This window comes from Pinus tabuliformis, chromosome 5_1, assembly GCF_031772625.1.
Source record: "Pinus tabuliformis cultivar Carrire ecotype Pingquan chromosome 5_1, CPIR1, whole genome shotgun sequence".
Taxonomy (NCBI): domain Eukaryota; kingdom Viridiplantae; phylum Streptophyta; class Pinopsida; order Pinales; family Pinaceae; genus Pinus; species Pinus tabuliformis.
In genome coordinates, this window is record NC_142305.1 from 622,614,699 (window position 1) to 623,191,414 (window position 576,716).

General features: G+C 39.1%; 3 protein-coding genes, 1 long non-coding RNA gene and 2 pseudogenes across 7 annotated transcripts; 2 read left to right on the forward strand and 4 right to left on the reverse strand.

Annotated features, from left to right (window-relative positions):
- Positions 1-56,734: 56,734 nt before the first annotated feature.
- LOC149166477 (uncharacterized) lies at positions 56,735-334,079 on the reverse strand. Of its 2 annotated transcripts, none has more exons than XM_089432627.1 (9): positions 333,456-334,075; positions 332,199-332,950; positions 274,595-274,728; positions 169,999-170,080; positions 123,374-123,461; positions 122,070-122,233; positions 78,536-78,679; positions 78,136-78,264; positions 56,735-57,264 (listed from the first exon to the last, which is right to left on the reverse strand). In XM_089432627.1, exons 1-9 carry the CDS (start codon positions 333,700-333,702, stop codon positions 57,082-57,084), a joined length of 1,923 nt encoding a protein of 640 aa, XP_089288753.1. In that variant the 5' UTR covers positions 333,703-334,075; the 3' UTR covers positions 56,735-57,081. The 2 variants fall into 2 exon arrangements, with proteins under 2 accessions (XP_089288753.1, XP_089288754.1); XM_089432628.1 differs by lacking the exon at positions 56,735-57,264 and adding an exon at positions 78,924-78,969 and having other exon boundaries at positions 78,169-78,264; positions 333,456-334,079.
- On the reverse strand, positions 154,243-154,860 carry LOC149166478 (putative pyridoxal 5'-phosphate synthase subunit PDX1 pseudogene; annotated as a pseudogene).
- Positions 213,018-260,607, reverse strand: LOC149166479 (zinc finger CCCH domain-containing protein 13-like; annotated as a pseudogene).
- Positions 334,080-364,851: 30,772 nt separating the features above from the next.
- Positions 364,852-368,445, forward strand: LOC149166480 (pentatricopeptide repeat-containing protein At4g33170-like). 2 transcript variants are annotated; one of them, XM_089432629.1, is made up of 2 exons: positions 364,852-366,308; positions 366,408-368,445. In XM_089432629.1, exons 1-2 carry the CDS (start codon positions 365,474-365,476, stop codon positions 367,673-367,675), a joined length of 2,103 nt encoding a protein of 700 aa, XP_089288755.1. In that variant the 5' UTR covers positions 364,852-365,473; the 3' UTR covers positions 367,676-368,445. The 2 variants fall into 2 exon arrangements, with proteins under 2 accessions (XP_089288755.1, XP_089288756.1); XM_089432630.1 differs by having other exon boundaries at positions 364,854-365,546; positions 365,672-368,445.
- Positions 368,446-500,145: 131,700 nt separating this feature from the next.
- On the forward strand, positions 500,146-508,251 carry LOC149166481 (uncharacterized). Of its 2 annotated transcripts, XR_016260871.1 has the most exons (4): positions 500,146-500,261; positions 500,383-500,500; positions 500,650-500,812; positions 507,658-508,251. It is a non-coding gene; the product is annotated as an uncharacterized LOC149166481 (long non-coding RNA). The 2 variants fall into 2 exon arrangements; XR_016260870.1 differs by lacking the exon at positions 500,650-500,812.
- A 43,974-nt stretch (positions 508,252-552,225) lies between these two features.
- On the reverse strand, positions 552,226-555,765 carry LOC149166482 (inositol-3-phosphate synthase). Its single transcript, XM_089432631.1, has 10 exons — positions 555,014-555,765; positions 554,839-554,907; positions 554,588-554,723; positions 554,182-554,429; positions 553,852-554,078; positions 553,492-553,607; positions 553,202-553,378; positions 552,906-553,094; positions 552,733-552,795; positions 552,226-552,633 (listed from the first exon to the last, which is right to left on the reverse strand). The coding sequence occupies exons 1-10, from the start codon at positions 555,199-555,201 to the stop codon at positions 552,514-552,516; spliced, it is 1,533 nt and encodes a 510-aa protein (XP_089288757.1). The 5' UTR covers positions 555,202-555,765; the 3' UTR covers positions 552,226-552,513.
- Between the last annotated feature and the right edge of the window lie 20,951 nt (positions 555,766-576,716).

Here is a 576,716-nt window from a genome sequence, read left to right on the forward strand (position 1 = left end):
GACTCTATTCCACATATTGGTGCTTTTTTGACCCTCACCACTTGCTTTGATTAATCAAGGCACCCATCCATTTCTTACTGGGGTTTAGGCAGTGGAGTGCAAATGACTCCATTCCACATATTTGTCACCCTCACTTGCTTTGAACAATGAAGCAACAATTTTATTATTGAGGTTCAAGCAACAGGTTGCGATTGACTCCATTCCTATAAATCAAATGTTATATTGCTATATCATGGCTATGCTTAATGTCTTGAATGATAATGTGGAATAAGGGCTTTGTCATTGTAGATTCCGTTGTTAAGTGAAATGTTTTCTTCAAAGAAAGATGTGCAAATTCCTAGAAGTTCCATGGTATTTCTAACTCTGAGCATTGAAGTAATTGAGCTTGTATCAAAGATTTGTATAAGTGCTAATCATTATGATCCAAAATGGATTTTGGATAGACTCCCAAGTCTAAGTGTTCCTCACAGAGGAAAATGAAATTCCAAGGAAGTTCCTGGAAATAGGCCCATTGCAAAGATCTTTTCCTTCTGAATCTACTACAACTTGAATGGGCTAAAATGGACTTAGAATGTAGAATTTATCGCATGCAGAAGATGCCCTGTTTCTTTGGAAAAAGAGGCAAAAACCCCTAAAGATGGCAAAAAACCCTTATAAAGGGAAATCGCATCGGAAAAAGGCAAAGGCGGATTTAAGTGGAGGCAGAGGAAACCTCGATCGGCCGATTTGATCAATTGGGTTGGAGACAGGCCCGTATGTGATATCGGGACCCTGGATTTGGCGATTGCGATCATGCGATACGCCGATCGCCGATGATCAGATCGGTGAATCGGCATTAGCGAGGTACAGAACCCCTGGGCCGTATGCGACGCGATATGCGATATTGATCACAACAAACAATCTCAGCCATCGGATCGTGAGAGGAATGGATAGCCAGGATTAAATCAGCGATCGGCGATTGTCGGACCCGACGGATTTCATAAGCGAAATTCATAAATTTTGAAATCCGGAAATTCAGATTTTCTGTGTATTAATGTTTTTCGGTGTAAAACCCAAAATACAAAGGAACGACGCCCGAAGCGATAAAACGGACCCGAAGGGGAGTTATAAGCTCGATTAAATAGAATTTGAGTTCCGTAAAGGCGGATTTCGGGCAGGCCTCAAGTAGTAAATGGTTTTGGGCTGGCTCTGCCTGATCCCATAGACTGGTCGACACGTGGCTGGTGGAGGAGAGAGGAAAACCACCTTTTCGGGCAGGTAACCTCCGTACTCCTAAGCCACCCGAAATTGCATGATGACCGTTGGATCGGAGATCACCCAGATCGATGGTGGAGATTGTGATAGCAGCTAAAGGCGGACCTGATATGATTATAGGGTGGATGTGATAAGTTTTCAAATCCGATAAAAGGATTTTGTCGGGTTTTTCAATGATTTCCCGTGTATTTGGGATTTTACCCAAAACACTTCTGCGATGCGATATACCACCAAATGGGGGACCCAATAGGGATGTTAGGGGCGATTGAAGGGAGTTTCATGTCTGAAATAAACGTTTGATAGTGTATTTTCCAGAAAATGCCTATGTAATGAAATTTTCTCAATTTTTGGCTTATCGCCTATGAAACAACCCTGATTCCTTATGTAACCGCTCCTGATCATCATGCCACACTGCAGCAAGTGTTTTTACAGGAAATGATTCATTCTAAAGTGACAGAGCCATAGAGGGACAATGAATCACAGAGAAACGGCTAGGGAAGCCAAAAAGCCAGTAAGATTCCTCAAAAGAGCCAGAGAGCACGATTGAGAGCATAGGAAGAAGAAGTCGAAAGGCAGAGTAGAAGGCAAAAGAAAGAGTCGAAAAAACTACTGCGCAGAGCAGCTGAGGGAGACTTTGGGGTCACTTTAAGTTCAAGTGAAAAGCCAGAGAGCTAAAGGTTGCAAAAAGCCAAAGAAGCCACAGTCGAAGAGCTAGAGCTAAGAGCCAGAGCCAGAGGCGAGAGCCAGAGCGAGAACTAAGAGCCAAAAAGTCGAGAGCTTCAAGAGCAAGGGATAAAATGGTGTCTAAACCCATTATTTATGTGTAAAACAGTGGATTTGAGCTAAGATCTTGTAAAAAGGACTTTTCCATAATCCCAGAGAGCCTAGTTGAGTTGGATAGAGCTCACAGAGATGTAGCCCAAGAGTTTTGGGTGAACTCCTAATTAATATTGTTGTTATGCATGATTGCTTGTTGCTGCATTGTATCTGCTGCTTTATTTACTATTATATGTATTTATATATCTGTTTGAGCACATTAAATTACAACACATAAACAATTTTAATAACAAAAACCAGCATACACCTTATGTTCAAGCACATGTTTAATTCCACATTGGTTAATCATAAAGACTTGGGAATCTTTAATCTTTGGAAGTGGGAGAGGTTCTCGTAAGTTAGACCAGAAGCCTAAGTGCCCCATTTTCAGATCAGGTGGTATCAGAGCTTGAGATTGACTAACCACACCTTCAAAGAAAGTTATATGAGAATGCTTGATTGACAGAGCAAAGATTGCTTGACTAAAAGGTGTTTAGACAACCAGAGGTTGATTATATGCTTGTTTTGAAAACTGACTATTGTTTAAGTTTGCAGAGGTGAAGGGAAAGTTGTTGATAGCTCAGTCCAGGAAGGGCAAGAAGGAAGAAGGGCTGAAGGTATTCTTCTATCCCAAAGGACCTCAAGGTAATCTTGGAAGCACAAGAGGTTTGTTGCAAAAGGTTGTTGAATAAGCTCTTTAGTAGTCTTGTTTGAAGTTCTTTTGTTCATTGGTATAATGACAACTTCTACAAGTGAGTCCTCAACTTCTTCTTTCTTCATCACAAGGCTCTTTGATGAAGACATGAAGCGAGATTTGTCCACCATGATGGACATGGTGAGAGCAATTTATGAGGATGGAAGGAAGAGCAACATACTTAGAGAGTAGTTGAATTCCATGAAGGAAGAGAAGCAATTGCTTTCTGACAAATTGCAGGAAATGGAGAGGCAACTTCATATTGAAATATGAACCTGAGAAGGATGCATGAGTTGGAGACATAGCTCTTTGTTACCCAAGAAGCCTTAATCAAGTATCAGCTTGAAGAAGAGGTAAACCATTCCAATTTTTCTTCAAATTATTCTAAGAATGCTTATATTGGTTCTTTTGAAAAACATACCAAAGGCATAGGTTCCAAGCTAATGTCCAAGATGGGCTATGAAGGAAAGGGCTTGGGAAAGCATGCACAAGGTATTATTGAACCAATAATGGTTGAGGAAAGGCCTAAGTATTTGGGTCTTGGCTATAAACAGTCTTATGGAAAGAGTTCCAAAGCTGCCATGAAGGCCATTGAAACAGCTCCAAGAAGGAGTTGCATTGTAGAGTGTGAAGATCATATTCAAGAGGAATGCAATAGCTTGAAACATCATTTGCAGGATGTAGGTTTTCATAGGCACACATTTGAACCAGAGGGTTGGGGAGACTCTGACAGCCTTGAAGAGATTGATGGTGTTCGAAAAGGAGCGACTTCTTCATTTGATTCACCTCCTCATGAAGGCAATAAAGGTGAAAGAGGCAGGTATAAATCTGGTTCTAATCATTTTCCTTTTGATTGTACAAAGCATGATAAATTTCCACATAGATATGGGAAAAGTATTGCTTGTTCCTTTTGTGGTTTGGATAACCATAATGTTTCTAGATGTTGGAAGAGAATGATCACATACAAGAAACTTTTGAAGGAAAGGAAGCAAGAAGCCAAAGGTCCATTGGACAAGGCAAATCATGTTGTCAAGAGGATGCACATGCAGTGCACTTACTACCATAAGCAAGGACATCTTGCTTCAAAATGTTGGACTTTGAATCTAGCAATGCTTCCACAAAAGTTGAAGAAAGTGGAAAGAGAAGATGGCGGAAATGGAATGGAAGATTCCATGGATGATGTGTCTCAGGATGATTCACATGATGATGTTGATGTGCAGAAAAAGGCAGTACCTTTGAAAGGGATTGGTAAGAAACAGTTAGAGTTCTTATCCGATTAACATTGCATGTCTATTGATGCATCTGTTTGCATTTCTTGCTGCAACGTTATATTTCATTTCAGCTTCGAAAGTACAGTGTGCTTAAGTGAAAGTTGAAGGATGAAATGCATGCATGAGCATGAGATGCATGAACACAGGGATGTTGATGATTTCCTTGTTTATAAACATGTATGTGTAATTAACTTGCAGGGTTGATTGCTTTGACATGCATGTGATGCCACGTTGACTTGGGAGAAGCTAACTTGGTCTCCAAATGGAGATAATGATGAAGTGTTTCATGTTTTTGAAAAAGAGTCCTAATGGTCTTTTTCTACATGCTTGACTTGAAGGGTCATTTATTTAAAGGCATGTTTTGTGGGCTTGGTATCTAGTCCATCATTTGTATGCAGATGTAAGACATGGAGGTGTTCACAAGATGTGAAATTTGTTTTTTTTGTTGAAGCAGGAGTTTAGGCCATCTAGTTGTTGTCTGTGTTTCTATTGTTGTTAACAATTGTTGTTGACAGCTTTTCAAACAAGTACAAATAGATTTTTTTATGGAGCATAGGTACTTCACATTGGTTTGAGCCACCTTGGATCAATGATCAAGGCAAAGAAGTTCAAACTATCTTCTATGACCATTTCAGCAGAAGTTCTGCATGAAGGAAAGAAGGAAGACAGTTCTTCCCAGGAGAACCAACACATCCAGAAAGGAAAGTGGTCGGAGACTTTGGTTCAGAGGCACTATGCAAGGCAAGTGTGTGGAGGCTGAAAGAAGAGGGTGTTGTTACTCTCAGTCACTATTCAGATCAGTATATCAGCCTTTTGGAGACCAAAAGTTCTTTTAGTGGGAAGACATTATCCAAAATGGATTTTAGATAGACTCCTAAGTCTAAGTGTTCCTCACAGAGGAAAATGAAAGTCCAAGGAATTTCTTGGAAATAGCCCCATTGTAGAGATATTTTCCTTCTGAATCTACTACAACTTGAATGGGCTTAAATCGACTTAGGATGCAAAAGTTATCGCATGCAGAAGATGCCCTGTTTCTCTGGAAAAAGAGGCAAAACACCCTAAGAATGGCAAAAAACCCTTATATTAAAGGGAAATCAAATTAGAAAAAGGAAAAGGCTAGATTTAAGCCGAGGGGGAGGAAACCCTGATCGGTCGATCCGATCAATCGGGTCGGAGACAGACCCGTATGCGATATCGGGACCCTGGATTCGGTGATTGCGATCATGCGATATGCCAATCGCTGATGATTGGATCGACGAAGCAACATCAGCGAGATATAGAACCCCAGGGCTGTATGCGACGCGATATGTGATAGCGATCGCGACGGGCAATCTCATTCGTTGGATCGCGAGAGGAACGGACGGCCAGGATTAAATCAGCAATCGGCAATTGTTGGACCCGATGGATTTCATAAGCGAAATTCATAAATTTTAAAATCCAGAAATTCGGATTTTCTGTGTATTAATGTTTTTCGATGTTAAACCCAAAATAAAAAGGAACGATGCCCGAAGCAATAAAACGGACCCGAAGGGGAGTTATAAGCCTGATTAAATAGAATTTGAGTTCCGTAAAGGTGGATTTCAGGCAGGCCTCAAGCGGTAAATGGTTTTGGGCTGGCTCCATCCGATCCCACAGACTGGTCAACACGTGGATGGTAGAGGAGAGAGGAAAACCGCCTTTTTAGGCGGGTAACCTCTGTACTCCTAAGCCGCTCAAAATTGCATGATGACCATTGGATCGGAGATCACCCAGATCGACGGTGGAGATTGTGACAATGGCCAAAGGCGGACCCGATATGATTATAAGGTGAATGCGATAAGTTTTCAAATCTGATAAAAGGATTTTGTCGGGTTTTTCAATGATTTCCCGTGTATTTGGGATTTTACCCAAAACACTTCTGCGATGCGATATACCACCAAATGACGGACCCAATAGGGATGTTAGGGGCGATTGAAGGGAGTTTCACGTCTGAAATACACGTCCGATAGTGTATTTTCTGGAAAATGCCTGTGTAATGAAATTTTCTCAATTTTCGGCTTATCACCTATGAAATGGCCCCGATTCCTTCTGTAACTCATGATCATCATGCCATGTTGCAGCAGGCGTTTTTACAGGCAATGATGCATTTTGAAGTGACAGAGCCATAGAGGGACAATGAATCGTAGAGAAATGGCCAGGGAAGCCAAAAATCCAGGAAGATGCCTCAAAAGAGCCAGAGAGCACGATTGAGAGCACATGAAGAAGAAGTCGAAAGGCAGAGCAGAAGGCAGAAGCAAGAGTCGAAAAAAATACTACGTAAAGCAGCTAAGGGAGCCTTTAGGGTCACTTGAAGTTCAAGTGAAAAGCCAGAGAGCTGAAGGTTGCAGAAAGCCAAAGAAGCCAGAGCCGAAGAGCCAGAGCCAAGAGCCAGAGCTAGAGCTAAGAGCCAGAGCCAGAGCCAGAGCCGAGAGTCAGAAAGCTGATATCTTCAAGAGCCAAGGATAAAATGGTGTCTAAACCCATTGTTTCTGTGTAAAACAGTGGAGTTGAGCCAAGAGCTTGTAAAAAGGACTTTGCCATAATCCCAGAGAGCCTAGTTGAGTTGACTAGAGCTCACGGAGACGTAGCCCAAGAGTTTTCGGTGAACTCCTAATTAATATTGTTGTTATGTGTGATTGCTTGCTATTGCATTGTATCTGCTACTTTATTTACTGTTGTATGTATTTATATATCAGTTTGAGCACATTAAATTACTGCACATAAACAATTTTAATAACAAACACCAACATACACCGTATGTTCTGTTATAAAATTATATATTACGGAGCAATGGAACACATAAAATATTGCAGAGATATAAACACAGAAAATGCATAAAACAAGAGAGACACAGATATACGTGGCTCACCCAGTTTGGGCTACATCCACCCCGAATAGCCAGTCCTTCCTTACTATTATCTAGCAAAATGAAGAGACACAATCTACAGCAAATCCATTGTAATATCCTCTATTTTCTCTCACAGTCTCACATCTCTGCTTCTTGCTCGGAGAACACACATATATTACACAGACTCAATACAATTCCCTCATACAAAGAGATGGGTTGCCTTCTAGGGCAAAAAACCCTAAGATAAACATAAGTTCTATCGTCAGATCATCTGCCTAATGAACGGCCCAGATTGACTAGAAATTGCTATACTTTTACAAGGAAATTTTACATCTGTTTTTAGCTTCGGGGCGCTGCCCCCAAAACCCCCCACCAGGGGGGGGCTCCCCAAAGGTCACGACCACCCCCCCTGGACCCCCCTTGCAGCGATTATTTTACAGGCGTCGTTGCCGCCCCATTTCAAACTGGGGTCCAATGTGGAAATACCTTTGAATACAGAAGATAATCAGGCTCCACATTTTCAAGCACATATTTAATTCCGCATTGGTTAATCATAAAGACTTGGGAATCTTTAAGCTTTGGAAGTGGGAGAGGTTCTTGTAAGTTAGACCAGAAGCCTAAGTGCCCCATTTTCAGATTACACTATGGTTATTATTAATGAGAGGTTTTTGGTTTAATTAATATGAGGGATTAATGGTTAATAATGTGTTATGCCTAGTCACCAGATGATACCCCTTTTGAATTGATGTGGTACATAAAGGGTGATGCCAAGGGTTAGCATCAAACAATGATAAAGTTAATGTCGTGCCATCTATTAACATTGAGATCGATTGAACTATGTTGGATTTGCGCGCGGTTAATAGAGAGAACAACAAAAGTCCCCTCTATTTAAGAATAGGAAAGCATGAAAGGGCACAAAGTGCACAACCCAGTGGGTCCTGAAACAGGTTGAGGTCACAAAGGTTATGAGGGCTAGGTAACCCACATGGACACCATATAAGAGGAATGGTGTGGTAAATTTGATGACATGGCACACTGTTGGCATGACAAGTGGCAGGAAGAAACAACCCTTTTGGAGGGCCAAGTGGTTGGTTTTTGGGTGACATGTGGTACCGATATAAGATGCCACATGATAGGGTGATGTCATCTTGGTGATAGAGTGACATCAGCAAGACGTTGTGAAGGTAGGGTGACATGGAGAAGATGGCGTGGATTATGTGTGAACACATGGCTGTCGAAGAGGTGCCATATGATGTGCCACGTTATCCCATACTTCACCATCTGAAGATTCATGAGGTTTTCTCTTGTCTCTTAGTGCGGGTAACTGAAGGTTGGGTGTAAATATTGGTGTTCGCAAAGGGGGAATTTTTTTCATTCGTGCCTTCCATCTAATGCCGAGTATGGTTGAATTTCCCCTGGTTCGGATGTGGTTAACAGAGCTATGATGGAGGGGTTGATCGTTCATTAACATGGAATGAGCCAGCATGATCTACAAGCTATCATGGAGGCAAAGGGTCCTACTATTAACTCGAACTAAAGGTTTAGATTGCGAGGTGGTAATCCATTGGTTGCGTGGTTTCCATGTAGCACCATTTAGTTGATTCAACTTTAAATAGGCATAAATTTCAATCCAAGAATCAAATTAAGGCAAGGTTTATATCACCAAAAATATTTTGACGAGCTAGATCCAATGGTGTTATCCAAAGTTAATTATGCTAAATTTGGAGAGGAAAGAAATTTTGTAACCCCATTTCCATAATGAGACCTTGGATGTTGGGTTAATTAAAAGTAAAACTTCCCATTAGCATGGGAAATATGAGGGGGTGAGAGAGATTGTTACAGGGTGGTATAAGAGCATCTAGGTTTATCTCTTAGAAAAATGGGACTAGAAGGATAAGTTGAAGTTCAATTACAAGGTGTAACATTAGAGCAAGAGTTCAATACTCGGCCCTTGGAAAATAAGATTGTTTTTTATTACAATGTGGAATACCACACTTTGTGCTATTTAAAGGTTGATATTTTATTGTATTCAAATGTGTGTTGATTGTAGATTATGTGATATATGCACATGTATGTTGATATTAGGATTGTGGAACAATAGAAATGGAAAATCCTAATTTGTTAGATATTTTCTAACTGACATACTAACTTGAGACTTGATGCTTTAGATAGCCTTAGATCAACATTCTTATTACATATATGCCAAAGTGATGGATAAATATTTTATTGGTGTTTTTTGTTGGCTAATAGTTATGTGTGTGTAACAACACATAAGGAGACGCCAAATAATTTCGAGAAGAAAAATGGATGAATAACATGATGGTAAGATAAAACATCGATAGATCCCAACATGTTCATGAGGAAGAGTCAGTTGGAAAGAGAAGAGAGGAAGAGTCCCTTGACTAGATGGATAATCTTAGAAGTTTGAGGGTAGAACTGAGAAGTTGTAAGGCCGACAATGAGAAGATTGTCAAAGCCCAGGAGAAACAGACAAAAGTGAATGCACTTATACTGCTAAGCCTATCAGATTCACAAAGATAAAAGTAGCATAAGCTAGGTGCTAGTTACCTTAGAAGGCATAAGTACAAATAGTCCATCAGGACTTGGAAGCATGAATTTAGGATTGATGGAGAAGAAGGAAACAAATATAATAAAATACATAGATAGACAAGTGAAGATACAATGAGAGGTGAAAATCTAGCTAAAACTCTAGAGAGGGGGAGGGAAATTAGGAGTGACAATCTAGTGCTACAACTAAGAGAAATTTCCAGCAGAAAAGGAAAGAAAAGGATTTAATGCTAGAAGAATTTAAGAAGGAAAACCCTCTTGTATTTAATAGAGATGTGAAGAAGGTTGAGGAAGCAGAAGCATGGTTACTAGGAATGAAGAAGTAATTCAGAGTGTATGATTACTCAGAGATATGAACACCAAAGTAGCCATTTTCAGTTTGAAAGGTAAAGTTGATATTTTGTGGGAAGACCTGAGAAATGTAAAGAACATCAAAGAGAATGAGCTACCTAGAATATTTGAGAGGAATTTTTGGGAGAAGCACATATCTGAAAGGTACCATGAGAAAAAGGTGAAATAATTGAATGATCAAGAATTAGGGAATTTGATAGTTGATGAGTACACCAACAAACTTTTGGAGTTGTTGAGGTATGTGCCTTACACCAAGGATGAGAAGGTGAAAATTCAGAGGTATCTCAGTGGATTTCCACAGGACTTCAGGGACAAAATAGAGTTTAATGAGCCCAAAACCCTAGAGGATACCACTTGCAAATGTGGTATTGCTATGAAAATTCCAAGCATAAGACTGAGTTCCAAACTATTTGGAAAGAAAAGGAAAAGACTAGATTTAAGGGAAAGAGGCAAAGAGTTGCACGAACTCAATCAGAAGGAAGGAATGTGAATTTTACCACTTATTTCAAGGGATAGCCTCAACAAAAGCCACTATTGCCGAGAAAGAACCTATAAAGTGTTAGAGTTGTGGAGAAAACCACAGGCAGAGAGACTATTCATAGAGACAACAAAGTAGCCCAAGGCTATATAATATGCAATAAGAAGAGGTAGAGAATGATGTGGCTTATGATGTATTACGATTATATTCCATGCTAGACAATAGGCAAGCTGATAAAAAAGCATCAGTGATTGAGATGGAAGGTATGGTCAATAACCAACATGTTTCAATTATGATTGATCGCAATTTCTAATTTCATTTATGTAAGTCCATGAGTTGTAGAAAAGTGTGCCTTACCAAAGATATCACATGAAAGGTCATGGTTAGTTTAGCTGACCATAGTTACTAAGAGGAAAGTTGAAGGGGTGACGAAGTCATGCCCATGACTTGAACATATTTCCATTGGGTTCATATGACGTGTTAGTCGACATGGATTGGCTCGCTAGCCAGAAAATGAAAATAAATTGTTACAACAAATCAATGGAATGTTTCAGTGATGAATGGGAAAGACTGGCACTGCAAGGAATAAAGAAACATGTGAATTTCAATAAAATATTATCGTTGCACATGAAGTGGTGAAACCAAAATGGATGTGAATTATATATTGTCTAGGTCACCAGTAGATCAAAGGATCACAAAGACAAAATGGAAGAGTACCCTATATTAAAACAATTTAGTGATGTGTTTCATAAGGAAATTCCAAAATCACCACAAAGAAGAGAGATTCATTTTTCAATTGAATTGTTGCCAAGACTAACACCAGTGTCAAAAGTTATGTATCGCATGAGCACACCAGGGTTGGTGGAATTGAAATTGAAATTAAAAGAAATGTTAGAGAGGGGATACATCATACCCAGTGTGTCGCCCTGGGGAGCTCCAGTATTATTTGTGAAGAAAAAATATGACACACTAAGATTGTGCATTGACTATAGTCAATTAAACAAGGCCATAGTAAAAAACAAGTATCATTTGTCAAGGATTGATTACTTGTTTGATCAGTTGAGGGGAGTTGTTGTATTTTCAAGGATAGAGTTGGTGTCTGTGTACCGTAGGATGAGGATATCCACAAGGAAACCTTCAGAACAAGATATGGGCATTATGAGTTTGTGGTGGTGTCATTCAGACTCACCAATCCTCTAAGAACTTTCATGTGTTTAATGAACAACATTCTCATTCCATATTTGGAAAAGTTTGTACTAGTATTTGTAGATGACATTTTGGTTTATTCTTATACCAAGGAAGAACATGAAGAAAACTTGGAAACAATGTTTCAACCACTGAGAGAACAAAAACTCTATGCCAAACTTAGCAATTGTGATTTCTTCCAATCACAAGTTTAGTACTTGGGACATATAATTTCCAAAGGAGTTGCATTAGATTTTGAGAAGATAAAATCCATCATGGAATGGCCTAATCCTCCAAATGTGACATAAATAAGATCATTCGTGGGATTTCCAAGGTATTAACAAAGGTTCATTTCAAATTTTCAAGGATTGGACATCTAATCACAACATTACATAAGAAAGTAGTCAAATTCCAATCGAAAATAGAATGTGTAGCTAGTTTTGCGCAATTAAAACATTTTATCATGCATGAAATGATGTTAAGAATAACATACCCAGAAGAAGAAAAAAATAAAAAATAAAAAATTGTGGCTTCCATATATGCCTACAAGGAAGGGCTCGATGGAGTTATGATGCAAGAAGGACAACTAGTTTGTTACGAGTCAAGAAAGTTGAATGAACATGAGCGAAATTATGTCACTCATGATTTGGAGCCAGCAACAATATTGCATGCATTGAAAATGTGGAGGCATTACTGGATAGGAAGGAAGTTTTTCTTGATTTCATATCATGGAGGGTTGAGGTCTTTATTAGACCAACCCAAGTGGAATGCAAGACAGGAAAGGTGGTTAGCGTTGATAAATGAATTTGACTTTGAAATAAAATATATCAAAGGCAAAGAAAACAAGGTAGCAGATGCACTTAGTAGAACACTACAAGCGGCTCATGTGGTAGCCATCAATACTTGTGAGGTTGATATTAAGGAAAGGATCAGAGAGGAAATGCATCAGGATGAGCATTACTAGCAAGTGAAGGAATGCATGCAGCATAAACTAGGAGTAGTATTGGGTAAGGATTACTCAATCACAAATGATGGGTTACTAAACTTTAAAGGTAGGTGGTATATACCTTGTATGGGTGACTTGAAGAAGCTCATTTATGATGAGTTTCATAAAAGACCTTATTCAAGTCATCTAGGTTATCAAAAAATCATAACATCTATGAAAAAATGTATTACTGCCCTAACATGAAAAAGGATGTTGCCGAGTATATTTCCAAGTGCTTAGAGTGTCAAAAAGTGAAAGTGGAGTATAGAAATTCAACGGGATTGTTGCATCCAACCCCCATGCTTGAGTGGAAGTGAGAATCCATCTCTATGGAAATCATCATGATTACTACATACATCTAGGAAACATGATGCCATTAATGGTAGTGGTGGACCTCAGTAAGGTAGCTCATTTTATGGTTGTTAATTCTACTCACAAGTTAATCAATATTTCCCAAATCTTTATGAAATAAATATTCACATGGCATGGTGTACCCAAGAAGATCATCTCGAATAGGGATGAAAATTTGACTTCAGCATTTGCGAAAGCGTTGATTGTTGGTTGTGGAATAGAGTTGGCATTTAGTATAGCATATCATCATCAAACAGGTGGACATACAAAAAGAGTAATCAAGGTGCTGGATAACATGATAAGAATGTATGTCACGCATCAACCTAATAGGTGAGAAGAGTTTCTACCTTTGGTATAATTTTCCTATAACAATGGGTACTGGGAATCATTTAAGATGAGTCCATTTAAGCCTCTCTATGGAAAAAAATGCAATACACCATTAAGCAGGAATGATCCAATGAACAGGGTGCTTCTTCGACCTCATAGGTTGAAGAAAATGGAACAAGTAGTTGTTATCAGGAAAAAATGAAGATAGCTTAGGATAGGAAAAAGAGTCATGCAAATCAACAGAGAATGCAAAAAAATTCCAAGTGGGGAAAAATATTTACCTTTGCATCATACCAAGGAAAAGTTCACTGAAAATTGTGTCTTGTGCTAAGATAGCACTAAGATTTTGTGGACCATTCAGATCATAGAAAGAGTGGGGCCAATGGCTTACAGATTAGCCTTAACACCTATAATGAAAGCACATGATCTTATCCATATTTCTTTTCTTAAGAAGTATGTGCATGATGCTAATCATGTTGTTAATTGGTTTGTGATATAGGTGGAATATGGGGGAGAATTATAACCAGAACCATAATGCATTTTGGATCGGAGGCAGATTACGCTTTGGAATCAAGTAATCAAGCAGGTCAAGGTGCCATGGAAACACTTTCGACTAGATGAATCCACTTAAATGGTTGATTATATGAGGGTATCATACCCATTGTTGTTTGTTGTGTAAGAAAATGTAACTGTAAATATAAAAAAAGGACTTGTGTATATAAAGCTCGCTATTAGAAATTGTGTTTGGGTGTAGAACACTAAGGACAATGTTCCTCTAAGGGGGTGGGGTTTGTGACAACACTTCTTACTACCCCTCTCGTAAATGTCACTATGAATTGTAATTCATGTAAACATTGTGGAAATGCAACATAAGGACTAGGTTAGAGGAGTGGACACAGATTCAGAGGTCTGAGGAGGAAGAGTTGCTTCTAAACCTAAACCATTTCATTCATTTTATCACCTATATCCATGAATAAATGATGGCCTTACTGGCGCAAGCATTAAAGATGTATGCATTGATTGTGTTGGAAAATGCAAAGTGGCAAATTATTAATCTAATTGTCCTTAACCTTAATATTTGCTTGTGAACTCAGTTAATCCTCCTTTTTTCTTTAGTTATATATTTTCATAAAAAAAAATATCAAGAACGAAACAGTAACAATAGAGGACACAAAAATTAGGCTCTCAGCTAGGGAAAAATCCATCTAAGAGAAAAACATGGTAAACTCTTCTATTCTTATAGAATCTGCTTCAAAATGAGACACAAAGACCCAAACCCTAAACCAAGTCCTTCTCCAAGTACCAAGTCACGCCTCGTACAAGTCTTTCTTTGATTTTGCACCAACCAGCTTCAAACTGCAACTTCAACCTGGTAACTTCAATACTACAAATCACCTGCAACTTCGACCTTATGATTTCGGTCTTGTAACTGCTACAAAACCCTAATCCAACTTCCTCCTGAGACCTTCCTACAGCAAGACAACTCCTCCTAAGGTAAACGAGGTTAAGATAGGGTATTCTTCCTTTCAACCATAAGATATTGCACTTTGTTCTCCTATAACTTCATCTTCTTTCTGTAGCACCAGAAACCCTAGAACTTCGCACTTGTGAGAGAGATAAAGCCCAAAAAAAAAATCGTCCTTATTCCTTCTCCTAGACCTTCACTATTCTTCTTCTTACTTCTCATCTATAGATAAAATTATTTTATTGAGAGATTGAATTTATTGAGTGAGTGAGTTGTAAATGAGGTCAAACTGCTCCCTTATATAGCCTTCTCAAGGGGTCGAATTCCCTCCTTTAGGCTGACTCATAACTATTAGGGCTGGTTTGTACTTTTGGAGTTTCCAGGACTTTCTAGACTAAAAAATAGTTCTTTTTACAATTACATTTTGCTTGAAAGGGTCTTATAAACATGATGTTGACTCCTTTGACTCATGGCAATAAATCCTAAGACCTAACAAACCCTGGAAGCATGAAGAACATTTTTTTACCTAGAAGACCATCAATAAAGAGCATGAAACTCGTGCTTTAATAATAATAATAACTTTTTCTTTTATTCTCTTGCTTGTTACATAGGATACATATTGAGTACAACAACAATTATGAAGACCGAAACTAGTTACATTTTCAACATTCCCTCCTAACTAGGGAGGTATTCATAATTATACAAAGGCATTCTCAAATTGAAGAATTATCATAAGAAAAGTCAAATTGATTAGCCATACTGTAAGCATCATCATTATTACCAACATTGTATTTGAGGCATAACTAGACAATCTCTACTTTATTTAAGAGCATTATGCTGGGAGGCTTTGCATGTGATACCGCACTACCTCTATAAGTCACATACCCCATATGGATGTCCACAAGGTATGTCCTTTTAGGACTATTCTTATCTTGGATCTCCATACTTGAGTCCTCAAAGAATATTGATCGTCTTCGACCACCCTTCTCTTGGAATCTTGTCCCATCCTCAAAGAGTGTCAGTACCTTTCCTTTCTTGGATTCTATATCCTCAAGGAAACCACATATGCTTATCCAATCCTCCACCATTCTCTCTTCATGACCTTCACTTAAACTTACGGTTGTTAGTCTTGGTCAAGTGCATGAAACATGAAGATAAGAATTCACATGTGATGTCCAACATCACTCCCTCTCAACTAGAGATGATATCCCTAATTACTTTTGATTGGGAAATAGATTGTTTCTCCTATTCAAGGAGATTCCTTCGATCCCTCTCAAAACTAGAGGATATTACTTCGCTCCCTCTCAAAACCAGAGGATATTCTTGACTTCTTTAGTCAACAACACAAGCCTTATAGTTTGTCTTCATGAGAGTATCAGCTACTGGTTCTTCATAGCCACATGGTTCCCTCTTTCCTTCGCATCTCTCGTATCGAGGTTGATTTTATTTTCGAGGTATCATGGAGCCATCTTCTCTTCTTTAATCTTGTGGCGGGATCCAAGTCTTTCTCTTTCTCACCACTTTCATCTTCGACAACACAAATGTTGAGCCTTTCTGATCTTTAGATTGATAATGGTTTCCTCATGAAAGTGATCTTCTTAGTTGACCATTAGGTTATGTTCTCGCGATGCTACCTTCCAAGATGAACACATCTTGATTTCATAGTTTCCAGGTACCAGATATTGAGCTTCCCTTAATACTCTTTTATCCATACAGTTGAACTTGCCTCAACTATCATCATGTATTCCTACAACTTCCTTTTTCTAGGTAGCAAAATAATATATTAACCATGTTGGGTTGTGTTATATTCTTTCCACGACTAGCCCACGTAGTTAACCGGGGGTTAGAGGGGGGGAGGTCACAGGGGGTTTGAGGTGTACCTGTAACCCCACTTTATGGGGTCCTGGGCAGCGCCCCGGAAAATTTTGGTTTTGGAACCTATGTTAGGTTGGGCAGACCCACCTATGGTTTTGTGCATGATTTTCGCACATGTTTTTTTTTGACATGATGGTTTTCGATCCATGGTATTGGACGCGATGGTTTTTGGTCCATGGTATTGGATGCTTCGGCATGTATAAATATGTATTGTAACATTGAAAGGAATATAATGAAAAATCAAGCTGGTAGTCCCGGTTTTGGGATCCAGGGGAAAATCTCTATGTATATGTGTTTTATGTGTTATGCTCTCGCATTGTTTATTTTCTGTGTTTTAGAATTCGTATGCCAGTAATTTCTGTACAGGGTTAAAACCTACATTTGGTATTAAAGTCGTTTTGGCTTCAAGGGGACTCCTTTGTTGCTGAGGGGTTTCACTCAGGCCTGTGGTAGACCCTGTTCAGTGGGAGATCTGCGAGATCGATTCTGGTGGTGAAAGAAGATGGCGAGCAGTGGAAAGATAGAGATCGAGAAATTTAATGGTCAGAGTTTTAAGTTGTGGAAACTCAAGATGGAGGATCTATTGGTGCATAAAGACTAGTGGATCGTTGTGGATATGGGTACTAAACCAACAGGAGTGTCCGATGAAGAATGGAAGAAGTTGGATCGGAAGGCAAAAAGCACAATACGATTGTGTGTCTCAGATTCAGTATTGTTGAATGTATCAGGGGAAGCTACGACGAAGGCTTTGTGGGACAAGTTAGGGACTTTGTACCAATCTAAGTCTCTGGTGAATAAATTGTTCTTGCAGAAAAAGTTGTATAACCTGAGGATGAAAGATGGAGACTCGGTGACAGAGCATCTGAACGCATTTAATACTGTGGTAAGTTAGTTAGCATCTGTTGATATTAAAATTTTAAATGAAGATAAGTGCATTAGTTTGTTTTGTTCTCTACCAAATTCGTGGGATAGTCTGGTTATTGCAATAGGTAGCAATGCAACTGCCTTGCAGTTTGATTAAATAGTCTCAGCCTTGCTGACGGAGGAGATGAGATGGAAAAATATGGAGAGCCAGAATGGTGATGCCTTGTCTGTACGAGGATGGTCCCGGAACAAAAACAAAAATAAGTCATTGAATGGGAGATCTAAATCTAGAGGGAGATCTAATTGGAATGCCACTACAAAAGGGATTGTAAATTTAAAGCTCCTGAAAAAGGAAAGGGATCTGATGAGGCTCCTTCTGCAGAGGCAAAAACCACCTCAGATGAAGGTGGGGATGTGTACTTGGCTTCTTCAAGTACACATGTAGATCATGAGGCATGGTTGATTAACTCAGGTGCATCCTTTCACTTCACTCCCCATAGAGAGTGATTCTGCGAGTATGAGAAATATGATGGAGGTGATGTCTTCTTGGGGGATGACAGGAAGGCTACGATCGTTGGTTGCGGAAAAGTAAAATTGAAGTTGCAAGGTGGAAGGGTTAGAACACTTCCGGGTGTTCTGCATATTCCTGCATTGGCCAGAAATTTGATTTCTGTAAGCAAGTTGGATGATGCAGGAATAAAAACAGTGTTCGAGAAGGATACCTGCAAGATGGTTCGGGGAGCACTGGTATTGATGCGGGGAGTTCGAATTGGAACTCTGTACAAGCTGCAAGGTAGCACTGTTGTTGATGGGTGCAACAATTCCGTGGTTCCGGTAAGTGGAGCAGAAAATCTAGTGGTCTCTGGAGAGAAGACCATGTTGTGGCATCAAGGCTTGGACATATTAGAGAGAAGGGCCTTCGAATACTTCATGGTAAAGGTATGGTAGAAGGTATGAGTAATAGCTCTCTGGATTTTGATTTCTATGAAAATTGTGTATACGGGAAGCAGAATCGAGTGAGTTTCCCCTTTGGTAGTAAGAGGGTGAAACAAATATTAGAGCTTGTGCACAATGATGTGTTTGGACCTGTGAAGGTTCCATCACTAGGTAAGTCTGTGTACTATGTATCATTTATAGATGACTTCTCAAGGAATACATGGATATATTTCCTTAAGAAGAAATCTGAAGTCTTTAACAGGTTTAAAGAATTTAAGGCTCTGGTGGAAAACCAGAAAGAGAAGAAGATAAAGGTGTTGAGGACATATAATGGTGGAGAATTTTGCAGCAAGGAATTTGAAGAATTCTGTAAGAAGTGTGGTATAGCACGGCAGAAGACTACTCCATATACACCTCAGCAAAATGGAGTTGCAGAAAGAATGAACAAGACGTTGATGGAAAGGGCAAGAAGCATGCTCAGTGGTGCCGGGTTAGGACAAGAATTCTAGGTAGAGGCGGTGGATACTGCATGTTACTTGGTCAACAGGTCACCTTCATCAGCATTGGAGGATAAGACTCCACAAGTATGGACTAGTAAGAAACCCTCTCTTTCACATGTAAGAGTATTTGGATGTGATGCATATGTACATGTTCCAAAGGAGAAACAAACCAAGTTGGATAATAAATCTGAAAAGTGCATCTTTATTGGGTATAAGGATGGTTTAAAGGGTTATAAGCTTTGGAACCCAGTAACAAGGAAGGTTGTGTACAGCCGAGATGTGGTGTTCAGAGAGGTGAAAGATGTTATTAAATATGAAGTCCAACCAAAGGAACCTGAGAAGATAGAGTTTGAGCTAAAGGAGGAAGAATCAGACTCTATAGCAGAGGAGGAATCAGAAGATGAAGAGCCACAAACTCCAGCTGTGAGAAGATCAGTTCGAGAAAGAAAGAAACCAGAAAGGTATAGTCCATCTGCTTTCTGTTGCTTTATCTATTACGGATGATGATCCCAGAACTGTGAAGGAAGTAGTAGATTCAGAGGATGGAAAACTCTAGAAAGAGGCCATGGCTGATGAAATGGCATCTTTGCACAAAAATGAGGCTTAGGATCTGGTGGAGTTTCCGGCTGGAAGGAAATCCATTGGTAGCAAATGGGTGTTCAAAAAGAAGACAAATGCAGAAGGAAAAGTGGAGAAATACAAAGCTCGGTTGGTAGCAAAAGGTTATTCCCAGGTGTCGGGAATTGATTTTGGTGATATTTTTTCTCCTGTTGCCAAGGTAACTTCTATTAGATTACTTTTATCTGTTGCTGCTGCTTTTGATTTTGAGGTAGAACAGATGGATGTGAAGACAACATTTCTTCACGGGGATTTGGAAGAGGAAATCTACATGAAGCAACTTGAAGGCTTTATAGTGAAGGGTAAGAAAGAACTGGTATGCAAGTTAAAGAAGTCTCTGTATGGGTTGAAACAGTCACCAAGGATGTGGTATCAGAAATTTGATACATTTATACGGGGACTTGGCTTCACCAGAAGCAAAGCAGATCACTGTGTGTATTCTAAATTAATTGGTGACCGTGTTATTTATCTAGTCTTGTATGTGGATGATATGTTGCTATTTGGAAATGACAAAGAAATTATCCAGGATTTGAAGACCCAATTGTCATCCAAATTCGACATGAAAGATCTTGGTGCTGCAAACTATATTTTGGGCATGGAAATTAAAAGAGATCGGGCAAAGAGGAAGCTATGGTTAAACCAGAGGAAGTATGTCGAGACAATATTGCAGCGGTTTAATATGTAGGATAGTAAACTAGTGAAGGTTCCTATTCCTATAGTTGTGAGGTTATCTGTTGAACAATGTCTGTACTAGACGAGACATTGCACATGCAGTGGGAGTATTGAGCAGGTTTATGTCAAAACTAGGGAAGGAGCACTGGACAGCAGTGAAGCGGGTTTTCAAGTATTTGCGTGGCACTAGTGATTATGGTTTGTGCTACCAAGGAAGACCAGGATTGGATAGAGTGTTGGATATTCGTGGCTTTGTTGATGTAGACTAGGCTGGAGATCTGGATCAGAGAAGATCTACAAGTGGGTATGTGTTTAACCTATTTGGAGGTGCAGTCAGTTGGATGAGTAAGAAACAATCTATAGTGGCACTATCAACTACAGAGGCAAAATACATGGCATCCACTCGTGCAAGCAAGGAAGCAGTTTGGTTGCAGAGATTGTGTTCAAGTATGGGGTTAGTACAGGGAGCTATAAGGATAGACTGTGACAGCCAAAGTGCAATTTTCTTGGCAAAGAACCTCACATATCATTCAAAGACAAAGCACATTGACGTTCAGTATCACTTTGTGAGGGATATGATAGAAGACAAAAAGGTGTTGCTGGTAAAGGTGGACACTTTGAAGAATACTGCAGATGCATTGACAAAACTTGTGAGCTCTGAGAAGTTCTCTTAGTGTAGAGAAACAATGGGTGTTGCAGGGCTGGATAAATGACTAAGCTCTCTTGTGGCCCCCTATGGAAAGAAAACAACAAGTGGGAGAATGTTGGGTTGTGTTATATTCTTTCCACGACTAGCCCATGTAGTTAACCGGGGGTTAGAGGGGGGGAGGTCATAGGGGGTTTGAGGTGTACCTGTAACACCACGGAAAAGTTTGGTTTTGGAACCTATGTTAGGTTGGGCGGACCCACCTATGGTTTTGTGCATGATTTTCGCACATGTTTTTTTTTTGGACGGGATGATTTTCGGTCCATGGTATTGGATGCTTCGGCATGTATAAATATGTATTGTAACATTGAAAGGAATATAATGAAAAATCAAGCTGGTAGTCCCGGTTTTGGGATCCAGGGGAAAATCTCTGTGTATATGTGTTTTATGTGTTATGCTTTCGCATTGTTTATTTTCTGTGTTTTAGAATTCATATGCCGGTAATTTCTATACAAGGTTAAAACCTACAAACCAAATAACAAAAAATTAAAAAATCAGACTTACCTCATCATGATGCATTCTCGTACCATCAACATTCCCATTGATCATCTCCACTTGAAATTTCCTTCTTGCATCAAAGTGCCTGACGATCGAACTTGATTACCAAGTTACAACTTTTTCTTTCGGAGATTATACTGGATGTTAATCATTATTTACATATTCTATAAAAATTACTAATATTGTATTCATCTTAAAGTAATTCAAATCATATTATTTTCAAATAGCTTATATACATGTACTTAGCATATTTTTCTTTCCACAAGGTTCTATACATATGAATCTTATCCAAAGTTTTACATCCAACATGCATTCCTATGCTTTCAACCAATCATCTAGCTATCTGTCTTAAAGTGAGCCTTCAACTTGACCCATAACATTCTTTTATCCCTTTTACAGTATTGATTCCACATTACATGGAATGTCCACTAACATTGCCATGATGATTTTCCCAAGGACCTTCCAAAATGATGTTCCTTCGTGAATCATGATGATCCAACTAAGAAAGATGACAACTTCTAAAATAATGTTAGATAATACTTGGATGAACATTATGCAAAAATGGTCTATCTATCCATCTATCTAGATGATCTCTACAAAGAAAATTAATCATGTAAATTCTATACGTGCTACTATCATATTCTTCTCTCTATGATGTTATGCAAAAACATACTATCGTAAAGGAACGACTAGTCCTTATAAAGAACTTGATAGTTAGTCAGCCTTATTCAGTAGTAAATATGCTGCAGTTCTTCCTTCACTTCTTCCTTCTTCAGCTTCTTCTCAGGCCCTCCCACTGCCTCAACTACATGAGCTTCGGTTATTTCCTTTCTTTTGTTGTTTTTTTGGCTTGGACAATCCCTCTTAAAGTGTCCAAACTCATTTAACTTAAAGCATTGAAACTTGGACATGTATTTATTCTTCGACTTTCCAAACTTTCCCTTCTTCGGCTTCTTGACTCAGACTAGAAAGGCTTGAGATTGTTGATCTGATCCAATTCCATCTTTTACCTTGATCCTTGATTCTTGTAGGATGCATTGAGCCCACAACTCATCAAAAGGAGCTTAATATTTATTGGAGTAGATGCTTGTTGCAAAGATGATCCATTCTAGTGGCAATGCATTCAGTACATAGATGGTCACTTCCGAATCATAAATTGATTCCCCAAGTCCTTGCAAATGGTCTCTTAGCTGAGACTTGACTTTCATGAGAAAGGATGTCATATCCTCATCATTTTATTTCTTCATTCTATATAACTTATTCCACAAAGACATATTTTGCTTTGTGTACTTACAGAGTACAAGTTCACTAGCTTTTCATACATAGCCTTGGAAGTTTGCAATTTTGCAATAAATGGAACAAGAGAATCTTTAATGGATTCAAGTATGATCCTTTGAGCCCTTACTTCCCATTTCTTGCATTTTGCTAGTTCTTGTGTCTTGTCTTTACTAGGTTCAATAATTTCCCTAGTAACATACTCCATTACTTCTTTTTATGTGAGTATCAGGTCAATCCTTTTCTTCCATGCTAGATAATTTGATGCTCCAATGAGTTTATTGATCTCCTTACAGAAAGAGCCCATATGGCCAGTATATTCAGACCTAATGTAATAATATGGTACTTACTTGATAACCAAGATTCTTCTTGATGGTTTCTCCAACCTTCTTGATGTATTCAAGATATTTGATGAGACTTCCTTGAAATATGTTCCCTAGGATTCCTCCAACAACAACTTCCAAGAGTAATGAATGATACCAATATCCTTTGATGCTACCTTCAAATAGGTTTACCAATGAGTCTTCAGCTAGATCCTCTTTCTCAAGAGACAACCTTCCTATGTTCTTCCTTTTCAAGCTTTCTTCTATTGAGCCCTTTCTTCTAGATCATTAGGTTTCCATTTTCCCCTTTGCCAACCTTCCTTGTGTCCATACGATAATCCTTCCAGTTGCCTTCTTGTTCACCTTAGCTCTGATACCATGTTATAAAATACAAAGTGGCAGCTTATTAATTTAATTTTCCTTAACCTTTATTTTCTTGTGAACTTAGTTAATCTTGTTTTGTTCTTTAGTTAGATATTTTCATCAAACAACTATCAAGAATGAAACAGTAAGAATAGAGGAATGAAATTAGGATCTTAGCCAGGGAAAAACCCCTCCAAGGGGAAAACTCAGTAATTTCTTCTCTTCTTATAGAATCTTCTTCAAAATGAGACATAAAGACCCAAACCCTAGACCAATTCAGCCCTCCTACAATTATTTCCCTGATTCAGCACCAACCAAATTCAAATTACAACTTCAACCTGACAGCCTCAATGCTCTAACTCATCCTACAACTTCGACCTTGTGATTTTGGCATTGTAACTACTACAAAAGCCCTAATCCAACTTCCTCCTGAGACCTTCCTGGAGAAAGACATCTCCTCCCAAGGTCAACAAGGTCAAGGTAGGGTATTTTCCTTCTAACAACAAGATGTTGCATTTCATTCTCTTGCAACTCGGACCTGCAACTTCAGCCTCTTTCTGTAGCATCGAAAACCCTATAACTTCGCATGTGTGAGAGAGATAGAGCCAATGAAAAAAATAATATTCTTTGTCCTTCTTCCTTCTCCTAAATCCTTGCTCTTCTTCTTCTTGCTTCTCAACTACAGGTCAAATGCTTTTCTTGAGAGATCGAACTTCTTGAGTGAGTGAGTTGTAAATGAGGTTGAACTACTCCTTTATATAGCCTTCTCAAGGGGCCGAATTCCATCCTTTAGGCATACATGAAATTGTTAGGGTTGACTTGTACTTTTGGAGTTTCTAGGACTTTCTAGACTCAAAAATAATTATTTTTACAATTACATTTTTCCCAGAAGGGTGTTTATATAAACATGATGTTGACTCCTTTGAATCGTGCCAATAAATTCTAAGACCTAACAAACCCTAGAAGCATGAAGAACATGATTTTACCTAGAAGACCATCAATAAAGAGTATGAAACCCATGCTTCAATAATAATAACTTTTTCTTTTCTTCCCCTGTTTTTTACATAGGATACATGTTGAAATGAGTATAACAACAATTACAAAGACTGAATTTAGTTCCATTTTCAACAGCCTAAGAAAAGGACAACCCATACAATCCCTAATCTTGGGGAATGTGTTGGGTGGTCAACACATGAGGAAAGATTAGAGAGAAAGGGCCATGACATGAGACATTGGGGAGAATGTTGGGAGATACATGGCTATCCAAAAGCATACTGGAGAGTAAACACTCTTAGATGTAAAAGAAGAATTGCAAGAGGATTGTTGAAGAAAAGGTTGAAACCTCAATGAATGTGCAGGATTCGTGGCAGTACATCGAGGAGCATGATGTGAAGACAAAATTATGGTGTTAAAGAAGGTGGAGTCACGGTGGGCTCTGGATTCCTTCCTAGCAAGTGGAGCCATTGTGTTCTCTAGTACTTCTTGTTGTCTTTTACATGTGGAGATCTTGAGGGTAGACTCTGGATACCCGTGAAACCTATTAGGTGGAAGCATGATGTGTTTTAGACTCCTACCAGATTGTAGGTGGAGGCACTATGATATTTGGATTAATGTATAGTGAATCAAGTGGAGACACCAATGGGATTTGTATTCCTATAGTGATTGTTGGGTGGAACATTGTGTGATCTAGATTCCCTAAAGTGTTTGACTAGGTGGAGACATTGTATGCTCTGGACTCCTAAGTGTTAGGTGGAGGCATAATGTGTGATGGACTCCTGATTATCGGTTGGAGGTTGGTTGTCTAGTATTATTGTAAATTCTCTTGAGAACTTGACTCATCAGTCTCTAAATCCATATTGAAGGTGAACAGCTGCAAGAAAGATTGAAGTGTAGTTTTCCTATGTTGGGTGGAGAGTCAAAGTCCCTCCCTTCGTTTCTAGTCATCTAAGTTAATCAGATAAGTATGCCCACTTGTGTATATATGTTGCATTGTTTATAATGAAGGATATTGCCATGTATTATGGCAATGCATGTAACACTACTATTTATGGAGGAATGTGATATTCTTGGTTGGCTCTAATGAGATGTTATGTATATGTTCTCATGGTCATGAAGGGTTGGGAGGCCTCTATGCTTGCTTCTATGTTACTTAGTATGAATGTTGAATGTTTTAATGTTGTAACTTATGCTTTATTATTAGATCTAATGGAGTCTATTTGAGATCCATTATGTGGTTAATATGATGCATGTGTTGGGAGTCATAGAGGAGTGCAACCATGGTTGTGTCATGGCTATACTCCACAATGTTTGTACATCAAATTATTTATTGTTGTGTCATGACTATGCTTAGTGTCTCAAATGTTAGTTGGAATAAGGCCTTTTTCCATGTAGATTCTATTGTTCGATGAAACGTGTGCTTCAGAGAAAGTTGGGAAAGTTCTTGGAAGTTCTGTGGAATTACTAAGTTTGAGCGTTGAAGCAATTTAACTTGCATTAGAGTTTTATATTAGTTATAATCACAACGATTATTATTAATGATGAGTTTTTAGTTTAATTAATCTGAGGGATTAAGGCTTAATACCATGTCGCATTTAGTTGCCAGGTGATAACTCTTTGGAATGGGCACAATAGATAGAAAGCATGCCACCAAGGGTTGGCGTCAAATGATTGGAAAGTTTGTGTTGTGCCATTTGTTAGCACCAAGATCATTTGAATTGTGTTGGATTCCAACATGGTTGACAGAGAGCATGACAGAAGTCCCCTATGTTTATGAATGGGAAACCATGAAAGGGAACAAAGGGAATGTCCCAGTGGGTCCCACAACAGGCTGAGGTGGAAAATTCCATGAGGGCCAAGTAACCCACGTGGACACCATGCAAGCAGAATGATGTGGCATGTTGTTGGTGTGACACATGGGAAGCATAAACGACCCTTTTGGAGGGCCAAGTGGTTGGTTTTTAGGTGACACGTGGCGTTAGTATAATATGCCATGAGGAAACGTGACATTAACTTGATGTCAGTGTGACGTCAACAAGATGTTGCAAAGGTAGGGTGACATTGAGCAAATGACATGGATTCGACGTGAACACGTGGATGCTCAAGTGGGTGCCACATGGTGTGCCACATTATTCCAGACCGCACCATCTGAAGATTCATGAGGTTTACTCTTGTCTCTTAACATAGTTAACAGAAGGTGGGGTATAAATATTGGCATTCACATATGAGAAATTTTTCCATCTGCGCCTACCGTATGGTGCTAAGTACGATTGAATTACCCCTAGTTAGGGTGCACTTCACAGATGCTACGACTAAGGGATCAACTATTAATTAACGTGGAAAGTGCCAAAAATAATCTGCTAACTGTCGGGGAAGTAGAGGGTCCTACTATTAACTCAAACTAAAGGTTTAGACCATGAGGTTCTAACCCATTGGTTGCGTGGTTTCCATGTGGCACAATTTAGTTGGACAAACTGTAAACGAACATAACTTTCAATAGATGAGTCAGACTGAGGCAAGTTTTATATCATCGGAAATCTTTTGACGAGCTAGGTGTGACGGTGTTATCCAAAGTTTATTTTGTTAAATTTGGGGAGGAAGGAAAATGTCTAACCCCATTTCCATAATGAGACCTTGGAGGTTGGGTTAATTAAAAGTAATACATCCCATCAGCTTGGGAAGTCTAAGGGGGTGGGAGGGATTGTTACAATAACATCATAGAATCCCACTTCTAGTGGATAGCCAAGATATATTCAACATCAACTATTGTGTGAAAAATAGTCCACCCTCTTGGCATAATGTTGAGAGACTAGGAGTAACCTACTCATGAATCTTACTTCGCTTTCTTCCACTCCCAAACAATTTTCATGCCCATCTTCTTTCCACATAATTGTCGCTTTGAAGAGTGAGATGCCAAGCTTACCACAAGCATTTTCACATCCTCATTAAGCACCAACTTCATCAACACAACCTTTCTCTAAACATACTTATTCCTCTTTTTCTTAGCAAAACACCACCCACTTTACATTTGGAAACACCATAACCTCCACCTCTTTGCAAGATATTTTAGCCCTTCTTAGTTGCCTCTGCACTTGGCTAAGTCTCACTCCAATCCAAGTCTTTTCTGAATTGTTCCCATTTTTCCTCCCAATTTTGATAGGTTATTTTCTGTAGGATCCATAAACAAAACACTATTAACAAGATCCTTCTCAAATTTAAACTTTGAATCTTTCCAAGCCATCTAGCTCTCTACCCTTGCTTGACTTTAATGGTGGAAACAATCTTGGCTCTTTAAATTATAATTAGAGGGACACCAAAGAAACAATTGTACTCAAGATTTCTGAATAAATTATTGGAGCCAATATACACAAATCTTGGTCCCTTCACATCTCTAGAAGTATTCGACACTTCACCTTGACCACTTACGAAATCTAATGGAGAAAAAGTTGACCTTGCACATAAATCCTTGCACATGGGAGCAAGACTAGAAGCAAAAGAAAATCCTTTTGACACTTGATCATTTGTCCTATCAATGGATGTGGATGACACATTCAAATTTTACAATAAGGTGAGGGGTTAAAAGCATTGTCTAGCCTTGCAATCCATGATAGGCCCTAATTAAAACACACATTTTCTCATATTCCTAAAGCCTTTAAAACCCAATAGTTGTACCTCAAACACAAATACTTTTCCCTCTAGAAACTCAACCTTGTCATTAACCATAAGGTTAGGTGAGGCCCAAATCCATTGCCACCAATAGAGATCATATGAAATGTATACTAGGTCTAGATCCATACCCATTACCTTCTACTTTAAATTATTTATCAATTCACTCGTTATTCTCCATCCTTGTATAGAACTATTTAATGTTTTGTTCGAGTGTATATGGTATATAATTAATCACATTTCATCTCTCTTATGTGGTGGGTGTTAGTTCAAATTTTCATAAATTTAGTTTATTGTGGATTAATCTCATGTTTTCAATTATCATAACCATATCAATCAAATAGAAATACACTCGTGATCGCAACTTTTTGTTTTTGTTTTTAGGAAATCAACAAATCTTGAATCAATATTATTGAAGAATATTTTATAAATATAATTGTACACTTTTGCTCCTCTTCATAGAAGAAGAAATGGATTTGTCTCATATATCAGAGAGCAAACGATTATGCACTGAAGGATTCATTAGTTTTTGCAACTCTATCATGTATAATGGATCTTTTAAATACTTTATGAGTTCAGAGTCTTTAAATTGACAAAGGTGAAAGAAATCACTTTCAAATATTCAAGAATAGAATACCCAATAACGAAAAAAGGGATAAGTGCCCATATTCATACCCCCAAACATTTAGTAATCTCAGATGTGCCCATATAAATGGAATTGATGACTTCTCAATGATATATATATATATATATATATATATATTATATAATATATTTAGTATTATTTTTTGTGTAATAATAAGATATTTTTGTTCTTATCACTAAAATTCAGCAATATCATTTCCAACGAAATTGTAATTTTTTGTTGTTTAAATTATATTTTTGAATGCATAAATGGATTTAGTGCCTTGACAAACCCTTGAAGCACATGGATTGTGCAAATTACACTACTCAAAACCTTCAATTTCAATAAATCCCCAACAAATTTTGGGAAAATTAATAGGAAAATTAAAAAAAAAAAATGTTGAACAAATAGAATTCATTTTAATTTTTTTAATCTCAATTTACTAATTTACAATTTCACTCATTATTTTTGGAAAACTAAATACTCATAAATTTAATTTTGTATATAAATAATAAAAGAAATATGTAACAACCTTCATTAATTATATGCATTACTTGTTCAATTTGTATTCTCAATATATGAAAACATTTTTATTCACTTAAACAAAAAAAATATTATGTTAAAAATAAAATTACATTTTTAAATTCTTAATGTTCAAGTAAACATGGTATTCTATACAGGACTAACACATTAAAAAACCACTCTCATAATCAAATCAAAGATCACAACATTGATTATTTTACATGGTTATAACTCTCTAAGAGGGCATCAATCCATAACCCCATCCAAAACGACTACTTGAGGCAACTTTATTAATGCAATTTTTAATTATTTTTTTACATGAGCTCCCATAATCAATCATCAACCATGACCCTCCATGATATTTAAATAAATATAATGGACCAATCAGATGTCAAGCCACATATCAGTAATTGCTAGTATCCAGGAAAATATGAATTGTCAAATCACTTTATGTCTAGAACATATCGTGACCATCGGATTACGAAGCATATTAAAGAAACACACTTTATCTAATAGATACATTAGACCAAGTTGAACTTAACTAACTACTAAGTGTCTAAATATCCTAACATCCCGCATTAAGAACAACTTGGGATAGGATTGAAGGATTTGCAAAGCTGACATAATAGGAGAAGGAAGGAGGCATTAGAGCCAATCCCCCCTTAATGACAACTTTATGAAGTCTAACATAGATCTCTTTTTAAAGAGATCTACTTCAAGAGCAAGGAGGGTCATGGTTGATGATTGATTCTCAAAAATTTCTTATGTAGATTTTTTTTCATTTTGCATTAATAAAATTACCTCAAGTGTCCATGTTGACTGGGGCCTTGGACTGTTTCCCTCTTATATAATTTTAACCATTTTAAAATATTGAAATCGTGATCTTTGCTTTGATACCATGTTTGGGTAGACAACATATTCCATACAAAACTAACACCTTCAATAACCACTTACACAACCAGATCAAAGATCACAAGACCAATATTTTTACATGGTTAGAATCCTCTAAGATGGAAACAATCCACAACCTTAGTTAATGTGGCCACTTAGGTAATTTTATTAATGCATTTTTTTTACATAAGAGAGTCTTCACAATAGATCATCAACCATGACCCTCCATTCTATTTAAAATAGATATCATGGACTAATCGAGTGTTAAGCCACTAATCAATAGTCATTATTATCGATGAGAATATGTGTAACACACCCCCTCCTAATCCCCTCCAAAACATCGGTTAAAAGGAGGTGGTTACTATACTTGACCCAATATCCAAAGTGTCTTTATGGAAATGGGGTCTAAAAAATTCAATCTTCTTAACTAGCTTAAAGCCTCAACAAACATCATTGTTGTGTTCCTCTCGTCAAGACGATTCCAACAATATGGACTTTTACCTCAATCTGACCTTCGAATCAAGAGATATGACCATTTGAATTTTTGGTGAATTAGAGAGTGCCACATCATCAACCTTGCCATGCGACATGCATGTGGTTACCATAGCCAACCAGTCGGCACCACCTTGCAATAGTATATTGGTTGTAGACCCGTTTATGGCATTAGTCTTCACGATCACTGCTTAAATTTGTTATTCATATAAACTCCACCTATGCACTCCAGCCACATACTATACATACACACATACATATATATAATATAGATTGACGGGTCATCCACAGTCGGCAAACCTTCTGTTACCCTAGCTTGTCAATGTGGTCATTGACACTCTATGCTTTCGCTAGTTGCTCCGAGGTGGACCTTCCAGGCTAACTTGTCTGTGGGTCCATCCTCGCGCCACCGAACAATCTGTCGGGCTCATGTGTTGGCATCACATATTGAGCTTATGTCATCCCATGCCCCTTTTTAAACTCACTTTATTGTTGAACTATTGAGGTTTGACCTCTGGGCTTACGTGTCCCGACAGGTCATTAGATAAATTTTGAGGTAAAAAATGGGCCTCAAAACAAAATGTAAAACCAAAATCAACGCTCCAAGAACCAATAGGATTCAAGATGATGATGTCAACCACGAGGGAGTAAAAAGGTAAAAAGATTTAAATTTGAGTAAAACCATAGGGAGATAAGTTGAAAATACGAGTTGAAAAAATAGTTTTCTCTTTTTTTCCTTCTAAAATTTGATGATGTAATCTAATCTTATTTTATTATTTCCACTATTATTTTATAATATTCCTTAGGAGACCCATTTTAAACCTCAAAATTTCTCTAATGCCACACCTTTGCACCTAAAATGCTCCCTTTTTCCCACTCTAGTGGCTTTGTATCAGCCACAACAACTAGGTGTCGAGTCACCTCGGCTCACCCTTCAACACTGTGTGAGGCCACCTCCAAGAGACAAACTCCGAGAAATGAATGTTCCTGTCGGTTGCTACTAAAATTCTTGTCTATGCAGGTCCAACTTACCACTACCCAATGTTGTGATACACCACCTTTATGTGGGAATAAACTCTCATGCCGGCCAATGCACGATGTCCACATCATCCCGACCTACCCCACGCTAGCATCCCTGCCACACTAGCTCGATCCTCATCAGCCCGACCTCTCCACTGTGTGAATTCTTGTGAGCTTCTAGGGCATAACGTCCGAGCTTACGTCACCCTAGACTCTTGCCTAGTCATTGATCATTTTCGCTAAATATCGACCATTCATTATGTTGGATTTGTGCTTAGTTATGCGTTGTGGTCGTATGGAATAGCGACCTGGCCCTCAAACCAACCTTCACGCGTCCTAATAAATACTATTGTGCTCACGAATAAGGTTAATAGGCTAAGGTATGTGATAAACCTTGCTTTCTAGTTTGCATTAAGAGCCATTTGTGATAGGTTTCAACCATGGCTTGGCTTGGGTGGTTCTGCAAATGTTTGGACTTACACCAGAATTCAGCCCTCATTATTGAATCTTTATGAAGTCGCACACTGTTGCTATCCCTCTTGAGCTTACAATAGAATTACCCTTCTTGGGTTCTCGATAATTGAAATTCATAACGTAGGCCAGGGACTTATCCATTTAGGCCCTCAGAGGTCTGTAGTCCCCTTGAATCTTAATAACTTGCAAGAAACAGGTGGACACCGTTCCAAAGATCCATAAGTCTATGTTGAGGAATAGTTAAGCATGTCAAAACTTATAAGGGAAACCAAAAAACATACATTTCCCAAAGAAGGTTACTAGAAGATCAACATTCCACATATAAACATGAGATCCCCCTTTCACTTAATATGATAAGTATATTGCCCGCAAAGGTTTGGTTTGGTGGCTAGTGGACGATCTGCTAAGTCGTCTGTGCCGCTGTGCAGGTCACAAGTTCGAGTCTCGTCTTAACTGAGGGTCGTTCTTACAGGCTAGGCAGTTCGTCCTAGAGGTTATAGTGGTAGCCGGTGGGATCCGACCCCATGTAACGTGAGTATGATACCACCATCGTTGTCGATTCCGCTAGTCAAAGAAAATAAAAATAAAAAAAAATATATGATAGGTATATTCAAACATTCAAGCACATGGTAACATTATGATAGGGCTACAATCATCTCATTTATGCCAAACCAAATTTTCAAGCATAAGCCACACAATGAACATAAAAATAACATTAACACAGGCTTGAGGCCACATGATAAGCATCCAATGTTCATACCACATACAATGATGTTACTCAGTGCACACAACACTCATAAAGATAGTTGTATTTGTGTATTTCCTGCATAAAGAGTGTTAGCGCAACACTACAACATCAGAGCACATATTCATCATAATTTCCCATTCCAGTCACAATGAACCATGAATCATTCACACAATATATACAATACCAATGTAACAGCTAAGCATGAACTCAATGAGAAGGAAGACATTTACAAATACTTATTTGGAGTTTGATGTTGGAGTTGGCAACTGAGATAGGGACTGCAACTCTCCACCCAACCATAAACAACAACAACCAAGCCTTACTTTCAATTGTCACCCCCGATTTGAATTCCAAAGCTTGAGGTGGTGTGATTTTGAGGATTTGAACCAATAAAATAGCTGAAACATGATGCCACTAGGCTTCACTGCCTTCATCCACCAACTACATTCATTATAAATCATAGTGTTCAGGGATATTCCCTATCATGTCAGTGTTTCAACATACAAAGAACTCTAGCTAACTTTTAGGAGAAGAGAGTCCACTGTAAGGAAGGTTCATCAGTGGTTAAACTACAGATAGTAAAGAAATCACTCTCCGGGTAGTTCATCGGTGAGTCAAGCACCAAAGTTTTAGCCCAAGGAAACTCCTAGTGGTTCTTTCATTCCTCACAAGCACCAGGGTGAATCCTTTCAATCTAGTAGTTTTGTCAAGCCACCAACTTCCAGTGGTTTCTTCATCCTTACAAGAAAGCTACGCTTTCCAAACCATTTACACAGAAAGATTCGCTCAAAAGGTTCCTTAGTTGTGCTCCTTTTTGCAGGATTTCATTCAATGCTAGAGACCACTTGATATATTCTCTTAGCTTTGTGTTCTTCCACACACAATAGCTTTGAACATCATATTTTGCTGCCAATACTTTGTATCTTGTGTGCACATGAGAGCAAGAGGGAGAAAGTATTCCTCATAATCAATATGTGTTTCCCCACTTCCTCTCCAACGGATTAATTTCCTTCCTTCTTCCACAAGTCACACAAAAGTTCTCCCCTGACAATGCAACCCATGCTGCTCATAGATTTTTTCCTTTTCCTTGCTTGTTATTTGAGCTGAAGGACACCTGGACCAGTCCTTCCTCTTTCAATTACATTCAATGCATAATCAACACATTAAATCACTTTCAGCCAACTAGGTTTGATATTTAAAGGACAACCATTTCCTCAAGCAATGGAATCCATGTTCCTTTCTCAGTCATTTTAAATTAGTTACAACTATTTACAAAAAGGGAAAAATGTTAACCAGGGGATGTCATAGTCCCCTCCCCCTTGAGGGAGAACATCATCCTCATTGTTCAATAGCCTTAATACAAACAAACAGAACTTATATGGATCTTTATACACATAGCTATGTACAACATATACAATGTTTTACAATTTGCTTCACTCAACAAATAGGAAAGGATATGTTGCCCTCATCTGGTCAACCATTTCCCACGTAGCTTCCTGGGGCCAAAAGTGTCTCCACTACACTTTGATTTTCTTATTATTTAGTTTTGAAACATTAGTTGTCTCTAATCTAAGATGCATAGAGGTTTTGGATGGAACTCTCCCTCTGGTTCCACCTGTAATACAAACCAATCAATTACATGATTATCATTATGCACATATATTTGAAGAAATGAAGCATGGAAAACATCATGAACTTTCATTGATGGTGGTAAGGCCAATCTATAGGTTACAGGCCCTGTCCTTTCAAGTATTTCGAAAGGCCCACAAAACTGTGGTGCCAACTTGTCACACAACCCAATATTCAAGGAACCTTTATTGGCTTTGATTCTCAAGTAAACAAGTTCCCCAACTCGGAATTCCTTATGCACCTTATGTTGATCCACATAAATCTTCTTCCTGTATTGAGCAACCTTTAAATTCCGTTTGATGACCTACATTTGTTTCTTTGTTTCTTTTAACATATCATGCCTAATAAAGACATTGTTCGTTGGATCGCTCCAGCTGATAGGAGTATTGCAACTCTTTCCATAAAGTGCCTCAAATGGTTTCATCTTTAGAGATTCTTGGTGGCCATCGTTGTATGCAAATTCTACAAGTGGAAGATACTCTTCCCACTTCTTTGGATTGTGCATCACATACATCATCAACATGTCTTTGAGGATTCTATTTTTCCTCTTTGTTTGTCCATCCATTTGTGGATGATAAGTTGTATTGAATTCGAATTTAGTCCCAAAACCTATAAACAACTCCTTCCAAAACTTTGAAGTGAACTTGGCATTTCTATCTGAGATAATCATCTTGGGAACTTTGCGCAGTCTTATGATTTCCTTTATGAAGACTTATTCCACTTCACTAGCTAAATTGGTGGATTTCGCTACTACAAAATGAGCCACTTTTCTCAGCTTGTCAATGACCACCATAATGGCATCATGTTGCTTGGAGGTTCTTGGAAAATCAGTAATGAAATCCATGGAGATCACTTCCCACTTCCATTTTGGAATGGGAATGCGCTGCAACAACCCTGTTGGATGCTTACATTCGACCTTCACCTACTGGTATTCTATGCACTTGGTAATAAAATCAACCACTTCTCTTTTCAAATTAGGCCAATAATAAAACTTTTTTATGGCAGTGAGAGTCTTTTGGTATCCCGGGTGGCTGGAATATGGCTTAACATGGAACTCTCTCATTATCAGTGTCTTCAAGTCATTATAGTTTGATAAATAGATTATATTCTTGAATCTAACTAGACCATCATCTGAGAGATGATATTCTTCATTCTTTCCACTTTCACTATCTTGTTGTAGTTGTTTCTTTATCTTCTAATACTTCTCATCATGTTGTCTAGCTTCCTTAATATTTCCTTCAAGATCAATCCCATAATAACTCATGGTTGCTAAATGATCTAATTACACCCTCTTGTTCAGTGCATCTGCTACTTTCTTCTCCTTTCCCTTTATATACCTGATTTCAAAATCAAATTCGTTGAGCATGGCTAGCCATCGAACTTGACTTGCATTTAACTTGGGCTACTCAGATAAATACTCTAGCCCTTCATGATTTGTCATTAGGGTGAACTTTCTGTTGGGTTGTGTTATATTCTTTTCACAACTAGCCCACGTAGTTAACCGTGGGGTTAGGAGGGGGGCAGAGCTCCCTCTTCGTTGCATCGATTGCGTAGCAGGGGGAGTCACAGGGGGGTTTGAGGGGTGCAGGTAACCCCACTCTATGGGGTTCGAGGCAGCACCCCAGAAAATTTTGGTTTTGGACCCTATGTTAGGTTGGGCAGACCTACCTATGGTTTTGTGCATGATTTTCGCACATGGTTTTGGACGCGATGGTTTTCGGTCCATGGTATTGGATGCTTCGGCATGTATAAATATGTATTGTAACATTGAAAGGAACATAATGAAAAATCAAGCTGGTAGTCCTGGTTTTGGGATCTAGGGGAAAATATCTGTGTATATGTGTTTTATGTGTTATGCTCTCGCATTGTTTATTTTCTGTGTTTTAGAATTCGTATGCAGGTAATTTCTATACAGGGTTAAAACCTACATTTGGAATCAAATTTGTTTTAGCTTCAAGGGGACGCCTTTGTTGCTGAGGGGTTTCGCTCGGGCCTGTGGTAGACCCTATTCAGTGGGAGATCTATGAGATCGATTCTGGTGGTGAAAGAAGATGGTGAGCAGTGGAAAGATAGAGATCGAGAAATTTAATGGTCAGAGTTTTGAGTTGTGGAAACTCAATATGGAGGATCTGTTGGTGGATAAAAATCAGTGGATTGCAGTAGATCCGGGTACTAAACCAACGGGAGTGCCTGATGAAGAATGGAAGAAGTTATATCGGAAGGCAAAGAACACAATATGATTGTGTGTCTCAGATTTAGTATTGTTGAATGTATCAGGGGAAGCTACGGCTAAGGCTTTATGGGACAAGTTAGGGACTTTGTACCAATCTAAGTCTCTGGTGAATAAACTATTCCTATGGAAAAAGCTGTATAACCTGAGGATGAAAGATGGAGACTCGGTGACAGAGCATCTGAATGCATTTAGTACTGTGGTAACTCATTTGTCGTCTATTGATATCAAAATTTCAAATGAAGATAAGTGCATTAGTTTGTTGTGTTCTCCACTAGATTCGTGGGATACTCTCGTTATTGCAATAGGTAGCAATGCAACTGCCTTGCAGTTTGATGAAATAGTCTCATCCTTGTTGACGGAGGAGATAAAACGAAAAAATATGGAGAGCCAAAATGGTCATGCCTTGTCTGTATGAGGACGGTCCCAGAACAGAAACAAAAATAAGTCATCAAGAGACCTAAATCTCCAGGAAAACCTGTAAAGGTGGTGTGCTGGAAATGCGGGAAGTAAGGGCACTATAAAAGGGATTGTAAATCTAAAGCTCTTGGCAAAGGAAAAGGATCTGATGATGCTCCTTCTATAGAGGCGAAAACCACCTCAGATGAAGGTGGGGATGTGTACTTGGCTTCTTCAAGTACAAATGTAGATCATGAGGCATGGTTAATTGACTCAAGTGCATCCTTTCACTTCACTACCCATAGAGAGTGGTTCTACGAGTATGAGAAATACGATGGTGGTGATGTTGTCTTAGGGGATGATAAGAAGGCTAGAATCGTTGGTCGCGGAAAAGTAAAGTTGAAGTTGCAAGGTGGAAGGGTTAGAACACTTTCGGGTGTTCTACATATTCTTGCAGTGATCAGAAATCTGATTTTTGTAAGCAAGCTCGATGATGCAGGTGTAAAAACAGTGTTTGAGAAGGATACCTGCAAGATGGTTCGAGGAGCACTGATATTAATGCAGGGAGTTCGGATTGGAACTTTGTACAAGATGCAAGGTAACACTGTTGTTGATGGGTCCAACAGTTTTGTGGTTCCTGAGTGGAGCAGAAAATCTAGTGGTCTCTGGAGAGAAAACTATGTTGTGGCATCAAAGGCTTGGACATATTGGAGAGAAGGGCCTTCGAATACTTCATGTTAAAGGTATGGTAGAAGGTATGAGTAATAGCTCTCTGGATTTTGATTTCTGTGAAAATTGTGTATATGGAAAGTATAATCGGGTGAGTTTTCCCTCTAGTAGTAAGAGAGCGAAACAGATATTAGAGTTTTTGCACAGTGATGTGTTTGGACCTGTGAAGGTTCCATCACTAGGTAAGTCTATGTACTATATATCACTTATAGATGAATTCTAAAGGAATACATGGATATATTTTCTTAAGAAGAAATCTGAAATCTTTGACCTGTTTAAAGAATTTAAGGCTCTGGTGGAAAACCAGATAGAGAAGAAGATAAAGGTGCTAAGGACAGATAACGGTGGAGAGTTTTGCAGTAAGGAATTTAAAGAATTCTGTAAGAAGTGTGGTATAGCACGACAGAAGACTACTCCATATACACCTCAGCAAAATGGAGTTGCAGAAAGAATGAACAAGACGTTGATGGAAATGGCAAGAAGCATGTTCAGTGGTGCCGGGTTAGAAGAGGAATTCTGGGCAGAGGCGGTGGAGACAACATGTTACCTAGTCAATAGATCATCTTCATCAATGTTGGGAGGTAAGACTCCACAAGAGGTATGGACTGGTAAGAAACCCTCTCTTTCACATCTGAGGGTATTTGGATGTAATGCATATGTACATGTTCCAAAGGAGAAATGAACCAAGTTGGATAGTAAATCTGAAAAGTGCATCTTTATTGGGTATAAGGATGGTTAAAAGGGTTATAAGCTTTGGAACCCAGTAACAAGGAAGGTTGTGTACAGCCGAGATGTGGTTTTCAGAGAGGTGAAAATGTTATTAAACATGAAGTCCAACCAAATGAACCTGAGAAGATAGAGTTTGAGCTACAGCAAGAAGAATCAGACTCTATAGCAGAGGAGGAATCAGAAGATGAAGAGCCACAAACTCTGGGTGTGAGAAGACTAGTTCAAGAAAGAAGGTAGCCAGAAAGGTATACTCCATCTACTTTTTGTTCAAATTTTGCTTTATCTATTATTGATGATGATCCTAGAACTATGAAGGAAGTAGTAGATTCAAAGGATGGAAAACTCTAGAAAGAGGCCATGGTTGATGAAATGGCATATTTGCACAAAAATGAGGCTTGGGATCTGGTGGAGTTGTTGGCTGGAAGGAAACCCATTGGCAACAAATAGGTGTTCAAGAAAAATACAAATGCAGAAGGAAAGGTGGAGAAATACAAAGCTTGGTTGGTAGCAAAAGGTTATTCCCAGGTGTCGGGAATTGATTTTGGTGATATTTTTTCTACTGTTGCCAAGGTAGCTTCTATTAGATTGACAAATGCAAGGTGGAAAAAAATACAAAGCTCGGTTGGTAGAAAAAGGTTATTCCCAGGTGCCGGGAATTGATTTTGGTGATATTTTTTCTCTTGTTGCCAAGGTAGCTTCTATTAGATTAATTTTATCTGTTGTTGTTGCTTTTGATTTTGAGGTAGAACATATGGATGTCAAGACAACATTTCTTCATGGGGATCTGGAAGAGGAGATCTACATGAAGCAACCTGAAGGCTTTGCGGTGAAGGGTAAGAAAGAATTGGTATGCAAGTTAAAGAAGTCTCTATATGGGTTAAAACAGTCACCAAGGATGTGGTATCAGAAATTTGATACATTTATACGGGGACTTGGCTTCACCAGAAACAAAACAAGATCACTGTGTGTATTTTAAATTAATTGGTGACCGTGTTATTTATTTGGTCTTGTATATGGATGATATGTTGTTGGTTGGAAATGACAAAGAAATTATCCAAGATTTGAAGACCCAATTGTCCTCCAAATTCGACATGAAAGATCTTGATGCTGCAAACTATATTTTGGGCATGGAAATTAAAAGTGATCGGGCCAAGAGGAAGCTCTAGTTAAACCAGAGGAAGTATGTCGAGACAATATTGCAGAGGTTTAGTATGCAGGATAGTAAACCGGTGAAGATTCCTATTCTTGTAGGCGTAAAGTTATCTGTTGAACAGTGTCCCAAGACACAAGAAGAGGAAGAGGATATGTCCCATGTTCCATATGCAAGTGCAGTCGGTAGCTTGATGTATGTGATGGTCTATACTAGACCAGATATTGCACATGCAGTGGGAGTATTGAGCAAGTTTATGTCAAAACCAGGGAAGAAGCATTGGACAACAATGAAGCAGGTTTTCAGGTATTTGCGTGGCACTAGTGATTATGGTTTGTGCTACCAAGGAAGACCGAGATTGGACAGAGTTTTGGATATCCGTGGCTTTGTTGATGCGGATTGGGCTGGAGATCTGGATCAAAGAAGATCTACAAGTGGATATGTGTTTAACCTATTTGGAGGTGTAGTCAGTTGGATGAGTAAGAAACAATCTGTAGTGGCACTACCAACTACAGAGGCAGAATACATGGCAGCCACTCATGCAAGCAAGGAAGCAGTTTGGTTGCAGAGATTGTCTTCAAGTATGGGGTTAGTACAGGGAGCTATAAGGATAGACTGTGACAGCCAAAGTGCAATTTTCTTGGCAAAGAACCTTGCTTACCATTCAAAGACAAAGCACATTGATGTTCAGTATCACATTGTGAGGGATATGATAGAAGACAAAAAGGTGTTGTTGGTAAAGGTGGACACTTTGAAGAATATTGCAGATGCATTGACAAAATTTGTGAGCTCTGAGAAGTTCTTTTGGTGTAGAGAAACAATGGGCATTTCAGGGCTGGATAAATGACTAAGCTCTCTTGTGGCCCCCTGTGGAAAGAAAACAAGTGGGAGAATGTTAGGTTGTGTTATATTTTTTCCACAACTAGCCCACGTATTTAACGGGTGGGGTAGGAAGGGGGCGGAGTCCCCCCTTCATTGCGCCGATTGCGTAGCGGAGGGAGTCACAGGGGGTTTGAGGGGTGCAGGTAACCCCACTCTACGGGGTCCAGGGTAGCGCCCCGAAAAATTTTGGTTTTGGACCCTATGTTAGGTTGGGCGGACCTACCTATGGTTTTGGGCATGATTTTCGCACATGGTTTTGGACGCAATAGTTTTCGGTCCATTGTTTTGGATGCAATGGTTTTCAGTCCATGGTATTGGATGCTTCGGCATGTATAAATATGTATTGTAACATTGAAAGGAACATAATGAAAAATCAAGCTGGTAATCTCGGTTTTGGGATCTAGGGGAAATCTTTGTGTATATGTGTTTTATGTGTTATGCTCTTGCATTGTTTATTTTTCGTGTTTTAGAATTCATATGCAGGTAATTTCTGTACGAGGTTAAAACCTACACTTTCAACCAGGAAGGTAGGGTCTCCACATCTTCAACGCATGAATAATGGCACCTAATTCCAAATCACGAGTTACATAATTATACTCATGTTCATTTATCTTGCAGGTCACATAACACACCACTTGACCTTCTTGCATCAACACTCCACTGAGTCCCTCCTTGCAAGCATTCGTGCACAAAATAAAATCCTTTTCAGGATCTACTATCCTTAATATTATTGCATTGTTTAATAGTTGATTCAATTGATCAAAGCTTGTTGCACAATAAATTGTCTATTCAAATTTTTTCCCTTTCATCTGCAAGAGAGTGATTGGATAGCCTATCTTGGAGATTTTTTTGGTGAGTCTTCTGTAGTAGCTTTTTATCCCCATGAATGATCTAACTTCAACCACATTCTTTGGCGTTGGCCATTCCATGATATCCTTAATCTTCTCTAGGTCAATTGCTACTCCCTCCCTTGAAATTTGTGATTGGAAAAAATTGCATTTACTAAGATTTGCATAAAGCTTATGCTCTCTTAGCAATTGCAATACTGCTACCAAATTCTCTTTGTGCTCCTCCTTGGTCCTTGAATAAACCAAAATGTCATCCATGAAGACTATGACAAACTTATCCAAATAAGGACACAATATATTGTTCATAAGGCACATAAAGGTTGCAGGTGTATTGGTAAGTCCAAAGGGCACTACCACAAATTCATAATTCCCATACCTCGTTCTAAAGGTTGTTTGTGGATGTCCTCATCTTTTATACACACTTGATGATAACCCGACCTTAAGTCAATATTGGAGAAGACTTGCTCCTTTCCACTAGTCAAATAAATCATTAATCCATGGCAATGGATATCTATTATTGATGGTCACTTTAATTAACTGTTTGTAATCTATGAATAATCTAATTGTACCATCCTTATTCACGAACAAGACCGGTGCTCCCCATTGAGACACACTTGGCCTTATATATCCTTTATGCAACATTTCTTTAAGTTGTAATTTCAGCTCAACCAACTCTGGTGTACTCATCCTATATGGTGCCTTGGATGTTGGAGTTGCTCCTAGCATCAATTTGATAGAGAAGCCTACCTCTCTATGAGGAGGTAATCCAAGAAATTCCATTGGAAATACATCTGCATATTACTGCAACACAAGATATTGCTTCAGGAGTTCACTCTCCTCTTCTTCGATGTCGTTAGTGGCTTTTTCACTGTTGTAAATGTGTACAATAAATAAATGGAAGGCTTTCCTACTGCTTCTCTTAGCTTACATAGTTGTGATCAACCTTACTACAATAGGCTTTCCTACTGCTTCTCTTAGCTTGCATAGTTGTGATCAACCTTACTATAGTAGGGTTTCGCTTGCCCTGCAATATCCTTCTTTCTCCAAGCTCATTCAAGCACTCCATTGCTTTTTCAAAATAGTCAAATTTGGTGTTGTGTGCATACAACTAATCAATGCCCAACAACATGTTGTACACATCTAATGGTAACAGGTTGAGATTTGCTACTATTGGCATCCCATTTAGTTCAATTGGGCAAGCCTTCACCCAATACTCTACTCTCTTCTTTATTCTTGTGGCTATTTGAACTAGCAAGGATTCCTCATGCGATTCTTGGTTCAATTTGTATCGTTCCATAAGCATTAGGCTAACATAGCTATAATTAGAACCAAGGTCAACCAAAATCGAAACAATTTGATCGCAAACCTTGCCTTCCATCTCGATTATGGAAGCCAGATGATCTACTTGCCAATTGTCCAATGCCACGCAAATCTTGGGCATACCACGTGCCACATCTCCCGCGGTCTACGCTTCCTTTGCGTTGTATAGTTTCAAGCCAATGTGCTTGTGTTGTGGGCAATTCCGTCTCAAATGATTTTCACAACGTGTACAACCCTTATAAGGACCCTTACCATCACTCTTGTCTCCTTCTTGAGCTAAATGATCTCTGCCTTTAGTGCTAAGCCTTCGTTGACTCTCTTCGGACGCAGAGACAATATGTGATTCCCTAATCATTTTTTGCCCTTTTTCCTTGAATTTGGCATTAATTTTTTACTTCTAATCATATTTAAATTATGGCTTGCACTTGGATTGAGTATAGCAATTTTTAATCTTTTTAATGGTATCATTCAATGTTTGAGGCTCATGGATCTCAATTTGATCTCTGAATGATAGAGGTAACGCATTGATAACCTATTAATTTTTTCCTTCTCATCTTTAAGATAAGGAATGTATCTCAACAATTCTAGAAACTTGGTGCATTCGTTGTCCAAAATTTGTCCCATTTTGAGCTCATAGAATTCTTTTACTTTGTTGTCGTAGTAGTTGTATGATAGATAATTTTCTCTGAAGACCCTTACAAATTCATCCCAACTCAACCCCTCTTCAGTTATTCCTCTGAAATTCTTCCGATCTTCCCACCATATCTCTGTTTTTCCCTTCAGACTATAGGTGGCTACCTTTGCTTTCATGTTCTTAGAATAGTTATGGATTCTAAAGAACTTCTTCATTCCAAGCAGCCAAACTTTCGCATCATAAAAAACAATGTAAACTTTGGAACGGGAACTAATACGATTACCCGTGTCATAGAGGTAGAAAAAAAGTGACCCGATTTTGAAAAGTGGCGATGCAAAATACATTTTTTTTAGCATATTTTTGACACTTTAAATTTTCTTATGTATCAAATATAAATATATTTTTTTAAATGTTAGTGTTTTTCATGCTGATTTTAAAACATGTTGATGCAACATCAACTTTTTTTTTAGAGGGCTTATTTTTAACACTTCAAATTTTTTAATGATTGTGTGGATTTTTTTTTTGAATGTCACGTTTTTTACACTTTTAATTTTTTTATATCAATTTTTTTTTACATAAAAAAACAAATATATATATAAAGGACAAAAAAAAACTATCTCGCAAACCATAAAAAATTGGAAATATAAATTAAAAAAAATAAAACTATAAAATTAGGTAACTAAAAATAGAAAAATTTTAAAAAGCATTAACAAAAAACTAAAAAAAAATAATCAAAAAAAGCGAGATTTAAAAAATAAAAAAATAATATTAAATTTTACAAGAGATTTTTCGGCGAAAATCACATGAAATACCATTTGTTGACGCGTTTCGAACCAACCAGTGTGGTTCATTGTCAGGACAAGTTGAAGAAACAAATCCACCTTTGCATGTTAAATACTCTGAGCAAAGCCTTCAACGGCTAACTTGACCAACGGCTAAATTTGACTTTGGGATCAGGGTCATAAAAATTTTATAATTTAATGGAAGTTAGTTATATTAGGTGACCATTTCCTTAATATATATATATATATACTTTTAATTGGTGTTAATAGTTAGTTAAAAAGGTATTATTTAATAATTAAAAGTTAAAAGTTATTTAGTAATTCAAATGGAAGTTAGCTATATAAAGGACCTTTCTTTTAATATATATATATGTATATATATATATATTTTATGTATATGTGTATATATAAATATATAAAGTAATATTAATAGGATGTTAAGATAATAGTCAGTTAGAATTAATAAATACATATTAGAACGAGAAAATAATATTAAGTTAAATTAAATATCTAATGTTAAAATAACCTTCAAAAATAAATAACTAACTTATCCAAAAATAAATAAATAAATAACTTATCAAAAATATATATATATAATTAAGAACGAAGTTGGTTATAAAAGGTACTAATATTATTAAAATATCAAAAAAATAATTGTATATGTTAAATTAAAAAATAAATAAATAAATTAGAGGAGCCACCAAAAAAAAAAACGAGGGGGGGTGGAAAAAACGACTAGGAAGAGAGCGTTGGGACCCAACACCTACTGATTTTCCAGCCATCCTCTCTATTGAGATTGCTTGGCCTCTTTTCAATGTCAAGAGCTTCCCTAAATTTCCGATGATGGAACTGCAAAACTCTAGCAATAACACTAATCTCCTCAATACAAACATGATGATTGGTTTTTTTTGCATGTTCAGCTAAAGCGAAAGACTTTGCTCTCCTATGCTTAAGGTCAATTACGTGCTCACTAATCCTTTGATTAATGGAGCGACTAGTCTCACCAATATAGGGGGTCCCACATGAATAAGGGATAATATATACCCCTTTCATATCTTTAGGGTCGATAGGATCCTTCACTAATCTAAGGGACATACGAATGGTGTTAAGGGCCCTAAAGGTTACAGGGACACTATGCAACTTGAGAATCCTTGCAATCTTATCAGTGGACCCTGAACAAACAGAAGATGGACACCTGGAATCCGTTCCTTCGATTCCTTTTTAGCCAGAGAATTCTTGGCAACTTTAAGGAAAGCCTTCTAACCCATGTATCTACTATAACCATTCTCAACGAAGACATCAAGGAGATGGGATTTGTCTTTCTCAAAACTCTTTTTATCTGAGATCCTTAGGGCCCGAGTAGCAAGGGTATTGAGAACACCCATCTTTTGAGCCGAGAAATGGTGGGAATTGGCATGAAGATACTGCTCCATATGTGTTTTCTTTCGAAAAACTTGGTGGGAGAGGGAACTATCACTATTCTTAAAAATAATAATATCAAGGAATGGGAGGCAACCATCAACTTCCTGCTCCTTAGTGAACTTAATGGCTGAGGATTGATTGTTGAGATGATCGAAGAAGAGATCTAATTTTTCTTAGTCGTAAGACCAGATGACATTGGTGTCATCCACATACCTTTTCCAAAGCTTTGGTAGGAGCCGGGAAGAGTTTAGAGCCTTGGACTCAAAATCTTCCATAAAAAGATTAACAACGATAGGGGATAGGGGTGAGCCCATAGCAACCCCACAGGTTTGCTCGAAAAACTCTCCCTCAAAACTGAAAAAGGTGGAAGTGAGACAGATCTCAACTAACCTAGCGGTGTTAGGATTTGTTAGGCGGTTGATCACCTTCATGGCCTCATTAATAGGGATGCAAGTGAACAGAGAAACTACATCAAAACTAACAAGAATGTCCCCAGGGTCAAGCTTAATGTCCTTGAGTATATATATATATATATATATATATATATATATATTAAGGGAATGGTCACCTAATATAACTAACTTCCATTAAATTATAAACATTTTATGACCCTGATCCCAAAGTCCAATTTAGCCATCGGTCAAGTTAGCCGTTGGAGGCTCTGCTCAGAGTATTTAACATGCAACGCTGGATCTGTTTCTTCAACTTGTCCTGACAATGAACCACACTGGTTGGTTTGAAACACGTCGAAAAATGATATTTTATGTGATTTTCACCGAAAAATCTCTCGTAAACTTGATATGGATTCCAAAAGCCTCAATTCTACAATTTTAAATTTTTATATATATATATATATATATATATATATATATATATATATATATATATATATATATATATTGCATTAACAAAAAAAACCAAACCATTTTAAAAATAAAAATAAAAACATATATTTTCGATTTTTACAAAATAAAAAACATTTAAAATTAAAAATATACTTTTGATTAAAAAAAAAAAAACCAAACAAACAAACAAAAAAAACATTTAAAATACATATAAAATTAAAAATATATATATTTAAATTTTTTTTAAATACAATTAACTGTTTTAAAAGATTTTTTTTAAATAAAAATTATTTTTTTTAAATAAATTTTTTTTTTTAAACAGTTAATTGCATTTAAAAAAAGAAAAAGAAAAAGAAATTTTAAATATTTTTATTTATTTATTAGACTAACCTAAGTACCCATGGGGATTTGAACGGTGACCTATCGTAAGGAGTGCCTTCACACCCATTCACCGTCAATCCAAAGCCTCGTGGGCTAAATATTTTTATTTTATTTTATATATATATTTAAAATATATTTGTTTAAAATATTTTAAATGTTTTTTTTTTTCAAAATCAAAAATACATTTAGTTTTTTTTTTAAATGTTTTTTTGGTTTTAAATCCAAATTTTAAATCACTGCTAAATAGAAATTTTAAATTTATGTATTATTATTATTATTATTATTAAATATCTATATTTTTTAAAATTTAAATTGTTCTTCTTTCTTTCTTTCTTTCTTTTTTTCTTTTCTTTTTCTTTCTTTCTTTCTTTTCTTTTTCTTTCTTTTCTTTCTTTCTTTTCTTTTCTTTTTTTCTTCTTTTTTTTTTTTAAATTTCAGTGTTTTTTTTTAATGTTTTTAATCTTAATTTTAGTAGTTTTTTTATTTTTATTTTTATTTTTTTTGTCAATTTTCTTTTTTTTTTAAATCTAATTTGTTTTTAATTTTTTGTATGTTTAAAAAAATAAAAATAAAAATATATATATATGTGTGTGTGTATGTTTACTTAATTTTATAGTTTTTTTTTTTTCAAATTTCTTTTATGGTTTATGAGATTTTTTTTTTAAATGTGTTTTTTTATATATATATATATATATATATATGTTAAATTTGTTTTGTTTTTTTAACATTTTTATGATTGATTTTTTTTGGTTAATTTTATATTTTGTTTTTAATATATATTTTTATTTACGTTTCGCTATTTTTTTTAACCTTTTTTTTTATAGAAATTTTAATGTTTTTTAGAGTTATGATAAAATCTTTTACACCATTATTTCAAAATGTTAAAAATTTACCCTTGAAAAAAATGTTATTCCAACCTCAACACTTTTCGTTTAGAGTGTTTTTTTGTATAAATTTACTCTAAAAAAAATGTTATTCCAGCATCAACACAAGTGTTTTTGCACAAAAAATTGGTTTTCACTGTCATTTTTAAAACATGTTGAAAAAAAAAAAAAAAAAAAAAGAAGAAAAAGAAGTTATTTTTGTTTTGAGGCTGTTTTTTGCACAAAAAAAATTGTTTCTATTGCCATTTTTAAAACATGTTGAAAATTTACCCTAGAAAAAATGTTATTCCAGCATAACACTTTTCGTTTTGAGGGTATTTTTTGCACAATTTTTGCACAAAAGAAAATTGTTTTCACTACCATTTTTAAAACATGTTGAAAATTTACCTTCGAAAAAAAAGTGTTCTTCTAGCATCAATACTTTTTGTTTTTAGCACTGTTTTTCATGTTTTTTGGGGTTTTTTTTGGGTTTTTTTGCTAGAGTTCTTGTTTTGAGTTTATAGTCCCTGTTTCAAAGTTTACATTGTTCAAATTTCTTCATCTCTCCATCAAAAATGGGTGGCTTGGCCCTCTTAAATTCTTCTAGCATATAGTCCCTTTCTCTCTTTCTTTGATAATGATAATGAAGACAATGCTTCATGGTAGAAGAACTAGAATGCCTAGCAGAGTGGTCCCCACGAGTGCTAAACCTTCTCTTTGGGGTGCTCAATGGTGCATTCCCTCTCATTGTGGCTTCACTTTCCCATTTATGTCTTTCCCTGGACCTGCTACCATCTACTCCATTTGCTTTCTCTTCTAATGCAAATGGGTTCTACCTGTCTCTATGGATAACCCCCAACTCACAATACCTCCACCTTTGCAATTCTGAGAGGCTTTGCAGTATGACTACATTGACCTCAACTTGCTTTTCCTAAGCCATTACTAGCCTTTCATTATCTACCTTACATCTCCTAATCCTGATCCTTAGGCTCCTTAAGTTATCCATTAAGCTAGGAGAGTCTGCCCCTCCCCCTTGGCCAATTGATCTTTCTTCTTCATTTGTCCTTGTTTATGTGTGTCTACATTGCAACTAATCATAGCTATATTCTACCATCTTGTTGTTCATGTCACAACCTTTAGTGTTTATGTGACACAATCCTTTTTTGTTTTGGGTGATCTTCATCTTATGTTGTGTGTTATTACACACACATAACTGTTAGATTTAGACAAAATTCAAACATATAACAATTTCTATCACCTTGGCTCATTGCAGAAACTCTCTTGGTGCAAGGGTAGCTAAACAAAACATTGCAAGTTAGCACATCAATAATAATGAATTTGTATCAATCGATAGTACCATGCTACTTACTCAAATCACAAGGTAAGCACAACACTCATACATGCATGCAGTCCACCACAAACAAAATTTTAACACCTAAACATTTGTTTAGTTATTTTTCTAAAAATCAATTTGAAACTCCTTGTAGGAACTCTGCCTTTACTTACCCATGATAGATACCATCAATTCAAAGTGTTGAACCTGGATGCTCTAATACCACTCTGTAACACACACCCTCCTAATTCCCTCTGAAACACCAGTTAAAAGGAGGCGATTACTATGCTTGACCTAGTATCCAAGGTGCCTTTATGGAAATGGGGTCTAAAAATTTCTATCTTCTTAACTAGCTTAAAGCCTCAACAAACATCACCATTGCGTCTATCTTGTTTAGACGATTCTGACAATATGGAATTTTACCTCATTCTGACCTTTGGATCAAGAGATATGGCCATTTGAATTTATGGTGTATTAGAGCGTCGCATCATCAACCTTGCCACGTGGCACCCGCGTGTTACCATAGCCAACATGTTCACGCCACCTGGCAATAGTATATTGGGTGTTGACCCGTTCATGAAATTGGTCTTCGTGATCCCCGCTTATATTTGTTATTCATATAAACACTACATATGCACTCCAGCCACACATAGACAGACCATCAACTGTTAGCAAAACTTTCCATTACCCGAGCCCATCACTTCGGTCCTTAACACTTTTTGCTTTCACTAGTTACTCCGGGGTGGACCTTTTGGGCAAACTTGCCTATGGGTCTGCCCTCATGCCAATGAACAATCTGTCAGGCTCACTTGTTCGCCACCACATCCTGGGCTTACATCATACCATGACCCTTTTTAAACTTGCTCTGTCGCTGAACTACCAGGGTTCGACCTCTCGGCTTATGTGTCCTAGCGGGTCCACATCTTCACACCTACAATGCTCCTATTTTCCCACTCCGACAAATTTGCTTCGGTCACCAATGTCAAGTCATCCTTACTCACCCTTTAGCACTCTGCGAGGCCACCTCCGGGAGACAAACTCTGGGACATGAATACTCATGTCAGTTGCCGCTAAAATTCTCGTCTAAGTGAGTCCCACTTACCACCACTACCCAACGTTGTGATACACCTTCTTTACGTGGGAATCAACTATCTCGTTGGTCAATGCATGGCCTCCACATCATCCTGGCCCTAGCACATGTTAGCTTGGTCCTCATCAGCCCGACCTCCCCCTGTGCGACTTCTTATGAGCTTCCAGGGCATAACCTCCATGCTTATGTCACTTCAGGGTCTTGCCCAGTGGTTGATCGCTCTCACTAAATCTCGGTCATTCATTATGCTAGCTTCGCGCTCGGTTATGCGTTATGGTCTTGTGGACTAGCGAATTGGTCCTCAAGTCAACCTTCACGCGGCCCAATACATTCCTTCATGATCACAAATAAGCTTAAGAGGCTAAGGTATGAGATAAGGCTTATCGCTTGGTTTACATTAAGAGCCATTTGTGATAGGCTTCAACCATGGCTCGACCATGATGGTTCTGCAAATGTTTGGACTTACGCTAAAACTCAACCCCCGATATTGAAGCTTTATGAAGCACACGTTGGTGCTATCCCTTTTGAGCCTATGACAAAATTACCCTTTTTGGGTTCTCGATGACTTAAATGCATCGCGTAGACCATGGACTTATCCATTGAGGCCCTCAGGGCTTTGCAGTCCCCTTGAATCTTAATGACTTCCGGGAAACATGTCAACATCATTCCAGAGATCCATAAGTCTCTATTGAGGAATAATTAAGCATGGAAAAGCTTATAAGGGCAACCAGAAAGCATACATTGCCCAAAGAAGGTTACTAGAAGATCAACATTCCACAAATAAATAGGAAATCCCCCTTTCAGTTCATATGACACGCATATTCATACATTCTGGCACATGGTAACATTATGACAAGCCTACAATCATCGCACTCATGCCAAATTACATTTTCAAGCATAAGCCACACAATGAACATAAAAAGAACATTAACAAAGGCCTGAGGCCACACGATGAGCATCCAATGCTCATGTCACATAAATGATATTACTCAGTATACACATCACTCATAAAAATAATTGTATTTCTTGCATAAAGGGTGTTAGCGGAACACTACAACATCAGAGAACATATTCATTAGGATATCCCATTTCAATCACAGTGAACCATGAATCATTCACCATTAGAGAAATTTTGAGGTCTAAAATGGGCCTCAACGCAAAAATGTACAACCGAAATCAACTTTATAAGAACCAATAGGATTCAAGATGATGATGTCAACCATGGGGGGATGATTCACCATTTTTCGAGAAAAAATAAAAAATTAAAATTAAAAAAAAAAAAAAAAAAAAAAAAAAAAAAAAAAAAAAACAAAAAAACTACTTTTTCAATTTGTATTTTCAACTTAACTTCCTACAATTTTACTCAAATTTCGAGCGAGAACACTCATTGGATGCATAATTTAATTCCTCATCCAAGAAGTACCAATGTAGCATATTTTCGATGGACCATGTTACACAAAAAATGAGAAATACATGAAAATACGTGATTGCAATCATGTATTTTCATGTATTTCTCATTTTTCGTGTAACAGGATCCATCAAAAGTATGCTACATTGGTACTTCTTGGATGAGGAATTAAATCAAGCATCCAACGAGTGCTTATGTTTGAAATTTGAGTAGAAGCGTAGGGAGATAAATTGAAAATATGAATTGAAAAAAAAGTTTTTTCCCCTCTAAAATTTGATGATATAATCTAATCTTATTTTATTATTTCCACTATTATTTTATATTATTCTTTAGGAGGCCCATTTTAGACCTCAAAATTTCTCTAATGCACGATGCATACAATACCAATGTAACACCTCATCATGAACTCAGTGAGCAGAAAGACATTTACAAACAATTATTTGGAGTTTGACACTAGAATTGGCAACTAAGATAGGGACTACAACTCTCCATGCAACCATAGATAGTTGCAGTCAAGCCTTGCAATTTTCACCCCTGAGCCAAATTCCAAAGCTTGAGGTGGGGTGCTTTTAAGGATTTGAACCAATAAATCGCTAAAATAGGATGCCACCAGACCACACCACCTTCATCCACCAACTACACTCATTATAAATCATAGTGTTCAAGCATATTCCTAGTCATGTTAGCATTTCAACATATATAGAACTCTAACTTGACTTTCAAAAGAAGAGTCCACTATAAGGAAGGTTCATCATTGGTTAAATTGCAGATGGTAAAGAAATCACTCTCCAAGTGGTTCATTAGTCGGTCAAGCACCAGAGTTTTAGCCCAAGGCAACTCCTGGTGGTTCTTTCAATCCTCACAAGCACCGGGGTGAATCCTTCCAATCTAGCAAGTTACTTAAGCCACTAGCTTCTAGTGGTTTTTTCAGCCTCACAGATAAGCCACACTCTCTAAACCATTTACACAAGAAGCTTCACTTAGGTTCCTCAACTATACTCCCTTTTCCAAGATTTCATTCAATGTTAAAGACCATTTGATCTCTCTCTTAGCTACGTGTTCTCCCACACACAGTTGCTTTGAACATCATGTTTCACTGCCAATACTTCCCGGCTTGTGTGCACGTGAGAGCAAGAGGGAGCATGCATTCCTCATAATGAATGTGTGTGAGTCCCCTTCCTTATCCAATGGATTAACTTCCTTCCTTATTCCACAAGTCGCACAACAATCCTCCTCTTACAGTGCAACCCATGCTGCTCATAAATTTTGTCATTTTCATTGCTTGTTGTTTGAGCTGAACACACTTGGATTAGTGCTTCATCTTTTAGTTACATTCAATGCACAACCAACACATTAAATCCCTTTCAGCAAACCAAGACTGGTATTTGAAAGACAACCATTTCCTCAAGCAATGAAATATGTGTCCCTTTCTCAGTCATTTTAAAGTAGTTACAAAAGGGGAAATTGTTAACCGAGAGATATCACAATATGAGATTCTATGTCTAGAACATATCATGACCCTTAGAACTAAGACATGCTAAAGAAACACATTTTTACTTAATAAACACATTAAGCCAAATTAAATTTAAGTAAATATCTAATTTCTTTAATATAGAAAAATGTTACTCTTTTCTTGACATAGAAAAATGTTTTATTGAAATTTTCATTAAAAATAATAAATTATTTTTTAATTTAGATTCGTACTGCTTGGTGCTATTTAAACTTATTATGTATGAATATTTATTTATTTATTTTTGATTTTTAAGTTTAAAATGGTTAAACTATTACATATTTATTAACTAAACGTTCAAATAAAATATAATGTTTACCAATGGATTAAATTTGAATAGGATTTAATGTAATTATTCATTATTATAAAATACTTTGATATAAAAAACAACTGTCTTATTATTTTTAGGCATAAAAGTTTTATTTGAATGGAAAAGAAGCAAATGTATTCCATATTAAAATTAAAAATTATATATTTGATTACCTTTTAATAAAAAATATTTAAATCAAAAAACCATAATACATTTTATAAAGTAGGTGGAAGACATGCACAGAATAAAATGCATATATATATATATATATATATATATGCATTTTATTTGAATAAAATGCAACAATAATCCTTCAGCCCATGCATTGTTTAAAGCCAAAATTAAACTGAAAAAACATAGTTTCTAAGCCAGTGGAAGTTCCCAGTGGAACTATCATTTAATCAGAGTTTGCATGCTGAGAGAGATTTATATAAACGCAACAAAAAAAACATTGACAACTTAAACAGGTCTCCACCTCAATAGGCACCAGCATGTCTTTGTTGTTGGGCTCAATAGCTTGATCTGAAGCAAAACTGGCTTGTATGCAGGAAATCCTGCTATCAATGTCATTTAGTTGCAATTGTATATCATCCAACATCAACAAAATCCCATCCATCGCATTGTTGCGCTCAAGTAGGACGTCTCCCAGGAGAGGCTTAGTTTGCCGATACAGATTGACAGTGTGGAAGTATTGATTTTGTCGTCCTCGTATATGTCTGGTATAAGGTACCCAGGCCGATAGCTCCTCTACCACCTCCGAATCAAAGTGACATGCCCTCTCTTGTTGCAACTCATCCTCAACCTATTTGAGTTCCTGTTACACCTTTGGAGGAGTTTGGTTGTGAAATAAATGCGCTAAAGACTTGGGCTCTGAACTGAGCTCGAGAACCACCCGATGAGCCTCGTCCACCTCCACCTCTAGCGCAATGTGCTCACTATCGGTCATTGCTGAGGCCAGTAAAAGTATATGGAAGAGTTGAGAAGGCCAGGAGTAGGGGAACGAAGGTGGTGAAATGAAAGACGGCCCTAAAGCCACAAAACCAGAGCAAGGAACCTACAAAGTCATAACATAAAAGGGAGGGAAAAAGTAGAGGTTTGCAGTTGAGATGAGAGGCCAACTGCAGAGGTAATCTAGAGACGAGGATGGAAAAAGCCAAATTCAAGGCAACGCTATCATGAAACCAAACATTTGGAGATCGGGTACTTGCCTAAAGGAAAAGACCATCTCACACCGGGAAGGAATGTATGGCGCTTAGACCCATTAAACTACTGCGTTCTGAACTCATACCACGCAGTACTTGGTGCATGTATGCTTTAGTCATTGCACGGCATTATGGCGGCCTCGCCCCCTGCCACCCGTCACATCCCTCGACACCCCATCCGGGGAAAAAATTCCATCACAACTACAAATTTTTTAAGCAATAAAATTTTATATACATAAAATTTGAAATTAAGATGATTCTATAATTACTAAGGTATGCTCAACACAAAATGTGATTTAGAAACAAAAAGAGATCATTGCTTTTTAACATATTGACTTCAATCTAAACTTTTGCATTATCTTTGTCAATTTGCTAATTGTAATAAAGATCATTTGCCATCAATTATGAGTTATCAACCATTAATGGCAAGTATAATATTCCAAAGTTCAAACCATCCCCCGATCTCACTCCCAACCGCGCTCCAGGTGGGAGTAGGTCAGGAGCGCGCTCCCGAAATTGCTCCTCCCTAAAAAAAAAATCGTTCCTAGCCTTTTCGGGAGCGTTTTGCCTTTTTTGCAATTTTTTTTTTGTAGTGATGTTTGAAATGCAATTTTTTTAAAGAAACAAATAATTTTTGAGTGGGGCAGCGTAATGATAAAATCTAGGCCCTAATATTGATACACTATTCATGGTAATGTTAAATTCTTAAAGTAAAAAGATGAAAATGAAGACCTTTTACTTAAATTTTTAATATTACCATAAAATGACTCAAGATGTTTGAGAGTGGTTCCAGCCTTATTGGATTTCATATGGAGAAAATAGAATTTTAGATTTCATTCAAAATCCAGCAGACTTATCAGTTTTCAGGATTTCAGGATTGGGGGATTGCAATGTTTCCATTGAATTTTGTCATGTATTAGGGTATAGAACTTGTATTTAATCAAGAGCACCAATCCCTCTATGTACCTTGGTGTTAATGACATTGGTTGTCTAACTCCTCTATCATGACCCTCTAAAAATGTACGCATCACTCAAACAAAATCTTGACTTAACATGCTATGCATTTTCTATCTTATGTTAATGCTTAGAGGGTGATATTAATGACAAAGATCCCTATACAGATACAAAGGTAATGGCAATGATACATCTTGATATTAATGCTTAGAGGGTGATATTAATGACAAAGAACCTGATTTTCCAACAAGACTAAAAAATTAGACATTTCTCGTGGTGGCAAGAGGCCCAAGCATAAGAAATAAATAATATATTTACTTCTCTTTTCTAGTTTCTAGTAGCTTTTATAACTATTGACTCTTTCATATTTATTATGATATTTTTTTAAACAATATATGACAATTTAAGTTTGAAGTTGGCAATTTTAACTCATTAGTGATGAATTATGAATATGATGCTTCATCAAAGTTGAAAGTTGTTTCATTCCATTTCATTTTATAACATTTCATTTCATGTTAGATATTATTTGTTGTAATGGTTACATTTAGGTTACAAGTACAACTTTGGTGGTCAATGATGATAAATGATATATATTGAATTTTAAAAGCTTGAAACTTTAAGATTGATGAATCATGAGACTCAATATGTCGTATGTTACTATGTTACTAACTTGTGGACATGGTTGATGAAGATTATAACTTCTAAATGATTGTTGTTATATGGTTCAATCTATGATTTTTTATGTTTTTTATATCTAATTCATCATTCTACATGTTTTTGTTGACATATATGTATCAAAATATAAAAAATATATATGTTATATAAAAAACGCTCCAGGATTCACTCCCAAACCGGGAGCTTCTGAAAATGTCACTCCCGCTCCCGCTCCCAAGTAACACTGGTTCAAACCAAAATAATAAAAATAACTATGCAAATGTAACAACATCCTGTACACAGCAAAGCAGGAAGGGTAATTCTAAAATAAGCCAGTATGGTCCCCACAGATAATTCTAATGAGAAAAACATGAAATGTGATTACCACCATATTGAAATCAATGGATCTAATGTAAGGAAAATATAATGGGATTCGTTAATGACCTTAACGACCTGGAATATGTGCAGATGTCAGCCAATACAGACAATCTCCTCGAATATTGAGCTTGACTTCATAAATCATAGACGAGTTTGAGCGTTTCGAAAGTTTATCGACCATTAATACAATAATGTGAGCAACTCTGGAATTTTCTGGAAGTTAAATGATTTATCTGCATTTATTTATCACAGAAAAGCTTCAAGCATAGTAAGCGAGACAATGTGTTCCCATGTTGAATCCCCGCTTTTGGTCTGCATTGACGAACGGTCACCATAGATGAATGCTCCTACTTAAAAGTACACAAAGGATGGGAAGATTTATGGAACAGAGTTCAAACCCATCAGTATAAAATACCCAATGATGGGTGAAGAAAGGAAATTTACATCAACCTTTTATCAAGAATGTCCACCAATTCCTGCTATTTGTGTATTAATTGAATTCAAATGATCAGTGTCCCTACAACAACTATACATTTCACACGGTACAATATCTTTCTCGTTTACCAAGATTACACCATTGACATTTCTATGTTACAGTCTCGTGTTATCTTTCAAACAAATATACTTTTCATGTACATACAAGCACATGCCCCAAAAATGAGAGATTCGGAAGATAACCCGATATTCTGAATCGGTTGTCAGCAACCTGTATAAACTCTAAAGTTTAAATCTCCTCCTGCTCTTTGGCATTGCCTTTCACTAATGATACAATGACCGTGACATCATCCAGCTTCCCACCAATGTATGTATTATAGCCAGCTGCTCGAGCTGCCTCAGAAAAGGGGCTGGTCCCTGATGTCGACTTGCCTCTCTCCTGTGCCTTTTCTGCCAGTAAAGTCGCCATTTCCTGAAATAAAAGGCAGGCAAGAAGCAAGGATGATGAATAGACTTAAATTAGTCTTAACAGAGGTTTTGGACTAATTGAACAACTAAGCTTTAATGGTTTTAGTTCTGGGAGTTGACAGTAAACGGGATATGAAAGGAGGTAGCTGACAATAGTCGATGGCGTAAGGAAAATCTTCTTGTTGATGAAAGTTTGAAATCAAAATAAAATCTAGAAATGCTTTTACATGATTAAAAGAATTTAGGAGTTCCTTGTCAAATGCTTTTAGCTGATTAAAGACGGTATACTATATGGATATTATGATTTATCATATTACTGAGCAGAAAATTTATTGTGAATATAAATAAACATCTAAAGAAAGTTGATAATGGAAATTGTTAGAAAAAATGAACATAAACAGCAATAGCAAAAATGGTCAATAAATTCGGAATCTCTGTAGTTAAGTAGCCATACAATAAAATTACAAATGAGAAAATCATATTTACATGGGCAAAAGAAAGTTGAAACACGACACCTTCAACAAATTATTTAATACAATAAAAAGAAAAAAGAAAAACCCTTTCAATACTTCAGTCTGTGGAAGCCATCCAATTGGGTGGTTATGTAGCCTGGAGAACCCTATACTCTTTGGGACCCACCGAATTGACATGTAGCCTGGAGGGCCACCAATTGAACAGAGACATACTATTTCAGACAATATGGATGGCTTACATGAGCTCCTAAAAGTGAATATGTTTTGTATCCAGGTAATAGATTTCCTGAATAGTTGTCCACATATGTTCTTTATTGATAAAGTTTGATAAGGTTTATGGTGTGAAAATCCAGCCTCCTGTGTACATTGAAAATGCAGATGATGAATCATTGTTTGGTATCATTCATTATGATGTTCCACCAAGTTTCCAGGACATGCTGAACACTGAAACATGCTGGGGGATGTGTGGAGATCTCCCTAAATTCATGAGATGGGGGGATGTCAGGATCCCTGGCACAGGTCTCTCCAAAATTATAAAAATAAATAAAATTTCAAAGATATGAAAAACATAAATCAAAATGATACAATAAATGACAAATTTGAGTTCATCAATCACAATTGTAGTTTCAAACTTGTAATTGATACAAACACAATTCATCAATCACCATTGTATTTTTCATTCCATCAAGTTAGTATAAATCTATGTTGCAGGAAGTGGCTGCAACCCAACATACCATACCAGAAACAACCTGAAACGCCCAAGTGTGGCAGGCTTTAGCATATGGTGTTTCATAATTTGGAAAGGCCATATGGTACAACTGGTGGTGTTTCAGCCCAAATCTTCCCTGTTTGGGCACAAATCCAAGGTTGGTTTCGTTGATAATTGTAACTAGGCTTGGTCTTCATAATGACGTGTAATTGTGATTTTATATAGTTGATGAAAAGAAGAAAAATAAAATTATTATTGTAATGCTTGTCTCATGGGTTTCATGAGCAAGGAATTTTATTTTTAGTGATGGCTCCCATTGAAAGCCTTTAGGATTTGTCATCTAGTCATAAAAGTCAATTTGAGTCTATGTCATGTATGGACACTCCTTGGACATATTACATTTTGTATGAGTCATAAAAAGTATAAAAAGGCCCTCCAAGACCAAGACAAAGTCACCTTCTTCAAGTCGGCTTCAAAAGAATAAACAGAATCTCTCAAATAGACACATCAGCTCATCTCCAAGTCATGTCGGCTTATTACAGGATCCAACAACTATAAATAGGGCAGTTCGGATTTCAGTTAGAGAGAGAATTTCAAAGCAGGATTTCGGTGGTCATCAAGTCTGCAATTTGGTCAAGGTTTAAGGCAGGAAAAAGAGTGCGAAGATCTCATAAGAAGTCTCTCTATCTAAGTGAAGGAGGAAAACAAAAGGAAGATCTGTTTGGGACTGTCTTAAGGACTGATCTCCACTCACGCGTGCAAGGAAAAGGGTTACTGCTGCAGAAAAAGGGCTGAAGATCTTGCTGTGCTGAAAGCCTAATCAGGAAGCATTCAAGAAGCCGAGTTGAAGAAGAAAGCCTTCCAGTCCAAGCGAAGGAGACAAAGAGGTTAGATCACCATATGTGTTGCAACTAGGGCCGAAATAAAGCGCAGGTCTGAAGCAGGGGGAAGCCAAAGTTGATAAATAGGAAGAAGCAAGAGGGTTGACTATCATTGACTCAAGAAAGAAGGACTTCATCAAAGAAGGTTTGTGTCTTGGCTTGGAGCAGAAAATAGGTCAAGGGTCTTGGTCTTGGTATTCGTCAATTCGAATCTCTATAAGAAGAAGAATTTGTTCGGGTTTTCCTCTTAAGTGGGAGAGGTTTTGGCGCTGGCTGATAACCTGCATTCTATGTCTCTTGTCTCTTCATGATTTATGCATTGGTAACTGTTTGATGAAGAAAAACACTAATAATCTAAGTAAAAGAAAGATCCTAATCTAAGAAGTAAAAAGCACTCACAAGCAGTTACTAATAGAAGAGAAATCACTTAATACCGATGCCCTAGATTTCTCAACAGGTTTTGCTTTTGCGGGCACTCAAGCACCTAAGAAGGGCATGGGGCCCTCCTATGGCCCAAAAAAGCTTAATCTAACATTAATTTTGATTCTAATCATTCCACAAACTAATTAACTCAATTTTACATTCATTTCAAAAATAATAAAAATTAGAATTCTCTAGAAACCCTAACAGCCTCTTTTTTATAAAAAAACAATTCATTCACTAAATTCTCACATGTTCTTTAGCAAGAGAAGCTTCCTACAGCAGCAGCAAGTATTTTACTTGTGTTTTGGAGCATTGGGAGGAAGCTTTGGTGCATTTCCTAAGGGACAGTTGTTGGCAGCAGATTTGTTTGGTGAGTGGATTTATTTACTGTTTTTGTGACATCCATGGCTTCTCAAAGCAGTTTTTCTAGTGCCCCTATAGCTCCTCAAGCAAACAAGCAGCAATAATACTATCCCCTTTGGCAGTATGTTACAAACACATACAAATGGGTGGTGGAGGTTCATGGGAATGGAGGTGCAATTTATGTAAAAGTGAAAGGACCTTTAGGGGCTCTTACACAAGAGTCAAGTTTCACATTTTGCATGAAGACATAAAGGGTGTTGGAGTTTGTGCACATACTAGAAATTTGGAGGTAAGGGCTACATTTAAGAAACATCAAGATGATGCTCAAAAGTTGAAGGATTGACGAAGCAGAATTGGTATGGGTAGTGTTACCCACCGAAAAGTGGGTAAACCCCATAGGAGAATTTTTTTTCTCCTTTGGACAGCTAACCAGCCAACAACCCTACATTGCTCAGTACATGATGATATGCCATATTCCTTCACCATTTTAGGCACATCTCATATCCACTGAGCAGCCCTAAATTTCTCAATGCTCAGTACATGATGATATGCTATATTCCTTCACCATTTTAGGCGCCTCTCACCATCCAGCTTTGGTTGATTCCGAATTGCAACAAAGGGGTTTCTAGAAGAGTGATGTAGATCCGAACCTATATGACATCGTGTTTGGCGAGGATCCACTCATTCTGGTATTGTATGTCGATGATTTATTTATTATAGGAAAGGAGATACACATTGAGCACAACAAGAGAGATCTTGCTTCAGAGTTTGAGATGACTTATATCGGATTGATGCATTATTTTCTGGAGTTGAAGGTTTGGCAAGAGGATGGGCATATCTTCTTGGGCTAGGGTAGGTATGCAAGGGACATACTAAGGAGATTTTGTATGGAGGACCGTAGGCCTATGGCCACTCCAATGATTACCATCTGGAAGAAGTTGCATACTCTTGATTCTGAGTTGGTAGACCCCACTCTATATTGTCAGTTTATCAGGTCATTGATGTATCTGGTCAACATTAGACCAGATATTTGTTTCACAGTCAACACATTGAGTCAGTTTATGATGGAGCCCAAGAGGGTGCATAGGGTGGCTACGAAACATGTGTTACAGTACCTATGGGAGACAGTGGATTATGGACTAGACTATATTCGAGGGGATGGATTCCGTTTGACATGTTGTACAGACTCAAAATGGGCAGGCAGTGCTAGTGACAGGAAGAGTACGTCTAGATGTTATTTCATGTTGGGTTTGCTAGTGTTTTCATGGTTCAGCAGGAAACAAAGATCAGTGGCACTAAGTTCCACAGAGGCTAAGTACATTGCAGCTAATCCGGCCAATTGTGAGGCAATTTGGCTTTGCAACATGTTGTGTGGCTTATTTGGTCACGAGCTGAGACCACCTATGGTTTACAATGATAATCATTATTGCACAAAACTCACAAAGAATCTATTATTTCATCACAGGTCAAAGCATATTGAGATCAAGTACCACTTCATCCGAGACTATGTTTAGAGAGGCACAGCGAAACTAGAGTACATATCCACTAATGAGCAGGTTGCAGATGTTCTTACCAGGTCCTTGCTAAGGAGCAAGTATGTCTACTTCACGGATAAGATGGGGGTGGTGAGAAACACCTTCCTTGGAGGGAGTGTTGAAAAAGGTACCAAGGAGGCATTTCCTAGTGCTTTTGTCCCAAGCCTAGGAAAACAAGTCAACCCACCTTTTCAGTGTGACTTTATGTGATTATTAAATTCATGTGACTTTTTAGTCACTTTATGAGTTCTACTTTATAATATTAAAGTGACTATGAGAAAAAGATACATGGTAAAAAAACTTACTACAATGACTAGAGGGGCTCATTAATGAAGGGGAAGACATGAGAGGCGGTCAATGTGAGATTAGAGCTCCACCCTTGATCAAGAGAAGCTGAGATCTAATCTCAGCCCTTGATCTTAGGGATAGGGCTTCTCAACATTATGGACACTAAAAAGGGGTAAAAAGGCAAAGGAGACATTCATTCTTCTTGTGTAGAGTTGGAGAAGAGAAGAGGAAAGGAAGAGAAGAAGGAGAAGTTGAGATAGCAGGCATTTGTTGAAGGAGAAAGTAATTTCCAGCAAGGAGGAGGCACGAATTCCTAAGATGGGACAGTGGCACAAATACCAAGAACTTAGAAGGCAAAGGTTCTAGCACTAATTTCAAGACAGCCCCAAAGTATTTTTTAGAGGTTTAACAGGCCCTAAATCCAAGGAGCTTCACTGCAGATTTCGAGGCAAGTACAAGCCCAAAATTTGAGAGAAGACAACATTGATTCCAAGGAGATTCGGTGTATTAATTGCAGGACTGACAATGTGGATTTGGAGGCAGAGTTTTGTCAAACTGTGGCACGATTTTCTAGGTAGGAAATTTTGACAGGCACAAAAATCAAGGGCATTTATTGCTAAGAAGAGGCACTAAATTCAAGGAAAAAATTATGGGCAATGGTACAAAATTTGAGGGGTTAACAGTCGAATAGTGACACAAATTTCCAAGTGCAGTGGCCTAGACTATGGCACAAATTTGACACAACACAAACTTCAAGAAAGATGGCCCAAATTCCGAGGAAGATAAGTACTCCTTGTGCCTTTAATGTTATAAAAAATTCTCTGAAATAAGCAAATAAAATCCTCTTCCAACTGGTTTTCCCTTCAAGGGTTTCTCAGGGTGTAGTTGACCAAATATCAGTGTCCAAATTTATTGTGTGTATGCATGTGAAATTTATCAACTAAAACTGAAAAGTAGTGGTAGCCCTGAGTGTTTTAATTGTGATTTTATATTCATGTTTAAATTAACAATGAACTGTGAAAATTCTATCACTACGACAACTGATTTATTTTTCCTACTTATTCCACAATTAGTTATTTATGAAGTTACTTCAATAAACATTAAAATAAATATTATTGCAGCTATCACACCATAATACAGAACAAACATATGCACAAGCATTAACACATTGACACAAATATTTTGGACCACTGTCCCCGGAAAAACCCAATGTAGGAAAACCGGTGCAGCAAGGGAGGATTTTATTATTCAACAATTTTTCTGTACAATAGGGTGCCAAACTGGCTTACCCACAAAGAGAAATAATTCTCCAACACTTCTCCCAATCCCAGCATCAGCCCGGCTGACCTCTGCGTGGCTCTCAAACCCTCTGCGTCAGCCCTGGGCCTCTCTGCGTCACTCACGCAGGCCCAGCAAGTGACTGCGCAGTCTTCTATTGCCTTTGTGTCTGCCTAAAAAGCCCTACGTTTGCCTCTCCTGCCTCAGCGCTGATCTCCAGTGGTTGATCCCGCCTCTCTGCTCCGTACTTGCTGCCTCCTGACTGCTCACCAGACCACTGGTTCAATTTCTCAGCTAACCCCACTCCAAAAATTGAACTGACTGGTCTCCCTCAGTGTGTTCTCTAAGTGACCCTCAAGCCTCCTCTTATACTTTTCTCATTGACAAATCAACGGCTGAGAATAAGTCCCTAATCAACAGCGAAGATTAGATTTGGCTTGATCCATGACTTTTGGCCCATTCTAACACAGTTTTATATTAATACACATTAATATTTTATTTTCTCTAAGTTTAAACTTAGGGACTCCATTAAAAATATTAACTATTTTAATATCTCCCAAACTGTTTAGAATCTGCCCAAACCCTTTCTGGGTATTGGAGATCTCATGTGCCTTAGCCTCTCCACCAATTTTCATGGCTAGAGCACATCCGATGCTACCCCAAATCAACATGAACATGGGATTTGGGTATTAAACATGATGAAAAAAATATATTAAAACCAAGTGGGGCTACAGGACAAAAAATTTCTACAAAGAAGGTATCATCACCACTAGATAAAAGAAATTACAGTGACAGGCAATTAAATAATACCTTATTAGCCCCTAGGGGAGCTCACTCAAAAAGCCTGTGAAAATGTAAAGTAATGTGAGTACAAGGTTCTATATTCAAATCTCCTGGAATGTATGACCCAATGTTGTAGGAACTTTCCCTTCCCCCTATTGAAGAATGTAACTAGGTTCAGTCTTCATAATTGTATAATGTAATTTATTTGTCAAAATAAATTCTATTATGACTTATTAAAGCATGGGTTTCATGCTTAGGTCAATTATTTTTAGGTCAAAGCCTCCATTGCAGGCTTTTAGGGTTTATGTCAAGTGTCCTTGTCCATGTCATAATGCAAAGAACCCTTCTTAGGATTTATTTGTCACAGAAGAAATTTATTTTAATGTATTTTCTTCTATGCCTTCTCCACCTAGTCAGCCTCAAGGAAGGACAAGTTGGCCTCAAACAGTGTAATTCGACCTCACAAGAAGCCTATATATTGAACCAACTCAACCTCATTTGAGGTGGACGTAAAGCAAGTTTGATTTGCAGAATATTGTAGCTAAAAAATTGTGAAATTCCAAGGAAGAAGAAGACAAGTCTAAGGGCAAAAGAAGGTCTCTTTCAAGGTCAAGAATTCAATTTCTCTCTCTCTCATCTCACATGTGCAAAGTTCTGGAGTTTTTCTAGAAGGCCGAAATTATGGAGTAGTTGGGTTGAAAACTACGATGCTAGATCGAAGTTCTGGATTGAAGTTGCACTTTGAAGGGCTAACATTTGGAAGACTAAGAAAAGGGTATTTACAAGGAGGAAGGGCTGACTTGGTAAAGGAGGAAGGTTTGTGGGTCTAGACTCTAGAATCAGGGTCTATCTCATCTTGTTTTTGAATCTACTGAAGGAAGAGTTCGTTGACTGGGATTTCCCCTAAATAGATGTTTTAGCCCTGGCTGTCCACCTACATTTAGTGTCTCTGATCTTCATGTTTTGTTTTTTATAATTGCTTGATGAAACAAAGATAAAAGAAGAACACAAGAAAGTTAATAAGAACATAAGAATATCACAAGCAATAATTAACATAAGAAAATCTTTTTGCCTTTCCGATTTTCTAACATGGTATCAAAGCTAAGGTGAAAGAAGGAAGAAAAAGGCAAGTTGAAGATCTATTGAAGAAAAGGTTCAAGGAAAGGTCCTTAAAGAGGATCATATAAGGGATAAGTCTACCATCTACAGGAACAATGAAAAACTCAATGAAGGCAAAGAACAAACTAGAAGGAGCATCCAACTACAGGGCCTGGAAAAAGAGAATAGATCTCATTCTCAAAAAGAATAAAGTTCTAGATCTTGTTCAAGGAAAAATCAAGAAGCCTACTGATGAATCAAGTAATGTAGATAAAGTGAAGTTTAGAGAACTTGAAATCGTGGCTATGAATCTAATAGTGGATGGAGTTAAGGATAACTTAATTCCATACATATCAAACATAAATTCTGCTCAAGAAATGTATGAGGCTCTCTCCAAGTTATTCACAATCAAGAACATTGGTCAAATAGCAAGCCCCAAGAATGAACTAAGAACTGTTAAGATGCCAAACGATGATATTGTTTCATCATACTTTATAAGGATATCTAGAATCAGTGATGAACTCCAAGCAATAGTTGAAGTTGTCCCAGAAAATGAGCTCGTAATTACTGCCCTTCTAGGACTGCCTAAATCTTGGAGTGCCTTTGCATGACTCAACAGTTGGAAGGATATGCCAACATTTGAACAAATGTGGAATGCATGTAGCCAAGAAGAAGCTAGAATATCGATGGTAAACAACAAAAAGGAGAATGAAGAAGAAAATACCTTGAATGCTTACTTTGCTCATCACAAAAGGAAGGGAACCTTCAAGAAGTTCAAAGGACCAAAGAAGAAAATGGACCTATCCAAGGTTGAATGTTACAATTGCCACAAGATGGGACATTAGCAGAGCCATTGTCCTGAGAATCCAAGAAATAAGAAAATAAATAGGGAACAAGCAAATGTCGCTAATGAAGCTCCATCTAAGAGGAACAAGACTGGAGAAGAATTGGAAGTCAAGGACTTATACTACTAAGTCCTCCCTTACACTTATCGTCCCTTAGTCTTCTATTCTAAGTTTTGAATTGTTTTCCTTTATGTTTTGATCTCTAGAATTTCTAGATCTAGTAGGTCTTGTTAGAACACTTTTTTATTTTGATAAAGTTGTAGGTATCCCTCAAGATTGGATTAAGAGGGAGACCTCACCATTTTACCAAAGATAATTATCTTACTCCTTGTCTTATCTTTTATGTTTGGTTTCCCTCTCTTATCAAAATGTCTTTGTATTATATTCTAATAAACTCTCTTTATATTTTTTCATTGGCTAGGAAAGCATGCTAATTGCTCAAGGTTCATGGAGAAGACTTCAAAGATAGACTTGAAATATGAAAGAAGTTCTATCGATACCCTTCAAGCATTAATGTCCTACAAGGTTTATTAAGAAAAAACCCAAGGTATGTCTTACCCTATAAGCTTTGTTACAAAGATCTCTTTATATAAAGGTATGGTCATTCTTTCTTAAATTTTGCTCTACATTACTAAGACTGTTATGTCCAGGGTTTTGAATTGTAAGAGATTCTTGTTTGGGCGATTAATCATTAGATTGAATCTACCCTCATTATATTTTAATCATTCGTATCAAATCCTAAAAGGTTATCTATAAAACCCTAACCTAAGGATATGTCTATAGTTATGAAACCCTAGTCTACTTAGTGTTAATGATAAAGTATAAAAACCCTATTCCTTTAGGGTTTGATGTTAATGTTTAAAATGAAGCCCTAGACCTTTACGGTTTGGTATATTAGGGTTTATGACCAAAACCCTTATAATATCTATAATAAGATCCTAGGAATGGAGCCCTAGGTGTATATTCGTCTGTCTAATCAAAACCCTAGTCTTGTCAAAATTGTTGTATGTCTAAGTTTAATGTATTGATATTTGTGTTATAATATCTATGGTAAGATCCTAGGAATGGAGCCCTAGGTGTATATTCGTCTGTCTAATCAAAACCCTAGTCTTGTCAAAATTGTTGTATGTCTAAGTTTAATGTATTGATATTTGTGTCTTGGGTTTGCCTAATAGATATTGTTGTGATATGCTTGTGCATGATTATGAAATCCTAGATATATATGCTAACCTAATTGTTGATGCTCATAGTTTGTAAATTCTAGGGTTTGTAACTAAGCCCTAGTAGAAGTTTGATATTCTAGGATATGATGATATTGTTTCCGATATGATGATTAAATCTAGGGTTTGCAACAAACCCTAGTAGAGTCTAAATTGTATAGTAGAATTGTTATTTGATTGAATTGTTGATATCTAAGGCTTTGTCTCTCTAAGATGGAATCTAGGGTTTGTGATGGATCATAGTAGAATTTGTCATATATCTCTGAAAATAATATTGAGGCCCTAGATAGAATAAGACTAATCTAAGTTACTTTATGTTGTAGTCTAGGGTTTGTAACAAAACCCTAGCAAGTTTAGAAGTATATATCTCTTACTGATTATGAACCTAACCAAGTTGAGGTATTTGATGTCTGAAGTATTTGATTGTTTTGATAATTCCATTATATTGACAAAACTTTGATATTGTTAACTTCATGCGTGTATATATATATATATATATATATATATATATATATAGAGAGAGAGAGAGAGAGAGAGAGAGAGAGATATATATATATATATATATATATAGATATATATATAGATATATATATAGATATATGGTTGTGCTTGCTATTAAAGTTTTGCAAGTACACATGATGTTCGTATGAGAATGATCAAGATGACCTTGATGAAGTTATGAAAGGTTGAAGCTTCTCTGATGTTATAGAAGAAGAAAGTAGTTGATCCCCCTTAGTTAAGGAGCCTGGATAAAAGAAAGGGTACATCTCCCCAGTTGAGAGGGAGGGCACATTATGATAGTAAACACCTTGACAAAGAAATTGGGGAATGAATTGGTGCTACTAAATAAATAAAAGAAGAAAGATTCCGACAAATTGAATATGGATAAATTGATGATGATATTAGCAGCATCTGAAGGACCCCGAATGTTTGTGCTTACTTGTATATTTAAAAGTTTATTATTGATTGGGGTCTGTGTTTGTACAGGTAAAATCTCTCCACAAAGAAGATTGAACACTCTGGAAGCATGCTTGAACAAATGGATATATCTAGTTTGATAGGGAGAGTTGAAGCATCTAATGGTGGATGCTTGGGAGGACATACAGTCGCCCTATGTGTTGATGTCTAGATCCCAAAGAGGGAGGGTGCCATTGGTCATGGAGCTTCGACCTTGGATAGACACCTAGATCCCTTGGTTGATGGTTAGCAAGTAAGCCTGACGATTAGCAAGTAACCCTGATGGTACCTAGAGTGGTTGAAAGCATGAGTCCATCTTAGTCCCACCCAAATCGATAACCCTGGTCAGGTATCTAGTTTGTGGCATTGAGTGTGCCTGAACTCTTCATAGTTCATGTGTTTTTGAGGTATATATATATATATATATATATATATATATATCTCCCTAGTTAAGAGGGAGTGTTGAAGAATGTAACTAGGTTCGGTCTTCATAATTGTATAATGTAATTTATTTGTCAAAAGAAATTTTACTAACTTATTAAAGCATGGGTTTCATGCTTGGGTCAATTATTTTTAGGTCAAAGTCTCCATTGCAAGCTTCTAGGGTTTATGTCAAGTGTCCTTGTCCATGTCATAATTTAAAAACCCCTTCTTGGGATTTATTTGTCAAAGAAGAACTTTATTTTATTGTATTTTAGGTCTTCTAGGCCTCTTGCACCTAGTCAGCCTCAAACAGGGTAATTCGACCTCACAAGAAGCCTATATATTGAAGCAACTTGACCTCATTTGAGGTGGAAATAAAGCAAGTTCAATTTGCAGAAGATTGTAGCTGGAAAAGTGCGAAATTCCAAGCAAGAAGAAGACAAGTCTAAGGGAAAAATAAGGTCTCTTTCAAGGTCAAGAATTCAATTTCTCTCTCTCATCTCACACGTGTGAAGTTCTAGATTTTTTCTAGAAGGTCAAAATCCTGGAGTCGCTAGGTCGAAAATTCTGCTGCTAAATCGAAGTTATGGATTGAAGCTGCACTTTGAAGGGCTGACATTTAGAAGACTAAGAAAAGGATATTTACAAGGAGGAAGGTCTGTGGATCTAAAGTCTTGGTCTATCTCATCTTGTTTTTTAATCTACTGAAGGAAGAGTTCATTGACTGGTTTTCCCCTATATAGGGGTTTTAGCCATGGTTGTCCGCCTACATCTGGTGTCCCTGATCTTCATGTTTTGTTTTTGATAATTGCTTGATGAAACAAAGATAAAAGAAGAACACAAGAAAGTTAATAACATAAGAATATCACAAGAAATTATTAACATACGAAAATATTTTTGCCTTTCCGATTTTCTAACACCCCCCACCTCGTTCAGGAGGTGGGTTCACATCCTGGACAGATCCATCGGTGATCCTTGGGAAGAACTGCGGTTCTGCCTAGGCTTGCGAAACCGTGACGGTTTCGAACCACGATTTTTCCACTATTTTGAAATTCGATCACACGGTTCCATGGGGATTTTTTTTTTCAAACTATTATGTAAAGAACTATGCTTCATGAACACTCACAAGGTGCCCCCTTGCTGCTTCTTTATCTTTCATTTTCATCCTTTTACTTAAATTTTTAACATTACCATGAAATGACTCGAAATGCTTGAGAGTGGTTCCAACCTCACCAGACTTCAAATGGAGAAAATAAAATTTCATATCCCTTTCAAAATTCAACAGGCTTAACAATTTTCAGAATTTCAGGATCGACAGGATTGTGGCATTTCATTAAATTATATCAGGTATAAGCGTATGTGACTGCCACTTAATTAAGAGCACCAAGCCCTATATGTACCCCAATGTTGGTGATGTTGATTGTTGAACTCCTTTGTCATGACCGTAGCAAAAATGTACCCTTCACTCAAGTCAAAATCATTGATCAAGGATGTTAACCTTTTTCTAACATATTATAAAGCTTGGATTAGGTCGTTTGATCAAAATTGGGCAAAGTTGACTAATATCCCTAGAGAATCAAAGTAGAGTCAAAGGGTAGACAAGATGAGAGGAATCTAGATTCTTGATAGTTGATGCTTGAATAATTAATCATTGATGTATAATGGGTTCCATATCTATCTTGATTTATGCACAAATATGCATGTTTTCATATTTTCTACAACTAATTTGTGACGCTTCCAAAAAATGTCCCCGCTTCATGTTGAAAATTGGCGGCTAAGGGATGAATTTCCCTTAATAAAATTTCATTTCTAACTATTCTAGAGTGACTTTCTAAAAATAGAAATTCATGTTTTCATTGCAACAATGACTTTCCAAAATTAGTAAGTCACCTTGTTTCAATTGGTAATCATATATATATGATGAAAAATCACTTATCCTTAATCAATCTCAATTGTTTAATTTTTAATTCAATCATCAATATATTTAATATTATTATTATTATCTTTATGATACTATAATATTATTATTATTAAAATGAAATTACATGCAACCTCTCTCAGTTGGCACTCAATCATGCCACCTCCTCTTTCTCTCTCTCCTTGATGGCACTCGTACCTCTCTCTCTCACTCAATGATGTGTTATTCTCTCTTTATGGATTCGTTGTAACTCCTCTTACACCCTCTTACACACATTAAAGTCTCATCATAAAAAGATTCTCTTACACACTCTTCAATGCACATGTAACTCCTCCCCTTAATAGCATGAGTTACTAAGGCATGTGTACTCCTCCTTATGGCATGAGTTACATATGCAAGATTCCTCTCTAAATGGAAAATGTGAGTTACTCCTCAAGGCATGTGATCTAACTCCTCAAATTGTTCCTCCTCAAGTCATGTGTACCTCCTTCCTCCTCCTATATATGTGTGTGCCTCTCATTCTCTTTTTACACTCACTTGTGCATTGTGAAAGGGGAGTATGAACTTGAGAAAAAGAGAGTTAGAGAGACTAGAGAAGAATTGTGTGAGAGAGAGAGTTTTTAAGAGTAAGAGCAGATCTTGGTGAGCCAAAGTGATTCAGTGTATGCATTAGCTACTACTATCAAAGATCTTTTTAAGATTTGGGTGAACTTCTTCTCTCCCATTGTATTTTGTATCTTTGTTGAACAATTAATTTCTAATAGAAAAATAATCTAGTTGGGTACCTAAATTCTCTGTGTCTCCTTGTGTTCTTGATTGTCTTCTATTTTGCATATGGGGTGTATGTTCTATCTACAATTGCTTAACTAATAGTGCAAATGAAAGAAGTTTTGGAATAAGTAAATGTCGCAACATAGAACTTCAGAATTTCAACACGGTATCAGAGTTTTAGTGAAGACAAGCTCAAGAAGACAAGGGCCATTTGTAGCTCACTTTCTGTTGAAATATCTCTTGCTGTCCACTTCATTTGCAGCTCACTTTCTACTGAAATATATCTTGTTGTCCACTTTATTTACAACTCTCTTTTCGCTGAAATATATCTTGTTGTCCACTCTATTTACAACTCTGTTTCTGCTGAAATATCTCTTGTTGTTCCTTCTACTTGCTGCTCATTTTTTGTTGAAATATTTCTTCTCTTTTGCTGCTGAAATATCTCTCGTTGTCCTTTTCTATTTGCTGTTGAATTTTTTTTTTTAGCAGATCAAAATGTCTTTCTCTTACTTTAAGAATGAAGAGAAGCTAGTTGATGCTTCAAAATTCTTCTCTTGGAAGGCCAGAATGGATATTACTCTTGAGGATTATGATTTTCTGGAGTATGTTGAAGGAGAAGTAGCAAAACCAGCTAAAAATTCCAATGTTGCTATCAAGGCTAGATACAAGAAAGGAGAAGTCAAGGCTAAAAAGATTATCCTTGACTCTCTTGGAGACCACCTCATCACTTATGTCTCCAATTTGAAGAAAGCCAAAGAAATGTATGACAAGTTGATTGATGTACCAAGTGAACAACTTGAGTCAAATTCTTTCTCTAAAGAATTAGCTCAAGGATATTAAGATGAATAGAGGAGAGACCATTCAAGCATACTTCATGAGGATATCAAAAATAAAAGATCAATGGTCGACTTCTGATGAAGTTTTTTCTGATAAAGAGCTAGTGTTGATTACGCTTGGCGGACTTCTTCTTGGGAAACGTTTATCACTACCATCAATAATAATAAAAAGTTTCCTACATTTGATGAGCATCTAGGAAAGTGCAGTCAAAAAAAGGCCAAAATGATTTCCAGAGGAAGAATTCCCAAGTATAAGGAGGAAGAACCGACTGCCTTTACTGTCCAAGGCAAGAAGAAGAAAGGAAGAAGAGGCCATCGCTATTCAAAGAAACCTGCTCCCAACAGTGCCTTTAAATGGATCAGAGACTTATCAAAATTCCAATTCTACAACTGCCATAAGTATGGCCACTATGACTGTGATTGTCCAGAAATAGAAGAGCACCAAGATCCAACTTCAACAATTGCTCCACCAAATTTGATTATAGAAGAAGAAGGGAAGCTCCTTCTCATAAAGAGAGCTTTCGCTTTTCAAGGAATCCAAGATATGATAACAATGCAATTGAAACACAATCATAAAAATTTCTTGTTTTTGCACTTTCTAGTTCTCCTGTAGATTCTTGTGACAACTAGTTAGTTGATAGTGGTACCTCAAGGCAATTTACTCAATACTGGCTATAAAGAAGTGTTCTCTAATCTGGTTGAGAGGGAGAACGATTTGAAAGTCATTCTTGGAGACAACGCTACATATCTTATAAAGGGATTTGGTTTTGTTTCCTTCCATTTGGATCATGGTAAAACCTTATCACTTCAAGATGTTTTATATGTACCTAGTCTAAAAAAGAATCTTGTTTCTATATTTGCTTTAGAAGATAAAGGAATGAAGGTTGCTTTTAAAAATAGTAAAGTTCTCACTTGGCTGATGAGATCCAGCATGAGAGATGCCTTCACTCTAGGATCAAGATGTGAAGGCCTATATAAAGTCAGTGGAAGACCTATTCATGCATTGATCCATGACAACAATCATCAAAGTGAACTTTGGCACCGAAGGTTCGCTCATTTGCACTATAAAGCATTAACACATGTGAGAAAGATGGCTTTCGAAATGATGAAGGCTAAATCTGATCATAATCGAGTTTGTCAATGGTGCACTAGTGGAAAGCAAGTGAAGGGACCATTCCCTTCAAGCAAAAGTAGAACCATTCAGGTATTGCATCTTGTACATTTTGATTTATGTGGAACAATGCCTATAACTTCTCTGAGTGGTTACTTGTATTATATAATCTTTGTCGATGATTTTTTCTCGCAAGACATAGATTTATTTTCTTAAAAATAAAAGTCAAGCATTTAACATGTTCAAAGATTACAAAGCTCAAGTAGAAAAACAAGCAGATTAAAATCTTCAGATCTGACCCTCAAGCCTCCTTATATACTTTTTGCGCTGACAATTCAATGACCGAGATTAAGTCCCTAATCAACGGCTAAGATTAATTCTGGCCTGATCCATGACTTTTGGACCATTCTAACACAATTTTATATTAATAAACATTAATATTTTATTTTCCCTAAGTTTAGACTGAGGGACTCCATTAAATATATTAATTATTTTAATATCTCCCAAACTGTTTAGAATCTGCCCAAACCATTTCTGGGTATTGGAAATCTCATGTGCCTTAGCCTCTCGACCAAGTTTCAAGGCTAGAGCACATCCGATGATACCCCAAATCAACACTCCCTCTTAGTGAGGACTGTGCTCTAGTAATACTCCTAACTGAGCATCACCCTGATCATCCAGCATCGATCCTTGTGCTAATGCTAGGCCTGCTGCCCAACATCCTTTGAAGCTGTTGCATCATGTACTGCTACCCATGGCCCTGCCACTGCCACTATTGCATCTGTACAGCAACTCCCTCTGCATTTGTGTTGCTACCCATGGCTCTGCCACTACCACTGTTGCATCTGCACTGCAATCCCTCTCATCATGCTGCATCGTGGTGCCCATAGCACTACCACTGCTAATTGCAACTAAGTTACTGAGAAGTAAGTAATTGATCACCCAACTCTAGTCAGGCTAAAGACACCCTCGATGTTGAAACTCCCTCTGTTGCTGACAAGTGCTCCCTCTCTGACCTCTGTGTTGCTACAACAACTCTATGAATCTCGAGCTGCTGCCTCACGTTGTCCTGGGAATCCTGCAATGTAGCTCCCTCTGTCGCTCCATCCACATCCATCTCTACTGACATCGTCGATGCTGCTACTCCTCTTCGGGGCTCCCGTAGCCAGATATAACCCAAGAGGTTGGATACCTCAAGGATCCTGCCCCTCATCACTTGTACTTCGTCTGAGTATAGCTCGATGTCTTCCCACTTCCACTGAAGTTGCGCGTGAGCACTCATGGCACAGTCATCAGTGGTCTCCACTTCCTTCTTCGCCCTTACTGGCACAGCCTTGGTCTCGGAAGCCTCTCCTTTGCTCTTCTTCCTCGAACACTGGCTCGGATACTGACCCAGTTCCCCATAGTTGAAGCATTTGATCTTGGAGAGGTCCTTCTTCTTCCGTTTCTCCTACTTTCCCTCAGATGCCAGGGTAGCATCCTCCTCTTCCTCCTTCTTGATTCTGATCCCCTTGTCGTTGCTTCTTGCCTTGCTTAGCGTTCTAATCTCTTCTTGGCGAAGAGCCGCCCACATTTCCTCCCGATCTGGAAGGGTCGCCCTGCCCAATATGCCATGGACAAACACTTCCTAGTCTTCAGAGACTGCGTTAAGGGTTGTTCTCACCATCAATTCTTGATCCAGCGTGGCCCCTATGGAAGTCGGCTGATCCCAGATCTCCTTCAATCGATCGAGGAAGGTGTTGATCTGTTCTCCCTTCTGCATCTAGTGTGACCGCAGATGATTTTCTAGTAGCATCCTTCTTTGCACAGAAGTATGCTGGTACAATTTCTTTAGGGCCTCCCACATCTCATTTTTCTATGTCCTTTTCAGCAATATGTGGTACTACATGGTCCTTAACCCCATCAAGGATGATGCTCTTGGCCCTCGCCATTGCCTCCTCGTACTTGTCGTTCTCAACTGGGTCAATTGGGATTGCTATCGTCTTCAAGGCGAAGTGCCTAACACGATTCTTGTCTAGAATGGACAGGATTCTGCCCTTCCAAACTATGAAGTTTGAGGCTCCATCTAGTCTGTCCTGGTCTCTTACCCTGTTCATTGCCATCTCGCTGCTCCTCTATTTCCCTTATGGAAGTTCTCAACGTGACTCCCTTTGAGCCTCGAATTACCTCCTGGAAACCCCTCTGCCAATGTCGAGATGCCCCCACTCCGATCCTTAGTGCAGCTGCACCACTGATCCGGATTTCTTTGGCTAGAAATCCTCGGCAGCAACTCCCTCCTCCTTGGTCTTGCCCTGTTAGGTACTATTCTAATTACAGTACCCTACCAACTTCACTCTGCAACTTACCCACAGCCTCCTAAGCCCCAGTAAACTGAAGGTTAGAGCTTCTAGGCTCTGCGCAATCCCGACACCAGCCAAATCCGCACCTCCTAGCCACGGGCGTCAATCCTTCCTAACTGAGAAAGATGACCGAACACTTCATAGGTCAAGTCTGCTCCTCTCTGCCATTGCACTGATCCTTTTCCCGACTCAAACTTGATGACACAAGCCCTGTGTCACCCCTTCCTTGTTGCTTCTCTGCTAGGAACAACTTTTGTCACTCAAGATAGTTGTTTTCTGTTGTTGTTGCTCTGCTTGACTAATGTCCTCAGTTCTTCTGTGATCTGCAACCATGCTCTGATACCATGTTGGAATTTCTAAGTCTAACTGTTAGAAACCCTTCATGTACTTTTCTGATTTATTTCTGCCTACTTGTTCTGATTAATTAACAAGTTATTTACCATGTAAATACTGAAAATAAATACAAGTATATGCTCAACACATTACAGATCATCAACTGAAGGAAACAAAACAAGCACACAAGTGACACCATTGTTTTAGGACCAATGTCCCTGGAAAAACCCAATGCGAGAAAACCGATGTAGCTATCTGAGGGTTTGTATTATTAAGTAGTTTCAGAATATAATCTGGGTGCCAAAACCGGCTCACCCAACAGAGAATAATCTCGGCACTAGTACCTCTCAGTGGGAGACAGAAGTTCCAGCTGAAACCCCGGATAAACACTCCGACAACTCCCACCTCCAATCTGCCCCACGAAAACCCTAGCTCGCCCTGCGTCAGCCTTTGGAGGCACTTCGTCAACCTCTGGAGGCACTACGTCAGCCCTTAGAGCCTCTGCGTCACCCACGCTGGCTCTCGGAGGCACTATGCAGCTCCTTGCTGCCTCTGCGTGAGCCCTGGCTAGCTTTGCATGAAACCATGGCTAGCTCTGCATCCCTCCCTCCTGGCTTCTGCGCTGATCCTCCCGGTACTATCTCTGCCCCTCTGCTTTTGTATTCACTGCCCCTCAGTTGCAACTCTAATCACTCTTTCGATTTCCTCAGCAAACCCTGCCCCAGAAAATCGAAATCTTGATCAACTCGATGTATTCTCCAAGTGACCCTCAAGCCTCCTTACATACTTTTCTCATAACAATTCAACAGCCGAGATTAAGTCCCTAATAAACAACTAAGATTAATTCTGCCTTGATCCATGACTTTTGGACCATTCTAACACAATTTTATATTAATACACATTAATATTTTATTTTCCCTAAGTTTAGTCTTAGGGACTCCATTAAAAATATTAATTATTTTAATATCTCTGAAACTATTTAGAATCTGCCCAAACCATTTCTGGGTATTGGAGATCTCATGTGCCTTAGCCTCTCCACCAAGTTTCCAGGCTAGAGCACATTCGATGCTACCCCAAATCAACACTTCTTCTTCTTCTTATAGTTATTATTCCTTGTTCATCAAACAACTATCGAAAACATAAAAACAAGGAGACACCAAATGTAGGCACTCAGCCAAGGCAAAAAAACCCCCATGGAAGGAAAAACCCAGTCAAGAACTTGAAGATTTGATATCAAATCTCTTATACATTGTCCAGGGTTTCCTTCATTGGTCAAACACTTCAGCTCCTCCATTTGATTATATTCCTGCATTGTCGTTGCTTAGATTTAAGACTTTCTTGGAGATGTGCCAAGCACTTGTTATTTTTCTTTATATGTAGATTGTATTCTTCAGTCCCAATGACCTTTCTTCAGTCTTAACTAGACATTACTATTGTTTCATCTCATTTCTCTAATTAACACTCGCTAAGAATGGCACGCCAATCTCTCAATACTCTGCTCTGTCAAAAATCTGTTCAAAAATTATAATGGTATAATATCAAGCAATGAAATTATGAAAGTGAAGTGAACTCAAAAGATATGTGCCATCATTTGTTCAACAAAACTGAATCCCCTCCAAGAAAGAAGACCTTGAACTTACTACATAAGCTGAGGAATTCTGATGCAAAACCAACTTGATAATCCACAATCAAATCTGATGACAAATTAATTCAAAGATTCTCAGTGTATTTGAATTTGAGATTGGAGAAATCAAAAGCTTAACATCATTTTATTTGGATTCAAGGAACTCCACAAACTCATACATCACATAATCTCATTTTCTGCATACATTTCAAATAACTACCAAGGCATTACCAAAAGCACAAAATATGTAGATAGAACCAACAACTAACCAAATAACCTAGTAAAATCAATTGGGGAGATGCAAACATATTCAATGAATGACTCTTGACAAGATAGATCCAAATATCTTTCCAAAGAAACACTGGTAGTGGATAACTATTCATTTTGATAAGTTCTTGTTCCCCATAACTAAAATATACATTATGAATAACAACTAAAACTAATGCTAGGGCAAACTAGAACAGGTTGTTTTCTAGTACTTTCTCCACTCCAAAGACTGCAACAAGGGAAAGATAAAATACTGAGGATAGATCAACTAATTAGCTTGCTCTGCAAACCATGAAAAAGTATTGCCTCATCCTTGAATCTTTTGAAATTACGCATATGATATTTATTTGACAATAAACTGAAATTGGTGAACTTCCAGAATCAATAATAAGCAGCATACCTTAGGTCCCAAACCTGATTGCAAAGAATTATGTATAACAGAAGCTATCTCGTGGTCATATAAGTTATCAAAAAGGCCATCTGTAGCTGTAACAATTACATCTCCATCATTCAGGGCAATGTCGTAGCTCTGCAACCAACATGATTTCAGTGGTGATTTTATTTTCAGCGACTGACAAAGTCAATCTTATCAAGGTAAATCTTCAGAAAATTTTCCCTCATAAGCAATCAAAAGCAGGAAATTTAGGAGAGCCTACTTGAATACCAGAAAAGAAATGAAGAATAAGTTCAGAAAGAGACAAGTTTATCAAACCCTGAATTAGTAAACATTGTTCTGGATTTTATGCCTAAAAAGTACAAATCACCAGAGAGATGGGTAATTTCAACGACTTGAGTCCTACCTCCAATAGCAATGATGGATCATCTCCTCTCTCAATCTGATAAGGAAAATTAAATCCATGCGTCATTGGAGATGACTTTGCAATAACAGATCCTTCTCGAATGACAATAAATCCAGAATCTCCAAGGTTTACAACGTGAAGAGTCTGTGGATGCCCTGATTATTAGAATACAAAATTGAAAATACCAAAGCTGCTTCAAACAAATGGTATTTATCAAATTTCTGGAATTAACTATCAACCTAAAGAATATATACCAGAACTAGGTCAGTTCCAAAGATGCATGCAAACTCAAAAATATTCCTTAACTAGCTCAGTTTCAACAGATATTGCAGTTTATGTGTTGATGTAGGCACAATCAAAAATATATTCCTTGATTAGTTCATCTTACAATGATCTCGCAGTTTGTGAATCAATGCATGCCATGTGCCTGTGGCCTGCATATCCAATCAAATGAGTGTAAAGAGAGCTGGTGAGTTGTAACAAAGGATTTGAAAAACAAGATGGGTTGGGATTGAAAGTGCTTCTGAGTGTAGAACTAAATTCACCACACTACAATCATTTTGTGAGTCTGTATTCTTGACGACTAAATGAAATCTCCATATTTAAGGTATTTAAAATTAAATTAGTCACTAGTATAGTATAAATACTAAGTTGCAGGAAACGTGGGCAGGGGGTCCGTTTCCCCAGCGGAAACGAAACGAAACTCGTTTCCCCGTACCGTACGGCCTGGAAACGCGTTTCCGGCCGTACGGCCACGTTTCCCGAAACGGAAACTTGGCCGTACGGCCGGAAACGCGTTTCCAGGCCGTACGTGCCACGTTTCCCCAAAAAAACACTTGTTTTTTATTTTTATTTTTTTTTAATTTGTTTTTAATTTTTTTTAGGGTTTCCAGGTAGGGTTTCCAGGTAGTAAATGTGATGTAAATTTAATCTTAATGTTTAAATGTTTATGTAAGTAAATGTATCATTCATGCTTTATGATTGCACATATATATAATAATAATTTTTAAATATTTTTAATATTTATATATATATATATATTATTATATATATTCGCGTTTCCCCGTTTCCAAAATTTGGGGAGGTCGCGTTTCGTTTCGCTTCCCGTTTCGTTTCGCTTCCGCGTTTCCCCGTTTCGTGCAACTTAGTATAAATATTAAGGACTAATTTGTAGCCTAAACAATCATTTTTCATATTTCCATAAGCTAACTTGAAGAAAAGTACAAACAATAATGTCTCGTGTTTCACAAATTGAATTTTATGTCGATACTTGAACCAAATCTTAAAACCTCGAAAGGTGCTAAGGGAATGTCAAACACTTTGAAGTTTGGATAACATAGATAACACCAATAGCACCAATAAAGGAACCTACTATATAACGCCAATCAACCTACTAATAACAATCTAACCAGTTTACTGTTGAAGAAAATGTAGCTAGCTTCGGTCTTCATAAATATAATTTTGATCTTTGTAGTTGTAAAGAAAAAGAAATATTATTTTTGTTATTTATAACAATGAGTTTCTTGCTCATTGATTAGGTCAATCACATATTTAAGTGCTTCTAGGAAGTCAAAGAGTCAATATATTTATTAAAGACCCTTATGGGCTTGTTACACTATGTAATAATATGTATTAGATTCATAAGAAGACCTCCAAGCAAAGTCATAAGCCTACTCCAAGCATTGGCACCATCAAAAGAAGCAATCTGAATTATATAGAGCAAAAGAAGCAATCTGAATTATATGGAGCAAGTCGGCTTCAAGTCTTCTTGTCGGCCTCAAGTCGGCCTAAAAGAAGGAGACAGACTCTGATATAAGGAGCCATTGGACCTCCTCAAAGTATGATCATATCATCTCTGAAATCAGTGAGAAAGAGGACGAGTAAAGTGTACGAAGAAGTCAAGACGTCTCCAAGTGCAGCAAAGAAGGAAGGAAGTAAAGTGATTTTTTGGGAACTGTTGTAGGGCTAATTGCAGTCACACGTGCGAAGGCAAGAAGGCTGTTCTGCTTTCATATCAAGCTCTCCTATTGCAGTCATAAAGGAGAAGTGTTTGGGCTAGAAAAGACTGCCTATAAGGCCTCTCATTCAAGCGAGAAAGAAGGCTACACAAGCGAAGGAAGAAGAAGGAATTTAACATAGTTTTTGTGAAGGTATCCCCTCTCACGTGCGAAGGATTAGGATTGTATTACTGCTGCTCTATGTCTGCAATCTTTGTGAAGCAAAGAAGGCCCGGTTGGGAGGTGACAAGTTCATCTTCTTAAGGTAGAAAGGCTCCATCTCAAGGGAAGGAAGAAAAAGGACAAGGATCACTCTAGGGCATACCATCTAGGGTTTCTACAGTCGCTGGAAGAAGAAGAACAAAGTGTCAAAAGGAGGAAGACAAAGTGGCGGAAGAGGGAGGACGAAGTGTTTCAAGAGGAAGTGATCTTGAAAGGGCCTGACTTGAGCTTGGAGGATCTTCTTGTCAAGGGTCTAGGGTTTGGCATTGATCAGTAAGAGAAATTTATGAAAGGGTTTTCCTCTTTAAGAGAGACAGGTTTTGCCCTTGTAGAGAGCCAATATCTTGTGTTCTTGTTTCTTATGTTTTGGTAGCAATTTGATGAAGTAAACACACATACACTAATAATAAGAGAAGAAGATCAAGCTAACAAGAAAATTGAAAAAGTGCTTCACAAATTGTTATCAAGTCTAGAAGAGTCCTATTATATCTAATTGCCCTAGATTCTTCAACATGGTATCAAAGCTAAGGTGACACATCAAGGAAAGGGTATCTCAAGAACACTCATAAGGTGACTCATCTAAGGACATCTCAAGAACATCTACAAGGTTGAAGCATCAAGCCAAGAAGTCTCAATCACATCAAGGACAAGAAGGTCTACTATCTACTATTCATCAAGGAAGACTACAAAACAAGAAGAAAAGCCTTATATAAAGGCACCTACAAGAAGAGCAAATCAAAGAGGGACCTACATCAAGCTACAAGTCATCAAGCAAATCTCATCATCAAGCAAGTCCATTTGGAGAAAACAACTTGAAGAACATCAAGATTGAAGGAAGGCAAGCCATCAAGTCTTCAAGAAGAAAGCAAGTCCACTACATCTCAAACTCTATCAAGTAAGTATATGTCCCCTTCTGAATATACATCAATGTCTTTTTGCAAGGAAAGCAACAAATTGGTTGGGGCCAATAACTTCCTTGCATGAAAAAAAAAAAAAACGATTTACTTCTCAAAGAGAATGAACTTCTAAATCACATCAAAGTGAATATCACTATCCCCGCTAAGGAACAAACTCAAGCATTAGCCAAGTACAATAAGGATGAGACAAGAGCTCAAGGGATTCTAATAGAATTTATCAAGGACTCTCTCATTCCTTATGTCTCCAAATTTGAAACATCAAAAGAAATCAGTGACAAGCTAATAGAGTTATTCTCGGTAAGCACAGCTGAAGAAGTGATATCTCTACGAAATTATTTGTACAAGATGAAGATATCAAAGGAAGGAATAGCTCCCTAGTTCATGAAGATCTCTAAGATGAGGGATCAACTTCAAGAGTAAGGAGAAGTCATGTCTGACAAAAAAATGACAACTGTAGTACTCAATGCTCTACCTGAGGGTTGGGGCAACTTCGCATCAAGCATATATGCCAAGAAGGAAGCTACCCCACTAAGTGAACTATGGTCTCCATGCAAGATAGAGGAAACTAGACTCAAAGAAAAAGATGATGCAGGATCAAAGGAGCAAGCATTTGCTACCATGGACAAGAGAAAGGGAAAATTGGGAAAATTTGGTCCACGAAAAACAAACAATAGAGACATGTCCAAAGTCCAATGCTTTGGATGCCAAGAATATGGACACTACAAATGGGATTGTCCTAAACTTAAGAAGGACAACAACAACAAGAGAAAAAGGGAAGAAGCTCGTGTAACTCAAGAAGTCAAAGAAGAAGACAAAAAGTAGAAAAAGGAAGATCCTCCAGATCTCTACTATGACTAAGTCAACCTCTTTACTAAAAGTCTTCTTTCAAAGTTTTGAGTACTATAGGAGCATATAGAAATAGAATAGATTGTGTGGTTAAAGATATCTTCTAGAATATAGGAGCATGGTGTAGATATAGCTCAAGATATTCATATAGAAGGAGCATACCTATTATAGGACCTCATCCACAATGAAAGAATAATTGATCATGATTAAAATTCTTTGAAGGCCTCCATCATCAAAGGAAGAAACATTTGAGGTTAAGGGTCTTCAAGATCCTCTAATAGAATCTTCAAAAGAAGGTTGATAAATAAGAGCAGAGGTCTCATTGGGAGTCCCATTCATGGGATTCAAGAAAGGATGATATGCATGCAAGAAAAGATGAAGCAAGAAAGGCTACACCATTCAAAAAGAACTATCAAATGAAGCCAAGATGATCAAAGAAGAATCAAGATGAGGTATGTATGCATCAAAGTTAAGTCATGTCATCATATATATATTATTGAGTCATGGGAATAGTTCTATGGCATGATAAAGTATAAAGGATCTCTTTCACCAATGACATGCTCAAAGGCATCTACTACAATGCAATGAAGGTCAACATAAAGAAGTGCTCCCATAAGGAGTATCGGTTGGTTGATTAATCATCCAAGAAGAAGCAAATGAGGAAAGAGAACAAGAATGTGAAGAACACCATAGTCACAAAGAATCACTATCTGACAAGATCCATTAAAGACATGTCCCGAAAGAAGGCATGACAACTCTGACAAAGGAAGAAAAAGATCAAAGGACCCTTGACACCTATGAAGGCCTTGGAGATAGTAAGGTGCAAATAATTGATTCAACTCTACAAATATCTCATGATGAAGAAGCCATCTAGCAAAAGCACCATTTGATGTTGAAGCAATGTCAAGATGAAGTCATGAAGGGCTACTAAATCGAAGAATGGGAACAAGAAAGTACAACTAAGCATCTATGTGATAAGTATTTTGAAGCATACACAGATGACAAAGGACCAGATGATGAAAGAACCAAACATACATCAAGAAGGCCACTTTCCACGAAGGAGCAGTGACATGACAAGCCAGGAAGGAAAGTGATCAATGGCCTGTGACCTACCAAGAAGAAGTTCAAATAAAGACTTCATGACATCAAAGGAAAGAAGGAGATCAAGCAACGAAAGGACCCACAAAGAAGAAGTTGTTGATAAATGGACAAGTCCCTAGCTAAGAGGGAGTTATAACAAGTTCCCAATTACAAAGGAGCTTGGACAAGTTCCTTGTCAAAGGAAACTTGGGCATGTCTTCCTCAATTAAGAGGAAGAGATAGACACAACATTATTGTCTTCACTTGGGAAAAAAGAATGGGAGGATTGGGTAATCATCTGGCATCTGATACTCTTTGAGGATGTGTAGGGCATCTAAGACAAGAGTAGGCAAGAGGACCGATATTCTTTGAGGGTTGGGAACCCAAGACAAGAATATTCCTAGAAGGTCATACTCATTGAACACCCGGGTGGGTATGTACCTTGAGAGACAATGACTAAAGTGTCTATAAGCAGTGTTCCACGGGGACTCGCCCCCCCCCAGGGGTCTAGTTTCCTAGCTCCCCCGCGCTCCGGGAACTTGGGGACGAGAAGGGGTCGTTTCCTTGTCCTGAGGGGTCGTTTCCGAAAAGGGGGTCGTGAGGGGTCGTGTCCATGTGCCCTTGATGATTTGGATAACTTGTTTAATATAGTGCACAACCACTGATAGAGTATGGGTCATGTGTCAGTTGAATTCTCTATGAGTGGATTCTGTTGGTTGTAAACTCTAGGGGGTGTGATAGGCCAAAACCTGAAGTTTGATATACATTTAGGTGGAGTTAATTGAGAATATGTATGAACCATTTACTTGAAGGAGATCTTAGTGGGGCACTAGTTGCAATAGTTAGGTACCCATGTATTTTGTTGGATTGTCACTCCTTTATGTGGATGATGACAATTTGGTAATGTCTACATGATTGAGGAATGAGACACAAATGCAAATTCAGATCATATATATACTTTATTTATCAAGAGTGTCTTTAATGCATTGAACCAATGGAAGATTATGGTGAACACTTACCTAACAAACATAAAGACACGTCCAACTCAATAAGGATGAAAGGATTATTAAATCCTACCTATCATATGGAATATTATGTGATACTTATGATCATACATGAAAAGGTTGTGGCTGTATTAATGTATGGATAATGATGTAGAATTGGTCTCAACATGTGTATTCTTCTTATGTGTTTTTAGGAGGTTATTAGATCATGGATTGATGAAAGATTTTTTAAGTTAGTACACAATTGAAATTCCTTTAACCATTTTCCCAATGCAATTTCCTTTGTTTTTTCCTTTTTGTCGGTTTTCGAGTCGCTCACGTTGATAAATTCACTTATGTTTACTACTTCACTCCATATAAAGGATTATATTTCTAGATGGGCCAAGGGTTTTGGAACATTCCGCTACCCTTCTTCGAACACAGAGGTATTTGTCATAACTTCCCCGCTAGAATATGTTATTCGACACCGAATGAGTTGTTAACAAAGCTTTCATGTAGGGATTTTTTTAAAGGCAAACACAGAGATTACATTTTTTTGACATTACATTTATTGTTAACAATTTTCCCTAAAGTTTTACCTTACTTTACGTTCCTCTTTGCGAAGCACAATCAAAAGGGAATGCCAACGATTCAACTCCTCCACAAGTAAGATGCTTCTTTACCCTATCATTTTCTTTCTTTTTCTAATTGTATACAATAGTATTTATAAATTCCTGCAACTGATTTCATCCAATTGCTACACAACAATACCAAGAGCATAACTAGACTGTTGTTCTCTGAACATTTTTTTTCCACTCTAGGTTATTTAGAGTGCTATGGTTACAAAGACTTTCACAGATACTATAGTGGCTACAATTCCTCTTCGATTTACCTGACATTGTTTAGGGGGTCGTGGGGGGTCGAGGGGCCTGATTTTTTTAAATAAAATTTTGTATATAATTAAAATTTAACATTAGTTTTAATACTTTAGGGTTTCAATTCGTTTTTCTATAAATTTAATTCATTATTCGCCTTGGCCCCTCACTCCATTTGCAAGACGTCAAACCCGCTGAGCAACACTCCTCCCCTGTCGCCATTCAACGTACTGGTCTGTCGTCATTCAGCTTGCTGGTCCGCTTGCTCACTTATCTTTTGATATGTTGATGTTCTTATGTTATTCCAACTCTATAAAATTTTGACTCTTGATGTATCAGACTTGACTTTAGTCTTTTATAATTCTATAAAATTTTGACTCTTAATGTATGATGTATTAGACTTGACTTTTATAATTTTATGTCAATATTCACTGTTCAGTATTCAATGTTCATGGTAGGAAGTGGAACATCAATATGTTTAAACTTTAATCATAATGTATGATGTATGATTATAAATTAGAATTTTAAATTTATATGATATTAGATAATAATATTCATATCAATGATCATGCTTTGCAGCTTTTCAATTCAAACCCAATTGTCATAGTGGACTCAATGTATAAATTATATTTTATATTTATAAGTTTTTAAGACCCTGACATCCCCCCACATTTCCTAAAAATTGGTGGGGAGCTTTTGCATAGGCCACTCCCGCGTATCCTCACAGCCTTGCCCCCTCGTCCCGGAACCTTGGTGGAACATTGTCTATAAGTCATTGGTCTCGCCAACATTGTGCTCTGATCTTATGAGAGATAGAGATGTTAGTCAAGGCCTTGCTATGAACAATGTTGGTTACTATGATGCTACAACAAATGGATTGCCAATCTGGTTTCTCTTATGTGAATTCTTCAAGATTGAAATATTACCAAACACCTTGTAATGATTTACGAATACCTCCCTAGTTAAGAGGGAGTGTTGAAGAAGTGTAACTAGGTTCAATATTCATTTATATAATTTTGACCTTTGTAATTGTAAAGAAAAAGAAATATTATTTTTGTTATTTATAACAATGAGTTTCTTATTCATTGATTAGGTCAAGCACATATTTAAGTGCTTCTAGGAAGTCAAAGAGTCAATATATTTATTAAAGACCCTTATGGGCTTGTTACACTATGTAATAATATGTATTATATTCATAAGAAGACCTCCAAGCAAAGTCATAAGCCTCCTCCAAGCATTGGCACCATCAAAAGAAGCAATCTGAATTATATAGAGCAAGTCGGCTTCAAGTCTTCATGTCGGCCTCAAGTCAGCCTAAAAGAAGGAGACAGACTCCTATATCAGGAGCCATTCAACCTCCTCTAAGTATGATCATATCATCTCTAAAATCAACAAGAAAGAGGATGAGTAAAGGGTACGAAGAAGTCAAGAAAAGAGGTCTCCAAGTGCAGCAAAGAAGGAAGGAAGTAAAGCGAGTTTTTGGGAACTGTTCTAGGACTAACTGCAATGACACGTGCGAAGGCAAGAAGGCTATTTTGCTGTCATATCAAGCTCTCCTATTGCAGTCATAAAGGAGAATTGTTTGGGCTAGAAAAGACTACCTATAAGGCCTCTCATTCAAGCGAGAAAGAAGGCTACATAAGTGAAGGAAGAAGAAGGAATCTAACATAGTTTTTGTGAAGGTATCCCCTCACATGTTCAAAGAGTTAGGGTTGTATTACTGTTGCTCTCAGTCTACAATCTTCGTGAAGAAAAGAAGGCTCGGTTGGGAGGTGACAAGTTCATCTTTCTTAAGTTAGAAAGGCTCCATCTCAAGCGAAGGAAGAAAAAGGACAAGGATCACTCTAGGGCATACCATCTAGGGTTTCTACAGTTGTCGGAAGAAGAAGAACAAACTGCTAGAAGGAGGAAGACGAAGTGCCGGAAGAGGGAGGACGAAGTGTTGCAAGAGGAAGTGATCTTGAAAGGGCTTGACTTGTGCTTGGAGGATCTTCTTGTCAAGGCTCTAGGGTTTGGCATTGATCAATAAGAAGTTTCAATAAGAGAAAGTAACGAAAGGGTTTTCCTCTCTAAGAGAGAGAGGTTTTGCCCTGGCAGAGAGCCAATATCTTGTGTTCTTATTTCTTATGTTTTGGTAGCAGTTTGATGAAGTAAACACACATACACTAATAATAAGAGAAGCAGATCAAGCTAACAAGAAAATTGAAAAAGTGCTTCACAAATTGTTATCAAGTCTAGAAGAATCCTATTATATCTAATTACCCTAGATTCTTCAACATCTACCACATTTACAACAAATACAGGACTTCTCTACCATGAAGTTGGAATTCCTCAAGATCGACCTTCCCTTTATAATACATACCATTCTATCAACCCATTCAATTGGTGTTTTTCTTGTTGGGGGCTACCATTATTCTTAAGGCTTATGGTTTTATACTTATGAAAGATTGTTTTGAGTTGTGACTTATGGAGTTGGATTGGGGGCCTTTGGATTCATATTAATATAGTACAATAACATTATGTCACAACCTTCATAACAAGCAACAATTGTTGGCCCATATACACAAAAGCCAAGACTGTTCCTTGACTGAAAATCTCTGAAATTTTCTCCTCTGAACTTAGGTTGACCTAAATATTTAAAGCGGTTTGCCTCTGTAAATTAGCCAACATGAGAGAGTTGAGCCAATATATCTCTTAGAGTAGATTATTTACTCCATTTTGTAGCCGACTTAGAACTATTTTGTGCTTGGTCCTGGAGAGATTACATACTGATTTAATGACTCATACAAAATGTAACATACCCAAGAAGGGTCCTTCTTACATGACATAGACTCAATTTTGTCTTTTATGACTAGATGGCAAATCCTAAAGGCTCACAATGGGAGCCATCACTAAAATAAAATTCCTTGCTCATGAAACCCATGGCAAGCATTACAATAATAATTTTATTTGTCTTCTTTACATCATTTACATAAAATCACAATTACACATGTCATTATGAAGAACGAACCTATTTACTTTCCAACTCTCCCTCTTAACTAGGGAGGTATTCCTAATGGTACTTGGTCATTCTCAATCTGAAGAATTTCTCATAAGAAGAGTCGGATCGGTAACTGTTAAGTTATGGTATGTTCTATGCTTATAACAGTTTACTTCTTTTCTTATTATATTCCACATATTAGCAATCACATGTACATAAAGTAAAGTGCACATAGAACATTAGACAATCGACAGAAAACAAGCCAAGACAAGAGACACAAGATGTGGCGGCTAGCCAAGGGCAAACCCCACAATGTGTGGGGAAACCCTTTGATCAAATCTTCTTTTATCTTCAATAATTTAGCAGAGAGAAATAGTACAATAAATCTGATTTATATCAGTAGTAGCAAACCCTAGATCAGCAGCATCAGCATTAGCGGCTTCATCATCAAACTAGGGCAAACGATATCTCACAAACCAACCGTCGGATCGGCTTAATTCCACCACCAAAAGTTGTGGCTTCCAGAGGAGGTTCAGATGAACCTACAGCGCAGTTCAGATGAGGAGATCTTCTAGTCCACGCAGGTCAAACTTTACTTCGGCAGTTGCAGCTTCAGTTTCGGCAGCTTCCGGCTTCAAACTAGAGCAGTCGATATCTTGCAAACCGTCCGTCGGATTGACTTGATTCCACCACCAAAAGTTGCGGCTTTCAGAGGAGGTTCAAATGAACCTACATCGCAATTCAGATGAGGAGATCTTCTAGTCCACGCAGGTCAATCTTTACTTCTGCAGTTGCAGCTTCAGTTTCGGCAGCTTCCGGCTTCAAACTAGAGCAGTCAATATCTTGCAAACCGTTCGTCGGATTGACTTGATTCCACCACCAAAAGTTGTGGCTTTCAGAGGAGGTTCAGATGAACCTACAGTGCAATTCAGATGAGGAGATCTTCTAGTCCACGCAGGTCAATATTTACTTCTGTAGTTGCAGCTTCAGTTTCGGCAGCTTCCGGCTTCACATGTGTGAGGGAGAGACCCTTTTCTGCGCAGTAGAGAGAGAGAGAGAGAGATGTGATGAGATGAGTGAGTCCAAATGAGGAAACGTCCTCTTGTATTTATACACAACGTTGGTGTTTGAATAAATGCAACTGTTGGGCTTCTAAGCCTACATGAGTTGTAGGTCGGCTTGATAATAATTCCATAATCAAAATAAATTCATATCTCCATGAATACTTATCGGAATCGGATGATCTTTATATCAATCCTACACCTCTTGACGAGAGGAATCTAATAAAAATATTATCAGCCATGAATAAGATGACCCACATGAAGTTTGGCCCTAGTTGCCAATTTTAACACTCCCTCTCAACTAGGGAGAACTTCATCTGCAATCTGTCTGTCGGTCGCTACTATTCATCCATCAAATGCACTGCCCTGTACAGCCTGACCCTTGCCCTGCTCTGCTCTATTCTGCATGTTCTGCTTTGTCTTGTTCTGCCCTGTACTGATCTGTATTGATCTGCTCTATTCTGCTCTGCTCTTGCATTATTCTGTTCTGCTCTTCTTTTGTCCGAATTATGAAGAAGAAGAAATGATCGAGGATGTATCATACTGACTCAAATTCAGTCTCAGAGTATGTACCACTGGTCCCAGACCAGTCTCAACCAACCCAAAGTCAGCATCATAGTAGGGTACAACTCCACTTCGTCCCAGACCAGTATCATCCTCCACTGACTCAAAGTCAGTCTCAGAGTGCGTACCACTGGTCCCAGACTAGTCTCAACCAACCCAAAGTCAGCTTCATAGTAGGTACCACTCCTACCACTGGTCCCAGACCAGTATCGCAATCTCAGAGAGTGTACCACTGGTCCCAGACCAGTCTCAACCAACCCAAAGTCAGCGTCATAGTATGGTACAACTCCACTGGTCCCATACCAGTATCATCCTCCACTGACTCAAAGCAGTCTTAGAGTGTGTACCATTGGTCCCAGACCAGTCTCAACCGACCCGAAGTCAGCTTCATAGTAGGTACCACTCCTACCACTGGTCCCAGACCAGTATCGCAGTCTCAAAGAGTGTACCACTGGTCCCAGACCAGTGTCAACCAACCTAAGTCAGCGTCATAGAATGGTACAACGCCTACCACTGGTCCCAGACCAATATCATTGATCCCAGAGCAATGGAGGTCATCCTAGCGTAGGGAGTACGATAGATACAACGATGCGTCCATCGGTACTACTATGGTCCCTAACTTCATTTACTTGCTCATTGATCAGATGAGAGGTACTTCCCATGAGTCCCAGACTACATGGGTAGGATGCCTCGACAGAGAACTAATCAATCTTGTCCTCACAGGAGAACACATCAATCCTGCTACAATCGCCATGGAGAACACATCAATCTAGGCCGCCATGAAGAACACATCAATCCAGGCATCACAGGAGAACACATCAATCCTGCTACAATCGCCATGGAGAACACATCAATCCAGGCCTCACAGGAGAACACATCAATCCTGCTACAATCGCCATGGAGAACACATCAATCCAGGCCTCACAGGAGAACTAATCATCCTGCTACACAGGAGAGTGAATCATCCTATTCCACAAGAAAGTGAATCATCTTGTCCCACAAGAGAGCGAATCATCTTGTTCCAGTGCGCACCACCAGGGGAGGGTGAGTCACCCTATGGTCGTATGTTGCTCCAATAAGAACCGCAAGCCCTCAGAGCTCCCAGAGCTCAATGTATGCAACATGCAGGACCCTTGTACAAGGGTTTCTTGATGACTCCAAGTCGTTTGGGAAAATCACATATTAGAACCTTCCTCGGGACTTTGACAAGGTGTATCGACCTGTACATCATCTTAATGCGATGGAGCCTCCTTGCTCATCGACTTACCATATCCCAAATGATGTCTATCTGCTGGAGCAATCGACAAATACAAGATTCCTCAATAATCGAATCCCACCTCTGGTTGTAACAAAGAATCACAGTGGTATGTGTTCAAACAACTCACTGAAGAGCTTCCCCAACTAGGCAGCTTCAAACAAGATCATTGTAAAGTTTTGTAGATGTTCTATGCTAAGAGCAATTTCACTTTTCTCACAGCAATCATACAAGTAGATAAGCAAAATGCAGATAGAACATATAAGCAGATCTTACAGAAGACAAATCAGAAACAAGAAAAATGTATGTGTTCGTTTCGGCGGTCAACAGGATGCTTCAACCAGCAAAGACTCCTTTGGTCAGCCAGCCCAGCATGTGTCACAACAACCCTCCAACCAGTAGATGAGTCAACCCAAGTCAGTTCTACAAAAGTCAACGCTGTCCTGAAACTTCTACGAAACCCTAGCAGCAGAAACCCTCTTCGTCCTTCCCACGTGTGGCTGAAATTCGTCCTCCAGGTAGCTCGTACTTTTAGGATGAGAGAGGAAGATGTGAGTTGTGTTGTGTTCAAATTCTCTCCAACTTTTCATGTATATATATCCATCAATGAGGGTGTGTGACACATCTGTTGGGCATGTGAGCCTACATTACAAAACTGGCTGACCTTGCACATATAATTTATTAAGAATAATAAATTCAAAATATAAGTTCTGCTCATCGGATTAAGACTATTTTTATATGGATTTTACACCTCTCAAAAAGAGGAATCCAACAAAAATATCAGCCTCTTAATCTGAGCATCAGAACATGGAGTTTGGACCTAGTTGTCCAATTTTAAAACTCCCTCTCAACTAGGGAGAACTCCATCTATTAGTGCAATTAACATCGTGAGTCATCCCGCCGAAACTTGCTTTGCTGGCTTCTTTATTTCAGAACAGAAGTGGGTCAGTCACAAAGACATCATTCCCCGACTGACATAATCAGTCCAGAGGTCCCAGACCTCACAAATCTTGATCCCAGATCAAGTGGTTGGACCATGCCATCCTAGATAGAGAGTACGGCAATCTCTGATGCGTCCATCAGTCTTTGCTAATAGTCTCTAGCTTTTCCACACCTCATTGGCCAAATGAGAGGTACTTCCCATGAGCCCTGAACTCAATGGGTAGGATGCATACGGGGCACAGATTAAATGAGTGGCGAACCAGCTCAATAATCACAAGGGTGGGGCAGAAGCATTATGAGTGCTTATAGCTCCGAGAAGCTATCCCCAAAGCCCCCCAGAGCTCCCAGAGCTCATCGTCCAACAGGACCCACATCATAGGGTCTTTCCACGACACCAAGACTCTCACGGAAGGTTAGGAACTTGACCTTCCCCAGGGGCTTAGTGAGAATATCCGCGACCTGCTCATCAGTTCCTATATGATCGAGCCTTACGGCGCCTCACTGTACCATATCCCGGATAAAGTGGTACCTGATATCAATATGCTTGGATCGGTCGTGGAACACAGGATTCTCAGTCATACGAATCCCACTCTGATTATCACAGAGTATTACAGTGGTATCTAGCACATGTTGGAACAGCTCACTAAAGAGCTTCCTCAACCAAACTGCTTCACAACAGGCCATACTAGCAGCAATGTATTCGGCCTCCGCGGTGCTCAAAGCCACCGACTTCTGCTTCCTGCTCATCCATGAGATCGAAGCAGAACCAAGATTGAAACAGCATCCAGATGTGCTCTTACGATCCACCACACTGCCAGCCCAATCGGCATCAGTATATCCCCGGAGTATCACACTCCCGGCAGTGTATCTCAGCCCATGGTTTATCGTGCCCCGAAGATATCTCAAAAGGTTCTTGGCACCAACCCAGTGAAAATGATGAGGCTCAACCATCTGTTGACTCAAAGTATTCACTGCAAAACATATGTCCGGACGGGTGTTCACTAAGAACATCAAAGCTCCTATGAGTTGACGATACTCAGTAGGATTGGCCAAGATAGGCCCAGCAGCGCTGCCACTCAACTTCTTAAAGTTGAGTTCCATTGGTGTCGACACGGACTTACAGTCCACCATCCCAAATCTTTCCAGAAGCTTCACAATATACTTTCCTTGAGAAAGGAAAATCTCTCGAGGTCTCTGCCAGACCTCCAGGCCTAGGAAATAGTGCATCAGTCCTAGGTCTTTCATCTCGAACTCAGCAGCAAGCTCCCTCTTACATTGATGAATGAGAGGGTCATCACCTGTCAGGAAGAGGTCGTCCACATACAGCACTAGAATGAGAGGCTTTCCTTCCTCAACCTTAAAGTAAAGGTTTGGATCAGCATTGCTTCGAGTGAAGCCCAGCTTCATCAAGTAACTATCCATCCTCTCATACCAAGCTCTGGGTGCTTGCTTTAACCCATAGAGGGCTTTCTTCAACCTGCAGACATAAGTGTCTCGATCTTGAACTTCAAATCCCAGAGGTTGTTCTACATACACCTCTTCCTTTATTGCACCATGCAAAAAAAAGCGGTCTTGACATCCATCTGATGAAGACTCCATCCTTGCGTAACAGCAAGGGCTATGATGGATCGGATGGTGGTATATCGAGCCACAGGTGCAAATATATCGTCATAGTCAATTCCTTCCTTTTCAGAGAAGCCACGGGCAACAAATCTTGCCTTAAACTTTTCAGCGCTCCCATCAGATCCATGTTTAATCTTGTAGAGCCATTTAGCGGTGACAACAGATTTGTCCTTCGGTTTCGGGACCACATCCCAGACATCATTCTTCATAATAGCCTCATATTCTTCATGCATATTATCCTTCCAGACTTGATGCTTGATGGCTTCCTCAAAAGATCCAGGTTCAGATTGTATAATAGTACTCATGGCAGCTAGATACCCTTGGTATCTACACGGCTTCTTGCTTTCTCGGAATGATCCCCTTGGGGCAGCATGACCTTCAGCATCTTCGAGGGTGTCCCTGAGCCATGATGGCCTCTTTCCTAGAGAAGGGGAAGGATCAATAGGGTCCATTTGCCCTTCAACATCAGGCATAGTCTCATCCTGGGGTTCTTCCAGATTTCCAGGTCTTTCTTCATGGTTTTCTTCAGATCTAGGAAGATCTACTACTTTCTTCAGGGAGGCATCTTCGTCAAAAGTGACATCATGGCTTATCTCTACTTCCCTTTGACCAGGTACATAGACTCTATATGCCTTAGAAGTCTCACTGTAGCCCACAAACATTCCTTTCTTCCCAGTAGCATCCAGCTTACTTCTCTTTTCTTTCGGCACATGAAAATAGACAGGACATCCAAAAATTCTAAAATGTGAGACATCAGGTTTCTTACCAGAGAAAACCTCTTAGGGAGTTTTGGAGTCCAAAGCGGAATGAGGGCATCGGTTTTGAATGTACACAGCAGTATTTGCAGCTTCTCCCCATAGAAACTTTGGAAGACCCTGGTCACATAGCATGGCACGGGCAGCTTCCACAATAGTCCTATTCTTGCGTTCAGCAACACCATTCTGCTCAGGAGTATATGCAATGGTAGTCTCCCTCTTAATGCCAGCTTCTCTGCAAAAATCTTTGAACTCATTTGACTCATATTCAGTGCCATTGTCAGTCCTCAAAATCTTGTTCTTCTTTCCGGTCATATTTTCCACCGAGGCTTTGAAGGTACGGAACCACATGAAAGCCTCATCCTTCTTCTTCAAGAAGTATATCCAGGTTTTGCGAGAGAAATCATCAGTAAATGTCATATAGTAAGAACATCCCCCCAAGGATGAGATCAGTTGTGTGGGGAAACCCTTGATCAATTCTTCTTTTATCTTCAAAGTGCAGCAGAGAAAGAGAGAGAGTGTACATTTACAACAGAAGTCAACATTTTGACTTGTCTAGATCTGAGCATAGATCATCTCATATAACGATGAGATCAGTTGAAGACATTCTGCTTCAACTGATCCTCCAAGGTGACTCCTTCACCTATCATCATCCTACATCAGGTTCTCAAGCTGCACCACTGCATATGCATCATGCATCATCATGCTGCTCTTGATCTCATGCATCACTAAGGTTGTTGAAGTAGAACGTCCTCTCATAGTGGTCATGTGATGGTACCAAGCTGAGGTCACTCTAATAGTACCGAATCTTGTGGTCACTGAGTTTATCTCTACAATGGCACTGAACCTCTCCTTCTGCAATAACACCGACACTGAAATTACAACACCGAATTGAAGTCACTGTCCTTTGTGGTAGCACCGAGACTTTTTCTTGAGATAGTAACAAGACCTTGTCCCTGAGATAGCACCGAAATCCTTTACTGAGATTTCACCGAGACTGTATTTCAGGACTGTTGTGTGAGATAACTCGGTCCCTTCATTCGAGATTTTCATCCAACCGAGATCCTTACCCTTGTCACTTCTTGTAATTCAGATCACTGTTTGCAATAGATACGTTACTGGATTATCTTCATACTGTTATTCAATATACTTAAACATCTATAGAAGAACCACCAAGATCTGGTGTCAAGACTGCTTCTTCTCATAGACAACGTTGGATTTTACCACGCTGTCACCTACAGTTACGTGGCATTAACACGGATCCCATGCTGTAGTATAACTGCTTTATAATAGATCAACTACAGGTATATCGTTGGAGGTCGAGGGTATTCATTCATGGTGACTGCGTCCTTATGCCGAGATCATTTAATACACGTTGCCTGATCTATGTTGCCAGATCCCACGCTGCCAGATCAACGAACGTTACAGGATGCCGAGAGTGTCATGACTGCACCATGGTGCAGTCAATACCTTGCTGCGGATGCGGCTCCCTTATGCGAAGATTCTCCATTGCTGCGTATAATGACAGCGTATAGATTTGCTGCGTATGCGTATAAGGTGACAACGTATAGTTTCCATAACTGCGTATAAGGTGACAGCGTATAGACTGTCCATAACTGAGCGTATAGATGTCCACGCTGTGTGTATAGTTTCCTTAATTTCGTATGCGTATCATGACAGCGTATAGTGCTGTGCATACATAACGTCTTCTCCTTTACAGCGTTTAGGGACGTGGCTGAAGTTTAGGGCTACGTGAACCTTCACACTGCGTATTGGCTTGGCAGCTACAGGTCTCCTTTCAACTGCGGCCAGATCTCCTATGAATTCTTCTATGCTTGATGACTGCGGCTCTTCTTCCTCCATTGACTACGTGAACAAGTCTGCGTTTAGGCTGCTACAGGCAGCGTATAAAGGCTTCTTGTGCAGCGTAACAATGCCTCCCTTGACTGCGTTCAGATCTCTGCGGCTAGGGCAATGTACAGCAGCTAGGGCATCACTTGAAGACTAGCGTATCACTCATGGTGTCTCTCTCCTTCACCAAAAACCCAGACGTGGAGAGGAGGAGACTACACATGAAGAGGTTGTGCTTATGACTCCAAGTGATGACTTCCAGCTTAGAGGAATCCATTTTCTTCGATGATGATTGCTATAGATAGAGTTTGTCTTCACCTCAGCTCTGATACCATGTAAAGTTTTGTAGATGTTCTATGCTAAGAGCAATTTCACTTTTCTCACAGCAATCATACAAGTAGATAAGCAAAATGCAGATAGAACATATAAGCAGATCTTACAGAAGACAAATCAGAAACAAGAAAAATGTATGTGTTCGTTTCGGCGGTCAACAGGATGCTTCAACCAGCAAAGACTCCTTTGGTCAGCTAGCCCAGCATGTGTCACAACAACCCTCCAACCAGTAGATGAGTCAACCCAAGTCAGTTCTACAAAAGTCAACGCTGTCCTGAAACTTCTACGAAACCCTAGCAGCAGAAACCCTCTTCGTCCTTCCCACGTGTGGCTGAAATTCGTCCTCCAGGTAGCTCGTACTTTTAGGATGAGAGAGGAAGATGTGAGTTGTGTTGTGTTCAAATTCTCTCCAACTTTTCCTGTATATATATCCATCAATGAGGGTGTGTGACACATCTGTTGGGCATGTGAGCCTACATTACAAAACTGGTTGACCTTGCACATATAATTTATTAAGAATAATAAATTCAAAATATAAGTTCTGCTCATCGGATTAAGACTATTTTTATATGGATTTTACACCTTTCAGAAAGAGGAATCCAACAAAAATATCAACCTCTTAATCTGAGCATCAGAACATGGAGTTTGGACCTAGTTGTCCAATTTTAACAATCATACTCGTAGATATGTATCCGGTCTCGGCGGTGCTTATGGCAACCGACTTCTACTTCCTGCTCATTCATTATATCGAAGCAGAATCCAAAGAGAAATAGCACTAAAAAGTGCTCCAGTGATCCTCCACACTACCTGCCTAATCAACATTCGAATAATCATGCAGTTTCATATTTTCGGCAGTGTATCTCAATCCATGAGAGATTGTGTCCTGAAGACATCTCATAAGATTCTTGACACCAATCTAGTGAGGCTCAACCAAATATGAGCTCGCAATGCTAACTGCAAAACATATGTTCGGACGGAAGTTCACCAAGAACATCAACGCGAATGAGTTTTGAGACTCAGAGGCATTTCCCAAATCTGATCTGACATCACTACCATATATCTTATGAAAGTTAAGATCCTCGAGGTAGTCACAGGCTTGCAGTCCACCATACCAAATCTTTCCAGAACCTTCACCACATATTTTCCTTGAGATAGGAAAATTTCCCTTGGCTTTTGCCACACTTCAAGTCCTTGGTCCTTCATTTCAAATTCAAAAGCCAACTCCCTCTTACATTTTTGAATGAGAGGGTGTGCACCTATTAGAAAGAGGTCATCTACATACAGCACCAGTATGAGAGGCTTGTCATCTTCAACCTCAAAGTAAAGGTTAAGATCGGCTTCACTCCTAGTGAATCCCAGCTTAATCAAGTAGTTATCGATCCTCTCATACCATGCTCAGGGTGCTTGCTTCAGCCCATAGGGAGCCTTCTTCAACCTGCATACATGAGATTTTCAATCATAAATCTCAAATCCTTCGGGTTGCTCCACATAGACCTCTTCTTTGATCGAACCGTGCAAGAATGCAGTCTTGACATCCATCTAATGTAGGTTCCATCCTTGTGAAGCCACAAGGGCTATGATCAAGCGGATGGTCGTATATCTGGCAACAGGTGCAAATATCACATCATAGTCTATACCTTCCTTCTGGGAGAAATCACAAGCAACAAAACGAGCCTTATACTATTCCGTACTTCCATCTGTTGCAACTTTATCTTGTAAAGCCATTTTGAAGTAACAATTGTCTTGTCCTGGGGTCTGGGAACTACTTCCCAGACATCATTCTCCATAATCATCATAGCATCCTTCCATACTTGATGCTTGACGGCATCTGAGAATGATGAAGACTCATTTTGTATAATCGTGCTCCTGATGGTTAGTTATCCTTGATACCTATTAGGTTTCTTACTTTCACGGAAGGTTCCTCGGGGTGCAGCATGTCCTTCAGCATCATCAAGTATCCCCCTAAGCCATGGAGGCCTCTTCATAGAAGAGGGAGGCTCAGGTGGATAAATAGGATCCATGGGTACCTTCACATCAGGCATTGTTACATCATCTACCCATAGAGACAGCTTCCACAATCGTACGGTTCTTCCTTTCCGCCACACCATTCTGCTCAAGAGTATGTGGTGTAGTAGTCTCCCTCTTAATGCCAGCCTCAAATATGCCTGAGTGAACCAACTGTAATATATCGGAGGTCTTGCTTTGACTTGAGGGGAATGGTCCCCTTTTGAGCTTTCCTTCGGCACATCCCGGACATACACCTTCTTTCTCTACTTGGAATTCGGGCATCCCTGTTACCATCTGTCTTACATCGGGTAGAGCTTTGTAATGAAGGTGGGCAAACCTCCAATACCAAAGTTCGGACTGAAGAGATCTTTCATAAGATATGACACCTAGCGGACTTCCATCGACCTGATATAATGAATTAACATGAAACCCAAGAGTAAAGGCATCTTTAACATTATTTTTCCATATGTGTACCTTGCCATTGCTGAAGGTTACCTTGTAGCCTTTGTCTTCCATTGTCGATATGGACACCAGGTTCTTTCGGAGGTCAGGTGTATTTAATACATCTTGGAATTTCTAGCCTTCTTGAATGGTTGTCCTCTTCCTTGATTTCCAGCATTCTTTTTACCTTTGCTATTGAATTTTCCATCCCTTCAATTACCATGAGAGGGATTTTGATCATCGTCACGGTGAGAGTCCTTTCTATCAGAGCATTCCCTTACATCGTCCTTTTCTTCCACTCTTAGGTCCAACCTTTCATTTCGATTTAAACTCGGAATTATTTCTTTTCTTAGCATGAGAAGAAAAAGCGGCAGGAGGACCTTTGGGCAAGGGCATTTCTTGCTCTTCTACCCTTGTTTTTTCATGAATGCATCTAGCCATTAATTCCTCGAAACCAAGAATTACATTATAGTTCAGAAGAGTAGTCCTGAACATGTACCATTCAGATGGTAATCCTCCAAGAGTCGTGAGTGCCATTTCCCTGTCAGTAATAGTCTCCCCAATAGATAGGAGATCGTTCTTGATCTCGGTGATTCTTAAGAAGTAAGCTTGCACACTCTCATCTTTACCCTTCTTGATTTCCCTCAGCTTATTTCTAAGAAACAAAACTTGATTTGCATCATTAACTTTAAATAAAATCACCAGTCTATCGTAGATTTCCTTCGGGGTGTCTAGTTCAAAGATGTAGGCCACCAAGCGCTTGTCGATAGAGTCTCAGATGATCTTCTTTGCTTTAATTTCTCCGTTCTTCCATTTGTTCCTGGTAGCAGGAGGTGCATTTGATGGAGGCTCAACAATATTGCCTCTCACATGATCCAACACTCCTTGATCCTCAAGGGTTAGATCAATAGACATCTTCCATCCGTGATAGTCAGCTTTCTCACGGAGCTTGTCTTCGGCAGGAAAGAGTGTTGAGGACCCCATCGTTCTTTTAAGCTAGCCTTGCCAATCTTCTCTTCGGTGATTGCTCTTGCTCTTGCTCGGGCTTTGTCTTCACCTCAGCTCTAATACCATGTTAAGTTATGGTATGTTCTATGCTTATAACAGTGTACTTCTTTTTCTTATTATATTCCACAGATTAGCAATCATATGTACATAAAGTAAAGTGCGGATAGAACATTAAACGATCGACAAAAAACAAGCCAAGACAAGAGACACAAAATGTGGCGGCTAGCCAGGGACAAACCCCACAATGTGTGGGGAAACCCTTTGATCAAATCTTCTTTTATCCTCAATAATTCAGCAGAGAGAAATAGTACAATAAATCTGATTTATATCAGCAGTAGCAAACCCTAGATCAACAGCATCAACATTAGCGGCTTCATCATCAAACTAGGGCAGAGGATATCTCACAAACCGACTGTCGGATCGACTTGATTCCACCACCAAAGTTGTGGCTTCCAGAGGAGGTTCAGATGAACCTACAATGCAGTTCAAATGAGGAGATCTTCTAGTCCACGCAGGTCAAACTTTACTTCTGTAGTTGCAACTTCAGTTTCAGAAGCTTCTGGCTTCAAACTAGGGCAGTCGATATCTTGCAAACCGTCCGTCGGATTGACTTGATTCCACCACCAAAGGTTGTGGCTTTCAGAGGAGGTTCAGATGAACCTACAACGCAGTTCAGATGAGGAGATCTTCTAGTCCACGCAGGTCAATCTTTACTTCTACAGTTGCAGCTTCAGTTTCGGCAGCTTCCGGCTTCAAACTAGGGCAATCAATATCTTGCAAACCGTCCGTCGGATTGACTTGATTCCACCACCAAAAGTTGCGACTTTCAGAGGAGGTTCAGATGAACCTACAGCGCAATTCAGATGAGGAGATCTTTTAGTCCACACAGGTCAACCTTTACTTCTGCAGTTGCAGCTTCAGTTTCGGCAGCTTTCGGCTTCACATGTGTGAGGGAGAGACCCTTTTCTGCGCAGTAGAGAAGAGACTCTTTTCTACGCAATAGAGAGAGAGAGAGATGTGATGAGATGAGTGAGTCCAAATGAGGAAAAGTCCTCTTGTATTTATACAAAATGTTGGTGTTTGAATAGATGCGACTGTTGGGCTTCTGAACCTACATGAGTTGTAGGTCGGCTTGATAATAATTCCATAATCAAAATAAATTCACATCTCCATGAATACTTATCATAATCGGATGATCTTTATATCAATCCTACACCTCTCGACGAGAGGAACATAATAAAAATATTATCAGCCATGAATAAGATGACCCACATGAAGTTTGGCCCTAGTTGCCAATTTTAACAGTAACCCATCTATCCAGCATCATATCAACCAGCATTGTCACATAGCAAGGCCTTGACAAACAGCGCTATCTCGCCACGAGATCTGAACACAATGCTGGCGAGACCAATGATATATAGACACCCTCATCATTGTCTCTCTCAGAACATACGCCACCCGGGTTCTAAGGGTGTGTTCCACCAGGACTATTCTTATCTTGGATTCCCAGTCCTCAAAGAATATTGGCCCTCAATGACTACTCTTATCTTGGATGCCCTAATTCATCCCCAAAGAACATCGAATGCGAGATGTTTAGCCAATCCTCCATTATGTATTCCCAAGTGAAGACAAGAATGATGTGTATATGTCTCCCTCTTAATTAGGGAGGACATATCTATTCCAAATAAGGAATGTACTCATACCTACAGAAGGAATGTACCTAAGCTCGCTCTTGGCTTAGGAATTTCCAAGTTTCTTCCAAGTAAGAAACTTGTTTACAAGCTCCCTCTTAATTAGGGACCTACAACAGCTCCTCAAGTGGAGATGATGGGACAACCAACTGCTTGAAGAACTTCTCCTCACTATGTTATGAACTTCTTTTTGTTATCTAAGAGTCTTCATGTTTGGGACTTCTACATAGGGCACCAACCATCCATCACTTTCATCCATGAGTCAACCATGTCATCATTGGAAAGTGATCCATCAATCCATATTTGGCCTTCCTTCATGTCATGTTGCTTTCTTCATGCCATGTTTACTTAAGGATCTTTCATCCTGCTACATGTGCATCAGTGGTGGAAGACATCCATAGATCTTCCCTCCGCAGCCCTCCATAAACCCATCCAGATGTTTGTTCAAAAATAAAGGAATGATCATTGACATTACCTTTGTGATGGTCTTTCATCATGACATCTAGTTTGCATCAGCATCCTGCATAGATATCAACACATGTCCCAAAGATATATATTGTCAAGGGTCTCTTTCTTTTTCAGACTCCATCAGAGTCTTCATATCTTCCATGGAGATATCCTAGTCAAATCTTCTTGGTCTTTCGGATGTTGATTGCCTTTACCATGGTTGCATATTCCACGATCTCTTCCTTCCTTTCTTCACACGTTGCATTCCCAGGAGCTTCCAATTAGAGTTCTTCAATTGTAGTCAACCACCTCATACTTCCTATGAGGACATATTATGTTGATTTCATCTGGTGAATGTGTGACCCATGCATTCCTACATCCCTTTGAGGAAGGAGATCCTTTCTTTTGATCATGCTCTTAAGATAGAGCATTTGTTTATGATACCTGCAACCATATGACATGACTTCCACCATATCAAATGTAAGCATACATACCTCATTTTTCCGTTGGGTCATCCAAACTTCCTGCAGCAGCTTCCTTGATTGAAAGAGTTTCAATCCCTTGATCTACTTCACTTTTATGTCATCATACCATCCCATGAATTCCACAAGTTTGGAATTCTTGATGAAACATTTGCTTCTCCTCATGATTGATGATCCTTTCAATGAAGATTCCATCAAAGAATCTTGAGGATCTAAAGTATCCCCATCAGCAGATGTTTCCTTTTGATGAACCTTGTACTAGATGACCTTGCCACTTATGTTCCCAATGAGATTCCCAAGACCTATATCCTTGTCTTCCATCTTTCACGTTTCTCTATGATGATGTCCCGTGTTGTTGCTTTCAATGCTTCTATGATGCCATGATGCATCCCATCAATTTTTCTTAGTGAATAATGATAGCCATATCTTACAATAGAAGACTTAGGAACTTGAGAAGAACTTAGGTGAGAAAGACTATCTCAAGCATAATAGAGATCTCTTACTTCGTCATTCTTGGATTTCTTCTTTTCAACTTCCCCCACTTCTTCGATGATATGGGCTTCTTCTCTTCCTCTTTTGTTATTGTCCTTCTTGATCTTAGGAAAATTTCTTTTGTAGTGCCCATATTCTTGACACCCATAACATTGAATCTTAGACATGTCCCTTTTCTTTTTCCAAGAACAAGACTTTCCAAATTTTCCCTTTCTTCTTATCATTGTAGCATAAGCTTGACGTTGCTCACCTGCTCCCAAATCAGATTTGGCCTTTAGTCTAGATTCTTCAATCTTGCACAGTGACCATAGATCCTGGAATGGGTAGCTTCTTTCTTCCCATAAATACTTGAAGTAAAGTTACCCCACTCCTTCGGTAGTGAATTTAATACTACTGTAGTCATTTCTCTATCAGACATGACTTCTCCCAGATCTTGTAATTGATCTCGGATTTCAGACATCTTCATAAAGTATGAGGCTATTCCATCTTTTCTTGAAATCTTTAGCTTGTAGAGTTCTTTCCTTAATGAGATGACTTCTCCAGCAATGCTTACGGAATACAATTCTACCAGTTTTTCATAGATTTATTTCAAAGTTTCAAGTTTAGATACATATGGGATGAGGGGATCCTTGATGGATTCTATGAGAATCCTTTGAGCCCTAACTTCCCCTTTCATAAACATGGCAAGAGCTTGAGTATCTTCCTTTCTTGGTTTAGATAGAACTTTTGACACGTTCCATAACCTCATTTTCAATGACATTCGGATATGTCCTTTTCTTCTATGCAAGATAGTTTGAAGCCCCAACCAATTTGTTGCTTTCCTTGCAAAAAGACATTACGACAGATTCAGATGTGGACATAAATATATTTTCCTGATAGGATGCTCCTTCTTCTTGTTGCTTCCTTGATGTTGATGATGATATATAGGATAGAAAACTTCTTTCTGATGAAGGTAATTTTCTTCAAGAATGATCGTTGATCCCACAGAGAATTAGATGACACCGCTTTTTGATCTAGCTTCCTTTGAATGTTTAGTCTTCAAAACACTTTAACTTGAGTAGATGTAGGGATTCGACTTTCTTCCTCTTGATGATGATCCCAATACTTCTTTGATCTAGGGTTATGATGCTTCTTTTGACTTCAAGATGATCTTCGCTTCCATGCCTTCATTGAGATTTGATCCTTGACTGGCCCCCTTGATAAGATGCCCTTCCTTGACTTAATCACCTTAGCTCTGATACCATGTTGAGAAATCTAGGGCATAGAGATTAAGTGATTTCTCTTCTTTAGTAACTGCTTATGAGAGCTTTTTACTTCTTTAGATTAGGATCTTCTTTTACTTAGGTTATTAGTGTTCTTCTTCACCAAACAGCTACCAATGCATAAACCATAAAGAGACAAGAGACACGGAGTATATGTCATTAACCAAGGTCAAAACCTCACTCTTTCAGAGGAAAACTCGAACAAATTCTTCTTCTTATAGAGATTGCAATTGACGAATACCAAGACCAAGACCCTCGACCTATTTGACCTCTCCAAGACCAAGACACCAAGCTTCTTATCTTGCCCTCTTGAGTCAATGATAGTCAATTGCTTGCTCCTTCCTTCTGCTTCGTCTTCCTTTCAAATCTCGGCTTCCTTTCCTCTGCTTCAGGGCTACAACTTTTCGGCCCGAAATCAGAACACCTAGCACGTGTAGATGACCATCCTTTCTCCCTTGATTTTCTTCACTTGAGGTGGAGGATTCATCTTTGGCAACTCAACTTGTGTTGCACCTCAATTTCTCCTAGATCTGACCTTCAAGTATCACAGTAGAACCTCAGGTTCTTTTGCAGTGGACAACACCCTTTCCTCACACTTGTGAAGTGGATTATCCCAAAACAGACCCAAAAATATTACCACAGACTTCGCCTTTTCTTTCCTACTCCTCGTTGGTCATGAGACTCCTTCCTCGCACTTCCTATTGCAGATTGTTCCTTGACTGAAAATCTCTGAAATTTTGTCCTCTAAACTTAGGTCGAGTTGCCTATTTATAGTGGTTTGCCTCCGTAAATTAGCCGACATGAGAGAGTTAAGCAGACATGTCTCTTAGAGTAGGTTATTTACTCCATTTTGTAGCTGAATTGAAAGAGCTATTTTGTGCTTGGCCTTGGAGAGCTTACATATTGATTTAATGACTCATACATTGAAAGAGCTATTTTGTGCTTGGCCTTGGAGGGCTTACACACTGATTTAATGACTCATACAAAATGTAACATACCCAAGAAGGGTCCCTCTTACATCACATAGACTCAATTTGGACTTTTGTGCCTAGATGATAAATCCTAAAAGCTTACAATGGGAGCCATCACTAAAATAAAATTCCTTGCTCATGAAACCCATGCGAAAAGCATTAATAATAATTTTATTTTTCTTCTTTTCATCAATTACATAAAATCATATTTTCGTATGTTATTATGAAGACCGAACCTAGTTACATTTTTCAACAATAATAACTTTTTCCTTTTTTTTCTTTTGTTTGTTACATAAGATAAATATTGAAATGAGTACAGTAATAATTATGGAGACCGAAACTAGTTACATTTCCAACACAGAAGTACCAAGAGGAGATGATGTGTGGCCACCAAATCTGGAGGTTGCACTTGCATTGGACTGAAGTTTTCGTTCCTTATTTTGTCTTTTTTGTTCAACCTCCTCTATTTTGATGTATTTGTGTCTTTGTTCCATTGATACAAATTGAGATCCCTATGGCAACTTTATTTTTCATCATTGTCCATTTCCCCACAAAGATGCCTCCTCACACTAGTTTATGAACCACTATAAGGTTTTCCTCCATGACAATCATGATGGCATAAAACTTTAAGGTTCCACCACCTCTCCCCCCTTCAAGTTTTGTCACAAATTTCCACAAGGGTCTCATTGCAACTTCTCTCTCTTGCATTTCAGTGCCCTCTTCATCACCTTCCCCTTCAAACCGCTCCTCGTCATAATACATTGGGCGACTACGAGTGTGACCACTATCCCCTTCTTCCATTTCTACCCTTTTATGCCTACCCCCCACCAACACCATGACCAAAAGTGGAATGATAGTCCAAAAGAACACTAGTTTTAGATGGACAACCTGCAATAAAATGACCAAGAAGAAAGAATGGGAAAGAGGAGGAGGGGAGGAGAAAAATTACAAGTAAGAATGACAAGAAAAAGAGGGAGTTGATTAGGGTTCGCACTCACCTATTTAGCTCTTGAGAAGTTGAGAACTTGGGTAGTTGATCGCCTTTCTTCAATCCTCCAAACTCTTCCTCCTTCACTCCAAACTCTCCATTTCTCTCTCCTCCAACCTCTCACAAATCTGATCTCCAAAGCTTGTTATCCCCTCTCTTCTCCAAGCTCAAGCCAAAGATGAAAGAACGAGGAAAAAAGAGGGGGAAGAGGCTTGTTAACCTCATTCTCCTTTCACTAAACTCACCCCTAACTCACCCTAGGCCCCACTTAAACCACAAGTTAGCAAAAATAAAAAATAAATAAAAACAGCCTCCCGAGGAACTGTATGCACACCATCTAGAACCATGAAAGAAGAGTGCAAGAACCATGGTTCGTCCTACGTAGCTATAAATAGAACTGTCACGGTTCCAACAGGTCCATGGATTGTGATTCAACATGCAAAGCATGATTCTGATTTTCCAGTGCGTGGTTTTGTCCACGGTTGGGGCATGGATCCACACGGTTTGTGGTTTTGACCTCTAAGCAGTTGGGAGGGGCACATTTCGTGCAACATTAGCATGGATATTTTAAAAAATATTGTAGACAGAATCCAGTACTTCAGCAACTCTCTTAGAAACATAAGAACATAGAGTCAAAGACTTTGCAATCAATATAGACAACAGGATTCCAAAATGAATAACAACACAAAAGTGATGTTGAAAAGCATTGTGATATTATTATTTTGCATAAAATGAGACACAAAATTGTAACCACCCTCCTCCCACATCTACCCAAGTAACCAGCCAACAGGGGTAAACATGCGACGAGAAGGTACTATGATATAATTCAACTTCCTTGGTGACCTTAAGGAAATGGAATCGACATACACACATCAACCATACCTTCTACATCAGCAACAACAACCTCGGGAGACATCACAGCCACTCAGACATCCTGCCCCTTGGTCCCACTAACCTTTTAGACCTCTAGACGCTCTCATGTTATGGGCATGCCAGCATCCAAGGATCTTTGGACGCTCTCACAGGCCTACATGCATGCATCCAAGGACTTTTCAAGGCAAACCTATGCTAGCGTCCATGGAATTTAAGGCACTTTTCTAGCCCAAAATTCTGGCCACTGCCTAGAACTTGTTGTAACTTTTAGAATCCATCAAACACATGATGACAATACTAATAAACCAAAAATCAACTTCAAGACTAGGCCTGACCATCCCCAACTGGGACTAACATTCTGTCAAACACTTGGCATCAATGCAACCTATAGGTCTAGGATACAAGACAGAGCATGAATGACTAAAAAATCTTTTGAAACATGACAAGAAGGATCACCACCTTCTCCCTTGAACTGTTATGACATCAATTAGGTCTTGCATCCATCATTTTAACAATTACAAGTAAATACATGAAATAACCATGACATGAACCAGTCAATTAACCATGCTTATAACCAACATAAAACCATGGAAATAACAGAGATATAACAGCCATTAAATCCACATATAAACAAGTGCAAAAGCAAGAGAACTTAGCTTTCATTAATCATAGGCAAATCCGACCAAGTTCGAGACTTCCACATACCACCCAAACATAGACATGGAAAAACCAAATCTTTCTTTCAGCCAGTCACCCTCATGCCATATTCCAAGCATGAATGTGGGATATGATGGATAAACAAATCGAAAAACAACGAAAGGAATCCAAAGGTTAAACCATCTCCACCCTCACCAAACCGTGACCACACCAACACCCTTGCTCCGATCACAAAACCGAACCCAACTTGGAATGCCATTCGGAATCCATCACTATCCTTGAGGAATTTTTTGTCTCCTTGTCTCTCAGGCTTTACCGCAATCAAATCCCGAATCACTAGGCCCTAAACCGAAACCAGTCTCTCAGGCTTTTCTACGATCCAAAGTTGAATCACTAGGCCCTAGACCGAGACTCCTCCCTTAGGCTTTACCATGTATCCCGCCAAAACCAGTCAAGGGATTCCTAGGGCTTTGGGAATGAACCTTGAGACCACCTCCACCTCGGATTCTGAAATCCATCCGACAAATCCAAAGCTCAAAACCGAGAAAAACATCACAACACACCATTGCATCCGGAAAAATCAAGGCTAGGCTAAAAACCACTGTCATAAATAAAAAAAACCATGCCACTAACAGCAAGAGAACCATACACCAACATGCAAAGCCATGCATGTCAAAACCAGCAAGGAAATCACAAATGCAATACGTTACCTGCAAGTATTCCTACTGAAGTTGCTTGATTCTGCTCTTCCTTCCTTGATCCTTGCTTTCCTTCCTTTCCCTTTGCTTGTTTTTCCTTCCTTGATCCAAAGCTAGAGTCCTCCAAGAAAATTCTAAGTGACCAAGAATGAGAGAGAGAGCGTAATGAGAGAACTCCAAACATGAACTGACAAAAGGTTACCAACTGATCCTCATAAGCTTTTTTATTAATGAGACCTCCATTTTCTTCATTTTCCATTATTTTCCTTCAATTACCTCCTCACATGCAACATGTGACCTTTCACCTTACTTTTCTCCTATTCTCCTTTATTTTCATAAATAAATGTGCCAAAAATGTATTTTTGCCTTTTAATGTCTTTGCCTTAGCCTTTGTCAATTTCCTTAGCCATAAACACATCCAATGATGCCCACTAGGATATCTTTGCCCAACCTACAACTTGGAATATGTGTCCCTTAACCGTGGTCTTATTTTGCCTTTATTAACTTTTATTACATGAACTTTTCACTAGAGCTGCTACAGAACCCTCCCCCTTGCGGAACATTGTCCTCGGTGTTAAACCACACTAAGACCTCAACAAAACCACTAAAAAGCAAACATACTGCCCATGGAGCTTTATAACTTAGCTCGTTGCAGTATTTACACTGAAAGACCTGCTCAAAAGAAAAACACCATGACAAGATGACAAGATAACAACCATATCGCTTATTGGAGCTTTATAAACTAGCTCATGGCGGTATTTACATCCATATATATACGTCTACCAAAACATCAACAAAACATATACCAAACATCAAACCAAAATTGCTTTGCCCCAACCAGCAAACAATGAAGGATACATGGCTCGCATCTGATCCGCCATCTCCCATGTAGCTTCTTTGGGCCCAAAGTGCTTCCATTGCACTTAAACTTACTCTATGGCTTTGTTCATAAGCATGAGATGCTTCCACTGCAATATGGACTGAGGCTTTGGCTGCAACTCTCCTTCTTGCTCCACCTGCAATACAAACCAATCAATAACATGATCAACATCCTTTATATATCTCTTAAGAAATGAAATATGGAAAACATCATGGACTTTCATTGTTGACGGCAGTGCAAGTCGATAGGTAATTGGTCCTGTTAGCCCTGAGGTGCAGTGCTGCTATTTTAACAGAAATGTCCCCTGTTTTAGCTCCGATGGTCCACGTCTCCTCTTGCTCTGCTTTGGCCATAAGCATTTAAAAACCTGGGACCATACAATTACCGCAATGCAAAGGAAAACATGGGAATACCCGCAGCCGAACCATAAGTCGGACTTCAAAAAATTATACACCCGCGCTCATAAATATCGGCGAGTCCGCTCTCGGTACATCTCCTTTCCGCTGCGCTCCCCATTCTCCGATCTCCGATCAGATCGACCTCTACCACCTGACCAACATCCAGACCATCAATCCACACCATCAAACGAACCCCGTACCCCACTTCCCACCAGTCACCCAGGGAGGAAATTTGTTGGCTTTGTCAGTGTTTTTGACAATCGGGCAGTGAACTAAAATAACAGAATGCATGGCCAAAAAGGGGAAAAACAACAGCACGATGCAGCCGAACCAACAGAAATGATCATGGAACATCGTTGGCACGAGTGAACCACTTGACAGCGCGACGAAATTACCAGAATTTGATTATTGTGTTTGTTAGAAACAGAGCTCTTTGAGCTCATGTTTGTCTAGTTATGGCATCAAGTAGTTAGAAGACAAAGGAGATAGATTAAGACATCTCGAGCCTCAAAGAGTTCGAGAGTATTGTAAAAAGCCTATGAATGGCTTAAAGTTCGAGGGAATAGAGGTTTAACTTTTGAAGACTGTGGATACTTTGTTCCTACCAGCGTCTCATCTTCATTCTAGTAATACAAGCTTCTTTTGTTGTTACATGTTCAATTGCCATCTTCTCCTCAGTTCTAAGCTTGCACTTGAATAGGTTATTCATTAAGGAATTTAAGACTTCTGTGATCCATAACATTGTTCAGAAACTCTTCGGCAAAATCACATAACCAATCTTTTGTCGACGCGTTTCGAACCAACCAGTGTGGTTCATCGTCAGGACAAGATGAAGAACTGATATGGCTTAGCTTGATTAAATAGAGCGTGCAGAGACTCCAACGGCTATATTGCCAACGGCTAATTTTAACCTAAAGGACAAAGTCAAACCACTAATATTCTTGATATAATAAATTCTTATTATTCTTAGAAAACGGCTAAATTTGGTAAATAATATATTAAAAGAATTCATATGTATATCTAAAATCAAATAATATATAATATATTATTATTAGCTAAACCTAAAAGAATTCATTCGTTAACTAAATGACTATGTTTAATAACGGTATAGCATATAATATTTATATAATTCATATTTATTATGGTCAATAAATTAATAAATAATTAAACAATCTATATTTGTTATTATCCCAATATTATTTAGATATAAGCAACTAGTCTTAGATTACTATTAGGTAAATCTATTGGTAAAATATATTATTTTTATTTTATTTATTATATAAATATGATGGCCAATTCGAATTTAAATAATATGTTATATATAGTATTGGTTATAGGTTATTCATGTTTTCTTCTCTGTCTCATGTCAGATAATTGTCATCTTATCTCTACGTTGATAAATTAGATTTGCAAGCTTCATTTACTTTCTGTAGCTAGCCATTCATATGTGTTTATGTATGTATCTGCTGGTACAGTCAGGATTCTCCATCTATTCATTGAATCTATAAACCATTGAGCATTAGTGGTCGAAAGCCTTCTCAAACTGAGGGTGTTCATGCATGTCTTAAGTGAAAACAGAGTTGAAACAGTCATCTGACTTGATCCAAACCCCAATCCATTCCAATAGTTCAGATAACGATATTGAAGATTTATATGTTACCAAGCATCTCCGAGCTACAACCTAGGAGAGTTTCCTGGAATGCTAACAGGTCCAATCCTCTCAAGGATCTCAAAAGGCCCGCAATATCATGGTGCCAACTTGGCACATGATCCAATCCTCAAAGAGTTGTTCTTGGGCTTGATGCACAAATACACATGCTCCCCAACCTAAAACTCCTTGAATACCTTGTCCTGGTCCTCATAACTCTTTTGTCTATCTTGTGCTGCCTTTAGATTCTTCTCTATAACTTGCTTTTCCTGTTCCATGTCTGCCAACATATCTGGTCCAATAAGTACCCTGTTCACTGCATCACTCCAACTAATGGGAATATTACAACACCGCCCATACAATTCCTCGAAAGAACTCATCCTCAATGACTCTTGATAACCATTGTTGTATGTGAACCCAAACAATTGAACATACTCCTCCCATCTCCTCTGCTGGTGCATCACGTACATCCTCAGCATATCCTCCAAGATCCTATCGACCCTCTTTGTTTTTCCATCTATCTGTGAATGATAAGTTGTACTAAAGGCCAACTTTCTACCCAAACTTGCAAATAGCTCCTTCCAGAACTTGGAAGTGAACTTTGCATCCCTGTCCGACACAATCTTCTTCGGAACACCATGTAATCTCACTATCTCTCTAATGAAAGCTTGTGCCACCTCACTAGCTGAATATATAGTCTTCACTGGAATTAACTGAGCTACCTTGCTTAACCTATCGACCATGACCATAATAGAATGATGTTGTCTCACTGTCCTTGGAAGACCTGTAATGAAATCCATGGAAATAACCTCCCATTTCCATTCTAGAATCGCAATAGGTTGTAGTAGACCACCTAGATGCTTACATTTTGCCTTTACCTGCTGACAATCTAAACATCTAGCCACGAACTCTGCCACTTCCTTCTTCAGATTCGGCCAATAGTAGAACTTCTTCACCGTCGTCAATGTCTTCTAATATCCTGGGTGACCCAAGTATGGCTTCACATGAAACTCCCTCAAGATAAGCTTCTTGAGCTCATTGCAATTCAACACATAGATCTTATCCCTGAATCTCACCAAACCATCTATCGTGAGACAATAGTCTACATCCTGATCACCTGTACCTGTACCTATATTTGTACCTATACCTGTACCTACACCTATACCTGTGCATGTCCCTGTACCTGTACTCTGTTGTAACATGTGCATGATCTCCATGTACTTGTCATCCCGTTGTCCTGCCTACAAGATCCTATCTTGTAACTTTGTCCCATAAGAGCTCATAGCTGCTATATGATTTACCTATACCTTCCTGCTAAGAGCATCTGCAACTTGGTTCTCCTTTCCTTTGATGTATCTGATCTCGAAGTCGAACTCACTAAGGGTGGCCAACCATCTAGCTTGCCTGGCATTTAGATTCAGCTGGTCAAACAAATACCTCAACCCACTGTGATCGCTCATCAATACAAACCTCCTGCCAAGAAGATAGTGCCTCCACATCTTCAATGCATGTATGATTGCTGCTAGCTCAAGATCATGCGTCGAATAGTTATGCTCGTGCTCATTCAGTTTCTGTGACTCATAGCACACTACCTGTCCTTCTTGTGTGAGAACTCCACCCGGTCCTCTCTTGCAAGCATCTATACACACTACAAAATCCTTGTCCAGATCTGCAATCTTTAGAACTGGCGCATGTGTCAACAACTGCTTGAGTTGCTCAAAACTAGCTACATGTTCTTCCGTCCATTCAAACTTCTTACCTTTCCTCTGCAATGATGTAATAGGATATGCGATGCGTGAGAAGTTCTTGATGAACCTCCTATAGTAACCTACCAATCCCATGAATGATCTCACCTCATCCACATTCTTAGGAGCTGCCCACTCTATGATGGCCCTTATCTTTTTTGGATCTACTACTATGCCTTCCTCGGAAACAACATGTCCCAAGTAATGCACCTTTGTCTGAAAGAAGTTGCACTTGCTAAGCTTAGCATACAACTGATGTTCTCTTAGCAATCTCAACACTGCTGCTAAATGCTTAATATATTATTCCTCATTTTTAGAATATACCAATATGTCATCAATGAATACAATAACAAATTTGTCCAGTTAAGGACGCAACAAACCATTCATCAAACACATAAATGTAGCCGGAGCATTAGTCAAACTGAATGGAACTACAACAAACTCATAATGCCCATACCTGGTTCTGAACGAAGTCATGAAGATATCCTCTTCTTTGATGCATACCTGATAGTATCCTGATCTCAAGTCGATCTTAGAGTACACTGTTGTTCCCTTCAACTGATCAAACAAATCATCAATCCTCGGCAATGGGTACATGTTCTTAATCATTACCTTGTTCAACTTCATGTAATCAATGCACAATCTGAACTTCTATTTTCTTTACGAACAACACTGGTGCACCCCAAGGCGACACACTAGGCCTAATGTATCCATTATCAAGCATCTCCTTCAACTACAATTTCAACTCTACTAGCTCCAGAGTGTGTTGGAAATAATACTGAGAGGGGGGCGGTGATTCAGTATTAGCAAGTCAATAATTTTTCATTTCCATAATCAGATTTATATACGCTACTTCAGTTAATGGAATTCGCGTGTACACGCAACTGTATTTAAGGCAACTAGCGTATATCCAGTAAACTTATGATTCAGTTAATTCATCATATGTTGATCTTTAATCAGTGCATCAAAAGTTCATAAACAGTAACAAGGTGCAATAAAAATAGAACAGACCATCACACATAAAAAACACACATGAACACCAAGATATAAGGTGGAAACCCAATGTGGGTGAAAACCACCTGCTGCAATCGTCTGTGTCTTCTTTCATTAATAAGAGAATTCTGTTTACAATTTTTGTACTGGTGCAGAGTTATACCAGTAAGCAGGTTTCTACTTGCAGAAGGCTACAACCTTCTCTCGTTCTCCAACTTCTACTGGAAGGAAGCTACAACCCCCTAACTCTTGTACTAGCTGATATGTTTACTAATACGTAGGTGCCGGCCTACAGAAGGCTACAACCTTCTCTTTTCTTCCAGGGACCATGTTTCATAAATTTTCAAACTAGATCCATCAACAACATTATTCAATCATCAAATATATCTGCATCAACCAATCTTCTTTTGAAACGACCATAACTGAATCGATCAACCACTTTGAGAACCCATTAATCTGATTATTCAGAATGTTGTCACCAGAATACAGTCACCAGAACCCAAGCCAGACCCCAGAACACTGCAACAGCAAACTGAGGCAACTAAAACATATTTTATAAGGTATATGCTACTTCCATGTATCAAACTTGTGTGCATACGCGCCTTCCTCGAAGCGAACTAGCGTACAGATCTACAAATCAAATTTATGATGTATACGCTGCTTAGATATGCAGAACCAGCGTGTATACGCATCTTTTCTAAGGTGAACCTGCGTACAGATCTGTAAATGATGATTTAAACATTTCAACTATTCCAGACTTCAGTCATACCCAGATCATCATATTTACATACTACAACATGCGTCAATTATTTAGATACATGAACAAACCACATAAAGATAATTCACTTCAAGCCTTGAGATCTTGATACATCATTAGATCTTATCCTTCATCAAACGCTAAGGTTCATCCTTGGTTCAGATCAAGCACAGTACCATAAGCCAATAACCTGCATATTAGATCCCACACTTCATCAGATATTCGATACTTGCACATCTTGGCCTAATGATCTTCTTCTCCTTTTATAGTCTTAGGCCTTTCATTATACCAGGGACCAAAACCACTTAGGACCAATACCTTGGACCAAATACCTGGGGTCAATACCTCGGACCAAATACCTTGGACCAATACCATGGACCAAATACTTTGGACCAAAAATTTAGTTTTCCAATATACGCGCTTTTCCTTCTATGAAAGTGCATGTGTACATATACACGACTTGTATACAATGAACCTGCGTGTATACGCAGCTTGGTCAATAGTGAACCTGTGTATACCTCTCTTTCTTCATTCTGTGAAGACTAATTTGTAATTCTTTGTTGTTTACTTGCTATACTTTCATCTGAGTGAGTTGCCTTCTGAACTGATTCCTTGAAGCTGTCTTGCATTTAATCACATCTGTAAATACTACTGTCATGCAATCTGTCACATCCGTAAATACTACTGTCATGCAATCTGTCACATGTGATATCTCTTCTGTAGATTCATCTAGTTACCATATACAAGTGAGTTGTTCTGCTACAAGTGGGTTGCCATCAAGTACAACACATACATCATAATACTAACAGAGTGCTCATCCTGTAAGGTGCCTTCGATGCTGGTGCTGCCCCTGGCACCAACTCAACAGAGAAATCCACTTCCCTATGAGGAAGTAACTTTGGAATCTCTGCTGGAAACACATCTTAATACTGCTGCACTACAAGGTACTTCTTGAAGATTTTTGCATCCTCAACATCTTTGCGCTTGTCACTAGATATATGCACTACAAACATCACGCAACCTTTTCTGCAACTATGCTTAGCTTGCATAGCGGTAACCATCATCACTAATGTAGGCTTCTTTTTTCCCTGCAAAGTTCTCTTTTCCCCACTATCATCCACATACTCAATGGCCTTTTCGAAGCAATCCACTTTGGTCCTGTGAAGGTACAACCAATCCATACCCAAAAGCATACTATACGATCCCAATGGTAGTACATTCAAATGTGTTGTAGGCATACCATTTAACTCAAATGCACAAGCTCTTACCCAATGGTGAACTCTCTTCTTTGTACCTATAGCCAACTGTACCAACCAAGATTCTACAAGCACTTCTTTTCTCAAACCACTCTTATCCACGAGGTTAGGATTAATATAACTATAGTTAAGGTCCAGGATCAAACAAAATAGAAACAACTTGATCACAAAGCTTACCGTCCATCTCAATGATAGATGTCTGATGATCTGCCTGCTTGTTGTCCACCGCTGCATAGATCCGAGGAATGTTATGACCAACATCACCAACTTTATGCACCTCCTATGTATTATAAATCTGGGGTCTACCACCACTATGATACTATAGACAATCCCTCTTACGATGATCCTTACCACATATCCAATATTGCAATGGTTCTCTACCACTGCCTCTAGTCTGTTGCTCTCCATGTCCCCTCTTAGTTGTATTGACCTTCTTGTAAGGGACTACATTTTCTTTCTCACTTGCACCTTGAGGCCTTCCTCGCTTTGGTGGCCATTTCCCTTTAGCTTTCTCATTTCATATCAAATCACGCTTAGGCTCAACTTTGTGCTTCAACTGCTCATAACAATGTTTCAACTTTCAAATGGCCTCCTCCAACGATCTAGGCTCATCGAGCTCAATCCGGTCTCTGTATGCTACTAGTAGTCCAATGATGAATCTTTGAACCTTGACCTTCTCCTCCTTGAGGTAAGGCACATATCTCAATAGCTCCAAGAACCTGCTAATATACTCATCATCTATCATGGAACCCATCTACAACTCATAACACTCCTTATCTTTGTCATCAAAGTATCTCTCCGACAAATACTTCTTCTTGAAGAGCCTCTCAAACTCATGCCAAGTCATATCATCCTCATGTATGCCTTTAACATTCTTCACATCATCCCACCAAATATTTGCTTTACCTTTCAGACTGAATGTGGTTATCTTTACTTTCATGTTTTCTGAATGATCATGTAATCTGAAGAACTTCCTCATATTAAGCAACCACGCCTCTGCATCCTGTGATTTCTTCATCTCTCCATCAAAGGTAGGTGGCTTTGCTTTCTTAAACTCATCCAGCAAGTATCCCCTATCACTCCTCCTATAAGGATGATAACGATGATGATCATGATGTTTGTCCAAACCAGAACTAGAATAGTACATGTGTCCATCACCTCTCCTATCTGGAGTGTCCAACAACTTGCCATCTTTGATCGTGTCGTCTATGTCCGACCTGTGACCACCATAAGACCTACTGCCATATGCCCCATTAGTTATGTCCTCTTGCTCATGGCTGATCTGAAGTGGTCCCTATCGCTACAATTCTGACAAACTATGAAGTAGTATTGCATTAACCTCTGCTTGTTTCTCTTGTGCCTGCATGATTTTGTCATTGTCTACCTTACAACTCCTTATTTCTTCCTTCAAGCTTCTCAATGTGTCTGTCAAATCAAGAGAGTGCCCAACACCACGCTGTTCATTTGGTTCAAAGGGAGAGTCTTTGTAGTCTACCATCTTGCTAGCCATTTTGATCTTTTTCCTACAAGGCATACTATGTCAGCGAAACCAAATCACAATAAACCAGCGTACCTTAGGATAGTTCAAGGAGGATATCTCATCTGCGAGATCATCAAATCAGCATAATAAGTGTATAACATAATCATAACAGCATATAGACATATGATACATAAGCATATAACCATGTAACCATCAATCTAGCTAGAGTCCAGTCATCAACACATGAACATATCAACTACACATACCATGACCTCATGCATGACAACACAACCATATCACTGTATATTGATTGTACGCAAACATAAACAACATGTACCCAATCATACACCCATGACAACACACTTCACACAACGACATCCTTATTCCCATGGCGACATCACTACGACCATGACCAACACCATGCATATGCAACAAGCATTCAAGGATGACTGACACATGTGCAACCTGTTAATTTCTGGTAGCATCAGATGTTCTCTAAGTCTCAAATTTTGCAGGGAGGCTTGGGCACATGTATTCCAAAGAACCAAGGAAGTGTTTTGGGAAATTCGACCCAGAAACAATTTTATTAAAATAATTACTTATTTTTAATGGGACCCTAAGTCTAAACTTAGGAAAATAAAATAATTAAAGGGTATTAATATAAACTGTGGGTGTAACTTCTAAAAGAAGACAAGGATCAAGCAGAAATGATCTTAGCCATTGATTAGCTTCTAATCTGGGTCGTTGAATGTCAACGAGGAGATTATTTAAGGAAGCTTGAGGGTCACTTGGAATAACAAACAGAGAGTTCAAAAGTTTGATTTTCTAAAGCAGAGCAGAGGAGCTACCGGGAGAATTTAGATAGTGAGATATTGCAGTGACAGGCAGGAATAGTTGGGTTGGAGTATCTTCTCCAGGACCTAAGATACGCAGCAAAGAGGCAGAGAGACACAAGGAGGAGGCAGCGCAAACCCAAAAGGGGTTGATGTTGGGCCAGAAGGACCCACACAGTGCTTGACGCAGAGCCAAAAGGGCCCATGTTGAAGTAGTGCAGTCTTCCAGTAGAAGTCCGAGATTTGTTGGGGAATTGACGTCTGAGCTGGGAGGGTTGACATCAGAGCTCTAGGAGGCAAGTAGACTCAGCGCAGAGCTGACGCAGAGCCTTCGAGGCTGACGCAAGGCCTACACAAGACCAACGCAAAGATAGTCGGGGACAATTGGTTCACCTGCTAGATCAGTCGGGACTTGTCGAGTAGAGTGAGGTAATATCACTAAGTTTTTCTGCCAGTTTAATTCTTTGTGATTGTATTTCCAGAAGGGCATCCAGAGTTGTATTCAAAAAACTACTGCTTAATAATATAAAACCCTCAGAGCTGTTGCATTGGGATTTTCCAGGGACATTTGTCCAAAAAATATTGTGTCACTTGTGTATCTTTCTCTATTGTTTTGTTCTTGTTTTGGGCAAATTAATTAATTTAGTGAAGGTTGTTGTTGTATTACCTTCGATATTCACTATAGGAAACAGTGAATAATTTGTTTAAGTATTTAACAGATAGGAGAGATTTAATCCGCTGTTGTAGTAGTTGATTCGGTTGGAATTCTCATATTTTCAAGCAAATGACATGAATGCATGACAAACACATTCACCCAAGGAGAGTGCAACCACGCTTTGATACCAATCTATAACCACCCTCCTCCCACATCTACCCAAGTAACCGACCAACTAGGGTAAACATGTGACGAGAGACTACTATGATATGATTCAACCTCCTTGGTGACCTTAAGGAAATGGAATCGACGGAAACACATCAACCATACTTTCTACATCAGCGACAACACCCCAGGAGACATCCCAGCCACTCAGACATCCTGCCCCTGGGTCCCACTAACCTTTTAGACCTCTTGACCTTTGGATGCTCTCATGCTATGGGCATGCCAGCGTCCAGGGACCTTTGGACGCTCTCATAGGCCTGCATGCCTGCATCCAAGGACTTTTCCCAACAGACCTATGTCAACGTCCGCAGAATTTAAGGCACTTTTCTAGCCCAAAATTCTGGCCACTGCCCATAACCTATTGTAACTTTCAGAATCCATCAAACACATGATGACAAGACTAATAAACCAAAAATCAACTTCAGGACTAGGCCTGACCATCCCCAACCGGGACTGACATTCTGTCAAACACTTGGCATCAATGCAACCTACAAGTCTAGGATACAAGACAGAGCATGAATGACTGAAAACTCTTTTGAAACATGACAAGAAGGATCACCACCTTCTCCCTTGAACTGTTATGACATCAATTAGGTCTTGCATCCATCATTTTAACAATTACAAGTAAATACATGAAATAACCATGACATGAACCAGTCAATTAACCATGCTTATAACCAGCATAAAACCATGGAAATAACAGAGATATAACAGCATTAAATCCACATATAAATACGTACAAAGGCAAGAGAACTTAGCTTTCATTAATCATAGCAAATTCGGCCAGGTTCAGGACATCCACGTACCACCCGACCATAAACATAGCTGAACCAAATCTTTTTTTCAGCCAATCACTCCTATGCCATATTCCAAGCATGAATATGGGATCTGATGGATAAACCAATCCAAAACCAACCAAGGGAATCCAGAGGTTAAACCACCTCCACCCTCACCAAATTGTGATCACACCAAAACTGGTGCTCCGATCACAAAACCAAACTGAACTTGGAATGCCATCCGAAATCCATCACCTATCCTTGAGGAATTTTCCGTCTCCTTATCTCTCAAGCTTTACTGCAATCCAATCCCGGATCACTAGGTCCTAAACGGAGACCAATCCCTCAGGCTTTACCACAATCCAAACCCAGATCACTAGGCCTTAAATCGAGACTCCTCCCTTAGGCTTTGTCGTGTATCCCGCCAAAATCGATCAAAGGATTCTTAGGCCTTTGGGAATTAACCTTGAGACCACTTTCACCTCATATTCCGAAATCCATCCCACAAATCCAAAGCTCAAAATTGAGATAAACATCCCAACACATCATGGCATCCGGAAAAGGCAAGGCTAGGCTGAAAACCACTATCATAAACCAGAAAAATCATGCCACCAATAGCAAGAGAACCATACACCAACATGTAAAATCACGCATGTCAAAACCAGCTAGGAAATCACACATGCAATATGTTACCTTCACGTATTCCTACTAAAGTTACTTGATTTTGCTCTTCCTTCCTTGATCCTTGCTTTCCTTCCTTTCCTTTTGCTTGTTTTTCCTTCATTGATCCAAAGCTAAAGAGCTCCAAGAAAATTCTAAGTGACCAAGAGTGAGAGAGAGAGAGAGAGACAGTAATGAGAGAGCTCCAAACTTGAACTGGCGAATGGTTACCAACCAATCCTTAGAAACCTTTTTATTAATGAGGCCTCCAGTTTCTTCATTTTCCATTATTTTCCTTCAATTTCCTCCTCACATGCAACTTGTGACCTTTCACCTTACTTTTCTCCTATTTTCCTTAATTTCCATAAATAGATGTGCCAAAAATGTCATTTTGCCTTTTAATGCCTTTGCCTTAGCCTTTGCCAATTTCCTTAGCCATAAATACATCCTGTGATGCCCACTAGGATATCTTTGCCCAACATTCAGCGTGGAATACGTATCCCTTAACTGTGGCCTTATTTTTCCTTTATTAACTTTTTTAACATGAACTTTTCACCAAGGCTGTTACAAAAACCCTGTTGCAACCATTGGCAAAAGTCAGACTAGTTTTGACACACTAGCAAGTCACTTGCAATGCACTGGGTTATTTCATTACAAAATAACTACTACTTATCTATGTTTTAATTTTGGGTGTATTTTTATTATTACATTATTCTTGTCAAGGTTTACGATGACAACTATGAAACATTGTTTCCTCATCATCCTCACTAATTTCATTTCACTTGTTTACCATTGTATTTGAATTTTATGCATTCATATTGTACATATTCTTTATAAATAAGATGTGTGCATGTTTCTTTCTTCATTTTTCCTTCTGTTATAAAAGATACTCAAAACGAGGAAATCATGATTGCTCAAAAAATATACCTCACCAACCAGACTGGCTACCAACACTGTTGATGAGCCTGCAGACTTTGCTTCCATAGCACTCATGACAAGTACTTGCTTTGGGTCAGCACTTGTACTTTCTTCAGATACAAGCTTCCTACAATTTTCCATAAGCTCCTGTGCATACAGTCCCGAATTGATTCCTGCCATTGCCAACATTTAGGTTCCTTAATTTTATGGCAGGCAGATTAAACACGCTAAATAGTAACAACATTAGATATTGTATCACAAATTACCTGGAACAGCCCTCAAGGGATAGAATATAACAAATTTAAAGTGATTTTCAAATATAATCAACTAAACTGAGATAGCCACCCCACACAATATATCACTTCCAAAAGAAAGGAAGCTTAGTAATAAGTAGCAGTACCAAAACAAAAAAGAGAAATAAGAAACTATTTAAACAAGTTTACCAGATAACAATATCATCAGAAGATCATAAGATACACTAGTACATATATTGCATTGGATGTTCATTCAAGCAATTTTTTTATGCTTCAATAATAAGGGAATATGCTAACCTCTCTCATCGTATGAGGCCGATTCCTGAGAAATGTAGATACTTTTGAAGTATTATAGCAGAATATTAAAAGATTGTAATCTTATCTCTCTTAAAACACGATAATGATCATTGAAAATATAAATACCCAAGTATCTTATATGATTTGTGTAAGTTTAGAAACAGTCTCTGAATGTGTTGAAACAGTCAATTTCACTGCAGCATTAGGCGACTATCTAGTCTCTCCCAGATAAAAGGCCACCATTTTTAAATGCACCATAGAATTTACTGAGGGAGATTTCAAGACTAAGAATCCAAATTATATGAGCTATTGTATTTCACTTTGGCATAATTTACAGTGGAATTCTGAACAGAAATCAAGATAAGTGATTCCTGAAATATTCCATGTCCCAGAAAAGCAATATGAAACCTTCATAACCCTTGGCAGAATGTCCAATGCTTTGTCAAAAAAACAGCGGCCACTTTAGTCACTTGTTTATAAGGTTACTCTCTAAAACTCGCTCTTCCTTGAGCCATATATATTTACTCAATGTCTATGAATGTATACCAAAGCAAAAGATATCCTCCAGAAAACAAACTTAGCAAAAAATATATAAAACTGTCAACCATGAAATTGCAAAGAGCATTTAAATGGGCAGCTTCTAAACCATTAGAATAGATGTCTAGCAAAGCTATAGAAATTGTTAACTTGATGCCGGTGACTTACACTAAAGCAACTATGATAACAATGCTTTGCGACATGTTTATCAAGGAAGATTCTTACCTTCGAGTGCCCACTGACCAACCCCATCAGCAACCCCAACCCAATTATTATGTGTTACAAAGTAAGCATCCTCACCGCCAGTAGATGCCTGAAAAGTTTTGCATATACAAATTAAACTTTGCCTATCCCAAACCATACACTTCGTCTTAAAACTTAACATTCCAAACACTTTGCAACTTTATGTTCCATTGTCATACATCATTCAAACTTAAACATAATTTGTCAAAAGGTGCTGGAAAGCTGCAAAATAAAACCATGCATATGTACGATATCAGTTTATCCCATAGTGACATGAAATGATGAATATGCCATTGAAAGACGCATTGAAATATTGATAAAATTGTAATAATTAGACAGGTAAATTATGAATGGAATTTAATAAATTAATTAATGATAATAATGCATCGCTACAATATAGTAAGGAACAGCTCCCAAACTAGCATGCCAATACAAGTACAGAAGATGTGATAATACAAAAATACATGGGATGGTTGCACAATAATATAAACCTCATAACCAGTGCTACTCAGATAGCAAAATTGAAAAGTTCAAATTATGAAGGTATTGCAGTAATTTCTGGGTAAACGCCCCACCACTAGATCCAGCCTGACTGACCTCACTATGGTTGTATGACTATGATTGCTCATGGTCAGCAGGAAAGGGAACATTTTTAAGAGCCCAGCTAAGCCAGGCCAGCAAAATCCTCTAGGCTGATCTGTTCAATATAGAAAAACAAGCTCAGCAGGAAGTATAGAACAAGAAGTTAAGATTTTAAGGATTATCAGGAGAAAAGGGCAGAATTAGAGCGAGAGTTAAGTGGGACAGACAAGGGAATGCTGCTACAAAAATGCGTTTCCAATTGCTAAAAATAAAGCAAGCTTCTCAAAACATCCTAGTTTGCAAGGACAATGATGCCATTCAAATGGAGGATGGGAAAAAATTAAGGATATCTTCCAAGCCCATTCTTGATATTACTTCAAATTGGTAGTCTCAGATGCAGGTTAAGCAGTTGCAAGTTCGACTGCAAGTTGTATGAGTGCACCTGCACTTCTGGGTCCAATTCAGCAAATACAGCCTCCACACATGTGGTTTCCGCTGTAGGAGAACAGAGTTTTTTTCCACTTGGAAAAATCGTAAATTTATTCATAGGACAAAATTACATGTTGTAGATACTAAAAAGAATATGCATATAAGCTGTTCATGTTTTCACAGGACACAACTTTTTTTTTTAAATTACAGCTAGCCTATTCTTTTCTACCTTTCTTCTTTTCCACTTTTCGCCAACCTTTAGCGTTGGGAGTGGATGTTACAATGGCCAGCTGACTTTCATTAGTATTTATGGGGTATTCTTTGTCGCAGTCCGATCCTTCTGATCCATGAGCTCGTTTGATGTGGGGGGTTGTAGGGCCCCAAGTTGCAGGGATTGGTGGGGTTTTTCTCTTCCTTGTGTGTGCTGTTCTGGCCCTTTTGTGCATCCGATTCTGCTTTATTTCCTGTTGTTTCTGCTCTTTCTGCTTCTTCTTCCAGGGGGTCTGTGTACTGCCAGCCTTTTGGCTTTTTCTATTGCTTCCTATTCCATTTGGGGTCTTTTTTGGCCTGTGGACAAGCACTATGGAGGTGGCCTGTTTGTAAACATCCACGACATCGAAAAGCTGTATTTTCGTAGTCTAATGGCTGAGTCCACTGTGTATTATTGAAATTCAATGTAATACTGTCTAGTAGTCCCTGGCTGAGATCTACTTCAATGCATATTCTGGCAAAAGTAAATATTCCCCTTGTAAGTCTGTCCCCATCAATCTTTAGGAACTTGCCCAGGGAGTTCCCAATGGCAATTAAAACATTATGATGCCAGAAGTGTAATGGAAGGTTGTGCAACCTGACCCAAACTGGCATTTTTGATACCACCATAGTGTTGGCATCGAACTCTGGGAACCAGGGGGTCATGAAGAGTCCAGCATTGCCCCAGAACCATGGTCCCTTGTTAAGGATGTGTTCCCGTTCTTGTGTTGTGTGGAATCTGACTATGAAGAACCCCTTGGGGCATAGGTATATTTCACAGTTTGGTGACCATGCAGCAAAAATCCATTGGTGTAACACATCAGATTTTGGCCAAAAGCCATTAAATCTACATATAACTGCTTTGTTATAGAAATTTGAATATAGATCATTTACCTCAGGCATTGAGACTGTGAGAACAGGATTCTCAGATTTTTGTTCCACAATGTAGGGCCCTGGTAGATCGGGCAATGTTGCTGGTTTGGTTTGTGCTCTTTCCTTTCCTTTGACTGCATCTTTAAAAGAGCCTGTGCTCTTTGAGCTGGTTCCAAAGCATCCGCCCCACAGACGCAGATTGATTGTGATAGTCGAATCTTTGACAATGTCGTAATCCTGAAGTGTGTGGTTATCCTGCAGGCTGTGTCCTAAATAAATCAGATTTTGACTGCTTGCTGGTATACCGAGGTGAATCTATATTTCATGCCTTAAGTCTTGTATCCTCATCCCCTTCCGGAGCTTCCAGCAAATATGTCTACCCTCCAACATTTTGATGAATATTTGTATCGAGTCCACCTCAGCAGTGTGTGAATCTGTCTAAAGTGCTCGATCTGTTGCCAATGTTTCTGGATCTGTTAGATCTGGGCATATCAGTGCTTTGTCAGGTTCTTGCTTCGTCAGATCTAGGCCCTACATAGAAATCTCTTTGGCTGCGAATTGTTTACCAATTGCAGGCCAATCGAACTTGACATTACCATTGTCGTCACAGATAACGCAATAGGAGCCCTGCTTGGCCTCCTTGGACACCTCTGACATCTTTCTCTCAATGGACCTCTTCACGAGGAAAAGGGTGTTCTCCAGGTTTACCACAGCCTGCCACTTCGCAATTTACCCGACGAGACAGTCACCGTTCTTGGAGTAAGCAACCACAGAGGGAGTTGTTCACTGGCCTTCAGCATTGGTGATGATAATGGGCTTACCTCCTTCCATGACCGCCACAGCCGAAATCGTAGTCCCCAAATCGATTCCAACCACCTTCTCACAGACAACCCTCAGAGTCCCTGCAGCCCTCCTTCTAGATTGTTGCGGCTACTTGCTACGCAAACTGCCAAAACCACCACTGAAGACGGGATTTTTACCCAGATCGAGGCCAAAGAAGGCGCTATTTCGATTTCCACTGCTGGGTCTTTTGTAAAAGCCGATATTTGTATGAGGTATGCTAGTTGCGAACAAAAGAACATGAGTCGCAGCTGCCATGGATGAAATCTCTGAACTGAAACCCTTCAAAACCCTAAGCTTAGTCTTGAAAGTAACTTTCAGAGGCGCAAAGGGGTAATCAAGAGGGAAATGGATGATGATGAAGAAAACTCCTCCGCATATGGCCTGTCCACTGGACCCATAATCGTGGCCTGCCAATGAAAGAGATCCTGCCCCACTAGTCCGATGCTGCATGAAATGGGGGGGATCCCTCTGCAAATCCTGAAGCTCCTTTGTTATACACTTGGCAGCCATTGTTGTTCAGCTTCAAAACCCTAATCGCCCCTCAGAAAACTTCCCCTCTGATCTTTCACTATGTTCACATGTAGGAGAACAGAGTTGTATGGTCAAATGTGGGTTTTATCCCAAGTTACCAAGATACAGATACGGATTCGGATCCGCTAGTTTTTTGAAAAATCCAGGATCCAGATACGGCAAGGATACATCACATAAAAAAGTAATAATATTTTTTAAATTTTAAAAAGCACTTTAGAGTTCAAAAATCAAATATTCCATGAAACCATTAAACACTTTTAGAACTAAAACCATTAGATATATTATAAATATGAAGACTGAAACACTGAAATGATGCATCCTCCCTCATACAAAGTAACAAAAATGATCATAATATCATAAATGATAATAGTAAATACATTTACATATCCTCAAATGGATCTATATCTTTTGCATATTGCAACTCTACATCATGAATAGATGACGGGGGTCCTGGAATGTAGAAAGTTACATCAGTAGGTTGGATTGGTGGTGGAACAATATCCTTAAGTAGGTTGAGGTGAGTCATGGTATTTAGTGTCAAGTTCAAGTCAGAGATCTCAAGCTTCACATCCCACATCCTGCTCGGATCTTTTTTATACTCTGATTCAACATGTGATAGAAGACGGGGGTTGGAATGAACATACACAAGATCCTCAGCCTTTGTCGCTCCTAGCTTGTTTCGCTTCACTAAATAGATGAAGCCATATGTACTCCAATTCCTCTCAACTGATGAGGAACTAACAACCTGTGATAACAACCTAGTGGCTAGAGTAGAGAGATGAATATTATCCCCACCATGGAAGCCCCACTAAGTAATAGGATGAAGATGTCCCCTATCGTCCATAGCTACTAGATCTGAAAAGCTTCCAGTAGACTGTATAAACCCTCCAAATTCTTGGCGGACTTCCATTGCAACTCCCATATCTCTATAAATTTTCCTCAAAACTATCTTGTATCCTTGTACCACTTCAGAATCCTTGTTTGGCGCTATTCTACTAGGTAAAGACAAAATTTTGGAATGATAGTATATAGGGTGCAATGCATATGCCAAAAAGTGTAATGGTGTGGTCATTTTGTTCCACCTTTCTGTAACTATGTCTTTCACTAAATAATAGAATGTTTCATAAGGGTCATTTTCACTTGCCTTGATAATTTCTCTTATCTTCTCCAACATATTATCAATGCTTTCATAAACTTCCCCCAAGCAAGGTGTGTCTGTATCAAATGCTCTAATCAAGGTCAAGATTGGTTCAATGAACCGTACAAGGTATTGGACCTTGTCCCACCATGCATCATCAAGAATGATGGACTTGATTTTCTTCCCTCTATCAGAAGTGGAAGTCCTACATGATTCCCAAAAAGGGTCAATGACCATTGCTTGTAATGCTTGTCTCACCTCCACAAGCCTCTTTATGACAAGAGTGTGGGAGGCAAAACGAGTTTCAGCAACCTACAAGTTTCAAAATGACAAAAAGTCAAATCTCAAATGAGAAATCATTTGTAGTTAAAATTAAGAATTTCCAATACAAATTTGAAATAATATTGATTTAATAGTACCTTCAATAGTTCCAACTTTGCAAAACCTCGATATATGGCCTAAGACATTGAATGATTAATTCTGAACATTTGGATTTCTTTTGCTGCTACATATATTTCATTAATCCATTCAATCTCACCAATCTTGGCAAGCATAAGGTTCAATGAATGTATTGCACATGGAGTCCAAAAAATGTGATCATACTGACCCTCCACAATCAAACCTGCAACTTTACAAACATGTGCATTATTCGTAATGACTTGGACAACATTATGTGGCCCCACAATTTCTATTGCATCAATAAGAATTGTGGATATGAAATATGCATCTTTCTCTATTCCACTACAATCAACAGCCTTCAAAAACATTGTTTCTTGGGGGCATACTGCAACAACATTAATTAATGGGCGATTTCTTTGGCCTCTCCATCCATCACAAATGATGGACACCCCTGTTTCTGCCCATGTATCCCGGATTGCCTGTAGTTGTTTATCCACGGATTCTCTCTGATGCCAACAAAGTAGTGTGAATTTTTTCATATCAAGGGATTGTGTACCCTTTTGGTGCTTCATTAACTGCCTTAATCATTTGTTGCCAATAAGGGGAACGCACCAAATTGAATGCTAGCCCATTTACATAGATGCAACAAGCTACATATTCATCGGCTATGTCTCTACCTTGATTATTGAAACACGTTTCAAGAGGGCTTAGAGTGGGCCTTTTATTAGTTGTGGCAGCAAGCCTAGAAGGCAGTGGAGGCCTAGTTGTAGAGCTTTGCATAGGGTGTTTTCCCTTAGCAAGCTTCCTATCAGCAGCTTCTTGTAAAGATGCATAGATTTTCATTTTTCTAGGACTCAAACCTTGGCCAGGTTTTCCATTTGCATCTTTTGGCCCGATGCATACTTGCACCCCTGTGTTAGTTTGACCAATGAGATGGGCCTTCACTCTAGTATATGAACCGTTTTTTATATCTTGGCATTCATTGCACTTCCATTTACACGAACCACCTCCGAGATTTTTTCCAGTAATCTCCACATACTGTCATAGAAAAGATTTTGGGTCTATTTTGATGATTTCCCCTTCACTATGCTCACGCTGTGATGGTTCCGTAATGATAATGGTATAGGTTACTGCATATAAAATTCAAATTATAATATATTATCAATAAATAATTAAAAATTAAAATAGACAGTGAATTTATTAAATACATAAAAATTTAAAAATAAATTTTATTGAAGAGAGATAAAAAATTGGAAAGGTTAATTAAATAACAAACACCTTATAATTATATAAGATATATGATATACATGCTAGAGATGACAAATATGAAATATAAGTTTATAACTTTATAAAGATATATAATATATATTATAAGAGAGAAAAATAAAATATATATTATAATATATATAAAGATATATACTATATATATATATATATATATATATAGAGAGAACAATAAAATTATAAATCCCTAAGAATATATACAAACAAAACATGACGTAAAATTATAAATCCCTAAGATTATAATTTATAAATAAAATTATAAATGTGGCAATGCCTAATGGAGAGTAATGGAACAATAATAAATAACATAATATTTTATGATTTATTTTTAAAAATGGGACTCTTGAGAGCGAATATCGGGCCTTCGAAAAACAAAACAAACAAGACTTATTTTTAAAAATGGCACTATGGAGAGCGACTATTGGGCCTTCGAAAAACAAAAACAAAAAATCGACCATTTGTTGTGTATTTGAAATCGACGTTCGAAATAAGAGAAAAAATAAATAAAAATAAAAAATAAATCGACCATTTGTTGTGTATTTAAAATCAACCTTCGAAAAAAAAATTAGTATTTAACATTTGTTGTGTATTTAAAATTAGTATTTAACCTTTGTCAGCTGAGCAGCAACGAAGGCTTCGACTGAGTGTTCCTCTCACTCTCACAACATAGGCTGGCGGCAACGACTTACTGACGGCTTCCTCGATGGCTTTGTCTCGACCGGCGACGGCTCTGCCACTGTGCTCACAGTTCCAAACACTACATTGTTGTGTGAAGCAAGGGCCCAGTGCAATATTTAACAATTGTTGTGTGAAGCAGGGGGATATTCTGTGTGAGTGCCGACAAAGGGGAGGGACCACATGTTTATAAAGCTAAAAGTTAAAACCTAAAGCGACAATCAACCCATTTCGGCGGTTCCGACAACTTGCCAAACTGGCTCGAGATCCGTTTCGTCTCTGAATGAGACATTTCCTAAAACATCAAATTTGCACGCATCAGTATTTAAGCCGTATTTTTGGCGGATCTGAATCCGGAGGCGGTTCAAATCCGCGGAACCGCCATTCTTCACCCTCTCGATGTCAGATCCGGCAACATAGGTTTTATCAAATACCTCCACTGGAATTAGCATTGAAGTCAATCCTAGGAGTGTTCTATTCCAGAGTACATTGCCCTCAATTGCTCTAAAAGTGTGATAGCCAAACCTAGCTCACAATTAAATATTCCAAAAGACTTGGAACATAAAGTAATCCATTAAGTATAAAATATGATATATTGAATAATGTATGAGCGAATGATATGGTTAAGTTACAAATGAGGGCCCATATAAACAGGTGGGATGCCCTTTGTCGCAATGTTTGAAATGATCAAACATGTATTGTCATAATTATTAATTATACTTATTTTTATTATTATTATTTATTTATGTTCATAACATCATCTTCCCTTTTATAAATGTTTTTGCCCTCAATGGATATTGATGAAAAAGTATGATATATTTGTTGTCAAGTTATGTCTTCATCTCTTGCCCAATTCTTGGAACTGTCATACTCAATGATACAAGACGATATGAAATTCTAATTGCTCAGCGAAATTGAAATTCTGAGAAATAATCTAACCATCCAATCTTTAGTGGAACCTTACACTTACTTGATTCCCGAGATGAATTGTTTTCATGAGAATTAATCGTGCTAGCATCAATATTTTTCGAAATGTAAGTCAATTGTTTTTGTCCTGGATGATATTGATATGCTAATTGGTTGAGATATTTGCTCTTATGATTTGGATGTCGATAAGGAGGTCTTGTAATGTGATTTGCTTTAGGTATATGATTTTCTTCACAAACTGATGTTGCTTGATTGATCGATGGATCTTCATTTGGAATTTCCATCGTTTGAACTGCACATCCAAGTATGTCTTCACTTCAATTGAAATGGGACACTTTTGAATTATGATATTATCTAGATCAGTATTTGTTCCCTTTTCTTCAACTTGGATTGCTACTTCTAAAATCTTTGATGCTTCTTTTGTGATAAGTTCTTCTAATTTATTCTCCAATGTTTTCTTAAAATTTTTAAGTTTCTAAATTTTTGTAAGTAGATTTTGATTATGATGTCGTAGACATGAAAGTTCTTCAGCTTCCAATTCATCGACTTTAATTTTAATATTTTGATACTCATGTTTGTCATTCTTAAATATTTTAATTTATTCCAACAATTTTTTATTAAGGCCCTTTAAGCAAGAATTGCCTTCCTCTTGTTTTGTGTAATGTTCCAAATTGAAAATTATAGCAATAAACAGATACATATACAAGGAAATAGCAACCATAGACAATTATTGTGCATGCATATCAAACACCAAGAAATAAAGGCGGAACAACAAGTCCATTTTATTAATATTGATAAAACTTGAGTGCAACGATAGAACAATGGAACCTAGGACTGCTTATGCAAGCAATGCGAAACGCAGGCGAAAAACTGAAGATCCAAGCGCTAAAAAGCTCCCCACAAAATTTGCGCACTACCCAGAAATTTTGTTAACAGCTATTAGGATAGAACTGGAATTGTGTCCTCAATATCACCCGAATCAATCTGAAATTGCCGTCACGGTCTCTTCTTCTAAAACCCAGAAATACCCAGAAAAGGTTTAGCTCAACTCCAAGCAAAATTAAACCCACCAAGTAATGCAAACTTTTCAGTTAACCAGCAATACACCTTGTTATAAGAATGTAGCCTCCTCCCAAAAAATTCTATAAAATTAGCTGGAGCCTCCTCTCAATAAACCCAAAAAAGGTTTGGGTTGAATCCAACGTGTCCCGGTGACCCCAAGAAATGCCTATGGCTCTAACTAGCTAGAAAAGTGTCCTGTAGAAAGAATTTTGTCGTAGAAATCCAATCCATTCCTAGAAAAAATTCCTCCAACCCCTACAGGTCACTCCTCCAAACCTCCTTATTTCTCCTTAGCCTGGACTCCCCAAATCTCCTTTAAAAAAAAGATGCGCAGTAGCTATCCAGAAACCCTTACACAGGCCTTGAAATAGATAAATTCGGCCCTCCAAAACGCAGCACTCTCAGCCTTGCAAATCACCAAGGAAAAACTCGTCTTCCCTATGAATAAATCTCTACAAATTCTCCAGCCAAAACTCCATTGTTTGGTAGCTTCTCTCAGCGCTTTCAATTTCTTTCTACAACCTAAGAGAAGTGCGCACCAGCTAGAAATAGTCTGCAATGTAGCTCCTAGAGAAGCCCTGAGATGGACTTCTTCTTACTCTCTTAGGGTGACACTCGAAGTTCACCGAAGGTAGAGGTGGAATTCCCACACAGAAATTCGTTATGTTTAATAGCATGGTTGTCTTGGCTAAGCAGCTCAAGAGAACTAACGTTGAAATTGTAAAATGACCAAAGATACCAAAAGTGAGGCCCTCAAGCTCTATTTATAATATGTTCGCCTCTTCTCCACTTATGGTCCCCACTCTCTCTCTCTCCTAATTCGCACTTCCTTCCCTTTTCTCTCCTCCAAGAGTGCGATTTCCCTCCTTGGGTCAAATTTCTCTCTTATGGCCCCCACATTCCACTAGAGCTGCAATTTTCCTTTTATCTCCTAAATCCCAATGTCGGAAATGTCTCTTCTTTCCAAAATTGTCTCTAGTGCAAAAAAATCGAAATTGGGGACATGACATTTTGATAGGCCTTCATTGAGCTTCATCTCAAGACCTTCCCTTTCTTGTTCTAATTTTCCTTCGTAGCCTTCAACTTCTTGAGTTGTGCAAGCAGTTTTTTAGTGTGGTATCTCAAGTGAGAAATTTCTTCATTTTTATATGTAATAACATCGTTAAATTCTTGTTGCATCTTTGACATTGACTTTTGATTTTCCTTATTACTTTTAAGTTTTGATATATCATTCAGGTTTTTGGATGAAGGTACTATCATATCTAACTTTACTGTAATGCCTTGAAGCGTCACCATTTTCTTCTTTTCGAGAAAAGTCAAATAGCTTTTCTTTATGTTTAACATGAAGGTACCCAGCATTTCAAACAAGGTTGAACTGAGAATTATGCCAATTTTTTCTTCAAACATAGTTATAATATTGAATTGAGATATACATTCATAATCATTGATTTTCACTTGTAAGTACTTAATTTCATATTGTTTCTTTTGAAAAATATATTTTTTCACCTATATTTGGTTCTAAAATATATAATTGATTTTCCAATTTAATATTGATGTAATTTTCCTTTCCACTCATACTGATAATAATATTAATCTCTTTTTCTTGTATGCTCCCTCTTTTAATGTAAATAATCTGTAATTGAAAAACTTTTATATGAAAATCTTCATTCCTTCATTTTCGAATTATATCTTGCCCTTGAAAATATAAATACTCTGGCTTTTAAAAGCAACCTTTTTTATAACCCTTTTCCTTATATATATATATATATATATATATATATATATATATATGTTAAGAACATTGTGATCGGGATTATATCGGTGAGGGTCCAAAATCATAAAAAATCGGTAAAATCGGCAAATACAAAAATATTCAATTTTATTTCATTTTTTTTAATATCTAAAGCATCCACAACATAAAATAAATGCACTGACACATAAATATGAAAAAAGAACTAATATATAAGATGTGTAATATCATTTCTAGTGCTACATCACACATAACAGTGAATCTGTCCTGAATACTAAGTCCTATGTCCCAACTCAGCCTCAAAATATCAACAAAAAATATAATAATGTCTCTCATATCACGAGTCATAATGTCATATACAATTAAATGAACCAAATAACTAATACTATTTATTTCCTCTGCCCTCTTGCAAGAAAATGCAACAGCTTTCCCTCTAGATGTACATGGCAGTAGAGCTGGCTATGGACTCTATTGTGCTCTAGAAACTAAAGAACTAGGAGCTATAGGAGGTAGACCACGTCCTCTACTGGTGACAAGGGTAGGTGGTGTCACCTCCTCCTCTTGTTGCTCCTCCTCTTCCTCCTCCTCCTCCTCTACCACGTCCACTACCTCCTGCTCTAACCAATCAGGGACCGACTCCATGATAGTCCTCTCAACCTCAACCCTCCATGCAACAGTTGTCTCAATCCCATCCAATGAGATGGCCTCCACATCAAGTGTCCTCTCAAGTTGCCTCACCCACAATCAAATATTGTAGTAGACGTAGACCATGTCATTAAGTTGTTGGGACTCCAACCTGTACAAGGGTCATAAATTAATAAATTATAAATAATAAAATAATAATTATAAAAAAAATATTATTTAATGAATTAAAAAAATTAATTGGAAATTTGGAATATTTTTACATATTGCGCTTCTTGATTTGTATTTTTTCAAATACACTTCAGTTGTGCTCACATCCTGAGGAGCTACATGTTTGGTTGAGCACTCGAATGACAAGCCTTCAGAGATTGGGTACTCTGCCACCATAACTTCTCCACCATGCATCTACAACAAATAAGATAAACATAAGAAAAAAATGAAATTTGAAAGTTGAAGCAAAGTATGAACTTGAAGAGACAATGAAATTTGAAACAAACTAAAGCTTACCTAGCATTTTAGTCTTCTTATCCACAACAGCCATGTCAAAGCTAAATGTACCACCTACCATCCTATATATCTGCATTTCTTCGGAGATTTATGCACATTCTGCTGGAGATGGCACCATCCTCTAAACACAAGTGAAGAATCCATCCATGACCTTAGCGTCAAATAAGAAACCACAGGAGTAAAAAAATGTGGGTTCAGGTAGATCCCTGCAGCATGAATGGGACGATGGTGTGTATTGATGCATTGCTCATCAATCACTTCCCATAGGAGTTGTTGTTTCTCAAAACCCTCATCCCCCTTATCATCATAGTAGCTTTGAATGGATTCTTTGGCCCTATCCATGGCCTCATACAAGTAGCCCATTGCGGGCTTGTCTCCATCAACTAATCGAAGAACCTTTACCAAAGGTTCAGTAATGCTACACACCTCCTGCACTCCTCCCCAAAAGCTTTCTTGGTATGAAACTAACCTGCATATGGCCTCTCCCTCTGGTTCGCGGCTAAATGCCAAATCACGCCACTCCTCTGAAAGAAACATTCTCTTCACATCCATTTGAAGAAAGTGTAACTAGGTTCGATCTTCATAAATGCAAATTTGATCTTTGTACTTGTAAAAGAAAAGAATTATTATTTTTATCATTATCAAAAATGGGTTTCTTGCCCATTTGATAGGTTAAGCACATGTTTAAGTGCTTCTAGGAAAGTCAAAGAGTCAATGTAATTGTTAAAGACCCATGTGGTGTTGATTTGGGGTAGCATCGGATGTGCTCTAGCCACGAAAGTTGGTGGAGAGGCTAAGGCACATGAGATCTCCAATACCCAAAAAGGGTTTGGGCAGATTCTAAACAGTTTGAGATATATTACAATAATTAATATTTTTAATGGAGTTCCTAAGTCTAAACTTAGGGAAAATAAAATATTAATGTGAATTAATATAAAACTGTGTTAGAAGGGTCCAAAATTCATGGATCAAGCCAGATCTAATCTTAGTCGTTGATTAGGGACTTAATCTCGGTCGTTGATTCGTCAACGAGAAAAGTATAAGAAGAGGCTTGAGGGTCACTTGGAAAACACACCAAGAGATCAAGATTTCGACTTTCTGGCGTTGGGTTTGCTGAGAAAGTTGAGAGAGTGATCGAAGTTGCAGTTGAGGGGCAATGAATACAGAAGCAAAGAGGCAGAGATAGCACCGGGAGGATCAGCGCAGTAGCCAGAGAGAGGGACGCAGAAGCAACCAAGGGTTCACACAGAGCCAGCCAGGGCTCACGCAGAGCTAGCCACGAGATGGGCAGTGCCTCAAAGGGCCAGCGTGGGTGACACAAAGGGCCAGAGGGCTGACGCAGGCCAAGCCAGAGTGACATTGGGCTAACGCTAGGCCAAAGAGAGGTTGACGCAGTCCCTAGAGACTGGCACTGGGGTTTCGTGGGGCAAATTGAAGTTGTGGAGCTGCCAGAGTGTTTATTCGAGGTTTCAACCAGAATATCTGCTTCTAAGTAGAGAGGTACTACTGCCAAGATTTTTCTCTGTTGGGTGAGCCGAATTTGGCACCCAGATTGTATTCTGAAACTGCTTAATAAATCAAACCCTCAGATAGCTGCATTGATTTTCCCGCATTGGGTTTTTCTGGGGACATTAGTCCAAAAACAACGGTGTTACTTGTGTGCTTGTTTCTATTTCCTTCAACTGATGATCTATAATGTGTTGAGCATGTACTTGTATTTATTTCCAGTATTTACATGGTAAATAACTTGTTAATTAACAAAACAAGTAGGTAGGAATAAATCAGTAAAGTGCATGAAGAGTTTCTAACGTGTCAGACTTAGAAATTCCAAACATGTGGGAATGTTATACTATGTAAATCTATGTATTAGAGTCAAAGAATGACCTCCAAGAAAAGTCAAAAACCTCCTCCTTATGTCGGCCTCAACAAAAGAAGTAATGTGGTGTCTTAAGGACAGTTGACCTCACTTGATTAAGTCAGCCCAAATAGGAGGGACAAACTCCTATATATAGGGCTATTCGACCTCACCAAAGAAAGAGTAGTGATCTCTAAAATCAGCAAAGAAGAAGGCTAGAAGAGGTGCGAGAAAGAGAAGCGTCCTAGCCGAACTTGGAGGATTGATATTGAGACAGATTTCTGTCACACATGCGATGAGGAAGGGTTCATTTTGCTGGCATATAAGAGTTTCTATTACAGTGATAAGAAGAAGCTTAGTTGGGTTAGTAAAAGAGTGCTAATTAGGCCTCTTACTCAAGAGAAGGAAGAGACAACTAAAGCAAATAAAAGAGAGCAAGTAAAGCATCAATTCTTGAAGGTATCACCTCACATGTGCAAAGAAAAAGGACCATACTACTGCTATCTCAGATTTGTGACTACAGTAAGGAAAAGAGCTCGTATAAGTCAGAAATAAGGGCTTCTCCTTGATTCAAGAAGACTCCACCGCAGGCGAAGAAGCCAATGAAGAAAACCTCTCCTAGGGTATCCATAACTATGGTTTTGGGAGTAAAGCCATCAGTTGAAAGGAGGACGAAGAAGAAGGTCAAGGTGCAACAAGAGGGCTTGATCTCGAATCAACGGGAAAGGCTTGACTTGTGCTTGGAGGATTTTTTATCAAGGGGCTAGGATTTGGCATTTGTCAATTGAAGCTTCAATAAGAGATATTTGCAGAAGGGTTTTCCTCTCTAGGAGAGAGAGGTTTTGTCGTGGCTGAGAGCCAATACCTTGTGTTCTTGTCTCTTTTGTTTTAGTAATTGTTTGATGAAGTTAGAGAACTCACACTGATAATAATAAGAGAAGATTGTGGTAAAAAGTACCTCACAAATAGTTATCATCGTCAGAAGAATCTCATCCTAACCTAAATGCCCTAGATTCTTCAACATGGTATCGGAGCTAAGGTGACATATCAAGGAAGGGCATCTCAAGAACACAAAGGTTGAAGCATCAGATCTACAAGCTAGGGTTCCAGATCCATCAAAATAAGAAGGACTACCATCTCCTCTCCTAGATCCATCAAAATAAGGACTACCATCTCCTCTCCTAGATCTATCAAAAAGGACTACTATTCTGGGAACAAAGAAAGAAGAAGGCCTTCCATCCAAAGGCATCTACAAGAAGGATCATCCAAGAAGAGTCTCCACCAAAGATTCTTCGACTTCAAAGGAAGGCACCCAAGATCAAGGCCTATCAGTGAAGATCTCCAGAACTACATATTGGGAAGTCTTCATCACCAAGTTGATCTCTCATAAGGCACCTTGAAGGAAGCATCTTGAAGAACTCCAAGATCTAATAAGTCAAATCATCAAATTTTCAAGGAAGTTGCAAGAACTCTTCTGAACATATCAAAATGTCTTTTTCCAAGGAAAGCAACAAATTGGTTGGGACTGCTAATTTCCTTGCATGGAAAAACAGGACTGGTCTACTTCTAAAAGCAAATGAAGTAATGGACTACATCAAAGGGAATGTCACTATTCCTACAAAGGAACAAACTCAAGCCCTAGCAAAGTATAATAAGGACGAAACAAGGGCTCAAAGATTCTGATAGAATCCATCAAAGACCCTCTCATTCCTTATGTTTCCAAACTTGAAACATCTAAAGAAATTTATGAGAAGTTGGTGGAGCTATTCTCAGTTACTACAACTGGAGAAGTGATATCGTTGCATAATGAATAATATAAAATGAAGATATCCAAAGAAGAAGGAATAGATCCCTACTCCATGAAGATTTCTGAGATGAGAGACCATCTACAAGAACTAGGAGAAGTTATGTCAGAGAGAGAGATGACAACTGTGGTGCTCAATGCATTACCTGAGGAATGGGGCAACTTCACATCAAGTATATATGCCAAGAAGGAAGCCACCCTGTTGAATGAACTTTGGTCTCTATGTGAAATTGAGGAGACTAGACTCAAAGCCAAAGATGATGTGGGATCAAAGGAACGGGCATTTCCTGCTATGGCCAAGAGAAAAGAGAAATTTGGCAAGTTTGGTCCACAAAGAATGGGTAAAATAAATAGATATGTCCAAAGTCCAATGTTTTGGCTACCAAGAATATGGACCCTATAAGAGGGATTGCCCTAAGTTCAAGAAGGACAACAATAAGAGGAATCGAGAAGAAGCCCACATTACCCAAGAAGTGAAAGAAGAAGAGAAGAAGCAGAAGAAGGAAGCCCCTTCGAATATCTACTATGACTAAGATCAACTTCTTCACATAAGTTCTCTTTAAAATTATGGATATCATAGGAATATGTAGCAGCAGGATAGAATGCATGATTTATGAGAATGGCATCTTTAGAAATATAGGAGCATTGTGTAGAGATAGCTCAAATATAGATATTCATATAGATGTAGCCATTGAATGACCTCATCATTGCATAAAGGAATGATCATGATCATGAAGAATCATCTTAGAAGGCCACCATCATCAACAAGAAGGAGCATTTGCAGAATGAGGACTATAAGAATCCTTTGCTGCAATCTTCAATAGAAGGTTCATGATTTTCAGAAAAGGCAAATGTCTCGATGAGAATTCCACCTATGGGGATTCAAGAAAGGATGTACACACAGAAAGATCTAAGAAAGCAAAGGAGATTGAGGTAATCTCAATCAAGGAAGTTGTCAAAGGAAGTTGAGGCGATCAAGGAAAGAACTAAGATGAGGAATGTATGCATCTACGTTTTTTAGTTAAGTCACGTCATCATTTGTATTAATGAGCATGGGGAATTTCTATTGAAGCATGGTCAAAAATAGGGTAGATCTCTTTCATTAAGAATGTGCACGAAGGCATGGTTCACACACCGATAAAAGTCAACATGAGAAATGACGCCATATGGAGTATGAGGTGATTGACTAGGAAACCTATAAAGAAGCATATGGGAAAAAAGATCAGTGATAAAAGGACATTGTAGACACTAGGAATCAACATCCGACAGATTTGTTAAGACATCTCCTGGAAGAAGGCAGGAGAATTCTGACAAAGGAAGAAAAAGATCAAAGGACCCTCGACACCTAGAAAGGCCTTGGAGATGTGAACATGCAGGATGCGGATGATTCAAGCCAACAAGATGTCATGATGAAGAGCATAGCTCAGATATAGATATTCATATAGATGTAGCCATTGAATGACCTCATCATTGCATAAAGGAATGATCATGATCAGGAAGAATCATCTTAGAAGGCCAGTATCATCAACGAGAAGGAGCATTTCCAGGATGAGGACTATAAGAATCCTCCGGTGGAATCTTCAATAGAAGGTTCATGATTTTCAAAAAAGGCAAATGTCTCGATGAGAATTCCACCTACGGGGATTCAAGAAAGGATGTAGGCAGAGAAAGATGTAAGAAAGCAAAGGAGATCGAGGCAATCTCAATCAAGGAAGCTGTCAAAGGAAGCTGAGGTGATCAAGGAAAGAACTAAGATGAGGTATGTATGCATCTATGTTTTTCAGTTAAGTCAGTCATCATTTGTATTAATGATCATGGGGAATTGCTCTGGAAGCATGGTCAACAAGAAATGACCTCATATGGAGTATGAGGTAATTGAATAGGAAACCTATAAAGAAGCATATGGGAAAAGAGATCAGAGATAAAAGTACACCATGGACACTCGGAATCAACATCCGACAGATTTGTTAAGACATCTCCTGGAAGAAGACACGAGAATTTTGACAAAGGAAGAAAAAGATCAAAGGACCCTGACACCTAGAAAGGCCTTGGAGATGTGAACATGCAGGATGCGGATGATTCAAGCCAACAAGATGTCATGATGAAGAGCCTTCTCGAAAGGTATTGTTTGACTTAATGTCATATTTCGATTTTTTCTTGAGTAATATCTGGATGGGGTCATGCAGGGCTACTGGAACAAAAGTTGTAAGTGCAAGTACAACTGCCATTCATGTGTAGGATGGAAATTTCAGAAAGAAGCATGATGAGAAATAAGTAGCCATATGAAGAAGGTTCCAGATATGAATCAAGTAAGCCAATTTCCATGAAGAAAAGAATGACATGACGAACCAAGAAGGAAAGTGATGGATGGCTAATGACATAAAAGGAAGAAGCTCGACTTAATATCATGACATCAAAGAAAGAAATTGGTCAAGCAGCTAAAGGACCCACAAAAAGAAGTTGTTGATGAAAAGAAGAGTCCCTAGTTGAAGGGGAGCTCTTACACGTCCCTAATTAAGAGGGAGCTTGGGCAAGTCCCTGGTCAGAGGGAGCTTGGGTACATTCCTTCACAGGAATGGGCATATCTTCCCTAATTGAAAGGGAGAGATAGACACAACATTCTTGTCTTCACTTGGGAAGAAAGAATGGAGGATTGGGTAATCATCTGGCATCTGATGTTCTTTGAGGATGTGTAGGGCATCCAAAACAAGAGTAGGCAAGAGGACCGATATTCTTTGAGGGTTGCGAACCCAAGACAAGAATAGTCCTAGAAGGTCTTTCTTAGTGAACACCCAGGTGGGTACGTACCTTGAGAGAAAATGATGAAGGTGTCTATAGTCATTGGTCGCGCCAACATTGTGCTATGATCTAATGAAAGATACCGTTGTCAATCAAGGCCTTGCTGTGGAACAATGTTGGTTACTAGGATGTTATAACAGATGGATTGCCAATTAGATTTCTCTTATGTGAATTCTTCAGATTGAAAATGTCCAAACACCTTGTAAAATGATTTATGAATAGCTGCCTAGTTAAGAGGGAGTGTTGAAGAAAGTGTAACTAGGTTCATTCTTCATAAATGTAATTTTGATCTTTGTACTTGTAAAAAAAAGAATTATTATTTTTGTCATTATCAAGAACCGGTTTCTTGCCCATTTGATAGGTCAAGTACATGTCTAAGTGCTTCGAGGAAAGTCAAAGAGTCAATGTAATTGTTAAAGACCCATGTGGGCATGTTACACTATGTAAATCTATGTATTAGAGTCAAAGAATGACCTCCAAGCAAAGTCAAAAGCCTCCTCCTTATGTCGGCCTCAACAAAAGAAGTAATTCAGTGTCTTAAGGACAGTCGGCCTCACTTGATCAAGTCGGCCCAAATAGGAGGGACAGACTCCTATATATAGGGCTATTCGACCTCACCAAAGAAACATAAGTGATCTCTGAAATCAGCGAAGAAGAGGGCTAGAAGAGGTGTGAGAAAGGAAGAGAAAGGGTCTCTATTTCAGCAAGAAAGAGAAGCATCCTAGCCGAAGTTGGAGGATTGATCTTGAGACAGATTTCTGTCACACGTGCCATATAAGAGTTGATATTACAATCATAAGAAGAAGCTTGGTTGGGCTGGTAAAAGAGTGCTAATTAGGCCTCTTACTCAAGCGAAGGAAGAGACAACTAAAGCGAAGGAAAGAGAGCAAGTAAAGCATCAATTCTTAAAGGTATCACCTCACACATGCGAAGAAAAAAGGACCATATTGTTGTTATCCCATGTGTCACCTTTCCATGATGTGCCACCCTAGCTCTGATACCATGTTGAAGAATCAAGGGCCATTAGGTCTAGTGTGATTCTTCTTGACTTGATAACAATTTGTGGAGTCTTTTTACTTTTTCTTGTTAGCTTAATATTCTTCTTATTATTATTAATGCATGTGTGTGTACTTCATCAAACTACTACCAAAAAAGTAAGAACAAGAACACAAGATGTTGGCTCTCTGTCAGGGCCAAAACCTCTCTTCTCATGAGAGGAAAACCCTTCAGTAAATTTCTCTTATTGAAGCTTCTTATTGATCAATTCCAAACCCTAGACCCCTGACTAGAATATCCTCCAAGCACAAGTTAAGTCCTTCCTCCTTTCTGCACTTTGTTCCCTGACACTTAGTCTTCCTTCTTTCGACACTTTGCTCCCCGGCACTTCGTCCTCCTTCTTCGTTCTTTGACTAGAGATAGACCTAGCTTATGTGAGCTCTAGATGAGATGCTTATCTTCTATACTTAGTGATATCCTTTACTCATGTAGACACCTTCCTTCTTTCAACCAAACAAGATCCTTCTTGAGATGTAGATGTAGACTTGGTGTGACTATACAGCAATCCTAATTCTTCGCACGTGTGGATGGTTTACTTGAATATTATGCTCCTTTGATCTTCACTTAGGTGAGTCTTTCCTTCGCTTGAGTAGAAGCCCTTATAGGCCTAACTTACTAGCCCAAACAATGAGAGATATGGGATTGTTATATTGTTGTTGTTATGACCGCAAAGATGACTCTGTTTCTCGCACGTGTGACTGTTTTTCACCCTAAAAACAGTCCTTTTGACTTCGGTCTTGACTTCTCCTTCTTCGTTGCACTAGAGGCTCCTCAAACTCGTCTTCTCTTCACCTTTTCTTGGCTATCCTTCTTCGTTGATTTCAAAGGTAAGTGCTTGTCGTTTGAGGGAGTGGACAGCCTCTATATATAGAAGTATGTCGCTCCTTTAGGCCGACTTGAAGATTCTTCATTGTTTTTGCTTCTTGAAGGATGTCGTTGCATAGAGAGAACTCGTCTTTGCTTGGAGGGTTTTGCTTTGACTCTTTATACAAGTATATACATGGTGTAACATGCCCTTAAGGTCTTCAACATAATTATTTTGACTCTTTGACTCACCTATAGCACTTTTAACATGTGCTAGACCTATTTCAATGAGCAAGAAACTCATTGACATATATTATAAAAATAATATTTCTTTTCTTGAATAAATACAAGTATCGAAAGTACATTTATGAAGACCAAACCTAGTTACATTTCCTTCAACACTCCCTCTTAACTAGGGAGATATTCATACAACATTACAAGGTGTTTGTCTATTTTTCAATCTTGAAGAATTCACACAAGAGAAACCGAATTGGCAATCCATCTGTTATAGCATCATAGTAACCAACATTGTTTCCATAGCAATCCCTTCACTGACAGTTCTATCTCTCAATAGATCAGAGCACAATGTTGGCGAGACCAATGACTTATAGACACCTTAGTCATTGTCTCTCAAGGTACATACCCACCTGGGTGTTCACGAAGTATGACCTTCTAGCACTATTCTTATCTTGGGTTCCCAGCCCTCAAATAATATCGGTCCTCTTGCCTATTCTTGTCTTGGATGCCCTACACATCCTCAAAGAGTATCGGATGCCAGATGATTACCCAATCCTCCCATTCTTTCTTCCTGAGTGAAGACAAGAATGTTGTGTATGTCTCTTCCTCTTGAATGAGGAAGACATGCCCAAGTATCCTCTGACAAGGTACTTGTCCAAGTTCCTTTGTAATTGGGAACTTGTTATAACTCCCTCTTAGCTAGGGACTTGTCCATTCATCAACAGCTTCTTCTTCGTGGGTCCTCCAGTTTCTTGATCGCCTTCCTTTTTTCGATGTCATGAAGTCTTTGTTCGAATCTACTTCTTGGTAGGGTACCATCCATTGATCACTTTCCTTCCTAGTTTGTCAGGTCATTGCTTCCTTCGTGGAAAGTGTCCTTCTTGACATATATCAGGTTCTCTTGTCATCTAGCTACTCCTTTGTCATCTTGTTTATGCTTTGGACTACTCTTCACATGGATGCTTCATTATACTTGCTTGTTCCCATGCATTGATCTTGTAGCCCTTCATGACTTCATCTTGACATTGCTTCAACATTAAATGGTGCTTTTGTTGGATGGCTTCTTCATCATGACATCTTTGTAGAGTAGAATCAATTATCTGCAACTTTCATATCTCCAAGGCCTTCATAGGTGTCAAGGGTCCCTTGATCTTTTCCTTCCTTTGTCAAAATTGTCCTGCCTTCTTTCAGGAGATATCTTCAATGGATCTTTGTCAGATAGTGATTCATGGTGTTCTTCTCATGCTTGATCTCTTTCTTCATTTGCTTCTTCTTGGATAGATTAGGCAACCACCTTACACTCCTTGTGGGAGCACTTCTTCATTACTTGCTTTTTGGACTAGTCAACATTTCTTCTTGCTTCTTAGTCAACAATCTTATACTCCTTATGTGAGTATTTTCCTTTCGTTGACCTTCATTACAATGTAGTACATGCCTTCGAGCATGTCATTGGTGAAAGAAATTCTTTCATAGTTGATCATGTCATAAAACTATTCCCATGACTCAATAGTATACATATGATGGCATGACTTAACTTTGATGCATACATACCTCATCTTGATTCTCATTTGATCATCTTAGCTTCATTTGGTTGTCCTTGGTGTGGCCCTTCTTGCCTCATCTTAACTTCCTGCATATCATCCTTTTCTTGAATCCCATAAATGGGACTCCCAATGAGACATATACTTTTGTTTATGAATCTTCTTTTGAAGATTCCATCAGAGGATCTTGAAGACTCTTACCCTGCAAATGTTTCTTTCTTTTTTATGATGGAGGTCTTCTAAGATTCTTAATCATGATCAATTTTCTCTCATTGTGGATGAAATCCTATACTAGGTATGCTCCTTCTAAATCAATATCTTGAGCTATATCTATTGTTGATTTGGTGTAACATCGGATGTGCTCTAGCCACGAAGTTTGGTGGATAGGTTGGGGCACATGAGATCTCCAATACCCAGAAAGGGTTTGGGCAGATTCTAAAAAAATCAGGAAATATTAAAATAATTAATATTTTAATGGAGTCCCTAAGTCTAAACTTAGGGAAAATAAAATATTAATGTGTATTAATATGAATCTATGTTAGAATGGTCCAAAAGACATGGATCAAGCCAGATCTAATCTTAGTCGTTGATTAGCGACTTAATCTCGACCATTGAAATGTCAACAGAAGAAGTATAAGAGGAGGCTTGAGGGGCACTTGGAAAACACACTGAGGGAGACCAATCAGTTCAATTTCTGGAGTGGGGTTTGCTGAGAAATTGAACCAGTGGTCTGGAGAGCAGTCAGGAGGCAACAAATACAGAATAGAGAGACAAGAGATCAGCGCAGAAGAGGCAAACGCGGGGCTAGAGGAAGCCACGCAGAGGCAGCAGAGATTGCGCAAAGCCAGAAGGAACTGCGTCAACCACACAAAGGCTGCAAGAGTGACGCAGAAGCCCAGAGAGGCTGCACAAAGCCTCAGTAGGTTGATGCAGATGGTTTCAGGCTGTAGCAGAGGTCAGTGGGGCCTACACTGGGTTTAGGAAAGTGCTAGAAGTTTGTTTATCTGTGCGTAAGCAATTTTGGCACCCTGTTGTACAAGAAAATTGATGAATAATAAAAGCCTCCCTTACTGCACTAGTTTTCCCACATTGGGTTTTTCCGGGGACACTAGTCCAAAATAACTGTGTCAATGTGTGCATATTTTTGTTTCTGTATTACGATGTGATATCTGCAGCAATGTTTATTTTAATGTTTGTTGAAGTAATTTCATGAATAACTTATGATGAAATAAGTAGGAAAACTAAATCAGTTCCTGTAGTGGTAGAATTTTCACATCTACCATGCTCCTATATTCTAGAAGATATTTCTAACCATGCATTTTGTTCTATTTATAACTGATCCTTCTACACGAGTATTTTGAACTCTATGTACATCAAGCTTCTAGATTCTAGAAGATGTTTCTAGCCATGCAATTTTATTCTATTCCTACACGCTCCTATACTACTCAAAACTTTGGAAGAAGACTTTAACTAAAGAAGTAGACTTAGTCAACTAGAGATCCGGAGGATCTTCCTTCTTTTGCTTCTTGTCTTCTTCTTTCATTTCTTGAATCACATGAGCTTCTTCCCTTTTTCTTTTGTTGTTGTTGTCCTTCAATTTAAGACAATTCCTTTTGTAGTGTCCATATTCTTGGCATCCAAAGCATTGGTCTCTAGACATATCTTTGTTGTTTGTTCTTCGTGGACCAAATTTGCCAAATTTTCCCTTTCTCTTGGCCATGGTAGCAAAAGCTTGCTCCTTTGATCCCACATCTTCCTTTGCTTTGAGTCTTGTTTCCTCTATCTTGCATAGAGACCACATTTCACTTAGTGGGGTGGCTTCCTTCTTGGCATATATTCTTGATGTGAAGTTGCCCCAATCCTCAGGTAGAGCATTGAGTACTACAATTGTCATTTCTCTATCAGACATGACTTTGCCTAGCTCTTGAAGTTGATCCCTCATCTCAGAGATCTTCATGAAGTACGGAGCTATTCTTTCCTTTAATATCTTCATTTTGTACAATTCATTTCGTAGAGATATCACTTCTCCAGCAGTGGTTACTGAGAATAGCTCTACTAGTTTGTCATAGATTTCTTTTGATAAGGAATGGGAGAGTCTTTGATGGATTCTATTAGAATCCTTTGAGCTCTTGTCTCATCCTTATTGTACTTGGCTAAGGCTTGAGTTTGTTCCTTAGCAGGGATAGTGATATTCCTTTTGATGTGTTCTAGAAGTTCATTCTCCTTGAGAAGTAAATCGGTCTTCTTCTTCCATGCAAGAAAGTTATTGGTACCTACCAATTTGTTGCTTTCCTTGCAAAAAGACATTGGTGTATATTCAGAAGGGGACATATACTTACTTGATAGATTTTGAAATGTAGTGGACTTGCTTTCTCCTTGATGGCTTGCCTTCCTTAGATCTTGATGTTATTCAAGTTGCGTTCTCCAAGTGGACTTGCTTGAGATTTGCTTGATGACTTGTAGCTTGAGGTAGGTCCTTCTTTGATTTGCTCTTCTTTTATGTAAGGCTCTTCTTCTTGCTTTGTAGTCTTCCTTGATGAGTGATGGATGGTAGACCTTCTTGTCCTTGATGTGATAGAGATTTCTTGGCTCGATGCTTCAACCTTGTAGATGTCCTTCCTTAATGAGTGTTCTTGAGATGCCCTTTCCTTGATGTGTCACCTTAGCTCTGATACCATATTGAAGAATCAAGGGCAATTAGGTGTAGTGTGATTCTTCTTGACTTGATAACAATCTGTGGAGTCTTTTTACTTTTTCTTGTTTGCTTAATCATCTTCTTCTTATTATTAATGCATGTGTGTGTACTTCCTCAAACTACTACCAAAAACATAAGAACAAGAACACAAGATCTTGGCTCTCTGTCAGGGCCAAAACCTCTCCTCTTGAGAGGAAAACCTTTCGGTAAATTTCTCTTATTGAAGCTTCAATTGATCAATGCCAAACCCTAGACCCCTTACAATAATATCCTCCAAGCACAAGTCAAGTACTCCTTTCTGCACTTTGTTCCCCGGCACTTAGTCCTCCTTCTTTCAGCACTTTGCTCCATTTTTTGACTAGAGATAGACCTAGCTTATGTGAGCTCTAGATGAGATGCTTCTCTTCTATGCTTAGTGATATCCTTTACACATGTAGGCACCTTCCTTCTTTCAACCAAACGAGATCCTTCTTGAGATGTAGATGTAGACTTGGTGTGATTGTACAGTTGTCCTAGTTCTTCGCATGTGTGGATGATTTACTTGAATATTATGCTCCTTTGATCTTCACTTACGTGAGTCTTTCCTTCGCTTGAGTAGAAGGCCTTATAGGCCTAACTTACTAGCCCAAACAATGAGAGATATGGGATTGTTATATTGTTGATGTTATGACCACAGAGATGACTCTGTTTCTCGCACGTGTGACTGTTTTTCACCCTAAAAACAGTGCATTTGACTTTGATTTTGACTTCTCCTTCTTCGATGCATTAGAGGTTCCTCAAACTCATCTTCTCTTCACCTTTTCTTGGCTATCCTTCTTCGCTAATTTCAAAGGTAAGTGCTTGTCGTTTGAGGGAGTGGACAGCCTCTATATATAGAGGTATGTCCCTCCTTTGGGCCGACTTGAAGATTCTTCATTGTGTTTGCTTCCTGAAGGATGGCGTTGCATGGAGAGGACTTCATTTTTGCTTGGAGGGTTTTCCTTTGACTCTTTATACAAGTATATACATGGTGTAACATGCCCTTAAGGTCTCCAACATAATTCTTTTGACTCTGACTCACCTATAGGACTTTAATATGTTCTAAACCTATTTCAATGAGCAAGAAACTCATTGACATATATTATAAAAATAATATTTCTTTTCTTGAATAAATACAAATATCAAAAGTACATTTATGAACACTGAACCTAGTTACATTTCCTTCAACATATAGTGAGGAAAAGAGCTCGTATAAGTCAAAAATAAGGGCTTCTCCTTGATTAAAGAAGACTCCACCTCAAGCGAAGAAGGAAAGGAAGAATACCTCTCCTAGGGTATGCATAACTAGGGTTTCTGCAGTAAAGCCATTAGTTGAAGGAGGATGAAGAAGAAGGTCAAGGTGCAACAGAAGGGATTGATCTCGGATCAACGGGAAAGGCTTGACTTGTGCTTGGAGGATTTTTTTTGTCAAGGGTCTAGGGTTTGGCATTTGTCAATTGAAGCTTCAATAAGAGAAATTTGCAGAAGGGTTTTCCTCTCTAGGAGAGAGAGGTTTTGCCCTGGCTGAGAGCCAATAACTTGTGTTCTTGTCTCAATCGTTTTAGTAGTTGTTTGATGAAGTTAGAGAACTCACACTGATAATAATAAGAGAAGATTGTGGTAATAAGAAAAAGTAAAAAGTACCTCACAAAGAGTTATCATCGTCAGAAGAATCTCGTCGTAACCTAAATGCCCTAGATTCTTTAACACCACATAGCATTCAAGAGGGGTTGAAGAGATATGAAACTGGTGGAAAATCATGTAATGGCAGGGCGCACCAACTGCTTCATGTCGGTGAATCTTCTCACCAAATGAACCACAGATGCATGATTATATATAAATTTTGTAATGTTTTTTGATGATTCAACAATATCCTTGACAAAAGGAAATTTTCTTATGTCTTCCAACATCAAATCAATGTAGTGTGCAGCACAAGGTGTCCAAAATAAGTTAGGATGCCTCTCCATAAGCATCTTTCCAGCAGCAACATAATTTGCAGCATTGTTCGTTATGACTTGGACAACATGTTGTGGACCCACCTCCTGAATGAACACATCGAATAAATCACATAATAATCGCGCATCTTTGATATGTGCAGATGCATCAACAAATTTGATAAACAATGTCCCCTTAGGACAATTAACCAAGAATTTATTAAGGCTTCTACCCTTTTGATCGATCCAACCATCTGACATCACAATGCAACCTGTATGTGCCCATGATTCCCTAAACTCTTCCAATCTCTTAGTGCAGTCAACCTTTTCATTTTGAAGAATGCGCCCTCTAAATTCATCATATGAGGGACTTTGTACCCTAGCAAGGATTCTTGGCAACGTTAAAAGGAATATCACTCCAAAGAAGAAACTTGCCCAACAACTTGTCAGCTTCTTCCTTCTCCCTTTTTTAATAACTGATGAGATAGATAATTGTGCATCAAGTGTGGTTCTAGGAACAAAAAATGATGAGGTAGCTACAGTGTTGGGTGTAGATGTTGATGGTCAAGTAGAACCAGTGCCACGCTCACGGTCACCTCCCAATCCTAACACTCTACTCCTTGCTATTTGACTCTTCAGAGCTAACTTGGACAATTTGGTTGTCTCTATTTCTTCCAATGATTTGAGGGCCCTTCGGATGATTTCAAGATTTGTATTTGAGCAAGGTCTTACCTCATGTCTAGGAACTTGTGCAAGGTGATACTTCAATCTGTATACCCCCCCTGTCATATGATGCCCACATAACTTGCAAGTCAAATTTGATTTGTCAAACCCTCCATCAGGTTCACCAAATTCCCACAGAGGGTCCAATTTCCTTGGCATGTTTGTAACTTTGTTGAATCTTGAGTTTTAATGTAAGATTGAAGTTTGATGTTTGAAGTTTGAACCTAGGGCACAAGAAGAATTGCAAGTTAAACAAATGAAATTAAAATTTACATACAACATTTTGAATTTTTGACAACAACAAAAAACCCTCAACTCAATGCAACAATAATGGCAAAAAAAACACATTCAAACCCAAGCAAAAATGATGGAAAAAAACTAGGGCACAAGAAAAAATTAAACAAATAAAATTAACAATCAAGATTTTGCATTTTTTACCAAAAAAACCCTCTCCACTAAATGCAACAAAAATGAAAAAAAAACACACTCAAATCCAAACAAAAATCATGGAAAATAAATGGGTGATAGAAACCCAAGGAAAAACAAGAAAAAAACAAAAAAGGGCCAAATTTGATGGCCATACCTGAAAACCACGCTCTTGTGAAGAAGCTTGGTCCAAACTTGAATTTTTTTTGCTTTGGACGCTAAATTCCTTCACTTTTCTCCTCTCTTGCCCTTGTAGATGAGTTCTCCTCCTCCTTAGCTCTCATTATTTCCCTCTGTCTGCAAAATGAGCAACAAGAAAAAACGAAATTACCTCTAAAAGTTCGTTATTTTGCGCCCCAACAATTTTCACTGATCGGATCGTGATTTTGTTAAAATAAAAAATCGCCGAAAAAATCATTGCCTTGAAAAAATCGCGATTTTTTTAAAACATTGCGATGTTCGCAACAGTGATATAGATAGATAGATAGATACACATTGTATTTGGATCTATGCCTTACATATATATGTTTTCCTTGTACTTGAATCTATGCCTTCTTCTATATACCATAATGAAATATAATGAAAGTGATTATCATTAAAAAAAAATTAAAAACTTCAAATATAATAATATTTTTTTAACTTTTCCGGACATAATAATTGTCTTGATTGAGACCCCTTACAGAGACTAACACCATTTACTTTTATAAAAATATGTGTGGCCCTTTTCTTTAAAATTTCAAAACTAACTTAATACATATATCACATTTTTGACTTTTTAAATATGTCTAACCTAATATATATATCACCTCCTTGACTTTATAAATGTGTAACCATTTTTTGAGACTTCACCATATATATATATATATACAGAAGTAATTATTTTGTTTCCTACTATCGCCTATGTTATTAGAAGGGTCACGGCTTCTATTAATTGAACCTTAATTTTTTATTTGAATTAACCTTAGTGGGTTTTTTTCAATGTTAAATTGGTTGTCATATAGGGGGATCATACTGATGTACCATGATAATGCAGATATGGAGATTGCAAGTACAACGATGAGGACTTTATGGACCAATTGTGTCAACCATATTGATTGATTTCAATTTTATATGGCCTAATTTAAAGGAGTAGTCTATAATGCGACTTTTGGGAGATGGATGGCACGTTGCCATTGATGATGGCCATAGATGGCAAGCAATATTTCCTAGGCTATAGGTTCTTTAATGCACCTTAAGAGATTGTGAGTGCGCCCAATGGCATGTCCACCATACATACATGACCACAATTGCGACTTGACCACTCTAACTCCTACAACTACCCGGCCTGGACTTCAACACTTCGAGTAGTTAATGAAGTTAGTGGATAAAACTTCGACCTACATTACTTCAATGTCACATTCGTGTCCAGCATTTCAAACTTGGATTTCAAACTTGGCAGTCCTGCCTGAAATTTTTTATTTCAAATTTGGTATTCTTACGCAAAAGTTTTGATGAAATGTGTCTACTTCTTACATGAAACTTACAAGAGTTGTCTCCCAATTGTGTGGTGTTGACGGGCTTAAATGTACCGCCAACAAATAAGGGGGTCTCCCCGATGTGAAGTCCCAATTAGACCTCACACTGTTTGGGATAGGAGCCCCATCCAATATGTGGGCCCGACTGCCACCATGAATATTTCCGCTCTTGGTTATCAAATGAGGAGGTGTCAGAGTGGGGACAAGAATGAAATGCCCAGACAATGAAACAAAATCAGCCCAAGATTGACAAACTGTAGAAAGAGGTACAAACAAGTCTTAGCAGCAATAAGAAGAGGTATGCCATGAGAGGGATTAGTGAGCCAAAACCCAATCAGACATACATAAACAAGAACATGCTAGAAGTTAATTGCAAAATAGTTCACAATAGATCACTGACATGGCAAGAAATAAGTAAACACAGATTCGAAAGAAAAACATACATGCAACAACTATGAATCAGTTCATAACATATTGTGTGTATGAAAGCACACATACAAATATAGTGAAAATACCAGACAACCAATACAACCACCATGAGTAAGCATGGGAATCAGTGCCAAACATGAAGAACATCTTATTAATGTTGCTGCAACTTCAAGTACATATCTTGCAATTGGTCAAAACCCAATAGTGGAACATGGGCTGCTCATACCATTGCCCAATGCAAAACCCTAGCCTCACTGCAACTCCACCCTACTAGCTGCCAAGAGCTGAGTGCCTCTATCTCTCAAGCATAAATCAGCTATCTCATCCTAGCCTCAACTCAAGTGCTAAAGTCCCTTCCACCATGAGGCATGAGGGCACATTTATGGAGATGAGGTGACTGTTCACCTACCGTGACCCTTGACCTCCCCTCATGCCCTTTCAGCTACCGTCATGACTCTTGAGCTTACACACTTGTTTTTCAATCCAAATGATTATTACATGCTCAAATCAATCCTAACATAGCTATTGACATTATCGTGGGCAATATTTACATTACGATGAAGGAGAGAGAGGAGGAGGGTGTAGAGGGTTCTTCGAAACCCTAGGACGCTTGTTGCCCATATGTTGCAATGATGTGGATGCTCGATCCTGGGACAGGCCCATTTTCTTGCCACTATGCCTCACTTGAATTCATCCCTCTTCTGGTGATGTGCCTTTGAGTTTATTGAAAGGTTCTTGGAACTTGTAAAGGACCATCTTGCTTGCTAAAGGAAACCCTAGTTATGCAAGCTTCATGAGAAACCCTAATCCAACATCTCGCTTCCTTCCTTCTGCCTACAGGCGAATAACATTGGTTAGACATAACTTTAAATATACTAGAAATACAGTCAACTAATTGAAAGAATGACATTAATAAATAACTAATTTAGACCCTTACGTGGTCAATTGTTGTGCCACTATGTTTTCAGAGAAAGTAGCTTTATAGTCTCCCTGCACTTCTTCAATCAATGTTTTGCCTCTCGAATTCCTCCACTCAACTTTGCGCATTTCTTCATCTAACAATGGCATACTAAACTGATCCTTATGGAACAGTGCTCTGGAATCTCATGCAGAACGTGGGAGTCACTATAGTGAGTTAACACCTGCACAACTTCTTGGGCCTGGCAAGCTGGATCGCCACTTTTGAATAGGCCTAAACCTTACATGTCTCACTGCTTCAATAACATTACCAGTACCAGCTTCTCCTTTGGTCCTGATCGTAACAGCGCCTTCAACAATCCTTCTTAGAGCCTCACCAAGGTTCCAGCAACCACACACAAAGGGTATACGGAAATTATGTTTGTTGATATGGTGCATGTCATCTGCAACAGTGAGCACTTCACTCTCATCAATGTAATCAATACCAATGGCCTCTAGAATTTGGGCTTCAACAAAATGACCTATTCTAGCCTTGGCCATGACAGGGATGGTCACGACACGCTTAATTTCCTTGATAAGCCTAGGATCACTCATCCGAGCCACTCCTCCTTGAGATCTAATATCAGCAGGCACTCGCTTCAATGCCATCACAGCAGCAGCCCCATCTTCTTCAACTATTTTAGTATGTTCAGTATTGACCATATCCATGGTCACCCCCTGCCCTCTAAGCATTTGAATCAGACCAACCTTGACTGCATATGAAGATTTCTTCGGATCAGTTATTACACCATTGCCATAGATGGTGACAACTCCATCACTTGCCAATTACAACTCCAAATAAATCTCAGACCTCAAGCGCGCGATAATAACTGACAAGCGACTATACTTACAGCGTCTCATTATGAGGAAGAGAAAACAAATCTCAAATTTCTTTGAATGAAGAAAACTTCCAGGCATAAACAACCTCGTATGCATTTATACAAACATCCCACCAAACACTTACAAGTGATCATGAGAACTTTGTCGAGCAGATTGGTTTTAGGTTTCAGCAACTTTTCCTTCCTGTTTCACCTTAGTGTTCCTTGCTCTCTTTCGTTCATATTCTTTAATAGTTGCCCTAATAGCATCCTCAACAAGCATGTTGCAATGAAGCTTTGTTGGAGGAAGGACCCACAGTAATTTTCAATGCCAAGTAGCCAAGTGGCATTTCAATGGTACGAGGGTCACATGGTCGCATCATAACATAGATCCAATGGATTGTTGCTGCAACTTATGAGCCTCAGGGACCTAGGTAGGGGTTGCATGGTCGCAATGCGTGAAGGTCGCATCTTTTCGTTGCTTTTCCTGAGGCCTAAGAATGCGACCTCACAACCTAGAAGGGAGTGTGACTCACTAAAAGTTGCGTAGTCGCAGCAAAGGGTTTGTCGCACTCCCTGGAAGCTCGCCTGAGGCGTTTGCAATGCGACCCAGCGACTTAGGTGGAAGTGCAACCCGCTGGAGATCGCTCGGTCGCAACATAGCGCAGGTCGCATCATTTGGTTGCTTTCACAGCGCTTTGACGTGACTCTGCGACTGGTCACACTTGAATGACATCGCACCTTATTTTATGCTTTTCTAAGGCCCTGTAGTGCGACTCTGCGACCTAGGAGGGATTGCGACCTATGAAGATCACATAGTCGCAACTCTCAAATAGGTGGTGCTTTCGGTTAGAAGTCCAAGACGTGACTCTGCGACCCGTGTGTAAAACTATGTTGTGTGGGTGACTTGCGATCGGGAGTTGTCACTTACACCCATCCTCAACTCTTTAAAACAGTATAGCATTCACCTGTAGAGATCCACGTAACAAGTCCATCAAACATGGTAATGTAGAAAACACACATTCAACTGCATTGATCTTGACCGATTTTGATCGGTGCCTACAACCATGGATAGTCATCCTTCAATCTAAAGTGGAGGACTCAAGGGGTCCTAGTAATGATGCAAAGCCAGTGAGAATCGATGCTAATGGGGGTGCACACATGGGGGCATAAGGGTGAGGCAAAAACATGACGGTGATCCCCATTCTAACCAGCTATAGCTTCAAGGATGCGCATGATGAGGACAACAATACATCAACCCTCATGAATTTGGAAGGGATGAGGATGATGGTGAGGCAAAGTCATCAACAAAAGGTATTCCCGTAAAACCTAATGCTACTGATGTGGTCATGCTTCGAGATGAGATGAAAGAGGTGAAGATGATAAACATCCTAGAGAAGGAGGATTAATTTAAAGCAGAGTTGGACCCTCAATCACATATCTATGGGGTTACAAGGATGCAAGGGGAATAGATAATTCTCACAAACCCTAATTTACATGTTGAGGTCTAGGATCATCCAAGAACCTAGGGGAACATGTTCTGCAATGAATTTCACCATGATGTCGTGCAATGCCGATGAGAATGCACCCCTAGAGGCATGCAAATTAGGTTAAAACAGGAAGGGGATCACTCTTTTGCCAATTTAGGGTTTCTCCCAAACCCTAGTATGGTCAGCATCATGAAAACCAAATTGAAGTCTTGTCTGCCCACACACGATGCCACCATTGATTGAAAGGCATATTACATAGGGATAATCTCCGAAGTCATGGGAAAGAAATCAAACCTCGAAAACCCTAATGCAAAGGTAGGGTAAGAACAAGTCAAGGGGAGATTAACCAATCAACAACTGGAACATAACCTTAATGGCTTGAGGCGAGCAGAGGGGAACGCAAAATTTTGGATATGCCAAAAAAATTTGGGTGTTGTTGTAGCGGCTACAACATGTGGTCATTTTACAGCTCATCTCATTAGGAAGGGAAAGTGGTCTGGAAGGATTTGCTCAACAAGGGATGGATTTTGAGATTTGAATCTGTAGAATGTAGCAGCCTAGTGCAGGGTGAAGAGTAATGTTATCATAACTGGACCGAAACGATCGGTCAACCGTTTTCAGCCTTAAACCGGTTCGGATTGGTGCAACAAACCGGAAATGGCCTGTTCGGTAACAAACCGGCTAGTTCTGTTACGAAACCGGCCAGTTTAGTGCAGTAGCCTAACAACTCATGTGTGGGGCCCAATAAAGCGATTTTTTATTATTTTTTATTTTTTTAATATTTTTCTCAGTTGGGGCTTCAGGGTGTGAATGGAATTGGAGTGTTTTTTAGCGAATACGCACAAGGAAGAGGAACCATTTGGAGCAAAAATGATTGAATGACATAGTTTATGTTCAGTACAACCTCAAGTTGAGGAAAAACCAGTTGTTGGACAAGACACCTAAATCAAGCAACATAACTTTGGAAGACTTTGATCCATCATCAGAGTGGATAGTAGAGACCCAAGGACTAGCATTTGACAAAGAAGATCTTTCTTGGATGGACTTGGTGTTGAAAAATGTGTAACTAGGTTCGGTCTTCATAAGTATGAAATGTAATTTATATTCTTGTAAATTGTGTAAAAAAGAAAATTATTATTATTTTTTATGGAGCATGGATTTCATGCTCAAGGTTTTTTATTTTATAGGTCAAGCACCCATTGAATGCTTCTAGGGTTTGTCATAGCTCAAGAAGTCAAAAGAGTCATTGTCATAAGAAGACCCCACTGGGCACATTGTAACTTGTAAAGAAAAATATTTTTGTCTCTAAAAGTGTCAGAATAACCTCCAAGACCAAGTCGGCCTGATAGCTGGAAAGTCGGCCTAAAGGAAGAGCCACGTCCACCCTTGAAGAAGCCTATATATAAAAGAGGACTCGTCCTCCTTGAAGACACTCACTCATCTCTCATTCTAGCAAAGGAAGAAGAAGGAAGAGGCAGCACAAGAGGAGAAGGACAAAGAAGTTTTGTGTTTGAGCTATCTTTCTCTCACACATGCTAAAGAGGACTAGGGTTTCTACGCTAACCTAGGGCATCTTTCTACAAGATTGATCTTGGAGGAAAGGAGGCAAAGAGGTCAAGCGAAGGTCACCAATGGTCTCTCTCAAGCTCTAGAAGTCAAGGAAAGGAAAGTGAAGATCAGAGGAGGGCTCCAGAAGAAGATCAAAGTTCCCACATGTGGTAGCAATAGTTGTTGGGGGTCGAAATTTCAAATCTGTAGTTGGAGGCCAAAAATCTTGCAGCAGAAGGTCGAGAAGGTGCTATTGGAAAATATTTGACTGGGTTTGACTAGATCAAAGTTGGCACATCACTCAAAAGGGTTGGTCTTGGTCTTGGAGGGTATTGGTCTCAGTCTTAGGGTCATGGAATTCGTCAATTGAAGAATCCATAAGGAAGAGAAGAGATTTAATGGTTTTCCTCTCAAGAGGAGAGGTTTTGCTCTGGCTTGTAGCCTATATAGTGTGTCATTGTGTTTTTGTTTTGGTAGTTGTTTGATGCTTCACAAATATAATAATAAGGAACAAAGATAATAAGTAAAATGGAACCACAAGCAGTTATCAAGTAAAGAGAATCAATCATAATCATTGCATTATTGAATTCTCAACATGGTATTAGAGCTAAGGTTGGCTAAGGGCATCATGAAGATCTCCAACACATTGAAAAAGTTCATCAAGAAGTGTTCAAAGGTAGCAAGCTATCTCAAGAGAAACATGAAGGAAGCATGGAGTCTCCTATTCTCTACAAAGAAGGAATTAATCGAAGGAAAGGATGGAGGTCTCTTCTCGGCACCCACTAGCACATTCCAAGACGAGAACATTTGGGTAATTGATAGTGGTGCATCTAGACACATGACAAGTCATGACAAACAACTAAAGACCTTATCAAAGGGAAAATCCTCTTATTCAGTGGAACTTGGAGATAACAAAAGCTATCATGTGAGAGGCATTGGATCAACCTCTATAGAGCTGGAGAATGGAAGCAACATTCATCTCAAAAACATCCTATTTGTTCTAGGTTTGCATAAGAACTTACTGTCCATTTCAAGTCTAGAGGACAAGGGTGATAGAGTAGCTTTCATTGAGGGGAAATTTGTTGTATGGAGTAAAAACTCAAGCATAGAAAATGCTAAAGTAATTGGTATTCGAGAAGGAATACTTTACAAGTTGATATCTCCTCTAGCTCAAGCCTTGGCTCACATTGAAGTTAGCCCATGTGAACTATTGCATAGAAGATTTGGTCATCTTCATTTCAAGATCCTCCAAACTCTAAGTTCCATAGTAGATGGAATACCTGAAGTTTGAACTAAAAGAAGACCATGAAGGAGTATGAAAGGGATGTGCATTGGGTAAGAATACCAAGAGACCATTTGGAAGCAATGCTTCATGGTCAAAAGAAATCTTGGATCTCATTCACGCTGATGTATGTAGCCCTATTACTCCTAAATATCTTAGAGGTCATCTATATTATGTCACGTTTATAGATGGTCATTCACGAAAGACCTGGGTTTACTTAATGAAAACCAAGGGCGAATTATTTACAAAATTTCAAGATTTCAAAGTTGAAGTGGAGAACCTCACAAAAAGGAGAATCAAGATACCAAGATCCAATAATGGAGGAGCATACATCCAAGGAGATTATAGCATTCTGTAAGGAATCAAGGATTAAGAGGGAGATGATAGTCCCATATAATCCCGAACAAAATGGAGTTGCAGAACAAAAGAACCGATCCATTGAAGAAAGTGTAAAGGCAATGTTAAATGATCAAGATCTACCAAAATTTATGTTGGGAGAAGCCACGAAGACTGTATTCAAAATCAAAGTCCCCACAGGCCACTGGACAATAGGACTCCCGAAGAAGTATTCACTAGGAAGAAGCCTACTGTAGATCATCTCTGAATCTTTGGGTGTCTCGTATATATTCATATACCAAAGGATAAAAGAAAGAAGCTAGATCCTTTAGGCATGAGAGGAATATTGGTTGGCTACAACAACTCTTCTAAGGCTTATAGAAACTACATAAAGGAAGGACACCATATAGAAGTAAGTCGAAATGTCACATTTGATGAAAGTGTCGCATTCAAGAAATCTAAGGAACTTCCCATTGACTCTGATGACGAAGAAATTTTAGTGTTTGAAGAAGAAGTCAACAAGGAAGAAGAAGAATCTCATCATGAAGATGAGGGTCCCAGTGAACCCATGCAACCTGTGGTCCTCCCAAATCAAGAAAGAGACCAAATTGGTTGAAGTCTACATTACTTGATGCAAAAGGTCATGGGGCAACGAAAGGTTCATTTAGAGAAAGCAAGAAGCCCAAAAGATATTTTGGGTATTGCATATATGACTAAACTAATAGAAGCAGAACCATCCGCTTTTGAAGAAGATGTCAACCATCAAGAATGAAAAGATGCCATGAATGAAGAGTATCAATCTATAATGAAGAATGGAATTTGGGAAATTGTACCTAGGCTCGAAGACAAATTTGTGGTAACTTCCAAGTGGATCTACGAGATCAAAAATGCAGCAATAAGGCAAGATTTGAACCACAATTAAACAAAATAAAATAAACAAATATTGGCTTATTAAGGCATGGGTTTCATGCTTGGGTCAATTTTTTTTAGGTCAAAGTCTCTATTGAAGACTTCTAGAGTTAATGCCAAGTGTCCTTTTCCATATCATAATGTAAAGGGCCCTTCTTGGGATTTTTATTTTTCAAGAAAGAAAAAGTATTTTATTGTGAAATAGGTCAATTAGGCCTCCTCCACCAAGTCGGCCTCAAGAAAAGACAAGTCGGCCTTAACAAGGGAATTCTACCTCAAAAACTCACTATATATTGGAGCAACTCGACCCATTTGGTAGAACATCTCACACAAGTTCGAATTGCAGTAGTTGGGAGCAAAAAAAGTGTGAAGTTCAAGAAGGAAGATGGAATCGAAGTTTTTGGGTTTCTCTCTCTATCTCTCATGTGCAATGAAATTCTGAAGCTACATTGAAGCTGGGAAACTGCATCGAAGCTATGAAGCTGCATTGAAGTTGTGAAGTTGTATTGAAGTTGTGAAGATACATCAAGGTCGAAGGTGTGAAGTTGCTAGGCTGGAGCTACTAAAGTTGTTAGATTGAAACTATAGTCCTAAAGCTGGGTCAAAGTTCTAAAGTTGGGAGTCGAAATTCTAGGTTGAAACTACATTTGAGAAGCTGGCACTTGGTAACTTTGGAAGAGATCATCTATCAGAAGGAAGAGCTGACTTGGTGGAGGAGGAAGGTCTTTTGGTCTAGGGTCTTGGTCTATCTCAATTTCAGCCTACTAAAGGAAGAGTTTTGACTGGGTTTTCCCCTGCAAAGGGGTTTTAGCCCTGACTGAGTGCCTACATCTAGTGTCCATGATCTTCATGTTTTTACTTTGATGATTGCTTGATGAAAATAAGATAAAGGAAGAACATAAAGAAGCTAATAAGAACATAATAATATCACAAATTCACAAGTAATTATCAACATAAGAAAATTGTTCTGCCTTTCTGATTTTCTAACAACCAGCGCATTGTCTCCCTCTTCACCATGCACCAGGCTGCTAGATTCTATAGATTCGGACTCTCAAAATCCATCCCTTGTTGAGCAAATCCTTCCAGAAACTTCCCCTTCCTCATTAGATGAGTTGTAAAATGACCACACAATTGGGAGACAGTTCTTGTAAGTCTCATGTAAGAAGCAGACACATTTCATCAAAACTTTTGAGCAGGAATACCAAATTTGAAATCAAAAATTTCGGGCAAGACTACCAAGTTTGAAATGTTGGACACAGACATGACATTGAATGAATGTAGACTGACGTCTTATCCACAAACTTCATTAACTACACCGAAGCATTGAAATCTGAGTGGTGCAGCTGCAGTTGTCAGAGTGGTCAAATCGCAATTGTGGTCATGTATGTATGGTGGCCATGCCATCGAGTGCACTCACCATCTCTAAAGGTGCATTAAAGAACCTATAGCCCAGGAAATATTGCTTCCCATCTATGACCATCATCCATGGCAACGTCCCATCCATCTCCAAAAAGTCGCATTATAGACTACCTCGTTGCGGATATGGTAGATGTGTAGCAGTGGTACCGAACCTGATATCGTTTTGGTTGTTTGTCGTTTTCTTATGCTTTGTAAATTTGCCGCAGAATATTTCACCTTGCAGTAGAAATTTTAGATTCCAAAAGGCCAAGGGCCAATTTGTGGTCAAAGACCTAATGAGAGAATCTGAAGGTTGTGTGGCAAAATCTCAAATTAGATCGAGTCTTGTTTCAAATATGATCATTGCCAAAATCAAACTTGGTTCTGATACCAAATATGATAGTCAAATCTGGATCACAGTCAATTAATTCAGAATACCTAGCACATAAAGTGATCCACGTGAAGAAGGGCACAGTCGCTTGTCAAGCTCTTTCGTCGAGTTTCGATCATGACAGGAATCGAGGAAGAAGCACCGGCTAACTCCTTGCCAACAGCCATGGTAATGGAGAGTGGAGGGGGGTTGGCCAATAGGTGAATGAAAGTGAAACACAGAGGAGGTTCTCGATCGTGTGTGAGGTTGGGATATTTCCTCAAGGGAGAATCCAAGCGACAATAGTGTCATATTATCATACACAAGAAATCTTCCTATAATTGTTTGACAATTTCATAACGGGAAACTTCAAGTTAAAAACAATTAATTATTACACAATAGAATCACATGCTAAAGAACCCCCCCTGCAGATAATATGGTTAACACAACACATGAATCGTAATTGATCATCAGAAATGAAGAGAAATTTTTCCGGGGGGGAGCTCTGCAACGGCGATGGCGGAACCCTAGCTCGGGAACTACAGGCCTCGTTCTGCTGGCGCACTTGTCGACAATGGATGCTGACAGTTGGGCCCTCCAAGGATTTACAGTTGGGGCCACTGCCATAGGGCAGGGCTGACCACCTGCCGCTCGACAGTTAACTTATGCTCGTGCTTCGCGGCTTGGTTTCTTGACGTTTACTGCCTTCTCCCCCGTGGTTTCCTCCCTGCTCGCCAACACCTGACGCCGACCTCCGATAACTGTTGCCGCCGACCCGGTATCGAACCCACCAACGCTGACCTCCGTTTCCCGCATCCGACGGACCCGGTCCCGAACCCTACTGTGCTCCCACCGACAGTTAACATGATTGAGGAGGACCTGTTAGATTATGGGGAGGACCCCATACCCAACCAAGAAATTTGGGCACATTCCACCAGACCGTTGATGATACCGCGAAGTGTTGCTCTTGGGGTTACGGCTGGCACTTCCTCACGGCCTCAGCACCAGCTGCCAACTGGGAAAGGCAAGGGGCCGGAATATCCTCCCCCGGACGCCGCACTTGATTGCCCACCCCTCTCTCCGGCGACTCTTCAGCTCTTGGGTTCATGTTTCCCTGCGTCGCCATCTCTGGACGCCCCTCTCCATCAACCTTTACGACCTCCCCTCCCTCCGCCCCCGTCCCCTCCCCCTCCATCTAGCTCTCACTCCCTCTCGGTCTCATTTATGCCGCTGAGTCAGCGAATGCCCCCCCCTACTTCCGGCCCGAACCTGCAGGGTACCGGTTCCTCGGCCCCTCGCTCCCCTATTCGTTCTGGATGCTTTACTTCGCCATACCCTGCTCAGTCGGTACATTCTGCTCAGCACAGCTCCTCGGACCCGTGTCGCAAGTTACTCAGAGAGACCCTCTCGGGTAAACGCTCGGAGAAGGTTACAAAAGGAAGATGCCTTAAAGCTAATAATTCTGGTTTCAAGGTAAACTTCGGGCCTGAAGCTCCGCTGCCGGACATTATGGATGCCGCGCGAAAGGTTCTTGTTGGCCGTGTTCGAGGACGAAATTATACGGCGGAGAGGCTTAAGTCGTGGGTGGAGGAGATATGGGGACCGTTGCTTAAAGAATTACCTGAGGTGATGGTTCTTACCAGAGGATGGTTCGCCCTGCATTTCTGCCACCAACAATTCGCTGAATGGATTCTGGGCAAATATTGGCACATTGAGCTTATGCCTGTATTCCTTAAACGCTGGGATCCCTTATTTGATCCTGAGCGCGAACAACTTGGAGCTGGCCCTATCTGGGTGCGATTACCTGGCTTGCCATGGCAATTCTGGAGCCCCTACGCTTTCAAAAAGATAGGAGACGCCCTAGGCACCTACCTGGAGCATGATCGCTCATACGAGAAGTCGGGCAAACGATCCATGGCTCGTATTTTGGTTCACATGGATACTAGACCGGGACTGGAGGAGATTATCGAAATCTATCACAACCATGTCACCAGGAAGCAGATACTGGACTATGAAGGAGTTCCCTTCCGTTGCCGCAGATGCCACAAGACCGGACATCTCTATAAGGACTGCCCATTGGTTACAGGGGGGGTCAAGGAGAGCATGCAGGGTCCTAGAAAACAACCTCCTGTCACTCCAAAGGCAGATGCCAATACTTCGGAGGGTGAACTGAGGCAGCAAGAGACGCCTACAAAGGGGCCGGGCGAAGGGGGGAAAAAGAGAACATCCAGGAAATTTGCTGTGCCTTCAACTGAGCCGCCGCGTACCAGATCCAAGACAGCTGAAGCCGCAGCAAAGCCGATGGAGACGGCATCTTCACATTCAGGTGATTACTCCAATCCTATTTGTCAACCTTTTATTTCGCATGAATTGCAATCCATTATGCACCCTGCATTCAGAACTCCCCTTCCTGAGAGTGTCTCCTTACCCACCATCCATTGCCCCATCGAACCCCCCCTCCCTACTTTCTCAACTACCCCCCCTTCCTATATCCCGGAGACTGGTGTCCCGGACTCCCCTCCCTCCCCGATGGTATCTGGTGGGCACCATTATCTATTGAGATCCAGAACTCGGCCTAAAATATTAGGACTGGGATCCTCCCCAGGTCGGCTTCGTAAACAAAAGCGAGGCCGGCCATCCCAAATTTCTTCTGCAAAATTATCTGCGGTGGCAGATGTGGCTTCGGGTCGACAGATCACTATTGAAAGGGCACTTAGAGCGAATGAGCCCCAGAACTGGGTGACCCCATGATTTGCCTCTCCTTCAATTGCAGGGGTTTAGCCAGCCCTAAAAAACGATTGGCTCTCAAGAGACTGGTACTTGAATCCAGATGTGATATCATTTTTCTTCAGGAAACCCTATGCTCCTCTGAACTAGCAGTTCGATGTCTACTCTCTATTCTCCCTGGATGGTTCCTACATGGGTTGGATGCCTGTGGTAGATCTGGTGGTCTACTCATTGGTATCAATCCTAGAATACACAGACCTCTTTCGGTATGGGGAGGAAGAGGATTCCTTGGCATGGACATCACTATGGGTGAATTGGGCTTACCCATCAGAATTCTCAACATCTATGGACCCAATCAGAACAGGCTCGACTTTTGGCAAAACTTTCTTTCAGAAGGACATATTACACAGTGCACTATTATAGGGGGTGATTTTAATTTCTCGATGGGATCTGGGGAGACTTGGGGGATATCTGCACAAGGGGATCCTATCGCGGAACAAATGTCCATGCTCCTCGATGCCCAGCATCTTGTGGACATCCCCATGAATAAAAAACTTCCCACTTGGCACAATCAGCGTACTGGAGAGGCTGCTCTAGGAAGGAGGCTGGACAGGTACATGATGCATGAGGCATTGATACAGAAATTTCCATTATATAGACAGTGGGTCAGCAACGGGGGTTTGTCTGATCATCACCCCATCTTACTTCAGATTAGTGGCAACACACCAAAGTCGCGCTCTCCCTACAAATTCTTTGCTGGCCATCTTCAAGACCCAGATTACATCAAGTTGGTCTCGGATTTCTGGGCCTCACAGCCCCAGTTGAGAGAAGGGAGGAAAGCTTCGGACTTCTGTGACAGGCTCAAAAAGCTCAACAAAATGTCAGAAACCTGGGCTCGTCTGAAGCGAAGCAGAGAGGAACAGAACCTGAAGGATAAGGAAGATAGAATAGGCCAATTAACAGACGAAAGGGGAACAGGTTATCTATCGGATGAAACAAAAGCTGAACTCTGCGATCTGATTGAGGAAAAATCGAAGATCTTAAAGGAAAGAGAAGAACTCTGGCGTCTGAAGAGCCGAGCCATCTGGCTAAAAGCAGGGGACAACAATACAAAATTTTTTCATAATATTGCCAATGGCAGAAAGGCCGCCAACACTATATGGCAGCTTCCAATGGAGCCTGATGGTTGGGCAACCACTCATCAACAGCTGGCTAGACTGGGGATCACACATTTTAAGGGACTCTATACGGCCCCAAATTCAGTAAACCTTCCAGAGATTATCAGACTTGCTGGCAAGTTTCCGAGGTTCGTGTTACAGGAGGACATTGAGGATCTTTGCCAACCAGTCAGTGAACAAGAGATTGAAAGCACGCTTAAGTGGTTCAAAAAGGATAAAAGCCCAGGACCAGACGGATGGCCTGTGGAATTCTACCTGGCTTTCTATGAGATGATGAAGGATGACCTATTGGCGGTGGTGGAGGAAAGCAGGATCACGGAGCACATTCACCCACCGATGAACCAGACCTTTATAGCCTTGATCCCCAAATCTGACGAGCCCACATCCTTCAATGACTTTCGGCCTATATCCCTCTGCAACTGTCTCTATAAAATCATAGCCAAAATCATTGCCAACCGCATTAAGCCAATCCTATCCTCGCATATCTCGGCTGAGCAATTTGCCTTCCTCAGGAACCGACATATTCAAGAGGCTATCGGCACTGCCCAAGAAGCTTTACACTCTATCAAGCTAAAGAACCTGAAAGGCATCTCCTTAAAAATTGACCTTGCCAAGGCATTTGACAAAGTTAATTGGTTATACTTGAAGATGATCCTTACTCATCTTGGTTTCCCTCATATCCTCATTAATTGGATCATGGGCTGCGTTACTTCGGTATCATTTGCTATACTTATCAATGGTGCGGCTTCGGAACGTTTTCATATCTCCAGGGGGATCAGGCAAGGATGCCCTCTATCCCCATTACTTTTTCTCATTGTTATGGAAGGTTTGAGCAGGCTTATAGCGGAAGCTAGAAGGACGGGAGACATAAGTGGTCTCAAAATAACGGAGCAGTTTGTCCTAACCCACCTATTGTTTGTGGATGATATATTAATCTTCCTGAATGGCAGTATAAGGGACACCGTCGCCCTGTATGACATCCTACTCCTCTTTTGTAAAGCCACGGGCATGGAAATAAATGAGCAGAAGTCCACCAGGTCCATGATGCATTGCACTCAGCAGGAAGCTCTTCTAGCTGGACAATTCTTCCCATTCCTAGAATGCCAGTTGATGGATGGTATCAAATATCTGGGATTTAGATTGAAGCCGGATGGGTATAAAATTAATCACTGGTATTGGCTTATTAACAAAATTGAAAGAAGGATAACAGGTTGGCAGCATCGACTATTGTCAAAAGCTGGCAGACTCCTACTGATCAAGACAGTCCTGGAGGCCACCCCTGTTTATTGGATGTCTTTGACTTGGATCCCTAAAGGCATTTTGAACAGAATTCAACAAATATGTTCCCGCTTTCTTTGGAATGGAAACAAAAAAGGAAGGATTTTTGCTTGGACCAGATGGTCTACCATAGCATTGCCAAAGCAATGGGGTGGTTGGGGTATAAAGTCCCTACAGGAATTTGCACTTGCCCTCACGGCCAAGCAGGGCTGGTCCCTCACCAAGATGGACAGTCTATGGGCTAAGGTTATACATCACAAATACATTTGGCCATCCTGCTTCACGGAATGGCTTCGCAGACCTTTTTGGAATCAACAGGGTATTTCAGCGATCTGGCGTGCCACTCTCAAGGCGATGCCCCTTATTAGAGATAATCTACTCTAGAGGGTGGGCAATGGGGCTCAGGTTCGTATTGGACTTGACCCTTGGCCTGGATCGGGGAATGCTCACATACTGTCCAGAGATCTGATTCAACACCTCAATCACAGGGGCATCAAATATTTAGCACAGATCGGAGACCGGGAGCGCTCCACTATATTTACTCAAGCTTGGATTAATGTCGGGCACGGACAGATCCCGGAGGTATGGTCAGAACAGTGGAATGGATATATACGTGCTCTAATTGAATCTCATATCAAACTTAGGGAGGATGAAGATCAGCTTATATGGGCCCCTGCTAAATCCGGGACATACTCACCCAAATTGGGTTATATCAGACTTATGGAAGCCAGAAAACCTGCAAACCTGCTAGGCTGGTGGAAAATTGTGTGGAAGCTCCAAGTGCAGCCCCGAAACAGGCTTCTCCTGTGGAACATAATCGCAAATAAATTACCTACAGGGGATGCTCTCAAGAAGCGGGCGATAGCAGGACCATCGTGGTGCGTACTTTGCCAAAGTAATGAGGAAACTTCGAACCACCTTTTCCTCCACTGTGAGACAACAAAAGGAATCTGGCAACAGGTCATACAGGTACTGAATATCAGAACGAATTGGCAGGGCGAGGACATACCGACTGCCTGGTCAAATTGGTGGGACGCGGTTGCCACAGAAAAGGCCTTAATTCTCCCAGCAGTGATTTCGAGTTTCATATGGCAGAGCAGGAACGCCTTTATCTTTGAGAACTGTAGAGTCAACAATCAGATACTCTCGGCATCCATTTGTGCTGCCTACAATGAAATTCCTTATGAGAGCATACCCACCCGTCCTAGAATTATACAGCCTGAACTCATAAATAAGGATATGCCTTGGGCATACTTCGACGGGACAGCTCCGCCACAAGGATGTGGTGGGGGGATTGCTTTTTTCCTATCTGATACTCATTATTTTCACCTGAGACTGGGTCTGGGGTCGGGCTCAAATAACTTTGCGGAACTTATCACTTTGAGACACCTTCTTTATTTTGCCCTTACTAAACATTGCAGACAAATTCAAATTTTTGGGGACTCAAAGATTGTGATTGATTGGACAAACAATAAATCTATCTGTCATGCATATTCTTTGAAACATATCTTGGAAGAAATTGTTTTTCTAAAAACACATTTTGACCATATCACTGTTTCTCATATCTACAGGGAAAGAAATGCGCTTGCTGACCAGCTTTCGAAAGAGGCGGCGGATCGGCCTCTAGGAGACTGGCTGATCGAAGAACACACACCAGCTGGGATACACAGGTTCTATCATCGTCCCTACATCGACGGCCCGCTGATGGGGGATCCTCCCCCACACTAGATTTTGCAACTGCTACTTGGGAGCTTCTTTTTGTATAGCAGGAATCTTTATTATCGGGTATATTATTGTATGTACATATTCCTGTATGGCCTTGGGCCTTATTATTGAGATTTTTGGGGACTCTGTATCTACTGGTGAAATACAGTTCATGTATTCACCTAGACTCACTCTGGATATTTATATCTAGTTTCTACTTTGTAACGTGGCTCTGGCCACTCTACAGCATATGCCTCGGCATCTACAACATGTAATATCTATTAACAACCTTTTAATAGAAATTACGAACTCTATTTTCCACGGAAAAATATGGTTAACACAACTCCTATTACTTTTTAAATTAAACAATTATTAATTGCCAGTGTATATCACACTTTCTTACAGTCAATATCGACAACATACATCCTTGACCTCCTCTGGGGAACTACTATCACTCATTCCAGAAATGTTGTCATGTTTAACATTTTTCGCAAAGGCAGAGGACAATAAGCATAGAAAATTCAGGAGACTAGAATCTATTCTTTCCATTCCCTTTACTCTTTGTGTTTTCTTGAATTCTATCAGTATCTTAAACTAGGTTCCATGTCATCTTATAATCTGAGGAAGTTACAGGATGGATGGATGAATGCCTATATTACAAAAGAATTCCTAATCTGTGTGGAAGTCCTGAAATTTTAGCTAGCATTCAACATGCACTAAGAATATGTTTTCAAAAACTCAAAATATGGTCCCCATACATGACAAATGTAGGTAAATTTATTTCTAAACTATTAATAACTAAACTGGATGGTACGTAAGTGTGAAAAAATATATTCAAAGTAAATCTTTCTTCAGCAAAAATAGAAAAGAAGATATGTGTCAGTACCTTAGTAGGATGTGGAAGCATAAAAACACCAGATAGAAGACTAAGTGTTCTCCCTGTTTCAAGTTTATCCCCTTCTCCATCCCTGCAATTCGTGAAAAAATATAAGATACTCTGAAAGACAATTCTGGAAATGCTATAAGAACAAACAGTATATGCAATATGGCTCTTCATAGGGGATAAATCCTTATGCCTCTAAAACTTTTTCTGGAGTTCTAATTTGAAGAAAGAATATACATATTAAAGACCTAGGAGCATCAGCAGACCAACCAAAATGAAAAAATAGCGGCAGTTTCATGTACCTAGACAACTAATTTTGTACACAAGCTATTTCATTCATAACCTCGTCAATCTAATGGTTTGGTGATCAGGTGACTAGCTTAAGGGTGGTTGGGACCCACGAGGAGCTTACTTGAGAGCTGTTAATTGCTCACATTAACGACACATCTCTAAGTTAGTTGAGTTGTTCGTTACCATGTTTGAGATAAGATTTAACAATTAAATGATTCACTAAATAGTTGCTCACTGTTGCTATTATCTTGGTAATTGCAATTAGTTATTTAAATATTATCTCAAGCACCCTAATTGTAACGTTTAGCCATTATATTGGAGTATCTATTTGTTTGTTCAATATTAGATTAGGTTTTCATGGCTTTTTCCATGACTGGTTTTTTTGGGTTGAATTTTGTTGCCAGGTCAGTCTGTCGCTTGGAGATAACGTTCTCTTTTATATACAAGATTATTCAATATAATCCATCCATCATTCAATGGTTGTCTTTTTTAGCTTTCTTACATACGCAAAACTCCATCCATCACTGAATGGCTGTCTTTCTTAGCTTTCTTACATATGCAATACTCCATCCAGCATTGATTTGAATGGTTGGATACATGGCTTGTTCAGGGTTCCCCCGTTTTCTTGTATAATCTCTTATCATTTTATCAATTCAGTCAACCAAATTATTAGTGTACATTGGAATAACCTTCATTACTGAGAACTGCAGGTGCAATATATCCCGCGGTGTACAGGTGCCCACATTGTTTTTCTTGCATTTAGATCTATATTTGTGTTTTTTGTTTTGTTTATTTCCACTGTTGCAGCAGTTCCCTTTATATTACAGGAATGCTGCAAGCTCTTATTCAAGCAGTGGTTCTAGCATAGGATGGTCACAACTTTCTGAAGAATTTCTGAAAATTTTCCAGCCAATTTCAGATCTGAAAATTACTTAAAAACCTTAGTTTGAAAAAATAAATCATCCAAATCAGAATTCAAACGACGAAGTTTGAAAAAACAAAGAATCTTTGGTATCTTTTTGCTATGGTGGTGGCTATAAATTAGGGTTTTAGCAGCTTCTCACAATAAAACCTCAGGTTTGACTTACTGTTAATTTTAGGTATGTTCTATGCTTAGAGCAATTTATTTCAATTTTCACAGTTAGCTCAATATCTTTTCCAGATTAGCAATCACATCAGCATTAAGGTAAACTGCAGATAGAACATAAACATAAATCGCAGAAGACAAGCCAAGACAAGAGGACAAAAGATGTGGCGCTAGCCAGGGACAAACCCCAATGTGGGGAAACCCTTGATCAATTCTTCTTATATGTTCTTCAATAGTTCAGCAGGGAGAGAGAGAGATAGTACGTTTACAACAGAAGTCAACACTTTGACTTATCTAGATAAGAGCATAGATCATCTCTAAGAAGATGATATATGAGATCAGTTGAAGACATGTTGCTTCAACTGATTCTCCAAGGTGACTCCTTCACCTATCGATGTGCTGCATTTCGTCATCATGCTGCACCTCACCGCGCTGCACCATGCTGCACCCATCTTCACTATGCTGCATCTCATCACGCTTCATTAATCATGATTGTACCCATCACTGTATTGCATTATGTGCCATTGCTGCACCATGTTGCCATACTGACCTATGTGTTGGCTGCACCTTGCTTGCTTGTTGTTCCTTGCTTGCCTGTTGTCCCTAGCATGCTTGTTGTCCTCAGCATGCTTGCTATTGCATGATAGTTGTCCCTTGCATGCTAGCTATCCCTTGCATGCACACTATAACATTGCATGCTTGGTGTATTTGATGTTAAGTACCATACAACTATCCCAATGTTAGTTAGTTGTCCCTTGCATGCTGCTCTCCTTCGGAGACAAATGCTCTAGTTGTTCTGGAAGTTCCCGGTAGTTCCGGCTATTCCAGGCAGTTCCGGCAATTCCCGTCAGTTCCGACTGTTCCCGACATTTTCGGCTTCTGCCCTCTACGTCAGCTTTCCTGGCTCTACCGGCAGTTCCGGCTTCTGCCATCTGCGTTAACTTTCTCGGCTATTCTGGCAGTTCCAGCTATTCTCAGCAGTTCCGGCAGTTCTGATAGTTCCCGGCAATTTCGGTTGTTCCCAGTAGTTCCGGCTTCTGCCCTCTGCATCATCTTTCCCAGTAATTCCCAGCAGTTCCAGCTTCTTCCCTCTGGATTAGGGCAGCATTATCCCTTAGGATCTCTCCTCCTACTAAAACCCAAAGACAAGTACAGAGGAAGAGAACCCAAGTGTGTTGAAATGACTTGAAGGCCACCTCTATTTATACTAAAACGTTGAGCACAAGTGGGGTTTATTTGGTTGCTGGCCATCCTTGATGAATTGTCCCATAACACAAATAAATTCATATCTCCATGAATACTTATCAGAATCGCATGATCTTTAGATCAATCCTACACCTCTCGATGAGAGGGATCCAAGAAAAATATCAGCTTCCATTAATAAGATGACCCACATAGAGTTTGGCCCTAGTTGCCAATTTTAACACTCCCTATCAACTAGGGAGAACTCCTTCCGTTGATCCATAAGTCTGACTGTACTATCTCTGCCATCAGTGCCCTGCACTGCTCTGCTCTACTGAGCTCTGCTTTGCTATGCTCTGCTCTACTGAACCATGAAGAAGAAGAATTGATCGAGAATGTCTGATACCATTCTCTACTGACCCGAAGTCAGTTTCATCTTAAGAGAGTGTGTCACATCACTCTTACTAGCCCGAAGTCAGTTTTACTGATCCCAGATCAATATCACAAGAGTGTCTCAAACCACTCATACTGATCCCAGATACATCAATGGAAGTCATCCTAGCATAGGGAATACGGTAGATACATCGATGCGTCCATCAATAGTACTACTCTGGTCCCTAACCCCATTTCCCTGCTCATTGATCAAATGAGAGGTACTTCCCATGAGTCCCAAACTGCATGGGTAGGATGCCTCGAAAGGAGAACTATTCATCCTATCCACAGGAGAACGAATCATCCTGCCTCACAATTGCCACAGGAGAACTAATCATCCCGGCACACAGGAGAACTAATCATCATATTTCACAGTTGCCACGGGAGAACTAATCATGCCAGCCCACAAGAGAACTAATCATCTTGTTCCATAGTTGCCACGGGAGAACTAATCATCCTGGCCTACAGGAGAACTAATCATCCTATTCCACAGTCGCCACGGGGTATCACAGGGGAAGGTTACCTGTCATCGTGTACATAGCGCACCACCAAGGGAGGGTGAGTCACCCTGTGGTCGTATGTTGCTCCAGTAAGTACCCCAAGCCCCCCAGAGCTCAATGCATACAACATGCAGGACCCTTATAAGAAGGTCTCTCAACGACTCCAAGTCGTTCGTGAAAGTCACAGATTTGGCCTTTCCCTGGGGCTTTGAAAAAATGTCTACGACCTGTACATCAGTCTCAATGCGATGGAGCCTCCTCGCTCATCGACTTACCATATCCCAGATAAGGCAGTATCTAATGTCTATTTGCTGGAGCAATCATCGAATATGGGTTTCCTCAATAATCGAATCCCCCCTCGGGGTGTCACAGAGAATCATAGTGGTATTCATCATGTGTACAAACAACGCACTTAAGAGCTTCTGCAACCATGCAGCTTCACACAAGATCATACTCGTAGCTATGTATTGAGTCTCAGCGGTGCTTATAGCAACCGAATTCTGCTTCCTGCTCATCCATGATATCGAAGCAGAATCCAAAGAGAACCAACACTGTGAAGTGCTCTAGTGATCCTCCACACTGCCTGCCCAGTCAGCATTCAAATAATCATGCAGTTTCATATTTCCGGCAGTGTATCTCAATCCATGAGAGATTGTGCCCCGAAGATATCTCAGAAGATTCTTGGCACCAATCCAGTAAGGCTCAACCAAATATGAGCTCACCACGCTAACTGCAAAACATATGTCTGGACGGAAGTTCACCAAGAACATCAACGCGAATGACTTTATGAAACTCAGAGGCATTTCCCAAATCTGGTCCGACGTCACTACCATATAACTTCTGAAAGATAAGATCCTCGAGGTAATCACAGGCTTGTAGTTTATCATTCCACATCCGAAATCCAACTCCATCTTACTTATGCAAATAAGAGGGTCTGCACCTGTCAGAAATAGGTCATCCTCATAAGGTGTCGGTATGAGAGGTCTATCATCCACAACCTTCGGGTAATGGTTTGGATCGATTTCACTCCTAGTGAATCTCAACTTCATCAGACAGCTATCAATCCTCTCATACTACGCCCGAGGTGTTTTGCTTCAAGCCATAGAGGGCTTTCTTCCACTTGTATACAGAGATTCCCGATCATGAATCTCAAACTCCTCGGGTTGTTCCAAACCTATGGACCTGCTACATGAGGGGAATGGTCCCCTTATAAGATTTTCCTTCGATACATCTCAAACATGTACCTTCATGCTCTTCTTGAATTCATGCATCCCTATCACCATCTGACTCACATCTGGGTAGGGCCCCATAGGTAGACCTCTAGTGTTATAGATGCAATATGTCAATTGACATGATCCCCAATGGACCATCCTGCAACTTGATACAAATTGCCAACCTTGAACCCATGAGAAAGCATCTTTGAAAATTCTATTTTCTAACACGTACCTTTCCATCGATGAATGCCACCCTGAAACCTTTGACTTCCATTTTCGAGATGGACACCAGGTTCTTCTTGCGATTAGGTACATAAAAGAGATTCTTGTAAATGAATAGAGTTACCCTCATTCAATTGAGGGGTAACATTCCCTACACCCTTTCCGAGATAGGTGGCATCGACTATAAGTATAATCCCACGATTGTTTTTGTCTCTACCAAATTCGAGAGAGCACACTTCTATCCGATGAGGTGACTTGAAGCACTACGATCAATAAGCCAGATTCCTAAAGAATTTAAAGGAGAGGGCCAATACAAGATAATGTTTTTTTATCTTATCAGAAACAACATTTGATTCTTCATACCTAGGGTTCCTTGCTTTTTCTAAAGAGTCGGTCATTTCCTTAATGACTCGCATTACCTGTCATTCCTCTGATCATTGAAGATGTCCCTGGAATGATTGTTATCATCATCAAGTGATGTGTCCCTACCTCAGACACTCCTTCGCATAAGGGCCGAACTTATTACAACCAAGGCATTTGCCTTTCCTTCCACCCTTAGATCCGGACTTCCCATTGAAGTGATCTTTAGGTAGGCCATCAGAAACTTCTGCTATGCCATTCTGATAATATTCTCTGCTTCGACTTCACCCTTGGTGAATTTGAAAAGGGATGAGGAATCCATTGATCCTTTTTTCCTTTCCCAACTGTCTTCGGTGATTTCTCTTTCACTCTTGCTTGGGCATAGCCTTCACCTTAGCTCTGATTTCATGTTAATTTTAGGTATGTTCTATGCTTAGAGCAAGTTATTTCAATTTTCACAGTGAGATCAATATCTTTTCCAGATTAGCAATCACATCAGCATTAAAGTAAACTGCAGATAGAACATAAACATAAATCACAGAAGACAAGACAGGACAAGAGGACACAAGATGTGGCGCTAGCCAGGGACAAACGCCAATGTGGGGAAACCCTTGATCAATTCTTCTTATATGTTCTTTAATAGTTCAGCAGAGAGAGAGAGATAGTACGTTTACAACAGAAGTCAACACTTTGACTTATCTAGATAAGAGCATAGATCATCTCTAAGAAGATGATACATGAGATCAATTGAAGACATGCTGCTTCAACTGATTCTCCAAGGTGACTCCTTCACATATCATTGTGTTGCATTTCGTCATCATGTTGCACCTCACCGTGTTGCACCATGCTGCACCCATCATCACTATGCTGCATCTCATCACGCTTCATTAATCATGACTGTACCCATCACTGTATTGCATTATGTGCCATTGTTGCACCATGTTGCCATACTGACCTATGTGTTGGTTGCACCTTGCTTGCTTGTTGTCCCTAGCATGCTTGCTCTTGCATGCTAGTTGTAACATTGCATGCTAGTTGTCCCTTGCATGCTAGCTGTAACATTGCATGCTTGGAGTATTTGTTGCTAAGTACCATACAACTGTCCCAATGTTAGTTATTTGTCCCTTGCATGTTGCTCTCCTTTGGAGACAGATGCTCTGGCAATTCTGGCAGTTCCCGGCAGTTCCGACAGTTCCAGTTCTTCCCGGCAGTTCCCAATAGTTCCGGCAGTTCCGGCAGTTCCCGGCAATTCCGGCAGTTCCCGCTGTTCCCGACAATTTCGGCTTCTCCCCTCTGCGTCAACTTTCCCGGCCATTCCCGGCAGTTTCGGCCAGTGTTGCACTAATAGCGATTATATCGTAAAATCATGAGTATTTGAAACCGGCGATATTATCGACCGATTAATACATGTATTTTTTTTGGCGATTTTTATGAAACGCGATTTTTTCATAAAAATCGTGATTTTTTGGGAAAAATCGTGGAATTAATAAATAAATAAACAACAACAACAACAACCGAAATAAACAAAACAAAACACCAATAACAAAGCACAAACAAACAAAAACAAAAACAAAAAAAAATCGGATTTTTGATGAGGAGCAGGAGCAACAAGAGGAGGAGGTGAGACAACCTACCCAAGCTACCCCTGTCACCAGTAGAGGACGTGGTCTACCTCCCGTAGCTCCTAGCTCTTCAGCTTCTAGAGCACAGCAGAGTCCACTGCCAACTCCACCGGCATCTATATCTAGAGGGGCAGAGGAAATCAGTGGTATTAGACTTTAGTTATTTGGTTCATTTTATTGTATATGACATTATGACTCATGATATGAGATACATTATTATATTTTTTGTTGATATTTTGAGGCTGAGTTGGGAGTCATGAGTCAGGAATCAGGACTTACTATTCAAGACATGATTCACTATTATGTGTGATGTAGCACTAGAAATGATATTAAACATCTTATATATTAGTTCTTTTATCATATTTATGTGTCAATGTATTTATTTTATGTTGTAGATGCTTTAGATATTAAAGATTTTGAAAAAAAAAAAAGAATATTTTTGTATGTTACGAATTTTTCCCAATTTTTACGATTTTTTCCGATTTTTCCCCCGCGCCGATTTAATCCCCATAACGATTAATGCAACATTGGTTTTGGCTTCTGCCCTCTACGTCAAATTTCCCAACTGTTCCCGACAATTTCGGCTTCTGCCCTCTGCGTTAGCTTTCCCGGCTGTTCCGGCAGTTCCCAGCAATTCCTCCTTCTGCCCTCTCCGTCAGCGTTCCCAGCTGTTCCGGTAGTTCCGGCTTCTGCCCTCTGCATCAACTTTTCCCGTTGTTCTGGCAATTCCTGCTTCTGCCGTCTGCGTCAGCTTTCCTGGCAGTTCCAACAGTTCTCGGCAATTCCGATTGTTCCCGGTAGTTCCGGCTTTTGCCCTCTGCGTCAGCTTTCCCGGAACTTCCTGCAGTTCCGGCTTCTGCCCTCCGGATTAGGGCAGCGTTATCCCTTGGGATCTCTCCTCCTACTAAAACCCAAAGACAATTAAAGAGGAAGAGAACCCAAGTGTTTTGAAATGACTTGAAGGCCACCTCTATTTATACTAAAACGTTGAGCACAAGTGGGGATTATTTGGTTGTTGGCCGACCTTGACGAATTGTCCCATAACACAAATAAATTCATATCTCCATGAATACTTATCGGAATCAGATGATCTTTAGATCAATCCTACACCTCTCGATGAGAGGGATCCAAGAAAAATATCAGCTTCCATTAATAACATGACCCACATGGATTTTGGCCCTAGTTGCCAATTTTAACACTTACCCATTAGAAAACACACATTCTTGGCTTTGTACTGATAGATCATATGCTTGATTTGGGATTATAATGAAAAGGTTATAATTGTTTCACAATGGGCCAGATAACACCTTTGTGTTTTCAAGAAAAAGATTGCTATACTGCAGAGCTCACAACTTTTTATACACTCCCCAAATTGAAGCTAAACTAGCGTCGTTTCAGAGAAAATTTCCACGTCTAGATTTCATTTACCTCTGAGAAATATTCAGCACGTTATGGCCCATCAATATGACCATTTCAGAAGGTTATGTAATATTCCTACTAGGAAATAATAGTGATAAACAAAACAAAACTCCATATACAACACACAAAATTTAACATGCCACCCACAAATTGAGCCAAAGACTGCGCCAAGCTGAGCCATTTTATTATCAAAAAGGAATGTACAATATATGTGAGGAATATGTGCACTTGGGTTTGCTAAAGAGACAAACCCCAGGTGAGAAATTGTGCTTCCTAGATGCTAAGAAGTGATTCTTCTTCAAGCTCTACGCTGACCCTAGAAAACTGCAACAACTAACTGGAAAGAGATTGTTGTTTGACCCTTCTAGAGTGCTGTGAAATTTCTGCAAAATTAGCCTTGAGCTCTCCTCAATAAACCCACAAAGACCCAAAAGGGTTGGGCCTAGTTCCAACCACCGAAGTTAACCCAATTATAGTGTACATCTCCTCCAGTTGGGTAATCCGTACAACCTAGAAACGTTGCTCGCAAAGCCCTCCAAAATGCTGAGCAAACTCCCCAACAATTCTCCTTATGTCCTCCAGCAAAGCTCAGCCCCAAACTCCCAACGAAGCCCCTTCAACGAATAGCCTCGACAATTGACTGTGTAGGCCCTCGTCTAGTCACTTATGCGCATGCCTAGGAATGATAAATTCAGCCTGAAGAATGGCCACTTGATCCACCAGTGGATCCCCTGCAAAAATGTTTCCAAACCCTAAGACAGTGTGCCCCTAATTCCCGGAATCAGCTTTGTTATGTAGCTCACTCACCACAAGAGTGCGTGATCCTTTTTTGCACCCAGTCTACTAAATGACTCGAATCTCCCTGTAGAATCCTCCTCAGAACAGCTCCACAATAAAGCAAAGGCTCCCCTAAGCTGGCACTCAAAGTCAACCGAATAAGGAGTTGAGATTGACCCTCGAAAATCTCGTGTGCTGAACAACACTCATAGACTTGGCTCAATAGTTCAAGCGTACAAGATGAGTTTGCTTGTCAAAGGTTTAAAAGCCCCCAAATGAAGTCTTCTCCTCCTATTTATCATTGACCTTCCCCTCATCAAGTGGGCCCCATACATCGATGATCCATGTAGATATTGGTGGCCACCCCCTATTCCACTTGGACCCCCACTGTTGTTTCTTTTCAGTTTCCTTAATTGTAGCACAAGTTACTATTTCTAGCAGATTTTGGGTCCTAAACTTCCGAAGCCATTTTGACGGACTAAAAGACGTTTATAGGGAAAATGGAGAGACTGGAAAAGTGCCAAACCAAATTATTGATTTGCTTTCGGCCTCATCTTCGAGATCTTCGAAACGATGTACTATGATAGCCAAATGGAGATCATATGCCAAAATTACAACTTTGGGAAATTGACGTTCCAACTTATCCCAAGGGGGCCCACAAGCTTTTGGCACTTCATCTCCTAGGGTTAGGTTTTTGGATGTTTAGGGTTTCTCATTGTTTCTCAATGACAAAAAGGCCATTGAGCTTCATTGTAACACAATTCAGAGTCATGTAGTCGCCACATCTCTTCTCAGAGATAAGCTACCATTGCATGACATAGTTTATTTCCATTTTGTATGTAAGCATATTTCAGTTCTTTGATATTAATGAAATGAAGTTTTATTTTTGTTGCATCTCGATGTTTATGTCTGTATTCCATTGTGTTCCTATATAAGTTTGGATCAATGGTATCAGAGTGATCTACTACTTCTCTGTTTTTCTTTGCATGTCCCTAACGAGATCCGGGTATAAAGTGTTAGGGCTCAAACTGGTTGAACGTATACAAGACCAACCTCGCAAACCCCAACGGCCTCCCATGGCAAAAGAAAAGAAAGACAAGGGAGCAAGAGATCCTTTCAAAATATTGCTCGAGGAAGCCCTCGAGCGACAGAGGAATGCGATGATGGATAACTTTGCCCAGATCCTTCGGCGGCTACCCACAGGCAACGCATCTTCATCCAGCAGCCACTCTGGAGGCGCCACTCCCTTTAAGGTACAAGTCAACTTTGACATTCCCATATTTGAAGGCCAGATAGATGCAGACATCGTAGATAGATGGTTAAATCTGTTGGAAGGATATTTTTCAGTTCATGACTTTTCCAATCAGGAAAGGATTACTTTTGCACTCCTCAAAGCCGCCCCCCATGTCAAGGACTGGTGGGAAACCTACTGTGAACAAAAGGACGAGAGGGAATCCTCATTGTTTTCAACCACACCCACTTGGAATTCTTTCTGAGATGCCATCAAGGAATAATATTACCCTGTCGGGAGCTATGAATATAAATACATAAAATTGACCACACTGCAGCAGGGAACGGACCAAGACACGTCGAAGTTCACAAATATTTTTCATACCCTTCGCACGAAGTTGGGTATCAAGGATTCTGAGCAACATTTGGTTCTCAAGTATCGGGGTTGTCTACACAAGTACATCCAAGACGAGATGGAGTTCCTGGACATCTCCTCGCTTGGCGCCGCGTATCGATACGTTGTCAAGATTGAGAAGAAATTTAAACAGAAAAAGCAAAACTTTGGATTTGTGAATCATAAGCAAGGGAAAGGCGCCCCCAAACCGCAGAACAAATGACAATGGCAAGGCGGGGTGATGCAAAACAACTCGCCAAAACCGCAAGCAAAGAACAACACCACAAAGACAAAGAAGGACACAGGGAAATGGTGTGAGTTCCATAAGAGCCCCACTCACAACACAAGTGAGTATCGAGCCAAGCAGTCACTGGTGGTCAAGCTAAAAGCTGCCAAATCAGATGCATGTTCCGACTGAGTCAGAACCCGACAAGGGGAACATAAAAGAGAAGCAGATTATTGATGAGTAGTCCAGTGCCACCATTGCCACCACCAAGCTCCAGAAAATTGAGCCTAAAGATCCAGAGGAAGGGGAGCGGCTCTTCCACTCATAGATGTGGGTGAAGGGTTCTCTATTGCAGTTCATTGTCGACGGCGGAATCCAAAAGAACCTCATTTCAGCAAAGGTCGTGAAGCAGTTGGGCCTACCGAAGACACCACACCTGCAGTTGCACACCATCAAGTAGCCTCACTAAGGACGAGATCTTCGCGTCAGCCAGCAATGTCGCCTTCCCTACAACATCAAGCCCTTCACAGATGAGGTATTGTGTGATGTTGCTCCTCTTGAAGTTTGTGATGTATTAATAGGCCAACCATACTTGTGGAAGCGTCATGTTGTGTATGAGTCTAGGCCTTGCACTTTTATTATTTCTTTGGGCAATAAGTTATGCAGGATACTAGAGTTAGCAACGCCTACTGCCATCTCTTTGGTCTATGCGAAGCAATGCAGTAAGATCATTTCCGAAACCGGGAAATTTGTCTTACATATGATTCGCCCCCAGGGCAAGAAGAAGGTTGTGGCCACATCCGCGGCCTCCACACAAGGCTCCTCCGCACGATCGCAACAGATGGACAAGATTGTGGAGGAGCACAGGGATAACTTCACCTCACCCACAGGGGTAACCCTACACTGTCAGGTCAAGCACTCCATCGATCTGACCCGGAGCACACCACTACCCAACAGGTCGATCTATTGATGCTCTATTTAGGAGAACGATGAAATCAAGAGGCAGATTCAAGAGTTGTTGCAGAAAGGGTACATCAAGCCGATTTCATCACCTTGTGGGAGCTCGATCGTGTCGGTACAGAACGACGGAACCTAGAGACTTTGTATTGACTATCGGGCGCTAAATAAGATCACTGTCCGGAATAGGTATCAAATCCCACAAATTGATGACCTTCTGGACCCACTCAAGGGGGCTAAATATTTCAGCAAGATTGACTTATAGTCTGGTTATCACCAGGTACCAATCGAACACTCTGATGTGTGGAAAACTACCTTCAAACCCAAGGAGGGATTTTTCGAATGGCTGGTCATGCCTTTCGGGTTGACGAATGCCCCTGCAACCTTCATGAAGCTGATGGACAACGTCTTGCGGCCCTTCACCAACTCATTCGTGGTAGTGCATTTCGACAACATCTTGCGGCCCTTCACCAACTCATCGTGGTAGTGTATTTCGACGACATCTTGTGGCCCTTCACCAACTCATCGTGGTAGTGTATTTCAACATCTTGCGGCCCTTCACCAACTCATTCGTGGTAGTGTATTTCGACGACATCTTGATCTTCAGCCAAAGTTGGGAAGAGCACCTCCACCATATTTGACAGGTCCTCCAAACCCTGTGACAACACAAATTGTGTGCCAATCTAGAGAAATGCACTTTTGGAATGACCCAGGTTCAATATCTAGGGTACATCAGTGATGAGCGAGGTGTGCATGTGGACCCAGCCAACATACAAGTTATCCAGGATTGACCAGCCCCAACCACTATAACAAAGCTTCGCAGCTTTCTGGGTCTTATCAATTTCTACCGCAGGTTTGTGTTGGGGTTCTCTCATATCACTTGGCCTATGAGTCAAGTCACCAAGGGTGGAGAGAAATCAAAATTCTTTTGGTTTGAATCCCAACAGAAGGCGTTTGTCTACTTGAAACATCGTCTCTGCTCTACACCAGTGCTCACATTACCAGACCTGCAACAATCATTTGAGATTGAGACAGATGCCTCCGACTATGTTATTGGTGCAGTTCTTACTTAGCAGGGGCATCCAATGGCATATCACAGTGAGACACTTTCAGACACAGTCCGAAAGTATCCCACCTATGACAAAGAGATGTATTCCATTGTGCAAGCCTGCCGACAATGGAAGCATTACATTATGGGGAAGGAAATGGACATCCACACAGACCATCGGCCCCTGCAGTCCATACAGACACAAGGAAAGTTGCAGAACGATCGCCATCAGTCGCCATCAGAAATGGTCCACATACCTTCAACATTTCCATTTGAACATTCAGTACAAGAAGGGCAACACCAATAATGTTGTAGACTGCCTCAGTTGATCGTTGATCATGGCGCTGACCACCATGTTTGACTCTTCTGGACACGAAACTTCAAGGTGGCCGCATCTTTACAAGAGTGATCTAGAATTCGGCAACACATACCAGATGCTCCTGGAAGGCAAGAAAGTTCCTAATTTTCACCTCCAGGATGCATTGTTATGCCACCTGAGACACCTCTATGTTCCTTCAAGCAAGCGCGCCAAGATGATTTGGGAGGCACACTACAGTCAGGTTGTTGGACATTTCGGAGTAGAAAAAATAGTGGTAGTGTTGCAAAAGTATTTTTATTGGTCGAACCTTCGACAAGATGTTGGGAAGTACATCAAATCCTGCACTACATGTGCCATTCCCAATCGACCATCAAGAAGCAAGGCCTATATACTCCTCTACCTACTCCTAGTCGGCCTTGGGAATCTATCTCCATGGATTACATGTCAGGCCTTCCTTCTACTAAGCATGGAAACGACTGTGTTTTCGTGGTCGTCGATAGATTCTCTAAGATAGTCATTCTGGTGCGCTGCATGAAAAGTATCATAGCAGAAGCCACTGCTAAGCTCTTCTTTGAATGAGTGTGGGTACACTTTGGGATCCCACAGTCCATTATCTCAGATTGGGATAGCGGGTTCCTGAGTACATTCTATTCAAGCCTCTGGTCGATGTTGGATACCAAGCTCACTAAGTCCACGGCCTTCCACCCCCAAACTGATGGTCAAACAAAGGTCGTCAACAGGATGATCGTGCACATTCAGTGCATGTACAACTCGAAGCATCCACGCACATAGGATGAAAGTATCCCCTATGTCCAGCACATATACAACAAATCTCTCCATAGCTCAACTGGCCACAGCCCCTTTCAGGTGGGATTGGGATTCCAGCAACTATGTCCCATTGATGTGGCTATACCATTTGCAGCGACTCAGGTAGATTCGGCTCATGTCCAAGCCGAAGCTGACAAGGCTTACAGCTTCATTGAGCGCATTCAGCACATCCGCCGCAAGTCCATGACATATTGGACAGAACCAATGCTAAGTACAAGCAGCGTCATGATCAGCATCAGGTGCCACATAGGTTCCAGGTGGGCGACAAAGTTTGGTTACATTTACAGAAGGAGTGTCTCGTTGGGGCCCACCGCAAGCTTCGCAGGCTCCAATATGGGCCTTACACCATCACTAAGGCTGTAGGAGACAATACTTCTGAGCTCGGCATTCCCCCGTTCCCTGGCTTGCACCCAGTGTTCAATGTGGACTGCCTTCAGCCATACTTTCCACCATTACTGGACACATTAAACATTGCAGAACAACTCACATCAACAGAGCTAAACCCAGACTCCATGGAACAGACCATAACTAATTGGATCATGGGCATGAAGATCAAGAACATTCGCCAGCAAATGATCCAATTGTAAGGGGTTGTCAAAACTAGCCAACTCCTGCACCAGTGCAAGTGACTCACCAGGGACCAAGTTCAACAAACCTTTCCCCATCTCATGGAGGCACTCAATGCAATGGGGACCACTGCTTCCTATGGGGGGAGGACTGATCCAGGTGGATATTGGTGGCCACCCGCCTATTCCATTTGGACGCCCACCATTGTTTCTTTTCAGTTTCCTTAATCATAGCATAACTTACTATTTTTGGCAATTTTTCAGGCCCTAAACTTCGTAGTCGTTTTGAGGGACTAAAAGATGTTTTTACGGAAAATTGAGAGACCGGAAAAGTGTCCAATCAGTTTAATGGTTTATTTTCGGCCTCCTCTTTGAAATCTTCGAAACGAGGTTTTATGATAGCCAAACAGAGATCGTATGCCAAAATTACAAACCTAGGAAGTTGACGTTCCAACTTACCCCAATGGGGCCCACAAGCTTTTGGCGCTTCATCTCCTAGGGTTCAATTTTTCGATGTTTAGGGTTTCATTATTTCTCAATGATAAAAAGGCCATTGAGCCTCATTGTAACACAGTTCAAAGGCATGTAGCTGCCACATCTCTTCTCAGAGAGAAGCTACCATCGCCCGAGCTAGTTTATTTCCATTCGGTATGTAAGCATATTTCAGTTCTTTGATATTAATGAAATGAAGTTTTATTTTTACTACATCTCAGAGTTTATGTTTGTATTTGTATCTTGTTGTGTTCCTATATAAGTTTGGATCAACAGACCCGCTTTCCCTTTTTCTCTCTCCACAAGTATGCCCAGGGTTGCAGGAATCGCCCCCCCCCCCGAATCCTAACCCGGAACCGCGACCCGTGCGGAAGCGTTCCGGAATCTCCAAAGGAATCGCGATTCCGAATTTGAGGTGGCGCGCTTCCATGTTTTAAAAACGATTCCTGCCAATAAGGTTGCGTTGCCCCCGGAATCGCGCTTCGGAAGGCGATTCGGGCAAGAGGTGGCGCCACGCAACCTGCCCGGAAGCGCACGCCACCCGCACGCCACCCGGGCGCAACCCGCGGGGCAGCAAAATAAACATATTTTTTTTTTAATTTCATTTAAAATTTAACTTAACTAAGCATGAGGGGGTGGGTTAGGGGTGGGTTAGGGTCACTTTAGGGTGAGTTTAGAAAAGAATAAAGCCCCCATTCTCTTCTCATTTTCTCACTTTGAGTTTATGAGAGTTGGAGAAGAGAAGAGAGGAGAGGAGAAGAGAAGAGAGGAAAGGAGAGGAGAAGAGAGGAGAGCTTGGAGGAGTGAAGAAGGAGGAGCTAGGAGAAGGAGGAGGAGCTTGGAGCAAGAGCTTGGAGGACTTCATCTACAAGAGCTAAAGAGGTAAGTTCAAACCCCAAACTCCCTTGTTTTTTTGAAAAAAAAATTGTATTTTTCTCCTCCCTCTCCTACTCTTTCCCATTGTTTCTACTTGCTCCTTTATTTACAGGTTGTCCACCACCTATATCCATATTCCAAGATGGTGTTCTTTTGGCTTCTATGTATCATTCCACCTTGGTTTTAATGATGGCAAGGGTGAGGAATAGAGGGGAAGAGGAAGGGGATGAACTTGGTCCTAATAGTAGTGACCCAATGTATGATGAGGAGGAAGGGTTTGAAGAGGAAGGGGATGAACTTGAAGGGGACACTGAAGCACAAGATGTGAAAGGTACATCAAATCCCTTGTGGAACTATGTGACCAAACTTGAAGGGGGAAAGGGTGGTGGATCTTACAAATTTTTGTGCCCTCATGGTTGTCATGGAGGAAAACCATATACGGGTTCATATACCCGTCTGAGGAGGCATCTTTGTGGGGTGCTGGAGAGTGATGAAAAAAAGGGTTCTGTGGGGGTAACCATTTGCCCAAACATTTCAAGTGAACAAAGACAAAAATACATCCAAATAGAGATGGCTGCACAACGAAAAAACAAGAAACAAAAAACTCATTCTGAATCAAGTGCAACCTCTAAATTTGGTAGTTGCCCATCTCCTCATGGTACTTTTGCAACCTCTGGAGGTAGAAAAACAATAGGGGATTTCCTTAATGTTGCTGGGAGGGATGATGTGGATGGAAAGATAGTCCGTTTTCTTTGTGCTTGCGGTGTACCATTCAATGTGCTTCGCTCTCCCTATTGGCATGAAATGGTAAAGGCCATCAATGAAGCCCCAAAAGGATACAAGGCCCCCAACTATGAGAAAGCTAGAACAGTGTTATTAGAAAGAGAAAAAGCTAAGGTTCAAAGAGCTTTGACACGTTTTACACATGAGTGGGTGGATTCTGGGGTATCCATTGTATCAGATGGGTGGACAAATATTAAAAACCAACATTTGATAAATGTTCTTGGTGTTTCTTCTAGTGGTGCAGTATTTATTGCATCTCATGACTCCTCCTCCATCAGTGCAACTGCACAAAACATTGCAGATCTCCTATTGAAATCAATCAAAGATGTTGGTCCGAATAATGTGGTTCAAGTGATCACAGATAATGCAGCAAATTGTAAGTTAGCAGGAAAAATTATTGAGCGTACTCATCCACACATCTTTTGGTCTGGGTGCCTGGTTCACACATTGAACCTTTTGATGCATGATATTGTGAAACACAAAGATTGTGGGTGGATTGCTGAGGTTTACAGGAAAGGGAAGCAGCTCATTAAATTCATCACAGGGCATACAAGGGTAAACTACTTCTATGGCACTTACTCCAAGTTGCAATTGCTTAAAATTGCAAAAGACAAGATTTGCTAGTTATTACCTCACCTTTAGGCGGCTAGTGAGGGTGAGACAAGCTTTAACTAATCTGGTGTGTGCTAAAACATGGGATGAAATTAACACTGACACAGATGGTGCTAATGAAGTCAAGGACACTGTTCTTGACAGTTACTTTTGGTCACAGGTTAAATATGTTTTGCAATTCACCAAACCAATTTATTACATGATCAAGTTTGCAGATTCAGATCGACCAGTAATTGGGGAGGTGTATGAGCAAATGGATAGCATGTTGGGGCAGATTAAAGACATTGTTGAGCCTAGAGATACCACCTTGTACAATTATATTCGTGAAGAGGTGGAAAACCGATGGGATATGCTAAATGTTCCATTGCATGCATTAGCATATGTTTTGACACCTAAATACTATCATCCATCATGGCTTTCAAAACCAGCACCTGGGGGGGGAAGCAGGAAAAAACCACACCAAGATAAAGAGGTTCACGAAAAATATATGGCTGCATTGAGTAGATTAATCCCTGATAATGAGGAGGCTGCATTGGTACGGAGACAGGTGAGCAACTATACGAGCAACACTGGTCCATTTGGGAGCATGCATGCAATTCAAGATCGAGAGCATTTTTCTGCTCTTGAGTGGTGGAACATGCATGGAGGGCCTACTCCACTTCTACAGAGTTTGGCATTGCGGGTGCTATCACAGGTGGTAAACACTTCTTCTGCAGAGAGGTGTTGGAGCTCTTATTCTTTCATCCACAGTGTTAAAAGGAACAGGTTGAATTTAGACCGGGCAGAGAGCTTGGTTTATGTTCATTACAACTTGCGATTGTTGTCCCATTACTGTGAAGATGCAAAGTCTAATAAAGACTTGTTGACTTGGGACAAGAATCCAGAGGAGCCCAATTTGGAGGATGGAGTGTTGCGACTAGAGCAATTAGAGGATTCTCTTATCCAGGTATGTCCATTGTGGTATGAATTTTCCAATTTTCCCTTATAAAGCATTTCTCTAATTCATGTTTTTAATTTTTTTGTTAACTAGTGTTTTTTTTTTGCATGAATTTTTTGAGCGATTCTAGGATGATGACACGGGTGTTGATATGCCACAACCCCCACCCCCATCTGGTCCCTTGGTTTCTAGGTTCCATGGTTCAACACCAACGGCAGGGGGTTCTTCTTCATCAGTTCCAGTGCCACGACTTACACAGGGACCATCTTCTTCATTGCCACCACGTGGAGGCCCTCCATCACGTTCTATTCGTGGTGGAAGGAGGAGAGATTAGTAGATATATTCACAATCTACTTCTTTTTGTCATAGATTACTCATTAGACTTGTAGACTTGTGAATTTGAATTTTGAACCTTTTTGGCTTGGCGGTGACCAAGTGACATATTTTGTAAACATTATTATTTGAATTTTGGACATGACAAATGTTGACAGTTGCTCACTTGCTAGATAAATCATAATATGCTCTATGTTTTATGTTTTATAATATGCTTAAATGTTTTATGTTTTATAATATGCTTAAAAATTTGATGTATGTTTGTAATAGCTAGAATATAGATGATTGTTGTACATACTAGTAACTACAATGGAATCATGGATGCCATATCTATCTTGATTTATGCAAAAATATGCATGTTTTCATGTCTTCTACAATTAATTTGGTATTTGGGATGTTTGTTTTGAGTATAAATGCAAAAAAATATAAAAATATATATATATATAGCAGACGCTTCCGTCGACGCTTCGCTTCCTAGATTTTTGGAAAATGACGCTTCCGCTTCGCGCTTCCGCTTCGCTCCCGCTTCGTGCAACATTGAGTATGCCTTCCTCCAAGGGGTGTGTATTCCTCTTGGGTGGCCCCCACTTCCCACTAAGAAATCGATTTGCCTTCGTTTCTCCTATGTTGGATCCTCCTCAAGTTAAAAATGCCAAGTGGGGTCCTCCTAACCACTCTTCCTAAGTCTATGATAGCAAAATTGTAAAATTGGCAAAACTAATCATTACTTAACAAAGTTTCTAAGTAGGAACATCACAGTCCTCCCCACCTAAATGTTGCTTATCCTCAAGCAACTGCAATGATGGGTATTGGAGTACCTATTCACCCTCCGAAGCAGCATCCTCCTTTGGGAAGTCTTTCCACTTCACCAAGAACTCCCGAACTATCCTGTTCCTGAGCCTCCTCTCTCTCACCTCCAAAATGGCCTCTAGCACCAACACTAAATGCCCCTCATTGTCCAAAGGGGGTTAAGTCAGTAGTCATTGTCACCTGTTGTCCCAAGGCCTTTTCAGCCATGAGACATGAAACACATTGTGTACCTTGCTCCCTAGTGGGAGCTCCAGCTCGTAGGCCACCTCTCCAACCTGCCTGGTCACCCTGTAAGGCCCATAGAAACGTGGTTTGAGCTTTTCAACTCCCTTCTACTTCAAAGTGGACTGCCTGTATGGTTGGAGCCTCAAAAAGACTAAGTCCCCAACCTCAACGTGCCTCTCCACCATGTGCTTGTCTACATATGTATTTTGTCAGTTTTGGGTTGTCTGTAAATTATCCTTTAGTGCCCTAAGGATGTCTTCGCTCTCTTGTATCCAATCCTTGGCCCCTGGAGCCCTGCTATCTCCAAACACCAAATCAGTGAATATTAGAGAATCATAACCATACAGAGCACAAAATGGAGACATACCTATCGACATGTGAAACGTGGTGTTGTAGAAGTACTCTCTAAGGTGAAGTCGCTTCATCCATGCACATTGTTGCTCGGTCATGTAATTGCGCAAGTACCCCTCCAACCACATGTTCACAATCTTTGTCTGGCCATCGATTTGTGAGTGGTAACTAGTACTAGGTGTGAGCTCATTCCTCACTAACTGAAACAAATCCTACCAAAGTCTCCCCATAAATCGGTTGTCCCTATCACTCACAATGGTCTTAGGGAGACCATGCAGCCTAAACGCCTCCGTGAAGAGCAACTCAGCCACCTGTGAAGTTGATGACCAGGAGGGTATTGCAAATAAATGGGCATACTTCGTCAACCTGTCGACAACAACATATATGCAGTCCCACCCCTGTACTGTCGGCATCCCTGTAACAAAATCCATGGATATACTCTCCCACTTCCGCTCACAATGGGAAGAGGTAGTCCCGATAGGTGTGTCTGCTCTCCCTTGTTCCTCTGACAGGTATCGCACTCTTGTACATGCCTCAAAACATCCCCCTTGAGGCCCCTCCATTAGAAACACTTCTGGATAGCTCGGTATGTCTTGAGGAACCCCTGATGCCCTGCTAGTGGAGAGTCATGTGCAGCCTGCATAATCCTCTCCCTCAACTGTGAACCAGGTACCAAATAGATCTGGTTCTTGTAGTAGATCACCTCATCCATCACACGGAATCAATCATCTGCGTGGGTGCCATCTAAGATCTCACAAGCCTGCCTGTCCTTAGAGTACTCCACCAGCAACTGCGCCCTCCAATCCTGGAAAATACTCATAAGGGATAGTGTCGCAGGCCTTCTAGATAAGGCATCAGCCACCACATTTTGCTTGCCCTTAACATACTCTATGTCAAATCCATAGACCTGGATCTTATTGACCCACTTTTGTTGCCTCTCGTTGAGCTCCCTCTGCTCTAGAAAGAATCGAAGATTGTTGTGACCAGTCTTCACCTGAACCTATTGCCAACACATACTGTCAAAATTTGGCCAACGCATGCATGATGGCCAACACCTCCTTGCCCTATATGGAGTAGAGGCTCTCATGACTAAGGAGCTTTTGACTCTCAAAGGCTATGGGGTGCCCACCCTGCATCAAAACAACCCCAACGCCCTCATCGGACACATCACGCTCCAATTCAAATGGCTATGAAAAATATGGCAATGCTAACACCTGACAGTTGCTCATCACCTATTTGAGGCGCTCAAATGCCCCGTGCTACTTCTATCCACTCAAACGCACCTTTCTTGGTCAGATAGGTGAGGGGTGTTGCTCACTATGAAAACCCCTTCACGAACTTCCTTTAATAGGTGAAAATGCCCAAAAATCCTCGTAGCTCTTCCACACTTCTGGGCATAGGCCAATCCAGTATGGCCCTGATCTTCTCCTGGTGCACACTATTAAAATTGGCAACTAGGGCCAAACTCCATGTGGGTCACCTCATTTATGGCAGCTGATATTTTTCCTAGACTCCTCGTGTCAAGAGGTGTAGGATTGATCTAAAGATCATCCAATTCCGACAAGTATTTATGGAGATATGAATTTATTAGTAATTAGTGTGGCACTCTTGCCCAACGTTGCATATAAATAGAGGAGAGATTGAGTCATTATCTCAACTCATCTTATCTCTCGTCTCTTCCATTGTCTCTTGGGTATACAAAGGAGAGAGGACGCGGCTAAGGCAACGTGGAAAAGAGAAGGACGCAGCTAGGGCAGCGTGGGAAAGAGGACGCAGCTAGGGTAGCATTTTAGGAGGACATAGGAAGGTGCAGCAAATGGTTTAGGCCTGCGTTGACCAGCGCATTGCCTCCATTGGCTGCAGCCTTGTGTGGGCAGCCTCTCCTAGGCTAGCCGAAGTGCTGAACAGGTCTGTGTTGACTGTTTAAGGCAGTGTTGCGAAAATCACGATTTTTTGAGTTTGGCGATATTATCGCCCGATTTTTATGCTAGAAATTTTTCACAAAAAAATCGTGATTGTTTGGGAAAAAATCTTTGGGAAAGAGGGCAAAAAAAATAATAATAATAATAATATTTTTTTTTCAACGATGTTTCTGATGAGGAGGAGCAACAAGAGGAGGAGGTGACACAACCTACCCAGGCTACCTCTATCGCCCGTAGAGGATGTGGTCTACCTCCTGTAGCTCCTAGTTCTTCAGCTTCTAGAGCATAGCAGAGTCCACTACCAACTCCACCGGCATCTACGTCTAGAGGGGGCAGAGGAAATTAGTAGTATTAGACTTTAGTTATTTGTTTCATTTCACTGTATATGACATTATGACTCATGATATGAGATACATTATTATATTTTTTGTTGATATTTTGAGGCTGAGTTGGGACTCAGGAGTCAGGACATGATTCACTGTTATGTGTGATGTAGCACTAGAAATGATATCACACATCTTATATATTAGTTCTTTTATCATATTTATGTGTCAATGTATTTATTTTATGTTGTAGATGCTTTAGATATTAAAAATTTTGAAAAAAATGAATATTTTTGTATGTTACGATTTTTTACATAATTTCCGATTTTTTCCCCTCGCCGATAATATCCCGATAACGATAACTGCAACATTGGTTTAAGGGCACATTTATGACTGCATTATCTGGTTACGGCTGGCTGCAGTATGTTGTAGCATGCACTGTTGTTTTAACCATCTTACCTTGACTGTTTTGGGCTGCCACTACCTCTGTTGGAGACCGAGTTCTACTAGGTTCTCTTGAAGACATTTTGGGAGCTAATTGATCACTTTTACTATTGTTGTCCAAGGGTTCTATTACTGTTGTTGTAAATCATTGATTAGTGATATTGTACTATCTCTCTCTCTGTGCTAAACTATTGAAGATAAAAGAGGATTTGATCAAAGGGTTTCCCCACATTGGTGTTTGTCCCTGGCTAGCCGCCACATCTTCTGTCTCTTGTCTTGGCTTGTTTTCTGTCGATCGTTTAATGTTCTATCTGCACTTTACTTTATGTTGTGATTGCTAATCAGTGGCTAATAAAAAGTAAAAGAAGTAAACTGCTCTAAGCATAGAACATACCATAATTTAACACGCACCCCATCCTCTCTGATGATGTGGCCAAGGTATAGCACCTTTGTCAGTCCAAATTCACGTTTGGACACCTTGGCGTATAACTATTGCTCCTTAAGAATATGAAGCACCTCCTTCAAATGCTTCAAGTGCTCCTCCCCAATCCTGCTATAGATCAAGATGTCATCGAAGAACACCAGCACGAACCTATGAAGCTACTTGCGGAACACGTGGTTCATGCAAGACTGAAAGGTAGCAGGGGCATTGGTTAGCCCAAAGGGCATCACCAAAAGCCTGAAATGCCCATAATGGCATCGGAAGGTTGTCTTTGCAATGTCCTGCTCCTGAACCCTGATCTAGTGGTAGCCCGAGCACGAGTCAATCTTAGGGAAGTATTTAGATCCTCTAAGCTCGTCCATAAACTTGTTTATGCGCAGAATCGAGTACTAGTTCTTCAACGTCTTATTCAAGGCCTAGTAGTCGAGACTCGATACACATGCTGAGGGTCCCATCTTCTTCTTCACCAACACAACTGAAGAAGCAAAGGGACTCGAATTGGGCCTGATGTTCCCCAAGGCCAACAACTCGTGTATGGCACGCTCAATCTCATCCCGATATGCCTTGGGATGTCTGTATGGCATGGTGATCACTGCATGCACGCCCTCCTCTAGCTCAATCGTGTGCTCAAATCCCCTGTCAGGTGGCCTGCCTAGAGGAATATCTCCAAAAACTGTTGGGTACCTATCCAAAATCTCCTAGATGTCCAGGTGTACCGGTCGTGGTTGAGTCCCTGCCTCTGTGATCCTGAGCTCCACTGCCCACTCTATATCTCCATGTTGTAAGTCAACCTCCATCCTATGCGCTGACACTGTCTGTGGTGGGTACGAATGCATCCCTCTCAGCAACACTAGCTTCCCATCTGGCCCCATGAACTCCATCTTCGGCTTCTTCCAATTTGTAGTGACTTGCCCCAAGGAATAGAGACACTAGACACCCATGACAATGTTGGTGTCAAGAACATCGACCACAAAGAAGTGATCGGTAATAGAATAATTTCCCATAGTCACTGTCAAACTAGGGACATACCGGGTGCACTGCATAGTCCTGTCTCCCGGCACCAAGACTAAAAACCCCTCAAAGCTCTCAGTCTGTATACCTCTCTGCTCCACCATCTGTGCATCAATAAAGTTGTGGGTTGCCCCATTGTCCACCAAGACTGCTACATGTTGTCCCTGTACAGTGCCCCTGATCCTTAGCGTGAGATACTTGGGGACTCCCCTTAGTGAAGCGATGACCCCTCTAGTGGGTTTGAAGAGGTCTCCATCAGGTGGGGGTGGTGCTCCTCCTCCTCCACTACCTCCAATGGTCTGCAACTCACCACCTCCTACATCATCCTCCTGCTCTACACCATCCTCTGACTCACTATCAAAAAACACCTCTATATAATGGGCCTTGCCCTTGGTACACCTATGCCTAGGTGCCCATGGCTCCTGGCAAGTGAAGCACAACTTCCTCCTACGAAGGTCTCTCCTAGTCTCATCATCCAGCTGCCCACGCCCTAAACATCTCTCTGTGGTGGCAGTCTTGTGTCACGGCCCCTTTGAGGGAAAGGTGATCATGGTGGAACTGGTGCCCTAGTCTTGGGGAATGCATCCTGCAAATCGATCATGCAATTCACTGCCTCTAGCAAAGTAGCAAACCTACTTGCCCTCACTGGCCCACGCAAGGGCTCAACCAAAGCCTCCACAAAGGTATAGACCTAAGTTGCATTGAAACGGATATGGATACGGGGTTTGAAACGAATACAACAAATTTTCAAGAAATCTAGATTTGATACGTCAAGGAAACGACATATATATATATATGAAATAAAATAAATTTTTCATATTATCATTCATCTTTTGGTCTTTAGAATCTAGATTCTATATTTAAAAATACATAATCATCATCACGAATTCAACATAAACAAATCATCACCATCAATTCATATAAATATTGTTTAGTATCACCGAATATAATGTAAATTTAATGATTGTAAATAACAGCAAAAATATTATTTAGTATCACCGAATATAATGTAAATTTAATCAGTGTAAATAACAACGTCTACACATTATTGATTGCACTATATTCCAGTAGCTACAACAAGAGATGCTCTGAAACTCATTGAAAGAAGTAAGTTGGAACTATTTATTCACAACCTAAGATCATATGATCAAGAATCAAGATGCCACAATTTAAGCAATGAAGTATTGTGAAGTATGATACTAGTAAAGAAATGTTGATAAATTTAACCTAATGCAAAGAAACTACTTCAACCAGCCAACTTTGTGGGTAACAAATTTCCTTCTTGATTTCGTAGATACCTTATGAGTTTCCATTCCAAATTCCAGGTTTCCATCCTTTGGATCTTCCATTATTGAAAACTCGTTGGCAAATACCTCTATCATGTCATGAATCCTTTTTCAAGATAAATGTTCACTTTTAGATGAGTTATAATTAGTGGATATAAGGTTTGCAAAGAATTCAGCCGCATTTACTTGCTCTAGACAAACAAACATAGAATATATCTTGCAGTAAACTGCCTAGAACATTGGAAACTTGAAAACTAGAAACCTGGAAACTTGGAAACGTATCCATATTTTCTGGAAATGTATCCAATTTTTCTGGAAACGTATCAAATTTTCCTGAAACTCCTTTGAAACATTGTCGATCTCGCGTTGCCCATTTCCAAAACAGTGAAACGTAGCGGAAACGTTTCCATGTCGTTTCAAAGCCATTTCATGCACGTTTCCATATCTGAAACATCGAATTGCGTTTCCGAAGTTGGGGGCAGTGTTTCCGGTAACTTAGGTATAGACCCTCTTGGCATATGACAAATCCAACACCTTCACCGACACCCTCAAGAACTCCGCAATATAATGCTCGAGGTTTCCTCTCTACATGAGTTGAGTCAACTCTCGGAAGTGTACCTCGAGGTCCTTCCTATCAAAATGCTCCACAACCCTCCGTGTGAATTCCTCATAAGAAGTCACGCTAGCCATTTCATACACGTTTCCATATCTGAAACATCGAATTGCGTTTCCGGGAGTTGGGGGCAACGTTTCCAATAACTTAGGTATAGACCCTCTTGGCATATGACAAATCCAACACCTTCACCAACACCCTCAAGAACTCCGCAATATAATGCTCGAGGTTTCCTCTCTACATGAGTTGAGTCAACTCTCGGAAGTGTACCTCCAGGTCCTTCCTATCAAAATGCTCCACAACCCTCTGTGTGAAGTCCTCATAAGAAGTCACGCTAGCATGCCTTAGTGTGGACAACCCATGGAGCCACCAGTCATGTGCCTCCCCCTCCAAGTGCAAGATAGCCATTTCGATGGCCTCCACCTCAGTCACCCAACTGAGCTAAAAATACATAACCAACTTCTCCACCCATGCCCTAGTCGTACACTTGGAAGAACCATCGAAAGTGGGGAGGTACATCCTCCCAATGGTGCGTTGTAACTCAGAATTTTGCGTGCTTGAACCTCCTGTGCCCTTGCCCTTGTCATTCTGCTTGAGCTAGCAATAGTCCCTGAAACTTAGTGCAGCATGAAAATCCTCCCCCATCGACTGCCACTCCTGGAAGTACTCTCCCATGGGCATCTCATCCTGCCTAACCTATTCACTAGCTCTTGAAGCTAAAAACGTGGGTAGTGTGGTTCTAGTTGGCCCATAGAAAGCGTGTGGGTGAGTCAAATGGAAATGGTGGTCATACTGGTGGAAAGCCCCTGAAGTCTCCCCAAACCCGAAATCCCTTTAAGCTCCTCCAGCGTTTCATTCTACCCCAATGCTAGGTCATTCAAAGCCTTGAAGAGACTATCGAGTGTTGCCTCCTCTTTGCTTGTTGGTTCCCCCATGATTGCTTTTAGTACCACCTGTTCTGGGGTCTTAGTATCAAGTGTATCTCTAACTCCCTCTCCCGACTCCTGTATCTATGCCTCCTGTAAGTAATGTTCTGCTTCTCTTCTATGGACATAGAAAAATACCCCAAGGTTGAGCCAAGACCAGTGCTCTAATACCATTGTAATATTCCTACTAGGAAATAATAGTGATAAACAAAGCAAAACTCCACATGCAACACACAAAATTTAACATGCAATTAGACACCCACAAATTCAACCAAAAACTGTGCCAAGTTGAGCCATTTTATTATCAAAGAGGAATGTACAATATATGTGTGGAATATGTGCACCTGGGCTTGCTAAAGCAAGCTAGACAAACCCCAGGTGAGAAATTGTGTTGCTCGGATGCTAGGAAGTGATTCCTTTTCAAGCTTTGTGTTGGCCCTGGAAAACTACAACTCTTGACTGGAAAGGGATTATTGTTTGACCCCTCTAGAGTGCTCAGAAAATTCTGCAAAATTAGCCTTGAGCTCTCCTCAATAAACCCACAAAGGCCCAGAAAGGGTTGGGCCTAGTTCCAACCTCCGAAATTACCCCCAATTATAGCATACACCTCCTCCAGTTGGGTAATTCGTACAACCTGGAAATGATACAGCCAAATCCCTCCAAAATGTTGAGCAAACTCCCCAACAATTCTCCTTATGTCCTCCAGCAAGGCTCAGCCCCAAACTCTCAACCAAGCCCCTTCAACGAATATCCTCCACAATTGACTGCGCAGGCCCTGGTCCAATCACTTCTACGCATGGCCAGGAATGATAAATTCGGCCTCAAGAATGGCCACTCGAGCCCCTAGTCAATCCCCTGCAAAAATGTTGCTAAACCCCAAGAGAGTGTGCCCCTAATTCCCGGAATCAACGTTAATTTGTAGCTCACTCACCACAAGAGTGTGTGGTCCTTTTCTACGCCCAATCTGCTCCTTAATGACTTGAATCTCTCAGTGAAATCCTGCTCGGAACAACTCCACAACAAAGCAAAGGCTCCCCTAGGGTGGCACTTGAAGTCCACCGAAGAAGGAGTTGAGATTTTCCCTCGGAAATCTCATGTGCTGAACAGCACTCATAGACTTGGCTCAACAGATCAAGCGTACAAGATGACTTTGTTTGTCAAAGGTTAAAAAGCCCTCAAATGAAGTCTTCTCCTCCTATTTATCATTGAGCTTCCCCTCTCCAAGTGGGCCCCATACATCGACTCCCTTTCCCTTTTTCTCTCTCCACAAGTACACCTTCCTCCAAGGGGTGCGTATTCCTCTTGGGTGGCCCCCACTTCCCACTAAGAAATCGATTTTCCTTCCTTTCTCCTATGTTGGAGCCTCCTCAAGTCAAAAATGCCAAGTGGGGTCCTCCTAACCCACTCTTCCTAAGTCTATGATGGCAAAATTGCAAAATTGGCAAAACTGATAATTACTTAGCAAAGTTACTATGTAGGAACATCACAGGTTAGTTTTAGAAGCGAAAATCACCAAAGAATTTTTGTTGAAGATAATAACCCAGCTAATATAGATCAACATAGAAGGCGATTTTCTGAGACAAGACGAGGTTAAGGATATGTAACTTCTACATGTGTTGGAAAAGGAGGCTTCCCACATCGCTCGAAGAATATGGCACTAATGCTTGCATGTATCATTGGTTCAAATATCAAAATGAACAAGAACTAGAATGTGACAGGGAAACATGTAGTTCCAGACACTGAATCTCCTCTACACTATGATCAATCTCCTTATGAATGTTTACAAGAGGTTAAATACCTCCCCCAGCTTCTCTTTCATGAATCTCTTCATATCCTTGATGAATCATCTAATGTGCATAATGATGAATCTCCTTGTGAAGGGGCACTGCTAAAGGATGTAATCATTGAACTTGATGAAGAAATTATCAATGCCACACTAGCTATAACACCATCCTCTTTTGCAAAACTATAATGACAATGAGAAGTTCCAAGATCCCATTGAACAGTTATCAGTTATCACCACTATCTATCTCTGCAACAGATTCAAGGTTAAAGGTCCCAAGAAAGGAGGAATATATCATACCAGGTTAGCAGTATGTAGTATATGACTTTATCCTACCTGTATTACTAGGAAGACTATGACTTCAAGTGCTAGAAGCAATTCTACCTATCTCTTCTTTGTGTTTTGAGCTCAAAGCATTTAAGGAACAGTAGATCGCCTTTGTAAGACAACCAGCGACAAGAGGACTTATGGACACAATGCATGTACTTGTTCTATTTGTTGATCATTTGGTTACATAGGCTATTAATGGCCCAATACATTAATACAGGTCTCTATTTGTTACCCATTTGGTTACATCTGCTATTAATGGCCCAATACAGTAATAAAGGTCTCTATAGTCAAGGACACTTACTTATGTAAGTGATTAAGATGTGATTTGTAATAGAATTAGAGAGAGCTTTGGGGCAAACTTTCTTAAGGGTGACGATATGTTGTGTCACAAGTACCTTGACACATCTAAACTTGTATCTAGGCTATTTTGTTCATTGGGTCAATAATCTAATCTCCATGTCATTGAGTGACTAGTTGAGTGGTGGTTGGGACCCACTAAGTCGTTAGTTTGTGTTCACATAATTAATTCATCCATTACTTGAGGTTTTTTTTTGGGAGTAAAATTTGTATTAACTTCTAAAAAAGAGATTACATGAAAAGTTGTGAAATTTGGATTGGTTGGTTATTGGGGAAACGGAAACCCAACAAAATCTAAAACAAGAAAACAAGCTAACCTGAGATTGAAAATACAAAATAAATAAACTTATATTTTGTTCTTTGAGGCCAAGAATGATCCTGGGATTTTCCAAAAGTCTTTCCTCCCTTTTTTCTTACGAACATCAATCCATCTTTAGAAGTTGTTGAGACTTGAGAGCAGATGGCATGGAGACAATGGTTGCATTTCCTTGAGGCGTTTCAATTTTTGGAGCATTTGCAATAGTGGTTGCTTCCATATCACTGTCCGAGTGATCTGATTCATGAAGACGTTTGCGCCTGCTCATGGACAAAGCCAAGATCATGGTTGTATCTCTTTCTTCTCCATTTTAGGGATCCGGACAAGAGTTGGGAGATGACAGAAGACGAAGAGGGACCCTGTTGAAAATAAGGGTACCAAGGAGATGTTTCCCAGTGCATTAATCATTTTGGACTAGGAAAACACATTAAGGACCTTTTTGTCTAGTGACATGAGTTCTATTAATGTCATGGAGCAAAGTACTTTTTATGAGTTATGTACCATGTACTTTAATATATTAATGTCATTTGAGTTATTAAAGTGACTTTATGAGAAAAGTACGAAGTTTACTTTAAAATATTAAAGTGACTATTTCGTTTTAAAAATGGCTTTATAAGAAGAAAAAAATGCATATGGTACAAAACATTAAAAAGTAACTAGGAGACTCATTAATTGAGGGGGACCACATGAGGGAGGGGGTCAAGTGATGGAATGATCTCCACCCTTGATCTAATGAGCTGACATTTAATCTCAGTCATTCGATATCAAGGGTTAGGGTTCTCATCTTTTGAGAAGACTAAAGGGAAAAAGGAAAGTGCACTTCATTATTCTCATAAGCACGTGAGAAGAGGAGGAGAGCTAGAAAGGAGGAGCAACCATTAATTGCAGGAGCATTTGAAGGGGTCGAATTTCTAGAAATCAGCTGGCTCAAATCCCAAGAACTTAGCTGGCACAAATTTTTGAGCTGACTCGATTTTCTAGGCACAGAAATCAAGGAGTAGGTGTGAATTTCACAGTAGTTTCTAACTTTCTCAAGGTTATCAGGCTTGACATTCAAGGGCTCATTCAGCAGGCAGAACATGAGGCAGGAACCTGACACAGAATTCAAGGCCTGTCTCTACTAAATTTCTGGGGCTGTCAATGCGAAAATCGAGGCACCTATAGCGAGTTTTCCAAGGCAGAGTTGAGGCAGAAATTTCTGGAAAATTTATACTCAGTTTGGCACTAAGTTCGAGGCATTGGCAATGGTTTTATGCACAGAATTTGAGGCAAATATCAATATGAGCTTATGACTATTTGAAACTTAAATTTCAATGTAAATCTGGCAGTGACATCAGCAAGCATAAAAGGGAGATAAGTTGTTTTATCTTTGCTGTGTATTTATTTCCTTAAGAGAAATAAAATCCTCCTATAGAACTGGTTTTTCCCTTTTGGGTTTTTCCAGGGTCATTAGACCAAATCACTGTGTAAATTTCTGAGTGGGTGTGCTTGCATTTAATCTCTTGTACAAGCTGTGAAAAGTCCAAAAGTGTAGAATATTCCTATATTTTAAGTTGAATGCATGTCTAACATTCATATCAGTTATATGCTATGAAGGGTTTGGTCATTAAACCTTATGCAAAACCTTAAAACTAGGAGGGTTTGGTCACAGATCCTCTATTGTAATGTAATTACCCTTGTTGTGGTTTAGTTGTAGCATCTAAGGGTCCTTTCATACATAGATAAGGGCGCCTTCAATTAAGGCTTTCCTCCTTTATTTGAAGCAGCCAAGATGTCCTCCTTTAGGCTTGGGACAAGGGCAGCACTAGCCCTACTTTGACAGCGGAAGAGGGCACACCTACATGCAGCCTAAACTCCTTGATTGGTAAAGGATGGAACCACCTTATTGGATTGTGGATAGGGCAGATAGGAGCCTCATCAAATTGCGGATTAGGGCTCCTAGATTACGCTGCATATGAGTGCCTCTTCACTGTGTTTAGACTGCAAATTAGATCCCTTCCTTGGATAGCATATAAATATCTTCCTTGACTGCGTCTAGGGCACGCTAGAACACCATCTCATGACAGTGTATAAACCCTCATTCACTGTGGCTTTGAGTAGCATATAGAAGGCCAAATCTTGCTACGAAGATACTCTCCTTGATTGCATCCTAGATGTCTTCTATGACTCCTCCAGGACAGCGTTTAGGTCACATAAGGATCTCTGTGTTTAGGGCAAACTGACAGCGTTAGAACTTCTCCTTGTTGCACTTATAGAAGCCTCCTCCATGACTGCGTTGAGATCTTTCTTTCATGACTGCTAGGGCAATGTAAGGGCTTCTTCATTAGGGCAGCAGTAGAACTTCTCCATTAGGGTAGCGTATTGCCTAGGGAACTCCCTCTAGATCTCTCCTTCATCAAAACCCAAAATAGAAATGAAGAGAGATCACAAGAGTGTGTGCAAATGACTTGAAGGCCACCTCAATTTATAGTAAAACATTGAGGACAGGTTGGGGCAATTTGGTTGTTGGCCGACCTTGACGAATTGTCATATAACACAAATAAATTCATATCTCCATGAATACATGTTGGAATCGGATGACCTTTAGATCAATACTACACCTCTCGACGAGAGGAATCCAAGAAAAATATCAATTGCCATAAATAAGAAGACCCTCATGGAGTTTGGCCCTAGTTCCCAATTTTAACACTATCCTACGGCCAGAACAGACGCATGGAACTAGCACAAAAGCCCTTCTTATTTGGAGTAAGACATCACAAAGGCTACACCCAAACTCGACCTTATTTGATGTTCAAGAATCTGGCCTTGAAGTGATAAGAAGGCCCATACAAACTGCCCAGAAAATCCTTCAGTTCCTGCGGTTATTTCTCATAAGTAGCTTGTTGGAATTTCTAAGTCTGACATGTTAGAAACCCTTCATGCACTTTACTAATTTATTCCTACCTACTTGTTCTATTAATTAACAAGTTATTTACCATGTAAATACTGGAAATATATACAAATGCATGCTCAACACATTATAGATCATCAATTGAAGGAAATAGAAACAAGCACACAAGTGACACCATTGTTTTTGGAATAATGTCCCCGAAAAAACCCAATGTGGGAAAACCAGTGCAGCTATCTGAGGGTTTGATTTATTAAGCAGTTTCAGAATACAATCTGGGTGCCAAATCTGGCTCACCCAATAGAGAAAAAATCTCAATAGTAGTACCTCTCAACTCGGAAGCAGATATTTCAGCTGAAACCACGGATAAACACTCTGGCAACTCCACAGCTCCAATTTGCCCCACGAAACTCCAACGTCAGCCTCTAGGAACTGCGTCAGCCTCTCTCTGGCCCAGCGTCACTATAGCTTGGCTTGCGTCAGCTTCTGGAGGCACTGCATCAACCCTCTGGCCCCCTGCATCACCCACAATGGCACTCTGAGGCATTGCGCAACTCCTGGCTGCTTCAGCGTGTGCCCTGGCTGGCTCTGCGTGAACCCTTGGCTGCTTCTGCGTCCCTCTCTCCGACTACTGCATTGATCCTCTCGGTACTATCTCTGCCTCTCTACTTCTGTATTCACTGCACCTCAGCTGCAACTCTCATCACTCTCTCAACTTTCTCAGCAAACCCAACCCCAGAAAGTCGAAATCTTGATCTCTTGGTGTGTTCTCCAAGTGACCCTCAAGCCTCCTCTTATACTTTTCTCGTTGACAAATCAACTGCCAAGATTAAGTCCCTAATCAACAGCTAAGATTAGATCTGGCTTGATCCATGCCTTTTGGACCATTCTAACACATTTTTATATTAATTCACATTAATACTTTATTTTCCTTAAGCTTTAGACTTAGGGACTCCATTAAAAATATTAATCATTTTAATATCTCCCAAACTGTTTAGAATCTACCCAAACCCCTTTTGGGTATTGGAGATCTCATGTGCCTTAGCCTCTCCACCAAATTTCGTGGCTAGAGCACAGCTGATGCTACCCCAAATCAACACTCCCTCTTAGTGAGGATTGTGCTCTAGTAATACTCCTCACTGAGTATCACTTTGATCATCTAGCATCGGTCCCTGTGCTAATGCTAGGCCTGCTGCCCAACATCCACTGCAGTGTTGCATCCTGTACTGCTACCCATGGCCCTGCCACTGCTGCATCCATACTGCAACCACCTCTGCATCCGCGCTGCTGCCCATGGCCCTGCCACTGCCACTACTACATCTGCACTCCAACCCCTCTCATCATGATGCCCATAGCACTACCACTGCTAACTGCTGCACTACAACCCAGTCACAGAGAAGTAAGTAACTAATCTCCCAACTCTGAAATCTCCGTCAGTCTAGAAACACCCCTGATGCTGAATCTCCCTCTGTCACTGACAAGTGCTCCCTCTCTGACCTCTGCGCTGCTGCAACAACTCCATGCATCTCGCACTGTTGCACACCTCTCTTTGCCATCCTGCACTGATGCAACACTCTCGTGCCTCTCGCACTGTTGCAGCCTGCTAGGCTCGCGATGTCCTGGGAATCCTGCAATGTAGCTCCCTCTATCGCTCCATCCACATTCGTCTCTACTAACATCGCCAGTACTGCTACTCCTCTTCGGGGCTCCTGAAGCAAGGTCTAATCCAAGAGGCTGGGTACCTCGAGGATCCTGCCCCTCATCGCCTGTAGTCCTCCTAACTACAGCTCGATGTCTCCCCACTTCTTCTGAAGTGGAACATGAGCACTCATGGCATAATCATCGTTTGTCTCCACTTCCTTCTCTGCCCTTGCTGGCACTGCCTTGGTCTCGGAGGCCTCTCCCTTACTCTTCTTCCTTGGACACTGGGTCGCATAATGACCCAGCTCCCCACAATGGAAGCATTTGACCTTGGAGAGGTCCTTATTCTTCCGTTTCTCCTGCTTTCCCTCAAATGCTAGGGCAACATCTTCCTCCTCCTCCTTGATTCTGATCCCCTTGCCGCTGCTTCCCCCCTCGCTGAGCCTTCTGATCTCTTCTTGGCGAAGAGCAACCCACATTTCCTCCCAATCTGGAAGGGTCGCCCTGCCTAGTATGCTCTAGACAAACACTTCCCAGTCTTCTGAGACTGCGTTTAGGGCTGTTCTCACCATCAATTCTGGATCCGACATTACCCCTATGGAAGTCAGCTGATCCCGGATCTCCTACAATCGACCGAGGAATGGGTCGATTTGTTCTCCCTTCTTCATCTGGTATGATCGCAACTAATTTTCTAGTAGCATTATTCCTCTGCACAGAGGTATGTTGATACAACTTGGTCAGGGCCTCCCACATCTCCTGTGTCGTGTTCTTCTTGACAATATGTGGTACTATATGATCCTTGACCCTGTCAAGGATGATACTATTAGCCTCCGCCATTGCATCCTCGTACCTTTTGTTATCAGTCGGGTCAACTGGGATAGCTATCGTCCTCAAGGCGAAGTGCTTGACACGATTCCTGTCTAGTACAGATAAGATTCTAGTGTTCCGGACTACGAAGTTTGAGGCTCTGTCCAGTCTGTCTTGGTCTCTTACTCCATGTAGTGCCATTTTGCTGCTCCTCTACTTCCCTCTTGGAAGTTCTTGGTATGACTCCTCTGAGCCTCGATTTCCCTCCTGGAAACCCTTCTGCCAATGTCGAGATGCCCTCTCCAATCGTTTGTGCAACTGCAACACTGATCTGGATTCCTTGGCTAGAAATCCACCTCAGCAGCAACTCCCTCTACCTTGGTCTTGCCCTGTTAGGGACTGTTCTGACTACAGTACCCCACCAGCGCCACTCTACAACTTACCCACAGCCTCCTAAACCCCAGCAAACTAAAGGTTAGAGCTCCTAAGCTCTGCACAATCCTAGCACCAACAAATCAGCCTCCTCACCCAACTGCGTCATCCCTCCTGGCCACTGCGTGAGCCTACCTTTGCCTCCCTCAGCCTTTGCGTTGCCTCTTCTTGACTCAATCTTGATGACGCAAGCACTGCGTCACCCTTTCCTTGCTACTACTCTACTAGGAACAGCTTTGTCACTCAGGACAATTGTTTTCTACTACTGCTGCTATGTTCGGCTAATGTCCTCAGTTCTCCTATGATCTGCAACCACGCTTTGATACCATGTTGGAATTTCAAAGTCTGACACATTAGAAACCCTTCATGAACTTTACTGATTTATTCCTACCTACTTGTTCTGTTAATTAACAAGTTATTTACCATGTAAATACTGGAAATAAATACAAATGCATGCTCAACACATTACAGATCATTAACTGAAGGAAATAGAAACAAGCACACAAGTGACATTGTTGTTTTTCGACTAATGTCCCCAGAAAAACCCAATGCAAGAAAATTGGTGCAGCTATCCTGAGGGTTTGATTTATTAATTAGTTTCAAAATACAATCTGGGTACCAAATCCGGCTCACCCAATAGAGAAAAAATCTCAGCAGTAGTACCTCTCTACTTGGAAGCAGATATTCCAACTGAAACCTCGGATAAACACGCCGACAGCTCCACAACTCCAATCTGCCCCACAAAACCCCAGCGTCAGCCTCTAGGCCCTAGGGACTACGCCAGCCTATCTCTGGCCCTGTGTTAGCCCATCGTCACTCCAGCTTGGCCTGCGTCAGCCCTCTGGCCCTCTGAGGCACTGCGCAGCTCCTGGCTGCCTCTGCGCGAACGCTTGGTTGCTTCTGCGTCCCTCTCTCTGGCTACTGCGTTGATCCTCCCGGTGTTATCTCTGCCTCTCTGCTTCTGTATTCACTAGCCCTCAGCTACAACTCTAATCACTCTCTTAACTTTCTTAGCAAACCCAGCCCCAGAAAGTCGAAATCTTGATCTCTTGGTGTGTTCTCCAAGTGACCCTCAAGCCTCCTCTTATAATTTTCTCGTTGACAAATCAACCGCCGAGATTAAGTCCCTAATCAACGACTAAGATTAGATCTCGCTTGATCCATGCCTTTTGAACCATTCTAACACAAGTTTATATTAATTCACATTAATATTTTATTTTCCTTAAGTTTAGACTTAGGGACTCCATTAAAAATAATAATTATTTTAATATCTCCCAAATTGTTTAGAATTTGCCCAAACCCTTTCTAGGTATTGGAGATCTCATGTGCCTTAGCCTCTCCAACAATTTTCGTGGCTAGATCACATCCGATGCTACCTCAAATCAACACTCCCTCTTAGCGAGGGATGTGCTCTAGTAATACTCCTCACTGAGTATCACTCTGATCATCCAGCATCGGTCCCTGTGCTGATGCTAGGACTGTTGCCCAACATCCGTTGCACTGTTGCATCCTGTGCTGCCACCCATGGCCCTGCCACTGCCACTGTTACATCCATACTGCAACTCCCTCTACATCCATGTTGTTGCCCATGGCCCTACCACTGCCATTGCTGCATCTACACTGCAACCCCTCTCATCATGTTGCATCGTGTTGCCCATAGCACTACCATTGTGAACTGCTGCACAGCAACCCAATTACTAAGTAAGTAATTGATCTCCCAATTCTGACATCTTTGTCAGACTAGAAACACTCCTGATGTTGAAGCTCCCTCTGTAACTGACAAGTGCTCCCTCTCTGACCTCTACACTACTGCAACAACTCCATGCATCTCGCACCATTGCACACCTCTTTGTGCCATCCTACACTGGTGCAACACTCCCATGCCTCTCGCACCATTACAGCCTGCTAGCCTCGCGTTGTCCTGGGAATCCTGCACAGTAGCTCCCTTTGTCGCTCCATCCACATCTGTCTCTACTAACATCGCTAGTGTTGCTACTCCTCTTCGGGGCTCCCGTAGCAAGGTCTAATCCAAGAGGCTGGGTACCTCGAGGATCCTGCCCCTCATCGCCTATAGCCCTCCTAACTACAGCTCGATGTCTCCCCACTCCTTCCGAAGTGGAACATGAGCACTCATGGCACAATCATCATCTATCTCCACTTCCTTATTTGCCCTTGCTGGCGCTGCCTTGGTCTCGGAGACCTCTCCCTTACTCTTCTTTCTTGGACATTGGGTCACATAATGACCCACCTCCCCACAGTGGAAGCATTTGACCTTGGAGAGGTCCTTCTTCTTCTGTTTCTCCTGCTTTCCCTCAGATGCTAGGGCAACATCTTCCTCCTCCTTGATTTTGATCCCCTTGCCGCTGCTTCCCGCCTCTCTCAGCCTTCTGATCTCTTCTCGGCAAAGAGCAGCCCACATTTCCTCCCAATTTGGAAGGGTCGCCCTGCCCAGTATGCTCTGGACAAAAACTTCCCAGTCTTTTGAGACTATGTTTAGGGTTGTTCTCACCATCAAATCTGGATCCGGCATTGCCCCTATGGAAGTCAGCTAATCCCGGATCTCCTTCAATCGACCGAGGAATGGGTCGATCTGTTCTCCCTTCTTCACCTGGTATGATCGCAGCTGATTTTCTAGTAGCATCTTCCTCTGCATGGAAGTATGCTGATATAACTTGGTCACGGCCTCCCACATCTCCTGTGTCGTGTTCTTCTCGACAATATGTGATACTATATGATCCTTGACCCCGTCAAGGATGATAATCTTAGCCCTTGCCATTGCATCCTTGTACCTGTCGTTATCAGCCAAGTCAACTGGGATAGCTATCGTCCTCAAGGTGAAGTGCTTGACATGATTCCTGTCTAGTACAGATAAGATTATGGCCTTCCAGACTATGAAGTTTGAGGCTCCGTCCAGTCTGTCCTGGTTTCTTACTCTGTGTAGTGCCATTTCGCTGCTCCTCTACTTCCCTCCTAGAAGTTCTTGGTATGACTCCTCTGAGCCTCGATTTCCCTCCTGGAAACCCTTCTGCCAATGTCGAGATGCCCCTCTCCAATCGTTTGTGCAACTGCAACACTGATCTGGATTCCTTGGCTAGAAATCCACCTCGGCAACAACTCCCTCTACCTTGGTCTTGCCCTGTTAGGTATTGTTCTGACTACAGTACCCCACCAGCTCCACTCTACAACTTACCCACAGCCTCCTAAACCCCAGCAAACTAAAGGTTAGAGCTCCTAGGCTCTGCGCAATCCCGGCACTGGCAAATCAGCCTCCTCAGCCAACTGCGTCAGCCCTCCTGGGCTCTGCGTGAGCCTACCTTTGCCTCCCTCAACCTCTGCGTTGCCTCTTCCTGGCTCAATCTTGATGATGCAAGCACTGCGTCACCCCTTCCTTGCTGCTACTCTGTTAGGAACAGCTTTTGTCACTTGACACAGTTGTTTTCTGCTACCGTTGCTCTGTTCGGTTGATGTCCTCAGTTCTCCTGTGATCTGCAACCACGCTCTGATACCACGTTGGAATTTCTAAGCCTAACACGTTAGAAACCCTTCATGCACTTTACTGATTTATTCCTACCTACTTGTTCTGATAATTAACAAGTTATTTACCATGTAAATACTGGAAATAAATACAAATGCATGCTCAACACATTATAGATCATCAACTGAAGGAAATAGAAACAAGCACACAAGTGACACTGTTGTTTTTGGACTAATGTCCCCGGAGAAACCCAATGCGGAAAAACCAGTGCAGCTATCCTTAGGGTTTGATTTATTAATTAGTTTCAGAATACAATCTGGGTGCCAAATCTGGCTCACCCAATAGAGAAAAATCTTAGCAGTAGTACCTCTCTACTCGGAAGTAGATATTTTGGCTAAAACCCTGGATAAACAATCCGACAGCTCCATAGCTCCAATCTGCCCCACGAAACCCCAGCGTCAACCTCTAGGGACTACGTCAGCGTCTTTGTGGCCCTGCGTTAGCCCATAGTCACTCCAGCTTGGCCTGCGTCAGCCTCTGGAGGTACTTCGTCAGCCCTCTGGCCCTCTGCATCACCCACGCTGGCCCTCTGAGGCACTGCGTAGCTTCTGGCTGCCTTTGCATGAGCCCTGGCTACCTCTGCGTGAACCCTTGGCTGCTTCTGCGTCCCTCTCCAGCTACTACGCTAATCCTCCCGGTGTTATCTCAGCCTATCTACTTCTGTATTCATTGCCACTCAGCTGCAACTTTGATCACTCTCTCAACTTTCTCAACAAACCCAGCCCCAGAAAGTCGAAATCTTGATCTCTTGGTGTGTTCTCCAAGTGACCCTCAAGCCTCCTCTTATACTTTTCTCGTTGACAAATCAATTGTCAAGATTAAATCCCTAATCAACGGCTAAGATTAGATCTGGCTTGATCCATGCCTTTTGGACCATTCTAACACAGTTTTATATTAATTCACATTAATATTTTATTTTCCTTAATTTTACACTTAGGGATCCATTAAAAATATTAATTATTTTAATATCTCCCAAACTGTTTAGAATCTGCCCAAACCTTTTCTGGGTATTGGAGATCTCATGTACCTTAGCCTCTCCACCAATTTTCGTGGCTAGAGCACATCTGATGCTACCCCAAATCAACATAGCTTGGCCCTTGTTACAGAATAGAAAACCCAAAAACACTCTTGCGTCCTTCTTCTGAACTCGGCTACCTTCGATATATGTGAGAGCTAATTTTATGATGTAGATATGAGGTTGGAGGATGTCCCATATATACAATTAGACATGATGATTTGACCTTATGAAGGAGAAGCCGACCTTGACATTTGGAGGCAAATTCAAATTTCAAATTTTCAATTTTTCCCACCTTGATAAGATCATGACTTATAAAATTTCTTTTGAATAAATAAATATTTTTCCTTATCCAAATTTGGTGATCTTTAGATCGATTTTGGTCCTCTCAAAAAGAGGAATTCAATGCAATAATCATTTCCAATAGATGAGTTGTCCAATAGAGGAATTTTGGCCCTAGTTGCCAATTTTAACACTCCCTCTCAACTAGGGGGAATTCCACCTGCCAATCCATCATGCCATCCAGACATCATAAACTATCTTTTCGTCACGTACCATCTTTGTATCTCATATCATTTCTACTCTGCTGAACACTAATATGAATAAATAAGAAGAATGGATTGAGAGTGAGTCACGGGACCTTACCACTCTCCACTAAGAAAAGTGAGTTAAGAGGTAGAACCTCAATCAAACTTGATCCCAGATCAAGTTGTTGAACACCATGCATCCTAGACATAGGGAGTATGGCAGTACACAATGCGTCCATCGGTAGAGCTATGGTCCCTATCCACTTTTCCCAACTCATTCACCAGATGAGAGGTACTTCCCATGTGTCCCGGACTACATGGGTTGGATGATAGTGAAGCAATAGTAGGGAAAGAATAAATCACATCTTGCTCACAATCATACGTACGGGAAGGATAAACCACATCCTACAGTCACATGTCACAACCAACGTAGGGAAAAGATGAACCACATCCTACAAACACGTCACAACCATCGTACGGAAAGGGTAAACCACATCCTACGCGCATGCTAAACCACCGAGAGTAGGGAAAGGATGAACCACTTCCAACATGCATGCCAATGATCAATGGTAGGAGGGATCCTACACGTGGGGAAAGGAAGAACCACATCCCATCAACATGTCCACACGTGACAACCAGCAGATGCCTATATGCATCTCTCACTGGGGTGTCCATAGGAGAAGGTGAACCACTCATCCTACTCATATGCCATAGGAGAAGGTGAACCACTCATCCTATGCATATGTCATCAATAGTAGGGGAAGGTGAACCACTTACCCTATACACGTGTTATCAATCATAGGGGAAGGTGAACCACTCACCCTACACACATGTCAATCGTCACAGGGGAAGGTGAACCACTCACCCTGTACATAGCACAACTATAGGGGAACGTGAACCACTCACCCTATGGTCGCTCATAGCTTCAAGAAGTACCTCAAGTCCTCAAGAGCTCCCAGAGCTCAATGTTCAATATGGAACCCTCATAGTAGGGTCTTTCCATGACTCCCAAATTCTTTCTGAAGGAAGATAAACTTGCCCCTTTTAAAAAAAAACATCTTCCTCTTGAATTGATAAATGAAAGGATCATTATCTGTTGGACAGTCATTATCTTTACATCTCCCTCTGAATATTGGAAAAGTAAGCTTGCTCAAAATATAAGCATCGAGTTATTTGCAATCGTCTATTAATCCTTTGGCCCATGTGCTAGAATTATTCAGTCATAATCATGTAGCTTGTATGCAGTTTATCAAACTCAACTGTCGTGACTTGCTTCCATCAAAAAAATCATCGGACACATCAGAGACTTTATAGCTCCCTCTGAAGCCTTGCTTAAGGTGATAATGAATCCTTAAATCATGAGCTTCCTATATGAGAGATGAGACCTTGCACGAGGCAACAACTTCAAGTAAAAGAGGAAAGTTCTTAAGAATATTGCTAGAAGGCAGCTACTAACACATCAAATTTCCCAATCCATGATGAGGAGTCTTTCTCATTCAGGCATTCATATCTATAGAACCATTCTTCATAAGATCTTGGCTTAAGGCAACCAAGATATCTAACTCAAAGTCTTCTGCTTCTTGTGCTTGTTAAGGCATGGAATTTGTCAAGCACTCCTTCTCATAGTTGCTCTTCAAGAACAAAAGCTTCAGGTGAGTTGCATTTCTTATCAAAGGTGTTTCACTTTCTTTTTCTGGCAAATCCCTGTAGCTTATAATAGGTAACCTTTCAAAAGATAAGTTGTCCAAGATTTACATTTGTCTTGTTCACAACTACGATTGTGAACAAAACTATCAAATTATTGGAGCTACAATATATCACCATAGCTATGGACTGTAAAGATAGTGTATGCAATACTGGAACGGAGTTTTATCCTAGACTGATAGCTCCAGGTCTTCATACTTCCAAGAAGACTATTCCTCCTTGAGAGATTCAGGTCAATTTTGACCTTGAATTATTACGCGCTCTCTCTGTTGCTTTCTGTTTCTCTTTAACAAGTTGTTATGTCAACTATGCTTCACGTTACAAGATTATAGTACAACCATATGAACCCAAGTTCAATCACAGGTCACAATTTATTAGGTCCCTTCCTTTATCATCAACAATGTTACTGTTTCACTTGATCTCTAGATACATTGTCAGGAAGGTCTTGGCTTTACTGACAATAGACCACATAAGGTATGTAGGCGCACTATCTTACTGTCCATAATCATCATTGGAATATTGTTCAGAGAAATTATTATCCTTCATCAAAGACTCTTGTCATGAATACAGTCCTGCCTCAAGAGGAAGTTATCACAGTTTCCATTGTCCTTAGGAGACCGTCATCAAGTTACTCATTGTAATGATTGGTAGAAACAATTTCCAACAGATAAAACTTTCTTAGAAATGCTTTCCCTGTGTTGAGTGATTATATGATGCTTGGAAATCTTTGAAACATGCTGACATTCTCTTTTTGAGTATCAGTTATTTCTTTTCTATTATCAATATCAACAGCTTTGATATGCTCATCTTTAACATGTGCAGCCACGCCAATAGAGGGCAGACAAAATCCTGCATCCCATCCTTTCACCTTCTCTTCTGGTACACTAATCGGAGAAAGAGAACCTTCTCTATTCTTGCCTCTGTTAGGATTATCCTCAGACTCGTTGGTTATCAGTTTTCCTTCTTTATCATTTAATGCTTGCAGCCTATGAATTGAGTTCACCACTAAACTGGTCTCCTCTAATATGATGACCTTGTTCGAAATACTTCCATGTTGACCAATAAACTTCACTACTTCAATATTGTTGTGGAAGGAAGAATTCCTATTTACAGATTCATTAGCATCTACATCACTGGCTTTGACAACAATATCCTCTTTCTTTGTGTCTGCAGCTTCAATTAGATTCTAACCCTTTCTGAATTGGATGATTTGATTCTATATTGACATTAGGGTTTTTAATACAGTGAGTATGACTTGAAGTTTCCCCTGATGGAAACTCATCTACCAGATTTTGCAACTGAGCTTCTGATCTTTTCACAACCTCCTGTGCCCGAACAAAACGCAGATGTGCTTTGATGAACTTCTTTATTTCGAGACTGAGCCTCTAAGTCACATTTATGGTCATTAAGTGCATTGATCTCTTATTCTTCATATGCATCTCTTGAACTAGCATATGGAGACTAGATTTCTTTTGTATTGCGATGATCGGTATCATCACTTAATCACCAAGATGCCTGTCCAACCTCTGTCTCTTTCCTCTCCCTTATCTCACTGCCTCTAGATGGTGACTTTGATGGACTATGACTCCTATCATGAGGTAAAGATCTATGATCTGCATATGGTTGACGCCCCTTGGCATCCTTTGCGGGAGAGTACCTTCTATGAGGAGAGTGAGTTCTATCTAGTGTGTCTTTTATATCACGTCTACCTGCAGCAATTAGGACCAGAAAATCACCGAAGATCCGCATCACCATGAGCAAATGAACACCTTTGTCAAGGACAGTGACCCCTCTGATAAATAATGCACAACTTTGTATCGTCTCTAAAATATATTTCATATTAAGAACAAGGAAAATAAACATAATCAATTTCTTTCCTCTTTGACTTCAGTGCCTAAGATTATGGCAGGAGAAGGTGAACCACTCACCCTTTACACAACGCACCACTAGGGGAAGGTGAACCACTCACCCTATGGTTTCTCATCGCTCCAAGAAGTACCCCAAGCCCCCCGGAGCGCCCAGAGCTCAATATCCATCTCATACGGGACCCTCATAAGAGGGTCTCTCCACGACTCCAAGTCATTCACAGAAAGTTAAGAATTTGACCTTCCCCAGGGGCTTCGTAAGAATATTTGCGACCTGATCATCAGTTTCAATATGACGGAGCCTTATTGCTCCCCGTTTTACCATATCCCGGATAAAGTGGTACCTGATATCAATATGCTTGGAATGGTCATGAAACACGGGATTCTCAGAAAGACGAATCCCACTTTGGTTGTCGCAATAGATCACGGTGGTATCCAGCACATGTCCAAACATCTCACTAAAGAGCTTCCTCAACCAAACAGCTTCACAAGAGGCCATACTAGCAACAATGTATTCAGCCACAGCGATGCTCAAAGCAACCGATTTTTGCTTCCTGCTCATCCAGGATATCGAAGCAGAAATTAGAGAGAAGCAACATCCAGATGTGCTTTTACGATCCACCACACTGCCATCCCAGTCAGCATCAGAATAACCATGGAGCCTTACATTCTTGGCAGTGTATCTCAGTCCATAGGTGATTGTGCCCCAGAGTTATCTCAACAAATTCTTGGCAACAATCAAGTGTATGTGATGAGGCTCGACCATAAACTAACTCAATGTGTTCACTGCAAAACATATGTCCAGACGGGGGTTCACCAAGAACATCAGCGACCACACGAGTTGACGACACTCAAAACGATTTCCAAAATTGGGCCCAGTAGCACTTCCGCATAACTTTTTGAAGTTAAGTTCCATCGAAGTAGTCACGGACTTGCAGTCCACCATTCCAAATCTTTCAAGTAGCTTCACAATATATTTTCCTTGAGAAAGGAAAATCTCACATGGCTTTTGCCAGACCTCCAACCCTAGGAAGTAATGCATCAATCCTAGGTCATTCATCTCGAATTTGGAAGCCAACTCCCTCTTACATTGATGAATAACAAGCTCTGCACTTATCAAAAAGAGATTGTCCACATAAAGTCCAAGATGAGAGGTCAATCATTCTCAACCTTAAAATAAAGGTTTCGATCAGCTTCACTTCTCATAAATCCCAGCTTCATCAGATAGTTGTTGATCCTCTCATACCAGGCTCGGGGAGCTTGCTTCAACCCATAGAGGGTTTTCTTCAACCTATATACATGTGTCTAACGATCTTGAACTTCAAACCCCTCGGGTTGTTCTACATAGACTTCCTCCTTAATTGAACCATGTAAGAAGGCGGTCTTGACATCCATCTAGTGTACATTCCATCCTTACGAGGCAGCAAGGGCAATAATCAAACAGATGGTGGTGTATCGGGCAACAAGTGCAAATATCTCATCGTAGTCCACACCTTCCTTTTGAGAGAAGCCTCGAGCAACAAATCTAGCCTTGTACTTTTTAGCACTTCCATCAGCTCCATGCTTGATCTTTTAGAGCCATTTCGAGGTTACAACAAACTTGTCCTTGGGTTGAGGAACCACATCCTAGACATCATTCTTCATAATTGACTCATACTCTTCGTTCATAGCATCCTTCCAAACTTGGTGCTTCACAGCTTCTTTGAATGTGCCAAACTCAGATTGAACAATGGTGCTCATTGCAGTTAAGTACCCTTGATACCTATTCGATGTCTTACTTTCATGAAATGTGAAAGTCCCCCTAGGTGGAACATGTCTCTCAGCATCTTTGAGAGTTTCCCTAAGCCATGAGGGTCTCCTTTTTGAGGAGGGCTCATGAGGGGGTGAATCAATGGGATCCACTGGTCCTTCAGCATCGGGCATTGGCACGTCCTGCGGTTCTCCCTGCTTCCCTGAATCTGCTTCTTTGTCCTTCCTTTGAAGAGGAAGGTTACTAATATTCCCAAGGGTAGCATCCTCATCGAAGGTGACATCATGACTTATCTCCACTTCTCTTTGACCAAGCACATAGATTCTATTTGCCTTAGAAGTTTCATTGTAGCCCACAAATGTTCATTTCTTCCCAAAAGCATCCAATTTGCTTCTCTTTTCTTTCGGCACATGAAAATATACAGGACTACCAAAAATTCTAAAGTGAGAAACATCAAGTTTCTTACTGGTGAAAACTTCTTCGGGAGCTTTGGAGTCCAACGCTTGATGAGGGCATCTATTTTGAAAATACATGGTAGTGTTTGCAACTTTGGCCCATAAGTACTTCAGAAATTTTTTATCATGAAGCATGGCACGAGTGGCTTCTACGATAGAATGATTCTTCCTTTCAACAACACCATTTTGCTCGAGAGTATATGCAATAGCAGTCTCCTTATTAATGCCAACTTCTCTACAATAGTTATTGAACTCATTTGATTCATATTCGGTTCCATTATCGGTCCTCAATATTTTGATCTTCTTCCCTGTTTGATTTTCGACCAAAGCTTTGAAAGAACAGAACCATGAGAATGCTTCGTCCTTCTTCTTCAAGAAATATATCCAAGTCTTACGAGAGAAATCATCCATAAAGATAGCATAATACAAATATCCTCTGAAAGAGTTCACAGTATCATACCAGATAAATCAAAATGAACCAATTGCAATATGTCGGTAGTCTAGCTATCACTTGAGGGGAATGGTCCCCTTGTATGCTTTCCTTGGCACACCCTTGCCAAACACCTTCATGTTCTACTTTAAACTCGGGCATACCTGTCACCATCTTCCTCACATCGGGTAGAGCCTTATAATGTAGATGGGAAAACCTTTGATGCCATAATTTGGATTGAAGTGATGTGTCGCAAGACATAGCTCCCAATGGACTTCCTCCAACTTGATATAAGCTATCAACCCTAAATCCAAGTGTAAATGCATCTTTAAAAATTTTATTCCACATGCATACCTTTCCATCGATGAATGCCACCTTGAATCCTCTGTCCTCCATCGTCGAGATAGATACCAGGTTCTTCTTTAGATCAGGTACATATAGTACTTCTTGTAGATGAATGGTGTTACCTTGATTCAATTGAAGAGTAACATTACCAAATCCCTTCACGAGATAGGTGGCATTGTCTCCAAGGACAATTTGTAAATTTGTATCCTTTTCAATCAGATTTGAAAGAGCTTCCTTATACAGTGAAGTGCCTTGAGGCACCACTATCAATCAACCAATTTCCCAAGGTGTCTGGAGGAGAGGTAGTAGAGAGGGCAGATATAAGATAAAATTATTTTTGCTTGTTATCAACAACAATAGATTCATCATACCTCGAGTTTATTGATCTCTTGGGAGGGCGACCATTTCCTTGATGAGGAGCGGGAACATTCATTTTTCCTCTATTGTTGAATTTGCCATTACTTTGGTTGTTGTTTCCCCTGAAATTGTTGTTGTTGTGGTTATCATCACCATGAGGAGTATCCCTTCTATTAGGATAATCCCTAGCATAGTGGCCAAACTTGTTGCAAATGAAGCATCTTCCCTTCCTTCCATTCTTGAAAGCCGGTCTTCCTTGACATTGCTTCTTTAAACCTACATTGTTCTTCTTTTTAGCATGAGTGGAGAATGCAGGAGGATCATTCCTATTTGAAGGCATATCTAGTTTCATCATCCTGTTTCTTCTTGAGAACATCTAGTCAATAATTCTTCAAAACCTGGAATCCTGTCGTTGTTAAGAATAGTAGTATTGAACACGTGCCATTCACGAGGGAATCCTCCAAGGGCAATGAGAGTAAGCTCCCTATCAGCAATAGCTTCTCCAATTGAAATTTTTTTTCTCAGTAATCCTCATGAAGTAGGATTGAATATCTTCACCTCTTCCCTTCTTTATGTCCTTCAATTTTTTCTTGAGGAAGAGAACTTGCTTTGCATTGCTAACTTTGAACATGCTAACCAACCTGTCATATATCTCCTTTGATGTGTTCAAATCAGAGATGTATGCAACCAAATGCTTATGAATAGAATCCCTAATGATCTTCTTTGCTTTGACTTCACCCTTCTTGTACTTTGTCTTAGCGGCAGCTAGTGCATTTGAAGGAGGCTTAGAAATCTTTCCCCGCACATAATCCATAACATCCTGCTCTTGCAAAGTCAAATCAACGGACATCTTCCATGCATAATAATCAGATTTATCATTGAGCTTGTCATCAGATTTGAAGTAGGATGTGGAGGCCATTGACTCTTGTCATTGTCCAACAAATCTCAGTGATTGCTCTTTTCACTCTTTCTTGGGCTTTGTCTTCACCTCAGCTCCGATACCATGTCAATTTTAGATAACAATGGTATGATAGCAATTTACTTCAATTTTCTTATTAGCCCAATATCAATTTCCAGATTAGCAATTACATTAACATGATAGTAAAATGTAGATAGAACATAAAAAATAATAGTAGAAGACAAGCCAAGACAAGGGGACACAAGATATGGCGCCAGCCAGGGACAAACCCCAATGTGGGGAACCCTTCGATCAATTATTCATATTATACTTCAAAAGTTCAACAGAGACAAAGAGTACAATATTTAATATTCACTTGCCGAATCAAAGTGAAATCTATCCAGTCAAACAGCAGCCACAAAAATCCCTAACCAGAAAGTCAACATTGGTCAACAGGGTAGAATTTGACCACCAATATAGCTCGGTCAAACCCAATCAACTCAGCCTCCAACAAAAAATCAAATCAGCCCAAAAACAGTCCGAAAATACTCAATCAGACTTGGTCAACATTGGTCAAACAGTATGGATTGCCTCAATTTCTATGCCCAGAAATGCGGCCTACCCAAACAGAAAGTCTCCCACAAAAAACGCAATCAAACAGGTCAACGTTGTTGGTCAACGCTTGGTAAAACTTTCCTGAAATTCGGTCAATGCAATAAGACAGTGTTCTTCTTCTTTGCATGTGTGGAGAGAGGATGTCCTGAAATCCGCACCCAAACATATGAGAGAGAGATCTATGATAAGTGAGTGATATCCAAATGAGGCAAAAGCACCTTCTATTTATATGCAAACGTTGAGGATGAATAGATGTGACTGTTGGGCTTCTGAGCCTACATTAGTTTGATGGCCGACTTTGACAATTTGTCCATAAACAAAATAAATTCATAATTCCATTTGTACATGTCAGAATGAGATGATCTTTCGATCAATCCTACACCTCTCAAGGAGAGGAATCCAATAAAAATATCAGTTGCATCATATGAGTTGTCCAAGGTGGAGTTTCGCCCTAGTTGCCAAATTTAACAAAAACACTTTGAAATTTATAAACCAAAAAGAAACCCTTACATCTCGCTAAGAAACTGTGCCACAAAGGATAGATATTCAAGGCCGCAGAGAGTTAATAAGCCTTGATCTGGACAAGATCATGTTTTAGAAAACTTCATTGGACAAGAAACCCTGCAAAATGAATCCCAGACAATGCACATAAAAACCCTCGCAACTGTAGCCATAGTAACTATGGCAAAATAGAGCGATATTACGTATCTCTTCCACAAAGCAATCTCCCCAAAGTTATTATAGTTGATATCACCCAATGTCAAGTTGCCAATCCACGTATGGCCTTCCTGAGATGGCAGAAGGGTAGTGTTGAGAAATCTAGGGCATCAAGTATTAAGTGATTTCACTTCAATTAGAAACTACATGTGAGTGCTTTTGACTTCTTTAGATTAGGATCTTCTTTTACTTAGGTTATTAGTGTTCTCCTTCATCAAACAACCACCAATGCATGAACTTAAGACAAGAGACACAGAATGTAGGCTATCATCTAGGGCCAAGACCTTTCATTCTTTGAGAGGAAAACCTGCACAAAATCTTCTTATAGAGATTCTAATTGATGTATACCAAGACCAAGACCCTTGAACTATTTTTCACTCCAAGACCAAGACACTAGTTCTCTTGACTATCAACCTTCTGCTCTTTTCCTCTTCTCGACTCCTCTTCCACTTCAACCTTCTTTGCACTGAGACATAGTTACAGTGGTTGCATCAAAATGAACTATGGTCACACTAAGATCATCTCTTATCCGAGCACACTGAGATGGCCACCAAAATTGTGATAGCAACGAGCTGTGGTCACACTGAGATGGCACCGAGACTGTGGTTTTCTGAACTGTAATGACATCGAGACAGAGAGACTTCTTCTTTGTGATAATAATGAACCTTAATCACTGTAATTTCATCGAACTTTATCCACTATAATGTGTGAACTAGGTACGCTTCCTCCTCCGAAGCGCCACACTTCCGACGCCCAAAGCGTCGTACGAAGCGCGCTTCGGCGCTTCCGTACCAAGCTTTCGAATTTCTAAGAAGCGACAAAAAATTCGGAAGCGCGCTTCCGACCAAGCTTTCGAATTTCTAAGAAGCGACAAAAAATTCGGAAGCGCGCTTCCGACCAAGCTTCCTAGGCGCTTCCGTACGGGACGCGCTTCGGGGCTTGGAACCGGGGGGGGTGCTTCATGCAACATTGGGTAGGAGATCCTTTCTTTTGATCATGCTCTTAAGATAGAGCATTGGTGCATGTCATCAAATCTAAGCAAACATACCTCATTTTTCCTTTGGGTCATCCATACTTCCTGCAGCAGCTTCCTTGATTGAAAAAGCTTCAATCCCTTGATCTGCTTCACTTTTATGTCATCATACCATCATCTCATGAATTCTACAAGATTGGAATTCTTGATGAAACACTTGTTTCCTTTCTTGATCGGTGAACCTTTCGATGAAGATTCCATCGAAAAATCTTGAGGATCTAAAGTATCCCCATCAGTGAATGTTTCCTTTTGTCAGATGTGTGATGAACCTTGTACTAGATGACCTTGCCACTTATCTTTCCAATGAGATTCCCAAGAGCTATATCCTTGACTTCCATAGATTCTAACCATCTTTCATGCTCTTCTATGATGATGTCTCAAACTCTTTCTTTCAATGCTTCTATGATGCCTTGATGCGTCCCTTTTAGTGAATTATGATGGTCATACCTTACAACAAAAGGCTTAGGAGCTTGAAAAGAACTTAGGTGAGGAAGACTATCTCAATAGTGTAGATCTCTTACTTCCTCCTTGGATTTCTTCTTTTCATCTTTCTCTACTTCCTCAGTAATGTGGGCTTCTTCTCTTCTTTTCTTATTGTCCTTCCTGTTCTTAGGACAATCTCTTTTGTTGTGTCCATATTCTTGACACCCATAAATCTTTTTCTTTTTCTGAGGACCAAACTTTCCAAATTGTCCCTTTCTTCTTGTCATAGCAGCATAAGCTTGATTTTGCTCACCTGCTCCCACATCAGATTTGACCTTAGTCTAGATTCTTCAAACTTGCATAGTGACCACAAATCCTGGAATGGAGTAGCTTCTTTCTTCCCATAGATACTTGAATTGAAGTTACCTCACTCCATTGGTAGTGCATTTAATACAACTGTAGTCATTTCAGTATCAGACATGACTTCTCCCAGGTCATGTAGTTGATCCCGGATCTCAGATATCCTCATAAAGTATGAGGTTATTCCATCTTCCCTAGGCATATTCAACTTGTAGAGTTCTTGCCTTAATGAGATGACTTCTCCAGCAATGCTTATGGAATATAGCGCTACCAGTTTGCTATAGCTTTCTTTTGATGTTTCGAGTTTAGATACATATGGGATGAGGGGATCCTTGATGGATTCTATGAGAATCCTTTGAGCCCTAACTTCTTCTCTCATATACTTGGCAAGAGCTTGAGCATCTTCCTCTCCTGGTTTTGTGATAGATCCTTTGACACGATCCATGACTTCATTTTCAATGAGATTTAGATTTTTCCTTTTCTTCCATGTAAGATAGTTTGAAGCCCCAACCAATTTGTTGCTTTCCATGCAAAAAACATTTTGATAGATTCAGATAAGGTCATCTGCTAACTTGATAGGATTCTCCTTCTCCTTGTTGCTTCTTTGATGTTGATGATGATATAGAGGATAGAAAACTTCTCCTCGATGAAGGTAGTTTTCTTTCAAGAATGATCCTTGATCCCACAAGGAGTGAGATGACACCGCCTTTTGATCTAGCTTCTCTAGGAAGGAACTTGATGTATAAGTTCTTCAACTTGAGTAGGGTCTTTGTGGTCTCTTGAGATGTCTTGAGGGTTCCACCAACTTCTTTGTAGGCTTCTTCTTTGGTTATGATGCTTCCTTTGTAGATCTTGACTTCACAATGATCTTTGATTTGATGCCTTCCTTGAAACTTGATCCTTGAGCGTCTCTTGATTAGATGCCCTTTCTTGACTTTGTTACCTTAGCTCTAATACCATGTTGAAAAATATAGGGCATCAAGTATTAAGTGATTTCTCTTCAATTAGTAACTGCTTGTGAGTGCTTTTTACTTCTTTAGATTAGGATCTTCTTTTACTTAGGTTATTAGTGTTCTTCTTCATCAAACAGCTACCAATGCATGAACATAAATAGACAAGAGACACATAATGTAGGCTATCATCCAAGGCCAAAACCTCTCACTCTTTGAGAGGAAAACCCACACAAATTCTTCTTATAGAGATTCCAATTGACGAATACCAAGACCAAGACCCTTGACCTATTTTCCACTCCAAGACCAAGACACTAGTTCTCTTGACTGTCAACCTTCTGCTCTTTTCCTCTTCTCGACTCCTCTTCCACTTCGACCTTCTTAGCACCGATACATAGTTACAGTGGTAGCATCAAAACGAACTGTGGTCACACTAAGATCATCTCCTATCTGAGCACACTGAGATGGTCACCAAAACTATGATAGCAACGAACTGTGGTCACACTGAGATGGCACCGAGACTGTGATTTTTTGAACTGTAATGACATCGGGGTAGAGAGGTTTCTTCTTTGTGATAATACCGAACCTTAATCACTGTAATTTCATCGAACTATCTCCATTGTAATGTCCGAACTTGTTTCAGAAAATGATCTGAACTTTTGCTTCTTTGTGTTAGCACGAGTTTTGTAGTCTTGTGATGCGAAGACCCTAGCCCTGTATATATAGTTGTTGTATGACATAAATAAGTCGAAATGAACATATGAACAGTTGTGTCTTCATTAGGTGAAGCCGACATGTGTTCTTTATTTTATCTCGAGGCCAATTTGAAGAGGAATAACTTGTGCTTGTCTTGGAAGGCTACTAGACAATCCTATACACTGATATACAATTGTAAGATGTCCAAGAAAGGTTCTTCATACATGACATTGACTCTCTTTGACTTTTATGACTAGATGACAAATCCTAAAGGCTCACAATGGGAGCCATCTAAAAATAAAATTCCTTGCTCATGAAACCCATGAGGCAAGCATTACAATAATAATTTTATTTTTCTTCGTTACATCATTTACATAAAATCACAATTACACACGTCATTATGAAGACCAAACCTAGTTACTTTCAAACAAGTGGTTGCAATGTGAGTGCAAAAGAGCTCCACTGTTATAAGCTTACATATTCTCGTGAACAAGAAATTAATGCGAATGTCTTTCTTCAATTTCCTGAAAAACTGTGATCTTCTGGGTATGATACAATCGAACGCATAGCAAACATCTTACTAGTTCAAAAAGATACAGCGTTCACTTCAAAATACATATTCATTCATGACCTATATAATCTTGACTGATCCACAAAATTAGAGCCGAGGCTTGAGATGGAGGAAGAAAAAATGCCTAGAGATTGCATTCTTTCTTGCTTGGGCTTGTCCTCACCATGCTCTGATACCATGTTAATTTTAGAGTAACACGTTCTTTGTTGAGATCAGATACTTCATGAGCTCATTCATTATTACATTAATCCATTAGCAATCACATCAATCATTATCTTACAGAAGTAACTGATGAGAGAACATGAATGCAGAAGAAAAGCCAAGGGTCTTGGTCAAGGATCATAGCTCTTGGAATTCATCAATTGAAGTTCTATAAGAAGAGAAGGATTTTGGTGGGTTTTCCTCTTAGTTGGAGAGGTTTTGGCCCTGGTTGATCACCTATATCTTGTGTCCTATTGTCTCATTGTTCCTTATGATTTGGTAGTTGTTCGATGAAAGAGAACACTAATAATAATAAAGGAAAGAAGAATTTCATCAAGTAAAGTAAACATACATCACAAGCAGTTATCAATGCAAGAGAAATCACCTACACTTGTTGCCCCCAAGATTTCTCAACATGGTATCAGAGCTAAGGTGACTACATCAAGGAAGGGCAACATAAAGAAGGATACTCGAGGGCCGAAGTATAAAGAGATCATCTTGGAAACATCAAAAGCAGCAATCATTAAGAAGGACTAACCCTCTCACCATATTGAGAGGGAACAATTAAGAGAATCAAAGAAGACCTCAAAACCCTAGCTCATTCAAAGAAGGGTTCCACACTTGAAGCGTTCTTGGCAAACTCACACATTCCACAATCATTATCATGAGGAAAGAAGAGCAAAGCAGTTTTGGGTTTGTTTTTCTAGGCTATATTCTCCACACGTGCGAAGTATTAAGACATCCTTCTGTAGCAACAAGTATCGAATTGCAGCCACCATCAGGGATCAAGTTTTGTGCCAAGAAAGGTCTCCTTTGCAAGCCAAAATAACAAGAAAAAGAAGTCAAGTCAAGCGAAGTATAAAGGAGGCAAATTTGTCCATCTTCTAGCCACACATGTCAACTAGGGTTATTGAAGAAAAGGCTAAAATTGCATAACTGCTACAAGAAGTTGAAATTCTAAAGAAGGGCCAAAATTTGACGTTGTGAAACAAATTTAACTAGCGTTATCTTGAAGGAAGAAAAGCGGGAAAAAGTGATGTCATCATCATCAAGGAATCAATGTGATATCCCATTGAGCCAAGGATCACTTTTGAAGAAAGACATCTTCTCCAAGAAGACATCTTCTATTATCTACATCATCATCAAAATCAAGAAGGCATCAAGTTGAAGATTTCATCATCTAGGAGTATCTTCACTTGACAAGTATTTTTATATCTATATTTGAATATGTCAAAATGACTTCATATTGCAAGGAGAGCAACAAATTGGTTGGGTCGTCAAACTTTCTTGCATGGAAGAAGAGGATAGATTTGATCCTCATAGAAAATGAAGTCGTTGGTCATGTTAAGGGTTTAATTGTCGAATGATCGAAAGAAGAAGCTCAAGCTCTACAAGATGAAGATATCAAAAGAAGAAGGAATAGCCTCATACTTTATGAGGATGTCAGAAATAAGAGACCAACTCCAAGAGTTGGGAGAAATAATGTCTGACAAGGAAATGACTACCATAGTTCTCAATGCACTACTACAGGAATGGGGCAACTTCACATCAAACATCTATGGAAAGAAAGAAGCTAATCCATTTAATGAACTACGGTCATTGTGCAAAATCGAAGAAACCACGCTGAACGCAAAAATTGAAGTAGGATCAAGTGAGCAAGCTCAGGCATTTTCTATCATGGCTAGAAGAAAAGGGAAGCTTGGGAAGCTTGGCCCTCAGAAAAAGAAGAAGAACATGTCGAAGGTTCAATGCTATGGTTGTTATCAATATGGGCACTACAAGAGAGATTGTCCAAAGCTCAAGAAGGACAACAACAAAAGAAGTGAAGAAGCACATATCACTGAAGAAGTCGAAGAAGTGGAAGAAGTTGAAAAGAAGAAATCCAAGAAGGAGGAAGTAAAAGATCTCTACTATGATTGAGATAGTCTTCCTCACCTAGTTCTTTTCAAGTTTTTGTTTCAAGTTTTCTGTTGTAAAGTATAACTATCATGGTAGGAATCATTAGAAGCATGATAGGATGCATCATGTTAGGAGATGGCATCATAGAAGCATATGATTGAAAGCAAGAGCTCGTGACATCATCATAAAGAAGCATGAAAGATAGCTGAAATAGAAGTCTATGGTTGTCACCTATAGAAGGATGTAGCTCTTGGTAACCTCATTAGAAGCATAAGTAGTACTTATGGGAAAAAGAAAGTCATCTAGTATAGAGCTCATCATACATCATTCAAAAGGAGCATTTGCAAGATGAGGATGATCAAGATCCTCTGTTGGAATCTTCATTGGAAATTTCACCTACTAGAAGAAGCAAGTGTCTCGCCAGGAATTCCAACTTGTATGGGATTCATGGGATGATGATATGATGTCAAAAGAAGTGAAGCAGGTCAAGGGATTGAAGTTCTTTCAATCAAGGAAGTTGTCGAAGGAAGTCTAGATGACCAAAAGAAAGAGATGAGGTATGTATGCTTGTACTTGATAAAATAGAGTCATGTCATATGGTTGCAGATATCATGAATGAATGCTCTACCTCAAGAGCATGATCAAAAGAAAGGATCTCCTCCTGTGAAAGGATGCATGAAGCCATGGCTCACACATTGACTAGATGAAATCAACATAATATGTCCTCATATGAAATATGAGGTGGTTAACAAAGTTGAAAAGAACCATGATTGGAAGTTCCTAGGAGGAAATGTGTGAATAAAGAAAGGAAGAGATCATGAAAAATGCAACTATGGAGAAGGCAATCAACATCCAAGGACTAGAAGATTTGACTATGATATCTCCATGGGAAAGATATGAAGATCCTGATAAAGTCTGAAAAAGAAAGAGACCCTTGACGTTGTATATCTTTTTGGAGATGTGTCAATATATATGCAGGATGTTGACACAAATAAAGAGATGTCACAATGAAAGACCATCATAAAGGTATTTTTGATTTAATGTTCATTTTCTATTTTTGAATAATATCTGGATGGGCTAATGCAGGGCTACCAAAGGAAGAGTTGTAGATGTCATCTACAACTGACACTCATGTGGTAGGATGAAAGATCATGAAGGAAACATGATGCGAAGAAGGTAGCAAGGCATGAAGGAAAGGCCAAATATGGACTAATGGATCACTTTCCAATGAAAGAAAGGATGACATGACTGACATGATTCATGAATGAAAGTGATGGATGGTCGATGCCCTACAAACAAGTCCCAGAAAGATGAAGACTCTTGAATAAAGAAAAATAAGTTCATGACATTAAAAGGAGGAGCTCCTCAAGCAGTTGATTGTCCCATGATCTCCACCTAAAGAACTACTGGGAGCAAGTCCCAAGTCAAGAGGAAGCTTGGTCAAGTCCCTAATTAAGAGGGAGCTTGGGTAAATTCCTTTTATAGGAATGGATACATTCCTTCACTAAAATGAGCATATCCTCCCTACTTGAGAGGGTGAGATAGACACATCATTCTTGTCTTCACCTGGGAAGATAGAATAGAGGATTGGGTAAGCATCTAGCATCCGATACTCTTTGAGGATGTGGTAGGGCATCCAAGATAAGAGTAGTCGTAGAGGACCGATATTCTTGGAGGAATGGGAATCCAAGATAAGAATAATCTTGGTGGAACATACTCTGAGAGAACCCGGGTGGGGTATCTTCCAAGAGAGACAATGATGAGGGTGTCTATAAATCATTGGTCTCGCCAGCATTGTGCTCTGATCTTGTGGAGAAATAGAGCTATTAGTCAAGGCCTTGCTATATGACAACGTTGGACGATATGATGTTATACAGAAGGGTTACCAATCCGACTCTTCTTATGAGAATTCTTCAGATTGAGAATGTCCAACTACCTTGTATGGATTATGAATACCTCCCTAGTTAAGAGGGAGTGTTGAAATATGTAACTAGGTTTGGTCTTCATAATGGCATATGTAATCGTGATTTTATGTATTTAATGAAAAGAGAAAAATAAATTTATTACATGTTCTTGGAGAATGGGTTTCATGCTCAAGGGAAATTTATTTTAGGGTCAAGCACCCATTGAGTGCTTCTAGGTTTTGTCATAAAGTCAAATGAGTCAATGTCATGTATTGAAGACCCATTTGGACATGTTACATATTGTAAAGAAAAATTTAACGAGTCAAAATAAAGTCCAAAGACCCTCCAAGACCTTATCATGGCACAAAGACCAAGTCAACCTACTTGAAGGGACAAGTCGGCCTCAAGATAGCAATTCGTACCCCTCACAAGCCTATAAATAAGAAGGAATTCGACCTCATTTGCATACTCACTCAAGCAAGTTCGATCTCATCAAGATAAAAGCTGGAAAAGGACAGAGAAGAAGAAAAAGATCAAGATCGAAGTTTTTGGACCTCTCTCTCTCTCTCTCTCTCTCTCTCTCGTTAGGGTTTCTACAGTTTCTGGACTAGACAAAATTTTGAAGTTGCATCGAAGCTGTGAATCTACAAGGTCGAAGTTGTAAAGCTGCAAGACCGAAGTTGTGAAGCTGCCTCTAGATCGAAGTTGTGAAGTTGTTAGGTCAAAGTTGTTGAAGTTGCATCAAGGTCAAAGTTGTGAAGCTACTAGGTCGAAGTTGTTGAAGCTGCTAGGTCGAAGTTGCAGAAATTTTTGTTGGGGTCGAAGTTGCTGGAGAAGTTACTAGAAGGTGAAAGTTTGTTACTGGAAGTTATGTAAGGAAAGCTCATCAAGAAGGAAGGATGACTTGGTCTTGAAGGGTCTTGGTCAAGGATCATAGGTCTTGGAATTCGTCAATTGAAGTTCTATAAGAAGAGAACAATTCTGGTGGGTTTTCCTCTCAATTGAAGAGGTTTTGACCTTGGCTGATCTTGCCTAAGTTGTTTGAAGATAGAGAACACTAATAATAATAAAGGAAAGAAGGTAATCAAGTAAAGTAAAAATACATCACACGCAGTGATCAAAGTAAGAGAAATCACCTACACTTGTTGCCCCCTAGATTTCTCAACACAAAAGAGGCACCCTTTCGCATGGACAAAAAGGCTATTTATACACCCATTCGTCCTGTAGAAAATCCACAAAATTTTGATCTGCTAGTATGAGCACTCTGAAATAAAATTTCTTCTCACATAAATGCAAAATTTCTCTACTAGATGCAACGCAATAGGAATAGAAATATAAGCACAGTCACACAATTCAAATCACAAAATTGTTTAGGGAACCCAACAAGGAAAACCCTCGCTTACTTTAGAATGTTATTTAGGAAAACTAAGCAATTGATCTCTTACAAAATACAATTGTTTCAACTTGAAAGAGGCACTTGTATTTCTTGCTTGATCTAAGCTTGAAACCTTTGCAAGGTTGTTGATCTCTGTTACCTCTACCAACATGTGCACAATCATCTCTTGCACGTTGTTCCTCTCACAAGCTCCGCGCACAAACTCATGCTTGCTATTGCTTGGTCTCACCAACTCATGCTCTCCAAAACAATGATTAAACTTGTGCCTTCGTTCCTCCTTTTAAAGGCAATTCGAATGGTTAAAATTAGTGAGTTTCTAATTAAGGAATGATTTTGTGATTTATTGAGTTAGCATGAGTTAACTGCTCATGCAACTCGTCAGATTTCAAGTCAACCACTTGAAACTCAATCACTTGTGTTTTTCCTCAATCAACTTGTTGTCGTGCAGATTGACACGACAACGCTCAGACCAGGGGCTGTCACTCTGATCCCCGATCCCTCCGTTTAAGCCTGTCTCCCGCGGCTAAGGGGGGTAGACCCTATGATATGACGAAGACCAACTGTCGACCAGTTGGTTGGGAGACACGATATGATAAGCACTAAATGGATTTGATTAATTTAGCAGACCAGTGCCTTGAGAGATTGTTGTTAAAATGATTACTTGTTAGATGATATAGAAAAATAAACCGTGAACAGCAATCATTTGTCATCAAAAGGTATCAGCTAAATCACATAACCAAAACGATATCCAGCAACTGAGAATTTTGAAAATATAAATGCTTAAAACCACCAAGAGAATCGTAAATCATTAACCAGACATCATATTCGCATCTCGACTTGAAAATTTTAGATCTCAGCATGAAAGATGATAATTCCCGAAAATAACTGGATCTGACGAAGAAAATTTTCCACAAATTTTTTTATACTTTTTTCGAAAAAAAAAAATTTAATATTATAAAAATGAAAATTAAAAATCCATAAAAAACATAAAATTTTAATCTATTCTAAACATAATTTAAAACCAAAACTCTAATAACAAAATCCTAAATCTACCTAAATCTAAAATCTTAATAAATAAATTAAAATCTAATTTACGTTTAACCCTTTTTTGATTTTATTAAAATACAATCTAACAAATGTAAAGGAAAAACTATAATCGAAAAACCCTAAGGAACAAAAGACAGAAACGCAACTATGACTACGGAATCAGGCTATGAACAAGTCGTAAAATCTAAGAGACAAAACACTGATACGTGACCCCAGCAAAAATGTGACGGCAGCCTATGTTATCAAAATCGTGACCTCGATTTGAACCAAAGAAACTGAATGCGGAAACCATGAACAGCTAATGCCGGCAGAAACAAAAGAAAATGATTTAGAGAATACCTGGAGACAATCGACGCAATGATTTGAGAAAAACTTGAATCGATTTTACCTGTTCGGCTTTCTTGAAAATCTGGACATTGATGAAGAAATCGAAACGTTCTCTCGCTTGCTGAGCCTGGCCTTTGCCACCTTGCGGATGCGTGCGGAAGTTTTCTGGACCTTCTCACCATGATCGTTGCACCGATACTCGATTTTCTTCAAGCCGTTCTCATCAGGGCCGATTACCTTGGGAGGCGGCAGCTGTAAAATGAACGGAGGACTGTACGAGATCGCATGGGCGACTGGCCTAAGGCTTTGAGAGTTTGGATGGTGGCATAAAAAAAATGATATGCATATCAGCGTGAGGAGCAGCGAATACACGCTTCCGCAAAGAAGAAATTTGCGTTTTTTCTTTGCCTTTGTTTGCAGACGCGATGATTTTTTGACAGCCACGCCCAATCTTACCCACGTCGTATATGCTTGCAGGTCCACAGAAGCTTCGATAACACAAAAGGGAAAAGATAGGACTGCATGGTGACTGCGTGGGCGTGTAAAAGAATTGAGGACTGCAGAAATTAAATTTACGCAGGGTTATAGCACTGGATGTGACGTGAGCGGTGGACAAAACGTGTGAAGAAGAGACTACAGGGCCGGAAAGAGAGCCACGCGGACCCGGCAGAGCGGTACAGGGGTAATGTAATGGATAAGAGGCCAACGCCGCTGGCTGGTTTGCGGCTTGACAAAATAGATGAGCGCTGGCTGTTGATTTGCAGGCTTGCTACTCCAGACTTTAATGATAAAACCCCAAAAATTCCTGAAATACCAGCACCTGCAAAAAAAAGGAAAACCCTAACAAAATCTGTATAAGGCAAAAATTTGAAATTTGAAACCCTAGAACAGCTAATTAATTTACAGATTTGGCCCCTTAACAGCCAAATTCATCAATGAGCACAGAAAATATTTAAAGAATAAAAAAATTAAGGTTTTCACTGTGAAGAACTTCAGAAAATCTCTCATGCAACTTAGAAAAATAAACCGAATGATAGACCCAGGATCAAATCCAACTGGGCTCAGCAAAAAATGCTTGCGGGAGTTGGCTGGTTCAGCCGAGAACTTCCCCAAACGCCCACCAAATCTTCTTCAGAAAGGGTTTTCTGCACAACTTAGAACAACCATCAGTAAAGAGGGCAAAAATGCTGCTAGATCTCAAAAAGTAATGGAGATACCTGCCATTACTTCAGAAATCCTAACAACACTCAAACCCTAGCAAGTGAACACGATGCATGTGCTCACAATACTCTACAATGAGCTATTATTAATGGCTGAAAATAACATATGCAGAAAATTAAACAATCTCACAGCATTTCAAGAGAGTAACACCAGCAAGATATGGACCCAAAAGTCTTCTTTTATTAACCAAAAACAGATTTACAAGAGAGCTTCTTCAGTACCAGACTCACAAATCCTCTTCCCTTTTTTTTGAAAATGACCCCTAGCACCCTACTTAAAGGAAATGACTCCAACGGCTAGTTCGAGTGATCCATGTTGAAATGATCTCGACCGTTGATGAGGATCAAGACATCTCTTGATCTCATCCGTCGATTTATTAAAAAATAATATTTTGCATGCATTCACTTAAAATATTATTATTTTATTATTTTAGGGTTTTTGCTCTATTTTTTAATTTTTTTATTATTTTTTCATTTTTTAGTTTTTTATTTTTATTTGTTTTATTATTTTATTATTATTATTTTTTATTTATTTTTTTATTTTTTAATTCATTTTAAAATGGATCATCGAACTAAGCCTTCGGAAACATCACCTAGGACCTAGGACTTAGGACACATGAGGGGATTTAAAATATTTTCAACCCTCAAGACACATTTCATGATGACTTTTTACAATTTACATCTCAAGGGGACAAATCCACTTAATACAGACCCTCACAAATCACCCAGTTTCTGCGACACACTTATAACCTAGCAGATCAACACACTAGGATTCTCCTAAAGTTCTAATGACAAAATCCATCCCGGCTTTGGGGTCAGGTTTGAAGGAAAACTCTGCCGATCATGGATCGGTGAGACGAAAAACCTTCTGGGACAGATTACCACTAGAAAGTTAGGTCCACCTAGGCAATTTACATACACGACTCATATCTGCTAAGATTATTTACAATTCATACATGCATACTGGGTTTACGATCAAAATGATGAAACTGCTGATGATTGCAGGATGGCTCGGACACATCGATCAGGTGTTGCCCCTTTCTGCCAAGAAAATGGGGGTGCACTGCATGGGTAGTTAACCGGTAGTGGTCAACATCTGGCTCTACTTGGGGACACGTTGCTGCTTGCAGGAATGTGAGAATCCAGAATCTGCATCCATACAACACCAAAATAAGTAGCGTCCATCCAAAAAAATCATCATATAACATTAAGCACAGGAAAGATAAAAGCTCTTCATTTATTGACTATCTAAAGCAGAAATAAAAATGCAGAAAAAACATGGAGTAGGGTTAGAAATACAATACAAAAGATGCCCCATGGCATCAGATGTGTTCAATATAGTGTATACTGAGCATTTGCCTGCTTTCAGGCAAATCTGTCGGCTGCTTGTCGGATGTGCCATGTCCAATTTTGCATATGGTAGGACTTTTTCCTATCCGAAAATCAAGCTGCTCGCGGCCATCTGATGCGTCAAATCTTCTTCTCATTTTCTTTCTCTTGCGCTTTTTCTTTCTGGCTGGTTGTATGACTGATGACACGGAACTTTCTGTTTCAAAACTATCAGATGAAGTATGTAAGATATGCGTGCTATGTCTTTCTTCATCTTGCATCTGATCTTTATCATTTTTAAGTCTATCTGGATCTCCTTCAATTAACCATCTTTCAATCGAATCAATAACCTTCTCATAATAAGATGGAACTTGTTGTAACAAATGAGAAGGCTCTGGATCTGTTGATGTTCCCTGGTTTCTCTTATCTTCCAATTGCTGAAACCTTTGAACTTGTATTCTAATGGCATCCATCTGACTAGAGTGTTGAACCTTTATATCACTGATTTGTCTGGCATGATGTTCTTCCATGTCTTTTATTACTTTATCATTCTTTTCCTTTATGTCCATCAAGCAATGCTGCATGGAGTTTATTTCTTCTCTATGATTTGCTTGCATGGTGGCCAACTGATTATTATGATCGAATGTCATGATAGTCATTTCTTCGTCCATAGTTAACAACTTGTTTTGCATAGAATCGATTTCCCTATCATGATCAGCTTTCATGGTCATCATATTTTCTTCTAAGCCTGACATCTTGCTTTGCATGCTTCTAATTTCTGTTTCATATTTAGTTTTTATGGCCTCAATTTCTTTAGCATGCTGATTTTGCGTGACCTCCATCTCCCTATTACGTTTCTCCAGATGGGTGCATAAAGTTCTTACATCATTGATATAACTAGTTTGATTGCTTTCCATATTTTTCACTAGCATCATTAGATCTCGTATAATTTGCTTTTGTTCTTCCTTTTCATTGTCATTTATCCCTGATTTTTCACTATCATGAACTTGATCTACAATATTTCCGGTGGATGACACATTCTGACATGAAGAATCGTCTTGGGATCTTTCAGCTGGACCTCTTATCAAATTCTGTTGCACAATTTTAGAGGCAGAAGGCAAGCTGTCCGGATAACCATATCTATCTTCAAAAGCATTGATAATGTCTTCCAAAGAAGTGAAAGAATCCTTAGGAAAATTGTTAAACCAATTCAAAGCATCATCTTCTAAAGAAAGGACAAATAGACGCATTTTGATATCTTCATGATTAAACTGAGGGGGTCTGCAATATATGATCATGATGCGAATAAACAAGTCTAGATGCCTTTTAACAGCGATTGGATCACCACCTGAAAAAATAGGTAATTCAGGAATGGCCTCCTCCGGAAAATCATGGAGACGGTGAGTAAAACGACATGGTTTAAATGAATAATCCATGATGAGTAATAAGGGATCAAATGGATGATAGAAATAGATGCTTGCTCAAGAAAATCAAAAGATGAAAGAAATGGAGTCGCCACTTGAACAATGAATCTGATTCTAAGATCCAAAAAGGTACCAACAAGCAGATATGAGGAAGGCTTCTTGTCTGGGAAAAATGAGAAAATGGAGTCGCCACCCAAACAAGAAACAAAACCGAAGAGATGCTGCTGATATGGCTAAAAAAAATAAAGCAATAAAAGATCCAAATGAAAACCCAAAAGTTTGAATCTGCCAGCTCAAATGAGAGATGAGAAAGATGAGAAGATGAATGAAAAGTCGTTGAAACACCGAGAAAACAATGTCCCCGGCAACGGCGCCAAAAAATGTTGGCGTTGCCGGGCCAGATGAAAAGATAAAAAAGAGAAGGATGATTGTCGTTGAAACACCGAGAACAAAGTATCCCCGGCAACGGCGCCAAAAAATGTTGTCGCGCAGATTGACACGACAACGCTCAGACCGGGGGCTATCACTCTGATCCCCGATCCCTCCGTTTAAGCCTGTCTCCCGCGGCTAAGGGGGGTAGACCCTATGATATGACGAAGACCAACTATCAACCAGTTGGTTGGGAGACACGATATGATAAGCACTAAATGGATTTGATTAATTTAGCAGACCAGTGCCTTGAGAGATTGTTGTTAAAATGATTACTTGTTAGATGATATAGAAAAATAAACCGTGAACAGCAATCATTTGTCATCAAAAGGTATCAACTAAATCACATAACCAAAACGATATCCAGCAACTGAGAATTTTGAGAAGATAAATGCTTAAAACCACCAAGAGAATCGTAAATCATTAACCAGACATCATATTCGCATCTCGACTTGAAAATTTTAGATCTCAGCATGAAAGATGATAATTCCCGAAAATAACTGGATCTGACGAAGAAAATTTTCCACAAATTTTTTTATACTTTTTTCGAAAAAAAAAAAAAATTAATATTATAAAAATGAAAATTAAAAATCTATAAAAACATAAAACTTTAATCTATTCTAAACATAATTTAAAACCAAAACTCTAATAACAAAATCCTAAATCTACCTAAATCTAAAATCTTAATAAATAAATTAAAATCTAATTTACGTTTAACCCTTTTTTGATTTTATTAAAATACAATCTAACAAATGTAAAGGAGAAACTATAATCGAAAAACCCTAAGGAACAAAAGACAGAAACGCAACTATGACTACGGAATCAGGCTATGAACAAGTCGTAAAATCCAAAAGACAAAACATTGATACGTGACCCCAGCAAAAATGTGACGGCAGCCTATGTTATCAAAATCGTGACCTCGATTTGAACCAAAGAAACTGAATGCGGAAACCATGAACAGCTAATGCCGGCAGAAACAAAAGAAAACGATTTAGAGAATACCTGGAGACAATCGACGCAGTGATTTGAGAAAAACTTGAATCGATTTTACCTGTTCGGCTTTCTTGAAAATCTGGACATTGATGAAGAAATCGAAACGTTCTCTCGCTTGCTGAACCTGGCCTTTGCCACCTTGCGGATGCGTGCGGAAGTTTTCTGGACCTTCTCGCCCTGATCGTTGCACCGATACTCGATTTTCTTCAAGCCGTTCTCATCAGGGCCGATTACCTTGGGAGGCGGCAGCTGTAAAATGAACGGAGGACTGTACGAGATCGCATGGGCGACTGGCCTAAGGCTTTGAGAGTTTGGATGGTGGCATAAAAAAAATGATATGCATATCAGCGTGAGGAGCAGCAAATACACGTTTCCGAAAATAAGAAATTTGCGTTTTTTCTTTGCCTTTGTTTGCAGACGCGGTGATTTTTTGACAGCCACGCCGTATATGCTTGCAGGTCCACAGAAGCTTCGATAACACAAAAGGGAAAAGATAGGACTGTGTAGGAGACTGCGTGGGCGTGTAAAAGAATTGAGGACTGCAGAAATGAAATTTACGCAGGGTTATAGCACTGGATGTGACGTGAGCGGTGGACAAAACGTGTGAAGAAGAGACTACAGGGTCGGAAAGAGAGCCACGTGGACCCGGCAGAGCGGTACAGGAGTAATGTAATGGATAAGAGGCCAGCACCGCTGGCTGGTTTGCGGCTTGACAAAATAGATGAGCGCTGGCTGTTGATTTGCAGGCTTGCTACTCCAGACTTTAATGATAAAACCCCAAAAATTCCTGAAATACCAGCACCTGCAAAAAAAAGGAAAACCCTAACAAAATCTGTATAAGGCAAAAATTTGAAATTTGAAACCCTAGAACAGCTAATTAATTTACAGATTTGGCCCCTTAACAGCCAGATTCATCAATGAGCACAGAAAATATTTAAAGAATAAAAAAAATTAAGGTTTTCACTGTGAAGAACTTCAGAAAATCTCTCATGCAACTTAGAAAAATAAACTGAATGATAGACCCAGGATCAAATCCAACTGGGCTCAGCAAAAAATGCTTGCGGGAGTTGGCTGGTTCAGCTGAGAACTTCCCCAAACGCCCACCAAATCTTCTTCAGAAAGGGTTTTCTGCACAACTTAGAACAACCATCAGTAAAGAGGGCAAAAATGCTGCTAGATCTCAAAAAGTAATGGAGATACCTGCCATTACTTCAGAAATCCTAACAACACTCAAACCCTAGCAAGTGAACACGATGCATGTGCTCACAATACTCTACAATGAGCTATTATTAATGGTTGAAAATAACATATGCAGAAAATTAAACAATCTCACAGCATTTCAAGAGAGTAACACCAGCAAGATATGGACCCAAAAGTCTTCTTTTATTAACCAAAAACAGATTTACAAGAGAGCTTCTTCAGTACCAGACTCACAAATCCTCTTCCCTTTTTTTTGAAAATGACCCCTAGCACCCTACTTAAAGGAAATGACTCCAACGGCTAGTTCGAGTGATCCATGTTGAAATGATCTCGACCGTTGATGAGGATCAAAACATCTCTTGATCTCATCCGTCGATTTATTAAAAAATAATATTTTGCATGCATTCACTTAAAATATTATTTTATTATTTTAGGGTTTTTGCTCTATTTTTTAATTTTTTTATTATTTTTTCATTTTTTATTTTTTTATTTTTATTTGTTTTATTATTTTATTATTATTATTTTTTATTTATTTTTTTATTTTTTAATTCATTTTAAAATGGATCATCGAACTAAGCCTTCGGAAACATCACCTAGGACCTAGGACTTAGGACACATGAGGGGATTTAAAATATTTTCAACCCTCAAGACACATTTCATGATGACTTTTTACAATTTACATCTCAAGGGGACAAACCCACTTAATACAGACCCTCACAAATCACCCAGTTTCTGCGACACACTTATAATCTAGCAGATCAACACACTAGGATTCTCCTAAAGTTCTAATGACAAAATCCATCCCGGCTTTGGGGTCAGGTTTGAAGGAAAACTCTGCCGATCATGGATCGGTGAGACGAAAAACCTTCCGGGACATAGATTACCACTAGAAAGTTAGGTCCACCTAGGCAATTTACATACACGACTCATATCTGCTAAGATTATTTACAATTCATACATGCAGACTGGGTTTACAATCAAAATGATGAAACTGCTGATGACTGCAGGATGGCTCGGACACATCGATCAGGTGCTGCCCCTTTCTGCCAAGAAAAGGCGGGTGCACTGCATGGGTAGTTGACTGGTAGTGGTCAACACAACTCACACTAGAAAATCAAGAACTCGACTTTCAATTTCAACACATCAGTTAATTGTGTCCTAACTCGTCCTAATTTTTAGGGATTGATTCCTAAATTATAGGAATTTGTCCTAATTTATTTGGAATCTCCTTTTTTTTAGGAACTGGAGTCATGAGCAAGAAGGAACTTGTTCTGACTCTCCTATGATTAAGGCACAAATCAAGGAACCCTTTTCTCGTTAATATTTTCAACACATCTTCCAAAGCTCACAATTTTGAGGCAACTCGTATGCAACATCTGAGACATATCTGAGGCACTTCGCACGGCACATCTAAGGCATATCTGAGGCACTTTGCATAGCATATCTAAGGCACTTTGCATGGCATATTTGAAGCACTTTGCATGGCATATTTGAGGAATTCGCATGGCATATCTAAGGCATAACAAAGGGCATTTCAGAGGCAACTTGCATAGACTTTCTATGGCAGTTCGTATACCTTTTCCGAGGAAGTATTAAGGACAGGCATGTGGCAAATGTATAATAGACATGTGACAAATTATGGACAGAACTTCATGAACACTGATGACAAAGGGCTGACTTGGCACTTAAGAAGTCATACTGGTCAATTTGTTGATGACTTGGATTTCTCTTGTTGACAAAGATTCTATGAGGAAAGTATTGTTGGGTTTTCCCCTTGTGGGTTTTTCCCTAGCCACTAGCCTAATTTTTGGTGTCTCTAGACTATTTTGTGCATTGTGATCTTTACTTTCTTTTTACTTGCATAATTGAATGTATAATTACTTGATGACCTAATTGAATGAAGTGAATGCTAAAAGAAAAACATATACAACAATCACAAGTAATTATCATGATAAGAAATTCTAGCTTCCAAACAAATTTCAACATGGTATCAGAGCTGTGATATAGGGCAGTGAAATCCTTTGCCCTAATTCAAGTCACAGAAAGCCTTATGATGGACATGAAAGCTTTGCCAAGGTCTCAAACCCGATTTCTCTTCTCTGGTCAAAGATCTATATGTACCTCTGTAGAAGGACATGTTTTTCATAAAAGTTCATGTGACATGTTTTCAAACCACTGTGGCAGAAAGAGAGAGGCCCGAATTTTTGTAATAGTGCTGGAAGCGAACCTCTGTAAAAAGGCAACAACCATCTGAACTCTCTGTGGCATATGTTTGTAGCATAGACAAATAGCTCTAATCTATAATGGAACTATGTCAGACCTCTATGAAATTGTACCTCTATAAGACAGCAACATGACTATGCCTTCCTTTGAAACAAAGTCCTTTGATCAAATCCGATTACTTGTTTATAATTTTTTGGCATAGTCAGAATCTTCTAGTGGAGAAAAAAATTTGAGCCTCTATGATCAAGTCATTGACCTATCGAAGTAGTTTGAATTACATCTCTAAGCAAAGTTCGTGGCATGATCTGAATCTATGGCATAATTCGAGCTATCATTTTTGAAGAAGATCAAGACATAAGTCAAGGAATATGGATCTGTCTCTATAATTAAAGCCAAGTCTAATGATTCTTGTGGTAGATTGAATTCCAATAGTATCTCTCTGGTCATAATTATCTTTGCAATCAAAAGACAGTAACCCGAACTGACTCTGTGTTATCGATTAGTGCATAATGATGGTCCAAGAATTTGGTATAGTATGCTTTGTATGGATCAAGATCCAAGCATTCAATGAAGAAAGGGGAATTTGAGTTACATTACCGTTGCAAAGAGTGAGAAGTTCAGTGTCTCTATGGTATAGAAAGGAAACAAATCCGAGATACATTATGTTATAATCCGAGTTTACGGAAAAATGACTAGGTGACAGTCTGAGACAATGTATGTACGAATTCAATGATCTGAGATCTTTATCCAAGCTCCTTGATGATGAGTAAGGATCAATTTTGTGGACATTTCAAGTTCGAACTGTGGAAGAAATAGTTTGAGCCAAGGTCTACGGTAGCAACTAAAATCAAAGAATTTGCAAATCTCTAAAGCATCCAAATAAAATCTGAAGGTGATCAAATAAAGACAAAAGACATTGCAAGGAGCCGACCTCATACAAGTAAGGTTAAAATACAAGAGGTACATATAATCTTTTGTTCTTATAAATTGTGAATCCATTTCCAATTTCTCTTCTAACCAATGATTCATGTCAATCATATTGCTTGGAACGCTAAGTCTGTTAGGTTATGAAGAAATAACATCTAGGAAATAACATGAAGAGTAAGCTAATGATCTTATGCTCCTTTGAAATATATTTATGTATTATAAAAGAGTCTGTATAGATATATTGTATAATAGGTTGTGTCCCCTCTCTTGAGGGCAATGACATAATCGACATGTTAGTATTCGGATCCTTTCCTTATGAAGACTAAGTTTTTGTGATCAAGGTTAGATAATCAATGAACGAAACATCAATAAACTCCATCTCATGTATAGAAGGCTTGTCAATAGCATTTCTATGGCTTGCGTCTAACACATTAGTATATGTGTAGAATTTGCAAATTTGATGGACGACAGCTCTTGAAAACTTTGGATATTGAAGCATCTAGGGTTTATAAACCCTAAAAAAGTCTAAACTAAGGAAACCCTAGGGACAAAACCCTAGGACTAATCGCTTCTGCTAAAAGAAAAATCCCTAGCTCTTGGGAATGAAGAAATGATATCATGTTGATGCAAGGATGAGGATGGTAAAAATTATAGAAAGATCCAAGATTAAGAGGAAACCGACTTTTCTCAAATGATAAGTACTCTACATCTACTTTCTTTGATTACTATTGTTGATATTGTCTTTGTCTTTGGATAGTCTCTTGTCTATGTACTTTGCTCTTCCATAGCCTCCTAATAAATTTTGCAGGTCACTGATAAGAGTGGCCTAGGCTTTGACAGCAGATGAAAGAATTGCATGAACGTAGTAAAGCAGGAGGACGTTCATGAATATAGGAGCAGGAAGTTTGAAATATGCATTTATTGAAAAGTCAAGATATAGCATGCAATAGATAGCAACATGTAAACAAGAAGGTTCTCACAGTAAAAGGGAGAGGATCATGATAAGACATTTATCTCAGTTGGAAGAGTTACCCATGGATTTTGAGAGCACCTCATGATTGAAGAAGGCCTCATATCTTTGAGATTGATTGGTTAGAACAATATTAACCTCAATAATTGTTTTTTACGAAAGAAACTCGTGAATCAAAGGAAAAGGTATTACATTCAAAGGGAGTTGAAAGCATAATTTGAACATGAAGGATCTTGGATCAGTGCACTACTAATTAGGACTTGAGGTTTGGCAAAAACATGGGAAACATGTGATCATGATCCTCTTGGAATCTGGATGATGGAAGCTAATTGGTTCTTTGATGTCTTTGATTCAATTACTAAGTTGGCAATGCTGATGATGAGAAAAGATACTACTGATGGTTGTTTCTGCTTGGGATCTGGTATGGTTTCTTGGAAGAACATGAAGCAGGATTTTGTTGTACTAAGCACTGCAGAAGAGGAAAATATGATAGTTTGTGCAAATAGCTATGAGGTAGTTTTGCTCTGTAAAATGTTTCACCAACTATTTGAAGGCGTGCTGGATTTGACCATAATACTTTGTAATAATCAGAGCAGTATGAAGATTTTTGAAGACTGTCAGAGAACCTAGTTTTTAAAGGAAGGCCAAAGCAAATTACGATTTGAGATGTCATATAGATGGGAGTCAAAAAGCTACAATAGATCTGTATAGATGAATAGGTCGTTGATGTAAAGGGAGCTTGAGTACTTCTGAGACAAGCTTGGGCATGTGGATATCTCCTCCCAGATTAAGAGGGAGTGAGGATGGACACCAAGTTCTCCATGTGCCATGTATTATGGCCAGGACTAAAAACCTAAGTCAAGTACATGGACATAGATAGGTAGAATGGTGGACTGGGTAAGCATCTTGGATTGACATTCCATTGTCATGTACTGTAGCTGATTAGGATTAACATCCTGCGTAAAGTACATGGACTCGGTTAAAGAATAGTCCGACGGACTGACATTTCCTTGTGACAAGTAGGAAATGGTCCTGTCGAGGACATACTCTGGTGAACCTAGGTGGAGTATGTGCCTCGGAAAGGCAGTATGGTGTCCTATTAAATGCCTCCTAGCATTGTGCTCTGATCTAGTTGAGAGATACAGCTTACTTGTCAAGACCTTGGTATTTTGACAATGTTAGTTATGATGATGTTATCATCAATGATGCTTATCAATTTGGATCCTTTCTTATAGAAGTCTTCAACTTGAGAAAATCCCAATGAGTCATTATGAATACCTCCCTAGTTAAGAGGGAGTGTTGAAATTGTAACTAGGTTTGGTCTTCATAAATTATAAGTTTGTAAAGAGTCAAAAACAATTTATTTGAGTAAAATAAAAATTATTTTATCATGTCCCATTTGGACAACGTTTTAGAAGAAAGAAAAACAAATTTTTATGTCTTTTAGTCAAACCCCATCTGCCAAGTCGGCCTGCTCAAAAGAGGCACCCTTTCGCATGGACAATAAGGCTATTTATAGTATATACACCCATTTGTCCTCCTCCAAAGCTCACAATTCTAAGGCAACTCATGGGCAACATCTGAGACATATTTGAGGCACTTCGCATGGCACATCTAAGGCATATCTGACGCACTTTGCATGGCATATCTGAGGCACTTCACATGGCATATCTGAGGCACTTCGCATGACATATCAGAGCAATTTCGTGTGGCATATCTGAAGCAAAACAAAGGGCATTTCAGAGGCAGCTAGCACAACCTTTCTATGGTAGTTCATTTACCTTTTCTAAGGTAGTATTAGGGTCAGGCATGTGGCAGATGTATAATAGACATGTGACAACTTATGGACAGAAATTCATAAATACCAATGATGAAGGGCTAACTTGGCAATTGGGAAGTCATACTAGTCAATTTGTTTATGACTTGGATTTCTCTTGTTGACAAAGATTCTATAAGGAAAGGATTGTTGGATTTTCCTCTTGTGGGTTTTGCCCTGGCCACTGGCCTAATTTCTAGTGTCTCTAGTCTACGTTGTGTTGAGAAATCCAGGGCAGAGAGATGAAGGTGATTTCTCTTTTGTTGATAACTGCTTGTGAGGACTTGTTACTTTTCTTAGTTAGATTTTTTTTCTTCAACTTAATTATTATAATGTGTTCTTCTTTCATCAAACAATTATCAAACCATAAAGAACAATGAGGCAAAGGACACAAGATATAGGCGATCATCACAGGCCAAAACCTCTCCAATCTTCGGAAGAAAACCCACAAAATTCTTCTTCTTATAGAATCTTCAATTGACGAGTTCCAATACCTAAACCCTTGACCTACAACCCTTCTAAGACCAAGTCAATGCTTCTTTTGGATGAAACTTCTTCTTCTCCAAGTCAATGCTAGTCAAATTTGTGCCACAGCTTCAGATTTCGGCCCTAACTCAGAATTTCATATAGTTGTTGCAAACCTGCAATTTTTGGCTCCTGCATAAACCCTAGTTCACACGTTGTTGAGATATGGACAGATTTGCCTCCTTTTGACTTCGCTTGACCTTGACCCCTTCTCTTAATAATTCGGCTTGTTGAATATTCCTTATTTGACCCAAACTTTCGCTCCTTTGAGTGATAGCAATTTTGGCTTCTAATGCAGAAGAATGATGCCCTAATCTTCGCATGTGTCAATGAGTTTTAGCCCAAAACAGATCAAAAATTATCTCGTTCTTCTTCCTCTCTCCTACGCTAGGTATTAGGCTTCTCTTCTTATCTAGATCTAACTTCTTCAATGCTTGAGTGAGTATGTCTTGAGTGAGGCCGAGTTCCTGTTTATATAGCCCTTCTTGAGCCCTCAATAGGCCGACTTCACCTTCTAGAGGGGTCGACTACTCCTTAGTAGGCCGACTTGATATTTTGCATTTGACAAGGTCTTGGAGGGGTATTTGACTTGACTTAACTGTTCAAGAAATGGTATTTGACTTGACTTGAATTTATTTTTTATAATAATATCATAGTATCATAAGGATAATGACAATATTGATAGTTAAGTCACAATTGAACTATTAGGATTGATTAATGATTAGTTGAGCGATTTTCCATCAACTATACTTAATTACCAATTGATACAAGGTGATTTACAATTTTTGGAAAGTCATACTTGAGATGCTAGACATGACTTTCTAATTTTAGAAAGTCACTCCAGAATTGTCAAAAATGAAATTTTATTTAAGGAAATTCATCCCTAAGCTGTCAATTTTCAACACTCCCTCTCAGCTAGGGAGGAATTTATTTCTGCAACAAAGATCTTTGCTTTCTCTGCTCATCTTTGTTCATCTCTGCTCTGGAACAATGATGTCTCAATCTAATGAAGAAGAATCCTCATAGTGGATATTCATCTATCACCCAATGTCCATTGATCTTTCCATCTTGACACAGGCTTGGGGGGTTACCAATTGTCAACACATGACAAGGATCACGCACAACCAAGTCTCACCTCTGCTTGGGGGGATTACCACTTGTCAACACATGACAAGTGTTGACAAGGATCGTGTTCAACCAAGCTTTACTATAAGAGTCAGGTGGTAGAACACTTGCATCCACAAACTTTGGGGGGATTACCAATTGTCAACACATGACAAGGATCTTGCACAACCAAGTCTCATCTCTAATTGGGGGGATTACCACTGTCAACACATGATAAGGATCACGCAAAACCAAGATACACCCATTGGCCAAATGGGTGATAATCCCAACAAGTCCAGCTTGTGGGTAGGATGTATAGTGGGGTATACTCTTGGTAAGTCCCAGACTTGATGGTAGGGGGGATTACCACTTGTTAACACATGACAAGGATCGTGCACATCCTACAGTTAAGAGTTCCCTCAACCCCAGGAGCTCTCTTGGCTCTATTCCCAACTTGTGAGCTCAAACAAGAGGGAAGAACATAGCTCAATGTTATCGATCATCCATGACTGCCCCCACCTGGAAGGGTCACATTGTCAATCCAACTTGCTCTCTGAATACTGAGAACTTCCCTTTCAGCAAAGTCTTGGTAAGTATGTCAACTATTTGATCATCAGTTGCAATATGATAGAGCCTCACTCCTCCCTACACCATATCCTAGATATGGTGATAGTTAATCTCAATGTGCTTGGACTTGTCATGGAACATAGGGTTTTCTGCAAGTCAAACCCCACTCTTATTGTCACAGTATATTAATGTCGTATCTAGTACATGCTCAAACAGCTCTCCAAAGAGCTTCCTCAACCATGCTGCCTCACAGCTAGCTATGCTCGCAGCAATGTGCTCGGCTTCAGCCGTGCTAAGGGCTACAGACTTATGTTTTTTGCTCATCCAAGATATCATGGCAGATCCCAAGCTAAAGAAGCATCCAGATGTGCTCTTCCTGTCAGCAAAGTTACCCGCCCAATCAACATCAGAGTAACCATGTAGTCTCACATCTCTGGCAGTATATCTCAATCCAAGATTGTTCGTCCCATGCAAGTATCTCAGCACATGCCTTACAGCAATCAAGAGTGCATGTGATGGCTTAATCATATATTGGCTCAGAGTATTGACCGCAAAACATATGTCCAGTCTAGAGTTCGCTAAGAACATCAGTGCCCCAATTAGTTGCCGATACTTAAGGATTAGCCAAATCAGGGCTTGCAACTTCACCACATAAATTTTATAATTTCATTTCCATTGGTGTATTCATGGACTTACATTTTGTCATGCCAAATATTTCCAAAAGCTTGACAACATATTTTCCTTCAGAAAGGAAAATCTCACTAGATATCTACCATACCTCTAGGCCCAAAAAGTAGTGCATCAAATGAAGACCTTTTATTTCAAATTCAGAAGCTAACTCCCTCTTACGTTGGAGGATAAGAGGTCCTCCTGTCAAGAATAAGTCGTCAACATATAATACCAAAATTGTTAATTTTAGGTATGTTCTATGCTTAGATCAATTTATTTCAATTTTCACAGTTAACTCAATATATTTTCCAGATTAGCAATCACATCAGCATTAAAGTAAACTGCAGATAGAACATAAACATAAATCACAGAAGACAAGCCAAAACAACAGGACACAAGATGTGGCGCTAGCCAGGGACAAACCCCAATGTGGGGAAACCCTTGATCAATTCTTCTTATATGTTCTTCAATAGTTCAGCAAAGAGAGAGAGAGATAGTACATTTACAACAGAAGTCAACACTTTGACTTATCCAAATAAGAGCATAGATCATCTTTAAGAAGATGATACATGAGATTAGTTGAAGACATGTTGCTTCAACTGATTCTCCAAGGTGACTCCTTCACCTATCATTGTGTTGCATCTCGTCATCATGTTGCACCTCACATGTTGCACCCATCATCATAATGCTAAACCTCATGACCATGTTGTACACATCACACTGTTGCACCATGCTTGCTATGCCGCACCATGCTTGCCTTGTTGTCCATGCTTGTTGTTGGCCCATGTGCCTTTGTTGTAACATGCTAGTCACTATTGCCCTATGTGGCATATAGTTGTCCCACTACTCATTCCAAGTTTGCTTGCTATCCCATGCATCTTTGCTATGTAGCATGTTGTCCCATGCATCTTTGCAGCACCATGTAGTTTTGATGTCCCATGCATCTTAGCTGCACTAGTCACCTTGTTGTCCCATGCATTTTAGCTGCACTAGTCACCTTGTTGTCCCATACATTTTAGGAGCACTATGTAGCCTGTTGTCCCATTTACTTTGCTGCACTAGTTAGTAGCACCATGTAGCCCAGCTGTCCTATTTACTTTGTTGTTGTCCACAACACTATTGTTCCAATGCTGCCTTTTGCTACTGCTTATATGGTGACTAGTTAGGGCATCTGGCAGCCCTTACAAACCCAGCTATCCGTCCACAAATAGTAGGATATTGCTTCTATTCTCCTCGGCCTGGTTGCTTGCCTATTGTGCTCTTAACTATCCTGTCCCACGCTGTCCCTATAGCACTTTCACGTTGTCTCTTTGATCCTTCATGCTATGGCTAAGGCTCCGCTCTCTACACAGCCCTTCATGCTGTCTAGGGCAGCCTCCATGCTATCCCTTTGACCCTTCACATCAGCGTCGTCCTTCTTCTTGAGCTACCTTAGAATAGCTTCGTTAGGGTTGCCTTTAGGTCTTAGTGAGGGCATCCTTTAGGTTTGCAATAGGGCATCCTTTAGGTCTGTGTTTTAGTAGGGACAAGCATATAGGTTTAGGGATCCTTCTTGATAGCGTTAGGGCTTTTCTTCATGACTGTGTCCTCTAGATTAGGGCAGTGTATTTCTTCTTGACTGCGGCTAGGGCAGCCTCTTATCCTCCAATGTCTAGGGCTTCCACTCCTAGATTTCTCTTCCACTAAAACCCAAGACAAGTTGAGAGAAATCAAGATAGAAGTGTGTTGTGAAATAACTCTCAAGTCATCTCCTTTTATATTAAAACATTGAGCACATGTGGGGTTTATTCGGTTGCTAGCCGACCATGACGAATTGTCTTATAACACATAAATTCATAACTCCATGAATACTTATCGGAATCGGATGATCTTTAGATCAATCCTACACCTCTCAATGAGAGGGATCCAAGAAAAATATCAGCTTCCATAATTAAGATGACCCACATGGAGTTTGGCCCTAGTTGCCAATTTTAACACTCCCTCCAACTAAACAAAACTCCATCCGTTGATCCTTATGTTTCACTGTACTATCTCTGCCATTAGTGCCCTGCATTGCTCCGCTCTGCTTTGCTAAACCATGAAGAAGAAGAATTGATCGATAATGTCTCATACCATTCTCTACTGACCCGAAGTCAATTTTATTGATCCCAGATCAACATCACAAGAGAGTGTCTCAAACCACTCATACTGATCCCAGATTAATGGAGGTCATCCTAGCATAGGGAGTACGGTAGACAAAACGATGCGTCCATCGATAGTACTACTATGGTCCCTAACCCCATTTCCCTGCTCATTGGCCAGATGAGAGGTACTTCCCATGAGTCCCAGACTGCATGGGTAGGATACCTCGACAAGAGAACCATTCATCCTATCCCTAAGTCGCCACGGGGTATCACAGGGAAGGTTGAGCCATTAACCCTATACATAGTGCACCATTAGGGGAGGGTGAGTCGCCCTATGGTCACTTGTTGCTCCAATAAGTACCCCAAGCCCCCTGGAGCTCCCAGAGCTCAATGCATGCATCATGCGGGAACCTCATAAGAAGGTCTCTCAACGACTCCAAGTCGTTCAGGAAAGTCACAAATTTGACCTTCCCTGGGGCTTTGACAGAATGTCTGCAACTTGTACATCAATCTCAATACGATAGAGCCTCCTCACTCATCGACGTACCATATCCCAGATAAGGTAGTATCTGATGTCTATATATCGGAGCAATCATAGAATACAGGATTCCTCAACAATCGAGTCCCCCCCTGGTTGACACAGAAGATCAAGGTGATACCCATCATGTGTACAAAGTTCAAACAACTCGCAGAAGAGCTTCCACAACCAGGCAGCTTCACACAAGATCATACTCGTAGCTATGTATTCGGTCTCATCGGTGCTTATAGCAACCGACTTCTACTTCCTACTCATCCAGGATATCGAACAGAACCCAAAGAGAACCAGCGCTCGGAAGTGCTCTTGCAATCCTCCACACTGCCTGCCTAGCCATCATTCGAATAATCATGCAGCTTTATATTTCCGACAGTGTATCTCAATCCATGAGAGATTGTGCCCCGAAGGTATCTCAGAAGATTCTTGGCACCAATCCAGTCTGGCTCAACCATATATGAGCTCGCCATGCTAACTGCAAAACATATATCCGAGCGGAAGTTCACCAAGAACATCAATGCAAATGAGTTTATGAAACTCAGAGGCATTTTGCAAATCTGGTCTAGCATCACCACCATATAACTTATGAAATTTAAGCTCCATCGAGGTAGTCGCAAGCCCGTTGTTCACCATTTCAAATCCGGAATCCAACTCCCTCTTACTTCTGCAAATGAGAGGGTCTGCGCCTGTCAGAAATAGGTCGTCCTCAGAAGGTGCCAGTATGAGAGGTCTCTCATCCACAACCTTCGAGCAATGGTTTGGATCGGCTTCACTCCTAGTGAATCTCAGCTTCATCAGACAGCTATCAATCCTCTCATACTATGCCCAAAATGTTTTGCTTCAAGCCATCGAGGGCTTTCTTCCACCTGAGATTCCTGATCATGAATCTCAAACTCCTCGGGTTGTTCCAAACTTGTGGACCTGCTACATGAGGGGAATAGTCCCCTTATAAGATTTTCCTTCGGTACATCTCAAACATGTACCTTCATGCTCTTATTGAATTCAGGCATCCGAGTCACCATCTGACTCACATCGGGTAGGGCCAAATTAGTAGACCTCTGGTGTTATAGATGATATGTGACAACTAACATGGTCCCCAATGGACTTCCAGAAACTTGATACAACCCTGAACTCAAAAGTATTGAAAATTCCATTTTCAAATACGTACCATTCCATCAATGAATGCCACCCTGAAACCTTTGACTTCCATTACCGAAATGGACACCAGGTTCTTCTAGTGATCAAGTACACAAAAGAGAACTTTGTAAATGAATCGAGTTACCCTCATTCAATTGAGGGGTAACATTCCCTACACCCTTTCCGAGATAAGTGGCATCGGCTCCAAATATAATCCCACAATTGTTTCCATCTCTACTAAATTAGAGAGAGCACCCTTCTATCCAATGAAGTGCCTTGAAGTACTACAATCAATAAGCCAGATTCCCAAAGAATCTGAGGAAGAGGGCCAATATAAGATAACGCTTCTTTATCTTATCAGAAACAACATTTGATTCTTCATACCTAGGGTTCCTTGCTTTCTTTGAAGATTCAGTCGTTTCCTTGATGACCTGCATTACCTGTCATTCCCTTGATCATTGAAGATGTCCCTGGAATGATTGTTATCATCATCAAGTGATGTGTCCCTTCCATTCGGACACTTCTTCGCATAATGGCCAAACTCATTTACAAACAAGGCATTTGCCTTTCCTTCCACTGTCAGATCCGGACTTCCCAATGAAGTGATCTTTAGGTAGGCCATCAGAAGCTTTCGTTGTGCCATTCTGATAATATTCTTTGCTTCGATTTCACCCTTGGTGAATTTGAAGAGGGATGAGGAATCCATTGATCCTTTTGTCCTTTCCCAACTATCGGTGATTCCTCTTTCACTCTTGCTTGGGCATTGTCTTCACCTCAGCTCTGATACCATGTTAATTTTAGGTATGTTCTATGCTTAGAGCAATTTATTTCAATTTTCACAGTTAGCTCAATATCTTTTCCAGATTAGCAATCACATCAGCATTAAAGTAAACTGCAGATAGAACATAAACATAAATTGCAAAAGACAAGCCAAAACAAGAGGACACAAGATGTGGCGCTAGCCAAGGACAAACCCCAATGTGGGGAAACCCTTGATCAATTCTTCTTATATGTTCTTCAATAGTTCAGCAGAGAGAGAGAGAGATAGTACATTTACAACAAATATCAACACTTTGACTTATCCAAATAAGAGCATAGATCATCTCTAAGAAGATGATACATGAGATCAGTTGAAGACATGTTGCTTCCACTGATTCTCCAAGTTGACTCCTTCACCTATCATTGTGTTGCATCTCGTCATCATGTTGCACCTCACCGTGTTGCACCATGTTGCACCCATCATCATAATGTTGGACCTCATGACCATGTTGTACACATCATATTGTTGCACCATGCTTGCTATGCTGCACCATGCTTGCCTTGCTGTCCATGCTTGCTAATGTCCCATGTGCCTTTGTTGTAACATGCTAGTCACTGTTGTCCTATGTGGCATACAGTTGTCCCACTATTCATTCCAAGTTTGCTGGTTGTCCCATGCATCTTTGCTATGTAGCATGTTGTCCCATGCATCTTTGCAACACCATGAAGTCTTGTTGTCCCATGCATCTTAGCTGCACAAGTCACCTTGTCCCATGCATTTTAGCTGCACTAGTCACCTTGTTGTCCCATACATTTTAGCAGCACTATGTAGCCTGCTGTCCCATTTACTTTGTTTCACTAGTTAGCAACACCATGTAACCCAGCTGTCCTATTTACTTTGTTGTTGTCCACAACACCGTTGTTCCAATGCTGCCTTTGTTGTTGCTTATATGGTGACTGGTTAGGGCATCTGGCAGCCCTTACACACCCAGTTATCCGTCCACAAACAGTAGCATATTGCTTCTATTCTCTTCGGCCTTGTTGCTTGCCTATTGTGCTCTTAATTGTCCTGTCCCCACACTGTCCCTATAGCCCTTTCACGTTAATTAGGGCAGCCTCCACGCTGTCCCTTTGATCCTTCATGCTGCGGCTAAGGCTCCATTGTCCACACAGCGCTTCACATTGTCTAGGGCAGCCTCCACACTATCCCTTTGACCCTTCACATCAGTGTCCTCCTTCTTCTTGAGTTGCCTTAGAATAGCTTCGTTAGGGCAACCTTTAGGTCTGCGTTAAGACAGCCTTTAGGTATCTGTTTTAGTAGGGACTAGCGTATAGGTTTAGGGCTCCTTCTTGATAGCATTAGGGCTTTTCTCTAAGTTACCGGATCCGGCCCTCTGGGGTACAGGATCCACGGATCTGATCCGGATTCGGATCCGGATCCGCGTAAATACGCCCAAGAACCGGCACGTGGCGGATTAATATTTGTTAGAAACGGATGTTGAAATCTGGAAACGGATCCGGTTTAGGGTTGGGTTCGGGTTAAGTTCGATAAATTTCGATTCATGTTCGATTTTTTGCGTGCCTTATTTTGCATGTTAAGTTCGATAAATTTCGGTTCATGTTCGATTTTTTACGTGCTTTATTTTGCGTTGTAGGGTCCGTCGTATTTCAACTTTAGAGTTCCAATATCTTCGCGTTACAGGGTTTGCCTGCCATATTTCAATTTTAGAGTTCCAATCTATTTTTGTTTGGGTTGTCAAGCATGCAAATGAAAATGTGCGCATACATCTAATATATCATGTATGGGAACCATCGTGAAAACTCCGGCAGTTTTAGAAGCCATCGGGCGGTTTTCCCAAAAAATGCAGGCTATCATAAGAGAGCCTTCAATGTATTGGCCTTTGACGATTTGTAGATCAAAAATGTAAAAACTATCATTGACGGAACTACAGTCGCATAGAGACGCCACTGCAAACTTCGGTAGGTTATGCCCTCGAAAGACACGATGGTAATTCAGTCAACAAGCTTTTAACTTTTTCATTTTTGCCCCTTTTTTTTAATTTGAATTCATATGGTTTTATAATTTTCTTTTAGATACATATTCTTTTATACATATTAAAAACAATAATATATTCATAATAACGAATTATATATTAAATTTTATTTGAATATATTTTCTCATTAAAATTGTTTTATAAATAATTTATTTTCTTTATTTATATATATTAAAAAATAACATATTAATATGCGTATTAAGTTCAATTAAATTTTATGTTAAATATAATAATGTTTATGTGTATATAAAGGATTACAAATTTAATAATTATAATTATATATATATTTGAATTTAATGGCTCTTGTATGGTGTGTGGGCATAAACTAATGATGGTGTTTTATGAATGCAAACTTAAAAAACAACAATTTGTTAATTTGAAGAGATAATTAAAGATGAACTTGAATATATGGTAAAAGCACAAAATGAATGACAATGATTTAGCTTTAATATATATATATAAAAATGGATGATTTTGTGTCTATTATTAATTTTATTATATTTTTAATATTATTATATTTTTTGTACTTGTCGTATCCTTGCCGTATCCGGATCCTGGATTTTCAAAAAACTAGCGAATCCGGATCCGGATCCGGATCCGTATCCGTATCCGTATCCGAATCCTGGTAACTTAGGCTTTTCTTCATGACTGTGTCCTCTAGATTAGGGCAGCGTATTTCTTCTTGACTGCAGCTAGGGCAGCGTATTTCTTCTTGACTGCAGCTAGGGCTTCCACTCCTAGATCTCTCTTCCACTAAAACCCAAGACAAGTGGAGAGAAATCAAGATAGAAGTGTGTGTGTGAAATGACTCTCAAGTCATCTCCTTTTGTACTAAAACGTTGACCACATGTGGGGTTTATGCCGACCTTGACGAATTGTCTTATAACACAAATAAATTCATAACTCCATGAATACTTATCAAGAATCGGATGATCTTTAGATCAATCCTACACCTCTCGATGAGAGGGATCCAAGAGAAATATCAACTGCCATAATTAAGGGCTACAGACTTGTGTTTTTTGCTCATCCAAGATATCATGGTAGATCCCAAGCTAAAGCAGCATCCAAATGTGCTCTTCCTATCAGCAAAGTTACCTGCCCAATCAGCATCAGAGTAACCATGTAGTCTCACATCTCTGGCAGTATATCTCAATCCAAGATTGTTCGTCCCATGCAGGTATCTCAACACATGCATTACAGCAATCAAGTGTGCATGTGATGGCTTAATCATATATTGGCTCAGAGTATTGACCGCAAAACATATGTCCAATCTAGAGTTCACTAAGAACATCAGTGCCCCAATCAGTTGCCGATACTCAAGGATTAGCCAAATAGGATCTTGCAACTTCACCACATAAATTTTATAATTTCATTTCCATTGGTGTATTCATGGACTTACATTTTGTCATATCAAATCTTTCTAGAAGCTTGACAACATATTTTCCTTGAGAAAGGAAAATCTCACTAGATCTCTACCATACCTATAGGCCCAAAAAGTAGTACATCAAATGAAGACCTTTTATTTCAAATTCAGAAGCTAACTCCCTCTTACGCTGGAGGATAAGAGGTCCTCCTGTCAAGAATAAGTCGTCAACATATAATACCAAAATCAAAGGCATACCTTAGACCGTTTTGAAGTAGAGATTTGGATTAGCATTACTTTTGGTAAAACCAAGCTTCATCAAGAAGCTATCAATACGAGCATACCAAGCTCTTGGGGCTTGCTTCAATCCATAGAGAGCTTTCTTCAATATACACACATGAGTTTTTCTATCATGTACTTCAAAGCCTTATGGTTGCTCCACAAATACTTCTTCCTTGAGAAAGCCATGAAAAAAAAACCGTTTTCACATCCATTTGGTGAAGAGTCCATCCCTGGCTAGCAGCTAGAGCCACAATAAATGGAATGGTAGTCTATCGAGCAACAGGTGCAAAAATATCATCATAGTTTATTCCCTCTTTCTAAGAGAAACCTCTAGCCACAAATGTAGCTTTATATTTTTCAATACTTCCATTTGCACCAAGTTTAATTTTGAACAACCATTTAGAAGTCACAACAAACTTACCTTGAGGTCTTGGAACTACTTCCCATACGTCATTATGTATGATGAACTCGTATTCTTCAACCATTGCATCTTTCCATACTTGATTTTGCACTGCTTCTTCAAAAGCGCATGGTTCAACTTGAATAATGTTACTCGTGGCTACAACGTATCCCTGGAACCAGCATGGTTTCTTGCTTTCTTTGAAGGTTCCTCTGAGGGCAGCATGTCAATCAGCATCTTGTAGAGTGTCACAAAGCCATAAACGGTCTCTTTCTGTTAATTTTAGGTATGTTCTATGCTTAGAGCAATTTATTTCCATTTTCACAGTTAGCTCAATATCTTTTCCAGATTAGCAATCACATCAGCGTTAAAGTAAACTGCAGATAGAACATAAACATAAATCGCAGAAGACAAGCCAAGACAAGAGGACACAAGATGTGGCGCTAGCTAGGGGCAAACCCCAATGTGGGGAAACCCTTGATCAATTCTTCTTCTATGTTCTTCAATAGTTCAGCGTAGAGAGGAGAGAGATAGTACATTTACAACAGAAGTCAACACTTTGACTTTCTATATCTACATGAGATCAGTTGAAGACATGCTGCTTCAACTGATTCTCCAAGGTGACTTCTTCACCTATCATAGTGTTGCGTCTTGTCCACTTGTTGCACCTCTCCGTGCTGCACCATGCTACACTTATCATCACAATGTTGGACCTAATGACCATGCTCTACACATCATGTTGCTGCTCCTGTCACTGTGTTGCTCCAAGAGTCCAATCATTGAGCTGCTCTTATCACGGATATGCACCTAATCTTGTACTCATCGCTGATCTACACTCAATGCTACATCATCACTAATCTGTACTCAATAACTGCTATGTTGCACTTCATCATCAGTTGCACCACTGTCTTGCTGTCACCTACATGCTGCATACGGCAACACTGTAGCTCTGTCATGGAACAGCCTTAGCTCCTTGCTATGGCTTGCAGCCTAGCAAAGCAGCTAGTTGTAGCAAGAGATTCTTCCAACAAATCTCATAAACCCTTTATACATACCCAGACATAATCTTGTTACAACGTTGTTTGCTATACTTGACTTTTCTATCAGCACTTTGATTCACCAACATATATGCTACCACCTATAGCATCTTGCTGTAATACAATAACTCCTGCGGCAGTTTTAGATCCACTTTCCTTGTTGTGTCTAAGGGTCCTTTCATATATAGATAAGGGCTCCTTCAATTAAGGTTTTCCTCCTATATCAAAGGGCAACACTAGCCCTCCTTTGACAGCGGATGAGGGCATATCGGAATGTATCTTAAACTTCTGTTTCGACAACGGTTTAATGGACACTTTGACAACTGCTAGGAACCTTGTTAGCAGTGGCTTGAACCTCCTTCTTGGACTGTTGTTAGGGCAGATAAGAGCCTCATCACACTGCGGATTAGGGCTCCTAGATTGGGCCACGTATTAGTGCCTCATGACTGTGTTAAAACTACAGATTAAATCTCTTCCTTTGACAGCATATAACTCTCTTCCTTGATTGCGTCTACGGCACCAGATTGTGACACTTGATTGGACTGTGGTTAGAACTTGTCAAGCCTTTCTCTTTACAGCAAATACATGCCTCCTTTTGGTGCCTATGAAACCCTCATTGACTGCGGCCTAGGAGTCTTCTTTCTCTGCGGATATGACCCCTTCAGGACAACGTTAGGTTGCTTAGCATATAGGCCTCTCCTTGAAGCGTAATGGAATCATCCTTCAACTTCTTGACAACGTTATAGAGTATCTCCTTCCATGGCTGTGATTTAAAATTCCTTAGGACATTAGGGCATCATGAGGCTTCTTCCTTTTACTGTTGATTAGGGCATCATTAGGCCAATGTATATCCTAGGGCACTCCCTCTAGATCTCATCTTCATCAAACCCAAAAACAGGATAAAGAGAGATCAAAAGAGTGAGTGTGTGTCAAATGACTTAAAGTCCTCTTCTATTTATACTAAAACATAAAGCACAAGAGGGGGTTATTTGGTGGTTGGCCGACCTTGACGAATTGTCCCATAACACAAATAAATTCATATCTCCATGAATACTTATCGGAATCGGATGATCTTTAGATCAATCCTACTCCTCTCGATGAGAGGGATCCAAGAAAAATATCAGTTGCCATTAATAAGATGACCCACATGGAGTTTGGCCCTAGTTGCCAATTTTAACACTTTCTAGCAGGAGGATCACATGGAGGAGGATCCAAGGGGTCCATGGGCTCCATGGGTTCATCAACAAAATCAGGCTTAGGCTTAGGATCTTCTTAAGCATCCAAGACATCATCTTGACTTTCAACATTAGCAGGAGGAGGAGAAGTGTCTCTTGCCTTTCCAAGAGCTGCATCTTCATCAAATGTTACATCCCTGCTAAACTCTATAGTTCTTTGACCAGGCATGTATATTTTGTAAGCTTTATATTTTTCACAATAACCGACAAACGTACCTTTCTTACCTGAAGCTTCTAGTTTGTTCCTCTTTTCTTTTGGCACATGAAAGTAGAGAGGGCAGCCAGAGATCCTCAAGTGCCCATCCTCGGGATTTTCACTAGTGAAGATTTCTTCTGGAGTCTTGTTGATTAAGGCTTGATATGGAGATCTATTTTGGACATTCACAGCAATGTTAGCAGCTTCTCCTCATAGAAACTTTGGTAGCTTCTGATCATGCAACATAGCTTTCACTGCTTCCATGCTAGTTCTATTTCTTCTTTCAGCCACACCATTGTTCTCGGTTATATGGTACAGTGGTCTCTTTCCTGATTCTAACTTCTCTACAGAAGTCGAAGAAATCATTTAAAGTGAACTCTCCTCCATTGTTAGATCTAAAGATTTTGATATGCTTTCCAATTTGTTTTTCTACCAGATCTTTGAAGTTTTTCAACATGTTAAATGCTTGACTTTTGTTTTTCAAAATGAAAATCCATGTTTTGCGAGAAAAATCATCCACAAAGAGTATATAATACAAGTAGCCACCAAGAGAAGTTAGAGGCATAGGTCCACATAAATCAGAATGTATAAGATAAACAATCCAAGTGGATCTTCAGAAAGTCCCAATGACATGGTAAAAAGCTCAAAACTCAAAGTGGCAGAATTTGGATAAACTTAGCATCAAATTGAAGTGCTCGTCATCCTGATTCCAACGATGCGAACGGCACTCAAATCCGAGTTCATATGAAGAGGTTAGAGCAAGTCAAGGTTTATGTTTGACTTGTCCAAGTGGCACGAGGAGATGACATTGCAAAAGTCTCAGCGAATGGGGAAGCGCCAAGTTGCAGGCTACCAATGGTCTCGCATATCGCATATCGCAGCAAGGAGAAGAAGCAGCTTAAGGAAAATCGGCCCTAGGCAAGTTGCGATGTGATAATTGCTTATCGCAATCGCAAAAGGCAAGTGTTAAAGAATCGGCCACCGACAAAACCAAGGTTGTGATGCGATCAAATCACAATCGCAGCGGGAGCAGTGATATGGAGTACCACCCCGGGATCCGTTGATTGCGATTTGCGATGGGGTTCCCAGATGCAATATTTTATATGTCATGTTTAATACTCCTAGCGGGTCCGTTGTATCGCAGAGTGCCTATTGTTTGGGCTTGGGTCTGACCGTCGATTGCGGGGAATGCCGATAGTCATGCCACCAAGTTAAATGCACAGTTTAAAGGAGTTTCGCCATATTTGTAAGGTTGTTTCCATGTCTTATTTAGGCTCGAGAACCTCTGTTGGGAATCAAGCCCACTTGCTTAACTTGGTCTATGGTTGGAAACTGCCCGAGTATTAAGGGATTTGCTACCATGCTTATATAAAAGGCCATTTATGACGGAAGAAGGCAGAGGGGATCAACAAAATAGTTCGGAAGCATTGCACGCAACAGACCTTAACTTGGCAGCAGGTCGGGACCTCACCTTCAGTAACATGGAGGTTCCGAGAAGTTGCAGAAGGCCCGATTATCCAAATTGGGTGTTTGGATAAGCATTTTTTGCACGATTTTTCACCAGGATTTCAGTGGTACATTCTGTTTCTGAAGTTGGGCTCTCCATTCTTCATCCATCTTCTAGCTTGGACATACAAGGGTTGTAAAGAATGTTGCTTGTACTTTTATCTCTTTTTATGCCACTTAATGAATGAAGGCATCCCCACTATTGAGCAGGGCCCGGAGACGTAATCCAAATTGGACGAACTCCGTAATCAAATATTTGTGTTATGGTTTCTTGCTTATCGTGTTATTTCCGCATTGTTTTATGTGCTTTTAAGTTCCATGGTTTATAAGCTCTGTTTCATGTAATTTTGATGCATCTATAAGTAAAATATCTTAGATCAATGAAGTACCAAACTAGTTTTGCTTTTGCTTGACGGGAATGGTCCCTTTACATGCTTTCCACTTGCGCACCCTTGGTAGACCCCATCATGATCCACTCTAATCTTCGGCATTATAGAAACCATCTTTCTCACATGAGACATTGATTTATAATGTAGATGAGAGAGCCTTTAGTGCCAAAGTTCACATTGATGATTGTTGTCATGAATCAGCGCATTGGTTGTTCTACCATTCACTTTATAAAGACCTTCAAATCTCGATCCCAAAGGGAAGGCATCTCTTATGCTAGATCTCATTGGCCAGGTGATAACTTTTCCATTTATGAAAGCAACTTTCATTCCTTTATCTTCTAAGGCAAATATAGATACAAGATTCTTTTTCAAACCAGGTACATACAAAACTTCTTGAAGAGATATAGTTTCACCTTGATCCGAATGAAAAGAAATAAAACCAAATCCCTTTACAGGATAAGTAGAGTTATCTCCGAGTGTAATTTTCAGATTTGTCTCCCTCTCAACCAGATTAGAGAGAACTTCTTTATAACCAGTAAAGTGTCTTGAAGCACCACTATCAACCAACCAACTATCACAAGAATCTACAGGAGAGGAACTAGAAAGAGCAGAAACGAGAAAGTACAATTATTGTGTCTCAGTTGCATTATTGTCATACTTTGGGTTTCTTGAACTCTAGTAAGAACGGTAGTGTTCTTTTACGAGTAGCAGGTGCTTCTCTTCTTCTTCTATAATCATATATGATGTTGCTACGATTGTTGTACTTGGATCTTGGTGCGCTTTTGTTTTCTGGATAGTCATGAGCATAGTGGCCATGCTTATAGTAGTTGTAGCATTGAACTTTTGATAAGTCCCTGGTCCACTTATAGGAGTTGTTGGATATAGGAGTAGGCTTTCTTGAAAAGTGATGACCTCATTTTCCTTTTTTCTTCTTGTCTTAGACAGCAAATGCAACAGGGTCTCCCACTTCATGCTTAGGAATTCTTCCTCTGGAAATCATTCTAGCCTCTTCTTGACTACACCTTCCTAGGAGTTCATCAAATGTCTTAAACTTATCATTGTTGTTGGTGGTAGTAATAAAAGTTTCCCAAGTTGGAGAAAGACCTCCAAGCATAATCAGCGCCAGCACTTTATCAAATACAATTTCACCAAATGTTGACAATTGATCCTTGATTTTTTATATCCTCATGAAGTATGCTTGAATGGTCTCTCTTTTCTTCATCTTAATGTCCATGAATTGATTCTTCAAAGCAAGTATTTGACTCAAGTTGTTTACTTGACACATTCCAATCAGCTTGTCATAAATTTCCTTAGATTTCTTCAAGTTGGAGACATAGGTGATGAGATGGTCTCCAAGAGAATCAAGGATAAACTTTTTAGCCTTGACTTCTCATTTCTTGTATGTGTCCTTAATAGTAGCATTTGAATTTTCTGGCGGATCTGGTACCTGACCTTCAACATATTCTAGTACATCATGCTCCTCAAGAGTAATATCCAACCTTGTCTTCCATGGACCAAAATTTGAAGCATCATTTAGCTTCTCTTCATTCTTAAAGTAAGAAGAAGACATATTGATCAAGTCAAACAAATTTCAGTAGCAAATAGGATAGCAAATGAGATACAGAGAATTTAGGTCTAATGACTGTTGAAATATGTAACTCGGTTTGGTCTTCATAAGGACATGTATAATCATGATTTTATGTAATTGATGTAAAGAAGAAAAAACAAAATTATTTTTCTTATGCTTGAGACATGGGTTTCGTGCTCAAGAAATTTTATTTTTGTAAATAAATCTCCCATTGAGAGTTTCTAGGGCTTGTCTTGTGGTCTACAAGTCAAAAGAGTCTTTGTCATGTATAAGAGACCCTTCTTGGGCATGTTACATATTTATTTGAGCCATTGTAAGAGTCAAAAGACCCTCCAAGACCTTGTCACAAGTGCACAATCAAGTCAGTCCTCAAAAGAAGCAAATTGATCTATCAAAAGGACTAGTCGGCATGAGGAAGATGTCAAGTTGGCTTATTTGCATGAGAAATCATTGTATAAAGGAGGACTCGGCCTCACTTGGAATACATCAATCAAGCATCTATGAAGAAGAAAGTAGTGCAAGATAAGGAAGGGAGAAAACCTCTCAAGCAGCGAAGAGAAAGAGAAGAAGATCGAAGGTTTCTAGTGTTCCTTTTGGGTCCCTCTACTCACGCGTGTGACTGCAAATAGGGCTACAGCAGTAGGGTTACACCAGATCTTGAATAAGTCGAGATAAGGGTCAAGAAGGAAGCATCATTACAAGTTGAAGTCACAAAGAGAAGTGCACAAGTATCGCGAAGGAGAAAAATGTCATAAATCTGCCCCATCAAGTACACAAGTGTGGCATCTTGGTAATTGCAGGTAGACCGAAGATTGCAGGTCTGTGGTAAGAGGCTAAAATTCAGAATAAGCTGAGAACAGTGGTGTAGGAGACAGTTTGACCATTGTTGACTTCAAGAGGAAGAAGAGTTATTCAAGGAGGCATTCTAACTTGGTCTTGGAGAGGTTCTTAGGTCAAGAATCTTGGTCTTGGAAATCATCAATTGAAGATTTTATAAGAAGAAGAATTCAGTGAATTTTCCTCTCAAGATTGGGGAGGTTTTGGCCCTCGCTAATAGCCTACATTTTGTGTCTCATTGTTCATTTTGTTTTAGTAGTTGTTTGATGAAGAAAACACAATAAAAAATCAAGCTAAAGAACAATATCATCAAAGAAAAATAAAAGGTATTTCACAAGAAATTATCATAAGCTAGAGAAATCACTGCCCTAGATTTCTCAACATGGTTTCAAAGCTAAGGTGACAAATCAAGGAAGGGCAGCCCAATAAGGGACACTCAAGCACTCAAGGACCGAAGGGTAACAAGGGCCGAAGGGTATCAAGGGCATCAAAGAATCAAGAAGATCCTCTCATCTCCAAGCCATTTTGAAGACAACGACTACATCACCAGCTTGAAGGAAGTGTCAAAACCCTAGATCGATCAAAGAAGAATTCCACACTTAAAACATTCTTGGGATCCTCGCTCTATCATCACTTCAAAGGAGACCTCAAAGACCCTATCTTTACTCAAGAAAGAAAGGACTACGAATTGAAGCATCTTGAAGCCTCCACATCAAGAAAAGCAAGAAGGAAGGTATTGTCATCATCAAAGGATTCAAGGTGATCTCCCTCTCTTTGGAGTCAAGAGTCACTTTTGAAGGAAGACATCTTCTCCAAGAAGAAATCTTCTAAAACCATATCATCATCAAATCCGAGAAGGCAACAAATTGAAGATATTGTCACCAAGGAGTATCTTCACAAGTAAGTATCTTTATGTCCACATCTGAATCTATAAAAATGTCTTTTTGCAAGGAGAGCAACAAGTTGGTTGGGTCTTCAAACTTTCTTGCATGGAAGAAGAGGATTGATTTGATCCTCATAGAAAATGAAGTGGTGGAACATGTTAAGGGCTCAATCACAAAACCTCTAAAGGAAGAAGCTCAAGCTCATGCAAGATTCATGAAAGGGGAAATAAGGGTTGAGAGGATTCTTATAGAATCTATCAACGAACCCCTCATTCCCTATGTATCAAAATTAGAAACATCAAAAGAAATATATGACAAACTTGTAGAATTGTTCTCTGTAAGCACTGCAAGAGAAATAATATCATTAAGGCAAGAACTCTACAAGATGAAGGTATCAAAAGAAGAAGGAATAGCCTCATACTTTATGAGGGTATCTGAAATAAGGGACTAACTACAAGAGTTGGGAGAGATAATGTTTGATAAAGAAATGACTACTATAGTACTTAATGCACTACCAGAGGAATGGGGTAACTTTACATCAAACATTTATGGGAAGAAGGAAGCTACTCCATTCAATGATCTATGGTCACTATGCAAAATTGAAAAAACCGGGTTGAAGGCAAAATCTGATGTAGGATCAAATGAGAAAACTCAAGCATATGCTGCCATGGTGAAGAGAAAAGGAAAGTTTGGGAAATTTGGTCCTCAAAAAGAAAGAAGAATATGACAAAAGTTCAATGATATGGATGTCAAGAATATGGGCACTACAAGAGAGATTGTCCTAAACTCAAGAAGGACAACAACAAAAGAGGAAGGGAAGAAGCCCATATCACAGAAGAAGTAGAAGAAGCTGAAAAGAAGAAATCCAGTAAGGAGGAAATAAAGGATCTCTACTATGATTGAGACAGTTCCTCACCTAGTCCTTTTCATGCTTTTGTTTCAAGTTTTCTTTTGTGACATATAGCTATCATGGTAGGAATCATTAGAAGCATGATAGGATGCATCGTTTTAAGAGATGGCATCATAGGAGCATACAACTAAAGAAAGAGCTCAAGACATCATCATAAAAAGCTTGAACGATAGCTGAAGTAGAATTGTATGACAGTCATCATTAGAAGGAAGTAACTCTTGGTAACCTCATTAGAAGCATAAGTAGCAATTATGGGTAGAAGAAAGTCATATAGTATAGAGCTCATCATAAATTATTCAAAAGGAGATTTGGAGGATGAGGATGGTCAAGATCCTCCATTGGAATCGTCATTGGAAGGTTCACCTACTGAAAAAAGCAAGTGTCTCGCCCAGAATTCCACCTTGTATGGGATTCGTGGAATGTTGGTATGATGACAAAGAAGTGAAGCAGATCAAGATGATTGAAGCACTTTCAATCAAGGAAGTTGCAGAAGGAAATCCAAATGAACAAAAGGAAGAGACGAGGTATGTATGCATGTATTTAATAAAGTCATGTCATTATATAATTGTAGATAGTAAGGATGCATGTTCTACCTCATGAGCATGATCAAGGGAAAAGGACCTCTTTCATTGAAAGGATGCATAAAGCCATGGGTTACATATTAACTAGATGAAATCAACATAATATGTCCTCATATGGAATATGAGGTGGTTGAGGAAATGAAGGAACTATGATTGAGAATTCCCAGGAAGCAATATGTGAATAAAGAGAAAGGAAGAGATAGTGAAATGCAACTATGGAGAAGGCAATCAACATCTTATGACTAAAAGAATTGACTATGATATGTCCATGGGAAAGATATGAAGACCTTGGAAAAGCCTGAAAAGAAAGAAAACCCTTGACAAATGAATATCTTGGAGATGTGTCAATATGAATGCAATGTTGAAGAAAGTGTAACTAGGTTCGGTCTTCATAAATGTAATTTTGATCTTTGTACTTGTAAAAGAAAAGAAATATTATTTTTGTAAATTATAAAATGAGTTTCTTGCTCATTGCATAGGTCTAGCACATGTTTAAGTGCTATAGGAAAGTCAAAGAGTCAAAGAAAATGTTAAAGAGCTCTTCTTGAGCATATATATAATGTATATGAGTCAACCTAGTGTCTAGATTAGCCCTCCAAGACAAGCACAGTCCTCTTGAAGAAGACGGCCAATGAAACAATAGAAAACGCAATCATGCCGGCTCATATAAAGTGACACAATGGTTCATTGTCTTGTCAACTAATTATGGAAGACAAACAACTATAAATACCCCGCTAGGGTCACCACAGAAATTACAAAACTTCAGATAAGTCTCTGCAACTTCGAATGAGGACAGAATCTCGGCATACCTCTAAAATCTCAGTGATAAGCACAGTGACGTCCTCGCATACATCTCTAAAGTCTCGGCCTAGTTAAAGGGTCACAGTGATACAGTCTCGACATAGTTGTGGCAAATCTCAGTGCAAGGAGAACATAGTTACAATCTCGGTGAAGATCACAGTGCAGAAGAAGACACAGTCATAGTCTCAGCATACATGTTAGAAGAAGGATCTTTGTGTAGCATATATCCTAGACACAGTCATATCCTCGACATCACTATAATCATGATATCAGTCATGATCCTAATGAAGACAAAGTATAGCATTGGTGCAGCAGTGATGAAGATCTCGATGAAGGCGCAGTTATGGTACAGTAGTGATGAAGACCTCGATGAAGGAGTAGTCATGGTGCAGCAGGAATGAATATCTCAATGGTGCAGCAGTAATGGCCTCAATGGTGCAGCAATGACAAAGAAGAGGATTGGTGTCTTGGTCTTGGAGTGGCATAATAGGTCAAGGGTCATGGTCTTGGTATTCGTCAATTGGAATCTCTATAAGAAGAATTTTGTGCGGGTTTTCCTCTCCAAGAGGGAGAGGTTTTGGCCTCGGAAAAAAGCCAACATCTTGTGTTCTTGTCTCTTGTATTTTGGCAATTGTTTGATGAAGTAATAAATACACACACTAATGATATCAAGAGAAAATTGTGCTAATAAGCAAAAGTTAAAATACCTCATAAATAGTTATCATGCTAAGAAGAATCTCATTAACTGCTCTTGCCCTAGATTCTTCGACATGCAGGATGTTGATGTTGCAACAAGTAGATGCCTTGATGAAGAGCCATCAGAAAAGGTAATTTTTTATTTGATGTTCATTTTTTATTTTTGAACAATATCTGGAAGGGCTAATAAAGGGCTACATAAAGAGAAGTGTAGATGTTATCTACAACTCATACTCATGTGGAAGGATGGAAGATCCTGAAGGAAACATGATGTCAAGAAGGTAGCAAGGTATGAAGGAAGGCCATATATGGACTAATGGATCACTTTCCGATGAAATGAAGGATGACATGACTGACATGATTCATAAATGAAAGTGATGGATGGTTTGTGTCCTACAAAGAAGTCCCAAAGATGAGGGCTCCATAACAAAGAAGATGAAATTCATGACATCAAAAGAGGGAGCCCCTCAAGCAGCTGATTGTCCCGTGATCTCCACCTAGAAAGAGGTGTTGCTGGAAATAGGTCCCTAGTTAAGAGGGAACCTGGAAGCAAGTTTCTGATTAAGAAGAAACTTGGAAGCAAGTCCCTAAACTAAGAGGGAGCTTGGACAAGTCCTTAGTTAAGAGGGAGCTTGGGTGCATTCCTTTTATAAGAATGGGTACATTCCTTCGTAGGAATAGGTATATCCTCCCTAGTTGAGAAGGAGAGATAGACACATCATTCTAGTCTTCACTTGGGATGAAAAGAATGGAAGATTGGGTAAGCATCTGGCATCCAATACTCTTTGAGGATGTGGTAGGGCATCCAAGATAAGAGTATTCGTAGAGGACCAATATTCTTTGAGGATTGGGAATCCAAGATAAGAATAGTCTTGGAAGGACATACCCTACGAACACCCGATTGGGGTTTCCTCCTTGAGAGACAATGATGAAAGTGTCTATAAATCATTGGTCTCACCAGCATTGTGCCCTGCTCTTATGGAGAGATAGAGTTGTTAGTCAAGGCTTTGCTATGTGACAATGTTGGATGATATAATGCTATACAGATGGGTTACCAATCCGACTCTTCTTATGAGAATTCTTTAGATTGAGAATGTCCAAGTACCTTGTAAGGATTATGAATACCTCCCTAGTTAAGAGGGAGTGTTGAAATATGTAACTAGGTTCGGTCTTCATAATGACATGTGTAATCATGATTTTATATAATTCATGTAAAGAAGAAAAAATAAAATTATTTTTGTTATACTTATGCTTGAGACATGGGTTTCATGCTCGAGGAGTTTTAATTTTGTAAATAAAGCTCCCATTGAGAGCTTCTAGGACTTGTCATGTGGTCTACAAGTCAAAGACTCAAAAGAGCCTTTGTCATGTATAAGAGACCCTACTTGGGCATGTTACATATTTATTTGAGTCATTATAAGAGTCAAAAGACCCTCCAAGACCTTGTCACAAGCAACGTCACATGGTTCGAGTTCGAATTTGGGTTCGGCAATGATTAGGTTCAGTTCGAGTTCAAATTTTTCAATTGGGTTCAGATAAGGTTCGTTAGCAGGTTCGTCTATATACATTTTCTATATGCATAGATATATTAACTTGAAAATGAAATAGAGGATAAAATTGTAAGAAGTCAACATCAATAAAAAAAATGTTATCACAAACAAGGAAACTGCAAGGATAGGTTACAAGCTTGAGAGTTTTGACATGAGGTTATGAGTTTTCATCTATGGACTTGGTTAACGGCCATGAGGTTTTCCGAGCCTCAAAATCTTTCTAAGGTTGAAGTTCGACGAACCTTGTGACAAAGGTCAAGAGTGCAAAATCAAGTTGGTCCTCAAAAGAAGCAAATTGGTCTATCAAAAGGACTAGTCGGCCTAAGGAAGATGTCAAGTCGACTTATTTGCATGGAGAAATCACTATTTAAAGGAGGACTCAGCCTCACTTGGAATACATCAATCAAGAATCTCCGAAGAAGAAAGAAGTGTGAGATAAGGAAGGGAGAAAGCCTCTTAAGCAGCGAAGAGAAGGAGAAGAAGATCGAAGGTTTCTAGTGTTCTTTTTGGGTCCCTCTACTCAGACGTGTTACTGCAACTAGGGCTATGGGTTACATCAGATATTCCAGAAGTCGATATAAGGGTCAAGAAGGAAGCATCATTACAAGTCGAAGTCACAAAGAGAAGTGTAAAAGTATAGCGAAGGAGAAAAATCTCATAAATCTGCCCCATCAAGTACACGCGTGTGGCATCTTGGTAATTGCAGGTAGACCGAAGATTGCAAGTCTGTGGTAAGAGGCCGAAATTTAGAATAAGCTGAGAACAGTGGTGTAGAACACAGTTTGACCACGTTGACTTCAAGAGGAAGAAGTTATTCAAGGAAGCATTGTGACTTGGTCTTGGAGAGGTTCTTAGGTCAAGGGTCTTGGTCTTGGAATTCATCAATTGAAGATTCGATAAGAAGAAGAATTCGGTGGGTTTTCCTCTCATGATTGGAGAGGTTTTGGCCCTAGCTGATAGCCTTTCTTTTGTCTCATTGTTCATTTTTTTTGGTAGTTGTTTGATGAAGAAAACACAATAAAAAATCAAGCTAAAGAACAATATCATCAAAGAAAAATAAAAGGTATTTCACAAGCAATTATCATAAGCTAAAGAAATCACTACCCTAGATTTCTCAACAATGACCAGGGAAAAACCCACAAGGGAAAACCCAACCAAATTCTTCTTCTATTAGATATCAATTGTTCAACAGAGATACAAAGTACAATGAGAGATCAAGAGAATGAGTAAGTTCAACCAAATATGAACATGTTGTAACATGAAGATTACTGATAGCAGTAGTTGATGCAAACACTAAATCAGCCTTCAAGTTCTCGTCTTAATCTCCAAGTCTCTCTTCTCACAATATTCTTCAAGTCTCTCCAACTCTCTCTCTCAATTTCGAATCCTTCTTTCACAATGCACAAGTAGTGAGGGGAGAAGATATGAGGCACATAGACATAAAAGGAGCAACGAATTCACGCCATAAAGAGGGAGCATGCCTTAGAGTAACTCGTATGCCCAATGGGGAAGAGTAACCTAAGCCATTAAGGAGAGAGGCAATGCATTCCTTCAATGGAGGAATCTCGCATGCCTTGAGGAGTGTCACTCATGCCCTTTTATGAAGTTTAACTCATGCCATTAAGGAGAGAGGCAACGCATTCCTTCAATGGAGGAATCTCGCATGCCTTGAGAGTGTAACTCATGCCATTTTAGGAAGTGTAACTCATGCCATTAAGGGCAGAAGGCAATGAATTCCATTTAAGGACAGGTACACATGCATTTGTAACTTATGCATTTAAGAGAGAGTGTAACATATGCTTTAAAGAGTGCATAAGAGGAATCTTTTATGACATGCCTTCAATGAGTGTGTAAGAGGAATATGCCAAGACTTTAATGAGAGAGAAGGAGAGAGTGTAACATAGAGTCATGTGAAACATTAAGGAGAGAGGGGTGCAAAGTATGAAGGCAAGGTGACTTGAATTTCTTTTTTATAATAATATCATAGTATCATAAGAATAATGAGAATAGTAATGATAATATTGATAATTAAGTCAAAATTGAACTATTAGGATTGACTAATGATAAGTTGAGTGGTTTTCCATCAACTATATTTTCTTACCAATTGATACAAGGTGATTTACTATTTTTGGAAAGTCATACATGAGATGCTAAACATGACTTTCTATTTTTAGACAGTCACTCCATTATTGTTAGAAATGAAATTTTATATAAGGAAACGTATCCCTGAGCTGCCAATTTTCAACAAAATCATGTATGCTCTGCAATAAATTGTCCCTAATGAATCCAACTCCACAGGGAATGCCAAGATATATCCTGACAAACCTGTCTACCTAAAGAGTCCCACCTAAACAAAGGGGAAACAAATTTCAAAACCTCCCACATATTCCTACAGAGGAGGAAGCCAAAGATGCTAAAAAGATGCAAGTATGAGAGCATATCACATACCCCAAAGAATTTCAAACCGTAACGCGATAACAAGCTAATTGAAACTTGTGCCACAATAGAATCTACTGAGGAGAAGAACCTTCAAGACATTGTACCACTGTTAGCTGCAAGAATATTCCCTTCAAACACAACTTCAATAAGGCCCAAAGCCCCTGTTGAAATTTGATGAGTAAAAAAAGTTTCCTGCAATCTTAACCCGGTTTTAATTTCACCTTACCACTCCCATTCAGTTAAATGCCCTTTCCCATAAACATACATTCAACATATAGAATTCTGGAAATGAAATTTTCAGATTAAAACACATGGGACTGTCAATGCATGCTAAAAATAAATATGGACATAACCAGACCAACAACACACATAAAAATACATAGATTTTTGGTCAACTTAGACCCAAGCAAAACCCCTTCAATCTTCTTCGGGGAAAACCTGTTAGAGAGCTCTTCAAATTTATTTATCTTTCAAGTTCAGTAAAAATACATTTGCCCACTTTGCCTCGATTTCCATGCCCACTTAAAGCTGAAAATATGTACTGTACGGACTGTGTGAATTTTTTTTCAAAAAAAATTCAAAAACTTCTCTCAAACCGCGTGCAGCTCACAGCATTCAATGTTGTTCATACTGTACCTTTTGTTGTCTTCTATGCCTTAATTTCCATGCCAAGCTTTGCCCATAAATCACTCCTTCAACTTGCTGCAACAAATTTCTCCTTCAAAACTTTTCTCCAGCTCTCAGCCTCCTTTCTCCAATCTACTCATGAAGAATGAATGCAGACTCTCTTTTCTTTTTCCCATTTTGTTTCCCTAAATGACTTTTGGGCAACCCTCAGATCTAATGGCTCAGATTCATTTAGATCAAGGGATGAGAATAAATGTGCATTTAATTCTCACTTTCTTTTTTTTAACTCACCCATTAAATAAAGTACCCATATTGTACTCTATGTCTAAAGTCACTTTTCACTTTATTGACTTTACTACTTATAAAGTCACTTCACTTTATAAAGTCACACTTAGGAAAAGAATTATTTTGGACACTTTTCCCTAGGTAGACTAACCCATGGGAAACCACTTCTCCAAGGTACATTAAAAATCAACAGCCCCCTCATCCTTTAGCAGAATACATGCATCCCATAAGACCATGGGAATCCCTCTCTCACCCTCATACTTGGACCACAAGAAAGCCCCGAGAATCTGCTCTAGTTTCCTATACTAGGCCTTACAAGGTAGCCAACATGAAACATAGTAGATGTTTAAAGCATGTCATATCCATGAAACAACATTCATCCTCCCCAAAAAAGGAAGGTCCTTGAACTAGCAACTTGACAGCTTTGTCTAAAGTTTCAACAACCACCAATCCCACATCACCACCAATGAAAGCCACATGCCAACCAAGATCCCAAGACAGCACACAATCCTCAATAGTGACAAACCAAAAATTGATCTCTTGCTCACTGATAATTGCTCCTAAAGCACTACAAAAGAGGTCCAAATAATCCCTTGTTCCCTCAACTGAATCATAATATATCCAATTTGAAACATGAGTCATCAACAAAGTGATTGTTAACCATCTCTAATCCATCCATGAGCAAGAATCCTCAGATGTGTCCTCGCAACCTACTCGCCTACAATGAATAACCCAAAGCATTAGCAACTAGACATAAACAAGCAACCCTACCTAATAGATCAATGAAGTGGAATGCACATTGTGACAAAATAAACATCATAACATTGGAAGATAGGGTGTTCACCATCTCTAAGCATCTAGAACCTAAATCCAAGCACTGTAACACACCCATGATGAAAGACCAATCAACTCTATCATAGGCTTTATCAAGGTCAATTTGAGGAACAAAGAGTTTTAACTTTTGGCCCATCTCCCTGGCTTCCCATGCAAAATTCATGGTATCAAGAATAAATCTACCTTGCACAAATCCTATATGTTCCTGCCAAACAATTCTTGAAGCCACTATGTGAATTTGAAGTGCAATTGCCTGGGAGAAAATTCTATAAGAAACACTCAACAACATAATGGACCTCCACCCCTCAATACTATCTCTTGCCACATTTTTCAAAATCAGTGTGATGACTTCTTTGCTAAGGGAAGTTGTCAAAATGAGCAAAGAAGGAGCTTCATTAGCCACATACAACAAAGATCCTCATCTAAAATATCCCACGTTCCCTTGAAGAATTCACAAGGCAGCCCATCCAAAGAAGAATTTTGGCAAGGACAAGTTGGAGGGGAGCCTCAGTAATGTTCCCTATTGATTGATTGGCTAAGGGGGACGAAGTAGCCTATCCAACCCTGTAGGCTATAGTCATTGATAAAGGGGGAAACCCATTATCTAATGTTTTGGGGCAACATTGGGTAAATTTTGGCATAGCTGGGGCAAAAAGCCCAAATTGAGGGTTACACTTGCAACCCCCATATTAGATTAAGGAAGAGAAATCCCCCATGAAGAATCTATAAGTAAAGGAGAGATGGAATCACTTTCTCATCATCGAATTGGATTGAATTGTCTCTGTTTTTTCTTGAGCCTGAGGCTTTGAGGGTCTTAAGACCCTTTCTTCCTGATTAGTTTCGGTGGAGGTGATCCCACCCTAGTTAATCCCCCTATCTAGCTTCGGTGGAGGTAATCCCACCCTAGCTAGTCCATTTCTATTTCTCAAATCCTCTATCTATCATCTGGTTTTGCAAGCAAGGAAATCTCTGTAGGTTGATTAGCTTAAGGAGACAATTTTGTGACATCATCATACAACTTGAGGCATTCTGTGCAGGGCAGAGAGGCATTTCCCAGCTTCCATTCCCAGCAGCAAGGCGGTTTGAGGGTCTTAAGACCCTTTCTTCCTGATTAGTTTCGGTGGAGGTGATCCCACCCTAGCTAATCCCCCTATCTAGCTTCGGTGGAGGTGATCCCACCCTAGCTAATCCCCCTATCTAGCTTCGGTGGAGGTAATCCCACCCTAGCTAGTCCATTTCTATTTCTCAAATCCTCTATCTATCATCTGGTTTTGCAAGCAAGGAAAGCTCTGTAGGTTGATTAGCTTAAGGAGACAATTTTGTGACATCATCATACAACTTGAGGCATTCTGTGCAGGGCAGAGAGGCATTTCCCAGCTTCCATTCCCAGCAGCAAGGCGGTTTGTAGGTCTGCAAGACTGTTTCAAGCCTCTGCTGAAGGCAGTGAGGCATTTTCAGGGTTCTGTACTGAGGAAGTTGTAGTTTTCAAGGAGGCTGCAGGGCCACAGTCTGAGACAGCTATCCGCAGCACAGTAAACAACAGCTTAAGCAGGGGTATCCAGGACCGGCCTGTAACAATTAAGGCCTCAGCTGGGTTCAGCCTCCCTTCCAGAGAACAATAGGACAGTCAAACCGCCGTAAAATAGCCAGGCCGCCAGCTAGGATACCTTCAGTGCAGCCAGCCCCTTAGCAGGCAGAAATCAAGTTGAAAGTAGATAATCAGTTTGCATGTTGGTCAAGAAATTTAGAAGATTATTGTTGTTAATTTCAATAGTAAATACAGAAGTGGACATTTCATTGGTAGACAGCGACTGTGCTTACTCAGAAATACTGATATTGCAGCCCTAGCGGCAGACTTTTTATATTGAAAATTTGAAATACTGTCAAATTTACTTTTGTTTGCATCACTGTATATTCTATGTTATCTGTGCCTAAATTGGAAAGAATATTGTGAAAAATTTGGTAGTTTTTATCCTATGAATTAAAACCCTAAGGACAAAATCACCTAGGGACATTACAGCCTCTCTCAAGGATGAATTATTTGCTTCCCTTCATTCTATAAGTTAGATAGTTAATGATGCATTTATCTCCTCATGCTAGGGCTAGTAGTGGCCTGCTCGTTTTATATTAACATGTTTTGTAAATAGTGTGCCATATCATATTAAGAGAAAAATTGAAAGCATTTTATAACTGGAAAATACATAGTCACTCAACCTCACAACTAAGCTAATACATGCTATCATTTTGCAACACAATTCTTGTTGGTAAACTAACATCTTCCCTTGTAAGCAATTACTTCCTACATGCTATAAATGAGACAAATGGTGCAAATTCTTATATTGTGACCTAAGTTCGCAAAAACTCACCCACCCCATCCCCCCACCTCCTGCCCACATTTTAGTACCCAAAAATGCTTCGAGCATTGAAATGCATCCCAAACAGCATGAAAACAGCCCGAAATGTTTCAGGTTGTTTCCAAGCCATTTTGGGTCTCAAACTGTGTTTCAAGCCCAAAATAGTGCATTTGTAGCAAAAATAGAAAATGGTTGATTGTCGTAAAAAATTTAGACCCTAGTTCATTCCCAAAAATGTTATTTAATTCATGTCATGGTGTTAAAAAAACAATGAAGATTCTAGAAACCTTGGGTCTCCTTATTTTCCTATAAAAACAGCTACGTTCTCTTACATTCTCCACTCTTTCTTCAACAGATATAGCTTTCCTACAGCAACAGCAAGGGCTTTTTGTGATTTTTAGAGCATTTGGAACAATTCCTAGAGTAGTTCTAGCAAGAAGACTGTTGTGACCGTCATTATCTTTAGTAGGCAACTTTCTTTCTTGATCTTGAAACATCCATGGCCTCTGTTTTGTGTATTGTTGAAAACTCTTCCATTACGTTATCTACCACTGAATGCAAGTCTTGTTCAATTTTTCTTGGGTTAGATGATAACGATATTGATGAATTTTAGAGCTAAGTATGGCTCATATGACACATATAGCCCACAATATATAAGCATGATTTTGGATCTTGCATAATGTAATCATATACCACAGTTGATATATACATAAATTTTCTATTAAATTGTTGTTTATGTCTATCATTCTAAGTTTACTGATCATTTCATTTTATTTTCCTGATGACATGCTACACAAATAAAACTGTTTTTTGAATTATTTATAGTTTTCTGTATTTTTTAAATTCCATTTCCACCTATCCTAAAATTTTGGGGTATCTTGTTCACATGCTGTCCCTGTTTTAGAAACCCATACCTGTTTTTAAGGTTCAAGCAACTTATGCCGTAACACTAGCCGATGCAATGAAACAATAACTTCAGGAGACACTAATTCTGGTTATTTGTGAATATATACCAAACCAGAAAGGAAAGGCGATAAGATGAAATGACAGCAAAGGACATCAAAAGCATATTGTGATATGTTTCTTTTTCTTTTATCATAGCTCCATAGTCTAGACTCTATATTTTAGCATGTGCTAAAACTTAAAACAAAAGAGGGACACAATAACATACTTCTCCTTCCGCTCCACTGCATCCTTTAATTCTTCCACTGTTTCAAAATCTTCAGCAGCTACAGTTTCACATTTCTCTTCAATCTTTTGTTGAAATTGTGAAGTTATTTCAGATATACACCCATTTTCTGCTTTCTGTAAAAATAACATGAAAACAAAACAACAGTACAGGCATTTTAGTGCTAATACAATTCAGCTTGCATATGCAAAATCATATGTATACCTCCCAAAGACATTGTCAGTCGACAAAGTTTGATGAAACTTTGTTAGCACGTTATTGGTTTATCTATCATTTGCTCAACTTCAATTTGGCATTAAATTTTGTTGTCTTTGCAAATGCAGTTAATCATATGTGATGTGAAAAAAAAAATTCAACGCAGAGGAAAATGGGTGGAACTGGCTAACAAAAGTAGTTATCATATCAACTGCATAGACAACAAATAACATGCAGACATAACTATGAATGCACAGAAAAGTTGAGGCATTAAGACAGTAACACCAGATAATCTATGGAACGAAAAATGAAAAAACAATCAACATTTATGGTTACCATTTTGTGCATTGTTCTCATTTACTGAGATGTCATTCATGAAAATAACCAAAGCTGCTTAGAAGTTATCTCTTGTGTTGGGATGGGGTCCCCTGGGTTAGTTTTGGGTTAAAAGCCAAAGTTTTGATGTAAAGTCTGATAAAAAGATGTAAAGTCTCCGTGAATTGTGGATGCGGAGCACATAGTAAGTTAGGAGTCAAAAAGGGTTTTTACCCTCGTTTATGTAAAGTTGAGTCGGTTTTTGAGATCTACCCATGATCCGCAGACCATGGGATTGTATAAATAGGTGTGTCTTAGAGAGTCTATGACAAATATATGTCTTTCTCTATGGGTACGAACGGATGGAGTCTTAGAGAGATAGCGCAGAAAAGTAAGTCTTAGAGAAGAAAGAGGCTCTGCAGTTGAGTGCGCAAAGGCCTGGAGTGATGTCCGCAGCTGAATGCGCAAACCCCTATAGTTGAGTGCGCAGGGAAGTTTTGAGTCTGTAACCTTACATTGAAGATCAATAATGAAGATTGTTGGAGAAATTCATGTGTTTACTTGTTTACTTTTGTTGTTTATGTTTGTGACTTATGTTGTGATGAAAGAATGTCTTTATGAAATAATAATGTATTGATGCGCGAATCTACTGGATAAGTCTTGTTAATTGAACGCAATACATGTTAAGTACTTACGCTAAGGTTATAATACCTTCTATTATGTTTATTAAGCACTTAAACAAATCTGTATGGATTCCGATCTGAGGCTAGTCTATGATGCGCGTAAGTAGATAACCTACCTGTTAAGGGTTCGCAGAAGACGATCATAGACCGTCGCAGAGGTCTAGGGGCCATTTGAAGGAAATTACAAGGCCAAGCCCTGAGGGCTTAGAGATCTACGCAAAGGCAGATCTAGGACATAAAAGGACATCACACTGATCTCTGGATGCAGAAACCTGGTTCCAACATCCCCCCATACTACTTCAGGTGAGACTTCAGTCCGCGCTAAGCGGGTTTATACCGAAAAGGCGAGTAGTGTAGGGTTTTGTTTGGCACAACTAACTTTGAACTTGGGTCAAGACCCACTAAGCCAACAAATGGTTCCATTGCTTGGACCAGGATCTGCTTAAGGAGATATGTGATGCCGCATCACTGGAATCCGACCAAAAAGGAAATTGAGAAGTGGTTGGATAGAAAGATCTACGAATTCATGGCGCAGGAAAACAGGAATCCACGCCTGTCAAAAGAACAGTGGTTGGACAGATATTTGTACACAGAAATACACGAAATTTTCTTTTTCACCTTCCCGATCGAGCTATACAAGTGGATAGCTAAATTAGCAGACGGCCAAGGAAGGTGGAGACTTGACGGTCCAACAGTGTCGACTCCGGAACTAGTGCGGAGGTTGGAAGCTTCTGAAGATAAGATCGCTTGCGTTGTTGATCACTAGCTTGATCGAGTCATAGGAGGAGTTGCCACAGAGTTCGCGGTTGATACCTCAGTTAACTACAGCGAAGCAGAGCGACGATTCTTCAAAGGGCCGCGAGGTAAGTATCTAAGATCTTTGAATACCTGGATTAAGATGTTGTTGTGTGAAAAACGGGTTATGTCATTGCCTTGATGTTCAGAGCTACGCGAAGTGGAAAGCTTTTTAGAGATCGAGGGAAAACAGGTCTTGAATAGAGCCCGCTAATTGGGCCTCCTTTGAGCGACAAAGAGGGAACGAAACAGGCTTCGCCACGAAGTGTTGTACAATTGATAAGGCATGGTTTTCCGCAAACTCATCACCCATCCACTGCACCTCAACCTTCACCTCCACAGCATACAACTTCGCCCACACTGCCACCACCACCCCCGTCATTCAACATGTCGAATACAGTGAAGTTGCCAGTTTTCAAGGGTATAGGGAGTGAGGATGCAGATCAATTTTGGTTTGTTGCGAATGCTGTGTAGACAGCACAACAAATTACAGATGATAATATGAAGAAGACGCAATTGGTTACGCTCTGCACGATCGCGCGCTGACATGGTACGTCAAGTGCTGCACTGATAATCCATTAGCATCGTTCGCCAACACTAAGGCCGCTTTGAATAAGGAATTCAGTAAGCCTAAGTCTGACTCGCAATTAGTAGTTGGATTCAAGGAAATCACGATGAGGGCTGGTGAAACGCCCTGGGAGTTAGATCAAAGATTGAAGTGTGTGATTCGCGAAGCTAATATGCAACTCACAGATAGTCAGCATCGCGAGTGGTTTATAGCCTTGCTCCTGCCCCACCTGAGGATTGCTTTATCGCAGTAGAAGATAGGGACTCAAACGGAAGCCCTGGAAATCATGATGAGATTGTATGAAACGCCTATTCAGGACGCGTCTTTGGGAGTTCAACAAATTCACTCGCAGTTGCAGAACCTCTGCCTGGAATTGCAGAGCTTGAAAAAAGAAAAGGAGGCTAGGCCGAAGGTGCACAAGGACGTCAGGTGCCTCAAGTGTAAGAGCCAGGGGCATGATAAAGACCACTGCCCTGTCTTCACGAATTATATCACAGGGGGGCACCAATGCCCCTGAGGCAGGAAGCTCCAGCAGGACCAAGTACGAGACCTGCGCTATGGTGCGCTATTTGTCAAGTGGCTAGAAAACACGTAACAGATAATTGTCATTTGCTGCAAAAGTTTGTGCAGATAGTGGACACCACAACAACTGTTCTGCGATTGTTGCAAATCGGTGGGCCATGATGAGCGCCACTGCCGTAGCTACGAATTGATGATGGAAAGGATGCCTGCATATCGAATGCAACAAAAACTCGGCCTCCGCATAAAGGCGCTAGGGCAACGTGCGGAGGATATTAGGGGCCGAGGAGGAGGACTTGGTAGAGGTCGTGGACAGGTTATTTGTTATAATTACAAGACGCCATGGCACTACGCGAGGGAGTGTCAGAATCAAACGCGCCCACCATGTCAATACTGCACTCAGTTTAACCATATGATAGGAGAATGCTCTGTGCTAATAGCCAAGATGCAGGAGAAGAAGGCGCAGCCTCAGCACCCTACACAGAACTTACAGATGATGAGGGCTGAGCCCCGCGAGGAGGATCCCAATGTGAATATCGTACTGAGAAGCGGAATCATGACTGGTGACGATAAAGGAAAACAACCTGAAGAGAATGGGTGGGTCTGCAAGTCTCCAAAGAAGGAAGTTGCCTTTGATCTAGAATGCGCGAAGGAAACATTTATGGAGGCAAAAAAAAGATTCACTGAGGCATCTACCTCAGGAAGTCAGGACAAACTACCGAAAACCCGCACCCACAGAGATTGATCCCTTTGTACTCACCACATTCCTGGAAACCTGCATGAAACTTTTGCGTGATAGTAACGCTGTGAAGGGCTTACGAGAGTTGATAAACAAGTGTGCTGGTAAAGAAAATGCTCTTGATGGACACCGCATAGTCAGAAAGATTAGCAAACATAAGACAAGAACAGAGTGCGAGATGAGGCTCATCGCGTAGATAGGAGACTAAAATGGACCAGGTTATTTTAGATTTGGGGTCTAATGTGAACGTTTTGCCTAAATAGACATGGGAGAGAATGGGGAGACCTGCGTTGCAATGGTCTCCGATTCAACTGAGGATGGCGAACCAGCAGAAGATTATCCCTATGGGACGACTTCATGGAGTCACCGTAGATATAAAAGGTGCAAACGCGCTGGCTGATTTTGAAGTAATAGAGATAGTTGATGATAGTAATCCATATCCGCGCTCCTTGGAATTGATTAGGCCATTGATATGAACGGGGTCATCAACTTGAAGAAGCAGACAATGTCGTTTGAAAGGAAATCGCTCCGCGTTGTAGTACCATTGGACCCTGCAGAAGGGTCGCGCTATACTGAACCAGTCCATGACTATGAAGAAAGTGATGATGATTTGGATCAAATCTACAAAATTACAGCACGAGACCAAGACTAGATTAATCCGACAGCGGATGGACGGATTGCATGGGACCGCGAAAGCTCTTGTACCTTGGATTCAAATAAAGAATTGGAGCATTGGCAGAATCAGTTGCATGAAGTATCTATGTTGTGTTCTAACATGATGACTAAATCACTACGCTGTGTCATCGGAGGTAAGAAATTTACCCTATTATGATGGTTTAACTAACGTAGATAAGTTTTTGGATGCCTTTTAAAGAGAAATACCTGAGGATCATCGCTTTCAAGAACTGGATTTGGCGCTGCGCGCTACGCCCGCACGATGGTGGGGTATGCACAAGGACAGCTTTGATGAATGGCGCGATTACAGGAGGATGATGAGGTTGCGATTTGGTCGTTCGAAAGTATGATTAACTGAGAAATATGATGGGAGAAATGATCTACGCGATCATTTGGCAAGATGGACTAAATTCTATGGAACAGAGTCGCAGCCAGAGTGGGTGCACTTATTCTGTCATACTCTGGATATCATCCCCATGAATTGGTACCTGGAAACAGAGCTCTGCCATGGCACTGCGGAGTGGGATATATTAAGGGAAGGATTTTTTATGACCTTCAGTTTTGAGGATGGGTTCGAAAGCATTGATGAAGCTCTACAGGAGGTTAAGGCAGCGATCTTCAGAATTCCACAGGATCCTTTGGAGTTGGTTCAACCAAATTGGAGCACCCAACTGCGCCATGCGCTGGAATGCTATAATGTGACTGTTGAGGGGGAGGATGAAGATCCAAGAAATATTAATATCCCAGAGGCAGAAGGCCACCGCGAGGTCGAAGGTCCACAAATAGAAAATCCAGACATCATCGTGCCACTGAAAACCAAGCAAGTGAACATTGGTACTGAAGTAGAACCAAAATTTGCAAAGATCGGAGATTACTGGGATGATGCCACAGTGGATAAAGTTGTTGAGTTACTCCGTGAGTACCAGTATTTTTTTCCTACAAAATTTTCTAACTTAAAAGGCATCATAGTCGACTTGGGTGTGATGAAAATTACTTTGAAGTCAGACGCAAAGCCTATTAAATAGAGACTGTATCGCCTTAATCCCAAATATAAGGAAAGGTTCTCTTAGAGTTGGATAAGATGCTAGAAGCAGGCATCATCAAACCAGTTGAAGAATCTGATTGGGTGAGCGTGATGGTGGTTCAGGAAAAGAAACAGAAGAGAAAAATAAAAATTTGTGTAGATCTAAGAAAGCTTAACGATGCCTGCGTCCATGATCCTTTTCCAACACCATTTACAGATGTGGTACTGGATAATATTCTAGGGCAGAGGCCTACTCATTCACTGATGGGTTCTCTGGATACCATCATATTAAGATCGTGCCAGAAGACAGGAGTAAAACAACCTTCACGACAAAATGGGGTTGTTTCCAGTATACTGTGATGTCATTTGGACTCAAGGATGCGCCGGCAATATTCTCGCACGTAATCATCGCGGCATTCAAGGAATTCATTCACAAGTTCTTGGAGGTGTATTTTGATGACTGGATAGTGTTTGGGTTAGTAAAGCACCATGTAGCCAGTCTACGCTTGATGTTGGATACGTGCCGAAGATATCAAATCGCGCTGAACCTAAAGAAATGCTTATTTTGTGTCCCCTTTGGGATTTTGCTAAGTCATGTGGTGTGCAAGCAAGGACTACTGGTGGACCCTACCAAGATCATGGTAATAGTCAATTTAGAGGCCCCAACTAGTGTCAAACAGCTATGCGCAACACTGGGCCATATTGGATATTATCGAAAGTTCATCAAGGCTTATGCTCATATTACCGTGCATATGGAGAAGTTGTTGAAGAAGGACGCTACATTCTGTTGGGATGAAGAATGTCAGCACTCCCTGGATGTCTTGAAGGAAAAGATGGTCACCGCGTCGATCTTGGTCTTCCTGGATTGGAAGAAGGAATGCCATGTTCACGTTGATGCCTCGTGTATTGCATTGGGAGCAGTGCTGACACAGGTTGGCGAAGGAGAGATGGATCACCCTATAGCCTTTGCGAGCAGGAAATCATCAAAGGCTGAGAAGAATTACTCAATAACAGAGCGCGAAGGATTGGCTATGGTGTGCGCACTTCAAAAAATCAGGCACTATCTGTTGGGCGGATATTTCAAGATGTACACAGACTATTCTGCCATGAAGTACCTAGTCAATAAGCCTGTGTTGGAGGGGAAGATATGCAGATGGCTACTGCTATTTCAAGAATATGACTTTGAGGTAATTGTGAAGCCAAGAAGGTTGAACGCAGGACCTGACCACTTATCACGGATTGAAACAAGGGAGGAGCCTACTAATTTGGAGGAAGGGATGCCCGACGCACAACTCTTCGCGGTGCGCGTAGCGGATAATCATTTTGTGGATATTATCCACTTTTTGACTACCGAAACGACTCCTGGACGATATACTAGTCAGCAAAAGAAGGAACTAGTGGTGCGTGCAGAAAATTTTTCGGTGATCGTTGGACATTTGTATAAGATGGGTGCTAATGAGATATTGTGACTATATGTCCCCGATTTCGAACGAAGTAGCATCCTAGTTGAAGCTCATGGAGGGGCTGTAGGAGGACATTATGCAGGAAAGGAAATGGCGCAGAATATTTTGTGCGCAGGGTTGTGGTGGCCTACGCTGCATAAAGATTCTAAAGCATATTGTAGGGCATGCAATGCATGTCAGAGAATGGGCAGACCATCGCGGAGGGATGAGCTGCCACTGAACCCTCAGGTGTCATTGCAATCATTTGAGAAATGGGCAATTGACTTTGTAAGATCGATTCAGCCCCCAGGCAAGAAGATAGGTGCGCGCTATATCATCACCACGACAAAGTATCTGACCAGATAGGCGGAGGCACAGCCTATGAAGGATTGTACAAGCGCCACAGCCGCAAAGTTCTTATTTGAGTACGTGTTAACCAGATTCGGCTACCCAAAGTATTGATGAGTGATCGTGGTACGCACTTCCTCAATGAAACAATCAATGCGCTGACCGAAGAGTTCCAGGTTTATCATCAGAAGAGCACACCGTATCATCCGCAGGCTAATGGGACAGTTGAGGCCTTTAATAAGATCTTGGAGAATGCACTGACAAATATTTGCAACGCATAGCAAAATGATTGGGACGTGCGCGTACCGGCAGTACTGTGGGCGTACAAGACTACTTGCAAAAAGCTAACAGGTCAGACACCTTTTCGATTGGTCTATGGCGTAGAAGTTGTGATGCCTATGGAATATATCGTGCCTAGTCTACGCATAGCAGCTTTCACAGGGATGGTGGACTGCGGAGCCTTGGAAGAGCGGCTCGCGCAGCTGATGGAGCTCGAAGAAGACAAATTCTTAGCTGGATTCCATCAGCAAGTGCAGAAGGAGCGTGAAAAAGCATGGCACGATCGACACATCAAGCTGCGCACGTTCAAGGTAAATGATTTGGTTTTATTATATGATAGTAAGTTTGCTAAGTTTCCAGGAAAGTTTCAGATGCACTAGCTGGGGCCATATGTCATCAAAGAAATTACAGATGGAGGCACAGTTCAGCTCGCGAAGTTTAATGGAGAACCTTTTCCGGGAAGGGTGAATGGAAGCCAATTGAAGCCATATACAAGAGATCCGGCTCAATTACTATATGACGACCAAACAGTCTTAGTGCTCCAGGCAGCTATGAAGGAGCACGGGACTATAACTACACTGCCCGGTTTGAGGAACTACGCGACAGGGGGGCTACACGCAAAATGGAGACGTCACAGTATTAGAAGCTGCGCAAAGGGAGTTGCGCTATGAAAGGAGATACTGTGCAGCATAGCCAGAAAGTGACCGTTAGAGTCACTATTCATGATTTGGCAGCCAGGGGACAGTTAATAGGAGCTGGCGGTCGGCATTTAAGGCCAAAATATTTGAAGATCTGTCGCCAAAACAACACAATCGACACATTTTGGGAGGAACGGTCGGATTTGAATTCAAAATTCCCTATAAGTTACGCTTGTCGGTCCAGCAAAGAACACTTTGCACCCTTAGAGTTTTGGAGTTGTGTTGTTTGTCGCTTATGAATCGTGCATTCTTCGAGGATTTGGTTGCAAGCCCCGCATTCGATAATTTGCCAGAGCTAACCCGGAAATTCATCTGCAATACCATGTTAGGACCAAGCCCTGCTGAGACTGCAAGCACTAGAGGAACTGTCGCCTCCAAAGGCACTGTTCTAGAGGTAGTGAGCATGGAAGCTCCGACTCCTGTGCCTACAGCACCGAGCTCGCCTAGGCCGAAGCCTACACCGATGAGAGAAGCCCAGAAGACGAAGAAAGACAAGCAGAAGAGGTCGGTGCCAGTCCGCAAGTCGCCTAGGAAACATTCTGCCGCTCCAACGCAGAAGGAAAAGCAGCCCGAGAATGTGGTGGATTTGGACGCTGAGCATGGCACTGAGGATATAGATGCTGAGGGAGCAGAGCCCATCACCAAGTTGCCTGAATATATCCCTCCGCGTAAAGGGAAGGCGAAGGTCCCCAAGGACCCAAACTCAGACAAGTTCCTCATTCACACACCCCTATTGCCGGAGAAGATAACTTTTGAAGGTTCGCGCCTTGCGCGGGTTCCCCTGTTAAAAATGGAGGATTGGGACCTGGCTGACCATGAGCAGTTCCCTCACCTCGCAACAGAAAATTATATGAGGCGCATGTATTACCCAGACTCAGGTGTCACTGAGTTGGAGACAGTTGAATGGATCCGCGGAGTGGAGAACTCCGAGTTGTTGAACCTGTTGTGGGTGCCCCACTACCACTGCACTAATATTAACACCACCTGTGTGCGGCAGCTACTTACTCTAGTGCACGATGGGTGCTTATGGCTTAGCGTGCCTATACCTATCACAGATATGCTCATCCATAGGATCACGCACTTTCCGCATGAAGGTTTGAATCTGGCCAAGGAGTTTGGCAGAAAGGCAGCCAAAAGAGACTTCGCAGAGAAGATGAAAAAGAAGTTTGAGCTTGTCAAAAAGCCATGCGGCTATTCCATCACATCCATCAACGATCCCACGATGAAGATTGCCACCCAGATACTGGCCGGAAATGTTATGAGGAAGTGTCGCACGGACGAGGTTCCAGCGCCTGTGGTATCGTTAGCTAAACAATGCGCAGAGGGCGTGCAGTTTAACTAGTTACGGTACTTATGCAGTGAATTTCTTGCAAATTGTCGCGAGGTCCAAGATGAGAGAAAGCCCTTCCACTACGCGTGGTTGTTGCTCTCCATCGTGTTGGTCGCATGGGAGCTACCGAAGGATAGCCAGTTTCCTCCATTGAAGGAAGGATTGTCGAAGGCCACGCAGTTCGCCTCCCTTTGGGCCACAAAGGACCCTACGTGGGTCACAGAAACGAAGATTTTTTGGGTGTTGATGGAAGCGAGCTTCCACATGGCCATCAACCAGCGCCCAAGGTTGTCCCCAACCTTGTATGAGCAGTTGTCTGTGTATGTTGCATTCAAGGCATATTTCCACCACGTCTACATTCAGGCGCGGAAGGACCCGCAGCAGAAGTGGTTCGATTTGTCGTATTTGGTCACCGATGATGCCATACAGGAAGTGATCAAGCGTTGGCCAGCAGATTGGCACACCCCGTCTGACTTAGATGCAGGTACCAGCAAAGGCGTGGGATCTCAGCTGAGAAGAAAAGTAAGGATGCAGCAAAACAGGCAGAAAAAAAAGTTGGTCGCATAGCGGAATAAGGAAGCCGAAGAGAAGGCTCGAATGGAAAAGGAGCGCGCTGCAAAGGAACAAGCTGAACAAGAACAACGCGACTCCGAGCAAAGCGGCAAATCCCCTTCGCCCGAAACCGAGGAGGAAGAGCAGTCTATGTAGGGCGATGGCGGCAATGAGGGGCAGAGCACCCCATTTCGGCTAAGGAAGCATAGAGAACAGCGGCAGCAAAAGGGTTCCCGCAAGAAGACGAAGTCGGCTAAAACGCAGGAGGATCCCCTCACCCTGACAGAGGGCGATCTCAACAAGATCGATGACAAGGTACGCGACACTACAACCGAACTATTGCAGCAATTCGAGCAACAGTACATGCAGTCGCTGCTGGGAAATTTCCAGAAGGATCTGCGTGAACTACAGATCCAAACTAGCCAAATACAAGTGGGTGCAGGTCAAGTGAGCGCCGCACAGACGAGCCTGGCACCGGGGACAAGTCAGGCTGCAGAACTAGTAAGGACAGTGGACCTTAGAACAGTTGCTCTGCCAAAAGGGTCCCTAAGGGCAGAATCGATCGATGACAAGATCATCATTAGTACCCTTAAGAACATCGGCCTAAATATTGCAGCGCTCCCCAACGAATTTCTTCATGCGCTGCAGGCAAGAGTAACAGCGGAATTGAGAGCTCGGGAGCAGCACGCTCTCAGTTTAATCAGCGAATACCGGGTGAACAACGAAAAAAAGTTTGTCGAGAAGACAGGCCCTGAAAGAAAGGGATACTATCCAGGCACGGAGCTCCCAGCTGGTGGTTGCGGTTGTAGAGGCGTGCAGAACAGTGTCGGAGTTGCACATACCTGAGGACGTACAACCAGAGGCCAAGATCCAAAAACTAGTTGCAGGCGTCCGCGAGGCAAAGGCAAAAGTAACGAGAGTTCAATTTGAACTCAACATGAAAATCACGGAGCTGCAGCTCAAATCCCAGCCTTCAACTCTGCCTGAAGTCAAGGAATAGCGCGGAGCCGCCATCAAGGAAGGGATGGCCACTGTGGAACCCGCAGACGTTGACTACACAACCTTGTTTGAACAAGCAATGGAGTTGGTGACGACCCTGCAGGAAGACCCCAACCTGCAGATATTGAATATAAAGATCTGCGAGCTCCAAAAGCAGTATGACGAGGTTAGGGTGACGACGCGCTCAATTGCTACAACGCAGCACCTCGCCAAGTTGCAGGAGGGGAAGCAACTCCTCGCACAGGTGGAAGCAACTCAGAAAAAAGAGGCAGTGCTTAAGGCTAGGTTGGGTCCTTGGTTGGAAGAAGCCTACCAAGTCTCAACCAACATTCAGGAGAAGTTGACGAACTTGCAACTCACACAACAGAAGATCAAGCTAGTCGGCGAAGGACCAGCTATGGAGCAGCTTGTCGAACAAGTGAAGCAGGCAGCTACACAGAGCATTGTTGAGGTAGTAGTTGTGCAGGTGGAGCTGGGGGATCTTCGCAGCAAGATCACCGCGCCAGCCGAGTGACTCGAGGGCGAGTCACAACCTTTGTGTTGGGGACCTATTGGGATGGGGTCCCCTGGGTCAGTTTTGGGTTAAAAACCCAAGTTTTGATGTAAAGTTTGATAAAAAGATGTAAAGTCTCCGCGAATTGTGGATGTAGAGCGCATAGTTAGTTAGGAGTCAAAAAGGGTTTTTACCCTTGTTTATGTAAAGTTGAGTCGGTTTTTGAGATCTACGCATGGTCCGCAGAACATAGGATTGTATAAATGGGTGTGTCTTAGAGAGTCTAAGGCAGCTCTATGTCTTTGTCTATGGGTATGAACGGACGGAGTCTTAGAGAGATAGCGCATAAAAGTAAGTCTTAAAGAAGGAAGAGTCTCTGCAGCTGAGTGCGCAGAGGCCTAGAGTAGTGTCCATAGCTGAGTGCGCGGACCCCTGCGGCTGAGTGCGTAGGGAAGTTTTGAGTCTGTAACATTACATTAAAGATCAATAAAAAAGATTGTTGGAGAAATTCACGTGTTTACTTGTTTACTTCTATTGTTTATGTTTGTGACTTATGTTGTGATGAAAGAATGTTTTTATGAAATAATAATGTATTGATGCGCGAATCTACTGGATAAGTCTTGTTAATTGGACGCAATACATGTTAAGTATTTACACGAAGGTTATAACACCTTTTGTTATATTTATTAAGCACTTAAGAGCAAATCTATATGGATTCCGATCTGAGGCTAGTCTATGATGCACATAAGTAGATAACCTACCTATTAAGGGTCCGCAAAAGCCGATCATAGACCGTCGCAAAGGTCTAGGGGCCATTTGAAGGAAATTACAGGGCCAAGCCCTAAGGGCTTAAAGATCTGCGCAAAGGCAGATCTAGGACATAAAAGGACATCACACTGATCTCTGGATGCGGAAACTTGGTTCCAGCATCCCCCCATATTGCTTCGAGTGAGACTTCAGTCCGCGCTACGCAGGTTGATGCTAAAAGGGCCAGTAGTGTAGGGTTTTGTTTGGCACAACTAACTCTGAACCTGGGTCAGGACCCACTAAGCCAACATCTTGTAAAGATAAATACCATTGGGTCAACAATAGTCATCCTTTCTGATGAGATTCCTAAGAGAAAGAGGACTGACTGGAATTATGGAAACAACCAGCAGACCCTAATTCTACAATAAAGAGAACGAAAAACAGCACTAGGGCACCAACACTGCAACCCTAGAGAGAGAAATATAATACGAGAGAAGTGCACTAGAGAGAGAAGTACCCCAATAACAAGAGAGTGCAACACTTTATGGTACCCATAAGCTAAATCACTTATATATAGAACGAAAGAATGATCACAAGTTATTTGAAATCACAAATAAAGCTGTGTATATATCAACAACTCAAAAGTAGGTCCTTTTCGCCAAGAGTTATGGGCCCACATTGACTAGGTTGGCCTTAACCAAATCTAGAAATACAATTGACTAGGCTAGTCACAGCCAATCCTAGAAATACATACAATAATGATTACAACATAATGTTAGTTGTTGCCAAAAGTGAAGCTTACACCATTATCAACACCCCTCATTACACTAAACAAGGAAGCATGGAAAAATGATAAAATGCAAATGAAAGTGGGTTTATGGACGCTCATTTAACTTGAGGGTCAGTCCTGACCAAAAATATGCTCGTGGGTTTGTCAATACCCAACAAAATATAGAGTCAATTGTGGCTGAAATACAAATGATGGTAAGTTTACAAATACCCAACTCGATATACAAATAAAAGTAAGTTTATGGATACCCACATCAATATAAATGAAACTAGGTTTATGGATACCCAACACAATATAATATCAACCTTAGTTGGAAATGGGAGTGGATTTATAAATACTCAACTCAATAAAGGTTGACCTTAGCAGAAAGTGAAGATTACAACCTATATTAAACATCCCCAACTTTCTCTAAACAGTAGGCTACAAAGAGAAAACATTACAACACAAGACACATCCCTCCCTAAAGTTGAACAAGAACCACAAAGAAATTACTACAAATAACCCCCCTTTAATGCCATATCTCCCACACTAACATGATTCCAAAAGATGGTGAAAGTGGACCTCTGGTAGAGGTTTTGTGAAGAAGTTTGCACACTAGTCACTTGAGGGAACAAAATTGGCAAAATTTATCCCTAGGAATAAAGTTGTCAAATGTGTTGCCTTTTGCAAGATGAGATCTGGACAAGTCATAAAAAAGGTCATCATCATCAACATCTACTACCCAAGTCACTATACAAGGAGTAACATCATAATGTGGGAGACAAAGATCCACTAAAACATGATGGCTATTGAACGTACAATGATTGGTACAAGATATCCTCTGAGAATGAAGCTATCCAATGTAGTGCATCTATAATTGACCAACATCACATGGAGAAGAAGATACACTGAAACAGACTAAGACTCTGTTGATTTTTCATGAGTTTCTAGTCTAATAATTACTTCCAATGATCTCTTAATTAATTATTCTTGTGTAACATTTATCATTAGGCAATTACACATAGAAAATCTCAATCGTAAAACAATAATGATAGTAGAATCATGAAGAGACATCCAAACACAAGAGGCACAAATTTTTACCCTCGGAAAACTCTAACTAGGGAAAAACCCAACAATCTTTTCATAGGAGAAATTATTCAATTCATCAAAAAGTACATTATGAAGTTTATAAGATAACCTGGAAATTAAGGGTTTAACCAACCCTTCTTCCATGAACAACATTCTAAGGCTTGACCAAACCTTCTTCAATGAATAGCATTCTTCTTTTAGGGTCTCAGTCCTAAGGTTACAAGTCTTCTTCTAGGACTTCGGTCCTCTTTCTTCAATACAGAACAAAAACCTAGAACTTCAGTGGCATATTATGAACTTTGGCCTCCTTGAGACAACAGATACATTGACCTTCCTTAAACACATAGATTGTAGGTGCTTTGACTCTCCACAGAACAAATTATCGGTCCCTCTACGGCTTTTTCCCTACTACAGAAGATAAAACATGGTCTCAGCTTCTACCAAAAGTCTTCTTCCTCACATATATGAACAAACCTAACAAATTCTCCTCTTCGCATGTAAATAAACCCAAAAATCTCCTCTTCGCATAAGTGAACAGAGTAGTAGATATGATTTGAATTTATTGATTAAATGCGAGAGGCCAAGGCGAATTTATAGTTGACTGGTAAGGTACCCCCTGACACAAAGACTAGCCCTTGTTTCACCAACCCACCAAGTTGTCACTTAGAACCATTTTAGGTACCCCCTAACAAATGGTGAAACCATGGGCCCATTTACCATTCCCACATGTCGTCACACGCTATTGAATGGTAAAAATGCTTGCCCAATGTCACAAGGCACTCATTCAACCCACTAGCCAAGTAACCCTCGGCCAAATGGTCAGGTAACCCCTGGCCGGGGGAGCACTCTGGGCCTTGATACTCACTGGGCCAATCTCCCTAGCCACATTACATGGCTCCCAGTCACTACCCATGACCTAGACAATACCCTTCACCTTGGGAGAATCTTTTCCCCTTAATGCTACAACAACAACACTCCCTTTAACTAAGGGAAGCATTCTCAACAACTCCAAGATTGTCCCTAAAGTATGCAAACTTCATCCTAGGACAAAGGCTTTGTGAGAATTCCAACAACCTACTCGTCCATAGAAATGCAACTGCTCCCTTCTGTACCATGTCTCGAATGTGGTGGTATCATGATCCCAATTTGCTTCGACCTGTCATCACGGTCGTCTCTTGCACCTATTCAAACAATCATACAAGTAGCTTCTGAAGCCACACTACTTCACGACTTGTCAAACTAGCTACAATAACCCTGCTTTAGTAGTGTTGTCAGCTTCCGGTTGATCATAGCAGATCCCAAGTTGAATCATCATCCTGATATGCTCTTTTACACTCTCCACCCAATTTGAATCTATATATCTATGTAGGTGTACTTCATCATTTGAGACATATCTCAATTCACATACTATACCATGTCGGTACCTCAACACATGTGCCACTGCTACTTTCCAGTCACCCTAACTAGGTGCTCCCTTTGACATAGAAAGACATCATGTTGTGGCAATCTCGGTTGCTCCATTTGCCACTCAGCATCTTCAAATTAGTTACCATAGGAGTGGCCATGGACTAGCTATCCATCATCCCAAATTTCTGAAGGATCATAATTATATGCTTCCTTTGACCAAGAAAGATCTCACCCGGCTTTTGCCATACTTCTAGTTCCAAGAAGTAATGTATCAAATCTAGATCCTTCATCTCAAACTCTGAGGTCAACTCCCTCTAGCACTGAAGCAAGGCTTCCTATGGTAAATAGGATTGTTCCCTTTATCACAGAAGCAAATACTCTAGCCATTATCGCTTCCTTTGTCACGTGAGTCCTTATGCTTCCCTTAGAGATAAGTCAAATAACAAGATCCACCAAGACACATTAAATAATCATCAATTTGACAAGTGGATCAAATGTCTCCTCATAGTCCTCTCCCTCTTTCTAGGAGAATCCTCACGAATCTAGTTCTATACCTCTCTCCATTGCCATCTACCGTGTTATCCACATTATTTTCAACAATGTGAGGACGCAGTGTACAAAATTTTTCAAAGATCAAAGTCATCACCAGCACAAATATGTCATTGTAAACCCAATTTTTGCAAGTTTTATTGTAAATGACACTAGTATGACCAGGTGTTACTTGGGAGCGAGAGCAAAAGCGGGGAGCGGAAGCAAAAACAGGTGCAGGAGCGACATTTTCAGAAGCTCCTGGTTTGGGAGCGAATGCCAGAGCGTTTTTTATATAATATATATATATATATATATATATATATATATATTTGATATTTTGATACATATATGTCAACAAAAACATGTAGAATGATGAATTAGATATAAAAAAACATAGATTGAACCATATAACAACAATCATCTAGAAGTTATAATCTTCATCAACCACGTCCACAAGTTAGTAACATACAACATATTGAGTCTCATGATTCATCAATCTTAAAGTTTCAAGCTTTCAAAATTCAATATATAACATTTATCATCATTGATCACCAAAGTTGTACTTGTAAGCTAAGTGTAACCATTACAACAAATAATATCTAACATGAAATGAAACAACTTTCAACTTTCATGAAGCATCATATTCATAATTCATTACTAATGGGTTATAATTGCCAACTTCAAACTTAAATTGTCATGTATTGTTTAAAATAATATCATAATAAATATGAAAGAGTCAATAGTTATAAAATCTACTAGAAACTAGAAAAGACAAGTAAATCTATTATCTATTGCTTATGCTTGGGCCTCTTACCACCACGAGAATGTCTAATTTTTTAGTCTTGTTGGAAAATCTGGATCTTTGTCATTAATATCACCCTCTAAGCATTAACATAAGATAGAAAAAGCATAGCACATCAAGTCAAGACTTTTTTGAGTGATGCGTACATTTTTAGGAGGGTCATGATAGAGGAGTTCAACAACCAATGTCACTAACCTCAAGGTACATAGAGGGATTGGTGCTCTTGATTAAATACGAGTTCCATACCCTAATACATGACAAAATTCAATGGAAACATTGCAATCCTGAAATCCAAAAAAACTGATAAGTCTGCTGGATTTTGAATGAAATCTAAAATTCTACTTTCTCCATATGAAATCCAATGAGGTCGAACCACTCTCAAACATCCTGAGTCATTTCATGGTAATGTTAAAAATTTAAGTAAAAGGATGAAAACAAAGATCAAGGAGAATGTCACTTTTACTTTAAGAATTTAACATTACCATGAATCGCATATCAATACTAGGGCCATGATTATTAAGCTGCCCCATTCAAACTTATTTGTTTTCTGAAAAAAATTGCATTTGGAACATCACTGCAAAACAAAAAATTGCATTTGGAACATCACTGCAAAACAAAAAATTGCAAAAAACGCAAAACGCTCCCAAAAAGGGAGGGAGCATTTTTTTTTTAGGGAGCGAGATCAAGGGGGTGGAGGCGCTCCCCCGCAACACTGGTATGACCATTTAATTATGTAACAACACCGACATAAGCCTCTAATTTTGGCAAAGAATTTCATCCTAGGAATTTTTTAACCCCCCCGAATTATGTGTGTTTGTAACTCGCCTAATCAACAAAGTTTTTCTTCCAGCTTAAAACCTCAAAGCTAGGGTGGAGTCTGTTGACAAGGTCTTAGGTGAGTCCTAGTGTTTAATGAGTCTATTGTAAAAGTGTGTTTACGAATAATTTTAGTGCATGGTCTCTTGCATTCAAATACCATGGCTAAATTATTTTATTATAAACACACTTGGTTTCATACTAGATCATATTGTGTTGCAGAAATGAGTAAATTATTGAGTGTCTTATGTCTAAATGTGTATTTCTCCTTCTAAGGGTTGAATTAATTGTAACATTTTGGATGTAGCAATATTTTAGTGCATGGTCCCTCGAAGTCAGACACCATGGCTAAAATATTTGAGGGTCGAAAAACTATTAAATCCTCTATAGAGTCAATTAATTAAATTTTTTGGCTAAATCAAATTAAAATCCTAAGTCAGTAAATTAATTAAATTTGAGTCAAAAAAACTATTTTAGAAAAATGAATCTCTCCTAGTGGAGAATAATAAAAATTCAAGGGTCAAAAGAAGTCTATTTTTGGAAGTCCCACACCAAGGGAAAAATGGATATTTTAAGAAAAATTGAGCCCTTGACCTTGGTGGTTAAGTCAAAGTCAAATTTTTTAGGAAATTAATACAAAATATTAATTTTTGGATTAATAAAAAATGGTTTTTAAGAGAAATTCGAATTTTTCCTCAAAATCAAAATTCGACGGTAGAAATTAAAAGATGAACAAGTTATTTTCAACAATGGAGATTAAAAGATGATCAAGTTATTTTCGACGGACAAGATTATTTTGACGAGGATCAAGCCACCTAGCCATTATTTTCCACTTGGAGGGATTTCTCTATATAAATAAGCCATTTAACTTCTATTTCTCATCTTTGGTTGACATAATTTTTTGTACTGGCCTACAGCTCTACTAGGAACATTTTTTTATCATAATAGAATGACTTTGGGGTTCAGTTCGTGGTGTTCTTCTATCTGTTGATCTGTGGTATGTGTTGGCTATGTGTTTATCCTATATTGTGCTAAATAAATTTTTAATTGTTATTTCATTTGAAGGTAATAAAAACATTCTATTGATACAAGTATCTTAGGTGACCTGATTCACCATATGAGCAAACAGTTTATCTTAAGAATTTATAGAGATTTAATGGTACGCTAGTTCACAGATTGTGGGGAAGAGTCGACATTGTTTGGGCTCTACGCTTTCATTTTGGTAAATTATTTTGCAAGAGGGTTTTGGATTGGCTATCTTAAGAAATTATTCATGCACAAATTTTATTTCAAAATTCTCAAAAATAATTCTTATTTGATCTTGGGCTAAAAAGAATTAATTTCCTAATGAGAGCTTGTAATTTCAATTTGTAAATATTGTAAATATTTGTAAATTATTTCTAACCCTTGTTTTAATTTTGTAGCACTTGGGGTTTTGGGATTTTTTCATATTTTGTCTATATATTTGTATTTATCTAACGTGGATTGTCTAAATATAGTTTTTAGTTGTGAGGATTTTGTGTTTAAAGACTTTTGGCAAGAGAAATCCCCAGGAGAAGAAGTGAGTTATTTTGCAGATCTAAAGATTCTTGCCTAGTGACTAGGTCTTTGAGGGTTTTTACACATTTTTGGCTAACATTTTTATTTTGGAAAGGATTTTGTGGGGCTTCAAAGTATGTGGGCCCTTAATGGGCCCCGATCTACAAAACCCATATCACCAAATCTGGACGTTGGGGTTGGAAGAGGAAGTCGCTAGCCCTAGAGGGTCTTTCTTCTGAAGTAACTGGGGTTTTTCTGGGCAAATTATTTTTTGAAGTTGTTTTGTAGGTGGATTCTTGAGTTTGAAACCATTTTTTGGTGCTTTGAGGCTAGTTTGGCCTAGCCGCAAGGGCTAGAGACCATTGTTGGCCTAACCGCTAGGTTTAGAGGGCATTCTATAACCTGGATGTGGGGTTTTGGTAGTTGATCTATTTTATTTCAAACTTACATTTGTGGTTGTAAATGTTTGCAAACCCACAATTTGCAATTCAAGACCAAGACTAGCCTCATTAGTGCCTTGGCTAGCTAAATCAGCCATTGGACATAGGCCTAGAGGCCTTGAGGGTTTGATCTCTTTCCTTACTTTTATTGAAAAATGTAACTAGGTTCAGTCTCCATAAAATGTATTTGTTAAAAGAATTTTTATTTTTGTTACAATGACTTATCAAAGCATGGGTTTCATGTGTGGGTCATCATTTTATTAGTCAGATTCCCCATTGTGGACTCCTACGATTAATAAAGAGTCATTAGAGTCATTGTATATTTTATGAGACCCTTCTTGGGCTTTCAAATGATGTAAAAAGAATTAGTTTTGAGTCAAAAATGAATTATGCAACCTCCACACCAAGTCAGCCTCAAGGAAGGCAATTCGACCTCATTGGAGGGCTATATATATACAAGGCAGTTCAACTTCATTTGAGTATCTGACTCTCTCAAGCATAATTCGATCTTTGGAAGCTGAAAAATGGAAGATGGGAAGAAGTGTGAAGTTTAACAAAGGGTCCAAAAGGAGTGCGAGTTTGGTCAAGGTGGAAGGGAAGAAGAAAATCGAAATTTTGGTACCTCTCACTCTCTCTCGTGTGGGCTGGTTTAGGATATCAAAGTCTCCTAGTCGAGGTTGAAGTTGTTGTTGATGTCGGACGCTGCCAAGTCAAAGTTGTTAGGGTTAAAGTGTTGCTGCTGCTAGGTTGAACGTTGGAACAAAGAAGGTGAGGTTGGCTTGGTGTGGAGGAGGTCTTTGTCTAGGTAGAAGAGTCTCAAGGAAAACTATTGAAGGAAGAGATTTTGACTGGGTTTTCCCCTAGATAGGGGTTTTTCCCTGGCAGAGTGCCTACATCTTGTGTCTTGTGTTTTTGTAATCTTCATGCATACATAATTTGGTAATATAACAAAGATAATATAAGTAAAAGAAGCCAACATAATTCACAAGTAATTATCATGAAAGAGAAATCTAACCCTAATCCTACTAGCATTGATTTCTCAACATGGTGTCGGAGCTGAGGTCGAAGAAGATTGAAGATCACTGCATTGGCTTAAAGGAAATGATTTCTTCCTCTATGATAAGAATGGGATTCACTTCTATAGGAAGATGGATCAAGAAGATTGTCTAACACTCATTCAACAAGGTCATAAGTCAAGGGTTCTTAGCTACACTTACAGGATCCCTCAATGATGATAATGCATGAATCATTGACAGTGGAGCATCAAGGCATATGACAGGAGAAAGTAAGCAACTACAAACTCTATCAAAGGAACCATCCTCTCATGCAGTGGAATTAGGAGACAACAAAAGCTATGTTGTTAGAGGCTTGGGATCAACATCTTTGAAGATGGAGAATGGAACAAAACTACATCTAAACAACATACTATGTGTTCCAGGTTTGAAAAAGAATTTTCTTTCAATTCCTTGCTTAGAAGATAAAGGGAATAGAGTTGCTTTTGTTGATGGAAAGGTCTTGGTTTGGGGAAAATATTCTAGTATTGATAAAGCTAGGGTCATTGGAGTTCGTGAAGGAAGTTTGTATAGAGTCATTACACCACCTCTGCAAGCCCTAGTTCATATGTAAATATCTCCTATTGAGCTATGGCATAGAAGATATGGTCATCTTCACTATAAAGTCATTCCTACTCTTAAACATCTAGTTCATAGCGTCCTCGATATCAAAGAAGATCGTGAAGGAGTGTGCAAGGGATGATCTTTGGGAAAACATACAAGAAAACCATTTTCAAATAGTGAAACAAGGTCTAAAGAAATATTAGACCTCATACATTATGATGTGAGTGGGCCCATGTGTAACAAATCACTTGGAGGTCATCTTTACTATGTAACATTTATTGATGATCACTCTAGAAAGACATGGCTCTATCTTCTCAAGAAAAAGGATGAAGTATTTGAGAAATTCAAGGAGTTTAGATGCGAAGTGGAAACCCTAACCGAAAGAAAGATAAAAACTTTGAGATCTGACAATGGTGGGGAATACACTTCTAAAGAATTAATTTCATATTGTAAAGAAGCAGGAATTAAGAGGGAGCTTATTGTTCCCTACTATCCCGAACAAAATGGAGTGGCCGAAAGAAAGAATAGGACAATTGAAGAAGGTGTACGAACAATGCTACTTGATCAAGATTTGCCAAAGTTTCTATGGGGAGAAGCAGCAATGACAGTCATATATATTCAAAATAGAAGTCCTCATAGAATTCTCGATAATATGACACCCGAGGAAGCATTCACAGGAAAGAAGCCAAGTGTGGACCATCTCTAAATCTTTGGGAGTCTTGCATATATCCATGTTCCAAAGGACAAACAAAAGAAGTTGGATTCTACAAGCATCAAAGGGATCTTTGTTGGCTATAGTCTCTCCTCAAAGGCATATAAAATCTACATCAAGGAAGGGAGACACATTGAAGAAAGTAGGGACATTATATTTGATGAGAATCAAGCCTACAAAAGATCGAAGGATATTCCTAATGATTCGAATGACGAAGATCTACCCATATTTGAAGAAGAATAAGAAGGACAACCCAATAACCCTTCTACAATTCAAGAGGAAGAAGAAGGACCAAGTGAGCCTATTCAAGTTGTGGTCATACCAAGCACAAGGAAGAGGCCAAATTGGTTAAAAGTCACTCTTGAAGATGCTGAAGGACATGGAGCTGCGAAAGGAACCTTCAAGGAAAGCAAAAGGCCAAAGAGATATTCTGGATATGCTGCATATATGACGAGACTAATTGAAACATAACCATCTACATTTAAAGAAGTTGCTCAACAAGTATGGAAGAAAGCTATGCAGGAAGCATATCAATCCATCATGAAGAATGGGGTTTGGGAAATTGTTCCTAGACCTAGTGACAAATCGATTGTCATCTCAAAATGGATCTACAAGATCAAACACGTTGTTAATGGAAGCATAGATAAATACAAGGCCAGATTTGTTGCAAAGGGTTTCTCTCAAAAGGAAGGAATAGATTATGAAGAAACCTTTGCATCCGCTGCAAGGTATATTACCATTAGATCTTTGGTTTCGTTGGTCGCTACAATGGGATGGAACATCCCATCAAATGGACATGAAGACAGCATTTATGAATGGGACCATTGATGAGGAAGTATACATTGAGCAACCCGAAGGCTTTGAGGAAAATGGCAGGGACACTCGTGTCTGTAGACTCAAGAAGGCCCTGTATGGTTTGAAGCAAGCTCCTAGGACATGGTATGCAAGAATGGATGCATACCTTCTGAGAATTGGGTTCGTTAAGAGTTCTGTTGATCCTAATCTCTACATCAAGGTTGTGAATAATAAGCAAGTCATTATTCTATTGTCTGTTGATGATCTATTCATCACAGGTGTCGAGAGAAGAATGTAAGAAGCTGCTGGCAACAGAATTTGAGATGAAGGATCTAGGACTGATGTACTATTACCTAGGTCTAGAAGTATAGCAAAATCATGGGAAGATATATTTGGGGCAAGGAAAGTACATCATCAAGTTGTTGCAGAAATTTGGGATGATGGCTTCCAAGCCCATGACTACTCCTATGATCATCAATCTCAAGAAGTTGAAGAGCTCTGACTCAAGTCTCGTGGATCCTACCTCCTACGTCAGTTGGTATGTTCTCTGATGTATCTGGTAAATACTAGGTCGGATATATGTTTTGTTGTGAACATCCTCAGTCAGTTTGAGTTGGAGCGTCGTCATTATCACTAGATAGCTGCCAAGCCTATATTGAGATATCTTCGTGGTACGATACATCACTGCCTAAAGTACAATAGCAAGGAAGTCAAGTTGATTGGCTTCACAAATTTTGATTGGTGTGGCAGTGAGACTGATTGAAGAAGCACTCCCGGAGGATGCTTTAGTTTGGGATCTGCTATGATCTCATGGATGAGCAGAAAACAAGATCATGTTGCTTTGAGTAGTGCTGAAGCAGAGTACATAGTTGCATGTGAAGTAGGAAAGGAGGTTGTATGGTTGAGGAAGCTTCTGACGGATTTGTTCGAGAAGCCTCTAGATCCTACTGTGATTAATTGTGATAATCAAAGTTGTATCAAGATGTCTGGAGATCCTGTGTTTCATGCTAAGATGAAGCATATCAACAATAAGTCCCACTATATTAGGAACTTGGTGCAGGATGGGATCGTGCAACTACAGTATGTCCCGACAGACGATCAAGTAATTGATATACTAACAAAGTCTCTTCCTAATAAGAAATTTGAGTATCTTAGAAGCATGCTTGGTTTAGTTGATATTACTGAATTTGTTGATGATGATAAAAGTTTGCAAGAGATTTGTTGAGGCCTTGTGTGTGAGACACATTCCCTGGGAGGACATCTAGTCAATACTATGTGTTGATGTCTAGTTTCCAAAGTAGGGAGGGTGGAATTTGTCATGGAGCTCTGACCTCGGATATGCACCTAGATCCCTAGGTTGATGATTAGCAAGTAAGCCTGATGGTACCTAGTGAGGTTGAAAGCATTAGTCCATCTTAGTTCCACTTGGATAGATTGCCCTGTTCAGGAATCTAGTCCATGGCATTGCGGTGCCTAAACTCTTCATAGTTCATAGTTTGAGATTTTTCGTACGAATACCTCCCTAGTTAAGAGGGAGTGTTGAAACATGTAACTAGGTTCAGTCTTCATAAAATGTATTTGTCAAAAATATTTTTATTATTAAGTATTAGGGGGTTTATGCAGTGCATTATATTAGATATCATTTTGGGATTCAACTGTGTTAAGTTAGTCATTCACGTATGACCATTTCCATGAGAGGTAGTCGTAACTAACTAATTTCTCGTGATTTTTGAATAGTTCACTTAGCACTCATTGCATCGAGTGATGCTCACAGGGGTGAAGAAGTGGGATTGAAACTAGTGAAATGAATCACATAGCATCAATCATCACTTCTGGGGCTTGCACCCGGTAACCAGGACTTCCCAGGAGGTCACCCATCCCAGATTGCCTCTGGCTCATGCGCGCTTAACTGTGGAGTTTTCCCCACAATCAAGCCCACTTAGCTTGCTACCCCATTTGCAAAACCTTAGCAAGTATTGTGCCTCATGAACCATTCAAGTAGAGATCCCTTCACTCTTTTTGAATTTAAGTATTAGGGGGTTTACACAATGCATTATATTAGATATCATTTTGGGATTCAACTGCGTTTAAGTAAGTCACTCACGTATGACATTTCCATGAGAGGTAGTCATAACTGACTAATTTCTCATGATTTTTGAATAGTTCACTTAGCACTCATTGCATCGGGTGATGCTCACAGGGGTGAAGAAGTGGGATTGAAACTAGTGAAATGAATCGCATAGCGTCAATCATCACTTCCGGGGCTTGCACCCGATAACCAGGACTTCCCGGGAGGTCACCCATCCCAGATCGCCTCTGGCTCAAGCGCGCTTAACTGTGGAGTTTTCCCCACAATCAAGCCCACTTAGCTTGCTACCCCATTTGAGTTTGGGGTAGCAAGCTAAGTGGGCTTGATTGTGGGGAAAACTCCACAGTTAAGCGCGCTTGAGCCAGAGGCGATCTGGGATGGGTGACCTCCCGGGAAGTCCTGGTTATCGGGTGCAAGCCCCGGAAGTGATGATTGACGCTATGCGATTCATTTCACTAGTTTCAATCCCACTTCTTCACCCCTGTGAGCATCACCCGATGCAATGAGTGCTAAGTGAACTATTCAAAAATCATGAGAAATTAGTCAGTTATGACTACCTCTCATGGAAATGGTCATACGTGAATGACTTACTTAACACAGTTGAATCCCAAGATAATATCTAATTTTTATTATTGTTACAATGACTTATTAAAACATGGGTTTCATGCTTGGGTCATCATTTTATTAGTCAAAGTCCCCATAGTGGACTCCTAGGATTAATAAAGAGTCATTTGAGTCATTGTATATTATATAAGACCCTTCTTGGGCTTTTGAATGATGTAAAAAGAATTATTTTCGAGTCAAAAATGAATTATGTAACGTCCACACCAAGTCGGCCTCAAGGAAGGCAATTTGACCTCATTGGAAGGCTATATATACAAGGCAGTTCAACTTCATTTGAGTATCTCACTCTCTCAAGCATAGTTCGATCCATGGAAAATTTTAGGGGCTAATGTTCGCCCAGTGGGCTAATTTTCCTTGATTTTTCCAAAAAAAGATTCGCCAATTACCAATTTTTATAAAAGATGATTCGCCCAACTTTTAGAATATAAAATTATTTTACCTCAAAAATCGCCAACATTATATAGAGACTATATATAAAATCATTATAGATTTGAATAATTTTACAAATATATCAATACACATTTTATAGTTTGCATATTAGGGATTAGTGAGATTCGCCAATTTTTTAAACTTCAAGAAAGGAAGCTGGAAGCTGGGAAGAAGTGTGAAGTTGAAGGAAGGGTCCAAAAGTTGAATCCCAAGATAATATCTAATTTTTATTATTGTTACAATGACTTATTAAAACATGGGCTTCATGCTTGGGTCATCATTTTATTAGTCAAAGTCCCCATAGTGGACTCCTAGGATTAATAAAGAGTCATTTGAGTCATTGTATATTATATGAGACCCTTCTTGGGCTTTCGAATGATGTAAAAAGAATTAATTTTGAGTCAAAAATGAATTATGTAACGTCCACACCAAGTCGGCCTCAAGGAAGGCAATTTGACCTCATTGGAAGGCTATATATACAAGGCAGTTCAACTTCATTTGAGTATCTCACTCTCTCAAGCATAGTTCGATCTTTGGAAGCTGGAAGCTGGGAAGAAGTGCGAAGTTGAAGGAAGGGTCCAAAAGGAGTGCGAGTTTGGTCAAGGTGGAAGGGAAGAAGAAAATCGAAATTTTGGTAACTCTCTCTCTCGTGCGAGTTGGTTTAGGAGATCGAAGTCTCCTAGTCAAGGTCGAAGTTGTTGCTGATGCCGGAAGCTGCCAAGTCTAAGTTGTTAGGGTCAAAGTGTTGTTGCTATTAGGTTGAAAGTTGGATCGAAGAAGGTGAGGCTGGCTTGGTGTGGATGAGGTCTTTTTCTAGGTAGAAGAGTCTCAAGGAAAGCTATTTAAGGAAGAGATTTTGACTGGGTTTTCCCCTAGGTAGGGGTCTTGCCCTGGTAGAGTACCTACATCTTGTGTCTTGTGTTTTTTTTATCTTCATGCACACATAATTTAGTAATTGCTTGATGAAAGATAATATAACAAATAAGTAAAAGAAGCCAACATAATTCACAAGTAATTATCAAGAAAGAGAAATCTAACCCTAATCCTACAAGCATTGATTTCTCAACAACCTTCTCTTTCACTTGCTGCATAAATCAAATCAAATCTGAACATTTTATTGCAGACCTTAAATTCAAGTGAAACAAGCCTAAAAATACTCTAAAATCATCACATATTAATCTCAAGAAAATTATAAGTGTTTTGGCTTTGTTTTCATGCATTTATGTGAATAGATCTTGTCAAAAAGTTGTTAGTCTCTCTGTTAACAATTGACTGATATGAATATTCAGAGGTCTGGTGTAAATTCTAAAGATCTGATCTAGCGATTTCAGTAGTCTTTTCTTAGCCTAACTTGTTCTTCTTGGCATTAAAAGTATTCTTTGTGCACTAGCTTTTCTATGTCTGCATATAAGAGTCCATATTGGCATATAATTGATTGTCATCTATTCGATAACAACCTACAGCAATCTGAATTTCTGTTAACAGTGGCAAACAAATCAAAGAATAAGCCAAAGTAACCCTTTAATAAGCTAATAACTCATATAAGGCATCACAGTTTGATTATAGGGGTTTAATTCATCAATCTTGTTGATTTATGTTGGTTGTCCTATGCATTCTTGAGTTCTGATATATGTTGCAGAAATCTGTTATAAGTTTGCAGCAGTCTGATATAAGTGTTACAGCAACATAATTGTTGATATATTGCTCTTAAAAACTCATATTAATAAGCCTAATACACTAAGAAATCATCATTTTGATTAAAGGGTTGAAACTTGAATTGCTCATTAATTTTATCGTTTGCAATCAGAATATTAGAGGACTGTTATCACTGTTAAAGAAGTCTGATCAGATTTAAAGATCAGTCCCTAGAACCAAATTTTAATAAGCCTAACAAGTATAAATGTCATCTTTCTAATTGCTAAAGGTTTATCATTGAAATAGTGATTGTTTTCAAGTGACTTTTGGGACTGCTATTGAGTAACTTGTTTGTTGATCTATAACAGTGAGTTATTGCAAAAGGAGCTCTCTAAAATCTTAAGTTGCATTGGTGTCTAGATAATAGCCTTGCCTTGACTTTCCTCTTGCATTTTTGTGTCTTTACATCATCGCATTAGCATCCATTGTTTATCACTATTAACAATCTCATTTTAATCTTGTCTCTATTGTCATCTAATGTGCTTCATTGGTTTATGATATAAGTGGTAACTTGCCTAATCACTGAATAATATTGCTAATCATAAGATAAGGTCTTGTTGACATAATTGATAAGCTCTAATTGGAATTGTTAATTTCATTTCACTTGAATTGTTAGCCTTGTCTCGTTAAGTGCTTCAATTTGTTCTAAGTAACATAAGTAGCGCAATAATAAGTAATCTCTTGATAATTGTGCACTTGTGTTTCACTACAAATATCTATCTTGCTTCAACTGAGATAGTTGTTCAATTTCTCTTTAAGTACTTCATTTAATTGTTCTCATATTGAATATCACTGCAAGCGTGTGAATCTAAATAATTTATCTTATTGGAGTACTAATTTATCTTATTGGAGTACTTAATCTAATTAAAAATCTCATTGAAGCATTCCCTCCTATTTTGCACTTGCATTCTAAGACTAGTAGTGCATTACTAAGAAATCTACCTCCAAGCATAAGCTTAGTTGAAAGACTCTAGAACAACCTTTCTCATCTAGCTTGCGAAGTCTAGACCCTCTTTAGTGGTTAACACGGTGATCTTGCAGTCGTCAGAGCCACAGTCTCTGCAGCGCCAAAGGCATCATGTGGTTAGAACCTCAGGGGAGGTATCGCTAATATAGCCTCAACTATCTTCCCCTATGTTTCTCTCTCACAACCTACTCTAGAGACTAGTTTCAAAACAACTAAGGTAAAAGATTCATCTACTTAGGCATCTAACTTAAAATCAATCAAGATCCTGCATTTCACTTAGATTTTAGATGTTGCATCTCATTTAGGATAGTGAAGCATCATAAGGCAGCAATTGTTCATCTAGTAGCTTGGAAAATAATTCAATTAAGCAAGTATTTTGACTCCATTAAGGCACTGGTATTTCAAAGTAATCCAATCAAATCATCAAACTTGCTAAATTAACCAAGTTGCTAGGTCACTCAGTTGTGTTTCCAGGCCTTGTTGGTTGCCAACAGGTTTTTTCATCTTCATGTTTCATAGGGACCCCATAGCCTGTTGTTGGGAGGCAGCTAGAACAAAGAGGGAGGGGATCAAAGTGATAGCCCCCACCCTGAGTCATTGTCACAATCACCTATACAATTTGGGCAACAACATTTTAGCGTCGTTGTCAGGGATAATATTTTCTATCCTTGGTTCTCATGACATCTTTTCTTTCAGCACCTTCTCATTCTCATATTTTATTTGTATCTTATCATCTTCTCCACGCATCAAGCGACACATTTTCTAGTGCTTCGACATCTTATCAATCTTCTTATTAGTTCATCGACTTGTTCACCATCACTTTTCTATTTGCACCCTTAGCACCTAGACATTTTGGTTTATTTCCTGATTGGATGGCTACTCCACTTATTCATCCATTTACAAGAGCTTATTCTAGAAGAAATCCTGGTAGCTTGGTTAACCCCGCTCTCAGGGCTCACTTAAACAAATTACATTCTAGTAAGCATTCATTTTTCTCAAACAAGAAACCCTCCCTGATATCCACTTGCTTTTCCCTGACCCGGGAGTAGTGTTTTTTCTCTTCCTGGTTCTCGACTAACTTTTCGTTTTTTGCCTTTTGGATTTTAAAGTAGATTCATGTTCAAGTGGCAACTCCACTTCTTTCATTTTTTGCAAGAATTTCTGCTAGAAGCTCGCTTCTTGTAGACTTCTTGTTTTTCTTGAACAAGTATCTCTATCTAACATCCATTAGCTCCTTCTCCAATTAAGCAAGTCATCACGAATGACTTGTTTGCCCCCTGTTGTTTTTACTAACATTCAAGGCTATCCTCATGATATCCCGAAAATTGCCATTGATAATTTGCCTTCTTTTCAAGGTAATGATGCAATTACTACTGAAAACCATCTCTTGAAGTTTGGTATTTGTTTGGCAAAGTGGTGTCTAGCACGTTGTAAGCATGAAGACATCAAGATGTGACTCTTCATCCTTTCTTTGGAAGGTGAGGCTATGAATTGCCTTTATGATTTTCTTGACAATTCTTTTGACTCTCTACAAGTCATCATCAATGCTTTTAAAAATAGATATGGAGATCAAAAGGATTTAGCTTGTACCAATTACAATGAAAAGAAAGATGAAAGTGATCCTGTGAAAGGCCCAACTATCCTAGAAAGGTTTCAGGAGGATATGTCACATCAATCTTTGCCATATTGCAAACCTTGTGAGAGTCTTCATGATGAATCCACTTGTGTCGTTGCAAGAAGAATCCTTGATAGTGGAAGGAAAAGGACAAAAGATAAAATTAATATTGATGATGAAAAAGAAAATGATAAGCATCTTATTGAGGAATTTACTCAAATGATTAAAGACATGCAATTCAATCAAACAGAGTCGATAAAAACCATGGAACTTAAATAAGAGAGATTGATAGCAGATCACGCCAAGGAAATGAAATCTATGCACACACAATTGTTAGCCATAGAAAAAAAAACATGATGAGGAGCTACAAATCATGAGAGTTAATCACTACAATCAGATGGCCACCATGGAAACAAATCATAAGGAAGAAAATTGAAATGAGTTCTATTAAAGTAAATCATAATAAAGTGATAAAGGACATAGAGGTGGGTCAGAGATCTCTTCAGAACAGGTTACAGGTTATGGAAGTTACTCAATATAATCAGACGATCACCTTTCCGAACATGATGCATACCACGGAAGAAAATCATGCCAAGGAGATCAATGCTATGAAGGATGAACATTCTAATCAAATGTATGCCATGAGAATTGAACATATCACTCTTGAGAATAAGCTGCAAATAATGGAAAAATCACAAGTTTAGGAACTCCAACTCAATCTAGAGGGTCCAAAGTGCAAGCCTCCCAGCTCACTGAAGCAAACTTCATCTTATTATGACGAGGTCATTGATTCCATTGAGAAATGGCTAAATGAAGATAACCCTAGGAGGAAGGAAACTGATGGGAATCAGATTGATGCTTGCAAGATTGATCTATCGGCCTTAACAGAGCAGGTTCATGAAAAAGAACAGCATGTCACAGAAGTCTCGGATGTTCCAAATTTTCCGTATGAGCATTTCCCAAATCAGATGGAAAATTGTACATTGATCGCATCATCATCAAAATCTCAACTTGCCAGAAGCAAAAATAAAAAGCAGAGGAAATGTTAGTTCCCAAGTGGTGCTATATCAATCCAAGATCCTTCAAGTCAAATTTTTCTTCCAACTCCCTTTGAATGCAATACCTTATCCTTTAACTCATGAATCCCTCTTTCGTTAGAAACAAGTTATTGAGATCATTCTTCAATCATGACTCTCCCTTTTTCGTATCCTTAAAAGTATGGGGTAAGTCTTCCAACTGAGGCAATCGTCTTATCATAATTCTCTTCCTCTTACTGGGAGAACCTTCTTGTTTCCACACTGCTATCTGTTGCATGCTTGACTTCTCTTCCAAACAATCCAGACATATACTTTAAATTGCTTGCTCCCTCTAAACTTGGTTCTTCTTCTAGTACATATCGGGAAAGTTCTCTTTGCTTCATTTTTCAGTTCTTTCATCTGCTGCCAATCTCTTAACAACCCTTGTCATCCATGGTTAAAGACAATAACAATAGCATTAATTAAGGAGAGAATACTTATATTTTGACAAAAGTCATCTCCCTCTTACTCTTGGATTTCTTACATTCAACTTCATCATCCTTGTCCTCAACATCAGCATGATGTTGTATCCTTTTCGCAAAAGTTAGAGTTTCTTCTTTATAGCAAAAACTATCATTCCTAGCATACAAGCCCTAGACCTTTCTTATCCAAACCTTCATTGGGGTTCATAGACCAACACACTTGATTGACACATCAAGGCTTTAACTTTTAGCCTCTTATCAACTTGCTAGGTTTTTGAAAACCCTAAACTTTCACTTTGCAAGTTCTCTTTTATGCCCAAATACCAAAACCCTAAAGTCCATCATTGTTTCCAAGGAATGGTTTTTACTAGGAAGCTCTGAGCATTTGATCCAATGTTGTGAACATCGGCATCGGGATAAAATCGGCAAGGGTCCGGAAAACAAAAAAATCGTAAAAATGGACAAACATCGGCAAAAGTAAGATACCATAAAAAGAATTTTTAAAATCGTCAAACATCAGCTAGGCCAAAAAATCGTGATTTCGAGATAAAATCGGGATGTTATCGAGATGTTTGCAACACTGATTTGATCTTAGCACATCAATCTTCTATCCAATTTGTCTTCTTTACTTAAGTGATGACACCAACCAATGAATCTTGCAACTTTTGTCTTGGATATGAAAGTAACTAGTTTCCATTAGTCCTTAAGACAATCAACATTTCTTCAAATTGCTTACTTCAAGGATATAGGTATGCTTCTTATAATGCAATTTGTCTAAGTCTCAAAATTCTTTTATTATGTATAGAACAGAAGTTTCTTGAGGATTCGACAGAGATTTCACAAGCTTCTATTACGAGGCTTCTTTGCTTCGGAAGAGTTTCAGACTTGACTTATAAAGCTAGGTCTTGAATTATGCCACTTGAATTTTTCAGATCTCTCTCCAATCTTCTGTTGGATATAGACCTTGGATTTTTAATAATGGTGACAGATCCTTGTCATTCTTCCACAGAGATGTCAAACTCAAATTATAGCTCAGACTACCTTTCTTATAGAAACTCAGACCTTGATCCACATTAAAGACTTGGATTATCTTAGATGAACCATATCATATTCCTATTACCACTTGGATCATTATTATACACTTAGCAATAGCACAAGGATGTAATTTTGGCTTTGATCACAGAGATGAATTTGATGCTATTGACTACTGTCAAGTTAATGCTCAAGACATGCTTCTACAGATCTCCAATAGGGTCTCTTCTTTATTGTAAGATCAGAGGTTACACACATTGTTTAGTAGCCCTTGTAACTAGATAGTAGCAATAAGTATAGCAACAGGTCTAGAATCTTCATGCCTTCTTGATTCAAAATCTCAATTATTCAGATGTGATAGATATATATATATATTGAAGAAGTATCTCTTGCGCAGGTCTATTTCTCAATGAATATTGTCTTCATTGTTGACTTGCAATGTACTCAGAATTTGAAATACACTTAAGATGGTTTGATTGAGGCAATTTCAGACTAGTCTTTTTGGCCTTGTAAAGATCATTAACAACTTCTATTAGCACTTGAACAACAAATTGGTCTTAATTGCTCTTCTTGATTCGGTCTAGAGTCTAGACCCTTGGCCTTCCCCTTGATGATTCTGTCTAGCCTTTTGAAGTAATCCTTAGCTAGCTTTTGAGACTCTTTTCATCCTTCTGAGATTAGGACTGAGGTCTTTGAGAATTTCAGGCTAGGGCTTATGTCTTCTCTGTGGATGTAAGACTTGAATTATGTTCAACATGATCCATCAGACTTGGCATCATGAACAGGGGTATCCTTATACAACATACTTCTTGCATAGTAGATGATCTCAGTGCTTTCAATCAACTTTGTACATTTCATCTTATTAATAAAAATATTATTATTCAAATTCAAGCTTCTGTGATCCATAACTTGTTAAAGAAAAATTTTCGGAAAAAATCACATTGAGAATATTTGGTCGACGTATTTCGAACCAGCCAGTGTGGTTCATCTTCAGGACCAGATGAACCACACTGGCTGGTTCGAAACGCGTCGACCAAATATTCTCAATGTGAATTTTTCCGAAAAAAATTCTTTAACAAAAATATTATTTACAATACCTTTGTGTATTCTACATTTAAAAGTACAAGAAGCTACAGCGTTGTTGTTACAGTGGTATCAGAGCTATTTGATCCTTTGGAACATTAACTGTTGCACAATCTGCCATTAATCTTAGATTCTGAAATCATGGAATTAAGTGAATCTCATAAATCTGCAATTAAGTTAAGTGACATTCAAGAATCATTACAACAAATAAAAAGACCATTTACAGAATCATTAAAGGCTTTCAAAACACCAGATTTGACACCTACAGTGGAAGCTAACATTGGCATGAAGAAGACTAGCAATGAAGAAAAAAATGATGATAAAAAAGTCAATACAACAGAGCTATATTCACAACAGAGATCTTTGAGAACACAAAAAGCTGAAACTGGCATAGTTTTTTTTAAAGATCAATCTGTTGACGATAAAGAAATTGATCTAAATCCAAAATGTGTAAATGCCACTGGTCTACTTGGATTTCAAGGTTTCAAGAGCTCATCAAATACCATGGATATAAATACTGAGAAGCAGGATGAAAAAATGAAAGAACTGAAGCCTCGACCAAGAGAGAAGCTTTGGTTGAAGGATAACCAGAGCAAGAAAAAGGAAGACATCACAGCTGAAGAACTTTTAGTTCAAAAGGAGGAGTAGGGGGTTGAGGTAGTGCAGAAAATACTTGATATGAGAGGTCCTAGACAAGACAAGCAAGAAGTTGTGAAGGAAATTTCAAATGTATTACAGATGTTTCATGATCAGAAATTAAAAGTTCCATTTACTGTTATGTTTCGGAAAGAAAAGTGCCTTAAACTGCTACAAGATGAAGAACAAAATTCAACTGACAATGCAGACGAAGACCTCACAATGGCTGAGGTTGATATGGCTGCAAACCTTGTGGGTGAATCCGTCCAAAGTTGGCTGTCACCCTTGGAACAAGTCCTCCTAATCAAAAACACTGGAGAGGAGGTCCCAGTAACAGAACTTGTGGGCAAATCAGTGGGTCTATTTTTCACCAATTGCTGGCCTAAAGACTTAGATGTAGAGGAGCTTGTTAAGATTTAAAATGAGCTTATAAAGAAAGGAGATGCCTTTGACATTGTGTTAATATCCGCTGAAAACCATGAAGTAGACTTTGAGGAGCAATTTGCAAGCGTGCCATGGCTAGTTATGCCATTTAAAGAAATTAAAAAGTGTAAAATGTATGAGCAATTTCATGTTTGTTTTGCCCCAGCCTTGATTGTTATAGGACCATATGGGAAAACTCTAATTGGACCATATGGGGAAACCGTATGTAAATTGACTGATCATAAATACCGGAACATAAACATGTTGCATTGTAACTTGTACGAATATCAAATTCTCGTGTCCCAACATTAAAGCTGAATGTCGCAGTATCAAACATCTCTTCATCAAACCCCTAAAACGTCTCAAATTCCATCACAGGCGAAACAATAACTTCCACATCTCTGGCATCGATGAAATTCCCAGACAATCCACACCCACACAACAATCGTCCAAGGGTCAGAACCTTGCCCACAGTATGATCGTTTAGTGATCGAGCCTTGCCCACACCAATCCCATGACCGCCATGAACATAGCAACTCTAAGAATAATTATTTGTATGAAATTTCTATAGTTGAAACTTGAACTGGAGCGCTTGCAAAGAAATAACTGGAGGAGTAATCACGAGTGAAAATTTTGACCTAAACCTAATAATTGAAAGCAATGTGGTTGAAGAAAAAACAATACAAAACAATTATACCCTCATGGACTTGAATCGAAAGTACGGAATTAGAGCTTACCCATTTACATATGAAAGATTGAAGGAGATTGATACTGAAGAGAATACAAAACTACGAGTGACCATAACCCTAGAGTCCCTTTTGGTTTCAGATGAAGGTGATTCTGTATAGGGTACAAGAGTGGACGTGAAGCGGACAAGATTCGAGTCCCAATTTCTGATCTTGTAGGCAAGACAATTGACAGTATGCTTGCGAGCTTGGAAAGGGAGATAGACGAATTAGCTGAGAAATCATCGAAGGATATAAGGCTGAGTTGGCATGAAATTCCACTTGAATTGACAAAGGCGCATGACTTCCGTTGTTTGTGTGATTTAGTCGATAGTGTATGGTGTCACCCTTGTAGTAAAGAGGAATTATATGTTCAACTGGCTTTTGTTTTCGGGGACGGCCTTGGCAACGAATTCGCAGTCCATTGCATGGGTGCAAGGTTCCATGTGATGTATGTAATGCAATTCCCCATCAATATCTGCATGCCTTAGTATATTGTGTGAAAAGAAGCCGACGGATACCATGGACAAACCACTCAGCATAATTGAACAATGAGACACATGTACATATGTGACCATTTGTTCGATAACCATTGGATTTAAATAAAATAAATAAATAAAAACAATTAACAATTATTAAAGTCGCTTTATAAAGTCATTATAAAGTGACTTTATAATTTTTATAGAGTTGCCTTATAATAATTTTTTATAAAGTCACCTTAATAATAATAATAATAATAATTAATTATTATATATAATATAAAATAAAATATTATTATTAAATAATAAATAAAATCCGGAGAGACAAAGGAAAAACCCTGATTCCAAGATAGTACTACCGACAGCGTACATGTGCCCAAATGACATGGGTTAAGCTTTGAGGACAAAGCTCTTTGAAGAGAGGGGCAATGTTATGAATATAATTTAGATAAAAAATAAATAAATGCAAATAAATAATAAATAATCGTAGTTATATTTTAAATAGTCATTAGTTAAAATGTGAAGGCATGTTTAGCAATACATGTCCAGTCATGAAGGAGCACCTCACTAGGTATATAAGTGGGCCTTCATTGTAACATTCAATCATCCTTGTACATTTCATCTTATTAATAAAAATATTATTTACAATACCTTTGTGTATTCTACATTTAAAAGTACAACGAGCTACAACTTTGTTGTTACAGTGTAATTGCTTGATGACATAATTGAATGAAGAGAATGCTAAAAGTCAACAAATATATCAGTCACAAGTAATTATCATGATCAGAAATTTTAGATTGCACTGAAATTTCAACCAGATAGGGTCTCCATATAAATTCTAGCAATCATCTTGCTAACAATGATTACTAATGCAAAAAAATTCATCTCCTCGGTTGGCCTTAAAAAGCACCATTAAAATCAAAATTTTGAAAAGGACCATGGATTACAAAACCCTTGTCTTCTCGAATAGATAAAATGGATGCTTCATCAACAATATCTTCTTCATGTATGGCTGAAAAAGACTCTTCAATGGAAACATAATGATCCGTTAATGAAAAAAGGTATTATAAACTGTGAGAATTCGCTTATGTTACTTAGTGCAACAAATCGAAAATATTGTGAATAACATAAACACATAAACAACTTGAAAACACATTCAAACACATCAACACAGCCAAATTTAATAAAGGAGTTCACCAGACTTTCTGACTACGTCTCCTGGTCCTTTTGCTTCCAGTGCTGACCTCTTTATTTTGTCTTCAAATCGTTGTTACAAGTACGAGCTCGAAAACAGAGTCTCAAATAAGAAAATGGACATCGCCACTGTGTTCAGCTCGAAATTTCAAGTCAAACGAGTATAAACTCGACCATATTTGGCCACGGTGACCTCTAGACCCCCTGGAATGGTCCAAAACCACCTATATCCCTGCAAAACCACCCTCTCTCTGGCAAAACTGCCTTGGCTACGCACTGGTGGTAGGACAGGTTCGGCACCTGCGATGGTTTATTAAAAGATTTGGTGGCTTGGTTAACCAAGTCCCACTCTTCGACATGTTGGTTAGCAGAGTTATGCGAAGTCGTTTGTATATAAGGTTTTGGAAGGTCGAGGGTTCGAAACCCCCGCCGACCATTCCGTCGTTATACATTGGATATGCGATATGATTTGTGTTAACTCCGTTGTTTCATTGGTTATGTTTCGGTGATATGGTATTGATATACCATATGTGGTTGCAATCTGCGGTGAATGTGGGATAATGCGATAACATAAAATCAAAGAACTGGCGGTCGTGGGGTTGACCCCGACCGTCCGGCGTTTTTCCGGTAGAGACCCTGGTTCAACATAAATACAAGTTCACCATTTCTGTTATCAAGTTCGACGGTAGCCCAACCGATGAGCTAATTCCAGCGAAGTTGTTGCCACTCTAGGAGGTCAATGGTTCGATCCTCCCTGACCCCAAAATTTTGGGATTTCATGCCAACATTGGGCAAATCCAGGTTGCCACGTGTCAACACCGGATTGGCCCATGTGAACCAATCACAAACTGCCACATCACCTTCTCTGCTGACATCATCCAAGACCTGTGGCTCATTCCCAGGTTGACACGTGTCCCTGCTGACGTAAGCATTGACTTGGTTCACTGTTGACTGTTGACCTTTGACTTTTGACTTTTTTGCCCTAGTTTTCCACAAACTTTGACTGGCTCTAACTTCTCCATCTGAACTCGAATTTACGCGTCGTTCGCACCGTTGGAATCGTATCGACGAGCACTTCAACTTGATCCCACTTTCATCTGCATTTGAAGACTTTGATCCGGAGGCAAAACTGAATCCATTTTGGATCACTTAAAGTGCCTCTTAATGTGCTTCATCTTCCATGGGGATTCAGGTGGATGCTTCATTATCAACAATGTCTTCTTCAGTTAAAGCTGCCATAAGGCCCTCACAATTCTCCTCACACTTGCCTTCTTTGTAGTGAGAATCCTAAGGCTTGATAAATACCTTCATTAAATCTGCAAGTGAAGATACTTTTCTTTTCTATGAAGATTTCAAACCATTATAATGCCTCGTCCTCTAAGGTACATGGGCAAGTCATCATCATAAGATCTTCATGAACAACATTAAATTTGACATAACTTTAATAAAGGATGCAACACGCAATGTAGTTGAATCAATACACCTATGAAATTACTCAATATGATCAACCCAATCTGAATCATAACCCTCAAATGGAAATCTCAAAATTCCCAAGAAATCAAATGGAGCAAATAACTCGTCCAACCATGGAGCCAATCCCACAACACTTCACTTCTCAATCTGAAAATCTGAAAATACATATTAACCATAAAGAGCTAGGGTTGCCACTCTTCAAGATAGTTCAAAAGATACTCTTACCCACCAAAAAGTGGGTAACCCATAAGATGAGATAAGATAAGAAAAGATAATTTTATTAATGTCCAGCAAATGACCATACATAAGTCAATGGGGCTGAAGGATATAACCAGTACAAGTACAATGTGGGAGGGCAAATGCAACTCCTAGAAAATACCAAAGTTAAATCTAGGATAAAATGACGTAAATAAGGATACAATAATAGGACAGCCTCATAAACATGTATATAATCGAATCATGTAGAAAGCTAAGTAAATAAGTCCAGGGGTGGAGGTTGATGATGTCAAGAATGCCCAAGTCTGAAAGAAGACAATGAGGGGGCGATAGTGGCGTTGGCTTGCTATCGGAGTCCTCTAGATCCAGTGAGGAGTTTCGCTACATGATCCATAGGAGAAAACTTATCTCCTTCTTGGACAGTTAGCCAGCCAGTAGCCCTATGTGATCAGCACATGACACGATGCCAAGATCTTCTACTTCTCACACCAGTTAGATTTCTCTCTCATATCCAACATTCCTTCTTGAAGGAAGGTGGGTCATCCATCGACAAGAACTTTAAACATTTTGTAATCATGTGCTTTCACTTAATGTTTCGGGCGTACTAATATGGATCAAGGGGTGATTAGGATGATTGGTTGATCTTGACTATATGATTGTTCCCTCACTTCACCTGGGAGGTTAGTCTAGTACTCTAGTCCAGTGGGACCTACTTTGAGGCCTTAGGGTTTTAGGAAGGGCACCACTAGGGAGGCTTTGATTGAAGTAGCGTCATGGTATTCCATACTTACCACTTGTTTTAGGAATGACACTACTAGGGAGGCTTTGATTTAAGTAGTGTTACTTACCACTTTCCATCTTTCCCATTATTCCATCTCCATTCATTGGGTCGTTGGTCATTGGTCATGGGGATTAGCACTCTATCATCCTCAACCTTGAGTTTGGGCTAGAAAACTTTGCCCTAGAGGTTGATGTAGCCAAAAGAAAGATAAATGCATAAGAAGGCCACAATGAAAGAAAAAGATAAAATGTAAAAGCTGGTTGAGACATTTTATTAGCGCTTGGGCAAAAGCCTAGCATGAGCTCTACCTCTCTCGTTAGCCATCACCTGGTTCCTTAAGCACATGATGCTCCATCTATAAAGGAACCCTTGTATTGTCCCAAACTTTATGAGCAATAAACCCACACATCATTAAAGGGTATTAAATGCTAAATCTCAAAAAAGCAAGCTTGGGCTCTTAAGCTATACACCCAAATCAAAGCAAATCATTAAGAAGTAAAAGGCACACTAGAGGATTGGAAAAAGCATGCCGAGGAAAGGGGTAACTCATGCCTTCATCATTGCTCCCTCCTTATATCTATTTATTCACTCAAGATGTTACACCACCATTAGTTGTTCACTTGGCTATGGCACCCTACACTAAAGTCATTTCCACTCTGTTGTCACCATTTTTAGGCACACCTATGGATCAATGGACTAAATTGGGACCTATTGCTTCCCCTTGGGAGTTGGAAACACTTAATAGGGTTATCCATCTAACCAACCCTAACATAAGGAGGTAACTTGTTTATGGGACTCAATCTAGTTAGATATTCGAAGGTGAGCTTTGTGTGAAGTAATAATGTGCCCCTAGAATTAGGTGTGGTCCACTATGATGCATCTATGGTTATTGTACCTAATGATTGTGATCTGTGTTTCCACCATTTTTTGGCGATTCCTGGAAAATCGGATCCGCAAGGGCCCGATTCGCGGTTCCGGAAAGGATCGAGTGCGAATCTGTGGAGGTTCAGGCACGTATCCACCACGGATCACAAGCGGATCCGAGAGAAGGTGGACGGTTCACACGGTTCGGGAGGGCTTTTTTTGTTTCTTTTTTTGGAAATTTCGAACTGTTATGTGAGGAACTATGCTTTCTTAATACTCCCAAGGTGTCCCTTGATGCTCCCTAGATGCTTCCTAGATGCTCCCTAATGGTAATGTTAAATTCTTAAAGTAAAAGTGACATTCTCCTTTATCTTTCATTTCCATCCTTTTACTTAAATTTTTAACATTACCATGAAATGACTCAAGATGTTTGAGAGTGGTTCCAACCTCATCAAACTTCATATGGAGAAAATAGAATTTCATATCCCATTCAAAATTCAGCAGACTTAACAGTTTTCAGGATCAATGGGATTGTGGCGTTTCATTGGATTATATCATGTATGAGGGCATGTGATTGGCATTTAATCAAGAGCACCAAGCCCTATATGTACCCCAGTGTTGGTGTTGTTGATTGTTGAACTCCTTTGTCATGGCCTTCGCAATTATGTACCTTCACTCAAGTCAAAATCATTGATCAGGCATGTTAAGCTTTCTCTACCATATTATAAGGCTTGGATTAAGCTGTTTGATCAAAATCCTATCGAATTGAAGTAGAGGCAAAGGCTAGACAAGAGAAGAGGAATCTAGATTCTAGATGGTTGATGTTGGAACAATTAATCATTGATATATAATGGATGCCATATCTATCTTGATTTATGTAAAAATATGCATGTTTTCATGTCTTCTACAACTAATTTGGTATTTTGGATGTTTTTTAATATAAATGCAAAAAAATATAAATATATATATATAGTAAACGCTTCTGAGATGCTTCGCTTCCTAATTTTTTGGGAAATGACACTTCCGCGTCCCCACTTCCAAAAAACGTCCCCGCTTCGTGCAACGTTGGTCTGGCCCCACCCAGTAAGGCTTTGCACTAGGCCTACTATATTTTGCGGCAACGGGTACTAACACTAAACTATATCAATGTGATGAAAATCATAAAGTGGAACCTCATACATGATACAATGAGGTATAACAAGATCCATTTTGGGAGTATGGTGAACCTAAAGATGCGAAAAACCGACAATGATTATCTTCTAAACTATGTAGGCGACAAATGACAAAAGGAGTTGAAATAACACCTAGCTAAAATCCTTAGGCATGATGTTGGGATTTCTGATTCATAAACCCCAAATATTATGCATGCTTCCCACAATGCTATTAGGAAAAATGATAAAAATAGGAAAGCGGTGGTTGCTACCTATTAAATTTGGAAACTAGGGCCAAATTCCACTTTGGTCTACCCCTTTGAAGAAGATTATTGTGGCATTGAATTCCTCTTTTCAAGAGGTCCAAAATCAACCTTAAGATCACCAAATTAGAATAAGGGAAAATATTTATTTACCTAAAAGAAATTCTACAAGTCATGACCTTATTAAGGTGGGAAAATTCAAATTTGAAATTCAAATTTGCCCCCAAAATGTCAAGGTCGGCTTCACCTCCATAAGGACAAATTGTTATATATATAGATGTCCTCCATTCTCATTAGACACATCCATTTCTCTTTATTCTCTCTGAATTGGGCCGCAGAAGAGAAAGATCTCTAGCAAAGGTATCAAGGGCAAGTTTGTGATCTGTTTAGTCTTCTTCATGCGCCGTGTTCCTCAGGCAAGAGGCCAAGGCTGTTTAGAGGAAGTTTGGGCTTAAGTAATATGTGTTTAAGGGTCGTGTCTATTTCTCTTGTAGGCCGCAGTTCCTCTATGAAGATTACAGGGTTGAACATATGTTAAATGAAGGATATGAAGCTAGGTTGCACGAAACGGGGAAACGGGTACGAGTTTCCGAAATGGGAAGCGATACGAAACGCGACCTCCCCAAATTTTGGAAACGGAGAAACGCAAATGTATATATATATAGTAAAAATATTTAAATATATATATATATATATATGTGCAATCATAAAGCAGAAATAATACAGTATAATTTATTACATTTAAACATTAAGATTTAATTTACATCACATTTATTCATTAATGATCACATAATGAAAATAAAAATATCGAAATATCCAAAAGCAACCTTTATTATATATCCAAATCTCAAAATCAACGTTTATTTATATTAATATATGAGGTTGCAAGTACAATAAAGACTATAAGGCTGCAAGAGAGAGATCCAAATCAGGATTTTCTGCATCCACAACCCATTTTTTAGAAGGATCACTGTTGTATTGGGAGTCTCCTCCTACATAGTCGAACGACCTTAGTGCTCTTGATTAAATACAAGTTTCATACCCTAGTACCCTACATGCTCTTGATTATTGGGAGTTTCCCCTGCATAGAAGGCTTGGTTCTCTTGATTAAATACAAGTTCCATACCCTAGTACATGATAAAATTCAATGGAAACATTGCAATCCCCCCAATCCTGAAATCCTGAAAAACTGATAAGTCTGCTGGATTTTGAGTGAGATCTAAAATTCTACTTTCTCCATATGAAATCCAATGAGGGCAAAACCACTCTCAAACATCCTGAGTCATTTCATGGTAATGTTAAAAATTTAAGTAAAAGGATCACTTTTACTTTAAGAATTTAACATTACCATGAACTGCATATGCCTCAAACTTCCTAATGAACTACATATCAACACTAGGGCAAAAATTCACTTTTATAACTTTAGACACGCATCTAGAAGCAATTAGAATTCACTAGCATACCCTAAAAATAAATTTATAAACAAATTTAAACCAAAAAAAAGAAAAAAAAACACACAAGTAAATGCTGAAACGTGGGTTGTACGGTCGTGAAACGCGTTTCCGGCCATACTGGCCACGTTTCAGTTTCGTGAAACGTGGCAATACGGCCGGAAGAAACTGAAATGTGGCCAGTACGGCCGGAAACGGGTTTCACGGCCGTACCAAATGCGTTTCACCATTTCGTACCAGTTTCCGTACAGAAACGTACCCCTGCCCCACGGTTCCTGCAACATAGATATGAAGCCTAAATGTTAGCCTAGCCAGAACCGTGCCTACAGCAAGAAAGAGCGAAGTATTTTGAGGATGTTCTCATGGGTTTGCTGCTGTAAGTTAAGGTTGATATGTGCTCTAACCAGAACTGTAATTCTGCCTAGATTCAAACTATTTTGGGTGTTTTATCTTCACAGCTCAGAAGGCCGCATTTATTGATCCAGGATCGAGTTCCTTTTTGAAGTCAATTTTGCAACTGCTTTGACCACCATTAGGGCAGAAGACTGAAGTGCAGACTTGACTGGGCTATCTCCTTAGTATTTGGACAATGTTATTGGTAAGTCAATCTTGACTCCATATTGCTCTCTCTCTCTCTCTCTCTCTCTCTGCTGAACATTTTATCAGAATAATAAGAAGAATTGTTCAAGGGTTTTCCCCGTCATGGGGTTTTTCCCTAGCTTGAGCCATATCTTTGTGTTCTCTTGTCTTGGCTTGTCTTCTGCATCTATCAGTTATGTTCTTTCATTAGTTACTGTTAATGTAATAATGACTCATGTGATTACAAATGGAATTAAGTGGTCTGATGAATGGGCTAAGATGGAACATTAAAGTAACTATCCTAAGCAAAGAACACGTTACCTAAATTTAACACGGTATCAGAGCACATGAGAGGTCAAGCCCAAGCAAGAGTAAAAGTAATCACTGAAAGGTTTGTTGACAATTCTCTGTTGACCTATATTCAAGGTTTCATAGTCAGCCCTTAAGTCAAGTTCTGGGTTGAATCCATGTGCCTAGGCCGAAATCTTTACCAAGAAAAGCGAAGAAAGATAAGGGGCATATAAACCCTAATTTGGAAGACCAAGCAGCTAATCAAATAGCCCACATGAAATTCTTCAGAAGCCAGTTCTGAAACTTTCGGTATCCCTAGGCTACTATCGTTGCACTTCTGTAAGAATATAATTTGTCTTGGAAGATCATTCTTAATTACAGGCTGCCTGGCAATGTTTTGATTTCAGGTTTTTGTCTTGTTGAAGATCTAACAAATTAGCTAGTTCTGTGATTTTTCTACAACCAAGGAGTAGATTTGCGGATCCAAGGATGGAGGTCGAATCTAGAAGGTATCTTGTCGATTTGTTTTGTTTGGGTACTGAAGTTTTTTTTATTCCTGTGGCAGCTCGTGGGTACAACTTTTATGCGAGATTTTTTCATGTGATTTGAGACTGCTCAATGGAGTTTTTGCAAGACCTAATTTCAGCCCTGTGGAACAACGGAAATCTCCTTTTTGGGTGACTCGAATTAGCACCTCTTCTTTCCCTTAATTTCTAGTCATAGCTACTCTCTGGTAAATAGGTATTTCTTTGAATAGCCCTATGCATAAACCTGAGATAAGAAGTCGAGTTTGGAAGTCATTTCTTTTGCTTGGGTATGGTTATTCGTTGGAGTAATATTGTACTACACCTTCTGAAATTATTGAGAATGGTTCGATCCTCCTTGTCAATATGTCTGTGACAATTTGGAAGCATTATTTAAAATTTTAAGGTGAAGTCATTTCACAGATGCAGCATTTTCTCCAGGGAAGTCTTGTGGCCCTCTTAGAGCTCAAATTTGGGCACACGTGGAGACCTATTTTAACGCCTTCTAATGGATTTTTTTGTGTGCGGATTTAGTAACTGTTCTAAGGTATTTTTTGTCAAAGGAATAAATCAATTTTGTGAGCAGACATGTATAATGTTCCTACAACGTCACTCCTACACAGATTTGGGTCTATCTCAGTAATTTTCACACAAATTTCCAAGTGGAATTTTTAGGAAGATCTAAGAGTATATCAGCGGCTCTCCTTGATCATATTTACAACCTTAGGTGAAGCATATATGTCGATAATCTGAAGGTTAAATTTGCACAGAAGGTAGTACATAAATTCGACACTCCTTGATTGCATTCTGTCTAGACTCTATGAAATATATATCAGACTTTTGCAGCCACTGATGAATCTTGTTGCTTCCTTGGGACTCTAATTACTGAAAAGGCTAGATACTTGGCACATCACTATATTATTGAGAGTTTATCAAAAGAATCTTCAGGTACTCCTGTTATCAAAGAAACACCTCATCTCCCAAGGTATGACAGGCATTAAAATTGAAGATCGACTTATATTGCAAAATCATATTAAGGTCTTTGGCATAGAATCTCTGCATGAGATTGAGGATAGTTTTTGGCTGATTAAAACATATCCTCTCAATCAAGTGTGAAAAGCCCTTGAGGGCTCTTCAAAAAAAATGTGGATCATCTCAGGCTTGTTTAGTTGTGTTCAGGTTGTCAATGAAATAATTCGCTGGCATCTTCAGATATACCAGAGGCATCAGTAGTCATCTTCAGGGATTACAATAGCACATCGCCAGTCTCGAGGACTTGATGAAGCAGTTGGATAACCTTGCATCATGAGCTTAAGATGACTCTAATATTTTATAAGGCTAAAATATCTTCTCTTGCTCATCATACGAATAACCTAAATTGGCTTGAGAATCAAAGTCAAATTGTATTGTTCTCCAGGGCTTCAGCTAGTATCCATTAAATGCCCAATATCACAATCATAAGGGAAGAAGTCAGTTTTTCATCAACACTTCTAAGTGCATTATTTTGTAGCAACATTGAATTTTTCTAGTACATCAGCAGTTATATATATCCATTATATCAATGTCCTCATGAATCTAATGTTGAAGAATCTAGGGCAGTTATAGTAAATGAGATTCTTCTAGGCATGATAAATATTTGTGAGGTGTTTTTCAATTTTCTTCTTATTCCAATCTTCACTTATTATTATTAGAGTGTGTCTTCGTTAGTTCATCAAATAGCTATCAAAACAAAGAGACAAGAACACAGGATGTTGACTTTCTGCCAGGGCCAAAACCTCTCCCTCTTGGAGAGGAAAACCCACACATAATTCTTCTTATAGAGATTCTAATTGACAAATACCAAGACCATGACCCTTGACATACTCTGCCACTCCAAGACCAAGACACCAATCCTCTTCTTTCTCACTGCTGAGATCATCATCATCATTGTTGTACCATGACTGCTCCTTCATCTAGATCACTGTTGCACCATGACTGCTCCATCTAGATCTTCATCACTGCTGTACCAATGTTACACCTTCATTGAGAACTTGATGTATCACTTCTTCACCTTCACTGATAACCTTATTACACCTGAGATCTCCATTTAGAGGTATATAGTTGTACCGAAATCTTCATCTTCATTAGGATTATGATTGTTATCATGCTCACAATAATGTCGAGGACATGACTGTGTCTAGGATATATATACTGCACTGAGATCCTTCCTCTATCATAAATGCCGAGACTACAAGGGGAGAGATCCGAGTCTTTTCCTGTGACATCCGAGGCTGCTTCAGTAGGCCTATCTGAAAACAGAGAGATCCAAGTTCTTTGAGCTGTGGACAGACTTCCATCACTTCCTCACTGTGACCTCCGAGATCCCTTACGTGACTATACTCTTAAACTTCAGGAAGATTCGAGTTTCTTACTGCACTTGTCCAAGATTTCAGAGCTCCTGTACCTTCATCCGAAAATTCAGAGACATCCGAGATTCTTGCTTTCTGAGGTGACCTCAGCAGGGTATTTATAGTTGTTACGTCTCTATAAATAAGCCGACATGAAAGTGAAGTGTTGTGTCACTTCATTTGAGCCGACATGACTGCTCTTTATATCGTTTTGCTGGCCGACTTGACTGCATTTGACATCTTTTTGTTTGCTTCTCTTTTCAAGAGGATTGTGCTTGTCTTGGAGGGCTAATCTAGTTACTAGGTAGACTTATATTCATTACATATATACTCAAGAAGAGCATGAAATTGACTATTTGACATCCTAAAGCTCTCAGTGGGAGCCACTAAATAAATAGACCTCTTGCTCATGAAACCCATGCAACAAGGAATAATAAATTCATTTTACAAAAATCATAATTACAATGTCATGAAGACCAAACCTAGTTACACTTTCTTCAACATCTAGCCCATGATATCATGCTCTAAATTTTTAAATTTGTCTTTGAGAAATAATTTAACATAATTTGATCTATTTCTAAGGTTCTCTCTGGACTATCTAGAATTCGAAAGATGTTAAGATCAGTACTGATAAGGGATAGAACTTTGAATCAGTATTGTATATAGATTCCTTGGCGTAGTCAGATTTGAAGCAGACAGTTAAAAGGATCAGATCAGATCATTCCAATGCTAAACTTTGTTGAGGATTATCAGTTGAATGCGCTGTTGTTCAGAGTTGGTATTGATTGAGCAGAGCATGCCAGAAAGACTTCACGTGCATGTGTTTGAAAGTTTGTTGATTCAGGAGCAGATTAAAGAAAGACTTCAGAAGGAGCTCTTCTTGCTGGATGATTTCTACAAAAGAAAAATCATATCAAAGATCGTTGATAAAGGCAAGCTGGGTATGATGAATCCAATAATGATTCGATATATCTCTGTTTCTTCATAAGTCACATAATTGCGACTAAATGACTTTGGCTCATAGTCCAAAGGATCAATAACAAGATGGAGATGGCTAAATTGTTATGTTTTGGGCAAGGGTACTATCCCAAAGCTCAGAGGGAGATTTGATGTTTGAAGTTGCTCCGTTATAGCCAACTTGCCACAAAAACTCTGAGAAGCCTCAAGCCAACTGCTGAGAATTTCTTGAGTGGCAGTAAGGTGAATGGAAAAGTGCACATTTAGGTGCTATAATCCTTTGAATTTACTTCGTAAATAAATCAAAGACTGAAGTTTGTTGAATGAATAAAGCAGCCAGCATGGACATCTAAGTAAACTCCACAGTAGCCATTGATGCAAACAATGTTGTATATTTCAGAGCAGGATTCAGAAAATCCTGTACCTTACATATTAACAATAGATACCACTTCATATGGTACAGCACCAGGATTATGGCATGTTTAATTACAAAGTGAATGGATCTTATGATAAGCAGGCTGCCAGCTGGACACTTTGCACTCTGGAAAGACAAGCTTAGGCTTGTGGTCTCCCTGAGCAAGAGGGAGTAAGATCAGTTAAATATTTCCTTCATCAAGATATGCTAGAAGCAGAGGATACCCAAGTGCTGCTGAGATCTCTGTTGTAAATCAGTATGTCTGAAAGTTGTATGCTGTTGGGCACTATGAGGCTTTCATTTGATAATCCAATCATCAATATCATCTTCAAGATCTAGTCTTGACTTTCAGAAAGCAACTTGGCATTATTCCCTATATGAAGGGTTCCTTGGTTAAGATTGCACATTGATCCTTAGCTCCTGGGGGCCTGTGTAAGGCCCTAAAATGCCCTAAATTTAATGAATTTAACAGAGTTTAATCAGAATTTAGCTCACAAATACCAGTATATGTAAAGTTAAATACATAATTTTAACAATTTTTTTATTGAGTACCAACCTCTCTGCTTTGTCACGACTCTTGCTCCCGTTGTTTGTTTTTCTTTGAATTTGATGTCGATCCCAAACAGTTCTCGTTCGCAATTTTGCTGTTGTTACCAAATGACCGAAACCACCCAGCCAAGCTTAGCAAAACCTTGGTACTCAGCTCCAAAATACTTCCCAATTGGAGTATTTTGGTCCCTCGTATCCAAAAGCTTCAAGAATAATGGAATCCCAGCTCTGGTTCAGATCTCTAAATTCTCATTCCCGTCCTCTTCCAGCAAAAATCCCCCTCTCTGCCTCTGCGTGCTTGGGATAAATAACCCTCCTAGGCGGTCACTGCCTTCTTCACCGCCCTTCTCAGATTTGATTTGGCAGATTACCTTACGTGTAGAGTGAGGTGAGGATAAGCATATAATTCTTAAGTCATTGTCATGTTCTAAACTTTAATAATTTTATGTTTTATAAAATTTAATAATATTTTATCTTTTATAAAAAATTTAATTATAATAACAGATTCAATAGTTATCAAATATTCATGATATTACTTTAAAAACTTTAACTTAGATAAATATATATTTATATACATATGTATATTAACAATAGTTAACTTATAACTTTAAACTTTATAATGACCATTTTTTATATTAGAATGATTGGAATTATAAATTTTATTTAACAGCTTATAAGTACGAAGTGTTTCATATGTATCTTTTGAATCTCGGGTTTTTATGTAATAACTCTCTTCTCGATCATTTAGGTGTTTAGTCCCTTTTTATTCATTTAAACATTTTTCTTAATTATTTGATAAGTATACTGGTGCAAGACATGCGATGTGTGCATATGTAGCTATCATATGCATACATCGTATACATGCTAATACTCTTTTGCTTATAGATCAAAATGGGTCATTACAGCTTGGGGTACTTATTGAGCTATACAGGGTGAGTTGTTCACCTTTCCCTAGTGGTGCGCTGCGTACAGGGTGAATGGTTCACCTTCCCCTACGATTGCAACACATGTGTGTAGGGTGAGTGATTCACCTTCCCCTACTGTTAATGACATATGCATAGGATGAGTGGTTCACCTTCTCCTATGGCATATTAGCAAGATGAGTGGTTCACCTTCTCCTGTGGATACCCCGTGAGAGATGCATATAGGCATATGTTGACATGTCAATGGGACGTGGTTCGTCCTCTCCCCACATATAGGATGCTCATTCCCTAGGATTATTGGTTGACATGTCGGTGGGATGTGGTTCATCCTTTCCCCACGTGTAGGATCCTTCCTACGATTGATTGTGCCTTGTGGTGATTTGCATATGTAGGATGTAGTTCATCCTTTCCCTACGTGTGATTGTGATGTGTGATTGTAGGATGTGGTTCGTCCTTTCCCTACGTGTGATTGTGATGTGTAATTGTAGGATGTGGTTCGTCCTTTCCCTACATGTGTTTGTGAGCAAGATGTGATACATTCTTTCCATGCTATTGATTCAATATCATCCTACCCATGTAGTTCGGACACATGGGAAGTACCTCTCATCTGGCCAATGAATTGGGAAAAGTGGTTAGGGACAATAGCACTACCGATGGATGCATTGGGTATTGCCGTACTCCCTATGACTAGGATGCATGGTGTTCTTCAACTTGATCTGGGATCAAATCTGATTGAGGTTTTATCTCTGGACTGATTTTTGTCAGTGGAGAGTGGTAAGGTCCTGTGACTCACTCTCGACCAATTCTTCTCATTATTACATCAGTGTTCAGCAAGAGCATAGCAAATCAGAGACAGGATTCAATGATGGTTCATGGTGACAATATGGCTTTATGATCAGTGACAGTGGTTGATGGTTTGACATGTGGAATTCTCCCTAGTTGAGAGGGAGTGTTAAATTTGGCAACTAGGGCCAAATTCCACTTTGGTCTGCTCCTTTGAGGAAGATTATTGTGGCATTGAATTCCTCTTTTCAAGAGGTCCAAAATTGACCTTAAGATCACCAAATTTGGATAAGGGAAAATATTTATTTACCTAAAAGAAATTCTACAAGTCATGACCTTATTAAGGCGGGAAAATTGAAAATTTGAAATTCAAATTTGCCTCCAAAATGTCAAGGTCGACTTCACCTCCATAAGGACAAATTGTTATATATATAGATGTCCTCCATTCTCATTAGACACATCCATTTCTCTTTATTCTCTTTGAATTGGGCCGCAGAAGAGGAAGATCTCTAGCAAAGGTATCAAGGGCAAGTTTGCGATCTGTTTAGTCTTCTTCATGAGCCGTGTTCCTCAGGTAGGAGGCCGAGGTTGTTTAGAGGAACTCTGGGCTTGAATAATATGTGTTTAAGGGTTGCATCTATTTCTCTTGCAGGCACAGTTCCTCTATGAAGATTACAGGGGTTGAACATATGTTAAATGAAGGATATGAAGCCTAAATGTTAGCCTAGACAAAACCGCACCTACAGCAAGAAAGAGCAAAGTATTTTGAGAATGTTCTCATGCGTTTGCTGCTATAAGTTAGGGTTGGTATGTGCCCTAACCAGAACTGTAATTCTGCCTAGATTCAAACTGTTTTGGGTGTTTTATCTTCAGCTCAGAAGGCCACATTTATTGATCCAGGATTGGGTTCCTTTCTGAAGTCAATTTTGCAGCTGCTTTGACCATCATTAGGGCAGAAGACTGAAGTGCAGACTTGACTGGGCTATCTCCTTAGTATTTGGACAGAAGTATTAGCAAGACGATCTTGACTCTGTATTGTACTCTCTCTCTCTCTCTCTCTCTCTCTGTTGAACATTTGATTAGAATAATAGGAAGAATTCTTCAAGGGTTTTCCCCATCATGGGATTTTTCCCTGGCTTGAGCCATATCTTTGTGTTCTCTTGTCTTGGCTTGTCTTTTGCATCTATCAGTTATGTTCTTTCATTAGTTACTGTTAATGAAATAATGACTTATGTGATTACAAATGGAATTGAGTGGTCTGATGAATGGGCTAAGATGGAACACTAAACTATCCTAAGCAAAGAACCACAAGTGGAACTTGCCACTAGTGGAGTGGCTAGACCCTCAAGAACCACAAGCAAATCTAAGACTAAAGGCAATGAGAGGGACTTTGCAGATTCACCTCTCATTAGGACCTCAACTTTATTTGTTCCAAGAACCAAGGATGGGGCACAACTTTCCATCCGATCAATGGTTAAAAAAAAGAAGCAAGAAGCAAACACGATTGTGGGGAGGTGTCTCTTCTAGAGTGACATACCTTTGAGCATAACAAAGACCAATCATTTTTCCAACCAATGTGATCTTATCATTATTGTTAGCCCAGGGTGTAAGTTCCCTACCTAGCTAATAACACTTGGCTAAAATCCTTAGGCATGATGTTGGGATTTGTGAAGCATCAACCCCAAATAGTATGCATGCTTCCCACAATGCTATTATGAAAAGGATAAAAAGAGGAAAGCGACGGTTGGTGCCAAAGTCGAACTTGCCACCAGTGGAGTGGCTAGACCCTCAAGAACCACAAGCAAATCTAAGACTTGATGCAATGAGAGGAACTCCACAAATTCACCTTTCATTAGGACCTCAATTTTCTTTGTTCCAAGAATTGGGAATGGGAAACAACCTTCCATTCCATCAATGGTTTCAAAAAAAGAAGCAAGAAGCAAACATGGTTGTGGGGAGGTGTCTTTTCTAGAGCAACATACCTTTGAGCATACCAAAGAACAACCATTTTTCCAACCAATATGTGATGCCATTGCTATTTTTGGCCCACGTTATAAGTGCCCTCCCTAGCTAATAACACAGCTAAAATCCTTAGGCATGATGTTGGGATTTGTGATGCATCAACCCCAAATATTATGCATGCTTCCCACAATGCTATCATGAAAAGGATAAAAAGAGGAAAGTAACAGTTGCTACCAAAGATGAACTTGCCACTAGTGGAGCTAGACCCTCAAGAACCACAAGCAAATCTAAGACTTGAGGAAGTGAGAGGGACTTTATGGATTCCCCTTTCATTAGGACCTCGATTTTCTTTGTTCCAAGAATTAGGTCTGGGGCACGACCTTCCATCCAGTCAATGGTTAGGAAAAAAGATGCAAGAAGCAAACACGATTGTGGGGAGGTGTCTTTTCTAGAGCAACATACCTTTGAGCATAACAAAGACCAATCATTTTTCCAACCAATGTGTGATGCTATCACTATTGTTGGCCTAGGGTATAAGTGCCTTACCTATGAGGAATTGCCAAGGTCAATTCTTCAAGCAAAAAACAATGAAATCAACACTAAATTGAAGACCTAAAGAAGTCATGGGAGGCCACTAGATGCAAGATGATGTCTGATGGTTGGATAGATGGGAAGGGTAGGACACTTCTTAACTTCTTGGTACATGGTCTTAAGGGTACACTATTTCATAAATCCATTAATGCATTGGCACATGTTAAAAATGTGTTTGCATGAGTCAATGGATGGGTTGATCAACAAGATAGTTTGCAATATGTTGTCCAAATCATAATAGATAATGCAGTTAATTATGTGTTTGTTAGCAAGTGTAATGGAGAGGCACCCCACAGTGCTCTAAACTCCATGTGTTGCCCACTGCATCAATTTGATGCTTAAGTATGTGGGAAAAATATCCCGCATCAAGAAAGTCATTGAATAAGATAGGAGCATCACAAAATTCATATATTACCATGCATTTGTTCTTAGCCTCGTGACGAGATTTACGAGAAACAAAGAGTTGTTCCATCCTTCAATCACACACTCTTCTAGCAACTCCATTTCTCTTCAATCTATGCTCCAATGTCAATTTGAGTTTAAGTAGAAATTTGTTAGTGATAAGCAACATGATTATGCATTTAGCACAAGACAAAGTGTGAGAGCCATCACCAAAATAATGTACAATGATTCCTTCTAAGATGGAGTACACGAAGTGTGCATAGTTAGTGAACCTTCAGTAGAGGTTCTTCGCTTGGTTAATGGGGATAAGCCCACAATGGGCTTACTTGTATGAAGCCATGGATAGGGCCTATTACCCTTCTTTCAGCAGGGGTACCTCAAAATTTTTCACCACAACATTTGTAAGCCATGGATGGGCGTTGCTTGTTTCGAAGCCTAGATGATGATGGTTATCCTTGAGATGACAAGGGAGGTTTCGCACATCATTGATAGAACCCAACGCTTGAGTATAATGGTAGCACATCACCTCGTTTTCCTTTAGAAGGGTGAGGCAAGGCACATTGGTGATGACATCATGGTTTGAATACTTTGAGCTTTTACTTGGAGTATGGAGCACTCATGATCCATTTGTCACCTACTTGTGGCATGTTGAGCACTTATGGAGGATGACATCATAGTAGAGGAGCTTATTTTCCCACACATGTGGGATTTTTGGCATTTTTGTTATTTTTTTAGCTATGAGGTTTGCTTGTAACCTCACACTTGTTGAACACTCAAACAAACTTGTTTTAGAGCTTTACTTGTAAAATTAGTGGAAATAAGGTGTTACTCCTCATATAAATAGAGGAGACCTTACTCCACTTTTCATCATCATACATTCATTCACTCTTCTCTTCAAAAGAGCGTGAACTAGTCCTTTTCTTTGACTTAGACCAAAATGTGATTTTTTATGGTGTGAATTCTCTTGGATATGAATATTTGCATGGGGGAGTTTTCTTGTAATTGAATGAAGAATTTCATTGGAGAATTATGTAAGTTTCATGCCTATTTTCTATATTTTGCATATTGTATGTGTAGTAGGGTTTCTATTTTTGTGCCACGATTACATGCTAAATCTATGTTGAAATCTTGCTCCTTTATAGCATGCAAAATTGTTCTCTTCAAAACCTCTTAGGAAACTCCGAGTGTGTATCCTTAAATTTAAATTTTTCCCTCACAAGGAAAATTGCTAGGATTTTGAAAGTGGATGCCCTAGTCATCCCCCCTTACTCCAAAACCATTCTCATTGAATTTTTCTCTAGAAGATACCATTTAGTCCATTTAGGGCAAGGCACTAATCATAATTGTGATGATCATCCATATACTTAATTAAATTTCTTCTTCTTTCTCCTAGATACCTAGGGTTAAGGCTAGGGTTTTCTGTGGAAAAATGCTAAAAAATAAATTTATGATTGATTTTTACTATTATGGTTCTAAAATTAGGAAATGCATTAATCAATATATAATTGCAAAATCTAGCATTATTGCATGTTTAAACCTCTTTTTATGGCTGACGTCATCCTTCGTTTGTTGATTATGCATGTTTTCAGCCATAGAACTCCATTGAAAACCGCTAAGCCTTGTTCTCTATTTCAAGGCCTTGCCTCCTTTGTTGATTACTCATTGAAAGGCCTTTTCTTAAGGCTATTATATGACATTGTGTTCCCTTTTGTTGAAAACCGGCAAAACCCTAACTTATAACAGCCATCAAATTGATCTAGGAATAAAGCACCTGAAATTTGGCATAGAACATCTAGGCCTTCTAGGCGCCACCACTACTTTATCCCATCACATAGACGGTAGACCTCGTATCTATCACCTTGAACCATAGTCATTGATATCCCTTGTGCGAGTTTAGGGAAGCCCCCCTTGTGGTCAAATACCACTAAAGAGCAGAGGAAAGGTTGCTGAGGTGACAGTGGCAACCCTTTTTCTTGTTGCGCCAAGGTCTGGTTCTGCCTAGTGAGGCTTTGCACTAGGCCTGCCAGATTTTGTGGTAACAGGGACCTTTGAATATATAATACTTTATTGACACAATATAATACCTAATATAAGTTGTTACATATTTGAGGTTGTTTATCTGTTCTTTGGCTAGCCTTTGTGTTATGTGAACTTGCTAGAATCATGTTGTATAAACCCAAATGACTGACCAGTGCAGCCCATAAGGATATATACACATGAAGTATCTTTATAAAGGTGGATGGAAAGGCAATAATATTATTTTCAGTATATATAGCACATAGAATATAGTATATACAATATGGATAATGAATTATATCCAAATGATGAACTGAAAGCATCATATAACTCTATACCTAAAGATCCTTATGTGTGGATATGTCTTGTAGTTTATACTGTCTTAGATCTACAAGAATGTTAGAAAACCAATATCTAGATCATTCATTTCTCCATGGATTTGCCAAATAGGATTTCAAAATTCTAACTCGGCATGTCTACAGTGTATGGTTGGAGATTCCAACAGATAGATCATGGTATGCATGCATGGGTGGGGACATCGGCTGTCAGTTGACTAGCTCCTTTGAACTTTGAAGTACCCACTATTGCAACTGCAGAAATATGGTGTCTACCATTTCAAGGTGACTACAACTGCAAGTTAGAAGACAATAATAGTGTGTCATATCAAGCCAATTGCTCTCTTTCTTTGAATCATGATTATGCTCTTTTAGTGACGGGAATTTGCACAAATCATTTTCAACAGTGATAAAATTTGCCACTAGCAGTGTGTGCTAATGTGAATTTGCCTACACATATTATTTTTGTGCTATAGCGACGCTTCACTCCTTTTGTGCTATTGCGACGCTTCATTTGGACAATTTCTCTATAGTCTGCACAGAAACTGCCATAATTCTCAATTTCACAAAGCAAAACCCTGTCGTAGATTACACAAGGTGATTCACAATTTGCACAGTAAGTTTTCAAAGATTTGCCTTCTTTGAAAACTACATGTGGATTTGCCTATACCATAATCATTTGTGCTATAGTGATAGCTAATTCCAACGATTTATCCGTAATTCAAAAGCAAAACCCTTTAAAAGATTAGACAAGGTGATTCAGAATTGGTGTACTAAGTTTTCTATGATTTGCCTTTTGAAAACCACTTAAATAACGTTTATGATGTGCAACTCCATTGCCCAAAAAAATGGAAAGAACAACACATATTCCTAAATTTTAGGCTAATATTGGCCCTTGGGTTAGTTTTTCAATAATTTTTTGAAAAAAAAAAATGTTAATTGAAAATGAAATTTCTGTAACATAATATAATGTTATTTGAAAACATTGGCCACATTTTGCTATAAAGGCTTTAAAATTTTAAAACTTAAAAAATTAATAATAAAAATAAAAACAAAATACAAAAAATTGTCAAATATTTACAATGCTACTAATGATAGGTTGAGAATTATAAAAATATGTTGAAAATTATAAAGGTTCACTAGAAATTTTACACATACTAAAAATTAGTATTCTAGAAGCTCATTCTTTGTCAACATTGCACAGTGCAAACTATCCTTAGGCATGCTAGGCGAATAAATAAGGGCAAAAAAATAGAGTTATGCTAACCTGTTCAGAATCTTCCTTTGGACCGTTCTCAGCACCAGACTGCTCTCCGAATTTCTCAATGCTCTCGAGCACTGCGTCATCCAACTTTATCTCTGTATTGGCATCATGTCCAACCAATTTTTCTCCAAATTTTTCAGCGGGTTCAAGCATCGTGTCAACTGTCAGGGTCCCTTTTGCATTGCTGATAGATCCACCACTCTCATCTGAGTTTATCCCATCAGTCGATAGAAATTCAGAGATTTCACCCCGTAAATTTGTGTCAGTGTTGCTAACAGCTCCACTTCCAATTTCACCAGAAACCCCGTTCTTTTCCTCTGACCTTGTACCAGCGACACTAACCCTATCCTCCCTTAACTTCTCATTAAGTTCACAAGATTCCTTACACTTGCCCGTTTCATCACCGGAATTTTTTACTACAATTGTTGTGACCCTCCCTATACCTTCCTCCGACATTTTCATTTTCTTTGTAGTACTAAAGCCGCCAGTACCCTCCTCATTCTCCGACAACATTTTATTTTTATCCACAGAAACTAAATTTGTATCCTCAGTTTTACTCGCCTTTGACTCGCAAGGATCCTTGAAAACCCCCGATCCTGAATCCATGACCAGATTGCCGTTAATTGCGCTCGCATCCGTTGGCATGTCAACTTCTGCTAATGCGGACGACGGTTGCCGATTCGAACAAAGCTGTTCCGTCTCCGCGATTCGTTCCGGGATGCCAAAGTGAAACATAATGCTTCCATCTGAAAACTCTGCCGAAATACGCAAAGGCTGCGCATATAAGGAGCAATTGCCGTAAAATAAAATCAAAATTGAGACGGAAATTGCACGCAAGTGACGGACATCCTCCATCACTCAACAGTATAACAGAGTCGGATCATAAGATCGGATAAACTTTCCTGGAAAGTTGATGCCTCCGTTTTGAGATAGACAAATTAAAAAATAGAAAGCAAAACAAAAAATTAATGCGTCCTATAAATTAGGAAATCAAATTAAACAGTGGTACATTAAACTTTAAAGTCCGCAAAACCAATGCGATAGCAAAATGGAAGAAGCTAAACAACAAACCAAAGGAGGCCAGTTTTTCACTGATTCACACAACAAATCTTTTTAAATTACAGTAACAGCAGCCAAGATTCAGCAACAGCGTCTTAGATATTTAGAGATTTAGCAAAAGTATTACAAAGATTTAACAATTCAGCAAAAGTATTGTAAACGTTTGTTGTAAAATTTGGCGGTGGAAAATAGAATAGATACCTCTGGTGGAGATTATCTCAAATTCAGGGCCAGAAGAAGAAGAAGAATTAACTGCGCAAATAGATCTTCTCCGCAAATGGACGGGGACGGCAAAGCGCCGGCATTGCTTCTTTGGCAGACGAATTACATTCTTTAGCGGACTAGCGTTTTTAAAGCTTTTCGCACAGAGAATCGAAGCTCTGAATCCATGTAAACACGAAATCATTAAACCGCAATCCAGCATTTTCCCTACCAGGGACTGCGCCATTTCTTAACCCTATAGATAATTATTTCGATTAGAATAATTAAAGCTCCTTGGATTTCCATGGATCATAGAACTAATACTCTCCGCATTTCCTTTTTTGCCCGCACGAATAAAAATAAAATGCTGACTTGTGCAGTTAAAGAATTATATATTCCAGGGTTTGCTGAGGGGAGTATGGTAGATCCACGCAGAGGTTACTTTCATTTTATAGTTGCTCTCGTCCTGCCCTGTCATGATGGCGCCTGGCCGCTGGATCAATTTTATTCGAGTCAATCTCCTTATTGGGAATGGCGTTATTTCAAAGTAACAGAATGCGCTGCTCACAGCGTCTTGTAGCTAAAACCATCTGTTGCTCTGCAACTAGAAAATGACGGTAATTAAAAGAAAATGCAATTTAAAAATCTTATAAAAAGTGCTTTAATTGGTCGACTGTGCCAACCTGACTAAGTAACCTTATCCTTGCATTTGGGCCCAATACACGAGAATTATCCTTAATGCTCTAAGGCACACCGTACATTGTCTAGTGTTAAATTATTCTAAATGAAAGAAGCATAGGAGTAGAAGAAACATATAATATTTTATAAATAAGTTATATTTACTTCTAAAGTATGGTAGATGAAAGAAGCATGAAGTAAGATAAGATAATTATATATATGTCTAATTAATGATTACAAAGTAAGTCAAAGGGACCGTTGAGTACACTAATGTATATACAAAGCAGGAGAACCAAATGGTCTCTTATAAAAGATACAATACATGAAGTAAATCAATATCTGGTCCTAGGAGAGAAGATCCAGCAGCTAATAGGTCTGAGGATCAGACCCATCTCTCTTGACATCTGAGGTTGAATGAATAACACTGAAGAAACTCAACAAAGTCTGTTGGCTCGATGAAGAGTTGATAGCAAGTGCAGACTATCCACTAAATCATTTCTTGGGTGGTTCGCACGTTGTTGAATGTTGGAGGACCTAATCCGTCTCCCAGGAACGAATCTAAGACGGAACTGTTGTTGAGATCTCGTATGGTAGGGTGAGGCCCCACGAATCCTCACTAATCTAGAGTCTAGGTACGTACTGGTATCAATCAATCTCTCGTGCCCCTGTCTAAAGGTAGTACCCTGAAAAATGTCATGATCCTCTGTGTGGGATCTAGTCTAATGGGAGGTTGAAGGATATGTGCTCGAAACCTAAGAGCCTCCTGCATATATAAGGCCAAACATCTCTGATCGGGATACCTGAAAAAAGTCGGCGAGGGTCCGAGAATCTCTGAACAAGCAATGAAACCTTCCTCTGATCTCGTAGTAGACAAGGCATCCAAGAATGAAGTGCACCTTGGTCTCCACTTCTTGTAAATAACATACCTGGCAGAGTTTGTCTAGTCTATCCACTTGGTGGTCCATCTCTACCCGAAGTCTACAAGAACCTACTCTGAACTGGCCTAGAGGAATGTGAAGAGCATGCATCCAGTGGTGAAATGTATATTGGGGTTGAACAATGAGCCTGTCTCTCAACTCCAAGGAGTGCTCAGCGTAGAAGGCCATCTTTGGGCGCAGCCCTCTTGGATGATTGACCCAGGTGACCTGGACGAACTGCCTATAAATGTCCTCCCTAATGATCTTGTTTAGCTCATGTCTAGTAGATAAAAGGTGGCCAGGAGCATCTAAGGAATATCGGAAAGGAGGGAGAGGATCCAACTAGATTCCCACTGACACTGAGAGATTTGAAACTCTTGTAAACCAATATCTCATTCGGCCTGAGGGAGTAGAACAAGCAATAGTCTCAGAAGAGCAATATGCCAAGTAAGGATATCGGTCCCTACTCTTTATTAAGTATGTCAATCCTTGGACACGATGAAAGAATGAAACCAATCTGAAGGCCGTCTCAGGCCGAAAGGGCTGAGCTCCAAAATTTACAAGCATGATGTGTTGTGGCACTGTCAATTTGCACCTAATGATGTGGCGGAGAAGAAGAATGTGGACTCTCTCAGCTGAAGGTTAGTCTGACTCAAGTAAAGATGGTCCCCAAATCTCTGAGCCATGTAGAACAGTGGGACGGATCAAGGTGTCCATGAGGCTCATCTTGGACAAGATGTCCTGGAAGTGATGTCGAAAGCACTGTCTCTCGAGAAGGGCTAAGGATCCATATCCTTTGTTGATCCAAGTCTAAAGCATTGGTCGCAAACTGAAGCGGGGAGCTGAGAATTGCACCCCCCAAGTAAGTATACATGTTGGTGATATTAATCTCCTCCTCTCTGAATAGAAAGTGAAGGCCTGAGGTTTTCTTCACCCCATTGAAGATCATAACCTTGGTTTTACCTAGGTTGACTGTCAACTGTCGATGATCACAAAATAGAGCTAAGGCATCCAGCTACCTCTGTAATCCTTCTGGGGATGAGGAGAGGAGGACCACGTCGTCAGCAAAGAGTAGAATAGATATCAGAACCTGGTGAAGAAGGCAACCATCAGTGTCTTGGATATGCTCGTGTAGAAATGCTTCCAACTCATCAATATATATCCCAAACAGGGTAGGGGATAGTGGACAACCTTGTTTAACCCCAATAGTGCTTCGAATGAAATCAGACATCCCATGGATTGCATGAAGACGACCAAGAACGGACTCATATAGGCGCATAATAGCGTTTAATAGGGTTGTAGAGATGCCAATATCTCTAAGTCTCTGGAGCAAGGCCTCCCTCGGAACAGAGTCAAAAGCTTTCCAAAAATCTACAAAACAACAGTAGACTTTCAAAGAGCGGTGTCATGCCTCCTCAATCACAGCGCGAAGGGTGAAGATGTGGTCAATGGCCTGATGAGCTGGTTGAAAACCTGCATATCCCCTAGCTCTGAGTTGTCTCTGCTCAAGGTCAATGGAGAGATTCCTATGTAGAATAGTAGCATACAACTTCGAGAACGTGTGACCCACCATGATCATTCTGTAGTTATTGGGATTTGAGTTGGAACCTGATTTGTGGATCGTATGGATGATGTGGTGTGACCATGTCGATGGAAAACCTTCACAAACTACATGGTTGAATAGATCAGCCAAGTAGCTAACCAAAGCACGAAAACCGTACTTAAAGAACTCTGCTTGGTAGCCTTCCTCATTAGCTGCTTTACTGTTGTTCATCACCCAAATGGCCTCTCTAATATCTTTGTTTGAGAATGGATAACAGGAAGAGGTGGGGAGGTAACATGAATTTGGGCCTGCTCAGGAATATCATAAAGGTTGGAAGTTTGAGAAAACATGAATGTGGGGTCAAGGTCAGGTGGAAGAGGGGAGTGTCGGGGAAGGATGGTACGCCATAATTGTTTAGGGGAGTGGGCAAGGAGAGCAAAAAGTTCTTGTCTTCTATGGGAGACAAAGAGTCGTTTATTGTGATGAAGGAGACGACGATAATAAGCTTTGAGGTTGGAGTAGAAGGGTTGAGAGAGGGTGAAAGCATATCGAAGTTCTCGATGTAGAGTCTCGCATCCATCATCGTACCATTTGTTCATGGTGCAAGATCCAACTTTAGGGGAGATGGAAGTGGAACGAGTGGAGAAGGGGGAGGATTTGAGTGTTGCTTCCCAAATGGCAGTTGAAAGACAGGTGTATTTAGTGGAAGCAGAATCAAGCAAGGAGCACTGGATCTTTGATGGGAGCATCTTGTGTAGGGTAGAGGAGAAGATGTCAGGGTCTCCTTTGTCAAATCGGAAGGTAGTTCGAGGTGAGCCCCGAGGGGAGGGATGGGGTGGAAGGGGAGGGTCAAATCGGAGAGAGGAGGAAAGAAATTCATGATCAGCAAGGGGGATGGGGGAGACTAAGAAATGGCGAATAAAAGGGATCAAGTTATGGCTAGCGAGTACATAATCAACTACACTCGCACCCCCCGCCATATGGCCAGCATGTGAAAAATTGAGAATCTAGGAAACAGGGGAGACCATTTAGAATCAACAACTCCTAGGATTCCCCCAACTACAATAGATGCTTGCCATAAAATGTAATGGGCCCTAAAGCATCGTCTGACATCCGGTGAAGCCCTGTTGAATCTCGTTCGATCCCCTGGGTACAAAACACATCCTTTGATCGGTCATGGAGAGGGATCTGGAGATCTCTAGTGCGAGAATTGAAGTCACTTAGGAGGATGACTTCCCCAACAACACAGTATCGGGTGATGTCAGTGTACAAGTCTATTAAGGGGTCTCCATTTGAGCCATTACTAACAAGAAATGGTGAAGGGGCTGGGGAGAAGTAACAAACTACAATGTAGATGTCCCTTGGAGGAGAGACTCTGACGCTAATATGAATCCACATAAAACTGGCAAACTCATCTTCGGCTACCAAAGATACCTTGTTCCGGGGTGAGTCACTAGCCAAACAAGCAACTCCACCTGATCCTCTGACCCCTCCTGAGCTCCTCATCTCCTGCCTGCAAACTGAGATCCAATGGTAACCTGCAATATCTGGGAAGGGTCGAAAAGGGAGTATGAAATTAAATTTTTTGAATATAGATAATAAAAAAATCTCTTGTGGTAATTTAGGGTTAGTAGGAGTGGGATCATCTATCACCATTGGGAATATTTATTTTATCAGGTTTAGAAATTGTTGCAAATCAGGTTTCTTAAGGTTTCTTAGAGTGTACGAAGAGAAACATTTAAGATCTCATTATCATTGGTGATTCGACCATTCTTTTGCACCACCTTATCAATGGCTCTCTTCTATCTAACATCAAACTCCATGCTATTGTAAAAAGGATCTATCATCTAAGTCACATGGTTCAGGTTCGAGTTCAGATTCGGCAATGACTAGGTTCTGTTCAAGTTCCAATTTTTTGATGAAGTTCGCCATTTGGTTCATATATATATATATATATATATATATATATTAACTTTAAAATGAAATATAAGATAAAATAATAAGATATCAACATCAATAAAAAATAAAAAAATGTTATCACGAACATAAAAATTGCAAGGATAGATTACAAGTTTGAGTTGTGACATGAGGTTATGAGTCTTGATCTATGGACTTGGTCAATGGCTATACTTCATCGAACCTCAAAAATTTTTGAAGGTTCACCAAAATTCGAACCTCGAGGTTGAAATTTGATGAACCTTGTGACATAGTCTATTGTATGCTAAGAAGATTTGACTCTAGATCATTTATTCATGTCTGTAGGCAGAACAATAAGAAGGCAAACCTCCTCATGAATGAAGGGGTTCATCTAGCAAAAGGAAACCTTAAAGTGGATGGAGTTCCTTAAACCTTCATGCAAACCATGTTTTGTAAGTGTCATTATTTAGTTTATCTTTTTTTGACTATCTATAAGCTTGCGTTTTTAGAATGCTATAATGCCCCTAAGCCTATTTCAGGGTCTAGTTTTCAATCACAATTTAAAATTTTGTTGCTTACTACAATGTCAATAAGTCAGAATCAATAAAAAATACTTACAAAAATTCTACAATTATACCCAACACGGATTTTATAAAATATAAATATATTTTCAATTCAAATTAATATATATATATATATATATATATATATATATATAAATTTTAATAAAAATGTTATTATATATAAAACATTAAAATAATCGTAGGAAGATAATAATTAAATTAAATTAATTATTATATTTATGTTTTGTTTTCATTTTTATTACTTTTATTTAATTTTTATTTTTTCCTTTCAAAATCTTTTACATATGATTTAAATTAAAGTTATTAATAACATTTTTTAGTTATGGGGTTTAACGGTAAGTTTTGTTGGGTGAAACTCACGAGATGGAGGTTCAAATCTCATTGAGTATATGGCCTGTTGTGTCTTGGCTAGAAGAGTAGGCGACCCTCGAGCGGACGTCTCGGCTCTTATTGAGGCATAAGTTAATTGCTATTGTGTGCGGCTTGCAAGCTGTTGCACCTAGCCTAGGTTTATAGTGGCAGCCAGTTGGATTTGATCTTGGGCCTGTTCAGGATAACTCTTACCAATTACCGATTATCTTAGATTAAAAAAAAACAACAACAACAACAACATTTTTTAGTTATAAATTAAAAATATTAATAATATATTTCTATTTTAATTAAATTGGTATGATTTTTTTATAATAATAATAATATAAACTCTTTCATCAATTTATTAATTTTAAGATTTAATTAATATATCATTATATTTTATTAATTATTAGGTATATTATATATAATTTATTTTTTAAAATAAAGATGCTAAATTTAACAAGAGGAGTTGCAAAGTAGCTAGTCCTTGCCTAGGGCTTGACAAAAACTATCAAACTAGTGTCATCATAACCCATAGTCAATAAATAGCCATAAAGTCATAGCCTGTCTCATCGCTAGTACCTATAGTCATAGCCAGTCAATGATATAACTGTAAGTGCAGCTCTAGTCAGTCATTGCAGCGAGAGAACTCTTATCAGTAATAGAAAGAAGCTTCATTGGAAGCTCTACTCAGTCAGTGCAACTCTCTTGTCATTGTTAGAAGGTCATTCCAACTAACATCATAGTCTGATCATTGTAAGTCAGTCATAGCCCTGAGCTTTGCTACTCCGCTTGAATCCCAAGCTACTAAACTTGGCTGGTGGTTGCTTGGCTTGGATATGAACCAAGGGCATGTTCTCGGTTGCTGGTTGAACCCGTTAGGCTCGAAGAGAAGTGCGCTCAATTTGCCTTAGATGAGGGATTTCTCTTATTCGATTGATCCCTGGCGACGATGAACAACTTGACGGGGATTGACTTTGATGCTAGACCCGTGAGGTGAGAACATGAGGCGAGAGAGAATGTGTGGCTTGACGAAACCACCCAAGGCTAGCAACCCACCCATTGTTGCCCCCATCAAGACACGGAATGGGACACAACGACCCACCATGGCATGGATGGCACAAAGCGAGCACCATACTGGTCCAACAGAAAACGACTTGCTTTTAGTTAGTGTAGGCACAATAGAGTTACTAGTCGATCGTTACTTGCAGAGTTACTTGCAGGCTGGTCCAAGAAACAATGGATGGTTGGTCGAATCACCCCGAACTAGGACAAGATCTTTATATTTATATACGTAATTTTGAGCTTTCTTGATTTATTGGTTTATTGATTGATTGCTAGCTGGAAGAATTAATCGATAGGTTCGCTTTCGATCCAATAGGATTCTGACAATGAGGGGGAGGGAGGGACAAGCATGAGAGAAGGAAGGTGGTGCTTATTGTTGGATAATAACGTCTATAATGCAATCATTGCTTGTGTGATGTTCAGTGTGAAGGATATTGAAAGAAGTGACGTTCAGTGAAGTCTACGTGATGGATATAGGAAGGAGAAGCAAAAAAGTGCTATTGAAGCATATTTAGTCTGCTTGTTGGACTCACCCTTTCTCAGAAACTGGTATTTTCACCTAGTCATCAAATTGGGCTTTTGAGCCAACTATTCCATTTCATGTTGTCTTATAGGTTTTCATGTGGTCTTACACGGCTTTCATGTGATTTAGCTTTTTGTCAATGACATTTTTCGCAGTATTAGAGATAATTTGCAGTTTGAGATGAACTTTGTTTTTTGTCGAGCTAGAAATCATTTTAATGAAATAACAAACTTATGTACCTTTTTCAAATCTTTTTATTCATGACAATGGGGATTTTTGTATTGAACAATTTTGTAATTTTTTGTTTAATTAATTCTACAATTTTTTTCCATAGTTCTTTTCTTAAAGTTGTTCCGATTTCTTCTTGATTATGCTTAGTCATATGTGGGTTTCCATTACATAATTGCATGTCTGTTTTATATTTGATCTATAATGCATGTGAATGGTGTTCTGCCTTTTTATTATTTTAGTCAAAGAACTGTAATTATGGCCTTTCTTGGTATGCAGGCATGGGAAAATCATGTCTTTTGCTTCAGTTTACCGATAAACTCTTTTAGTGTGTTCATGACTTGCATGGGAAAATCATGTCTTTCTTTTTTAGTTTACCTATAAACATTTTCAACCTGCTCATGACTTGAGTATTGACGTTGAATTCAGAGCATGCATGATAGCTATTGAGAACAAGCCCATCAAACTCTAGATGTTGGGTAAAGTAAGGATGTTTTACATCCTTTTCGTTATCACACATTGCTTAATGCCCTCAATCTTTTATCAATTCGGTGCACTTTAAATTGACCATAGTCAAAATGGTTTTGAACGCGTGGAGAAGAATACTTATTAAAATCTGAGACACGGTGCGTATATGTCAAAATAGTTTTTCGGAAACATATGGTTTTGAAAGCGTTCAGACCAACACTATTAAAATCTAAGACACGGTGCGTATAAATAAACCATAGTGACAAGAAGGTCAGGGTGAAAACCCTATTCTAAAGCAGATGGAAGATATAATCAAATTCCTGGCTTTATATTGACACAAGTGTTGAGAGTCGAATGAGGTGGTAACATATTAAAAAGACCAAGCCTAACGTGGATTAACTACCCATATGCCACAAAACTAACACTTATTAAAATCTAAAATATGTTGCATGTATTACACGTGCCCTCGGTGGAAAACACTTTTACTCAACATATCGACTAACCATTCCAGTTCCATTGATTAAATTTTTGGGTCCTGTCCATCATGAAAATTTATTTATGTCATCTTTGTGTATGCACCTGTAATGAATCTTTGGGTATGCACCTACACATGAGAAGGCCTAGCTTTATAAACCTAGAGCACTATGTAGATCAGTGTACGACACTATATTCATTTATTTGTATACTTATTTTTCTCTTGTTGCAGCAACATCAGTGGGCAGTTTGTTTGAAATGTAGAACAATGGTTGGAAGTTTGTTTGAAATGCAGAAAATGAGAGTTCATGATGGCTACGGGTATATGCGTTATCACATGCTGCTTAATGCCCTCAATCTTTTATCAATTAAGTGCGCTTTAAATTGACCATAGTCAAAATGGTTTTGAACTCGTGGAGACGAACACTTATTAAAACTTGAGACACGGTGCGTATATGTCAAAATAGTTTTTCGGAAACATATGGTTTTGAATGCGTGGAGACCAACACTATTAAAATCTGAGACACAGTGCGTATAAATAAACCATAGTGACAAGAAGGTCAGGGTGAAAACCCTATTCTAAAGCAGATTGAAGATACAATGAAATTCCTGGCTTTATATTGACACAACGGTTGAAAGTGAAATGAGGTAGTAACGTATTAAAAAGACCAAGCCTAACGTGGATTAACTACCCATATGCCACAGAACTAACACTTATTAAAATCTAAAATATGTTGCATGTATTACACGTGCCCTCAGTGGAAAACACTTTTACTCAGCATATCGACTAACCATTCCAGTTTCATTGATTAACCATTCCAATTTCATTGATTATATTTATAGGTCCTGCCCATCGTGAAAATTTATTTATGTCATCTTTGTGTATGCACCTGCACATGAATCTTTGGGTATGCACCTGCACATGAGAAGGCCTAGCTTCATAAACTTGGAGCACTGTGCAGATTAGTCTACGCAACTATATTCATTTATTTCTATACTCATTTTTCTCTTGTTGCAGCAACAACAATGGGCAGTTTGTTTGAAATGCAGAACGACAGTTGGAAGTTTGATTGAAATGCAGAAGATGAGAATTCATGATGGCTACGAATATGTGCGGTATCACATGCTACTTAATGCCCTCAATCTTTTATCAATTCGGTGCGCTTTAAATTGACCATAGTCAAAATGGTTTTGAACGCATGGAGACGAACACTTATTAAAATCTGAGACACGGTGCGTATATGTCAAAATAGTTTTTCGGAAACATATGGTTTTGAACGCGTGGAGACCAACACTATTAAAATTTGAGACACGATGCGTATAAATAAACCATAGTGACAAGAAGGTCAGGGTGAAAACCCTATTCTAAAGCAGATGGAGGATATAGTCAATTCCTGGCTTTATATTGACACAAGGGTTGAAAGTCGAATGAGGTGGTAACATATTAAAAAGACCAAGCTTAACGTGGATTAACTATCCATATGCCACATAACTAACACTTATTAAAATCTAAAATCTGTTGCATGTATTACACGTGCCCTCAATGGAAAACACTTTTACTCAACATATTGACTAAATTTCATTGATTAACCATTCCAGTTTCATTGATTAAATTTCTGGGTCCTGCCCATCGTGAAAATTCTTTATGTCATCTTTGTGTATGCACCTACACATGAATCTTTGGGTATGTACCTGCACATGAGAAGGCCTAGCTTTATAAACCTAGAGCACTGTGCAGATCAGTCTGCGACACTATATTCATTTATTTCTATACTCATTTTTCTCTTATTGTAGCAACAACGATGGGCAATTTGTTTGAAATGCAAAACAACGATTGGAAGTTTGTTTGAAATGTAGAAGATGAGAGTTCACGATGGCTACGAGTATGTGCGTTATCACATGTTGTTCAATGCCCTCAATCTTTTATCAATTCAGTGCGCTTTAAATTGACCATAGTCAAAATGGTTTTGAATGCGTGGAGATGAACACTTATTAAAATCTGAGACACGGTGCGTATATGTCAAAATAGTATTTCGGAAACATATGTTTTTGAACGCATGGAGACCAACACTATTAAAATCTGAGACACGGTGCGTATAAATAAACCATAGTGACAAGAAGGTCAGGGTGAAAACCCTATTCTAAAGCAGATGGAAGATATAGTCAAATTCCTGGCATTATATTGACACAAGGGTTGAAAGTCGAATGAGGTGGTAACATATTAAAAAGACCAAGCCTATCGTGGATTAACTACCCATATGCCACAGAACTAACACTTATTAAAATCTGAAATTTGTTGCATGTATTACACGTGCCCTCAGTGGAAAACACTTTTACTCAGCGTATCGACTAACCATTCCAGTTTCATTGATTTAATTTCTAGGTCCTACCCATCGTGAAAATTTCTTTATGTCATCTTTGTGTATGCACCTGCACATGAGAAGGCCTAACTTCATAAACCTGGAGCATTGTGCAGATCAGTCTACGACACTATATTAATTTATTTCTATACTCATTTTTCTCTTGTTGCAACAACAACAGTGGGAAATTTGTTTGAAATGCAGAACAACGGCTGGAAGTTTGTTTGAAATGCAAAAGATGAGAGTTCATGATGGCTACGAGTATGTGAAGACAAAACCAAATGAAAAATGTTGTACCTAAACCTGTTTTCAGGGCATCTATAACTATAAATTTTGATACTTGTGTCGATCCTTGTGAGACCCTCGTCCGAGAAAAGAAAGCACAACAACATTGGTAGGCCTCAGGTTCGATACCCAGCAGAGGAAGAATTTCAAAATAAAATGCAAGCCTCAATTTGGGCTCACAGAGGTTTCATGAATTGGACTTGTAGGTTCCAATCACAAAATTGAAAGCTATCAATGTTGAACTAAAGTTTGGGAAAAAACTAAGCTCTCAGGGAATGGGTTCCCACACAATGATGTCCTCTAATGGTGGATGGACACTCAGTTCCAACCACTTGTTCGTCAGAATTCTTTATACATTTTAACGCTTGAGGAGGTCCAGAACCAACTCGAGGACACCAACAAGTTGTTTAGTAGCATGAACATGGACAAGCTCTTGAACAAAATTTGGAGAACAAAGGAAATCCATCCTTTTCTCAGCTCCCTAGCCATTCTGGCTGGACCTATTTCAAGCTTTGCACGGGCATCACTGAAACTCAAGGCATCCAATTTGTAGAATTCCACCTCGAAGGTACAACTCGAATGGTTTTGGGGATTCGAATGCACATTTTTTGACTTGAAACAACTTCGAATGTTGTTAAACATCCCAAAAATGAAATGAAACGAAATTAATGGTTTATGTAGCGCTAAGTGACTACTGTTTTCTGGGCATCATTTTGGGCCAATTTCGACTGTGTAATGGTACGCTATATAATTTGTGAAATTGAAATTCAAGTATCTCAATGTTGTTTTTTAGGTAATTGAATTTGAAGTAATTCAAGTATTTTTTCACGATACTAAACTTATAGAAATATATTTTCCTTCTCATAGAAATATATTTTGCTTTTCAGGTACTTAATCTATAGAAATGTAGATTCAATATTTGTTTTCTCAGGGTTTAGAAATACATGATTCAATATTTAATTTTTATTTTTTCAGGTTGTTGAATTAATAAGGATTTAATATCTGTAATTTTAAGAATTTAAGCATCTCAAAGTTTTTAAAAGCACTAATTTCATAGAAATTCAAGCTTAAATGCCTCAGGATTTTAATTTTTATATTCAAGATTTTTGCTCAAGTATCTCAGGATTTTTGTATTCAAGATATTTTATATAGAGTCTTTCCTAGATATATCCATGTAGTTATAAGCCTGAATATGTCTAATAGTGACACCATAGAATATCAATATGATCAATATGTAAATATCAATATGATTATAGTATTGAACAAAGCAGCAATCGAGTAATATGGGAAAGACTAACAACAACTACACATATACGGGAAGAAATAGATCACATGCACAAGAAGAGGTCTCTCACATGCTAACAACATATAATAGGTAAAGTTAGGAGAGGAATTATGAAAGAGGTAGTTCGTTACCTAGTTTGAGTTTCAGTTTCAGTTTTCATGTATGCAGGAAACATGTTATCATGTAGGTGTGAATTTCAAGCACACCTGTCATGCAGGTCTTGTCATGTAGGTCGGATATGATAAACAATAGAGAAGCTCAGTAGCCTGCTCAATAGCCTTCTTGCATAAAAGAGGTGCATAGAAGTAGAGTTTTCGCTGCATGGAGGAGGAACGAATAGAGGATCCGGTCGATTCAGTAGTAGATGAAGCAAGTGATTAAGCAGATCTAGATCTAGCATCAATAGACATAGTAGCATAAGTATAAGCACGAAGAGTTATATATGCTGGTGATCCAGCAGCACCAGCATAAGCAAATCCAAGAGCTAGCTCAAAGGCCAAAGCAGCAAAAGCATAAGTAGCAGAAGTAGATCACAGTTTATGAGGTTGATCTAGCAACACCAGTAATTGTAGCACTACCAACATCAGTAGATCTAGCCAAATAAGCAACTTAAGATCCAACAACATGGGCATCAAAGGCATTATAAGCAGAGATAGCAGCAGATAATCATCTGCATAATCTGGTAGTTGTTGCACGCTCGCCATGGTAGCTGGTAGCTGTTGCACGCTCGCCACTCTCACCAGCATTTTCATGCACTCTCGCCACACACATTTTCATGCAGGCCACCTGTCTGAAATAAGACAACAATATATCATTTGTCTCCACAAAATGATATGAGATATCAGTGAACATTATCCCAAACATTAAATGTCTGGGAATTAATGTTAGCATTAAGCTAACATTGTGCTTGTCGCGCTTGTTTAACCATGATCAGAAACAAATAAATAATTATAACGTAATGTTTTTGCCTCCCCGCCTCAGGAAGAGGCCAAATAAGACGGTAAATGACTATATGCCTGAAAACTTTGATTATACCAGATTAACCGGCCCTAATAAACAACTCAACTAATAGTAACCACCTCATTTCCGATTACTATAGTCCCATGCCATTGCTAGATGGCAAGGACTAATAATGTAACATTAAATATAACCTATCCTAAAATATATATTATTTCAAATTTAATAATATGTATTGTATTTTTTTAGGGGTGGCAGGAGGGGAAAGGATTTTACTTAATCATAATGGAACAACATAAATTAAATTTGCATGGGGCTTGGGACTGAAGACTAACAATCAAGCAAAAATGTATGGTCTTCTTCAAGGCTTACTGTTGCAAAAGACAAAGGAATTAGAGACATCATTATCCTTGGAGACTAGATGATCACAATTTTGTATTGGGGCTTGGGAAGGAAGATTAACAATCAGGCAAAAAATGTATGGTCTTCTTCAAGGCTTACTATTGTGAAAGACAAAGGAATTAGAGACATCATTATCCTTAGAGACTTGATGATCACAATTTTGTATCTCATTAAAGAAAGTTGCCCAAAGGACAACTCCCTCTCTCAAGTTCTTCAAAGAATCAAGGGGATGGCAAAGTGCTTCCACTCCATTACTTTCTATTACATTCTTACAATCAACAATGTGGAAGTTGATTTAGAAGCAAAAAAAGCTTGCTTGATGGATGAGACCAAGTTTGATATCAATGGCACAATTAGTCTCTGCTCCATTCCTTCAAGGTTCTATGAACCTTGGAATTTGGTTCTTATTTTAATTTTCCCCTCCTTTTGATATGGGTTTCGAATTAATGTGGTGTTGTCCTTTTCCCTTTCTACTCTTTTTTCATCCCCCTCTTCTTCCATCACTTTCCCTTTCTATTAATCCCTCCTTTTGTTCCTTTTTTCTTACCCTTTGTTCTTCCCCGCTTTTGCCCCCTCGCTCTCCTCCCTCCTTTTACCCCCTCCATTTTCTCCTTTGCACTCCCTCCTCCCTTGGGCCCCATCTAGTCATTCTTTTCCCCTCTTTCTTTTATCGTTCATTATGTTGCCTTATCCACACGATCGTGTGCTCTCCTTCTCCAGGGATTTAAAAGGTTGTCATATAAGGATATTGGATATCCTGAGGAATTCCCTTAACATGGCATCTAATGCATTATGTTGCCATGTAGATGGTGTTTTGATATGGGTTTCAAATTAATGTGGTGTTGTCCTTTTCCCTTTCTACTATTTTTTCATCCCCCTCTTCTTCCATCACTTTCCCTTTCTATTCATCCCTCCTTTTGTTCCTTTTTTCTTACCCTTTGTTCTTCCCCCCTTTTTCCCCTTCACTCCCATCCCTCCTTTTACCCCCTCCATTTTCCCCTTTGCACTCCCTCCTCCCTTGGGCCCCATCTAGTCATTCTTGTCCCCTCTTTCTTTTATCATTCATTATGTTGCCTTATCCACACGATGGTGTGCTCTCCTTCTCTAGGGATTTAAAAGGCTATCATATAAGGATATTGGATATCCTGAGGAATTCCCTTAACGTGGCATCTAATGCATTATGTTTCCATGCAGATGGTGTTTTCCTCTCCTCAAATGCTTGTATTTATGAGGATCCTCTGACAAAATCTTGGAATCAACCTCAACTCAAATTCATGATGAATTTCTTTGGTGGTCACATGGGCGATATCAATGAAAGAATGATGATAATCGTGTGGCAAGACAGGAAAGTTGATGTTAAATTAGTCTCAAATCAAGCCTTGGCCTCTTTCATAAAGGTGTTTGTTCTGTGTAGTTTTTCTACATATCTGTGACCTGAGAATTGGTTCACTATGCAAATTTTGAAAGCAGTTGTGACATCTAGACACGCTTCCTCTAGGCTACTCTAATAATATCTCCTTTTTAGGGCCTTGGCTCAACCTCTTGCGACTATGCAATTATTGTTATGGCACTTTTGTTCATGGGTAATTTGGTGCAAGGATTTCTCTAGCTCGCAGTGCACCTTGGTTACACCTGCCCTGTCCTATTTAATTGCCACCACACTATCACAGATCCTCTGGTATGAAGGTAATTCTGAGCCCTTTGTGTTAAGTTTGGAAACTTCTAGTATTAATAGTCAGGAAGGAAACCCTTCCAACATTGGCTCCTTTTCATTTTCTTTGGGCCTTAATTTGAGTTATATTCCTTATGCTACCCTGCGTGAGACTCTAGCTCAGGAAAAGTCATTGAATTTTGGGTCTACAGTTTATCAGGTGCCTCCTCTTTGTATTGGGAATCTAAAAAGTTGTTTCTTTGTCAATTTTGTAGCTTCTAACTGCAAGGCAATTACCATTAGATGTCTTGAATTGGTTCCTTGATTTCCATCTTCTGTTATGGTTAGCCACTTACTATATACTGTCACATTGGGGAGGTCAAGATTGTTCTTAGTCTACTGCGGTCGATGCTCTAGTCATCATAACATCATGAATTCTAATTATAACTCCTCTTTAGTTGTTAGTCCATGATCTTAGTGCTTATCCACTCATGATGCTTTGCAAAGTGTTGATCATGACCTACGAGTAAAATTTTGTCAAATGTTCCACAATCAAATCGAACATGTTAACGATATTTTGTGTAACCACCCCTCCCACATTTACCTAATTTCACTGGTATGTCAGGGTAAACATGAGAACGAAGAGCTACTATGAAATGACCTAACCTCTAAACTCTAGTTAAGAAAATGGGGCCTACAACTGACCATGAATTTACAACTCACAACATCCCTTGGGGCTACAGGACACTCAGGGGCCAAAGAACCACCTCAGGTGACCAAACCCTGAGTTGGGGCTCCCTTTCACTGACCTAGGCTACCAACCGCATGCATGACAAGGCCTGGGTGTGGTTCAAGGCCTCCAACTGCAAGCACAACACTACTTGAGAGTGGTTGTGACCCAAATAGTCCAATTCAAAGGGTGCATTCCCAAGATTTGAGCCACAATTCCGGGTTAGCCTTTAGACCACTGCCCAAAACTAACTGAGACTTCTCATAATCATAAATGTCATGACAAGAAGGTTAAATATACAAACTTGAGTTACAAACTTGACCTAGACTGACAAGAACAGACTAGGCATTTCGTCAAACACATGGCAAACATGTAAGTTACAGTTCATGAATGTATATTTGATTGTAAAGGTATGAGATTCATCCGAGAATCACCAAGAAGGCCCTATGCCCTCTCCACATAGCTGCAACAACACTTATTAGTCCACATACTCATCAATCGATCAAGTCTCTTTATCCACACAACATGGATTCATTTCCTTGGTATGACAATCACGAAATAATAACAAATAGTTTTGCATTGGGAGAAGGTAGTGTTTGACATAATCTTATCCAATTATTCATAGTGGCTTTGTGCCTAACATGAACCATATCTTTAATCCTTCGACTTCGATGATCTTCCTTTATTTTGGGGTAGGGATGTGCTCCCTTAGCATCCTCTCTTTCTTGCTTGAGATTGTAACAACCTCGGGTTAAAGTTTCATGTAATAAAGAATCTTAAAGGCAAAAAAAATAAGACCAAGGTCACAGGACATGTATTCCAAGCTGAATGTTGGGCAAACACTATGGTGGGCATCACTTGTGGTTTATTATGGCTATGGAAATTGGCAAAGGCAAAGAGGCATTAATTGACATTTGATTATGAAAATAAATGAAGATAGGAGAAAAGGAAGGTGAAGAGACACAAATTACGTGCTAAAGAAATTAAAAGGGAAATGAAGGAAAAAAGAGACAACAACGGTAAAAAAGCATCAAAGAAACAATTCACATCTTTTGTCAATATAGCTTTTGGCTCTTATTCATTCTAGCAAACTTAGAGCATGGAGCACTTTAGGATTCACTTGGATTTGGAGAAACGTAAACAAGCAACCAAAGGAAGGAAATGGACAAGCAAAGGAAAGTGAAGTGAAGCAAGGGGAAAGTTGGAACAATAGCTCCAGTAAGAGGATTTTGTAGGTTACAAGTTTCATGTGTGATTTCCTAAGCGAGGTGTGAATGCATGGTACATGCATTTGTTTATTTGGTTTATTTGTTGTCACTGGCATTGATTTTGCCTAGTTTGAAAGTGGTTTCAGCCTTGCCTTGCCATTTCCTAGATAACCATGGTGTGATGGGATTCATTCTTGGTTGAGCTTTGGATTGCCGAAAGGTTTTGCAACTGGGTGAGGTGGTCTCAGGGAAATTACTAAGGGTTGGGGGTGGAAATGGTTTTCTTTGGGAATCCCTCAAAAGGTGGGTGGAGATATGCAAATTCCTTAATATATGGTGAAGGAATTCTGAGGCATCCAAGCTTGGTTGGTTTTTTAATCTTAGAACTAGTTTAGGTGAGATCACAGTAGCTTGAGGGTGGAGGTGGTTTGACCTTTGGAGTTCCTGTTTGGTATGTTTGGTTTATCCCATGAGATCCCACATTCATGCTTGAAATATGGCACGTGGGTGATTGGTTGAAAGAAAGATTTGATCCAGCCCAATCTATGGTCCAGTGGTACGTGGAAGTCCCTGACTTGGTTGGAATTTGCATATGTTAATAAGAGTTATTTTCATATTATGATCTATGAACACTTGTACTTATTATTATGTTGATTTTATGGAAGATTTGTCATGGTCTCTATTATGGTCATTTGTTGGTTATATGCTCAATTATATGATGTGCTCTTACTATGGCTCTTGTTCATGATTTGATAAGTTATAAAATGGTTGGTGAATGCATGGCCTAACAAGTGTTGTTGCAGTTAGCTTGAGAGGGCATTGAGCCTTCTTGGCGATTCTCAAATGAAGAACATACCCTTATGATCAAATATGCATTCATGACTTGTAGCTTATATGTTTACCATATGTTTGATGAAATGTCTATCATGGATTAGGCATGTTTAGGTCAAGTTCTTGCTTGAAATTGAATGATTAGCATTATTATCATTTAAATTATGACTCTGAAAAGTTACAGGTAGTTATGGGCAGTGGTCTGGAGGCTAGCTGGAAAAGTGGCTCAGATCTCGGAACTACTAGAACATCACTGGGGATTTTAGGTCATAACTGCATGGGAGCAGGCTTATGAGTGTGGTTATATCCTCATAACTGCATGCAGGGAGTGTCAAGGGTGTGGTTATGGATTTAGATAGTGAAAAGGGGTTCTAGCTGAGGGATTGATCACCTGGGGTGGTTATCTAGCTCCTGGGTGATCTGTAGACCCTGTGGAATGTTAATAAATGTTCAATTTGTAGGCCCTAATTCCATCACTGGAACTTGGATGTTGGGTCGTGTCATAGTAGCACTCATCTCATGTTTACCCTAGGGAGCTTGTAAAAGCAAGTAAATTTGGGAGGAGGCAGTTTCAGAGACCCTTTGCCTAAAAAATTAGCATTGTAGTGATATAATTTATCCTTGCAGGATAATATCCCTTAGCTCTTTTGATGATAACGTTCCCTTTTAACTTTTCCACTCCCAACATACTTGCTTAATGTAATTTGACTATAAAGATGCATGATAATTGGAGTAGCAACAAAGTCATTTACAACCATCGCATAAATAAGTAAGGTAATAATATGGTGACCATGGTTCAAAGTGATGGGTTTCCATGATACCATCCATATCCATCCTTGAACCAACTTCATCATGTCATGGCCTTGTCTTGTTTGGGTGAATCCTTGTGAGAGCATGTGAGTATAATACATCTTATCATCTATGCTAATGCATGAATGTCGTATGTGTTAGATCCACCTAAAACAAAAAAGGCCTCATGACACTTTTCCCCATCACCCCATTCAAGGGTGCAATGCTCTCTTGGGTGATTTTGAGACAATCTATTTTGAGGTTGTATCTTCCAAGTCAACATAGTTAATGTGAATCTCATTAGTTTTTTCACGAATTCCTCTGTTGGCTAACTATAGTTCAACTTCTCCTCCTATAAGAGGCGTGGATCACTATTTTTTTTGAAATAATGATTGCTACTACTTTAAAACTAGTAGAGAGACATTAGTTTAAAGAGAATTTTTTAAATGTGTGTCTTTTATGATTTTGGTTATAGCATTGCTGAAAATTTAGAAGTTTTCTTTCTACCAAAAAGGTGTGAAAACTATATGTAACAAGTGTAATATGCAACAATGGTGCTTAGTACCTGCCTCTTATGCAAAAAGTAATCAATAACAATTATTGAATGCTTGAACAAATTCATAAATTTAATAATGAAACAAATTTATGCTATTTGGATTGTAATTTGACGTTTTCTCTATTTTTGAAGAAACATTAATATTAAGGACTTATTGCATCGAATATGTTCTCCATGACTTCTATGGTATTTGTCAGTTTCTTGGAATTCTCAAGAATCCATTAGGCACCCACTCTAACCAATAACTTTTCTTGGTAAAAATTGCTCAATGTTGCCTATAATCCCTCTCCCACACCATTTTTCTCGAGTCTTTAGACTATTCCCATGTTTAGGTTTTGAAAACTGGGAACACTTCCCTGTATTCAAAGTAAAAGGTTGAAGATTTTCGAGAGGCATAGATTGGGAGAATTCTAAAGTTAAAAATAATTCCATATTGAAGCTGCTAGGATCCTTGTGTGCTAATAGACCACAAAGGGTTGCTCATTTTCAAACTTCCAATTAACCAACAAAAGCCCAAAAAGCAATAAGAAATTGTTGAAATTTCCTACTTGGTGATAAGGCTTGTCATGCCTCTTGAGCCTATCAAACATCAACGCCATTATCGCATTGTGAGTCAAAGAAATAAAAAACCACTGGACATAATGATCCGGATTTAAATAGGAACGCAACAAATTACAGAGATAACCATATACACAAAGATGCAGCGGAAATAATACTTCATTTCATTAATGGAAAATACTGAAATATGCTTACAAACAGAAATGGCAATAAACTAGCTAGGGCGATGGTAGCTTATCTCTGAGAAGAGATGTGATGGCTACATGCCTCTGAACTGTGTTACAATGAGGCTCGAAGGCCTATTTATTGTTGAGAAACAATGGAAAAACCCTTAACATTCCAAAACCTAACCCTAGGAGATGAAACGCCAAATTGTGGGCCCCGTTTGGGGGTAAGTTGGCACATCAACTTCCCGGGGTCGTAACTTTGGCATATGATCTCCGTTTGACGCGTACAATAGCTCATTAGAAAGATCTATCCGAGCACTATCATTGTTGGAAGGGCCTCAAAACGGCTCCGGAAGTTCAGGACCCGAAAAACTGCTAAAAATAGTAAGTTGTGCTACAATTAAGGAAACTGAAAATGCTGAGAAAGACAATGGTGGGGGTCCAGGTGGACTTGGCAGGTGGCCACCAATATCCACCTGGAGCATTCCTCCCCCCTTAGGAAGCAATGGTCCCCATTGCGCTGAGCTCCTCCATGAGATGAGGAAACTTCTGCTGAACTTGTTCCCTGGTGAGCCACTTGCCCTGCTGAAGGAGTTGGCCCGCTTTGACAACTCGATACAGTTGGATATTCTGTTGGCGAGTGTTCTTGATCTGTGTGTCCATGATCCGATCAGTTGCAGCTTGTTCCATGCAATCTGGATTTAATTCTGTGGGTTTGAGCTGTTCTGCAATGTTTGATGTGTCTAGCAATGGTGGAAAGTATGGCCGAAGGCGGTCCACATTAAATACTGGGTGCAGGCCAAGGAATGGGGGAATGCTGAGCTCAAATGCATTGTCTCCCATAGCCTTAGTAATGGTGTAAGGACCATATCGGAGTGGTCTCAATTTCCGATAGGCTCCAGTAAGGCGTTCCTTTTGCAAATGCAACCAGACTTTGTCGCCCACCTGAAACTTGTGTGGCACTCGATGTTGATCATGTCGCTGCTTGTACTTGGCATTTGATTTCTCAAGAATGTCATGGACCTGCTGGCGAATATGTTGGATGCGCTCAATGAAGCTGGTGGCCTTATCTATTTCGGACTGGACATGAGCTGAATTCATGTGAGTAGCTGCAAGTGGCATGGCCACATCAATGGGGCATAGTGGCTGGAATCCCAAACCCACCTGAAAAGGGCTATGGCCAGTGGAGCTGTGAAGAGCTCGGTTGTAGCTGTGCTGAACGTAGGGGAGGCTCTCATCCCATGTGCGTGGATGCTTTGAGTTATACATGCGCAGAATGTGCACAATCATCCTATTGACAACCTCTGTCTGGCCATCAGTTTGAGGATGGAAGGCTGTGGACTTCGTGAGTTTGGTGTCCAGCATTGACCAGAGACTGGACCAAAAGGTGCTGAGAAACCGACTGTCCCGATCTGAGATGATAGACTGTGGGATCCCAAAGTGCACCCACACTCGTTCAAAGAAGAGTTTAGCAGTGGCTTCTGCTGTGATATTCTTCTTGCAGGCCATCATAATGGCCATCTTTGAGAACCTATCGACGACCACAAAAACACAGTCATTTCCATGCTTAGTGGAAGGAAGGCCTGACATGTAATCCATGGAGATGGATTCCCAAGGTCGACTAGGGGTAGGCAACGGGGTATAGAGGCCTTGCTTCTTAATGGTCGGTTTGGCAATGGCACAGGCAGTACATGATCGGATGTACTTCCCAACATCCTGTCGAAGATTCGGCCAATAGAAATAGTTTTGCAGTACTGCCACTGTTTTCTCGACCCCGAAATGCCCAACAGCCCGACTGTAGTGTGCTTCCCAAATCATCTTGGCACGCTCGCTTGAAGGAACACAGAGGTGACTGAGGTGGCATAATAGGGCATCCTGGAGGTGAAAATCTGCAACCTGCCGACCCTCCAAGAGTGTCTGGTATGTGTCTAGGAGGTCATCAATCCGTGGGATCGGGTACCTATTACGGACAGTGATCTTGTTCAGCGCCCGATAGTCAATACAGAGTCTCCACGTCCCATCCTTCTTCTGTACCAACACTATCGGGCTCCCACAGGGCGAAGAACTCGGACGGATGTGACCTTTCTGCAGGAGCTCCTGAATCTGCCTCTTGATTTCATTGTTCTCCAGAACGGAGCGCCGATAAATTGGTCCATTGGGTAGCGGCGCACCTGGGGTCAGATCGATGGAGTGCTTGACTTGACAGTGCAGAGGAACCCCTGCCGAGGAGGTGAAGATGTCTTCGTACTCCTCCACAATCTTGTCCATCTGTAGCTGCCGTGCAGAGGGACCCCGTTTGGAGGCCGCGGCCACTGTCTTCTTCTTCCCTTGAGGGCGTATCATCAGGAAAACAAATTTCCTGGTTTTGGAAATGATCTTACTGCATTGTTTTGCAGTAATCAAAGAGATGGCGGCAGGTGGTGCTACCTCTGGTATCCTGAACAACTTATTTCCCAATGTAATAATAACAGCACGGGGCCTTGATTCATACACAGCATGTCGCTTCCACAAGTATGGTTGTCCTAGTAATACATCACAAACTTCAAGGGGAGCAATGTCACACAATACCTCATCCGTGAAGGGCTTGATGTTGTATGGAAGGCGACACTGCTGGCTCACGCGAAGATCTCGCCCTTGGTGAAGCCACCCAATGGTGTATGGTTGTGGATGTGCTGTGGTCGGTAAGCCCAACCGCTTCACGACCTTTGCCGAAATGAGGTTCTTTTGACTCCTGCTATCAACAATGAACTATATCGGGGAGCCCTTTACCCACATCTGGGAGTGGAAGAGACGCTCCTCCTCCTCTGGATCTTCGGGTTCATTTTTCTGGATCTTTGCGGTAGCAACAGTGGCGCTGGGATCCGCATCAATGATCTGCTTCCCTTTTTCATACCCCTTATCGGGTTCTGACTCAGAGTCGGAACATGCATCTGATTCTGAAACCTTTAGCTCAGCCACCAGTGACTGCTTGGCCCGACACTCACTTGTGTTGTGAGTGGAGCTCTTATGGAACTCGCACCATTTTCCAATGTCCTTTCTCGGCTTCGCGGTGTTGCTCTTTGCTTGCAGCTTCGGCTGGTTGTCTTGGGCTGTCCCGCCTTGGCTTTGTCCTTTGTTCTGTGGTTTAGGGGCACCTTTCCCCTGCTTTGGATTCGCAGATCCAAAGTCTCGCTTCTTTTGTTTAAACTTCTGCTCAACCTTGACGGCATACCGGTATGCTGCGCCGAGCGAGGGGATGTTTAGGAACTGTATTTCTTCCTGGATGTACTTGTGCAGGCAGCCACGGTATTTGAGTATCAAATGTTGCTCCGAATCCTTGATACCCAACTTTGTGCGAAGGGTATGGAAAAGATTGGTGAACTCCGGCACGTCTTGGTCCCTTCCCTGCCGCAGCGTGGTCCACTTTATGTATTCATCCTCATAGCTTCCGACAGGGTAGTACTGCTCCTTGATGGCATCCTGGAACGAATCCCAGGTGGGTGCGGCTGAAAATAGTGAGCCAGTACTTTCATCCTTCTGCTCGCAGTAGGTTTCCCACCAGTCCTTGACGTGGGGGGCTGCTTTGAGAAGAGCAAAAACAATCTTTTCCCGACTCGAAAATTTATGAACAGAAAAATAACCCTCTAGCAGATTTAACCATTTATCTACGGCATCGGCGTCTATCTGACCCTCGAATATGGGGATTTCAAAATTAACTTGTACCTTAAAGGGTGTGGCGTTTCCAGAGGAGCTGCTGGAAGCCGATGCGCCGCTTCTGGGTAGCCGCTGAAGGATCTGCGCAAAGCTGTCCATCATCGCGTTCCGTTGTCGCTCGAGCGCTTCTTCGAGCAAGATTTTGATGGGATCTCCTGCCCCCTCGTCTTTCTTCTCGTCCGCCATGGGAGGCGTCGGGATTTGCGAGGCTGGTCTTGCAAAGGTTCAACCAGTTCAAGCCCTAACTCCTTATATCCCGACCTTGTTGGGGACATGCAAAGAAAACAGAGAAAAAACAGACCGCTCTGATACCACTGATCCGGATTTAAACAGGAACGCAACAAATTACAGAGATAACCATATACACAAAGATGCAGCGGAAATAATACTTCATTTCATTAATGGAAAATACTGAAATATGCTTACAAACAGAAATGGCAATAAACTAGCTAGGGCGATGGTAGCTTATCTCTGAGAAGAGATGTGATGGCTACATGCCTCTGAACTGTGTTACAATGAGGCTCGAAGGCCTATTTATTGTTGAGAAACAATGGAAAAACCCTTAACATTCCAAAACCTAACCCTAGGAGATGAAACGCCAAATTGTGGGCCCCGTTTGGGGGTAAGTTGGTACATCAACTTCCCGGGGTCGTAACTTTGGCATATGATCTCCGTTTGACGCGTACAATAGCTCATTAGAAAGATCTATCCGAGCACTATCATTGTTGGAACGGGCAACACCAGTCCATTCCATGGACTCGTGTTGCCCCCGGATTCCCCAAAAAACGTCGTTTAGGGCCTCAAAACGGCTCCGGAAGTTCAGGATCTGAAAAACTGCTAAAAATAGTAAGTTGTGCTACAATTAAGGAAACTGAAAATGCTGAGAAAGACAATGGTGGGGGTCCAGGTGGACTTGGCAGGTGGCCACCAATATCCACCTGGATCACATAAGCATGTGAATTCAAGGTCTATTGCACATGAAGGAGGGATTTGTAACAACCCTGTTCAAAATTCCATATAAAAGTTAACAAAGGCAAAAATAAGACCAAGGTCATGGGACACATATTCCAAGTTTAATGGTGGGAAAAACTTCCTAGTGGGTGTTCATTTCAGTTATTATGGCTAAGGAAATTGGGAAAGACAATGACAAAGACTTTGGAAAGACAAAATGGCATTTTTGGCACATTTAATTATGAAAATAATGGAAATTAGGAGAAAAGGAAGGTGAAAGGTCACATGTTGCATGTGAGGAGGAAAATGAAAGAAATAGAGGCCTTATTGATAAAAAGGCTTATGAGGATCAGTGGATAGGTTTGGTCAATGTAACCTTTTGTCGGTTCGACTTTGGAGCTTTCTCATTATTCTCTCTCTCTCTCACACTCTTGGACACTTAGAGTTTTCTTGGAGCATTCTAGCTCTGGAGCAAGGAAGGTAAAAATAAGCAAATGAAGGACAAGGAAAAGAAAGGAAAGCAAAGAGCAAGTAAGGAAGAGCAGGATCAAGCAACTTCACCAAAAATACTTGCAGGTAAAATATTGCATGTGTGATTTCCTAGATGGTTTTGACATGCATGGCTTTGCATGTTCGTATTTGGTTCTCTAGTTGTCGACGACATGGTCTTTCCGGGTTATAGTAGTGGTTTTTAGCCTTGCCTTACCCTTTTCCAGATAATAATGGTGTGATGGGATTGTTTCTCGGTTTTGAGCTTTGGAATTGCCGGACGGTTTCAGAATCTAGGGCGGAGGTGGTCTCAGGAAAATTCCCAAAGGCCTAGGAATCCCTTGACCGATTTTGGCGAGAAACATGGTAAAGCCTAAGGGTGGAGTCTTGGTTTAGGGCCTGGTGATTCGGTGTGGAGTGCGGTAAAGTCTGAGATACAAGGAGATAAAAGATTCCTTAAGGATAATGATGGAGTCTGGAGGCATTCCAAGCTTGGTTTGGTTTTAATATCTCAATGTCGGTTTTGGTGAGATCATGGTTTGGTGAGGGTGGAGGTGGTTTAACCTCTGGATTCCCTTGGTTGTTTTTGGATTGGTTCAATCATGTCTACGGTCGAGTGGTACGTGGAAGTCCCGAACCTGGTTGGCTCTTGCCTATGTTTAATAAAAGCTAAGTTCTCTTGCTTTTGTACTTGTTATTATGTGGCCTTAATGGTTGTTATCTCATTGTTATTTACATGGTTTATTGTTGGTTATAAGCATGGTTATATGACTGGTTATAGTAATGGTTATTTCATGTATTTACTTGTAACTAAAAGGATAATGGATGCAAGACCTAATTGATGTCAAAACAGTTAAGGGAAGAGGGTGGTGATCCTTCTTGTCAAGTTTCATATGAGTGATTAGTCATTTATGCTCTATTTTGTATTCTTGTCTTGTAGATTGCATTGATTCCAAGTGTTTGACAGAATTTCAGTCTCAGTTGGGGGTCGTCATGCCTAGTCTTGGAGCCAGTTTTTGGTTTGCAAGTCTTGTTGTCATGTAAATTATGGATTCTGAAAGCTACAGGGGTTTCTGGGCAGTGACCTGGATTATGGGCTTGAAAAGTGGCACAAATCTTGGAGTCACAGGCACAACGCTGAGGAAAAAAGTCCTTGGAAGCTCCCTTGCCCTTGCTGTGGGAGCTTCTGGAGCCTCCTAGACGCACCTTGGTCCATTTCAAGGGAGCGTCGAGGGGTTTGATGCACTAAAGCTTCGGTTGGTCTTAGGGGCTGGTTACCTGAGTGGTTGGGATGGCTCATGGGAGTTTTGTTGCTGATGTGGAAGGTCTGTTTGATGTGTTCCGCCGTTTCCACTTCCTTAACTGACACATAGGGAGTCAAATCATATCATAGTAACTTCTCGTCACATGTTTACCCTAGTTGGCTAGTTACTTGGGTAGATGTGCGATGAGGGTGTTACATGATTCATGTCCCTTCTCATAAATATTCAAATACTTAGTTAAATGACTTGTGTTGTGAACCATGTGACTCATTATGTGACCAAGGTTGCATGTTGTGTGTTGGATTAATAACACTAAATGTGCTTTTGTACTCATCAATAATTAGTGATGGTTTGTTGATTAAGTGTGCCATTAACCATAAGTTACCCCTTCTTTAGAGTTGACGAAATTTAGCCCACCAATCGACTTCTTCACTATTATCCTCTCACATGACATGGTAATATTTGATATAGATGAAGGAACTCACTTAAAACAAGTGATACAATAATGAGTCCTCAAGTGAAGTAGATCTCTATTAATCTCAGAGAGCAAACTCTAATTTAACTCTCTTTATTTTGCTATTTTGTTGTCATATTTATTTATTGACTTAAGATAATTTGACACTTGATTTGGAAGCATTACAAAAATACACTCATTATAAGCTCAAACATGTCACATAAATAAATTAAACTTATATTGAAAAAATACCAAAATTTTCCCCATATCATTCACACATATAAATTCATCAATTCAAAAATAATAATATAACATATATGTAGAAAATCTGTGATAGGTTAACCCGATAATTCGATATAAATCAAAGCAGAATACTATAACCTACTTCTACTATCAATTTGTGGAACCTTAAAGATCGAGCTGAACAATATAACTAGAAGAAGAAGAATCAATGGCACAATACACATGAAAATACGTTGGGGAAAGTCTCAGATAAAAACCCCACACTATTGTATTATCATACATGGTGGAAATACATAGGAATTATACAAAGCCTTAGCTCTCACAGCTAGCCAGCTCTTAGTACAATCCTCACAGATACTCACAGGCAATCTTGGCTTCTCTCTAGCCTTCCTCTCTGCCCTCTAATCTCCTATTTCCTTACGCTATTCCTTGTGGATGATTAGCCTATTACCAAGTGGAAAAACAAGCCTTCAAAACTGTGCAATCCTCAAGGATGAATCCTTGACTGCATGCACGAGTTTTCTGCATGAGAAAACACATGCAACTGATAGTGCACTGTCCTTGAACATTAATCTCAACTGGGTCTTTCTCAGAATAGACATGTATGAGTTTCTGGTGAGGGAATCTTCAGTTAATTGGAGTAGCACTAGTTGAGTGCATTAATGCATCAACTGACTCTTAACTCACTATTAGTTCCTCAAATAGTTTGGAACTAATTTAACTAGACTTAACTCAGTAAACTGAGTTAACTAGTTACAACTCAAATATAACTCAATCTTATCTCCTTAATTTAAGGGATAACTCTTGCAGAAAGACTTCTAACTTGAATTTCTCCAACTAATTAATTTAAAATAAATTAATTAATTATTTCCAAGTAGCTATTAAGACTAAATTCAATTTTAATTCACAATTTAATTAAAAGACAAATTAAATTGGAATATTCTTGTTGCCATATTTCAACAATATACATATTAATTCTAACCATCATTTAAATAAACATAAACTATTAACAATAAATACAAATATTTAAGTATTTATAACTTATAAAACTAGATCCAAACCTATAAAAAATAAAAAAAGTCGAGCAATCTCAATAGGGATGACGACTGGACAATTGTTGGATCCCTGCCCTTTCTTCCTAGTCCACCTTTCCCTGCCCTGACCCTTGTGTTGTCCTTTCCCCCTCCTCTGGATTGTTTTTCCATTTTTCCCTTTCTTCTTTTTGGTTTTTATCCAGTAATTTATTTCTTCATTTTAATCTTAATTTTTTTTCTTACTTAAAATTAAGAATTAGTTGTTTTTAGTTGAGTTCTATTTCTTTTTAGCATAATATATAAATGAATAAAAATATGTTATACCTGAATATAGATAAAAGATTTATAATAGATAACCCAATTAATTCTGTTATACCTTGAGCAAAATAAACATAAATAAATAAAATTATAAATCGAATTAACTAACTAATTGAAAATAGTTATATTTTTCCATTGACTTTTATTTATATTCTAATAGAAATTGCTACATTTCTAATATGTTTCATTTTTTTTTTAAACTAAGAATTAAGTCAAAGAACTAACTAACTAATTAGGCTATTTAGTTATTACTCATTTATTATTTCTTCTTATTAGTTTATATAATAACATGAATATTAGTCTTTTTCTAGTCTTTGAAGATTCAAATAATAAAAAAAGTCTATTAGTTAATTCTTAGTTTAATCTCAATATAGTTGAATGCAAGCAACTTACATTTAAGCACAAAAGAGATAAAACTAACTAATTAATTATTTAATTAAATAATTATATTTCCCTTTACCCAGCGTAATATAGGTGTTAGATAACTTGCTCTCTCTGTTTATCCTGTAGCCATGCTTTGGTTCTTCAACTTGCCATGACGAGGAACCACACTTGTTGGTTTGAAACCCCTCGACAAATAAATTATGATATGATTTAACGTTATAACTCTTCTCAAAAACATAAATTAAAAAAAAAAAAACTAAAAAATCTACCATTATCTACCTTCTAACCTATTTAAGAAATAAATAAAAAAATCACATTTGCTAAAAATCTATCACCTTTAAAAAGTTTTTAGAATGATTTATCATCCCGTAAAACATATAAAAGATGGTTACACATATTATTTTATTATTAATATTTTAGGGAGTTCACACTTTATTGAAGTAAAATAATTTACTTAATTGTAACCGAGATAATTTTTTAATTTAAAATTATGTTATAATTTCTTGAATAATGAGACCCAGTTTTGCTATAAATGAGTGCGTGCAGAGAAATGAAGCCTCCCAAAAAGTAAAAGTATACTATTGAATTTAAAATATGATGTGGTGTGAGACTCCTCTCCTCCCCTGCTTTTAAAATATGATGTGGTGTGAGACTCACTCTCCTCCCCTGGTTTGCTTTTAAAATATGATGTTGTTTCCGCTGCTTTTAAAATATGATGTGGTGTGAGATTCTCTCTCCTCCCCTCCTTTTAGGTAATTTATTTTTTGGCATAATCACTTGCCGTTCAGCAACCACATATATTTTACTTTGACTGCAAGTAAATGTTTAACATGCAGGTTCCTTTGATCGCAAATACATGCTTTCTATAGACATTTTTCAGTAAGTTGTAAGCTATCAAAATTAAATTAAATTTATATATTATTCAACTTATTCCCCATCAAAATTATAACAAGAAAAGAATCATGACAGTGGAGGTGTATCATGCATTCATCAAATCAAAGATGGTAATTATTTTATTATTATTATTTTTTCTTTTATAAATATAATTTAAATCTCATACAAAATATCATATTTTTTTTTATTTTTTTATTTTTTTTATTTTTTTTTAAATATAATTTAAACCTCATATAAAATATCAAATCTATATTCATAGTAATAAAAAAATAATTATTATTTAAAAAAAAATAATTTTATTTTTAATTTTTAAAAAATTATTTTAATATAAATAGATGAAAAAGACATTATAATTTTTTTAATATGAATTTAAAATATTTTTAAACAAAAACCGACTACAATATAATTTACAAATATGAAATGAAATGATATTTTAACATCACGAGAGTAAAAATAGTCTATAGAATTATTATCATCTTTTTATTCAAATTAATGATGAGCTGACCCAACTTTCCAATAATTTTCTAGCTGAAAAGACAATGCCAAAAATTGATGATAACATATTCCTATAACTTTCTCTAATGCCTTTGAATGCATCACAATCCAAAATGAAATGTTTTTCAGATTCCATTGCGCTAGACTTACAAATATACACTCCCATTCTTCCCAAGCCTCTTTAAACCTTTCCACCGTCTTATTTCACACCAAAATTAATGTGAATTAGTTCTTAATTGAGTAATAAAAACCTTTACACTCCAAAAAATGTTAGCTCCAATTCAAATATAATAATTTTATATAACCCCATTTTCTAATTATAAAACTTGGACCAACTTATTAAAATCAATCTAAGTAAGTGTAAAATAGATCTGCCACCCTCACCCAAATGTAAAATATTTTATATGTTACACATTTCATAGATATTATATGCATCATACATATTATATACACCATCCCTCACCCAAATTTAAAATATTTTATATGTCACACATTTCATCCATATTATATGCATCATACATATTATATCTACCATTTTTTATAGAGGAAAATAAAACTTAACTATGCATCATACATATGATATACACCATCCTTCATCCAAATGTAAAATATTTTATATGTTACACATTTCATCGGTTTTTTTTTTTTTAACAAGATCGTGTACTCATGTATTATAAAAACTGCAGAAAGCAGGAAAAGATACATAATATGCTGGTAGAGGAGTGAGAGAAGAGGTACTAAGAAGGGGCGAAGCCCTTGAAGTCTGAGAGATTAGCTTGAGGATGAAATACTGAAAAAGATATCTGCTATACTGTCTTACAAAAAGGCCATCTATTAGGCAGACTTTGCTGGTCATAAGGTTAACACCAAAATTGGTTTACAGTTTCCTCCATGTGATCTTCTTTCTGCTGCTCCTTTTGGCTGTCCTTGGTGGAGGCTTCTGCCTGCATACTCTCTGTGATGGATTGAATGTGCTTGATTGCCTCCTCTAGATGCTCACACCTATCCTTGAGGCGCTCTATTTCCTTCTTGCGTTTCTCCAATTTCTTGCGCTTGGATCGGCTATCAGCGATGAAGTCTTCACGTACACATTTCATCGGTTTTAATGTTGGGAATCGATTTGCATTTTTCTGCATTGCCCGATTGAAATTAAGTGAAGTAGGAGATATTCAGTGTACACGCTGTTCTGATTTTTATTCTCCAAATTTTGGACATCACAAACTCTAAAATTGTAATTCAAACTATAGATGGTTTAATGCTATCCATTATCAGTCATGAAGAAATTAACGCACTTAGTGGAAGACCATTTACGAAAGCCCGTTTTCAGGCGCGGAAGCTTTGATTCAAGTTACGGTTTGCAGTTTTCTGTTGGAATTAGAAAATATTTTCTTCTACTAGAGAATCATAGCAGTCTACACGCCGTGGAGCGAGTTGATCCTCTGGATTCTGATACGTATGCTCGCATCTTACAGAAATGCATTGACAGAAAAGCCCTCGAGGTGGGAAAGCGAGTTCATCAACACATCATCAGAATTGGGTTTCAACCAGACATATATTTGGAAAATAATATTGTCAACATGTATGCGAAATGTGGAAGCATAATGGATGCACGCCAGATGTTTGACAAAATGGCTGAACGCGACGTGGTCTCATGGAATGCAATAATTGCAGCATACGCACAACATGGACGATGCAGGGAGGCTTTCAAGCTGTTTTGTGAGATGCACAGGACAGGCATGAAATCCAACCAGTTCACCTTTGTCAGTGTCCTACGGGCCTGTAGCGCCCCGGTGGCACTGGATCTGTGTAAGCAGGTACCTGCCTTTGTTCTTAAATCTGGATTTGAGTTTGATAATCATGTAGGGAATGCCCTGATCACTATGTATGCTAAATGCGGGAATATAGACAGCGCACACAAAGTGTTTGACAGATTGCCTCAACTAAATTTGGTTTCATGGACCGCAATGATTGCAGGATATGCCCAGCAGGAGAATGGGTTGGAGGCCTTGCACGTTTTTCACCGAATGCAATCCGCCGGCTTAAAGGCAGATCACATCGCCTTGGCTAGTGTTCTCATGGCCTCTTCGTGTATGGAGGATTTGAACCTAGGTAAGCAAATCCATGGTTCCATTATCAAAATTGGATGTGAGTTTGATGTTTCTGTTGGTACAACACTTTTTAACATGTATGCAAAATGTGGAAGCATAGAGGATGCACGGAAGCTCTTTGACAAAATGACTATACGCGACTTAGTCTCGTGGAATGCAATGATTGCCCGGTATGCTGAAAATCAACATGGGGAAGAAGCCCTTAAACTCTTTTCCCAGATGCGACACATAGGCATGAAGCCAGACAATATCACTTATGCAAGTATTCTCAGGGCATGCTCTAGCATAGCAGTCTTGGAATCTGGAAAGCAGGTGCACAGCAACGTTGTTATTGATGGCTACGAGTCAGATGCATTTGTCAGTTGTTCTCTTGCTGATATGTATATCAAATGTGGAAGTATAGAGGATGCTTATGATTTGTTTGACAAACTGCCTAAGGGAGATGTTGTTTCGTGGAATGTGATGATTACTGGATATGCTCAACATGGTTACGGCAACAAAGCCTTGAATCTCTTCGAGCAAATGCAAAGAGAAGGCGTCCAGCCAAACCATATAACGTTCGTTGGCATTCTCTCTGCATGCAGCCATGTTGGGCTAGCAGACGAAGGTAGGAGTTATTTTGAATTAATGAGTAGAGACTATGGCATAGCACCTCGAATGGAACATTATGCATGCATGGTCGACCTTTTTGGCCGTGCTGGGTGCCTTGAAGAGGCAGAGAGGGTTATTGTTGGAATGGCATTTAAACCTAGCGGTGTGGTCTTGCGTTCCTTGCTTGGTGCCTGTAGAATTCATGGCAACATAGAGATAGGAAAACGTGCAGCAGAATGGCTTCATGAATTGGAGCCACAAAATGATTCAGCACATGTTTTATTGTCCAACATTTATGCCACAGCTGGCAGGTGGGATAACGTGAAAAAGGTGAGAAACACAATGAGAGATAAGGGGGTGAAAAAGGAACCAGGATGCAGCTGGGTCGAGGTCAAGAACAAAGTCCATACATTTTTTGCAGAAGACAGATTTGACCACCATATGGTGAATATCTATGCAAAGTTGGAGGAATTGACTGTACGTATGAAAGAGGCTGGGTATGTTCCTGATACAAACTTTGTGCTTCATGATGTGGAGCAGGAGCAGAAGGAATATACCCTCAGCTACCACAGTGAGAAGCTGGCTGTTTCCTTTGGGTTGATTAGCATACCTCTTGGGAAACCTATTCGAATATTTAAGAACCTTCGTCTCTGTGGGGATTGCCATACTGCCATCAAGTTTATTTCCATGATTGAAGGGCGTTATATTGTCGTCAGGGACAGCTACCGCTTTCATCATTTTAAGGATGGAATGTGTTCTTGTCAAGATTATTGGTAAAGTGAGGCAATTTCTTCGAATATACAATCTGGCCTGCATTCATCATTGGGTTATGGGTTGTTCTGCCAAAGAAAAGATTACTGTGTGGCAAATATCTCGCATAGGATGGGCATAAGAGTCAAGACTGAGCACAGCAGACAAAAATCCATCATAGCTCTGCGTTAAGAACCAAAAATTAAGTCAAACATGGAGGTAGGTGATGGTGTTTCTGATCAGATGTTCTAACATATTTGTGCAGTGTTATCACAAATGACATCAAGGGAGAGCTGCTGAGGATGGCATAAGATGGTGTAGATGAGAACCTATTAAAGAATTGTTTGTTCTAGATATTCGTTATGTAAGCCACTTCTATGAAGTTTGTTGAAAGGGAGAAGATGCACATGTCCCAAATTTTGAAGCTTGGCATCGTAGAATTTAACCTTGCTTTAGAGGGTGATTTGGCATGATGCAAGGGTGGTATCCCAAGAGTGTGAGCTGGGTTACCTTATTCAATTTTTTTCAAAACAAATGCATTGTCAAGTTTACATTGTAACTCTATTGCAGGCTTGCATTTTACAGGCACAAGCTCAGTAACAGGACATGTCCCTCAGGGGGCCTGCATCTGTATACCACATGTCAGACATGTGACACACAAGGACATGAGTTTAGCAAATGTCCTAAAAAGCAAATTTTCCTGATCAAGACAAAAAAGTGGGATGTGTTTCTTGATGATATGGGTTTGAGCAGCAGTGTTGAGTTGGCATTAGCCAACTTGTATCTTAATGAACCAATGCTAGAGCTGGTCACTTTTGATGATGAGTGGTCATCCTCCACACCAGCAGATGTAGATCTTGGATTGGATATAGAGGATGAGGAGGATGGAGGAGAGAGTAGTGGCAATGGTGGCGATTTTGATGATTTTGACAAGGAGGACTACCAGCAGTGATGAACCATGAGATTTTTCCATCTATGGTTCTAGTATCTACCCTATTTTGTATTTGCCATTGGCATTCCCACCTTTAGTATCAATGATTCAGTATCTATGTAATTCATTTTGATTTTGATGACATCAAATTACTTAATGAGAAAACTGCAGTTTATGGTTCTAACTTAAAAACTTCTATTTTATACCATTTGTATTGAATATTCTAATTTCTTGTGTGTTTGATCATCATTTATGTATTAACTAGTATCAATAATTTGTGATTGTCTATGTTTCTAAAAAATGATTAGGATCTTGCGAGGATAAAATTTAAACCATGATGAGTTTGAGTGTTGTCCTTCTATCGATGCAACACAAATTCTCGGAAACTAACCGTGGCGAAATCTCCTTTTACCTAAAAGCATTATTGTGTTTGCCTTTATGTTCTTGCAAATCTGCATTGTTGGTTGCTACCATGCATTGCCAAAGGATGGTCGACAAATATAGGGTGTACAAAATGACTCAGTCTATGCAGTGAAGTCCATGTATTTGTGCTAGGACTATGTAAGCAAGCCCTTAGGATGTTCGAGTAGCCAAAAATTATAAAATGCCATGATTCTTAAACTAATAACTTGAATATAAAGTCCATAACCATAACTTCTATAACCTTTCCCGAAGGTTACAGTTTCTTATTTAACTTTGTCTTATTGGCTGCATGTCAAAATGCTTATGTTTTACAAGTACAAGTTTGACCATGCACTTTATGTTAGAATGGTGTTGGTCTTGACTCTTGAGACTCAGGCTGATGCAACATGTTGAATTGTAGATCTTTTTTTAAAGAAATAATGATAATAGACATGGGAGAGCGTAGGAATTTTGAACTGTGATAAAGGGGCGGTGAGTGCACTCAGGCAGAAGATAAACATGCTCAAGAAGGAAAGGAATTTAAGACTTTTTAGAGGAGAAATTGGTTAGCATCTGAGAGTCAGAGCTAGAAGCAATTTATTAAACAAAAGGTATGATTCCTTGGAATTTATCTCTCTTGACGTGCTTGTAAGCTGCTATACAGGCAGGTTAAAATTTTGTGAAGAAAAAGCAAATTTGAGCATGTCTCGAAATCAGTTTAGAGGCATCAATATTGCTCTGCTCGGATATGTGGAGTTGGATCCACTCACATGTAGAAAGCTATCCAAGTTTTCTTTGGTATTGCTCATTTGGCTGTCAGATCCTTTTCTTATATCGAAAGTATTTCTTTAGTTTATTTTATTACAGATGTTTCTATGTATTGTCAGGGTTTGTTTATTGAGGTTATTATTCTTGTTCGTTGGAACAGTTAATTATCTGATTTATTCTTGGCCATCTTGGCTAATCTATCAAGCTAAAATTATCAATAGCTTATCTTTACAGTCTTGCTGAAAGCCTGAAAGGTTCTGGTTTGCAGCCAACTTTGTTCATTCATTCACATAGCTGCATAGCAGACTTAAATTTTTGTCAGTTATTATACTGCTTGAAAAGAAATTACACATGTTATATGTTTTCTTCGGTGTAGCAGATTTAGACATGAAATTTCTTGAGAACGTATTTAATTTTGTGCCTCCATTGTGCTGCAATATTTAGTCGCATTGTGATGTGTTGATCATCAATGGACAAATCTATGGATTCTTTCTTTGTTGTTGTAACGTGCCTGTTCACTATCCATAAGAGTGGGTCACTAATATTCTTTGATACCATTTTTCAACCCTGTGGTACACCTCACCTCCTGTCACGCCCCCAGGCCGGCGGTAGTCTTTCCACTGCTCTTGGCGAGGTGCGGCACAACCGAACACTTTCTTTTCACCAATACTTATGTTCATGAACTACGCCTAACCATTAGTCTAGTTACTTTGTTTTTCGCAACCACGTATTATTATGTTTCCTTTATACCAATGAACACCCATACACATTCATTATCATCAGCAATTATACATGGAGAACACAATTGCACAGTAAGGGAGGGGCAACTCCCTGAACAATGAGTCTGCCCGATATCAATATATTATTCAACTTTACAATGTTTACAAAGCTTTACAAGTATACTTGGAAACACCAAGTTTCATGCTTAGCCAATTTTACAACCTTGTCACACCACCGTGTGACAACCAAGATTTCCTTGCCCAAGGCGGGCGGGCACCCCCTCACACGAGCTGCCTTGCGCATTTCACAACCAAACCTTGTCTTCGTGCATGACGGGCGGGTGACTCCACCAAGTCACTAAGACACCCTTCATTTACCTCTGCACGGTGGGCGGGCGACCTCACCCAAGTCCCCTTCTCCACCTTCGCGTTTGCCTTCACACAACGGGCGGGCGCTCACCCGAGCTGCCCAAGAACCTATGCATGCATTCGCGCAACCGGGCGTCCGACGCCTTCACCCGTGCACCGGAACCTCACGCCGTCGTTCAAGGCTCGTGCACACTAAACGACCTGCCCAAGACTTGGGCGCATACGACCTGCGCCTACTTCCTTGCTGCGGCCCTTAACTCGCACTACTTGCTTGAAGACTCTCGCTTGAACGCTTGTCAAATGAACCAACAACGCGTTTAATATATATGCGTTGTAGTGTGTCGTGCCATCACTTGGCCGACCTCCGTTTACCTTCAACCGACACCCCTTTTCTTGGTTCTTTACATGGCCGGCTCACCCGCTAATGCTCTCAACCAATACTTCATCATCGTCGGCTCATTCAAGTGAACGCCCATGCTGTCCACCATATAAATATGCTTGCCCTCCACTTCTCATGTGTGTTTTAACTATGCCTCCACGTGCACTTCGGTCGTAGGATTTCGCACCTTCTATTTTTCAACTCATCCCTTTGCCAAACGAGTCGCACCTTGTGCCGGGGTCACGATAAGAACCGCAGGTCCTTACATCCTCCCCCACTTGAAATCATTGTCGTCCTTGACAATATCTCGTCCTGGCAACCACCTGTCACCAAGATCACCATAGAAGGTATACACCTCGTCAGTATGTCATACATCGGAAATCATCTCAATCCATGACCATCAACCATCTCGTTGCAATCTCCACATGCTGCTCCCCATCGTGGAAGGCTAGCCCCTCCATCTCAAGCTACATGCTTCCTGCAACATATAGTGTCGACCTCATCATGTGTCGTCCTTGTGTGAACCGCTGCCATGATACTCCAACACAATGCTAACACATCTCTGTACACTTCCGGACCCCATGTTTGAACTAGTCAGGTGATCAGTCCAATTGTCATGCTCAAACCATGAGAGTGAACATCCTCATGCCATCATCAGTCGTTTCTCAGAACATCTCGTCACATCCTCAACTTGATCAAAAATCCATTTCCATATGAGTATAAGCCATGCTCAGGTCCATGAAGTAGTCTCCATCTCATCTGCAACATGTTGTCGATGATGTTTTCTATCCAACATCATCATCCATTTGTAAAACATCCATCTCCTCAAAGTGATCATCTCATCAAACTCCGACTCTCGATGTGCCACATCTAGGTCCATGAAGCAACCTCCATCATATCTGTATGTGCCACCCCTCAAGTCTATCATAGAAATAAGTATACACTTGTCTCATCTCCCATGTGTTGCCCATGATCATAGATCAATTAGCGCCCATGTGTCAAAAGTGGTTGAGTCTCGGCTCAGCCCATGCCCAAGTGTTGCCATCAAGACATCATCATCGTTGTAACTCTGTCACTCCAAAGTGTCTCATATCGATCCTCCACATCAAGTCACTCTTTCAAGCCACACCCATACATGTACTTGAAAGTATGCATCCCATTCTGCATCAAAGTCTCTGACCTCAGCTCCTCAATGCATCAGATCCTCCAAGTCCACCGTATATGAAGTCCCCAAAAGTCACAACCTCATGTCATCATGAGCTCCATAAGCCATCCCCAACCAACACTCTAGCAAGCATACAAGTCTCGTCCCAAAGGTCTCTGCTAGATGCCTCAGCTCTCCATGTAGTAGGAATGCTCCATAGTCTGCTCACAACTCCATCCAAGTCCATGGCCTTGTTGTACATAAGTGCGCAACCTCTCCATTGGCTCATAAATAAAGCATCTCCATGTCACACCAGCAAATCTACCTGCACAACATCTCTGCCTTGGCACTCCTCATTGGATGCCCATAAGTGACACCTCTACAAGTGCTCCTGCATAATGTCCTTGCATACACTGCCATGCTCCATGTCTCCAACCTGATGTCCATGACTAAGTTGCCCATGTATTCCAACCAAGTAGACCCATCACAACAATCGGTCATCCTCATCCAAGTCTGCAATCTTCGGTCTAGTGTACTCGGTCACCCAACCATATCATCATCATGATTCCCTTCCATCATAGCTCCCCCACTAAAGGTTCCACCAAGACTTGCTCTTGGTCTCGGCCATGAGAAGTCCACCCAAGTATCATCGTACCTCAAGTGTGTGCCCTCCTCGAATCTATCCATGAGTCATGCTGGGCACTTAGCCAATTCTCCATGTGGCTAAAGCATGACCCAATCCTCCGCAATGATCATCATGTTCCTCCCTTGTCATGGGCCTTTGTACCTTCTATCATAAGGTCACAAACAACCCCAACAAGTCCTGCAATAGTCAACAATCCTTGCTTCTTCATACAAGGTCTCATCATAGATATCCATGGTAAGATGTCCCCTTGCATCGGCAAACTGATTTTGCCCTTCCATGCATACAGTTCATCTACCAAATGCTCAAATGAAACACAAGTATCAATAGTACTTACATCATCATCATGAGGCTCCTCCATGTGAGTATCCTTATCCACCCATGTCTGCAAACTGCACGATCCTGGTCCAACTTGATCAATCTCAAGTTCATCCTCCATCGTTGTCACATCTGCAACATCTTCAATCATCACGGCTTCCTCTTCCTTGTCAGCACAATCCAAAACTTCATCCTGTTCCATTGCCCAACCAAGTTGAAGAAGTTCGTCTTCAACATTCTTTCCAAGACTTCAAGCTTATCTCGAATCCCGAGATTCTCTTCTTTCATCCACTTCAACTTGTATAAGGTAAGCAAGAGCTTCCCTTCGCATTCTTCCAAACCTGCCATGCCTTTTCGTTCAACTTGGCCCAAGCACTAAGCTTCTCCTCTGCTAAAATTGTTTCACCATTCACCAGCTTCACCAAGTTCCTTGCAACCATGAACTAGCCCTTGTTCCACTTGTATGTGAAACCAACTTCCTTCACCTGCAAGTACCTGCTTCCACTGTCATCAACTGTCAAGCTTCTTCAACCTTGAATCAACTTCAGTACCATCTCTCATGAAGTGCAGATAAACACCAGCTCCAACCGAGCTCTGATACCAACTGTCACACCTCCAGGCCTACGATAGTCTTTCAACCGCTCTTGGCGAGGTGCGGCACCACTGAACACTTTCTTTTCACCGAACCATGAGTCTACTTAGTTTGTTTTTTGCAACCAAGTATTATTATGTTTCCTTTATACCAATGAACACCCATACACATTCATTATCATCAGCAATTATACATGAAGAACACAATTGCACAGTATAAAGGGAGGGGCAACTCCCTGAACAATGAGTTTGCCCGATATCAATATATTATTCAACTTTACAATGTTTACAAAACTTTACAAGTATACTTGGAAACACCAAGTTTCATACTTAGCCAATTTTACAACCTTGTCACACCACCGTGTGACAACCAAGATTTCCTTGCCCAAGGCGGGCGGGCATGCCCTCACACGAGCTGCCTTCCGCACTTCACAACCGAACCTTGTCTTCGTGCATGACGAGTGGGTGACTCCACCAAGTCATCAAGACACCCTTCGTTTACCTCCGCACGGTGGGCGAGCGACCTCACCCAAGTCCCCTTCTCCACCTGCGCGTTTGCCTTCACATGACGAGCGGGCGCTCACCCGAGCTGCCCAATAACCTGTGCATGCCTTCGCACAACCGGGCGCCCGGTGCCTTCACTCGTGCATCGACGCCTCAAGCCTTCGTTCAAGACTCATGCACACTAAACGACCTGCCAAAGACTTGGGCGCATACAACCTGCGCCTACTTCCTTGTTGCGACCCTTAACTCGCACTACTTGCTTGAAGACTCTCTCTTGAACGCTTGTCAAATGAACCAACAACGCGTTTAATATATATATGCGTTGTAGTGTGTCGCGCCATCACTTGGCCGACCTCCCTTTACCTTCAACCGACACCCCTTTTCTTGGTTCTTTACATGGTCGGCTCACCCGCTAATGCTCTCAACCAATACTTCATCATCATCAACTCATTCAAGTGAACGCCCATGCTGTCCACCATATAAGTATGCTCGCCCTCCACTTCTCATGCATGTTTTAACTATGCCTCCACGCGCACTTCGGTCGTAGGACTTCACACCTTCTATTTTACAACTCGTCCCTTTGCCAAACGAGTCGCACCTTGTGCGGGGGTCACGGTAAGAACCGCAGGTCCTTACACCTCCAATCAGAAACTAATAGTAGCTTTTACACCACCAGTAACTTGGAAAGTCTTTTATGCTATTATTTTGTCCACTAAAAGCTAATAACACTGACCAGTCTTGGAGATTTGCAATTACAGAACCGTCAGTGTGCTTATCAAAAAATTTGTCAAAAATCACAAGCTTATTCCACTTCAATAGGCCAGTTTCAAATGTCCATAACTTATCTGTTTCTTAATGAGATATGGGCGTATAATGTATGGAATTAAATCTATTGTAATGAACTTTCTGAAGGAGTAGGTTTCAAAGTTGATTTCATCACTGTTTGTGTGCAGTAGTTGCCAGAAAAGAGTCAAGACAGATGGACTTTTCTGTCTCTTAATGGCTAAGTTACCAGGAAAGGGACACACATCCAGATCTGGATATGGATCTACCAAGTTGTTTAAAAGCCTGGATCCCGATACGGTGGGGAAACGCTGCATATAAAAAATACAATAATAATTTATTTTTAGTTCTATTTTTGTTTGTTTGTTGTGAAAAGATGATGACTGGCTTAGGCCAAGGCACAAATAATTTTGCAGAACTATACAGTTTGAAGTTTCTCCTTCTCTTTGCTTTAGAAAAAAGGTGCCGGCAGCTACAGGTCTTTGGTGATTCCAAAGTGATCATCGATTGGTTCAACCGGATATCTAGTTGGCACTCTCACACACTCAAAAATTTATGGGATGAAACTTTGTTGATAAAAGCACAATTTGACAACATATCTTGTCTCCACATCTACAGGAAAAGGAATTCACTTTCTGATCAGTTATCCAAAGAGTGCGCGCAACATCTTCTGACCAGTTATCCAAAGAGTGTGCGCAACATCATGGTACCTGGCTGATTATTGAACACAATGGTCTGGTGTACTATCAGTACTATCATCATCCATTTATCGAACACAATACAGGAAATGCTGTCATGGAGTAATTGATGCTTCTTTTTTATGAGACACTTCTACATATTTTGTCAGCTGATATTATTTTTTATACTAGCTGGCATATCACTGGACTTTTTATACAGATGCACTTGATTGTATATATTTATCTCTAGATAATCTGATATATGAGATAGTTTTACATAGTGCTATGTAGATGATTGTTGGGTGATCAACAGTCAGATTTTTGATATGCTTTATTTCATGTAATTTTCACTATCTTATTAATGAAAATTACAATTTTTATTTGGGGAACTTATTTCTATTTTTTGTGACTAGAGGAATCAACAACTGGGCTGGTTTCGTACTCGCGCGACATGGGGTCGATTCTGACCGCTATCACTATTACCCCTATGTGCCTACGTATGCCCCTTCTGCAGCTCAATTGGTGATGGGATTTAAATTGTGGGGTCTAATGTTAGTTGCTTGGGATCTGGCATGTGAGGTCTTGTTGGCACAAGATTCGTTTCAGCAACATGGGATCCGTTTAGAGTTCAAAGGATCCGTTTACGTGGCAGATCCTATGAGGATTTGGGTGGATCTATTTTAGGGTTTGAAGGATCTATTTATGTGATGGATCCTACAAGCATCCGTATTTGTATCTGTATCCGAAATGTGTGGATATGTGGATCTAGCATCAAGACCCCATGGATCTGGTATCACAACTTAATGGTAGGTTGTATTATTTTAGGCCAAGGAAAAATAACCTGCACAACAACAATACACTGTGACAACAAAATCACCTATCACAGGAGAAAGGTAAATAAAAGCCCTCAATTACAATAACAGAAACAAAAATACACAAATAGAAACTGACAGGAAATATATGCATATAATCCTTAGCTGAAGATGTGAGAAATCATAGTTACTGTTACTTGCTGTAGATGCAATGCTTCTATTAGAGAAAGGGATACTCATCTTCATACAAGGGATTGCTTCTAGGGAGACAATGTCTTCTCCTAGCCACAAGAGTCCAAAAGACTCCACTCCCAAGTGGAGGGCCAGGATGTGACAATAAAAGCACTCTTAACAACATCAGTAGTAGTGCAATGAGCTCTAAAAGAAATCATCAGTAGAATATGAAAATACAACCAACCAAATGACAAATACCCCAATCCTGCCTATAGGAAAGGTTATTTGCCTATTAATATATGCCAACATCTTGTTGGGCATGACCATCAACAAAGATAGAGTGAATTTTTCCTACATGGTGGCAGACAAACCTCTCTTCTACGATATTGAGTGCACTCTACTTGCTATATGATCATTAGCATAAGTTGAGTTAGTTTGCCTACTGTAGTGGCGAGTCTTCTCCAATGGACAGTTGCACAACCCCCAAACAAATAAAAAGCTAGACCAAATTGGTGTTGAAACTTCTCAATGGATGCACTATGTGCTGGGAGCAAAGAGCTCAAGTGTAAGCCAAAATATATGAAAGCCCACGATGATCCGGATTTAAACAGGGACGCAACAAATTACAGATATAACCATAAACATAGAGATGCAATAGAAATAAAACTTCATTTCATTAATAACAAAGAATTGAAATATGCTTACATACAGAATGGAAATAAACTGCTTACATACAGAATGGAAATAAACTAGCTTGGGCGATGGTAGCTTATCTCTGAGAAGAGATGTGGTGGCTATATGCCTCTGAACTGTGTTCCAATGAGGCTTGGAGGCCTATTTATTATTGATAAACAATGGAAAACCCAAACATCCAAATACCGAACCCTAGGAGATGAAACGCCAAACTATGGCTCCATTGGGGTAAATTGGTACATCAACTTCCTGGGGTCATAACTTTGGCATACGATCTTTGTTTGACGCACACAATACCTCGTTAGAAAGATCTATCCGAGGACTACCACTGTTGACAACAAATTGAGCTAAAAATCCATATTTGTTGCTGGTGATTTTCTAAAAAAATGTCGTTTAGGGCCTCAAAATAGCTCCGAAAATTCAGGACTGGAAACACTGCAAAAAATAGTAAATTGTGCTACAATTAAGGAAACCGAAAGAAACAATGGTGGGGGTCTAAGTGGAATAGGCGGCTGGCCACCAATATCCCCTCGGATCATTCCTCCCCATTGTGTTGAGTTCCTCCATGAGATGAGGAAACTTCTGTTGAACTTGGTCCCTAGTGAGCCACTTGCCCCGGTTAAGGAGTTGGCCTGCTTTGACAACTCAATATAGTTGGATCATTTTTTGTCAGGTGTTCTTGATCTGTGTGTCCATGATCCGATCAGTTGTGGCTTGTTCCATGCAGTCTGGGTTTAATTCTGTTTGTGTGAGTTGTTCTGCAATGTCGGATGTGTTCAACAATGGTGGAAAGTAGGGCTGAAGGCGGTCCAAATTGAACATTGGGTGCAAACCAAGGAATGGTGTAATACTGAGCTCGAAGGCATTGTCCCCTATTGCCTTGGTGATGGTGTATGGCCCATATCAAAGCTGGCGAAGCTTGCGGTGGGGCCCAACGAGGCGCTTCTTTTGCAAATGTAGCCAAACTTTTTCGCCCACCTGGAACTTGTGTGGCACCAGAAGCTGATCATGCCACTACTTGTACTTAGCATTAGCCCTGTCTAATATGTCATGGACCTATTGGCGAATGTGCTGAATGTGCTCAATGAAGCTATTTGCCTTGTTGGCTTTAGACTGGACATGAGTTGAATATGCCTGAGTAGCTTCAAATGGTATGGCCACATCAATGGGACATAGTGGCTGGAATCCCAAGCCCACCACGAGTCGAGCTGTGGAGAGCCCGGTTATTGCTGTGCTAGACATAGGGGAGGCTCTCATCCCATGTGCGTGGATGCTTTGAGTTGTACATGCGAAAAATGTGTACGATCATCCTGTTGACTGTAACAGCCCAAAGTAAATATAAAATTAATTTCCTAATTAAAATCAGAATCAACAAATAAGTACATACCTATATTACCTGTGATCGATGTGGGCCAGATGACAACAAGGTTTTGGGGACGACTCTCCACCCAACCGTAGGCTCAATTGCGCAAGGCTTTGCTACAACTGGCCACCCCCGAGCCCTCAATCAACGTACTACTGCCAGTGACTCCTAAGTCTTAGTACACCATTCTCCCAAGAGAATGAAAGATAGACTCTCGAAATGATGGAATGCAGGAATGCCTCTCATCTTCCACACCATCTATTAAATAGAACAACATTGGAAGGGGAACTACATGCACACACTCCATGTGTTTACATGCAACTTTCTTTTTATTTTTAGCTTTCTTGTTTTATTTCTTTACTTTTCTTTTGATTTTTAGCTTTCTTGTTTTATTTCCTTCTTTTTGATAGTTTTCTTGTTTTATTTCTATTTATTCTTATTTAGAGTTTTAGTATGGTTATTACTATTTTTATTTTTATTTATTTTCTTGTATATATTTTTAATATCATTTATTATTTAACATTTATAATTTATTATCTTTATTATTTTTATTATTTATTATTAAGTGATTTATTTATTATTATTTTTGCATTATTTATTATTATATTATTATATTATTATTTATTATTTATTATTAAGGGGAGGGATATTACATACTCTCCCACTTTAAGGAACTTCGTCCCGAAGTTAAGTTGAATTATTTATTATTTATTTACTTCATGTTGCCAACACCCTCTGCTGAACTAGTATAACCAGCAGGCATCGAAAGTCCCCAACACCTCGGGAAATCTCAAGGAATCTCTGTCCTTTTTCCCACTTTCGGCACCAGGCTAAGCCTGACCCGGTCTGTATCCTAGTCCAAGGCTGGCCCCAAGGCTCACGCTTGACTCAGACCTCATCTGCCCTAAGGCAGGCATCCGGTCCGGTACTCAATGACCCTGGGCATCTCGCAAGGCTGGCCCACTCCCTCCACAACTACTAAGGCGCACAGCTCCAGGCATCGAAGTCCTTTACAACCCTTCCAGACTTCAGCGTCCCAATCCAATAACATGCACCTAGCCTAGAACATCAGGCACTTGGCCTCCTCAAGATGGTCTCATAGCTCTTCAAGAGCTATCCATCAAGAGCTATACACAAGACAAAGGAACCACTGGCATATGTAGTGTTGATTGAGTTTTGTCCCCAGCCCATATGGTGTTACGTATTCTCCCTCGTGCGTATGGGCTCGCACGAGATCATCAAATAAACCGGCTCTCTCGGCCCATTTGTGGAGTCCTGTGAATCATCACATCTCAACATGCATCCAATGCATTAACCATACCATCATAGTATCATAGGAAATAATCCACATGCCAACTCTTGCATGTCACCATGAGAACGTTCATCTTTGTTAAGCGCAACATTATCACTAATAATGAACTGCATGCTCATGCATATCGTAAATTTGTACGCAATTATTGCATACTTCACCTTATGAATACCCTCGTAAGTTAGATCATCAAAGTATTTGCATCAAATACATATCATAACTTCACATAAATGAATCACATGTCAATAAGCCTCATAGCATCATAACTCTTAAGCCACATTGTGTACCCTAGTTGGTAGTAGACGTGTATGTTGTAGTCGAGGTCGTGGGTTCAAAACTAGTCATTCAACAAGTTAGAAAAGGCTTTTCAATAATCAGTTCGACTTCTTTCTACTAGGTAGTTGACCATTTACACCAATGGTATAATCATCTAAGTACATCGTTAAATTTCATATGAGTCTCATCATCTTGAGTCTTAATCTCTCGTCATATATTCTTCCTTCCCCAAGGAAATTTTGGTGAAATTCATTGTTTAAGATATTACTAGTGATACCATCTTTATTAAATCATCTATCTCAAAATTAAAATCCTTTGATTTTACATCCATTTACCCTTTGGCTTACTGATTCCAATACCGTTGTAAACATTTTTTTTCATCATGATTTAATTTTATATCATGCTTAATTTACTTGCACAAGGATTTGTTGATCCATGTTGACTTATTTAACAATTAGCACTTCATCCACAGAAATATTTTCTTATCTCGTCGAGTTCATAAAGTTCGTAGCTCAATACCACTTGATTGCTTTATCATAAGTTCAGTTTCCTCAAGTTGGCAAAAGACTCTTTCTTATTAAATAGTATCATTATTTTAAATTTTGAAATAGTTGGAAACACTAGTACCATCATTGTCCATTTAACTGTGAGGTGTTATGTGGAAACAACCTCTTTTAACTTTATGGGAAGTCCTACTCATGAAATGATGAGTGAAAATTAGTCAAGTACAACCTCTATTAATTGACTTTCACTTCTTTTGTCACTATGTACACAATCCTTCTCAAGGTATCCTTATAAAATTTCTAGCAACATTCCTTCCTATCTTCCTTGTTTATTATCACTTGGTCATCATGGAACTTTACACCTTCACATTTTAAAATATGTAGATCATCATTATGACCATTACCCATCATGTTTCTCGCTCCACTCATCAATACCTTTCTTCTTGATAGAACATCCCTTCATTTCCTCCTACCATATATTATTATATATTTTTCTCCTAGTCTTCCATGTCTATTAGCTTAAAATGGAAATTTCTTTACTTTATTCTATTTTGACTTTAATTTCTCACCTCCAGTCATTGTGGTTTCTTTTATTCCTCTTTTAAACATAGCACCGATATACCTTGGAAATGTTGTTACTATTTCCCAACTTGGGTAATCCTTGATAAATAAATTCATTAAGATGGCTACCAAATGTAATCTTGTTTTAAGACATCCACCTAATAAAATTGCCCGATCCTTCATCTTGTTATCCATAATTTATTCATATAGTTAGTCACGTATGGAAAACTTACAATGCGGCTCTCCCATTGTTATAGATGTTGTTATGCACACAACTTATCTTCTCCAATCATTCTATTTTATCATACCTTCCAGGTTCCTTAAAATGACCTTCATTATTGCCATGATTTTTCAACTTCCCTGGTTGATTGCCAATATTTTCTTCCTTAGATATATCTTATAGTGGTACCTTTAGAGTACCAAGTGATGATTATACCAAACTCTTTCATTATGTTCTAAAATAGGTTGTCTCTTCTTACTGATTTCTTACTCTTGTTGTGATACTTCTTCGCTACCACCGTAATTACCTGATCCAAGTTAGCCATAATCACATGAATTATCATTAGTTATCATCCCAAAAATTTGCAAGTTTCTCCTTTCCATTTCTCCTTAGACAACTTTGACCATTATATGCAATTAACATTGAATCACTAACCTCATGTAACATTATACTCAACTTCTGAACTTTAATCCAAATTTATACGATTTGCAACTGAGACTAAAAGATACCCTCCTGTGGTTTATACATATACTGCAAAACCCAACTGATTCACTCATGAATGAAGGGAACTTCAATGGTAGCTTGATGATGTTTAGTAAATGAGCAGATACATGTAATCTGAATGGCAATTGCAATGCAAAATTAAATTTATTAGAAGATCATATTGAGAGAGTTGTGTTCTTGCAATAACATACCCAAGAAATGCCAAGCAACTTCTATCGCTAAAGGAAATGAGAACAACGATCCAACCCAATTAGTGAATAGTATGATCAACATTCAAGGAATGTTATCTCTATGTTTTTAGATCAAATTTGAAGAGTAAAATAATGAATAGATTGCTAGTGAACCATGATCATCTAAAGAGACTAAGATATCAGAGTTTATCCATTGTAAATTGGAACAGATTTCACTATTTTAGAGCACTTTAATTGGTGACAAATTTCAACTTCAATTATCCAAATACTTCAAAAACTGTGTTGTAAAATGAACTAGTGGTGAGTGGTTACACCAGCATTAAAAATTTGTTACAAAAAACATGCCAGCAATTATACATCGTTAATTATGGGTAGATTATCACCATCCAAGATTACAAGATTATATATTGTTTCCAATGAATCAATGAGTCATAACAAAACTATATACTTTTAATTAGGTGAGTCATTTAGAATACTTAGATTATTGTTGTGATAATTATGCAGTGAATTTTTAACCAGATATGTATTAACCATGCCAAATTTATTCAACAAAGTTTTGAAGATTCTTGATTCATTTCAATTTACTGTTTTGTATATTTTTCCCCTACTACACGACATGCAATCAGACCATTGCCAAATTTGAAACTGTGTGATTGATCATGCAAATTATCAATAATTACTAATTTTGTAGTATTAAAACTTAGAGAATTGTCTCAACATAAAATCAAAATTCCAATGAGTAAAGCTTAAGAATATTAGTGGCAGTATTGTTTTAAGAAGGTACTTGAATTCTGAAAGAAAATTCACCATGACTTTTGAAATTATATGTCACACCAATATTAAGTCTATAGATTCATGACCTTATGTGCTAAGATAAATTGAAATTATGTGCTGTAGAGTGAAATATTTTGAGTATCTGTTTAAGCAATCATAACTTATGTTAGAAGAATTAAATGGACTGCAAAATAAAGCGTTTAAACAAATTTATTGAATGTATCTTGAGATTCTTATGGATATTAAATGATTACTCTAAGGAAATTTAAGAAATCAAATAACCAAAGAAATATTCCACACCATAAAGAAGAGACACCGCCACCCGACCCAGAACCGAATCAGATGACTGGGAAGGTTATCCCTCCCCAACACAAAATAAAATCATTTTATTAATTATATGGCCTGCCTGCAAGCGCACCTGCGAAGGCAACACCATCCCTCAAATTAAAATACATTTTAGCCATAATAATTTCCCGGATAAGACATAAAATTGCCTGCATAAGACATAAGATTGTAAGCTTGCGGCCATGGCTATGCGTGTTCCTGCAAATTCCATTGTTCTTTTCGACAACAATGTCGAGAAATCTACACACACTATAAGGTCAATAGTACCATTTACATAGTCAATAGTACCATTTTCTCATGCAAGGAATAATAATAGCCCGATCACATAATCTCCACCCGCTCAAATAGCCAATTGCATACTTGATGGCTCTCCAGCTTACAAATGCAAAAGTTGTTGGCGCTTGGACCACGGTGTTTAACAACTAGCAGCAATCATTGCAGAAGGGCGAGCAATTATTTTCGTTCATATCAGAAGGAATGCAAATAGATTAGCGGACCTCCTTGCCAATAAAGGGGTGGAAGATAATCTGGCTTTGTCTTAGCTCACACAGAGTTCTCTCTCAACTGTCACCTGGTTCTCTCAATGTCATACCCTCATCTCTCAAGTAGCAAAGACTAATATAAAACAACCAAATGGGAAAAGGGGAAGATAAACACCTGACATAGATTGTTCTCAGGAGCCCATGACGCTTTCTTAACAGTTCGCCGATTAGGTTTGGCACTTGCAGCTTATATGTTTGAACATCTGATCTTACTAATCATTAGAAATCCTCTATTTCCTTACCTAATTTTATTTTATGTAATACTAATATAAATTATAAATATAATTATTTAAAAAATTAATTACATTATAAAATAATTATACATTTTCTATAATAATTAAATAATAAAATTTTCAATAAATAACATGAAGACATATAAATATATAGATTCTACAACCAACCTAGTTACTTTATCATAATAAATAATATATCAATCCTAAAACTTCAATCTTGTTAATATATATTAATGTTAAAACTTGAACCGTGATGCTAAGTGTTATTTTAAAAAAATCATCCCTATGCCGTAATAAAATCCTTTAAATATAATTATAAACATTTATGTTAATTTTAACAAATAGTCACCGGATAAGTCGTGTCTAAGCATTAAAGCAGTTTTTCAATTTGTTTGCATCTGAGAATAAATTTGATAATACGAAGTACATTGTAAGGTTTTCCGTTATTTTTTTGAAACTAGCAGAGTATAATAAGGGCAATTTGCCTGAACTTCTTATCCATAAATGAGAAGAATACAAGCTTAATCTCGAGGAGGATTTGCAGGGATTACTTCAAAATTTTAACCTTTAAACGAAGAAGAGAATAAGGAATTCCAAGATAAATCTTCACGCTTAATTTTTCGTCATAATTTCAATAATTATAGCCTTAAACCGAGAAATACAGAAAAAAAATTCAAAACTGAGTCTCATTTCAATATTTTAGCCTTACTCCGAAAACATGTGAAAAGGAATTCCAAGCTAAATATTGGAATCTTGGCAGGAGCTTGCAGTAATAATCACGCTGGACTAAATTTCAAAGCGAACTTTCCATAACAATCTCAAAATTGTAGGCTTAAGTGAGTGTGACTGGTTAAGCTTTAACTTATTAGGTTAAAAAAAAAAAACCACACATAAACACTGGATAGTAAATAGTTAAATGATGAGACTTGGGATAAAATCCATGAATTATTTTATTAAAATAATTTAATAATTCCATGTTATACATGCGTTTTTCTTACTTTTTCATAAGTATTGCAAATGTGACAACATTATCACAATAAAGACATCAACTATAAAACCATTTTAATGTCTAACTCACTCCGCTCTTTTAAAAAGCCAATACCTCTTTTTGCATGTCTCTCAACGTTTATAGAATGACTTTGCATGTCTATGAGCAGTACTTGCATGCGATTTTTTTATTTCTTTTAATTTAACAGTTTCTTTAAATTAAATTGGAAAATACGATTGGTTGTTCCGTGTACTTGAGGCGGATTAATGACTCAAGTGGTCATGGGTTTGAGAGTATTTAAACACGTGTGGACACCAAAACCAAACTGCAATCAATAGATGCAACCATGTCTTGCCTTGCTCTATAATTTTCGAATTTGGGCATGCCCAAGTCTATGGAAAGTAATTTTCAGATTTGGGCATGCGCAGGTTTATGGAAAGTAATTTTCATTGTTGGGCATGCGCAGGTCTATGGTCAAAATGAAATCCTAAAATAACATTCAAATTTCCCAAAATATTCGTGGTAGAAAACAGGAAGCGTAACGAAAGAGAAGACACTTATTTTAAAAATAGTTATCTTAACCAGAACCAGAAGCCACGAGAATGGAACTCTTAACCTTCACACACTCGGAATTTGGGCTTTACTTCTCATGATTTTTTTTTTTACGCTAAATTAGAAAAATAAACTTCGTCCATTCAAACATGCACGCTTTGATTTTGAGTATATATAGTTATTTATTTATATATGTTACAACCCAAAAAATTAAAATATGTACCTTCTGATAGCGATTCGCACTTAGTGCTCTGCCCTTGAAGCTCGTTCATCCTTTTGAATGGAGATTGCTGGCTTTGTTTCACCGAAACACCTATGTTTCAGAAATGTTATCCGCTCTGTTTTGCACTGGCTCACTCTAGGTGGTTAATTTCATAAACAAACTACATATAAAAACAACAAAGAGACAACACAAACATGCAAGAAATCCGCATACTCAACGAAGAACAAACACACAGACAAAACAAAGGGAGCGTTCCACATATTCAATCAGAACACACCATTGGATCCTAACATATATATACACTGCTCCATCCCATCTTTTCCCTCTCGATTTTACCTTTAGACAACGGTCATGTTTTACTAATTCTGGATCTTGGAGATTAGATTCTTGAAATTTGACATGAAAAACCGATTCCAGCCAATGAAAACAAAAATCTGCTAATATTGGAAATTACTCATAAGAATGACTTTAAAAATGAACACCATCAAAATATAACTACGCAGTTAGCATGTACTGAATAAAAAAAAATTGTGTATAGGGAGGGTTTGTAGAACATGCTGCTTTCCTGGAAGTAACCATCCTGTAACTTTCAAAACAAGTCAAGTTAAAAATCCCAACAAAATATTTTTTTTTTTCTAAGATGCCCATAGGCCCTAAGGGTTGAGCCAAAGCTCTGATACCATATGTAACAGCCCAAAGTAAATATAAAATTAATTTCCTAATTAAAATCAGAATCAACAAATAAGTACATACCTATATTACCTGTGATCGATGTCTGCGAGATGACAACAAGGTTTTGGGGACGACTCTCCACCCAACCGTAGGCTCAATTGCGCAAGGCTTTGCTACAACTGGCCACCCCCGAGCCCTCAATCAACGTACCACTGCCAGTGACTCCTAAGTCTTAGTACACCATTCTCCCAAGAGAATGAAAGATAGACTCTCAGAATGATGGAATGCAGGAATGCCTCTCATCTTCCACACCTTTTATTAAATAAAACAACATTGGAAGGGGAACCACATGCACACACTCCATGTGTCTACATGCAACTTCCTTTTGATTTTTAGCTTTCTTGTTTTATTTCCTTCTTTTTGATAGTTTTCTTGTTTTATTTCTATTTATTCTTATTTAGAGTTTTAGTATGGTTATTACTATTTTTATTTTTATTATTTTTATTTATTTTCTTGTATATATTTTTAATATCATTTATTATTTAACATTTATGATTTATTATCTTTATTATCTTTATTATTTTTATTATTTATTATTAAGTGATTTATTTATTATTATTTTTGCATTATTGATTATTTATTATTATATTATTATTTATTATTTATTATTAAGGGGAGGGATATTACATTGACAATCTCTGTTTGGCCATCAGTTTGAGGATGGAAAGCTGTGGACTTAGTGAGCTTGGTGTCCAACATTGACTAGAGACTGGACCAAAATGTACTGAGGAACCTGCTGTCCCGATTTAAGATGATAGACTATGGCATCCCAAAGTGTACCCACACTCGTTCAAAGAAGAGTTTAATAGTGGCTTCTATTGTGATATTCTTCTTGTAGGCCGCCATAATGGCCATCTTCAAGAATCTGTCAATGACCACGAAAACACAGTCATTGCCATGCTTAGTAGAAGGAAGGCCTGGCATGTAATCCATGGAGATGGATTCCCAAGGTCGACTAGGGTAGGCAACTGAGTATAGAGACCTTGCTTCTTGATGGTCGGTTTGGCAATGGCGTAGGCAGTGCAGGATCTGATGTACTTCCCGAAATCCTGTCAAAGATTCGGCCAATAGAAATACTTATGCAGTATTGCCACTGTTTTCTCGACTCCGAAATGCCCAGCGACCCGACTGTAATACGCTTCCCAAATCATCTTGGAACGCTCACTTGAAGGAACACAAAGGTGTCCCAGGTGGCATAACAGTGCATCCTGGAGGTGAAAATCTGGAACTTACTGACCCTCCAAGAGCGTCTGGTATGTGTGGCCGAATTCTGGGTCGCTTTTGTAGAGAAGTGGTCAATCAGAAGTCTTGTTCCCACAAGAGTTGAGCACGGTGGTTAACGCCATGATCGGTGGTTGGCTGAGGCAGTCTGCAACATTATTTTCTTGTACTTGATATTCAAATGGCACTGTTGCAGGTATGTGGACCATTTCTGATGGCGACTATTCTGCAATTTCCCTTACGTTTGTATGAACTGTAGGGGTCAGATGACCGTTTCCTTCCCCAAAATATAATGCTTCTATTGTCGATAGGCTTGCATAATAGAATACATCTCTTTGTCATAAGTGGGATACTTCCGGACTGTGTCTGAAAGTGTCTCACTCTAATATGCCATTGGATGTCCCTGTTGAGTAAGGATTGCCCCAATAGCATAGTCAGAGGCATCTGTCTCAATCTCAAATGGTTGTTGCAAGTCTGGTAATGTGAGCACTGATGCAGAGCAGAGGTGATGTTTCAACTCTGTGAATGCCTTCTGTTGAGATTCAGACCAAAAGAATTTTACTTTCGCTCCTCCCTTGGTGACTTGACTCAAGGGCCAAGTGATATGAGAGAACCCCAACACGAACCTGCGGTAGAAATTGACAAGACCCAGAAAGCTACAGAGCTCTATCAGAGTGGTTGGGGTTGGCCAATCCTGAATGACTTGGATCTTGGCTGGACTCACATGCACCCCCCGTTCATCAATAATGTATCCCAGATACTGAACTTGGGTCATGCCAAAAGTGAATTTCTCCAAATTGGCACACAACTTGTGTTGCCGCAGTGTTTGGAGAACCTGTCAGATGTGGTGGAGGTGCTCTTCCCAACTCTGGCCAAAGATGAGGATGTCATCCAAGTATACCACTACAAATGAGTTGGTGAATGGCCGCAAGATGTCATCCATCAGCGTCATGAAGGTTGCAAGAGCATTCGTCAACCCGAAAGGCATAACCAACCATTTGAAAAGGCCCTCCTTGGCTTTGAAGGCAGTCTTTCACACATTGGAGGGTTCGATTGGTACCTGGTGATATCCGGACTTCAAGTCATTCTTGCTGAAATATTTTTGCCCCCTTGAGTTGGTCCAAAAGGTCATTAATTCGCGGGATTGGGTACCTATTCCAAATAGTGATCTTGTTCAGCACCCGATAGTCAATGTAGAGTCTCCAAGTCCCATTCTTCTTTTGTACCAACACGATCAGGTTCCCACAGGGCGATGAACTCAGGTGGATGTGACCTTTCTACAACAACTCCTGAATCTACCTCTTGATTTCGTTGTTTTCCATAACAGAGCGCTAATAGATTGATACATTGGGCAACAACGCACATGGGGTTAGATTGATGGAGTGCTTGACTTGACAGTGCAGAGGCACCCCTACGGGGAGGTGAATATGTCTTTGTACTCCTCCACGACCTTGTCCATTTGTTGTTGTCGTGCGGAGGGGCCTTGTTTGAAATTCGTGGCCACCGTCTTCTTCTTTCCCTAAGGACGTATCATCAAGAAAACAAATTTCCTGGTTTTGGAAATGAGCTTACTGCATTGTTTTGCAGTAACCAAAGAGATGGCGGTAGGTAGTGCTACCTCCGTATCCTGTACAACTTATTTCCCAAGGTAACAATAACAACGCGAGGCCTTGACTCATACACAACATGTCGCTTCCACAAGTATATGTTGGCCTATTAATACATCACAAACATCAAGAGGAGTAACATTACATAAAACCTCATCTGTGAAGGGCTTGATGCTGTATGGAAGGCGACACTGCTGGCTGACACGAAGATCCCGTCTTTGGTGAAGCCACTCGATGGTGTACAGTTGTAGGTGCGTTGTGGTTGGTAAGCCTAGCCACTTCACGACCTCTGTCGAAATGAGGTTCTTTTGGCTCCGTTGTCGACAATGAATTGTTGCGATGAACCCTTTTCCCACATCTAGGAGTGGAAGAGGCGCTCCTCCTCCTCTGGATCTTCAGGTTCCTCCTTCTAGATCTTCATGGTGGCAACGATGGTGTTGGGATCCGCATCGATAATCTGCTTCCCTTTGTCATTCCCCTGTTCGGGTTCTGACTAAGAGTCAAAACATGCATCTAATTCAGAAGCCTTCAGCTTGACCACCAGTGATTGCTTGACCTGACACTCACTTGTGTTGTGAGTGGAGCTCTTATGGAACTCACACCACTTTCCCATGTCCTTCTTTGGCTTCGCAGTTTTTTTCTTTGCTTGCGGCTTTGGCGGGTTATCCTGGGCCATCCCGCCTTGGCTTTGTCCTTTGTTCTGCGGTTTGGGGGCACCTTTCCCTTGCTTCAGATTCGCAAATCTAAAGTCTCGCTTTTTCTATTTAAGCTTCTACTCGATCTTGACAGCGTATCGGTACATCGTGCCAAGCGAGGATATGTCTAGGAATTCTATCTCATCCTGGATGTGCTTGTGTAGGCAGCCGTGGTACTTGAGTACCATATGTTTCTCAAAATCCTTGATACCCAACTTTGTGCAAAGGGTATGAAAAACATTGGTAAACTCCTGCACGTCTTGGTCCCTTCCTGTCGCAATGTGGTCCACTTTATGTATTTATCCTCATAGCTCTCGACAGGGTAGCACTGCTCCTTGATGGTGTCCCAGAACGAATTCAAAGTGGGTGCAATTGAAAACAGTGAGGACGTACTTTCATCCTTCTGCTCACAGTAGGTTTCCCACCAGTCCTTGATGTGGGGGGTGGCTTTGAGAAGAGCAAAAGTAATCTTTTCCCGACTGGAAAAATCACGAACATAAAATATCATTCTAGCAAATTTAACCATTTATCTATGGTGCCTGCATCTATTTGTTCCTCAAATATGGGAATGTCAAAATTTACTTGTACCTTAAAAGGAGTGGCGCCTCCAGAGTGGCTGCTGGATGTGGATGCACTGCCGGTGGGCAACCGTTGAAGGATCTGGGCAAAGTTATCCATCATCGTGTTCCTTTGTTTCTCGAGGGCCTCCTCGAGCAATATTTTGATAGGATCTCCTGCTCCATCGTCTTTCTTTTCTTCCCCCATGGGTGGTCGTCGGGGTTTGTGAGGTTGATCTTGCAAAGGTTCAACTAGATCGAGCCCTAACTCCTTATACCCCGACCTCGTTGGGGATATGCAAAGAAGGATCGAGAAAGAGCAAACCGCTCTGATACCACTGATCTGAATTTAAACAGGAACGCAACAAATTACGGATATAACCGTAAACAGAGAGATGCAACAGAAATAAAACTTCATTTCATTAATATCAAATAATTGAAATATGCTTACATACAAAATGGAAATAAACTAGCTCAGGCGATGGTAGCTTATCTCTAAGAAGAGATGTGGCGGCTACATGCCTTTGAACTATGTTACAATGAGGCTTGAAGGCCTATTTATTATTGAGAAACAATGGAAAACCCTAAACATCCAAAAACCTAACCCCAGGAGATGAAACACCAAACTATGCGCCCTGTAGGGGTAAATTGGTACATCAACTTCCCGGGGTCGTAACTTTGGCACACGATTTTCGTTTGACACACATGATACCTCATTAGAAAGATCTATCTAAGGACTACAATTGTTGACAACGAATTGGGTTGAATTGGGTTGAAAACCCATATTCGTTGTCGATGATTTTCCAAAAAAACATTGTTTAGGGCCTCAAAACGACTCTGTAAGCTCAGGACTCGAAAAACTGCCAAAAATAGTAAATTTTGCTACAATTAAGGAAACTGAAAGAAATAATGGTGGGGGTCCAAGTGGAATAGGTGGGTGGCCACCAATATCCACCTGGATCACAAGAACAACGCGAGCATAGAATTCTAGATTCTAGAACCCCAATTCTGTTCGTAGGAAATGTTTTCTACCAATAAAAACATCCATTAGCAGGAAGTTGCTGGAAACAATCGTGTAATTATGAATTCTAGACTCTAGAACAACACCTTGCTAGACAAACATTGGCAAAGAAAAAGTGATGATTTCCTATATGGTGGAAAACAACCCTACATAATATGATATTGGGTGTGTCCCCCCAATACGCTCACCAACATAGCTCAAGATAGTACTCCTACTGTTGTGGTGAGTCTTCTGCCCTTGAACCACCTTACAAGCCCCATACAAACCAAAAGTGACACTCAAATTGGTGTTAAAACTTCACAATGGAGGCATTGTGTGTTGGTAGGTCAGAGATCAATTGTAAGCCAAAACATGTGAAAGCCAATGACCAATGCAGACATAGAATTCTAAACTCTAGAACCCATCCCTATTTTGAAGTCATCAAATGGGGTAGTTTTGTCAAGCAAAGACGCTAGGAAAGTGTTAGCCTACACTAAAAGCATGTGTGATTCAATTAGCATGGGCAATTGTGTCAAGTATAAGGTGGAAGGAAAGAAGTTTGCCAACCATTAAATGCATGTGCAATTCAATAAGCTTTGATAGTCTTGACTCGTACCAAGTATAAGGTGCTTGGAAGGTGGTAGTCAATGACTAAAGGCACTTGCAATTAATAAACATGGGTAATCATCTACTTGTGTAAGGTGGCATCCAACCAGTTTAAGGATGTGCAATCAGTAAGCATGGGTAGATGTCACACTATAAGCTCCCCCATGTCTTATATTAATCGACATGGGATGAGTAACTTAGCGTTTTTTTGATGGATGCTTCTGGTCAGCTCAAGCAAGTACACATTTTTCTTGATTTCATAATTTATTACAATGAAGTGAGTACATCTCACATACTCATGCCAACTATCCTTTGGCTAAGCAACCACAATTGGGGGATATGTATTCAACAAATATCTCTGAAGACTTGCACCTAGCCCCAACTGCAATAAGTGATCCTTGTATACGGTGCATTGAACCCTGTGGGTCAGTGATGTCTCTAGGTGAGTTTGAACTTTGGTGAGGGGAATAGCAATGTGCTTGCTTTACCAACCATACCAAGCCCATGTTAACAATGACATAGTGTTGGATGTCTTACCCTATCTTGCTTATCATATAATTTACTCTCGTCTTTTTCAAACTATTTTGTAATGAGGCCTTCGCACTTGAGCCTTCATTTAGAAAATGGGTTTGTCACACAAGACAAAAATACAAGATATAAAGTGGGTTTGTCACATAAGACAAAAATACAAGATATTAAGTTAGAGCCAACTACAACAAATGACACAATAACAATATCCTCTAGTTTCCAAGTAGCGTCATTAGGTTTGTACTATCTATATTGGACCTTTACTTGTAGAAAGGTTCGGTTTTGCAATATTGTAATTTTCTTGTTAAGAATGCATAATGGCTCTAGTGGGAAGTCTCCATATAGTTTCCTTTGGATCACATATCAATCAAGAACGTGGTTAGGATCATATATATATTTCTCTATCGATAAAACATGAAAGAGATCATGCACTTTCATGTAGGAGGCAATGCAAGCATGTATGTGGTTTTTAATGTCATGGTTTTGACCCCTAGTATGCATTGAATTAGATTGTGTATAAATTGTAAATATGTTAGTACGGATTCCTAGTGTGGAGCTCAAGGCCAAGGCCCAACCAGTATTAATGGCTAGGCATATATGATGTAAATTCACATATATGGACTTGCCAGGGCATATTTAGGTTATAAAATTATTAATGCTGGAATAATATATAATGGTCCAAGTTGGCTGTGAAGAGCACTAGAGGGGAAGAGGAAAGGGGGCCTACGGAAAAGTAAATCATCCATATTTCATCTATTTCCCACGTGCCTGAAATGAAGCCATGCACCTTCATTGACTCACTAAACCAGCCACTGAATGCATCTAAGAAGTTGGTGGGGAAGTCTTCTCACATAGTTATAGAAGGATGGGATGGTACAATCATCATGGGTGCTACCTATCAAACCTATACTTCAAGTGGTAAAGCCTTAAAACACAAGTGCAACTTTAGAGGAACTAAGAGGGGTTGTCCATTGTCACCACATAGTTCCCTCCCTTACTTAAGGTTGGCTCTACTCCGACACAAAGGGGTCTTACTAAAAAAATGCGTGATAAATTTCAGAGAATAAATGGATAGGTGGACCAAGACTAGTGCCTATCTAATCTAAGGCAGATGAAGTCAAGCTATCAGTCTTAGAGAGTTGTTTTCTATTAATGATTATGATGAAACAGAGCTGCAATTACATGCTACAGTGAGCCCTAATTCGTTGTTAATTAATGCAAAATATCCATGGAGGGCCCTTCCAAAGGTGCACCTCTTGAAGTGTATGTCTTCCAATGAAGTATAAATTCTGCAACAACTCTTACTAAGGTAATAGATGCAATATTGGTGCATTCATAAATAAAACAACAAAGGAGAATAAGAGGGGAAAGCACACACCTAATTCCTTCTATTGGAGTAGAGTAACCCTCTACAAATAGCCATTAAAGTGGATTTTGCAAACAATTTCTAGCATCAACTTTCAACAATAGAGGTGAAAATATAAACCTCACATTCAACAAGAAAGAACCCTTGCATTCATATTACCTTCACAAGATATTCAACTAAGTTTATAAGGGGATCTCCCCAAAGCCAACCATGAAAAAAATGGGGAAGAGCAACTCTTTATATAGAGTCTAGGTCAATTTCCCTTCCAATAAAATATTATTAAGTGGGATCTAGATCCACCTTTCTCTCCAAGGAATAACAAAAAAGTATTAGCCGCCTTTGGATTCGTGATCTGCCTCTAGACATAAGAATATCAAATTACATTAGGGGGTCTCTAAGGAAAAATGCCTTACAAATATTAAAGTTGTGAAGCCAAATGAATGAGATGCCACATATCTCCTTTTGAATGCATAATGGTTCATGCAAGATGCTTTGAAATGGTCAAAGCTTAGCCCTATGTGCAAGACATTCCCCACCATGTGTAATCTTTAAATTTACTCTTCCCAATTAACCAAAATGCTCAAGCAACAAAGGTGGGGCATTCCTCAAAAAGTTGGGCAAAACATGGTGAGGGTTCTAAATATGACAATTATATAACCATCATAACTCCCTCAAGATTTGTGAGAATTTCTATTATGACCACAATTATGGAACCTCATAGCCATTTTGCATCTATAGGCATTGATCTAGTCATAATCTTGGCACCTTGTCAAAAGATATATGCTAATGAGCTAGGTCTCTCCTTCAACAAAGTTATCAAACTCTTCCACAAGTGGATCTCATATATAAGTGTGTAAGAAAAGTCCATTAGTTGTTATAACAACTCCTTAAACATCGGGTGACCTCTACATGTGTGCAAATAATATGTGGGACACTCCTCAAATCATGTTAACCAATACCATGTAAAGTGGATCTACATAGATATAAATGTAAAGTGGGCAATGGTTGCTAAATCAACCCCTTAAAGCAAGGATGCCCTCAAAGAATGTGCATGAAACCTCCATCTATGCATTATGACCAAATCAAATTCCTCATTTAGTTTGACAAGAGCATGAATCCATGAAATAAGGAGTCAACCAACGATAGGATAGTATAGATCCATGCGTACCATCCTCTTAGTATTCCACTAGATCCATGAAGTAAGAGGAGACCCCATCAAATAATGTAACCATGCCTCAAAGTATGTGCCAATGAGATGAAACCAAAGGATCACTCCAATAGAAAATGAAGTTTTACTCGATCCATGTGCAAGGAGTGTCAACATGAGCAAGAAAGTCCATCCAATAAGGCTCCAACCATGATACAACATCCATAATATAGTTGTTAAGATGGAAATAATCATCTAGAAACAAATATATGTGAGGGGCACTCTCTCTGAGCAAAGATACAACCATACCAATATGCTATCCCAATGCCAAATGAGCCCATGTGTGATAGGGCATTCCTTTAAGAATGCCAAGTCCCATTGTGTATCATCAAATTTAGTTGTTCCAAGGGCTTGATGGATTAGGAAGTTGTGTAAAATGAGGAGAAATCCATGTAATATGATGAAATACATTGTATAAACCAATAAACATTACATCATGAAAACCTTTAATATGTTTGATGAAAATCACAAGTATGCAATCATACTTCAAGTGAATGAACCAATAAGGACAACTAAATTTGAGATCAATGTGCTCCAAACGCAACTTGCTTGGGCAGGGTCTTCACTCATGATATTAGCTTCATGCAAAATGAGGTGTAACAATGGGCAAGAATTAAAGTCCTACCTTTCTCTTCTCATTAGGTAATGTTATCCATAATTTCCTCATTTCTCTTGTTGTCATTGGCTTTCAGAATTCATGTTGTTACTCTTCAATTCATGCACTACACTGTTCTTGCATGGGGCATTTTCTCTCCATTTTTCTAACCATGAACTTGAATTGCACTAAACTGGATATCGGTGAGGGGGGATGTAATGGAACCAATTTTTTTTTAGCAAGAAAGCAATACTTTGGCTTGGGATGAAGAAACATGTTGCTGAATACATTCTTAGATGCAGGGAATGTCAGCAAATCAAAGCCAAGCATCAACACCCAATAGGTTTTCTTCAACCTTTGCGACTTCCAGAATGGAAATGTGAGGTAATAACTATGGATTTTATTACTAGATCACCAACAAGACCAATACAACATGATTTTGTCATTGTTGTAATGGATAAATTAGCCAAGGTAACACATTTTATTCCTATTAAGTCTAATCATAACATTGTTGACATTGTAAAAAAATTCACAAGAGAAGTTTTTAGATTGCATGGGCTACCCAAAGCAATTGTCTCAGACATGGATACGATATTACTTCTAACTTTCAGAATTCGTTTTGAAGGTTGGGCACCCAACTGGATTTTAGTACCACCTACCATTCATAGATAGATGGACAAATTGAAAGAGTAATTCAAATAATTAAAGACATGCTTTTCATGTATGTGATGGATAAACCATCCAAGTGGGAAGATTGTTTACACATATGGAGTTTGCATACAACAATGGGCATCGAGCATCATTAAAAATGAGTTTGTTTGAAACTGTATATGGCAGAAGATGTAGAACACTAATTATTTGGGACAATACATTAAACAAAATTGCGTTCAGGCTAGAAATGCTCAAGGAAATGGACAAAGAAATTGCTAGATTCAGGCACAATTTGAAGGTAATCCAAGATAGGTAGAAAATTTATGTAGATAAAAACAAAGTGCTACAAAATTTATTGTTGGGGATCATCTCTTCCTTTGAGTGAAGCCAAAGAAGTGTTCCTTGAAGCTTGGAAGCTATGCCAAGTTAGCACATAGATATTGAGGGTCATTTGAAGTCCTTGATAGAATAGGACAATTGGATATAGAATTGCATTGCTTGCTAGCACTAAAGCTCACAATGCTTTCCATGTTTCTTTTCCTAATTAATATGTACATGATTCTAACCATGTGAATGATTGCGCCGTGATCTAGCTAGAACAAAGGGAAGAGTTATAAATGGAGAAATTGTGTATCTTCAACAAGATGGTAATATTGTTCCTAAGTTGAATGATTATACAGGTAAAGGTGCAATGAGAGCACTTTGGTCTCGATTGGAATACTTGGGCTTTGGAGGGTGCCATGAAGAAGGCCTACTGATTCTTGTCCTAATTTCAAGTGGCACTGAAGCTGGTGTTGTTCCAAGCGGAGTAGAATGTAATATCTCAGTTTTGACCCCCCGAATGTATTGAATCAAATTATGTACACATTGTAAATATGTTAATATGGGTTTCTAGTATAGAGCACAAAGCAAATACTTGACTAGTGAATGGCTAGGCATGTATGGTAAGCTTACCATGATGAATTCAAGTTATGTAACTATTAATGTTGGAATATAATATATGCTAGTCCAAGATGGATGCAAAGAGCATGAGACGAGCTATGATTTTGCTAGAGGGGAAGGGCAAAGGGAGCCTATGGGAAAGTAAATCCTCTTTTGCCAAGTGTTAGTGCTAGATCTCATATTTTTCCCACATATGCCTCAAATGAGACCATCCATCTTCATTGACTCATTAAACCAATCATTGAGTCCATGTAAAAAGTTGGTGGGGAAATCTTCTCATGCAGTTATGAAAGCATGGGTTATGTACAATCACCACGGAGAAGAGTAAAATTCCTACCTTTCTATTTTTAGAAATAATGTCAATGAATGATTCCATTAGTTCTCTCACTGTCATTGACTCCAGGCATTCATGTTGTCACTTTCCAGTCCATTCTCTACATTTCTTGTGCATGGGGCATTTTCTCTTTAATTTTGCTAACCATGAACCAATCAAGGAAGGCGGAGGGGATTGAACAAAACCAACATTGTGAAAAATAGTTGCAGACCTTGAATGGATGAAAAATATTTACTAGGCGATTTAAGAATCTGTTAGTGCATGTGCAATTGCTACTTGATTGATGCTTGAGAAGCCAAGTAAACGCAATTAACAAAAGGTAGACAATACATTAGATAATTTTTGCTCATGTTGAAGAGAATTGGAGGGAGGAATATTCCTGATGGGCTGTTGAGTAGAGAAGGGAAGATCTTCTTTGTGTTTAATGGGGTAGTGGAAGAGAGTGCCACTACTAATTGATGGTTGGATAAGATGCCCTCAATGCCCTTCAATTTATAGACTAGTTGAGCATGAGAGTAGAATGGTTCAACTGAGAGAGATAGAAGCTTGTAGCTTGGTTTCTTAGCCCTGGTGGCCTAATAGCCCAACTTGGGGGTTGCTCCTACGTAGCCAATTTCATGCACCATCTTCCATTGATGGTGCAAAGTTTACAATTATTTTATTATTTAGAAATGTATGTGAATGCATGTTTGTGTTTGAATGATTAATTATGAGTATGGGCACTAGGGTGCCATTAATTCTTATTCAATGCTTGTATATTCCACTATATTCATCGTTTTTAATTCACATTATTTATGCATATCATATAATTTGGTCCTCCTTAGGGGGGTTACCCATTTGGTATGATGGTGCATGGTCTTTGAGGGTTGGAATTCTCGTGTCTTGGATTGTGGCTACCTATTTCGTGGCTAGGAAATTTTGATTGAGATGCCACAAAATTGTCTCAATTCTTTTAACACCTCAAAAAGGTGACAATATTGGAGTGAGAGTTTATTGTAACCCCTAAGCTTCAAGGAATTTTTCTTTGGCTTTGCATGTAGGAAAACGTAATTCTTCACTGCAAACCCTTATGGAGTTAAGCATCTACAAAATACTTTTTACCATCTTGGAATGCCTTCAATTGTTTCTGTCTTGGAATGCGTTGAATTGTTGTAGAATTGTGACAACATGCTCTTCCTTTTTTTTCAACATAGCTAGTCCAATCATGACTACTTGCTCCTATCGATTTATGGATGATACAATGTTAAAATTAATTGTGTTCCCATTCTTTAAATATGCTTTTCAAAAATTGGAAGTGAACTTTGTATCTCTATACAAAAGATGTTTTTGGTAATTCATGTAAGGAAAATACTTCCCTTAAAAAATTACAACAATGTCTAGTGCTTTATGTGAGGAAGAAACACTGATAAAATCCACCACGTTAGTAAGCCTATCCACTACCACAATGATGGAATCATTCTTCTTTCCTGTCATGGATGGCCCTATCACAAAATCCATGGAAATTTCCTCCCATTTCTGTTATGGAATGGGCATTGGTTGTGATGACCCAATGGGGCATTGACATTCCACTTGCACATTTTGACATCCAAAAAATTTGGCAACATATTTAGTTGCATAATTTTTCATTTTGGTCAATAATATTGCTTCCTCAATGCTGTTATAGTGTTTTGGTCAGTGGGATGTCCAACATTGGTGGATTGTGTGCCTCTTTCAAAACTAGTTTCTTTATTCCAACATTGTTGGGCACATAAATTTTGTCCCTATATCTAAGAGGACCAGTTTCAAGTATATTATCAATACTCTATAAGGGATACATGTTCGCTGTTGTAGCTTTATTTAATTGCCTACAATTAATGCATAATTTAAGTGCCCCTTCCTTTACAAAAAACATGGGTGCTCCCCTTGGTGAGACATTTTGAGGATTCTTATGTGGTAACTTTAAGTGTAGTGCATGTTCAACAACATGAAAGATTAACCATGAAAATATAGCATGTAAAAAAAGAAGAACATAGATTGAATATAAAAAGTGTTGAATTTTCTACAAGATGCACAATGAATACAATTTTCTTCCGGATAATTACTTCCTAATGATTTTTCACACAATATTCTTATGCTATTGATATCATTAAGCAATTACACTTCAGAAAATATCAACATTAAATGCAATGGAAACAATAAAGGTCATACAAAGACAACCATGCAATAGACACAAAAAAAATTCACATGAGAAACCCAACCTTGGGAGAAAACCCAACAACTTTTCTTTAGGAGAAATGATTCTTCAATAAGGTTTACAAATTCAATTTGTCTAGAAAATGGTGCCAATATCCAAGTCAAAACGCTAGTCAAACTTGGTCAAACTACAGCAAATCAACACTGGTCAAACCGCCCAAAATACTCAAAAGTCAACAATGGTCAAATAGACATCCTGCAGTCAAAATTCAACCCTATGATCAACTCTCGAACCTACGGTAAAAGTCCGCACGTGTGGCCTGTGGTTGGTTAAACTATGGTCAAATCCACACGTGTGAGTCTGTACATTTGTGGTCAACTCTTGGTTAAACAGTCTCGTCAAATCTCAGTCAACTTCAGTCAAATTCAACATCCCTTTTACACGTGCAACTACTCTAAGATAGATAGGATGATGATGACAGAGAAGATTAATTTCTCTTTCTTGATCACAAAAATGAAATGTCACGTCATCTATATATATATACTAGTCGAATGGGGTGAAATAATCCAAGGGATAGATCCCTTCACCCTCCTAAGCCAAATTGACTTTTCTGGGTTAACTTGTTATTCAAAAATCAAATTTTTATTTTATTCTTCATAATTATTCAAGGCCGACTTAGGCATGTGGGAATACCTCCCATTGCTACCAAAAACATCAACACCCTCTTAGCGAAGGAGGTATTCTCCTTTGTTGCAAACATATTTATTCTTATTTGAAATTTCTCCTCCACAACAAAAGTTCATGAGGTCGCTATGCTGATGTAGTGCCTTTTCACATGCATGTTTATAGATCACTCCATCCTGGAGTTGGCAATGTGACTCCTCACATGCTCGTCTAAAGATCACTCCATCCTGGAGTAGGTAATGTGAGTATCCTCGGCCATTTACCCCTGACCAAATTAGCATGGTTCCTTAGGTAAATGTATCAATCTCCTCTGGTCAAATCAGGAGAGCATCTACCCCTGGACCATTCACCCTGGGCCAAATCAACACGGACCAACCAAATTCTTTTATGGCTTCTCAGGTGAATTACATCAATCTCCGCTAGTCAAATTAGCATGACCTAGTGAAAGTGTTTCATGGATTCTCAGGAGAAGACCTATCCAATCCTAAAAAGACATCATCACTCCCTCTCAATGAGGGAGACATTTTGCATCACGCCAAGCTTGTCTATGAAGTATACAAATTTCGCTATAGACATAGGCTTCATGAGAATGTTTGTAATCTGGTCATTTGTGGATATGTATTGGAGCCTCAATTCTCCTTTCTACACCAGGTCTCGGATGGAGTGATATTTGATCTCAATATTCTTTGACCTATCATGAAAAGGTGGATCCTCTAAAAGCTTAACGCAACTTTGATTATCACAATGTATCAAGGTCATCTCTAGCTCCTAATCAAACAGCCCTGCAAGTAGTTTCCAAAGCCACACTGCTTCCTGACTTGTGACACTAGCTGCGATATACTCTGCCTCTGCTGTACTGAGTGAGACAAAAGTTTGCTTCCTTCTAAACTAGGATATCATAGTCGATCCCAAGTTGAAGCAACACCTTAAGGTGCTCTTTCCATCCTCTACATTCCCAGCCCAATTTGAATCAGTATATCCCTATAACCTCACTTCACCGCTTGAGACATATCTCAAACCATATCTAATTGTACTACGTAGGCACCTCAACACATGCTTTGCTGCAACCCAGTGTATCTACCTCGACTCAAATATATACTGGTTCAGGGTGTTCACTACAAAGCAAATATTAGGCCATGGTTAACTTCGTACATCAAGGATCTGATCAACTCCCTGTACATTGTGGGGTCCACCAAATTTGAATTTGAAGTGATATCACTTAGCTTCTTCAAATTGGTCACCACAGGTGTAGCCATGGACTTACAGTGCATCATACATAATCTCCTCAAAATATGGACAATGTACTTCCCTTGTCCAAGGAAGATCTCATCGGGTCTTTGCCATACCTCTAATCCCAAGAAATAATTCATCAGGCCAAGATCCTTCATCTTAAACTCAGAGGTTAACTCCCTCTCGCACCTGACGATGAGATTCTTTGCCCTAGTAAGGAACATATCATCAACATACAATGCCAATATCAAAGGATCACCATCAACAATTGTGGATTAAAGGTCAGGATCCACATCACTCTTGGTGAAGACAAAGCTTATCAAGTATCCGTCAATCATGGAATACCAAACACTGGGTTCTTGCTTGATTCTGTACAAAGCCTTCTTCAATTTGCAAACATGGGACTCCTTCCCATGTACCTCGAAGCCTCGAGGTTGTTCTATGTACACTTCCTCCACAATCACACCATCAAGGAATGCGGTCTTTACATCCATCTAATGTATCTTCCAACCCATAACTGAAGCAATAGAAACAACAGTTCTAATGGAAGTGTACCTAGTGACTGGAGCAAACATCTCCTCATAGTTCACTCCCTCTTTCTGGGAGAAACCTCTTGCCACGAACCTCGCTTTGTACTTCTCGATGCTGCCATATATTGCATGCTTGATCTTATAGATCCACTTGGAAGTCGCCACTGATTTCCCGTCTGGTCTCGACACTATCTCCCATACATCATTCTTCATGATGGACTGATACTCCATCCTGACATCCTTCCAAACCTGCTGGATTGCTACCTCCTCATAACTAGAAGGATCAAAATCAATGATGTGGCTCATCAATGTGACATAACTTGAGAACCTTTGAAGTCTTTTGTTTTCCCTAAAAGTAAGTCTAGGAGTTGCCATCCTACAAAGTGTCACAAAGCCACAATGGCTTCTTCCTTATCACGATAACATCACTTGGAGGATCCACTGGCTCTACTGAATCCTCCTGGTCATCTAGAGGATGAACAAATGGAATAGAGAGACTTGTACCTGCATCCTTTGGAGCCTCTTGCTCCTCATTATCGATCTCCATGTGGGATTCTCTGGACCTCCTAAAGGTTACCTCATCAAAAGTAACATCCCGACTTACCTCAATTTGACATTGTCTCGGAATGTAAATCACGTATGCTTTCAAAGTTTCATTGTATCCTACGAAGGTACCCTTCTTCCCAGAAGGTTCCAACTTCTTCCTCTTCTCCTTGGGCACGTGAACATATACAAGACAACCAAATATCGTCAAATGATTGAACTTTGGCTTCACTCCTGTGAATCTGTTGAATTTTTGTAGCTTTGGTTGGTCTTCATAATTTATATTTTAGCCCTTGTAATGTATAAATAATTTGTAAGATATGCTCTTCATGTCATTTTGATTATTTATCCCTTGAAAGAATTTATATAAGACATGTTCTTCATGTCGGATTTAAAACATGTCAGATTTAAAAGAGAAAAATTTGAAATTTAAATTTTGAATTTTTGGCCCCGAAATAGTAAAGTCGGCCTAGTCAAGAGACATACCCATTTTGGACAAGAAAAACACTATATAAAGGCATTCAATCTCCTCCACAAAGGCACCATTCAACCTCTCACAAGAAAGACAATTTCTAGGCATCCAATCAAAAGACAAGAAGAACAAAAAGGACGAAAAGAAGGATGAAGATTGTATCTCTTTATCTAACTTGCATTATCTCTCTCTAGACCTCTCACGTGTGACTTTCTGGCAGGCCGAAATTCTAGGAAGGCTGAGTTTTTCCGGAAATATTCTTGAGGCCAAAATTAGGCCTAGTGCAACTTAGATCATAGGGAGTTGTTGGACAGATTGGGAGGCTTGAATTGAGGGTTGTTGAACAGGTTTGACCATAAGCGTTGTTGGTCAATTTGACCTCATAGTTGACTAGCAACATTAGATCTATCTCTTGTTGAGCTGACAAATTTATCTAAGAAAAAGGTTGTTGGGTTTTTCCCTTAAGTGGGTTTTCCTGAGGTAAATTTTGTGTTCTCTTTGTGAATTGTGATTTCTACTGTCCTTATGGTTGAATTTATGAAGTGTAATTGCTTAATGATAAACTAGAATTGTTAAAAGAAGATCTATATCATTACAAGTGATTATCAATATTTCAGAAATATTTTGCTTGTATCTATTGCACTAGAAAACTCAACAAATGCCACCTCGAGAGTCTTGTCCTCCAATATTTGGTGAGGACTCCAATTCTAAACATAAATAGTTGCGCTGACTACCTCTACCCATAAGAACATGGGTAGATTGCTGATCATGAATCATCACTTTTACAATAGTCCTATTCTTCCTTTCCGCAACTCCATTCTGCTGAGGGTTGTAAAGAACTATCCACTCCCTCTTGATCCTTGCCTCCTTGTAGAACTCACTAAAGTCTTTGGAAGTATACTCTCTGTTTGGTCAATTTAGAGTGTCCTAAATTGCTATATTAATTGTCAATCCGAGAGTTGTAAACTTGCGAAGTGCGGCACACTATATGTGCAAGATAACCTATTTCTTACTTTTTGTCGTTTTTTATTTTTATTTCATTTTGGGTTTATCTCTGTTGATTTCCTAATGTGAGATGGAAATTCTAAAAGGCAAGTATGGATATAAATGTTCAAGGCTATGATGTCCTTTAAAATGATTTCCAAAACTTCAAACTTTTCAAAAAGGTTTTAAAACATGCAATGACGAAATTAATTCCTAAAAGAGAATGAAAATGTGCCACTATTCTAATTAAACAAACAGTGAACTATTGATCATGAAACCCATTATCCTTGTTGTTGTCTAAATACAAAAGAAACTGTACTTAAAGAAATCCAAAAATTGCAAGTAAAGTAAAGCTAAAATCAAATTACATCAACTCATATTCTGACCCCTCACCATTAGTCTCGCTATGGCTTTCGGAAGTAATCATAAACAATTTGAGCAATCTGATATCTAATTTGCAGAAAAATAAACTAATATCAAATTACACACTCATACTTCAATCCCTCACCATTAGTCTCGCTATGGCTTTCGGAGGTAACTGATAATGACATGAGCACTTTAATATCTAACTTGCAGAAAAATAAACTAATATCAAACTACACACTCATACTTCAATCCCTCACCATTAGTCTCGCTATGGCTTTCGGAGGTAACTGATAATGACATGAACAATTTAATATCTAACTTGCAGAAAAATAAACTAATATCAAACTACACACTCATACTTCAATCCCTCACCTCGGGTGTCCATTTCTATTACATAGATAGAAATATTTTCACCGAAATATGAATATGAAAATGACAACAAATCGGATTCGGATCCAGTCCGTTTTTTATCTTCTTTTATGGGCGAACGACGGGAATTGAACCCGCGCGTGGTGGATTCACAATCCACTGCCTTGGTCCACTTGGCTACGTCCGCCCCGGAAAAACCAATTTATCTATCTATAGTCATTTCTTCCAAGAATAAAAAATGAGCTAACGTTTGTTCTTATGTGGGTCGTCGGTGACCTCTGATAGGGGATCAAAGCAAGATCGATGACTAACTCTCAACTCTCGAACAAGTTGTATGCTATGGCTTTCGGAGGTAACTAATAATGACATGAGTAATTTAATATCTAATCTAACTAATAGAGCAAATGAACAAAACTGAAATAAATAAAACAGTGCTAGAATTAAAAACTAAAAAAATTAAATCAGCAGAAGGACAAGACTGATTCCATGTCATTAGTCATTGTAAAACTATGTGCAAATGCACGGGCTACCTACTGTAATCTGGAACGAAGACACTAATCAATTAACAACAGTATAAACCATGAAAAGTTATGGACAGAAATAAAATGTTAATACCATAAGAAATTCAATATATACACGTGAATAACTATGGCATAATGAATGTAAGGAAATAAAGCATGAAACTATACAACAATAAACAAAACCTCAGCGTGTGCAGGGGCCCTCTGCACAACCTCGGGCAACAGCTATCAACCACGAATTATGCTTATGAACAGAGTCTTCTCATGTATTCAAAACGCAGTCATAACAAAGAAATAATGTCACGGCACAGTGGGCTTTCTTAACAGCAAAATTACATTACCAAGACTAACTACTATGCGTATGGGAACACATTATTTATAGCAAACGTTTACATAACTGATTTCCTAAGAACTGCGCTGACAGAGGACACATGAACAACGACGTCCAGGGATCTAGCATCATGGCTGCCGTGGTGATTAAATCTATTGAGGGTGGCTATTGGATTCGCCTTATGGAGCAGTCCACAGGTGTTGATATGTCCCCAGAGATCTAGGAACGGCCACGCAAGTCTTCACGTGGTGAAAAACGGAGTCCTGTTGCTGTAGGACTCTTATGTTGACCACCGCTTGACCACCTTTGACCATGGCCTTCTTTGATGAATTCGACTGAGCCAATAGGACTCGGTCCATGTCCACGTCATTTCCAACTTGCCCATGTGGCTCGATTTGCTTGAAGACACCTGCAATATAGACTTTAACAAAAAGGCTGCGGAAAGTTGAACTGGCTGCGGAAAGTGACAAGATTCCGCAGCTCAATGAGCAAAAATCTAATTCAAACAGCAGACACAAAACATAGTTAGGAAACCACTTTATATGCTCTTTTAAACTAATATGCAATGATGTTGACAACTTAGGAGGTCCATGTAAATGGAAAAAGTCTAGAAAGGTGTATAGGAAAGATGCAAGTTTAGGGCTCAACATACCTCCACTGTGAAGGTGTTGCATGTCCCCATGCAACCAAAATTTTGATCATCCTCCCTTTAGTCCATGTGCTCTGAAGCTTCTGCTAGTACATCCAGTCCTCTTCTCCTCTTCCTTGGTACTACTACCATCTTGGGCTTCCTCATCAAGCATCTGGATTTGAGACTGATTAATTCCCTACTCAACTTCCTGCACTTTTTCTTTAATTTCTTGTTCTTTTTCTGCCACAGTCCCAGACGTAACATAGTGTTGTCATGAATGATCTTGTCCAATCTGCTTTGCTCCTTTAATGCTTCATTTTCATTTTTAATATGTCTATTTAAAACCTCCAATTCAAAGACTTCTTGTTTCAATGATTGGACTAGAGCTTCTTGTGCTGTGTGAGGCTGAGTGGATGACGTGCTTGGACTTGCAGCTGTCTTCTCTAAGGATTCTATATAATCACACATCTCCTGCTGATTTGGGTCTACCTCGGGTGTAGCCTTCCTTGGGTTGACCCCAGAATCCTATTGAGAAGGGCTGATTTCAAACTCTGCCCGAGAAGGACTCATGTCAACATCTGGCTCTGTAATGGAAGTATGGTGTGGGCTACAGTTAGGAGAGGTTGTTGGAGGCTTTTCTAGGGTTTCCTTCCCCAAATCAATAAAGTGGGGCCCTTTGGTTTTTACTGTCTTTAATTTCCCTTTAAGCCTAGAGCTTCTTCTTACATGCTGTGGACTAGTATCTTCCTCCATACTCTGTTTTTCCTTTTGTTTCTTCTTGGCTGCAACCACTTGTTCTCTAAGATAAGCTAACCTTTTGGACAGTGTTTGGTGATCTTCTTTTTGAGAAGGCTCTACAGTTTGAGATACAACTTCTATGTCTCGTTTCCTTTTTGATTTTCTTTGGTTTCTATCCTTTGTTCTTTCCAGCCTTTGTTCTTGATCAACTTCTTTGGTTTTTCTAATAGGAGGGTCTTCAATTATTACACTTGTCTCTTTCCTCCTACTCCTTCTTGCTTTACTGCTCTCAGGTACCTCGGGTGGTTCTTGAAAGTAGTTTCTCACCAAAAACCGCTCCCAGGTGTCCCTATTTTTCTTCAATTGGTCTTCAATTAGAATTTTCACAAGCCCATGATGATACAAATGGGGCTCTATGTCTTCTATATTCTTTTAGACTATTGTGCACATCTTTTTCAACCTCAACAATAAAAAGTAGGGCATATTGGGGGTTTGGTTTTCTAAAAATTTCATCAACAACTAGGTATGATACATATACATTGCCCCAAAACGGGCTTCACAAGTAATGAACTTTTGAATAATTAACAATAAGCTGGCCCACTCCTCTTTTAAAGCATGGACAGGAATTCCTCATTTGAATATAGTTACGTCCATACCTGGGTTGCGTAGTATGACTCTCCAAGCATGCTTGTCAAAGCTCTTGTTCTTGAACCAACGTTCACCTTCCTGGGGAATTTCTGTAGCAGCTGCTATGGATGCCTCGGTGACTGTAAACTTGAGGTCCCCAATCTGCACCTCTTGGCCGTTAAAAGACCTCGCAAAAGCCTTTGTAATCTCCTTATTGTGGCCTTTAAATTTTTGAATGAAACGTAGCCATCTTGCCTTCTTCAGTAAGTCTTTCACTTGCAGGTATCCTTCCAAAAACTTAGGCCCTTCCGGTTCTGCCCTCAACAACAGACCCATCCCTCCTTCTATTCTTAAAATTTGTCTGTGTGAGGAGGGTTTAGCGGAAGTGAATTGGTGAAATGGGGTGAAAGCTTATGTGAGCAATGTGGAAATGCAGCCGTGATTTCAATAGAACAGTAGGGAGAGTATAGTGCATCTGGCGGAATTTTAAATTGGGTGGCTGCAGAGTAGATGCAAACACGCTCATGAAACGGCTGCAGATTTTTGCGGCTGAGAAGAGCCGTAGTCAAATCGACTACGTCCTTATGATTACAGGTGGAGTGTTAAAATGCAACCAACACAAATTAAATATGAAGGCTAATCATAAGACCGTTGGGAAAATAAATGCATGGTTCGTGGAGGAATGTCGTGGAATTGTTATGGAGCGATCACGACAATCATTGCATATAGTGGAGCTTATGGTTTAATAACTATGCAAAAATGTGATTGCTATTTGAAATAAATTTTTACTCATACCTTGGAATTTTTGCCATTTGTTCATCCATGATCAACTGCTCCTTATTGATGCCTTTAGGTGCTCCATGTCTTCATAATATTTCCTCGGTCATATCTGCATTTGCTTTCATGATTATTGAACTAACATCTTGACCGTCAATTGGAAAAACAGAGTGGTGGCTGCGGAAACTGCTTCTGGCTGCGGAAACTGACATAGCAACCACTTCACTGAATGGAGATGGAGAGATGATAACTGACTAAGTGAAAATGGTCCTGAAAGAAACTTTTATTGGTAAAATAAAATGAAATGGATGAAATGGAGTGGAGTGAAATGAAAATGAAATGGAGTGGAATGAAAATGAGGTGAAGTGAAATGAAAATGGGAGAGAAAGAGATTTTTTTTGGAAAATATAGGGTGTCAGGTGTTCCTGATTTTCACTTTATATTTTCTGTATAATACTGCCAATCAGTGATTGGTTTTCAGGCTTATACAATTTATTTATTTATGTTTTTTTTTTTTAACAGAAAGGAACAAAGGTTAGGCTGGTGGAGAAGAAGGATTCTTCTTCACCAGCCTTATTGCAGAACTATCTTGAAACATTTTGACAAATTCCTCTTTTGAGAGTGGCTTATGATAGATCTTTAATCTGTGGCCATTCACAATAAGAGGAGTTTGAAATTCATCAATGGTTTTGATTCTTATTGCTCCATTGCTAAAGACTTTGTCAATCTCATATGGCCCAAGTCAATGAGTCTGAAATTTACCTTTGAAGTCTTTAAACTTGGAATCAAATAGTAATGCCCAATCTCCCTCTTGAAACTTTTTCTCTTTGATGTATTTGTCATGCCACTTAGCTCTTTGATACTGAACTAGATCAGTTCTTAGGATTGCTTCTTGTCTGATCTCATCTAGCTCATTCAACTGCTCCATTCTATGCTTTTGGGCTTCTGATAGATCCATCCCCAACTGAACTGCCATCTTGAAAGTTTTGACTTGGAACTCAATGGGGAGCAGGACTTCTTTCCCATAAACAAGTTCATAGGGAGAATGTCTTGTTGTATTCCTCCATGTAGTTCTGTAGGCCCATAAGGCTTCAGGAAGCCTTTCTGCCTAATCTCTTCTGTGTAGATGAATAGTTTTGGTGATGATGCCTTCAATAACTTTGTTTGTAGACTCCACTTGACCATTTTCTTGCGGATGGTAAGGAGTAGATTTTCTGTGCTTGATTTTGTATTCTTCCATTAGCTTCTCCACCAGGTTGGATGTGAATTGACTTCCCTGATTTGTCACAATTTCTCTTGGAACACCAAAGTGAGTAAAAATATCCTCATAAAGAAAACTAACAACTGAATTTTCAGTAGCAGAAAGTAATGCTTTAGCTTCTACCCATTTAGTGACATAATCAGTACATACCAATATATACTTCTTTTGTTTAGTTGGTGGATTAATAGGTCCAATGAAATCTAAAGCCCATTTTTCAAAGGGTTCAATGAGTACTTGTGGTTGCAATGGCATTTCATTTGAAAGGGTCGGTTTCCCTACTCTTTGGCAGCTGTCACACCTTTTGACATATTCTTTTGTATCTTGGAAGAGGGAAGGCCAATGATATCCTAAAGAAAGGATTTTATAGGCTGTCCTTTTGTCAGCAAAGTGTCTGCCGCATGGTTCATCATGACATGCCTTGAGGATGTCAGGCATTTCATCTTCCCTAACACATCTTCTGATCACAAGATTTGGCCCTGTTTTAAATAATTCATTAGAAATCCATGAATATTTTGAACTCTCCTGAATAATCTTTCTTCTTTCATTAGGAAATAGATGTGGAGGTAGTTTCCCTGTAACCAAATAGTTAGAAATATTTGCATACCAAGGAGTCTTAGTAGTTACTGCAAATAAATATTCATCCGGAAACTTATCCTCTACAGGAGAATCTTCTTTAGTATTTTGGATCCTAGACAAGAAATCAGTTACTATATTTTGTTTCCCTGGTCTATCCAACACAGTAATATTGAATTCCTGTAAAAGTAAGAGCCACCTTGTAACTCTGTCATTAGTAACGGGTTTGTTCATTAGATATCTAATTGCAGAATGATCAGTATGGATGAAAGTTTCATAGCATGTTATATAATGTCTAAACTTATTGATTGCATGAACAATAGCTAAGAACTCCTTTTCAGTCACAATATAGTTCAACTCAGTGGGAGTTAATTTTTTACTGGTATAGTAAATGGCATAAGGAACTAAATCCTTTTGACCCAACATAGCCCCTAGAGCTGTATCTGAAGCATCTGTAGAAATATGGAAAGGAAGTTTCCAATTTGGTCCTCTCAAGATGGGTGCTTCAGATACTCTTGTTTTCAAAGTTTCAAATGCTAATTGACAATCAGGATCCCATTTGAATTCACAGTCTTTTGTGAGAAATTTGAAGAGTGGAGATGCTATTTTAGTGAAGTTCTCTATAAATCTTCTATAGTACCCAGTAAATCCCAGAAAACTTCTAACATCTTTTTGGCAATTTGGAATAGACAACTTGGAGATGAGTTCAACTTTTGATCTATCAACTTTAATTCCATCGCCTGAAATGTGATGTCCCAAAACAATACCTTTAGTAAACATCATAAAGAATTTTTCATGACTTAATGAAAGGTTTGTTTCTTTACATCTTATAAGGACTTTTTCCAAATTCTCTAATGCCTCTTCAAATGAATTACCATAAACTGTAAAATCATCCATATAAACCTCTACACAATCATGGATTAGATCAGAAAAGATTCCTAGTACTGCTTTTTGGAATGTTGCGGGTGCATTACATAATCCAAAGGGAAGCACTCGGTAAGCAAAAGTTCCCCATGGACAGGTAAATGTGTTCTTATCTTGATCTTCAGGTGCTACTTGAATTTGATTATAGCCACTAAAACAATCCAAAAATGAAAAGTACTTTTTGCTTGCTAGTGTATCTAATACCTGATCGATAAAGGGCAAAGGAAAGTGATCCTTCAAAGTTGCTTTATTCAATTCCCTGTAATCAATGCATACTCTCCATTTACCATTATTTTTAGGTATTATAACCAAAGGAGAAACCCATCAACTATCTGAAATTAGATAAATGAGGTTTAAATTGAGTAGTTTTTGGAACTCTTCTTTCACTATCTCCCTAAGGTTTGGATTCATCCTTCTCTGAGGTTTTTGATTGGTCTACTATTTTCTTCAATGTAGATGTGATGAATGCAAGTCTTAGGGTCAATACCTTTCATATCAGTATACTCCCATGCAAATGCAGTAGAATGTCTTTGCAAGATTTTGGTTAGCTCTCCCTGTTGTGATTTTTCCAAGTTTTTGTTGATATTCAATGTTTTACCTGGAAAAATCTCAACGGTGGAACTACCGAACTCTTCCATAGAGTAAAGAGACATTTGTCTAGATGATAGATACTCAATGTCAGAATCTAACTGAAATTGTGTGTGGTCATATTCTGAAGATGTTTCAAAATTTTATAATGTGTTCAGAATTTGACTATCTTCACTGATTCCAGAAATGGTAAAGACAGGGTGTATAGTGTCCTCATCATCGACCTATTCATTATCTCCTACTTCTGTAATTGCTTTTGCTGGAGGATACAAATTGAATTTCTTTGTCGAACTACCGTCAGAAATGTACATATCTCCAGATCTACAACTAATGAAAGCATCAGTGTGGCTAGCCAAGGTCTTCCTAAGATGAGTGGGTGCCCTCCTAAATTACTCTTGGGAGTCAAAATCATGAAATCTATTGGATATTCCCAAGAATCTAAGGAGACTGAAATATCTTCTAATACACCATCTGGTTTGACAATTGATCGATCTGCAAGTTGCAGTAAAGTAGGTGTAAAAAGAAGATTAGGAAGTTTTAGCTGTTCCATAGTCTGTCTACTCATAATGTTGATAGCAGCCCCTAAGTCAATCAAAGTATTTGGAATTTCTACCCCATTTATATGTGTCTTGACAATTGGACTACCGGGATCTACATACTTCTGCAGTAATTTTTCCCATCATGATATCTGCAATTTTTCCTACCAGGTGGATTCTTCTTGTATCTCTTGGTTTCCTTCCTGGTCTTTTGAGACTCGACTCCTTTATTATTTTTTCTAGAATAGGAATCTCTCTAATGGCTTGTAGCAAGGGAATCTTGATACAGACATTCTTTAATTTATCTAGGAAATCATAGTTAGGCAACAAGATTTGTTTTTCCACCCCTTTGTCAATTTGTAATTTTCCAGGGAAAGGAGGTGTGGATGAAGATGCAGGTTGCTCAACTATAGGAGTTATGGGGGTTGACTCTTTTTCTTTTTATTTTTGAGTGTTTGGGTTTTGAAGAAATGCTTCAGAACCTTTATTAGCTTCAAGAGAATCTTTCTCAGAAATACTTTGCTTTTGAGCATCTATAGAAGGTTTTTCTAAAACTCTACCAGATTTGAGTTGTACATCATTGAGAGGAACAATCATATAGGTAGGAAATTGTTGTCCTTCTACCATGTAAGCATTCTGAGGATTTTTATTATTGGGATTTGGCAATGGCTGGGATGGTAGTTGATTTGTCTTTTGTTGGAATGGAAGCAAGAGTTGAGAATTTGGATTCTGTTGAGAAGGTTGTTGTGGTTGTGGAAATGGCGATGAAAGTTGTGGGTTTTGAATTGGAAGTTGTGGAGCTTGTTGATTTTGAAAAGATGGAGGATATTGATAAAATTGAGAAAATCTCCCATAAGGATTTTTCATACCTTGTACCCATGATTGATATGGATTTTGTGGTTGGGACCAAGGTTGTTTCCAAGGATTCCAATTTGGTGGGGGTCAAAAGTTCATGGGGTTGTTAAACCCTTGATTTTGTTGCCCCTGCCAAGGTCTCCTTGAAACAAAGCAGAGAGACTCTATTGAATTTGGATCTTCTTGAAAGACAGCTTTGAGCCCAGGAATTGAAGGACAATCCTTGGTCTCATGGCTTTCTGAGCAAATCATACATGTTTCTACAACTTTTGCATCCAAGGGGCATTCCCTTAGAGCATGTTTCTTCCTACATTTTGGACAAAAAATGTCCAGAGCTTCAGCTTCTGCTTTCTGCTTGTTTTGTATTTTAAGGGTGTCTAGTTGTTCACTAAGGCTCCCTAAAATATCAGTTTTGAACTCATCAAGCATATTTCCAATCTCTGCCCTACTTACTGATCCAGTTGCAGATTTGTTTGCTCTAACGAGAGAAGGATCTCTAGGCCCTTTTCCAGTTTTAGATTTTCCCCTCGAGAGATGGACACATAGTTCTGCTATGTCATGAAGTGGAAGTTGAGAAATATCTCCCTTTCCCATCATGGTTAAAATATCTATCCATTCATCTCTAATGGCTTTTAATAGAAGGGTTTTCAAGGTTTCCTCATCTAAGTTACTCATTTTTGCTCGTTTCAGGTTGTATTGAAATATTTCAAGTAAATCCTCCAAGTTTTCATCTTCTTTTTGCACCATTTTGAATACCTCATCCTTATGGTTGGTGGGCATGCAATAGTCCAGGTATCTATCCAAAAATGTTTGTTTCATATCATTCCAAGTCCTAATAGATTGAGTGACTAATCCCATGAACCATTTCAAAGCAGCTCCCTTCAATGTTGAAGGAAACAATTTGAGTTTTTGAGAGTCTTCCATATAGTCATAAGTTCGGCACACAACTTCAAACTCAAATAGAAATGTTTTAGGATCCTCACTTTGCAACCCATAAAAGTTTGGGAGGACAGATGGTGAGATGTTTTTCATTGTTTTATGAGATTCCTCATCAACTATAGGAAATCCAAATGAGTTATCTCCATCCCTATTTCCCCCATTGTTACCTCTACCTCCTCCATTGTTTTCTCCTCCTCTACCTCTACCTCTACCTCCACCTCCTAATCTGTTTACTACTTCCTCTGTCATGATAGTTTCCTCAGAGATTTCAGAGTCCTCTGGTTCTTCTATTAATGGCGAACGAGGAGGAATTTCTCCCTCTTCTTCTTCAGGTGATTCTACTTCTTTGATTAGAATATGTTCCCCTGTAAAAGTGAAGAAAGGTTCTTTTCCTAAGTCAGATTTGGTGGATAATGTGGGAGAGTCTCCTAATTCAGTTGCTGCCCCTTGAATTCCAGGAATCCTAAGGCTAGGAATGTAAGTTGGAGATGATGGAGGTGTATCTTGTCTATGCCTTGAAGTAGATGGAGTTGTAAAAATCGAACTCTTGGCCCTAGCTATAAACCTTCCCCTAGAATCTCTTGCTCTATGCATGTCATTTTTTTATTTTTATCTTCAAATTGGGCTAATAATTCTCTTTCTGATCTTCCAGATCACATTAGGTGCAAGAAGAGAGCATACTCAAGAAATTATTGAACCAATAACTCTCTTTTCTGATCCTCCAAATCACACTAGGTGCAAGAGGAGAGCATACTTTGAGAAGTTATCAATTTTTACCTTCCTTGAATATTTTTTTTTAAGAAATTGGCTACCTAGTTACACTTCCCGGCAACGACGCCAAAATGTTTGGTCAATTTAGAGTGTCCTAAATTGCTATATTAATTGTCAATCCGGGAGTCGTAAACTTTCGAAGTGCGGCACACTATATGTGCTAGATAACCTATTTCTTACTTTTTGTCGTTTTTTATTTTTATTTCGTTTTGGGTTTATCTCTGTTGATTTCCTAATGTGAGATGGAAATTCTAAAAGGCAAGTATGGATATAAATGTTCAAGGCTATGATGTCCTTTAAAATGATTTCCAAAACTTCAAACTTTTCAAAAAGGTTTTAAAACATGCAATGATGAAATTAATTCATAAAAGAGAATGAAAATGTGCCACTATTCTAATTAAACAAACAGTGAACGATTGGTCATGAAACCCATTATCCTTGCTGCTGTCTAAATACAAAAGAAAATGTACTCAAAGAAATCCAAAAATTGCAAGCAAAGAAAAGCTAAAATCAAATTACATCAACTCATATTCTGACCCCTCATCATTAGTCTCGCTATGGCTTTCGGAGGTAATCATAAACAACTGGAGCAATCTGATATCTAATTTGCAGAAAAATAAACTAATATCAAATTACACACTCTTACTTCAATCCCTCACCATTAGTCTCGCTATGGCTTTCAGAGGTAATTGATAATGACATGAGCAATTTAATATCTAACTTGCAGAAAAATAAACTAATATCAAACTACACACTCATACTTCAATCCCTCACCATTAGTCTCGCTTTGGCTTTCGGAGGTAACTGATAATGACATGAGCAATTTAATATCTAACTTGCAGAAAAATAAACTAATATCAAACTACACACTCATACTTCAATCCCTCACCATTAGTCTCGCTATGGCTTTCGGAGGTAACTGATAGTGACATGAGTAATTTAATATCTAATCTAACTAATAGAGCAAATGAACAAAACTTAAATAAATAAAACAATGCTAGAATTAAAAAATAAAAAAATAAATCAGCAAAAGGACAAGACTGATTCCATGTCATTAGTCATTGTAAAACTATGTGCAAATGCCCGGGCTGCCTACTGTAATCTGGAACAAAGACACTGATCAGTTAAAAACAGTATAAAGCATGAAAAGCTATGGACAGAAATAAAATGTTAATACCATAAGAAATGCAATATATACACGTGAATAACTATGGCATAATGAATGTAAAGAAATAAAGCATGAAACTATACAGCAATAAACAAAACCTCGGCGTGTGCAGGGGCCCTCTGCACAACCTCGGGCAACAGCTATCAACCACGAATTATGTTTATGAACAGAGTCTTCTCATGTATTCAAAACGCAGTCAGAACAAAGAAATAATGTCACGGCACAATGGGCTTTCTTAACAGCAAAATTACATTATCAAGACTAACTACTATGCGTATGGGAACACATTATTTATAGCAAACATTTACATAACTGATTTCCTAAGAACTGCATTGACAAAGGACACGTGAATAACGACGTCCAGGGATCTAGCATCATGGTTGCCGTGGTGATTAAATCTATTGAGGGTGGTTGTTGGATTCGCCTTATGGAGCGGTCCACAGGTGTTGATATGTCCGCAGAGATCTAGGAACGGCCACGCAAGTCTTCACATGGTGAAAAACGGAGTCCTGTTGCTGTAGGATTCTTATGTTGACCACCGCTTGACCACCTTTGACCACGACCTTCTTTGATGAATTCGACTGAGCCAATAGGACTCGGTCCATGTCCACGTCATTTCCAACTTGCCCATGTGGCTCGATTTTCCTTAAGACACCTGCAATATAGACTTTAACAAAAAGGCTGCGGAAAGTTGAACTGGCTGCGGAAAGTGACAAGATTCCACAGCTCAATGAGCAAAAATCTAATTCAAACAGTGGACACAAAACATAGTTAGGAAACCACTTTATATGCTGTTTTAAACTAATATGCAATGGTGTTGACAGCTTAGGAAGTCTAGGTAAATGGAAAAAGTCTAGAAAGGTGTATAGGAAAGATGCAAGTTTGGGGCTCAACACTCTCCTCCATTATCTGACCTCGAGACTTTGATCTTCCTTCCTGTCAATTTCTCTACCTAAGCTTGGAATTCCTGGGACTTATTGAATACCTCATCCTTGGTCTTCATAAAGTAGATCCAAGTCTTTCGAGAGAAATCATCAATGAATGTTACATACTACAAGTAGCCACCCAAGGAGGATGTCGTCATAGGTCCACATACATCTGAATGTATTAGATCAAAGATTCCATTGGGTCTACAATCATGACTCAAAAAAGATCCCTTGGTATTCTTGTTAAGTGCACAACCCTTGCAAACACCATCATGCTCTACTAGAAGTTCTGGAAGACCTGTAACCATCTTTCTTCAATGTTGGCAAAGCCTAGTAATACAAGTGAGCAAATATCTGATACCATAGCTCACATAAACTAATAGTGTCATGTATCAATCCCTAGGCTGGATGTCCTATCAGTCTATATAGTCTTCTGTCTCGAACACCAATCACTTCTACTAAGTCTATGCTTGAGCCCTTAAGCCATTTAAGAAACAGTACATCCACAAATGCAAATCTACAACCTCTATCTTCCAATGCTGAGGTAGAGAATTTTTAAGTTATGGCATGTTCTATGCTTACAACAGTTTACTTCTTTTTTTTATTATATTCCACAGATTAGCAATCACATGTACATAAAGTAAAGTGCAGATAGAACATTAAACGATCGACAGAAAACAATCCAAGACAGGAGACACAAGATGTGGCGGCTAGCCAGGGAAAAACCCCACAATGTGTGGGGAAACCCTTTGATCAAATCTTCTTTTATCTTCAATAATTCAACAAATAGAAATAGTACAATAAATATGATTCATATCAGTAGTAGCAAACCCTAGATCAACAGCATCAGCATTAGCGACTTCATCATCAAACTAGGGCAGACGATATCTTACAAACCGACGGTCGGATCGGCTTGATTCCACCACCAAAAGTTGTCGATTTCAGAGGAGGTTCATATGAACCTACATCACAGTTCATATGAGGATATATTCTAGTCCACGCAGGTCAAACTTTACTTCTGCAGTTGTAGTTTCAATTTCGGCAGCTTCCGGCTTCAAACTAGGGCAGTCGATATCTTGCAAATCGTTCGTCAAATTGACTTGATTCCACCACCAAAAGTTGCAGCTTTCAGAGGAGGTTCAGATGAACCTAAATTGTAGTTCAGATGAGGAGATATTCTAGTCCACGCAGGTCAATATTTACTTCTGCAGTTGCAGCTTCAGTTTCAGCAACTTCTAGCTTCACATGTGTGAGGGAGAGACCCTTTTCTGCGTAGTAGAGAAGAGACTCTTTTCTGCGCAGTAGAGAGAGAGAGATGTGATGAGATGAGTGAGTCCAAATAAGGAAAAGTCCTCCTGTATTTATACACAATGTTGGTGTTTGAATAGATGCGACTGTTGGGCTTCTGAGCCTACATGAGTTGTAAGTCGGCTTGATAATAATTCCACAATCAAAATAAATTCATATCTCCATGAATACTTATCGGAATCGGATGATATTTATATCAATCCTACACCTCTTGATGAGAGGAATCTAATAAAAATATTATCAGCCATGAATAAGATGGCCCACATGAAGTTTTTCCCTAGTTTCCAATTTTAACACTCCCTATCAACTAGGGAGAACTTCATCTACAATCTGTCTATCGGTCATTACTATCCATCCATCAAATGCACTGCCCTATACAGCCTATCCCTTGCCCTGCTCTGCTCTATTTTGCCTATTCTTCTTTGTCTTGTTCTGCCCTGTACTGATCTATATTGTTATGCTATGTTCTACTCTGCTCTTCATTGTTCTGTTCTGCTTTGCTTTTGTCTGAATTATGAAGAAGAAGAAATGATCGAGGATGTATCATACTGACTCAAAGTCAGTCTCAGAGTATGTATCATTGGTCCTAGACCAGTCTCAACCAACCCGGAGTCAGCGTCATAGTGAGTACAACTCCACTGCTCCCAGACCAGTATCATCCTCTACAGACTCAAAGTTAGTCTCAGAGTGCGTAGCACTTGTCCCAGACCAGTCTCAACCGACTCGAAGTCAGCTTCATAGTAAGTACCACTCCTACCACTGGTCCCAGACTAGTATCGCAGTCTCAGAGAGTGTACCACTGGTCCCAGACCAGTCTTAACCGACCCAAAGTCAGCGTCATAGTATGTACCACTCTCACTGGTCCCAGACCAGTACTGCATTGACACGAAGTCAGTCTCAGAGTATGTACCACTGGTCCCAGACCAGTCTCAACCGACCCGAAGTTAGTGTCATAGTATGGTACAAATCCTACCATTGGTCCCAGACCAATATCATTGATCCCAGATCAATGGAGGTCATCCTAGCGTAGTGAGTACGGTAGATACAACGATGCATCCATCGGTAGTACTATGGTCCCTAACTTCATTTCCCTACTCATTGATAAGATGAGAGGTACTTCCCATGAGTCCCATACTGCATGGGTAGGATGCCTTAACAAGAGAACTAATTAATCCTGTCCTCACAAGAGAACACATCAATCATGCCACAATCGCCATGGAGAACACATCAATCCAGGCCCCACAGGAGAACTAACCATCCTGCCACACAGGAGAGCCAATCATCCTGTTCCACAAGAGAGCGAATCATCTTGTCCCACAAGAAAGCAAATCATCTTGTTCCAGTGCGCACCACCAAGGGAGGGTGAGTCACCTTGTGGTTGTATGTTGCTCCACTAAGAACCGCAAGCCCTTAGATCTCCCAGAGCTTAATGTATGCAACATGCAAGACCCTTGTACAAGGGTTTCTTGATGACTCCAAGTCGTTTGGGAAAATCTTATATTAGATATTTCCTCGGGGTTTTGACAAGGTGTATCGACCTGTACATCATCCTAATGCGATGGAGCCTCCTTGCTCATCGACTTACCATATCCCAGATGATGTCTATCTACTGGAGCAATCGACGAATACGAGATTCCTTAATAATCGAATTCCACCTCTGGTTGTTACAGAGAATCACAGTGGTATCCAATGTAAATCCAAACAGCTCACTGAAGAGCTTTTGCAACCAGACTGCCTCACAGGAGGCCATGCTAGCAGTAATATATTCTCCTTCGGCAGTGCTCAAAGCCACTGACTTCTACTTCCTGCTCATCCAGGATATCGAAGCAAATCCCAAGGTGAAACAACACCCGAAAGTGCTCTTACGATCCACCACACTGCCTGCCCAATCAGCATCATTATATCCTAGTAGTCTCACATTTTCGGCAGTGTATCTTAACCCATTAGTAATTGTGCCACGAATATATATTAGAAGATTCTTGGCATCAATCGAGTGAGGCTCAACCAAATATGAGCTCACAATGCTAACTGCAAAACATATGTTCGGACGGAGGTTCACCAAGAACATCAATGCGAATGAGTTTATGAAACTCAGAGGCATTTCCCAAGTCTGGTCCAACATCACTACCATATAACTTCTAAAAAATACGATCCTAGGGGTAGTCACAGGCTTGCCATCCATCATACCAAATCTTTCCAATATCTTTACCACATATTTTCCTTGAGATAGGAAAATGTCCCTTGGCTTCTGCCACACTTCAAGTCCTTAGTCCTTCATTTCAAATTCAGAAGCCAACTCCCTCTTACATTTGTGAATGAGAGGGTATGCACCTGTTAGAAAGAGGTCATCCACATACAACACCAGTATGAGAAGCTTGTCATCTTCAACCTTAAAGTAAAGGTTAGGATCGACTTCACTCCTAGTGAATCCCAGCTTCATCAAGTAGCTATCGATCCTCTCATACCATGCTCGGGGTGCTTGCTTCAGCCCATAGAGAGCCTTCTTCAACCTACATACATGAGATTTTCAATCATAAATCTCAAATCCTCCGGGTTGCTCCACATAGACCTCTTCTTTGATCGAATCGTGCAAGAATGCGGTCTTGACATCCATCTGATGTAGGTTCCATCCTTGTGAAGCCGCAAGGGCTATGATCGAGTGGATGGTCGTATATCTGGAAACAGGTACAAATATCACATCATAGTCTATACCTTCCTTCTGGGAGAAACCACGAGCAACAAAACGAGCCTTATACTTTTCCATACTTTCATATGTTGCATGCTTTATCTTGTAAAGCCATTTAGAAGTGACAATTGTCTTGTCTTGGGGTCTGGGAACTACTTCCTAGACATCATTCTCCATAATAGACTCATATTGTTTGGTCATAGCATCCTTCCATACGTGATGCTTGACGGCATCTGAGAATGATGGAGGCTCATTTTGTATGATCGTGCTCATGATGGTCAGGTATCCCTGATCCCTGTTTAGGTCTCTCACTTTCACGAAAGGTTCCTCGGGGTGCAGCATGTCCTTCAACATCATCAAGTATTCCCCTAAGCCATGAAGGCCTCTCAGGTGGATAAATAAGATCCATGGGTTCCTCCACATCAGGGATTGTTACATCATCTACCCATAGAGACATCTTCCACAAGCGTACGGTTCTTCCTTTCTGCCACACCATTCTGCTAAGGAGTATGTGGTGTAGTAGTCTCCCTCTTAATGCCATCCTCAGATATGCCTAAGTGAACCAACTGTAATATATCGAAGGTCTTGCTTTGACTTGAAGGGAATGGTCCCCTTTTCATCTTTCCTTCGGCACACCCCGAACATACACCTTCTTTCTCTACTTGGAATTCGGGCATCCCTGTTACCATCTGTCTTACATCGGGCAGAGCTTTGTAATGAGGGTGGGAAAACCTCCTATGCCAAAGTTCAGGCTTAAGATTCGTGTCACAAGACATGACACCTAGCAGACTTCCACCGACCTGATATAAAGAATCAACTCAAAACCAATGAGTGAAAGCATCTTTAACATTATTTTTCCATATACGTACCTTGCCATCGTTGAAGGTTACCTTGTAGCCTTTATCTTCCATTGTCGAGATCGACACCAAGTTCTTTTTGAGGTCAGGTGCATTTAATACATCCTGGAATTTCTAGCCTTCTTGAATGGTTGTCCTCTTCCTTGATTCCCAAATCTCCTCTTACCTTTTCTATTGAATTTGTCATTCCTTTGATTACCATCAAAGGGATTTTGATCATCGTCCCAGTGTGAGTCCTTTCTATCAGGGCACTCTATTGCATAGTGACCTGCTTTATCGCAGATGTAACATCGTCCTTTTCTTCCACCCTTAGGTCCAACCTTTCCTTTTGATTTAGTCCCGGAATTATTTCTTTTCTTAGCATAAGAAGAAAAAGCAGCAGGAGGACCTTTAGGCAAGGGCATTTCTTGCTCTTCTACCCTTGTTTCTTCTTGAATGCATCTAGCCATTAATTCCTCGAAACCAGGAATTACATTATTGTTCAGAAGAGTAGTCCTGAACACGTACCATTTGGATGGTAATCCTCCAAGAGTTGTGAGTGCCATTTCCATGTCAGTAATAGTTTCCCCAATAGATAGGAGATCGTTCTTGATCTCGATGATTCTTAAGAAGTATGCTTGCATACTCTCATCTTTACCTTCTTGATTTCCCTCAGCTTATTTCTAAGAAAAAAACTTGATTTGCATCATTAACTTTAAATAAACTCACCAGTCTATCGTAGTTTTCCTTGGAGTTGTCTAGTCCAGAGATGTAGGCCACCAAGCACTTGTCGATAGAGTCCCGGATGATCTTCTTCGCTTTAATTTCTCCGTTCTTCCATTTGTTCCTAGGAACAGGAGGTGCATTTAATGGAGGCTCAATAATATTGCCTCTCACATGATCCAACACTCCTTGATCCTCAAGGGTTAGATCGATAGACATCTTCCATCTGTGATAGTCAGGTTTCTCACGAAGCTTGTCTTCGGCAGGAAAGAGTGTTGAGGACCCCATCGTTCTTTTAGGATAGCCTTGCTAATCTTCTCTTCGGTGATTGCTCTTGCTCTTGCTCGGGCTTTGTCTTCACCTCAGCTCTGATACCATGTTAAGTTATGGCATGTTCTATGCTTATAATAATTTACTTCTTTTTCTTATTATATTCCACAGATTAGCAATCACATGTACATAAAGTAAAGTGCAGATAGAACATTAAACGATCGACAGAAAATAGGCCAAGACAGGAGACACAAGATGTGGCGACTAGCCAGGGACAAACCCCACAATGTGTGGGGAAACCCTTTGATCAAATCTTATTTTATCTTCAATAATTCAGCAGAGAGAAGTAGTACAATAAATCTGATTCATATTAGCAGTAGCAAACCCTAGATCAGCTGCATCAGCGTTAGTGACTTCATCATCAAACTAGGGCAGACGATATCTCACAAACCAATCGTCGGATCAGCTTGATTCCACCACCAAAAGTTGCAGCTTTCAGAGGAGGTTCAGATGAACCTACAACGCAGTTCAGATGAGGAGATCTTCTAGTCCACACAGGTCAAACTTTACTTCTGCAGTTGCAGTTTCAGTTTCGGCAGCATCCGGCTTCAAACTAGGGCAGTCGATATCTTGCAAACCGTCCGTCGGATTGACTTGATTCCACCACCAAAAGTTGCGGCTTTCAAAGGAGGTTCAGATGAACCTATAATGCAGTTCAGATGAGGAGATCTTCTAGTCCACGCAGGTCAATCTTTACTTCTGCAGTTGCAGCTTCAGTTTCAACAGCTTCCGATTTCACATGTGTGAGGGAGAGACCCTTTTCTGCACAATAGAGAAGAGACTCCTTTCTGCGCAGTAGAGAGAGAGATGTGATGAGATGAGTGAGTCCAAATGAGGAAAATTCCTTCTATATTTATACAAAATGTTGGTGTTTGAATAGATGCGACTGTTGGGCTTCTGAGCCTACATGAGTTGTAGGTCGGCTTGATAATAATTCCATAATCAAAATAAATTCATATCTCCATGAATACTTATCGGAATCGAATGATCTTTATATCAATCCTACACCTCTCGATGAGAGGAATCTAATAAAAATATTATCAGCCATGAATAAGATGGTCCACATGAAGTTTTGCTCTAGTTGCCAATTTTAACAAGAACATATTCTTCTTCAGTCGTGGTACAAATAAAACTTCTCTCATGTATAGATAGCCTCTGAACTCTAGTTGAAATGAAGTTGTTCCAACTCCTTTCACTGCATACTTGGCATTGTATCCAAGTTCCACCTGTAATGCTAAATGATGAATCCCTTTTTTTCAAATCTATGAGAGCATCTCAAAAACTAGTCATGTGCCTAGAAGCGCCATTGTCCACCAACCAGATGTCATTACTCTTTGTAGTAGTGGAAGAAAGAGCATAAACAAATACTTTCTCTTCAGCTCCCTCTGGTTCTGGAATAACTTCCTTCTGAAGATTGGTAACACTTTTTAAATTGTCTTCCATTTTTAAACTTGGCATGATTTGGCAGGAGATCAAAAAATATAGTCAAGTTGTTGAACACTTGTCTTTTAAGCTGACTTCAATGGTTTCTCTTTCAACAATGCTTTTGTACCATGTTGAATTTTCTACAAGGTGCACAGTAGAATACAATTTTCTATCAGATAATTACTTCTAATGAATTTTCACACAATATTCTTATGCCAATGATATCATTGAGCAATTACACTTCAGAAAATACCAACGATAATTGCAACAAGAACAAGTAAAGATCATAGAAAGACAACCATGCACAATAGACACAAATTTTTTTTACCTAGGAAAACCAACCTTGGGAGAAAACCCAACAACTTTTCTTTAGGAGAAATTATTCTTCAACAAGGTTTACAAATTCAATTTGTCTAGAAATTTGTGCTAATATTTGGGTCAAAATACCAAACAAATTACAATAAGTCAACACTGGTCAAACAACCCAAAATACTCGAAATTCGACAGTGGTCATATAGACATCTGACGGTTTGGTAAAATTATACATGTGTGCCATGTGGCTAGTCAAACTACGGTCAAATCCACATGAGCAAGTCCATACATCTGTGGTCAACTCTTGGTAAAATAGTCTGGTCAAATCTTTGTCAACTTCAATCAAACTCGGCCTCCTTCTTGATACTCGTACACTGCTCTAAGAGAGATAAGATGATGTCATGAGAGAAGGTTATTTTCTCTTTCTTGATCATGAAAATGAAATGTCACATCATCCATATAGACTAGTCGAATGGGGTGACATAACCCAAGGGGCACGTCACTTCACCCTCCTAGGCTACACAAAAAATCAACAAAAATAAACATGGATCTCCATCTTATTTAAGAAATAGAAGCAAATGTGATAAGATTGTGCCTTTGTTTCCCATGGTGGGTGAAGGGGGTTGAATCTCTCAAATTATGTTGAATTTGCACCGACACTCAAATAAGATACAAATCAAAGAATGGAGGAATGAGATGAGAGGGAACACTAAGAACAAGCTATATTATCTCATACATACTCCTTACTTTCTAAAGGAGTTGAATGCCTCATGTTCACCTAAGGGGAACGTGAGGTGGATGACAACTCACCATGTCCCACTAAAGGGGACAAGGGGAGTACTTCATTCCCTCATGTTTCCTCTATACAGTTTAACACATACAAGAAGCCTCTTTAATACATAAGCCTAAGTCATACAATAACATGCATCCTTCATAAGGTGACCTTGTCCAAGATACACACATCCTCAAATGGAACTAACATTGATGCGAGATTCATCTCCTAAATAAAATCTGGAGCAATGTCGAGTGGCGAACCTAATACCAACCATGTGTTATCCTCTTGATAATCTGGCTGAATAGCAAATACCCATATTTCACCCATTGAGTGCAGTATCTTGACATGCAATAGCTATCTTGTGTGCAAATCTAGCCCCAACAACTCCCCAACCTTAATGGTTGGTTTGACTTTGAGTCAATTCCTAGTAACATTTGGAAGAAATTTAAACAATTTGATCTCAACCCTAACCAAATGCAAGTAGAGGAATGCCACTGCAACTATCCTTGTTTGGAAGATCACTTAATCAAACCAACACATCTCAACCATTTTGCCTCATTGTTGGCCTCTCACGATCCGTCTCCTTGTGTATCTCTGCCATGCACATACCTCATATGCATATGATCCATTGAAATTAAATTTTCCACTATCCTCCATCTTAAAAGCATCAAAATGCATATGTTATTATGTTGAAAATGACCAATCATCATCTCAATGCACTACTATGTTGAAACTAACATTGCTAAAAATGTAAGAACTGAGCAGATAGACTCTAATTTTGATCCTGAACACTGTAGCCGCAGAAGGTCTTCTAGTTTGGTGTCTTAACTAGGAAGATCTTGTTTTGCCTTTTAGGAGCCCGCATGAAACATGCAAGATGTGCATGAGGGTTGTGTGCGACATGCAGAGTATGCATGAAGGTTGCATGAGACACGAGACATGCGTTAGGGTTGCATAAGACACACATGACATGTAAGCTATTTATAACTTATTTCTTATGTTCAGGAAAAGGCCTAAGAAAAGTAAGTTACGTGACTTATCTTAGTAACTCAATGATTTAATCTAAGCCATCAATCTATGCCTTAATAAAGTTATAAATTCAACCGTGATTCAACCTAAGGGAGGAGACTAAGACATAAGCATTGTTCAATATTGAGTGAGTAATTTGTTGAGTGAGAAGTCTCGACTTGATTGGGGACATTCAGGACGATGTTGAGGAGATTTTGGGAGGAAATTGAGATGTTGAATTGGAGGAAGGAGTCCAGACAACAAGGAATTAAGCCATAGCCCACATGTGCGAGTGAGGAAGGATGTAGACAATCCACATGTGTGATACGATAGCCGTGGATAACACATGCGACGTCAATGAGGGCCGTACAAACTGAGATCTTGATAAGGTAGGACAAGTTTTGCTGAGGCTGAATTTCTCAGGCAGTGAGAGGTTTTCTCGGGCATAACTTCTTAGTAAGAGGTCGAGTTACAATTCTTCTTATCAGTTCTAAATTCATGTGCATTTCTTTGTGGGTCTGACCCATATTTTCTGAGTTAATAACATTTTCAGAAGGGTTTTGTGGGTGAATTTTTTTGTTGTACTTGTCATTGCTTTCTCACTTATTTTTGTTGCAAATTTACCTATCAATTATCAACGTATTTAGTTTTCAACAATTCTGAAATTTAGTTGGTAAAATATTCTTTTGCGTATTGTTAAATTGCTTAGTGAAATTAAATCATCGCTAATAAGAGTTTAAATTAACAGGGACCTGCTAATAATGTGGTGTTGTAGAAACACCATTATATGATCATCTTGTATCAAGTACAAATCCTCTCTATGGTTTGTTAACTTATGCAAATGTCTATAAATATTTAGCCATGTAAGGCTGATCTGAAAACAAAAAGGACTTACACATAAACTCTAAGTAGCTCCAAACCCATCACATCATTCGTCCCAAAAGAATAATCCTCCTAAAGCAATTAAAAACTCAACACCCCCAGTACATAACTATCAAAGCCCCTCCCCTAGCTCAATGGGTGACTAGCCCATAATCAAGCTTGGGGAATCCAACAATCTAAATTTAGGTTGGACGTGTAGGGGACATAGAATGTGCAGAGGTGAAAAGTGCAGGAAATATGTAGAGGCCAAGAGGTGATATTCATAAAGGTATAAGAGGCAATGCTAAACTCAACCGCAGAGCACACATCTGCAGAAGGTAGAGGGCACTAATCCTTAGGGTTGTGGATTCTAGTCTCACAAATCTCATGTATGCACATTCAAATGTGGACACATAACACTAGGGTGCGGTAGATTTGATACATAGGTGGTGACACTTTGGCATAATTTATAGCATGAGCATGCCCATTGAAAAACAAAAAGAAATATGGTCTATGCATGCACACCCTCTAGATTATTGATCTGTAAACGGCAAGCCTATGGCTTGTCCTTTTCACTAATACAGATCCTAACTTATCTGCAATTTTTTTATTCAATTGAGTTTAGTTTTCTTCAAGACTAATTCATTTACATGGTTCTATTTATGTGTTCATTTCTCATTCTTTGATTCCAAGTCTATTGGTTGCACAGGCTTTAGAGCAATACTACCGTTCATCTAATTCCAACCAAATCAAATGAAAAGTTGGTTGAGTGTAGTGCTCAGCCCAACATTTTCTTTTCTATTGTATTGCATATAACAAATTGTTATGTGGACTTATCTCTCTTGCGGACAAGAGCGATCTCCCTAGAATTCAAAGAAACCTAGTAACAAACAACCAGGAACTGCTACCTTTCTCTAGACTATGATTGACTAAAACAAATACTATGATAGAGGCCACTTACCGTTTAAACGAAATGATTGATAAAGTCCCCTTCAAAGCTTTCAACCATTTGCTCCTCGATGCTTTAGAGATCCTCCTGTCGCTCCCTACAACTTCTCAATGATTAAATTCCTAAAAGGGATCTACATAGACAGAAACAAACACAAGATCAAAGCATTCAATATATAACATAAGAGATAAATGGACTAATTAACTAATCATCTATCATAAACTGATCAATATGCAATCACAATCGATGTAGATGATCAAGGAATCCTACAAATTATATCAACTAAGAGGTAATTGAGAAAGAACAATTGCCTTTACATTAATAAAATGGTCAATAGCCTTACAACCATGTAGCCTTGATGTTGCAAGTCCCTTCCCACAATCTCCAACCCTCTCCTTAGATTAATATCTTTACTACCTTATTCTTGTAGCATAAGCTTACTTCCAATAGTCCTCCCTAATCCTCAGGCATGTGTTAGCTTTATAGGCCTAGAGTGGGAAGTTGGGGATCCATTTTTCATGGGATGAGATCCACTAATGGTGGGATAGGGATTCCACAAAGAGAGGGAGTTGCTCCATGATGGGAGGGATCAAGATTGAATAAAAAACCATTCAAAGCTTGTTGGTTGTGATAGATGCTACCAACAATGCTTCTAGACTTTACTTTTTATTTTTACATGCATTAAGTCATGTTCGCAGGTCAGAGTGTAAGACAGTGCATACTTATTAATGGACTCATTTGCGTATGCACAAAAATTGACTAGGGAACTACGCAGGAAACCAAAAACAGGGTTTTGTACCATGGGATCCAGGAATTCCACTTTCTTTGGGATAATTTGGATTCTAACTTTGATGGGAAATGCTTTGGGACACATTTGTGGGTTAGAGATTGTAGTCAGAGACCTGAAACAATCAAACAAACGTTACAATGCAATATATAATATCATTGCTAAGGTAGGCATTCCCATACTCAGAACATAAATGTCTCAAAGAATAATGCAAAAATACATCTGAAGATCCATGTCAAAAGGTGACATAGTATGGACACAACCACTAATGGATCTATGTTTACAATCATAAATATTTAATAACTCCACGTAGCCTGGATGGATGAAACTAGATCTAGGGTCTTGATCTCCACCTCTCAATCCGTAGTACGAATCTAGCCATGCAAGTTAATGTCTTGTAGTCAAACATGGTAGAAACACCCTATTACCGGCCAATGATGTGAATTGTTAACAAGTGCGAGAGAAACCACCAATAACGATAATGGCTCTCAAGGTACTTCTAATACAATCTATGAAGTGCAAATAGATGTGTTGATGTCAAACACTCATAGAATCATTCGATCAAAGGTAAATGATGAGAACCTGTCGTCGAAGGCGAGAAACTTGCCATTAAGGCATGTAGGCTTCAAGGTACTGAAGGTTTCTATATCAACTTCCTAGATAATGAGTTGAAGTCAATAGGAAGCGACCCGTCGCAGGAGGGCCCACAACACAAAACTCATGTCAAGTTTTAAAGAATAGTAGTTTGGAGTAATCCAGAACTGACTCGGGGATGGTCGAAGAAACTAAAGGCCATGCTGGCAAAGTAATTTGGTTGAGGTTGGACTTCTCTTGAACATACCATAGACACGACATGATGACTTGGCAACAATTGACTCAAAAAATTAAACCCAAACCAATCGAAGACTTTCAACAAGGTATGGTCAATTAGGAGACAAATGTATTTCCCAACCCAGACACAAAAAGTGATGGAGTGTCATGTTCAAGAGCGACACACTGCCTTTTACAAATACAAAACAAAGATTCTTTCCCACTTTTCCCCCACCATTACTGGAAAATACCTCTTTATTTTTTACAAGCTTGAGGAGGATAACATATGCTTGTCCTATAAGCGCATCCTTTGGATGAGTTCTTTGAAGTATTTTTAATGAATCCTAAAAAAGAGTGGTTCAGTCTCATCATGCTTAACGAGTCCTACATTATTTAGATTTTACAAGTCCAGTGAAGGGGTAACTCGATGTCGTTTTCATATTTAAAGAGTTTGAAAAGACATGAAAATAAAACTCATTTAGTTCTTTCAACGTAAATTTTAGCGAGCCTGGAGAAAGTAAAGCTCAGTGTTTTCTAGTTGTAGGGAGTCAGGAGAAAAACATAAGTAAACTCCACAGTGTCCTTTTTCGTAAATTTAGTCTCTCAAGCTCAGAAAAGGGTAAAATAATGTAGGAGATAACTCTATTGACCATGATTAGTCAACATATACCTTTTTCGTAAATAGTTTGTCTCAATTCGTAAAAGGGGTAAACTTATAGTGAATAGACGGTTGTTCATTCACTTTTACGAGTTCGAACAATCAAGTACTCGACGATCTTTTCGTTTTTAAGGAGTTTGAAAAGGGCATAAAGAGAACTCTAACTTTTCATTTTTTTCGTAAGTTTTAACATGTTCAAAAAAATGATAAAAATATACTCGGTACCAAAATGAATTATTTTCCGTAAATAACGTATGACCTGCACACTTAAGCTCGAAATAATAATCTTTGCTAAAAAATAAAGAGAAAAACATAATAAATTTGGACTTTAAAGGTTAATAGGCAAAAAATAATATTTTAATAGGCCTAAAATCCTTATAAAAGCCCAAAAAGTAAAAAAGTTTTTACCATTTGTGTTTTTAACCTTTTGAGAGTGATAGAAGTCATTTTCACCATAAACTTTAGAGGCAGATTCTAGGCAAACCGTTGCGTGAAATTGCGAGCCACCTTTTTTAGGTAGATCATCTCTCCAAGATCTTCATTTTCACGTTTTTTATTTAGCATTTCACCATAAATTTGGATTTTTTGGGGAAGATTTTCACAATGAAATTCGCCCTCGATGTGCATGGGTCACCCTTATTAGGCTTGCGCACATCGACCAATTTTTTTAGTATAAAAAAATGTGATGTGCACGGTTTCTAAGAAGACAACCACGCACATCCGCACTGTCCAGCATAATTGGCAATGCACAGCACCGAGGGCACAAAAAAAAAATGAAAAACACCCATTTTTTTTGCTAATTTTTTCCATGATTTCTTGTAATGATCTCTTATGCTTGTTTGAGTTGAAAATATGGAGTGGAGAGAGCATGAAAATGAAGAAGAAGACATAGGTGCTTTAAACCATCCAGAGACCATACAAGCATTGACAAACTGTGACCTGTACAAGTTTTTCACCATTCCGGGCATGAAATCCCAATTAGACTTGCTAGAATGGATGGTGGGCAAGTGGAACGTTTAAGAATAATGTTTCATAGTTGGAGACCATAGACTTGTCATTAATGTTGATGACATTTACTTCTTGACTAGAATTCCACACCGTGGGGTGGAAATCCATTTGTTTGGGAATAGGCGAGGTGGCGAAACCAATGCCACCTATCTGATACAACATTATATTGACGGAGTTGCTCTCAAAGATGGGAGAATTGACATTAAAACCATCTCATGGTTTCCTTTGAAAGCTATCGGGTTCACTGTGGCACGGACATGCGGTAGTGCAGCTCTGCATTTAATCACAAAGGCTTAGATGCAAACCATTATAGAGTTTTTGCAACCTACTATATTCAACTCGAGCGAGATTGTACTTGCGAATCTGAAAGGGCAACTAACTAGAGTCAGAATATGCAAACTCAAAAACTTTGGGTACGATGCCTTTGTTATATCATTTTCTCTAGAGCGGGTCCCTCTTCTCGCTCCACAAGTAGCTATAGAGAGAGGAGGACCTTGAGACCCTCACATGCTGAAATGGGTCACACTTATGGCATGCCACGGAGGTGGCCAAGGACCAATGATCATATATACTCCTGACTTCTTCGAGTGGCTGGAAAATCAAATCATCATGATTGAAGATTTTCCATACATATGGATGGATTACACAGGCAATCCAAACATGCCACTGCCACTTGGGATGCAGTGGGGCAATATAGGTAAAACTTCACACTTTGGTTGATTTTTTAAAATTTTCATCTTTTTGTTATTTTTTGGCCTTCAAAAACCAATTGTCCGAAATTATCATGCAGATGTATCCCTAGTGAGACCAACTAGATTACATAGATATGATAGGCGTGGTGAGCATCCAGTAGCTCCCATAGAGCCGAACTCGGATGCGATGGAGATATTAACAAAGATAGAGCACAACCTTGAGAGGTGGACCTTGGACATCCCTGATGTCGGGATAGATGACTTGCCTCTTTGTTATCAGAGGCACGTTGTGGGGGTTCACGGACCTATAAGCCATTTGATATGACGAGTAGCGCACACTATTTTATGATACCATGATCATCATCATGCGTAGTCACTAGTATGAGTGTTAGATTTTTTTTTGATGATGTACTAGCATGTTCGGAAAATAAAGGCGACGAGGCCTCATGTCTTTGGATGACTTTTTTGTAAAAGCCACACTTTTTACAGACACTTATCTAATGAAAGCTACTACTTCTGTTTCAGTGTATCTTGTACAATATGTGGATGAATATTGCATTGATTTCTTTACAAATGTTTTACAAGTGCCAATTTAACACATAATTAGCCAAAGCATGAGTTAATGTGTTTTCTCGGAATATGTTGATACTCAATATAATCAAATTCTCTTTCCAAGAGATGAACCAACAAAAACATCCTTCATATGGAAGCACTTATAACTGAATAAACACCATGCAAATGCAATATTATGTGTTGCGAATCTAACCTAACGATCAGTCGATGAATGCCAAATGAAATGGCATCAGATAATAGCTCAATCACTACGTTATACTCTGCAATATTATTCGTTGTTCGACCAAGGCATATCCCATGAATAGAAACTAACTCATCTGCGGGCGAATAAATGTCCCAGGCTGCTGAAGATAAATTCCGAGTACTATGACTAGCGCCATCAATGAAGCCAATGTAAGCTTGAGGGAGTGTCGACATCTGCAAATCAAATGTAACACAAGATAAGTAGGAGAATTAGTGGAAAATCGTAAAAAGTTGCTAAAAATTCCACACGTAAATTATACTACAACAATATACACAATTTTCACCAAACAATCTAAGCATAATATCTCTTTAGGTAAAGAACATTTATGAGCTTTCCAAAAGGAATTCCGTCATAATCAACTAGTTCATATGCCCCTTTTGCTAGTGCATGTTTTACAACATAAGGGCCATGATATGTGGGCTCGAATTTACCAGCTCCTAACTTATCATGTTCGAATGAGGTTTGAAATTTTTATCATATTGTGCTTTAACTGGTTTCTTTTGGGCATCACTAGCTAATGCAACATCACGACAAGTCTCATCGAGACATGCTAAGTACAGGAAACGTTCTCCCTCGACAAAAGTGGCTGGTAATAATTCAATTTCCAGTTTTAAAGACGGTATGTCACGTTCAATCGGTAGAACTGCTTCCATGCCGTAAACGAGTTGGAAAGGAGTAAAACCAGCCGAAGTTTTTGTTGTGGTATGGTATGCCCACAAGGCTGGATAAAGCATTAGATGCCAATCTCGTTTATGAGTCCCGATAATCTGTTTAATCATGGTCATTAAAACCTTGTTAACGACTTCTACTTGGCCATTGACCTACGGGTAATATGGAGTTAAACTATAATGACGCGGGTCTGGCTTCGTGGTAAGATCGGTCATCATAAAGTTTCAAAAATGGCTACCATGGTCCATGACGATAACTTATGGAACTCTGAACCGAGCAATCACATGATTGAACACGAAAACAGATGTTGTTTCACCATCATCCTTATATGTAGGCATCACTTCGACGCATTTCGTAAAATAATCTACAATAAGGATAATGTACCCATGCCCCCCGACCTAGTGAGGGTTACATGTAAGGAAATCAATGCCCCATTTAGAGAAAGAACCAACAACAATAATTGGGTGAAGAGGAGTTGGGTGTGCAAGCTTTTTTCGATCACAGATTTGACAATTATAGCATTTCCGGACCACAGTTATACAATCTTTAAATATAGAAGGCCATAAATACCCTGCGTGAAGGATATTTTCAACAGTGGCAAACCCTGACATACGACCACCACAAGCTCTAGAATGGCAGTCATTTAATGCCTTTTCATCTTCCTTGTGTTTTAAACATCGCTTGAAGATAGAATCAACACCACGACGATAAAGTGTATCATCAATAATATGGTATTGTTGGGATTGATATCAAATACGACGACAATCAGTTTGACTAAGTTTTGATCGAAATGTCTGGGTCTGAAGATAAATTATGATATATCCATAATAGGTATCTAAAGTACTGATTAGAAAGAGAGATTCATCTGGAAGAGAATCCTCTACCACGTTTTCCGTCTTAGCATGGGGAAGTCACATAATAATTCAACAAATTCTAATGATTTCTTAGATTTAGATTCAATGAATTCTAGATTAAATTCCTGTAGGATGACTATCCATTTGGAATACTTACCCCTAGAAATTGTCTGGTAAGAATGTGAACCATGGGGTTGCAATCAGAAATCACAGTAGTTTTGTGCAATAGAATGTAGTGACGAAAACATTGGACAACTTGAACGGTTGCCAAGGCCAATTTCTCCACATGTGCATATTTTGCTTCAGTTTTGGTCAAATTTCTACTTAACTAATATATCACATGCTCTTTATTTGATTCGTCTTCATGAACTAAAACCATGCCAATAGTGACATCAGATGCATCTAAGTATAAAAACTAGTCTCTAAGATAATCGGGAGGATGCAACAACAGTGTATGGGTCAGCGCATGTTTAAGTGCATCAAAGGCCTTTTGAGCCAGTTCATCCCAAGTGAATGAGATGCCCTTTTTCAACAGTCGAGTAAAACCTTTAGTCAACTCGACGTAGTTCTGGATGAATCAATGTAGAAAGTTTGCTTTCCCTTGCAAACTTTGGAGTTGGCAGAGATTGGAAGGAGGCAAATTCAGAATAGCGTTAACCTTCAACGGATTGACACAAATGCCTTCCTTTGAAACCACAAATCCTAGCAAGAAACCAGATTGCAGACAAAAAACACACTTGTGTGGATTCAAGCAAATATTGTAGTGATGACACCAAATAGAGATTTCTCTCAAATGCATTGGATGGTCTTCCCATCTCAATGAATGAGTTGGAAAGTCATCCAAATAAGGTTGCACAATATGCTTGATATCGTGAAATGCATAAGACATAGCCCGTTGAAAAGTTGCACCGAAATTCTTCAAACCAAATGGGAGTTTTCAATAGGCAAAAGTCTCCCATAGGCAGATGAATGCGGTTTTGTGTTGATCAACTGGAAGTATGTTGATTTGATTGTAGCCGTAAAATCCGTCCATAAATGAGAACATTTAATTTCTAGCACATTCCGTAATGATTTGATCGATATAGGGAGTAGGATAGTTATTCGTTGGACAAGACTTATTGATATCCCTGTAATCGATGCATACTCTAATGGTTCCCTGTTTCTTGTTAACAGGTACAATATTGGACACCCAATCAGTCAAGGGAACTGGGTAGATGAAACTTGCTTTGAGCAGTTTCTCGACCTTAGCTTTAATTGCAACAACTTTTTGTGGATGCACCAGACGTAATGATTGTCTAGTAGGTTTTGCATTCGGGTAAGTCTTAATCTCGTGTACAACAATGCTTGGGTCAATTCCTAGCATTTCCTCATAGGACTAGGAAAAAATGTTGCAGAATTCTTGAAATAGGGCCTTATATGTTCGAATTTCTTCGAATGAGCATGAGGCGCCTATGTGAATATTTTCAATAATTCATGTTTTGACTGAGATGTCAATGGTAATCGTTGTAGATATGTTTCCCAAATTCCTTTCGAACTCAACTTGAAAAACTGAAATGGGCAATTTGGATTATCTACTATCTCAGGTGAAAACATAGTTGAAAAATCATTCTCGATTTTATCAAGGTTAGGTAGAAAAGATGAACGATGATGGTAATAGTTCCATGGCATTTCATCTGAAGTCATGACCTCCATAATACTTTCATCAGTTGGAAATGTATAGTCGAAAGGATCAGGGAGTGAAACAGGTTCTAACCAAGGTAAAAGAGAATAACAATCATTGATTGCATTCACTTGATCAATATTAGAAGATGATGGCTTGGAAAATGATTGAACTGCCTGATAAGCCAATTCAAACGAGCTCAAAGGCATCTCATTTCCATAGGAGGCTAATTCCGACTCTAAAGGCATTATCCACAGATCAAAAGATTCCATAGTGCTTGATGTAATCATGTTAACCTTGGAAAGATTAGAAGGAAAATTTGGTGTAGGGAGGACCAAAGGTTCCCATCAATGATGAGTCTTTGAGTAAACCAACACCAATATCCTCATAAAGAGTATTTGTTTTTCCGACAAAAGTTATATTACCCGTAAATTTAGGGTCTGAAGTGTAGTAATACAATTGGTTTACTTTGACAATTTTCCCTTTGTGAGGAAATTGTATCATTCGAAAAAGTGATGAGACCACTGCTGACATAACATAGGTCCAAATCCGACCAAGCAAAAGGTTGTAATCAAGCTGAGTATCAACAACTTCAACTTTGATCTTTATTGTTTTACCCTCTATATCTATGGGCATATCATTCAAGATTCCATAAGGACGAAAACCTCTTCCCTCAAAGGCTTTCAGAGTGGTAGGTGACTGATTGATGGTTGGATAACCTAAATATTTCTAACAATAAATCGACATAATACATGTAGAAACTCCTTTGTCAACAAATGTGCAAAACACTTGCCTAGTTTTAACAAAAACTGGAATCTGGAATGCCAGTTGATGAGGGAGTCTTGGGATATGAATCTCAAGATCAAAGATAATTAGATTATACTCCTTCGAATCAATAGCTCCTATGGCTGAAAATAAAAGCTTTCACTGTGCCGGGCATGTTTTCAACACTTCTAGAGTTGACGTTGCGGAAGGAGACATAGCCAGGGCTTCAATAATGTTGTAATTTTGTGCAGCACTAGCATGTGGGTTGAGAGCTTATTTCTGAAGCACACCTTTTGGAGGTGGTGAAATCATCATGTCAGGATCCAGTTTCTCGATCTATAATGGTTCAGAAGGAGGATGAGGAATTGAACTGGAAGGTAGACTAGATGAACTAGCCTCATTTCCATTGTCAATAGGATACTTAGACCCATAATATTGTAATCTCGTAGCTACCATAACTTGTTGCGAAGACATCATCATGATATCTTGCGATGTGGAAGAGGAAGATGTGTTATGAGAAACAATTGTTGTCTTGAGAATGAAATGGATCCTTCAAAGAAGCGGGAGTTGGAGAACCTTTAATGAATTTGGAAACCTCTGCCTGATGTGGGCATTCCTTCGTATAATGATCGTCATTGCAAATAAGGCAAGGATAGTGAGGTTTTCGTTTCTTGTCAGTAGGTTCAGTTTTAGTGGGTTTCTATTTCGAAGAAGCATTTTGTTTTGATTTACCTTTCCCCTTCTTTTTACCTCCGGTTGACTGACTCTTGCCAGTGGATGATTCTACGACATTATTTTCGGAAATAGCTTTTGGAGAAAGGCTTTCAAACGATGAATCTTATGGCCAAATTCTGAGTACTTTTAGAAATTTTCTTTTTCCCCTTAAACTCTTTGCTAACAGAACCTATTATACCATCAACGACATTAGATCCTGTAGGAGAAGTAACTATTGGATCACTTATATGGTGTGGTAAATTCAAGATTTTCTCATACAAGGTGCCAGATTGAGTGTAGATTAAGTCTAAATACTGGGCACGAGCAATTACCTAATCTTCCGTGACGACACTTCCCTTAGCAACATCCTCAGTAATAACGGGAAGAAGTGACTTCATAAAGCATTCAACTAATCTAATCTAGAATAAAAACTGAATAAAAAATGTCTAAGTCTCCATTCATGTATATGATTAGAAATATGAGTCGATTTTGATTGTTTTAAAGAAGTCAATAGTTCGGTACCAGTATCATATCAAATCGGTAGCTGGAAATGGGTTAAAAATATTGTTGCTAGAGAGTTAAAGTTATGGAAAGAGGTGCGAGGTAGCTCAATGTACCATTTGGCTACCAAATCAGTTAAAGTTCATTGGAAAAGGCAAAGACGAATAGAATCATCGATTAAAGAATTCGATGCACACCAAAGATGATATGTCATCACATGATTGGATGGGTCTTCTCCCAATTTGCCTTCAAATTTGGGTATGTCACTCGGTAACTTGGTAGGAATCGTTGGCCAATAAGGATAATAATAAATGGGATCATTTATTAACTGAGATAAATCAAGTAAATCTAGGGTTGCAATAAATGGTAACTGTCGGTTAGGGTCTTGCGGTAAAGTTTGATAACCTTGCGGGTTAAGACCAACCCTTGGAGGAGGATACCCAAGATATCCTGGAATAGCCTATGCAGTTGGAATTGGAATTCCACCAGGGTAACCAGGGTGAACCATACTAGGTTGAGGTTGAACAGGGACTTGATAAGTATGACCAGGGTATGGTTGACTCTGGAAAGGTTGAGCTTGACCAATTTGACCTAAGTAATATTTCCCCTGTACAGGTTGAACTTGCAAAGGTTGACCTTGAACAAATTGACTTTGAACAGGTTGACTTTGAATAAATTGACCTTGAAAAGGTGGGTTTTGGAAAGTTTGACCTTGGAAAGGTGGACTTTGAAAAACTTGTCCTTGAAAAGGTGGAACTTGATAATCTTGACCTTGAAAAGGTGGGCTTTAGAAAGCTTGACCTTGAAAAAGTGGGCTTTGGAAAGCTTGACCTTGAAAAGGTGTTTTCATTGTTCCTATAGTGGGTTGCCCGATAGGAATCTCTGGTATAGACTAGATCGTAGGAACGTTTGATAAGAAAAAACCTGATAGATTGCCTGAGTTATTTAAGGAACAGATATTTGAGGGGTAATGAGAACAGTCGTTTGTGATACTCTTGGGATAGGTGTCTAAGGGGAAATTGGAATCGCTTGCGAAAAAAGTGTTTGAGGAATTCCTTGGACAAGTTGTTGAACAATTGTTTGCAGAATAAACTGAACAGGTTGTTGGACATGTACGACAATACTTGGAATAGGTTGTCCTATAGGCTAAACTGATTGATAAAGTGGTATTTTTCGAGAAACTGGACCAAACTATTGAGTAAAATTAGGATTCCAAATAGTGTTCATCCCAGGGTAAGGAGTACCAAGCAAAGGTTGAGTTACAACAGGTTGACCTAGACTGGGCTGAGGTATCTAACCATAAGTTCCGGTAAAAGGTTAACCCCCAACTGTAGGATAAGATCCGACAACAGGTTGTCTTCCAGGTGGATTATAAGGTGGTTTCCCCCCCAGGTGGGTAAAAAACTCTAGTTTGGGTTACTTGAGTTACGAGATACCATGTGAATTTGTTGGTTTGATGTTGTAGGCGCTTCAAGCATGGATGTCATGCTCTGAACAATAGATGTAGATAAAACAGATGACCAAGTAGAAGATTGAGGAGAAGAAGCAGCGCCTCAAAAAGTCCTAGTAAGTGGTTGGTATCCATAAGGAACTAATGGACCACCATACAATAGTGATTTAGGGGAGTTGGTAAACATAGATGAATCAACGGGTTGGCTCCCAATAGGAATTTCTAACATATTTCTTTCTAGTGAATAAAAGGAATGTGTGGTGGTGAAAAATTATCACCTGAAAAGGTTAAAGTGGTAGAATACCAAGGGTCGGGATGGAAAGTAGAGAAAGGAACTCTTGGGTCACAATGTAAGATAATGTGTACTTGTGCGCAGTTCCTAATGGACTCCTTTGCATATGCAGAGAAATTGACTAGGGAGCTGCACAGGAAGCGAAAAAAAAGGTTTTGTACCATGGGATCTAGGAATTCCACTTTCTTTGGGATAACATGACAAAATAACATGTAACATAGACAACACTCGATCATATATATATATATAGCATTGTTGTCTACCATTAATTCGTAATTGAATTTCATGGTAGAGTTTTTGAACTGTTAGCAAAGGTACTTGCATGAAGTGATAAACAACAACCACCACACTAGGACATTGTTGCCATGTATATGACCACACAAATTGCTTATAATATGGATTGGCTATAGGATAAAGTCACTATGCAAAATTCAAAGGAAAGTAAGATAAAACTATATGTTCCTAAGTATTTCACCACGAAAGGTTTAATAAATGATTGTTGGCATCGTGTCTTGTTGTTCCTTTAGCAACGAATTCACACTATGGCATAATCAATGCGTATTGAGACCAATGAGCTATTGAATTAATAAAATGATATTGTAATTTTCAGTCCCACGATCTAGACAAGTGGAGTTTCGTACTATAGAAAACATAAAGGTGTGGATTTGATTCATATCAACAAATGGACAATTTAAAATACATAGAAAGTGTAGATGAACTCTACCAAACATTCATTGGTCTGGGGAAAAGGCGTCACACTAAAATAAATGGAATAAAATTAGCAAATTAGCTAGGGAATAAAACTATGGCTAATAGTTTTTTCATTGCAGCCATTGTTCTCATCCACAACAAATATGGATGGTCTCAGGTATTGTTGAAGCCTCGAAATTCGCTGCGAAAACATGGGGGATAACCACCTGGTCTGGACCTTAAAAGCAACTCCTTTTCCGTTTGGTATAGTGGCTCCGACTGGGGATAATGGAACTAGTTTCCCACAGAGGATAGATTCGATAATGTTGCTGGGGTGATATAAGATATAACAGAGAATTATTCAACTAAAAATGATCTAACCTTAAATCTAGGGTTGACTTTCAAAGGTTGACCTTGAACAAATTGGCTTTGAACATGTTGACTTTGAATAAATTGACCTTAAAAAGGAGGGTTTTGGAAAGTTTGACCTTGGAAAGGTGGACTTTGAAAAACTTGTCCTTGAAAAGGTGGAACTTGATAATCTTGACCTTGAAAAGGTGGGCTTTAGAAAGCTTGACCTTGAAAAGGTGGGCTTTGGAAAGCTTGACCTTGAAAAGGTGTTTTCATTGTTCCTATAGTGGGTTGCCCGATAGGAATCTCTGGTATAGATTAGATCGTAGGAACGGTTTGATAAGAAAAAACCTGAGAGATTGCCTGAGTTGTTTAAGGAACAGATATTTGAGGGGTAACGAGAACGGTCGTTTGTGATACTCTTGGGATAGATGTCTAAGGGGAAATTGGAATCGCTTGCGAAACAAGTGTTTGAGGAATTCCCTAGACAAGTTGTTGAACAATTGTTTGCGGAATCAACTGAACAGGTTGATGGACATGTACGACAATACTTGGAATAGGTTGTCCAGTAGGCTAAATCGATTGATAAAGTGGTACTTATCGAGAAACTGGACCAAACTATTGAGTAAAATCAGGATTCCAAATAGTGTTCATCCCAGGGTAAGGAGTACCAAGCAAAGGTCGAGTTACAACAGGTTGACCTAGACTGGGTTGAGGTATCTAACCATAAGTTTCGGTAAAAGATTAACCCCCAACCGTAGGATAAGATCTGACAACAGGTGGATTATAAGGTGGTTCCCCCTCCAGGTGGGTAAAAAACTCTAGTTTAGGTTACTTGAGTTACGAGATACCATGTGAATTTGTTGGTTTGATGTTGTAGGCGCTTCAAGCATGGATGTCATGCTCTGAACAATAGATGTAGATAGAAGAAATGACCAAGTAGAAGGTTGAGGAGAAGAAGCAACGCCTCAAAAAGTCCTAGTAAGTGGTTGGTACCCATAAGGAACTATACAATAGTGATTTAGGGGAGTTGGTAAACATAGATGAATCAATGGGTTGGCTCCCAATAGGAATTTCTGACATATTTCTTTCTAGTGAATAAAAGGAATGTGTGGTGGTGAAAAATTATGACCTGAAAAGGTTAAAGTGGTAGAATACCAAGGGTCAGGATGGAAAGTAGAGAAAGGAACTCTTGGGTCGCAACGTAAGATAATGTGTACTTGTGCGAAGTTCCTAATGGACTCCTTTGCGTATGCAGAGAAATTGACTAGGGAGCTGCACAGGAAGCAAAAAACAAGGTTTTGAACCATGGGATCCAGGAATTCCACTTTCTTTGGGATAATTTGGATTCTAACTTTGGAGGGGAATTCTTTGGGAAACATTTGTGGATAACGAAAGATCCAAGTCGAAGATCATTTTCCTAATGACAAAATAACATGTAACATAGACAACACTCGAGCATATATATATATATATATATATATATATATATATATATATATATATATATATATAGCATTGTTGTCTACCATTAATTCCTTTGAATGTCATGGTAGAGTTTCTGAACTGTTAGCAAACGTACTTGCATGAAGTAATAAACAACAACCACCACACTAGGACGTTGTTGCCATGTATATGACCACACAAATTGCTTATAATATGGATTGGCTATAGGATAAAGTCACTATGCAAAATTCAAAGGAAAGTAAGATAAAACTATATGTTCCTAAGTATCTCACCACGAAAGGTTTAATAAATGATTGTTGGCATCACGTCTTGTTGTTCCTTTAGTAACGACTTAACACTATGGCATAATCAATGCGTATTGAGACCAACGAGCTATTGAATTAATAAAATGATATTGTAATTTTCAGTCCCGTGATCTAGACAAGTGGAGTTTCGGACGTTTTTCTCGGGTCTTGGTTTCTTACTCGCGGTCCCCCCTGTGCATTCTCTGGCGCACTGACCTATCCTACTTTCCCGCGAACGGTCCCCGTTTCGAACCCCGTCTCCGCGGCGCTACCGACAGTTTGGGATGGAGGACGAGGAGCTTGTCGATTATGAAGCGGACCCCATGCCGCATCAGGCCATCTGGGCACACTCAAGGTCGCCTCTTATGATGCCGCGAAGCGTTGCACTTGGTTTATCGACGGGTGCACAGACTCAGCTTCCACATCTGTCCGCTTCTGGAAAAGACAAGGCGCCGGCTCTACCTCCTGTGGATTCCTCGCCCCTCGACTGCCCTCCCCTCTCCCCTGCGACGGCTCACCTCTTGGGCACCTGCTTCCTCAACTCCCCTATCCCTGATGTCCCTCCGCAATATCTCGCTCGACCTGTTACTGCTCCGCCCCCTCCGCTTTCGCTCCCTCCGCCCCCTCCCCCATCGAGCTCCCACTCTCCTTCCGTATCTTTTATGCCGCTGGCGCAGCATCATTCCACTTTTCCCCCCGCATCGCTCATCCCTGGTACCAGCCACACCTCTCCCCGCACTCCGATTCTCTCCGGGGCTTTCAACACCCCGTCTCTGCCGGTACGCTCCGCAGCTTCCGCCCAGCACAGCACCTCGGACCCGTGCCGAAATTCTCTAAGGGGATTTCCTTTTGGCAGACGCTCAGAGAAAATTCCTCAGGGTCGCTGTCACCGCTCTATCGACCCGGATTATATCATCAACATCGGGCCGGAAGCTCCTCTTCCGGACGTTATGGACGCCGCCAACAAAGTTCTGGTTGGTAGAGTTCGTGGCCGAACATACTCTGCAGCGCGACTTAAACTTTGGGTGGAAGAAATTTGGGGACCCTACTTCAAAGAACTCCCAGAGGTAATGGTGCTCACTAGAGGCTGGTTCGCTCTCCATTTTCAAAAGCCGGCATACACTCAGTGGGTTCTATCCCAATTTTGGCACATTGAGCTCGCCCCGGTCTTACTCAAGCGATGGGATCCCCTATTCGATCCTGAACGTGAAAAATTGGGGGAAGGACCCATTTGGGTGCGTCTGCCGGGACTACCATGGCAATTCTGGAACCTGTACACCTTCAAATTAATTGGGGACACTCTGGGTACCTACCTGGAGCACGACAGGTCATACGAGAAGACTGGAAATAGGACTATGGCTCGAATTCTAGTCCATATGGATATCAGGCCCGGATTGGTGGAAAAAATTACTCTGCATCACAATCACGTCTCACGCAAGCAGCCTCTAGATTACGAAGGAGTTCCTTACCGCTGTCGCAGGTGCCACAAAGTTGGCCACCTCTACAAGGATTGCCCTTTGATCTTGAAGGTAAATACTGAGGAAGCTAAAGGAATTCGCCAGCCGGCCACTGAAATACAACATGAGGGAAACAACATCCCTATGGAGCAAGCACAGAACCATCAGGCGAACCCTTCCATGAAGAAAGGGGACAGCGTATCAAAAGCTGCACGCAAGAAGGACCTGGCTGCTTCAGGACCGCCGAGGACACGCTCAAAGACTGCTGTCAATGCTTCTCAACCTGCGGCGACTGCTCTCTCTCGACCGGGTAATGATTCCATTCCTACTTTCACACAGTCTTTTTCTATGAACATGCATTCTTTCGTTCATTCATCTGTTCATGATCCTCTTTCGGCAAATGCGTCTATTCCTTCCATACTCTGTACCATTGCCCCTCCGCCACCCACCTTCTCCACCACCCCTCCCTCTCATAATCCTATATTGGGTGGCATGGACACCCCATCCTCTCCGGGTGCATCCGGCTCACACCACTATCATCTTAGACCTCGCGCCCGCCCCTGCACCTTGGGTCTGGGATCATCCCCTGGACGCCACTTTAAACTAAAGCGTGGTCGACCCTCTCATTTATCTTCGGCAAAGCTACACGCTGTTGCTGATGTCGCCAAGGGGCGCCAGGTTACTATTGAACGGGCACTTAGAGCTATCGAGCCCTTGACCTGTGGTGATCCATGATCTGGCTCTCCTTCAACTGCAGGGGATTAGCCAACCCCAAAAAGCGTGTGGCTCTGAAGAGACTTCTTCTAGTCTCTCGATGTGACATCATTTTCCTCCAAGAAACTCTTTGCTCGGCTGAGTCGGCGGTGCGTTGCTTGCAATCCCTGCTCCCTGGTTGGACCCTGCATGGACTAGATGCGTGTGGGAGATCTGGTGGACTTCTCATTGGTATCAACTCTCGGAATGGTAGACCCCTTTCGGCCTGGGGGGGCAGAGGTTTTCTTGGCATGGACATTATCCTAGGTGAACTGGGTTTACCAATCAGGATCATCAATATTTATGGGCCAAACCAGAATCGTCTTCCTTTCTGGCAAGAATTTCTCAATGGAGGCCACATTACTCAGCATACTATATTGGGGGGGGATTTCAATTTTTCTTTGGGTGCTGGTGAGTCCTGGGGACATAATGCCCATTGTGATCCCATTGTGGATCAAATGCAATTGCTCCTCGACTCACACCATATTGTGGACATCCCCATGAACAAGAAGCTACCTACTTGGCACAATCAGCGTACTGGTGAGGCTGCTCTGGGGCGGCGGCTGGACAGATTTATGATGCATCAGGAACTCATACAGATTTGCCCTCTATACAGACAATGGGTGGGATCTGGGGGGCTATCTGACCACCATCCGATATTCCTACAGATCAGTCAGCATAACTCGAAGCCTCGGTCTCCATTTAAATTCTTTGCCGGGCACCTTAAAGAACCGGATTATATCAAGATGGTCTCGGACTTCTGGACAACTCAGCCCCCTTTACGAGAATGGAGAAAAGCCTCTGATTTTTGTGAGAGACTCAGAAAACTCACAGGCTTAACTGAGCACTGGGCGAAATCAAAGAGGCACAGGGATGAACAGACTCTGCTAGATACCGAAGCACAGATTGCCTCATTGACTGATGAGAAGGGGGAGGGATATCTCTCGGATGCCACAAAAACCTCCCTACAACAATTGCTTGAGGTCAAAGCAAAAATTCTACAAGAAAAGGAGGAGCAGTGGAGACTTAAAAGCAGAGCCATCTGGCTCAAAGAAGGGGACTGTAATACTAAATTCTTTCATAACATGGCTAATGGCAGAAAGGCTACAAATACCATCTGGAGACTTCCATTGGAAACAGGAGGTTGGGCCAACACACACCAACAACTGGCAGGTATAGGGGTCTCACATTTCAAGAGGCTCTTTACGGCTCCGAATGATATAATCCTTCCAGACATCATTAGAGTTGCAGAAAAATTCCCTCGGTTCGTTGAACAGGATGACATTGGAGACCTTACAAATCCTGTCTCTGCACAAGAACTGGAAGGTACCCTTAAATGGTTCAAGCGAGACAAGAGCCCGGGACCGGATGGCTGGCCTGTTGAATTCTACCTGGCATTCTATGATCTGCTGGGAGAGGATCTTTTAGCGGTTGTTGAGGAAAGCCGGATCTCGGGACACATCCACCCTCCTATGAACCAGACCTTCATAGCCTTGATCCCCAAATCCGATGATCCAACATCCTTCAATGATTTTCGGCCTATATCCCTCTGTAATTGCCTCTATAAAATTATTGCCAAGATCATTGCAAATCGTATCAAGCCGATCCTCTCCTCCCATATATCTGCTGAACAATTCGCTTTTCTTCAAAACCGCCATATTCAAGAGGCTATTGGTGCTGCCCAGGAAACATTACACTCTATCAAGTTGAAAAACCTTAAAGGAGTTTCCTTAAAAATTGACCTTTCAAAGGCTTTTGATAAGGTCAACTGGCTATATCTGAAAATGATACTCACCCATCTTGGCTTTCCTCATATGTTTATCAATTGGATCATGGGATGTGTATCCTCTGTCTCTTTCGCTATTCTAATAAATGGCGCTGCCTCTGATCGATTCTTCATCAACAGAGGTATCCGGCAAGGATGTCCTCTTTCTCCACTACTCTTTCTAATAGTTATGGAGGGACTGAGTAGGCTCATTGTGGATGCAAAGCGGAATGGGGAGCTGTGCGGCATCAAGATTACTGATCAATACACCATAACACACTTATTATTTGTAGACGACATTCTTATCTTCCTCAATGGCAGCATCAGAGATAGTATTGCCCTATATAATATTCTCCTTCTCTTCTGTAAAGCCACGGGCATGGAGATAAATAGGGACAAGTCCACCAGATCAGTGACGAGATGTACACAACAGGAATCCTTATTGGCTGAACAATTTTTCCCATATCTGGAAAATAACCTTTTAGAAGGCATTAAATATCTTGGCTTCAGATTAAGACCGGATGGATATAAAACGGAACACTGGGCTTGGCTAGTCAACAAAATTGAAAAAAGGATCACACGCTGGCACCATCGTTTTCTATCTAAAGCAGGCAGACTACAGTTGATCAAGTCAGTTCTGGAGGCCACTCCGGTGTATTGGATGTCCCTTACTTGGATTCCAAAGGGCATCTTACAAAAAATTCAACAACTCTGTTACAGATTCCTATGGAATGGAAATAAAAAGGGTAGGGTTTTTGCTTGGACAAGTTGGTCTATTGTATCCATGCCAAAGAAATGGGGTGGATGGGGACTTAAATCCCTCACTGATTTTGCTCTTGCCTTAACAGCAAAACAGGGCTGGTCTCTTCTTAATATGGATAGTTTATGGGCTGAAGTCATTCACTATAAATACATCTGGCCATCCAACATCATTGATTGGTTCCGCAGACCCTCATGGAACCAGCAGAGTGTTTCAGCTATTTGGAGAGCTACCCTCAAAGCTCTGCCTCTCATTAAGGATAATCTGTTATGGAAAATTGGGAATGGTACTCAAGTTCGAATTGGGCGTGATCCATGGACTGGGTCTGGGAACGCACACCTTTTGCTGGATGACCTTATCCGTCACCTCAATGATCGGGGCATCAAATATCTGGCTCAAGTTGGGGATCCACACAGATCCACCATTTTCTCTCAGGCATGGGTCACGGACCCACTGTGGCAGCTGACCGATGATTGGTCTGATAATTGGCAAAGATACACTCAGGCACTCACAGAATCTCATATCAAGTTACATGAGATGGATGATGAGCTTATATGGGCACCGGCCAAATCTGGCTCCTACGCTCCTAAGCTTGGATACATTAAGCTCATTGAAGACAGACAGCCTGAAACCCTCAATAGCTGGTGGTCGGATATCTGGAAGCTACACGCTCAGCCTAGGACCAGACTATTATTGTGGAATATTTTGGCAAATAAAATACCTACTGGGGAGAACCTTAAAAAAAGAGCATTCGCGGGTCCGAACTGGTGTGTTCTGTGCAGAAAGGCGGAGGAATCTACAATACATCTCTTTATGACTTGCGAGACCACTGGTATGATCTGGCAGCAGGTTACCCAGTCCCTCAATATCCCCACTGTCTGGCAGGCAAATGACTTACAAGCTGCCTGGGCGCACTGGTGGTCTGCTGTGCCCTCGGAAAAGGCTAGGAACCTACCTCTTGTTGTGTCTTGGTATATTTGGATAAATCGCAACAATATTATATTCGAGCAGGGCAGGGTAAACTGGCAGCTCCTCTCGCCCACCATTTGCGCTGCCTACTCAGAAATCCCTTTTGAGTCGAAACCAAATCCTCCCAGGCATATTGTGCCCGAAATCATCAACAGAGAGATACCTTGGGCTTATTTTGATGGGGCCGCATCGGAACGCGGTTGTGGCGGGGGTATTCTTTTTCATGTTACAGACTCACATTTTTTCCACCTGAGATTGGGACTCGGGAGGGGCACCAATAATCATGCAGAGCTTATCACTCTGAGACATCTACTATACTTTGCACTATCTAAACATTATAGACAAATTCAAATTTTTGGAGACTCAAAGATAGTGATTGACTGGGCCAATAATAATTCTGTCTGTCACACTTATTCTTTGAAACATATCTTGGAAGAAATTGTTTTTCTCAAAACATTTTTTGACCGGATCACTGTTTCTCATATCTACAGGGAAAGAAATTCAACTGCTGACCGGCTCTCGAAAGAAGCGGGGGATCGGCCTTTAGGTGATTGGATGATTGAAGAATACAGTCCAGATGGGATGCACAGGTTTTACCATCGTCCGTATATTGATGGTCTCCAACTTGGGGGAGGCTTCCCCATCTAAATTTTTTTGGATATACAGAACATTTTGTACATATCGGCTTTACATGACAGTCACTGTTATTTTTGTTTCAGTACATAACCGGAGGTCATACCTCACTCTTTGCTTCTCTACTGAACTCTAAGTTATATTTCTGTTTATATTGTATGGATACAGTCCTTTCGTATCCAAGAGACACCTACTGAATGTATTTTTTGTAACATTTCAGAACTGTGGTCGATACCACATATGCATATGCCTTGGCATCTACAACATGTAATCTCTATTACTTCTTCATAATAGAATTACGAACTCTATTTTCCCCGGAAAAAAAGTGGAGTTTCGTACTATAGAAAACATAAAGGTGTGGATTTGATTCATATCAACAAATGGACAATTTACAATACATAGAAAGTGTAGATGAACTCTACCAAACATTCATTGGTCTGGGGAAAAGGCGTCACACTAAAATAAATGGAATAAAATTAGCAAATTAGCTAGGGAATAAAACTATGGCTAATAGTTTTTTCACTGCAACCATTGTTCTCATCCACAACAAATATGGATGGTCTCAGGTATTGTTGAAGCCTCAAAATTCGCTGCGACAACATGGGGGATAACCACCCGGTCTGGACCTTAAAAGCAACTCCTTTTCCGTTTGGTATAGTGGCTCTGACTGGGGATAATGGAACTAGTTTCCCACAGAGGATAGATTTGATAATGTTGCTGGGGTGATATAAGATATAACAGAGAATTATTCAACTAAAAATGATATAATCTTAGCAATAAACACATGCATCTATCTTATTATAACATTATCTTACTATAAATATACCCGGGAATAATATAAGCTATGCAATCTACAGAGATGTCTTAAAGCAACTGGTAATAAATATTATTCAACTGCTAAAAGAAATGAAATCGTGAATAATTGTTTTGGCTAAATATTTAGACAAAAAAAATTGAGGAAACTTTATTGCATATAGTAATTGTTCATGTATTCAATAAGGAATCAGAGTTGAAACATCATACAAAAGTGCAAATATGTAAAATTATAACTCAAATTTTCATACATAAGACAATCAAAGAAAGAGTATTGCTAATGCATAAATAAAACACGATCATAAGATAAAAGTACAATATATGAAAGGTCTTGCTCCTGGGCTCAACAATATTGATCCACTTTCATCCAATCAAATACACTCTAAGAGTACAAAAGTGCAATTTCAGTGGAATATGATTCAATATTAAGAAAAATAGATCATGTTCCAATAATTTCATCAAAACCTTCACAAAAAGATAGAAGTGTAATGTATTGCAAAGTGTTTTTGATAAAATCCTAGACCCCTCTTTAAATGCATGAGAGGGGTTTAAATACTATAATACATGCCTCAAAAATAGATTATTACATAAAAAACTGAGGAGGTTTCAAACAACCTTCCTCATAATATGTGAAACAAAAACTAAAAATAAAAATAAATGATGACAAGCTTTTGCAAATTGAATGGTCCTCTTTGACAATTCATTCCTTGAAATCGCAAATGTCTATCATTGGCTTAACTTGGGGAGGTTGACCAATTCTAAATCTCAGTTGCCCCGCAAATACAACATTAGTGAGAGGTGGCACCATCTTTTGAGCATAGTTAGTTAAACAACGTAAAGTCATCCAATGACTGTGTGGTTTTACCAGAAACCACCAGTATGTTTCCCAATTGAGCTTAGACAGTTGCTTGATTGCTTCTACATTTGTTTGGGTAGTTTCTTTCCACCGTTCTTCCAACTGTTTAACATCTAGGAGAGCTTCTAGACTGCATTCTCTGATAAGATTGGTAGTGTGGAGATTTTCATTGACAACCTCAATGATGTTGTTTGCAGTACTAGTTGCTCTTGTTGCTTCTCTCTCTATTTGTTTTAACTGTACATCCCAATCAATAAATAAGATGTCTTTGTGGGACTCCTCGATCTTTGGTAGATCGGCCTTCCTGCCTTCTTTAGATTCTTGCCAAGAAATGAATTCTGTTATTCTTTTGTTTAGCTCTTCATATTCTAATCTTTGATCAATCACTTGATTGTTTAATTTGTCACTTGATTCACAATAAGGTTTGATCATTGAAATTCTTTGACAGAATACTTCTTGCTGCTGTACCAAAAGAGAATTTAACTCAAGTGCCTCTTTGATAAATTCATCTACTTGAGGACTGCCTTTGAATTTTTCCAATATAGCTTTCATTTGGTGAATCTGTGTGTTCTTCACTGCCATGTCTGTCTAATGTTGTATTGTCATTTGCTCAAAATTTTGTTGAAGTTGTGCCAGTTGTATTTCCGCCTGCTTACTGGTGCTTTGTCTTTCTTGCTCGAGTTGTTGTTCAAGTAATTGAACTCTTTCTTCCTTTTCCTTTAGTAACAGTTGAACCTCTGCTGCCTTATCAATTGTTGCAGTTGCATAAGCTCATGCATACTGTGATAGCTTTGTAAGGTTGTCTGATGGATCCATGGGGGTGTCTCTCCATACTATCTCCATTGGCTCACTTTCAAGAGTTGTTGTTGTCAATACATCTAATTTTCTTTTCTTTTTTTTTGCATTTTTACTACAGCCTTATGTGTAGGATTGTAGAATATATCAAGGGGCGGTATTTCTTCAATTTTCAAAACAATTTCAGAAATTGGATGTGCCGGGATGACCTCATTGTCTTGAGTAGTTACAATTTATTATATTGTGGTTTCTAGATTTACAACTTGGTGAGTGTGTTGTGGAGTTTGGAATCTAGACGTTCCTAAGAACAATTTCTATTTGGAGATTTTTATTAAATTTCTCCCACTCCTATTCTAGATTGATGACTGGGGTATTTTTTGTTTCAACCTCCAAGGGACTAATCTCCATGTCTTGTTCAGTTGAGACCTTCTCAGTCGTTTCGCCACGATATTCTTCTGTATCCTGTTCAGGATTTGCCTTGAGGCTTCCTTATTTATTCTCAAATCCATTTTAAGAGTCTTCAGAACCATGAGCTGACTTCTCTTGTGATTCTTCATCAGAATTGTGCTTGGGACTCTCCTCCAGGCTTACGCTAAGAGTAGTTTCTCTTATTTCTTCAATTTGTAATAGGTTCAAATGGACCTGTTCAAGCCTTTTATTTCTGTATATGTGGAATTATCTGAGGTTCTTTGGGTTTAGCTTTAGTGACGCTAAGTTAAAAACTTGTGAAAATCTATCGGCTTGCTCAAAAAAATCATCAAATGGATCTTCCTCATGTCTGAATTGCCTGACTTTGAAGATGGCAGTAAAATTCTTAGCACCCTAGTTGGGGTCATATTGTCTACCTGGCATGGTATCTAGGTTTAGGGTCGTGATATTCTGTATTTCTTTAGATGCATGCCCGAGATCATGCAATGCGAAAGTGCCACATTGTAATGGGAAGGTTGACCAAATGGCTTTCTTCTGTTCCTTAAGGGTTTTGGTTATCCCATCACCCACTGTTTGATAAGTTATTTCTCGTGCCAGTAGTGTATCCAGAACATAGTATGGGTGAACATGGGGAGCAGTGATACTCCTGAAAACTTTGATATAAGTGAACCATTCCTCACCAAACCATCTCGCCACCGACAATATGTCTATCTTTGCTTCCTTTGAAAGCTTGGGGGATTTCTTATAAAAAATGGTTTGATAAATAGGCAACATGACGCCATGACAAATCTTATAAAAATGAGAGCTGAACGTGATTCCCACGGTATTTTATGATAAGCATAGATGGGGGTAGGATCCTTTGAAGTCCATTTCCAGCCCATGCTTAAAATATGTGAGCAAAAACATATGGCATCCATGACATAAGCACTCATGTAGAAGGGAGGGATAACTTGAGTGGAGACAATTCTATTACACCTGTATTCTCTAATGGCCATGGCTAATTATCCGACAAAATAATACTCCAGTTTAAAATGGTAGCATTTACAATTGCATCAATCAAGGGAACCCATTCAATGGAAAATTTAGTGGTATCAGCTTTTCTAAACAACCGACACAATATTGTAGCTGCAAAATTGTATGGGGCTAATAGAGGTGTGATGGGGTAAATACCAGTTTTCTCCCGTCTAAACTTGTTGGAGCTAGACCCCCAATTCTGCATAATGTCCATTGGATCTTCATTTTATTTGGTGAAATGCTCGATAAAATATTTGTCATAGATCTTCTATGGCTTCGGCAGATGGTATATTTGGCTCAAATTGTTTGACTTGAATGATCCCATAACGTCTTGCCTGGAGTTTCTAAACGTTCTATCCACTTCATCAATAATCCATCTTACCATATCTGTATATGGTAATATTTTCGGTCTTGCAGCGATCTTGTGCAAAAAAAAGCATGCTGCTTCGAAGTAAGAAGCATCGGATGAAGTCGTGGAATTGGTTGTTTCCTTAAATTCCAGGGGCCTTAGGTTTTCTCCCTCTAGTAAATTGTACATCCCTTCCCAAGTTGTAGTTCCGCCATCTTTGTTACAAGTGGTATCAGAGAGTAGCGGTAGCATTTCTCACTGCTCAAGGGCAGTATCCTCTGCGGTCTTTTTTCCTTTTTTGACCATCTCTGCGAGTTCTGTATTCTTTGAAAACTTCTTGTAATTTAGGCAAATGGAGAAAACGGGATAAAAATGCAGAGCGGTAAATGCAAGCAAAAGCACGATTAACATAGTAAATTCTGAAAGAACGTAAGGATGGAGCTTTTATTTCAAACACGAATAAGAAAGATATCTATCATCTCGAGCCGTTAAACGAATAAATGCCTTTAAATCTCATTAACTATGCATTAAGGCTTACACAAGATTTTCTTTATGTCTTGTCAAAATGCCACATCGCATATTTCAAACTGATATTTCTGATTGGTTTGAATGTTCGTGTAATACCGAATTTTTGCGATTGCGATAAATCACAATTCTCGCAAATCGCAATTCTCGGGGATTATGAATAGAGAAATTTAAAGTTGCTTTAATATTTTACGATATGCGATAAGCGAGATTATGATATGTTGGACCCAAATGTAGTTCTATAATAGTTTTAATATTCCGTCAGTTCCGGATTACATCGCATTTTGCATTTTCTTGTAGTTTGTATGTTTTGCGTTCTTTTAAAAAATGTGATGTGATATGTGATAAATACCTTTGAAGAGTAGTTCAAGCCTTTAAGTATTATAGAAGCTAAGTGTTATTTATGGGTCTTTTACGGGGAGTTCGCTTATCGCATCTCGCGGATCCTGCCTCATGACTAATCTTTGTTGTTATCAGATCCTACGATTTGCGATAAAGCGAGAATCTGTAATCATGAAACAACTTGGTTTGATATCTTAGCTAATCCAAAGTATTATTCCAAATGATTTACAAAAGGCAAGCTCTTATTCACTATTTTCTTTGGAGAATTTTTAAAAGGGTCCCCATTTATTAATACAACATTAATTATTAAATCAATAAATGGGGGGGTTGTTGAACAATACAACAATTGGCGATTCACTGGAAGAACCAGTTATCTCTGATAGTTTTTTGAAACTTCTAACACTTCCAAAATAAAGATAGTTCAGAAAATAGAAATGACATGAAATTTAAGATAAGAAACATTTCTCTGAATAAGAAAACAAACTCACCTAATCACAATTCATTTGATATCCTCTTCAAAATGAAAATTCCTTTGTCTATATCAGTATTTACTTGGTTTAAAGATAAGGTAGGGGGCTCTTGTAGGTTAGCTTTTAGATGTACTCCTTTGTCATGGGTAGAGCCTCTGCTGCAAGCAGGCGTCCATATCCTCGATAGCGTTACCTTTTAGCCATCAATGATTAAGTATCACATCCAGAGAAGAGTGCAATTTTTAGAGATAAATTCAAACTCATATACTTATTCTCTTCTCTTTCTTTTTTTTAAACAACTTATTTTTCTTCTAATAATTTTTCTTTTTCCTACTTAAAAGTCGTTGTCTTGGTTTGGTGGCCAAGAAGTGACAATGTCTTTCACTAGTTGTAATTCAACTGAAGAAGATGGCTTTAGATGAGACCCCTTGTCTTTTGATCAAAATAATCTCAAGTCATTACCCTGTTTTGATATGCAGTATTGGTAATGTCAGTCTATTATTTCCCTATGAACATGGTAAGCCGACTCTTAATGAGACCTCTTATCTTTTAAGTTTTAATATATTTTAGAATTACACTCTAAATATAGAAAAGTTTACTAGATGGGGAGAATCATTGACTCCTTAAGAGTTTCTGGATGATAGCTATAGAGTTAATGGTGTTTATCTGCAGAGAGTCTTTGCTTTGTTAAAGATACTTTTATTGACTGATAATAGAACAAAGCTCTCTTTATAACGTTGGGGTTTCACAAAGAATAAATAATTTTGGTGGAAACAAGTAGATTTTAGAGAGATAGAACTTAGCTTATTTTTCAAGTGTCATAATTATTTCCTTAACAATATTTACTTATACAAGCAAAAAATCAAAATATTTAAAGAGATTTTTATTGTAAGGCCAAAAGTAAATACTATTTAACTTATATTTTCCTAGGAAAAGTAAAGGCGATAGTGTATGTTAGCCTCCTGCTGCAGCAGGTATTCATTTTTCATGATTGACATTTTTACATGCCAAATATGTCATACTTTGCAAGCTACAGTGTTCCATATTTCCACAAGAGCCATGAAGTGTGTTGGTCCAAATGCCACTGTTGTATTCCATTTTTGATGTGTTTTTCAGTTAAGGGAGAGCCAAACAGCTTAATCTTGGTCTCCCTAGGTTTCAATTTCCTGTTTTAGAATATAGAGAATGTATCTGTCCAAACAGTTTAATCTTGGCAGATTTGCAGATAGGTATAAAATCAAAGGGACCCAACTGTTTAATCTGGGCCCTGGCAGAAATAAGTGTAGATCTAGATAGGATGAATTCAAAAGAAAATTGTAAATCTGCGTCTGCAAGTCTAAGTGCACCCAAAGAAAAAGAAAAAAATGTTAGGTGAGTAGGCTGGGTAGGTAGCTGTGGTTGCAGAATGATGATTGATAATCAATTGTGTGTTTTGAAGTGCTTTATCTTAACAGATCACAGTGCAGGCAGTTTTCATTCAAGAGAGCTCAAAGCTGGACATAACTAACTTTCCCCTTCTTCTAATTCCCCAAGTCCCTTACTAACTTCCCAAAGAGGTCAAGATCTGCTTGAATCCTCTTAGATTCATCATCATCCATATCAGTTGCCTTGGTGAAGATCTGCTTCACTCAAGGATCTCAGTTCTTTACAAGTTCTTTTCCCCAGAATTAGCCTAAGGTCCCTGACCTTGGCGCCTGCTTATCACCTTCATATTAACCACTAACAGTATTATAAAGTCCCTATCAGTTTTCCCCTTTCCCCTATTAAAATTTTGTATATAAAAATCCCCTATATAAATATTCCCCCCTGGCAATATAGCCATATTTTTGTAAGTCGAGGAAAAAACGGTCCATCCGGGGCTGTTTTTAGCCCATCCGAGTCATCACAGGGGTTAGATGACACCTGGTCATGCTAACAGCCTCTTCCCTAGCCCTAAAAACCCCGCGCATTTTTAAACCCAATAACCCCCATTCCCTAAGTCTAAAACCCCGCCGCGCGCATATTAACTTCGGAATATTCCTTGAATATTCCCCGCCCTAACTTCCCGCCGCTTCACATTCGCCGCCAGCCATCCGATCGTCCTGCGCCCAGATCGACGGTTGGCGGGCCGTCTCATCTCCAAAGCGCTCGGGCTTTAGCGTCCGAGAGATGGGCGGTATTGCCGCCGTACCTCCCGCCACGCGTCAAGCGCTGGGCAGTGGCGGAGCCCCCTCTGACAAAACCGCTCCCCCCCAAAGGTGGTCCGCCACAAAACCACTTACCGCCTCCTACCCGGTGATGTCGCCGCTTACGTCACCCCCCTGCACAATCACCCCCCTACGTCACCCCCCCTCTGCCCAGTCACATGTCGAGTCATTTGCCTGCGTGGCCCCTTGCCACGTGTCATGCCACATCACCGTCTGTACATGATGACGTCATGACGTCATCCTGACGTCATCATGCTGACGTCACCCGCCGTACAACGTCACATCATGCTGACGTCATCAGCACTTTTCTGGCGCGAAGGGCAAAAATCGCACTTCGGGGCCCCGGAATCAGATTCTGAGGCAGTTTTTGATGAGCGATTTGCGCAAATCGCTCATCGCTAGATTTTTTGGGCCTGAATGGGGAATCTTCAGGGAATCTTTTTATTCTGCGGCCCCCAGCAAGCCCGAAAGGCGCCGAAAGAGCCGTTTTTCTTTGCGAGGCACTCAGGAAGGAGCAGAAAACAGTTTTGAAGGAAACAGAGGCTGAACAGCGGCCATTAAATGATGATTTAACCCACAGCACGTCAGAACAACATCAATTGATTGCCAAAGAGTATCAGAGGAAGAAGGAGAGCCAAAGAGTATCAGCCGAAGATTTTTTGGAGGCTCGAAGCACCTGAACATTAATGAGCCCCCCAGAAAGTCAAATCAAGAAGGAGTAAGCACATCCTAGCTCTCAAATCACAGTCAAAGCATTCAATGCCGCCGAACAGCAAGGGTGCAAAGACCAATGCACAGTTATGACATATGAACAGCACAGAGCCACCAGGACAGACATTAACTCATTTTGATACAGCTGCCCCCAGCATAGCCCAAAGATATTTTCTTGCATTTATTTCTGGATAAGATTAGGTTAAAAGTAATCAGTTTTCTGCCAGACCTGTTAGGTCGGCTGTAATAGATAATTTTGGATAAATCTTCCCTATATATACCACCCTCTGTATTGTTAAAGGGTCGGTTGGTTGATAGTCTTCAGTAGAGACTCGCACTGTATACCTGATATGTTTTCTGTAATCAAAGACTGTTGAAAGGCTTGGAGGAAAGACTGTCTGCTCTGTGTCTAATGGTTTTGAAGAAGTGAATTTGGAATTCTTGTGCTGCAGCCTGAAACAATAAGTTTTCCTACCTCTGTTTTTCCATTTGATACACCGTCTAAAATAGTAGAAAGAAAGAATAGTCTAGAATTGGTTTAACTGCCCTCTATGCTCATTTTCTGCTATTTCTTTATGTTTTCATCTGGGTTAGAAATGAATATGAATTCCTTATGGCTCATGTTTCCCCCTAATCCATTCATCTTTGACAGTTGTCTAGGAATTCTTAATTGCTCCTAGACAGAGCTCATTCACCTTCCCCCTTTTAAGCCGAGTGAGAGATTCTTTGTTGCCTCTCATTCCTTATCCCTCATTCCATCCTTTTAAGCTTTAAGTGTTGTTTCATGAGCAGCTACCTTGCTCCTTATTTCTCTTGTGACCAAGAAAACGCACCAGCAGTCCCACTCCTTGACTCCACGCCCAATGGTTTGAAACTTACCAGACTATGTTTTGCCTCTTTACTTGAGACATCTTCCTTCCCACCAAAAACAAAACAAAAACCCTCTGAACTCGAGACCTAGCCTAAAATCCTTTTCAACAAAGCTAAATCTAAAAGAGAGAGCCCTCTCTGATTGCAGGTTTGGCTAGAACCTGCAGTCCAAAGTTGGTCTGTGGTTACCTCGGCCGTATCCTTTTCCGGAGCTTAAGGACAACCTGAGTGATAATAGTGTACAAGTGATAGAAGAGGTTATCTTCTATGTAAAACATTTCTTCAAAATCTGCCCATTCACATGCAAAGAATCTCTCTTGCCTGATAAATCTTGCAATAGAAACGTTGATGGGCTGATTTGTTCTGCAATCTGAAATGGGCCAAGCAACATTATTTTGAATATGGTATGCTTGCCTTTTTCCTCATGTGCTTTATCCCACTTCAATATAAGGTCTCTGAGTTGAAAAGATTTACGACTTATAGAATTTGCATTAAAGGAAGATTTCACTAACTGTTGATGATGTGCATGTATGATATTAGCTTTATCTCTTTCTTCTTCGAGTTTGAGGATTTGTGATTGCCTTACTTGCATAGAAGAGGAAAGAGTTTTTTCAATAAATTGAACTAGGGCTAGAGAGGGAATAGCTACATTTGTAGGAATAACAACTTCTTTCCCATAGACCATATTAAAAGGAGAAGTGCCTACTGAGGCCTTTTGTGTTATCCAATCTGCCCATAGAGAAAATGTTAAAGATTTATGCCAGTTTCTCTGACTCTGATCAATAGTTCGTTTGATGATCCTTATGAGGTTTTTATTTGTTGATTCAGCTAAATTATTTCCTTGAGGGTAATAGTTATCATAATATTTAAGTTTAAAACCACTTTTGAGAGCAAATTCTGTCATAGAATTGCCTGTGAAATAGGATGCATTTTCAAACATGATGGCAGTTGGTAGAACAAATCTGGTAATAATAAATTGATTAATAAATTTAATAATGTTTTCAAAATTTGCTACCTTGAGTGGAATTGCTTCCACCCACTTAGTGAAGTAATCAATTGTTGTAAGGATATATCTATGTTGCTTTGAAGAGTGAGAAACGATCTCACCTATTATGTCCAATGCCCATTGCTCAAATGGTTGTTCAATGTTGACCGACTGTAATGGCAACACGGGTTTTGCTTTGTCTTCCAGCAGTTGTTTGACAAATTTTGAACTTCCTTACATATTCGTGTGCATCTTTGAATAAGGTTGGCTAATAATAACCATGATGCAAGATTTTATGCATTGTTGTGTCTCCTCCAAAATGTCCACCAGCTAGTCCATCATGGAGTTCTTGCAAAACCTTTTCTGCCTTAGATTTTTCAAGGCACCTAAGTAAAACATAATCATAATTCTTCCTGAACAAAACATCACTGATGATTTCATATTGCTTAGCTTTTTATCTCAAATCCATTTTTCTTTTGTAACTTAGCTGCATAGGGGCATATCCGTTTTTCAAATAAAAATTGATATCAACATATTTAGATTCAGTATCGTTGAGGCTTACCTCACATATTTGTATATCATCACTTGAATCTTCTGGTGCTGGTAGGTTGGATGCTCCAGCTAACATTCTACAAAAACCTTGACCTCTAACAATTTTAGCTGGTCTAATTCCAATGTCATATTCTTGCAGTGTTGTTACCCAGTTTGATCTTTTCTCACATAATTATCCTTTCATTAGTAAATTTCTCACTGATGAAATGGAACTATTACTTTAGTGTGATTTTTAAGAAGAAAATGTCTGAAATGTTTTATTAATTTGAAAACAGCAAAAGCCTTCTTTTCAACATTTGAGTAATTCAGTTCAACACCTTGCAAATTGGATCTAAAGAAAGAAATCGGTGCTTCAAGTTTCTAATCATTGACTTGGGTCAAAATAGCTGCATATGATGTTTCAGAAGCAAAAGTATATAAAATAAAATGATTAGAAAAATTCAGAGTTGCTAAAGAGGGAGCATTTATAATTGCTTGTTTGATAAGATTGAAAACTTCATGCTCAGTATGTCCCAATTTAAAAACAATTTTTTTCTTGATCATAGATTGGAGGGGTAAAAGAATTCGTGAAAAGTCAGGGACAAATCTTTTGACAAATTTTGTCTAACCTAGGAAAGATTGCATGGATTTCTTGTTGTTAGGCAAAGATATTTTAGAAATTTCTCTTATCCTATCAGGATCTATGTGAATGCCATCTTTAGATACAATAAATCCAAGAAGTTTACTTTCACTTAAAGCAAAGAAAGATTTCTTGGATTTAGATAAATTCTATATATTTTACAACGTTCAAAGATTAGTCTTAAGTCATTTAAATGATTATTGTGCTTCTTTGAATATACAATTATATCATCTAAATAAATGACTACAGTTTTATTGACCAAAATTTTGAAAGTTGTATCCATGGCTCTCTGAAATGTTGCACCAACATTGATTAATCCAAATGGCTTATTTTGATAAGCATATGTTCCCCATTTGGTTCTAAATGTGGTCTTTAGTCGATCATCCAGATGTACAAGAATTTGATTGTAGCTTGAAAATCCATCGAGAAAAGACATTAACTCTGAGCCTGCAAATCACTGCAGTATCTGTTCCATAGGAGGCAGTGGAAAGTTATCCTTTTGACAACCTTCGTTGAGATTGCGAAAGTCTATACAAATTAGAATATCACCATTATTTTTCCTGAATGGAACTAGGTTAGAAACCCACCTTGAATGTCGGACAGGAAAAATGATTTTGGCTTTGAGAAGTTTATTTAATTCAGATTTAATTTGATTTTCTAAATTTGGATGAATCTTTCTCAACTTCTGTTGTACAGGTTTTTCGTTGGATATCATAGGAATGGTATGTTGAATAATGGAAGTATCATATGTCTTAAGATCATCATAATTCCAAGCAAAAACATTTTTATATCTTCTCAACAAATGAATGAAGGCTAATCTTTCATCAGGTGTAAGACCAAGACCTAGATTAATATTTTGAGGTTTAAGGTCAGTTCCAAGATTAACTAATTCAAACTTCAGTGTTGAGCTTTGAAGCTTTGAGTTAGTTGGTTTCTTGAATCTATCCTTAAGATCATACAGATATTCTAGCTTAACTACAGATTTAGGTATGGGATTTACACTTGTTTTTTGCTTGAGCTAGTTATCGTGTTGGTCCTCATCTATTATCTGGTCATCATATGAGCCTTCAGATGTTAGAAAATTTATGATATCTGGATCGTCATTAAAAACTCGCCAATTGGTGATGTTATCGGGAATAGAAGGTCTAAAAATTAATTCTATAGAAAATCTATCAGGACTATAATCTCCTGGTGGAATGAGCTTGGATGCAATGTTAGCCAAAATATCGGCACTTGCATTTTGAAGTCTTGGAATTGGGGAAATGTTAAATGCTAGGAAATGTGAGGTGAGGTCTTGGACTAATGATTGATAATGTTTCAAATGTCCAGAAAGACAGTGAATAGTATTCCTCACCTGTTTGATTACAATTTCTGAATCTCCAAAAACTTGAAGGTATTTGATATCAAGGCCTATGGCTTTATACAATCCTTGAACTAATGCCTCATACTGAACTGTGTTATTCGTGCATTCAAATTCAAGCATGCATGCCAACATAGTTTTCTCTCCTTCGAGGCTAACCAATATGCAACCTGCCCCAACTCCATCATTAGATTTAGATCCATCAAAAAATAATTTCCAAAATAAATAATTGACTAAAGGTTTATCTACAAAATTGATACATTTAGAAGAATCCGTTTGCGAATAATTTCCGATTTGTGATGTAACATAATTTTCCAAAAAGGGTGAAGTGTTTCCATTAAAATTTCAAAAAAATGATTCGAATGATATTACTATTGTATGCAATGGGCTCATTTTCTCCTTCATTTTCAGTGACGATATACTTTAAATGTTTCTCACGGTCGACCCTTATTTAATTTGTCTTACCATTATAAGGAAGCCACATATGGGACCAGTCTATTGTGAAATAGCCATGAAGCTTTTTGGACCAATCTCTACTAAGGATCAAGTCATATAATTTAGGAATATCAACCACAAGAATGTCAACCACTTGACATACTTTCGGGTTTGATGAGAGTCTAATGGTAACCTGATTTATTTCTCCTATGACTTCGAATTGAGATTGATCTAACTGTACAATGCGAACAATAGATTTATGGGGTTCGACATTCAATTTTTCACAAACTGTTTTTGGCGAAATATTGGATGAGGCTCTAGAGTCAACTAAACAATTGTGCAAATTCTTATTAAAGATTTTAAAAGTCAAAAGAAAAGGAGGAGTGTGGGATTTAGATCTACTACCAATTAAAGCAACATCAATTGAACTCATTTTGTCTGATGAGGTACTGGGAGGCTTACCCATTTCTTGAGCAGCCTAGGAAATTACAGTAGCAGCAAGAGGAGAAGTGGGGACTACTTTTAATTCGTTAGCTTATGTTTATGTTTTAGCTTGCTAAGCTAATAGAACATGATATTAGCTCTAGTCTTCTTCATGTCTTCGACGATGTTGTATTCCATATCATCAGACACTAGCAAGGTTTTGGCTGGAGGTGAAGAGTTGGATTGAGGAGGAGATGTTTGAGTAGATTTGGGAGAAGATTTCTTACCTATTTCTTTCTCTTTGACAGCGAGAGTTGATGATTTCGGTTTTTTATTTGTTTGTGGCGAATCAATAGTACTCTTGCCTCTCGTAGCGACAGGTAAAGTGTTAGGATATTCCGACACATAGGAAATAGTTAAGTACAACTTGGTCTAGTGTAGAGTTAGGTAAAGTGTGTTTCTTTACCGTTGTACATTTTGTAACTTACAATCTGACGGTCACGATATGTAGTGATCCGACGGTTCATTCTCTCCTCGGTATTACCGACACTTGATCCGTGGCTTGACACCTGATTGGTCCATGAATTCTATTTAAAGCGCATGGAGGGTCATTTGTAAGGTAATCCGTGCATGAGAGAAACATATGTAAATTTTCATTCTTTTATTAATAAATTGCCTGAAGTGGCCGCGTTGGCTCAGGCCGTGGACTGTTTCCCTCTTTGAGGGTTTTAACCACGTCAAAATACTGGTGTATTGATCTGCGATCTGGTTGTGAGCGGTGTCCTTTTGGTGTTCTGTCTGAGGAACTTACCCTGTAAATTCCTACATGGTATCAGAGCTATTTGAGGGCCGCGTTCGTTGGTGATCCAAATCTGAAGCCGGTAGAACTGCATCCGACTGCCGTTTCCTAGATCTGCTGTTTCTGACTGCTTTCGGGCCGAGAGGACTGCTCTGTTGTGTTCGGAGCATCTGTTCCAGTGAGGAACCCCTTTCATTTCACGCGAAAAGGTTTCTGATAGCCCTAACTGCGTCATTTTTAAGATCTGGAGGTATACAGTGTTTATTTGCAGTTTACTGTTATTTTCTCTCTGATTATTTCGGTTTCGGTTTATTTAGCCTTTTTATTACCGGATCTATACCTTTCATTTCTGCGTATGCTCTTTGCCCTGCGACTCTGTGCGATCTGGGCAAATCAGGAACAGAAAGGAAGGATTTTTCTCATGCGTATGCTCTTTTCCCCGCGCCCTAGGGTGATCTCGGAAAATCAGAAACATTGAGAAAAATATTTAGTTTCCGGTCAAAGCTAACTTTGAGCCGCAAGGTTCACTTTTGAAAATATTTAGTTTTTCGGCTAAAGTTAACTTCGAGCCATAAGGTTCGTTTTCTTTGCATGTCCGTGTTGGGTTTTGTGTTTTGTGTTTTGTAGGGAAAAAGAGCTTTCTCAAGGCAAGCACGCAACCCAAAGCACCCCCCCCCCTCTCTCTCTCTCAAATTTTTTGTATATATCAATTGGTTCAAAGCTATTTTAAGAGAGTAGAGGTCTTGGGTTCAAGTCTCCATTTTGTGGGGGCGGACTTTTTCATTTCCGCACATTCTCGCACTTCGTCGGCAACTTCAACAACTTTTTTTCAAAAAGCCATAACTTCTTCATCCGGAAGCCGTTTTTTTTAAACCAGCCTAATTTTTCGAGATCTATCCATTGGAACACTTATTTTCAGCATCTTTAGCTTCAGTTTCCATTGAAATGGAAAGTCAATACCAAGTTACTCTTGACAGCACCAACTACTTCCAATGGTTGGCTTACATTGAGGATTTACTTAGAAGTAAAGGTCTCTTCAGAATAGCCTCAGGCCAAGAAAAGAAACCGAAGGATGAAGATAAGGCTGCTAAATGGGAAAATAAGCAAGATCAAGCACGTGGAGTGATAGGGATGTCTATTTCTCCAGATCTTAGATTCCATATTGCAGAAATTGATTCTCCTGATGAAGCAATGAAACAAATCAATAAAGTTTTTGGCATTAAAAATGAAATTAGAGCCCATCAACTTGAAAATGAGTTGCTTACATTGGACCCTAATAATTTTTCTTGCATTGAAGATTTCTTGTCCAAGTTCAAGACCCTTAGATATCTTTTGGAAGGTGTTAAAGTTAAGAAAGAAGATAGTAATCTTATTTATTCCATTCTTACAAAGTTGGGACCAGCCTACTCTGTGTTTGTTTCCACCTTCCATTCTACAAGAGAAGCCTTCATTTCTCAAGGAACAGACTACAAGTCCCCTTCCTTTGACTCTTTTTGTGATTCTTTAATAATAGAACAAGAAAAACTCTTACACCTTGGTCTTCTTAATCTTGGAAACTCTTCCAAGAAAGCGTTAGCCGCCCAGCAGCAACCAAATTCAAAGAATCCCAAGAAGTCATATCCTAAAAAGAATGGTCCTAAACCAAACAAGGGTCCTAAGCAATTTCAGCCCCAAAATGAAAAATCATTTCAACAAAATGATAAGACAAATAAAAACAAAGGGAAGAAGACTGATCGACATTGCAATTTTTGTAATCGAGATGGCCACTTAGAATCAACATGCTTTAAGAAGATGGAAGCCTTGGAAGCAGCAATGAAGAAGCATAACATCCATTTGGGGCAATCTTCAACTTCAACTTCATCTTCAGGAATGGCACTTTCTGCATGTGGTTGTCAAGCATCTCGGTCTGGCTATGCATTAAATGTATCTTCTTCTTCTCATTCTCATGAGTGGCTCATTGATTCTGGAGCTTCTTATCACATGGCCAAAAACAAAGCCATGTTTTCTTCTTTAAATGATTGTAACACCAAAAATATATATGTTCGTGATGATAGATCTCTTAATGTTGTAGGGACTGGAACTGTTCATCTAGACAATGGTCAGTTTAATGATGTATTATGTGTTCCAACCTTATCCTGCAACCTTCTATCTGTATATCAGATAACTCATTCAGGTGAAGGTAAAATCGTTGAATTTTCACCTCATGATGTTGTAATCAAGGACTTAAGAGATCCTAAACAGATTTTGGCTACTGGCATTGCTGATGATTCCACAAGGTTGTATAAGTTTCACAACTTTGGGTCATCAAATCTTCCCTCAGTATTTGTTGCTCATAACGATGAAGTGAGCAAACTTTGGCATGAGCGATTTGGTCACTTAAACTATCACTCCCTTCAGCATCTATGTAAAGAAAATATGGTGACAGGTCTTCCTATGGTATCTTGCAGAGATGTTGTTTGTTCCGGATGTGTACTCGGAAAACATCATCGTGACAGTTTTGAAAAACGTGCCTCTTGGCACGCCTCAGCCCCTTTACAGCTTGTGCATAGTGATTTATGTGGTCCACTTCCAGTTGTGTCATTCTCTGGCTACAAGTATTTCTTAACTTTCATTGATGATTTCTCCAGACGCACTTGGGTATACTTCTTAAAACTCAAGAGTGAAGTATTTAACACTTTTTTGGCCTTCAAGGCCTTTGTTGAAAAACAATCTGGACATCAAATTCTTAAGTTAAGATCTGATAATGGCGGAGAATATGTTAAAAACACATTCATCAACTATTGCACTGAGAATGGAATTCAAATGCAACATATTGTTCCATATACTCCACAACAAAATGGTGTAGCTGAAAGGAAGAATTGCACCTTAAAGGAAATGGCTAATTGTATGCTACAATCTAAAGGACTTGGTCTTAGTTTTTGGGCAGAAGCAATTAACTGTGCAAATTACATAATAAATCGCACTCCTACTAAGGCTTTAAAGAATATCACTCCAGAAGAAGCATGGAGCTCAATCAAACCAGATGTAAGTCACTTTCGTGTTTTTGGAAGTGAAGCGTGGGCCCATATTCCAGATGAAAAGCATAAAGCTTTAGAACCTAAGAGTGAAAAATGTACTTTTGTTGGATATTCTGAAGATGTCAAAGGCTATAGACTTATTCCATTTAAGTCCAAAAATGTTATCATTAGAAGAGATGTAAAATTTGATGAAAATATATCGGCCTACGAGCCTAGTCCGGCGGTTGTGCCACCTCTCCCTATCTCTTCTACTTTTGAAAACATTTCTTCTTCAGATGATGAAAGTGAGGATGACAATCCTCCCCCACCATCTCAGGATCCTCCTTCAGCTCTTGAGCTTCCAAAATGGGTTCGTGCTACTCGAGATGCAGCAGGTGCCCTTGCCGGTGATCCTACAGATCAGCGACATACACGTTCTCAGTTCGAGAGAGCCTCTTCTTTACTGGCTCAAGCTCCAGTAAATTATGATCCTGACACCTTTGCAGAGGCTTTAGGCCATCCAGATTGGGAAGCAGCTATGAATGAAGAATATCATTCATTATTGGCAAATGATACATGGGATCTTGTTCCTCTACCAAAGGGACGAAAACTTGTCAGATGCAAATGGGTTTACAGAACCAAGTATGGACCAGATGGGAAAGTTGATAAACATAAAGCTCATCTTGTTGCTAAAGGTTTTTCACAGGTTGAAGGCATTGACTACACCGAAACCTTCTCCCCTGTTGCCAAAATGAACTCTATCCGCATTATTCTTTCCCTTGCTGCCTCTTTCAAATGGGAAGTCCATGAGATGGATGTTAAATCTGCCTTCTTGCATGGGGACTTGCATGAAGAAATCTATATGGAACAACCCATTGGCTTCATACAAACAGACTCCATCCTTGTATGTCGACTTAAGAAATCCCTTTATGGTCTCAAGCAAGCTCCTCGGGCTTGGTATGCCAAAATGGATAGCTTTCTTTTAGAATCTGGCTTTTCTAGGTGTCATTCTGACAATACTGTCTACACCAAGAAAGTGGGCAACTCTCTTATCATCCTTGTTCTTTATGTTGATGATCTTATCCTTACTGGTAGTGATCCCAACCTTATAAACCATGTGAAGTCTAGCCTTAAAAGGAAATTTGAAATGACAGACTTAGGACACTTACACTATTTTCTCGGTCTTCAAGTCTTGCAATCCAAGGAGGGTATTTCCCTTTCCCAGTCCAAGTATGCTTGTGATATTCTACGTCATTTTCACATGGAAGAATGTAAGCCAGCCCCTTCTCCCTTTCAGTCTGGAGTCAAACTTTCAGTCACTTGTACTTCTCCTGAAGTTGATGCTACATTATACCGTCAACTTGTAGGAAAACTCTTGTATCTAACTCATACCCGTCCTGACCTTTCCTTTGTTGTTGGCCTTGTTGCTCGGTTCATGCAAAACCCCCATGAAAGTCATTGGAAAGCAGCTAAAAGAATACTTCTTTATGTTCGAGGTACAATTCAGTTTGGGATTCATTACAGTGCCGAAGCATCTCCTCTATTGGTTGGTTTCACTGATTCCGATTGGGCTGGTGACCCTGATGATCGGAAGTCTACTGCCGGTTATGTGTTCACTCTTGGTTCAGGACCTATTACATGGGCTTCTAAGAAACAAGCTGCTATTTCTCTTTCATCAGCAGAAGCAGAGTATCGTGGTGCCGTAGAAGCTAGTAAGGAAGCCTTGTGGCTTAATCAGATCCTGTCAGAGTTTGGCTTTCAGCAGCAGCATCCGACTACACTTTGGTGTGATAATCAAAGTGCCATTCAGCTATGCAAAGATCCAGTCCAACATCAGCGCAGCAAACACATTGAACTGCACATGCACTTCATCAGAAAGCTCATTCACAACCATGTTCTTGAAGTGCAATATTGTTCAACAGATGATCAAGTTGCAGACATCTTCACAAAGGCTCTCACAGAGGCGAAGTTCACTAAAATTCGATTTATGGTTGGAGTTCAGGAAGTTGTCACTAAGGGGGGATAGGCTCTAGTGCCTCCTTGCTTCTCCTATTGTGTCATATTTGTAAATCCTTCAATCCTATCCCAAGTTGTTCTTAAGGGGGGGTGTTAGGATATTCCGACACATAGGAAATAGTTAAGTACAACTTGGTCTAGTGTAGAGTTAGGTATAGAGTTAGGTAAAGTGTGTTTCTTTACCGTTGTACATTTTGTAACTTACAATCTGACGGTCACGATATGTAGTGATCCGACGGTTCATTCTCTCCTCGGTATTACCGACACTTGATCCGTGGCTTGACACCCGATTGGTCCATGAATTCTATTTAAAGCGCATGGAGGGTCATTTGTAGGGTAATCCGTGCATGAGAGAAACATATGTAAATTTTCTTTCTTTTATTAATAAATTGCCTGAAGTGGCCGCGTTGGTTCAGGCCGTGGATTGTTTCCCTCTTTGAGGGTTTTAACCACGTCAAAATACTGGTGTATTGATCTGCGATCTGGTTGTGAGCGGTGTCCTTTTGGTGTTCTGTCTGAGGAACTTACCCTGTAAATTCCTACATAAAGCTTCTTCTGATTCTTCATTATCTGACAAAGGAAGAATGAAATGCCACATTCCATCTACTTCAACTATCTCTTCATCATCAGTTTGTTCTTCAGTTGTTGATACTTCTTTTTCATCTGCATCTGATTCAACATTAGATATTGTATTTGGAGGTTTAGGATCAGAGGGGGGATTTCTTTTAGAAGGTCTAAATATTTCCTAGAAGAAGTCTCAGCTACCTACTTTTTAATGTTGACCATTTCAATGGACATGGTTTTAAGTACCTTTTGCAAACCTTCACGATCAAAAGGATCTTTAGGTGCCTTCTTCTTGGATTCATCCCTTAAGGTGACCTTTTTGGATTTTCTTTCTTCTAATGCATTCTTCTTTTCTAAAGCTAAAATCTGTTTTTTGACAACTATGGCTTCTTTCATGTTTTCAACCAAGGTTGGATTGACGGCTCTATCAACAAAAATAATTGCATTTGAGGGAAGAGCAGAAATGTACCATTCATTTTGAACTTCAGTGCTTGGCCAGGATGCCACTGGAATTTTGTTTAATAATTTGTTAAAACGAGAATTAAAGTCCTTAACCGGCTCTTTAGATTTGGCTTTCAAGTTGGAGAGATCATTAAGAAGAGTAGTCGTTGAACGGTCATCTCCAAACTTGGTTAGGAACTATTCCTGAAATGCATTCCAACTATCAATGGAACCAGATGGTAATGAAAAGTACCAGGATCCCGCTGATCCTTGTAAGGGAATAATCGTACAACTGCATCTTCTTCTACAACTCCATTTAGATTTATGGACAACATGAAGTTGTTTATGTGTTCTTTAGCAGGAAGACCATCATCGGGATTGAATTTTGATAACCATTTCAATGGATGAGTGGGTAATGGATGCAATGGTCCTAACATTTGAATGGCTCTTGGATTTGTCCATGGTCTTTCAGCCATTATGGGTATCTGTGTGGAAGAAGATATACCAGTGGTTGAAGGTGATTGAGTAGAGGAAGATTGTGTTCTCGTACCAATGTAAATCATGATTTGAGATGGTGAGGTGGATGATTGAGTTTGTAATGAAGATGATGACATAAATGAGGGGGTTTTTGGTGATGATGAAAGAATCTCACTATGAGTTTTAGACTCCGGTTTCTTAATCTTCCTTCGAGGAGGAGGTAGAGGAAATTAAAATGGAGGAATTCCAAATTTTTCACTCTGTGATCTAGTTAATCTTCAAGATGAAGGAAAATGTGAAGAAACACTAGCTTGAGACAATTCAGATTCTTCTTGAGACAGAGAAATCCCTTGTAATTTATGAATCAAATATTGTACTTCAGGAGTTTCTACAGAGGAAGGGTGATCTGATTTCCTTGGAGAAACACTAGTGAATTGTAAATATTTTTTCACAACTTCATGTTTAGGATTTGGGGATTTGGAGTGTGACCGAGAAGTTGGAGGTGATGGTGAAGGTAGAGGTGATGCTTGTCATTCACAGCGGAGGCCCTCCTTCTAGAGCCAAAATGTTGAAGCCTCGAAATTCGTTGCGATAACATAGGGAATAACCACCTGGTCCGAACCTTAAAATTAGCTCCTTTTCCATTTGGTATAATGGCTCCGACTGGGGATAATGGGACCAGTTTCCCATAGAGGATAGATTTGATAATGTTGTTGGGGTGATATAATATATAACGTAGAATGATTCAACTAAAAATGATCTAATCTAGGTAGTAAACACATGCATCTATCTTATTCTAACATTATCTTACTATAAATATACCCGAGAATAATATAAGCTATGCGATATACATAGATGTCTTAAAGCAACTGGTAATAAAGATTATTCAACTGCTAAAAGAAATGAAACTGCGAATGATAATTGATTTGGCTAAATAGTTAGACAAAACAATTGAGAAAACTTTATCGCATATAGTAATTGTTCATGTATTCAATAAGGAATCAGAGCTGAAACATTATACAAAAGTGCAAAAATGTAAAACTATAACTCGGATTTCCATACATAAGACAATCAAAGAAAGAGTATTGTTAATGCATAAATAAAACACAATCATAAGATAAAAGTACCATATATGAAAGGTACTACTCATGGGCTCAACAATATTGATCCACTTTCATCCAATCAAATACACTCTAAGAGTGCATAAGTGCAATTTCAATAGAGTATGCTTTGATATTAAGAAAAAATGTTCCAATAATTTCATCAAAACCTTCACAAAAATATAAAAGTGTAATGTCTTGCAAAGTGTTTTTGATAAAATCTTGGACCCCTCTCTAAATGCATGAGAGGGGTTTAAATACTATAATACATGCCTAAAAAATAGATTATTACATAAAAATCTGAGGAGGTTTCAAACAACCTTCCTCAGAATAAGTGAAACAAAAACTAAAAATAAAAATAAATGATGACAAGCTTTTGCAAATTGAATGGTCCTATTCGGCCATTTGGTCCTTGAGCTCGCAAATGTCTATCATTGGCTTAACCTGGGGAGGTTGGCCAATTATAGATATCAGTTGCCCCGTGAATGCAACATCAGTGAGAGGTGGCACCATCTTTTGAGCGGAATTAGTTAAACAATGTAGAGTCATCCCATGACTGTGTGGTTTTACCAGAAGCCACTAGTATGTTTCCCAATCGAGCTTAGATAGTTGCTTGATTACTTCTGCATTTGTTTGGGCAGTTTCTTTCCACCGTTGTTCCAATTTTTTAATATTGGGGAGAGCTTCTAGACTGAATTCTCTGATAATATTGGCAGTGTGGAGATTTTCATTGACGACCTCAATGATGTTGTTTGTAGTACTGGCTGCTCTTGCTACTGCTCTTTCTGTTTGTTTTAACTGTACATCCCAATCAGTAAATAAGATGTCTTTGTTGGACTCCTCGATCTTTGGTAGATCGACATTCCTACCTTCTTCAAATTCTTTCCAAGAAATGAATTATGTTATTCTTTTGTTTAGCTCTTCATATTCTAATCTTTGATCAATCACTTGATTGTTTAATTTGTCACTTGATTCACAATAAGGTTTGGTCATTGAAATTATTTGACATAATACTTTTGCTGTTGTACCAAAAGAGAATTTAACTCAAGTGCCTCTTTGATAAATTCATCTACCTGAGGACTACCTTTGAATTTGTCCAATATAGATTGCATTTGGTGAATCTGTGTGTTCTTCACTGCCATGTCTGTCTGATGATGTATTGTCATTTGCTCAAAATTTTGTTGAAGTTGTGCCAGTTGTATTTCCGCCTACTTACTAATGCTTTGTCTTTCTTGCTCTAGTTGTTGTTCAAGTAATTGAACTCTTTCTTCCTTTCCCTTCAGTAACAGTTGAACGCCTGTTGCCTTATCAATTGTTGTAGTTGCATAAGCTCATGCATACTGTGATAGCTTTGTAAGGTTGTTTGATGGATCCATGGGGGTGTCTCTCCATATTATCTCCATTGGATCACTTTCAAGATTTATTGTTGCCGACTTCTTTTCTTTCTCTGCCTTTTTACTACAACCTTATGTGTAGGACTGTAGAATATATCTTGGGGCGATATTTCTTCAATTTTCAAAACAATTTCAGAAGTTGGATGTGTTGGGATGACCTCAATGTATTGAGTAGTTACAATTTATTGTATTGTGGCTTCTGGATTTACAACTTGTTGAGTGTGTTGTGGAGTCTAGAATCTAGACGTTCCTTCAAGAACAGTCTTTGTTTGGAGCTTTTTATTAAATTTCTCCCACTCCTATTCCAAATTGATGACTGGGGTCTTTTCTTTTTCAAGCTGTAAGGGACTAGTCTCCATGTCTTGTTTAGTTGAGACCTTTTCAGTCGTTTCTCCATGATCTTCTTCTGTATCCTGTTCAGGGTCTACCTCGGGGCTTCCTTCTTTATTCTCAGATTCATGTTCAGAGTCTTCAGAACCATGAGTTGACTTCTCTTATGATTCTTCATCAGAAATGTGCTTGGAACTCTCCTCCAGGCTTACGCTAGGAGTAGTTTCTCTTATTTCTTTAATTTGTAATAGGTCCAAAGGGGTCTGTCCGAGCCTTTTATTTCTATATATGTGGAATTCTCTGAGTTCCTCTGGGTCTAGCTTTAGTGACGCTAAGTGCAAAACTTGTGAAAATCTCTCGGCTTGCTCAAATAAATCATCAAATGGATCTTCCTCATGACTGAATTGCTTGACTTTGACCATGGCAGTGAAATTCTTAGCAACCTGGTTGGGGTCATATTGTCTACCTGGCACGGTAGCTAGGTTTAGGGCCATGATGTTCTGTATTTCTTTAGATGCATGCCTGAGATCATGCAACGCAAAAGTGCCACATTGTAATGGGAAGGTTGGCCAAATGGATTTCTTCTGCTCCTTAAGGGTTTTGGTTATCCCATCACCCACTATCTGATAAGCTATTTCTCGTGCCAGTAGTTTATCCGAAACATAGTATGGGAGAACATGGGGAGCAGTAATACTCCCGAAAACTCTGATATAAGTGAACCATTCCTCACCAAACCATCTCGCCACCAATAAGATGTCTATCTTTGCTTCCTCTGAAAGACTAGGGGATTTCTTATAAAAAATGGTATGATAAATAGGCAATATGACGCCATGACAAATCTTATAAAAATGAGAGTCGAACTGTGCTTCCCACAGTATTTTATGATAAGCATGGATGGCGGTAGGATCCTTTGAAGTCCATTTCCATCCCATGCTTGGAAATTGTGAGAAAAAACATATGGCGTCCATGACATAAGCACTCATGTAGAAGGGAGGGATAACCAGAGTGGAGACAATTCTATTACTCCTGTATTCTCTAATGGCCATGACTAAATTATCCAACAGAATAGTAGTCTAGTTCAAAACGGTATCATTTACAATTTCTCATTCAAGGGAACCCATTCAATGGAAAATTTGGTGGTATCAACTTTTCTGAACATCCTACACAACATTGCAGCTACAAAATTGTATGGAGCTGATAGAGGTGTGATGGGGTACATACTAGTTTTCTCCCGTCTAAACTTGTTGGAGCCAGACCTCCAATTTTGCATAACGTCCATTGGATCTTCATTCTCTTTGGCGAAATGCTTGATAAAAGCTTTGTCATAGATCTTCTGTGGCTGTAGCAATGGTACATTTGGCTCAAATTGTCTGACTTGAATGATCCCATAACGTCTTGCCTGGAATTTTTGAACATTCTATCTGAAACATCCACTTCATCAATAATCCATCTTACCATATCTGTATATGGTAATATTTTTAGTCTTGCAATGATCCTGTGTAGAAACGAGCATGTTGCTTCGAAGTAAGAAGCATCGGATGAAGTTGTGGCATCGACTGTTGCCTTAACTTCCAATGGCTTTGGGTTTTCTTCCTTTAGTAAATTGTACAACGCTTCCCAAGTCGTAGTTTCGCCATATTTACTACAAGTGGTATCAGAGAATAGCGGTAGCATTTATGACTGCTTAGGGGCAGTATCCTTTGCGGTCTTTTTTCCTTTCTTGACCATCTTTGTGAGTGTTGTGTTCTTTGAAAACTTCTTGTAATTCAGGCAAATGGAGAAAACAGGATAAAAACATAGAGTGGTAAATGCAAGCGAAAGTACGATTAGCACAATAAATTCTAAAAGAACGTAAGGATGGAGCTTTTATTTCAAACACGAATAAGAAAGATATCTATCATCTTGAGCCGTTAAACGAATAAATGCCTTGAAATCTCATTAACTATGCATTAAGGCTTACACAAGATTTTATTTATGTCTTATCAAAATGTCACATCGCATATTTCAAACTGATATTTCCGATTGGTTTGAATGGTCGTGTAATACCGATTTTTTGTGATTGTGATGAATCATAATACTCGCAAATCATAAATCGCAATTCTTGGGGGATTATGAATAGAGCAATTTAAAGTTGCTTTAATATTTTGCAATATGCGATAAGCGAGATTATGATATGTTGGACCCGAATGTAGTTCTATAATAGTTTTAATATTCCGTTGGTAAGAAATGTGATGCGATTGCGATAAATACCTTTGAAGAATAGTTCAAGCCTTAAGTATTATAGAAGCTAAGTGCTATTTATGGGTCTTTTATGGGGATTTCGCTTATCGCATCTCGCAGATTCTGCCTCATGACTAATCCTTGTTGTTATCAGATCTTACAATTTGCGATAAAGTGGGAATGTGTTATCATGAAACGACTTGGTTTGATATCTTAGTTTATCCAAAGTTTTATTCCAAATGCTTTACAAAAGGCAAGCTCTTATTCGCTAATTTTTTTTGGAGAATTTTTAAAAGGGTCCCCATTTATTAATACAATATTAATTAAGTATTGGGGGTTTTCGCAATGCGTTATATTAGATATCATTTTGGGATTCAACTACGTTAAGTAAGTCATTCATCTATGACCATTTCCATGAGAGGTTGTCGTAACTGACTAATTTCTCATGATTTTTGCATAGTCCATGATGCAATGAGTGCCAAGTGGACTATTCAAAAATCATGAGAAATTAGTCAGTTACGACTACCTCTCATGGAAATGGTCATAGATGAATGACTTACTTAACACATTTGAATCCCAAAATGATATCTAACGATATTAATTATTAAATCAATAAATGGGGGGGTTGTTGAACAGTACAACAGGTACCTAACCATTGTGATTAATGAAGTAATTAATAAAATCGTTTCTAAGCAAGAATTGACTTATATACAGTTTGCAACTTTCACAACAATACACTAGAACAAAACATAGAAACAAAATTCAATCACATAGCATTCAACACATTGGATGAAGTATTTAACTTAGAGAAACCCAAAGGCAAAACTACAACATCAAATGGACATGGTCATTTTTTCTTTCTCAACAATTGCAAGTTTACAGTTCAATTTGGTTCTTAGGATCATTTATAATCACTTCACATGAAATCTTCTTCAGCATTCCTTCCAAACTTTTTTTCCTTGAAGGAATATATTTATATTCCATGTGAGGAATATACATGTTTCCGTCCTCAAGGAACTCTCAGACAACAATGCTCAAAGTCATACAGTGATATAGTCACTATGAGTTCAACATGTCACATGTTAGAATTGAACCCGAGTGGGGAGGATAACAACATTTCTCCCAACAACCCGAGCTACATCCAATTGACAACATTCCTTCCAATTTTTAAAATAACCACTTCCAATTTGTTGTTCCTGAGTTTATAGAAGATTGGGATCTGTTGGGGGGGGGTTAGCTGGAAGTTCAAGCATCCCCAACTCTTCAACTTCCCCCAAGTCCAATGCTACCCTTCTCTATTTCATCTTTTCATGGTATCAATTTGATGCATGATTCTTTCATTTTGATTCATTTCTCTCTTTTTTATTTCTTTATTTTGTTTATTTTCTTAACACTGGCATTGGCAACACAACATTATGTGAAGGCAAGGATACTATTTGATTCAGTACAAAGTCCTTCATGCTATCAACAACATCTCCTATATTAGCATCAACATCTGTAGCCATGAACTTTACTTATATTGCCCAACTTCATGATTTGCTAAGAGCCTTGCATTAACTCAAACCATTAAGCATTCCATGATGTTGTGCATATCCAATTTGGACAACACCTCCACATCAATAAGCTTTTGGTCCCCAAAATCTTCCAAGAACAGGTGAGGGAACTTGATTTCAACTTGGTTTTTGTCATATCTTTTGTTGTCCTTTACAAGTCACCCATTCCTTTCTCTACATAATTATATTCTCCAATTATTTGAGAGCAAGTGGTGAAAAATTTTCTATGGTGGGAAGAACCCATCCAACATGAAATTTAAACGAATTCAAATACTCCATATTCACCACATAACTGCTTTGCATATAAGGAGGAAGCCTCAATCTGAAATCATTTTCATTTATCTGCTCAATGATGTCAAAAGATGTGTATATGAGGGGATTTAGTTTGTTTTTTGCTCCTTGCAGAAGTAAATCCACCACTTTTTTGTAATGCAGAACTTATGATCATCTTTATGCTATTCAAAATCACAAGACACAAACCTACTCTACTTCTCTGCAAAAGTTAATTTGATGAATAGAGATGTATTACAATTTCTTTTCTCAACTAAGCACAACTGCAAGTGCATAACCTATCTCTCTACTCATTGAGAAGATCTGACCCAAACTTAGTCGATTTTAGCCTTTGCTTGAGCCCCTATTTTCTTGCGCTATTCCTTGAGATATTGAGCCCCTATTAAATAGGAAATTCCTCTAATTCATTGCACAATTCCCAAGGTTGGTCCACTTGATCACATGCAACACCTATACACTCAAACTAGTTTACAACTGTTGTTAACTGCCTTGGAAACTCCACCATAACTGGGACACTTGAATTATTTGCATGCATGAGCTAATTACTAGCTAATTGATCATTTAACTAGATGTTCTTTGATTTGACTGAAGTCTCACTGCTTAACTAACCACCTTCTAGTTCTATTAACAATTAGAACTAGTTTAATTGATTACAACTGAAATTAACTCAACCTAGGCTCCTAAAATTTAGGAAGTACTACATAAACTGAACTTCATGCCCTTAACTCAAATTAACTAAGCTAGAATCCAAAAAAATAGGAATCAACTCAAGAAAGCTGAACTTGAACTCATTAACTTGAATTAAGTGTTCTTAACTGAGTGACAAGAGCCATTTCACCTCAGTTAACTCCTCCAAGTTGTTTACTGATGTGGAAATTCGAATTTCCTCAATTTGACTAAGGTAAAATCAAATTGAGACTTTCTTGCTGCAATTTTCAACACTCCCTCTCAACAAGAAAGGGATTATCAACTACCCCAGTCTTGCACCTATGCAATGTACTGCATGCAATACCTCTCACTGTTATTGTTTTTCTTGCAACATCTACAACTGAAAATCATCCAAAAAAGATGAATCAACTATGTCTACAACTGTCTACTGGGAAAAGTTGTGTTGTTGTTGACTCTGCCACTGAGCCTCCTACTTTGTTGTCAACACTCCTTTGCACTCCTTAGTATCTGTCCGACACTGATCCTCCTGCTACTAAGTATTGTGGGCCCCAATAGCAAGGTAATGATCCATGAGGAGAATGCTTGAATGGACCCTACCCAAATTTTTGCAATTCTGAGACTAAAGCCTAACATTGCCCCACCTCACTCCTAGAGGTATAGCTGCATGCGTGGAAAAATATGATCTACTCAAACTGTTGCTACTGCTCTATTGTTGCTTCCACAATGTTGCTGCAACTACTACAATAATGAGTCTGATCTCCCAGATCTTGAAGTACTAGGTTCCATTGGGTTGCTCCCTCTAAAACTAGTTTGCCTCTGAATTTCGATCTCCCTATGGGAAATCTTGTTTCTCCTCAATCTACCAATATCAATGATCACAACTCCTTTTTGTGTCACTAAACATTGGCTCATTGATCTACCCACTAGCAACCTTCTAGCTCCATTAAGAAGTATGCTCATTTGGTCTTCTTGATCTGCATTGTACTAGGGCTCCATAACTCTGCCTCCTGACATCTCATTAGTTCTTCAATGATGTCTGTGCAGGAGGACTTCAAGGACTGGTTCTAATGTGAATCCTGCTCTGATACCATGTGGAAATTACTACAAATCCAACTCTGATACCATGTAGAAATTATGATGTATATTTGTAACTGCTAATGAAGTTTTAATAAAAATCACAAGACAAAAACCTACTATACTGCTCTGCAAAAGTTAATTTGATGAACAAAGATGTATTACAATTTCTTTGCTCAACTGAGCACAACCTGCAAGTGCATAACCTATCTCTTTGCTCACTGAGAAGCTCTGACCCAGACTTAGTCAATTTCAGCCTCTGCTTGAGCCCCTATTTGCTTGTGTTGTTCCTTGAGAAATTGAAACCATATTAAATGATAAATTCCTCTAATTCATTGTGCAATTACTAAGGTTGGTCCACCTGATCACATGCAACACCTGTACACTCAAACTAGTTTACAACTGCTGTTAACTGCCTTGGAAACTCCACCATAAATGGGAAACTTGAATTATTTGCATGCATGAGCTAATTATTACTTGATTGATTAGTTAACTAGATGATCTTTGAGTTTGACTAAGGTCCCACTGCTTAACTAACCACCTTCTAGTTCTATGAACAATTAGAACTATTTTAACTAATTACAACTGAAATTAACTCAACCTATACTCCTAAAACTTAGGAATCACTACATACAACTGAACTTCATGCCCTTAACTCGAATTAATTGAGCTAGACTCCACAAAAATAGGAATCAACACAAGCAAACTGAACTTGAACTCATTAAATCAAATTAAGTGTTCTTAATTGAGTGACAAGAGCCATGTCACCTCAGTTAACTCCTCCAAGTTGTCTGTTGATGTGGAATTTCAAATTTCTTCAATTTGACTAAGGAAAAATCAAATTGAGACTTTCTTGCTGAAATTTTCAACATTAAGTCACTTCTTGCTTCTCCAAAGAATAGTCTTCTTTCCTGTGCCAAGTTAGGGAAGCAAAGGCTAGCTCTCCAAAGTCTATGACTCCAAAATCCCTTTGCTTGAGTTATGAGGTTTCTTTTATAACAAGAGGAATCACCTTTCATCTCCCCTTATGACACTTGAGTTATCCTCATGATTCTTGGACTCCTAATAACCTTTGAACTTCTATATGACTCTTTGGTCCACATGTGACCTTTCATATTCCACATGTGACTCTTGGAATTCCACATTTTTACTTTTTGTCATTTTCCTTTTGATAATACATAATTACATTCCACATCATGTGGCAAGACACATTGACACATATGACATTGTGATGACACTTGTACTCGTGAATTGACATTGATGACATGGGACTTCATGATGAAGTGGCAATACCAAGTGTTGGTATCATCCCAAGACCCCTTTTCCTCCCAAAAACATATCATTTATCCATTCATTTTCATCATATATCCCTTAGAATCCTTGAAAATTGATTATTAATGGTCTTATGGTTATTAAATTGCATAGAAATTGATTTAGGGGTTTTATGTTGAAGAATTAGAAGTTTTTGATGAAATGGTTACAGGAAGTACCCACATCATGTAATGAGCTTATCGTTTGACATGTGGCGCAGTAGATGGGCTAGAACGAAAGGCATGGATGAAAAGCAGAATGTCCAAGCATGGACAAACACCTATCTCCCAGCCGAATCGATCCTCCTATGTACGCGGTCAACTCAAGTCAAAGCATGGCACCTGGCAGACAAAAGCAGCAACAACAGCTCGTTCTATTTTCATTTTAGTTTTTGTTCTTTTTGAAAACACTTAGCATGGAAACATTTTGAAAAGGCTTGATGTAATAAAAGCGGCAACAGCCAAATGTACATTCATTGTAGCAATGACATGGCTGTGGATATACATATGTAAATACAGTCCGGTTAATGGTTTATTTTTTTTCCGTTGAATCGTTCCAGAACAGAGTTTTAAGTTTAATACTAAGACCTATTCACAGTTACGACGTGTGTATCTCTTGCATTGATTTGGTAGCCGGTCGATTATAACCAGTGTACCCTTAGGACGCGGACGGGCCCTGCGTTCAATCGGTATACTATCCATTTGTTTCATTTACATTTCGGTTATCATATGTCTGCACAGTGTTTATATTGGATTTTGATTTTAATAGATTTTATATGGTTTGCATAACAGTCACAGTTGTATAGCCTTCGATTTCCGTAGCATATGGTTTGCACAACAGTTACATAGCTTTCGATTCCCATAGCTTTTGATTTCTATTGAATGTATATGGTGTGCGTTTATGAATGGTTTGCGTTTATGGTTATGTTGAACAGTCATCACTGAGATCTGGAAGTGAGTCCTGTAAGGGATTCGATCCCTGTGTGTCTTGTAAAAGCACTATCATAAACCTTGCTTTCATTTCACAATTCATTTATGATCTCTGCATAGTTTGATATAGTGTAAATATCATTGAATGTTGTGTGTCTACTGAACAAGGGTTTTCTGGGTAATGTCTTTGTAAGGAGATTAAAATCGTTGTTACAGTCATACACAGTGCTTAGGTTTGCATAGTCATACACAGCGTTTAGGTTCAGGGTTTAATTTGGTAAATGCATTTAATGTTAAGCATTGTAATCAAGTATATCAGTAGAGTGATCTGAGTGTTTGAATGATAGGCTACATATTCCAGTCTTCCGTAAAGAAGCTTTGTAACCTACATCATAATCACTTGGCCAGTGATCCTTTATGTCTATATATTTTAGACCACGCCTCTAAGCTTACGCACCTCGGTCGATATTAAATATAGAGTCTAGACTAGTACCCTAGATGGAACACTACATTTTGGCGCTGTTGCCGGGGAGGCGTACTTAAAGGATTCAAACAAAAAGAAAAAAATTTCAATACACAAAAATAAACAAAAACACAGTTAGAAATCATGTTCATTTATGCCTAGACTTAGAGACAATCAAGGGAGATTTGTAAAAACCCCCCACCATCTAAAAACTAACCCATAATCATCAGGAGCAGACTCTCTAGGGAATATAACACCAGCTGAGGAGGATATCCAAACATTGGAAGAAAGATTTTATTCAGGACAGCAAATTACTCTTGCTGAGAGGGAAACTCTATTTGCACATAAATCACAGCAGAAGCCCTTTCCTAGATCTTCTACACAAGGGAAAAGTAGTACCATTACCAAGCAATCTTCCTTTCTCTCTTTTCCATCAAGTGACACTGACACGAAGAGACCAATTAGAATGGCTGAGGAAGGATCTGGATCAGTTCCCCACCAAGAGGAGGAGGAGTCAACTTTCAAGTTCCCTATACAAGAACCACAGGAGGATGAGGAGATCAAAATGAAAAATATACCCCCATCCGTGCTACCCAATTTCTATGGGATGGCTTCAAAGGATCCGGAATCATTTTTATTCGAGTTTGACATTGTATGTCGAACTTATGGCTATACAGTGATGCTCATAGGCTCAGATTGTTTCCAGCCACATTAAAGGCGGCAGCCTTGAAATGGTTTATGGGGCTAGGTGAGCATGCCATAGTAGATTGGGATGGCATGAGGAGAATATTTCTAAGGAAATATTAGCCTTATTGCAGATCCAAAGACTCTAAAGATGACATCTTTAGAATGAGTCAGCAGGAGGATGAAACCTTAGAAGAATATTTAGAACGGTTTGTCTATAACTTGCAAAAATCTAAACACCGAACAATGCCTCCTGGTCTAGTCCGCACAATATTCTTGAAAGGTATCCGGGAAGAATACATGGATGATCTCAACTTAATGGGCAAAGGTGACATTTCTGCCTTACCCTTTGAAGAAATAGCTGAACTGTGTGAAAAATATTCAAGGAGTAAAGCCAAAATGGGAAAGAGAACCTTGTCATCTAGGGTCACAAAAACTGCCTCTGCTAGTGTCACCCGGGCTGAAATTGGTAATCTTTTAGAAGAGTTCAAAACAGATTTGTTGAGCACTCTAGGGAACCAAATTGATACCTTAAAAGCCAAAAAGAAACAGGAAGAAGAAGATAATATCATGGCTATTTTCTGCCCCAAATGCCGCAAGAAACATGCATTAAAAGACTGCCCTCTAGAGAATATCCAAGTTTGTGCTTTCTGTACTGAGCATCATGATATGTTTAACTGTCCTAAAGTTAAAATTTTGCAGAACTGTAACATGGCAGCCAGTACAGAGATGGAAAACGTGTATTACATGGGCGCAAAGCGACCATGGCAGCCAAGGCAAGCACCCCAAGGTATGTTTCCTAATCAAAATCTGCAATTTCCTATGAATGATCAGATGTATGCACAAAACTCATGGAATGTACCCATGCCATGGCAGCATGGAAACCAATCACAAAATCAATGGAGACCGTCTCAACAGTATTCCCAATCCTATCATCCATATCCTCAATCATACCCACCTTACTCACAGCCATATCAACAGTACCAACAGCCATATCTATCACATTCTCAAACATATCAGCAGCACCCTCAGCAAGTTGTTTATCAGCCCCAACCTTCTCAACAAACACTGCCTGCTCCTCCACCAATAAATGTGCCACAAATGCAATTTCCAACTAACCCACAACCTCCCAGACCCACTCAAATTCCTGCTCAAACCGTCCCAAATCCGAACAATAGAGCAGAGAGGCCAGCCTATAATGTAGAGGAAGGAACCTCATACTCCACACTGCCTTTGCAAAACATTAATCTTAGGTCTGGTAGGGTGCTCCAAAAGGATTCTCCAATAACAGATTAGCAAGAAGAAAACTCAGAAAAAGACAATGAAATGACAACTCAAACAAAACCAAGCAGTGATACCAAAGATAAACAGATGCAATCACTGCATCCACCTTTTCCAGACCGATTGGTCCAAGTAAAACCACCACTGCCTCCACCACAATTTGATGTCTTGGATGAACTTAAAAATGTCTACATAAAAATCCCACTGTTGCAAGCTATAAAGGACATTCCTATCTATACCAAGGCCATCAAAGACATGTGTCTCAAGAAGCCTGCTAGGAAAAGGATTGATCCTCAGACCATTCATGTTTTAGGAAATTTAGCAGGCCTTATGACCAATACCATCTCCATGGAGAAGTATGTTGATCCTGGCATTCCCAAAGTGACCACCATCATTAACAACATACGGATTCCAAACACTTTGATAGATCTTGGAGCCGCAATCAATGTCATGACCCTTGAAACCATGAGAACACTCCAGCTCATGAATTTGCAACATACCACGATTGTTCTTGAACTAGCTGATAGGTCCAAAGTCATTCCTGAAGGGATTTTGGAAGATATCATTGTCTCACTGGACTCTTGGGAGTACCCAGTGGATTTCCTAGTCCTTCAACCCAAATCCAATTTAGGAGGACACCCTATCATCCTAGGTAGACCATGGTTAGCGACTGCTGATGCATTTATCGGATGCCGATCAGGCAACATGATTATTTCCAGAGGGACCGAAAGAAAACAACTCACCCTCTATCCATCGGCACAATCACCAGCAGTAACACATAACTTGTGGCTTGATGATAAATTTAATGATAAAGAAGAAGTACAATATGTTTTTAGCATTGACCAGATCTATGATTTCCACGAAGACAATAATGATTTGGTAGAATTATTTCTTTCTCAACCGGATGTATCTGAAAATTTGAGAAATGAACAATATAATGCTGCAGATGTGCTTTTGGCTCAAAACTTTCAAGAAACATGCACTATCCACTCTTTGCAATCTACATTTCACGACATCTTTCCAGTTCAATCCATCACCAATACACAGAGTCAGGTCATAGAGATCAGTCCAGGGAAAACTTTGAACATAGGCAACCACCTAGACTCATCTCAGCAAGAGAAATTGATTAGACTCTTGAAGAAGTACCAAAAAGCCTTTGCTTGGGATTACACTGACATGCATGGGATTCACCCCGACACATGCACTCACCACATCTACACAGATAGCACCATTAAACCAGTGAGGCAACCACAAAGAAGAATGAACCCCATGCTCCAAGACATTGTCAGAGAGGAATTGCAAAAACTTTTGAGAGTCAACTTTATATATCCTATTTCTGACAGTAAATGGGTATCCCCATTGGTTATCGTGCCCAAGAAAAATGGCAAGTGGCGCATCTGTGTTGATTACAGACAGCTGAACAAAGCAACGCTCAAAGACTACTTCCCACTGCCATTTATTGACCAAGTGTTAGATACCCTAGCTGGCAAATCATCATTTTCTTTTCTTGATGGTTTCAGTGGCTACAACCAGATCCGGATTGCCTCTGAAGACCAGGACAAAACCAAATTCACCTGTCCTTGGGGCACCTATGCCTACAATGTTTTGCCATTTGGACTTTGTAACGCTCCAGCTACATTTCAGCGAGCTGTGTTAGCTATTTTCGCTGATTTGATTCATGATTGTGTTGAAGTGTATATGGATGATTTTTCAGTATATGGCAATTCATTTGATCATGCATTAGAAAATCTTGAGAGAGTTTTGAAAAGGTGTATTGAAGCTAACCTGTCCCTCAGCAGCGAAAAGTGCTTCATGATGTTAAATGAAGGGATAGTGTTGGGACATTATATCTCTTTTCAAGGCATCCAGGTTGACCCAGCCAAGATCCAGATTATTGCCGATTTGCCTATTCCATAGAATCAGAGAGAGGTAAGAAGTTTTCTTGGGTATGCTAGCTATTACCGCAGATTCATTGAACATTTTAGCAAGATAGCCTTACCTTTGTTTAAACTTCTAACCAAAGATGTACTTTTCAACTGGACTGAGAACTGTCAACATGCATTCGAACAACTCAAAAAGAAACTATCTACCGCACCAGTCTTGAGAGGGCCTAATTGGAGTTTACCATTTCATATTTTTACCGATGCATCTGACACTGCAGTAGGTGCATCATTAGGCCAAAAAGAGGAATCCTATACTTATGCAATTTATTTCATTAGTTAAAATCTAACACCTGCAGAGTTAAACTATACAGTTACAGAAAAGGAAACACTTGCCATCATTTATGCTGTGAATAAATTCTGACATTACATAACTGGTTATGAAGTCTTTGTACATACTGATCATTCTGCCATTAGACATCTCATGAATAAACCAATAACTAGTGGCAGAGTTACCAGATGGTTACTATTGTTACAGGAATTTAACATCACAGTGTTAGATAGACCAGGCAAAGAGAACCAGGTGGCAGATTTTCTCTCTAGACTGCAAAATCCAGGTGAGGTTGTTCCAGTTGAAGATTCTTTTCCGGATGAGCACTTATTTGCAATTTCCATAGTAACTCCTTGGTATGCTGATTTGGCTAATTACTTGTCTACAGGAAGGACACCTCCACATTTCACTGCAAAGGAAAGGAAAAGACTGATCAAACAAAGTGCTAGATATTCATGGCTTAATGGCGATTTATTTTACACTGGTTTTGATATGATCATTAGGAGATGTGTAAGAAATGATGAGGTAATTGACATTTTAAAATCTTGCCATGATGAACCGTGTGGTGGGCATTTTGCAGCGAAGCGGACAGCCTTCAAAGTTCTTACTCTTGGATACTACTGGCCATCCATTTTCAAGGATGCCAAGAAGTATGTAAAGAGTTGTGACAGCTGCCAAAGAATGGGCAGACCAACAGCTACCGATGAGATGCCCCTTCAGCCCCAAGTTCACTTAGAACCATTTGATAAGTGGGCTCTGGACTTTATAGGACCTATTAACCCAGCCTCCAATGGTAAGAAGTACATCTTAGTATGTACTGATTACGTCACAAAGTGGGCAGAAGCAAAAGCACTGGTGAGAGCAACCGAACACACAATAGTCAATTTCCTTTTTGAGGAGATCTTTGTGAGGTATGGAGTACCAAGGGAAATTGTAACTGATCAAGGTACTCAATTCACCTCAAAGCTCATGAAGGACATCACAGACAAGTACCAAATAAAGCATAGGAAAAGTACCCCCTATCATCCACAAGCCAATGGGCAGGTGGAATCAACAAACAAAACTTTGGAGGGGATCATTACCAAAACTGTTGCAATGAACAGGAAAAACTGGGAAGAAAAGCTCAAAGAGGCACTCTGGGCTTACAGGATTACTTGGAAAGATACCACAGGATTTACACCATACCAATTTGTGTACGGTAAGGAGGTCATGCTTCCTATTGAATTCCAGATTCACACTTTTAAACTGGCTGAAGATTTACAAATTGATTTGGACCAAGCACAAAAAGAAAGAATCCAGCAGTTGAACCAGCTGGATGAGATGAGGCAGCAAGCAGAACAAACCACCATCCTCATGCAAAAACACAGGAAGCAATGGCATGATTCACACATTAAGAAGAAGCACTTCAAGGAAGGTGACTGGGCTTTGCTTTTCGATTCAAAATTCAAGGATCATAAAGCCAAGTTCACCACCCATTGGATGGGCCCCTATGAAATTATTCAGGCTTATGACAATGGTTCAGTCAAGCTCACAACTATTGATGGCGAAGGTCACTCCTTCACAGTCAATGGTCATCGCCTGAAATTGTACACCAAGCCCATCAGCAAGCAAGATTTTCTCCATACACTATCTCAGCAAAGTGAGGTTGAGATACTGCAGCCCTCAGCTGCAGTATCACTGCCTTAGTTTCATTTCCTTTCAATTTCAAAGTCAAAAAGAAAAAAAAAAAAAAAAAAAAAAATTATAAAACAAAAACTAAAAAAATAAAATAAAATAAATAATGGGTTAGATGTGAAAACCAGTATCTGGCACAATCTAACCCCGAATTCCTACTTGAAAACCAATTCGTTGGCGGGTACGAATTCTCTTTCTTTTGTTTACTGTTTAATTTCTCAGCTGAATCATGACTTGAGGACAAGTCAAACTTTAAGTCGGGGAGAGAGGCATCAACATTTTGTTACTTTTATCTCTCCCTTGTAAATTCTTCAGATTTCTTATTCTATATCTTCACTGTAAATTTCCAACAGCAGCTCGTTACCAGCATTCCAGACTTCAATAAATAAGCTGTTTTGTCATGATTTTATTTCAGAGGGACCTGGTTATAAACATTTTGCAGAGGGACCTGTTCTGTTCAGACATCTATGCTACCAACACCAGCAATTGACACCTGTTTAAGACACTCAAACCAGCAGTAATGGGACCTGTTTAAGACATTCAGAAGGGACCTGTTAAAGAAATTGACACCAAGGGCTACTTCAACAGAATTTCATCAAGCTTCTACAAGGATTTGGGCACCAACACTCCAGCAAATGGCAAGCTCAGTGAACCTGTAACAATATAAGGAGCTGCATGAACATTTTCAAAACTTTCTAAGGGACCTGTTACATTCAGTTTTCTCAAGGAACCTGTACATTCAAATTTTCTTAAAGGGACCTGTTACATCTTCAAAAAATTTCTCAAAGGACCTGTGCATTCAATCTTCCTCAGAGGACCTGTTACAACAAGCAAAAGAACAGTCAAAAAGGGACTAGCTACTCAGCATGTCAATACAATAATGATCAACAAAAGAGTAATGTATTTCTGTTCTTAAACATTTAAATTCCTAGATTGATTTTTAATGTAACTTTGATGACTGTGAGCTGTTATAATTGATTTCAAGGACACCTACATCCATCTCCTATCACCCCTTATCCCACCGATTCTCATCATTCCCATACATCAACCTATTCATATCCCTAAAACCCATTACCAACACATCCACCTTGTCATATATCCTACAGTCATACCAACATCCTCTATACGACCGAATACCAATTAAAAATGGCACGTGGTGAGTTGTGTTTTTAAATACAAAGGAAGAGACAGATGTAAAGCGGCCTATATATATACTACTCCACACAGCCAAATCATAACTTCGCCACCCAACGTACCCAATGATCAAAAGGGACTCCCCGAAATCATACCCAGCACTATAGCCCAGCATTATAGATACGCTACCAGCGCTCTTGTGGTGACATCCATGCAAGCGTACAGCACTCTGTTTTTTAAATGAATAGTTACATTGTGAAGTGAGTACAGGGTTATCTCACCATCATTTCCACATTCGATTCCCATAACTTTCAAAGTGAGAATCAGAAGCAAGGAGCGCCGAGGAGAGTATTATCATTTGGGTCGATTTACACAGTGAGAATCAGAAACAAGGAGCGCCGAGGAGAGTATTACCGTTTGGGTCGAGTTACACAGTGAAGATTGAAACCAGCGAGCGCCGAAAGGGGAAGGTATAACCATTCTATTTTTGACTTCCATCACAGTCATATCAACCGGCCGAGCATCATATTGAAGACTAAGGAAGCGATACACCAGGTAACCAACTTGAAATTTCTGTGTTAAAATTGTAAGAATATAGACAGAGAAGGGTTAGAGGCACAACCCTCTGCCATCACCATGACTAATAGGGTCGAACCGAGTGTGTTCGACAGCTCACAATACCATGATGATTGTATTGAGATTCTCAGAGAAATACAGTGGTTACCATTTCTAGAAAAATTCCATGGAAGTAATGAGGAAGTCACCAAGCAATTTGCCTTCACCTTTAATGGAGAAAAGGCCCTAATAGGTAACTTCTCCTTCAGAATTTCAGAGGATACTATAGCTCAGGCAATAGGAATTAGTCCAGAGGGGGAGAAGTACTTTAAAACCAAGCAATTTAAAGAGAAATCATGGACACAGTTCATGTCTAGACCTAGAGTTTCCTCAGTAAACTGGAAGAAGGGTGTTCCAAGAAGCTGGTTAGTGCATCCTTGGGATGAAATGGTTTACATCCTTCAAAAATTCATAATCTGTGAGGGTAGGTACAGTATTGTTTACCTATACCACATCAAACTACTCCTCCACTTGAAGAAACAATGTGTCATCAGTATACCATATTTTCTGCTACAAAGTTTAACAAAGATGGCCAAGACTATCCATAAGCAAAAGGGGAATGAAGACAAAAGCCTATATCATTTTGGCTTAATTAAAATCCTCATTGAACATGAATTGCAGAAAAGAGGTGAACCATGGAAAGAATTCCTAGCTGTCAATCAAATTAGAGATGAGGAAGAAAAAGAAGAAGTGCCAGGGGACTCAGGGTTTATGAAGGACATTGATGAAGAAATTCCAGTATCCAAAGCCAACAAAGCACCTTTACCTGTGGGCAGCATAAGGACCAGGAACATGCAAAAAGAAGATGCTAAGAGGGCCGAGAAAGACAAAATTTTTACCACTTACTCAAGAAGAACAAGGAGGACACCAAAAGCCCAGTTGCAAGAAGACCAGTTTGAATCTCATGCACCTGCACAAATGGATGTTGAGAGTAGTGACCATTCACTACCAGCACCAGAAGTTGACATGGAGGTAGAAAGCAATAACAAACAGGAAAAATGTTCACCACCTCCTATTAAAAGACAGAGGAAATTAGAAAAACAAATTGAAGAATTGAAGGAAGAACTCATGGAAGCTAACATGTTGGAAAAAGTTATTAAAAGAGAAAATGAAATGCTCAGGGTGCAAAGCAAAGAAACACAGAAGACAAATGAAAAGTTAAAGGAAAGAATCAGTGAATTGGAGACTGAGCAAACTGAGATTTCTAACTGGGCCACTAAGTGGTACAATCAGAAGAAGGCTCTTAAAGAAAAATATAAAAAGTTAAAGCAGGAGCTCAAGGGACAGAAAGATAACCAGGTGAAGAAGAATGTAGACACCTTGCTCAAGGCAGCAGAGATCCAGGCAGGGACAGAGTTCAAGGGAAGCACTTCTGGGATAGCATGAGGACATGCTAAGTCCTTAAGTCAGGGAGAGATGTTGGTATCATCCCAAGACCCCTTTTCCTCCCAAAAACATATCATTTATCCATTCATTTTCATCATATATCCCTTAGAATCCTTGAAAATTTATTATTAATGGTCTTATGGTTATTAAATTGCATAGAAATTGATTTAGGGGTTTTATGTTGAAGAATTAGAAGTTTTTGATGAAATGGTTACAGGAAGTACCCACATCCTGTAATGAGCTTATCGTTTGACATGTGGCGCAGTAGATGGGTTAGAACGAAAGGCATGGATGAAAAGCAGAATGTCCAAGCATGGACAAACACCTATCTCCCAGCCGAATCGATCCTCCTATGTACGCGGTCAACTCAAGTCAAAGCATGGCACCTGGCAGACAAAAGCAGCAACAACAGCTCGTTCTATTTTCATTTTAGTTTTTGTTATTTTTGAAAACACTTAGCATGGAAACATTTTGAAAAGGCTTGATGTAATAAAAGCGGCAACAGCCGAATGTACATTCATTGTAGCAATGACATGGCTGTGGATATACATATGTAAATACAGTCCGGTTAATGGTTAATTTTTTTTTCCGTTGAATCGTTCTAGAACAGAGTTTTAAGTTTAATACTAAGACCTATTCACAGTTACGACGTGTGTATCTCTTGCATTGATTTGGTAGCCGGTCGATTATAGCCAGTGTACCCTTAGGACGCGGACGGGCCCTGCGTTCAATCGGTATACTGTCCATTTGTTTCATTTACATTTCGGTTATCATATGTCTGCACAGTGTTTATATTGGATTTCGATTTTAATAGATTTTATATGGTTTGCATAACAGTCACAGTTATATAGCCTTCGATTTCCGTAGCATATGGTTTGCACAACAGTTACATAGCTTTCGATTCCCATAGCTTTTGATTTCTATTGAATGTATATGGTGTGCGTTTATGAATGGTTTGCGTTTATGGTTATGTTGAACAGTCATCACTGAGATCTGGAAGTGAGTCCTGTAAGGGATTCGATCCCTGTGTGTCTTGTAAAAGCACTATCATAAACCTTGCTTTCATTTCACAATTCATTTATGATCTCTGCATAGTTTGATATAGTGTAAATATCATTGAATGCTGTGTGTCTACTGAACAAGGGTTTTCTGGGTAATGTCTTTGTAAGGAGATTAAAATCGTTGTTACATTCATACACAGTGCTTAGGTTTGCATAGTCATACACAGCGTTTAGGTTCAGGGTTTAATTTGGTAAATGCATTTAATGTTAAGCATTGTAATCAAGTATATCAGTAGAGTGATCTGAGTGTTTGAATGATAGGCTACATATTCCAGTCTTCCGTAAAGAAGCTTTGTAACCTACATCATAATCACTTGGCCAGCGATCCTTTATGTCTATATATTTTAGACCACACCTCTAAGCTTACGCACCTCGGTCGATATTAAATATAGAGTCTAGACTAGTACCCTAGCTGGAACACTACACCAAGCTACTCTCATTGCTGCTATGTCTTACATTATTGATGATAGATCTGATCAATATTTCATCTTAACCCTCCAAAATGTATGGATAAGAGTTGGAACCTTCCAAGAAAACATGAGATGTCATCACTCCATCATGGTTCATGAGCTCTTTGTGTCCTCATGATGGGTCTTCTTTGTGCTTCTTCTTTGCAAGTGCTTCTTTGTCTCTCTTGACATCTTCCTTGAGCATCACCTTGCCCTGTTGAAGAGGTACACCTACCAATGAAGTTCACCCATGAAAGGGCAAGATCAGTCTAAAAAACCATCTATTCTATCCCTACTTTACTCATGGAAGAAGTTTCTTGTGACGAGCTGTGTGTGAGGGATGAAAGAGGGAGGCTTATTGAAGATGGCACAAGTGAGCTCAACAGTGGATAGGTAAGGCACCAATTCTCACTAGAATTGTGCCATGCACTATGAGAAGGGGCTCTTCAGGGTCTAGCATAGTGGGCAAGTGCAAGAGACAATATGATGAGCTTGCTGACTGAAACTATGTAGTGCGCGAGGTTGAAAGGACAAGGAGACAATGATAGTGCAATTGAACTTCACATTGATTGTGAGGAGGTCTCACTATGGACTAAAATTGTGACATGTGTTAGGGAAGCAAGTGACTGCATAGTGAGGGAGTCTAGTAGACAAGGGAAGATGACTTACTCACTAAAACTGCGACATGCGCTATGACTGAGAGACAGACATTAGGAAGAGCACAATTTTCTTCAACAGTGATCTAGGAGAGGCTGCATTGTCCACTAGAATTGCGACATATGACAGGAAGGCAAGCAAAACAAGGCATGACATAATGAGGGGTTCCAGTTAGTAGAGAAGGCAAGACTAGGCACTGTAATTGCGACATGGCTCTTATGCTAGTGTAGTGGCTAACTGTCCATTAGAAATTCAACCTGTGCTCAGTAAGGCTCGCTAGAAGAGGAGATTGCATAGTTGGCTAATGCAAGCAATAAAAGATCGGGTAAATTTTCTAGGAGAATTCTCACTGCATTGTGAATGGAGAAGGCCTTTGTATCACACAATTTGCTTTTGCAAGGGGATGAAGAAGGTCTTTGTTGTAAGCTAGAAGTGCTCCATGTGCTATGCAAGGTAGAAGTGATCAAAGCTCAATGTAGTGAGTCAGTGCAAGCAATAAGTGTTAGGTGACCATGCTTTGAAGGTTCACAATACACAATGATAGGGGTTGACCTTGAGGAAGACTCAATGCACAAGTCTAGGAGGGAAGGATTTGATCAATGAGGCTCATGGATAGGTAGTGCTCATCACCTGGTGACAAGGCTCACACATTCACAACTTGCACTGGGCAGGAGGACCAAGAAGAGCTCCAAAATGGCTAATTGTGGGACCAGGGGAGTAAGAGAGAAAAAGAAACCCGAACAAGTCCAAAACACTAATCAAACACATGAATGGCATCAACACAAGCCAGGGGAATACACAGGACTGATGATCAACAAACACACCTTGAAACAATAGTAAAGCGACACTTATTACTAAGTGCGATAGTTGAAACAAAACATTGCGACACTTAAAACATAAGTTGTGACACAAGTGTCGATCGCGATTAGAAAGTGCGTTAAGCTGTAGGAATGTGTCTAGCACATATTCTTATGATATGTAGGACCATTTAACACAAAAGAGTAAGCTATAGTTGCCTCTAGTGATGTGCAAAGGTGTGACACATATAAGAGTGAAAATAGTTAGAAGGGACCCTTGAAACCATAAGAAAAAGTGAAAATGACACTTGCAAAAGCTAAAGAAATTGAAAGTGAAAATGACAAAGTGAAAGTAACATGAAAATGACACTTGTTAAAGTGAAATCAAGCAAAAATGACAATCGTGAAAGTGAAAGCGACACTTGTGAAAGCAAAGGTGCGCAAAAGTGATAGTTGAGAAAACTCACTGATTCAATAGAAGTACAGTTGTAACCAAAGTAAGAGAGAAATTGTCAATGGAGAGTGTGCATTGACTTTCGACATAGGTTGTGCAATGTAGTGTCCTTATGGACCGCACAATCACTGTCAATAGTGACTGTGCAAGCCTTACTTCCAAAAGTTGCGTAATGCGTATCTGGGCTTGCATAAAAAAAAGTGCATTTGAATTCATCACGAACTGAGCATCTATCAACAAGTGACTTTGAAACTTAGGATCTTAGAAGAATACATGAGCGCTTTGCAAAACATTGACCGACATTAAAGCCACCATAGAATGACAGATCATAAGATCCTCAGTAGGCTCCAAAATTCAAGTGTAGGAAAATTTTTGGAGGGTGTTGATCGTAGCGTGGATCTAAATTGGACCTACTAAATAATGCTCTTGTTGAGGCATGAATGAGGCCTCAATTTTCACTTTGGGATGTTTAAATTGCAATGGAGTATTTCAATCTTCCCCAAGTTAATTTCATAAGGCACTCAAAGCCTTAAATATTTTTTTTCTATCCAAGACCCATACAAGTATATTTGAAGAATACCAAGTTATCTATGTTATCATTGTTTTTCAATGTGCAAATAGAAGACTTGAAGCTCCATGGGAGTTCAATGCTCTAGGGGTGTGGCTTGTTTTATTAGGGATTCACTTTTTGCATATAGCTTGGTGGTTTCATATGACTTTGCTCAATTTATGTGTTTCTAGATTAGTGGCATGTTTGCATTCCCTCGAGACATTCATTGTAAGGCCCCTTCTTAGGTTCCCTATTAAAGACATATAAAATCAAATACACACACACACACTTGTATATCAATTTTCTTACTTTTCTTTCTTTGTTCATAACAAGCAACAACAACTTAAGAAAATATGTTTGTGATGTAAGATAATGAACACATCTCTAATGAGATTGACCAGAGTACACATTATGGGGGACTTTGAATGAAATAACATTTTGCAAGGCTCTTTTCCATCTGTGCTTAAGCTACGAGGTTGCCCAAGTGCAACAATGTCCTTGAGACATCATAACACTTCCTTATCACACTACATCCATTTCTCCAAAATTTTGGCAACACTTTTTTTAGGTAGCTATTGATAAAGTCATTGGGTAGCCTTCTCCTTGGTGATATCTTTATTTCATGACATGTGGATCCCATTAATAGTTCATGCTTACACATACCTAAATGCTGCAGTGGTTCAACCTCCCTGTGAGGAAATATCCTAGCAATGTGAACTATAGTTGTCTCAAGCCATGGCATAATATCTTATTTTAGTCCATGCAAAATAACAGGCACTCTTTACTAATAATGACAATCATACTCGATGCTTGTTATCATCTAAGACTAAAGGTTGGGATTGCACTTGCGTAGATATCAAGTAAGAACTCATAATACATCTAATGAAGTCTCTAATGACAATGGTGGGTTTTATTTTGAAAGACGAAAAACAAATATTTTCATTGATGATCACCATTAATTTTGAGTGTGTAGCATAACCTTGCTAGCAACCAACTAACTCAAAAATCTAAGAATTAAGATCAATTCAAACTATGATTTAGAACTTTGATATTTGCCTTGAACCTCATTTATCAACTATGTTACCTAACCAAAATTAATAATGATTTCTAATTAAGAGGGACAATCATTTTAAATCTTTTACATAATACAAATCCTTATTTTTTTTTATTATTTTATTTTTTCCTTCGCACTAGAAATTCTCTAACTAAAGATAATCATCACCAAAAGACATATTTGATTATTTGATTAATTTCGAGTACCACTATAAATCCATTTCTTACATAAAACTTGTAATCATATATTGAGATTAAGTTTTGAACAAAGATAAACTATATTATCATCATTAATCTCAACCACTCAATTATCATAATAGATCAATAAAAACTTTTATTTTAATATAATGATCATTAATAATTTTATTTCTAATATTTTTTTACGTACACCTAAGAGAAAAAATACTACAATAATTTTAAGGCCTAAAAGAAAAAATGCTACAATAATTTTAAGTATCTAAAATACATTTGAAATATTTATCTCAACAAAAAAATCTATTAACTTGGCTTAGTAATTTACATTAAAAAAAAGACAAAAAAACAAAAAACTATTATTTTTAAATAAAACAAACTTAAGACTTAGTAATTTACGTAAATATAAATATAAGAAAAATAGTTTCATATGCTTTCGTGTGGTTTAATAATCCCTTCGTTTACCATTTAATGAAAATAACAATCTAAAGATATAAAAGAAAAGTGACATGTAATTTTTAACAATTTGAATGTTTTTTGAGAAGAATTTTCAACGTAATTCGAATGTATTTGTCAACACGTTTCGAACCAACGAGTGTAGTTCATCGTCAAGACAAGTTGATATGGATCACAAAAACTTAAATTCAACAATTTGAATGTTATCTTTTATAATAATAATAATAATAATAATTTTATATATATGATATTTTATTTACTTAAATTATCATTTTATTTTAGTTAATATAATAATGTTTTTTTTTATCATTTTATTTTAGTTTATATATATATATATATATATATATATTTTTTTTTTTTTTTTTTTTTTTTTTTTTTTGTGAAAATAATTGAAACGATAATTTGTTTTAATTTACTCATTTACTTATTATTTTACATCCATTCACACACACACACAAATATATATATATAATAATGATAATGATTTTTTATATTAATATTGAGTTAATTTCAAGGTCAGTGTCTTTTACAATTTTAATTGAGTTTTCAACTTCTGAGCCCAAACATGTGAAAAAAAAAGAAGACTATTATTCCTACTACATTTTGTACATATTGCAAATCTAAATTGGTATTGTCTGAAAACCTTCTAGAAAACTTCTAAAACTAATGCATATATGCAATACATAATTTAAAACACAAAGCTAAGTTATTGATGTACATTGACCGAACCGAATTATGGGTTTACTTCAATAGTTTCCTCATCAGCTTGCCTTAACTGCACTAGACTAGGGACCTAGGTCTCTTTAGCCACCTCATCATCTTTCTTCTACTGCTCCGGATTCACAAGCTAGTTCACATCCAACACCTCTTTCTTGTCCTCACCCAAGTTGACTTCTTTTGCATCTTTCCCATTCAAGGACTCAAGTCTTACAAGGTGAAGGTCCAATATATCTAGTTTTGCTTGCAATGTGTTAAGTTTGGTCTGGAGCAAGCCATTCTTTTGATTAAGCAATAATAACTAAGCCTGAACTTTTGTTGCCACCATTTCCCATTGTCTTTTAAGTAAAGACAAGATATGCTCCATCCTTGTAGTGAGGTGATCCAACTGGCGACTGAATTCCTCCTTCTTCGAGACATGTGACATTTCCATTTCTTCACCAATGCAATGACCCTCTTTACCTATTATGGTCTTGGGTTTCCAGTTTCGAACTTCTGTAGATAGAGTAATGACTAGTCGAGCCTTATAAACTTGTTCTGTAGGCATAACTGCCCCCATCGAGCCATAGATGCACTTGCCATCTTCAATGCACCGACCTATGATGTACATTCTCTTGACCAGACAAATGATATCCAAGCTAAAACCATTGTAATTCTCTACCTAAGCCATTAAATTGTTGTACCATAAGCATGCTTGCTTCCCCTTAGAAATAAGGGTAACATACCTTAGCTCCCTCCCACATTTATTAAAGGCATGCTCAATCTTCCATCTGTGCCAGACCATGCTTACATCCATTCTTTTAAGCCAAGTGTTTGCATGGGCCCAAAGCCCGACGGTAATGTGGAGCTGCAAGTATGTTAGAGAATAGTTATGAAAGTTCACGAGACATGAATGTAGGCTGATGTGAGGACATCGACCCACCTACTTATTAACTACTCTTTTGCCTCTTGTTTCGATCAATATGACAATTCCTTGACCTTTGATTGCTTTTTTCATGGTAAATGATTATAAACACCACTGCACTCACCCTGAGTCAATATCCCTTGTTCCAAAGTGGACTCCCTTATTTGCTAAGGGGCCTGCTTTTGAATTTAGATTCATCTTCACATGATAAAACTCAACTGTCTCAAATTTTCCTATTTGTAATCTTATTTTTTACAGAATTGGGGATTGAGTCTGTTGGAGTTCCCTTTGAGTTTAAACTCCTATTAAATGACTATCATAGAGTTTCCAAATACCATTAATTGCTGAATTTTCTTTGATATAGCCAACTTTAACCCCTACCACATGGCTAAAAATTCGACTTGACTATTAGTAACACTCCCCAAGCCCCATGAATATTGTAACTCTATTTCTTCACCGCAGCGATAGATAACCCTTTCTTCTCTTGCCTCCCCTCATTAATACGACAATTTTATTTTTCTATAAAATTTAATTTTTATTCAATACATAAATAAATTCACTATCTAAAACCCTATTACATTTACATCATACAATTTTTAACACCAATTTTTACTATTTTAACAATTTATCTTATCAAAATCTAAACAAGTGTAATACACAACATTATTGCTTAATATTTGTCTCTTACATATATATATATACACACACTTAAAAGCCTTTTTGAAAGCAAGAATGTGGTTTTAATATAATTTTAAATTAATATAATATTATAAAAAAATTAAAATAAAAGATTTATAAAATATTTTTTATTTTGAAATGAGTTATGGTTTTTGGGCCAATGTTATTGAATTGCCATATTGTTGGCCTATGGTATTGTAACAAAGCCTATTTACAAGTTAATAATATCATGATAAAATGGGGATAAATATCCATGGTGAAGAGTTTCGTTATATTGTAAGTATTAAGTTTTAATTTAAAAATGTTATAAAATAAAATAAAAATAAATTATTTAACGGAAAGACTTCCTATTTCAATTTAAGGTAGATAAGGATATGTTGAATTTTTATTTTTATTTTTTTTAATTCAATGCCTAAATTGATTCTCAAGGGAATATGCTTGGTTTGAATGCTTATTAACTGTTGTAGTGTATCAGAGAGTTTGCTAGGTTTCATTGGCTTTTAATAAAATGATGTCTCAACGCCCACCAATTTCTTAGGGGTTTTCAAAGCATACCTAATTTTAGAAAAAACTACCTTATATCTTGGTTGTAAAGGATAGAAACTCTTCAACACCTTTGTTTTTTATCAAGATGATTCTTAAGGATTAAGTAAATCAAAGTTTATAATAATATTTTTGTTGCAATATTTTTTTGTTATATATTTAGCCATGGTTAATGCAAATGATATTTTTAATGTGGTTGCACTAGTTATAAAATATTTTGATTTTAGAATGAGTTATAGTTTTTGAACATGTGGTATTGATAAATCATAGTATTTTAACAAAACCAAAATTATTATAACACTTCAGGAATATAACTGTTTAATTTTTTTTAGACCATTCAATTTAAAACTATATAAAAATAATATCAACTAATTAATAAAAATCAATTTACATTTTAAAAAATCCAAAATATGGAAAAATATAGAGAAAGTTTTTATTAATTTAATATTTATTTTTTCCTGTTTTAAAAATACTACTTGAAAGTGAGTTTTTAACCAAAATTAAAAACAATAACCAAATGAAAAAATATAGCGAAGGTTTTTAACCAAAATTAAAAAACAATAACTTGGAGCACTGTTTTGATTTGGGTTTGCATTACGAATTGAAATGACGTCCACATATTTCATAATGTCATCAGGGGGAAAACTGCAACGCTTTTCAATGGCATTCAACCCTCTTTCCTTTTCGGGTATATTATATTTCCTTTACTCGCAGCCTTGATTTGTAGCCATAAATTTTGATTACAGTTTGCGGTTTTCTCGTTGTCGCTTTTCTTCTATACATTTTCAGTTTTGTTTTGAAATTTGCAGACTCCGCAAAAATTTCAAGTTGGAGTTTATTTTTTCCTCCAATTCAGTTATGATATTTCCATTACTTTCAAAGCAGCCTTGATATTTCCATTATTTTCAAAGCAGCCTTGATGTGTAGGTATGAATTTTGATTACAGTTCGCAGTTTTCTCATTGCATCTTTTCTTCTTTACATTCTCAGTATTGCTTTCAAATTTCCAGACTTCGCAAAAGTTTCAAGTTGGAGTTTTATTTGCTGAGCAAGAGCCCTTTTTAAATGTGGTTTAAGCTTGATTGGGTATGTCGCTTTCTGTGGGGTTTCCGGGCTGCCCATATGTTCCCACTGGTACTCTTAAGCCGCTCCCTTTGGAAGCCCTTTGTTGGACCACCATGTGCACTCCCATGAACTGCCCTATGGGCGGGAAAGATATGTGTTGCCACGACCTAACAAGGTAGGTGTTCATTGGCAACGGAAGTTCTATTTTCTTCCTCAGTCTTCTCTTAATCATCAACGATTCACAAACATGCATTATCTATCTTCTATGATAAAATGATAGATTTCGTGGAATGTACAGGGAGAGTTATTTTGCATGGTCGCTGGTTCTAATCCTTAAACATGTGTAGTGTTAGCTCTCTGTAATTTTCCCTAGGCTGAAGAGAGAAATTTCAGTGGTGACCACAAAACCACTTGGATGCTATAATCTAGCCCTTCTAGCTTTAGAGAGGGCTCTCTCTGAATTTCAATTTCTTAGATGTTAGGCTAGGTATAGTGCTCAGTAGGGTATGCATTTTAAAGGTTTGTTGGTAGGAAAGGAGACAAATCCATTGGGCATATGGTCATGTCTACCTGATTATGTTTGCCGTGATGAAATGAAGAGAAAATGGAAATTCCACCCGGGTGAGATAGGTAGTAGTCTCTTTAGAGTTTTTAAGTGAACATTTCGTTGTAGGAGGGTGAGTGAAGAAAAAATGGAACATGACAAAAGAGCATCGAGCATCAAGATGAATTCTAATTGTCATTTTAGCAAAAAACATAGATGTTTAGCAAAACTGAAGTGATGCACTGTTTGAACTCTGGAGTGAATTCCCAATCAAATCTTTGTTTAACTAAACAAGAAGATATACATTCAAAGCATGATTTATCATAGAAGATAACTTACAAAGAAAGGAAACACATCTCCAAAGAAAACTAACTCAAGAATCCTTGCAAATTCCACCTTTGTATTTCATTCACTGTAAAAATGTCTCAAAAATAAGTGCAATACAATGTCTCTTTCTCCTTAACCTGACCAACCCTTTTCTCCTTTACAATCATATCATAAATAGGCCAAAATGAGTTAGTTCCCACCTCTAGGGGTCGAATTCCTCATTAAGATTTCAATTTCTAACTTCTGCAATGAAAATAGAATTGACTGCTAAAGACTAGGGACTACATAACTAAGTCTTTTCTAAGCATTTCACATTAATTTCTTAGCCCCAAATCGAGCTTGTGAGTTACTGAATACTTTATTACAATTACTAAAAGCATAAAAACAAATTACATCAAGTTTTGACCAAGTAAACTCATCCAGGCATTGTGCTTCTCCCTAATTCTCTAGAAATGTAAAAACACAACGAAGAAACACAACGCTCCATGGTTGTAATATCTCCGGTTGACTTCTGAGCTGCTTGATGACTCCAACATGTGTAAACAAGTCTGAACATGGACATTTTCCCCTTTAGAAGTTTTCTTTTACCGCATAAAGCCTCAAACTTTGATAAATTCTTTTGTAGCCAAAATGCAGCGACAACTTCAAAAGTGCAGCGCCATCCTTTTTTATGGTTTAAGTGACAGGGATGCTTTTGGACAAATTGCACACATTGATGATGATGCTGACACTGCAATAATCATGCCATATACCTCTTTCAAGCCTTCCTTCACCAAAAATGCAAAATGTTCATATCCACACCAAAAACCCTAACCCTAAGGCTAGCTAGGGTACAAAATACTGTGAAAGTTGCTTCTTCACAACATGACTTCAGAATCCTGACTAGATATGGTTGCAAGATGGACTATAAGTAAAAACATTATCACCTGAAACTTCAACCCCATATCAAAGTAAAAAATCAAAACTGTGTTATTTTCCTCTTCCAACATTCAAATTTTGGCTGCCTTAGCCAATAGGTTTAATTTGCCTCTATCTTTCTCTTGCAACTCCCTTAACTTCTTTTTGGTGGATCTAAGTTCTTTACTCATAGATATATTATGCTTGCATACATTTTTCATTTGCCTGTGTAGTGGAATGGATCTGCTCAACATGTATTTGGCATTGTCCATAGCTGGGTGATAGATGTCTAGAAGGTCACTCATTTGTTTCATGGCCATTTCATCCTATTACTTGAGCTTAGAAATTTCCCTGTGAGCTTCCTTCAGTTGCCTTCTCAACCTATTAAAGGTGTGTTTCCCCTCATCTACCTCTATCTTCTCTTCTTGGATTTGTAACTTCCTAGATGAGGATTTGGTAATCCTAGCTATTGGAACTTCTACCTTCTTAACATCCTCTTTGATTACCTTTTCTTTGCCCTTGGATTTGGAAGCAGCTGGTGTAGCTTTAACCATTGGCACATCTTCACTAGGTTGAGTTGTCTTTTCTAGAATAACCTTCTTTAGTTGCCTATTTTCCTGTTGCAACTGTGCAATCATCAAATGGACCTTCTTCAATTGTTCTTGCAATTCTGCAACCTCCTTGACTTTATCATCAACAACTTCATCTTCTGGTATGGTCTCCATGGTCTCAAATGTCTGCTCCAAGGGCAGCTTTTTTGCAGCAGACCTAGTGAGGGGTTTCTTAGGGACATCCACCACTTCTGGAGAAAACTGTAGCTTCTTGCCTTTCTTCTTTCTTGTAGACTGCACTGTAGTTGAGGGCCTCTTCACTGAGCTTCCAGTTGGTGATTGAATGTCCTTTACCACTACTGAGGGTGTTTCCTTCTTGCTCAAGGGACTAGTTGGCACATCATCCACCAGTTTTGAAGAATCAACAAATGACTACCATGATTGCTTTCTTTTATTCAGCTCCTCCAATACCAACAACTTAGTTAAGGAAAAGTGGAAAAGGCTTGGTTCCACTTGACTTTGTTTTCCCTGCACTTTGTTAGCCATCTTACTGAGACTCCTAAATAGATAGAAGGGCAAATTCAAGGGACTCTTCCCAGTAAAATGCATCAAGAGTCTGAAATGGTATTGGTAAATCCTTCCAAACCTCCCCTCACATGTGAAATACCTCTGAATAGCTTGCAAAAGCTTGCTGTGATGTTCAAGTAGATACTCTTTAGGAACAATGGCCCCATACTCCTTGTCTCTATACTCAAGCTTCAAAAAATCTTTATAATGTGCAATATCAAGGGGCATACCCTTGAACCATTGTTCTCCCTGAAGGGGAATCTCCATTGCAACTGCTATTGTGACCTCTGTAACTGGAAAGGTGAGTGCTCCAACCTTAGCCTCCAACCCATCAAAGCTCATGGCAAACTCCTTAGTAAGTTGTGCATTATACCCTTGAATCTTTTCACAAAACCTAATACATCCCACTTGCTCAAAAGCAACTCTGATAGCTGGGTCTACATTGATGAATGTGAGGTCTTGTGGTTCAAATATGACAATAGTACCTCCCTTGTGCTTTCTTCCCTTTGGAGTTGACATGGTTTCTTGTTTGCAGTAGGGGATACTATAGGGTTTTAATGGAAATTTAATTTGTGCAACAAGTAATAGAAATAATGGAAAGAGGCCCCAAATTTTATCTTTGATAGCAAATTAAGAAGGAAACCATATGTATCATAGACCAATCAACACAAATACTTGTTGGAAACCCCCAAGACAACTAGTACACTTTTGATTCTGGTGGCAGAAAATTCAAAGGACATGCGCAATTCCAGAAGCGTAACACATGAGAAGATAGGCTTTCAAATACTTCTAAAGCACAAACAATTACGGTAGGAGCTTTAAATTCGGTTCAAAGGCATGACACACCTTGCATATGGAGGCTCCACAAAGAAAAAACACGGACTTGGCAAAGAGAAGCACAAAAAACGCAGCAATGATGAAAGTGCAGTGATTAGGAGAAAATGCAGTGAATGGAAAAAGCGCAACAATTGCAAAACATAGCGATGATAAAATTAGATGACTTGAAAGTTTCTATGTTATTTTCTCAGCTCATACATGTAATTGGGTAACCATACAAGACCAAGGAGCTGAAATGAACTTGAGTTTGCACTTGTGAGAGAGATTTGATCATCGGGTTGAGAGAAACGCAACACTGTGTGGAAACGCAACGCTCCCTTGCCTCCTTTGCGCAACAACCAAGCACGACCACCAACGAACTTGCAATGGGAATAATTGAGATCTGATAAAACTTGTATGAAGAAAATCATGCAAATAACCTCCCAAAGTGGCCAAGAATGGATTTTGATGGCGATAATTATGGTTTGAAATTGAAAGACCAAAGTGCAGCACAAGGCAAAAGCGCAACAACTGTCCTTTTGACTGTTGTACCCTTGTTGATGTCATGACCAATCATGATTTGATATATAAACTGACTCAAGAGACCTATAATTCTGTGCCCATGATGACAAAGCATGGCAGCACAATATTTCTCATGATCACTTGATGTAACTTTGACCCCTAGACCTAGCTAACTTGACCCCTTGGGATAAAATACCATCTTTGTAACTCTTGACACACTTTGACATATTTACAATGGATAATAAAAATTTTATTTCCACCTAAGACCTAAAGCTTGATCTTCCATAAGATCATAGCCATACTTTATGCTTTTGACAAAATTTGAAAGACAAAATTCATTTTTGACTACTATGACTATAGGATACTAACAGGTAGAAGCTTCCTTACCCAATTTATACAGACATTCTCTCAATGCTCTTATTCAGATTCCATCCCCAGGATTAGGCAATCTGTTTCTTACAAGTTTAACTTTAGACTTTTCTCTCTTAAAATTGATGTTTGCAGGGACATAAAAGCTTGAAATATGGAGCGAACAAAGGGTTCCTTCATGGTTGCCTACCTTCTGATGTTTTCTATTTTTATAGTTTGGTGGGACATCTACACCTGTCAACGTGTCTTGACCTCCCTAACCCCTTGAGGATATAGATTACTATGTATCCCTAGGTATGGAGACCATCGCTAGTAGATAAGGTCCATGTAGTAATGTGAACATGATTATTGTAAGAAGGCTTACTAAAAGGTTTCATCTACTAGAGAGTTCCTCCTCTAGAATGTTATTAGGGGATATAAAATACTACACAAATATGTAGAAGCATTGTAAAAGATGTCTTAGAAATAATTTGTAAACCGAGCTCTGCTCTATTAGGTTCCCCTCAAAGAGGCAAACAAACATTGCTTCCATATCAATAAAGGTATCATACTAGTTCATATTGTCCATTTTGTTGCTATTCTACTTTTTTTTGCAATATATCTGAGTAATATCTGTAATTTCTGTTATGCATATTTCTATTTGGCACATCCAAGCGCAACCACCCATCATATAATGGTCAAGAAGGTTGTCCAAGATAAATTCAAGTTGAGGGGTCCTTTGAACATCTTTTGCAACTTTTGACCCCTTGCATGCAAGGTCCTACTTCCTTTGAGATGCTTGGTCATTTCAGGTCTACCTCTTGAGAGTGCATGGTTTGGCTTGAAGTCTAGTATTTTCCTTCTTTATAGGACCATGGGAGATAGACTATAATTTGTAGAGCTAAGCAATGACTTTTTGTCAACCTCACATTATATTACTTGAGAGATCTTACTAGATCCTAAGTGGGAAAACTCAAACAATCTTGTGAACAGGTGGTAGTAACATATATAGTAAAAAAATGGGTCCATTATTAGGGATGTCAAAGCTAGAATTTGATATCCTCCCCAAGCCCATGGGTGGATCCAACTTGGACCTACTAACCAATGCCCTCGTTGGAGGCATGATTGAGGTCTTAGTGGTCACCATAGGATGCTAGAATTTAAATGGAGTATTTTAATCTTCCCCAAGGTAATTTCATAAAGCACCCAAAGCCTTAGACATATTCTTTTGAGTAAGACCCATGCAAGTCGTATTTGAACAATATAATAGATCTATTTTAACATTGTTCTTCAGTGTGCAAATAGGAGACTTGAAGCTTCATGGGAGTTGAAGGCTCTAGTGGTGTGGCTTGTTTTATTAGGGATTTGCTTCAATGTAGGGTCACCTTGGTGTCTTCAAATGGTTTCGCTCAATTTATGTGGGTCCAAATTAGTGGCATGTTTGCATTCCCTCAAGACATTCACTGTAAGGCCCCTTATTGGGCTCCCTATTAAAAACATATATAAGCAAATATCATTTCTTCTATTTTTCTTTTTGAGCTCATAACAAGCAACAATCACTTAAGAAAGGATGTCTATGATGTACGCTGGTGAATGCATCTCTAACAAGATTCATCCAGAGCACACATTATGGGGAGCTTTGCGTGGGACAACATAGTGCAAGGCTCTTTCCCACTTGCACTTAAGCTACAAGGTAGCCCAAGTGCAACAATGTCCTTGAGCTCTTGTAACACTTCCTTATCATACTACATCCATTTCTAAGGCCATCTAACAATGCAATTCACAAGGAAGGTGACATGCTCGAAGGAAAGGATAGATGATAGTAGTGGGGGCACAACAACGAAAATCAAGAACACGTGGAACAACCTGGATGAACTTGTTAGCACCATGTTTACATTTCCAAAAAAATCAATTTTTTTGCAAAGTTGGCTCTATGCACTTCTGAAATAATTTGGGTTACAAGGCATATTAATTTTTTTTGGATAGGGAGATAACTTGAGGTTTTGTGGTCATCAATGATCATTTCAAATGTTAAACAAAGTTCAACTTCAAACCAAGTTTCATGACCAGAGGCACTGCAATTTTTATTTATACAGACGCCACGAAAATATTTTTCAGCGCCTACAAGATTTCTATATTTTCTTCCTATTTTAGTCATCTTCTTCTAGTGCAGTTTCCGAACAGTTGAAAATGAATTTTTGAAAACCGAAAGAGGCTTTTATTGAGAATGGACCCATTCACAAAAATGTCTCACAGTGTTTACCCAAGTGTCATGGTTTGAAAGATATGAAGGAATCTTTGCAGCCCTTTTTTCCAGATTTAAATATTAAATAATTTATTGTTTTAGTCATTAACTTTGGGAACCGTTTTCGAGAAGCTGAAAATGAATTTTTCAAATCTGAAATAGGCTTTTGTCGGGAATGGGCTCATTTACAAAACCTCTTTCAGTTTTGACAGATATATCACAGCTTGGGAGATACAAAGGAATATTTGGACCCTATTTTTCAGGAATTTGCCAGATTTATGTTTCTTAAAATAAATTCAGACAGCTATTGATGAGCCACCTCGTCAATTTGACTTGGGGATCATATCTAACCATCTCCTTGATTATTTCAAACAACAAACTAAAGTTGGCCTCTGGGTGAAGAGGTTTTCATATCCATTTCTTTTGGATCTTGATGATTATTGTAGTTAAGGCTTTCCACAAATTGTGGATCTGAAACCTATGTAGTGTTTCTATAAATTAGATGTAAAAGGAGGACCAAGGGTTGGATTTAGAGAAGAAAAAATTACCATTGCAGATGTAATTTAAACTCTGCATTATTAATTTGTGTCTAAGATCAGAAGCATATAACATTTTGAGACTGGAATTCTTGTGTTGATGTGTTTCCAGTCAGTTTTCTAGGTATTTGTTTCCATTTATCTGTTTCTCACGAGATGTTTTTCTTCCATATATTTGAATGAAGGTATATGAAATAGAATTCATGTTTACCATGCTCTGTATTCATTTCATTTAAGTATCACTATTCTTTCTGAAGTCAAGCAGAATTCATCCTTGTTAGATGCTCTGTTTTTGATGGACTGTTTTCTCTTTTCTACCACCATACTCAACTATATCTTTGTCTAAGAAATCATCAACTACCATGCTCTTGTGTTTTAATTGACTATCACCAGCATCTTGACACCTTATAGATTGATTTTCAGACTTATTTGAATCGATGCCTATGGAATTCTACTTCTCTACCCTACCACATTATTAAAACCCTACTGCACATAAGATTTAGCCATTGCATTAAGTACACAATCAATTGATGATGTGGCACTGGGTGATTGAGCTGTAAGAGAGAGCCCTCTCTAGGTTGGAGGGGGTAGCTTTCAATCTAAAGTCTGGTTTCAAGGTTACCTCAGAGATTTCCTTCACAACCAGGACATTTTTGAGTGATAACATCTTGGCGGCGTTGTCAGGGAACGAAGGTTGAATCTTCCCTAGGAAAAAACAACAAAGATCCAGATCTACTCATTGATGGTGAACAAGGATTAGACATAATCAAGTTCTGCATCTTTCACCTGGCGACTCCATTTTCAAGAATCCAGAAATCAGAACATTTATGGCGATTCCACTAACCGAAGAGTTTCAAGCTTAAATTGCAGATCCAGTTGCCTAATCAATCAAGATGACATGGTATGTTGAAGATCTTTTGTCTATTGAAGGTTTTAGAGAGTATTTTGATATGTTTGATGATGATCAAATGGATGATGCTTTCTTAAGTTTTTTGCCTATATATTTACATTCATGCAAATGTTCCAAGGAGAAGTGTTGTTTTTTAAAAACATTTGCTTATCAACTTGCGGAAGATACGGAGGTATTAAAGACTCAAATTCAGTCCTACACTTTCCAATATCAGAATCAGTCTTTTGAAAGCCTTTTTCAGCCAAAACGAGAGAAGGAAGTGCTACCCTTTAATATCAAAATTGAGGAATGTTTTGAGAATAAGGATGAGTTTGACGACTCACAGTTTTACAATGGTTTGACATAGAGAGCACATGTGAACTCTCCAACCACAACAACCAAATTGTAGAATATTTTAAGGATAAGCAAATAGATCATGTCTTTATTTATCTTGTTGCTGACTACATGGAGGGTTTTTTCAGCTTGAATTTTCAGCCATTTTTTTCCTATGGAGGCAAATGCATTGTGAGTTGCCTTTGCCACTATACTGTCCAGTTTTGATTTCGCTGAAGCACAATAAAAAAACCACAGTATTTGAGCAGTCGCTTGGTTGCATTGACACTGTTCTTTCACTTGATCTAGCAATTATTTCATCAATTTAGAATAGGTTGGTGTACGAATAAGCTCACAAGTTGAGCATCATTTTCAACAATTTTTAGTTCAGTTTTCAATATATGTTTTCAGATTGTAGTAATAGTCTTTTCAACAGTGTACAATTTGGTTTCTAGTTGAAGGTTTTGGAAAGAGCAGGTTACAGTTTGTTGGTTTTCAGAGCTTGGGAGCTGGCCAACAAATTAGGCATTCGGTATATGAGTTCTTCGCTGCTTCGTAGGGAGGACAACATCCCCACTGGAGCCAGCTGTTAGCACCATGTTTACATTTAAAAAAAAATCATTTTTTTTGCAAAGTTGGCTTTTATGCACTTTTGAAATAATTTGGGTTACAAGGCATATTAATTTTTTTGGATAGGGCGATAGCTTGAGGTTTTGTGGTCATCAATGATCATTTCAAATGTTAAACAAAGTTCAAACCAAGTTTTGTGACTAGAGGCACTGCGGTTTTCATTTTATACAGGCGCTACGAAAATATTTTTCAATGCCTACAAGATTTTTGTTTTTTCCCTGTTTTAGTCACCTCCTTCGAGCGCAGTTTCCGAACAATAGAAAATGAATTTTTGAAAACCGAAAGAGGCTTTTGTCAGGAATGGACCCATTCACAAAAACCTCTCTCAGTTTTTACCCAAGTTTCATGGTTTAAAAGATATGTAGGAATATTTACAGACTTTTTTTCCAGATTTAAATATTAAATAATTTCCTATTTTAGTCATTAACTTTGGGCGTGTTTTCGAGAAGCTGAAAATGATTTTTTCAAATTTGAAAAAGGCTTTTGTCGGGAACAGACTCGTTTACAAAAACCTCTTTCATTTTTTCAGAGTTATCATGGTTTGGGAGATATGCAGGAATATTTGGACCCTATTTTTTGGGAATTCGCTAGATTTATTTTTCTAAAAATAAACTCACAGACAACTATTGATGAGCCACCTCCCCCGATCGGGGTGCGAAATAGTTGGAGGCCCGTTTGGGTTTGATTGATATGACAAAGCATTTATTGGTTTGGGACGGTGGGTGGTATCCCCCATGCCCTCACACGCTTGTTCACTGTGATAACATGAAGCGTCGCAGCTCATGGCAAATCTACGACGTGAAGGTTGGTAACCCTCAACGCCTACAGGTGGTGGGAGCGGAGGTGGAGTTAAGACCATCTGTGTGACGTATAAACTTGGGTCCTTAGCTTCTTAGATAGCCTAAGTTTGATGTTTACAAGTTCGCGGTGCCGGTGGCACGAGAGGTATACCCAACTGTTGCCTGTCTCTGTTCGAGGTTGGCGTATAAAATCTGGTATGTTATAATGCTATCTCTGTATCCTAGGTTGGGGGCTTCTACTCGTGATAAGCTTCGCATCTAGAGGGGAAAGGAAACATTGGTTAAATTAGCAGTTTCTGTGACTGGCAATATTGGCCTTCTCGACTATGTAATGTTAATTTCTATCTTTTTTGGCAACATCCTTTCTCGCATGGGCATGTTTACTGGTTTCCGGTTTTTTCTCATGATGTTTCCTCTGCATGTTGATAATTGGGTTCTCCGTTTTAAGCTTGAATTGTTTGGGCAAGCCCTGTGGAGAGTAAGGGTTCTGGTAAATGATCAGGGCCGAGTCTACGGACTCAGGGCTTAGGGGTGCATGGGGGACACCATTTTCATTCTGGTGGTACCTCACACTCCTGGAGGGTTACTGTTTATGTATGCTTGCTGGCTCGGGTGGTGGAATTTTGAAGGGATGTAGTGTCGTCTGACGTTTCATTTGTTTCTTTGGTCGTACGTTAAGTTAATGCTTGTCTTTTGGGTGGTTCTCTGTATAACTCATATTCTAGGTCTGCCTTTGCTGTCTCCACTTCTGGCCTTTGTACAGTGGGCTGGTTTTCGAGCGCGGGAAGGTGGGAGAAGGGTGAAGAAAGGGGGCCCGACCTTGGCAAATATGGTGAAGTCTTAGCCTCATGGTGGAGCCTCGAGTCGAGGCGAAGGGGCCGCAGACACCAGGAAGGCAAAGGTAAAGAAGTTGGTTCGTCTTCCGGTCGAACTGTGCAACAGAGGGGTTGGAAAACGAACTTTGAGATTCTTCAGGCCATGGTTCAGGCATACTGTGAAGGGACCCCGACGCAGGTGAAACAATTGATCGCGACCTGGGAGGCAGAGTTGAATTTGAAAGCTGAGCTTGAACTACCAGTCGAAGATTGGGGGGATCTAATCACGGACCCTGGGTACACTCGCGACCGTCTCACCTTGTTTAGATAGTCCATCCATCTCTACTGGTTAATGAAATGCATAGTGGCCAAAGCAATGGCTGCGACCACCAACACAACAACGCAAAGTGAGCCCAAGTCGGGCCTCCGAGACATTCAAAAGAGCTCTAGCTCATTCAACTTCAGTTGCAGAATCAGAACGCTCGCCTGGGCCACATTGAGCGGCATATCCCATGTCTGCCGCAATCTGAATTGCCAAGATCAAGTGCTAAAGATCCTGCTCCGATGGAATCGTCAGATGATTAGTTGGTTGAAGTTATGCCTGTTAATTTTGGTTGTATTGTTGATTTTTAATGTACCTTGGACAAGTGGTTTCCCATGGGTTAGTCTTCTTGAAGAAAGTGTAACTAGGTTCGGTCTTCATAATGACACATTCCAATGTAAATGATGTAAATTGTATCTAGCAAAATATTTTGTGAATTTGAGTCATGGGTTTCATGCTCAAAAATGTATTTGTTTTAGTAGCTCTCATTATGAGCTCTAGGCTAGGTGATAGGTTTGTGTCATTGATGTAAATGTTTACACTTGAAAATGTACAAGTATGACTCCAAGATCAAGGGCAAAATCATGTGACAAGACTCCTTCAAGATCAAGAACAAAAGGCTAACAATTGACTCCTCCAAACGAATATAAAAGAAGCAATGTATTTTCGGCATAAATATATATTTATATATGAGTGTTCATGTCGGCTTTATATCATGTTCAAGTCAGCTTAAAGGTATGGCATGTCAGCTTAATGAACAACCCTCATACACTATAAATATTGGCCTCTCCTCATCTATTCGGACATACCATCACAACACTTGAATTGGGTCTCTCTCCTATGCGAAGAAGTCTGTCAAAAGGTGCGAAGAAAGGATCATCTCAAGGAGCCGCAGGACCATAAGTAGAAGGTCTGTTCTACTGTCTATAACCGCAGGGATTCTGTGCGAGGCTAGGGCATCACTATATGTGCTCTCATCATCAAGGAAAGAGTTCGATTTTGGGTCTATTTGGAGGATAGATTTGCTTGGAGAGCAGAGACATCAAGAACAAAGTGTTTGGAGGGCTAGAAGAGCCATAACCCTATCACACGTGCGAAGGAACAGATCACGGTTAGGGTTGTGTTATAGTCCTAGGTTATCTTAATGATAGGGATTAATTCTAGGCCTAAAGAGTTCAGATATTTGACTAGAAGGAAGCTCCAATCATAGCGAGGCAAGAGGAAGGCTACAAGAGCAAATAGCTCACTCCCACGTGAGAAGACAATGACATTTTCAGGACTGCGGCTAGGGTTTCTGAGCAGTCCAGCAGATCACATTGTTTCAAGGCAAGCGTTGAGGAGATCCACTAGGCTAGTGGACCATCTTGAGCAAGGGAAGCTTGGAGGAGGAAGAGGAAGGAAGAAGGAAGCCAGATCATCCATTCTTGGTAGTAGATCTGATCCATGTTGCAGCAAATCAGAGGACAACAGTAAGAGAAGATTCTAGCCTTGATCTTGGAGTCACTTGGTCAAAGGGTCTTTGTATTGGTCTTGGAAATTTTGTCAAAGTGAAGAAACTATAAGAAGAATTACTGTGGGTTTTCCTCTCAGGTTTGGAGAGGTTTTGCCCTGGCTGCTGCCTATATCTTGTGTTATTGTTCTTTTGTGTATTATGCATGGTAGCTGGTTGATGAAGTTAATGATCACTAACATATAAAAGATCTTGTTTGAATTGCCTAAAGAATGAAATTACTTCACAAGCAGTTATCAAGATACAGGAATCATTAACATCTTAAGCCCTTCAGATTTCTCATCGAGTCTCTACCTAGGGAAAAGTGTCCAAAATAATTCTTTTCCTAAGTGTGACTTTATAAAGTGAAAGTGACTTTATAAGTGGTAAAGTCAATGTTAAATTATAAAGTGAAAAGTGACTTTAGACATAAAGTACAATGTGGGTACTTTATTTAATGGGTGAGTTAAAAAGATAGGAAGTGAGAATTAAATGCACATTTATTCTCATTCCTTGATCTAAATGAATCTAAGCCATTAGATCTTAGGGTTGCCCAAAAGTCATTTAGGGAAACAAAAGGGGGAAAAGAAAAGAGAGACTGCATTCATTCTTCATGAGCAGATTGGAGAAAAGGAGGTTGAGAACTGGAAAAAAGTTATGAAGGAGAAATTTGTTATAGCAAGCTGAAGGAGTGATTTTTGGGCAAAGCTGGGCATGGAAATTGAGGCATAGAAGACAACAGAAGATACAGTACGAACAACATTTAATGCTATGAGTTGCATGTTGTTTGAGAGAAGTTTTTGAGTATTTTTTTGAAAAAAATCCATATAGTTCATACGGAATCCGTACATTACAGTTCGTATCCATATAGTACATATTTTCAACTTCAAGTGGGCACGAAAATCGAAGCAAAGTGGGCACGCTTTTTAAGGGGTTTTGGGCTAAAGAGATAAGTTGTATTTTGCTGTTTTGTTTTGTCTGCAAATGTATTTTTCCTGAACTTGAAAGATAAATAAATTTGAAGAGCTCTCTAATAGGTTTTCCCCAGAGAAGATTGAAGGGGTTTTGCCTGGGTCTAAGTTGACCAAAAATCTGTGTATTTTTATGTGTTGTTGGTCTGTTTATGTCCATATTTATTTTCAGCATGTGTTGACAGTCCCATGTGTTTTAATCTGAAAATTTCATTTTTAGAATTCTATATGTTGAATGTATGTTTATGGGAAAGGGCATTTAACTGAATGGGAGTGATAAGGTGAAATTAAAACTAGGTTGGGATTGCATGAAACTTTTTAGTCATCAAATTTCAACATGGTGCCAGAGGTACAAGCTGAAAATTGCAGTTTGAACAACAAACAGTAGATTGGGACAACAAATAGTGGTTTGGAAAACAAACTGAATTTTGGACAACAAACTGATATTTTGGGACAGCAAGGTGAAATTTCACATAGACTGAGCTTTTGGGACAACAATGTGTGCTGGAAAGTTCATTTCTCCATTTTATTGGTTTTGTAAATTTTGGACAGCAGTCATGGCCATGTTCTTAAGGATAGAGGACAGACTGGATGGGATATCCAACTATGCTGTTTGGAAGGACATAATTCAGACAATGTTTGAGGAGGCAACAATTTGGGACATAGAGCGACAAGTGGTTGTACCTCCTATTGCTGTAGATGAACTTGCTGAATTCACAAAAAATAATGCAAAGGCAGAAAGAATTTTGATGGACAGTCTGAAGGATCATGTGGTTCCTCAGGTGAGAGGAAACACATATGCATATCAGATGTGGACAACTCTAACCACTCTCTATCAGAGTACCAATGAGAGCAGGAAGATGGTACTCAAAGAACAATTGAAGAACATTAGGATGACAAAGGCTGAAAGTGTAGTTCATTATCTTGGCAGGGTCAAACAGGTAAGTGATGATTTGACTGCTATTGGTGAGGCAGTTGCACCCACAAAGTTAGTCAGGATAGTTGTAGCGGGACTTCCTAAGTCTTGGGAGGTCTTTGGAGATGTTGTTACCTCTAGGGAGAATCTTCCCAATTGGGACAGATTCTAGGATGATTGTGTGCAACATGAGATACGAAAGATTGGCAGTGGTGGGGTGAAGATAGCAGATGAGGAGGATGTAGCCTTGACAGCTAGGGGGAAGAACAAAGGGAAGGCCAAGAAAGGGGCTTCATCAGATGGGGCTAAGGGAAAAGAGAAGAAGACGAAGAAAGATACGGATATGTCCAAAGTCAAATGTTGGACATGTCAGAAGATGGGACAGTATGCTGCTACGTGTCCTAAGAGGAAGAACAAAGGGAAGAAGGGTACTGCAGCTTCAACAGAGGTGGAGCAGTTCGCTTCACAGTTTGACTAGGACTTTGCATTTATTACTTCTATATCTAGTAGGAGTACATCATCCGACGTGTGGTACATAGACTACGGGGCTTCCCGCCATATGACAGGTGCATGAGAGTTCTTTTCAAATCTTGCAGAGAGGGCACTTGATATTGAGATTGTATTAGGAGATGATCGCACTGTGAGAGCTGTTGGTGTGGGGACTGTGACCTTTAAGAGGGAGTCTTTGCCTCCTTTGAAGTTCATGTATGTTTTGTATGTTCCGGGGATGAAGAAGAACTTGATTTCAGTGTCTGCTATGGAGGAGAAGGGGTTTGACGTCACTTTCTTAGGAGGGTAGGTATTGATGCATCCTAGGGGAGCTTCCATCATTTCGGCCAAAGTGATTGGAGTCCGCTCTGGGAAACTATACAGTTTTAGTTTTTAGTCGGCAGGAGCATTGGTGAGTAGCACATCTGGTAGCACTCACACTAGTACCACCGACAGTAGAGACTTGTGCGAGTTATGGCATCGGAGGATGGCGCATATGCATCATAGAGCTTTGACAATACTAAGGGAGATCACTACTAGAGTTCCTGATTTCAGTGTCGAGCATTATGAGGTCTGCAGAGGGTGTGCTTTGGGCAAGTACACCAAGTTACCATTCCCAGCGAGCGACAACAGATCTACAGGTATCCTAGACTTGATTCATATTGTATGTCTCGTGTCTTTGGGTGGTTATGAGTATTATGTTATATTCATTGATGACTACTCTAGGAGGACTTGGATATATTTCCTGAAGACTAAGGGTGAGGTCTTCAGTCGCTTTAAAGAGTTCAAAGATCTTATGGAAAAGCAGACAAGTAGGAAGATTTGGGTCTTGAGGTCAGACAATGGTGGTGAGTACATTGATGGTGGGTTTTCTGACTTCTGTGCACAGGAGGGCATTAGGAGAGAGTTCACAGTTCCTTACAACCCCCAACAGAATGGGGTGTTTGAAAGGAAGAACAGAGCTATTGTTGGGGCTGCTAGAGCGATGATTCATGATTAGGGGTTGCCTTTGTTTTTGTGGGCTGAGGCCTGCAATATTGTTGTGTATCTTTAAAACAGGAGTCCTCACAGACTATTGGGGAATATGACTCTGGAGGAGGCTTTCATTGGAGAGAAGCCTCATGTGGGACATCTTTGTATCTTTGGATGTCTCACATATTCTTATATCCCCAAGGAGCAGAGGACAAAGCTGGAACCCATGGCAGAGAAGGGTATCTTTATGGGTTACAGTGAGACTTCGCAGGCCTATCGAATCTTAATTCCTTCTAAACAGAGAGTGGTGATTAGGAGGGATGTGAAGTTCGAGGAGGAGAGGGCCTATTGGAGATCACTAGAGTATGATGAGAGAGGGTCACAAACTTCTCCTTAGTAGGGAGTCAGGTACAAGGGCAGGACCTCAAGGTTCTGGATGGACTGGTACAGGGGGTACTTCAGTGTCAGTGACATTTGGGGCACCAGTGGCGAGTTCACCGAGCACTTCTTTAGGGAGTCCACTGGTACAGAGTTCACATGGCACTTCAACTGACACAAGCGCAAGTGCCGATACAGGTTCTTTAAGGACAGGTGCTGGTACAGGCACACCAGGGTCAGTTTGTAGATCTCCAGGTTCACTAGACTGGGGGGTAGATGATGAGGTTCCCTATGGGGAAGCCTCTTCAGGGAAGAGGAGGCCCAAGTGGCTTCAGGGCACCTTGAAGGAAGCGCAGTCCGTTGGTCCTCCGAAGAGGGTGAACAGGGAGAGTGTGCCACCTGAGCGGTTTTGCAGTTATGTAGCCAAGGTTACCAACTTTGTTGACTTTGAGCCTACTAGCTATGAGGAGATTGCTAGCCAGGAGGTATGGAGAGAGGTTATGATGGAGGAGTATGCCTCTATCGTTAAGAACAATGTTTGGGAAGTGGTGCCTAGGCCTGAGGGCAAGTCGTTGTGACTTCCAGGTGGCTCTACAAGATCAAGCATGTTGTGGATGGCAGCATTGAGAAGTTCAAGGCGAGGTTCGTGGCTATAGGGTTCTCACAGATAGAGGGAGTTGACTATGATGAGACCTTCGCTCCCATAGCTCAGTACACTTCTATCTGATCCCTTATTTCTATTGCTATAGAAATGGTTTGGCAGATCCATCAGATGGTTGTGAAGACCGCATTTCTGAACAGAGTTATAGAGGAGGAGGTGTATGTTGAGCAACCACAGGGCTTTGAGGTACTTGGGCGGGAGACCCATGTATGCTGGTTGAGGCAAGCACTCTACGAACTTAAGCAAGCTCCGAGATCTTGGTATTCAAGGATTGATACTTACTTGCAACAGATGGGTTTCACGAAGAGTGATGCAGATCCAAACCTATACTACATTGTTGTAGGGGGATGATCCGCTCATTTTTGTGCTGTATGTTGATGACTTGTTCATTACCGGGGCAAAGAGACTGATTAGTGATTGCAAGGAGGATCTTGCTATGGAGTTCGAGATGAAGGACATTGGGCTGATGCATTACTTTTTGGGGCTTGAGGTGTGGCAGGAGGAGGGGTATATCTTTCTGAGGCAGGGACAGTATGTTGTGGATGTGTTGAGCAGATTTCACATGGTAGACTGTAGACCCATGTCTACACCTATGATCACCAATTGGAAGAAGCTCCATGCTTCAGATTCTAGTTTGGTGGATCCCACATTGTATAGGTAGCTTGTTGGGTCCTTGATGTATTTGGTCAACACTAGGCCAGATATATGCTTTACAGTGAACACACTTAGCCAGTTCATGGTTGAGCCCAGGAGGATGCACTGGGTAGCTGCAAAGCACATTCTTCGCTACGTGCAGGGGACTGTTGATTATGGTATGGACTATAGGCTAGGAGATGTAGTGAGGTTGGTGGGTTACACAGATTCAGATTGGGCAGGCTGTGCTTCTGACAGGAAAAGCACTTTAGGGTGTTGCTTCGAATTGGGTTTGGCAGTTGTGTCGTGGTTCAGTCGAAAGCAAAATTCAGTGGCTTTGAGCTCTTCTGAGGCTAAGTATATGGCTGCTAGCCAAGCTAGTTGTGAGGCCCTTTGGCTTCTCAAGTTGTTGTATGGCCTATTTGATCAGGAGTTGAGACCGACGGTTATTCACTGTGATAATCAGAGTTGCATTAAACTCACGGATAATCCAGTGTTTCATGATAGGTCAAAACACATTGACATTAGATATCATTTCATCATGGACTATGTTCAGAAGGGGGTAGTGAAGTTGGAGTATATATCAACAGATGAGCAGGTGGCCGATGTTCTCACGAAGTCTTTGCCAAGAGGCAAGCATGTCCATTTCAGGGACAAGATGGGTGTGGTCAGAAACATTTTCCTCAGTAAGAGGGAGTGTTGATTTTTAATGTACCTTGGACAAGTGGTTTCCCATGGGTTAGTCTCTACCTAGGGAGTAGTGTCCAAAATAATTCTTTTCCTAAGTGTGACTTTATAAAGTGAAAGTGACTTTATAAGTGGTAAAGTCAATGTTAAATTATAAAGTGAAAAGTGATTTTAGACATAAAGTACAATGTGGGTACTTTATTTAATGGGTGAGTTAAAAAATAGAAAGTGAGAATTAAATGCACATTTATTCTCATCCCTTGATCTAAATGAATCTGAGCCATTAGATCTTAGGGTTGCCCAAAAGTCATTTAGGGAAACAAAAGGGGGGAAAGAAAAGAGAGACTGCATTCATTCTTCATGAGCAGATTGGAGAAAGGAGGTTGAGAGCTGGAGAAAAGTTCTGAAGGAGAAATTTGTTGTAGCAAGCTGAAGGAGTGATTTCTGGGCAAAGTTGGGCACAAAATTGAGGCATAGAAGACAATAGAAGATACATTACGAACAACATTTAATGTTGTGAACTGCACGCCGTTCGAGAGAAGTTTTTGAGATTTTTTTTGAAAAAAATTCCTAGTCCGTATAGCGGTATAGAAATCTGTACAGTACAGTCTGTACAGTCCAGATCCGTACAATACATATTTTTAGCTTCAAGTGAGCATGGAAATCGAGGCAAAGTGGGCACGATTTTCAAGGAGTTTTGGGCTGAAGAGATAAGTTGTATTTTGCTGTTTTGTTGTGTCTACAAATGTATTTTTCTTGAGCTTGAAAGGTAAATAAATGTGAAGATCTCTCTAACAAGTTTTCTCCGGAGAAGATTGAAGGGGTTTTGCCTAGGTCTAAGTTGACCAAAAATCTGTGTATTTTTATGTGTGTTGCTGGTCTGTTTATGTCCATATTTATTTTCAGCATGTGTTGACAGTCCCATGTGTTTTAATCTGAAAATTTCATTTCTAGAATTCTATATGTTGAATGTATGTTTATGGGAAAGGACATTTAACTGAATGAGAGTGATAAGGTGAAATTAAAACCGTGTTGGGATTGCAAGAAACTTTTTAGTCATCAAATTTCAAAATGTATATGTCGAGTAACATTTATATTTTCAGTGTTATGCTTATTAGTTGGTTTCCAGACTATCAGCCTTGTAAGGTTTGGTTAAATAGACTCAAACTATTTATGTTTTGGATGGCTTATAATGCGATTCGGTGGCCAACAAACCTAGTTTCCCACTGGATAGGTTGAGGCCACTGAACGACTATATATTTGTAACCTGCCTGTTTATAGATGAATGAATGAAAGGTACTGCTAAGCTTACAAAAAAAAACTATCGATGAGCCACCTCATCAATTCCACTTGTGGATAATATCTAACCATCTCCTTGATTATTTCAAACCACAAACTAAAGCTGGGTGAAGAGGTTTTCATATCCATTTCTTTTGGATCTTGATGATTATTGTAATTAAGACTTTCCACAGATTGTGGATCTGAAACCTATGTAGTGTTTTTATAAATTAGATGTAAAAGGAGGACCAAGTGTTGGATTTAGAGAAGAAAAAATACCATTGTGGATGTAATTTAAACTCTGCATTATTAATCTAAGTGTCTAAGATCAGAAGCATATAGCATTTTGAGACAGGAATTCTTGTGTTGATGTGTTTCCAGTCAGTTTTCTAGGTATTTGTTTCCATCTGTCTGTTTCTCATGAGATGTTTTTCTTCCATATATTTGAATGAAGGCATATGAAATAGAATTCACGTTTACCATGCTCTGTTTTCATTTCATTTAAGTATCACCATTCTTTCTAAAGTCAAGCAAAATTCATCCTTGTTAGATGCTTTGTTTTTGATGGACTGTTTTCTCTTTTCTACCACCATATTCAATGATATCTTTGTTGAAGAAATCATCAACTACCCTGGTCCTGTATTTTAATTAACTATCACCAGCATTTTGACACCTTATAGATTGATTTTCAGAGTTATTTGACTCCATGCCCAAGGAATTCTACTTCTCTACCTTACCACATTATTGAAACCCTACTGCACATAAGATCTAGCCATTGCATAAGTACACAACCAATTTTTGAGGTGGCACTGGGTGATTGAGCTGTAAGAGAGAGCCCTCTCTGGGTTGGAGGGGCTAGCCTTCAATCTAAAGTCTGGTTTTAAGGTTACCTCAAAGATTTCCTTCACAGCTAGGACATTTTTGAGCGATAACAGAACTAGCCATCAAACAATTGGAGGTGGCTGCATCAAATCTCAATGCAAAACCCACAATAGAATAGAATGCCTTATGACATAAAATGTTTTGAAGCCCATGTGTTGATTTTGCATGGGCACACACACAGTTTGAATAATTAAAATTGAATCACACAAAAATATGTAATATTTCTTAGCATTATTGTATTCTTAATTTAAGGGTGATGTTTGCACTTTAGGTTTGCTCAAGAAGTTAAGGCCTAGAAGGAGTAAGGTTAAACACATAAAACTTATAATAAATGACTTATATAAAGATGAGCCAAAATAAGTAAATACAATAATACAAAAGAGAGATCAGATTGAAATAGTTGTGTTTCAATGAAATCATCTTGGTTTGAAAATACTTATAAGCATATCATCCTTTCACAATTGTTTATTAGTCCCTGCTTTTGGCAAAAGATTCTTTCCTTTTTCAATTATTCTCAAATTCATATATTGTGAAATTATAGCTTTTTTAAAGTTGATATGAAAAATACATTATTTTTGTTTTTTCTTGAATTTTCGTTAGTTGAAAAATACTGATGTTACTATTTCTATCATTGACTCAATGCTCCTTTTGGATTGATACGTGTTGATCATTGGGATTGGCCAAATCTCAAGGATAACATTTGAGGGACTAATATTTCTCCCTCGGTTTTTAAGAGGTGTCACTACTCTAACAAAGAATTATGAAATTAAAAAAATGCAGAAAAGAAAGGGGCCTGAGACAGAACCAAACCTTCAAATATTCAGAAAAATGATATATATGCACATAAACATACATGAATTTCGATATTCATAAATTTTACAGCATAACTATAAGTAAAGAGTCAGTCCTGAGTATGCGGTCCAACGGTTAGGCGGGGGAGGTTTGGGCCCCACAGGGCTTGTGGTCCAACCTCGGGCGGGACAATGTACATCTGAGAGCTGCTCCAGGCGCAATATCTTCAGTTGAAAAAAAAACTATAAGTAAAGAATCAAGCATTTGGACTGAAGAAAGAAATCATGGAATGCATTTTCAAAGAAATTTAAAAGATATTTTCGTTCAAACTCATTGGGATGAAAAGAGCTACACACTTGTGATTTTAACCTTAAAATTTAAAGTCCAAATATCACACTAGAGATGATCTACTCTTAAATAGTTCTATGTGGAACCTTTAAAAAATATACAAATGTTGAAATAAACTATAGAATATTTGAGAAATGTAAAGGCATTCATCCCTTCAAGGACGGAGATTGGGCTCTCCTGCAAGCCATATAACAGAAGAAAAGGCCTAGAAGAGAAAATGAACGACAATTTGAGAAATCAACCTTCATTCTTGGAAAACTCCAAAGTTAAGAAGGTTGTATGATTTCTAAATAAGAAGAAAGGTAGAAAACCAAAACTTGAACAATTTACTTATAGTGCTGGGAAAAGACTTTCTCTTGTCTTGAAAACTCCTTTTTAAATGTTGGATGTGTGTTAGAAACTTAACCGTTAGAAAGATCAATCAGTTATGTTGAAGTAGTTACCTTCTCCAAAGTATCTTTGAGACTTTGCTCAATGCAATCTCATAAATGTGCCATGATAACTTCTTGTTCCACTCATACTTCGAATAACTCATCTTCAATATCGTTTAAGTCATAACATACTTGATGTACTATGTCAGATTGGTCTTCATTCTTGTTGACAAAACAAATTAACCACTTCTTAATTTGTTCTTTGGGGAAATCAGCAAGTTTGTTAAAGTCCTTTCCCTAAGTGACCCGTAGTACATCAACACGCTCATGTATTTGTTCTCGATTTAATAACATCATGTCCATGATTATATTGTGGCCTTCCAATTCTTTTGCTGCCTCAATAAACTTAAAGAACAAGTAACTTTGTCTTGTCTTGATATTATCACAACAATTAATTCGTAGAGTGTCTTCACCAACGTTGCAGGAAGCGCCCCCCCCCCCCCGGATCCTAGGCCGGAATCGCGCTCCGTACGGAAGCGTTCCGGAAGCGCGATTCCAAAAAATCCGAAGCGCGATTCAGTTTTTTTAAAGCGCTTCCTGGATTTTAGGAAGCGTGGGCCCCGAAGCGCGCTTCGGATGGCGCTTCGGGCCCGGAAGCGTGCGCTTCACGCAGCGCTTCGGAGCGCTTCCTCCAAAACCGCGCGGGCAAGGGAAAATACATCATTTTTTTTAATTTTTTTTTAAAGTTAACTTAACTTAGCAATGAGGGGGTGGGTTAGGGTGAGTTTAGGGTGAGGAATGAAAAGAATAAAGCCCCCATTCATTCCTCATTTTCTCACTTTGAGTTTATGAGAGTTGGAGAAGAGAAGAGAGGAGAGGAGAAGAGAAGAGAGGAACGGAGAGGAGAAGAGAGGAGAGCTTGGAGGAGTGAAGAAGGAGGAGCTAGGAGAAGGAGGAGGAGCTTGGAGCAAGAGCTTGGAGGACTTCATCTACAAGAGCTAAAGAGGTAAGTTCAAACCCCAAACTCCCTTGTTTTTTTGAAAAAAAATTTGTATTTTTCTCCTCCCTCTCCTACTCTTTCCCATTGTTTCTACTTGCTCCTTTATTTACAGGTTGTCCACCACCTATATCCATATTCCAAGATGGTGTTCTTTTGGCTTCTATGTATCATTCCACTCTTGGTTTTAATGATGGCAAGGGTGAAGAATAGAAGGGAAGAAACAGAAGAGGACATTGGTGATGGTCCTAATAGTAGTGACCCAATGTATGATGAGGAGGAAGGGTTTGAAGAGGAAGGGGATGAACTTGAAGGGGACACTGAAACACAAGATGGGAAAGCTACATCAACACCCTTGTGGAACTATGTGACCAAACTTGATGGGGGAAAGGGTGGTGGATCTTACAAATTTGTGTGCCCTCATGGTTGTCATGGAGGAAAACCATATTGTGGTTCATATACCCGTCTGAGGAGGCATCTTTGTGGGGTGCTGGACAGTGATGAAAAAAAGGGTTCTGTGGGGGTACAAATTTGCCCAAACATTTCAACTGAAGAAAGAAGAAAATACATCCAAATAGAGATGGCTGCACAACAAAAAAACAAGAAACCAAAAACTCATTCTGAATCAAGTGCAACCTCTAAATTTGGTAGTTGCTCATCTCCTCATGGTACTTCTGCAACCTCTGGAGGTAGAAGAACAATAGGGGATTTCCTTAATGTTGCTGGGAGGGATGATGTGGATGGAAAGATAGTCCGTTTTCTTTGTGCTTGCGGTGTACCATTCAATGTGCTTCGCTCTCCCTATTGGCATGACATGGTAAAGGCCATCAATGAAGCCCCAAAAGGATACAAGGCCCCCAACTATGAGAAAGCTAGAACAGTGTTATTAGAAAGAGAAAAAGCTAAGGTTCAAAGAGCTTTGACACGTTTTACAAATGAGTGGGTGGATTCTGGGGTATCCATTGTATCAGATGGGTGGACAAATATTAGAAACCAACATTTGATAAATGTTCTTGGTGTTTCTTCTAGTGGTGCAGTATTTATTGCATGTCATGACTCCTCTTCCATCAGTGCAACTGCACAAAACATTGCAGATCTCCTATTGAAATCAATCAAAGATGTTGGTCCGAATAATGTGGTTCAAGTGATCACAGATAATGCAGCAAATTGTAAGGCAGCAGGAAAAATTATTGAGCGTACTCATCCAAACATCTTTTGGTCTGGGTGCCTGGTTCACACATTGAACCTTTTGATGCATGATATTGTGAAACACAAAGATTGTGGGTGGATTGCTGAGGTTTACAGGAAAGGGAAGCAGCTCATTAAATTCATCACAGGGCATACAAGGGTAAACTACTTCTATGGCACTTACTCCAAGTTGCAATTGCTTAAAATTGCAAAGACAAGATTTGCTAGTTATTACCTCACCTTTAGGCGGCTAGTGAAGGTGAGACAAGCTTTAACTAATCTGGTGTGTGCTGAAACATGGGATGAAATTAACACTGACACAGATGGTGCTAATGCAGTCAAGGACACTGTTCTTGAGAGTTACTTTTGGTCACAGGTTAAATATATTTTGCAATTCACCAAACCAATTTATTACATGATCAAGTTTGCAGATTCAGATCGACCAGTAATTGGGGAGGTGTATGAGCAAATGGATAACATGTTGGGGCAGATTAAAGACATTGTTGAGCCTAGAGATACCACCTTGTACAATTATATTCGTGTAGAGGTGCAAAACCGATGGGAAATGCTAAATATTCCATTGCATGCATTAGCATATGTTTTGACACCTAAATACTATCATCCATCATGGCTTTCAACACCAGCACCTGGGGGGGGAAGCAGGAGAAAACCACACCAAGATCAAGAGGTTCACCAAAAATATATGGCTGCATTGAGTAAATTAATCCCTGATGAGGAGGAGGCTGCATTGGTACGGAGACAGGTGAGCAACTATACGCTCAACACTGGTCCATTTGGGAGCATGCATGCAATTAGAGATCGAGAGACTTTTTCTGCTCTTGAGTGGTGGAACATGCATGGAGGGGGTACTCCACTTCTACAGAGTTTGGCATTGCGGGTGCTATCACAGGTGGTAAACACTTCTTTTGCAGAGAGGTGTTGGAGCTCTTATTCTTTCATCCACAGTGTCAAAAGGAACAGGTTGAGTTTAGACCGGGCAGAGAGCTTGGTTTATGTTCATTACAACTTGCGATTGTTGTCCCATTACTGTGAAGATGCAAAGTCTAATAAAGACTTGTTGATTTGGGACAAGAATCCAGAGGAGCCCAATTTGGAGGATGGAGTGTTGCGACTAGAGCAATTAGAGGATGCTCTTTTCCAGGTATGTCCATTGTGGTATGAATTTTCCAATTTTCCCTTATAAAGCATTTCTCTAATTCAATTATTCATGTTTTTAATTTTTTTGTTAACTAGTGTTTTTTTTTGCATGAATTTTTTGAGCGATTCTAGGATGATGATGACCGTGTTGATATGCCACCACCCCCACCCCCATCTGGTCCCTTGGTTCCTAGGTTCCATGGTTCAACACCAACAGCAGGGGGTTCTTCTTCATCAGTTTCAGTGCCACGACTTCCACAGGCACCATCTTCTTCATTGCCACCACGTGGAGGCCCGCCACCACGTTCTATTCGTGGTGGAAGGAGGAGAGATTAGTAGATATATTCACAATCTACTACTTTTTGTCATAGATTACTCATTAGACTTGTAGACTTGTGAATTTGAATTTTGAACCTTTTTGGTTTGGCGGTGACCAAGTGACATATTTTGTAAACATTATTATTTGAATTTTGGACATGACAAATGTTGACAGTTGCTCACTTGCTAGATAAATCATAATATGCTCTATGTTTTATGTTTTATAATATGCTTAAATGTTTTATGTTTTATAATATGCTTAAAAATTTGATGTATGTTTGTAATAGCTAGAATATAGATGATTGTTGTACATACTAGTAACTACAATGGAATCATGGATGCCATATCTATCTTGATTTATGCAAAATATGCATGTTTTCATGTCTTCTACAATTAATTTGGTATTTGGGATGTTTGTTTTGAGTATAAATGCAAAAAAATATAAAAAAATATATATATATAGCAGACGCTTCGCTTCCTAGATTTTTGGAAAATGACGCTTCTGCGCTCCCGCTTCCGCTTCCACGCTTCCGCTTCGCTCCCGCTTCGTGCAACATTGGTCTTCACGCTTCCTTTCCAACAAACTTTTAATTGTTTAATTCTTTCTTGAGATGGAAGATTTTGCTCTTTTCTCTGCTCCTCATTCATGAGTGACACTTTCATGATGAATGTAATTAATTCCTCTTTATAAAACATTTCATCATTTTCTAGATCTTTTTGTAAATATTCAATAACCCATCCATTACATCATATTAAGACCGAAACAGGGAGCTGTTGTTACAATGTTATAACAGTGATGTCTGGTACAAGGAAGCCCCGGATGAGGGGGGGTTTAAATGGAGCTTATACAAATGGTAGCTTGAGAGATTGACTCAGTTGCCCCGTTCAACCAATTCTAACTGCATACAGCGAGCCTTTGGTAGCAGTAACGGTGTGCAAGTAATCAAAATGATGGTAACCATATTGTTCCAGCCATTGGAGAATAGTTGGGTTCTATATAAGCCTTCAAGGTATAGCCTTACCGAACCCATCAGATAGCCTCTCTACACTCCCCTTATTCTTATTTTGGGGATTTAATTTTGACAGATGAGTTGGTCGAAGCCATAGCTACCTCCCACACTTCTAAGATTGTATCAATTCTTTTATTAATATTATTAGTAATGTACTGTCATATTCCAACTAAAAAAGTGATGCCGCTTTGATTCTTGAATCGCTTTCCAAGACACTTGGTTCCTCTCCATGTGTGTGCTAGTTTCTATTGAAAAAAGTTGTGTTTTTCCTTTTATTGCTATGTGCTCTAAGGTATTTTTGGTAGTGGTGGTTGTTTTCATGATAATCTAGGGCTGTATTAGTTACTATTAGAGCAAGCTTGAGAATTGAATGTAAATTGAAGCACAATTCTAGCTAAGAACTTGCAATGTGTAATTATTTTGGGATAAAAATAGTTCCAGCAAAGAGAATTTTTTTTGGTGGAACTGTGATAGGGAGAGTTGGACACAAGCACAATGATATGGCACATAGAAAAATATCAACAACACTCTTACGGGGTAGAGAGAAACATAGAGAAGTTGTAAATGAAATCACCCATATGTCAAGGGGCACGTATGTTGAGAAATCATGATGCTTGTAGATTAGTGTAGATTTCTCTTACTTGATAATTACTTGTGAATGTTTGTTGGCTTCTTATTAAATTTTATGTTCTCTTCTTCATCAAGCAATTACCAAAAGTACAAAACATGAAGATCACAAGAGACAAGAACACAAAGATATAGGCTCCAAGCTAGGGCAAAAACCCCACAAGGGGGAAAACCCAAGAAAATTCTCTTCTTATAGAATCAGATCAAAGTGAGATATCCAAGACCCAAGACCAAAACCAAGACTGCCATAAAGACCCCAAGTTAGCCCTCCTCCAAGTCTCTTCAACAAGTCAAAGTTAATAAAAATAAACGCTGGTCAAACTCTTGAAATCTGGTCAATCCCTGAAATTTCGCCCCCCCAAAATTTTAGGCCTGCAATACCTCAGACAAATTCTCATGTGTGAGCAGAACTAGGGCAAAAAACATAACTTTCTCTCTCCTTTGACTTCTCTCTCTTTCTCTTTTTTCTTGCTTGCACAGAAGTCTATGTGATGAGTTGGTGAGAAAATGAGGTCAAACTACCCTCTATTTATACATGTCTAGGAGGTCGAATAACTGCCTCTTTAGGCCGACTTGGTCTTGTGGATGACAAATTGACCTTTTTGACTCAATAAATTTTCTTTTTCTTTTTCTTTAGAAAAGTCCAAATGGGACTTTGACTCAATTACATTTCTTTGACTCAATAAATTCTCTTTTGACTCAAATGACCCTACAAGCATGAAGAACATGCTTTGACTAATAAAAATAATGATAATAATAAAAAAAATCTTTTTCTTCTTTTTGCTTTTACATGAAATACATATTGATACAAGTACAATGATAATTATGAAGACTGAACCAAGTTACATTTCCAACAATGTCAACTAGAATGGATGCCATGGAGGCATCTCAAAGAAGAAGAGTTGTAGCAAGATGTTCATGATGAGGTGCGAGAATTAGAGGCTCCATTGGAGGCCCTAGAAAAAGGATTATCAAGGCATATTGATATATTGGAGATTTAAGCTAAAGATGGAAACCCCTACCTATTCAAGGAGCTTAAATCGAGACAGATCAATTGATTGGATTGGGGACATGGGAGAAATTCTTCAAATTTGAGTAAACCAAAGAGCTCGAGAGAGTAAAACTTGCATGTAAAATGTTGAAAAATACATGAATCCCTATGTGGGATAATGTGCTTGGGACAAGATGGTTTCCAAACTTAAGGGTAAGTTTGTATTGATGGATTATTCTTTGAACATGTTCAAGAAACTACAAAGACTAAGACAAAAGGATACGATGTTAAAAGAATATACCAATTTTTTTTTATAAGGTGTCCTTAGATCTAAACCAGTGTTCCACGGGGACTCGCCCCCCCCCCCCCCCCCCCCTAGGGGTCTAGTTTCCTCGCTCCCCCGCGCTTCGGGGACTTGGGGACGAGTAGGAGACGTTTCCCCACGCTCCCAAAATGGAGGAAACTCAGGGGGACGTGCCAGGGAAACGTTTCCCTTCCCTGAGGGGGCATTTCCGAAAAGGGGGGCGTGGGGGGACGAGGGGGGGCAAGAGGGGGCGTGGGGGGACGAGGGGGGACGTGGCACACCTTTAATGCATTAAAAACCATTTTAATTTTTTAATTAACTAAACAATGAACTTAATCTTTAATTAAGGGGACATAATTACATTCATGTATGACGTTGTTTGTAGATTCAATTTATGGTTGTAGAACCGGGGACAGAATTACATTCACATATGACGCTGTCTGTAGATTCAATTTATGTAAACTCATCCATAGTTTCGTTCAAATTTTATATAAATTCCCACACCTGGCGTCAATAGCAACCAGTTACAATTCGAAAGTTCAAATAGTCAAAAAAAATATTATATATATATTGTGAAAACTTTATAAATTCGTACTTTCTACTTGAGGAAAATTGCAACAGCACGTCTTCATTATTATGCCCTTCCCCACGCCTCGTTACTCATCCATAGTGTTCCGCTATCAAGTCCGAACTCATTAAGACACAAATATATGGGCAAGATTTGATTCCCCAATCCATGCTTGTTATTGCCAAATATATAGGCAGCATCATTTGATACCCTGACCTCTGCGAGCATGAAATTGGACTGAGCAGAGAGAGTGATATGTAACCGCAGTATATATATATGCTGCAAGTGATATGTAACCGCAATATATATATATATATATATATATATATATATATATATATATAAGCTGCAAATCTATAGACCTGCATACGCTAAGGAAGCCACGGTGCTCACTCACCTTCTCTCAAAAGTTTGATAGGTCGGAAACCATCTTTTGAATGGAACTTGGTGTCACTCAAAGCTATTGGACGTATGTCAACCACCTGCTGAATTATTATATGCATTATTAAAATAGTTATAAAATAATAATTGAGAGAATGGTTTTTTTTTCAAGTCATTTCTATGGTTAATGGCGGTTTGTCCTCTAAGGATGATACAGAAAATAAAATGGTTTAGATTTTCGAAAGCCATTCTTATACTAGTTTGTTAGGTTGATATGATTGATATAGGTTTATATTAAGGTTAATGTTTTGTTAAGTTACACATTTATGTTTGTATTTACGTTAAGTGAATGTATATAATAATGGTTGGAATATTTTAAAATATGATTTAATAAGTAAATAAATTTATTTTGTTTTATTTTTTTTTTTATTTTTATTTTTATTTATTTTAATTTTTTTTAATTTTTTAAATTTTAAATTTTATTGAAATCATAATATTATTTAATTGATAATATTTTATTTTTATTTATTTTAAAAAAATTGAATTAGAATTTTATGATGTTGTTACTATTCTCATGTCTATTCAATGTTATATATGCAAAAATTTGTATTTTCAATCTTGATGATTTGTTTTCCAAAGACATTGTTTTGGAATTAAAAAAAAAAAACAGCGTACCTTTTATAGTGGACTCAACTATTAATTAATAAATTATATTTTATATTTATAAATTTTTAAGACCCTGATGCTCCCCCACATTTCTTAAAAAATGGTAGGGAGCTTTTGCATAGGCCGCTCCCGCGCCCCCTCGCTCCCTCGGCCCCTCGTCCCGGAACCTTGGTGGAACATTGATCTAAACCAAGTGACGAGGGAGATGAAACTATTGCTAGATATATTAATGATTTTTGGTATGTTATTCAAGATGATTTAAGGATGTTGAGAATTTGATATATGGTAGAGGCATATCTGTGTGTTTTGAAGGCTAAAGAGAAGTTTTCAAGAAAACAACAAAGTCTCATGGTGCAGGAAAGAATTAGAGGCGAGAACATGTTTGGAAGAGGACAAAGCAAAGTAATCAAAATGGAAAGGGTAGCAGTACCAATGCTGCAAACCATGGAAATATAAAAAATTATGATGCCCCTAGTGATCAAGGAACTCTTAGAGGTAGATGGATGAGCATGCTTAAAGTGTGGAGCACAGGAATAGAACTTATGAGTGTTCAAAGAATTTAAATGCCAACAAAAGGCAAGAAGGGGAAAAATACATCGCTCAAGTTGTTGAGAGCACAATTGGAAAAGTGGTTGGAGATAACATTGATGAAGTGCAGCAAGAATGCAAGAAGATTGATATGTTCGAAAGAGTACTGTTGAACTAGAGCACCAACTAGAAGAGAAAGAGTCGAAACAATATAATGTAATTTTTGAAACCAAATGTAAGAATGGAGGTAATTGTTGTTCACTTATTGTAGATTGTGGTAGCATTGAGAAAGTGTCTAAGGAAGTCGTTGAGAAGTTGAAGTAGGAATGCACCCCACATCCAAATGTCTATGGATTCTGTTGGATGAAGAAGGAAACCATGTCATTGTTCTAGAGCACTGTCTAATAAAGTTTCATCTTGGGAATTACAAGACCAAGTATTATGTGATGTAGTACTGATGGACACTTGCCATTTGTTGTAGGGGAAGCCCTAGCAATTTGATCAAACAATTGTTCATGAAGTAGTAAAGAATACTATTTTGCCAAAGAAGGGTGGGAAGAAATTGAGGTTTGCTGCACATAAAGGAGGACAAATGAGACATAAAAAACAATGATAATTATATTAGTGGAAGGGCAATGATGTTACTCACCGCTAAAGAGTTATTGAAAGAGGAAAAGAGGGTGAGGTGTTGCTTTTCCATTTTGCTAAACAATTTAAGTTTAGAAGAGAAGGGAAAGTATTTCCCCTTTAAAGGAGCAATTCCTAGTAGATTGATTTTATGCAATTTCAAGTCCACCAAACAAAGCACCACATTAATTAACCCTTGTTAAAAGTGCAAAGATCAATACGAAAATTTGTGAGTTATTGGATTGAGGATTGATAAGAGAGAGCTTGAGCCTATGTGCGATAACTATTGTATCAGCACCAAAAGGAGGGGAATAGTGGATGTGTGACGATTCAAGTGTCAACAACAAGATTATCATCAAGTATCGATTTTCATGACTAAGAATGGATGATTTAGTGCAATTTTTTAGTGGAGCAAAGTACTTCACAAAGCTTGATTTAAAAAGCATATATTACCAAATTCATATCAATGAAGGAGAGGAATAGAAGACAACGTTTAAGACAAAGGAAGCATTGTATGAATCCTTGGTCATGCCATTTGGGTTGAAAAATGCACCTAAAAATTTTGAGGCATTATGAAGTGTTGAAACCTTACTGGGTAAGGTTGTAGTTTCCTATTTAGATGACATATTAATTTTCACCGAGATGAGAGGAGCACATGAGTCATTTGAGGCAAGTGTTGGATAAGTTAAAGCATGAAATGTTGCTCATAAATCTACATAAATGCTCCTTGATGAAAGAAGAATTGGTTTACTTGAGATTTGTAATATCTCAAGATGGGTTGAAGTTTATTGATATAGAGAAAGGAAAAGACATTATAGAGTGGCCAATTTCAAGAAGTATATTTGAGGTAAGGAACTTTCATGGATTAGTGAGCTTTTGTTGGAAGTTGATTAGGAAATTTAGCAATGCATGTGCACCATTATCAACATGCATAAAACAATTAGTTTCTATGGAATATAGTAGCATGAAGAGGCTTTGAATTGTTAAATAAGAAAGTCACTGAGAAATTAGTGTCAATTTTACCAAACTTTGAGAAAGTGTTCCAAGAGGGAAATTTAGTGGTGTATGTGCACCATTATCAACATGCATAAAAAAATGAGTTCCAATGGTATATATTAGCACAAAAAGGCTTTGAATTGTTAAAGAAGAAAGTCCCTGAGAAACCAATGCCATTTTTACCAAACTTTCAGAAAGTGTTCCAAGTGGATTATGATGCTAGTAGAACAACATTGGAGTAGTGCTTAGCCTAGAGGGAAAGACAACTGTATTCTTCAATAAAAAGCTACACGATGCAAACAAAAGTAGCATTTGTATGATCAAGAGTTCTATGTCATCATTCTTGCATTGGAGAAGTGGAAGCAACAATATTAGCTGCACAAGTAGTTTGTCCTTTATATTGATCATCAACTGTTGCAATATATACACAACAAAGCAAAGTTAAATTAGTGGCACATGAAGTGGGTGCAACTCTTGCAAAGTTTCATATTTGTGATGAAACATAGGTTTGGGAGACCCACTAAGGTTAATGATGCATTGAATAAAAATATAGGATTATTGACTGCTATGATAGTGGAGATGATGGGGCTGTAAAATTGTATGAAAGGGATACATATTTTGCTGAAACTTGGGAAGCCAATAAAGAGCCATGAAGTCATGACCAAATTTCATTCATGGACTATATCCAAGAAGGATTCCTCTTTAGAAATAAACAATTATGCATTCCAAGAGGGTCAATGAGAGAAAACCTCACTCAATAGAAACACTATGGTCCCTTGAGTGGGCACTTTGGCAATGATAAAAGCCATGCATTAGTTGAAGAGTGCTACTATTGGCGTGGGATTACCAAGAACATGGAGAAGTGGGTAGAGAGATCCATGATTTACTAGCATGCCAAGGGAAGAAGTCAACATACATATTTTGTTGAAACTTGGGAAGCCAATAAAGAGCCATGGAGTTGTGACCGAATTTAATTCTTGGACTACTTTATCCGAGAATGATTCCTGTTTAGAAGTAAACAATTATGCATTCCAAGAGGGTCAATGAGAGAAAACCTCACTCAAGAGCAACAATGGTGCCTTGAGTTAGCACTTTGGCAATGATGAAAGCCACACATTAGTTGAAGAGTGCTACTATTGGCGTGGGATTGCCAAGAAAATGAAGAAGTGGGCGGAGAGTTTCATGATTCGCTAGAATGCCAAGGGAACAAGTCAACATACTAATGCCAAAAGTACACACAATTGCTAATGCCAAAAGTACCATGGGAAGATATCAACATGGATTGCCAAGAACCCGATGAGGTAATGATTTTATCTTTGTAGTTGTTGATAGATTTTTAAAAATTGCACATTTCATTTCCTAAAAGAAAATTAATGATGCAAAAAATATAGTTGTTTTATTCTTTAGAGAAAATGTTTGTTCACATGGTTTCCCCAAAAGCATACGCTTAGACAAGGACAACTAATTTATTGGTCATTTATGGAAGACCTTCTATAAGAAACTTGACACAAAATTGTCGTCGCATATCATCTACAAACCTTGCAAGCCTATTGAGACATTTGGTTGGGAGAACATGAGAGCGGGATTTGGTGTCGACACATGTTGATTTGTGTATACAATTCAATGTTTCAAAACTTCGACTCCGGTTTGGAAATGGTCGAGGGTCGGTTCCGACTCCGACTCGGCCGGTTTGATTTCAATGACTCGGTCATTGTATAAAATACATTAAATATTTTTTTTTTTTATAAAAAACATAATTTTAAAGATATTCATTCATGTTTCCAAACACAGAGCTTTAGAATATAGAGAGAAGACAACATATGATCAAAGTAGGCTCATGAATATATCCATTATATCAAAATGGCACCCAGTGGCAGTGCATTGTCCAATACATACATGATATAGAGATAAAAACAAAAACACATAACCAAGGAGGCTCTAAATGGCCTCTACAACAAAAGTAAACTATAAAACATCACTAGTCGCTAGTACTACAGTACTACTGACTACTACTAGAGGAGCCAACATCATTTGGCTTAGACTCTGAATCAGAGTCAGACAGGGAAACCCATGGCTCCTCCTCATCATCATCTCCAATTGCAACTATAGAAATGGTAGCACTAGCAAGTTGTGCAACAACGACACGTTGAGATAGACGAGATATGCACTTCCGTCATGGCTGAGCAGAGGAAGTGCCTGCAACTGGAGGACTTGGGGCTGAGCCTGAGGAGGTACAAGTGGATCTACATTCCACTGAACATTATGTTCAAGTGATGCCTCCATCTGAACATTATGTTCAAGTGATGCCTCCATTTGTAAATCCAAATGAAGATCCTCATTAGAATCAAATTCTGCTAGATGACTCTTCACTACCCAATCTGATGTTGGATCAATATCTTCCAACATAATGGGATCTTAATCAGGTCTTTTGTTCAGCAATTGGTTGTCTGAGCCGGAGGTTGTATTGGACATAGACTAGATCATTTAACCATTTTTTATCCAAACGATTTCTCTTCTTCGTGTGAATCCTCTCAAAGACAGACCAATTGCGCTCACACCCGGTAGCATTGCAAGTTTGACTCAAAATACGAATTGCAAACTTATGCAATTGAGGATAATGGCTACCAAAAGCCTCCCACCATTGTGCTACAAAAAACATAGTAGTGTAAAGAGTTAGCTCAACGAATTATATCCAATAATCAACTTTCAAATTATAAACAAATTAACAAAATAAGAATTTGAAAATTGAAATTTTTGTTTACCTGACTCATTTGCTTCCCTTGCAATCTTTGCTAGGTTCTTGCCAAAGGTACCTGTGGCTTTGCTGAAACAAGTGACCTGTTAGTGTATCTCCAACTAATCACGCTGCAATGGGATCATGCGATCAATGCATTTAATCAATCCATCTCTAAACCTTCCCACCCAAAACTTCTGCCTCCAGAGCTTTATAATGATACCTTGGTTTGAAAAAATACATAGCTGCATGTATAGGGCGATGGAGTTGATTGTTCCATCTTTCATCAATGGTTGCCCAAATGGGCCCTTACTTAGCCACTCTATCCGTGTATGCCCTCTTTATTTGCTCCTTTGCTTGATCCATAGCCTCATAAATGAAGCCCATAGCCAATCTTTCCCCATCTACCAACCACAACACCTTAACCAGTGGCTCAATAACCTTTACAATCTCTGCTGCCTTTTTCCAAAATATTTCTTCATTAACTTTCTTTTTCAAATCTTTGTCATCTTGTTTGTTAGAGCACTAGCTTTGATTCCATTCATTATTGGAAAACATCTTTTGCAAGTTTCTATGTTGGGAAAGCATAGATTGCAATGTCAAAAAATGAGTTGCAAATCTAGTGATGGCGGGCCTAATAATATCTCTGCCCCTTGTGTGTCTCCTCATCAGGCTCAGAATCCATGAATGATTGTATATATGTTTTGTTATGTTTTTGGCATGATCTACAATGTTCTTGACCCAATCTAATTTGCCAATATCCTCAATAATGAGGTCTATGCAATGTGCAGCATATGGGGTCCAAAAGATGGTTTTGTTTTTTTCCTCTAACAATTTACCAACAAGAACATAGTTAGAGGCATTATCTGTGATGACTTGAACAACATTAGCCACCCCCACCTCCTCAACAATCTCATCCAATAGCTGAAACAACAATTGTCCATCTTTCACCCTATCAGACGCATCAACTGATTTTAGAAACATGGTTCCCTGTGGGCAAAAGATAAGAAAGTTTATGATGGCACGGTTCCTTTGATTAGTCTATCCATCTGACATAATGGTACATCTTGTTTTTGCCCATGAGTTTTTGAAATCTTTCGAATACTCATCAATAGAGGAAATTTCTTTCTGCAAACGAGACCCCCTTAACTCATGCATAATAGGGCCTTTGAAACCCTTTCCAGCAGCAAATATGGCATCAAACATAGGCTCATAATATGGTGAACGGAAAGCATTGAAGGGGATATCAACATCTTACCACCATCTGCATATGTAATCACAAGCAGTCTCCCTCAATTCTTTCTTCCAATGGTCATCTAAAGTGGGCTGCAAATTTCTACTAGCTTGAGGACCATGTGCATCTGATGGAGAGGAGGGCGTGACAATGAAATAACTTTTGATATTCATATCACCCTTCTTTTTCATTTTACCCTTACCCTTTTTTTATTGCATGGACTCCATAGAGGGAGGAACATAGTAGAAGGGGTTGGATGCATCAGTACAAGGGATAGAAGAAGAGCCCTCAAAATCAAAATGGAGGTTGGTAGCCATCATTTGTTGTATGCTCCTCTTCCTCCCAATTTCAACCTCTATTTCTTTTTACCTAGCTTTTTCTTCCTGAAACTTCTCAAAGTTATTTAACAACTCCTTCCTAATCTCCCCAATTTGTGGTGATTCACATGGAGTAATTTGGCCTCTAATACCTGCCAAGTGTTGTTTCAGCCTATGAATGCCCCCAAGACCCTCCTTAATATTTCTATGGCAAAATTTGCATGGCATTTGATTATTAACCATTTCAGCGTATGCCCAAGCAACATCTTTCACTCTAGGAGCCATTTTTTGACTTGGAAATGAAAGGAAAAAAATCTGAAAATGAAAACAAAAAAATAACATTGCTTCAATGTTCATTTCTTTTACAAAAAACACTTTTTTCAATTTCCAGATTTGCACAAAAAAATAAATAAGCAAAAACAGATTTTAGAAGTGAAAAAAAATACCTTTAGGCACAAACCGCCTCCTCAATGCTGCTCCAACAAACCAACTCCTCAATGCTGCTCCAATGGCTTCCTAAGAAGCTCCTCATTGCTGCTCCAATCCTTGCCCAAGACTTCTCACTGCTGCTCCAAAAACAAACTCCACAGCTCTTCACAAAATCCTCACAAATTCTCACACAAATGCAATGAGATAGCTGAGGAAATGAGAGGGGTTGGGTAGCTTTTATAGGGTTGGGAAAGGTAAATGGACATCAAAGTAACCCTAAGCCAAATTAGAATTGGCTGTGGGGTCCTTCTTTCCCCCAAAAAAAATCCACAGGCCACATTTTAGCCACGGTGACCGAGTTAGCTTGGGCTTGGCCGAGCCGTCTGGGTTGTTACTGAGCCGGTTGGGTTGTTACTGAGCCGACCGAGTCAGTCATCGGCTCGGTAACAATTCGGCCAGCCGAACTGTTTCGGCCACCGAGCTGACCTGGCCAGGCGCAGGCTCAGTCTAGCTCGGTCGTTTCTTAAAACAGTGATACAATTTGGTCACAAATATGTCTCTACAAGGAGAGCCATTTCTAGGTTGTGAATGGGAGGTTCCCAAAAGGAGTGATTAGTTTGGTAGGCTTGTGTGAAGCAAGAGGAGTGAAGATGCAAATCATTTGTTGAGTTTATGAACACAATGCATGAGCAGATACTACAACTACAACAAAGATGTGAAGTCTACAAGCAAAAGGTTGACATGAAAAGGCCAGTAGAGAAATTTGAAGAAGGGGATCTTGTGTTACCACATTGGTAGAAGAACAAATTGAAATTGAAAAAAATTGATTATAAGATCCTAAATGATCCTAGTGGATATTGGTGGCCACCGACCTCTTCCACTAACTCAATGATTCTCTATCTTTTGACAGTTTTTCTATGGTGTTTGGGTTCCAAACTTTTGGGGTTGTTTTTGAGGCCTTAGGCAATGTTTTTTGGCAATTTGAGGGGCCATAAATTGCCATGTCATTCCCTAGCCTTAGATGAAATTCATAATCCTTGGATGATTCTTTCCAATGAGCTATTCTGTGCAAAAGTTGCGCCCCCGGGAAGTTTATGTACCAACTAACCACCTTGGGGCCTGCAAACCTTTTGGCACTTCATTTTCTAGGGTAAGGGTTTTGAATCTATAGGGTTCTTTCTTTATGTTAAATGGCCATTCTTTTAGCCTCTTATGATAGCTTTTGCAAATGTGTGTAGCTGTTATCTCTCTCTCTCTTTAGAGACAACTACTACTAGCTAGTTTGTGTTCTAAAATATTATGCTATTTTATTTATTAATATTAGTGTGGTTGTCATTATATTATTGTTCTCTGTGTTGTATTTCTTTGTGTGTGTCTCATTTCCTTTCCTACCTTTCATTTCATTTCATGTACAAATTGGATTAGTAGTATCAAAGCAATCTACTCCTTGTTTCTCGGTGCATGTCCTTGACGAGGTTAGGGTACATAGAGTTGGGTCTCAAGCTAGTTTCGCTAGGGAATGATCATTCTCTCCAATCCAAGTTGCCTCCCATGAAAAAACAAAAGAGAGATGACACAACAAGAGATCCTACCAAGAGGTTGCTCAAGGAAGTACTTGCATGGCAAAGGAATGAGATGATGGACAATTTTGCTAAGATCTTTCGACTATTTTCAATAGTAACCTAGGCATGTTCAATGAACAACAATTTTGTAGGCGTGAGACCTTTCAAGGTGCAATTTAACTTTGATATCCCCTTATTGGAAGGCTAGATAGATGCAAATGCTTTTGGAGAAATAGTTAAATATGTTAGAGGGCTATTGCTATATCCATTTTTTTTTTTTACAATGAAAAGATCACATTTGCACTCTTAAATGCCCTTCCTCATGGAAAAGATTGGTGGGAAGGTTATTGGGAGAGATACAATGAAGATGAGTCTACGATATTCAAGGAAAGACCCACTTGGAAGCATTTGTTGATGCCCTTAAGGAGAAATTATACCTGTAGGGAGCTATAATGACCAGTACATGAGATGGACAACATTATGACGGGAGAGAGACAATACGATGCCAAAGTACACCAATATTTTCCATACCTTGTGCTCAAAGCTAGGTATCAATGACTTGGAGCAACACCTGGTTTTAAAGTACCGTAGTGGTCTACACAGGTACATCCATATGGAGATGGATTTCTTGGACATCTTGTCACTAGGAGCCACTTATCAATATGTTGTCAAAATTGAATAGAAATTGAAGCAGAAGAATAAGCAAGAGTTTGTGTTTGCGTTTGCAAATCCATTGCGACAAAAGCCTAGAAAAGGTGACCCAAACTTGCAGAACAAGGGATAGAGCAAGGAAAGCCAACGTCAAGACAACAAACCTAAGTCACAGTCAAAGAAGGGTAATGAGAAGGCGAAAAAGAACACTGAAAAGTGGTGTGAGTTCCACAAAAGCCCTTGGCACAAGAAGTTTGATGAATTTCGCTCGAAACAGTCATTATTGTTGTTTCTTAAAGAAAAAGAAATAGAGTTTGGATTTGATTCTGATTCAAACTAGGATAAATAAAAGTGGATCATTGATGTAGAACCTAGTGCTACCATCACAATCACAAAGATCCAACTAGAAGGGCCATAAGAGCCTAAAGAGGGGGAGTGCCTCTTCCATTCACAAATGTGGGTGAAGAAGACCCCATGACACTTCATCGTTGATAATGGGAACCAGAACCTAATATCAGCCATGGTCACACCCCCAACCATACACCATTAGTTGTTTGAGCCATGGATGAGACATTTGTGTCAACCAACAATACCAGTTGTCCTATGACATGAAGCCCTTCAAAGATGAAGCACTGTGTTATGTGTCCCCATCATGTTGTTTACGAGTCTTGTCCCCGTAGTATCATTGTTACTCTAGGAGGTCAACTTTACAGGGTACCAAAGGTAGTTCCCACTACTGCAATTTCATTGATCTCAGTAAAACAATGCTAAAAGGTAATCTCTCGGGCCGCAATTTTTTTTCTCTTCATGTTCCAGTCAGAAGGTGAAAGGAAGGTCACTATGACCACCACAGCCTCAACATGGGGCCTCTTTTCACAACAGAAGCAGGTGGGCAAGATTGTGGAGACTAACAAAGATATCTTTTCAACTAGATTTGTTGAATGAATTAAATGCCTTCAACAATAGGTTCGTGATATCATGTAGAAAGCCAATACCAAGTACAAGCAACGACATGACCAACACAGGGTTCCCCACAAGTTTCATGTTGGTGATAAGGTGTGGTTGCATTTAAAGAAAGATGCCTCATAGGCCCCCATAGGAAGCTTATCCCATTTTGATATGGACCTTACACAATCACAAAGGTTGTGGGTGAAAATAATTTTGATTTGATCATTCCCCTTTTCCTTGAATTACACCTAGTATTAATGTGGCATTGTTTTGACCATATTTTCCACCTCTTTTAGAAACCTTAGAGGTAGTTGAATAATTGGCCTAAAAAACTCAATCTTGGTTGCATTGAACATGCAACAATGGATTGGTTCATGATCACCAAGACAAAGAATACCCGCCAACATCACACACAACTCTATGGAGTTGTTAAATTAGGGCAACTTCTTCACCAAGGCAAGTGGCTCACAAGGAGTCAAATCCAACAAAAGTTTCCACATCTAATGAGGGAATTTTCCACATTGGTGGCCACCCACCTCTTCCATTGACTCAATGGCTCTTTATCTTCTTGGTAGTTTTTCCATGGTTTTTGGGTCCCAAACTTTAGGGGCTAGTTTGAGGCCCTAAATGACGTTTTTTGACAATTCGGGGATCCAAGGGTTGTCATGGCATGCCTTGGCCTTATTTAAAATTTGTAGTCCTCAGGTTGTTCTTTCCAATGAGTTATTGTGCACTCCAAATAGAGATTGTATGCAAAAGTTGCACCCATAGGAAGTTGATGTGCCGATGAACCACCTTGGGGCCCACAAAGCTTTTGGATCTTCATCTTATAGGGTTATTGTTTTGGATATCTAGGGTTTTTTCTTTATGTTAAAAGGCCACTCTTTTGACCCCTTGTGATAGCTTTTGCAAATGCATGTAGTCATCATTTCTCTCTCTTCGAAGATAGGTACCACCATTTTGGGCAACTTGTGGTCTACAATGTTTTGCTATTTTATTTATTAATAGAAGTTTGGTTATCACTATATCATCTCTATTATATTTCTTTGTGTGTTTTGTTTCCTTTTGTATCTTTCATTTCATTCCTTGTAAAACCCTAATCACTAATTTTTTTTTTTAAAGAATGTTTTTGTTTGATTTGCTTGAAGGTTTGGGCATCTTGCCAACCTTCAATGTGTCTAATTTGTATGAGTTCCAAAAGGCATTTCTAGTGAGGAAGGGTATGTTGTTGATTGCAAAGCATAGATCTCTAAATGTGAGGGATGAGATCGCATAGATCTTAAGAGGGTAGATTGGTGGAACACTGAGAAGATAAAGAACGAAGGGATACTTGGCTCATTGTAAGGCTAGGGCTTGGCATAAGCCACTTGGACTTTAGAAGCAGAGTTGCTTCATGTTCAAGGGTTAGGTTTTTGGATGTCCAAGGTTTTTTCTTTATGTTAAAAGGTCACTCTTTCAACCTTTTGTGATAGCTTTTGCAAATGCATGTAGCCACCATCTCTCTCTCTTTAGAGATGGCTACAACCATTCTAGCCAATTTTTGTTATGACGTTCTTTAAAGTAAATAAGGTTAATAAATATATAAGTCATATAAGTCCTATCATAAGTCATTATAAGTCATATCATTACATGCAACATTTACCACACTAAATTGGAGCCAAAATCCCACTTAGGCTATCTGTACCAAACAAATACAGAATCTCAATTCGTAGGTTACTTCACTGGTGTTTCCAATTAATGGTGAGAATAGTTTTGGCCAATGCAACGCTTTTTCCCCTGCATTTGGATACCCAGTCCTCTTCATCACTAGGACTGGAATTATATAGAGAGACATAAATGTGTTTGAGCTAACCTCAATCCAAAACACCACACATGCCATTTTCCCAAAGATCCTTTTTTGTAGTTGATATATTTTCTCAAGCAACATGAACTTACAACTGGCATCCCCTCAGGTTTGCATAGTTGATCAATGATCAATACTTCACTTTATTGGTTTCCTCCAACTCGTTAGTGCTGACAACAAGGGTTTTTGGGAATAATTATCTGTTACATCTACAGGAAGTCTACAACATGGGCTATATCTCGATTTGAAGGGGATGGTGCTTTTTGTCCTGCATCTCTTGCTGTAGCACCTGTATGCTTGTTCCAAACATACATTCTCATGATTGGACTTGTTCATATTAGATGTAGCTCCAAAATACTGATTTAACCAGTGTTCCACGGGGACGCATTCCCTAGGGTTGGGTGCACGCACCCCTTGCACCCCATGCACCTGGGACGGGGAGTCTACTGGGGGTGCGTTTCTCCATGCACCCTTTTTGGGGAGACGCAAGGGGGTACGTTTCCCCAGTGTGGGGGACGAGACTCCCCACAAGGGGTGCGTTTGGGCGTCCCCCCTCAAAACTTCAATATCTAGTATATAATGTATAATAATATACTAGTATGTTTTGCTTTCAATTTAGATTCTAGAATGATGAATGATGAATTTGATTTTTAAATCAATGTAGATTGTAGAATGATGAATGATATGGATCAATGTATTTGAATATTTCATTATTGAATTTTTTTTATTGAATCTCATGGTATGGATGAATAATGAGTATGTCATATGAATGATGTATGTATCAAAATGAATGATGAGGATGGATCAATGTATGTCATTATTTAATTCAATTATGAATTTAAATTTTATGTGTGGATCAAATTTCAATTTTCAATGTATTGGTATCCATATTACTATTAGTCTATTTAATATTTATGCTTTCATTATTGAACAATGAATATGAACTTGAATTATATATATATATATAATTAAAAATTATATACCCCGACATCCCCCCGCACCCTCAAAATTTCCCTAAAATTTGAGGGTACTCCCACATGTCCCCCTGTGCGTCTCCCCCCACCGGAGTTTTGGTGGAACATTGGATTTAACCTTTCGAGCCTCTACTGCTGGTACACTTGGCTACGAATGGGGAATTAGCAAAACTCATTTAGGATAAACTTCAAAGCTATTAGAACTCACCTGAATCTAAAGTTGGCTACTCTTTTGCGCTGAAGAATTTCCTGTGACCATCTAGATATTCAGTACCTGAGTTACTATAGCTTGATTGCTTATAGTTTATTTTTTTAATTAAATGATGCTTGGAGAGTATCTACAGAAATTTATTTTCAGTCTTCGGCTGCTAAATTTCCTTTCGGTTAGATGTACTTAGTTGTTGCAAGCTAGAAGCTGAATTGAACCAGTAAATGCGCATCAACAGATCCATGACTAAAGTTCAAACAAACTCTTGGTTGATTGTATGTGTTATGGATAAATACGTGTCATATGCCTACAGAGGTGATGCGGCATTCGCCATATGATCAATAAAAGGCTTAGAAGTGCATCTACCTAGAGGATAGTCATCCTTAGCTGTAATTTAATTTGAGTTTGGACTTCGATAGTCTTTAGCATGGACCTCACTCTTCTTCAATCATCTCAGATTATCATATGATTTTTTCTGTTTTTTTCCATCTTGTATTGTCATATTTTACTATGGTTCTATTGAATTGCTCATATAATCTATGCAGCATAGGTATATGCCACAATAAAGATAGTCAGCAATATCAAATAAAAATGAGGACAATAACCACAAGCCAAATACAGCAAAAATGCATGACACTGCAGGCGATGTTAGTGCCAAAGTGAGTGAGGGAGCTACCAGGGACTTGCATACCGAAAGTGCTTTATAAATCATCTGTCTTATATTTGTTATATGCGTGGGATTATTCCCAACAAATACTCAATGACAATGTTAATGCACATAATTGGGAAGAAGAAAACTTATATTTGTAATGATTTGGATTTTTCCAAACTTTTGGGATTTATTTGTATAATTCTATCTTATTTTGAAGATATTTCTTGAATTCTTATTTTATAGGTATTTTTTGACTGTTAGATGTAATCTGTTACTTGTACCAAAAATAAGAGGCAAAAACTATAGATTTGTTAAATAACATAGAATAGGGAAAAAGTAAAAGTCCACTATTACAACATTGCAACATTAGCAGATCTACATCTAGGATCAATCTTCAATAGAGATTGGGAAGTTCCACGTCAATATTTGAGTATATAACACAGCTTCATCGAAAAATGAGACTAATTTAAAGGGTATCCAAATACTAGGAATTTAGAAAATCTTGTTTCAAGCTCCGAAGTTTCAGACTGTGGCAAGTTCAACTTTGTGTCCATTAACTAACATCCTTAGGACTTACTGACAGATTTCAGGCATTTTTTGGAGTGATTGTAAAATAATATGAAAACGGTTTTGTTCGACAGAACATGACAGGTTAGTCATGTACACATTACTGAAAAGTTTTAGTGGGATTCTCTTGTTTTTCTACCTGTCCCATTAAGATCTTAATCCCCTTTGGTTATAACATTATTGTTGCATACTTTGTTTATTCTTTCGTCCATTCTATCAGGAACATAATTGTCTCACCAGCCAAAAACTTAAACATGGAAGACTCCGCAAAAAAATCATTCTAGATTCTGCAAGAAAACAAGCCTAAACCAAAAAATTGCCAAAAACTTGCTTTGACTCAGGTCAAACTTCAAATCCAAAAATTTGCATATTTAAAAAACCTCAGCAAAACCTGAGACGTTTTTTGGAAACTTAGCAGATTTCAGGAGTTTTCAAAATTTGGCCGCAAAAAGAAAATGTACCACAAAGATCAAAATTGACTCATTTTCATGTTTCCTTGTTTTCAGCTTTAAAACCTCCAAACATCTATGAAAACACTTCCAAGTGACTAATAAGCACTCCAATGTGCCATTTTCATGCCAAAATTGAGATCTAAAGTGAAAATTTCAAGCAAAAGTTGTGTTTGATATGGGAATCTCCTAGGCACCAAATTTCAGCCATTTTTTAGTGGAAATTTCAATTGGGAAGTAGTAGCTTGAGTTGATCCATGTTCCCAGAGGAATTTTGCAGCGTTGAGTTCCAATGGGGATCAAACCCAGTGATTTCATTCCTTTCCCCTTTCTCTGCAAAAAACATCAAGTTGTTTTTTATTGTTAAGCCACCCAACATGAATATAAAAAACTGAGAATGCCAAGGAAAATCATCTTATTTAGATACACTGTAAGGATATTGGCAGGGTGAACTCTCATAGAGTTTAAAGTTATGTACATAATTTCAATTTCTAACTTAAAATTTTGAGACTATCTGACAACATTTATCCATTATAGACTATGATGATTTAATAGCTGGTCAGTTATATGGTGTGATAAATCATGATGGCTGGATTTTTTTTTCTTTTTTCCCAAAAGTTGAATCTACTACATATTATCGGGTTTGAGTTTTTGACTGAGTTTTGTCCAGTGTACAATCGATGTTGACTGTGCTTCTTGCCAAGTTATTTCCGAGTCTGAGTCAAGCTACTAGGGCTATTGTGAAGGTAGCAATCAGAAGTATCATACAATTCTCAAAGAGTAGGGCAATGCACTCTAAGAATTTAGGTAGACTAACAAAGGCTACTTAGGTGCACAGTATGTCCAGGAATAGGTCATTTGACGAAGAACTGCACGAAATTTAACTTTTAGTAGATGCAATATGCTCAAGAGACAAATAGCCAATAGGTAAACTGCAAGCCGGGAACAAATTAGACAATTTAGTGAACATACCTTTGATGTGCCTAGAAAGAGAATGTTGACCAAGAAGAGTAAGTAATAATTAAGAATCTGAACAGGAGTTAATAAATCTAGGAACTAGAGAAGGAAGCCTCCAGGAATTTTAGGTTTTGGGAAGATAACAGATGAAAATGCACATTCGGGGCAACCTAAACGGGGTATAACATAGGGATGCCATGGATATGGATAAAATCACAAGAGAACTCGCCATGAACACTCATTGTTCTAGCTGGAAGTATTTTCTTTTAAATTCTGTGATAAATTAAGTCTCTTTACTAATTTGAAACATATTTACAAGCACAAAATACATAAGGTTCTATAGAGTCTTTTCCAGAGTCCATGGACCAGATAAATTTATAACTACTAACTCAAAAAAGGATATTTGGGCCTGTCATGGCCATTTGCGAACACCAACAAAGAGAGAATGGAATCTTTTGCTTTCTACTAAACGGAACTTTTTGCTTTCTATTAAAGACTTCTCTGCTGCTGTTTCAAAAAGCAATTGAACTTAGGGCATGAACATATCTATTCAATATCTGAAACTGTAAGCCATAAATTAAAACTTGTGATGCGTTTTCTTTCTTGGAATGGAATAACTTATATTTGAACTTTCTAGTCCAGTGAACTTTCATCAATCTAAAAAATTAGTCGTCTCTCTAGCATGAGATGAATTAACAAGTGGAGGTCTTTGGTAGGACAAACCAATCAGTGAACTGTCTGTCCAGATATATCACAATTACGAGAGAAATGCATTTCAAAGCGTTACCAACATCAAAAGATTGCCAATCCAAGCAATGGCTTTTGGATAAAAGTCCATGGGTTGATGTGATCCTTCCACATTGGGATCCTAACATTGTCAAGAGGTTTTTATGTCATACCTTCTGCAACATCTTTTATCTTATGGTTGTTATCTACATTATGAGAACAACATTAATCCTCATTCACATTAATCCTCTCTCTGTCATATCATTATGTTTTGATATCGTTCACATTAGTGCTCTCTGTCATACCATTATTTTCTGATATCATTCACATTAATGCTCCCTCTTCTTTTCCTTTCTTTTTACGGCAACTATCAACCAATGGAAGCAGGCATTTTCCACAAGATGACAATGAACTTCTAAGCATTTTCCACAAAAAAAAATCAGAATAAGATCAGAACAATTTTCGGGAAATATCGGGAGAAAAGAGCCCATAGGTAAATATTATATTTATTCTTAATAAGGTTCCAATAAAATTTTCATTATCTTTAATAATTTTTCCTCCTTTTTAATGTTTTTGAAAAATCTAATAAATCTTTTCCCCCTTCCTGAGTGCTTTATAAAATTCCAATAATTTTTGAAAGTTTCCTTGCCCCTACAACTTCGCTATCCTGATATCAACATCTTGTACACTTTTTCAAATTATTTTTAATCATGGAAAGTTCCGCAACTTCGCTAACATCATGTCAAAATTTGGAACACTTTTTCAAATTAATTTCAATCATGGAAATTATTTGCAAGGAAGGAACTATAACAAATATATGCAATGTCCATAAATGTCACATAGAATGCCTTCGCATCTTGTACTGTCTCTTCTTGCTCGTTGGCAATCAAGATTGTCTCAACCCTTAACCCTTGTCAAGGTCCTTGTTTCCAACACCAGTGAAGGTGGATAGCTTTTTCCCCAAAAATTGCCATGTTGCATACCCTTTGGAAGTGCCTTTGTGCTTTAATCTCCTGACTCTCTCATCCCCAAGGAGTGCAATTTTACTTCCTCTCCTTGGCTCTCTCTTGTATTCAGTTAAATGTGCCCCCATTGATCACCCATCCAGAGGACGCTAAGTGAACAAATGAGGGAGTAGATTAATAGAAGTACAAAGGCAATCTAATTGGAATTGTTACTGAATAATGACATTAAAAACATTCTTTAAATGAGCGTATTTTAACAAACATATCATAACCTGTAAAGTAACCTCATCATTTAATCTTTCCACTTACATTCTAAGTCTTGACATGCTCTTACAAACTAAAACCATCCTGGCGTATGGTACCCCTTGCTATCTTCTGGGAAATATGGAACAGACGTAATACAATTATATTTGAAGATGTCCTGGGAAATGGAGAATTGATGCTGGACAGAATTAAGAGGTGGTATATGGTTGGTAGTATTCAGAACAGCGGCTCTAAAAAAATTGTAGATAAGGGGTCTGGACCAGAGATTACATACCCGGCTGGTTTTTTTGACGGTGCGGAGCAACAGGGTATATGCGGATGTGGATTTTGGATCAAATTTTCAGAGGAACAAGAATACTGGGTACACTGGGGGGCAGGTAGAGGAACGAATATGAAGGCAGAAGTGATGGCCTTATGGGGGTTATTATGGTTCATTACATTTCTAAATATTCCCAGTATTCATATATATGGAGACTCTAGGATCACCATTGAGCACATTCGGGGCAATATCAAAATTAAACAACCTATGCTACATGGATGGCTCTGCCAGATTGAGCTCCTATGAAACACTTTAAGGGATTCATCACTGCCAGATTGAGCTCCTATGGAACACTTTAAGGGACTCATCACTACAACACATTGGATGGGAATATAATCAAAATGCAGATCTCATGTCCAAGAGGGGTTTACAGGATGAGCTGGATGGCATGCATATTGAAATAGTGAGGGGTGCGCACAAAGTGGATGCTGGAATTCTTCCTTTGCCTGGATAAATGACAACTACAGCAAGGGATTCACACATCAATACCTGTTGTTTTGTTTGTTTTTGTTTTTCTGTGAGATCTAAAATGATGATATGCTGCAAGTTTCATGATATTGCAGGCTATGTTTTTTGGCACTTAGTATTTTGTTTATATTCTGTTGATATGGAATGAAAGACTTGTTTAATGCTGATCTATGGTTGGTAACTGTTTAGATGTTCCACATCTAGTGCCGGGTATTTTGGCTTTACATATCCGAATGTACAATGTAGAAGACTTGCATATGGACTGGTTATGAATCATTATATAAACAGTTTGATCCAACATGGGATTGGCTTTACATATCCGAATGTACAATGTAGAAGACTTGCATATGGACTGGTTATGAATCATTATATAAACAGTTTGATCCAAGATGGGATACATCAGATTGAGTATATGTACTGTACTTTTCTATATATAATACAGATGTTTTTTTTCTTACTGACAAAAAGGTGTAATGTCATCTCGGCAAACAACCATTCACAGAGAAATCCTCCATCAAACATTCTTAAAGTTTCATGCCATCCCCGATGCCAACGAGCTTATTTCTTAGCGTAGGTTTTTAATAGAAGAACTAAAACTTTTCCAAATAAATCTTGAAGTTTCATGCCATCCTTGATGCCAACTAGCTTATTTCTTAACATAGGTTTTTAATAGAAGAACTAATCATTTAACTTTTCCAGATAAATTTTAGGCCTTATTGTGTTCTTACAAACCATCAGAACACCATATATATAGTCGTCTCACTAAACAATCGTTCACAGAGAAATCCTCCATCAAAGTTTGTTATGTCTAAAATTTCATGCCACCCCTGACGCCAACTAACTTATTTCTTAATATAGGTTTCGGATAGAAGAATTTAATCCCAATAGGTTAAACTACTTAAACACCTCACATCCTTGAGTCAAACTAACTACGAGATTTAAATAAGTGAACCTTTACTATGAGATTGGTAGTTCCATGCATAAATTCACAGGCTTATACCTGCCAAAACATATGGCATCCATTATTGAAAACCACAACTATAGAGCATTTCGTCAATTATTTAATTATCTAGTACTACATTATAATACCAAACTCACATCAGTCTCTGACAAATAATTGCCACAATTATTTATGTTGTCTTTTCAAACATATCATCTCAACGTCCACTCACATCACTGTCGCCAATAATTGTGCCAAATTAGAATATTTATTGTCTTTTCAATCATCTAAATCCAAGTGTCCATTTTCTCGATTTCAATCATCTAAACCCAATGTCCATTTTCTCGATAAATCAGTGCATTTACCTTTTGAACATTTGTAAAGCAAAAATATTAACAAGTTCTTGAGTTTGGCATCGACGTACATACCTATGGTTTTGGTGTACTTCGTACCATTATTAGATATGAACTGATCTGGACCTACTTTGAACTCTAATTTTAAAGCCGTGTAAGAAGATTATTGAAAGGGCAAATAAATTAGCATCAGGAATGTATGAACTGCTCTGGACCTACTTTGAACTCTAATTTTAAATCCGTGTGAGATTATTGAAAGGGCAGATAAATTAGGATCAGGAATGTATCATTATGGACTGGATCTTAGAATGGAATTCTTAAAATTACATGCCTTTAGTCAATATGTTGAAAAACAGAAGGTGAAATTGAACTGAATTTCAGAAAAGAACTCTTAAAGCGGCATCTCCTTACTCGAATTGTTGAAAAAATAAAGTGATAATTTCAAATAAATCTAATTACAAAGTTTTTAGAGAGTTTTTGTTAAAACCCTAATCCTCATTCATATGACTATATTATTGATACTTAATTACATTTAAGTGACCTTATGTTTTAATTATCTTTTTTGTAATATCGGAATTTCCACCTAAACTCGAGGAATTTCCATGTAAACTAGACCTAGATAATCATACAAATAATTGTGACTATCTTGGCCATGTGCAAACACCACGGAGGGAGAATATGGGAAATTTTGCTTTCTATTAAAGATCTGTCCTCTGCTACTTAAAAAATTATTCAACTTATAAATGAAGTATTTGTTCTGTCCTCTGCTACTTAAAAATTCATTCAACTTATAAATGAAGTATTTGTTCGACTACTAGATGATCATGTTCAACTTATAAGTGAAGTATTTGTTGGGCTACTAGATGATCAAAGCAGAATATTAAAGGGCATTATCATATCTTTATTTATTTCAGACTTATTCGACTACGAGATGATCAGAGCAGAACATGAAAGGTCATTAGCATATCTATTTCAAAATCTAAAACTGTAAATTGTAAGTCTTTCCACCTTGGTTGGAATGGAATAACTTACAGTTGAACTCTCTAGTCTCGTGAATTTGCACCAATCTAAAAAATAGTGGACTCTCTAGCATGAGATGAGTTAACCACTTGAAGACTTGGTTGGTTTGGCAAAAAAAATAGTGAATTGTCTAAATGTTTCTTGAGATAGATAATTTACACCGTGTGCTTAGTCCAGAAGATGAAGCTCGCACCAATTAAATTAAATACCGGTTGAAGAATTGGGTTTAAGGCTTGGTTGATTGGGCAAAACAATTAGTGAATTGTTTAGATGTTTTGTGAGATAGATGATTTACGCTGTGTGCTTGGTCCAGAAGATGAAGCCCGCACGAATTAAATTAAATACATAAACTTAGAAGTAGTTGGCTTATAAAAAAAGTCAGCCAAAACCGGTAATCCAATAACACAAAAGAGACATCAAAACCGGTAATCCAATAACACAAAAGAGACATCAAGTTGAAAAAGTTGTATTTTATTAACAATCACCAAAATGAACATATACGCTTCTTCTTGGTTCGAAAACTTCTAAACAAGTCACACTTCTACAATCGCTTATTATTAATCACAAACGAAACCGGTAATCCAATAACACAAAAGAGACATCAAAACCGGTAATCCAATAACACAAAAGAGACATCAAGTTGAAAAAGTTGTCTTTTATTAACAATCACCAAAATGAACATATACGCTTCATCTTGGTTCGAAAACTTCTAAACAAGTCACACTTCTACAATCGCTTATTATTAATCACAAACGACTTGGGACCGTAAAATTATATGGCATAATAAGACGACATCAGGTAGATTTTATTACAAAAGGGTACCAGAAACACTGTAGATGCTCATTCGAGTGGACCACCCTGTTTTTCTTCTTCATCAGTACGATGAATAAACCCATGCCACTTAGGATGTCGACCTGACCCCAGCAATTCACTTGTATTCGAGGGTCATGTTGTTTTCGGGAGCGAGGCCGACGCAGGCCCTCATGATGTTCTCCAGCATCGCCCTCTGCTTCGCCAGGGCGTTAACGACAGGCGTGCCTGGTGGTACCTGTATGTATACAGGGCAGGAGTTCGAATCTAATTAGCACGACATTTTATAAATGTCCATGCCCGAAAAGTTTACTTGAACATAAATGCCAGAACTTACCAGTGGCGCTTTGGTGAGGTAGCTTAAAATGCTTGCTACCGGGTGGAAAGAATGGAATTTCCCCTGGAAATAATTGCTCCATTGTTAATCCATTCATGGCAAAAATCTAGTTCGCAAGCAGTATTTGCAGAAATTGAAATTTGCATGACATGGAAATGGGGTTTTACTCTTACCTCGCCTTCCTTTTTAAGTTGAATCCTGGTACAGAGTTCGGCGAGCAACACCAAGTCTAAGATCAGAGGAGCTGCAAGAAGCGAATCTTCACATGTATTGTGGATTACGAGGGTGTTTTTTCCTCCCATGAATATCTCGGACGTGTACTCGTCCATGGCTCTCTTGCTGTCTCCAACGTAAGGTACATACTGCCGGCAGAACACAAGGATATAAGGGTTTGAAGGTTTGTTAAAAACATATTCCAGGGATTTAACAGTATCAGAAAGATGCAAAAGAAGAAAGCACGAACGCTTACCTTGATGACGACGACATGGTCTGGGTGTTCCCCTGGTTCGTAAAGAATGGCGTTGCTGGCAACCATGTCGTCAACGACATTGCTCTTTGAAATTTCCTTTGACCGGAAAGTCTGGGGAGCTGACAGATTCATCCCGTCGTTGTTACCGAGGTGATTGTAGCTCACGATCGAAGTTGGCTGCAATGGGAATAGGAATCAGAGGAGAATATTTCAGTTCAGTCGGTGTCACCATAAATAGGATGGCTAAAGAAATTGAACTTTTATGAGCTTTAAATGTTTAAATCATATACCTTAAGACCGGCACCGACTAGGAAATCCACGAGTACCGACTTCATCTTTGTCTGCCCGCTCTTGAAGTCATCTCCTGCGATGATACTGTTCTTTGTAATTGCTAAATCGATTAATCCTGTTGAATATTCAGAAATTTGAAACATAGTTAGAACAAATCCAGATTTCTGTTCCATTCTGAAACAAGCACCGCATTCCGAGGCCAAAACCTGGGAAGCCGAGAGGCTCTGTGAATGCATGCATTTGCACGGTTGTAAAAATTGAGCGCCTCGAAATCTTTTGCCTAGAAAATGTCTAAAACAGAAAAACTGAAAAACTGAAAAACAGCACAACGCACTTCAAATAGCATTTGATCTGCTGACCTGGAACGAAGGTGTTTTGAGGACTGCCGTTTATGAAGGGAACGTTCTCCTGAACGCATGCCAAGCCGTACAGAGTCGATGGCGAGATTTCGGACTCATTTCTTTCCAGAGAAGCAAGCAGGGTTTCCTTTGTGTCATTTAAACCCACGATAACATCGCTGTATCGTTCGGTATTAGCAGTCCACAGTACGACTACCTTGTCCACCTTTGTTTTCGATTTAAAATCTCTGCAACGGCCCCAGAATATAAGATATATGAACTCATCAGCACCACAAGTAGAAGATAAGATAAGATAAGATTCGTCAAACCTGTGTTACAAAGCGCCGTTACCTGATATCTTGGATAATCTTTTGCAGTTGCTCTTTCTTGGAGCCTTTGATGACATTATTTGCCCTCTCACCCTGGTTTGCCGCTATGAAATCCGGGTCATATATACCAGGAAGAGGATTCATGCCTTGCATGTAGGGCCGCAGCTGCTTCTGTAGGTCAATGTCAAGAACCTTGGCTCGGGCCATGGCATCCGCCAGATTCATGTTGTTTATGTCCCATCCACCAAAGACGATTGCATTAGGATCCACCTGCATAAGCAAACGCCAGCGATAATTTAGAAAAAGAATCATTAAAGGATCCCGACGCTTTTGAGCGGGGTATCATAAAAAGCATCTGAAACAATTCACAAAATAGGGGCTTCATAAAGGAGAGTCAAGATAAAAAGCTATTCAGCACTGTAGCTCACCATTGGGAGAAGGCTCTTGAAAGGAGCATGAATCTCTTCGCCGTTAAAGGATCCGACTCTGCAGGTCGAAGCTTGCGTGAGGGAACCGAAATAATTTGCCTGCTGTACTTTTTCCTTCGTCACCCACGAGATTCCTCTAAAACCGACCAGGAAAAAACGACAAATCGTCGTACGACAACGTAAGTGAGTTGAAGCTGTAACAGAAAACCGAAAACTGAAATTTGAATAGAAATTTAAAAAAGAGAACCTACTCTCTGTTCGCAATCACACCCGCTGTGAGCGTGGAACCATTGTTTCCTCCCCATCCGACGAGCATGACCCTAAAAACAAAAACCCAAACCAGAAGTTCATATCCGGACTGGAAAAAGCCTCAAATTATTTTAATAATTTAAAATACGTTAGGGCATTAAGAAAACAGTTTCTCACCCGAGCTTGGGGACCCGTCTCTCCGTTTTGAACTCGTATCGCACGGTCTTGGGCTTGACCACCCACTCATACTTGCCATTGGCATTCTCGTGCACGAGCTCGGTCGTCTGGTAGTCATAGATCGAGTCGATGCTTTCCTCAGAGTACTTAACGTTGGGGCTCTCAACGCGGAAGCTCTGGATAAACATCTTTACCAGACAGCACAGAGGAGACGAGATCAGCGAAAGTAGAAAAGGGGAAAGGTAATAACAGGCGATGGAGAGACTCGATAATAGCTTTGATTACGCCCAAGAATCGTGCGCGGAACAAGGAAAGAATATGGAAAGCCCTGTGCCTAAATTAGAAATTGCACAGGTCGGCCAGAAGTAGCGAAGCGAATATAAACGCAGAAATCAATCACAGGCAAACGGATAGGGTCAAAGCAAGCACGGGTGAACGAGAAGAGTTGCACGGGTGAACGAGAAGAGTTGCACGGGCGAACAAATAATAGCTTCGTTGGGGTCGCGCTTGAATTTCTCGAAAGAAATGCTCGCACTGAACGGGAGGCAAAGCCAAATTCAGTCCACAAATCGGAACGACAGTCTTTGATCAGAAAATTGGCAGACCACAGAAACTCTGCTTCACTCTCCTCCTCACACTAACTCTGCTTAACTCTCCTCCTCACACTGCTGGAGTTGGTAGTGTGCCAAAGGTCGAGCCCGCTCTTCTGCTTTATAGCTCAGCTCTAAACTGTCTCCCTTCTTTCGTTCCCCAGTTGCCGGGCCCAAGACGCACGAATAATAGACCCCCCCCTAGTCGTACTACACGTTCTCGCAGACCCGGCACTCGAGCAATAACTCAGTCCACTGCGGTTCAAAGATTCGGCAAGGGCAGTCCTGGGGCACGCACCTCTAACTCCTGGTTCGGACCCCGAGTCAAGTCCACTGGACCCATCGTCCTCGTAGTGACACACGGCAAAACTCATACCAGTCGCTGCGCTTCCCGTGTCTTTTTGCCACAGACGCAGGCCGTGCCACAGACGCGTCATTTGATTCAGGACTCTTCTGGACTCGCTTTTTCGCAATGCGGGCCCTGAAATCACATCTGGTGTCGACACGTGTTGGATATTTATAGACATTTCAGCTCTGCAGTGGAATCTAGACGGTCTCCTGCCCTAATTCTAAATTATTATTAAATAATTCTTCCAGGGACTCAAAGAATACTCTCTTAAATAAAAATGGGTAATCTATAATAAAAGTTCAAAAAACTGGAGTATAGCTTATAATCTATAATAAAAGTTCAAAAAACTGGAGTATAGCTTACTCCAATGAAAAAAATTATAAAATATTCATAAAATCATTCTTTTCCGAAGTAAAATTATTAAATAAATATTCATAAAACCAATCCAAAATGCACTTTACAGTGATACCTAACCAGATACATCTAGTTTTCCCAGGGCCAAAACATTCATGTGAAACATTAGTGATATTTTTTGCTTTTTCTGACTTGTGTATCCCCATGGGACCATGGATATCATTCACTGTCACCATCAACTCGAACATTCATAACATCGTCATGTGACTCTTATTTTACCTTTATCGAAAAAGTATAAACTTCATTCATGAAAATAAAATCACTTTCTATACCTATTATTGCTGGGATCTTTTACAAGGAATCTTATAATTATATCAAAATGAATATAAATTTAGCTAACGTCATCATGTGACATATTAAAAAAGTGAATTAATCATACGAGATACGAAATAAAGTGAATTAATCATATGACATATTAAATAAATTGACAGATTTAATTTTTTAATAGACTTACTAAAAACATAGCAGTTGTTTATAATGTGATTTTTTGAAGTTTTTCTGGTGGGTTTTTTATCAAAATCTGGCAGCAATTTATTGGAATCGCAAGTTTGATAGCTAGTTTCTGCACAATTAAAGCGTCCCAGAGGTTTTTCAGGGTGCTGAATCCAAATATGCAGTTAAAAAACCATTTTAACTGCAACAAATCAAGATTTAACCTCAATTTCTTCCGCCAGATTCCGTCACCGTAATCGTCGCATTATAGACAACTCCAAAAACATATCTGTAAATTATAATTTTAAACAAAATTAATATAATATTATTAAATTAGTATCTAACGTCATCATGTGACATATTAAGAGAACAATTTAGTAATATTTTTGACTAATTTTTTTAGTATTAAAGATTCTTTAATAAAACAGTTATATGTGAAATTATAATTGAAACGATTTTCATATTAAATTATAAAGAAAATAACAAATAATTAACATCGTTATCATTTGTGACATTAATACACATGAATTAGTCATGACCTATTAAATAATTTTAAATTTTTATTTATTTTTAAATATTTTATTTTATTTTTTAATTGGAGAATATTAATTGTCATGACCTATTAAATAATTTTAGAATTTTTATTTTTTATTTATTTTTAAATATTTTATTTTATTTTTTAATTGGAGAATATTTATTGTTATTATTACATTAGGTTAAATTATTTCATAAATGAGCTAGTTACAATATGTTTTATTAAGATTTTTTTGACTTTAATGAAAGGAGAATATGGGAGAGCTTTTTTTTCTTTTTCTTTTTTGAAAAAACAATAACAACAATTTTTTATTAAATAAAGAGATGTTTATAGATAACATGTATATGTTGAAAATGTAACAAGAAAAAGCTTGATTTAAACTTAGTTGGCTCACTTAATTCGAGTTGAGGGTCTAACTTGAGTCAAACAAGTCATCATGCCTAGCTTGCGTGATAAATATATCATTCTAAGCATGAAGCATCTCTTGAGGGGTTCTCGCTTTTTCCTAGAAGAAGATCTAACTGTAAAACAATAGGAGGAAAGGAGGGAGGAAATGTTAAAGGTTAGGGCAGTGAGAGATGAAAGCAAGAGAGCATGGATTTATAAAGGCAAAGCTGTGATAGTGCGATTTGGACCTCCTTCCAAAATAGAGCAGCAAGATGGTAATAAAGAAGAGGCAACAAACTCTTCAACAGGAAATCAGTTAGCAAGGTCAGTATGGGAAAGCGGGGACAAAGACTCAAATGTGAGTCTTGCATGTCAAAATAAATAGCAATCAAGTCATACCTAGGTTTCCTTAAGAATAGTTTGTTGGAACTATAGAAGCTACCCATGGAGACGAGGACCTGGGTTAGGGCCAATTGCAGAGGATATAGACATAATTTGCCTCATAGAAACACATGAGCATGAAGGGTGCAAGACACCTATGTTTGAAGGATATTAGAAGATGGCATTGTGGAACAAGGCAACAGGGAATGGCAAAGGGCACGGGGGTATCATGGTTTTAGTAAGGAAGAAATGAGGTCGTCTCATTCAGTTAGAAAAAAAGACTCAAATAAGCAATTCATTTGCTTTAAAATATCAAAAAATGGAAACCACATCAGAATTACAACATGTTATTTTGCGCTGCAAGTTTCAAAATATACAAAGGTAGAGGGCTTGACCACAAAGATCCATTTGCAACCTTAAAAGCAGATATTGCAACATAATCGCAGTTAGGTGAAGTCCTTATAGTGGGTGATTTCAATGTTAGTACTACAAGTGAGCAAGCTAGCATTATTTGCTATAAAGATGATTGCGACCCTATTTGGCTTACAGAAGAGAGTAATCATTAGTGGGAAAGAATTTCAGAGGAAAAGGGCTACAATCTCTTTGGTGAACAATTGCTTACTCTATGTGGGGCCTTTGATATAGTCATTTGTAATGGCTTGACTTGATGGGCAAAGTCCGGTAATTTCACTTGCAATACTTACAATGGAGCAAGCGTAGTAGATTATGTAATTTGCTCGCATGGTTTGTGTGAGAAAATGGAGGAAGTTTTGATTGGAGATCAGTTGGGGGACTTAAAATCGGATCACGAGCCAATTTATTTATGTTTCTTTTGGACTAGAAATAAACAATTAGAGTCAAAAATTCAGCATGTCCAACAAAATCTCTCACAGGGCAAAATTCTTTTGGCTCCAGAAAATTGTAATACCTTCAAAATGTCGCTAGAGAGGCTCTTCGAGAAGGAGAAAATCACAATTCACGGCCTTCATAGTCATGAATTAACACATTTAATTCAATGCGCACTTGCAAAGTGCAAAGGAGCAAAAATTAAGAAGTCTGAAACAAATTGCTTTCTGGTCAATGCTTGGTTTGACGACGAATGCAAAAAGGCAAGGAGAATGTGGAAAGAGTCAAACAAGGATAACATAAAGCTCAAAGCTTACAAGCAGTTATTAAGCAATAAAAAGTCTCATTTCATAATTTCAAGGAGGGAAGAACTAATCTTCCTTGGGATAAATAATCCCAAATTATTTTGGAAGGAGCTCCAACCGAAAAATATACAAATTGGAAATAGTATTACAGTTTCTAAATGGTTTGACTATGCAAGACAACTCTATGAGCATGATACTAAGGTTCACCCTCCCCCCTTGGTCAACACTGATACCGAACTCTTCACGGTGCAAGAGGTAGAGATGGGTATCAAGAAGTTGGGTATTGGAAAAGCAAAAGATTTAGCTGAACTCCAAGCAGAATATCTAAAGTGGGGCTCAAAGATCCTTGCACCTCACATTACAAAAATTTTCAACAACATCATACAACATGGCTCCCCACAAATTGGACAACTAGTCTGGTAATACCTCTTTTCAAGAGTAGTGACGTCAATAATCCCTCCAATTATAGGACCATCATGATAAACCCTTTGTTTGTATGCTAGAAAATAAAATTAGCAAGTGGGCAGAAGAAAGAGATAAGCGTGCTAAAGGGCAAGCAGGTTTTAGACCTAAACATTCCACAGTTGATCATTGTATAACTTTAAGGCACATCATTGAAAAAGTTTGGGAGAAAAAAGAAGACGTCTTTTGTTGCTTTGTTGATTTCAGAAAAGTGTTTGACTCGGTTCTTAGGGTTAAGCTTTGGCACATAATGGAGGAACTTGGGGTTCCCATACATTTGAGAGCAGCTGTGCATAGGCTGTATGAAGAGGTGAAAGTCAAAATTGGAACTTCAACGGGCATTTCTAAAAGTTTTAGAAGCAATATCGGGGTCAAGCAAGGTTGCCCACTGTCTCCTACCCTTTTTGGTTTATATATCGACAAGCTTGAGGAGTGGTTAAATTCGCAAGGGGGTGATGGTATCTATTTGGGAAAGTTTGTTATAAGGCTTCTTTTATATGCAAATGACCTTATTCTGATTGCTAAATCGACTCTTGGTTTGCAAGAGCACTTACTATCCCTTGAGCATTTTTGTAGAAGTGTGGGGATGCAAGTCAATATCAGCAAAATGAAAGTAGTGGTTTTCTCTAAGAAAAGAAAACATAACCAACATAAGTTCTACTTCGAAGGAAACATTCTAGAAGAAGTTGCGGATTACAAATACCTCAGAATTGAGTTCAACAAAAATCTAAGCTGGGGTGGTTGTAGAAAGAAAAGAACTTTGGGGGGTTGGAAAGCATTTTATGCTTTTCAAAATAGGTGTAGAGAGGCAGAGTTATGAGATTGGAAAACTACTCAAACTCTTTTTGGGCTTCTAGTGATTCCAGTGATTCTCTATGGTTGTGAACTATGGGCCAGCAGTACATCCAACATGCAGTGGAGACAAATTGAGAAAATTCAGAAGCGTTTGATTACAAACAAATTCAAGATTAAAAGTGCAGCTCCTTATGCTATCTTGTTAAGTGAAACATGGGTTGCTCCTATTGAAGAAATTGCTATGGTGCGAGTCATAAGTTATTTAAAAAAATTTGAGCAAATGGAAGAGGGTAGATGGCCTAAGGTTGTCTTTAATGACAGATTGTGCAACAGAAAAAAACTTGGATGCAACAAAATAACAAATGGTTTAGTAGATGGGGTATTTGCTTGAACGTGTGTCCCATAAACAACAAAGAGATAAAACCTTTTGTTATGGATAAGTTCCACAAGCCTTCTTGGGATAAGGAGCTAAGAAGAAAGAAAAAATACTATATTGAAGTGTTTAATCCCACTCATAGTCATCAACCAAAAGCATACATAGAGGCCAATATCCCTTGGAGAGACAAAATTCTTATTACTCAGTTAAGGACTAATTCTCATCAATTCCATTATGAAATAGGGCGCTGGAAAAGGCCAAAAGAAGTGTGGGAGGAAAGAGTATGCATTTTTTGTTCTTCCGGAAAAGTGGAAACAGAAAAACATTTCATTTTAGAATGTGAGGCCTTCAAAGACAACAGGGAAAGTTATGCAAATATGTCGTCAACTAGCTCTTGGGATAATCTATTTAACAAGGGGTTTGTAGAGAAGCTAGGAGCATTTATTATGAAGCTTCACAGGAAAAGGGTTGAATACATCAAGCAGATGAAGAAGCAATTTGTCCCATATGCTATCTTTAGCCTCGTGGACGTTAAAATAATTTATTTATTCTTTCTTTCTATAGAGTGTCCCCTACTTTATAGGAGCCCTGGTTGAGTTTATTTTGAGTTGTAATTAATTAATACAGTGTGAAGCAATCTGTCTCATATGCTATCTTTAGCCTCGTGGACGTTAAAATAATTTCTTTCTTCTTTCTTTCTATAGAGTGTCTCCTACTTTATAGGAGCCATGGTTGAGTTTATTTTGAGTTGTAATTAATTAATTCAGTTTAACTGAGTTAGAGTCAATTAAACTAGTTCCAACTGATGGAGTTGCTTCTTGTGTTCAACCAGTTAACTGATGATTCACTCATAAATAACTCATGCATGTCATATCTGAGGGTTACCCCGTTGAGATTGAAGTTCAAGGGAATTGTACTATCAGTGGTATAATCATCCAAATTGTACAGGTGGTGCATGCAGTCAGAGGAAAGCCTATGAGGATTGCACAATTCCAATTGAGGAATTTCCCTAATTAATAGGGGTTAATTCCCAAGGAAATAGGGACTTAGGCAAGCATAAATTGGTTAAGTATTCGCCAAGGGTTCTCTAGGAAGCTATGAGATAGATAAAGATAATGCAGAGGTTGCTCAGGCTTGAACAAAGCATTATAATATTCTCATATTTTCTGACTAATGCAATACACAGATAGCAGGGGTTTTTAGTGTTGGCTTTCCCCAGGAAATCATTGTGTAATGTGTTGATTGAATTCTTTCTCTTGTATGCTTCGTGATTTCGTGATTGTTTAATTGTTTTCGCTGATGAGTAGAGTAGATTCAAGTCTATTGTTTTAGTAAATTACAATTGGAATTTTGAATCTATAAGTGATTTCTACATGGAATTAGAGTAGAAATTACACTAAAATAGGAGAATATGAGTTTGTCTTTGCAGGTGAAATCAAATTTGTCGATCATTCTTCAGAGCCAGCATGATGTTGTTCTACGGATCGAGACTCGAATATGCCTTTGAGGGTAGTTCGAATTCTATTGCTTGGAAGGACAGATGGAGCAGTGTTGGAAGACAACGGGTTGAAGGAATTCATAGACAATGATATTCCTAAGCCTCCAACAACATATGCTCAAGATCTAGCATAGTGGAAGAAATGTGTTGCAAAGGCAAGAAGGATCATACTAGAAGGAGTTCGAGATCATATTGGCTCGAACCTCCACGGGAAGGATACACCATATTGTAACACCCTCCTCCCACATCTACCCAAGTAACCGACCAACCAGGGTAAAAAAGTGACAAGAGGCTACTATGATGGGATTCAACCTCCTATGTGACCTTAAGGAAGTGGAATTGATGGAAACACAACATACAAACCTTCCACATCAGCTACAAGACTCCCAGGAACCATCCCAACCACTCAAGTAACTGGCCCTTGGGTCCCACTAAGTTTTTAGACCAATTAACCCCCGGACACTCCCATGATATGGGCATGCATCTTCTGGATGCTCCCACAACATGGTATGCTAGCGTCCAGGGACTATTTTGCTCAGTGTTGTGCCAACATCCCTGAGATTTGAGCCATTTTTTCAGGCCCGGAGCCCAGGTCGCTGCCTAGAACTCAATGACACCTTTAGAATAGAAAGATAACAAGGGAATGGTGGTACAAATACAATTACTTGAATAAGGGCTTGACTGGACCCCTACTAGCCATGGTAGACATTTCGTCAAACATGTCACAAATATGTAATCTATAGGCGTAAACAACATATTTAAGCATAGGGGTCTCATACTTATATGAGAACCGCTAAGAAACATTGTTCCCTTATATCATTGGCTGCATTATCATTTATTAGGTCATAGATATATTGTTCATTCATTTACCAATCAAAACATGAGGGAAGCCATGCATCATCACTGTTAGAATACATGCTTATAACCAACATAATAACAACATAAATATCAAGGATACATCATCCATAAAATCCACATATAAACTAGTAGATTTATCTATAAGATATCAAGGAAAGAACCTCTTATTAATGAATGCAAAAGCCAATCCGGTATGGGACTACCACGCTCCACCCGACCATAAAATGGCTGAGCCAATTCTCTCTTCTGCCATTCACTCTCGCGTCATATTCCAAGCATGAATGTTGGATTCAAACCAAAATAACCAACCAGGGCATCCCGAGGCTAAACCACCTCACCCTCATCAATAGAAACTAGACTTTACCGTAATCCATCTCGGATCACTAGGCCAACACAATAAACATGTAATAACATACTTTACCATGATCTCCACCAGATCACTAGGCCAAAACAAGCATGGATGCCACTGGATTTCTCCACCTACACTGTGAGGAATTTTCTTGTCTCCTAGTCTCTCAGGCTTTACCACAATCTACGCCGGATCAATAGGCCCTAAATCGAGACCCACTCTCCATGATTTACTGCATATCCCATCCCGGGATTACTAGGCCTGATGGAGAGCATCCACCTATAGGCTATAATCCCGCCATTCACCAGTCGAGGATTCTTAGGCCCACCGAGACAACACAAAATCCGACTTTACCATAACCCACAGTTCGATTCAGGGGTTACTACGCCATGTGTTCTATTATTTGGAGATCTACCTCACTCAACTTCGAATCCATCTGACAATCCAGCTCATCCGAAACATGAGAACCCCATCACACCATGGTTATCTGGAAATGGCAAGGCTAGGCTGAAAATATTGTCACAACTGGAAAAACCCATGCCATAACAACAAAGAAACACATGCAATAATATGCATGCCAAATCTAGCAAGGAAAACACACATGTAAATTGATACCTGCAAAGAATCCTGCTGCAGCTGTCTGATCCTGCTCTTCTTTTCTTTCTCCTCCCTTCCTCTTGTATTCTTTTTCCTTTCTTGATCCAATGCCAAAGTGCTCCAAGAAACTCTAACTGTCCAAGAGTATGAGAAAGAGAGAGAATAGAAGAGAGCTCCACCAAAACCTGCCAAAATCTTGCCAACTGGTCCTCATAAGCCTTTTTATAAATTAGGCCTCTATTTTCCTTCATTTTCCTCTTCACATGCAACATGTGACCTTTCACCTTCCTTTTCTCCTAATTTCCTTTATTTTCATAAATAAAATGCCAATAAATGTTTCATGCCTTTCCAAAGATTTTGCCATTGCTTTTGCCAATTTCCTTAGGAATAATAAACCAATGACACCCAAACTGGGATGTTTTTCTCAACATTCAACTTGGAATATGTGTCCCATAATCGTGGTCTTATATATATTTTTACATGGATTTTAAAGTAGGGTTGTTCAATGACACCTACAAACCAACAAAGCGTTGCAAAATAAAACGTATTGCCCATGGAGTGATCCGGATTTAAACAGGAACGCAACAAATTACAGATATAACCATAAATACAAAGATGCAGTAGAAATAACACTTCATTTCATTAATATCAAATACTGAAATATGCTTTCAAACAGAATGTAAATAAGACTAGCTCGGGCGATGGTAGCTTATCTCTAAGAAGAGATGTGCCGGCTACATGCCTCTAAACCGTGTTACAATGAGGCTCCAAGGCCTATTTATTATTGAGAAACAATGGGAAACCATAAACATCCAAAAACCTGACCCTAGGAGATGAAGCGCCAAACTATGGACTCCGTTCGGGTAAATTGGTACATCAACTTTCCGGGGTCGTAACTTTGGCATACGATCTCCTTTTGAAGCGCACAATACCTTGCTAGAAAGATCTATTTGAGGACTACAAAAAAAAACGTCGTTTAGGGCCTCAAAATAGTAAATTGTGCTACAAATAAGGAAACTGAAAAAATGAAAGAAACAATGGTGGGGGTCCAAGTGGAATAGGCGGGTGGCCACCAATATCCACCTGGATCATGGAGCTTTATAACACAACTCATTGCAGTATTTACAATGACCATTGCTAAAACATGGCAATCATACCGTTTACTAGATCTTTATAACACAACTCATTACAATATTTACAATAACAACCACATATACTGACATAAACATTTGCTCCACCCAACAAATATTCATACTGTCTATGAAGCTTTATAAATCCAACTCGATACAATATTTACAATAATACACAGATATACACATATGCACATTTTCTCAACCAACAAATAAAAGGATACGATGCCTGAATTCGCAACAACGGAATCCAGAGCCTCACACCTCCACCCACAAAGTAATACCAGAATTTACCTCCTTTCGAGGAAGTCTAGAACCCACTGTAAGGTCAAATTTGCATCCAATGTCCAGTGCTATAATATTGTGCCACTTTTCCTCACAGTGAATAATCATTGACTCATGGTTCCAGGGCACACTCCCAATGTGCATCTGATTCCATTTGGAAATGCTAATAACAAAAAAAAAATCCATCCTCGACCTTCCCTTCTCTGCTACACAGTCCCTCGGGCAATCCAGTCACCCCTTCCATACAATCACTCACATTCCAAGTTCTCTGACATCCCCTATCCCAGGCGATCCATCCCTTGGCAAGGCTTCCTCGCATCGAAAGGTCAAACAACCAAGGCATATGCCTGCCTTAAAACCATCATACCGGTCATAGCATGCTCATGGAAATCAATGGACACTATTGGGTACCAGTGTCCCACAATGGCCCTGCTCCTGAAGTGCTCTACCAACATATTGTTGCCTGTTCCATTTCCTTTCACTGCTGCTGCTAATTCTTGCATCTGATTTCAACCACCCAATCGGGCATTTTCCTTGCTTCCTGTATCAAGCACATAACTTCCATTAGATTTAAAATAAATTGAAATAAATTCACATCATATCTCATTGGTAGCTCATCAATAAGGTACACTTGCAATTCTGTTTACTTCCTGTCACAACAAGTCAAACTAGCATCCTTGACCAAATCATTATGTATAAACACATCACATTAGGTTAGCTCAAAACACAGCCATCATATATCAAAATCATAAATCACATATAACCATCATAAACTAGAATCATAGATCACATGTAATCATCATAGACCAGAATCATAAATCACATGTAATCATCATAGACCAGAATCATAAATCACACGCATAATAAAGCTGAAATAAAATACTGATACTTATCCTTTAATCAATCCTTAACTTCTACCTTCGTTCTTATTTCGTATGCACAACGGAATGGTTGCCACACTCGGAAAACACCCAATCCCTTCTCCTCAACCATGTGCCCATACACATAGTGTGCATCACACACACACAACCACACACGACATACAACACCATGTAATACATGCACCTACACCTGACATACCACACATACACCTACACACAGTGTATAACACAACACAATACATACTCCTACATTCGGTGTTCACCACAACACAATACATACTCCTATATCCGGTGTTCACCACAACACAATTACTTACACAAAGTACAACACAATGAATACATATGTCATGATATCACGACTACACAATGCACATACATAGTGTCGCATGTCCGCAACACAACATGTATGACATGCGTACAATACCATATGTAAACCAGTACCATATGTACAACATGTATGACATGTGTACAATACCATATGTACAACATGTCTGACATGCATACAATACCATATGTACACCAATACCATATGTACAACATGTACATAGTACCACCTGTACAAAGCACCACCTGCACAACATGTACACAACACCACATGTACATCGTACCACCTATATAACATGTACACAACGATAGACATACACAACACCATATGCTTTACATGTACACGACACCACATGCTTACAACACCACTTGTACAATCATGAACACAACACCATATGTACATAGCACTATATGTACAACATGTACACAACACCATATGTACATAGCACTGCATATACAATATGTACATAACACCCTATGTACACATTACTGCATATGCAACATTTTCACAACACTATCTGTACCACCTTGTACATAACATTACATAAACAACATGTACACACACCATATTACACAACACCGCATGTGCACAACATCACAGATGCAACATGTACAACATATACAACATATGCACAACAGTAGTACCATATATCCAAAACCGCACTGTCTCTACCAAAAAACCTTTCTTCCAGTGTTTTATCCATGCGTGTCCCAACCTGCGACAGATCTCACTGCTTTCATTCGGCTGATGTATCCCTCAGAGTTACCTGTCATAACATAAACATAGGCATAATACACGCATACAATATTAATTCATATCCACATGATATTGACCTCGTAAATTTGTCATGAATACTATCCCCACTTGTTTCCCCATAAGACTAGGAACCTCGTCATGCAACTCACCTGCATAAACAATCATTCCTCCACAAGAATGATCCCTGACAACCCTGTCGGACGGTGACATAGATACATAGATACATATACATAAACATTAGCATAAAACAATCACGATCCTGTCAGACAACGACGTACATACACACAGACATATGTATATAAACATCAACATAATCATGATCATAACATAATTACTAAATAACATAAGGTCAAGGTTAAGAGAACTCCCTTTATCTATGAATACCGTGCACAACATTGAGAACAATAGTTCCCAACATAGCCAAGGCATTTGATGCCTCAGATCCATTTACTTCACATTTCTTGTTACTTTTCTCATGACTATACTCTCATTGTCCATTTGCACCAATGGACTGAACTAATCCAACCAATTTTCATATTCTTGCCTTCAATTGCCCTTATATATGCACAAAGCTTCATTACACGTTGGGTTTCATTAAGCTCTTCTCGAGCTCTATTAACTTTCCTATTTTCCAACAAAATCCCAAGACTCTCGAACATAAAAGGCAAGAATCAAAATCAACCAAGAATAAAACCATGAAAACCAATAGCAATACGACACCACAAACAAAGTGGCAAGGCCTTGCACCATACATAAAATAAACTGCAAATCAAGTGCAAACAATTTGGAAAACACCGAAAGCACAAAACTCTCAACAGACACCATGACTCAATCCCCATGGGTCCCTAGTGCTTCCAAGGTAAATTCAACCTCGGCCTTCTTCAATATTTCATGGAAGTCTCTTTTGCCATGCAATCCCCTACATCATACTTCCATAACACACAACTGTCAGTGCATAAGTAAACATCACAATATACCAGTTATATTACCTTACTGTGCCAAGCACGTTTCCTTGTAGATGAACACATCTGTGCCATGTCTCAAGGGACTCCAATTCTTTGACGAATCTAGCCATAACAAGAACCAATTGTTATACTTGTCAAATACATAGTTATGAATATAACACATATCCTCATAATGTCAGACAAATTCAAGGTTAAGAAGACTTCCTCTATGCAAAGCACTCATGCATTTGGAATTACGGTTTCCAAACATAACTAAAGGAATTTCCACCCAATTCCTTTCTTTTAAATTTTCCTTGATGCAATTGAGTCTTACTATGCATTGTCACATCACACAACTGTTAGTTATATAAACACATAAACTATTACCTTGTCAAGCTAATACCAAGCATGTTTCCCTGCAACTGCTCACACATGTCAGTCTCATGTTCCAAAGATCAATACATCATGTATATTAATTTGAAATCAACCTTTACCAAGTCTAACAACCATGCATACTCAACAATCAACTCACAGTCATTAGTCATACTACATATGCTACCACTATCATCTACTTGCACTCAAGTACATATCAGTTGTCTCGACACATATGTATTAGTACAACCATCTTAAAACAAGATCAGTTCAGCAAGAAATCTTATAGACACATACTCATATCATTCAAGTAATCAAACATTTAGACAATAGATAGACAACATAATAGACACCAAACACTCAAACACCAAATAGACAACATAGTCAAACATTCAAGCACAAGGTAGACGACATAAGCAAGCTGATACCTTAATGTATCTTAGGGGAGGCTATCTTGTCTACATAATCAATTGAGTTAGCATGATGTAAATTCAAAATGCATCATCTCAAACACAAATAAGATCATGATATCTGCAATAGTTACTAACTAACTTGTTTACATCATAAACTCATAAATAATTATCATTCATAGATAATAATCACATCTACATAGTTCGTCTATATTAATATGACATAACAACATATTAACTCATACCTGAATGCCATAACCCTAACCATCAAGTTACTAGCATATAACAACAATAACATATAACCTAATAATCAAGCTAACTATCATATAACAACAACAAGTTAACCTATAACATACTCATCAACAACATATAAGGTAATCATAAAGTTATCTAACATAAAACAACATTAGCAATGCATACAAATACAAGTTACTATCATTCATGACTATCTTACACGTGCATATGACTACACTAATCAACTAGAGTTTATCATGTATGTAACCATAACATCAATAGAATGAAAAACATGTATATAACCCTAATGCATATAACAATCCATTAACTACCATACCTGCATGCCAAACATACAATTTCTATATGACGATCTTTTCTTACCCCAAAGTCTAGTGCTGCAAGCTCGCTTTGATGATGTGGCCACCCTCCTCCGATATCTACCCAACTAACTGGCCAACCGGGGTAAACATGCGACGAGAGGCTACTATAATATGATTAAGCCTCCGAGGTGTCCTTAAGGAAGTGGAATCGACGGAAACACATCAAACATACCTTCCACATCAACAAGAACACTCCTAGGAGCCATCCCAACCAAACAGGTCTCATGCCCCTGGGTCCCACTGAGTTTTTAAGCTATTAAACCTCTAGACCCTCCCATGCTATGGGCATACCAACGTCTAGAGAGCTTTGGATGCTCCCAAAATCCTGCATGGTTGTGTCCAGGGACTATTTCCAGCAAACCTGTCCCAGTGTCTGCGAGATTTAAGACACTTTTCAAGCCCAGAATTCCAGCCACTACCCAAAACTTGCTATAACTTGCAAAATCCATTAAACACATGATGACAAGACTAATAAACGAAAAACTAACTCCAGGACTAGGCCCGACCATCCCCAACCAGGACTGACATTCTGTCAAACACTTGGCATCAATTTAATCTACATGTCTAAGATACAAGACAAAGCATGAATGACTGAAAACTCTTATTAGACATGACAAGAATGATCAACACCTTCTCCCTTGAATTGTTATGACATCAATTAGGTCTTGCATCTATTATCCTTTCAGTTACAAGTAAATACATGAAATAACCATGACAATAACTAGTCATATAACCATGCTTATAACCAACATTAAACCATGAAAATAACAATGATATATCAACCATTAAATCCACATATTAATAAGTACAAAAGTAAGAGAAATTAGCTTTTATTAAACACGGGCAAATCCGACTAGGTTTAGGACTTCCACGTACCACCCGAGCGTAGACATGGCTGAACCAAATATTTCTTTCAGCCAGTCACCCCTGTGCCATATTCCAAGCATGAATGTGGGATCTCATGGATAAGACAATCCAAAAACAACCAAGGGAAGAGGTTAAACCACCTCCACCCTCACCAAATCGTGATCACACCGAAATTGGTGCTTTGATCATAAAACCAAACCGAACTTGGAATGCCATTCGTAATCCATCACTATCCTTGAGGAATTTTCCATCTCCTTGTCTCTCAGGCTTTACCGCAATCCAATCCCGGATCACTAGGCCCTAAAATGAGACACTTCCCTCAGGATTTATCATGTATCGCGCCAAAATCGGTCAAGGGATTCCTAGGCCTTTGGGAATGAACCTTGAGACAACCTCCACCTTGGATTCCAAAATCCATCTGGCAATTCCAAAGCTCAAGACCGTGATCAACATCCCAACACACCATGGCATCCAGAAAAATTCCAGGCTAGGATGAAAACCATTGTCATAACCCGAAAAAACCATGCCAATGATAGCAAGAGAACCATACACCAACATGCAAAGCCATGCATGTCAAAACTAGCTAGGAAATCACACATGCAATATGTTACCTAAAAGTATTCCTGATGAATCTGCTTGATCCTACTCTTCCTTCCTTTCCTTTCCTTGTCCTTCCTTTGCTTACTTTTCCCTTCCTTGCTCCAAAGTAAAACCCGAGCAAAACTTGAGCCAAGAGTTTGCGAACTGATCCTCAGAAGCCTTTTTATCAATGAGGCATTTATTTTCTTCAATTTCCAATATTTTCCTTCATTTTCCTCCTCACATGCAATCTGTGACCTTTCACCTCCTTTTTTTCCTAGTTTCCTTTATTTTCATAAATAAATTTACCAAAAATGCATTTTTGCCTTTTAATGCCTTTGCCAATTTCCTTAGCCATAAATATATCTAGTGATGCCCACTATGATATTTTTGCCCAACATTCAACTTGAAATAAGTGTCCTTTAACTGTGGTGTTATTTTTGCCTTTATTAAATTTTATTACATGGAATTTTCACCAGGGCTGTTACAAAACCCTCTCCCATGGGTGATGCAGGAGCATCCTGCTCAGAATATTTATTGGTCATTTGGTAGATTTAAGTGGTGATGTTTTTAATTATTTTTATGAATTTTGTATAAATTGAGTGGAAATCTATGTGTGAGGCTTTCAATTGTAAAATATTCTCAACTATGTGACGCAGATCGCCAATTGAACAACAATTAAACAGCAGCCGACAATTGAACAACGTCGCAATTGAACAACAATCCGCAATTGAACAACATTCAGATTGAACAAAAGTTGAATTGAACAATAGTCGAATTGAACAACAGTCAGATTAAACAACAATCCGTATTTGAACTGCAAGTGCGATTGAACAACACCTCCAGAATTGAACAACAAGTGCGATTGAACAACACCTCCAGAATTGAACAACAAGTGCGATTGAACAACACTTCCCTCTACGTCGTTGATCTCCTCTCCAGATCTAACGGTCGCTAGTGATATCGCATCGAGGGACCTGAGTGACGTTTACCTGCCTCACGGAGCCGATATGGTTTATAGACCTTGGTTTATAAAAGTTCAGGTCCGGGTTTTAGACTTAAATCCTGATTACTTCAAACCTTGATATCCCTTGGATAACAATGTTCATTCGGATCCTACGACTAGCAGTTTTCCATCTAACACACGGTTTAAACACAGGCTTAATCCCACTATTGAATATGACATCAGCAGTTCAGCTTTCAATCAATGGTCACGATTGCGTATGGGACTTCAACCCGATCAAACCCTTCTATGATCTTCTATCTTAGAAAAAAATTCTATCTTAGAAAAAAATTGTTATATATCTATATATATATATATATATATATATATATATATATATATATATATATCTATATATATTGAAATATTTTATTTATGATTCACATTCTACACATTAAAATGTTAATACATGCCCCATTTATATTTGGAACTAGAAAACATATATCCGTAAGACTCTCTTTCTAAAGATATAATTATTTTTAAAATGTTACATGTTTTTTAAATATGCTTAGGATCTGGGGATCACCGCAAATAACCAAGCAAAATTCTTAGCCTTGTGGCATGGCCTATAAATGGCATTACTAAGGAATATTCAACATCTTCTGATATTTGGGGACTCAATGATAGTCATACAACAAGTGCTTAAATTAAGAGAAAATCCTGATGATGATAAAATTACAGTTCTGCAAAGGATCCATATACAAAGGGGAAAGTTCGAATCCATCCAGCTTTTCCATGTAAAGCGACTTCTCAATTCTAAAGCAAACACCCTAACAAATAAAGGAGTCTCTTTGGAACAAGGAATGATTTTTAGAATAACAAAGAATGTCTATACAAACCCTTGCCATGAACAAAGCAATAAAAAATAATAATTTCCTTAGAGAAGAGGTCAATATAAGCCAAGGGAGAGAGGTAAGGCCATTTTAGAGCCCCGTCAAACATTAACAGAGGTAAAGACAAGATGGCAAGACACAAAAAGTTCACAACAAATGTTTGGCAATTATATTTTATGACATGTACGAGACATTCATTCCCCACTTAGTTAAGGCAGTGTGATAAACTCAAGAGTGTGGATAGAGTGGCCTAGAAGCACCCCTCATAAATGCATGAAGCAAAGGTGGATAGGGGTTTTAACTCAGAAATTGAACTTGGTATGCTTGAGTAGCACAACAATGATGAAGGTGGGCTTGAACAACAATTGTGATCGTGCAGGTCGAGGACTGATGGACAACAATATTAAAGGGGGGGGGGATTTTCTCAAAGACCGCGATAGGAGGAAAACCCGTTTAGAAAAGGCTCTTACTGGTAAAGAAATTCCTGTGATTCATCAATATCTTTTCCCTGATATTGTGGTTCGTATATGGTTTAGGAAAATATCTGAAGCTTCATGATGCCAATAATTGGTAGTCAATATGGATGACGCAACACAAAACAATTTGATGCAAGAAAATGCAGACATAACAACACAAAAGGACTATATGACATCCACCTTGGAGCACATTTTATCTCTACTGAATAGACGAGGGGAAATTTTGGCTAATGGAAACTAGGCCCAATCCTTTGTTGCTAATAAAAAAATTGGTCTCCTACAGGTCAAATTGGATAAGCTATAATCAAAAGTGGAAATGCAGGATCGACATTTGGAGAAAATTGAAGTTGTTTTCCAAATTGGTTCAATAGAGGTGACTGTGGAGCTAGAACACTACATAGAAATGGGCACTCCTTTGATCAACACAGAAATTCCCAAAGAAGGTGAGGTAGAGAAACTAGTTACAAAGAATGTTGAAGATGGGTCGTCCTCGTCCTCAACTGACTAGTTAATTTTCCCCTCTTTTTCTTAGAATATGTATTTTTTTAAAGTGTTTTTTGGAAAACATTTAAGTATAGTCAGATTAGGACTAGGATAGGCAGAAGGAATAACAAAAGGTGTGATTTTTTTGTTCTGGTCAAATACTGAAGAATCAATTGAATATGTAAAAGTTGGCCTTGTAAACAACTTCTTTTAACACAAAATCATATATGTTCCGTTGAAAAAAAATGTGTTATATATATACTTTTTGTTATTAATGTTTAAAATGTTAAATAGCTCTGAGGGTTAGTTCGATTGGTCAAGGTCTCGTTGCTAAATCACCTCACCATTGAGAGGTCATGAGGTCAATTCTCCTCGATGCCCTCGCGATTAGGCTTTGGTCAGTTTGGCCAGTAGGATGTGATCCCTTCGAGTGGATCTTCTTGGATTTTCCCCATAATTTTTTTTTTAGAATGTTAAATATCAACTCCATAACAAAAAATGAATGCATTACAAATCTCCCTAAAGAACCTTTAATGGATAAGAATTCTCTCTCTCTCTCTCTCTCTCTCTCTCTCTCTCTCTCTCTCTCTATATATATATATATATATATATAATCCATATTAAACTTTTTTTGTTATTATTATTATTTTTTAAATGTTATATATCAACTCCATATTAAGAATGTAATAAATTACACATATCCCTTACAATGAAAAGTGAAAAAAGGGGAAAATTTTAGTTTAAATTACTTTGTTTTTCTTTATATAAACTTGATATAAAACTATGTTATTTAATATGGACATTGAAATATTTTATTGCCTAACAATGTTTTTTTTTTGAAATTATTCTATTGTTATTTTAACTATTGCATGACAACTAAACATGAAATGAATTACATACTAAATTATATGTTCCCACTAAATTTTATTATGTTCTAAGGATTAACAACCAAGAAGTTGATGCAATGGATAATAAAGGGGTACAACTAAAGCTTGGTGAAGTAAGTGTAAATGGGAAAGTTTTAATATGCCCTTTGTTCTGATCAATTGTATATGAAACATTGCAAAATGGGTTTCCAAAGGCCCCTATATTTAAAAAACAAAGGAAATGTGACATTCATTTACATCGAGATACATGCAGGGGTGCCATTAAAAGTTGACATGAGTATGGGGTCATGTCACACTTGTCTCCTCATGGGACGACCGAGTGGTTGGCACAATGAGATGTTATCCCCTCCACCTAGTTTCAAATCCCACTAGGGGACGTCTTTGGCCCATTGTGATAAGGCTTAAGGAGTAGGCTTCCCCACCCTAGTGGATTCTCATCTCCTGCTAAGTGATAAATTCCTAGTATATTTGGCTTATGGGTTGTTGGATATATTATTGGTGTTATAGTGGCAACCGTTAGGTTTGATCTTAGGCCTTGCCCAAATTACTCCAATGAGTTACCTTTTCACCATGATAATTTTTTTTTATCTCACCTCCATCATCTCTATGAATACAATGCTTAGTAGTAATGGTGAAAGTATGTAAGTGAGTGTGAACTTATGGCAATGCTCGTGTCAAATCCTTTGTCACTCTGGGATTGATATGCATAAGGAATAGTGGTTAATACTGAAGTTAGGACGTGAGAAGAGGAAGGGAAATTGTTAATCTTTATCTCCTCAGTGAGTCCCAATTTTCCCTAGTTGGAAAGTGAAGGAATTGTATTGCATTGATGTGGATTGGATTGGGGTAATTATTTGTGTTACTCCACATCATGAGGAGAAGTGGCTTAAGGACATGAAATATTTGTTAGGGCCTTGTTTGGTAGTTGCACCCATGTTATAATTGATCAACAACTTGTGTCGTAGGGGAATGCCAGTTTTGATTTCCTTGACACTTATTGTCCATACTTCCTTGTGGCAGGGAGGCATATCAAATTTACAAACAAATTGGATTGGTGTAGGTGGATGATGTATATTCCCAGAATAAATAAGGGTGAGTGCTTGCTCATTCTTTTGTCCTTTCAACATTGTGTCATTGGGATTTTTCTTCTAGGCTTGGTAAGCAATTCCTACACTGGTCCTAGTATTTCACGAACTGTAAGGAAATATTCTCTCAATGGCTAAAAGGAGGTTCAAATGCTCTCTCATCTTTGGTCTTCTCTCTGTGCGTTGTTCTCTGAGGCACCTCTTTTAGTTCTGTTTCAATGTGCATTACTATATGTTTTCATATTTGAGTTAGATGGGTGTATGAATTACAACATTCTCGTTGTTGTGTCAGGCTAGGATATTCTCAAAGCTCTTATATCCTTGGCCTTCTCATTGTGCATTGAATTAAGAGGCATATTACTTAGGTTTTATTCACTTCACATTGTTATATATGATTTCAAACTTATGTTATATGAGAGTTTAAATTACAACAATTTCGTTGAGGCGTTGAGTTGGGCCTTTATAGATTGCTCTCGGGATAATTTGAATTTGGGGATGGTGGCTCTGCATTTAGATAATCACACCATAATAGTTTGTTTGACAATTTGACGTGTATTTGGGCACCACATTATTGGTTACATGTTGGGGTGGTCTACTTT

Excerpts from the sequence above, each read along its gene's own strand:
- LOC149166477 (XM_089432627.1), bottom strand. The coding sequence starts at position 333,702 with ATGGCGCAGTCCCTGGTAGGGAAAATGCTGGATTGCGGTTTAATGATT. Across the intron at positions 332,951-333,455 it reads TGAGATAATCTCCACCAGAG|AGTTTTCAGATGGAAGCATT; the intron begins GTATCTATTCTA and ends GTATTTCGGCAG. Across the intron at positions 78,680-122,069 it reads TAGCCAGTCTGGTTGGTGAG|ACTCTTCACGTTGTAAACCT; the intron begins GTATATTTTTTG and ends GGGCATCCACAG.
- LOC149166480 (XM_089432629.1), top strand. The coding sequence starts at position 365,474 with ATGAAGAAATTAACGCACTTAGTGGAAGACCATTTACGAAAGCCCGTT. Across the intron at positions 366,309-366,407 it reads TATGGAGGATTTGAACCTAG|AGGATGCACGGAAGCTCTTT; the intron begins GTAAGCAAATCC and ends GTGGAAGCATAG.
- LOC149166482 (XM_089432631.1), bottom strand. The coding sequence starts at position 555,201 with ATGTTTATCCAGAGCTTCCGCGTTGAGAGCCCCAACGTTAAGTACTCT. Across the intron at positions 554,079-554,181 it reads AAGATTATCCAAGATATCAG|AGATTTTAAATCGAAAACAA; the intron begins GTAACGGCGCTT and ends GGGCCGTTGCAG. Across the intron at positions 553,608-553,851 it reads TCAAAACACCTTCGTTCCAG|GATTAATCGATTTAGCAATT; the intron begins GTCAGCAGATCA and ends AATATTCAACAG.